Below are 576,716 nucleotides of genomic sequence, written 5' to 3'. Positions count from 1 at the left end.
AGTCTGTATTCCACAAAACTCCTTAGTGAACAACAAATAGAACCGGGGGAAGTGCCAAAGCTGTCATTCCTCAGCAGTGGTTTGGACACGTTTCTTCTTTGCAGAGACCTTGGAAGGGCTCGAGGCCTCAGCCTGGGCAGGAAACAGGTGGTTTGCTTTAGAGAAGGCCTGTGGAACAGCAAGTGAGGAGAGCAGCTGTGCCCCGGGTGACGGATTTCTGTTCTCTGCAGAAGCCTGCTTTCCTGGCAGCAGTTGGGAGAGGGGTCATCAGGCTCCTGGAATGATTGATACCAAGAGACCTCCAGACCAGAGGGGGAGACGGTCATTACGTATAAGCCTCTGTAATGAAGCCCAAACCATTCCTGAAGAGAGAGCAGGGGGGCCCAACCTTGGCACCAAGACTTCCTAACTTGGCCTGGGGGTGAGGTGAGGGTCTGGGGTGGGTGTGGGCTGTGCTTCTTAGAGATGCTTCCCCCACCTTGCTCCCCAACCTCAACCTGGTTCATTTTTCTGCCATAAGACCCACCCGCTCAGATTTGCATTTTCTGGTGGACGAGAGTTGAGGTGTTTCAAGGCCTCTTTTGCTGTTGGGAGTCCCTGAGTGGTGCAAATGGTTAACATGCTCAGCTGCCAACTGAAGAGTTGGAGGTTCAAGTCCACTCAGAGGCATCTCAAAAGGAAGGCCTGGCAATCTAATTCCGAAAAACCAGCCATTGGAAACCCTATAGAATACGGTGCTAGTCTGACACACATGGGGTTGTCGTGAGTCACAGTCAACTGGACAACAACTGGTTTTTGCTGTTGAGCTCCCCAGTTGTTTCCTGTCTGTGTGACTGGAGGTGGTTGATCTTTCTCTCCACATAGAAAAAGGTCCATACTGTGCCCTCTGCTCCCCCAGCACCCTTTTTTTCTCTTTCTCTTATTCAATGAATGTCTCAACCATCATTATATGACCACACATCAGGATTGCTTCAGCTTTAGAAAGAAAAAATGAACTAAGATTAAACCTTGGATCTACTAGGGATTTCTGGTCATTTTCTTGGCCCTGTCTTCTTCCCTCCTTTATCTGGGAGTCCTGCTAAGGACTCTCATAGAATAGTTCTGCACTATAATTTGAATATTTGAGAGAACATCCTCCTGGTTTTCATGGAGACTTTCTCAATTGGATTCATACTTTCCCTTTGTGGTGTCAGCAGCCCCTCCTAACTGATGTCTTCTGGAAACCCCATGAGCGATGTGAAAATTAGGCACTTTTGGTGGCCAGGAGAAGACAGCGTCTCCAGAAAGCTCAAGAAAGGAGGTTGGCTATTATTGTATGCATACCCATTGTTCTGGGTTGAATTGTGTCCCCAAAAAGATATGTTAAGTTTCTAACCCCCACCCTGTACCTGTGAATGTGACCTTATTGGGAAACAGGGTCTTTGCAGATGTAATGTGTTAACATGAGGCCCTACTGGAGTAGGGTCGGGTCTAATCCAGTATGACTGGTGTCCTTATAAAAAGAGAAGAGACACACAGAGACACAGACACACAGAAGGAAGACAGCCATGTGAAGGCTGAGGCAGAGACTGGAGTTATGCTACCATGAGCCAAGAAAAGCCTGGGGGCACCAGAACCTGGAAGAGACAAAGAAGGATTTTTAGAGCTTTTGGAGAGAGTATCGCCCAGCTGACACCCCAAATTTGGACTTCTGGCCTCCAGAACTGTAAGAGAATAAATTTCTGTTGTTTTAAGCCACCCAGTGTGCTGTAATTCATTATGGCAGCCCTAGGAAACTAAATACACTCATGAAGTAAGGGAGATGAACTTCACACATCTGGGTTTCCCTGAGACCAGCTATGGGTCTAAGACAGCTCTATAAACCATAACAGCTCTCTGGGTCAGTCGTTCTCTGAGTCTCTGCTTCTCTCGTGGTATCTTCTTTTTTCCCCTTCCTCTGCTAATGGATTTCCTCACCCTGGCATTTACATCTCTCCTCTCTCTGTTAGCTCATGTACTCTCATGATTTCCTTTTTCCCAGTAACATCAATTTACTAACGTTGGCTTGCCTCCTACCTTCAGCTCCCACTCCTAACTACTCGACTCTCTCGACATCTCTCAAATCAAATTCTGTACGGCGAGGCTCTGGTTGGTCCAGCTCATCCTTTTCTGGGCACAGCGTTTGCCTGAGGCCCTCTCTGACACCACTTTTGAGGTCTGGCTACATCAGGTACCATCCTTAGTTATTTCTGGTAGGATGTGATGGGCCACAAACTCAAAACTTGTATCCAACATCATTTAGTGAACTTTCAATATGTCATCTAATATCAATAGTGAATGACTAAGGAAGATACAGGGTAAAGGTCATTCAATTCTGATAGGAGAGTTTTTGAGGACACTGATTAAGTCTTTAGATTCATCCTGCACACTCAGAAGTGAAGTTAATGCCAGCAATTACCTACCCTGAGCTATTTCTTTGCTTCTTCCTATGTCTAAATTCTACCCGTGATTCAAAGACCAGCTCAACTCCCAATTCTGTTGAAGACTGTCCCTACTCAAAAGTGACCACTCTCTCTTCCATGCTCCCATGCCCTTTGTTCAAGTCTCTCAAGGTACTTTAAAAAAAAAACTTAAATTTTATTGTGGTAAAAATATACCTAACAAAAAGCTTGCCATTTCAACCATTTTTAAGTGTATGATTCAGTGACATTAATTACTTACAGTGTGTTGTGCTACTATCACCACTACCCATTTCTGAAGGTTTTACAACACCCCAAACAGAAACTCCATATCTCTTTAAAAATAACTCCTACTTCCTCCTTCCTCCAGCCCCTGATAGTCACTAATAAACTTTTGTCTCTATTAATATAAGTGGGATCATGCGGTATTTGTCCTTTTCTGTCTGTCTTATCTAACTCGGCATAATGGTTTCAAGGTTCATTCACGTGGTAGCATGTATCCTAACTTCACTTCTCTTATGGCTGAATAATATGCCATTGTATGGATATTCGACATTTTGTTTATCCATTCATCTGTTGATGGACACTTGGGTTATTTCCGCCTTTTGGCTATTGTGAAGAATGCTCAAGTGAACATTGGTGTACAAGTATCTGAGTCCCTACTTTCAAGACTCTTGGGTATATATCTAGAATTTCTGGCCATAGCGTAATTTTAAGGCATTTTTGACAATCGAGGAAACCCTGGTGGTGTAGTGGTTAAGAGCTACTGCTGCTAACCAAAAGGTCGGCAGTTCAAATCTACCAGGCAATCCTTGGAAACTCTACGGGGCAGTCCTACTCTGTCCTATGGGGTCACTGTGAGTCGGAATCGACTCGATGGCAACGGATTACGGGTTTTTTGACAATCGATTGTGCGCTGTAGATGCTTTTGCACTAGTGGTAAGAGTCTGGGTTACAGAGTTAAATGACCCGGGTTCAAATCCCAGCTCTGCCACTTTCCAACTGAGTGACACTGGTCATCACTTATGTCCTCTTGCCAGGGCCAGGACACAGTGAAGCAGCTAAGGCACAACATTTAAGGAGGTACTCACGTCCAGGGTCCTCGCACCACTCTAAGAGTGAACACGGCCTTAAATTTTGCACCCCAAGGCAACTCTCTTGCCTTAACCTAGTCCTGCCCGTGCCTCTTGCCCTGGTTTTCTTATCTGTAAAGTGAGGATAATGACCTCCCTGATGGAGAAATTGTGAGAATTAAGTGAGTAACGTAAGTAAAAGGCTAAGCACAGTGCCTGGCCCTGGTTGTTGTTAGCTGCCATCAAGCCGGCCTGACTCATGGACGAAATGCTGCCCAGTCCTGTGCCATTCTCAGGATTGGCTGGGGATTGGAGCATTGTCATCCATAGGATTTTCATTGGCCGAGTTTTGGAAGTAGACTGTCAGGCCTTTCCTCCTAGTCCGTCTTAGTCTGAAAACTCCACTGAAACCTGTTCAACATCATGTTGTTGTTGTTAGGTGTCGTCAAGTTAGTTCCAACTCGTAGCGACCCTACATCATCCTGGCAACACGCAAACCTCCACTGACAGATGGGTGGTAGCTGCGCATGGGATGCATTGGCTGGGAATCGAACTCAGGTCTCCTGCATGGAAGGCGAGAATTCACCACTGAACTACCACTGTCCCAACTGACACATGGTTAATGCTCAATAAATGATAGTTATCATTTCTCTGACTGGACGCTCCTGAGGAGCTGGTTTTTGTTTCTAATTCATTTTTATATTTCTAATAACTTCATCGGAAATCCTGGTGGCGTAGTGGTTAAGTGCTACAGCTGCTAACCAAAGGGTGGGCAGTTCAAATCCACCAGGCGCTCCTTGGAAACTCTATGGGGCAGTTCTACTCTGTCCTATAGGGTCGCTATGAGTTGGAATTGACTCGACGGCACTGGTTTTTTTGGGTTTAATAACTTGATACACATTACATTGAAAATAGCAGATCCATTGTGTTTGAGTCAATTAATGAATTTTTGCTAAGCTACTCATAAAAAAAAAAAAATATGTTGCTGTGGAGTTAATTCTGATTCATAGTGACCCTATAAGACAGAGTAGAACAGCCCCATAGGGTTTCCAACGCTGTAAATCTTTACAGAAGCAAACTGCCATATCTTTCTCCCGTGGAGCGGCTGGTGGATTTGAACCACTGACCTTTTGGTTAGCAGCTAAGCGCTTAACCACTGTGCCACAAGGGCTCCTTTGCTGAGCTACAGACATGGTAATCAGGAAATTAGCCTACAATCAGGCAAACAACTCAAGCTTCGGGTCCCTGCAACAAGAATTCCTGAGCTGATTTCATCTCCTTGTTCATGTTTTGTGTTTAGCAGGTTTAGGTGAGGTGCTTTGGCCTAAGGGAGCAGAGCCCAAGCCTCAGAAAATTGCTGAGATTGGTTTTCAAATTAGAACCATGAAGGGAAAGGCTCAGAAAGTGGGATGCGTGCACACTGAAAGGATTAGTTCGTGTCTGGATACCAGCAGCTCAAATGTGTTAAGTGGCTTTGGTCCATCTGTGCTGGTCCCGTCAGGAACGGATGGGCTGGTTTTCAGTTCTGCACTTGCCAGCACCCTGGGAAGAAGATTCTTTCCTGGAACATGGAGACCATCTTGCATCTTGCCTGGAACTCTGTGAAACTTTTGACAGTGGCTGGCCCAGATGGGTGCACCCCGAAACACCACATTTATTTCATATTGGGATTGGTATTCCCCTTTTACATTGTGGTTGGGACTCATTAACTCTCAATAAGGACCAGCATTGGAGGAGAGGTTTCCTCCCCCTCCAGGAAAAAAAAAAAAATGTTGTTTTGGATGGACCACAGCTCCTGTAACTGATTTGCAACCCTGGCACCGGGCAGCATGTTGTGTGGTACCCTGAGGCTGGTGAGAAAGGGGACAGACTCAAGGATTCCTGGGTGGGAAGGCTCTTCCCTGCGTTGACCACAACAGCTAAAACACTATGTTTAATAGACCAAGGCTGGTCTACGTTTGCATGGAAACTGTGTTTGTGTGGAATTTTATTTTTTACTTCAAGATGGCCATAATGAGAGCCAGACTGCTGATGGATCTAACGATTAGAAGCAGCCTCTGAATTCGCCACCCACTCACGTTAAGTTCAATTCTGAGACCTGGTTCTAAAAGTTCAAAATGCGTGGTGTTTACCTAGCATCCTCACCAAAGCCCTCACATTCACTGGTGCCAGACATGTGCGTTTGGTCTGCAGTTGCCCAGTTCAAGGACTGCCTCTATATCTAGCCCTGGACTTTAAGCAGCCTGTAAGGGTGTTGGGAAGGTTCACTTTAGTAACTGTTATATTTATGTCCACAGTATCACTATTAAATTGGCAAGCATGAGGAAGCCTTCGGTGTGGCCTGAGCATAGTCACCATCCCTGGATGAACTGTGCTTGGAAACAAGGAGTACGGATAGGGCTCTTGGCTTCAAGAACTTGGCTCAGCGATTATATCCCTTTGCGTCATGTCCGCCATTGCACCTGCTTCTTTTGGAGCCAAACTTACACATTATCACCATTGCTCTTTAATAGCATTGGAATTGCACTAATCTATGAAATCTTTTTCTTTCTCTGCCACAGAATAGAAAATTCTGGAGCCTGTGGGAGTGGGGAGGTGAATTGAAGACTACATTCTGAGTCACTGTTTCAGAACTTTTTATTTTTCCATTCCCTCCTCCCCCTCCTCCAGTGATTTTGGTAGTAAAAGTCTTCTAGGGCAAGCAACATTTAAATGGAAAACAATCAGATGGTAAAGACCTCCATTTTAATCTGCTACTAGTCTGGGACTAGTTAATGAGTAACAATTACTCATTTCCAAAGCTCTTATCAGCTGGGAGTGTGAGATCAAGAGGCTCTTCCAATATAGTTAGTGGTGCTCAAAAAAGAACTGCCGCTTCCAAAAGGGAAGCTTGAGCACCAATAAAGAACTCAGTGCTTCCATTTATCTTATATAAACAAAAAGATCCTAATGTAAATATCAACACATGGCTCCACACTCCGATAGTATTTGGCTTTTCATGAACCTTGAAGTGCTGCTCTTAAATACCATGAACAGGAAAGAGGCTGCAGAGCAGCGGCAGAAGTGTCTAGACCAGGGCTGGCAAACTACAGCCTGTGGGCTGGCCACCTGTTCTTGTAAATAAAGAATGCTCATTATTTACAAATTGTCTAGGGCTGCTTTCGAGCTACAATGGCAGAGTTGAGTGGTTGCGACAGACACTGTATGGCCCACAAATCTGAAAATATTTATTCTATGGGTCCTTATAGAAAAGTTGCCAGGCACTCTTTGGAAACTCTCCGGGGCAGTTCTACTCTGTCCTATAGTGTCGCTATGAGTCGGAATCGACTCGACGGCACTGGGTGGGTCTAGACAAATAATTAGATGAGCCAAGTGTTGGTTAAAGGTCCCCAGCTCACAATGCCAAGAGGACTGGTTTGGTTTGGCTATTTTCACGCACAGTGTCATTTTAAAAATCCTACAAGCCAGTACAACTAAAACTGCTGTTCACCTTCCTTTGGTACAACAATATGGAAAGTAAAATGAGGTCTGAATGTATTTCATGTGCTGCCTGGACCTCTAAAGCATGGCTGGTTTGCTCAAATGTATGTAAGTCAATGTCATTTCTCAAAACTTTTAATAGATCCAAATGCTGGCAACCACTAAAGTATTGGCATTATGCTCATGTCTATACAAAATACTACAATGCTCAAAGCCATGTGCCGTAGCAATAAAGGTAGTCCTAGTTCAAGTAAAACTACTCAGTGTAATTATTTTCCCAATCTTTGAAACCAGTTTTAAGAGTCACCAGAAATCTGTAGTTTAAGGCACCAGACACATTTCTTATCTGATCATCTGAACCTTCCTAATGTCAATATGCCATAAATTATATGACTGTTTATCTGAATTAGTGGGGCACCCTCAACAACAGCAGGAATTTTTACTCAGAGTGCAGATGCCAGACGTGGGCTCTGGGTTATTTTTTTTTAAATAATATTTTATTGTGTTTTTGGTGAAAGTTTACACAGCAAATTAGGTTCCCATTTAACTATTACTACCCAAATTGTTCAGAGACATTGGTTACATTTTTCACAATGTGTTAACATTCTCACTAATTCCCTTTTGGATGTTTCACTTCCAGTAAACTGGTTTCCCTGTCCCCTTGCCCTTTCAACTTTGCTTTACAGTAATTGTTGACCATTTGGTCTTATAAAGATGGTTTTTTAAAGGTGCACAGTACTCACTGGTAATATTCTTTATTTTATGAGCCAATTTGTTATTTAGCTAAAAGGTGACTTCAGGGGGTAGTTTCGTTTCAAGTATCTCAGGGCGATAGTCTCTGGGAGTCTAGTCTAAATTGGTCCAGTAAGTCTGGACTTTTTAAGAATTTGAGTTCTGTTTCACATTTTCTCCCCTTCTGTCAGGATCCATCCATTGTGGCCCTGATCAGAACGGCCATTAGTGGTAGCCAGGCACCATCTTGTTCTTCCGATTTCAGGGTAGTTAAGGTCATGGTGCTCTGGGTTATTTTTCATACATTGGTAATGGATTCGAATCTCTCCTTTGGTTGGTAACTCTGTGAGTTGGATAGTCTGACTAGGAGTGCAGGTTATGAAAAAGAACAAAGCCAAAAGACCGAAAACAGTTGTTACTATAGCCTCAACAGCTCTGAGTTAAACAGCCTACACAAAGCAAGATAATTGGCTGGAACAACACGTGTCAGAGTGATCTGAAGGTTTGGAAACGTCATTAAGGATGGGGATTACTATTTGATGTTGAATGCAATGAAGACCATCTCTTTTTTTTTTTTTTAATTAACTTTTAGCGTGCTTTAAGTGAAAGTTTACAAATCAGGTCAGTCTCTTATACAAAAATTTACATACACCTTGCCATATACTCCTAATTGCTCTCCCTCCAATGAGACAGCACAGTTCTTCCCTCCACTTTCTCTCCTCGTGTCCATTCGGTAGCTTCTGGCCCCCTCTGCCCTCTCATCCCCTCTCCAGACAGGAGATGCCAACATAGTCTCATGTGTCTACTTGATCCAAGAAGTATCAATTTCCACCCCTATTCCAGTCCAATCCCTGTCTGAAGAGTTACCTTTGGGAATGGTTCCTGTCCTGAGCTAACAGGAGGTCTGGGGACCATGGCCTCCGGGGTCCCTCCAGTCCCAGTCTGACCATTAAGTCTGGTCTTCTTATGAGAATTTGGGGTCTGCATCCCGCTGCTCTCCTGCTCCCTTAGGGTTTCTCTGTTGTGCTCCCTGTCGGGGCAGTCATCAGTTGTGGCCAGGCAGGATCTAGTTCTTCTGGTCTCAGGATGATGTAGTCTCTGCTTTATGTGATCCCTTCTGTCTCTTGGGCTCATAATTACCTTGTGTCTTTGCTGTTCTTCATTCTTCCTTGCTCCAGGTGGGTTGAGACCAATTGATGCATCTTAGATGGCTACTTGCTAGCATTTAAGACCCCAGATGCCACTCTCCAAAGTGGGATGCAGAATGTTTTCTTAATAGATTTTATTATGCCAATTGACTCAGGTGTCCCCTGCAACCATGGAAGACCACCTCTTTTTTCCTCATTTAAATATTGTGGTTGTCATTAGTTGCTGTTGTGTTGACCCCATGTCAGAATGTCAGAGTAGAACTGTGCTCCGTAAGGTTTTTAGCGCTGTGACCTTTTGGAAGTAGATTGCCAGGGTTTTCTTCTCAGCCACCTCTGGGTGGGTTTGAACTGCCAACCTTTCCGCAAGTAGTCAAACACTTAACTGTTTGCACCATCCAGGGACTATCATTTAAATATTAGGTAGGTCATAAATAACAGATATGGTTATGGATTCTACTTGCAAATGTATCTTAGTAGACACGTGACTCAATTGCAGCAGAAATGCCACTCAAATGTGAGGGCATTAGGGCTTCCTTTCTAGGCCTAGGTTTACCCACTTGGCTGTGTTGTGTGTCCACAGATTTAAACGCTGCAATCCAGATCTCTAATCACAACTGTCTTTTTCCCTAGAAGAGCTTATGAAGCTTGGAATAATGACTTGGGGGCAGGGGGGAGAAGAGAACAGTATATAGTGAGAATATTGCTAAGAGTTTGAATGTGATTTTTGAGACTTGTGTTAAAAGTTAAAGTACATAAACCTACTTGATAAATTATAAGATCTATAGCTAATAAAGGTATGTTGTTATTTTTGTGTACCATTGAGTTGATTCCGACTCACCACAACCCTATAGGACAGCGCAGAACTGCCCCACAGGGTTTCTAAGGAGTGGCTGGTGGATTTGAGCTGTGGACCTGAGCGCTTAACCACTACGCCACCAGGGCTCCCAATATAGGCATAGAATATGAAATTTTTCTTCAGTTTCAGTCAACATAAAATAGGTTCTTACAGCTGAAGAAGATGTTACATTCTATAGTTTTATTTAAAAAGAAAAGGTCCTAATTTTGAAATTTTTCCTTTTTTAAGTTTAAAAATGCCACCAGCCAAGGTCTTTTAGCTGGGGTATACACCATCACAGAAAGCTACTTATAACTTCTAATTTTTAAGCAGCATTTACTTTTCAAGGGATGATTAAGATTAAAACAGGGCTAGATTTCCAGAAAACATGATTCACCATTCTCATTTAGAAATACAAAGGTGAGATCTTGATCTTGATGGGAAGGCTCATACAAGGTGTCCTAGGGAAAAAGAATGTTCTCAGACCATTCTTTCAGGGCTGAGGTTGTAGGACTAAAGTGTTTATCTATAAAGTCAAGAGACACACACTACACAACACATGGGAAAATCAACCTATGCACACTATGGCCAAGTCACGTGTGCACATATTTGTGTGACACTCCTGCCTAGGCAGCCAGGCTCTAATTAAGATCTAGCTGGTCGGATGATCACTAGGGAGAGGGCCAGGGTGTGGGGAACATTTCAAATTACATTCCATGAAAACATTAGGCTGTCAAAGCTTGGGAAGGCCCTGATTGTCTGTAGAAATTGAGGTGGGGTAAAAGACTGAGACTAATGCTAGCACATGTCAGCATAAAAGAGCTGCTGACACAGATTGAACATGTGCAATTTTTTAAAAAGGTGGTATCGAGTAACAGGCCAACAGCCGTCCCTTTCGGCATTTTAGACCTCTTTCTTCTCTCCACTTTGGCTCTTTGTTGAGTCACTTCCATCAGGCAAAGTTCCATAGGATAAGCCATTTGAATCTGGTTGTATTTTGTCCAACATTTGTTTCCCTGTGGAGATAATAATCATAAAAAATCTTTTGAGCTCTTACAGAAGATTAAGTCCTAATAATTTCCTCTCAATCTAGACCACATTTTATTTCTCCCTTTTTATACTATGTGGTAACGCTTTAAACTGAAGAGATAAATGTCAAGGAAGAAAAGGCCCATGGAGCACGCTGTCCACTGATACGGGGTTATGTATTGCCCATATGAGAGATTATTTCTCCCTACCCCACGGATCTATAATGCTGGACGAGGAACACAGAGAATAACAAGAAGCATTCATCCTTCTCCAAACCTTTCTCTTCAGTATTCTGTCTTCTTTTCCGTGTTTAGTTTAACACATAAAATGAACACAGAAAAATAGTGGCTTCTAATACTGATCCTATGTGTGGGGCTTTGTGAAATGAAAAAAATAGAGTTAAAAATAAGTAAACTTTATTTCCTACCAAAGAACCTTGAACAATAGAAGGCATCAATAATGCAAACCCTTGTCGTAAATGCCAATTCTCGCAGGGAACACTCCTGGTTGATAAGGTGGGGCTCAAATAGGAAAGAAAGCACAGAATTCGATTCAAAGAGCTGTATTTTCTCAGGCTTAGGGGTAAGGGTTTAATGATTTTTGCCTCAAGGCCTCAGTCCTAAGAGAATGGTGGAGGAGGCTGTGAGAACCTCTCCACTCCTATTTGGAAACCTACAGGTCAATTTAAGTCCCCAAAAAAGCTAGGAATTGTTGAGGGAGGGAAGATAAGAAGGAGGTGGGGACACAGCGGACTGTTCCCTTTGTCTAGACTTTGCTTCTCTTGTCTAAATGACTAAGGCGAGTTATTTCTCAGTGAGTGGGAACTGGAAAGATGATACATGTTAAACCAATCTGATGAGTGAGGTAAGAAGGGGAAGAGGCTACTCATGTTCTATGGCTGTGACGAACATTACTCTTGGTACCACAGGGCACAAGCCACCTCGGTCTTCCCAGGAATGTGCTCTTTAGTAGCCTAACCTTTATCCTTAGTTATTCCTTCAGACGCTCTTCTTACTGCAGGGATTTACTGCTGGTAGCCATTCCCCTCTCTTTTCCCATTTAAGGAAACCCAAAACGAAATCTCAAAATCACCGAAGTCAACAAAACATGGTCAGATCTCTTATATCCCAGTATCCTGTGCAAACCTGACATTCAATAAATGACTATTAACATTTATAGTTAAAACATCACCTTTGGTTTCATCATTAAAGGTAAGTTTTTTGAGGATAAAAAGTGTGCTTTGTAGTAATTTAATACCCAAAATAATGCCAGCAGTGACTACTTTATAGTAATTTAATACCCAAAATAATACCAGCAGTGACTAATTTATAAGGATAAAATTTTCTATTACGAATGAAAGAATACACAATTTTACCAGGAATATTTCCAAAATCAATGTAAGGCTGTTGCAGATGTTCTCTTTCTCGATTTCTTGTGACCAAAAACACTCCAAGGAATGACAGAAAACACCTGTAAGAACAGAATTAACAAAGAACACGAGAACACTGAAACGGCTCATGGTATGAAATAACTGAGCTCCATAATCTACACAATGACATAAATTCCATTGGTTTTGTTCATCCTGTTTCTCATGGTAAACTGCCTAGAATTTGTCTTAACTGCTATAGCCAATCATGCTTGCACCCAGAACCAAGACTTGGGCAGCTTCCAATAAATCTCTGCCCCAGGTTTTTACCATCTGGAGGCTAATTGAGGCTCTAAGCCCTTTGGGCAGACACTAGCTCTCATCTTCTATCCATGCATGCCTAGACTCATTACTGGCATGCAACACTAGTGAAAAAATAATTTACTCTTTAATTTTCTAAGAAATTCAGTTGTCCTTGGCCATAAGAGTAGTCAGAGTTTCCAGACCCTAGAAGGTTGGCCTCACCCAAATATTTTATGGAATTGAATTTTTAGATAGATGGTTTCCTATACTGAAAATAGTCTGGGCTCAAGTTTGCATAAAAATGATCATGCTGAATATAAACTCAAGAAGCAGCTAAACATTAATGGAGTGCCAGGTGGAGCCAATGGAAGCTTCTATAACATCAGTGATATTCTGTTGAAGTTCTACTCTCTGTTTGTAAGCAATGCTGCAGAGCTGTCCACCAAATTGCCAGGGAGGCTTCCACTGTGTACCCCAACACAAAAAAGGGATGTTATCAACCTGTTATTATTAGGTCTCAAGACTGGGAACTGCCCTGGTCTTGGCCTTTTGTTCTGGGTGTTCCTAGAGGCATTCGTGGTCTTCTGATTGGCTTGAAATCTAATCAAGGGGGCTCCCAAGGGTAGGGTAGGCCTGATATAGTATTAAAAGGCCATGGAATAACTACAAGGGCCAGTGGATTTATCTCAACTTTTGCTGGAATTAAAATCTCCAATGTTCCAGAACTCTCAGAGAGATCCCTAAATTATAAAGTCAAAGGCACTGAGCCCTGTGTGGGGTGTTAAGTTGAAAAATATGTTTCTTTTAGGACTTCAGGAAACTGATGTTTCTTATATAATTTTCCGATTTTCTATACCTCAGTTACAATGCCAAAAATCCTATATAAATGTAATAGAATTTCACATATCTTACGCCTTAGGCATTTACTCACCCAAAAAGATATATCAATACAGTAAAAAAAGGTGCACCAAGGAATTCCTGATAAAATATGATCCCTATAATAGGAAGAGAGGACAGAATTACTCCTAGAGTAAGGATATTTACAATAGGTATGCTATGATTCGGAATCGACCTGACAGTAATGGGTTTACGAGTTGTTTTAAAAATTAATATTTTTTTTCTGAATTTAATTATCCTTAAAATACATGTTCAGTAGCTCAGTTTTAAAAAATTCATATGTCATACTTACATTTTCAATTATTCTGAAAAGAAAATAAATGTGTAGACCTCATGTAAGTATCAGTAGGTCAATATAATTGACATAACTTTTACAAATAGAAATTTCTTATGTGGTCCAGGATTTGCCCCACTGAAACATGCAAGTAAACAAAGCTCTAGTGGCCATTTCCCACCTACGGTTTTAGGCCAGGAATCAGCAGGCCTGACCTGAGCGCCTGGGTGGATTCTCTGGCTGCTACTGCCTATGCTGCCACCCTTGGCAATGCTGTGTGACCATGTGCCCACCTGGGCAGCAGAAGTCCTGAAGAACACTCTAGCAACTGAAGGGCTACAACACTTCTATTTCCCACTGCCGATCCCATCTCCCATCTGCTCCTTCCTGTCTTCTTTCTGGGTGAAGAAAACATCATGGATGTGTCATCTGCTCTGACAGGTTTTCTCCTCTGTTGGTCTCAATGGTTCCTCTTGGTCTAAAGTCTTCACAGAGTTTTTATTAAATAATACAGCTTTAAATGGAATTAATATTTTTGTGTGTGGTGTTAACCTTGCCAGCTAGGCAACAAATATTTATGAAGAGTCTCCTATGTGTCACTAACTGTTCTAGGTGCTGGAGATACCACTGTGAACAAGACAGAGTCGTGTCCTCAAGGAGCTCCTTATGTGGAGAATAAAGTTCTTAAAGAAAGAAGCCATGTCCAATTTTAATGAGTATGTGTCAAATGAATGAATGTTTCTGAAACATTTTTCCATGTTATTATGCACATCTTGTAATCATTTTGATGTTTTCATGTTATTCTACTAAGCTGATGCATCATAATATTCATTTTTCTAAAGAGCATTTTAAATTGCTTCTACTTTTTTTTTTTTTTTTGCTATGGTAAAGTAACAATGAACTTCTCTGCACATATTTTTTCCCCGGTATTTGAGGATTTGTGACTGTTGTTGTTAGAATGGGTTCCTGGAAGTGGAATTTGTGTTTTAAAGAGTAGAAACATTTTTAAGGCTCTTGATAAAAACTGTGCAACTCAGTTCTAGGAGGGTGGTACCATATTACCCGACCCCATGAGAATGGCTACTGCAGTACTGTTGTCTAGTCGGCATTGGCTACTTAGGAAGAAGAACAAAACAAGAACTTCACTAAGTTAGTAGGCAAAATATTGGTATCTTATTTAAAAAAAAATAGACTTTATTTCTCAGAGGAGTTTTAGTTTACAGAAAAATTGTGCAGAAAGTGCAGAGTTCCCGTATGCCCCTTCTTTCCCTACACACCATTTGTCCTACTATTAACATCTTGCATTCCTGTGGTACATTTGTTACAACTGATGAACCAATATTGATACCTTATTATTAACAAAAAGCCCATAGTTCACACTAGGGTTCACGTTTCATGTACAATCCTATGGGTTTTGGTAAGTATATAATGCGATGTGTCCACCATGACATTATCATATAGAATAGTTCACTGCCCTATAATTTTTATTTTAAACTATACTTGTTGATGGAGGCAGAGAGAAGCTAGTCAAGAAGCTGCACCTATATTCTACTTGAGTAACATCAGATTAACTGTTAGCACTCAGGAAGTCCCAGCCTCCCTGCCTCCCTGATTACTCAGTGTGCTGAGTATTAAGACCCAGCCTTGTTGGTCCTCTTAGAAAACTCTTTCCACTCATAGGAACCACATTCTTTATACACCTTCGTGCACATTAATATTAACTATTAGGCTGTATGTAATACCTATAACTCTTTTTGTCCCTATTTTCCTTTCCCCATAATTCTAGGGCACACAAATTCTCCATCTTTTCTTACCTTCTTTTATCGACAAGTGTAAAATGCTGAGAAAAAAATTAGATGTCTTAGTTATATAATCTTTTTCTTTAAATGTAAAGTTCCATTTTGGGAAACAGAAAACGCACTAATTATTTTTAAAAATTGCTCACGGGCAGTCACACTGTTTGCCATGAAATAAAAAAGATGTGCCAGTTAGGAAACAGATAATCCCTAATTGCCCCCAAAATATATTAACTTTGTATTGAGAAATGAACCCCTAAGATAAGAAGGTGGTAAACACATCAAATAAGCCAATAAAATAGGGCATACCAATACCTAATTTAGAAATGATATATTCAAATACACTGTATTTAGCTTGGAACAAGTTTCAAATTTATACTTTTTGTTTTAACACTACTGTGTTTTTCATATTAAAATATAACTGTCCATAAAAATATAAGACCTGCAAGAGTAGACAAACAGAGCTGGAACAGGGGAGACAATAGTTTCTGTTCTCATCTGTCTGGCCTTCCCTGGAACATTGAGTTAATTTTTGAGCCCCACCCTTTGCTCAAGCTGGTGAGGGGCATGTAGGCAGGGTTAATGGAATTGGGGATGTTTGGCCCCAAGACAAGACTCAAGACGCCCATCACAGCTGCTTTGATTACCAGAAGGGCTGACAAGGGGAAGATGCCAGAAAACGGAACTAAGATGAGTGTCTTGAATTCACAGGGAAGCTAATTTCAGCTCCAATATAAGAAAACAGTTACCTCTTCAAATAATTAGAGTGATCTGAAATGGGAGGGAGCTGTCTTGGGAGGCAGTGAGCACTGGGATGCAATCATACAGGGTAGAATAATCTCCCTTAGTGGAGGTTATGGAGGAAATTCAGCACTGGATGGAGGCTAGGGTGGTATGGACTACACAATTCCTCATAACCCAAAGACTTGTTGATTTACATTTGTGTGTAGGTGGAATCACATATGGTATAAAAAGCCAAAACTTACCTGCAATAATGGCACTGGTTGTAAATAAAATATGGTTAACGGGCACCACTGTCGTCGTATTGTAGAGTTTCGTGGCTTGATTCAGGAACCTAAAGCAGAAGGCACTTACTAAATCTCTGGCTTTAAGAGACGCTCAGCAAGAAGTTAACAATAACGTCAAGAAACGCATGTTCTTTAGCTAGAACTACAAAGAGAAACCAAGTGCAGTAAAAGGGCATTTCCAATCAGCAGTCATAGCTTATATGCATCTGATATATGAGATCAGATGTCGGGTTTTATGGTCTGTTTAAACCAACAACAGTAACAATGAAAAGCAATTAATCATATTCCGAGGCCACAGAAGTTTGAGTTGGAAGTGATTCAAGCTGCTGGACCAGTATCACACTGGGGCTGATTCATTAGGATAGACCCTAAAAAAAAAAAAAAAAGACCCTAGAATCTGTTAAATATCATATCTGGGGAATAGCGTAGCTATCCATTGACATGCCACGTGCCAAGAAAGAAGATGGAGAAGCAAAGGAATGTTTAATGTTTCAAAAGCCATGCTCAACGCTCCAGCTGCAGAGCACATGTGGCGAGCTCAGCTTCTCACTTACTTTGGCCACCAACGTGAATTCAGGTTCCCACAGCTGTGCTGTCCCCATGGGGGACTAGACCTTTCTTCTTCTGAAGCAGTGGAGTGTACTGACCTCACCTGGGTGCTTTAAAAAAGCACTAATGCTTAGGTCTTACCCCAGAGCAATCGAAAAAAATACTTGTGGTCCCAGGCATGTGTATGTGTGCATGCATGCATGGGTAATACAAACACACATATGTATATGGATATACATATGCATATAAATGTATATATACATGGATATACATATATATGTACAAACAAATCATTGTCCTCAGGTAATTTTAATGGGCAGCCAGGGTTGAGAACCACAGCTCTGCAGTGTGAAAGATGCAGGGACCAAAACAAGGGTGATGGGAATGTACTTTCCCTTCAATTGTATCTGCCTCTTAAGCTCATAAAGCATAGTATAATGATGCTAATTACTAAATTCCAAATGTTACTGTAGCAGCCCTAATCAATCCAGAAGAAGAAAGAGATAAGAAACAAAATAGTAAGATTCAAGAATTAGAAACACATTAAGTCTTATAAGGGAATGACCAACAAACGGTAACAAAAGATTGGCTTTCTCCAGTAACTTCCCACAGACTTTGCACCAGGGCCTATATCCCACCCATAATGATTCGACTTTACTGGGATCTGACTTCCTAGCTGCCACTGGGATGATGCTTTTGCACAGCACTCTGGGGTGAGCAGAAAACTTTCTGTTCAACTCAAGAGAGCCCAGCAGGCAAAGGCACAACAATGTGAAATGGAGTGGAAATGATCAGAGCAGATGGAGGTGGGGGGAGAGAAGAGCAAGAAACTAAAAATGTACCATGTCACCATTATTAGGCCCCAAGAGAAACATAAAACAATCACTCTGCAATCCCATGGGTTCAAAGAAAATTCTGGCCAAAGATGCAATATTCTGGAGAAAGGATTTCCCTCCAGGCCAAACGTCTGGTTTCGTCCATCTCTGGGCAATTAATGAGCATGAGCTAAGAAATGAAGGTGAAGGGTTCATGTATTTCCTACATTTAGAATGAACTCCTGGATGTGGACCTGCCCCTTTGATTTATTGCTAATGACAACCTGTGTATGATGGATATTAATTACAAGCAGAAGAGCATCAGGAAAGTATCAAAGCGCACTTAGCTGGATTATGGCCGCACTTTAGAACTCACAAGACATGAAGGCAATGCTTAGTAAAAACGTATTATTAGATGCGAAGGACAAAGCAAGGCATGTTGGCCGAGAATAAACTGTTGACCCCTCACCCTCAGAAATCAGTTGTAGCTAATTTTAATTATCATCTGAAGCCAATAAAGATTAATGCTCAGAGACACACAGGGATGTTGAAAGAGTAATGAGTTATGTAGAAGCTAACTTACTTGACTTGGGAAACACAAGATGCTATCATGATGATAAACATGATATAGAAGATGGGATAAGTTAGTTGCATTTTATCCGTCACAGAAAAAGTGATCATGCCTGAGACTGCTTTTACTGAAATAACAGTCAATGAAGCTGAAAAAGAAAAAAAAAAGATAAAATACATATTTGAGAGAGAATGACAAACAAGTATCTTAAGTAAACATGGTAGAGTTAAAAACATCAATTGTGCTTTAAGAACAAACACTGTTGTGAGAGGCATGGGTAGGGTGCGACATCATCCAGGCAGCAGCCTCATTGGCTATGCTGGACTTTAAACGTGCTTAAATCAGCTAAAGATCTGCTGCGTGACTGGGTGTTTTTTAGCTTTGGAGCAAGATGCTTATTTTCTAGCCCTAACTGCTGAAAAGATGCTACTGATGTTACAATCACTGGTAGATGAGAAAGGCACAAACAATGGAGGAGATAAGAAAAGTCAGATTGTCCAGGTGACATTAATAGGAAAATAACTATTCAACTATATGGAAAAATGTTAAAGCCAAATAAATGAGAAGAGCAGAAAGTGAAAATCAATTCACCTCCTCAGTCTACTAAGACTTGTACGAGACCTTTCTGTTATAAATGCCTAGAAGTATCATTAAAAATACTTCTTTGACAAAGACACTGACTAGAAACAGAGCCAGAGCTGAGTATTCATTTCTCAGAGTCGGCCACATAAACCTAAGATTTACATGATCAATGGATGTTTCCTATACTAAAGAGGAACCTATTCCTATGAGAGCAAATTTTTAATAGGCTTTAAATAACAATTAATAAAAAGTGACTTGATACGGTTATATCAAAATTAAAGCAATGGAGTATTTCCTGGTAACACTACGTTTTGGTAGGAAAAAGACAGGGATTTTTTTTTTTTGTCTTAGGTGCCTTGAAGTTACTGGTGCATAGAATTCCATAATTTAACTGAAACCCACAGAAAGTTAAAAATAATTTTTACATGAAATCAAATAATTATAAGGCAATAAATATGAAACAGGCATCCTCCCTTTGTTGCTATTTATCCCTTTTAGCTTTGGAAAAGATAGTATTTCTCTTTTTATATATACATATATATATATAAATATATGTTTAAAATAAATGGTGATGGCCAACCTGGAAGAACTTTTTAGGGTAAACTTCCAAATTAGGCATTTTCTTTCGGTTAAAAGTCATAATTAAAGGGGACCCAGGTGACAAATTCTAAAAACAAAGCTCTCAAAGGAACAAAGAGGCCCTTATAGCTGGGCCCCTCCCCATCTTAAAATGTCTTTTGACCTGATTCTTTTACATATTTTCTACTGATTTTGACAATAGTTATATTTTAGCTGATCCATGAATTTTAAATATCTATAGAGTTTTTTTTATAGAGATCTGTGTGTCACTGGATGGTTTACGTTTGTGAAGTTAGCTGTTGAGGGACACTCATTTCCTCCTCAACACTGCCTGAAATTAGAGCACAATGTGGTTATGGTCTTGGGGTCTGAACAGCCAGGTTTCCCAAAGGAATAATTAAGAGAGAAGGATTTGAACGTACTGTTCCATTAGAGCCAAAACCTCAGAATTACACAGGACCCTAAGGGTCATCAAATTCAACCACCATCTGATGTTGAATTGCACTTAATACAAAAACAAAACTAGAGTTCTTCATGAAACAGCTAAACAAACTACCAATTACTATAGTTAATTATCATATTTTCAAAGCATGGACAATCACCAGCTGATTAATCACTATTTATTATAACTTTCCAAATTATTTCTAGGCTGGTAGAGTACTTATAAACTTTTTTTTTGGCGGGGGGAAGGGATGATGAGAATAGGTGGAATCATAAAATTGCATATGGAGTATCATTCCAATGTTAGATACATAAAAATAGGAAGCACTCATGTATGTATAGGAAAAAAGACCAGAAGAAGCTACATGAAGATACTATCAGTGGTTAATTTTAGGTATTGGGTTTATGAATAGTCTTTAAACTCATTTTTTTAAAGATAAAGATATATGTGTTCACTTATGAAAAGTTAGAAAATGTAGAAAAGCATGGGAGAAAAATTAAAATCACCTATAATCTCAACACCCAACCCCAAATCACTTCTAACATTTTAGTACCTTTTTTTTTAGTTATTTTTCTAAGTATGCATATACCACAACATGTGGCTACTTAAACCAAAACCAAACCCAGTGCTGTTGAGTCGATTCCAACTCATAGCGACCCTACTGCCTCACAGAGTTTCCAAAGAGCACCTGGTGGATTCAAACTGCCAACCTTCTGGTTAGCAGCCTTAGCTCTTAACCACTACGCCACCAGGGTTTACTATACACTACTTAGGAACCTACTATTGTCTCTGTGCATTTTCTATGCCATTCTTCTAAAGCGTGATTTTTATTGGCCTTTATATGAATGTATACTTTAACAACTCCCTGATTTTGGATTTTTAGATTATATCTAATATTTTTATTATTAAAAATGAGGCTGTGATGAATTTCTTTGTACACAAGTCTTTGTATGTCATTCTGCTTGTTTCCTAGGAAAATCACCTAATGGGGAATTACTGTGTCAGTGGCCACTAGTTAAGCTTTGAAATAAGCTGGCAAGCTACCTTCCAGAAAGTACCAGTCACACTCCCGTCAGTATTGTACAACAGTGTTTAGTTACATGGATTTATAAAAAAAAAAAAAATTTTTTTTAATATATTTTTCGTTGTATCTTTCTTTGTTTTCCTAATTCTCAACAATAAACACTACTTGTATCATTGTGGTAACAGTACCATTTTTTTCCTAACATATGCTAACCTGTTTTTGAAATTTAGCCTTCTCAGTTTATTCTTTCTTCATCAATAACTCCTTCCAAAGGCTTTCTTAGCTTGCCATTGATGTCTCCTTATTCACCTCTTGTCATGGAGTAGAACTGCCATGTAGGGTTTCCAAGGAGCGGCTGGTAGATTCGAACTGCTGACGTTTTGGTTAGCAGCCAAGCTCCTAACCACGTGATATTATTATTAGATCTCTTTATTAGAGACATAAATATCTTATTTATTAATTTTGCTTTGGCAACTAGAGTGTGCTAAGGATAGGGAAGGACTTCCAGGCTTTCCTAGCTGATCAACTTGAAAAACTCTTCTGTGCAGCTTCAGAAAAGAGATCACAGGCACAGGCAAGGGAGCCTTCTGTCTTCACTCACTTGAAGCCAGATTGCTTTCTTCCTGATTGCCCTCAACTTCCTATTTTTGAATTGTGGTTAAAATATATATATATATATATATATATATATATATATACAATAAATTGCCATTTCAATATTTCTTACCGTGTGCAATTCAGTGACATAAATTATGGTCACCATGTTGTACAACCATCATCACTATCTGTTTCCAAATTTTTCCATTGGCCTTAATAGGAGCTCAGTGCCCCTTAAACAATAACTCTCCCTTTCCCCCTCCTTTCTGCCCATGATAACCACTAATAAACTCTGGTCTCTACACATTTGCCTAAGTAAGATATTTCATTTAAATGGGATCATATAATACTTGCCCTTCTGTGACTGAGTTATTTCACTTGGCGTAATGTTTTCAAGGTTCATCTGTGTTGTAGCATGTATCAAAACTTCATTTGTCTTTATGACTAATATTCCATTGTATGTATATACCACATTGTTTATCCATTTATCTGTTGATGGACATTTAAGTTGTTTGTACCTTTTGGCCGTTGTGAATAGTACTGCAATGAACATTGATGTACAAGTGTTGTTGGCATTACAGCTTTCTATTCTTTTGGGTATATAACTAGGTGTAGAATTGTTGGATCATATGGTAATTCTATATTTAACTTTTTGAGGAACTGCTAAACCATTTTCCACAGTGGCTGCACTATTTTACAACCCCATCAGCAATGGATAAGGGTTCCAATTTCTCCCCATCCTTGTCACCACTTGCTGTTTTCTGTTTTTCTGATCATAGCCATGCTACTGTGGGTGGGTGGAGATGAAGTGGTACCTCATTGTGGTTTTGATTTGTGTTTCCCTAATGACTAGTGACATTGAGCATTTTTTCCTGTGCTTGTTAGCCATCTGTATATTTTCTTTGGCAAAATGTCTGTTCAAGTCCTTTGGTCATTTTTGGATTGGGTTTTTTGTCTTTTTGTGGTTAAATTGCAGGAGTTATTTATGTATTCTAGATATTAAGCCTTTATCTGATATATGGTCCCCAAACATTTTCTCTCATTATGTAGTTTGTCTATTCACTTCGTTGATAAAGTACTTTGATACACAAAAGTTTTTAACTTTGATGAAGTCCAATTTATCTATTTTATCTTTTGTTGCTTATGCTTTTAGTGTCATATCTAAGAATCTATTACCTAAAACTAGATCCCAAAGCATTACGCCTATGTTTTGTTCTAAGAATTTTATGGTTTTAGTTTTTACACTTACGTTGTTGATCCATTTTGAGTTAATTTCATTTATGGTATGAGGTGTGGATTCAGCTTATTCTTCTGCATGTGGAAATCCAATTGTCTCTATTTTCCTTCTTATTTCCATTTTTAATTTATCCTACAAACAATGTTATGACAACAACAAAGAAAAAAAATTCACCTATACTCCCACCAACTTGCATTCATTTTCAGTTTTTGCCTCATAAATGCTTTTAATCACAATGAAGGTAGGTAAGATTTTGTGTGTGGCTTTTCTCATTTAACGTAACCCTATAAATCTTCATCAAAGCTGCTTCAATTAATTTTCATAATCAGTCCATGTCTTCTAAAAGTCATTGGCACCATTATAAGATGCTCAAACAGCTCTGAAGGGTATAAAGAGAGGTCATTTTTTTCTTGTATCTTACTGCAGGGAAAATGCTTCTGGTATTTCACCATTGGGTAGTCTCCAGCTTCTGGTTTACGAAAAGTATGTTTTTTAATGCACAAGTATTCCTGTATTGTTTCAAGTCTTTGAATAGGAATGGATATTAAATTTTAGAATGCCTTTTCAGCATCTATTGAGATAATTACATGATATTTCTCCTCTGAGTCATTAAAATTATGAACCATATTAATGGAGTTCTTAAAAAACCATTCTTTTATTCTTACAATTAAATGACTAGCTAGGTAATTAATTCAAATGTTTATCGTGTGCTTAGTATGCTCAGCTCTAGGAAAGTCTTTATAATATAAATAGAACAGACATGGTCTGTGCCCTTGTGGGACTAATCTGGAGGAAGACAAGCTTATAACAATATGTAAATATGTAAGTAGAATATGCAATCACAAAGTGTTATAAATGTTGCAAAGAAAAAGAACTGGTTACATTGAGACTACTAGGCCACGATGTATTTATTCACTTTGGATTCTATTTGTTAATATGTTATTTAGAGTTTTAATTTCAGTACTCAGTGGTGAAATTACTTTACAGTGTTCTTTATTTGGGCTGTATCTTCAGATGCAAACCCTGGTGGCGTAGTGGTTAAGTGCTATGGCTGCTAACCAAGAGGTTGGCAGTTGAATGCACCAGGCGCTCCTTGGAAACTCTACTAGGCAGTTCTACTCTGTCCTATAGGGTCGCTATGAGTCGGAATCGACTCGACAGCAGTCGGTGGGTTATTTTGCAGATATGGCATCAGTATTATACTGAGTATGTAAAAAATATATATGTATATAAGCTTTCTTTCTTATGTCTTCAAATAGTTTAAACAATACCAGAATGATCTCTTCCTTAAAGATTTGAAGATTTTACCTTGGAAATTGTCTAGGTCTAGATGGTTTTTAGGATGTAGCTTTAACAACCTCCTCTGTTTCCTTCTTATTTTCCTTTAAAAACTCAGCAATTTATTTAACTTTTTATTTTTATTTGCATAATATATGTCTGATCTCTAATTTTGGGTATTTGTGCTTTTTCCTTTCTTTCCTATGGAGCATCTTTTATTAGTTCTCTTTTAAGGACTGATTACTGGATTTATTGCTTTTATATTTCCTATTTCATTAATTTTTGCCTTTAATCTTTATTAATACCTTCTTTCTGCTTTCCTTGGCTTTATTTCAAAATTTTTGTCTTCCTAATTTCTTCAGTTGAGTGCTTAATTGACTTACATTTAAAGCAATGAATTTTCTTCTGAATATAGTTTTAGTCATAAACTACAGGTTTTAAGATTAAGAGTTTTCATAATAATTTTTAAAATACAGGCTTCAGTGAAACCTTGGTTACTATTTTGGCTCAGTACACTTTAAAGAAATAGGGTTAAAATTTCTAGGTAAAAGTAGGGTTTTATTGGTTTTTACTTTCATTGTTGTCTTCTAATTTTATTTCACCATGATCTGAGAATGTGGTCTGTACTATTTCAACTTCCTGGAATTTATCAAGGATTTCTTTGTAGCCAAATACATGACCAACTTTTTAAAATGCTACACAGGCACTTGAAAGAAGGTATATTTGCAGTTTTCTGTATTTGGAGTTCAATATTAAAGCTACCACCATCTTTACATATTTTTCTGTCTACTTATCTTCCATGAACTGAGAGAAGTCCTTATTCCCCTTAGTTTTGAGTTTTCTGCTACACATCAGGTGTCAGCTAATATGTAACAGAATACGATGTTTTTGTGGGTTGTACCCTTTTATCAGTATAAATGACCACGTTTTGTCTCATTTAATGTTTTCTGCCCTGATTTTAATGTAGATAGTAATATCATAACCTTCTGCTTTCTTTTACTTTCAACCTAAGTTACCTTGCTTTAGATGAATTTTATGGTTGTAGCCAAAATATCTCATGACCAGCAAGGGCACTGGCCAATTAGTAAGGTGCTAGCCCTCCTTTCTTTCCACCACTGCAAGGTTCATGTGGGCCCCCTGCATTAATAAACCCACTGCCATCAAGTCGGTACCAATTCATAGGACCCTACAGGACAGAGCAGAACTGCCCCATAAGGTCTCCAAGGCTGTTCTCTTTATGGAAGCAGACTACCACATCTTTCTCCCGTGGAGCAGCTGGTGGGTTAAAACTGCCGACCTCTCAGCAGCCAAGAGCTTACCACTGCATTAATACCAAAAAACAAACAAAAAAAAAACCCCAAATCTATTGCTGTTGAGTCAGTTCCAACTTATAGGGACCCTATAAGACAGAGTAGAACCACCCATAGAGTTTCCAAGGAGCACCTGGTGGGTTTGAACTGACGACCTTTTGGTTAGCAGCTGTACCACTTAACCGCTATGCCACCAAGGTTTCTACTGCATTAATACTTAGTTGTTAATCAGGGCAGACCTGGGGGTTGGGAGGGTGGAGTATTGGGAAGGAGACCTTCAGGGGCCTTGGGCAGCAGCTATTTCAATAACTCTCACTAGCTGTCGGCTGAATCCAATTTGAGAACTTTTCTTTTTTTACTGGGTAAATTTACTCCATTATATTTATGATCATCACCGATAGGTATGATCTTAATTTGGCAATCTAAAATTTTCTTTATTTCCCATCTTTTCCTATATAGTGTATATTTTCTCTCCTTAGGAAAAAATACAAAAGTTCCTTTCCTGTTCTCTTGATCATCAGCATTCCTGTGCATGTATGGTGTAAATTTGTTTCTCTAAGTAATATTCCAAACAAAAATTTTGCTAATACTAAAGAGAGAACTAGACGAGATGGAGAAATAAAAATCCCAGCACCCCATTTAACGCCGGGGCTGGCAGCCCACCCCAATGGTACAAGTACAACCTACAGAGCAATAGGATACAACATACAATGTATGGATCATCTTATTGGCAAAGAGGCAAAGGAAGAATTATAAATGAACTTAAAAAAAAGGGAATTTCCCAAGTGGTTAAAGAGTTTTCTATGTATTGGTATATATCAGTGTGTGAGTGAGAGAAAGCAGGGGAGAGAGAAAGAATACATCGATATATGTATAATGGTCATATCTAAGCATCAGTTCTTCAAATCTTACAAAGTGCCTCTGGGAAAAAAAGGAAATGAGTGGGTAAACAACGAGTGAAAGAAAATGGCAGTTAAGAAAAGCATACTGCTTATATTTATATTAGCCATATTTTAAAATGTTTTAAAAATGCAAGGAGGCTATTTCTTACTAATTCCTGACGCAAGTTATAAATGGGTTCATTAGTTTGTTCCTCCTTTAATATTTTTCAACTATTTACTAAGAAAAAAAAATTCTCAAACTGTCAGATGCAAATAAAGATTACTAAGAAACAAATATCTTTAAATATATTTTAAAAATAATGAAATATGTATCAATTATAGAAAGACGTGAAACATAATTTGCGTAATTTAAGACTCCGTTTCTTTGCTACAAATCAGAGTTAAAACACAGAAACAATGAGCAAGAAATAGAATGCTCAAGTATTTTGCTTCAAATCTCTTTTTATGAATTAGCACAGCTAGATTAAAGAATAAGAAAACGAAGTATGTTCTCACCTAGAAGTGCCACCAGGGTTAGCAGAATCACAATGTGCTTCATTCCTCTTCTTTTATGGAAATATAGGAGAATGCAGAAAGTTAATATTTCTAAAATCTAGAAATGAAAAAGAGTTAAGTATAAATTTATTTTATACAAAGTTTTTTTAAATGCCACCCTTTTCTTTTTGATATTGCAACAGTTTTCATACAATAGTTTAGGGCGGCCATTGAGTTGCCATTGAGTCGGCTCTGACCCGCGGTAGCCCCGTGTGTGTCAGAAGTGTCAGAGTAGACCTGTGCTCCATGGGTTTCCAATGGCTGGTTTTGCAGAAGTAGATCAGATCACTAGTCTTTCTTCTGAGGCACCTCTGGGTGGACTTGAACCTTCGACTTTTCAGTTTGCAGCTGTAACCAGCAGGTGCAAGTAGTTAATGCACTCAGCTGCTTACTAAAGGTTTGAAGGTTTGAGTCCACCCAGAGGTGCCTTGGAAGAAAGGCCTGGTGATCTACTTCCAGAAAATCAGCCATCGAAAACCTTACGGGGCACGGCTCTGCTCTGGCACACACGGGGTCGCCATGAGTTGGAGCTGACTTGACAGCAACTGGTTTGGAGGTTCCTAAGGAGGAATATAAATATCTGAGCACAATAAACAGAGCCTCAGCCATCCAGACCCAGAGCCCTACACCACCTATACAGCCGTAACGCTCCAGTCTAGGTCTCCAGTCCTGAACTCCCTGCAACTTTAGTCTTGTTTATCCAGCTATCTACTACACATTTCCACATGCGTGTTTAATAAACCTATCACACTGTTTGGCATCACTTAACTCTTAATTTCCTACCTTCCCAACCTGTTCCTCCTGGGGCCCTTACCCCCTAGGTAAATGGCGCCACTATACACCCTGTTGCACAAACTACAGATTTCTCCCTTCCTCTCCCTCCCTGCCATCATCTCTCTGGATTACGCGATAGCTTTTAATTCTTCTCCTTTGATTTTTCTCTACAATCCGGTCAATGAGCAGCCAGAGGAATTGGTTTAAAAATATAATTTGGATAATGAAGTATTTCATGCATAGAGATGAATATATGTGGTATACATATACTATTTATAGTAATATGTTAAGAACTCATGTGCCCTCTATTAAGAAATAAAACCTATCAATACCTCTGAAGTCTCTTGTGTGCCCTTCCCAGTTATACTCCCCTCCTCCTATTGCCTCCACAGGAACAATAGCACTGAATTTTGTGTTTATCACTCACTTTCTTTATCACATTTTATGTAACCCCAAACAACACCCTGTTTATTTTTGCATACATTTGGACTTTATGTAAGTCGAATCATACTTGCTTTTACTGCTTGCTTTTTCACTGTGCATTCTGTTTAGGAGATTCGTCCCTGATGATACATGTATTAAAAATATAAATTAGATCCAGTCTTTTCCTTTGCTTATTAAAACCTCCTATAGTTTCCCATCACATTTAGAGTAAAATCCAAATGCTCTCCCTGGATTACAAAGACTCTGCTGACTTCTCAGACCTCATCTTTTACACTCACAGCTGGATGGTCCACTCTGTGCCAATCACAATGCCCTTTATCGTGTTTTTAATTACGGTAAAATTCAGGCAGTCCCCAGGTTGCCAAAGTCTGACTGACAGACTACTCTTATGTAAGAATGGACTGCCATAAAGAGTTAAATACAATGGTTTCACCAGGAACTGATCTCTCCTGATAACACGTGTAAAGTCTGTGAGATGAAGTCTTGTCATCCTTGGTTCTAAGGAGCATCTGGGTGTACTTCTTTGAAGACAGATTTGTTTGTTCTTCTGGCATTTCATGGTATATTTGATATTCTTTGCCAACACCATAATTCAAAGGCATCAATTCTTCTTTGGTTTTCCTTATTCATTGTCCAGCTTTCACATGCTGTCATGGGTTGAACTGTGTTCCCCCCAAATATCTGTCAACTTTGCTAGTTCATGATTCCCAGTATTGTATAATTGTCTACCATTTTGTCATCTGATGTGATTTCCCTATGTGTTATAAATCCTATCACTATGATGTAATGAGATGGATTAGTGGCAGTTATATTGATGAGATCTACAAGATTAGACAGTGTCTTAAGCCAACCTCTTTTGAGACATAAAAGAGAGAAGCAAGCAGAGAGACATGAGGACCTCACACCACCAAGAATGAAGAATAGGAGTGCTCATCCTTTGGACCTGGGGTCCCTGTGCTGAGGAGCTCCTCAAACCAGGGGAAGATTGATGACAAGGACCTTCCTCCAGGGCTGAGAAGAGAAAGCCTTCCCCTGGAGCCAATGCCCTGAATTTGGACTTGTAGCTTGCTAGACTGTGAGAGAATAAATTTTTCTTTGTTGAAGCCATCCACGTGTGGTATTTCTGTTATAGCAGCACTAGATAACTAAGACACATGCATATGAGGAGCCTGAAAATATCACGGCTTGGGTCTGGCGCACCTTAGTCCTCAAGTCGACTTTTTTTTTTTTTTTTAACACTTTAAAGAGGTGTTTTGCAGCAGATTTGCCCAATGCAATGTGTTGATTTCTTGACTGTTGCTTCCATGGGCAGTGATTGTGGATCCAAGTAAAATGAAATCCTTGACAACTTTGATATTTTCTCCATATATCATGATGTTGCTTATTGGTCTAGTTGTGAGGATTTTTATGTTGAGGTACAATTCATACTGAAGGCTGTAGTGTTTGATCTTCATCAGTAAGTGCTTCAAGTCCTCTTCACTTTCAACAAGCAAGGTATGTCATCTGCATATTGAAAGTTGCTAATGAGTCTCCCTTCAATCCTGATGCCATGTTATAGTCCAGCTTCTCAGATATGCTCAGCATACAGATTTAATAACTATGGCTAGAGGATACAGTCTTGTTGCATACCTTTTCTGATTTTAAATCATGCAGTAACCCCTTGTTCTGTTTGAATCACTGCCTCTTGATCTATGTATAGGTTCCTCATGAGCATAAGTAAGTGTCCTGGAATTCCCATTCTTTGCAATGTTATCCGTAATTTGTTATGATCCACAAAGTTGAATACCTTTGCATAGTCAATAAAACACAGGTAAACATTTTTCTGGTATTCTCTGCTTTTAACCTAGAGCCATCTGACATCAGCGATGATATCCCTCGTTCCACGTCCTCTTCTGAATCTGGCTTGAATTTCTGACAGTTTCCTATTGATGTACTGCTGCAACGGTTTTTGAATTATTTTCAGAAAAATTTTACTTGTGTGTGATAATAATGATATTGTTTGGTAATTTCCACATTCTGTTGGATCACTTCTTTGGAATGGGCACAAATACAGATCTCTTCCAGTCAGTTGGCCAGGTAGCTGTCTTCCAAATTTCTTTGTATAGACAAGTGAGCACCTCCAGTGCTGCATCTGTTTGTTGAAACATTTCAGTTGGTATTTTGTCAATTCCTGGAGCCTTGTTTTCGCCAATGTCTGCTGTGCAGCTTGGACTTCTTCCTTCAATACCATCAGTTGTTGGTCATATGCTACCTCCTGGAATGGTTGAACACTGACCAATTTTTTTTTGATACAATGACCTTGTATATTCCTTCCATCTTCTTTTGATGCTTCCTGCGTCGTTCAATATTTGCCCATAAAACCCTTCAATATTGGAACTCAAGGCGTGAACTTTTTCTTCAGTTCTTTCAGCTTGAGAAATGCTGAGAGTGTTCTTCTCTCTTGGTTTTCTAACTCCAGGTCTTTGCACATTTCATTATAATACTTTGTCTTTCTGAGCTGCTCTTTGAAATCTTCTGTTCAGCTCTTTTACTTCATTATTTCTTCCATTGGCTTTAGCTGCTGTATGTTCAAGAGCAAGTTTCAGAGTCTCTTCTGACATCTATTTTGGTATTTTCTTTCTTTCCTGTGTTTTAAATAACATTTCACTTTCTTCATGTATGATGTCATACCACAACTCGTCTGGTCACTAGTGTTCAATGCATCAAATCTATTCTCAAAATGGTCTCTAAATTCAGGTGGGATATACTCAAGGTTGTATTTTGGCCCTCATGGACTTGTGTTGATTTTCTTCAGCTTCAACTTGAACTTGCATATGAGCAATTGATGGTGTGTTCTGCAGTCGACCCCATCCTTGTTCTAACTGATGATATTGAGCTTCTCCATCATCTTTCATATACATAGAAAGGTAAAATACATACTATATACTAAGACAAACATTTGAATAACTGATGCTAAATGAGATCCATTTATACCCGTTCCATTTGACCTACAAATTCGAGTTAAAGGCAGACTTAGAAATGGATCTCATTTGTAACCCAGGGACTGCCTGTGTATAAAACAAAACATTTGCCATTTAAATCATTCTGAAGTGCACAATCCATTGACATTAATTACCTTCACCATATTGTGCAACCATCACCATTATCTATTTCCAGAACTTTTTCATTGCCCCAAATAGAAACTCAGTACCCCTTAAAGAATAACTTCCCATTCCTCCCTTCACCCAGCCCCTAAAAAAAATGAAAAAAAAAAAAAAATCAAACTAGTAGCCGTCGAGTTGATTCTGACTCATAGTGACCCTATGGGACAGAGTAGAACTGCCCAATAGGGCTTCTGAGGAGCAGCTGGTGGATTCCAATGCTGACCTTTTGGTTAAGAGCTACGGGTACCATTAGTAGCCATAATGGTAGCCGTAGCTCTTAACCATTGTGCCAGCAGAGCTTCTACTAACCACTAATCTACCTTTTGTTTCTATACATTTGCCTACTCTAGGTATTTCATACAAGAGGTATCATACAATATTTGTCCTTTTGTGTTTGGCTTATTTCACTCAAGATAATGTTTTTAAGGTCCAGCCATGTTGTAATCAAAACTTTATTTCCCTTTATGGCTGAATAATATTCCATTGTATGGATGTACCACATTTTGTTTATCCATTCATTTGTTGATGGGCACTTGAGTTGTTCCACCATTTGGCTCCTGTGTATAATGATGCAATGAACATGGGTGAACAAGACAATGGCTTTGTTGTCAGTTCTTTGAAATTCCTTGTGAAGTGCTCTTTCCCTGACCTTTGCAAAATGACTCCTTCTAGTCACTCAGCTCTCAGCTGAAATGTCATCTGCTTGAGAGACGTTCACTGACCACTCTGATCTAAAAGAGCCACCCAGTCATTCTATCACATCCCCAATTTCAGTTCACTGTAGAACGTTTTGTCATCATCCGGTATATTTCCTATCATATTTTGTGTTTCTTGTCTGTCTCCACTCTGTGACAGCAGGCGCCTTATCTGTCTGCTATCGGCACACAGTAGGTCATTAAGTATTTACAGAATTACCATGTTTTTACACAAATAATGTGCAGGCCTTCTGTGTTTGTTTGCTGGTTGTACCCTCCCCGAGAGAGGTAATTTCTTAAGTGCACTATGCTAACTGTTTTTACAGCAGCACGTGGAAGGGGATTGTGTCATGGTGGTGCTAGGGTGCCTCAAGAGGGACGGTGCGGCCAGCAAACAAACGCAGAAGGCACATGTTATTCATGTAAAAACATGCCAATGAGTAAATTGCACCTTATATTTATTATGAATGACTTACAAAAAAGCCCCCAAACCCAGATGTCTAATAAGTAAGTGTTCAATAAACATTAATTGGCTGAATGTCTAAAAGTTTCCTGCCCTTAAGAAAAATCTAGTGTAAGTTTTGAATTCTCAGCTTAATTTTTCTTTTAACTTTTCTTTTTTTGCAGCCCTTAACATAACCTGAAACTGAGTTATTACTTTTTCAGAAGAGACTATCCCTGCACTGAAATCATAAAAGGAAGGTTGACTTTCCTGACATTAACCCATTGCTGTTGAGTGGATTCCGTCCGACTCATAGTGACCCTATAGGACAGAGTAGATCTGCCCCATAGGGTTCCCACAGAGTGGCTGGTGGATTTGAACTGCTGACCCTTTGGCTAGCAGCTGAACTAACTGCTGCTCCACCAGGGCTCCTTACTTCCTGACATTACACAAGTAAAAGTACTACCACTAATTTTTCAGTTAAAAATTGCTAGAGTTAGGGACTTCACTGCTTCTAGCACTGACTTACAGAGCCCTCTATAAATCAACTTAAATCTATACTGTTTTTGTTTGGTTTTCCCTTTCATCCTTTCAGGAGGACCGGATCTGCAGTAGAACCAGATTTCCCTCATTTAAAAACCCTTACATCTAATTAAAAAAAAAAAAAAAAAACATCTAATAGAGAGGATTAAATCATCCCTTAGTTTTTTCTCCTTCTGGGTAAATCCAACCAATTATTTTAACTCTCCTTTATAGGGCTGATTTGCCAAGTCTTTAATCCACTCACATTGTGCTGCAAAAGCTATTAAACTCCTATCTCCTAGCCTTCCCTAAAGCTGCCATCAAAACATGGGGTGTCCCAATCTCTGCACAACTCATCAGTCATTAACAGAAATAACCCTCCCGGCCTGTTCTTCCCTCAACCACAGGCTTCCATTTCTCACGTGATAACAATTACAACATGCAACTCAAAGCAGCAGTATGTGTGGCCGCTGTAGTCCTCGGTGGAGACTTTTTTTTTTTTTAACACACAGGGCATGCTAGTGAAATCTATTAACATGCCAATTATTACTTTTGGGGTAGAGGAGAGTATTTCTTATTGGTTCAAAAAACTATGTATGACTTTTTTACAAATTTCATCTCTGCGGCTAAAGATAAATAAAACATGAGTTCCCATTATTCACTGAATGACTCTAGTTGCCCTGGGTTCTGCCTTCTGGCAAGAGGTCACGCAGCTCCCAGGAATAAAATATTCAAGCAGCATGAATTAACGTCAGTTTTTTCTAGGAGTATTTTTTCTCTGTCTGGAAATATCAATATTAAAGAAGCTGTGATTTCTGCAGCCAGGAAGATGCTGTGTTGCTGATTGCTATCTCAGAGGTCAGACATACCAGCACTTACTGTGAGCTTACCTCGTGCCTGCACTGTTCTCAGCGCTTTACTCGCTTGCTTTACTCGTACTAACTCACTGAACCCTCACAAAAACCTTAGGGAGTAGGCGCTATTATCATCCTCATTTTGTTGTTGTTGGCCTCCAACTCATGGTGACTGCATGCACAGCGCCATCCCTGCAGTTGTTGTGGATCGGACCGCTGTGATCCACGGGGTTTTCATGGGCTGATTTTTCACAAGTAGATCGTAAGGCCTTTCTTCCTATTTCATCTTAATCTAGAAGCTGCCCTGAGACCTGTTCAGCATCATAGCGACACGCAAGCCTCCACTGATAGACAGGTGGTGGCTGTGCATGAGGTACATTGGCCGAAAATAAAACCCAGGTCTCCCTCAGGGAAGGCGAGGATTCTACCACTGAACCACCACTGGCCCCCCATCATCCCCATTTACACATGAGGAAACTGAGGCACAGAGAGATTAAATGATGCAGCTCTGGTAACTCAGCTGCTAACAGAAGGATGGCCAGTTCAAACTTACCAGCTGTTCTGTGGGAAAAAACACCTGGTGATCTGCTCTTGTAAAGATTAAAAAAAAAAAAAAAAACCATTGCCATCCTGTCAATTACAACTCAAAATACAGCCTAGAAAACCCTATGGTGCAGTCATACTCTGTCCTATACAGTCGCTATGAGTCAGCACCTAACAACAAGAACAATAAAGATGCCCTAATCCCAGGAACCTGTGAAGGTGTTACCTTGCAAGGTGAAAGGGATTTTGCAAATGTGATTGAAGTTACAGACCTTGAGATGGGGAGATTATCCTGGGTTCTGTGGGTGGGCTCAATGTAATCACAAGTCCTTAAAAGCAGGAAACCTTTCCAGCTGTGGTCAGAGACAGAGGCCACAAAAGACAAACCAAAACCAAACCCACTTCTGTGGAGTCGATTCTGACTCATAGTGACCCTATAGGACAGAGTAGAACCGCCCCATAGAGTTTCTAAGGAGCGCCTGGCGGATTCGAACACTGACCTCTTGGTTAGCAGCCATAGCACTTAACCACTATGCCACCAGGGTTTCCAACAAAAGACGGACCCGAGTCAAAGAATACTGGCTGCCCCTAAAAAATCCCTAGAAGGTGAAAAAGGCATGAAAATGGATTCTCCCCTAGAGCCTTTAGCAAGAAACTCAATTCTGTTGTTGTCGTCATTGTTAGGTGCCAGCGAGTTGGTCCCCACATATAACAGAACAAAACATTGCCCAGTCCCGTGCCATCCTCACAATCATAGCTTTGTTTGAGCCTGCTGCTGCAGCAACTGTGTCATTCTATCTCATCGAGGGTCTTTCTCTTTTTCCCTGATGCTCTAACCTTACCAAGCATGATGTCCTTCTCCAGCGACTGGTCCCTTCTGGTAACATGTCCAAAGTACCTGAGACAAAGTCTCACCATCCTCACTCCCAAGGAATACTCTGGCTGTATTTCCAAGACAGATTTGTTCATTCTTCCGGTAGTCCATGGTATGTATATTCAATATTCTTTGCCAACGCCAAGGGCATCAATTCTTTTTCAGTCTTACTTATTCAGTGTCCAGCTTTCCCATGCATATGAGGCAATTAAATATATCATGGCTTGGGTCAGGAGCATCTTAGTCCTCAGAGTAACACCTTTGCCTTTCAAAACTTTAAAGAGATCTTTGCAGCAGATTTGCTCAATGCAGTACATCATCTGATTTCTTGATGCTACTTCCATGGCCATTGATTATGGATCCAAGTAAAATGAAATCCTTGACAACTTCAATATTTTCCCCATTTATCATGATGTTGCTTATTGGTCCAGCTGTAAGAATTTTTGTTTTCTTTATGTTGAAGTGTAATCCTTACTGAAAGCTTGTTATGGATTGAATGGTGTCCCCCCCAAAATACGTGTCAACTTGGCTAGGCCATGATTCCTAATGCTGTGTGATGGTCCACCATTTGTCATCTGATGTGATTTTCCTATGTGTTATAAATTCTACTTCTATGATGTTAACGAGACAGGTTTAGAGGCAGTTATGTTACTGAGGCAGGACTCAGTCTACAAGATTAGGTTGTATCTTGAGTCAATTTCTCTTGAGATATAAAAGACAGAAGCAAGCAGAGGGACAGAGGGACCTCCTATCACCAAGAATGAAGAGCCAGGAGGACAGCACATCCTTTAAACTTGGGGTCCCTGCACTGAGAAGCTCCTAGACCAGAGGAAGGTTGATGACAAGGACCTTCCACCAAAGCTGACAGACAGAGAAAGCCTTCCCCTGGAGCTGGCGCCCTGAATTCAAACTTCTAGCCTGCTAGACCGTGAGAGAATAAAATTTGTTTGTTAAAGCCATCCACTGTGGTATTTCTGTTACAGCAGCACTAGATAACTAAGACAAGGCTATAGTCTTGGATCTTCATCAGTAAGTACTTCAAGTCCTCTTCATTTTCAGCAAACAAGGTTGTGTCATCTGCATATCGCAGGTTGTTAATTCTGATGCTGCATTCTTCTTCATATAGTCCAGCTCCTCAGATCCTGCTCAGCATACAGACTGAATAAATCTGGTGAAGGGGGTACAACCCTGATGCATACCTTTCTTTATTTTAAACCATGCAGAACTCCGTTGTTCTGTTTGAATGACTGCCTCTTGGTATATGTACAGGTTCCTCATGAGCACAATTAAGTGTTCTGGAATTCCCATTCTTTGAAATGTTATCCACAATTTGTTATGATCCACACAGTTGAATGCCTTTGCATAGTCAATAAACATGGGTAACCATCTTTCTGGTATTCTCTGCTTTCATCCAAGATCCAACTGACATCAGCAATGATATGCCTCGTTCCATGTCCTCTTCTGAATCTGGCTTGAATTTCTGGCAGTTCCCTATCGATGTACTGCTGTAGCCATTTTTGAAAGATTTTCAGTAAAATTTTACTTGTGTGTAATATTAATGACATTGTTTGATAATTTCTGCATTCTGTTGGATCACCTTTCTTTGGAATGGGCACAAATATGGATCTCTTCCAGTCAGTTGGCCAGGTAGCTGTCTTCCAAATTTCTTGACATAGACAAGTGAGCACCTCCAGTGCTACAGCCATTTGTTGGAACATTTCAATTGATATTCCACCAATTCCTGGAGCCTTGTTTTTTCCCAATGCCTTCAGTGCAGCTTGGACGTCTTCCTTCAGTACCATCGGTTCTTGATCATATGCTACCTCCTGAAATGGCTGAACATAGACCAATTTTTTTTGGTACAGTGACTCTGTGTATTTCTTCCGTCTTCTTTTGATGGTTCCTGTGTCGTTCAATATTTTGCCCATAGAATCCTTCAGCATTGGAACTTTAGGCTTGACTTTCTTCTTCAGTTCTTTCAGCTTGAGAAATGCTGGGCATGTTCTTCTGTTTTGGTTTTCTTAGCCCTGCCAATATCTTAATTTTAGCCCAGTGAGACTGTGTTGAACCTCTGACCTACGATACTATAAGATAAATATTTGTGTTGTTTTAAGCTACTAAGTTTGTGTCAATTTGTTATGGAAGTAACATAAAACTAATTTAAATTTTGGTACCTGAAGAGTTTCCAGAGGAACAGAATCTTAAGGATGAGTTTTCTGAATTTATTCTGGGTTTTCTGGGTTGGTTTCCTAATTTAATTAGATTTAAAGGCATTAAAGCAAAACCTGTTGTTGTTGAGTCGATTTCAACTCAAATGACCCTGTAGGACAGAGTAGAACTGTGCTATAGACTTTCCAAAGCTGTAAATCTTTATGGAAGCTGACTGCCCCAATTTTCTCCCATGGAGTGGCTGGTGGGTTTGAACCAATGACCTTTTGGTTAGCTGCTGAGTGCTTAAGCACTGTGCTACCTGGGCTCCTTCTAAAGGCACTAATGACCTGTTTTCAGTGGTAAAAAGAGTACTGGCAGTTCATGGGACGATGTGACAAAAGAGAGACACAAAATTTCACCACTGGTCACCTCATTTCCAGTACCAAAATCTGACCCTGAGTTTACCTCATCTGTTCTCACCAAGTCTTTCCTCAAAGAATAATAATAAAAAAAAAAACATTGCTGTTAATAGATGCCAACTCATAGCGACCTTATAGGACAGAGCAGAACTGTCCACCCTAGAGTTTCCAAGGAGCAGCTGGTGGATTAGAACTGCTGACCTTTTGGTTAGCAGCCTTAACACTTAACCACTGTGCCACCAGGGCTCCAAGAATAGCCTTTGATATTCAGAGAGTCTCTGGGTTACAAACAAGACCAGTTCCTAACTGTGTCTTTAAGTCAAATATGAAGCCTTTTCAATGATTTAAAAGCTGCAACTGCAGCAAGTGAAGGTGACTGTGATGAAGAATTTGTTGTGAGTAGGGGTTGGTTCCATCGATTCAGTGAGGGCAAATGCACATAACGTTAAAGGGCAAGTAGGAGTTGTCCCTAAGTCAGACGTTTGTAACCCAGGGACTGCCTGTAGTTTCTCTGTCCAAAAAAACAACGCTCTGCAAAGGTTCTCTCTAAGGCCCAGCCTAGACAAAGACTTGGTCCTTAGAGACCAGGTTTTTCTAATTCTGCATGGAGAGGTATCTAGTGAAGTGCTGGAGGTAGACTGACTGATTTTGAATTCTGGCTCTGCCATTTGGTGCTTATGTAAATTTGGACAAGCCTCAGTTTCCCCATCTGTCAGATGCAGAGGGCTGTTTTGCAGGTTAATGACAGAACACAGTCAGAGCCAAGCATGGGCTCAGCCTGCTGTGCTGCTCAGTGACAGTTGGCTACTGCTGTGGCCAAGGGACTGTAGAAGCATCCTCTAGTGCGGACGTACAGATGCCATTTGCATTCAGACAACAAAGCAAATGAACACCATGCTACAGACATTGATGTCTTACAAAAACACAGAAGGAGTTTTTATCTCTGTTTTGCTCCATGTTTGCCTCTTAACCTTTTTCTTTTCTCTTACCATCTTCCCTTTCTCCATAGCTTTACTTCCTCGATAATATTTTAAAAAAACAAAACAAACCTGTTGGCATTGGGTAAATTCTGACTCATGACGACCTCATGTGTTACAGAGTAGAACTGCTCCATAGGATTTTCTTGGCTGTAATCTTTACAGAAACAGATCTCCAGGCCACTCTTCTGCGGTGCCGCTTGGTGGGTTTGAACCTCCAACCTTTCAGTTAGTAGTTGAATATAAACCACACAGCAGCTTAAAAATGCTAAATGTTACATGCATATCAAATGCATATTTCACAGTTTCAAGAGCACCTTATATAATCTAAATTAGTCATATGCAGTGATAATTTTATTCTTTATCTCTCTTTTCAATGTTCATTTATCATTTCTATCTAAGAGGAGAGTCAGAGGGGCCTGGGCACAATTCACCAAAGGCAGGACCACATCATGACTGGCCTAGGCAACCATGTTACGTGGTGTGATGGAAAGCATGTTTTTCTTGAAGATTTGGTTATTTTTTTTATAGGCCCACTTTATTGAATACATTACCACGTGTGGTCTAAATGGGGGTTCTATTGTTTGAAAGGTTACTATGCCTCTGGATTAGAAATAGCTTTCTCCCTCCAGGTTTTTAACACCTGATGGTGGATTTGGAAGGGCTGACTTAATAATCAGCTTTAGGGTATAGCATTACACCAAACAAACTTGGCTCCTGCTTCTGCTGATTTAATTTTTTTTGTCTTGCAGAAAGAAAATGAAGGGTTTTATGTTCACAATAGAGATTTCATTTGAATAGGATGTTGGAGAATCCGGGTGGGCAAATGGCCCTAATCAAGGCTGCCAAAGAACATGAAGTAATTGAGGGTTAGGGATGCGTTTCCTAGCGTGGGCTCTGCAGAACGCTGGCCCTGTGAGGCACTAAAATCTTTGGAGAAAAGGGCTTCTGGTCAAGTAAACCTGGGGCATGCCAGATTAACAAAATTAACTGGTCTCTTTCCTGAAGGACTTTTTCTAGCTTTTTTTTTTTTCCAATTTCTTTTGTTTTGTTTTGTTTTGTTGTTGTTGAGAATATATACAACAAAACATAAGCCAATTCAACCGTTTCTACATGTACGATTCAGTGACATTGATTACATTCTTTGAGTTGTGCAACCTTTCTCATCATCGCTTTCTGAGCTGTTCCTCCCCCGTTAACATAAACTCATTGCCCCTAAATTTCCTATCTAATCTTCCAAGTTGGTGTCACTTTCATCCCAAATAGATAGTTCTTAAACGAGCATAATGCTCAAGGCAGTCATTTTTTACTAGTTAAGCTAGACTATTGTTTGGTTTTAAGAAGACTTTAGGGGACATTTTTGGTTTAAGGTTTAAAGATTATTTTAGGGCAATAGTTTCAGGGCTTCATCCAGCCACCATGGCTCCATAAAATCTGGAGACCATGAGAATTCGAAATTCTTTCAGCATTTCCCCTCTTTTGATCAGGAATCTTCTATAGAATCATTGATCAGAATGTTCCGTAATGGTCACCTGGCACCATCCAATTTTTCTGGTCTCATGGCAAAGGACTGCTCTTAGCTTTTAACATGTTAACAAAGATGAATTTCTCAGAGGAGACCATGCTAAACAGCATCTTGCCAGACTAGTTTCACCTTGAAAATCTACTTGTTTTTGTTTTTTGGCATTGGATGAGGGGGCCACCTATCTGTAGAATACAGGTTGACAAGGGCCATTGTAATGGGAGAGTAAAGGGCATTTTGGAGGTCAAGCGTGGTGCAAACATTAACATGCTCAGCTGCTAACGTGTTAGAGGTTGAGTCCACCCAGAGGCACCTCAGAAGAAAGGCCTGGCAATCTACTTCTGGAAAATTAGCCATTCAAAACTATGGAGAACAGTTCTACTCTGAGACACATGGGGTCACCATGAGTTGGCATCAACTTGACAGCAACCAGTTTTTTGATTAGCATCAGACTCTAACAGGAACAGATATGTTTTACCTTAGTTTGGATTTTAATCCATTATATTGCTGTATCTCTAAAGGCTCTAGAAGTGGTCAATTGTATAGTAAAATCTTGAGTTGAAAGAAAAAGTCTGGTTTAAATCTGTTAAATATCTAAGTAATTAATATTTAATCCTTGGATGTGGCAGATTCTGTGCTTTTTCTGCAACTATGACTGCAAAGACCATAGTTATAGTAATTAAGACTATTCTTTGAAGTATCATTCACCTAACTGATTTTGTATTACACCAAGTACAATACATACCTGAATTGCCTTTCAGAGCTGATCGAATAACTAATAAAGAAAAATGTCTAAAAATCTGGATAAATTTTCTATTTTACAAAAGTGGGATTGTAAAATTGTATTGTAGATTGGCTAATATCATCCAGGGACCTACTACCAATTAAAAAAAAAAACAAAACTCGTTGCCAGTGAGTTGATTCTGACTCATGGCAACCCTATAGGACAGAGTGGAATTGTCCCATAGGGTTTCCAAGGCTATAATCTTTACAGAAGCAGACAGACTGCCACATCTTTCTCCCGTGGAGTGGGTGGTGGGTTTGAACCACTGACCTTTCAGTTGGCAGACAAGCACTTAACCACTGTGCCACCAATACAACTTTATTGAAAGTTTACCTTATAAATACCTGAAATTATTTACATTTTTCTCTGTGGTATTTACTTTCAAATATACTTTCATTATCTTTATATAATTTTATGTGAATATGGGTCTCTCCTAGGACTGTATAGAGATATTTATTTCTGCATTTATAGAAAATTCCTGCCTCAGGGTTTCTTCTCTAACCCAGGTGTCTAATCAGTTGAATGAATAAGTGAATAAATGAATGAATGAATTTATTACAAGAGTTGACTTTGGAAAATGGCAAAATGCAATTAATTTTAGAGTATTTTTTCTGGAAATACATGGCTTAACAAAAATAGTTTTGTTCTTTTAAAATGTTTTCTCTGGTGTTAAAACCATACAAGATACATCATCATCAAACAATGCTGTTTGTTCCAGGAAACAAGTCTTGATGCATCTTTAATCTCCAAGGGATTCAACTTAAGCTATTAATTTTCTGGTCACAGGCTGTGACCCTTTTCTTAGTGGATAAAGAATTTATTTTGCTTGTAGGCAAAGAGTAAAAATGTGTTGGTAGGACTTCAAGTTGAGGCTATCATGAAATATTCAACAGAGTATAAAGAACAGAAGCAAATCGCAGGGAATAAAACTCCTTCTAGTACTTACATTTGCTTGGAGGAAGCTGTGATGGTTAAGGACCGGGTATGGTGGATAAGTTGGAAGACACCACAGGGCAGGGGAGAGTCACAAAGTATGACAAATACAAGGAAGGCTAACACAAATTGGGATGCCAAATTCTAAAGGCTGATGGAGGCCAGGGGAGGGGGAGCAGGCAGGAAGTTGCAAAGCTAGGACAGGAATAAGGTCCATGAGAGTGGTGGTCAGGCCATGACGTATAAGTAACTGGTACTTAAACAGGCAGGGTATTATGACCAACAACAATTCATGCCTTGAAGAACCACACAGTCCACTGGAACAAAACAGACAGGTAAACTGATAAGTAAAACATAATGTAGCCAGGGCTGTGGAAAGCAGAGAGAATGGAGCAATTAGCTTAGCAATATCTTCAGATAAGAGGTTACAGCTGAGCTGTGTCAAAGAGGGTGAGTTTGCGGGAGATTGTAAGGCGGTCGAGGTGTGGGTTAAGGAAGGCATGGGGTTTTCTTGGCAGAGTGAACAATAGAAACAATGGCACTGAGTTATGTGGCTGGAGTTTTGGGCTAACTGATCAGATTTGATTTTAGGAGGATAATTGTAGCAGCAGTGTTAATGGTGGGCTGGGGGACAGACTCATTAAGAGGTGCTGGCATTGTCCAAGCAAGAGATGATGAAGGCCTAGCAAACACAATGGCAATGGAAATGTAGATGAGGGGTCAAGTTCAAGAGGTTTTAAAAAAGTTCAACAGGATGTGGGGAGGCAGGAATAGGGTGTGGAAGAAGTCATGCGTAGCTCAGGTTTCCTATTTCGGGAGCTGACAGGGAGTATAACAGAGGAGCCAGTTTGGAGGAGAAGACATTGAGCTCAGTTTTTTGATATGTTAAGTTTGAGGAACCTATAGGACATCCAAGCAGGGCTGAGTAATAAGGGGGCAGATGAGAACATAGATCTGGAGCTCAAGAGATGCCTGCGAAGGAGAGGCAGGTCTGGATTTGAAAGCCATTTGAAAGGAGGATGGTGGGATGGCCAATGGGATCACCCTAGAAGACCCCGGAAGAGTATACAGCATAAAGAGATAAAGAAGTTGCAGAGAAGGAGGAGGTGCCCATCTGAGAGCTGGGGTGGGCTAGTCAGAGAAGAGTGGGAACAGGGTGAGGATACCTGGAAAACCAAGGAGAGCTTCAAGGAGAAGAGGATAAGCCATAGGGTAAATGTTGTACAATGTTCAAGAGAAATCAGGACCAAAAAAATTAATTCCACTTGATAGTGGAGAAGGATCTACCAGATTGCAGAGAGTGAGGAGTGGATGGGAGTTGTGAGAAAGCGAAGGGGGCCAACAAAAGTAGACTATTTGAATAAATTTTTGGTGGTGAGTGGAAGAAGGGGAATAGGACAGTTTATTAAAGGGTATGTAGTATAGGAAGTTTTTTTTTTAACAGAGAAATCTAATTATATTTGTAGGGTTAGGGAAAGGAATAAAGATGGAGACTATGAGAGAAAAGAACTATAAACATCTGTGTTCCAGTGATCATATATATCAGCAAGAGTTAAGATATGTAGAATTCTGTCACATAGACTAGGAACTGCCAGACAACGTATACTGTTCCTGCTGTAATATCTTGAGTTATATTTAAAGCAAAGCTCACAACTAACATGTCTTTGCAAATGTCAGTGTCACACTCTTAAATAATAGGTGTATGAAGTAGGATCATACTATCTTACCTGCTTTAATAGCATGGGGCTAGACCAGATACATTTTTGAGGTCACTTACAGTCCTATTAAAAATACATGGTTCCACGTATTTTTGGTCTTTTTACGGAATTCACGACTACTTTATCAATAGAGTTCTTGGTGAAATGCTCATCTGGCCTACCCCAGTTTTCCTACTATCTGCTCTTCCTAGAATATCCTTATTTTCCAATCAAAATTGAGTTCTATAACAAGTTTCATACCAATCACTTCAATTATGCTCTCTCTTTATACCCACCAGATACAGCCACCATATCACATAAAATATCCCAGCTTCAGGATTCAAATGTCTAGATCAGCTCATCTTATACTTTCTTTTGCATACCTCTCAGTATTGTTCTACCCTGTCTGTATCTCCCCAGACAATCTGTTCCATTGGTACCAGTGAATACTTTTTTAAAAAAGAGAGTATCTATCTTGAATAAAATTCAGTGAAGTAAAATGTGTTCTCAAATATTGCCTCTTGACCCTGGAAGATCATCTTTTTTTTCCTTTTAACTTCAAGTTGTCCTAAAACATGTTGTTCTGGGATTTGCTGGATTAAACATTGTGGAAATCGCTCCACCAACAGATCACCCTGAAAAACTGAGGGTGCTCCTATTGCTGACTTAGTGTTTGAAATCCTTTTGTTATTGGTCAAATAGATTTAAATTTTAAGGAGATACTAGGGCTGAGAAGAAAAGATTATAAAAGTTCTCTAGTAAATGCATGTACCGGTGGCCTGGATAATAAAGCTTCAGAAACAATAAAATACTTAGAATTCTTACCATGTAGATCAGGAACTGCCAGCCAACAAAGTAACACTGTACGGTTCTTGCTGAGATAGCCTGAGTTATATTTGGAGCAAAGTTCACCAATAAATATGTTCCTGCAAATGCCAATGCTGTACCTTTAAAATGGAAAAGACAAACCAAATTAAAAAGGGACTTAAGCCTTCCGTTGACGCAAACATTATAGATTGAGCATTACTTGTAAAAGTGCTCAACTGACAGAAAACATGATCACCAAACCCATCCCTGGTAAGCATCATGCATTTGCCTGAAGGCATTTGCTTTAAAGGGTGATGCAGGCCAGGGAATGGATGGAGTAGGACATAACTTCTGGTTTTTCTCTGTTGTTCCAAATGAATCCTGACCTCTTCAGGGGTGCTTTCCCCCAAAAGATCAGTACATGTGCATATGGACATGAAAATATATCCAAGTGGGTTGTTTGTTCCAGAACCAGGTAAGCCAGTAAGTGGATGGTAGTGATGGTTGCCCTAGCCAACTAGATGGCAGAGCCGATCACCAGGTGATCTGCTCTGCACTCACACTTCCTTGGAGGCTTTACACATACTTGGTTCAAGTTACACTTTGAAACTCTGATAAACAAGTGCCTTCCATACCTATATATACCGGTCGCTGTTGAGTCGATTCCAACTCATAGTGACCCTATAGGACAGAGTAGAACTGCCCCACATGGTTTCCAAGGAGCAGCTGGTGGATTTGAGCTGCCAACATTTTGGTGAGCAGCCAAGCTCTTAACCACTGCCTTTATTGGAGTCTGCCTTTAGCAGAAATAATGAAGATGAACACTGATTTTGCTTCAGGATTTCATTTTACTGAATCTAGAATCTCAGGGTTAGTTTAGTAAAAATCACATAATAAGCCAATGTAAGGAATGTATCACGATCGTCATTTTAACATTCCTTAAAATGATGGAGGAAGGGAATGTGTTATGGGAGGAGTGGCCACAAAAGGAAATAACACATCCATATAACCCTGAAAACTGCTTATTTATACATAGTTAGCAGGCCTCTCTCCAAACAAACTGATATACGTAGCATTTTTCAGATAGCACACTTGAAAACATAATCCAACTTGTTTCATCACTGGGGGAGGGGCAGCAGCACTGTCGTACATATAATTTACAACCACCATTGATTCCAAACTGAGACAATCTCACAATCTGAGGGCACCAATTTCCCATTCCTCTAAGCCAAATGACTTAGGTGTTTGAACTCTAGTTTCCGAGAAGAAATAGCATTTGATTTTTCATACCAGCCAAACAACAGCCAGGTATTGAAGAAGTTGTAAAAGAAGCTCCCTGTAGTGTAACAATTTATTCTGTAATACCTTGTGAAGGTAGGAACTATATACATCATTTTAAAAGCTATTTCTAATGAGAACTTTTAAAATGAAAACAACAAATTATAATAAAAGCAAAATAATGAAACTAAGAACTTGGAAAAAATATTGGTCAGCAATGTTTCCTTGGGAAAAAAAGAAAGGTCTTACAGTGTAGAAAAGTAGGTTCTTTGGAGGAAGAGTTTTTTTTGTGTTTTTTTTTTTTTTAAAAAAACACTCTCCTAAACTTAGAATAATAAAAGTAGCATAAATGCATTGAATACAATTTAAAGTCTCAGAAATTTCCAATAATTAGTGAAAAGTTAAGTATCCCTCACATCCTTATGACCCACTTGTTCCCCTCCCCAGTGTTAACAACTACTGCCTCACCTAGGCAAGCCTTGACTTCTAAGATCTACTCGCACAGTCCTTTGCTCAGCTGACATCTTTTTTTCCCAGACCGCCCTTTCTCTTATTAACTAACACTTGAGATCTCTGACTTTGTCCCTACTTGCCTGGCGAGATGATGACTAGTATTAACAGCCTGGCTTCTAGAATCTGGTTTGACCTGACTTCTGGTAGCCTGAAGAGTTTTTTTTTTTTTTAGTATTTAGCTAACTTGACTCCAACCAAGAAAGACTGCTATCTGATTCTCTTGGTTTCTCCAGTATCTTTCCTGATCAAGAGGATCTAGCTCTTTCTTCTGTGACAGAATAAATTGGACTCCGTAACATAAAACCATTTGGGATCTCCTCTAATCAGTGCAATCTGTCCAGATTCCTCAGGCTTACAGCAGCTAAACCTTGGGGATGTCTTGGTTTGGGAACTCTCAATAATGTAGTAAATCTGAATAGTTCTGGACCTACCTGCAGAAAGTCTTTCATTGTTGAGGCAACTGTGAAACCCAAGTGGCCAGTCTGTCTTCTCAACCAGAAATGATGGTTGGTTGGGCAAAATTTGTATTCTAGATACTGGCCCCAAACCAAGCTGACCTCTGGTGTGGAAGAAGTAAGGAGATAGTCTTCATTTCACTGTTAATCCCTTAGCATTCTGTCTAGGGAAGTCATTTATAGGTGACTTGGAGCAATCAAGTTACTGGTCTCTGGAGAGTCCCAATGAGTTGATTGTAATTTTTATTTCTATGATGACACTAACCCAAAAACACTAGCTGGGCTTAAATCAACTAGGATCTCACAGACTATTAGATCCAGTACTTTTGATGACTAAGGGAGAAGCAAGCAGAAGATGCTATACTTTTGGCTGATTGAAAAGGAGAGATATTTGGTACTTTTTAAAAGAAAAAAATAACCATTAAAATAACTTAAAATTATTAATCCACTAAGAACCAGAGCACAGTTCAAAACCTGTCATTGAGTTAATAACAGTTGGCAATTCCTTTTTTTTTTCTGAAGCTAGTGGTGAAAAGCTTCATAGGCACAGAGCAACATTTGGCAATAAATTAGTTCAGCTTGTTTCCACACGGCTCAAAAGTCTTCGTTTGTTCCGTCATGAAAAACAAACTTTCATTTGCTTGAAGCAGGGAAAAATAAATGATTTTCCTTTGCACATTTTGACAATTTAATTTTTAGCATGCTCATATGTTAATCTTTAAAAGAAATCACTGACTACTCTTTTCCCTGTTTGACTTTAGTCCCTGTGAAGAAAAATGCATTTTTAGCTTTTAATAGAAAGAGCCAATTTTTCTCAAAAGACCAAAAGTCCCAAAGAAAATACATGTGATTTAACACATTACTGAATGAGGTCAAGCAAAAGATTTTCCCTGGACTTCTCTAAGCATGAAGTGGCTTATTACATATCAGATAATGACAGTCTTACAATATTGTTCATTGGAGGCATGGGTATAAAATAGGTGACTAAATCCACTTTCATTCCTATGACACTAAAGTCAAGAACTGATCACTTTTAATGACGCTATGAAACAAATGTGACTTATCAGTTATACAGCCCTATTTAAAAAGCAATAAATTATGAAGGCAAAGTAAACTCAACCAGAGTAGTAGAAAATGTTACCTGGATTACTAAAGCTCACAGAAATACCCTAACCAAGGTGTTCTCTGATTAACTAGTGGAGTGTCATGGTGGGTGGTAGCCGGTAGTATTGCTAATAATAACTACTGACATTATTGCGCACTGGTGGCGTAGCGGTTAAGAGCTCAGCTGCTAACCAAAAGGTCTGCACTTTGAATCTACAAGCCACTCCTTGGAAGCCCTACGGGGCAGTTCTGCTCTGTCCTATAGATAGGGTCACTATGAGTCAGAATTGACTCGACGGCAACAGGTTTGGCTTTGGTTTGGTTTTATTCAGCACTTATTATGTGATAGACCCTGTTCTAAAAGTTTTACATATACAAATTCATTTAATCCTGTGAGGTAGGTCATATTATCTTCATTTTAAAGATGAAGAAATTGAGGCTTTAAAATACTAACTTTGCTAAGGCATACAGCTCTCTGACTAGAGACTCACCCTCAACCATTACACCACAACACCATATCAGGTTGCCTTTGTTAGAATACTGGCCCACCACTTACTAGTTATATGACCTTAGGAAGTTATTTAACTTCTCTAAGTATTAGATTTTGCTCTGTAAATGGGTTGTTCTTACATTTAAATGAGGCTCTCCATGTAAAATATTTAACATATACCTGGCATGGGTAAATGTTGAATCAATGTTAGCTCTTTTGAGAAATTAGTAAGGACCCTAAAGAACATTTTTTTTTTTTTAAAGAATCTATTTCTATAATGGAGTGATTCTGCTGAACTCAGCTCTACTCTTACCTAGCTTCATGAAGGGGGAAAAAAAGGAAGAACATATTGACAATGTTTTTTCTTATAACCAAATCTTTATAAACCATTGCTTTTTTTAGAAAGTGTGTATGTGTTTCGTATCACTTATGTACATTACATCTTTGTATTACTTCTGTGTAGTGAAGAACTAACTTTACTCAAAGACAGGTCTGGCCTTTATTTTAGCTCCTAGGAGGTAACCTCTAAACTCTTAGCATTTCCTGAGTGATAGGAGTGTCTTTGTTATTCACGGTGCCCCTAGCCCCTGACCTAATGGTTTATGCTAATGAATGAACACCCATAGCTTTCGATGGGGGCAGGCCACACCAGAAAGACTAACCCTGTGATTAGGGGGTTGGGACTTTGAGCTAGGTGATAGCAGCCTAGTCTCCAATATCAGCCCAGCCCCTGGAGAGGGGAGCAGGCTGGAAATTGTGTTCAACCGTGTGTGGGTGATGATTCAATCAATCATGACTACTTAATGAAACCTCAATAAAACCTCTGGACGCTGAAGCTTAGGTGAGGTTCTCTGGCTGGTAATACTCTGAATATTGTCACACTTTAATACTGGGAGGGTAACGTCCCTGGGGACAATGGAAGCTTTGCTTCTGGAACTCTCCCAGACCTCACCCTATGTGTCTTTCCCTTTGGCTGGCTCTGATTTGTATCCTTTTGTTATAATAAAACTGTAATCATAAGTGTAGCACTTTCTTGCATTCCAGTTGTTCTAGTGAATTACTGAACCTGAGGGTGGTTCAGTTTATAGCCAGCTGATCTGAAGTGACGGTGGCCCTGGGGATACTTGAACTTGTAGCTGGTGTTTGAAGTGAGTGAGGGAATCTTGAGGAGGGTTGTGCCCTCTGACTGTGCAATCTGCTAAACTCATTGCCAGCTCAGAAATTAAAGTTACCATAAAAATGATGACAATTATACTGACAGGGCTTTACAGTTCTCAAAGTGCTTTTATATGAATTATCCAATTTGATCCTCAAAGCAAACCTATATATTTGTCAGAAAACTGAGGCTCAGAGAAGTTGAGTAATGTTAGGTAGGCCACTCAGTGGATAGCAGAAGTTGAATCCAGATTTGAACCCATGAGGGTGAGTTTGTATCATCTAATGTTGAATTAATTCATTGCTTCTAGTAATGTTTAGTTGATCTTGGATCTTCTAAGCATATAAGCAAGCCATCTGCATATATTGATAGTTCTCCTTCTTCCTTTTCCATTGTTATGATTTTCATTGATTTCTTCCTAATCCTCGTGGGCACCAGTTGTTGTACAATATTAAGTAGAAACTTACCTTACCTTTTTCTACTGTTGCAACATGTCTTATGCTATTCCCTCTATAAGCCCTCCTCCAAATCTTTGGATGTTCAAATTCTATCCAGCCTTCAGAACTAATTCAAGTGTTACCTCTGCTCTAAAAGATTGTTTGATCTTCTCAGGTGAAGTAATCTCTCTTTCTTCTAACAAGTGGTTCTCAACTGGGGGTGATTTTATCCCCCAGGGGAACTTTGGCAATATTTGGAGACATTTTTGGTTGTCATAACTGTGGTGGAGGGTGTTACTGCCATCTAGTAGGTTGAGTCCAGGGATGTTGTAAATACCCTACAATCCACAGGACTGCCCCTCTCCCCCACAACAAAGAGTTGTTGTTGTCCTTAGTTGCTGTAGAGTTGATTCCAATTCATGCTGACCCTATGTGTATTTTTTTTTTTGGCGGGGGGGCTCTATGTGTACAGAGTAGACTGCTCCATATGGTTCTCTGGGCTATGACCTTTCGACAGCAGATTGCCAGGCCTGTCTTTCAAGGGATCTCTGGGTGAATTTGAACTGCTAACTTCTCAGTTAGCAGTTGGGCGCTTAACCATTTTCACCACCCACCACATGTAGACACCTAACAAAGAATTATCTAGCACGAAATGCCAATAGTGCCGAAGCCGAGAAAGCCTGTTCTAAACTAAAAGCTCACAGCATTATGTTACATGTCATTTCTACTTTTAAAAAACTTATTTATGTACAGATTTTATATTTATCATAGACTATAAATTATTTGAAGGCAGGGATTCTGTCTTAATCATCTTTTTTTATCACTGATATTCAACATAATTAGCAAATTTCTCCTATGTATCCATCTGTACTATCTCATTAAATACCTTAGATTAACTACAAAAGATGACATATGTTAGGTAAAATGTGTTAAAGTTTCCTTAAGACAGCTAATAAATGAGAAAAATAATGTAGTACCTAATTTTTTAATTTATAAAACCCAGGCATTGGCCATTCTTATTTCTGATTCCATACATTGCTTTAAGGGATTCCATCAGCCACAATAATAATAATAATAAAGGTTATAGAAAAATAATATATTTGAAAAGAGACAATCCACATATGAATGTATTTGGAAAAACGCTTTAACCATGAAAAATTTGACAATGTTGACTAAAAACTCTACTGGCAGAACCAAACCAAGGAGGAAAAGAAAAAGTGAAAACACTTTCAAGACATTAGGCTCAAGGGAAGCATGATCACTGAAAACAAATGCTCAACAGACCAACACTGGTGTCACATTTAGAGCTCAAACTTTTTTATAAAAAATATGATCTCCCTGGAGGAGAGTAAGTATTGTTTTATTTCAAGTACCTAAAGTATCTGTATTCATTATTATATGTCAGCAGCCATTCAGACAGGGCTTGTCAACGAAGAAAATATGAAACCTTATAATTCTTCTCAGCAATGGTATTTCCAACAACAGCTAGAAGATACAATCAATAAATGACGGCTTTGCTATATAACAGAAACCATTCTTACAGACAGGAAAGCTACTGTTATTTTCCACTAATAGCTACATTTACAAATACAATTCTGAAGAGCAACTTTCCGTATTACTTTCGGAAAGAGCTAAATACAAATTAGGTAGTTGGTGGGTACATCTAATATATAAATATTAACAACATTAAATATATATTAAATAACTACTTACCTAGTAAGTCTGAGCCTCTCAAATTTTCTTTCAGAAAAATAACAGAAATAATAGCGCTACCTATAAAGAAAACGGCCATGAGTAGTGTTTCCAGTAGAAAAACATATATTCTGCAATGCTAATTCAAAGAAGTTAAGCAGTTTGTGTCCTATGCCTGACTAGCTGTGTCCTGGTCAGAGGCACCCAGCAATTGTAGCTGTAAGAATGCCTTTCATCTCCCTTCACGGTTGAGGATACATGGAAATTAGCCTAGTTCCCACTGGGCCTAGTGGCTGGGATAGGGCCTGGTATGAGGGCTTAATAAAAGTTTACTAAATAACTAAACAAATGATTGGGAAGAAAGAAGAAAGGCAGAAAAGAGCTGGAACGGGCATAAAAGCATGAAAAGGCAGAAGAAAAGGAAAGTGGGAAAGGATAGAAACAAGGGAGAAAGTCTTAACTTTTTTGTAATTGTAAAAATACAGATAACACAACATTTGCCAATTTAATGTTTTTCACATGTACAATTTAGTGAGATCAGTTACATTAACTATGTTGTAAAATCATCACCAATTCCATTGCCAAATTTTCCATCACCATAAACAGAAACTCAATGCTTCCTAAAAAATGCCTCTCCTTTCCCCTTTCCTCCCACCCCTGGTAGCTACAAATAAACTTTGGTCTTTATACATTTGCCTATTCTAGATATTTCACACAATAGTTGTCCTTTTGTGATTAACTAACTTCACGATGTTTTCAAGGTTCATCCATTTTGTAGCATTTATCAGGAAGAAGTCTTAACTTTAAATATGTCCCAAACTGAAACTCATTATTTCCCAGGATCTCCTCCTATAATCCCTACCCCAGTTATTACTACCTCCATACACTACTAGGAAACCCTGGTGGCATAGTGGTTAAAGAGCTATGGCTGCAAACCAAAAGGTCGGCAGTTCAAAGCCACCAGGCATTCCTTGGAAACCCTACTTGGCAGTTCTATTCTCTCTGATAAGGTCACTATGAGTCGGAATGGACTCAACAGCAATGGGTTCTGGTTTTATACACCGCTAACACCAGAGTCCTGAGACTCTTTTTTTTTTATTATTGTACTTTAGATGAAGTTTTACAGAACAAACTAGTTTTTCATCAAACGGTACACGTATTGTTTTATGACATTGGTTAACACCCCCACGACAAGTCAATACTCTCCCTTCTCAACCTTGGGCTCCCTATTTCCAGCTTTCCTGTTCCCTCCTGCCTTCTAGTCCTTGCCCCTGGGCTGGTGTGCCCCTTTAGTCTCCTTTTGTTTTATGGGCCTGTCCAATCTTTGGCTGAAGGGTGAACCTCAGGAGTGACTTCATTTCTGAGCTGAAAGGGCGTCGGGGGGCCATACTCTCAGGGTTCCTCCAGTCTCTTGTCAGGCCAGAAAGTCTGGTCTTTCTTTTGGAGGTAGAATTTGAGTCTTGAGACTCTTGATAGTCTCTCCTCTTCTTCACACTACACAGCAGACAGGCCACTGGGTCTGCGAAGTCTATGTTTCAGTCTCTCTCCTTCATTCCCACTGTCACTGACTCCCTCAAGTAGCTTCATCTCCGACTTAGACCCTTCCTCAGACCACCACCGGAATAATCTTTATAAAATGCAAATCTAACGTCAAGCCTCAGCTTTAAAACCTTTTAATGGCTTCCTGTCACCTACAGGACAAAGGCCAAACTTCTGAGCATGACAATCAAGGGCCACCATGATTGCTCCTGCCACTTCTCACCATGTTTGTCCTTATCTTTTTTTATATTTTACACTTCACTTTTAGTAAATAATCACAGTTCCCAGAATCCACCTTCAGTTCTATGCTCAAGGGCCTTTACACGTGCTATTCCCTCTGCAACTCTGCCTCCATCCTCCTGAACAACTCCAGACTCAAGCATCACCTCCAAATTCCCCTAGGCTGAGCTGACCACTCCACTGTTATGCCATGATTACCTCCTGTATCATTACACCTAAGATTTATTTTCATTACCTCTCGGTCAGTTTGTTGTACTATGGTGGCTTGTGTGTTGCTATGACACTGGAAACTATGCCACAGGTATTTCAAATACCAGCAGGGTCACCCATAGCGGGCTAACTTCAGTGGAGCTTCCAGACTGAGATTAGGAAGAAAGGCTTGGGCAATCTACTTCCAAAAAGCAGCCAGTGAAAACCCTATGGATCACAAAAGAATACTGTTCAATATAGTGTGAGAAGATGAGCCCCCTAGGTTGGGAGGCACTGAAAATACACAGTGGCCACAACAATGGACTCAAGCATACCAACGACTGGGAAGATGGCGCAGGGCTGAGCACCATTTCTTTGTCCTACACGAGGTCACCATGAGTCAGAGCTGACTTGACGGCAACCAACTAAAACAATAAATGCATTAAAATTTCTATTTCAGATTTGGATCAAAACAATTTAGGAAAACTAATTTCACATACTAGAACATCAGAAAAAGTATGAAAACCAAGGCCCCCCAATCACTGACTTCCTTTGTAATTAGCTAAGGAATGTTTCCAAGCAGAGGAAGATAGATTAGCAATAAAAAGCAGGAGAAGTATTGCTAAACTAAAACATATGAAATGCATTCCAAGATAACAATCCCTGAGATGATCATTTCTCAGCAAAGGATTCCAGTAAGGGACACACTGCTTACGTGGAATAAGGAAATCTTAAGAGCTATAAGGAGACATAATGATAATCTCCTCCAAGTCCTAAACTTTGTAATTGGTAAACTGAGGTCCAAATAGATTGTTTATTCATTGATTCATTCATCTAACAAACATTTATATTACAGATGAGTTGGAATCATTACCCTTATTTCCTTATTCCCAGTTCAGGGCTCTCCTTAGTACGCTACACTCCATTGCCTCCTTTGAAGTAAGAAAAGACATCATTTTTCTTCTCTGCTTGTTGCTAAACCACAGATTCATAAATAATTTTACTTTCAGAAGGAAGAGAGAAAAATGTTATGAGGGAGATAACTTCATTGCTAGATGCAAAAAGGACATAATTGGTAACAATAAACTTGAAATATACTATATGCACCAAATTATATCAATCGTTATAAAATAATTATCAGAGTTTTGTGAAAAATAAATATAACTTTTACTTTCTACTAAAAGAATTTAGAAGTCTAATGCAGTTCCACATTCACCCTATGATATCTTTTTTTCTGTTTTAAGAGAACATGAGATTTTCTGTAAAATTTTTAGACAAGAGGGGATTTTTGGTTTTATTTATCTAATTTTGAAAAAGTAATGAAAAAAGAACAATCTATGAGATACATTTACTTTTAACTCATTTATCTTGCAAAATATGGTTAAGAAGACAGTATCTGGGCAACAGCTAATAACATGACTTCTAAGGAGAGTAGTAAATTTTTAAAAAATGAGAAAAAATACATAAAATGATGTGCTCCCATAAATTTTTGAAACTGAGATCTGTCAAATTCAACCTTCTCTAAGTAGTTGCTATAACAACAACTCTTGCCTAATGACCACCTAGAATGGGGGAAAAACTATTATACCTTTATTCCTAGAATAAATTTCAATATTAAAAATTAGAAAGAGCATATCAAGATCAAGGATTTAAAAGCATTAAAACAGAACGCATGTGTAAACTAACCAGATTTGTGCAACCCCCAAACCAGAATCATTACCACTGAGTCAATTTCGACTCATAGCAACCCTAAAGGACAGAGTAGTACTGCCTCATAGAGTTTCCAAGGCTGTAAATCTTTTTGGCAGCAGACTGCCGTATCTTTCTCCTACAGAGTGGCTAGTAGGTTTGAACCACTGACTTTTCAGTTAGCAGTGGAGTGCCACCAAGGCTCCTTAGATTTGTGGTAGGTATGATTAAACTGTAGTTATTGCTGAGTATTTACGTAAGCACTCACAGTATTGTGTGTAATTTTTGGCTTGGGACATATGTGGGCAGAGGCTCATAAATTCTTTTCTATTCTGTCCTTCACAGGACACTGGTCTATAGAGTGTTCATAGAAACTGGTCTACACAGAGTGCTCACAGACGCTGGAGTATACAGAGTGCTCATGGACAGTGGTCTACACAGAGTGCTCACGGACACTGGTCTACAGAGAGTGTTCACGGACACTAGTGTACAGAATTTATATAGTGTGCTCACAGGCACCACTCCACCCAGAGAGTGCTCATAGACACTGGTCTACGCAGACAGTATGCATGGGCCATGATCAACACAGAGCACTCATGGACCCAAGTCTACACAGAGTGCTCACAGACAAGTCTACAAACTATGTTCATGGACACTGGTCCACACAGAGCGCTCTGGTCTACACAGAGTGTTCACAGGCACTAGTCTATACAGAGAGTACTCACGGACCCTGGTCTACACAGTGTGCTCATGGACACTAGTCTACTCAGAGAGTATTCATGGGCCCTGGTCAACACACATGCTCATGGACCCTGATCTACATAGACTGCTCACAGATAGGTCTACAAAGTATGTTCATGGACATTGGTCTATACAGAGTGTTCTGGTCTATACAGAGTGTTCACAGGTACTAGTCTGTACAGAGAATACTCATGGATCCCAGTCTATACAGTGTGCTCATGGACACTAGTTTACTCAGAGAGTACTCATGGAGCCTGGTCTACACAGAATGCTCATGGCCACTGGTCTACACAGAGTGCTCATGGGCCTTGGTCTACACATGGAGTACTCATCTTGGTGCTTAATTAATAACTACCTATTCAGGAAAAAAAAAAAATAGATATGAGGAAAACCAAGAGGAAGATGCTAGTTCTCCTAGACACTCAAAAAAATGTCAGAAGGTTAATAAAATGTCCTTCTGTTCACACAGTCCTTCCTCTAAGGAGCAAGCTCTGTTATCTTCTCAGGCAAAACCTAGCACCCATAGCCAATGAACTGTTATTCTTGGCAGGTGGGAAGTGTTCACAAAAGTTGATGCCCGCCCACCTCAAGTTTATCAACAATTCATGGTGGATGCAGTTGCCCAAAGAACCATCTCATCTTGGGGCCTATAATTTTGTTGGGTTTATAAAATTTGTGACCAGGGGACCCAATCTGAGCTGTCTTCAATTCATTTTACCTCATTATCCTCAAGGAAATGCTCAGTCAGAAGGGAATGGGCTGATTAATGAGGATGCCGTGAATGGAATGTGGACAAGAATTAGCCAAAAAGACCTCCCTGCTCTTAATTACTCAAAATGTGACTCCAGGTGAAGAGGTACAGGTCCTACTGAAGAACTGTCAGAGCCACAAAGCTGTATATGGCAGCAAGGCCCTGAGCTGGGAGGGTTGGAACACCTGGGTTTTAGTTTGGGCTCTATCAATAACCAGCTATGGAATATGACACACATCAACGCATTAGCTTCTGGGTGTCGGTTTCCTCACTGGTGAGATAAAACACACGAGCTATGTGTTTTCTAATTGTTCTTGCTCCAACATGTATAGATAGCCATTTATTATAAATAAGAGCATAGAGTTCTTTGTGTTTTTCCCAACGGTTGGCATATTTGAAGGAAAAGTAAGAGACAGGTCCTCTGTTCTCCAAAATGTCCATGATCTATGTGTGCAGATATGGCTGAAAACGCCAAGATTTGACCCATTGTCCTTTCTGTACTAAGTGCTGATCTGTTTTGAATCAGGTATTCCCACCAGTATTGACGGAAAACCAACACCATAGTGGATACATGAATGGTCAAGTACACAAATAATTCACAAATGAGGGTAAGCAAACACATAGGAAAAAGTCCAACTCCACCAGTAACAAAAGAAAGACAGTTTAAAGCCAGGTGCTATTCTACACACACAACTTTAATGCTCAGAGATGATAAGGAAGCAGTGAAGTTAGCTAGTATTTGTGTCATTGCAAATTGATATAACCCTTCTGAAGAGTGATTTCATGGTTTCTGTCAAGGTCCATCTCACTACTCAAATTCTTTAACTCAGTAATTCTGCATCTGGGAATCTATTCTAAGGAAGAACCTAAATATGGAAAGCGTTTCAAGCATAAAGATGCTCACTGCAAAACTGTTTTCCAATTTTTAAATAGGCCCAGTGAAAAACTGGCACATTCTAAATGGTTGGCAATAATGGACAGAATATTATGCAGTCAATAAAAAGTATGGAAAATGATAGAGCGATATTGAAAATGTTTATGCTGTAATGTTAGAAAAAACAATTGACAATTGTATTTATATAATAATAATAATGATGTGGAATGTATACATAATGATGGTGGTTTATTCTACTAAGAGTTGGACATGGAATAATTAACTCCTTCTATCCTCCTGATGGAATTCCTGGTGATGTAGTGGTTATGAGTTTGGCTGCTGACTGTAAAGGTCGGCAGTTTGAATCCACCAGGCACTCCTTGGAAACCCTGAGGGGTAGTTCTACTCTGCCCTATAGAGTTGCTATAAATTGGAATCAACTCTACAGCAATGGGTTTGGTTTTTGTTTTTTTATTCTCCTGACATCTCTACGAGATAGGTGTTCCTATACTCATTTTACAGATGAGAAAACTGAGGCTCAGAGAGGTTAAGTTCATTACTCAGTGTCACACAGTGACTCCAGAGCTGGGTGCTAAACCACAACGGCCATAAAAAAAATCCAAACCAAACCCGTTGCCTTTGAGTCAATTCCAACTCACAGTGTCCTATAGGAACGAGTGGAGCTGCCCCATAGGGTTTCCAAGGCTGTAATCTTTACAGAAGCAGACTGCCACATTTTTCTCCTGTGAAGTGGCTAGTGAGTTTGAACTGCCGACAGTAGGCAGCTGAGCACTTAACCACTGTACCACCAGAGCTGCTACAATGGCCAAACTGCATTAGAAAAAAAAAAAGGTTGAAAGATAACATATGAAAGGCAATATACCAAAATTCAAATAGTGCTATATAGGAGTAATGGAATTAAAAAAAAAAGAAAGAAAGCAGGAAGGCACATTCTTCTACTATTCATAGGCTAAAGGACAAAAATGCTTCTTCTAGAATTTTTTCTGGTGCAAAACAGTGCTCCCATAGGGCAGTTTATTAATGTATTCACTTGGCCTTGAAATTCTCATACTTTATGTACAGGAAGAATCTCAGCAACAATTATAATGGACTGACTCACATTAGAGAGTCATCTCTTATCTTTTAGACCATATGATGGTTAATGTTGTGTGTCAAGTTGGCTGGGCCATGATTCTCAGTGGTTTGGCAGTTATGTAATGATGTAATTTGGCAGTAATGTAATGATGTAGTCATCCTTCATGATGTGATCTGATGTGATCAACTAACCAGTTGTAAGGGAAGTTTCCTTGGTTATGTGGCCTGCATCCAATATATATATATGGACGTTCTGGCAAAACTTGCTTGCTTCCTCTGAATCCTACATCTGGCTCGTCATCATCTGACTTCTGGTTCTTGGGACTTGAGCCAGCTGCTTGCCATATTGCCTGCCAATCTTGGGATTCATCAGCCTCTGAGCCTGTGAGCCAGCAGCCTGCTGTCTTACCTGCTGATCTTGGATTCATCAGCCTCCACAGCCCATGAGACAGTGGCCTGCCATCTGACCTGTCTCTCTTGGGTTCATCAGCCCCTTTATCTGTGTGAGTCAGGAGAAGTTTCCAGCCTGATGCCTGACCCATGGACTTGGGACTTGCCATCCTCTACAGCCACATCAGCCATTTCCTTGAGATAAATCTTTGTCTCTCTCTATATGCTTCACTGGTTTTGCCTCTCTAGAGAACCAGCCTAAAACAGACCATTAAGAATCACTCAAGTTAGCAGTCAGACTACAGATCCATTCTGGATAAGGTTGACATAAGGAATCCTATACATGGGCATTCTGATTCAGATTTCCAGATGAAAATAAAGACATGTAAGTTTCTCACTGGTTTCAGACAAACCAAGTCTAGACATGGGTGAGGGTGCCAGGCATAAGTATATGCCCTGGTATTGAACTTCCTAATGCTTCCTGATTTACTTAGGAAAAAATCCTAGTTTGTCCTTCATGTGCCCCCTCTCTCTGACATCAGTTGGGTTATCAGATGCAGCTTAAGGCCTGGCCATTATTGTGGAAGTTATTTAGCTTAGTGTGGCCAACAGTTGATGCTCTACAATCCACAGCAGGCCACAAGTTAGATAAAAGCACAACTGTAAATTAATCTGGCGCACCAGAGTTCAGATTTAGGTTTTCTTCTGTGATAGCAACTAATGGGGATTGTGAACCAGAAGTCAAGCATCAAATTTCTATATGTTAGAAATTAAACTCAAGGGCATATTCTTACATTAGTTTACATAGTGGCATCTGTAGATAATGCGTATAACATTAAGACATAAGTACACTTTTTACTTAAACTTTCTTTCCCCCCAAAATAATGATTTTTTAAAAAAGACTCAGTAGCACCGAAGAAAGTTCAATAACTGTTTAAATTTGAATGGTATGACTGTTTTTAATGATTTTGTTCACATTTATTTCTACCCCCTTTTTTAAAACCTTTTATGACCAATTTTTAAAAGGCAAATCTAATCCAAAGTTAAAACAATCAATTACACTTTACTCAAATGTGATTATGGATGTGATATTCTAATTTGATTCAGTTGGAAAGAAAAAAATCTTTGGTCCACAGACACAAACTCAATTGCCTACATAGTCCAGTCAGGCAACGCTTTAACGAGGAAAATGTAATGAGGAGTGGTGGGCTGTGGTGATGAGGAGCAGTGGGACTGCGGTGAACTGGAGAATATAAGATCAGTGAGAGGCAGCCCCGGCTGAACCCTAACAACAATAACAAAAAACCCAAACCAGTTGCCGTGGAGTTGACTCTGACTCATGGTGACCCCAAATGTTGCAGGGCAGAAATATGTTCCATACGGTTTTCAAGGCTGTGACCTTTCTGAAGCAGATTGTCAGGCCTCTCTCAAGAGGCACCTCTGGGTGGGTCCAAACTGCCAACCTTTTGGTAGTAGTCAAGCGCTTAACTATCTGCATCATGCAGGTACTCAGCTCTAGCCAACTGCAAGGCCAGTACTACCAACTCTGACTCTTTAAAAGAAGACAAAAATCCATATTTTTGTGTGACGTCATCTAATTTTAAACATGGGAAATTAATTCACGCTTTTAAAAAAGTATTATTTCAGCCAAACAAAACATAGCAGCAGCCACATTTGGTTGACAGGCCACCAGTTTGTTAACTTTGGTCTAGTCTGCAAATGAAAATTTCATCAATTTTCATTTCCTGGCCATTAGATTTATTGTTCAACCACTATGATCTGAAAAGAAACCAAAGTATATGTTTATAATACAGGAAAGTAGGAGACAAAGTAGTAAAGAAAACTCTCTTTTATAAAAAAGTAACCCATGACATGAAAAGAACATATTTATATAATAATGCTACAAATATACGCTCATATGTAAATATCTGGCTTGTGGTTTCTGACCACTTACAATGGCAACTTTATTGTACTGCTAAAAAGCAAAACCACAAAAACACTTTCATGTCAGTCACAATCAAACTTCAAAAACATGGACACACCGAACGTGCTTACGGGCTCAATCAATTCCAACCGTACTGATAATTATCATTCCCCATTAGTTGTAGAATTTTAGGAAGAAGTTATGTCAATTACAATATCTTCCATAGAGTTAGGATTTGAAGATGTGACAGTTTGAAAGATGTTTCTTACAGACAGAAAAGTTACCCTGCCATCCATGCTGGAAGGAATGAAAGTGTCAGGAAATTCATGTTGCTTTAAAAAATTGCTATCATTTACTGAAGATAATGAAGACATACTATTGTTCATAGGTAATCTACATAATTTCAAATGAGGAAATTTACCTGGATTAAGAACAATAATCCTCTCACTTCCAAATTTTTTTGGCACACACTAATGATTAACCTTGAAAAGACCCCAAAAAGGTAAAAATGCTACCACTGAGAAGATTAACTCTGTATTATAAATCTAATAGCACATAACAATAGCACATTAGCGATTTCTCTAGAAATATTTTGTGGCATTCTCAAAAAAATAAGGAGGGATAGAAAAAGATGTCTCAAACAATATTTTCAGGTTTTAGGAATGCATTGTGCTGAGAGTGCAGAAGCATACCACAAAAACTTCAAAGTTTTATTCTAGACATTTCATTTAAGCTGGTTTTTGGACAAATGTTCTAAAGCATACAACCCAGTAAGCCACTGAGAAGAGGGATATCTTCTGCATATTTCCAGTGTTAAAATAAACATCCATATAACGTGTCACTATAAAAAGCATCCAGTGAGGTTTTAGAGTTCCAAAGATGTCATCCAGGCTGCCCTAAGCAGACTGCTGTAAAGGACAAAGAGAACTAGCAGCATGGTGGGACAGTGGTTAAAAGCTCGGCTGCTAACCAAAAGGTGGGCAGTTCAAATCCACCAGTCACGCCTTGGAAACCCCACGGGGCAGTTCCACTCTGTCGTATATAGAGGGTCACCATGAGTCGGATTTGACTAGATGGCAACGGGTTTGGTTTTGCTTTAGGTTTGTGGAATGCTACAGGGACCTTGCTCATTGGTCTGTTTATGTTTCCTTTCATTTGTTTCTAATAAAAATCTTGGAGACGAAAGTTTCTGCTTGAGATGACTTCTTTGGAATTCCAAAAGGCCTCACTAGGGCTTTCTGGCTACGCTATGACCATCGTCTAATGGATTACAGACACATTTCAGTTTACAGCTTCATAACAGCACAACAGAAACACACACAACAGAAATACGCGCAACAACATATATTCCACATCATGAATTTCAATTTGAGCAAAAGCCAGCATATTAGGGAAAATCAGAGATGGAAAAGACTTATCAGTCGTATGTTTCAGTGCAGTTAGTTCTCCAACCTTAATCCAAGTTAGCCCAGTTACAGAGCCTCTACTTCTCTTAGGAAATTACTGCAGGGCCAAGAAGACCCTGCTGCTATTAATTACCGTATATCTTTCCGTATGAAATTCCATGTGTTTAATATCATATAATTCATCTTAAATTTAATCTACTTATTACTCACAAATCTATTCAGTTAAGTAAAATAACAAGTTTATGTGTCTGATATAGTACCTGGCTAAAACCAAAAAAACCCATTGCTAATGGATACTTATTCAATATTAGTTTCTTGCCTTTAATTATTTTGTCTAGAAGACTGTCTGAATTTAACTTGTAAAAAGGTGATATATTCTCTGAATGCTTGGGCAATGTCCGACTGCATACACGTCCATGATCCCATAAGGTTATAACAGAATTCAGAAATCCCCACTGGAAAATGGGACGTGGTGGATGTAACACTTAAGAAACACTTCCAAACCACACAACGTTTTCATGAGCGTCACAAAATATTGTGTGTGTTATGAACCACTGCATGTATTTAACTCAAATGTTTCATATAATAGGCTTTATGGTAGTCCATTCTTAAGTACGAGTTGTTTGTAAGTTGGGCATTCCTAACTCGTGGACTGCCTATATATAATGTGGTGCTCACAAAATGTCCAAATCACGTGACATCCCATTTCACAGAATGAGTTGCAATCGACTCCACAGCAGTGGGTTTTTGTTGTATTGCGGACATTAAGGGACACATGACTATACTTTAAACCAATACACCCAGAGGCAATGACTAAAATATGTCATTGGTGCTTCCATCAAGTTCTCTTTCTCCTTTCACTGCCCCTGCAATAACCTACCTCTCCTCCATACTCCACTCCCTTGCCACCCAGTAGAAAGTTGTTTTTTTTTAATACTGAGTAGGGTCTATCATGAATTTCCTTAATTCCATGTCTTCAAATCTTTGGATTGTTGATAACTGCATTATTTCTACTCTTTTCTAAATGCTTAGACATAGGAGGGATCATACCCATGGAACAAACAGAAAAAAAGAAAACATTAAATGCAAGGTCACACTTTGTAGATACACAAATAATCTAACTCAGTCCTCAAAGGACAAGCTTATAAACCTGTAAGTATTCCCAAAAATGATTATTCGCAAGAGCCCCTTGCAAAAAAAAAAAAAAAAAACCCAAACCCAGTGCCATCAAGTTGATTCTGACTTATAGCGAAACCCTATAGGACAGAGCAGAACTCCCCCATAGGGTTTCCATGCCTTTAAATCTTTACGGAAGCAGACTGCCACATCTTTCTCCCACAGAGTGGCTGGCAGGTTTGAACCACTGACCTTTTGGTTAGCAGCTGAATGCTTTAACCACTGCAAAGCCAGGGCTCCTTAGTCCCTTGCAATAAACTATTTAATTATTGTGCTTCATCAGGAACTAAAATCTTTTAGGCAAGTGTTTTTTGTCATCAAAGGACATTCTAGAACATTCTATGAAAATTCAAATTCAAACCAATTCTACAATGTCATATCATGTGATTTCCCTGTGCCACACTCTCCTGGAAGGCACAGATGGCCAGCAGTGAGACACACACAGTTGCCAGTCTTTTGAATCTCAGTCAAATGGCAAGAATGAATATTAGACAAGTCAGCATGTGAATAGAGTTGCCAAAGGGGAAGCGTAGGGTCAGGGCCTCTGTGTACAGTTGGGCACGTCGTGCATTGTACAAAGGCACCACATCTCAGGAGGCACCATCCATATCACAGACCTTTTCGATTTGTATATTTCTTAAGACAATTTTCCGACAGATGGCACCAGCGTCTTGCTCTAATACAGTCAGTGCATTTATTACAATAATTTGTAGACAGACAGAAATAAGGTATCTTGAGAAAGGGTTGCCTTTTCCTAACTCACAAAACGGCGCCACATACATTAAGAGGGGTGCCACAGGGACAGAGAATAAACCCCTTTAACTTAGTCTAGAAGCCAGTCAAGGCTTCCTGAGAAAGAGGGTTTACCTGAGACATGAAAGATTGGGAGTAGTTTAAAATTTTATAACAAACTCTACAGAATATTCAAAGTGTTTTTTAATGGACTTTTGGTATAATAAATAGTTTCCCAAAAAACACAGCTGAGAAATTTCTCAAATTCAGTTAGACCTGAAAGAAATCTGTCCCTGGGTAGTGCAAACCGTTAACACACTCAGCTGTAAACCAAAAGGTTGGAGTTTCGAGTCCACCCAGAGGTGCTTCAGAAGCAAGTCCTTGTGATCTACGTCCAAAAAATCAGCCGCTGACAACCCTGCGGAACTCAGTTCTACTCTGACACACGTGGGGTCACCAAGAATCGGAATCGTCTCTACTGCACCGGTACCGGCAGCTGATTGGCAGTGAACAGAAGTGCTGTACACCTAGAGCAAGAAGAGAGAAGCCTGCACTTACATACCACAGACTGACTGTTTTTCCTCTTCCAAGCTTCTGCATTTGTTTCTAAAAGGTGATTGGACTTGGTAGAGCCCTCGTGTCATAGTGGTTAAGAGCTCGGCTGCTAAAGAAAAGGTTCGCAGTTTGAATCCGCCAGCCACTCCTGGGAAATTCTATAGAGCAGTTCTACTCTGTCCTGCAGGGTTGCTGTGAGTCAGAATCGACTCAACGGCAACAAGTTTTGGGACTTGATAGGTTACTTGGAAATTCTGGTGTTTTCCAACATGTTTGGGGAAGGATTCTGTGGAGAAGTCAAAGTTGAACTGCTGCTTAATGACTGAACAAACAAGCCCTGAGGAGCCTACTTCTCTAAGCCTGAACTCCAAACCGGCAAGTTCCTAGCAATTACCCACTGTGTGGATAAGGGCATTGCATGGAGTAAAGACATTTCTTCAATTGGTTTATGTGTTTTGGAGAATCCAACCATCAGCCATCTTTCAGAGCACAGAAGTAAACCCCATTACAATGAATACTGTTCTTTGTTTCTACGTAATAACAACAATTATAAATCACGATGACAATACTAGGACTAGTGTACTGTGTACATAATACAAGCAGTATACTCTGTGTCAAACGCTGTTCTTAGGTGCCTGTGTTTACTCAATTCATCCCATGACAACCTCTGAATTAGAAACTATTGTTATCCCCATTTTACAGGTCAGCAATCTGAGGTGTAGGATGACTGAAACAACTTGCCCAAGGTCCCAGATCTCGTCAGTGGCAGAACTGAGATTTGAACCCTGGCAGTGTGGCTCTAGAGCTTGTGTACTAAACCACTGTACTACACCGGTTATGGAGGCAGGTACCCAGTCTGGAATTTAGATGAAATTGAAAAACAATCAATTAAGTTCTTTTAACTGATGGAAACACAAACAGAAATCAATATTCAGACTTAATTACACTACCAGTATAACTAGCATTTTGGTCAGAATAAGCGTCTAGTAATCATTGGGAAAGTGAAAGACAACACAAGAATACAAGGACTCTGACACTCTCTCAAAAAGCTGGACACGGGCCTGGGCGTTCAGATCAGCCCATCCACTGATTTATTTCCCATTATTCAAACCCGCACTATTCAGTCCCTAGGCACAGGCATAAGCAAGGAACCCCAGTGGTGCAGTGGTTAAGGTGCTAGATTGCTAACCAAAAGCTTGGCGGTTCGAAACCAACAGCAGCTCCGAGGGAGAAAGATGTGGCAGTGTGCTTCTGTAGAGATTTACAGCCTTAAAAATCCTATGGGGTCGCTATAAGTCGAAATCGACTCAATGGCAGTGGGTTTTTTTTTTTTTTTTTAGGCACAGGCCGGTTATCTAGGCTAAGACTCTCTAGGATGCTGGCACTGATTGTGAGTGCTGCCTTAAGGATTCTCTAAAAAATTTTCTCCACAACTATCATCCCTGGAGATGCTTCTTATAAAAGCACCTTGTGGTCAAGGGGTTTGGGAATCTTGGCCTACTACATCTTTCTGTGAAAGATTCATAGTGCACATAAGCCTTTCACAGGCCCCCAGTGAGACCTATTTAACTTTCAAACCCACAATTGCAGAAACTTGCCTGAGCATAGAATTCATTGTTTCTTAGAAGAGCTGTGAGACCACCTGTGGGAGCTGGCCTTTGGGAAAGGACTCGGTGTGTCAGTGAAGAACAGAGAGCGCGAAAGAAAGCATAGGAAGAAAGATGGTTAAAGGTGGGAAAACTTGGGTAGAGTGCAAGCTGAAATCCTCAGTGCTTAACCACCGTGTTTCTCACATACTAGTCCTAAAAAAATGGCTGTTCAATTGAACTGTACAAAAGAGGCAGGAATTCTGTTTATGCAAGACAAAGCAGCAGGCCTGATATATTAGCAATCTTATGTGTAGTAAGACTGGTACACCTGTTTACCCAACAGCATCTCCTTACTTGTGGAAAGAACAAAGGAGTCAGCACAGTGTGTAGGTATGAGCCAGACCACCCAATGACAGGGATGAGGATGGAGGGAGTACCCTTCATTTGGAATGAAGGGTTAAAACTAGTGTCTTGGATGGTAATTTCCATGTTTATTTGAAAAGCAACAAAAGACTAAAGAAAACCTGGGGAAAAATACGCGGTCTCACATGCAACATTGCAACAGATATTATTTACTTATTTTTGTATTCAGAGGGAGGTTTGATTTCTTTCTTAAAGCTCCCAAGAAACAATAGGAAAAGTTCTAGCATAGAAGAATGGAAACGCTCTACTGCCTCATCTGTAGACACAGTCAGAAGATACATCGGTTTGAAAAATACCTTCCTCTGTGCTTCAAATTCTCCAGAGGATTCTAGAATCTTCATAAAGGATCTGAGAGAGGTGAGGGTATTCCAGAGAGCAGCCCCGATCACCAACAGTGCCTTACCTACCCCACGACACATAGCAATAACCTCACATTCAGTTCAGGAGTACTGTGGGAATATTACTTATGAGCCCATAGTACTGTTTGCAAAGATTGTAAAATAGGAAATGTTTTGTATTTGAGGCCTTAAGTTCACTTCTTTCAACCATTTAAAATGGGCAGAGAGGGAGGTAGCTAAAAATGTTCTGAAGTTGAAACATCAATTGGGGCTAGGAGCACGCAGGAAAAAAAAACCTGTAGGTTTAAGAAAAGCCTACATGCCAAGGCAAGAAGCTCCAAGTCTGAACAAGATAGGTGAACTGGCCTCACAGGGCACCTGGAGATGACAGGACACCATTTCTGGAAGGAAGGTTGCACTTAAGCTTCTGCTTATTAATGTCCCTCATCACTACTACACCCAGTGGAGAGGACAAAAGCTTTGAGCAAGTCACACCATGATAAGCAAGTTCACAGACAACTTCCACTGAAGGGCCTGTGAGGGGTGTAACTGCTGACCCTTGTTGTTCTTAGCTGCTGTCGAGTCAATGCCGACTCGCAGCGACCCCATGTGTTACAGAGTAGAACTGGTCCATAGAGTTTTCTTGGGTGTAATCTTATTGGAAGCAGATCGCCAGGCCTTTCCTTTGGAGGTACTGCTGGGTAGGTTCAAATCATCGAGTGCAAACCATTTTTGGCACCTGGCTGATCCTTAATCTCTGTCTATTCTTCAGGGCTCACGAAGGCTGGCTATGTTTCATTTCTGTGAAATCACTGATCTTTACAATAAATCCAGCCCCATAAATATATTTGAGCTAGTTGGAGTAGTTCCCTTTTCTAACATCCAAAGAAAGGCTTCCTAGGGCAGGGAGACCAGGATAAATGGAGAATTTCAATAGAATGTGACGAACTCAACTTTCCTCCAGGTATCTATCTCATATGCTCAGACACGTTTTTCTTTGGCTGTTTTATGGAGACTAAGCGTAATGCAGAGTAAGAAGCAAAACTAAAAATCAGCACCATATATACATCATTGTGAAAAATAATGCAGTATTTTCAGAACAGTTGGAGCCTCTAGAGGCCCCACATTGACAATATAACTAAATCTTTTATCTACTATTTCTCAGATTTTAAGAAGGAAAAAAACCATCTAGAATGTTCACGTACATGTTATTTACAGTAAAGAGATACACTATAACCAATTTGCTCATTGTACTGGAATGTTAAAAGTGGTAAATGATTACAGAAATTATGTGTGTGTTGAGAGTAGCCACAGCATGGTGATCCTAACAATTTCTAGAAAGCTAAAAAAGTGCTCTTTGCTATATATTCTATTATTCTGCATCATGGAAGTATTTTTAGATAAAATATTTGAAACGATTAAGAAAAGGAAGCTACTTTCAAAATAGAATGAAATTCTCTCTGAACAGATATTACTCCACTTTATGCTTTCTTTAAGAATATCATATACATTTTTTTTTTAGGAGAAACATTAAAATCAGGATATGTAGCACATATTATGCTCCATCTAGTTGTTAACAGACAAGAACTAACAACTTATGTCTATTTCAATGAAAGTTCTAAACTCACGGAAATTTAGAAACATGCTGTTTCCACAGCAGCAGATAAAGAGTAAAACTAAGGTTTTATTGATTTTAATATGGCTTAGAGAATTCATTCTCCTTTTTAGCAGTAATTTTTGCTACTTTTTTTTTTAGCTTATAGAAAAATGTCATTTTCTCTTTTCTAAATGCATTGAGTAAATCACATAAATTTTGAGATCATTTTAACACTGCTGTTGAATTACATATTCTTATAAAATAGTGCTGTAAAAAAAAAACTGTAGAATCACCAATGTTTAATTTTTAATGTAAAAGATGTGCTAAACTACAGAGTCAAGATCAGGCATCTAACTACATGTCATGTCAGCTTAACGTATGATTAAAATAAAGCATTGTATTACAAATGCCTCAAGGTAGTTTTCATTGATAAAGTTCATTAATAATTTAAATTCACTTAAATCATTTTCATTAATGATTAAAAGCATAGGATAGCATTTGCTGTCACTGTTGATTTATTAAGACTCATTCATTGGGAATAGGGCTTTTAAACATATGTGTTACAGCTACAAATTGCACGGTTCTCCATGGATAATGTTGCAGTATGAAACCGAAAAACCAAGCCCATTGCTGTCAAGTCAATTCTGACTCATAGGGACCCTACAGGACAGAGGAGAACTGCCCCATAGGGTTTCCAAGAAACAGCTGCAGGATTTGAGCTGTTGATGTTTTCTTTAGCAGCCTGGGCTCTTAATGGAAGCGGATGACATAAATTAGTAGTGCAGTTGTTCCAAGTCAAGGTGCTAAGTAAACAGGGAATAGACTTTCTTCTCTTGTACATATGTTGGTTCATTTGTACATTTTCTGCAAATAATTCTGATCTCTTAAAGTTTCTATGTATCTAAACACAGAAGAATGGCTCACCTGTAACAGACATACAACCTAAAGGAGCAATGAGAGTAATGGGAGCAAATCCGTAGGCTGCAAAGTTCCCAGTCTCTCCCACGGCCATGAGTACGACTCCACCCCACCACAACACGCTCTTGAAGAATGGCCTAGGACGCTCTTGGTGTGCCAACTGAAGATAAGAATATTTCTGGAAGTAAACCAGAATGCAAGTAAGAAAACATTTCCACACAATTAAAACTTGTCTTGAATTTCTTAGTCCTATAAATTAACATCATGGCTTTTAAGGTTATTTGCAGATTATTACAGGGCAGTTATCATGGTTTCGTGCTTGTTCCAAACATGTTAAGAGCAGGAACAACTCACATTTATAAGGATTTTAGAGTTTAAAATGCCTTTTCACATATGCATGTTGCTTAATTCTCATAACAACACTGTAAAATGAGTATCATTATTAATATTATTTAAAGATGATGTATATGTTGAACAGTTAACTCTTTAGTCCACTACACCACAACACTTCTTTTAGAATGTAAAAAAATTCAGATGCCAAAATAAACATTAATGAAATAAAAATAATAAAATACTGAAGTGAAATCTTTTGTAAAAGAGATTCAAGTTAATGGATCAAAATACCTAATACAATAACTTGGCAGGTCAGAGTACTTTGGTGGTAGGGGGCTGGGGATGGCCCTTATATCTGGTTTGAGTATTTCTTTATATTTAAAACATAAATCCCTGAAAAACAGGCCATTAAATAAAGTGCCAACTGGATTATATGACTTTATATCAGTGCAGCCATAACTAAATATTTATTTATTTATATATACATAAAGAATTAAACGGCCCACAAAGATAAAAGTGCTCAGGGCCCATGAAAGTAAAAAATGCAGTCCTGCATCAAACTAAAGAGTTAGGAAAAAAGGCTTTTTCTTACCTGAATATTTAGAGAAATGCTGATTACCAAGTTTCCTAAAATGGCCAACAAAACTCCAAAAAGGTGAATCTGTAATAGAAAATCATGTTTCCTTTGAAGGGTACCTTAAATAGTTCTTATAAGATATTTAGGGGGTTAAAAAAAAAACAAGACAAATTTAAGCTGATGCATTTTTTTTTATTCACTCAGACATTTGTTCATACATTCAACAAACATTTACTTAGCACCTATTTGCCAGGTCGGTTTAGAAAATGAGTATGGTTGGAATATGAATATTTAGTCAAGTAACATTTTTCTAGAAATAGCTCACTCTTTAACTGAATTCTCAAATATTTGTCTCATTCACTAGAATAAAGAAAATAGTCGCCAGGTTCTGACTTTCCTCCACTAGTATGCTTATTTATCTTTTTTGTTCATTTTCCTCAAGAACCCCTCTGGGGTTTAATAAATACTTGCTTGAAAAACTATATAATGAATTAAAACCGCACTCAAAGGATGGACTACATAACTTTTCCCTAGCTGATCCTGCATAAGGAACCTCTACATCGATCAAGAGGTAGCTGTTCAAACAGAACAAGGGGATACTGCATGGTTTAAAATCAGGAAAGGTGTGCGTCAGCGTTTTACCCTTTCACCGTACTGATTCAATCTGTATGCTGAACAAATAATCTGAGAAGCTGGACTATATGAAGAAGAATGAGGCATCAGGATTGGAGGAAGACTTGTTAACAACCTGTGTCATGCAGATGACACAACCTTGCTTGCTGAAAATGAAGAGGACTTGAAGCACTTATTGATGACGATCAAAGATACAGACTTCAGTATGGATTACACCTCAACATAAAGAAAACAAAACTCCTTACAACTGGACCAATAAGCAACATCATGATAAATGGGGAAAATACTGAAGTTGTCAAGGATTTTATTTTACTTGGATCCACAATCAATGCCCATGGAAGGAGCAGTCAAGAAATCAAATGACACATTGCATTGAGCAAATCTGCTGCCAAAGGCCTCTTTTAAAGCATTAAAGAGCAAAGATGTCACCTTGAGGACTAAGGTGCACCCGGCCCAAGCCATGGTATTTTCAATTGCCTCATATGCATGGGAAAGCTGGACAATGAATAAGGAAGACTGAAGAAGAATTGATGCCTTTGAACTATAGTGTTGACGAAGAATATTGAATATACCATGGACTGCCAGAAAAATGAACAAATCTGTCTTGGAAGAAGTACAGTCAGAATGCTCCTTTGAAGCAAGGATGGTGAGGCTTTGTCTCATATACTTTGGACATGTTATCAGGAGGGACCAGTCTCTGAAGAAGGACAACAAGCTTGGTAAAGTAGAGGGTCAGTGAAAAAGAGGAAGACCCTCAACGAGATGGAATGACACAGTGGAGGCAACAAGGGGCTCAAATATAGCAATGATTTTGAGGATGGCACAGGACCAGGCAGTGTTTTATTCTGTTGTACATAGGGTCCTTGTGAGCTGGAACCAACTTGATGGTACCTAACAAGAGCAGGTGATCCTCCTCTTTCTTTCCCCTTAATATAACCTGGAGGACTGTGGTATAAAGGAAAGAACACTGGACTTGGAATTAAAGGATGAATCTAAGATTCAGGTGTGCTACTTTCTAACTGGGTGACCTTGAGACCTTGGGCCTGAGTAAAAAATGTGATGCTGGATAAGAAGTTTCCAGAAACCCTTTTCACCTCTAAAGTTCTATGATTTCTATTGGAGACAGACTTATTTTTCCCACCACTCCCCTGATCAAGAACCTGCGATGTCTCTCTAGAGTCTATACTAGCCCCCCATAATCTATCCTCATCCTGGCCACCCAATCGTCCACAGGACATATAACATGCACCCTCTACCTTGGATACCTCATACATGCTATTTTCTGGTCAGATATCATACTTTTGCTCCCAACATACTGCTCATCTGGACCGTGCGACTCTCCCTCAGCCCATTCCAATCACACCTCACCTTACTGGCCTGCTGAGATTCACGAAACCTTCTCAGACCACCTCAGGCCATCTTTACTTCCTCAGACTCTAAGGGTGAAAATCCCTTCTTTTGTAGTATCATGTAGGTCTTTCCAAAACCAAACCTGTTGCCGTCAAGTCAATTCTGACTCATAGTGACTGTAGGACAAAGTAGAACTGCCCCACAGGGTTTCCAAGGCCATAAAGGTTAAACGCTGAGTTGCTGACGGAAAAGTTAGCAGCTCAAACACACCCAGTGGCTCCATGGAGAAAGATGTGGCAATCCGCTGCCATAAAGATTTACAGCCTTGGAAACCCTATTGGGCAGTCCTACTCTGTCCTATAGGGCCTCTATGAGTCGGAATCAAATCGACAGCACTGTTTTTTTTGTTTTGTTTTTAATCTTCATGGAAGCAGACTGCCACATCTTTCTCCTGTGGAGACGCTAGTAGGTTTGAACCACCAACCTTTCAGTTAGCAGCCAAGTGCTTAACCACTGTGCCACCAGAGCTCCTTTGTAAGTCATTAAAAAACCAAAAACCAAAGCCAGTGCTGTTGAGTCAATTCCGACTCATAGCAGCCCTATAGGACAAAGTAGAACTGCCCCATAGAGCTTCTAAGGAGCGCCTGGTGGATTTGAACTGCCAACCCTTTGGTTAGTAGCCGTAGCACCTAACCACTATGCCACAAGGGTAGGTTCTACAAATACAAGGTAAGCTCTCCAAGGGAAAAGAATCCCATCTTATACTGGATTTTCTACATCACCTACTTTACAAAATGAGGGGCTTAATAAATATTTGCTTGAAAAAGAACATAATTGTTTAAAACAAAGACCACAGAGGTTAAAAAAATGAGTTCTTACATATTGCCCAAATGTTTATTTACCATATGTAGCTCATAGCTCATGCATTATTTGATGACTTCAAAAGGTGCATTTGCTGCTCCCATCTAGGTATAAAGGTATAACATCTTGTAATAGTATATATTAGCAACAATCTAAGGGATGTCTCCCCTCTTCTTCTGTAGTACATAATTTCTAGCTAGCTTCGAATTCCACAGAGTTATTTGAATTTCAAATGTACATTACAACCACAAGGAACCCTTTGTAGAATGCAAAATGTCTTTGAAGTTCTCGAGCTTTATTACATGTGCTTAAATGAAAGTATTTGAAAAAAATGAAGCAGAAAAGTTGAAAACCCATTTTATAGTTGATACATAATATCCATGTCCTTTAATCAGTTAAGAATTTTCTTTTCCTAATAAGGGCACTTGGCCATAATTTTGATCTCTGCTCCTCATGGGGAACAAATATAGCACAATACTATGCGCTATTTCCATGCTTTCTATTTACAATCTAATGCATTTGGCAGTAATAAAAATAAGGATTCATAAGAAGTTTGGCATTGAATGGATAATTATGAAAATCATATATAATTATATAAGTAAATTGTTGAATAGGAATAACTTACTTCAAAATTCCTTAAATCATTCACTGAGCAGTTTAAATGGCACCAGGCTGGGTGTTTCAACCATGGTGGTGGAGCGAGTCACTGATTGTAGTTGGACTTGAAGAACATAAGGAAAAGCTCACTTGCTACAGACTAGCTCGCTGGCATAGGGTTGACAGTCAACAATTTGTTGTCATCCCTTTAAATTCAACATTGTCCTATCACATGTTTTTTCCCTAAAGCGGATACTCCTGGAAAGGTTTAAACTATTAAATCATTAATATAAACTAACTGAAAGGAACCTAGGTACAGTAGATTGCAAAAATGGACATAGTTTTTCACTTCCTGTATCTACAGTCTTGGCCAGGTAACTCTGTACCTTCTCCCATCAAGAGGTAGGGTTTATTTCCCTATTCCTTGAATTTGGGTTTGGCCAATAGAATACGAAGGAAGTGAAGGTGTGCTAGTTCCAAGACCAGGCCTCCAAAGGCATTGCATGCTTCTGCTTATTTTCTTGGAAATTTCTTAAGACGCTCCGGCTGGCCTTCTGGATGATGACAGACAGGTGACGTGGTCGAATTTCTACTTCGTCCTAGAGTCACTATGAGTCAGAATTGACTTGACAGCAACAGGTTTGGTTTTGGAATGACCTACATGACACTACAAAAGAAGGGATTTTCAGTGGTTAGGACCTAGCCAATCACCCACCAATGGCCAACGTGAGAGTGAGGTTGTCCTAGACCAGCCAGCCCCAGCTGACATGCCAGTTGACTACAGAAGCATGGGTATGTCCAGTTGAAATCAGCTAAGCCTGACCTAAATGTATGAACCACCTAGCTGACCCACTGATTCATGAGCAATATAAATGGTTGTAGTTTTAAGCCACTAAGCTTTGGGGTGATTTGTTACATGGCAATAAATAATAGACAAGGTCTGAGTAAGAAAATCAGAAAACAGGGTGGGGATATTATGGAGTACTTATAGTAAGGAAAGCAGGGGTACAAAAAAGAAGGTGAGACATTTTGCCTATATCCTGTCATATAGGCAGTATATCATTTTAAGAGGCAGACAGAAAGTCAGGAGACCTGTCTCTGCCACTTGTTCATCATAAGTAACCTTGGGAAAGCATTCTCCTTTCTGACTCCTGGTATTGTCAACTGTAAAAATCTCAAAGATTTTTGGGGATGCCTGAATGAGTTAAATAGTGCCCATGAAAACATTATACAAAACACTAATGATCTAAAGTGAGGGGTTAAAATAATAATAAAGTTATTTTTAGGCTTTGTGTGTATCTAAAATGACCAAGCAATCACTTAAATGCTCTTTTAAAAACTGTCAACCTGTTGCTTGGCAGACGCAGTAAGTGAATGGGTTCACCGTTTCCCACTCCTTGGTTTTTGCATGAGAATGTATGCACCACCGTAAAAAAAAAAAAGTTGTTGACTCTGACTCATGGCGATCCCATGTGTATCAGAGTAGAACTATGCTCCACAGGGTTTTCAGCAGTTGTTTTTTCAGAAGCAGTTCACCAGGCTTTTTTTTCCAAAGCACCTTGGGGTGGACGCAAACTTCCAATCTTTTGGTTAATAGCCAAGTGTGCACCACTCGTGCATCACCTTAATGATATATTTTTGTAAACCTACATTTTGTTTTTAATAATGTCTTCCAAGTCCAATGAATTTTGTATAAAGTCCTTATAAACTATAAATAATTTTATGGTTTTCTTAATACAGGGATGATATAGAAATTATCAATTACAATTTTTTTTTAAAGTGCTGCAGAAGCCGAGATACAAATCTGTAGCAGTTTCTTTTTTTCAGGAAACAACTTATAGAGTTGGTAGAACTAGAGGAAACCTTCTATATTTTCTAACCAGTAATGTCAATAAACTATTATTATTTTAACCTTCATTATAAGGTTAAAAGAACTTTCATTATAATATTTGCTTTTCTAACATCTTCCCCATAAGCTTATGCATTATTATAAAAGTTACTCATATTTCGAAATGGTCTGAATCTAAAATTTACTTTCTGTTCTTGAAATTAGAATTAACTTCAGATTTGTTACCTCCTCATCCCCTGGAATCTTTAAAATTAGCCATATACACCTTCCCCACAATTAAACAATAGTTGTCCAAACCATGTGGGAGTGCAATTTTACATCCTAAGAAACTACAAAAGGAAGACCATCCCTAAGTCTTGGTTCTGAATATTATATAACAATTAACACAGGTGGGAACAACTACAAACTCTATCTAAGTAAATCACATGTTTTTAAACTACTAAGGAGAAATGAATGGGCAAAGAGATATTTGAATATGCATAATTCTTTTGTATAAAGAATGTGAAGATTAGGTATCACCTTCTTAGTTAAATCTTTCCCAGTCTCCCTCATCTATCAAAGGACACCTCTTCCTTGGCGTCTTTCACTTAGCATTAGGTTTCAAAGCTCAGCATGTATCAGTACTTCATTTCTTTTTATGGCCACATAATATTTTATTGAATGGATGTATCACAATTTGTTTATTCATTCATCAGTTAATAGACATTTGGGTTCTTTTCACTTCTTGGCTATTACGTGGGTTCCACGGTCTTTCTGAAGAATATTTTAGTAGCTATCTCAGTGAAATTCTTTGAGTTTCAAATTCTCTGTCATTCTGAAAGTATCTTCATGCTAACTTTCCTCTTGAGTATAGAATTGTAGGTTGACAGTTAATATCATTTATTGCACTGACAATAATGTTCCATTATCTTCTGGCCCATATTGCTGTCGTTGAGAAGTAGGTTGCTAGTCTAGTTGTTACTCCTTTGTAGGTAATCTGTCATTTTACTCTGGATGCTTTTAAGATTTTCTTTGTCATTGGTTTTCTGCAGCATCACTATAATTTCTCTGCTTGTGAATTACTTTTTCCATAGGACTCATATTTCCTCAATTTGATGATTCACGCCTTTCACCAATTTTGTTATGTTTTCAGCCATTATCTGTGAACCCCATCTCTCCTCTGTTCTCTATATTTTTGCCACCTGGAACTCCTCTTAGAAGTATGTTAGACCTTTTCATTCTCTCCTCCTCACTTCCTAACAACTCTTTCATATTTTTTAATTCTTATCTGTTTGTGCTGGATTGTGGAGAATTTCCTCAGCTCTAAAAAAAAAAAAAAAAAATTTTTTTTTTTTTTTTTCTATCTTCTAGTTGAGTTTTCCTCCTCTGAATTGAGTCTTTATATGCTTCTACCAGGTCATATGTTGTACAGTAATATAATTATTTTTTACAAGTCCATGTCCTATCTAGACTATAAGCTCCTTGAGGGCAGAGCTGTGACTTACTTATCAACTCATCTTTGTAACCCTAATGACTACCAAAGGACCTGGTACAGAGAAGTTGCTTATCAAAGTTGAACTAAACTTTTATCAGATCAATTGCAAACTGTCTAGAAATAGAAAATCTTGATTGTTAAAGAGATCTGAGATTCAACTGGGGTTTGAATATATCAAACACTCAGTTTCTGTGAGAGCAAAAGCTTGTCTTAGAATTCAGATTTCAACAATTAAGAGCATTCACTAGTGTGCAATAGAAGTTGCATATCGATTTTTAAAATCCAGTGAATTCATATTACACTCAAAGAACAAAACAGGTATAGAAAGGTTCCTTGATACTACTCAGAATAAACTGGTATATCTTCTTCTTTAGTGTTTCCAAAATTTTGACTAATTATTTAAGGTTGATTACATGACCATTAAATTAACACATCCCTGTGAGTAGTCATTTTCTATTTAAAAATACAGTACATCCTCATTAATGCCCCTAATTGTTGGGAAAGGAGGCTTCAATTTTACAGTGTTTTTAAAAGAAAGTAATTGTATTACTTTCAAGGACATACAGTAAATTAAGGTAACCACTACTGAAGAGCGTTTCCAATTAACAGCTGTGGTGAATGTGCTTTAATGATTACAAAATTCTCATCTGCAGTCAGAAGTACCATTTGCATACAGTGAAGGCGCTCTTAGAAATATGCCATTTACATCAGATTAAGGAGGAGCCCACCGGTGCAGTGGTTAAGCACTCAGCTGCTAACTCGCCGGCCACACGGAGGGAGAAAGATGTGGCAGTCCGCTTCTGTAAAGATTTACAGCCTTGGAAACCCTATATAGGGCAGTTCTATTCTGTCCCATGAGGTTGCTATAAGTCAGAATCAACTCGATGGCAGTGGGTGAGTACATTAGATGAAACGTGTCTAGTTTACATCGTGGCACAGTGGTTAAGAGCTTGGCTGCAAAACAAAAGGTCGGCAGTTGGAATCCACCAGTTGCTCCTTCGAAACCCTATGGGGCAGTTCCACTCTGTCCTATAGACTCGTTATGAGTCAGAACTGACTTGATGGCAATGAGTTTGGTTTTTCCTTTAGTTTACATCATTACTTTTTTCAGTATGTTATCTGTTTTCTAGCATTTTAGAATTAGTGGAGGATTACAGCACCTTTTTCTTTCTCTTTGGCTCCTCCAAACTGACCTGGAGACTGGCCAGGAAGGAGGTAGAGGGCCAGAGAAGGAATGTAGCTTGTGCAATGTCACAGAGCTAGATAGTGGTCAAATTTTGGTCCTAAGGCACCCAGGTTGTCTGAGTCACTATTTCTTTATAGATTGTCATAGATAAACTTCTGACTATATCAATCCCCACAATTTTTTAATTAGCAATATTTATGTCTTTTTCTCAGTGCAAATAAAATGAAGACAATAGTTATGCAAAAAGGTTGCACATCGCTTAATAATGCAGTTAATAGTTCAGGCCAGAAACACAGAAAGATGACTTAATTTTTGCAGTGCTTATTGCTGTCACCACCAGAGCTTAACTTCTGGCTTTTCCAGGATCTCTTGGCAACTAGATGGTGGCAGCCACAGCAAACAATCAATCAAGAATGAGGCTCAAAATATCAGCACTGATAAGCTTTAAGAATGTTTTGTTTCATTTGGAATAACAATCTTCCATCCTACTTTTTTCAGCCAGAATGTTCTTTATATATTTCACATAAAATTATTGACCTGGAATCCAGGGGTGGGTGGTTTGGCCAGACAGAGATGGAATATGATAACACAGGGGTGTGCAGAATTGCTAATAGCCTCATCCTAGTTCTTGATTTGAACTCAACCACATACCTGGCTCTGCATTCAAAACATAAATTCATAATCAGACCTCAGTGGAGCCAGTACATGGGTCAAAGGACCCACAGATTCAGAGTTAGTGTGCGAGTCATATTCAGCTCACAACCAGAAGGACGCTACCACCTGTTCCAGGGAGTACGACATGCCTGATCTGAAAATGAAAGATCTAGTTTCCAGTACTGCAATACCATAGTTTGAGTGATTTAGGGCAACTAATCACTGAGAATGGCCTCAAGGGATTGAACTGGTGAGGGGATCATGTGCCTGAGAAATAGGTGCACAGTTTGCCTCATGTCACAGTAAACTCTTGGGAATATGCTGGGGTTGCTTCGTGTTTGCACTAACTAAATAGGTAGGCACAGAGCCTGTCTCCAGAAGAGTTAGGAGAGGCCAGGAGAATATCCACAGTCTTGGAGATAAGTCCCTAAGCATTCAGGAGTCAAGAGTCACAGTGCCTGCAACTTACTTTGAAATGGTCCATAAAAATATCAAAGAAAAAATATGTCCTGAGAGAGAGAGATAGAACAAGAGAGAGAGAAAAAACAAATGTTTCAAAATGCTACAGACTGGTGAAGGACATATGGGTGTTTATTGTACTACTCTTTCTTTTTTATAGGTTTGAAATTTTTCAGAATAAGTAAAACAAACAAACAAAACAACTGTTTTGCAGGCTAAATGAAATGAAAGAAAATACGATTCATTTGCAAATAGAGATCAGAGGAGATAATAAAAAGAAGAAAGAATTAAAAGCAAGAAATAAAAAGGAAACTGGCTGAGCCAAAAAAAAAGATATTAAGAAGAAAAATAAAACCATTGCACAACTTAAAACCACATGTAGACACTGCATGAGAAAAACACAATGTGGAGGAAAATGACATGAAATGAAAGTGATGGGAAAGAAGATAATAGATATGGGAGAAAGACAACTTCAGGAAGCCCACATTGGATGGTATCCATTTAGTCACACATCCATTCAATATTTATTCCTATGTCAGGCACTGAGGATACAAAGTGCCCTCAGGAAGCTCAGAAGTATAGAAAACAACCAATAACAAACAGACCACAGCCTGTTAAATGTATAACAGACGCATGCTCTATATAACCCATGTGTACAGAGAGGAGAGAGGGTAAATTGGCCAGAATAGGGGAATGTATTAATTTCCTATGGTTGCCGTAACAAATTCCTATAAACTTGGTCATTTAAAACAACAGAAATTTATTCTCTCACAGTTCTGGTGAGGTCAGAAGTCTAAAATCAGTATCACTAAGCTGACATCAAGGCATTGGCAGGGTAACCTTCCCTATGGAGGCTCTATGGGGAGAACCCTTCCTTGCTTCTTCCAGCTTCTGATGGCTACTGGCATTCCTTTGCTTGTGGCTGCATCACTCCAATCTCTGCCTCTGTGGTCACAATGCCTTCTCCTTTTCTGTGTGAAATTTCCCTCTGTCTCCCTCTTATAAGGATGCACATGACCACATTTAGGGCTCACCTGGGTAATCCAGGATAATCTGCCCTATTTCAAGATCCTTAACATAATCCCATCTGCAAAGTCCATTTTGCCATCTAATGTAACAAACAGTCACAGGTTCCAGAGATTAGGACGTGAATATCTCTTGGGGGACAATCATTCAGTCTACCTTGGGGAGGGACTTAGGAAAGCTTTACAGGACGATAATTCAGCACAGTGAGTACATTCTGGCAAATTCTGGCAAAGGGAAGAGAAATCCAGTGGCACAGAGGAGCAGTAAACAGGGGACCCGAAGGGCCTTGAAGCAGAGGACTATGGTTCAGCTAGACTGGAAAGGCAGGCAGGAGCCTTAGTGTACCATGCATCTGGAGGCAGTACTAAGACATGAAGGGCTCTACACTAGAGAAGGATCTGTCCAGATTTGGCTTTTAGAAGACTCATCTTGGCTGCAGTGTGGAAGAGGCACTGGCAAAGAGGGAGATCAGGGAACAGGGAGACAATCAGGAAACTACTTAACAAGTTCAGTGAAGAAGTAGGGGCAGTGAGGATGGTCAATTAAAGTAGGGCCATCCAGAAGCAATACTCATGGCGGCAAACATTGGAGATAACCTGGAATACAGTAATGCTTTTTAGATTACTGGGTGGGTTGGATTATTCCTACCATCCATTTCCCTTCACTCTTGTAAGTAACTGAGTTGACTAGAAAACTAACCCAAATCAAGTTAAAACTATAATCCCATATGTGAGAAAGAATTAAGAAAAAATTTCAGTCAGGAACAGATTTTCTAATTTGTTATCTTGGTTATTATATGCTATAAGTTTATTGCCTTTCTATTCTGAGAAAGTCTCATGAAATTGGATCCAAATCTGGTGATTTAAAAGCCAACAGAAAAGGTCAAGGTTACATAATACGGTATATCGTTGCTCTTCTACAAGCTGTTCCATGCCAATTTTTAATCAACCTTAAAACCTAGGCAGAAGGGCCCAACATAACGCCTTCCCATACAGTTAAGAACTATTACATTTTGTCTTTTACTAGGGAACACATTTACTTACATAATTGTACATTCATTATTTTCAAAAACTGAACTCCAATAAGCTTCTTTTACTAAGAACCCACCATGTTTTTTGATTTTGAGAAATTTAAGTTTCAGCAGAAAAAAATGTATGAGAAAAGTAATACATTTAATAACATATCCTTTGGGGGCTTTTAACACTCTGTTAAAAGGAGAGCAACAATTGTCCAAAAAGGGCGAGATTCCAGTTAAGGAAGTCTTAAACTTGGTTCTATTACAAAACAAATTAACCCTGTATAATACTTGGAAAGGGAAACTCTGAAACAAGGACAGATGTGCTGAACACAAAGAATGCTATTGTTTGCATCCAAATCAATACGGGGTCCCAGAACTTCCATATTTTGCAACAACATATTCATAACAATAACTTTTACATCTATAATCCTTTGTTTCCAAAGAAGCAGGATTGCAGGCCGCCTTGTGCAGCCCAGACCAGGGTTTGGAAAGAGTCTTCCTATCCTAAAGCTGGATACTTGTGAGCTTACTCAGCTGCAGCCCTTTCTCCCACACCTGCCTTGGTTTCTGGAGTACATGCTCCTATTGGGAAGAATGTTTGCCAACTATATTTTGCCAGCTCCTTCTCCCTGGAGACTGAACTCTATTGTCCATGTCAGGCCCCCGCACTGGCTGAATTTCTGCCAATATGGGGGAGGGATTATGACTGACCGACTTTGCCAGAGTCTCCTGTGGCCCTTACCACCCACCAGACCAGATCTTTCTGAGATCCAGGCAGGAATCAAACTCAGGTTTACTACACTTCTTGGACACTGTGCCTTGGACTCTTCACTACCTCTAAAGGGCCAGTCCTCATAATCAAGGTAATTCCCTTTATCCCAAGTCTTACATTCCCGGCAAAATTGTTCCATCGCACTGGTCTAGTAACCAGGTCCCAAGATACCTCATGGTCAACCCACATATGACACTCATAGAACTCTTTGATGGTTACTGTTATTTGAGTCTGCAAGTGAAGCTGAAAAGACTAATGAGATGCTCCGCATGTAACTTGTAATTATTCTCTACTTTATGACTATGGCAGCTGCTTGGAACATGAGGTCTGCCTATACCTTGCTCAACTGCTGTGACTCGGGCAGCCATATCTAAAGGTATATTATAATATTTCCTTTTTGGCTTTGGCTTTTGTATTTTCAATCACATAACTATACTATGTTAGCCATGGAAGCTTAACATATGTAGTCCATCAGTTAGTACAAGTAAGGATGGCTTCAATCCACTCCTTCAAATGTTGTTTTTCAAGTATTTCTAAATCCTTCTCTCTCCTTCTCTCTCCCTACCACTCTCCCTCTCATGGTGACCCCAATACACAACAAATCATAACAACACGCAAACCTCCACTGGTAGATGGGTGGTGGCTGTGCATGAGGTACATCGACCTGGAATCAAAAATCAAACCCAGGTCTCCCATATGGAAGATGAGAATTCTACCACTGAACCACCAATGTCCCTCCTCTTTGCTACAGGACCCCTATTTCATGTGGACATTCAGCCCTTCCCAGCAGGCCCCATGTGCTTCAGAGACACCAAGCCCAGTTAACTTTGACCTAAGTGACTGGTTCAGGAAAGGACACCGACCTCACCTGGTCCAGCCAGACTAAAGCCTACATATCTTCTCTAGGGGTTTAGAAAGGCAAACTAGTCTGTCCTGGAAGTGAAAGGAAGAAGGTAGCCTAGAACAATGATCTGCTAAAGGTGCATACAACAACCCTGAGGAACAAAAGTTGGAAAATGAGAATGAGAAACTGAATCTTCCCCAGATTGTTAGAGCCCCTGGGTCAAGGCTTGCCTGAATCCAGACCTCCTCTGCATTTTACATCACCTAAATCTGAAACCCTGCTGGTGTAGTGGTTAAGTGCTATGGCTGCTAACCAAAAGGTTGGCAGTTCAAATCCACCAGGCACTCCTTGGAAACTCTATGGGGCAGTTCTATTCTGTCCTATAGGGTCACTATGAGTCTAAATCAACTCAACGGCAACGGGTTTGGTTTGGTTTTTTGGTTAAACTGTCTAATTTCTTTTTATTATTTAAGCCTTGAAGCGAGGCTTTCTGTAACTTGTAATTTAAAGCCTCTTAACTATCAAAGCATTCTTGGGGGGAAGCCAAGCTCAAAAGCCAGGAGAGAGAGACTCCTATAGCAAGTCAGGCCAGTGGTCTGAGGCACTGAAAGAAGGAAACAACTTGACAACAGAAGAAGGTGAGGTCTGGTGGCTTAGGAAACCAAGGTCACGGGCAGGTAGCAGGAAATTCATGCTATGTAGACCTCAGCGTGTCTTGCAAAATTCAGGTTGGATCTTTGGAGTCATGCCAGGGCAAAAATAAGCTTCACTGAGGCATATAGGACATGACTAAGCTTATGTTAGCCTATGTTTATGTGAGGGATTAGCCAGTACCTCCCGACATGTGCCAAAGATGACAAGAGACCATGCTGAGAGTGACCAAGGGCTGGGCAAGTGACAAGGTAAGGAAAATGAACAGGTACATACATGCTGAGAGCTACGTGCATGAAGGGGAAAACCAGAAACCAAACCAGTTGCCATTGAGTCAACTTTAACTTATGGCAACCCCATATGAAAGGTGTAAACTCAATACAGGAGTATTGGTCCTTCAGGAAAATAAAACAAAACAACAAAGAAGCTAAAGTAAATGGCACCAAAGTCTTGCGTTGACACTGAATGAGCACTCCCAGACCGAGGATGTTGGTCCTGCTGGTTAGCTAGGTAAACCACAGTTGGTGTTCTGGAGACGCAATCCCACTACTGTCACCAAATCACCAAATACCTCCGTCAGCTGCTCGCAGTGCTACACAGCCCATCTCCCCAGTTTAGAAGTCTGGAAAGTGGCAGAAGAACACGGGTAGAATCCTTGCCTTAGCACGCCAAGATACCAACTATTCTAATTATAAAATTACTCCAGTTACAAAGTGTTCTGGAATGTAAATGTCCTTGGAGACTGAAGGGGAGGCAAACATCAAAGGGAGTGAGGAAGGCACCACAGACTGAGAAATCAGTAGTTACAGATGAAAAGAAAGTAAACTTACATCTTAAACTGTCATAGTTTTTCTTATTTCCATTTCTAATGAGCTGAATCAAACTTGCTTGCTGAAAGAGGACTTGAGGCACTTACTGACGAAGATCAAAGACCACACCCTTCTATATGCATTACACCTCAACATAAAGAAAACAAAATCCTCACACCTGGACCGGTAGGCAACATCATGATAAACAGAGAAAAGATTGAAGTTGTCAAGGACTTCATTTTACTTGGATCCACAATCAACACCCATGGAAGCAGCAGTCAAGAAATCAAAAGACACATTGCACTGGGCAAATCTGCTGCCAAAGACCTCTTTAAATTGTTAAAAAGCAAAGATGCCACCTTGAAGACTAAGGTGCGCCTGACCCAAGCCACCGTGTTTTCAATCGCCTCATATGCATGCGAAAGCTGGCCATTGAATAAGGAAGACTGAAGAACTGATGCCTTTGAATTATGGTGTTGGCAAAGAATATTGAATATACCATGGACTGCCAAAAAAAAATGAACAAACCTGTCTTGGAAGAAGTACAACCAGAATGCTCCTTAGAAGTGAGGATGGCAAGACTTTGTCTCACATACTTTGGACACGTTATCAGGAGGGATCAGTCCCTGGAGAAGGACATCATGCTTGGTAAAATAGGTCAGCAAAAAATAGGATGACTGTCAAGGAGATGCACTGACACAGTGGCTCCAACAATGAGCTGAAGCATAACAACAATCATGAGGATGGCACAGGACTGAGCAGTGTTTCGTTCTGTTGTACAGAGGGTCGCTATGATTGGAATTGACTTGACAGCAACAACAAACCCCTAAATATACATATACATACATGTATATATTCCAAAATAGACTGATTGTAATGTTATTAATAATTTCTAGTTCCTGTCAAGTCGATTCTGAACCCAAGCGTGTCAGAGTAGACCTGTGGTCCATAAGGTTTTCGGTGGCTGATTTTTCAGAAGTAGATTCTCAGGCCTTTCTTCTGAGGTGCCTCTGGGTGGACTCAAACCTCTAACCTTTTGTTTAGCAGCTGAGCTTGTTAACCATTTGCACCACCCAGGGACTTCTACTATTAGTAATAGCTAGTATCACTACTACTTTCTGTGTGTCTGGCACTTTGCTAAGCATTTGACATACATTCTCTCATTTTATTCACACAACAATACTGTAAGGTATTATTATTTCCATTTTGATAGAGGAAGCTAAATCTTGTAGAAATTAAGAAACTTGCCTACACATCTAGTAAAGAGGCTGAGCTTTTAAAACTCCCCTCTACTAGAATCGGCACTGGGTGGGTCTACTAGAATCGGCACTGGGTGGGTCTACTAGAATCGGCACTGGGTGGGTCTACTAGAATAAAAAGAGAGCCTTGGGAATTGTCATGCTTTCCGTGGTAGGCTCTCAAATGCCAATTTGAATAATCATCAACTTTTGAGGAAATTTTAAAAATAATTCTCACAAGCAAACAAAATGAACACCTAGGAGAAACATACAAATTGAACATTCAACTGTAAAATATAATACAGGTATAGAAAATGGCATACGAGAATTATCTAGATGAATGAATTATAATCACCTCTGTAGCCACCACTGAGATAAAAAATCAGAAATTTGGCACCAACCCAAAGCCCTTCCTTTGCCCTATCCAAGCACAACCCCTTCCCTGCCCCCAAGAACCACTGGCTTGTGGTTGTAGCAATCACTTCCTCACCCCCCCTTTTTTTTTTTTAATAGTTTTATCACCCCCTCTGCATCAGTAAACACTCTAGCTGAATGTTGCCTTTTTTTCTGGTATGTCTTTTAATTCCGTTCGCCTCCAGTCATCCTCCCCTTTTGTTTCCTGTAAAGATGATTTTTGAAGAAAACAGTCCTCGCAAAGGTGTGAACCTGAAAAGCTTCCCAGAGCCTCAACTTCGCTGATTGCATCAATGCTATCATTATAACTAGTTAGTATGAATGACGCCATAAAGAGGGTTTCAGGTAGATTGAAATGTAAATGCCTGGCTGTAATCTGCCAAATTCACAGGAGCATTAAAACTGTTCCTCGAACAAGGATCATTTTTTTTTTTTTTAACAGAAGTGCTGATGCAGTTGTTTTGAAATAATCCCTCCCTCCCCCCTTCCTTCCTTCCTTCCTCCCTCCCTCCCTCCCTTCCTGTTGCAGCCGGAACTTGGAACTCGAAGGGACTGCTTTGTGTTTCCCTGGTCTCTAAAGTTTCCCACCTTTGACAGGGTGCAGTCTTACTACTTTTCTATTGCTCATTTTAGTGGGATATATATGAGTGTTCCTTCTCTGACATTTCCGTCTTACACAGGTTCCAGCTTTTGCAGGTTTTACAGTACATACCAAAATCAAAAAAAACCAAACCCATTGCCATTGAGTCAATTCTGACTCATCAACCCTATAGGACAGAGCAGAACTGCACTATAGTTTCCAAGGAGTGCTGCTGGATTTGAACTGCCGACCTTTTGGTTAGCAGCTGTAGCACTTAACCACTATGCCACCAGGGTACATACATCTCCGAGTATATCTGATAAAGGGAAAATGTCTAGTTGGATATAAAAGGAAGGCAAAGAAAAAGTAAAACAAACAAACAAAAAAAAGAACAAAACAAAAGGCTTTTTCTTAAAGTGCTTAAGAAGGAAATGGAAAGGACCTAAGACTTCCTCCCAGCCCTTTGGTTATTTGAACGTTTTGGCACCTTCCTTTCTTTGAGGGGTGGTCATACACTGCTACCACCAGGAAAGAGATGGATGGTAGCAAAGCCAAATCACTAAAAGGGTAATATAAAGCGTCACAGCTTCTTCAGCTCAGGGAGACAAGCCATATTCGCCACCCCTTCCCTTACTCTTCACATCACATTCTTTTCAAACCTCAGTTTCTAAGCAATGACCTTCAGGCATGGAATAAAAATAGCTTTGCAGTTAAACCTACTAGCTTTAAGATCTTGGGGCAAGTTATTTAACACAAGTTTCCTTGTGAGGATAATACGTACCTTACGAGGTTGTTGGGGGACTATAGAGCTATGAGATAATAGCTATAAAGTGTCACATAGTAAATGCATAACAAATGTCAGCCTTTTCGCTTCTTCCCTGCCAAGTTGTATCAATTTCCTTTTAAATATGTTGACTTTAAAAATTCAAGCCATTGAAAATCAAAAGTTCAAATAAGGGACATAAAAAATTCTGGATTTTCATCTCACCCTATGAAGAATAAACCTTTTTGACAATGTCCTTGTGAGTTTAGATATTTAGCAATATGCATAAACGGAAAGAAATGACAACAAAAACCTCTGTCATAATATTTCTCACATTCATCTTCTCCCAGCCATTACCTTCCCGGTTTGTCCCTAGCTTATTCAGCCATATAGCATGAGGAAGGTCCCTGGGTGGCACAAATGGTTTGCGCTGGATTACTAACCTAAAGGTTGGTGGTTCCAACCCACCCAGTGGCATCCCAGAAAAAAGGTCTGGCAATCTGCTTTTGTAAAGATTACAGCCAATAAAACCCTATGGAGCAGTTTACTCTGTAACACACCGGGTTGCCACGAATCGGAATTAATTTGGAGACAGTGGATTATAGGAAAAAGATGCCTGGAGACCTTCTACTTCAACCCTAATTTTACCAGTGAGGAAACTGAGGCCCAGAGAAACGAAGTGACTTGCCCAAGTATACTCAGCTAGTTAACAGCAGTGACAAGACAACAGCTTCTAAGACTGCTTGCAAATTTAGGTGCCTACAGGGTCAGAAGGAAAAAGAGCCGAGAGCAAGGGGAGAGGAGGTAAAGTGAGGCACACACACCTGGTCTAAACCATGAGTTCCAGCTCACAGTTATGTGAGACAGAGGACCCAGTGTTGCTGGAACTTGTAATTTCTAAACAGATGAATGAAACCTGAAATTTTATATATAATCTTCTTGCTTTAAAATGCTGGCAATGTGTTAAATATTTATTAAACCTCTCTGTAGGTCAAACAAGACATATCCATGGGCTGGATTTAGTCCACAGCTGGCCAGTTTGAGGCCGGCAGCTAATCCTAATTTAAATGTCTTTTATTTAATTTGCTTTGATTCTCTCACTTCCTGTACAAAATACTTTCAATGGCTCCCCACTGTCTAAACGATACAGTCCAAGCCTCTTAACCAGTCCTTGAAGGCAATCCACCATCTGTCCCCAAACTGTATTTCCACTTTACAATTTGTCTCTGCCTTAGTCATCTAGTGCTGCTATAACAGAAACACCATGAGTGGATGGCTTTAACAAAGAAATTTATTCTCTCACAGCCTAGTAGGCTAGAAGTCCGAATTTAGGGCGTCAGCTCCAGGGGAAGGCTTTCTCTCTCTGTCGGCTTTGGAGGAAGGTCCTTGCCATCAATCTTCCCTTGGACTAGGAGCTTGCTGTTGTAGGAACCCTGGGTCCAAAGGATGTGCTCTGCTCCTGGCGCTATGGTGGTATGAGGTCCCCAACTCTCTGCTCGATTCCCTTTCATCTCTTGTAATGTAAAAGGTGGTGCAGGCCACATCCCAGGGAAAGTCCCTTTATGCTGGATCAGGATGTGACCTGAGTAAGGTTGTTACATCCTACCCTAATCCTCTTTAACATAATCTAATCTTGTCTCCTTAACCACAGGCAGAGATTAGGATTTACAACACATAGGAAATTACATCAATCACAAAATGGAGGATGACCACACAATACTGGGAATCATGGCCTAATCAAGTTGACACATATTTTAGGGGGACACAATTCAGTCCATGACCTTCTCCTTTTTCCGTTGTAACCAGAAGAGTTACTGAATTCTACTCTCTAGGTGCTAAAATGTTCAGAGGATCACCTGCCCAGGCCAAATGGGCTGCTCCACGGTCCCCAGATATGTCCTACCAACTCCAGACTCTGTGCTTTTCCCTTTCCTGGAATCCTTCTACCTGTACACTCCTATCAATGAAATCACATCCATCCTTAAGTGTCCAGTTCAAATACCACCTCTCCACAACATTCCTGATGGCCCCAGCTAGAAGTGACCTTGCTCTGAATTTCCAAAGGACTTTATATCATTCACATGACACTTAGCACATACTGCCTTGCTTTGGAGTTGCCCTCATAGCTCATTTCCGCAAGCACCTAATAACATTCCTGGAAGAAGGATTTCGGCCTTAGACTATATTGAATACTGCCATAGTGCTTTGTATATAGCAGGGAGCTCAATAAACCTCCTAAGAACATTATCTTTTGTACTGAAAACCTGTAGATCAAAAATAAAACACCCTTGCAGAACTCTACCTATAGTTTCTGTATGTCTGTGTTGTTGTCGTTAGTTTCCATCGAGTTGATCCTGACTCATGGAGACCCCAAGTGTGCAGAGTAGAATTGCTCTGAAGGGTTTTCAAGGCTGTGACATTTTGGAAGCAGATCGCCAGGCCTTCCTTCTAAGGCACCTCTGGGTGGGTTTCAACTGCCAGCTTTTCAGCTCGTAGTCAAGTGCTGAACCGTTTGCCACACCCTATAAGCAGGCTGTACACCAAGTTGGCAGACACCTGAATGGCACAAAAGGGGCAAAGGCCTCACCTCCCTGGCTCCCCCAAACATCTTCCCCACTGTATGACTACTTTCTACTTGCTTTGAGATTTCCTTCTCCAGAAGCCCTCACAATTTTGCCTCAGACAACATTGACTCTAAGAGGCCACTGTTAAGTACTCATCTGGTACCTGGAAGCGATCCAGGAGAGTCGGTGTTTTTCTGTGCCTACGGTTAATTTATCAGATTTGATGGTTATCACTTTGAAAGGCACAGAGAACTGGGCTATTAGTGAACAGACACTGTGCAAATATTCAATTGTGATAAAACTGATTAAAGCAAGGGAACAAGCATCATTAAACCCTGACTTTACAGCAAGCAAGACTAATTTTGACTGATGGGAGTCAAAATTTTATGTCTCACACTATGTTCTTCCGGACCCATCCCCATTTTAATTTTTTATATTCATTTAGCGTCCAAGAGGAAAGAAAAGAAACGTTAGACTCCGTTTTATTTTTGCTGCCCTGGCCAGCACCAGACACACTCAATAAATATTTGTTGAATGATTAAAAAAAATGAATTTTTGCTTTTGGTCTAATTTGCACAATCATGGGGAAAGCTGATGCAGTCTTATCTTGAACAAGCAATAGTTTAGGTATGAATAATTCTAATTAACATTTTCTAGATCCATCCTTTCTAACCTGCTCAAATACACACTGTCAAAGGCAAGTTAAGCCTGGTCAACATAACTTGTTAGCCTCACATTACGTCACGTGACAATCTGCATTCAGGTGACAGAGAGCCAAGGCAATCAAGAATTCCAGGAAACGCTCAAGAAAACTAAGGAAAACAGAGGTTTCCACTGTAAAAACAATGCTTTCTCCTGTTTTGGACGATGCCACAGCAGGTCACAACTGCTAGCCCTCTAATTTCTTTACCAAAAGCAGAGAATTCATTCTTTAGCTTTTCTTGGGAGTGCTTATAACCTAAGCAGAATAGAACAGATATACTTGAAGAACTTCCCATAAAAAGCGACTCTTTTCTGGTGTATGTCCTGTTGTGTATATTTTCAACAACAATAACAAAAACAAATCATTTTTTAAAAAGTGATTATTTTCTTTCAACTGCCTGTGGGTGGAAAAAAGGAAAATCGGGATAGGTCACAGTACAGCGATCAAGAAGCTCTCAGTTCCTCCACTTCTCCTATTTCAGTACTCTTTGTGAGAAAACAAACTTAAAGCAATACTTTCCTCTCTGTGTTGAAAACTAATAATGGTGAACATACTTATTTTTTCTTAATATAAATAATCTTTTGCATTAATGTTTTTAAACAAAATTTTAACATTTTAGAAACTAACATTCAAGACACTTTTCAAGCATAAAGGGATCCTAGACTTTTCGATTATTGGTTGAAAACCTCAATCTTGACCAACAGCAACAAATATTTTGGGATTATATGGTGGTGAAATAAAAAGATCCATGGGTTTTTTAAAGAACAAGAACAAAGTAACACACTTAGGAAAAGAGGAAAAAAAAAAAAAGAAAAGAGGAGGAAGCCTGAAATCCACCAATCAAGCTGGCTCGCCCCCACTTGAAAGAACAGAAACGCTGCTAGAGGAAGGGCTGGCCAGGACTCGTTTTCTGATCTTAAACCGAGCCAAAAATAAATGGGCAGCTCCAACCCCCTTTGATCTTGTTAAATGTATATTTCCAGCGTAAACTGGCGTTGTTAAGGCTGACAGTGTTTTCCCAAAGGGCCGGTGAGAAAGACTGAGAGAGTCACGCCAACTGCAACCTGAGAAGATGAGTGTTCCTCTCACGGAAATGGAAGGGCTGTGCTGGGACACTGGGGACACACACGCGCAGAGCATCTGCGCCAGCTTATATTCGGGTGCCCGTAATCAATTCCCTGCTTATGAGAACGGGGTGTCACTTTTTTTTTTTTTAACTGTAAAATAATCCTGAGGTGAATATGAGTGGAGAATCACCCCCACACTCCCTAGAATCCTTGCGGGAGAAGAGGGCGGATTCAGACTGGAGAGGCGGGATTGTTCGGCACCAAGAGTCCTGGGAATGACCCCACAGATGTCAGGGTCACAGACCTGGGCGACCCCCTGCAGTGACAGATGCTGGAGAACGAAGACCGGGGTACCATCGCTCTCCAACATGAGGGCTAGTTAAGTCAGTGAATGTAAACATCATATGTCAGCTTCCCACTTGGGAAACCCGGATGTCTTTCTGAGAGTTGGCAGGAAAGCGGCCGCGGAGCAGGAGGCGCCGGGAGCCTTCCCGGTCGCCCGCGGATGGCGGGCGCCGCGGCACCGCCCTGCTCCCCAGCCCCGGGCCGGGGGCGGCCGACCCTTACCTGGTTCCTGCGGTACCACGCGCCCGACAGGGAGCCGTTGCCGGTGCCGGGCGCCCCATACGTGAAGTTCTGGGATAGCTCGTCCACGGCGGCCGAGGCGGCTTCCCCAGGGCCCCTGGAGTCCCCGGGAGCCAGGGCCGCCATTAGGTCTCGCTCTGGGGCTCCTCGGACCCGGCTACACCACGAGGCTCCGCTGAGAGGCGCCCTGCGGAGGCCGCTCCGGACCGGCGCTGAAGCCACTTCCTGCTCCGCGCCCCTGCCAGGCGGGCGCGCCCAGGCACCTGGCTCCCGCCCCCGCGCGGCGGCAGGTGTGTCACCCGCCCGCATGCCCACCGGCCCTGCCCAGCCTCGCGTGGCCTCCCGGCTCCGCCGCGAAGTGCCTGCAGGCAGCCCAGGAGGTCCGCGGCCTCGCGGGGCGGCCGGGCTGGCACAGCGTCCTCCGCCTGCCAGGCCTTTGTGCACAACACCCTCACTGGCCAGACTGCTCCAGGGAATCACCTCGCAGTCTGCGCCCTTTTTCCGCATTTTCCAGTGTGGTCTGAGAAGTTCAGCAAATGCCGTTCATTGAAGTGAATGGGGGAGAAAGGAGACACTGACTAACTAAAAGGAGCTACTTTCGCCCCCGCCATACCTGGCACTTCCAGCTTTCTATCTATCATTTGTTTGGTGTAGTGGTTAAGAGCTACGCCGTCTGCTAACCAAAAGGTCAGCAGTTGGAATCCACTAGGCGCTCCTTGGAAACTCTGTGGGGCAGTTCTACTCTGTCCTATAGGGTCGCCATGAGTCGGAATCTACTCGCCGGTAATGGGTCTCGGTTTGGATCACGTGTGTGGAGCCCTGGTGGTGCAGTGGTTAAGAGCTTGGCTGCTAACCGAAAGGTTGGTGGGTCAAACCCATCAGCCATTCACTGGGCGTGGCAGTCCTTTCTTCTAAAGATTACAGTCTTGGAAACTTTATGTGGCGGTTCTATTCTGTCCAACAGGGTGGCTGTAAGTCGAAATCCGCTCGATGGCAAGGGGTTTATCATATATGTAAGGAGCCCTGGTGGGACAATGGTTATGGTGTTGGCGAAGCATATTGAATACACCATGGACTACCAGAAGAAGAGCAAATCTGTCTTGGAAGAAGTACAGCCAGAATGCTCATTAGAAGCAAGAATGGCAAGACTTTGTTTCACATATTTTGGACACGCTATCAGGAGGGACCAGTCCTTGGAGAAGGACATCATGCTTTGTAAAGTAGAGGGTCAGCAAAAGAAGAGGAAGACCCTCAATGAGATGGATTGACACGTTGGCTGCAGCAATGGGTTCAAACAAAGCAATGATTGTGAGAATGGCCCAGGACTGGGCAGTGTTTTGTTCTGTTGTATGTAGGGTCTCTGTGAGTTGATCTCACTCGTGCCACCTAATAACAACTCAGAAGCAGATTGCCACATCTTTCTCCCAGGGAGCTGCTGGTAGGTTCCAACAGGGTTGGAACCAGGTTGGAACCACCAAACTTTCAGTTTGCTGTCGATCACTTTAACCATTGTGTCACCAGGGCTCCACATATATAAAAAAAATTTTTTTCCCACATATATAGGTATAGATATATATTGAATATACCATGGACTGCCAAAAGAACAAACAAACCTGTCTTAGGAGAAGTACAACCAGAATGCTCCTTAGAAGCAAGGATGGCGAGACTGAGTCTTACATACTTTGGACATGTTGTCAGGAGGGATCAGTCCCTGGAGAAGGACATCATGCTTGGCAGAGTGCAGGGTTGGCGGAAAAAACGAAGACCCTCAACAAGGTGGATTGACACATTGGCTGCAACAATGAGCTCAAGCATAACAATGATTGTGAGGATGGCTCAAGTCCGGGCAGTGTTTTGTTCTGTTGTGCATAGGGTCTCTATGAGTCGGAACTGACTCGACGGCACCTAACAACAACAACAATATGTCCATCAGGATTTTTTAAAATTGTCGTAAAAACATTTCAACTTTTAAAATTGTTTTTTATTTGAAAAAGTCATGACTTCCCCAAAATATTGTAAGTATCATGAGAATAAAATTGGGTCAATTAAATCTCAGTGCCAACACCTGCTAGATGCTTAGAAAATATTCTTGGAGTGACAGAAGGAATCCCCAGTGGTAGCAGGTGGACTCCAGTGTATATTCGCCGGCTAGATCAGGTTCCTTACGGAATGTGTTTTTTGTTTTTTTTTTAACAGAATAGGAACAGAAAAAATTGCTGAAGAGTTGCTAGCTATTGTATATAAACATTTAGGATGGGAGGCAACTGTTGTTAATGGGCTTAATAACTCTAACCAGATGATCCGGTTTTACCTGTATTCTAGTTGTACTGTGTCACTACACATGGTCTCTGAGGTATCTCTTACCTTGAGAATCCAATGATTCTATACTGTTGCCTGAAGCTTTGGGGCTTGGAATTCTTTTGTTTACAGAATGCTGAGATTCTTCTTACATGATGTGTTTTGACTTCCATGACTTTGTGAAAGAAAGGCTTTCAAGAAAAGCAAATTGTTGCTTACTGAGGGGCAGGGAGAAAGTTGTCATTACTTCTTAGGGGGAATGTGCAAAGGAGAGAAGGAAATGAGAAAAAGTCATTTTAGACACAGAAAAAAGAAGACATGTCATTTCAGAAGTTGTATAGTTTCTTGTTTGAGCACCCAAAATATTCAGTTAACAGTTAATACGGTATGGTAGCTAACTAGTCCCAGCTTTAAGAGGTTGATTTATTTCAAATAAATATCTGAAGACAAAAATATCTTCTTAATACTTTGTATAACATCACATTAATATATGTTGGGGACTTTATTAATGCTTCTTCCAGTTGGAATGCTTTAGGCTTCAAGTAACAGAATATCCAATTAAAAATCATTTAAACAATAAGCATCTGTTATCTCCTGAGGCAATGTGTGTTCTGTGATGTTCTATGTTCTATGTGGTTCTATGATGTTGCCACTTCCATCTTTCTGTTCTGCCATCCTTGAGATAGTGGTCCTGTCCCTTTTGATAGTGGCAAAATGACTGACACAGCCAGGGCATTGAATGCAAACATGGCCATATTTAGCAAAAAGGGGCATTTCTTATGTATCTTTTTATTAGAGAAGAAAACCTTTTGCAGAAGCACCCCAACAGGCTATCCCTTTAAGGTCCTATTAGCCAGGACTGGGTCATATGCTCATGTTATAGCTGCAAGGGAGGCTGGGAAAGTAATTCTTGAGTATTTCCAGCCTTTAGAATGGGAGGCAAGGCCTAGCTAGCAAGGAAGAAACGAAGTAGAGTGGAGATAACTAAAACCAAACCAGTTGCCCATGAAGTCAATTTGGACTCATGGCACCCCCATGAGTTGCACAGTAGAACTACACTCCATAGGGTTTTTGAGGCTGTGACCTTTCAGAAGCAGATGGCCAGACCCTTCTTCTGAGGTGCCTCTGGGTGGGTTTGAACACCAGTCTTTCAGGTGATAGTCAAGCACTTAATACTTTGTGCCACCCAGAGACTCCAAAGGGTAGAGATAGAGGCAGGGAATAGCTGTTGGATAAGAACCAGCAGAGCTTGGCACAATCGTTCTTTAGTAAATTCTGTCAGCCAGATTGTAAGTAGTCATACAGTCTCTAACAGGCAAAACAATAAACTGATCATATTACTTTCCTGTTTAAAAAGCTTTGAAAACTCCCCATTGACATAATAAAGTTCACATTTTTTAAGCCTCGCATATAAGACCCTTTATGATTTGGCCTCCATACTCTGCTATGCTCGATCTCATCTTATTTTTTTAATTAAAAAATATTTTACAATTCCTTTACATTTGTCCAAAACCTCTAATTTTGGAGGAGGACAATATTTGGTGTAGAAAAGATACAATATGTGGCCTGCGACACGCTGTTCTCCAGATTCCAGGATGCAGTTACCCTTTGCTGTTCTAGCATGTGGGGGTGGCTGAAATGAAGAAATCATGACCAGCGTTCCATCCCACACAGTTCACAAGAGGGCGGCGGGATCGCCTTGTGAACTATTTTGATCCCAGCATTGTAGGCAGAGCTGTGGAGACTGTCCTGTGCTTTTCAATGGCCTCAGCCTCTTGAGGGGTTTCTTCAGGGGATATCCTGTTCACTTTACAAGACGACAAGGGCCTTTGATCAAAATGATCCACCTCCTGTTCTCAGTGCTGAAACCATGGAAGTCTGTCTTGCTTGGTTAATTCAAAGAATTCTATGCAGGTTCCAGGTCATTTGAAGCTGAGCTTTATCACAAATTTAGAGAGCAGGGTTACATTTTGCCCACCTTGCCTGAGATCACCCACATGCTACATCCACAAAGGAGTTTTTTTAAATTCATCTTTAGCATGAATCACTCAACACTAGTTGTCTTATAATAAGCATTTCCTTAATGATGAGTGTCTAAGGGGCTAAGATGATTTTTAGGGCAAATATTAACTCAGGGATCTCATATCATATACAAAAAGCTAACTCAAGATTAAAGACTTTAATGAGAAAGGCAAAACTTTAAATCTTTTAGAAAGACATATGGGACGATCTCTAGAGGAGGCAGTTTGAGCAGTTGTTAAAGTGCAGATGCTGAAGGCAGACTGCCGGTGCTCAAATCCTGACTCCACTGTTTATTTGCTGTGTGACCTTAAGCTAGTTTAATTTCTCTGTGCCTTGCAGTTGTCATCTGTAAAAGGAGGGTAATGATAGTACCTGTTAGGGATCGAATTGTGTCCCCCCAAAATATGCGTCAACTTGGCTAGACCATGATTACTAGTATTGCATGGTTGTCCCCCATTTTGTGATCTGATGTAATTATCCTATGTGTTATAAATCCTACCCGCTGTGATGTCAATGAGGCAGGATTAGAGGCAATTATGTTAATGAGGGAGGACACAATGTATAGGATTAGGCTGTATCTTGAGTCAATCTCTTTTGAGATATAAAAGAAAGAAGTGAGCAGAGAAGAGAGGAAACTCCTACCACCAAGAATGAAGAACCAAGAGGGAGCATGCCCTTTGGACCTGGGGTTCCTGTGCTGAGAAGCTCCTAGACCAGGGGAAGACTGATGACAACAACCTTCCCCTAGAGCTGACACAGAGAGAAAGACTTTCCTGGAGGTGGCACCCTGAATTCGGACTTCTAGCCTCCTAAACCGTGAGAGAATAAATTCTTGTTTGTTAAAGCCATCTGCTTGTGGTATCTTGTTATTACAGCAGCACTGGATAACTAAGACAGTATCCATCTCATAGGGCTCTTGCAAGCATTAAACAAGTTAAAATATAAAAAGCACTTAGAATAGTACTAACAGTACCTGTAGCAGAAATTACTCAATAAATGCTGGCTATTTATGACCTTAGAGTGTGGAAGAATTCCTTAAACAAACACAAAAAAAGCACAAACCACAGAGAATAAAATTGATAAGTGCTATTACCATATTTTTAAGCAAATAATGGAAACCCTTGTGGGTAGTGCTTAAGTGCTATGGCTGCTAACCAAAGGGCCGGCAGTTCAAATCCGCCAGGTGCTCCTTGGAAACTCTACAGGGCAGTTCTACTCTGTCCTATAGGGTCACCAGGAGTTGGAATCGACTTGACGGCACCGGGTTTGGTTTGGTTTGGTATGCAAATAATGCTGCCTTCTATGTTTGTTTACCAACCACCCCCCTACCCCCAGGGTATTTTTGTAAGCCCGCTATGCTAACTTTTTTTTTTAACAGTAACGTAAAAAAAATTAGCATAGCAGCCCTATTGAAAATACCTCGTGAGGGGAGGGCACAGTTGGCAAATAAACGTATGTTAACAAATACGGTACATTAAAATTAATAACTTTTCTAACAACAACATACTTCAATAGGCACCATAAAGGATATGAAAAACTAAGCTACAAACCAAGAACATTCATTTGTCACAGATATGTCTGACAAAGGATTCACATCCAGAATATGTTAATAATTCCTACAGGTTAAAAAAAAAAAAAAAAAATCAGATAACCCAGTGGGAAAATGGGCAAAAAAATAAACAGGCAATTTACATAAGTGAAAATATGAAGCGTTAATAAACATATAAAAATGCTTCGGTCTTACCAGCTATTAGAAAAATAAATTTCACATCAAAACCTAATGAGAACTATTCTATACCTGCTAGATTGGTGAAGGTTATTATTATTATTTTTTCTATATACAAAGTGTTGTTCTGCAATAGAAACTCTTGTTCACTGCTGATGCAAGTGAAATTGAAAACAGTTTAGCATTATTTGGTAAGGATGAAGATATGCATATGATTTGAGCCAGCAATTTTACTCGTAGGTATATACTCCAAGGAAATCTTTATACATGGACAGCAGGGGAGGTGTGCAGGGATAAGAGCACTGCTTGTGATAGCAAAAAAAAAACAACCCCCCCCCCACAAAGACAACATCGACTGAAAACAACCCAAGTGTCCAAGGTATCCATCAACTGGAGTAGTGGGAAAATGAACTATGATACATTAATACCCAAACTCCAAAACCAAACTCATCACCATCCAGTCAGTCCTGACTCCTAACAACCCTATAGGATAGAGTAGAACTGCCCCATAGGATTTCCAAGGCTGTAATCTTTACAAAAGCAGACTACTACGTCTTTCTCCCATTGAGTGGCTAGTAGGCTCGAACTGCCAACTTTTCAGTTAGCAGCTGAGGGCTTAACCACTGTACCACCTGGGCTCCCTGTACTTTTGAGGTAGATACTGGGCAGCTGTAGTTCAGGTAATTTGTATACAATGGGATTCTTTACAGCAGTGAAATTGCCTGAACTACAGCGACACAGTACCCATATCAACATGGGTGAATTTCAGAAATATAATATTGGGGGGCAAAAGCAAGTCCACAGAAGATTACACACAATAAGATTTAAAAGCATGCAAAAAAAAAAAAAAAAAAGACACTACATTTTTAAGGAATAGAAAAACGAAAGAAAAGCAAGGATGATAAACAAAAAATTCAGGATAGTGGTTACCTCTGAGAAACTTCTAAGGTATTGGCGATGTTCTATTTTTCAAGATGAGTGGTGGGTTACATGGGTATTCATTTTATTGTTATTCTCAAAATTATAATATTTCAATAAACTGTAATTCACAACAGAAACATTAGTTATTACTGAAAAGAACATTAGATAGGAGTTGGTTTGAGGGAACCAGGAGTTTCATTCTTTGCACCTCACTTTGAAGCCACCGGAGGCTTCTGAGAAGGGAGTGTTGGGGTCAGTCCACGGTTGAGGGAGACCGTTTCAGAGTGGGAGAGATCCCTTGAGGGTTGAACTAGGGCTAAAAGGCTGAGCACAGTCCTGGTGTGACCCTTAGGCCCTGAGGCAGAATTGTGTCTCTGGGAACCAGGCATGAAGGTGGGATCCAAGCAACATGGAATTTAAAACAGCAGCGGTTAGTGAGAGATCACAAGGGAGGTGGGTGAGGCCAAGGGAGGAGAAAGCTGATAAGAGTATCTGCTATCAGGCCTGGAGAAGTAGAAACAGAACCAAAACCAAACCCAACAGACAACATGTTAATCTAGTACACACCCCCTTTTAGGCCTCTGACCTTTTCTTGCCTGTTTAAAGATGTCTTTCTTTACCCCTGCCCATCCCGTCCTCTGTGCCCCATCCCACCTGCCTTTATTGGCTTGTGGCTGTCTGTATAGGACTTTCCAAGGCTGTGTCCCACCCAGGCCATCCTCCTCAGACAGTACACAACCCTCTCTCCCCTGCCTTATCTTCAACCCTACTGTCTCACATCTCATTCCTCACTCTCTACTTTCAGAGAAGTATTTGGTAGTGAATCCATGCCATGGTATTAACATAATAGATTTTCTTCTTCTGTGGTTATTTGCTTTCTCAGTGGACTCTCCTGGCGATACAGCTCCTAAACCCAAAAGAATATTTCTGTCCTAGTGACAGTTGGAGTTCATCTTGAGGTACCCTGGAAGAAAGGCCTAGAGATTTACTTTAGAAAAATCAGCCATTGAAAACCCTATGGAGCATAGTTCTACTCTGATACACTTGGGGCCACCACGAGTTGGAGTCGACTTGACGGCAACTGGTTACTGGTTAAAAATTTGGGTAGATGGAGGTGGGGCATGAAAAACTGCCTCTCAAATCTTAACCTGTAATAGGTTTCTTACTGATAGGACTGGTCCTGAATTGGAGAAAGTATTGAGGGAAATTAGAGAACGAGAAAACAAAAAACAAAATTTTAATTTTAGAAATAAAATATTTAAATTTAGGTGACAACACAACAGATTTTTGATGCAATAGCCAGATAAAAATGCCCTGAAGTGAGAAATACAGGACTAGACAAATGGTCGCAGATGTTCTTTCTGTCAAAAGGTATCTCTCTACCTCTTGGTCATCTTTCCCCTCTAGTTCATAGTTTACAAAGGACGTCACTTCTGCTCTTCCACTTGATTCCCACAAAAGCTCTGTGAAGTAGGCAGAGCATTTGCATTTTTAAAAAGCATTTCTAAAATTTGCATTTTTAAGGAGAAAAAGAAAAATTTTGGCCTAGAGAAGCTACATTACTTATTCAATCTTCACGGCTAGTTAGTGTGGAGTCAGGACTTCTGCTCAATTAAGACAGCCTGGGTAGATGGGCTTCTCAAGGAAGGGGAAGAAAGAGATGATTCTATTTTATATTTAATACTGACAAAATGGCCTATAAAACTAGATATGACAAATGTGGCAAGTAGAAGTTTCACAGGCATAAATTTGATAATTTCTACCATTTTTCTTTGGCCTGGAGTCCTATAATCTAAGACCGTAGAAATGTTGTGGACACAGATAAATCACTATAATCATCCAATTTTTGATGTCTATGATCATCCAGTTTGGCATTTAGGCTTCTATAACCATTCTAGCTAAACAGGATTTATGTTCTAGCTTTCTCCTCCTTCTCCGCCATTATCATCATCATCATTGTCATCACCTCCATCAACATCTGAGGTTTATTGACTGGCCTGCTGCTCACCTGGCTCTGTGCTGGCGGAGGAATTCAGTATTCATGGGAGAAACTAGATCTGGTCCTTTGCTTTGAGTGGCTTAATTGCAATTTAAGAGATAGAACATATACTTAACAAGATGTTGTTAGCTGCTGCTGAGTTGGCCCCCAACTCATTGTAATCTCACGTACAAAAGGTTGCAGATCAGGCTGTTAGGGTCCATAAGATTTTCTCTGGTTGGTTTTTGGAAGTAGATTGCCAGGCTTTTCTTCTTAATCCTTCTTTCATCTTAGTCTGGAATACCTGATGAAACCTGTTCGGCATTATAGCAACACCAGAGCCTCCACTGACAGACAGTGAAGTGCATTGGCCAGAATCGAACCTGGGTCTCCGCATGGAAGGGGAGAATTCTGCCACTGAACCACAACTGCTCCGCAGGGTACTTCATGAGCACTCTGGAAACATGATGGAAACTGCTCAAAGCGTGGTGACACGGTATGAGCTCCACCTCCTGTCCAGTAATGAGACAGACCACATAGGAGCCACCCCGACTTACCCCAATGCTCTCTTGTAAGCTCTTGGAGGCAGTGTGGGGTTAGGGAAAGAGATGTGTTTCAGTTGACATGTGCTCCAGTTCTGACTCTGGCGCTAACCAGCTGTGTGGCCTTGGGCAAGTTGCTTCTCCTCCCTGGGTCTCGTTTTTTCATCTTACAAATGAGATGTTCGGACTAGATAATCTTTCAGAATGTTTCCAACTCTGAAGTATGAGCCTAGACAAACTTTTACATTTACAATCTTTTCTCTGTTTATCATGATGTTGCTTATTGGTCCAGTCGTGAGGATTTTTGTTTTCTTTATGTTGAGGTGTAATCCATACTGAAGGCTGTAGTCTTTGATTTTTATTAGTAAGTACTTCAAGTCCTCTTCACTTTCAGGAAGCGAAGTTGGGTCATCTACATATCGCAGGTTGTTAGTGAGACTTCCTTCAATCCTGACGCTGCATTCTTCTTCATATAGTCCAGTTTCTCAGATTATTTGCTCAGCATACAGATTGAATAAGTATGGCGAAAGGATACAGTCCTGACACACACTGTTCCTGATTTTAAACCACACAGGATCCCCTTTTCTGTTCAAACAGCTGCCTCTTGGTCTATTTACACGTTCTGCATGAGTACAATTAAGTGTTCTGGAATTCCCATTCTTCGCCAGGTCCTTCTTCCCAGTCTGTCTTAATCTACAAGCTCCGCTGAAACCTGTCCACCATGGATGACCCTGCTGGTATTTGAAAGGCTGGTGGCATAGCTACCAGCATCATAGCAACATGCAAGCCACCACAGTATGACAAACTGACAGATGAGTAGTGGGGACAGTGCCTACACATAGGAAATATTCAACAAATAAGAGCCATTAGTTTGACTGTTTCCAGTGTATTTCTAAGTACATGCAGTGTAGTGCAGTGATTAGCACTGCAACACCGGATTCAGACAGATCTAGGTTTGAACTTAGCTCTGTCCCTGGCCAACTCTGTGGCCTTAAACCAAGCCAAATCAATCCAAAACAAACCTATTGCCTCCAACTTGATTCCGACTCATAGCAACCTTATAAGGTCACCATGATAAGGTCTCTGGCCTTGTTGTTGTTAGGTGCCGTCGAGTCAGTTCCGACTCATAGCAACCCTATGCACAACAGAACGGAACACTGCCCGGTCCTGAGCCATCCTTACAATCATTGTTATGCTTGAGCTCATTGTTGCAACCACTGTGTCAATCCCCACTGACCCCGTACTCCGCCAAGCACAATGTCCTTCTCCAGGGACTGATCCCTCCTGACAACATGTCCAAAGTATGTAAGACTCAGTCTCGCCATCCTTGCTTCTAAGGAGCATTCTGATTGTACTTCTTCTAAGACAGATTTGTTCGTTCTTTTGGCAGACCATGGTATATTCAATATTCTTCACCAACACCACAATTCAAAGGCGTCAATTCTTCTTCGGTCTTCCTTATTCATTGTGCAGCTTTCACGTGCATATGATGCAATTGAAAATACCATGGCTTGGATCAGGCACACCTTAGTCTTCAAGGTGACATCTTTGCTCTTCAACACTTTAAAGAGGTCCTTTGCAGCGGATTTACCCAATGCATGCATCTTTTGATTTCTTGACTGCTGCTTCCATGGCTGTTGATTGTGGATCCAAGTAAAATGAAATCCTTGACAACTCCAATCTTTTCTCCGTTTATCATGATGTTGCTCATTGGTCCAATTGTGAGGATTTTTGTTTTCTTTATGTTGAGGCGCAATCCATAGCTTTCTGTGGCCTTAGGCAAATTATTTTACTTCTCCAAGTCTCAGTTTCCCCATCTTTATGGAAATAATAACAGTTCCTTCTTTGCAGGGTTGTTAAGAGGATTCATCAAGACAGGAATTAAAAGTGCTTATTTTTTTTTTAGCCAGTCTTGACACAGAGTAAATATTTAATACATTTAGTCACGATAAAAAGAAAAAAATTAATAATGAACAACACATATTATGCTCCCTACCCTCCCACTTTCCTCCAAGGTTGACAGTGGTGGCAAGAAAACCTGATGAGGGAGAGAGACTGAGCCATGTAGCTAGACAGCAAGCTTGAAGAGGGCAGGATCACGTTCGCCTGGTTTATCCTGTAGCCCCAACACCTAGCATAATGCCCAGTACATAGCAGGCACTGGAAAGAAAGCCTTTACTAATGGTAGAAACAAAACAAGGATGCTTATAAATCATCAGTTAAATCAAGATGTGGCTTAGTTCCCAGACTTTCAGGCCCTTTCCATCTGCTGTCTTAACAGCTCGACTCAGGGGGGCACTCAGACAGCTAGACCTCCTCTTAAGTCTGGACTAGTGCTGTCCAATAGAGATATAACACAGCCACACACGGAATTTTAAAAGTTTTAGTAACCACATTAAAAATGTCAAAAAACAAAGCCACACTTGAAATTAATTTTAGTAATATATTTTATTATGCTTTATTATATTTCCCTTAGCATAATGTTTGTGAGGTTCATTCATGTAGCATATATCAGCACTTCATTCCTTTTTATGGCTGAGTAATATTCCATTGTATGTATATACCACAATTTGTTTATCTGTTGATGGACATTTGGGTTTTTTCCATATTGTGGCTATTGTGAATAGTGCTGCGAAGCCTGTTATTCGAGGTAGGCAACTATTACCCGTCTCTTTTTCAGACATGACTTTGGAGAACTTCATCCACTCCAATCTTGCCTGTGTTCAATCCTCTCTGATAATTCATCTTTTTATTCAATTTACTGAGTGCCTACTATGTGTAATACAGTTAAAGATGTAATAATGAGGGACACATGCAATCCTTGCCCTCAGGAACCTTAAACTCGAGTTGAGTGAGCTGAAACTAAGCAAGACCGTATAACATACTGTGGTGAGGGAAATCGATACTAGGTGCTCTAGGAGTCCATAGGAGGGTAACTAACCTAACACAGGAGTGTGAGTGTATGCATCTGTGTGTGTGTGTGTGTGTGTGTGCACGTCTGTGTGCGCAGAGGGCAGTCAGAGAAGCAACATCTAAAGTAGGACCTGAAGGCTGAGTTAAAGTTGGGGTGCAGGGTTGCTGGGATGTGGGCCTGGGGAGAGGAGGAGAGCATTCCATGTGGGGAGGGCAGTACACATCCTAGAGAGTGCTAAGGCGGAGTAACCAAAAAAACCAAACCAGTTGCCATGGAGTCGATTCCGACTCATAGCAACCCTATAGGACAGAGTAGAACTGCCCCATAGCATTTCCAACGAGTGCTTGGTGGATTCGAACCACTGACTTTTTGGTTAGCCACCGTAGTTCTTAACCACTGTGACACCAGGGTTTCCAAGATGGAGTAGGGGGGCCTGCAAATCACTCTATTGAACTGTGGAACATAGATACAGTCGAATATTACTCAGCCATAAAAAGGAATGAAGTACTGATACATGCTACAGCATGGATGAACCTTGAAAACATTATGCTAAGTCAAATATAATAAAACAGAGAAAAATATAAGAGACTAAGTTTGTGGCTTGGGCAGGCTTGTGGGGGGAGGGCAAAATGATAATCATGGTGAATAGTTAGGGTTTCATTTAAACTGTATTATAAAGATCCTGGAAACTTCAGCTCTGGTTCTGATTTCTCTCCTGCATTCTTATTCTGCATTTCCAGCTGTTTACAGGATAACTTCAAGTTTCACTTAAATTCAACATGCTCACAATCACTCATCACCTTCATTCCTCTACTAAATATTCCAAACAGGTTCTCTGTCCTAGTTTCTCTGTCTCTAATAATGAGATCAGCATAATTCCAGTCTCCTACCAGAGCTAAGACATCATTTACCCCTCCCATATCTTCACCCGCTGTGTCCAAGCTGTCACTAAATTGTGCTAATTCTTCAACTGAATATCTAAAGGCTTTTGGTTCAGGCACTTCTTGGCTTGCCTGAAGACAATTTATCACTCAATTTTCTATAATAGCTTTAAATTTTCACCAAGGCTATCTAAATTCCAAGTGGTATAATTTGTACTCACTCCTTGGAGATATCATTTTGGAACATACCAGCAGTTTTCAAAATCACATCAGATTATAAAGTAGAAAAATAATTCCAGCAGTCCAGAAAAACCCCAAGTAATTTTTATTGGAAAAAGATCATCCTTAACATTCTATTTATTCTTTGATTATACTGTTTTATTATATATTAAAAAGTTCATCTGCCTTCCTCCTAAAGTTATAAGGTTCATTATCTACATAAAGAATAAATAAGTACGTTTTTAAAATTTGTCTAATTGCATCCCTTCCTTTCTGTACAAGCCCTGTCCTGGGTAAGTTACCTGCCTCTTCATTTACCCCCAAAAATGTTCAACACTGTTTAAACTTTTACTTGATTACCGAGTATCTTACTTCATGTTGGCTCAGTAATTCATTCTAACCATGCCCTGAAAGCTGGACATGGAAATTTTAAAACACAAGAAGCAGATGATATTTTGCGTCTCAGGAATAAAAGAGGAGAGAAATTATAATTTTCCCCAGTTGTGTTTTGTCATATTTTAAACAAAATGTTCACTGGCTGGAAACTCCATTTCAATCAGTAAGCATTTATTGAGATGTACTGACTGTATTCTGCATGAAACTATTGGTTAGAGGTATGGTGACCATGTTTTCTAAAATTAAAAACCAGGATACAGGGTGTGACAATGGGATAAGCATTTGAAAGCCGTACTACTGTGGACAACCTGAGCTATGTGGTTGCCAGAGTGATAGGAATTACAAGAGAACTGTTGTCCTTCAAACTTACTATTTGACTGGAAATACAAACCTAACACACATTCATTAACTTGACCACTCAATAAGTAGTGAACGCCTAGTATCTGAGAAGCTTTGCTAAATGGTAGGATTACATAAATGAAAAACACAGGCTCCCAGTCACCTTAAATGCTTTCGAACAAGCTGGCATTCAGTAGAACTGTTATTTATTTCCCAATCCCGAGATAGTTTATGCATTTTTAAGCACAATTGTATAATTTTTTTTTTTTTTAACACAAATGGTAACATCCCACTTAGCAATATGTCTTCTAGCAATGTTTTTAAACATAAGGCATTCACTTGCAAGGCCCTACTTGCTGCTGAAGAGAAAATTTAAAAGCCAAAGTGGAGTTATTAGATGAAATGGCATTTCCTGGAGTTCAAAGGGAGTGAGAAATGCGGAAATGCAGAGAACTTGAGAAAACCAAAGAAGGGCTTGAGAGAAGGAGGCAATAGAAATGAAAGCACAGAGAAGGCAACTGTGGCCTTTTGATCACGAAATCTGAGGAAAAGAAACTGCATGGATAATAGAGCCTGTGCCTCTAAGTATCTTTACCGTGGAAAGAGACTGTGAAAAGAAAAGAGAACATTAGAGCAAAATTATCAAAGCATTTGGGGTAATGATCAAAATTGCTTGGGAGTAAAAAAGGAGCAAAGAATATAGTTTAAGATGTAAAACTATGAGTTCAACACTCAATTAAGGTTTTTGCTGGTTTGAGACTTTCTATGAGCTGTTCCAGTGGAAACTGGGGCAGGTTGATCTGTCCCCAAAGGAAACGTGGGTGCTTTGTAGCAAGAGAATTCTGCACGGAAAAAGTCATAGTTGATTTCTGTGTCTGATTTCACAGCATCGCAGGGCCCCCTTCTCCGAAATTGCAATTGAAAACACTTGGAATGGGGAAATTTTATGAATGATTAGACATAATTAGGTTGTCAGCTCATATATCATTATGTCTTGCCTCTCAGGGATGTTGTGCAGATTAATCAGTTAATGTTGGTAAAATAAGCTCCAAGTGCCATGTATCATTGGCATAGAATTTGATTTTCAGGGTGATAAATGTAATTAAGTCATGTTGATTTCATACGAACTTTCACTGCAGGAGAATATGTCTGTTTCGGAGTATTAGAGGTACGGTCATCATACCCCTAGCCAGCAGGCACGTGCACATGGGTTCTTGCGTTGGCTTTTCATCAAGAAGAGGCCTTGGAGGTGGGAACTCTGTGGCAGGCATTTTGCCTCGTGTATGATATCCATCTCAGGTGGGATGAGGCATTTGAAGTGTCAGATTAGAATTGTGGCTTCTATTGATGACGGAGACCCCTAATAAAGGTTACATTTGTATATGATACCCAGCTTGATAGGATAGTAATTACAAATGAATACTTAAAAATAAAAATCAGCAAGAGAGAAGTCATTAAAGGTCTTAAATTGGGTCTTAAGTCATCCTTGCCTACCATATGACATGTATATTAAATATTCTTTAGTTAGGAAATTCACTTTTAGCCCAGAAATGGTTTGAAATATCCCCAATCTCTAGCCGTTAGTAAGCTTTTCTTAAGCAATTCAACTGATTGTTGACTCAGAGGCTCAAGTATGCAATTCATATTTTTAGGTTTGATGAATTTTGAGAGAGCAATCAGATCGCATCTAAGCCAGTGGTTTTCAAACATTTTGGTCTCAGAATCCCTTTATATCCTTAAAAATTATTGAGGACCCCAAAGAGCTTTTGTGTATGTGGGTAATATCAATCAATGTTTATTGCATTAGAAATTAAAGCTGAGAACAATTTAAAAAAATACTGATTCATTAAAAATAAGAAACTCATTACTTAATAATGTAAATAAGATACTTTTAATGTAAATATTAGTGAGAAGAATGGCATTACTTTACATTTTTATAAATCTCTTTAAGGTCTGGTGTAATAGAAAACAGCCGTAGCTCCCTACCTACTTACTGTGTTCAATCTAACGCAATACATCGTTTTGGTTGAAGTAGATGAAGAAAATTTGGCCTCACAGAGATACAGAATTAGAAAAGGGAGGAGTATCTCCAGAGCCTTTTCAGATAAAATTGTGGATATTATTCTTTGATTCAACACTGAAACACAACAAGTGGCGGTTTCTTAAAAGGTGGTTGCAGTGTGGAGCCTGAAGCCATGTTAATGACTTCCTGTGCTCCGTTGCCTTAGAATCCATTGGTCTATCTTGTATCTTACGTTGGTCCTTTGGAAAACATTGGCTCACTGAGTTATGCAGAGCATCTAAATGTTGACACATTTCGTCATGCACCATCAAAATATCACTTTCATTAATATCACCAGTGATCTCATCATAACATTCTTCAAGTATTGGTATTGCTGTCACGTTTTCGAAAATTCTCATTTTCACTTGAAAGCGAGAATTCTATTATCGGCAATAAATATTTGCTGTTGTTTTACTTGAAGTGATAGCCTCGCTTGGTTCATTTGAGAGGAAAAGCCTGTCAAACACTCACATCTGGATAATCGTAGTTTGTTGTCAAGTAAAAATGAAATTCCATTAAAAAGCAGGTAGTTCAGCTCACAGCTCAAATAATCGCACGAGTGATTTTCCTTGAAAAAACTATTGTAATAGGTATGTATCTAAGTACTTATGAAAACTTTCCATTTCCTCGCACAGAATATTAAAATAGTATGTACTGAAGGGTCAACATTTAACAAAACGAGTAATTCTTACTGCTTTACCAAGGTCATTGTTAAGTAAAATTGATGCTGTTAAAAAACCTGAGGATGGGTGGCAGTGACATATGACACATGACGGTAATCACGATTGCTAGTACATTTTGGTGCCACTGCCTCGATTGCTGCAGTGGGCCCGGCAGTTTTATTCACCTTGTGTTTGCTCCCCCAAAGCAAATGTCAGCACAGAGAAAAAGGCAAGTAATATCCTAGTCTTATTATGAAAAATTTTTTAAACTATGTGTTTTGAACCAGGTCTCAGGGACCTCCAGGGGTCCATGGACAACACTTTGTGAATCACTGGTACAAAGAGTGCACTGATGGTGGATAGGAGTGAGGCAGGGTATCTTTTTAAAGTAGCTACTTTTTGGGTGGGTTTTTTTATAGGTAGGACAATGTTGTTGTTTGCTGCCGCTGAGTTGTCCCCCAATTCATGGCAACCCCAAGTGTTACAGAGCAGAACTTCTCCACAGGGTTTTCTTGGCTGTAATCTTTATGGAAGCAGTTCACCAGGCCTTTCTTCCCCAGAACTGCTAAGTGGGTTCGAATCACCAGCATTTATTTCAGTTAGCAGCGCATCACAAACGGCTTGCGCCACCCACGTAATTTGATGGAATATGCTGCTGTTATTTTTTTTTAAGCAACAAGAAGTATATTATACTGCCCGATACCAGTTTTTCAAACTTTTTTATCATAACACTCGAGAAGAAATATGTTTGATGTCATGACATAGGAAACACCAACATGCAGATAAGTTTACTGACATAAAAGTTTCATGAAATAGTGCCCTTACAATCTGTGATGTGCTCTAACAGTTTTTTTATTTTACTCTATATTATTTTAAATGTTGGTTGTTGCCCACTAAACAGATTTCACAGCTCACTAATGGGTTGCAAACCACAGTTTGCAAAACACTGCTCTAAATAAAGATGCTTTCATTCTTTAATGTGTAAACCTCACTAGGGGCTGATTACCTTTGGCTCAGGCCTAACTGTACCCAGAAGTTTTTAATGGTTGCTTATTCTGCAATTTCTTGATTCTGTTTCAAATAACTTTAAGATGCAAATGAGAAACACTTTGTTTCAAGGATGCAATGATTTTATTTTTTCAGAGAAAGTCTAATGGCTTACACGAGGTTAATAAAACCTGCCTCCCCTCTTTTTTTTGATTAATAAATACACACAATACAACTTTACAAAGAAGTGGTGTTGAGACTGGTGCTGTAGTAATTGGTGCTTTCATGGAAAGAATGCTTAAGCGCATTCCCAGGATCCAGGCTTTCGTGCTATTCACCATTGCTCTGACTTTCTCCTCTGCCAATCCTGTGAGAGTCATTACTCTGGCAGGTCCAAACACAAAAGCCAAACTAGTTGCCGTTTAGTTGACTCCAACACATGGCGATCCCATGTGTGTCAGAGTAGAACTACATTCCCTATAGGGTTTTCATGATTGTGACCTTTTGGAAACAGATCACCAGGCCTCTCTTCTGAGGCACCTCTGGGTGCATTCAAACCACTAACGTTTTGGTAAGTAGCGCAGCACTTAACCATTTGCACCACCCAGGGACTCCTCTGACAGGTCCAACTAATCATGAAAACCAAAATGAAACGGCTATAATTTTTATTTTTGCTTTAAAGTTAAGTACTATTCCTTGTTGGCGATAAGAAGACAGATGGTAGGAAAGTAGGGTGTATCAGAGATAAGGAAACATCCTCTTTGATCTCTTCAGTATTTGGCCCCTTCCTGCTTCTCCTCACTTAGCTTTCAGGATATTGCTTCAGTGTATCTCTTCTACCTGTACTTGCCAAGGTTTTTAAAAAGTCTATTCCGCCTTGATCCTTAAATATTGGTTCTTCCTCTGTTGAGGTAAAGGTACCTGCTGAACCTTATCTCCTGTGCTTTGGCATCACCGTTTACTACCCTGGCTTCAAGTGATGAGCAGGAAGGATTCGGGTGAGGAAACAGATGGAAGTGAGATAAACAGACATCTATTGCAGTTGTTCAGGAGATAGATGAAGAGGCCCTGAGTAGGGAAGCGCCACTGGGAATGGAAAAGAGGCAGAGACCCAGAAGATTTGTCTAGTGCTGGCACTAGGGATGCCGGAGAAAGAAAAGATGACTTAGAGATTCTCGCTTGGGTAAACTCAGAAAGGCAAGAGGAGGCGCTGATACAGGAAAAATGATGAGTTCATTTTTAAAGACATTGGAATGTATAAACAAATTGTGGTATATACGTACAGTGGAATACTATGCAGCTATAAAGAATAATGATGAGTTCTCAAAACATTTTATAACATAACTGAATCTGGAGGACAATATGCTGAGTAAAATAAGTCAATCACAAAGGGATAAATATTGTTTGATATCACTTTTATAAAAAGATGAGAATAGGTATACACACAAAAAGCAATGTTCTTTGGTGGTTACCAGGAATGAAAGTGGGTGGAAGGCAAAATTACTTTCTAGATAGTAGACACTTGTAATTTTTGGTGATAGAAAAGGCAATACCGGATGTGGCTGAAGTCTGCACAACTTGACCAAGGTAAATGATGACATTAAGAACTACACACAAATAAGGGATGTTTGTAGTAAATGCTACAACATAAACAATTTTGTAACATCAATAACGACCAAGAAATAATGTGTGTGGTTGCATAGGTAGATGTGTACACATATACGTGTATAGGAAGGCAGATGTGAGTAAATGCGTGTGCATGTGTAGGGGTATCTGTAGGCATACGTATATACATGCTTGTGTGTGCTACTTGTATATTCTTTTATATAATAAGGCACATAGGAGGCACAGTTACGGAGACCTTCTAGACATAACCAAATGCCCCAGGGGATTAGGTTACTGGGTTCAAAGGCTTAGGACCTTATTCTCATGGGACAACTCAGTCAATTGGTACAACACAGTTTATAAAGTATATGTTCTACATTCTAGTTCCGTGAACAGCATCTGGGGTCTTAAAAGCTTGTGAGCAGCCAACTAAGAAACAACCACTAGTCTCTACTCATCTGGAGCAAAAGAGAAGGAAGGAAACCAGAGACTCAAAGAAGAAACTAGTCCATAGGACTAATGGCCCACAGGAACCATGTCGTCATCTATCCTGAGACCGGAAGAGCTAGGTGGTGCCTAGCTACTACTAACAACCGTTCTGACCGCGGACATAATAGATGGCCCCACGTAGAATGGGAGAAAAATGTAGAACAAAACTCAAATTCTTAAAAAAGTCTGTACTTTCTGGACAGATAGAGACTGGAGGAACCCCCAAGACTGTCGCCCAGAGATAACCTTTAAACTTGGAACTGAAACCACTCCTGGAGGCACCTTTCAGCTAAATAACAGATTGGATCATAAAATAAAAAATAATTCTAGTGAGTACTAAGCCCTTCAAAAAAAAAAATCATCTACATGGGACCAAATGGTCAATATTCACCCTAAAGAAAAGATGAGACAGTAAGGGGGCAAGGAAGCTAGATTAATGGAAACAGAACAACCAGAGTGGAAAAAAAGAGAATGCTGACACATTGTGAAAAATATAACAAATGTCACTGAACATTATATATAAAAAAGAAAAAAAATCATTATATATAGAAGTTGATAAATGTGAACCTAATTTGCAGTGTAAACTCTCACCAAAACACAATACAGGCAGCTTCCAGGTTATGAACCAGATCTATTCCTAACTGTGTCTTTAAGAATTTGTAGGTAAGTCAGAACAGGTGCACATAGTTCTTATTTAGCCTTACTTTAGTGCAAGAAAAGGCTCGAAGACTTTTCTATGATTTAAAAGGTGCACATGCAGCAAGTGAAGGTGATTGTGATAAAGAATTTGTTGTGAGGGATTGGTTTGGAGCCCTGGTGGCACAATGGTTAAGAGCTCGGCTGCTAACCAAAAGGTCAGCAGTTCAAATCCACCAGTGGCTCCTTTGAAACCCTGTGAGGCGGTTCTACTCTGTCCTATAGGGTCTCTACGAGTCGGAATTAGAATCAACTTGATGACGATGGGTATTTGGTTTTGGTTAGGGGTTGGTTTAATCGTTTCAAAGTAAGGGCAAATTTACATAACATTAAAGGGCAGGTAGGAGTTATCTATAAGTTGGACATTCATAACTTGTACACTGCCTGTAAAATATTAAAAGAAAAAAAAACCCAACATATTGGAGATGTTATGCAGGCACCGGAAGATAAAGTAGTGGACTTGAGAAGAGTTCAGGGCTAGAGATTTAAACTATGTAATCCGAAGGACGTCATGCTTGGTAAACTAAAGGGTCAGCAAAAAAGAGGAAGACTCTCAACAAGATGGACTGACACAGTGGCTGCAACAACGGGCTCAAGCATAACAACAATTGTGAGGATGGCGCAGGGCTGGGCAGTGTTTCTTTCAGTTGTACATAGGGTCACTATGAGTTGGAACCAACTCTACAGCACCTAACAACAACGACAATTTGAAGGAGCCCTGGTGGTGCCAGGGTTAAGTGCTCAGCTGATAACTGAAAAGTTGGTGGTTCCAACTCACCCAGCCACTCCATGGGAGAAAAGACCTGGCAATCTGCTCCCATAAAGATTAAAAAAAAAAAAAACAGCCTAGAAAATCCTATGGAGCAGGTTTACCCTGTCACATGGGGTCACTAAGAGTCAAAATCTACTCCATGGCACCCAAAAACAAGAACAATCGACACTGAAGCAGTTGTTGAACTCCTGTGTATAAATAAAGTCACTGATGTACACAACACAAAAGCAGAAAAAAAAAAAAGGTGACTAAAAATAAACATTGGAGAACTTCAAAATGGAAAGGGCAAGAGGAGGACAAGGAGCCCCTGAAGGAGACAGAGAAGGGGCAATCCAAAGAGCGAGAGAACTGTGTTAGAAAAGTGAAACTTATGGGGACGTAGTTGGACAACACATGAAAAAATTAAATTATGGTCATTTAGGGAAAGGACAAGACAACCTCTACCTTCTGAGCAAAGAGTAGTAGAGAGCAACGCTGAAGGAAATGCATGTTGTGGAGAGAAGGATCACAGAACTTCGAGCCACAGTTAGGGATTTTCATTTCCTCATAGCCACTTAGTCATTGGGTGACCTTGGGCAAGCCACAGAATGCACAGATGTAAGACCTGTAGAGAACTGAAGACTACTCTATGTACAAAATGTTGTCAGAAAAATCCAAAGTCACAAAGAGCGTAGCTGTCTGGTTTGAGGAAGTTAGAGGACATGACTGAGTATGTAGAACTTGAGCAGGGTGTTGAAGGATAAAAAAAATTTAGGCAGGTACAGCAGTGGAAGGAGAATGCATGGTTAAAAAATGATGGCTCCTCATCTGGAGCAGAGATAATTGAAGACAAATTCTCCTAAGAAGACAATCTTTGTGTTTCCCTTTTCTTTGTTTTGGAACTGAGGAGACTTGTTTATTTGAGATGTTGATATGCTGTAGTTTAATGCTTGATGGGAGAGAAAAAAAGAAGAAATAGACCGTTCTTTATTTTACTTTATTCATATTCATTTTATAAATGTACCTGTGGTGAAATGAGTTCCTTTATGTGGCCTTTTGTCTTGGTTCTTTGGGAAAACAGATTAAGAGATTTTTCCCCTAAACTCTGGAGTTACATTTGCCCTAGTTTTCTACCTCAGAGAGTTTGTTACTTTTGTCCAGGTTGATTGACATTTCCTGGGTAAGCTGTAAAAAACTTGGTTTTGATACTTTTTGTCTGGTCCTGGGCTACAGCCTGCCCTGTGATTGGTATGAACCTTACAGGGATTGAGCAATAGGCTATATAAATGAGGAGACTATAGCCTTCCATGCAAATGAAGTGTCTGTGGCCTACCAAGAGGGGATTGGTTAGTTTGTGGTCTCCCATGGAAGGGGCCATGCCATGAGATTGACAAGGAGTTGTGTACATAAGCAGCCAACCCCACAGAAGTTTTTCAGTCAGACAGAAAGCAGGAAGAGAAACAGCAGGAAGAACAGAATGAAAAAGAGAGAGAAGAAAAAAGGAGAGAGAGAGGAGGCAAGGAAACTCCTACAAGGGCTATAACACTGAAGACATTGAGAGGTCCAGAAAGGGCCCAGTGGCTGAGTTGGTGGTGACAGATGGCAAAGTCAAGAGGCAGAGCCAAGCGGAGCCTGTTCTGAGGGGGCTGAGAGGAGACCTACACAACTGAGAGGAGCTAAGAAATCTGTCCTGCACTGAAGAAAATAGACTTTGCCTGTGTGTTTCCTGATCCTGATGCTGAGTTGTAGCCTGTCGATCGTGATCCTGAGTTACTTCTTTAATAAACCACTTAACTCCAAGCATGGTCTGTGATTTCCATGTGACCATTGCAATGATTATGGAACCTAGAAGAAAAGTAGAGTGTGCCATGGGAGGGATGGCTGGTGTCAGAATTGGTAAAAAGGTTGGAGAGATGAAGTATGTCTAAGCTCCATCTCATGGGAATCAGCTTTGTGCTAATGGTGAGTCATTATCCCTCATGAAGTTAGACAGGTTCTGATGCTATTACTATTTCACAGCACCCTGAAAGGCTTCACCAAAATGATGCTTCTTTTATTCCTACAGAGGTTAGTAGCTCTTAACAGTCCCCCACTTTATAACTCCACCACCACCACCAGCTGCAGTCGAGTCAGTTGACTCATGGTGACCCCATTTGTGTCAGAGTACCACTGTGCTGTACTTATAGCTAGGGGTACAAATAAGCAACTCTTTGTTTAACTTAGAGATCAAAAGGGAAGGTCACACTGTGGAGATCTGGGAGATGTATATATTGTAGATGTGATACGAAGGTATGTCTTCTCGGGTCACAATATGATAGAAGTACAGGGGTTGATTTCAAACTGAAGAGAGTCACATAGGAAATACTATCTAGAGGAATATACTTGGTTGAGACTATCATGACTTTAAAGATAAAATATCAGTTTGGTAGTAAACCAACATTCTTGGGCCATGATGCTGGTTCATTTGGGAAAAAAAATAAAGGCATTCCATTCCACTGTCTTTGAGGAAAATATGGATACAAGTCTGACCTCCAAGAATCAGTTCCAGAGTACGACAAGATTTACAGACCATGTATTGGAGCAGGATTGGCAGCTGTGGTGTGTGGCGGACATTGGTTCACTGCTGAGAATTGTTTCCCAGACATCACCAGGGGCTTCAGAGATGGTGCCAGTGTGGTTCGCCTTGCTCTGAATGAAACCAGTGAGATCACCAGTACTCACATTAGTGAGAAAAATCTGGAGATTAGCAGCTTTTCAAAACAAAAAGCAGGGAGTACTAAATGTGTCATCATTCGGGGGGTTCTCTGGTTTTTAAGAGGATTTGGACACATGCAGGGATGGGTCATTACTATGTTATTAAGGATTTAAAAGTTAGTTTATATTTGCCAAGTGCAAATATAAAAATCATTTCTTCATTATGCAGGCAGTAAAGTCTTGTATCATTAACCACACATTTAAAACAGCTTTGTATCACTTATAAGAACAATTTACAATATCAGATTATTGAATTTCTTCTGTTCTAGTGTCCAGCTGCCTTACAATCAAGATTAACCTGTTTACAGTCTCATCCTTAAATAAATTAAAAGGTTCAAAACCAGCAGCAGCTCCATAGGAGAAAGATATAGTTGTCTGCTTCCATGAAGATTTACAGCCTTGAAAACCCTGTGGGGTTGCTTTGAGTTGGAATGTACTTGATGGTGGTGGGTTTAGTTTTTTTTTAATTCTCTCATATATCAAAAATTGACATGTAATGAAATGAGGCAATTTGTATATATATATTCATCAATCCAGTTTTAAAGTTCAAGAATTGAACTGTGATTTTTTTTTTAACCCAGTCTGCATTTGTATAGTGTGCCAGGCAGGTGGTGTGCTGTTACAACAAAAGAAGGAAAATAATAAAAAAATTATTAGCTTTGAGTTGAATAACAAAGGAGCACCAAATGGATACTCATCCACTAGCCAAGAAGGGCTGTAGTTCACTCCCCCATCCATCACCACCGGCTGGCGGATGGACTCAAGAATAATGTAAGCTGTTTAGATGCCAAGTTCAGTGCTTATGCAGCAGTCTTTGTCCTTGCCATCTGGGGAGGGGAGGACAGGGAGTGGACCAAAGCTCACAGTTCCACGTAGCAGCTCATCCCACTGTTAAAGAAACTGTGGGGTTAGCCAACAAAAATGGAATTCAAATTTGGAACCAGACCTCACCTGATATATTTTAATTGATTGTCATGTGATTGGCCATCTGTTTATAATTTGAGTGTCTTTTCTTTGTATGAGAAATGCTTTTGTACAGGGTGGGACCCACGCTTCTCTCAATTTCTATATGGAAAAAAAATATTTTCTACCTTTTCATTGCTTTGCTGAGTAGCTTTCAACAAGTGTTTGGAAAAAGTCTAGATCCAGATTTATAAAGTATCAACTGATGCTATGCTCAAACAATGGGATATTTTATGGGCTGTAAAGCTCTTATTATTAAGTAATTTTTTGGTTATGATAATTTTAATAATGATAATAGTAAAACATTTTAGAGGCTGGAAGGTTGATAAGCCTTTTAAAATCAATTGAGATTATTTAAATTCAATTTACACCTTATGGACTGAATCCAAAATATCATTTGGATGTAGCAATAGTTCTATGATATATTTAAATGTCACCATTTAGATGATTCATAAAAATTGATGCTAGCTAGAACTATGGAGCAAAATTATGGGGCCCTAAAATTTCTAGAAATGCAGAATTTTTTTTTCACTTCGAATTTGTTAATAATTTTGGGGGGCTAGACTTTGATTGTCACTTTGATGAGTCTCTTATGAAAATTTTGATAGTTAATATAAGACTTCGGAGCCACATGTCTTAAGGAAAAAGAGCAGAGGTTCTCAAGCTGTGGTTCACCAGAACCCAGGCCCAGGCCCAGGCCCAGCCCAAATCTACGGAATCACAATCTGGGGTCTGGGCATCTTCATGTGTTGCAAGTTGCTCAAGAAATTCTGATGTACACCAAAGTTTGAGAACAAGTGAACTAGACCCCAGATGGGTAAACTCTGGCCCAAAAGCCAAATCCAGCCATTGCCTGTTTTTGTAAATTAAATTTTATTGGAATATAACCTCACTCATTCATTTTTGTGTTGTCTATGGCTGCTTTCACTCTACAGAAATAGAGTTGAGTAGTTGTGACAAAGACCGTATGGCTTGCAAACCTGAAAGTATTTATTATCTGGCTCTTTACAGAAAAAGTTTGCTGAGTCCTGAGCTAGTTGAATGATATAAAGAAGAAATATGCTTTTCTAGATCCAGGTATTTCAATAGATTTGGTTATTCATTCTTTCGTCCATTTGTTTATACATTCATTTGTTCATTCATTCACTGAGACAAAAACCAAAACAAACCCATTTGAGTCGAGTTGATTCCAACTCTTAGCAACCCTATAGGACAGAGTAGAACGCCCATAGGATTTCCAAGGAGCAGCTGGTGGATTTGAACTGCCGACATTTCAGTTAGCAGCTGAGCACTTAACCACTGCGTCACCAGGGCTCCTTTTACCTAAACAAACAGGAGCTAAAAATTGTTGAAATGCTCATAGAGTGCACAAGAACTTTACACGTTGTCTTTTAATTGTTTCAAACATTTCAATTTTTTCAAAGAGAAGGAAAGCAGACCTGGATAATATGCTTTAAAAATTAAATGTATTTGATTAAGGTTTCGGAGAATGAATTCTTTTCCAACTTGTTACATCAAAAGGACTCATCGCTCAGTTATACTCTGTAATATCATGAATCTAGCAGCTCAATGATTAAAGCAAAAGTCAAATGTAAGAAAATGTAAACATAGTCTGAAATAAATTCACCTCAAAAAGTGGGTATTCTAGAAGAGATATAGTGGCTTAGGTGCGGGTTTGAATTCAGCAAGACAGAGAAATGAGGAAAAGGACTAATGATCTTTAAGGCTGCCTAGCCAAAAACAGCACCTCATAAAACAAGGATGCTTTCTGGTAATACCGTACAAGAATTGTCTGTACGCAGCATGGAGCATCTTGAAATGTGAATAAACTGGAAAAGGTTCCAAAAGGAATAGATTTGCTCAAGTGAGTGAGAGAACTGAGCTACAGCAAGCCTTTTGATTTACATAGCCTGATTGCTCCAAGGCTTACACAGCCCTTCCCAAGGACTGGGCCGGATTTTCCCCCCAGTGCCTGCAGGAGATGTTGAATTGACATCACAGGGAATTGTCAGCAGAGAAGAGAGACTGATTGCTGGGCTGCAGGAGGGAGTAAAAAAAAAAAAAAAGTAGGAGACAGGAATTAGGTCCCTTACACCTTGTTCATCATGTCATTCACTCCCTTCTTCAAAAATCTTCAACAACTTCTTATTACTTAAAGGATTAAAGTCAAAGCCACGCTGGCATTTTAGGCTTTCTCCAATCTGTCCCTTGTGCTGGTATCACAAAGCATTTTCATGCCTATTACTTTATTTGCTTTTTACAGTACCCCTCATGCAAGCCAAAGGAGGAATACGTATCCCCATTTTTCTGACAGATAAGCTCAGGTTTTGCTGATTTAATAGGCTGGCTAGAGTCACATGACGAGGTAGTTCAGTGGTAGAACCATCACTTCCCATGCTGGAGACCCAGGTTCAATTCCTGCCAATGTGCCTCATGCGCAGCCACCACCCAACGGTTGGTGGAGTCTTGTGTGTTACTATGATACTGAAAAGGTTTCAGCAGAGCTTCCGGACTAGACTGGCTAGGAAAAAAGGCCTGGCAATCTGCTTCTGAAAATTATCCAATGAAAACTCTATGGATCACATCGGTCTGACGTGCAACCTATCATGGGAATGGCACCGGGTTCGGCAGCATTTGGTTCCATTGTACATGGGGTCACCATGAATCAGGGGCCAACTCAATGACAGCTAACAACAACAACAAAGGTCACACAGCAGTAAGTGGCTGAGTCAGGACTGGAACTTGTGTCTTCTGCACCATACAACATATTCATGAATCTTATCCTCTAAGTTAGACTTGTTCCCAAAATACACCCTATATTCTCCTACCTTCTCTTTGGTCTTCCCTCCCCTTCTGCGTGTGGAACACTGTCTCCACTAGCAAACCCTTCCTGGGCACCCCGACCCTTAGGGCTTACTCCCTTCCTCTGAACTCAAGCACTTTCAGTCAACACCACCCATTTTCCTCAGAGTCCTACAGCGTTTTATGGCATCCCTTGCTTTGTTGAATATTTGTACAGTGAGACTCTTGAATTGCTCTTTAACTTTTGCACATGTGTATGTCCCACGTCTCCAACAGAAATGCATGCTCTTTGAGTGAATGTTCACGTAGCATGTATTTCTTTTCTCGTCCACGATGCCTTGCGGAGCGCGTAAAGAAGGTGGGGGCGCCATAAATATGTGTTGGACAAACAAATGATTTCATTCTCATGCTATCTCTGAATATGATTAAGTGAAATGAGATGAAGCTGAAAACAGGGAAACCAGGTTGACTATCAGAAATGTGTTTTTAATAGCAAATTCTTTTCTATTGAATCAAAACTTTCCAAGGGCAACAACTGATGCTCCATGTTTAGCTGAAGCCCAGGGTCAGAAGGGCTGACTGATCTTAAACTGGGCATGACATAAACCAGCCCATAAGAAATTAAGCCTTGGAAAATACATGGATAAGGCAACCCTTTTGTACCTTTTACTTCTTCAGGCCGGCGGATCACAGGCAGTTGGATTATCATGGAGAAAGAGAAGGACACTGTTTTCCTTCCAAAGTGCTGAATTTGCTATAGCCCCACCTTCCTAAGGCTAGTGGTGCTCTGTGTTTCACTGGCTTGGACCCAAGGGTACAGCTGCCACCAGGCAAACCCTTCCTTGGAGCTTTTCCAGGGTTTTAGCCTCTATCTTTGGTTGTGGGATTAACAGCTAAACATGGTTGCCTTTAGAAAGTCAGAAAAATGCAAAAGGAAATTCATGGAAGTATCACCTGACAGTTGGGGTGTTTACTGAATATAGTGCAGGCTTGACTAAGCCTTCATGATGCCCACTTCCTGCCACACTCACTCGTAGACAATGCTTCTCTCCCATGTCTATGTGCTATGCATTTCCTCCCCAGTTGCACTGCCCCTCCTAGGACCACACTGACCACACCTGTGATCAGCATTTTCTGGGTTCAGAGCCCCCATCAGCTAGGCGGGATGGTGTGGTCTATACCATATTTCCTCTGTTTACGGATGACCAAGGGGAAACTAAATGCTAGGTTATACCTATTTACATTGATGACTTCCTCTCAATTTACTAGATCCTTCTGCCACAGAAAGTGGTTCTGTTAATCTGAGTGCTACCTGGGAAGTCGAAAACTTATGTGGTTTTTATTACTTCTGCAAGAGCCTCTCAATTATATTCTACACACACATTTCTTCACTTAAGAGTAAAACAGAGCTATGTAAAGTGAGCAGCGTGTTTACAGTAGATCCCTATGGCTTGCTATCAAATTAGTGGCAAATCAGTATTATAGTAAACAGAGGTCAAAGATCAAACCCACAATTTCACATAAAATTCAAAACACGGGACACAAAATACAAAAATACAAGGCTCGTGTCATGAGACCATCAACTACTCTTAAAAAATAATCAAAGCCAGGAAAAGATGAGAGGAAACAAAATTTAAACATGATTTTAGTCCAGAATTTGATGCAAAAGCCAGACCTTACAGAGATCTTTTTTAAACCATGACAACTGACTGCACGTCACTCATCTTAAATGGAAACACACATCAAAAGGTGGCAAGAACCAAGAGTTAGCAACTCTCAGATTCTATTCATGGACTCGACACTGACTTTAGACAAGTCAAAATCTGTCTTTGTTTTTCACTCTGAAAGACAGGGTGGAAACTATTGTTTTACTTCTCCTGGTTAACAGCTTCTCTGGAGAGAAGGCATGCTAATAAGGAGGCAGTGGTAATTCTATCCGAGATTTGATTAGATGTATTTTTTGAAAGGTCAAATGATTTAGTAGCATGAAACTGTACACACCACACCCCACTTTTACCGTGGGCAGCTTCTCCATTCTTGGCTTCTGATCAGGGAAACTAGAAAAATTATATTTCTTCCATCTTAAAATGACTCTTGACACACACATACAAAAAAAAAAAAACATAAAAATTGATTACTGTTTAGACCTTATTATTAATTCTGGAGTCTTAAATTAGTCAACAGATCATACCTATCATTCTTAATCTAGGATTAATTAACTTTGAGTTAAAATATAACATTTTACTGAAGGCTTACATGAATGAAGTAGGCCAGAAGACAAACACAACCCGTGGACAAACAAAGCCTTTTAAAATAGAGGTTAGAATAGCTCTGAAGGAGTTCTGAGTATTGAAAAACAACCTAGTCAATAATTTTAATTATAGCGCTGCTTATTAACATGTAAGTATCTGTTTAATCAATGCCACCAGATGTCAGTATACCCTGTGTGATTACTACTGAGTTCTCAAAACCTTCTCAAGTTTTCATTCCAGTTAATGAAAATGATGTAGTGGCCAAATAATTAAGGCTCTCCAGAGGATTATAAATCCTACTCTGCAACATTTGTTATGTTATGGTAGAGGCCCCTCAGTTTAGATGCAAATTCCCAACCTCCCAATAAATCACTGCACTGAGGTTCTTGGAAGCAGGGATCCCATTTTCTGAAAGTGATGCATGATCTTGGAGCTCCAGTAGCATGTTGAAGAACACAAATCTGAAGGCAGCACCAGCCAGTCCAGCTCTAGACCTCTCCTTTGTGATTTTTGAGCCTATGGACTGTACTTTTTTCTATTAATTAATTAATAGGAAATGTCTTATTGGCATTTGGTATTGAAACCCAGAGCTTTATCAGCTAGGTAAGTAGAATTTTCATTAACGGAGAAGAGACCTTTTATGGAACTCCTGCATATTTGGTGGTCCTTTACCTTTGTTATCTTATTGAAATGATAAGCAGCTGAGAAAGAAAAAAATAATTGCCCTGCAAGCTTGGTTATGTGCCTGTTTTTGACAACTTGAAAGATTCAAACTTGTTTAAGAAAGGCCTGGTGATCTACTTCCATGAAACCAGACACTGAAAACTCTACGGAGCACCATTCTACCCTGACACACAAAAGGCTGCCATGAGTCAGTCGACTCAGCAGCAACTGAGTATTAGCACCAAGTTATCCAAACCTTCCTTCCAGAGTTTTCATTTCGGTTAACGAAAATGATGTCGTGGTCAAAAAATTAAAGGTCATAGTAAATTAGGCAAAATTTTGAATTTTTAGGTTATTATTAACCAATAACTGGTCCATTCTTTCAAAGAATAAATCTGGGAGTCTTTTTTAAAGAATAGTAAGGATATGATTTAAAATATGTTGTTTAACACTATGCCTTTATTTGTGAATATATGTGCATTTTGATAACTGTAAACTCTAGAAACATTCAAAGCCCCTGGCACTTTGCTATGTTTTCAGAAAAAATTAATTTTGTATAAATAAGGTCCATGTGGGAACTTCCCACTGAAATTCTCTTGGTGGGGTTGCCCTGAGCACAGCTGCCGGGCCAGCTCTGCAAGGCAGCTCCAGGCTTCCTGCTGTATAATGAGGAAGGCACACTTTATCTGAAGAATAAAAGGATCCTCCTTTATTCTAGAAGTTGATATTGCTGCAGGCTTTACCCTTGAAGAGAAATCCTTTGAAATATTAATCTTTAATAGGAGAAAAATTGCTATAATCTTGACCCTTTACAACAGGAAGGAGAGCCTTACAAAATTTCTTGAATTCTACTTACAAAAATATTTGCACACCCACAATTGTGCTTGTGAAAAGGTATCTGACTTTTTTTCCAAGTTTATTTGACTTTAAAATGTTTTTGAAATTAATTACAAACAGAGTTCCCTCTCCCCCTCAAAACTACACATGCACACATATTATTTCTTTGGAACACAGAGATTGCTGAAGGAAATATTTAAGGATTCCCTATTGGGCAAAGTCAAATAGGGAGTTTTAATTTGGTAACATACACGTTTCATGAAACAGACCCCCAAAGTCATCATATTTGAGTATCTGCATCCATGTATCATAAAGCCTTAGAAATCAGAAAATTTTACTGAGTAACAGAAAGAAGAATCTACAAGAGTCACCCCTAGACAAATCTTATTTGTTCTTGAATGTTTCCTGTAAAAATACATTTCACAAACTACCGACTTAGTTATTGGTTGAATCAAAGGTATGACAGCTGGGAAGGACTTTAGCCTCAGTTTGCTCTGGGGGACACTGGGGCTCAGAGAAGGAGTAACTTCTTCAGTGTTTCCTAGACTAGAAACGTTATGGGAATCTCACTTACTCCTCAGGCCCCCGGGAATTTTCATTGCTTAATTCTTAACAATAGTTTTATTATAAATGGAATTTTTTTTTTTTTTTTTACTCACAAAATTGGTTTCTAGGCATTAACTAATCTTCCCAGCAGGCCATGAGACAAGTCGATGACAGGTATAATTAATCTTTTAAATCTGGGAAAAGAAAACAGGAGAAACTGGAAAGCATTTCCTACACACCATCTCACTTACCCTTTGCAAAACCTTATGAGGTAAGGATTGCCCTCCGCATTTGACCAATGAGGAAACTGGCTCCAAGAGGCTAATTAACATGCCCAAATTCTCTATCTATTTATGTAGCAGAGCCAGGGTATAAACCCAGCTCCATCTGACTCTAGAAACCATTGTCTGTCCAGTCCAAGATGTTTCCGTTTAAGTTACTTATCCAAAATTACATGATGAGGGATAATAGAATTGGACACCAAACTCAGTGCCAATTCACTGGGTTATATTTGAACAGAATTCTCACAATGAAGTCCAACAGTATAACTCCTACTCATTAACCAACAATGTTCTAAATTTTTTTTTCTTTCTTTCATTGCTTGTCCTGATTTATTGCACATATTCAATATCTTAACTAAATTGCAGGTTTGCTTTTTCTTGAAACCTGGAAACCACCCTGAGAAGGTCAATCCACAAATCACTGGGGAAATAAAATGTAAAGAAATCCCAGTGAGGAATACCAATCAAACGTGGTTTTAACCACAGACATGCCATGGATGTGGTCGGCAGGCTTCCGTGTGCTGAGGAATTAGTGTGAATGGGACGTGAAGAGAGAATATGGACTCAGAACCCTCCTGTTGGCTCTGTGCTCCAAATGTTCTGTTCTCACTCTGTAGCTCACCTTTCCCTCATTTCTCACCTCTAATTTGAAACTATTATTTCTAAAATAAAAGAGAGCGACAAAAATAAGAGTGCATATATCAAAGGATAGTGGTGATGATTGTAAAACATAATGAATGTAGTTAATGTCTGGATTACATGTACGATCAAACTGTACATGTAAAAAATGTTGACATGGCAAATGTTTTGTTATATATATTTACCACAATTAAAAAGAAAAAGAGTGAATATGCTCTGAAAATTTTGTTATAAAGATATGTGAGGCTGATGTGACAAGTTTAGGGTAAAAAAATGATGTAGTTTAAAATTCAGTCTTGTTTACTCAACATGGATCTCAATAGGCTTAGGTGATATCAAGTTCTTAAACAGACTTCAATACGGTGGGAGCAATGGGAAATAAATCTCTTTCCTTACCAGGTAGCTTTGTTTGTTTCTAACTGAATGATTGAGGCAGTTCCTACTCTTGTGTCTAAATGATGATCCCCAGTGTTCTGGAAAAGAAATAAAATACTTCCTGGGGTCAGTTGGAGCCAGCCCTCAAAAGATCACAGGGTATTTGGTGAGTGAGGCTCCTAAGGACACCAGCACTTGCTAAGTAAACACTCCTGGCCTAAATGCCACCATTTTGTTCTTGGGTACATGGAGAATTTGTGTAACCATGGAGAATGGAAAGGAAAATGAGTTCACAGAATTGCATAAGTATTACTTATTTCTTTGTTACCCACTGGGGAAGTTCATGGAGTTTAAGACACTGTCTTGGTCAGGGTGTTCACTCTCCAATTGGTCCTGTGAGGGGCATTCAACACTTCACCCAGCCATAACCTTAAAAATAGTCTCATAAAAATTCCAGCTGTTCTGACACAATGGAAAGAGAAGTTTTCATTTTTGTGTGTGTTTGAATATTCTGTGCAGGAGATGAGGGTTTATTCTGGTTCACCCCTCTGCAGGTTCTTTGGTTCTGAATGACCCAAAGCCTGGGTCACAGTCTTTGCGTCATTCTGCAGAACCTTGACTTTTCCAGCACTGTGGCTATTCCCAAGGCCAGCACAGAGCTGCTGTCAGAGGGTGCCTGAGCAGAACCAGAGACTGCAAATGCTGAGCATCTTCTGCTTTGTTTTGTTTTTAGAGTGGACACATTTCTGTGTGTATGTAAAGAAGAAAACAAATCAATTTTTCACTGACCCAAAAAGGGTAAGCTCTGAAAGCTCCCTGCAACAAAAAGAATCTAGACTGGAAAGAAATGACTGGCTTTTGCAAAGATTTGTACTCACAATACGGTCTGTGCATTTAAAAAAAAAATTTTAGGAAGCTCAAACATAGGAGTTTGAAACCTATCAAATAATTCTTACCACATGCCCATTTTTCCTAATTACTAGCATAATATTTCAAGGTAAATTGGTTGGCGTTTTTTATATCCAACTGTTCTGATAAATAAAAAGAGAGGCTCTCTCTTTCATTAAGTTTTAGAAAGTGTTTTTATCAGAGTTTATATTCTGCATGACATTTATGACATGGCTCCTTCCTTTGGCTCTGAAGTACATTAATCTAAAAATTAATAATAGAAAAACAGAACTAATAGTAATAGTTATCATTTATTGATTCATTTGTATGGATGATCACTGTGCTGAGAATTTTACATGCATTATTTAATTCTCACAATGACAAGTAAATAAATAAGGTTATCATCAAGTGCTTACTATGTGTCAGACATTATTCTAAACCACGTTACCTATATTAATTGACTTCCTCCACATAACAATTCTACAAGGTAGGTAAATAACTTGGCTCAAGTTTTGCATCTGGACTATTGCAGTGATCTTCAAATTGGTCTATTGACTAGTTTCTTCTCACACCAGTGTGTCCTTCAGAGATACCAGAGTTATGATCACCTTTTCCTTCAGACCAAACTTTCAAGGACCCACTATTGCCTCTGCAGTGAATTTCAAACTCCTCTGCATGGCATTGGAGGTCCATCAACATTTGCCCCAGCCTTGACATTCATCAGTTTCCACCATCCACTCCGGGCTGTGACCACATTTGGTGACATCTCTCAGCTCTACGACATTCTTCGATGCCTTTAGGCTTTTGTGTTGTTACTCAGGTCACTTCTCTCCATCCTTACCTGCCATTACTACTCTTTCCTAAGCTCCTTCATTTCTTACCTGAATTACTGCAGCCATCTTTGAAGTGGTTTTCCTGCTCTATTCTTTCTCCCCCCAATCCCTTCTCTCTCTACCCAGGAGCTAGAGTAATCTTTCTAAAATGTTAATCGTGGCATGCCCGTGCTTAAGACCTCTTAACAACTCCCTATTGAGAGCAGAATAAAGTCCAAACTGTTTAAAAGGGGCCTTTGTGGCCCCACCGCAGCTTACCTCTCTAGCTTCATAGCTCATTACCCACCCACCCACTGTCATCGAGTTGATTCCAACTCATAGCGATCCTATAGAACACAGTAGAACTGCCCCACAGAGTTTCCAAGAAGCTCATTACCCTACTCTAAATAGACTCTTTCATCTCCAAGCCTTTGCATGGAAGTTGCCTTTGTCCCAAGTATTCTGCCCCACTCTTCACCTGGCCAATGCCTACTTAACTTTTGTATCTCATTTGGGATGCCATCTCCTCCAGAAAACCATCCTCAACTCTTGCCCTTGTCCAGCGTCTTCTAGGCCCGGTTGAGTGCCATAGCACACTGTGCCAACCACCTGTTTTGTTCTTTTCCCACAGTATGGACACTGATTGGTTCTTGTCAGCTTCTGGACTGGACTGTTAATTCCTTAAGGGCAGGATTATCATCTTATTCACTATCATTGCCCCAAAGTCTGCCACATAAACCAAAAAAAACCTGTTGCTGTCGAGTTGATTCCGACTCGTGGCGACCCTATAGGACAGAGTAGAACTGCCCCACAGGGTTTCCAAGGTGCACCTGGTGGATTCGAACTGCTGACCTTTCGGTTACCAGTTGTAGCTCTTAACCACTATGCCATCAGGGTTTCCTCTGCCACATAGTAGGAACTTAATAAATATTCCATTAAAAAATGAGCAAATAAACAAAGGAAAGAATGTCTGGAATTTTGGTCCTGACTTCACTTTCTGATAAAATTCCTGCTTTGCTTCAAAAAAAAAAAAAAAAAAAAAATCGAATCTGACCCCAATTTCTGCTGTCATCTAAAGCTGTCCCTGCCCCGTCCCCTCTGTAGAACTAGCAAAGCCCTTCTCTGTGTTCTCCTGGAAATGTGCATATAAATATATATATGGGTTGTCCCTGGGTGGTGCAAATGGTTTGCACTTTACTAACCTAAAGGCTGGCAGTTTGAAGCTCCCCCACCCCCCAGCAGCACTCTGAAAGAAAGGCCTGGCTATCTGCTTCTGTAAAGATTACTGTAAAGAAAACCCTATGGAGCAGTCCTACTCTGTAATAATACATGGGGTTGCCATGAATCTAAATTGACTCAATGACAATAGATTTGGATATATATATATATACACACACACACATATACTGTATGTGTATATATACTTAGCGTAGGGTAATGCTATTCAGCTATATGAATTCCCTCCTAATGGAGTCAGCTTTGTTCTTCCCTGAAGCATGCTGGGGATGAACTCGGAACGGATTTGGGCTAAGGTACAAGGCCAGGAGTGGCGTGGTTGGGCCAGTGGCCAAAGCCAAGAACCGCCTTAGCAACAAGAAGAAAAACATCTAAGCCTGGACCCGAAGTCCCTGGGAACACTGGCTGCCCAAGGACTTGGGAGAGAAACAATGAGCCTTGGTCCTAGCTGGAATGGTATATAAGCTTGTGTCCCTTGCTAGGTGGTTGCAGAGCACTAAACTGGTCCAGCCGCTACCCTGGGCCACAGTCCCATAAATAAGCTTCCCAATAAACCACATGTCATGATCGCTGGTTTCGGAGTCTTTCTTCGGTCTCTTTGAGATGCAGCCGACCTTGGTTCAGGTGTTGCTGGGTTGTTACACGACACATAGATACATGCATAAGTGTAGTCCTTGTAAGCTCCTTGAGGGTAGGGATTATATTTTTACCTACTAAAAGTTCAGTTCCTGGCACATGGGCCGCACTTAGTAGACTATCATTAAGCATTTGCGGAGTTGAATACTGTATTCATTTTGACTCTCCATTCACATCAGTTTAGAAAGTTTTCATTACAACTGCATCCTTACAAATGAAAAAAAAATGGAAGATGCAAAGAGAAAAACCAGGAAAAACATACCTTTGCGATGAAACAATGCTGAACTCCCTCTACCCCACCACCACCAAATAAACACCCAGAGCTTTGCTCCTGTGGCTTTCTACTTCCTGTACCTGGGAATCCAGAGCACTTTGTCTCAAGATCATGGTCTTTCCCCTTTATCTTCTCTCCACCAACCCCTCTGCAATGGGTCTGTAGCATAGCACAAGCTTAGCCACTTAGAGAGCAAGTATTTTTTTCCACCATGTTAACATTCATTGCTGGGCAGTCAGCAGGTGCTCAAAGTCTGGGGATTTGCCGTCTTATAAGGAGCTTCCTCCTCAAAAGCAGCCAGGTCATCCCCCACTCTGACTCTGTGTTCAGTCCCTGTCCACACCTTTTATCCAGCTGTAAATCCTCTTCCTTGCCACTCGAATGCCAGCTGGGCTTCTATCCCACCTAGGAGCAGATTAACCAATAAGCAAGATATGGATTTAATTGTATTTACTTGCTAATTTGTGGTGAGCAATTTCACCAGATCTTTGATGTAGTGGGGGACAGGTGAAATTGTGCACTGAAGATTGGTGAGAAGGCACAACTGGGCCCGTGTGTACCTTGCTTATTGGGTAATCTGGCCCTGATCCCACCCTAGGGTCCACCTTCCACTCATTTATCATGTTGCTTTCTGTCTGCTTGGACAGATTCCCCACTCTAAGTGCATTTTCTGATTGCTGTTTCTGGGAGTTTTTCAATTATCATTAATTTATTTGTTTTACCTCACAACCTAGTTTCTCTAAATAGCTCCCTTCTCCTTGTCATCCCCGTGCCCCACTGGTTCTCCATTCCAAGTCTTCTGTAGACAGTCCTTCAAGCCTCTCAGCCCGTTTCCCCATTAGTTCACTTCAACAAGCACTTACGGAGGGTTCACCATGTGTTAGGTGCTGGGGATAAATAAAGATAAATAACACATAGTGCCTGCTCTCGTGAAGCTATCTTAGAGACACAGAAACAAATAGATACAGCCCAGAGCAATGATATGATCATGTAAGTTTGTAAGGGACTGTCTTAGTTTGGATTCCATTAAAAAGCAGGCTCTATGATAAGAATTTGGGTGCCATTCATTTATTTGTGATGGAATCCAGGAAGTATAATGAGGGAGGGAGTAAAACAAGGGAGATGCAACCAGTCAAGAGTGTATTCATAAGCGAGTAAACACTGTGGGCAACTGGGGCTCAGTCCTAGTAGGAACTCTCTGAGACACCGTGCAGATAAACACACTTCCAAATTTTCCCACTGTGGAGTGAAGGAGCTGGAGGACTTATCTATGAATTCCTGTCCCTCACTGGGTAAAGGGTGCTTCTAGGGCGTCAACCCCCCAGAGCTTTTGGCCAACCCAATGTAGGGATAAACGTACTCCTGTGGCCAGAAAAAGCCCTCAATCCAAGAGACATGGATGCTTGAAAAATAAAGCCATAAATGTCTACAGGAATGGTCCAGTGAAGCTTGTGAACCCAGGTCATGAGTGAGGTGCTGACAGCACCTGTTACATGGATACAGAAGTATGTGTGCAGAGGGGAGGGTGTTGTACAGGAGGAAAATCTTCATAGACAACATAGAGGTGTTGTCTTGGCAAGGTTTTGAAGGTGAATAGGAGTTCTCTAGGTGGACAAGTAGAGGAAATATTTCACACCAAAGGGGTAGTATGTAAAATGAAGGCCTGGCAAGGTGAACTGGTGTGTTAATGTGGGAAATCCCAAGTAGGTGGGTACAGACGAAGCTAGAAGGAAGGGGAAGATGGGGTGTGAGGTGAGACTGGAGAGACTTGATAAGCATGTGCATTCGATCTTTTCAATGCCTAGAGACAAAATTGACAACAAAATGGTGAAAGGGTTTTGTCAGCGTTGGCCATGATGACACAGTTGTAGATTGTAGGGAGTTTTGAGTGGACAGGCAAAGAGGTCAGTTCAACTGTCGATCTAGGATATCCTCCAGAATTATGGAATGCATTTGAAACCCTCCACACATCCTAACTTCTGGCGTCTTGTTTTCTTTCACTTTGTTTACTCTGATGGAAGGAGAGATTTCCTTTTCCTGAACTTCTCAGTTTTACTTTAGTCATTAGCAGAGTCATGTGGAATAAAGATCTCAAGGAAAATGTGGCATTTTCCTCTCTTATGAGGAAGTATAATTTGGGGCTCAAGGGGAACTGAGCCTGTGTTATTGACAGAAGAAACATGAGCCTCATAGGGAGAAATAGAACAGTATGGATTGAGATATTCTTACTTCAAACATATACCACTGTGCTCAAATAAATAAATAACCCAGAAATACCTACAGTGGGGAAAGCACAATGAACAAATTATGTTGATCATATTCCATCCGCACATTTCATCTGCGTTTGAGGTGTTTGACTCTCTGAGTAGTTGACATAAGCAAGGCTTTTGTTATGCTTCATGAACTACCACTAATCCTTAGAAGCAGCCTTTGATGATATTCTTTCCCCATTATATCGTTTTACTTCATCAGCAAAGAAAAAAAGCCAATGTCATAAATAGAAGTTTGTTTGTTTTTTTTAAGGTTGTTCTTACTTATTTCATTTCCTTCTTTAAAAAGAGGCAGCTGGGGTTGAGGAAGGGAGAGAAGGGTGAGAGTATTTAAAAGTTAATTATGGCACAAAAATCATCTGTAAGTTCTGTTCCGGCCTCTGTCAAAGTTCACTTCGTCCTCAGGCATGAGTCAGAGCTGCCCAGGGGTCAAGCTTGTGACTGCAAGAGCCATTACTGCGTTCAGTTGTTTCTGTGGAATTTTGGAATGTGGCTAGTGTCAATCCTACCCCATAGCATAAGGCAGGGTTTCTCAACCTTCGCACTATTGACATTTTGGGCTGGTTAGTTCTTAGTTTGGGGTAGGGGGGCTATCCTGTACATTGTGGAATGTTTAGCAGCATCCTTGGCCTCTTCCCACTAAATGTCCATGGTACCCTCTGCCCCAGTTACAGCAACCAAAAATATCTCCAGACATTACCAAATGTTCCCTGGGGATAAAACTGCCCCTGGTTGAGGACCACTGACATCGGGCCACAACATCACTTCTATGGAAGCAAGCTCATCCCACAAAACCTCTTTTAAGTAGATCATGGTTCCAATATTCTTTCTCTAAACAGGAGTAAGCACCGGGCTTCACCTTTCTCTCTCTGGTCTGTAGTTGCTTGTCTACTTTCTAGAGTCTTTTCATAGCCTGGAAATACACATTTCCCTATAATACTTTGATTTTCTCAGTCCTCCTTTTAGGTAGACCATGGCTACCAAAGGAAACCCAGAACCTTGTAGCTTGGGAACCTTAGGCAAACTGATAATCAAACATTGTGAGACAGTAAAAGGGAAAGGGGGATTATTTAAGTTCTTATTATTAAAAATTGATCTATTGTAAATGAAGTTATCTTTAATTTCCAGAAAAAATCATCCAGGTTATAATTTCCTTGGAGATGGGACTATACTTCTAAGTGTAATTGTTCATGATGCTTGGCACATAGTAGATTCTCAATAAATGTGCAATGATTAACTGTTTGAGTGATTGATCAACTAATCCATTACCCATTTCCGTTGAGTCGATTCCAACTCATAGTGACCCTATAGGACAGAGTAGAACTGTCTCATAGAGTTTCCAAGAAGCACCCAGTGGATTTGAACTGTCAACCTTTTGGTTCGCAGCCAATCTCTTAACCTCTGCACCACCAGGGTTTCTGCTGATCAATTAGCAGTTAAAATTCTAGCAGCCTCAGTCACAGAGGACCCAGAAACAAGCAAATAAACTAGGTAGGTATCTTTCCTTGATTGTGTCACTAGTAAAGAAATACATACCATAAAAATCCATATACTCTTCTTAGTTCAGATCTGTTCAGTACACATTTATTGAATACTTGGTGCAGTGGCATTGGGATATAGGTGAAAAAATGTAGTCCCTACATGTGAAGACTTAAAGTCTAGTTGGGGAAGACAGACACATCAGTGGATAATTTCAATGCATTGTGGAAATCCTAAAATATAGGGGCTTAGCCAGTACTGTGGGAGTTTTGTGGAGGGGAACCAACTTTGCTAGGAGGTAGGAGCAAGGTCAGAAGATATGATGCCTGAACTGAGTATCAATGGATAACCTGAAGTTAGCCATGTGAAGTTAGCAATGAAGAAATGAGGCTGGCAGCAAGGGTAGTCCAGGCAGAAGGAAGACCATTAGCAAACCTATGAAAATTTAAGTATTGGCTTGATATTGGAGATACATTTCATATGGTCTGATGTTGCCGGAATTGCAAATGATGAGAAATGAGGCTGGAGAGGTGAAGGGGCAGATCATGGGTGGCTTGTCACCCCTGCCCAGGAGCAGAGCGGTCTTCTGTATGGGAAGGGCACTGAAGGGTTTAAAGCAGGCAGGTAAGGCAGGCTGGTTTGTGTCTTGCTGCAGCAGCATAAAGGATGAATTCAAAGAGCAGAGGCCAGTTGATAGACTAGCACAGTATTCCAGGCAAGAAGTAATTAGTGTTTGTATTAGGTAATGGAAGGAGGGAAGTATAGAGTCAACAAATGGTACAGGGCATCCCAGAGAAGACTGAGCTACAAATGGTGACCCTCTGAGCAAAGGAGAGCCCTGGGCAGCTAGGTGGCCTTTGAGAGATGGGTCTAGTCTGCTGAGATGTGAAAAGTATTTTTCTCCCATCCTTGTACTACTCCCTCTCATATCTTTGTGTTTTTTTTTAGGTACAGAGGATATGCTATCTTACGTAAATTCCTTACGATGGCTTTTGTGTTTTTTAAGTTCTCTAGTCTCATGAAGGCAATAAAGTTGCATATCAAAGAGGGAGTAGCTGGTTTCTCGAAAAGGTGGACCTACAGACATGGCAAGGAAATGGGGCCCAGGTTTTGAAAGGAATAGCAACCGGTTTCTTAGGCTCAGTGCTTCTAAGATGGCAGAGGCTGGGAGGAGAATGGCCTGTGGTAAATTGTATTTGATGTGTTTCATACCAGCTAATTCAGGAATACTCTTGAAGTTCAGGGCAATGCTAAGATCTGGAGGATAGGTGAATGTATTTGGCGTTGAGGAGGTCAAGAACGTGTAAGGTAAGTAGTTTGTCGGAGGGACCATTCACAAAGACTTTGAAATATCCCATATTAAAGCAAGGATTATGTTCCACCCCTAAGATTTGTGGCATTTGGACAATAGTACAAATGGAGATGTCCCCCTTCTCTTCCAAACCCCAGCTCTGTTCCATTATGAGGAGAGAGGCTTGCTCTTATGCCTGTGTGACTCCAACCTACACGTCCAAGCTCCATATGTACCCCTTGAACCATCAGCTTCTTTGCTACCCCAAAAGTGCACACACTAGTGACACTATCCACACTCTGGATGACAGGCTTGTGGGAGAGGTCCTGGAAATGGACTCTGGGCCATTTGGGCAGAGACTACCAGGGTTCCAGGTACTCAAGACATGGTCTTGAAAGAGGAAGCATGGGCTCCTTGTGGGATGGTTTCCTTGGACCCTTGGACTCTTTGCCCCTTGGGGAGGGGCATGGCTATAGAAGGACAGGAGAAGGATTCTTTGAAGGATGGGACTCAGGGTAGGGACCCTGGTTGCTCAGGTCTAAGGGCAATACTGGCAAGGACTGGGATGGAGAGAAAGGCTTTGAGTCAGGGCCCTAATCTGGAATGAGTATGTGTGTCTGTGTATGTCTGTGTGTCTTTGTGTGTTTTGGGGAGGTGGGTGGCAGTGATGACAACAGAGGGTTAAGAGAAAGAACCCCTCCCCACCCCTTAATCTAACTCTATTGCCTTAGAATCAAATGAAATGTAAGTTTACTGCTCTAGCAGATTGATTTTCTGGTTTTCCCTGGTAACTTTCAGTTTCTCCCGAGTTAAAAGAAAAGCAAGCAGGGTGGGAGATGCTGGGAGATGACACACTGAGAGGTCGTAGCTTGCAGCAAAAAAGAGACAAAAGTGTCCCCAAATAGAAAAACACATTAGTTGGGGGTCATTTAGTGCCAGGGCAAATGGCCCTACATGCCTCCAGAGCTCCTTAGGACACAGCTCCACTACAGCATGGAACCACGACAAATTTTCTTTTAGGAGTTTCCATTTTAGGGGAAAAGAAATGCTTTTGGTTGTGTAAAAAAAAAAAAAAAGCGTTAATTTAGAGCTCCTTATTCTCCAGCCATTCAGGAGATGTCAGGAACTGCTGCTGCTCCCATCTAAACTGAGCTCCAGACTTTCCGTTGCCTCTCCTCTGGCTCAGAATCACCTGTGCAGGTGCTGTTCTTCCTCCTCCTCCTCTTCCTCACCCTCCAGGAGGATCCCACCTGCCCTTGCACACAGCTGCACTGCATGGCCCATTTCAAGGGCAGGCAGAATCAAGTGAGCTCCACTAATCCAAGCCCGAAAATGAAGTGACAATTCTGCCGTTGGACCCTAATTCACAGCCTCATCATTAAATTGTTCATCATAGCCTCACACTGGGCTCTTAATTCTCTTACAACAGCTGGCAAATGGCAAAAGCAGACATTCCCACTCACTAGAGCAGCTTCAGCAGGAGCAGTGAAGGAGAGTGAGGATAAGGGATAACAGGAAGCAGAGTCCAGTCACTTCCTCTCCCCAACTCCCAAGATTGGAGCATCTGGCCTTCCATTCTGGGGCATTTGTTATAACTCACCAAGAGCTGGGCTGTCTCATGGCAACAAGAGAAGGTGGGCCCGGGAGAGCCTTTGTACGGCCTTTAAAATTTATCTCTGCTCAAGGCATATTACTGCTGCCCTCCCCCGCTCAAATCCTTGCCTTGAGAGGCAATGGGATGGTCCATTAGGGGCAACAGGGGCCTACTTGCCTGAACCACTGCCTCTCTCTGACCTCCCATATTCTGCTATATCCTAGGCCCACCTGTAAGCTCCTGACCATCCCCAGCTACCCAGTACCACCACGTCAACTTCCCCATCTGGCCTCTAGGTTTAAACCACCCCAGGTGGCAATGAAACATTTGCACGTGACCTACAAGGAAACCTGAATTTTCCTAAAGTGGGGGCCAGGGTACCTGGACTACCCATTTCTGTTTCTGCCATAACCAGAGCCATTTCCTAGCCTTCTCTGAGAGGTCTGCCTTTTGAAAGCTCTGCCCACCCAATGGGTTGGCAATTAAAGGTCTTTCCCAGCCTCTTAGGCCTCTTCACATCAGTACAGATGACCCTAGAGGCCCATTTGGAAGCTTTTTCTAATGCGTTTTTGTTGTTGATTAAATACGTAAAGGAGAAGAGCTTTATTCATTAGTAATTCTCTCCTGGATTTACTTGTAAGAAAAGCATTGAGAGCAAGGTAAGAACAATTCCCAGGGATTCTGCAAGCTTCCCTCTATGGGGAGCAAGGGAAGAACAGGGGACATGGAGCCACACGATCTTCTAGCTTCCCTAGAACTGAGTGGTACTACTCAGAGTGGAGTAAGAACCCCTGTGGCAATATCTGAGGGTATCAGGAAAGGGAATAATGAGAGTAGAGAGGCTCATGTATGAAGAAAGACCCCATAAGACAGATGTCAGGGAAAGTTTTGGAGAAAATTAAGAGAGTTAGATGTTAGGAGGTAGCTGCGGAGTGTGAGAGAATTGCAGAGGAGTGAAAATTTGATTATAAACTGTGTTGCCTAGCATTAAAATTGGATCCCCATATTTGAGAGACAGAAGTAGAGACTAGTGTCCTTTTAAAATTAGTTTTAGCTTCTAGATTACATTTTCTTTTAACATGATTTTGAACAGAAACTGGGCTATGTGGGGCCTTAGAACCCTAAATACCTCATTTGGACATTATCCCATCTCACTGGAGAAAACACAATTGTTCTGCAAGTCATCTGACAAGTCCTTAGGAAGGTCCCGTTTCTATGTGGAGATAAAGCTGACCCTAATTCCACCATGCTTTCCAGTGCCACAGTCCTCATCTAGGGCAACCCACTTCCTTCCCTGATTCTCTATATCTCTAGTCAAAGAAACACAAACGTTTACCTCTGCCAAACACCTGAAACATCCCCACAAAGTCGATTGCCAGGAAAGCCCTACAGTCCAGGAAGGTGAAGTATACTTAGCACTCCTTAGGCATATTACTGCCCGATGCCTTTTAGTACTCTTGGCAAATGGCCTGGGTTTGTTTTCAAGAGTGGGCTAGACAGACTCAGTTGGGAAAAGCAGTATGACTGGAGAACAAGAACATGAGTAGGAAGTCTGGGATGCTCATCAATTTCTCACCATGGGATACTAATTCTACCACCTACCTCAGTGTAGCAGGGTAGTTGAGATCCTGAATTCCATTTCCAAGGATATAAAGAAGGTGTAAAATAAAAGATCTATCAAATATTTTGAGACCCTTAGAAGCACAGAATATTAGAATTTAAGGGTCCTAGGTAAAAAAAAAAAAAAAAAAATTATTTTTTTTTTTAGGTAGGATTAGTATTGTTATTCTGAGTCTGATCCGTATGCAATATTCAATAAAACAATAGAGGCGTTATGGAATATTTTACTTCTACCATCCCTTGTGTCCCTGAGAACCAGGATTCTCAATGTGGATAAAAGGAGATAAGGATTTAAGAAATCAACAAAAGTCCTGTAATCCAATATGATTAGAGGAAACCCTGGTGCTGTAGTCGTTAAGTGCTACGGCTGCTACCCAAAGGGTTGGCGGGCGCTCCTTGGAAACTCTATAAGGCAGTTCTACTCTGTCCTATAGGGTCGCTATGAGTTGGAATCAACTCGATGGCACTGGAGTTTTTTTGGGGGGGTTATATATATGTATAATTATGTATACATATAGTATATATAATCATATATGCATATATTTATAATCTTATACATATCAATTTATATATATAGTTATTATGTATATAAGTTTTTAAACCCCAGTTCTGTCCACTAAAAAGCCTAGAGAAAATGGTAAACCCAGTAGCAATAGACATCCCTAACACTCAGACTGCTTTTGAATTGCCACTTCTCACTCGAAGAAAGCAGAGCTCCTTAGAGAGATGACTGACTCCAAATGCAAGACAGGAAATGTATAAGATGAACACCATGTCACACAAGTTAGCAAGGAGTCTATCGAAGACTACTAGGGTTATGTCAAAAGGACCCAGGAGCCAACGTGAAGAGACTCCTACCAATGAAAGGACAATTTTAGCTTCAATAATAATCATTACAATGGATTGAAACCTATTAAAACCTATTAAAAAACTAGTGCCTATTAAGTTTAAATACACAATTTCATAATGATATTTTCAAAAAAGAATTCATCACCTAGAGAGGAAATGAGTTCTTTATTTATCCTGTTTTTTCCCATATGAACCATACCATCGGATAACCAAATAGTACATAAAAGAAAGAGCCCACTGATAAATAAAAAAGAAATGATAAAATTAGAGTATCATCAATTTGCAACTCCTAAGGAATTAACAAATACAGGAACATATAGATACACAGCCCAAAGGGACCAAGAGGAGACAGAAATTATAGTGACCATAGCCCTCTCCAAGCCCAGACTAGTTGGAGGCAAAGTGGTGAAGTCATTAAGATAGAACCTTGACATCATCCTCTTTCCCTTCCCCCTACTGGTGCTCAGCCCCTTCCAGAAACTCTTCTACATTAATTATAATAATGACAATTACAACAATAATTCCTGTATTACTTAGGGTCTTTAAGGTTTGACGACAAAACATTTCAAATAACCTTCGGCAAGGGGCGTAGCCTGAACCGAAGTGACTTCCTTGCTTGTTTGTGGAGCACTCCCCGAGGGAGGAGCTGATCTGGTCATGCAGCTGATCTGTCACCATTCATTAGGGAGAGCCCCAAGGAATAGAGCTTCCAACCAACTCACCTTCAAGACTGGCTTGCCCTATAGGTGATTTACCCATGGTTGTTTTAATTTGGGTCCTAATTCCTAGTGAAATCAGTTGGAAACAGGGTAACAAAGCTAATTTTACCGGATGCACCTAGTTGGAGCTCAGGCAATTCCACGTAGGAAGACTGTCTAGTGGTTTTTTCCTACCCATCTTACACCTAAGGAGTCTTTGGGTGGCGCAAATGGTTAGTGCACACGGCTGCTAACTAAAAGGCTGGAAGCTTGAGTAGACCCAGTGGCACCTTGGAAGAAAGGCCTAGTGAGCTCCTTCTGAAAAATCAGCCATTGAGAACCCCTTGGAGCACAGTTCTACTCTGACTACTCCAACACATCACCACAAGTAGGAGTTGACTTAATGGCAACTGTTTTTGTTGTTTGTTTTTAATATCTAGACTTCAGAGAAATTTTAAAAGATTTAAGAAGAACACTCTTCTCTCCTTTCTCCATTCAGCTGCCAGGAACAAAAATACGATGGAGCTGCGGCAGCCATCTTAGAACATAGGGATGGGATGTTGTAGGGGAAGGCAGAGCAGAGAGCTGGGGCGGGGGGAGAAGGCAAACCTGCATCAGTGACGATTTCATTTAGCTGCTGTGCTGGCCCCAGGCTGTCTACCTCCAGACTTTGTGTGTGTGTGTGTGTGTGTGTGTGTGCGTGACAGAAATAAGCCATTGTTTTGGAGAGGTTTTCTGTTATACACAAGTAAACATTTTTCTCATTATTATAATCTCATGTATTCCAATATATCAAAATCAACCAGTTCTGGGCTCTTTCCCCTAAGGGTGCTGCCAAATGACTGCCTAAACTGCTAAGTGTATTCGGCGTAAAGGGGCTATGCTGGTAATGGTGCTGGATGTTATCTTTTCCAGGAATGTCAGTGTTTTAGCAGGAATCTTCAGTTACTCAATGCCCTTGACCTATGTATATCTCCTATCATGTACACTTTCATTTGTGCATTCAACATTCATCCTTCCTTGCCAACAAAGTGCCAGTTTTGTTCTGGTATCAAGTGTTTGTGTTCTAGGATGAGGCTGGGATTCTTGTATTCTCTCTCTTTCTCTCTCCCATGTGGTTTCTCCTGTCTACTTCTCTCTGCATGTCTGGCTTATTCTTCTCTCCCTGCAGTTCAACTTCCTTAGCTTTCCATGCATGTGGTAAAAAATGCATGAGCTCCCCCAATTACACGCACTCATTTGTAACCATACAAACTAGCTGTTTCTAAATTTTAAATTCCTGGGAGAAAGGATCCTACTGAACCAGCTTTGGTTAAGTGCATACCCTCAACTGCATATAAAGGTTGCATGAAGACAACTTCTGGAGCCATTCATCCCTATGAGTAAGATATTTGGATATAGCACTCAGGAAAGAGATACAGGGATTAGACAGATAACTCAGGAGGGTTTCTCCTACAAGTTGATCCACCCTGGCTTCCTCATTCCTGGGGCTACCCTCTGAGGGCTGTGATCTTATCAAAGCTAGAGCCTAGAAGAGTTATTAACTGATAGAAATACCACAGAAGGACTTTCACAGTTAGGTAGACTTGATGGGTATAATATCCACCAATGTTTTTCATCAAGTCTTTCCAGCTCTCTGTCTTCTGGGCAAGAAGGATTTCATTTCCTGACCCCATGAGGTTGAATGGCACCATGTGACTAGTTCTGGCCAATGAGTTGTGAGCATTTAATTGCTGGTCAAAGACCTTTTGTGGTCTTTGGGAAAGATCAAATATGGTCTTTTTCTTCTGCCGTGATCACTGATAATGTTTCAGATAGTGGTTGCTCCATCAGCTGGATCTTGGTGTAAATAATACAATACAATGGGCCTGTAACATAAGCATACCTGATGGGCATGTAACATAAGCAAACCTGTGATGGATATGTAATTAAGCAAATTAACAATGGACGTGTAATAAAATCTTCAATGGCCATGTAACATAAGCAAAAATAACTCACTGAGATTTGAGGATGTTTGTTACTGCAGCACACCCACCCTATCATGACTGATACCATGTGAACTGAACTGGGGTCAGCACCATTTCTGGAAAAGGACATTTGAAGACTTAATTCGTAGCACCATATCTGTCACACAGATTCCTTTTCCCTCCTCGGTTCTGAGTCCCCCATGAAACCCTCAACCCCACTTACAAAGGGAAATGCTGTTTCCTAGTAGTGATGACACCAAGAAATAATGCAGCTGGGGGCTTCTTTTTCACTTGGACAAGGGTAGTGCCCCGGGCTATGCACACATGGGGGAGTTTGGTGCTCACTCCAGACTCAGAAAGGGCTATCCCGTTGGTGAGGCTCAGCCTGGTTTTCAGAAGGATAGGCTCCAGGGCAGGGGGTGCACCATAACCCCAAACCACCAGGTAAGTATCCTGATGCTGCCCCGCTTCCTGCTAAAATCAAAGAAGAGGGGCCTAGAAGTCTGGGAAGCTGAGCTAAAAGCCATGGGTGCTCCAGCACACACAGATCCCAAATGTGGGAATGCTATGTGATGATTTTATGAAATATAAAAGTCAAATGAATTTTTCATGAAGAAGTTATCTTCCCAAGATGCAATAATGGAAAATTCCTTTCAAGAACTGATGTTTAGACCTCACAAAAATGCGCGGCAAATTGCATTGTGATTTATTTGTCAATGTTTTTATAGGTTAGGCGTTACTTTCTACCCCACAGCTGGAGTCAATTTTTAATATTTAAAAGTGGAAAGAAAGCAAAACCTAAACACATCCAGAGCTGTCTGTTTTAGATTGAGCTTTTCCCAAACAGTGCTGTTTAGAACTGAACTCTGAGCATGGTCGGTCAGCGGCCAGCTGGCACTTACTTTCCTGCAACATAGAATTAAAATATCTGGGACTGGGCAGATTACATATAAGACCTCCTAAATTGTAGCTGGTGGGTCTGGTGTTTATAACCACTTTCAAATGCATGTAGCCTGTCTGCCCTCTCAATTGAAGAAGGAAAGAGCCTTTGTGCTTTTTATTCTTCATGCCCTGAGCTCAAGGTGCCATGCACGTAATTTTCAAGTCCAGTGGTGTCTGGCCCCCTTAGATGACTGGGTTAGCAGGGATCCCACAAGGCGGTCTCCTTGGTGATTCTAGCATACCAACAGTCTATTGAGAAGCAAATTGGACCCCCTAGACTTTGACTTTCTTGGACTTTGGTCTGGGAACTACCAGGGCCCATCCATCCAGGTAAAACCATGATGCCAGCCTGAAGGCGAGTTCCCACTGCAAGGGTTCAAATCACAAGAGAGATGGAGTCTTGAAGCTTAATCCTCTTAATTATTGCCTGGGGCTACATCTCTAGGCTTTGATGGGGGCCTTATTATATCAAGTGACAAAGATCTCACAAAGTGAGACTGGGTCCCTGTTATTGGGAACGCCACAGAATGATGTTCCCAGATGCAGGGCATTCATATGCCGAGAATGGCACATCAGACTTCATGCCCAATTGCAGCCTCCATTGTTCAAGCCTGGAGCTGGCACTGGCTACGGCTACGACTGCCATGTGTGTGCTTACCAACAAAGGATTCTGTAACACACAACATCTGGAGGGAGGAAAAACATCCCTAATTGTGACAGGCACAATCCCTTTGGGTAACATGGTCGATACCCTTCCAATGGAGGAGTGTTTCTTTGCCCTCTCCTTCTTGCTCCCTCCCGATCATTCTATGGCCAAGACCCATAGGAGGAGTTGACCCATTTCCAAATGTGTGTGTTGGTGCAGTGGAATCTGCCAGTCAGTGGAGGGCCCTTGGGACTGCTGACAACATTCCCTAGTCAGGCTTCGAGAAGCACCAACCACTTCACGGAGACAAGTTTCGGGTTAAAAGGAGCCTCAGCAAACCATAGAAATATCAAATGTGCAAACATTTTGGGCTCTGCTTCAGCTACCGTGGCCTTGCCTCAGGAAACATGTTCGGGTTCTTCAGCAGGGAAACGAGGATCAAGAGAACCCCCTAATTCCCAGCATCAACAAATGAAGGGATGGGGAGGGCCAGTGATTATTCCCCATCACAAAAGGATTTTCTCGCCTTACAAAAAGGATTTGCCACGGGTTTCCTTTTAAAAGTGCACACCCCAAGAACACTCACCATGTGATTCAATTTAATGTACAAATCTCCAGGAACATACCCAGTGCATAAAACAAGGTACACCGGCAACTGGGGCTAAGGCTCAGTGAACCTGCCCGCCAGCAGGGGGAGCTCTTCCCCTGGTTCAGGCAGTCGTCACAGATCTCCAAGTCACCCATCCATTTGTGAATAAAACATAGCTGAGGCTTGAAGAGCAAGGAGTCAGGGCTGAACCCCGCTGTCCAAAAAGAACACAGATGCTCAGTGGGTTTGTGTTTTATCCTGAGGACACTATGGAGCCGCTGAAGGATTTTCAGAAATGTGTGGAGTTGCAGTATGTCTGACCTCTTTGGAGAACCACATTTTCAGGAATGGTATTCCCTGTGTTTTCAGATCTTCTTAAAAAGATGACCCATGAACAGGGGTGGATTACTTAATAAGTAAGGTTTCCTTTTCTATTGGATAATCTGCCCCTGCCTATGAACCAAATACTTTCCAGGGAACAAGGGCAGATTTAGGCTCGGGGGGATTCTCAGGGAGCTTTGTTTTGTATAGCTTTGTTTTGTTGGAGGCTAGGAGGAAAGCAGGCATGGTTTAAGGGAATGGGGAGGGAGGTAGGAGGCAGAAATGCTATCGTTTTATGCTTCAGTGGAGCTCCAAACCTTGAAGCAAGCAGCTTGGCACTGAAAATGATGCTGTTAGAAAGTTAATGGGCAAGATCTTCTGAGAAAAGGGTTGTGGAGATAAGCATCAAGAGGAAACTGCACTGTTTTAAATTTGCTTGGATCCAGGGAACCAAGAAAAGCAGAGTCACTCCATACGCTGGGCTGCAGAACACACACATGCACACGGAATCCAAACACTGGCCAGGGACAAACATCTCACAAAAGCAGATAAAGAATGACTTTTCTGAAGAAAGAACTGGGGAAATAGTATTTCCTTCCTGTGCTGGGGACCAAAGTCATCACAGACTTGGGAAGAGTTGTAAGCTCCAGAGGACAAGGACCGGCATCGCCACTTTATTCCTGCTGGATAGTGATAGTAAAAGCAAATTTCTGGATCAAAAGGCAGAGGAACCCAAGGGAAAGTGATGAAAAAGAGAAATGAGTTATTCTCTTGAATATACCAGAATTCAAGCCACTAGAATCTCCCTCCTGGACGCCTGCAATAGCCTCTTAATGGGCTTCCTGGCTCTGCTCTTGATTGCCTCTCCCCCACTCAGCCTCCACAGTGCTGCCAGAAGAGTCCGTCAGGCTCTCCACTGCCCTCAGGATAATGCCCCAGCTCTTTCATTTTAAGTTACAAGGCCCTCCATATTCTCATCTCTGAAGATATTTCTGAATCTCATCCCTTACTCCTTCCCTAGGAGGAAGGCAGGCATGGTTTAGGGGAACCGGAGGAAGGTGGGAGGAAGCGATGCTATTGTTTTATGCTTCAGTGGAGCTCCAAACCCCTTGCCTTTCTTGCCCTCTATAAGAATGGCAGGGCAATGTCAGACCTCCTCATCTAACCTCACAAGGGGCAAGAGAATCAAGATCAAACATCAGCCTGAAGCTGACTCCTATGAGATGGAGTTCAGACAAACCTCATCTCTCCAACCTTTTTACAAATTCTGACACCAGCCATTCCTTCCACAGCACTCTCTACTTCTCTGCTGGGTTTGATAATTCATTGCAATGGCCACACAGAACTTACAGACCATTTCATGGTTTAAAGTTAAGAAAGGTGTGCCTCAGGGTTGTATCCTTTCACCATACTTATTCAGTCTGTATGCTGAGCAAATAGTCCTAAAACAGGGAGCAAAGGCCCTGAGATCAGAGGGTACCTGTTTGAGAAACAGCAAAGAGACTGCTGTGGTTAGAGAAGAAACAAGTAAAAGAGAAACAGATATACTATAAGGGAGGTAATAGGGCGTTAAGTGTGGAACCTAGAGATTTAGTAAGACAAGTAACAGAGGGGCCCCCAAATCTGCAAACAAAAAAACGAGAAATGGGCCAGGGCGCAGAATCAAAGCCATTCCCCAGAACAATGGAGCAGGGTATCTAAAAATAGCCTGCAAACATCTTTAAGGTTGCCTTTCAGAAACAGTTGGAGAAGACCAGGCCCAGGGAAACATGCACAGAACATCCACTTGTGACCGCTGTGTGACCTTCCACAAGGGGCAGTGAGGGGCTACGGCCTCAGCCGGGGAATCGAACCCGGGGAGCAGGAGACTGCGCAGGCACAACACCCCATAATAAGTCCTGCTACAAATCCCAGGAAACCCTGGTGGCATAGTGATTAAGTGCTATGGCTGCTAACCAATAGGTCGGCAGTTCGAATCCACAAGGTGCTCCTTGGAAACTTTATGGGGCAGCTCTACTCTATCCTATAGGGTCGCTATGAGTCGGAATTGACTCAACGGCAAAAAAAAAAAAAAAGGCACAAGGTAGGTACAAATCCCAGAGGCCTCCAGGACAGGAGCCATCTTGGAAAGCTGCTGCGTGGGCACCTTAGTTAACATATCCCTGCCTATGAATAAACATGAATCTTTTCCTGCCCATGTCTCAGGCCTGCCTTTTGTTCTGTGAGATAAAGGTATGCGTTGCTCTAGGCCCTCTTTATCTCCCGCTTGCAAGCCTCTTCAATAAAGCTTTGCTCATGTGGAAAGCTGCATGCCTTACCTGCTCATTCTTGACCAGTGAGAGGCAACAACCTTATTCCAGTACCAGTCCGAGGAGCTGGACTATATGAAGAAGAACAAGGCATCAGGATTGGAGGAAGACTCGTTAACAACCTAAAATATGCAGATGACACAACTTTGCTTACTGAAAGTGAAGAGGACTTGAAGCACTTACTGATGAAGATCAAAGACCACAGTTGAGGTGTAATCAGTATAGATTACACCTTAACATAAAGAAAACAAAAATCCTCACAACTGGACCAATAAGCAACATCATGATAAATGGAAAAAGGATTGAAGTTGTTAAGGATTTCATTTGACTTTGATCTGCAATCAATGCCCATGGAAGCAGCAGTCAAGAAATCAAATGGTGCATTGCATTGGGCAAATCTGCTGCAAAAGACCTCTTTAAAGTGTTGAAAAGCAAAGATGTCACTTTGAGGATTAAGGTGTGCCTGACCCAAGCCGTGGTATTTTCAGTTGCCTCATATGCATGTGAAAGCTGGACAATGAATAAAGAAGACCAAAGAAGAATTATTGCCTTTGAATTATGGTGTTGGCAAAGAATATTGAATATACCATGGACTGCCAGAAGAATGAAAAAATTTGTCTTGAAAGAAGTAAGGCAGAATGCTCCTTAGAAGCAAGGATGGCGAGACTTTGTCTCACATCCTTGGACGTGTTATCAGGAGGGAACAGTCCTTGGAGAACTACATCATGCTTGGTACAGTAGAGGGTCAGCAAAAAAAAGGAAGCCCCTCTATAGGATGGATTGATACAGTGGCTGCCACAATATGCTCAAACATAGCAAAGATTGTGGGTATGGCTCAAGACCAGGCAGTGTTTAGTTCTGTTGTGCACAGGGTTGCTATGAGTTGGAAGCAACTTGATGGCACATAACAGGTTACAATTTGGGATCAGGATCAAAAGGTTACAACTTGAGATCAGGAATCAAGTAGACAAAGTCTCCTTTCTTCAGTGCATGACAGCTCTCTCAGCTACTCTCAGTTGTGCAGGGCTCTTCTCGGTCGCCCAAGGACAGGCTTCTCTTAGCCCTCTCAGAATTGGCCTCCTCTCTCAGCCCTTAGCCCTCTCTCTGGCCTGGCCTCTGCCCTGGTCATAAAGGGTTACAAAGCTCTTAACTCTGCTGACAAGTGCCTGGAGGTACCCCACTTTGTCGGTAAACCTCCTGCCCTGAGGTGCTCAGCTATATTGCTGCATGGATCGGTACACCCACTGTAGCCACCTCACTCTGTGGGCCAGAAGCCCACCATGCCATCTCCTGTAGGCCTCCTGGTTCGGATGCTGCCATTTCTCCGCCATGCCTGCCACTGCTTCTGGCCCTCTCATGCTGTCTCTGGTGTTATAGCTTGCTGTCTCCTGGGTCTAGAAGGTTCTCAGGGCAGGGACCCTGGGTCCAAAGGACACACCCTGCTCCTGGCTCTTCTTTTTGCATGGTAGTGAGGTCCCCTTTCTATCCTCTGGGATGAGCTTATTTTAAACCTAGAGGGATGGCTAAACTGACCAATCCTCTCGTAGGGTTCCATACACATTATTTGCGTGATCCTACACCCACAAGGTTCAATGCACCTTATTGCATTGTTAGCGGGGTGTCCAATTCCCTTGATGGGCCACAAGCACCTTATTTGCATAGTCCCACCCAATCATTGTATGGGAGTTACAAGACCATGCATAACTAAAAGGGCCATATTAAGTAACTGACTGAACTTCACCTTCTCTGTTCTAGCCATTCTGAAAACCTTGTAGCTCCCTGACTGTCCCAAGTTTTCCAGGTCATCAATCAAACAAGTTGCTATCAAATAAACCCCAACTCATGGTGATCCCATGTGCGTCAGAGTAGAAGTGTGCTCCATAGGGTTTTCAGTGGCTGATTTTTCAGAAGTAAATCGCCAAGGCCTTTCTTCCGAGGCACCTATGGGTAGGTTCAAACTGCCCACCTTTCAGTTACCAGCTGAGCTGTACCACCCAGGGACTCACTTTCAGGGTCATATGAAGGGTAAATGGTGTGGAAGACATTGTAATGTACTTTGTGTCCTCTCTCCTTACACTGACTAGAAACTGCAAAGACCCATGTCTTTGAGGGGCCCCCATAGACTGGGGGCATCCACCCCTCTTTGCTCCCTTTCTGCTCTGCCCCTGTATGGTTTTTACTGTCCCTCTGGGTTTTTACATATCCCTGGAAAATTCTTTTCACCCGCTTCCTCTCCTCCTGTTTTATCCTTCAACTGTTGAATTAGATATTTTATTAGGGAAGACTTTCTTGAGTCCCCAGGACTGGAAGGGGTGCATCCAGTGTCTCTGTCCCACATCACCTGAGCTTATCCTTATTTTACCATTTGCATGATATGTGGTAATTACCTCCTAACCTGTTTTTGAGCTCCACTTTGTCTAGCCCAGTGTCTGTCATATTGCAGGCATTTGAATAGTATTTTTTTTTAATGAAAATATCCCTTCCTCGAGACTATCAAAAGGCTACCTTGGCTTTTGCGGCCAAGTTAGTTTGTTGTTTTTTCCCTGGTCAAGCAGGATCTGTTACTAATGATGCTCCAGTTTGGCCTGGGAATGGTAACTCCATTGGCAGATGCACCTGGCTGCACTGTTTGAGCTGTAAGGAATATACCACCTTCCTTGGGAGCTCCCTTTCACAGGCACTTCCGTTACTTTAATATTTTATCATGCAGCCACTTCTCAAGAGATAAGGGCACCAGTCTCTGTTTAACTGAATGGCAGAGTAGTCAAGGCTAGTGGTTTCACTTGGCATTGCAGCAATTAGAAGGCTTTGTTAACAAGCCCGTTGGCCTGAGGCTATGTGGTTGCATGTTCTCAATTCTACTTCCATGCAAAATGACATGTAAACAAATGGAGGTCAGGGATTACTAAAACATTTTTCAGAAGTGTCAGAGGGTCACTGAAGATAATGCCTGGTTCACTCTCTCATGCCTTCCACCTCTATGGGACCCAACTTCTGGGGCCCCAAGCTCTGCAGGATGACTTCTGAATCACATGGTCAAAATTTGATCCCATCAGTCTGACAATGTGTTATCATCAAAGTACTGTAGCATCAGACACCTGCCCACAAACGGGGCAGCTTATAAAAACAGAAATTTATTGTCTCACAGTTTTGGAGGCTAGGAGTCCAAAATCAGGGAATCAGCTGTGTTGATTCTTCCTGAGGGCTCTGAGAAACTACTCCAGTAGAAGGAACCCTGGTGTTGTAATGGTTAAGTGCTTGACTGCTAACTGAAAGGTTGGTAGTTCCAACCCACCCAGTGGCTCTTTGGGAGAAAAGGTCTGGCGATCTGCTCGCATAAAGATTACATCCTTGGAAGCCCTATAGGTTACATAGAGTTGCTCCACAGGATCGGCTCCATGGCATATGACCACAAACATTTCTAAACTGGTACAGAGGTTAGGACTTCAACGTGTCTTTTCTGGGAGGATACATTCAATCCACGACACAGCGTTAGATTACACTGAACACCCCATGTCCAACCAGAGTGGATGGCACAGACACCACATGTCTGACTTTAATGAGTACTCAGAGGTGGCCAAGACCATTGGAGGCTGAAGAGCCACTTCCTGGGAGTGTTCAAGACCTGCACAATGTGCAGCCCTGGTTCTGCCTCCTGTCCACAGTGCTGGAGGTAGTGGCTACAAAGAGAAGGACAGAGCCTTTCTTTTTTTATGTACATAGGCATGGTCTATGTAATAGTGTAGTTAAGAGCAGAGACTTAAGTGCTGGGCCACCTGCCACTTACTAGCTTTGTGGACCTTGGGAGAGTTACTTAACCTCTCTGTGCCTTGGTTGCCTCATCTTTATAGTGGGAATAATAACAATACCTAGCTCTCAAGGTTGTAAAGAGGACTAAATATGCTAAGCAAGTGCTTAGAAGAGTGCCTGGCACAAGGCAAGCAGCACAATAAATGTGAGCTATAATTATGACCTTAACAAGAAGGGTGGATAAATATAAGTTTGGTTTGCCTTAAAGGCATGAGTTTAAAATGCCCACCTCCAGCTCCCCTGCTGTGTTAACAGTGATGAACAGCAAAGCACAAACTTTGTGTAAGTAGTGTGGATTTCACTGGGGGCATTGCTTTGACCCCTGTGGTGCTGGGTTTTAGAAGGGACCTAGAAACGGAGTTGTCTTGCTGGTCTGATCTGGCTGGAGTGAGCTGAGGGACCAAGCCTTCGGAATGTGGCCCTGTGACTTCAGGGCAACAGAATCACAAGTGAGTTCTTGTTCTTGTTTTTTTTTTTTTTTTTTGACTCAGTCCATAGAGCATTTTGAACTCAAGCCAGTTCCAAAGGCTTGGTGATCTCAGCTTAGTTCTTGCTGCCAGCCTGAATCCTCCATAAATTCAAACTGCCTTTGTAGATGCTGCACAAGCTCCTTGCTGGAGCCAATTAGGTTGGATTACAGCTAGCGAATGTCCTGTGGAGGCGTGTGCAAGAGTGTTCCTTCCTTACAGGACATTTGAATGTGGGTTGACTCAGAAAGATATATCCTTAGAAGAGAGAAAAGGAAGGTGGTTTGAAGGGAATTCAGAGCCCTTTTAACAATCAACATACCCCATATGAGAGAACAACAAGGTTTAAGTGAAGGTAGCTCAGGCCAGCATGGTAGCGGGGAGATGGAGGGAATAAATGGATTTGGGGTCTTTGGAAGTAGCACTGACAGGACTTACTGATGGATTGAATATGAGGAGGAACAGAGAGTGGGTTCAAGGATGGCTCTAAGGCTTTTTGTTGAGCAATTGGGTAATGGGTGGTGCTGCTGTCTGCACACTCCATTTCCAGGATGAGTTAGGGAGGCCATGACTGCTCGGTTGGTCCCTCCTCCATTAACCTACTCATCAAAGCTCTTCTCCCCAAAGTTCAAGACAGACCTACTGTCCTTTAGAGAATCTGGAGTGAAGGGGGACGCTTTGGGGCACCTTTCTCAGGGGGTCAAGTCTACATCCATCTAGAAAAATCCCTGGGTGTTTGTTTAGGTGATTCCCCAGGTGAGTGGCTGGGTTGACATCCATTCCTCCCCAGACTTAAACCAGGGGGTGCATCGTTTCTTCTGCTTCCCACAGAATTTCCTGCAGAGGAGTTTTAGAAATTGGGACAAGAGGGAGGTGGTGTTTCCACCTGAATTACTATCACAGAATCATGGCTAAGCTGAAGGCTGCACAGAAGAAGCTGCTCCTTTCACTTGTTAAGCTGCACTTTACCTTGTATCTGCTTCCTTAGCTGGGCACCTTAGCATTTAAGAAGGATACTCCACAGGTCTAATCTGGGTCAGCAGATTACTACGCAGAAAAGCAGTTCACATCTGACAAGAGTTAGCTGTTTCTAGAAAGCTCCTGTACAATCATCAGTCTCTCTCACACACACATACAATTGTGTTTACAGTCCAGGAAAGGCCATACATTTTGAGTAAATACTCCACCCTCCTAACAAACCACTGTAAAATTCTAAAAACCCTACACATGCTTGTAAATAGATCACCCTTAAATGGAGCAGGATCTCTGAAAACCCAGTGAGTCATGCAGCTAAAATGTCCCCCAGGGAGCCCGACTTGGCAGCACACATTTTCCTATTAAAAAATTGAGTTCAGAGCTTTCCATGGCACCCAGCTCAATGCCAGGAAGAGCCCATCTGTGTTTTGTGGGGAAGCCAGTGGTCATGAAACCTGTGCGGCCAAAGCTATGCCTTCACCTAGTGGAAAGACTCCTCCAGGACGTCATCTGCTGCTGTCCCTGCTGCTGTGGTAGAAAAGAGCGGAGGGGATGGGATTTCAGTACAAGCTCTGTTCCCACCGTGTTCCCCTGGGAAACGTGTCTATCTTCACTGAGGGAAGGGCTAGACCAGTGTCATGGATTGAATTATGTCCCCCCCAAAATGTGTGTATCAATTTGGCTGGGCCATGATTCCCAGTATTGTGTGGTTGTCCTCCAGTTTTTACTGTAACTTTATGTTAAAGAAGATTAGGGTGGGATTGTAACACCCTTACTAAGGTCACATCCCTGACTCAATGTAAACGGAATTTCCTTGGGTGGTGGCCTGTGCCACGTTTTATCTTACAAGAGGTAAAAGGAAAGGCAAGCAAGCAGAGAGTTGGGGACCTCATGCCACCAACAAACACTGCCAGGAGCAGAGCGCGTCCTTTGGATCCAGGGTCCCTGCATGGAGAAGATCCTATTCTGGGGGAAGATTGATGAGAAGGCTGACAGGGAGAAAAAGCCTTCCCCTGAAGCTGATGCCCTGAATTTGGACTTTCAGCCTATTTTACTGTGAGGAAATGAACTTCTCTTTGTTAAAGCCATCCACTTGTGGTATTTCTGTTATAGCAGCACTAGATGGCTAAGACAACCAGGTTAATTCCACAATCACTGAGCACCCGATGAGTGCAGGAGGAATGTGTTGTGAGAATGCAAAAAAGACCCCAATTCAGCTCCAGTTCTCAAGGACCATACAGTCCGGTGGATGGATAACCGTAGCGCTGTAGAGTTAGCCCCTTTAAGATTTAGGAGACTGAAATTCTGTGTCTAAGACCTCCCTGACTTGAGCAACCTTGAACTGGGATGAGTAGAAACAATGTCACCACAGAAATATCACAGCCAGAGAAGGGCCTGTAGTCTTCTGTCCTCCCACTCCCAGCCATTGCTAAACTATGGAGCCTCCCACCAGGCACTAGAAAAGTAGTGATGGGGATGAGGAGGAGTACAAAAGGACATGGTGTGGCCATGGCCTAAGCTATTCCTCAGGGCTCTTCTTTCTATATCTTACGCCAAGTGGAAAAGTCCAAGGCTGAGGAAACTTTATTAATAAGTTTTTGGGTGTCACACTGCTGCTGGAGGGCCACTGGGGTTCCTGGAGGCAACTCCCAGCCCACATGGGGCCCAGTTAGTGGGACAAGCTGTTTCCCATGGTGGCCCAGGCAGCCTCAGGCTGAATGGTGGTCTTGACTGCAGGGTCCTGCGGATGCTGGGTCTCACACATGGTGCTTTTCCCTTCTACTCACCTGCTTTCCATCAGCTGCCTGCTTTCTTTCACATCTGTGGACTCAGCCACAATGACTACCTCCAAATTCCCACTCAGAAGACTGAAGAAACAGATGGGGCTTTACAGCCTCTGGCCTGCCAACTCCCTTCTAGTCCCACCTTGGAGTCCCTGCCCCCTCTTTCTGTCCCTCTCACTGGGTCTCATGAGACCTGTCAGCCTTTCTCACCAGAAGGCCCAATTCCAAACCGTATTTCTTTTTCTTCTCTGGTTTCCGTTTTCTCAACAGAGGACTGTCTCCACTGGCATCCTGGAACAGGTCCTTGTCCTTCCTGTTCTCCCAAACTGAATACTTTGGCTATCACCCACTTAACTCCATGACTTGTATTCTCTAAGTTCTTATGCTGGTTGTTCCCCATTTGCCCCATCCCCACATCAGCTGTTTTCTGGTTTCTTTTGAGCCCAGGGAGGCTGATGGCTCTGGGCCGCACCTCCTAGAATCCTCTTTAGCCTACTTCTGGTTGTGTTCAGCTAGAAGGAGAGACACATGCCCACGTATTTCTTCTCACTTATGAATCTGAATCGACTCTATGGCAGTAGGTTTTGAGGTTTTGTTGTTGTTGTTGTATCCCCTGCACACTCCGGCTTTAGCCGAGGCCCCCTACCACTTCCCCTCCCATTGAGGAGCCCCTGCTGTGGAGTTTCAGTTTTCACTGAGCCACAGTAACACTGTTCCTTCACCCCTTCCCTTTAGTCTTGGGGTGGTGAAGACTTCCCACTGTCCCTGTTTCCTGTGCTGCATCATCCTTCCCCCAACTCCCCACCCTCCTACCTCCATGTGTTCCCATAATCCTGCCCTTGTAAATAGCATTTTCATTCACATCTCTGAGTCTTCTGGGATGGATTCTATTTCATCTTATGACAGTGAATAATCCAATAGTCCTCTAGCTTTTATTTCAGAGTTTGACGAACGGCACCTCTAAGGTTATATAATTTTTCACCACAAAACTAGAATGGATGCTTTGCTTTAATGTCATGACTCCTTGAAGATTCTACCAGTTGCTATTGAATTGATTGGACTCTTGGTGACCTCTTGTGTCAGAGCAGAACTGTGCTCCATAGGGCTTTCAGTGGTTGATTTTTCAGAATGAGACCACCAGGCCTTTCTTCTGAGGCACATCTGGTCAGACTTCTACCTTTCCATTAGCAGCAAAACACATTAACCATTTGTACCACACAGGAGTCCAGGAGAATTCTGTTGCCATCAGGATGGTTCCGACTCATAGCGTCCCTATGTGCAACAGAGTGAAACAGTGACCAGTCCTGCACCATCCTCATAATTGCTGTTATGCTTGAGCCCATTGTTGCAGCCACTGTGCCGGTCCATCTCATCGAGGGTCTTCCTCTTTTTTGCTGACCTTCTGCTTTGCCAAGCATGATATCCTTCTCCAGGGACTGGTCCTCCTGATAACATGTCCAAAGTATGTGAGATGAAGTCTTGCCATCCTTGCTTCTAAGGAGCATTCTGGCTGTACTTCCAAGAAGAAGAACTCTAATTAGACAGGTTGAATTCCTTGACAAAGCCATAAGCCATGGGAAGAAAAGTCACTGTCTCGGAGACAAGATCTCCCCAAAATGGAAAGAAGTTTCTCCTGTGATTGATGGGACTCCTGGCTAGCACTCCTTGATAAAAAGAAGAGAGGAGAGAGTCAGGCCTTGGAAGAAGAGAATGAGGTAAAGTGACTCCAAACCAAAAAAACCAAACCCTTTGCTGTCAATTCCAATTCATAGAGACTCTATAGGGCAAAGTAGAACTTCCCCATAGGGTTTCCAAGGAGTGCCTGGTGAATTTGAACTGCTGGCCTTTTTGTTAGCAGCCATAGATAGCTCTTAACTACAACGCCACCAGGGTTATTTTTAAGTGGGGGACCTTGAAAAGTCCATAAGTTGCCACCTCAAATGAACAAATGCTTATTTTAAAATTTTTACTTCAGATCTTTTTTCAAAGAAATAATATAGAGTTACAAATATCCGAAGTCCTCACACCAATGCTATACCTCTCCATCCCTTCCCAGAGCCACTGCTATGATGAATTTCACGTTTACCCAGTCCGTGTCTTTATATTTAACTACTCGTACATGTATTGATGAGCCACGTATTGTTCCATGTTTTTAATTTGTAGATTATATGGTATCATTCTATATATAATATTCTCTAATTTGCTTTTGTCACTCAACACCTAGATTGTACCCGTGCATTTCTAATTATTGGGCAGTGTTACACCATACGGATGCTCCGCAATTGACCCATTTTATCTGTACCCTCACTGGTTGACATTTTATGGTTTTCTTTTTCTTTCCTCCTCCTCTTCTTTTTCTTTTTCTTCTCCTTCTCCTGTTCCTCCTCCTCCTTTTCTACAAGCAATGTTTATAAAACACCTGCAAGAGTTTCTCTAGGATATAATCTAGAAGTGGAATGCACACGCATTGTGTACGTGCATTTGCAATTTTATTAGATTTGGCCAAAATTGTTCACCAGTTTTATCTACCTGCTGAATTCCTGTTCCCCCACATTTTCACCAATACTTTATATTGTCAGAATTTTCCATTTTTACCAAGCTAAAAATACGAGATTGCTTTTCATATGTATATTGGCCATTTGAGATTCTTCTAAGAATTGTTGGCTTGTAGCTTTTGCCCACTTTTATACTGTGCTCTTTGTCTTATTTAAAAAAATAATTCAAGGAACTTCTTTAGAACTTCTTTCTACATCTTGAATATTAACCCTTTTTCTATTACTTGTCTTTAACTTTTTTTTAGATGTTTTAAATTTTGACATTTTCCTTTATGATTTCTGGGTTTTATGTCTTATAAAATAAATCCTTTCTTATCTCAATGTCATAAAAGCATTATTATAAACATTTAGGTCTTTAAACCATCTGGAGTTTATTTTTGGGTGTGGTGTGAGGTAGGGATGTAATGTTATTTTTTTTCTGTATAGAAAACCACTTCCCTAACATATTTATTTATTTATATATAAATATATATATTATTTATCCACTAATTTATAATGACTCTTTTATTATGAACTAAGTCCAATTTATGTTGGGTCTATTTCTAGGCTTTCTATTCTGCTTTATTGGCCTACGTGTGTATCCCTGCTTCCCCTCTTTCCCACTTCTGCTGGAATGTTAAATAAAAGCCACAGTCGCCTATCTTGACTCCCCATTTCCAACATCTCTCTCCTCAATTTGCCATGCACACATCTACTAGATCCATCATTCCAAGAATCATCATTGCCTAATTTATTGAGACCCTACTATGTGCTACGCAGTGTGCTGAGTGCATATGCATTATCCACTTATTCCTCACAACCCTATAAGGCAATCTCCATTTTGCCAATCAGGACTCTGAAGCTCAAAAGCTCAGTGACTTTCCCATGTCAACAGCCAGTAAAAGACAGAGCTGAGGAGGAAACCCAGGCCTATCTGTCTTTAGAGATGATGACACTCCATTTCCACATTCTAGTCTCAGAGGCCTTTGCAATCTGATCTCCATCTGAATCTCAGAACTCTTCCTTCACTCACAGATTCCCCTGAAGATTGTAAAAGATTATATATGTGAAAGCAGTAGCACGTAGTAGGTACTTAGTAAATATTGGTTACATTAGAAAAGCAGGCAGCAGTTGCTCAAGTTTTAAAATAATTAAAGTTTACCCGAGCTCACTTATCCCTGCTTTAGAATCCTAGCGCAAGTTGGGTGGGAGAGAGTGGAGGGAGTGACTCTAGGTCAGAAGTCATCTTTGGATCTCTTCCCCTTCCACTCTGCTTGCTCTAGTTAGGGACTCCCAAGAACAACATGAAGACCAGAATAGGAGTAACTGGCATGGATGGGAAGCCCTGAGAAATTTGATTGAATTTTTGCTGAACACCAGGGGTTGAGGGCCAGCAGCTGTTCTCCAACACTGGGTTTGCACAGCAAGTCTGGTTATCAAATGGCCACCACAACCCAAGTTTCACACCCCAGGCACTGGAGCTGAAGGGGGGACATCTTCCTGCAATGTTTGGGGTGCACAGGCTCAGGCTATGGCCAGAGTCCCCATCCCTTTAGTGACTCCCACAGAAACAAGGCAACTGTTGTAGGCCTCCCTCAAAAGGTTCAGGCGAAACAAGACAGCCTTTCCCTGACAGCTCTTTGGCTAACGGGAAACACATTGACAATGGAAGTTGATTGACTTGAAAAATCCAGCACCAGCAAGCAAGCTGCCTTTAGTGCTGGGGGATTATGGTCACTTGTGATTTTCCTACTAATGGAAGTTTTCATAGGAAAAGCAAACACATATACACACATGTATGTATGTATTTCCACACCGATCCTTTTTCAGCAGCAGTGGGCTGCATGCTTTGGGTACCAGCTTTCTTTGACTTCATGGCTCACATCTGCACTCTGTCAATGGCAGGTCTGGCCGTGGCCCCAGGACACTCTGCAGGGGTCAGGATAACAGAGAAGAACAGCACTGGGAAGGATAGGGTCCTCCCTTCCTTGTTTGACTTGGAAATCCTGCCTGAGTCTTGTAAGAAGCAATATGTTGGGTCGTAAAAGAGATGAGGAGTACATTAGGTTACTGAATGAGAACCCCAAAAGGAATAGAGCCCACTCTCCTTGACTGATGGTCTGGCTTGGGGTATCAAGGCAGCTGCTCACTGCCATAGGATTCCTCTGAACATGACTGATTTGGAAAGGGCAGAACTTCCCCTCCACCTTAAACAGTCCTTCTTGTCCCTCTAAAACCAAGTGGAGAACCTGGACCCCCATAAGGTTTCTATATGGTTGAGAGGAAACCTGTGTTTAAGATTGCAGAGATTTGAAGGAGAAGCTGTCCATTATAGGGGCCCCTATCAATGATGAACTGCTACCACACAAGTTTGTGCGCCGTATCTGGTGTCACACACAAACATACACACACACATGCATACACACACAAGCACATGGTAGATGGTGGTCATGTGCACACCACACTTCCATGGACACACCCAGGGATAGGCCAATTCCAGGGGATGCCAGCTGTAAGGATACCCACTTCTCCCACATTCACAAAAGCATATCAGAACACAGGTGAGTTCCAGTGCTGTATGAGAAAAGGAGCTCTCTCTCAAAAATCTGGCTTTATTGTTTGTGACCGATTACCTGCAATGCACTTCACCACCAATGTGCCATCTTGCAGGCAGGACACCTGATTTCTAGTCCTGTCCTGGCACTAGCTCACCTTGGGTAGGATATTTCTCTGAACCTTGGTTTCCTCATCTGTGAAGTGGGAGGTTGGGCTGGTAGCCTCTGAGGACATTGGCAGTACTTACGTTCTCTGGGTCCAGCTCCTTTGGTACTTTGTACCACTGGGCATGTTTGAGGTTGCTGGAAATCAGGATGTACCAGCATCTCCAGGTCTCTGACCATTCCTACTGGGCCCTGCAGCCCTTTCCACATGGAAGTTCCCACTTATTCCCTGACCCGTTGGCTATCAAACATCCTCCTGGTCTCTACCATCTCCCCCTACAATTCTGCCCTTAGGAAAGGTTGTGATAATTGTATGCACACTGGGCCATCAATTACTAAAGGGGGAGGAGAGTTTTTTTTAAAAAAAAACAGGAGAATGAAGTTTTGCACCAAAAGAGTGAAACTCTAGTGAGGAATTTTAGCTAGAGTTGAAGGAGGAGGTGTTTCGGGTATCTACACAGAGGCCCATCTTATTGCTGGTGCCTAAAATTCCACCATTTAGCAAGTGAGTCCTTCTGCTAAAACTGCGGAGTGATGTATTAAGCTTTAGCAGTCATTTAGGCCTTGGTGGGAAGGAGTGTTTCAGGTCCTTTTTCAATGCCTTTTTAAATCATGGGTGGGGGTGGGGGGTGGGGGGGATGGGGGAGGTGTGGTGAGCACAAGTCCAGAAGGGAGAGAGCCCCTAAGGGCAGGCTTGAAAACTCAAAAAAGAAACTTCCTGAATGATGCAATTTTGGTGAGGGTCTGCCCTGCGCTGGGAAGTCCCAGGCAGGGAGGAAGCGGGCCCAGTGGAGGCTTCAGAAGAAGGAATTCCAGATACATTAGAGCAGCAGAGGCCTTAGAGATAAAAGAAAGAGGCCGTGTGCAGCAAGGTGGACCCGACCCAGAATCTGGTTCAGATGTCCAGACTGATGACACCACACATGCACCAAGAGGTAGGCCTTGCGTAGTTTGAACTTCTCGCCCGTGTCAAGGGAGAGAGCACCTGGAATTCCTAATTAGGTTGCCCAGATGTGGAGCCAAAGAGAAAGGGAATGGTGGGGCTTGAAAGCTGTAAGTAGTCAAACATCAGAAAAGGAGTCACGCTCTTGATTACTGGCTGGGAAGGAGCAACAGAGCCTGTTTGTCTCTGTGGCCCATCAAGAACCTCCCTAACACCACCAGTCCCTGAGGGTCCTGGGCCTCCCAAGTCTTCAGTGCTGTGAAGGGGGCAAAGTGACTTCAACAACTTAGGCCAGGGGATCAGAAATTTTTATTCTTTTAAGAACTAGGGAAGGCTGTTATAATATTTTTTGACTCCACTGATCTCCGGGCTTGCAGTGTGTGTGTGCATGAGTTTCGAGAACACTGGCTTTAACACTGACCCCAAGCTTCAGAGTCTTGTATAATGAAATAATTAGGATTGGCTAATTTTCTGCCTGAGAAATTGAAATATGCCAAAGAGAACAGGACAGCAGCTCCAAAGATAAATTCTACCTTCTCACAGCTACTCATCAAACACTTATCATCCAGAATATGAGTAAAACCAAGAAAACATACCAGCATGTGAGCTCGAATGTGTGCTGTCCTCCCAAGAAGGTCTTGAGGGGCCATATACCATCCAGAAACGCTGATACTGCCTCTCTTGTTCTTGGAGACAACTTCCCTTTGGGTGAGGCTTTGAAGCCAGGTAAAAATTTACCTGGTTCCTTTAAAATCATAGTTTTAAAATAATGAGTGTTACCCATCAGAATAAGTCCTTGGGTGAAGCGAACAGTTTGTGCTCAGCTGGTAACTGAAAGGTTAGCAGTTTGAACCCACCCAGTGGCATTGCGGAATAAAAGGCCTGGCAATCTGCTTCTATAAAGATTACAGCCAAGAAAACCCTATGGACCCTTTCTACTCTGTAACATATGGAGTTGCCATGAGCTGGCATCAATTCGATGGCACAAGAAAAAAAAAAATCCAGCAGGAGACAATGTCATTGGATCCAAACAAGCCAGGTTAAGTCCCCTCTGGATGACCTTTGGTCGTTTTCTTCAAATCTGAGCCTCAGTTTCCTCATCTACAATGTAGGATGCTAAGACCATACAGAATTTTATAAGAATTGAAGATGTAATATGTGAAGGAACTTGCATACAATAGGCACTCAACACTTACTATATTTTTACTTGGTTGTATGTTCCTAGATGACAGGAGTTTATCTGATTATTTTTCGTATACCCAGGGCCCAGCACAGAGCTAGGTCTGTAGTAGATGCTCAATGAATTGAACTGGTGAAGTGATAACTAGTATATTTATCTCTCCAATGTCATCTAGTAAGGACAGGCAGGAGAATAAAATGAACACATATTGAACACTTATTATGTGTATTTCTCTGTAAATTACGCCAAGGAGCTCTGGTGGCACAGAGGTTAAGTGCTCACCTGGTAACTGAAAGGTTGATGGTTTGAATCCACCAGCAGCTCCACAGAAGAAAGATGTAGCAGTCTGCTTTGGTAAAGATTACAGCCTCGGAAACCCTGTGGGGCACTTCTACTCTGTCCTATAGGGTTGCTAGGAGTCAGAATCGAGTCAACAGCAATTGGTTTGGTACATTATGCCATTTAATTCTCACAACTCCTAAGCTAAGTATTGATGGTCCCATTTTTCCAGATGAGGAAAACTGAGGCTCTAAGGGGGTGAAATAATATTCTTAAGGTTAAACAGCTAGTGAATGATGGAGCTGGGCTTTCACTCAAAATCTTGTGTTCTTCCCATGCCACCAGACCACAAGTGCCAGGGCGGTGTATCAGAGGGGAGCTACCAGGCAGGAATGTTGCTCTGATATTTTCTTACAACTTTCAACTTTCCTCAATAAAAACACTTCCCAGATGTTTCCAGACTTGGCAAGTCTTCAGTCACAAAGCAACGGATGGTCCCCACACCTGCAGGAGAACAAAGCTATATAGCCTGACCTCTCTTGATTACTCTTTTTAATTTGTCCAAGGGTCACCTGGTAGAACTCTTGTCTCAGCTGTACTGAGGGCTCCAAGGCCACGTGAGACAGTAAATTTATTTCATCTGAGCCCTAGGTCATGGTGGGCTCTTATGAGCAGTCTCCAAGTTCCAAAGCTGGTGCCTCAGTCATCAGCTATGTAGACCCACAAGTCCCCTCAGCCAGGACACCACAGTTTCCCAGCCCCCTCCACCCCATTCCTGTGAGATGTTTCCAGACCTGGCAAGTCTTCAGTCATACTTCTTCCCCATGACCTGTTTATTCCTTAACTCTTGGCTCAGAACATTCCTCATGGATTCAAGAAATAATACAGTTTCTGTTAACTTAAGCAGCAATATCTTTGCTACTGTTTATATACTGCCCCAATATAGGTGGATGTTCTAGAACATTCACTTTGCTTTAGGTCTGGGGAACAGAGGCACTTGAGGTCTTTCAATGTGCACAGGAAAGAGCCAGTGTAGGATAATAAGAAAGGCATAGGTTTGGACTCAGTTCAAATTCTAGCTCTGCCTACCAGCTGCATGACACTTGGAAAGTCACTTAATTTCTAAGTCTTGATGTCCTCATCTACAATATAAGAAAGATAATAGCCACGCCATGGGATTATCATGAAGATTAAATGAGATAATGTGTGCGAAGTGCCTAACATATAGAGGCTGACCGAAATATTATTACTCTTGCTTTTATCGTCAGGGCTTTCATCTCATCTTTATTACTGACTTTCCTGAAACGAGACAGCCCACGATAGGAATTACAGTATCACATGAGGGAAGAGACAGAGTCGAGGGGAAGGAAATTCATTGTCTGGCCAGCCCATACTCCTCTGAGAGCTACCCTTCCACCATAGTTGGTGCTCAATAAATGGAAGTTATTGTTTTTATTTTTATTGTTTATGAGATCATGTGTCTGAGTCAGACCAGCACCCTTAACAGTTCCTTCCCTGACCCAGCTAGGGTCAAAGTCGTAGGCACCTGTGATAGATTACCCACTAGTATTCCCAATAGTCACTCCTATATAATAGGATTACATATCCACAGCCTTTTCCATGTAGCATGCATTTCCTTCCGCTGTGAGTGGTGTATGCTTTCTGCATGACTTGCTTTGGCCAATGGGCACGACATCAACCGAGGCTTGTGTTCTGGCTTATCCTCTCACACACAAATATTTATCTATTGAACTTTTTGCATGTGCCAAGCACTGTTCTAACCACTTTGCGTGCATTATCTTATTGAATCCTCACAACTCTGTAAGGCGGGTACTGTTTTCGTCTTGATTTTTACAGGTAAGAAAACCGAGGCAGAGAGACAGTAAGTAACTTGCTCAAAGTCACACAGTTATGGAGCCAGAACCCAGGCAGTGCAGCATACTAGATCACTACACTACATGGTGCCACCTCATAGCCTGAATAAGTTGGTAGAATGCCTTCTGCTCACAGACACAAAAATGCAATAATAATATCTGCCACTTTTTGAGCATCAGCAATGTGCTGGGCAGCATGCCGTGTGCTTTATATATCCTTCCCCTTTGCCTCTATAACCACCTGATGCATTTTAAAGATGAAGAACTGAGACTCAGAGAAGCTAAGTTGCCAAAGCCACACAGCTGGCAAGTAGCAGAGCTGAGATTTGACCCCAGATCTTGAATACTGACCCCAAAACTCTTCCCCTCTTTCCATTACACCACACCATTTCCTCCCCATGCACATAGTTAAATAATGGGGTTTCTGTTTCTGAAGACCTAAGGTGGGGTAATTGGGCTAGAATCTGGATCCTCCTCCCACACTATGGTGAGAACAGTGGCAATCATGTGTAGCCTCCATCATGACTGTATGTTCACCAAAACTTTGTATTATTCTTTAAACGCATGGGTAATTTTCTGGGGGGTAGAAATATTTTACAAGTCTTAGTAAGAGCAGAGGGTTGAGGACCAGTGAAGTCAAGTGTTGGAATTAAAAAGAAGCATCCAAGGCATTAAGGGTGATGGCTGAACATTGTTTTAGTTATCTATACTAATCCTGACTCATCAACATAACAAAGACAACCCATTCCCAAAAGGGATCATAACCACAGGCTTAGAGGTTAGGATTTACAACACGTATTTCCAGGGGACACAATTCAATCCATAAGAAACATGATAAACATGATTAATGTGCATGTGAAGATTGCTGAAATGACCAAAAAAAAAAAAGCATCCCAGGAGCAAACATGTCAGGGAGAGGCAGACAGTCTAATGTGGAAGATGATGGGGAAGGTGTTGGGGAATTGAGGTGTCCTGGTCGTGGAAAGGGTGGATCTGTCTAAGCCAATGGTCCAGGCACTAGCCTCTGGTATCTGGTGGCTTCACAAGATGGCCTGGGAATTGGATGGAGGTGTCTGAGTTCCCTTCCAACACACACTAAATGAAGCCATTTCTTCCACAAATATTTACCAGGTAAGCCAGACAGGCTGAGACAATAGCAGTCAGAATGTGAACCTTTACTGCTAGCAGTAACTTAGTCTTGGCACATTGCAGTGGGCCTCTGTGCACCCTGAACCTGGCTGAACCCTTTAGCAAATGGACCCTCCCTGCCCCTTGTGTACAGTCAGTACCAAACCCACCCAAACCCACTGCCATTGAGTCGATTCCGAATCATAGCGACCGTATAGGACAGAGTAGAACTGTCCCATAGAGTTTCCAAGGGGTGCCTGGTAGATTTGAACTGCCGGCCTCTTGGTTAGCAGCTGTAGCACTTAACCACTACGCCACTAGGGTTTCCGTGCAGTCAGTACTGATGAGCAAATCCATCCTCTTCAAGGATTTCGCATGCCTTCAGTGAAAACTGTCAGCTAGACAGAAACTGTAAAAATGGTGTGGCGGGGCCATCTGACTTCCTCTATCTTCACAAGGGGGAAGGAGAATCAAGATCAACAACCCAAGGCTGATTCCGGTGAGGCAGAGGTCAGACAAACCTCCTCTCTCTCCAACCTTTTTACCAATATTGACACTAGACATCCCTGCCTTGGTATTCTCTACTCTTCTGCTAGATTTGATAATTTGTTGCAATAGCCACACAGACGTATAGCTATGGGGTTTATTAGGGAAGTAACAGGTTACTGTTCAGGATACAGTTCTTTGGTCAGGCAGCCTCTACTCAGCTGTGCCCACAGGCAGGCCAAAGCTCTTTAGCTCCACCAATAAATGCCCAGAGGCACCCCACCCACCAATAAGCTTCAGCCCAAAGGCACTCAGCTCTCTTGCTCCATGGGTTGGCAAGCCTAGCCAAGCTGACAAGTGCCTACAGGCACCCTACTCCACCAGCAAGCCTCTTGCCCAAAGGCGCTCAGCATTCTCACTTTGTGGTCTAGTAAGCTCACTGCACCGTCTTGCACCAGCCTCTTCATTCTGCTGCTGCCATTTCCCTGCCACTGCTTCTCACCTTCTCTCCATATCTCCAGGATGACAGCTCTCTCTCTCTGTCTCCTGGGTGTAGGACGTTCTTAGCACAGGGATCCCAGGTCCAAAGGATGTGCTCCTCTCCTAGCTCTTCTTTATTGGTGGTAGTGAGGTCTCCCTTTCTGCCTCTGGGATGGCTTATTTTAAGCCTAGAGGAATGGCAAAACTGACCAGCCCCCTCATTAGGGATCCATATGCCGTATTTGCATGGTCTCACACCTACAAGGGTGGTTTTCACCTTATTTGCATTACTAGCAAGCTGTCTAATTCCCTTGGTGGGCCAATCATTTGGTGGGAGTTATAAGACCAAGGCAAGAAAGCCCATATAGAAGTGATCCATCACACTGCAGAATCTAAATTAAACCTTCTCCCAGAATTAGGAGCCAAAGAGCAGCTTTCTATGGCTGATGTGGGCAGAGTCCCAGGATACATTATTAGGTAAAATGAATACTGTGTAAACGGTGCCACTTTTGTGAGAAACCAGAGGAAAATGAAAACAATATTCATACCTGCTTGTATATATATAAACTCTGGAAGGATGCATAAGTAACTAGTAATAGCAGATATCTTTATAGGAGGTGGGTAGGAGCGGGGTAGATGGAGGTAGGGATGGAAGGGAGACTTTTCATTATATACTTACCATTTTTTCTTATTTTAAAAATTATGGTACAGTAAAATTGACACTTTTTTAAAAAAACTTTTGGTAGAGTTCTGTGAACTTTAATGCATATATAGTTTCATATAATTGGGATACTGAACAACTCCACCAACCCCCCAAAACTCCTTGAGCTATCCCTTTATAGTCACCGCCTTCCCCCAACCTTAACCCCTGGCAACCACTGGTCTGTTCTCCATCTGTATAGCTTTGCCATTTTAAGAATGTTATATAAGTAGAATCATGCAGTATATAACCTTTTAAGACAGGTTTCTTTCATTTGCTACAATGTCTTTGGGATTCATCCAAGTTGTTGTTCCTATCAAAAGTTCATGCCCTGGCAGTGGAGGACCTGACCGCGGCTTCAGCGGGCCAGACCCTCGGGGGCAATCTCCACACAGCCAGCACACATAGGCGACACGCCCCTCGGGAATCTCAGATAAAATAGTCATCCCAAACAAGATAAGCAACTTTGGCTATATTCCGGGGTGCTACTCTCTCCGGTTTTTCTGAACCCTCCCGTCCCCTTCCCAGGCGGCTTCATTAACATTGGAATTTCCTGAGCCAGAGGGAGAATGGCTCTGGCTCTGCGGCTTTGCTTTTCCCCCTTTTTTTTTTTTTTTTTTTTTTTTGGTCTTTTCCTAACCCATTCTTCTGGCCTGAGAGAAGCAACCACAAAAAACCCAGGGACCAAAAATCCTTCCCTAATTGGACTAAAAACACAGAACCAGCTCCAGCCAAGCATATATGATCCAAATATTGGGCTTTCATCCTTACAGGGAACAAGGTGGCTGTTATAATGCAAAGGCAGTTCTGATAGGGATCTGACTGCATTTTTTTAGCGAATTTACTGGAAAAACAAGTTTCCCAGGTCTGATATCTCTGCTTATTCAACAGTGCCCTAACTGACCCACAACAGGGAACTGAGGGCTGAAGCTTCCCCCAGACCACCTAGCCTCTTGCCTTAGGGGTCTAAGGAGGGTGACACCTACCAATCAGTAGAGGTACTTGCATTGGGGGCCTAAAGTACAGCTGCAGAGCCCTCCCACCAAGGTGCTATAGGAATAGAGACACACCTACCTCACTGACACTTGGGGGAAGCCTGTCAGCATCCTGCACCCCTGGAGTGTGAACCCCAGTTGCTAATAGAATCTGGTGCACACAACTATCACCACTACTTCTCGAGGTGGATAGGTGTTAGGGTGCAGCACACACTTGATGACCCCAAATCAGATTCTACTCAAGAATAGTGAATAGACTCAGGCATATATATCTGGCAACAGCTCAAACCTACTGGTAATAGGTCATAAGTAAGTCAAGGGCTACAACAAACAAGACAGCACAATCTAGTAGCCCATCCACGTATATTGAAAGAAAACAAAACAAGATAAGTCTCAGTGAGCAATTACAGAATAAACCACTACTAAATCTTAGTGATGGCTCGGAGACAGAAGTCGATATCAAACCACATAAAGAAGCAGACCATGACAGCTTCTACAACCCCCCAAACAAAAGAATCAAAATCTTTCCCAAATGAAGATACAATCCTGGAATTATCAGATACAGAATATAAAAAACTAATTTACAGAATGCTTCAAGATATCAGGGATGACCTCAGAAATGAAATAAGGCAAACTGCAGAAAAAGCCAAGGAACACACTGATAAAACAGTTGAAGAACTCAAAAAGATTATTCAAGAACATAGTGGAAAAATTAATAAGTTGCAAGAATCCATAGAGAGACAGCATGCAGAAATCCAAAAGATTAACAATAAAATTACAGAATTAGACAACGCAATAGGAAGTCAGAGGAGCAGACTCGAGCAATTAGAATGCAGACTGGGAAATCTGGAGGACCAGAGAATTAACACCAACATAGCTGAAAAAAAATCAGATAAAAGAATTTAAAAAAATGAAGAAACCCTAAGAATCATGTGGGACTCTATCAAGAAGGATAACTTGCGTGTGATTGGAGTCCCAGAACAGGGAGGGAGGACAGAAAACACAGAGAAAATAGTTGAAGATCTGCTGACAGAAAACTTTCCTGACATCATGAAAGATGAAAGGATATCTATCCAAGATGCTCATCGAACCCCATTTAAGATTGATCCAAAAAGAAAAACACCAAGACATATTATCATCAAACTTGCCAAAACCAAAGATAAAGAGAAAATTTTAAAAGCAGCCAGGGAGAAAAGAAAGGTCTCCTTCAAGGGAGAATCAATAAGAAAAAGTTCAGACTACTCCGCAGAAACTATGCAGGCAACAAGGCAATGGGATGACATATACAGAGCACTGAAGGAGAAAAACTGCCAGCCAAGGATCATATATCCAGCAAAACTCTCTCTGAAATATGAAGGCGAAATTAAGATATTTACAGATAAACACAAGCTTAGAGAATTTGCGAAAACCAATCCAAAGCTATAAGAAATACTAAAGGAAATTGTTTGGTCAGAAAACCAATAATATCAGATACCAGCACAACACAAGGTCACAGAACAGAACATCCTGATATCAACTCAAATAGGGAAATCACAAAAACAAATTAAGATTAATTTAAAAAAAATGCTCATAACAGGGAATCATTGAAGTCAATACGTAAAAGATCACAATAATAAAAAAGAGGGACTAAATACAGGTGGCATAGAGCTGCCATATGGAGAGGGATACAAGGCGATATAGGACAATACAAGTTGGGTTTTTACTTAGTAAAATAGGGGTAAATATTAAGGTAACCACAAAGAGGTATAACAACGCCATAACTCAAAATAAAAGCCAAGAAAAACGTAACGACTCAACAAACATAAAGTCAAATACTATGAAAATGAGGATCTCGCAATTTACAAAGAAAAACGTCTCAGCACAAAAAAGTAAGTGGAAGAACGAAATTGTCAACAACACACATAAAAAGGCATCAAAATGACAACACTAAACACTTATTTATCTATAATTACGCTGAATGTAAATGGACTAAATGCACCAATAAAGAGACAGAGAGTCTCGGACTGGATAAAGAAACACGATCCGTCTATATGCTGCCTACAAGAGACATACTTTAGACTTAGAGACACAAACAAACTAAAACTCAAAGGATGGAGGGAAATATAGCAAGCAAACAATAAGCAAAAAAGAAGAGGAGTAGCAATATTAATTTCTGACAAAACAGACTTTAAAGTTAAATCCACCACAAAGGATAAAGAAGGACACTACATAATGATAAAAGGGACAATTGATCAGGAAGATATAACCATATTAAATATTTATGCACCCAATGACAGGGCTGCAAGATACATAAATCAAATTTTAACAGAACTGAAAAGTGAGATAGACACCTCCACAATTATAGTAGGAGATTTCAACAGGACATCCAGTAAGAAGCTCAACAGAGACACGGAAGACCTAATTACAACAATCAACCAACTTGACCTCATTGACTTATACAGAAATCTCCACCCAACTGCTGCAAAGTATACCTTTTTTTTCTAGCGCACATGGAGCGTTCTCTAGAATAGACCACATATTAGGTCATAAAACACACCTTTGCAGAATCCAAAACATTGAAATATTACAAGGCATCTTCTCAGACCACAAGGCCATAAAAGTAGAAATCAATAACAGAAAAACTAGGGAAAAGAAATGAAATACTTGGAAACTGAACAATACCCTCCTGAAAAAAGACTGGGTTATAGAAGACATTAAGGAGGGAATAAGGAAATTCATAGAATGCAACGAGAATGAACATACTTCCTATCAAAACCTCTGGGACACAGCAAAAGCAGTGCTCAGAGGCCAATTTGTATCGGTAAATGCACACATACAAAAAGAAGAAAGAGCCAAAATCAGAGAACTGTCCCTACAACTTGAACAAATAGAAAGTGAGCAACAAAAGAATCAATCAGGCACCAGAAGAAAACAAATAATAAAAATTAGAGCTGAACTAAATGAATTAGAGAACAGAAAAACAATTGAAAGAGTTAACAAAGCCAAAAGCTGGTTCTCTGAAAAAATTAACAAAATTGATAAAACCATTGGCTAGACTGACTAAAGAAATACAGGAAAGGAAACAAATAACCCAAATAAGAAACGGGAAGGGCCACATCACAACAGACCCAACTGAAATTAAAAGAATCATACCAGATTATTATGAAAAATTGTACTCTAACAAATTTGCAAACCTAGAAGAAATGGATGAATTCCTGGAAAAACACTACCTACCTAAACTAACACAATCAGAAGTAGAACAACTAAATAGACCCATAACAAAAAAAGAGATTGAAACGGTAATCAAAAAACTCCCAACAAAAAAAAGCCCTGGCCCGGATGGCTATACTGCAGAGTTCTACCAAACTTTCAGAGAAGAGATAACACCACTACTACTAAAGGTATTTCAAAGCATAGAAAATGACGGAATACTACCCAACTCGTTCTATGAAGCCACCATCTCCCTGATACCAAAACCAGGTAAAGACATCACAAAAAAAGAAAATTACAGACCTATATCCCTCATGAACATAGATGCAAAAATCCTCAACAAAATTCTAGCCAATAGAATTCAACAACATATCAAAAAAATAATTCACCACGACCAAGTGGGACTTATACCAGGTATGCAAGGCTGGTTTAATATCAGAAAAACCATTAATGTAATCCACCATATAAATAAAACAAAAGACAAAAACCACATGATCTTATCAATTGATGCAGAAAAGGCATTTGACAAAGTCCAACACCGTTTATGATAAAAACTCTCACCAAAATAGGAATTGAAGGAAAATTCCTCAACATAATAAAGGGCATCTATGCAAAAGAAAAAAAAAAACAGCCAACATCACTCTAAATGGAGAGAGCCTGAAAGCATTTCCCTTGAGAACGGGAACCAGACAAGGATGCCCTTTATCACCACTCTTATTCAACATTGTGCTAGAAGTCCTAGCCAGAGCAATTAGGCTAGACAAAGAGGTGAAGGGCATCCGGATTGGCAGAGGGGAAGTAAAATTATCTCTGTTTGCAGATGACATGATCTTATACACAGAAAATCCCAAGGAATCCTCCAGAAAACTACTGAAACTAATAGAAGAGTTTGGCAGAGTCTCAGGTTATAAGATAAACATACAAAAATCACTTGGATTCCTCTACATCAACAAAAAGAACATCGAAGAGGAAATAACCAAATCAATACCATTCACAGTAGCCCCCAAGAAGATAAAATACTTAGGAATAAATCTTACCAAAGATGTAAAAGACCTATACAAAGAAAACTACAAAACTCTACTACAAGAAATTAAAAAGGACCTACTTAAGTGGAAAAACATACCTTGCTCATGGATAGGAAGACTTAACATAGTAAAAATGTCTATTCTACCAAAAGCCATCTATACATACAATGCACTCCCAATCCAAATTCCAATGTCATTTTTTAATGTGATAGAGAAACAAATCACCAACTTCATATGGAAGGGAAAGAAGCCTCGGATAAGCAAAGCATTACTGAAAAAGAAGAAGAAAGTGGGAGGCCTCACTCTACCTGATTTCAGAAGCTATTATACAGCCACAGTAGTCAAAACAGCCTGGTACTGGTACAACAACAGACACATAGACCAGTGGAACAGAATTGAGAACCCAGATATAAATCCATCTATGTATGAGCAGCTGATATTTGACAAAGGCCCAGTGTCAGTTAATTGGGGAAAAGATAGTCTTTTTAACAAATGGTGCTGGCATAACTGGATATCCTTTTGCAAAAAAATGAAACAGGACCCATACCTCACACTATACACAAAAACTAACTCCAAGTGGATCAAAGACCTAAACATAAAGACTAAAACGATAAAGATCATGGAAGAAAAAATAGGGACAACCTTAGGAGCCCTAATACAAGGCATAAACAGAATACAAAACATTACCAAAAATGACGAAGAGAAACCAGATAACTGGGAGCTCCTAAAAATCAAACACCTATGCTCATCTAAAGACTTCACCAAAAGAGTAAAAAGACCACCTACAGACTGGGAAAGAATTTTCAGCTATGACATCTCTGACCAGCGCCTGATCTCTAAAATCTATATGATTCTGTCAAAACTCAACCACAAAAAGACAAACAAACCAATCAAGAAGTGGGCAAAGGATATGAACACACACTTCACTAAAGAAGATATTCAGGCAGCTAACAGATACATGAGAAAATGCTCTCGATCATTAGCCATTAGAGAAATGAAAAGTAAAACTACGATGAGATTCCATCTCACTCCAACAAGGCTGGCATTAATCCAAAAAATACAAAAGAATAAATGTTGGAGAGGCTGCGGAGAGATTGGAACTCTTATACACTGCTGGTGGGAATGTAAAATGGTACAACCACTTTGGAAATCTATCTGGCGTTATCTTAAACAGTTAGAAATAGAACTACCATACAACCCAGAAATTCCACTCCTCGTAATATACCCTAGAGAAATAAGAGCCTTCACACAAACAGATATATGCACACCCATGTTTATTGCAGCTCTGTTCACCATAGCAAAAAGCTGGACGCAACCAAGGTGTCCATCAATGGATGAACGGTTAAATAAATTGTGGTATATTCACACAATGGAATATTACACATCGATAGAGAACAGTGACGAATCTGTGAAACATTTCATAACATGCAGGAACCTGGAAGGCTGAGCGAAATTAGTCAGAGGCAAAAGGACAAATATTGTATAAGACCACTATTATAAGATCTTGAGAAATAGTATAAACTGAGAAGAACACATACTTTTGTGGTTACGAGGGGGGGAGGGAGGGAGGGTGGGAAAGGGTTTTTTATTGATTAATTAGTAGATAAGAACCGCTTTAGGTGAAGGGAAGGACAATACTCAATACATGGAAGGTCAGCTCAAATGGACTGGACCAAAAGCAAAGAAGTTCCCAGGATAAACTGAATGCTTCAAAGGTCAGCGGAGCAAGGGCGGGGGTTTGGGGACCATGGTTTAAGGGGACTTCTAAGTCAATTGGCAAAATAATTCTATTATGACAACATTCTGCATCCCACTTTGAAATGTGGTGTCTGGGGTCTTAAATGCTAACAAGCGGCCATCTAAGATGCATCAATTGGTCTCAACCCACCTGGAGCAAAGGAGAATGAAGAACACCAAGGTCACACGATAACTAAGAGCCCAAGAGACAGAAAGGGCCACATGAACCAGAGACTTACATCATCCTGAGACCAGAAGAACTAGTTGGTGCCCAGCCACAACTGATGACTGCCCTGACAGGGAGCACAACAGAGACCCCTGAGGGAACAGGAGATCAGTGGGATGCAGAACCCAAATTCTCACAAAAAGACCATACTTAATGGTCTGACTGAGACTAGAGGAATCCCGGCGGTCATGGTCCCCAAACCTTCTGTTGGCCCAGGACAGGAACCATTCCCGAAGACAACTCATCAGACGTGAAAGGGACTCGACAGTGGGTAGGAGAGAGATGCTAATGAAGAGTGAGCTAATTATATCAGGTGGACACTTGAGACTGTGTTGGCATCTCCTGTCTGGAGGGGGGATGGGAAGATAGAGTTGGAAGCTGGCAAAATTGTCACGAAAGGAGAGACTGGAAGGGCTGACTCATTAGGGGGAGAGCAAGTGGGAGTACGGAGTAAGGTGTATATAAACTTATATGTGACAGTCTGACTTGATTTGTAAATGTTCACTTGAAGCTCAATAAAATTAATAAAAAAATAAAAAGTTCATGCCCTTACACCAAAAGTATCCCCTGGCGTCTTCTTAAAACCAAACAATAGTTTAGCTTAACTAGTAAAGAATGTCTGCCTTGAGCATTGTGCTCTTGTAAGATCTATCTGTATGGGATCAAATTGACCACAGCAACTCAAAAGATTAGATAGAAACCTTAGGGGGCAATGAGTTTATGTTAATGGGGAGGAACAACTCAGAAAAGGAGGGTGAAAGTGGTTGCACGTTTTGAAGAATGTAATCAATGTTGCTGAATCGTACATGTAGAAACTTAAATTGCTATGTTTTTTGCTGTGTATATTCACAACTATAAAAAATAAAATAAATTATAAATGAAATTTCATGCCTTTTTATTGCTGAGTACTATTTCATTGCATAGATATAACACAGCCCCCACTCCTCCCACCCCCCACGCCCCACCGCCCCCATTCACCCACTGAAGGACATTTGGGTTTTTTCTAGTTTGGGGCAATTATAAACAGAGCTGCTATAAATGTCTATACAGGTTTTTGTGTGGATATACATTTTTCGAGGGTAGTCATTCAAATCATTGTTTCTGTAGGAATAATGCATCATTTTCCTCTGTCTGCTTTCAAGATATTAGTTTTTAGCAATTTGATTATAAAGTGGCTGGATGTGGATTTCTTTGGGTTTATCCTTTAGGGTTTGCTCAGCTTCTTGAATCTGTAGGTTTATGTCTTTCACCAAATTTAGGAAGCGTTCAGTAATTATTTCTTCAAATATTTTCCAGCACCATACTCTTTTCTCCTCTGCTGGGGCTCCCATGACTTGAATGTTCGATCTTTTGCTAACGGCCTACAGATCCTGAAGGCTCTGTTCTTTTTTCTTTTTCAATCTTTTCTTCTCTCTATTGTTCAAATTTGATAATATCTACTAATATATCTTCAAATTTTTCATCTAGCATCTCTGTTTTGCTATTCAGTCCATTTAGGGAGACTGCTGTTACTATATTTTTCATTTCCATTTGTTTTTTTATATCTTTGATTCCTTCGATAACACCTGTTTTAACACTTGTTGCAAGATTTGGAGCATTTTTGTCTTTGTCAAATAACTCCAATACCTGTGTCATCTCAGTATTCGTGTCTGTTGATTGTCTTTCCCATGAAAGTTAAGATTTAACTGGTTTTTCATATGTTGAGCAATTTTTTAATATTGTCTGGACATTTTGAGTTCTATGTTACGAGGCTCTGGGTCTTGTTTAAGTCAGATAGATCTGGGTTCATATTTTAACTTTGCCACTTACCACCTGTGTGATGCATGCAAGTATTTACATTTAAGTCTTGGTTTCCTTGCCCGTAAAATAGATATAATAACAGTGCTTGGATTGTGAGGATTCTATGAGGTAAAGCACTTAGGCTACTCACTAACACATATGACTATGTGTTCAATAAATGGTAGGTATCATCATCATCATTAATTTCAGGCTCTACTTCCTTCTCTGGCCTAGTTAGTATTGGGAAGACCCAAGCTACAAAAACCACTGATTGAACATCACCTACAAATATCTATTCCAGTCTGCAAAAGGCAAAGCTCTACAGCAGCCTCTCTCCTCAGCGTGGGGCAACCCTCTACCAGATGAGCTTTGGCCTCTTTGATCTGCACTGGCCTTTTGCCATCCTTTCGAAGTGTGGAAACCACCCTGAGAATCTTGTGGTGTTTTGAGGTGGAGTAGGGTGGATGGGAGGAGGAACTGGGGCATACATAACCAGGGTCTTAGAAGACTCCAAGGCCTGGGCTACTCAAGATGCCACTGAGCCCAGTGGTGTGAGTTCACTGGGTGTTGGTCTCAGCTTGTCTGCTCCTTATCTTGCTCAAGTAGAGGCTTAGGGAAAACATGGTTTGAATAAACTGAGGAGCTCAGGGGTTAATATCTGATGGGCCTCCCAAAGCACTAGAGAGCCTGGATTCTCAGAAAATGAAAAGCTCCTAAAAGGGAAAATAAACTTCATGAAAATACGTTAAACTCAAAGGTCAATTTGGTATTCCCTCAACAATGGACCAATCTGTTTTTATAACTTCCTTAAATGTAACCACTAAGACAATGTTTGACCTTTTGGGAATGACTAGCTTAAAACATTACTAGCAGGTTTATTCTCAGGTTCTGTAGTACTAGATAATATAATCCATCTACTCAAAACTTTGTTCTTTATTATTATTGTTACTTCAAGTTAGCCAAATGCTGCAGAAACCTTCAGGCCTTGCAAAGTCCTCCCACACTGCCCTGGTCTCCTTGGTTTGCATTTGCAATGACCTTGAGTGCAGCTGGGAGTCTGTCCCTGCCCCTGTTCTTCTTTCAAGTGCCCTGGGACTGGAGAACTGGAAACAACAGCTCCAAAAGTCACAGGTGCAGGGTCACCCATACCAGACTCCCCTGCTCCTCGGGACAATCAGACCCTCAAGTTCTTTCAATCTTAAAACAAAATTATTACCAAAGATAATACATGTTCATTGCAGAAAATTTATATTTTGAAATATGCGGAAAAGCAAAAATCAGAAAATACCAACCACTTAAAATCTGTTACCCAGAGATAACCTCTGTTAATACTACTTTGGTGTCTTCTGTGTATCTATTTACACACTTCAAAAAAAACTAATCCCCTATTGTTGGATGCCAGGTTATTTTTAATGTTTTGCTAAACAATTCCTTGTTGTAACTAACACTTATAACTAATATCTCTTATTAGTTCTGCAGTGTGATGGATCACTTTTGTGTGTGGCCTTTCTAGCCATGGTCTTGAAACTCCAGCCCAAGTGATTGGGCAGGACTCTGTGATAGGGTAATTGTGGCCCACCAAAGGAACTGGTCAGTTTTGCCATCCCGCTGAGTTTGAAACGAGCCACCTCAGAGGTGGGAAAGAGAGAAGTTACCACTACCACCAAGGAAGAACAGCCGGGAGCCAGCATGACCTTCGGACCCAAGATTCCTGTGCTGAGAAGCTCCTGGACCCGGCAGCAGAGACCTGGCAGCAGAGGCGTGGTGGGCTTCCTGGCCCATGGAGCGAGAAAGCTTAGTGCCTCTGGGCAGAGCCTTGGGCCAGGGAGAGGCGTGCCTGCAAGCACTAACACGGTTGGGAAGAGGTTGTCCTGATAGAAGAACTGTATCCTGAGTGTTCCTGAGCCTGAATTGTAACTGTTACTTCCTTAATAAACCCCATAATTGTGAGTATTGTCTGTGAGTTCTGTGTGGCCATTGCAATGAATTATCGAACCCAGCAGAGAAGTAGAGAGTGAAGTAGGGAGGGATGGCTGATGTCAGAGTTGGTAAGGATGGTGGAGAGCAGAGGTATGTCTGACCTCTACGTCATGGGAATTAGGCTTGGGCTGTCGATCTGGATTCTCCTTTCCTCTTGTGAAGTTACAGGAAGTCAGACACTCCCCCCACACCATTTTCAGAATTTCCTTAGGATAAATTTCAAGGAATTTTATTACTGAGTCAAAGAATTCACACATTTCTAAAGTTTTATTTCAAGTTGACCTTCAGAAAATTTTTATGTATTCTTCTTTCAGCAATGTATGAGATTACCTTACTCCTTGATTCCTTGCTATCACCAGTAATTAAAAAAAAAAAAATCATAGTTTGATACATGAAAAAATTGGATTTTTTGATTATTGGTAAAGTTGAACATGATTTCACGTGAATTTGGTCCTTTGTGTTTCATTTGTGAATTCCCTTTTTATGTCTGTTCATTTTTCCATTGGATATTCATCTTTTTCTTGTAGATTAATAAGAACAGAACATATAATAAGAAAGTCAACCCTTTGTCTATCATAAACAAAAAAGTTGCAAATACTTCCCCCAGTTTACTGTGTACATTTTAATTTTACTATCTTTTTTTACCCACATTTCTACCCCAGGGGCCCTGAGAGCTGCATTTCTGGCCTCTGGCTGGGCTGTCACTGCTTTGTCCAAATCCCACCCATAGAGTTGCTTCACTCATCACCTAATAGCTCCAGATCAATTTTCTTTTCCATATTCAACCCATATATTCAACAAACACACATGGCACATCTGTCACGTGTGAGCACTTGAGCTAGTTGCTCCAGAGGATTGTTTCTATTTCACAGCGTCTCCTGTGAGGCTTAGGAGAAAAAGTCCTGGTGGGAAACCACAGGGTGAGAACCAGCATTTAGTAAACATCTATTGGGTGCCAGGCTCTGTGCTGGGCATTTTGCCTACTCCCCCCCATTTAGCTGTAACAACTTTTCAGGTAGGTATTATTGCCCCCATTTTACAGATGGGGACATGGAGGCTCAGAGAGTTTTAGCCACTTACCTGAAGCCACACAGATGATATGTGGCAGAATGGAATCCTAGCCTGTTTGGAGCCAAAGCCCATGCTTTCTACACTCTTCAATACAGGCTCTGGAGAACTGGGACTAGGTGAGGTGAGTGTAGTGTCATGTCGGTACAGGGACAGATCTTACCTTTATTTAAAATTTTGTATTTTATTCATCATTGTGGGTTTTTTTTTTTTTGCAATAATTTTGATTAAAAAAAAATGTTGTTGTTTTTAGGTGCCATCCAGTTAGTTCCGACTCATAGCGACCCTATGTACAACAGAACAAAACACTGCCTGGTCCTGCACCATCCTCACAACCATTGCTATGTTTGAGCCCATTGTTGCAGCCACTGTGTCAATCCATTGCTGAGGGTCTACTTTACCAAGCATGATATCCATCTCCAGGGACTGGTCCCTCCTGATAACATGTCCAAAGTATGTGAGATGAAGTCTTACCCTTAGTGATAGGATAATATCCATATGCCTACCTGGAAGACCAGTTAATACAATTATTATTCAAATTTACGCACCAACCGCTAATGCCAAAGGTGAAGAAATTGAAGATTTTTAGGAGCCTGTGCAGTCTGAAATTGATCAAACAGGCAATCAAGATGCATTGATGATTACTGGCCATTGGAATGTGAAAGTCGGAAACGAAGGACCGGTAGTTGAAAAATATGGTCTTTTAAAAAATATTGTGTTAAAATATTATTTGTCTTGATTATTGACTTTTTTTTTTTTTTTTTTTTTGTCATCCCCTTAAATTTTGTGCCCAAATGAATGGCTCACTCACCTAACCCTGCATGAGAAGAAACTCCATCATTTTCTACCAAAACTAGTGGGCATCTGGGGAGTGGTGGTGAGGTTGGTGAACCGAGTACAGACTGACTGGATTCTGGAGACCTGGGTTTGGACCTGGCTTCCACAGTGATATCTGTGTGGTTCTAAGCAACATGCCAGGAATTTCTGGGCCTCTCGGTCTGTCAGTAGCAAATATGCTTCTTTCTCTCTCTCAGAAGCATGGCTGGAAAAAGGGATGTGGTACTCAATATGCCCATTCTTGACTTCTTTAGAAGAAAAGTGTTCCATATAAATGTACATGATTTTGATGCTTGATGATAAGCTGTGTTATAAATTATCACAGTATACCTTTCATTTTGTTTTACAGGCACAATTGCTTCCCAGCCCTGGCTCCCAAGAAGCAGGGGAAGTAAAACGAGTGCTCCCAGGCACAGGGTGGTGAGAGAAAAAGACCCCCAAGAGGTACTCCAGTCCAAACACAAGCCTTTCTGGGTGTGAGGGACCTGTGTTTCTAAGATTGGAGGGAGAGGGGTCTGAGTGGGGGGTCCTGAGGGAAGGCCACTTTATCGCTTTCTCTGACCTGGGAGGTCTGCCCAGGCTGCTTCCTGAGGTAGGGTCTGTTCAGGTCACTCCAGGCTCCCACATTCCCCACTCACATTCTAACCATTCTCCCCATCTGAAACGTGCTCCCACTCTTCCTGCCTGGAAGGCGTCCTGACAGCTAATCACATTCCCACCCGCTTCATCCACTGCCGGAGGCCACATGACTGAGGGGAAATGGCAAGAAACTCGACTCCTGAAATTGGGCCCAACTGATAGGGTCCAGTTCCTGGAATCACAGCAGAGAGCCTCCCAATGGGTGGGGCTCAGCCTTCCCAGGGCTTGGGCTGCATCCTGAATGGCGAGGTTTCAAAGTCCGTGCAGGCCCAGCTGGGCTGCCTGCCTCCCAGAGAAGAGAAAAAGAAGTCCAGTCCCCAAGGCTCCCTCCACCCCCAGGGAGCCCCAGAGGGCAGCCCAGGACCCCTGCTTGCTCTTAATCTCCCATGCACAGTCCCTCTCCCTCAGAACACATTTTGCCTTGGATCAGAATTGCTTGTGCATTTACTTTGCCTTAGAGGGTCTCCCTGGGTGGTACAAAGGTTAATGCACTCTGGCTGCTAATTGAGAGATTGAAGATTCAATTCCACCCAGAGGTGCCTCAGAAGAAAGGCCTGGTGATCTAGTTCCAAAAAATCAGCCGTTGAAAACCCTATGGAGCACAGTTCTACTCTGACACACATGGGTTTGCCCTGAGTCAAGGTTGACTTGAGGACAACTGGTGGCGGTGGCTAAGCAATTCCTATGTATGCGGTATCTTATTTGCTCCTTGTCCTAGAAGGTAGGTGCTATTATCATTGCCGTTCTACAGATGGGGAGACTTGAGGCTCTGAGAGGTAAAATAACTTGCCCGAGGTCACCAGTATGTGGCAGAGTCAAGATTTGAACCTGTGTCTATTTATTCTAAAACTCATGCTTTGAATCACTGGCCCAGGCATTAGAGACACCAAAGTCCACAGGAGTCAAAGTAGAAATGTAAACGAGAGACGTAGACCAGGCAAGATCTATCATAAAACGAGGTGAATGTCTGCTTGAGGGAGCAGGCGTCCTACCCTCTAGCTGATTTTGCCATGTGGGAATGTGGGCCCACTGTGGCCAAACAGATTCTTCAAGAAAAGCTTGAAATAGACATTTATAAGTGAAATTTCCTGATTTTTAAAATTTGGCAACTAGTTAAAAATAAAAGCAAAACAAAACATTATGCAAGCTAAACAATGGAAGTCATTGGGCCAGAGATAGCTCATGAGCTAGCAGTTTGCAACTTCCAAACCACACAACTGCACCACACTGTGCTCTGCACATACTAGGTGTGCAATGAATGTTTGTTACATCAAATGAAAAGTAAGCCAGCCCTAACTCGAGGGACAACTGCATCTGCAGAGGGTTGTAGATTCTCAGACATGCCTCAGGATGTACAACTTCAAATGACTCGGCTCAGGAGTTGCCTGCTGAGGTAGCAGACTGACAGTCAGGTGCACATATTGACCAGGCTGGTATATTTATTAGAAGCTCTGGAATGAATCCTCCCAAGTATCCAAGGTGAGACCACATCCTGGGAGGAAGGACATGTTTACACTTTGCTTGGCTCACAAAGATGGTCTCTCTGAATTGTCCTTTTTGTCTCCCTGCAGCCTACATGTGGAAGGATCTCAAGACTCAGTCCTAGGACCTTAGCAACACTCTCTGTCCTGTCTTCCAGAAAGAAGGGATCTCAGCCCCTCCCACAGCTTCAACTGTCCGCTTTACACCTCACCCAAGCCTAAAGCCACGTTCACCACCTTTCTCCCAGAATCAGCATGCCCTCCCTCCAGGTGGCCCTGTGTCAGTCACTTGCACTATCATTCTTCTGCTCGGGAGCTCCAAATCCCAGCCTCATTCTTGAATCCTTTCTCCTTCTCTCCTTCATCCGTCAGCCCCAACCTCTCAGCCAATATCTCATTCCATTTCTCACTACCTCATACCTGGGCCATTGCTGTATGCTATATACTATGATGTCACTGGGATGATATTTGGAGATGTTTTCTGAAGTCCTCCTTCACTTCTTTTTCCTTCTGTGACCACCCCCCATTTCAGACCAGATTATGGGGCATCCATCCATGCTTCCAGCAAGGGTTTTTAGAGCATAACAAAGCAGTCAAGTTCTTGGTTTTTGAATTTCAAAAGCCAGCGACCAAGCATGAATGCCACCAGGGTCTCAGTCAGAGAACATTCCCTCTCGCACCCTTTTTCCCTAGGAGATAAGTATTCCCTATGCTGGGTGTTGGACAAGGTTTGGAAAAGGAGAGACTTGTGGATTCTTGAAAAGAACTTTTGTGCCTTCCTGCTATCTCTGGCCTAAGCCCTAGACAGATTCTGGGGGCATTTCAGAGCAGAGAAATATGTCTTACCTTCCAGGAAGGAGTACAGCACAGCACAGGAAAAATCAGTTGCCGTTGAGCTGGTTCCAACTCACGGCAACCCCATGTGTGGTCAGAGTAGAACTGTGTTCTGCAGAGTTTTCAATGGCTGATTTTTCAGATCTCCAGGCTTTTCATCCAAAGTGCCACTGGGGAGACTTGAACCTGCAGCCTTTTGGGTAGCAGTCAAACACTTGAGTAGAAATGGCTGCCTGCTGTATCTTGGAAGATAAGGCCTCAAAGTCCTCCTAGAGTCTCCCATGGCCCTCAAGTGGTTCAGATTTCTTTGGTTCCCAAGAGAGGCACAAAAGGGCTAAGAGCTGACTGGAAAAGGCCCTGTGGATGAAAGAAAAGAATGGTACACACACCCACACCTCCTTGGCTCCATGACCAGGACTTGCTAGGAGGATGAGCAACTCAGCAGGTACCTAGGGGACAAATGATGACCAACAACCTGACCTTCCCAATGCCACAAGATCCTGAATTTCAGACACAATCTCAGGGAGATATTGGGGCAAACCTTGAATTGACAGAGATTAAATTTATGCCCTCCCCCTACCCCCTGCGAGAGAAGAGAATGTGTAAAATAGGAATTGTAGAAAAATACAGTTGCATTTCCTAGGACTTGCGTTTGTATCCTGAAATTCAAGGTGGTGTAGTGGTTAAGAGCTACAGCTGCTAACTGAAAGGTAGGCAGTTCAAGTCCACCAGGTGCTCCTTGGAAACCCTATGGGGCAGCTCTACTCTGTCCTTTGGGTCTCTATGAGTCAGAATTGACTCGACGGCAACAGGTTTGGTTTTTTTCTATACTCAGCTCCTTGCCTTTGCTCTCTCCATATTCCAGACCATTCTGTATCCTGCAGCTAGATTAATCTTCCTAAAATACCACTTTCTGCTTTCATGGACTCAAGTAATAATTGGTGAACAGCTACAGCAAGCCAGGAGCTATTTAGGGGATTAAAAACTATAACTGGGGCATAATAAGAAAATGTAAAATAACATTACATGGAGATACCTCTTTTTTCAGGCAAAAATCCAGAAGTTTGACAGCATGCTCTGTTAGGGAGGCTATGGGGAAACAAACACTCAATACATTGTAATTGGAAATGCAAAGTGTTATAGCCTTTATGGAAGGGAATTTAGCAATATCTAGCCAAATTACGTATGCATTTGCCCTTTGAACCAGTTACCACACTTGTAAAAACTATCCCAAAGAAACACTGGCAAAAGTATGAAGGGATATGTTCATAAGAAACACGCAAGTGCACATTGCAGCACTATTTACAACAGCAAAGATTTGGAAGTAACCCAAACGTCTATCAATAGGGGACTATGGAGTTTATAATTATTAAAATATATAATAATTACCATGCAGCTATAAAAAAGAATCAGAAATATGTCTATTTCACTATAGAGTGATCTCTAGGACGTAGTATTAAATAAGGGGGAAAAGGTGCAGAATACTGTGTACAGTATGTTACAGTTTATCTAAGAAAGAAGAGCTCATTTGGTTATATACACATATTGCTTGTATATTTTTTAAGTGCAAGGATAACATAAACTAATAATGGGTTACTTACAGGGGAGGGAGGAAATAGCATGGAGAAGATAGTGATAGAAACAAGACTTCTCTGAATAGACCTTGTTTTATAAATTTTTACTTTGGAAAAATGTAAATTGTTTACCTAATTATAAAACAAAATTAATCAAATAGGAAATTAGAATCATATTAAAGTATTTTATTAATTTAAAAAGAAGGTAAATAAAACAATGAAGCCTAACTGTGTATCAGTTTGGAGCCCTGGTGGCACAGTGGTTAAGAGCTCGGCTGCTAATCAAAAGATCGACAGTTCAAATCCACCAGCCACTCCTTGGAAACCCTATGCAGCAGTTCTACTCTGTCCTATAGGGTCTCTCTGAGTTGGGATCAACTCTACAGTAACAGGTTTGTATGGGTACATCAATTTGGTGGCTTAATTACTTACAGAAGTTTTCAAATTACTTTAAAACAAAATATACTGTGTAATCCTAGTGAGCTAGTTTAAGGATTAAAAAAATCTGCATAGAAATATTAAACTTTTTCAGTAACTATATTGTTAATAATAATATTTGTATTGATATTCTGAAAAGTAGATACATAAAGTAAATAAGCAATTGGCTTTAGGGTCCATGATTTTCAAAATAAGAGAAAAGAAATACAAACAAAATTTAAAGAGTTAAGTAAAAACTATGTGGTTTAAAAGCCCTGACAGGGAGCACAACAGAGAACCCCTGAGGGAGCAGGAGATCAGTGGGATGCAGAACCCAAATTCTCATAAAAAGACCAGACTTAATGGTCTGACTGAGACTAGAGGAATCCTGGGGGTCATGGTCCCCAAACCTTCTGTTGGCCCAGGACAGGAACCATCTCCGAAGACAACTCATCAGACATGGAAGGGACTGGACAATGGGTTGGAAAGAGATGCTGATGAAGAGTGAGCTACTTGTATCAGGTGGACACTTGAGACTGTGTTGGCATCTCCTGTCTGGAAGGGAGATAGGAGGGTAGAGAGGGTTAGAAACTGGCAAAATGGTCACAAAAGGAGAGACTGGAAGGAGGGGGAGCGGGCTGACTCATTAGGGGGAGAGTAAGTGGGAGTATGGAGTAAGGTGTATATAAGCTTATATGTGACAGACTGACTTGATTTGTAAAAGTTCACTTAAAGCTCAATAAAAATTATTAAAAAAATTTTTTTAATTGGAAATCACAGCATGAGTCCATGACATATTTTCTCTTTTAAAGAAAAAAAATTTCCCTGCTCTGTCTGTTGAAAAGGTCTAGAGACAATGACCAATCTAGCAATAACAAGTACTCCTTAAAACACAAGTTATGATCTCTAAATACTATTTCCCATTAAAAGGAATCAGAGCTTTTTGGAGAAGTGTCTGATTTCAGGTCTGGGGCAGGAAATGTACACAATGAGCCTAGAAAGTAAGAAAGATATCACGGACTACTGAGTTCATACAAAAAGAACCCAGATGCCAACTTGAGAAGCTCCCATTGGTCAAAGGCAGGACAATTGGGGCATCAAAATGAATAAAATTTACTATGGATTGAAGCATACCAAAAATATTAAAATCCATGAGTTAATAACAATATTAAACAAACTAATTGGCCACATTTGGCATATGCTAGGAAAAAAACTCATTATTCTACAAACTTACACATAAAAAGAAAGAATCAAGCATTTATCCTACATATATTCTAGGTAGCCAAACAGTTGATGTGGGGAAGGCCTTTAAGGACAAATTCTAGCCTATAACCGAAGAAGAAATAATAGAATCAGAACATCACCATTTTACAGCCCTCAATGAAAAAATGGATCTAGGCAATGATATCAATGGCTGATAAAACTATTAGGTAAAGAACTGATGGGGAACTTCATAATGGCTGGATCAGGCTGACAATACCTAGACCCAATGACCAATCTTAACATGACAAAAAGAGATATGACCAGACATTGCATGGCTCCCAACGTCATGAAACTAGAAGCACGTACCACTACTTATGAAGTAGTCCTCCTAACAATGAACCTGAATCTAATCAATCCTCAAGTTCTAATCACCAGTTTCCAGGAAATACAGAGAACAAAGAACATGTTAAATGGTACCATGGGGATGAAGCTTGTGAAATCCAGAATGTTGACCATAATTTGCAAGGAAAAAAAAAAGTAAGGAAACCTATAGATTAAAAGAGAACTATTAACTAAATCCAGTGTGTGAACCCTGTTTGAATCTTGATGCAAACAATTCAATTTTATATTTAAAGGTAAGAGAAAATTTAGTGACTGAATATATGATAATATTAAGAAAGTATTATTAATTAGCTTATGTCAGAAAAGTCTAGTGCTTCCTAATATTTGGTTCTCTTCTCCTTACAGGCAAGCATGAGGATGATACCTTTTTGCTCCTCCTTGTAGTCAGGAGGGGCCACATGACTAATTCTGGCCAATGGGTGGTAAGCAGAAGTTATCATGTCATTTCTGAATTGAAGCGTTTAATTGCTGGTAAAAGGTCCTCCACCATTCTTGTCTGCCACATTGACTGAGAAGGCCACATGTTCCAGTGGCAAAATGGCAGCATGGGGGAATCTCTGTCAGCCTGGATCACTGAGTCACCCCACAGAGGGATGCTGCCCCAGCAGTCATCTAGACCTGAGGCTGATTTTGTGTAAATGTGAAATCAACTTTCGTTGTGTTAAGCCATTGAGATCTTGGTGTTGCTTATTGTTGAAGCATTACCTGACTTATTCTAACACAGAACAGAAAAATTGAAATCTGATTAAAAAATTAAAAAAAAAATCTATCAATTCTGCAAATAAATTTTAAAAATGAGAAAAAGAATTGTGCCATTGTTCAACGCAGATTATGCCTGGTTTAATTTTTGGTAAGCAAGGTCTAGTGAGCAGAGGAGCATCCAAGAAACTTTATGAACATGAACATGATAATGGCGACTTTATCCATTTGACAGAAACCAGAGAAAAATTAATATTATGGCAGAACATTTATGCATAATATAAATATTGACACCAAATTATATTGTACCTATTCAGGGGATGAAATATAAAAGTAAATAATTAGAATTATAACAGATACAATAATTGAAGTCAGTCTATATAAGGTAAGAAGAGTTCAATATTACTCATTATTTTGGCTACAAACCTTGAAGTTTTTGCATTTAAGATATGACCCCGATGTCTATAGAACAGATAACAATTTTTGCTAGATTTGTGGATTCTCAAAATACAAACGTTTCACTATGTAAACATTTTTGGGGATTTTTTCCCAGTAGATGACACAACTGGAGAAGAGTTATAAACAGTGTTAGTAGACCACTTCCAAAAACAATCTAGAAAAAAATAATTTGAGGGCCCGTGGACATCACAATTCTGAAAATATGTGTGGAAAACACAACAGGTTGAAACAGATGATTAAAAAAAATAATTCTAGGGTATTTTATCTTCCTTGATTGTGGATTTTTTAATCTTGGTAGTGAATAGTGCAGTAAAAAATCTCTTCTGACACACTGGGTTATATATATATATACATGTACCATCACCACTGGAATACATATGTATATACACACACACACACACACATACATTTACATATACCATCCAGGATCTATACAACTGCTTTTGAGCTCCAGCGAAATGTTGTGTATTGAAAACACATTTACCAAACATAAATTGGAAACATTGTCAAATGCAGATGGAAGGTTGAGTTTATGCCATTATAGCACTAAAAACTCTATTAGAGACGCTAGGCAATTCTTTTTTAGAAAATGTTGATGTATTAATAAAGCATAGATTGTAGAACTCAAGTCAAAGGTAAGTTTTCCAAAACATCCATTATTAAATTTTTTTGCTCAGAACTAATTTGGAAAGATGTTTTAAGTAAAATTAATGCAGTATCCAAAATAATATAGGAGCTGAAATTCAACATATTGCCCTAAGAAGCATCCAAAGAAGTTGTATATCTGCAGATGCTTTGTGTTGGCTGGGAGATGGGAGAAAGTGTGAAAATTTTCTCCTGCTGGAGGACCCTAGAGAAGGCTGTGGGAGTTGGGATTCTGCGTAAGAGGGTGAGGCTTCTGGGAGGAGGTGAGCCTGTGGTGCAGCATGGTAGGTGGGAGACCAACCAGGAGCGGCCCCTGCCGAAGCACCTTTGCCATTGAGCTCCTGGAATTTTCACATCCCACAGGCTGTGGTCAGTGTTCTTTTCCACGCTGACCTTTGCTTACATGCCACAGCCTCAGTTTAGGTCCACATTCAAAGTAAGAACTACAGCTTGTCCACACCAGCCTGGAAGATAGTGACCAGGCAGCAAGAGAGAATGAGAGACACAACGAGATGGAGGGAGGTGGAGGTGATAAGCAACCAAGATTCTTGGAGTAGAGCTTCCCACTGGTGTGCAATTCTGATGACAACAAAGACCACTTTATACATTACTGTACAAAACAATTTAGCATCTCTTTGACTCAGTCATTTCATTTCACTTCCATAAAAATTGTAATAGATAATATTTTTTGAGTAATTACTATACATCAGGTCCTATTCTAAATTCTTTATGTATGTTAATTACCTTTATCCTCACAGCTACCCTATCATTGTGCCCATTTTACTGATTAGGAAACTGAGGCCCAGAGAGGTTACATTACTTATCCAAGGTCCAATTAAATGCAGCCAGGACCTGGCAGTCCGGCTCCAGAGTCTACACTGTAAACCAGGGTATGGTAGAATCTGGATGTTCTATGGTTTAGTATAAAAAAAAAAAAAAAATAGTGTTCTAAAAAAGAAAAAAAAAAAGAAGCCAGTTTTTATCCCCCCTACAGATAAATTCAAATCCTGCTGCTGGCTTGAAACTGATTCAGACCGTCAGGGTTTCAGGAATGTTGATGTCCAGCCTCAGAAACTCCCACTTCAGCAGGGTGATACCATCTTCTCAATGACAGCTGCTTCTGTTCCTAGTCTGCCTCCCCAAGCAGACCGTGGCTCCCAAATGAGGGCTGTTCTGTCTCTTCAGGTGGGCTAAGAGGCTGTCAACAGCCTTCACCAGGCATGAAAGCCTGCTGCCCACCTGCCCTCAACCCAGGGGGAAGGGCATCGTGGAAGCTGTCCCTCTACTCCTCCATGCAGCAGGACTTTGGAGCACACTGTCACCTTCTGATGGTGGGAAATCTTTCTTCCCAGGCTCTAAGGCCCTGCAGCAGCTGCTTGGGAAGGAAAGAGGTATACTCTCATCCCAACCCAAAGCTCTGCCCTCTAGCTTAAGGCTTGATTTGCCAAAGTCAAGGGACACCAAAGTTAGGGTATCTAACTTGTCCTGGTTTGCCCAGGACTTTTCTCAGTTTCAGCACTCAATGTCCCACACCCTGGGAATCCTCTCAGTCCCAGGAAAACCAGGACGGTTGGTCATCCTGACCAAAGTAGAAATCAAGGGAAAATCTTCCAACCATAGCCTCAAGCCTGGAGAGTCAAAACCCCACATTCCTCCTGTTCCATGGACACCATGAGGCCCCAAGGTCCTCACCATCAGGCTATAGACTGATCCTCACTGTATGTAGTACAAGGAACTTGACATCCCCGCCGAGTGCTGAAACAAGGCATTGAGGACACAGGCTTCCAGATTCCATCTGTATGTTCCCACGTCCCCAGGGGCTGCAAACAATTGGACACTGGGAGATGTAGATGGTTGGCAGCTGGAGTCACTCCCAGCCCCGGGCAAATTTTCCAGTCTGTTCCATCTTTGGATGAGATGGCAATATTTCCCCCCATCATTCTGGATCCACATGGCCTGGTATCAGAGGTGCAGGCAGTTGGCCAAAATTCCTTTCTCCATGATAAAGAGACCATAACATTAAATCCCTTGAATTAATCTACAGGTAACAAAACATTTCACATGATTTGGCCTGGACCAAAAAGAAGCCGTGACTATCTCCAAGGTGTTTCCTATCCCTAAGGGACTTGCCAAAGAGGTCTTAATCCTCAACCCAGCTACGACTTTCACTGTATGTAATCCAGACCCCATCTGATGATATAAGTAAATAAACTCTGAGCATTCAGAGAAAACAAATCACTAGTCCATCAAAATACTTGGGGGAAATTAGTTCAGCAGACTGGACTAGAGACATGCTCCATGACTCACCCTCACCCAGAGTAAATAAGTGAAGATTAAGCACAACTTGATTGAATCATGCGCAAGTTTGGCACAGCTCAACCAACAGATCAGCCTGAAATCTCACATTAGGAACACATAATCTCATAAAATTTATGACTGTTATTGCTCACCACATATGTTTCTGGGTTACTGTGTGCTGGGCTCAGAGCAAGCTGCATTGCTGGGGTCTTGAGGGGCCTGCCTGCTGATCCACAATGTATTTCAAGAAAGAAGACAAGTTCTTGGTTGACACTCCTTGGCACGATCTTCGGTATGGCCTGGCCACCACAAGGAAGGGGACTGGAGGGAAGATGTTGGTGATGGGGAAGGAGGTTTATGCCATGCCCCAAGTGGGCCCCTTTTCAAGCTCTATTTGAGAGGCTGGTAGGGAGACTGGCAGCCAAATCATTTTTCCCCTCTCTAGGCCTCAGTTTCCTTGCTTGTAAAATAAGGGGGGAACTAGATGATCTCTAAGATCTTTTCACCACCTCCTGTCTAACGTTTTGTCAGACTGTGGTAGCTCGCTGTGGCGCTGGAAGTTACGCCACCAGGATTTCAAATACCAGCAGGGTCACTCACTGTAGGCAGGTTTCAGCTAAGTTCCAAGAGTAATACAAACTGGGAAGAAAGGCCTGGTGATCTACTTCTGAAAATTAGTAAAGGAAAACACCCTATGGACTACAACTGAGTCTGTCCAATAGCGTGCTGGAAGATGAGTGCCCTAGGTTGGAAGCCAGTCAAATTACACAGTGGCTACAAAGATGGACTCAAACATACCAACAATAGTGAAGATGGCTCAGGACAGGGCAATGTTTCCTTCTGTTGTGCATGGGGTCTCCATGAGTTGGAGCCACCTTGACAGCAACTAATAACTAATGACAAGGCCCTTTTAAGATTATATGACAAGAATCTATGAAGGAAGAACAAGAGAACTACTTATTTAAAGAGAAATCAAAAGTGCTGGTCCGTTGCTCCCCATTTCCAAAGAAGCCAAAACAAGAAGAATCGGCTAAAATGTCTTCAGCTGAGATTGGTAGAGCCTAGAGGTTTCACGAGATGTAGGTATGGCTTATGAAGGCAGGGATGGGTACATTATAGAATGCCAGCCCTGAAGATCTGGCAGGAAAGGCTAGATGACCAACTGCTTTGAGAGGTTTGCTTTCAAACTTGCTGCCCAGAGCTAAGAGTGAGTAAGGACATTTTTCCACCTTCCAGTGCCAATTGATCAAGGCCTTCCCACCCTCTGAGCCCATATGCAACTTCATGAGCCTTCTCAACACTAATGCCACTGTCCCGCCATTAGATCCAGCAGATGAGAGAGAAAGATGCAAGATACTCTCTAACCTGAACAACCCCAAGGTTCCTGCCAGACCCAGGACTAAGGATTCTAGGTCTGGTTGTAGTGACTCAGAATGCGGAGTAAGTGAGAAGCTAGAGCAATGGGACAGGGTGTGATTTCCTGGTGGGCAAGGGCCTTCATTTGCAGGAGATGGTTGCTGAGGTCAGAATCCAAGGATTCCAGTGATGAAAGGAGTCTGATGTCAATCAACACCAAAACCCCACAAGCCCTCAACTCACTTGCTGGCTCCCAGAGTGGAGCAGGAGACTTTCAGGCCCCCAATGCCTTGCTACCCAGGTGTCCTCACAAAAGAAACACACATGTAGATAAAGTGTCTCCCTCAACTCCTCCCTCCCCAACCCATCATGGGCTCTGTCACGTGGGCTTCTTTCCAACAATCTCTTGTGCATGGATTTGTGCATTCCCAGCCAACAGCCAAGGTCTAACCCTTCTGACCTTCGGGCTTTCATCCAGACTTTCCCCCTTCAATTTCCAGCACTGCTAACACCATCCAGAAAGAGTTTTGAACAGGAGAATAATGTTTTTCATTCTGGCTAGTATATTTTCATTATGATTTTCGCAGCCAATTCCAGTAAATCAAAGTCCTTATTCATCATCTATGTTCTTTTAAATAATTTTAGATTTGATTTAAAGGCTACTGATGTTAATACCCTGCTTTCTTCTTCTTTTTCTGCAAAAATAAAGAAAATAGTTTTATTGTTTTTTCCTGATTAGAACTCAGGTATCAGCTGGGGGCTGCCCTGCCCCTCAAGATCTGTGAAATGTCTCTTGGCAAGGCTGTATTTTCCGAAAGTGGTCACAATAGTATTTCCTATCCCACGTGTTCCTCCAGAACCTTGTCACTCCTCTATCTAGAGATGGAGGCTGTGTCACCTCCACTTGAACCTGGATATGGGTTCTACTCCCTCACGTCTTTCTATTCTCACCCTGCCCCTCAGGTAGCTCTCAGAACCAAAATTTTTCCCCTAACAGCTGTCACCATATTTCTCTTAGGGAAGGAGTTTTATCTTTCTTTTGGAAAATACCTTAATAATCACAGGCATTGATGTTAGCACATCCCAGGCAACAGGGAGTTGGGGGAGAGGGAGACAGCTGGGGAGGCTTTGTCTTTACAGAACAAGAGATGCAATTGTTGTTTTGCTCCAGAAAAGAGAGGCAGAAGAGAGTTGAAAGAGAGAGGAATCAGCAAGATGGAGAAAGGCATGGACTGGTGAGGACAAGGACCAGAGAGAATCCCCTGGGATGCAGGGGTTAGAAAAATGACCACTGGGGTTGTTCTTGCTGCTGCTATGGAAACCCTTCCCAGCTTTCACCCTGTATCTTAAGAAATGTCCACTAACCTCAGAGATGCTTTGTGAGAGTTGGGATTTTGAGTGTGTTGGATTCAAGGTTTGGGTTTTCATCTGGGACGCTGGAATGTGATAGAGGAAGCTTTCAGGGGCAGACACGCAGAGAGAAGATGGCCTCCAGAAGCTCTCAGAAAACTTGGAAGCTTGCCCTTCCTCAGTCCATGGACTTGGTACTGGCCATGATGGGTATAGGGTCATATAGACAATTACCTTTGGATCTTAACAGTATCTGGAAGCTAGCTCACACCTAGGTCCCAGGATTATTGGACTATACACTTTAACGGGTGCTAGAGGCCTCTTTTTTTTTTTTAGAGGCCTCTTAGGGAACCCTGGTGGTACAGTGGTTAAAGCATTCAGCTGTTAACTGAAAGGTTTGAACCCATTAGCCTTTCTGTAGCAGAAAGATATGGCAGTCTGCTTCCATAAAGGTTTGCAGCCTTGGAAACCCTACGGGGCAGTTTTACTCTGTCCTATAGGATCACTATGAATAGGAATCAACTGATCGGACAGCAATGGGTTTGATTTTTTTGTTTTGAGAAGCCTCTTGGAGTCCTTGGATAGTGCCGATGGCTAAAGCGCTCAACAGCTAACTAAAATGTTAGAGGTTTGAGTCTACACAGAGGTACTTCCAAAGAAAGGCCTGGTGATCTACTTCCAAAAAATCAGCTATTTAAAATCCTGTGGAGCACAGTTTTATTCTGACACACATGGGGTCTCGTGAGCCACAGTCGAGTTGATTGCAACTGGTTAGAGGCCTCTTGGCTCATTTGTCTGGTGGGGCTGAGTCTCAGAGAGGCGGGGAAGGTCTGGGTCCCACAGGAGGGGCAAGGAAGGTTCTGTGTCCGTGACGTGGCACTTCAGATAGGCAGCCCCCACCGCCTCCATGTCTGTGGGATGGAGAGGGCCCTGCTGTCCTGAGTGTCTGTGGGTGGCCTTCGGGGGGTTCAGCATGTGTCATCTGTTTCCTCCTCCTCAGAAGCATTTATCCCAAGGCGTGAGGGCGGCATTTACGCAGGGCTGACTGGGGGAGGAGGACATAATTTGGGGCAGTCTGTGCTTGCTCCCTCATCCCTGGAAGACACTTTGCCGGGTAGGACTTGCTCTTTCCTGGGAAGGATCATGCAGCCTGTTCTCTGTCAAACTTCACCGATGAGCACATTTTCCAAGCAGAGCCCTGGAAGACCAGCGTCTGCTCTGTCCCCTTCCAGAGGGACCCTTAGTGGGAGGCCGAGATAGGAGACAGCATGCTGAGTGTACTACAGCTCCAGAAAAGGAGGAGCAGCCTCCAGGGAGGGCTTGGCCCTTCCTGCGTCGGCTTTCATGCGCCTTGAATTAATTGTGAAGGGGAACTCGAAACTGAATTATCAGTCTGTCCCCTAGCTGTTCCCACAGATGCTGACATTCAAGAGAGGCCAAGGGCAGCCCGAACCTTCCTCCTCCCCCTGCCCTCACACACTCACAAGTCTCCACTTGCACACTCAGAACTCTTTGCTGCCAGACACCCACAGGTCAGGGCAGGAGTTAAGAGGTCAAGCTTTGAGCTAGTAAGCCTCAGATTTGAATCCTGTTGTCCACTTATTAACTGGGCAACTATAGACAAAGTCCTTAACTTCTCTGAGCCTGAGGTTCCCTATCATCTTAGTTTGGTTTTCTCCCAGAAGCAGACACTGAGACATGAATTCTAGTGCAAGTAGTTTAAGTGCGAGGTGATCCCAGAGAACATCAGTAGGGAGGTAGGGAAGCAAGACAAGGAAGGGAAGTAAGATAATGAAAGAGGCATTACTAAGCAAGCTTCTACAGCAAGCAAAATAAAAACTTAGTCCCTCTGGGGAGCTCTTGGAATGGCTTAGAACAAATGCCCTGCAATTACCCACCCCCAGGTACAAAGGAGCTGGGGTAGTTATCTACCAATTCCCCGTCAGTCATTTGTTAAGGGCTGATCCTGGCAAAAGGGTCAGGAGCAATGACTGTGTGGCCCTCTGGCTGCCCCATGCATGGGTAGAGCAGGCTCCAGCAGCAAGACCCTTACTCAGATGGAGTCACAGGTGTTGGCAGGCAAGAAATAGTAAGTGCCACAGGGCTATGGCAGGGCCTGACAGTCTCTGATACAACCACATCTAAAACGACAGAAATGACCCCAACGACTTAGGGTGGTTATGGGGATTTGCGTAGACTACTTAGCACAATGCCAGGCACACAGTGAGTGCTCGAGGGACGGTGGCCATCATCATTACATAATGACTGAACCAAAGGACAGAGTAGGCCATACTTCTCTTTTGTGGTACAAGCCTCACTCCTTAATAGCTAAAAAGTAACCCCCCTCAAGTGAGACTCTTAAAAAAGTGCCCCAAAACCTGTCAGCTGCAATCCCCTCAGGCATCCGCCACATTCTACCTTCCAGCAATGAATTCTTTTATTTGTCTGAAAATGTCTTTATTTCACATTCATTCTTGAAGTGTATTTTCACAGGATATCAAATTCTGGGTTGAGGGTTGTTTTTGTTGTTTTGTTTTTCTTTTAGCACTTTAAAGATATGTTCCAGTGTCTTTAGGCCTCTATTGTTTCTGAAGAGGAGTTAGAAGTACTAACTGTCATTTTTCTCCGGCTGCTTTCAAAGTTTTCTCTTCATCTTTGGTTTCAGCTATTTGATAATAATGTGTCTAGGTGTAGGCTTTTTGTTTTGTTTGTTTTGCAGGGGCAGGGAGGTTGTATTTATCCTGCTTAGGATTTGCTTAGCTTCTTGAATATGTACATTTATGTCATTCACAAAACTCGAGAGTCTTCAGCCATTATTTCTTCAAATGATTCTCTGTCCCATTCTCTCTCCTCTCTTGGAATTCCAATTATATGTATGTTAGATCTTTTGATATTACTCCACAGGTCCTTGAGACAGTCCATTGTTTTTCAATCTCCCCCCACCACCCCACTTTGTTCTTCAGATTGGATGATTTCTATCACTCTATCTTTATACTGAGTGACTTTTTCCTTTGTCATTGCCAATCTGCTTTTAAGCCTATTCAGTGAATTTTTTCAGATATTGTATTTTTCAGTTCTAGAATTTCTAATTAGGTCATTTTTATAGTTTCTATTTCTCTGCTGTGATTTTCCATCTTTTTAATTCATTGTGATCATGTTTTCTTCTATGTCATTAAATCAGTTTTCTATTACTGCTGTAACAAATTAAGACAAATTTGTGGCTTAAAACAACACAAAATTATTCTGGAAGTTAGAAGAGCCAAATTAGTGTTATAGGGCTAAAATCAAGGTGTCATCAGCCGTTGCCTCTTTCAACTTCTAGAGGCTGTTTGCTGCCCTGTTATGGATTGAATTGTGTCCCACAAAAAGTTATGCCTAGTACCTGTAATCATGAACTTATCTGGCAATAGGGTCTTTGAAGATGGTATCAGTTAAGTTAGCATGAAGTCATATCAGAGTAGGATAGGTCCTAATCCAATCTGAGTATTATCCTTATAAAAGAGGAAACCAGATACAGAGACACACAGAGGGGTGATAATCATGTGAAGATTCATCTACAAGCTGAGGAACACCAAGGATTTCTGGGAGCCATCAGAAACTAGGGGAGAGGCATGGAACAGTTTCTCTCTCATAGCCTTCTGAAGGAATCAACATGGCCTACACCCTAATTTGGGTTTCTAGCCTCCAGAACCGTGAGGAAATAAATGTCTGTTATTTAAAACCACCTACTTTGTGGTATTTTGTCATGGCAGCCCTAGGAAACTAAGACAGACCTCTTCCCCCATCTTCAAAGTCAGTTGGGTAGCATCTTTTTTCCTGTCTGTGACCTCTTGCCTCCCTCTTATAAGGATCCTGGTGATTATATTAGTCCACCTGGATTAATCCAGAATAATCTCTCTATCTCAAGATCCTTAACGTGATCACATATGCAAAGTCCCTTTTACCATGTAAGTTAACATAGTCACAGATTCCAAGAATGGAGATATGAATGCCTTTTGAGGGCCCATTATTCAGCCTACCACAGTCATTGAACATAGTTATAATAGTTGCTTTAACATTCTTGTCTGTTACTCCCAACATATGGGTCATCTCAGGGTTAGTCTTTGTTGATCACCCTTTTTTTTCTTGAGAATGGGTCATCTTTTTCCATTTCTTTGTATGTTATATAATTTTGGTTGGTGTCTTGGACATCACGACTATTACATTGTGAAGACTCTATATTCTGATATATTCCTCCAGAGATTAATGATTTTGTTTTGATTTGATTTGTTTTAGCAGGCAATTAATTTGGTTCAGCTATCCTGCCACAAATGAATGAAAACATCTTTCTCAGGTAGCTTAAGTCCAGAATTCAGCCTGTTCTCCATCTTTTTTTCTTCTGAACATTTTTGTTGTTGTTGTTGAAAATATACACAAAACACAATGTCAATTCAACAATTTCTACATGTACAATTCAATGACACTGATTACATTCTTCAAATTGTGCAACCATTCTCATCCTCCTTTTCCAAACTGGTCCTCCCTCATTGACATAAACTCGCTGCACCCTAAGCTTCTTATCTAATGTTTCGAGTTACAGTTGTCGGTTTGATCCCATATATGTAGTTCTGTAAAAAAGCACAATGCTCAAGGCAGACATGAAATTCCCCCTTTTAAAAGGAAGGATTTGGGCCAGGTAATGGCAAAGTTTCGTTCCAGCCCTAGAGTTCAGCCTGGAAGAGGAGACCATTGCAGTGGTATCCTGTGAGCCCCAGCCTACCCTTCCACTCCCAGCTGAGTTACTAGGGAGGGTGGAGCCCAAGCATATGGCCCCAGGTTATTGTTGCATCTCCACCAAACTTTTGGCAAACTGCCCACTGGACTTGGGGTGGGGGGAGTAACGACATGCCCTGCAGTCCTGGGAGTTGGGGAGGCTGAAAGCAGTGCATAAATCAGCAGGCATGTGTGAGAACTGAATGGCAAAGAAAGCCAAGGCTCAGAGGGGCGGTAAAGTTTAGATCTGAAGAGTAGGTTGCTATGAATGTGTATGTGTGTGGGGGGTGGGGTGGTATTTATGGAGCTGATTTTAGGGACCAGAAGAGTAGCAGATAGGGAAGAGGGATCTTCTTCTTACACTGCTGTGGATTTGAAATTCAGAGAGGAGCCATCTGCTGGTGGGGAGGTAGGCAGGTTGGCAGGTGTGTGTTTGTGTATATGTGTGTGTGTGTGCGCGCGCGCGTGCGTATGTCGATTGCTAGCCCCTTAGCCTCCAGGCTGGTTAAGAGGAAAGATTTGTGCTCTCACATCTCAGTCCTAACAGGATTCAGGACCTCCAAATAGAGTCTGCAATCACTTGGAGGTGGGAGGAGAAATGGAAAAACCAAGTACCCACCACATGTTCAGGCACTGTGCTGGCACCTACATATACATCATACCTGCAGTAACCCTACAAGATAATGATTATCAAAACCACTTTACAGACATCGAAAAGAGGGCTTGATAAGACTAGAATTCAGGACTGGTAGGGCTACTCATTCTGGGCTGTAGTCCTGGTCCAAAGCTTATTTCTGCATGGCTGTGAGCAAGTCACCTAACCTCTAAGAGCTTCAATGTACCCATCTGTAAAAGGGGGACAATTTGTAATTGAAGGCGCAGATGATGATTGCTGCTCTGCTTAGTGGATTATAGTGAGGATGGAATCAAATACCATCTGTGAATTTTTTTTTTTTAATTGTCAAGTACCATGACAATTAAAGGATTGTAATTATTTTCCACAATAATAATAATAAGCTAAATTTGATTCTGGCATAAAAATGCAAATAGCTGAAATTCAGTGATGTAGAACAGATCAATTTGGGAAAAATTGTACTTCATCTGCATTTTACAAAGCTCATAGAAATGCACATTTCCACAGCCATGAGAAGGACCAGAAGAAGAGAAGGGTTCATTAATTCAGTAAGTATACCCAATTCCTGTTGACTCAAAGGCACAACAATTTATTCATGAATAACTCTGCTGGGCTTAGGGGAAGACTCAATGATTAAAATATATTCTTGGAGACTTTAGGAGAGTTTAAGCAATCATTTATATTCCAAATGAGTTTCACTGACACAACCTCCTTAAAATGTTCAGTCGTGAAAAACTCAAAGCCAGAGACAGGCTGGCAATGCTTCTGCTGGTTTTATAGTCAACCAACCACAGGTTCCCATTATGCTTAAACAATAGGTAAACGCACATAACTAGGGTTTAGGGATCTAATCAAAGAAATCTTCAATCCGGGTAATTTGACACTGTTTTGGCAATTTTTCTGGGACAGTCCTGAATTCAGATAATCTGTTCTATTATCTGATCATGTCTCGACCATATGATCCAATTCTGAGTTTGGAAGAAAATGTCCACTATTGCTACCAGTAACAGTACCAGTTGCTATTGAGTTGGTTCTAACTCATGGTAACCCCATGTGAGTCAGAGTACACCCACCCTCCATGGCATTTTTGGGAAGTAGATCTTTAGGCCTTTTTTTCTGAGGCACTTCTGGGTGGACTCAAACTGCCAGCCTTTTAGTATGTTAATCATTTGTACCACCCAGGGAATCCCCATTTTACTAAATCAAAACAAGCTGTTATTGAGTCAGTTCTGACTCTTGGTGACCCCATGTGTTACAGAGTTGAATGGTGCTCTATTGAGTTTTCACAGCTGTGACCTTTCAGAAGCAGATCACTAGCCTTTTCTTTCAAGGCATCTCTGGATGAGTTCAAACAAGCAACCTTTTGGTTGGTACAGAGCACATCAACTGTTTGCACCACCCAGGAACCCCTTCCTATTACTAGGTAGTCTTTCATTGTTTCTGTAACACAGCTTGCCCTGCTTAAGCCTCGTAAACCCCAATTACCTAGAGTTCCTTGTCTTTTTCCCATTTTCTCATATGGGACCTCTAATCCCTAAATTGTCTCCTAAGCCCAATCTACTCAGCAGAAGCTTGCTGGGAATCCACTGCTGATGGTGTCTCTGGAGAATGCTGATTATTTTGGGAGATAGGGAGGCACCACATCTTGCAGCTTCTAAAATCACCAGTCCATGAGATGCAAACGCAGAACTGAGTTCCACAGAGTAAGAACGCTGGTATCTCCCAAATCTGGGTAATGTTTTGTCCATGAGCCCAAAGCAGCCCTGGTATGCCCAAAGTCTCCTCAACTTCCTCATAAAAACAGCCCCCTTGTGGGGGGCTGCTTGGTGGTGGAGGGTGAACCTGTGAGGGACCTACCCTCTGCCATCCATCTGTCCTTCAGCATCTCCCTCTCTCCCCAAGGCCCCTGTACCTCCAGCACCTTCCTAACCCCCCAACAAACACAAGGCCCTGTGCACATCACTTCATGCCAACAGGTGCCCAGAGCTCTAGAGACTGATCATCAGTTCCAACAGCAAACCTTCAACTCCCAATTTGGACTCAGCTACAGCACCCTGCAACATGAATTTTCTCATTTCAGATTTTCTGTCCTGTGTGTCAAACCATGTGTTTCAATTTTAAGGCTTGAAAAATACGGTCAACGTGGCTCTGGGACCTTGAACTGCTCTTAGGTCCGGTCTGACTCATTCTCAGCTGTCCTCAGGCTCAGGACAATCTCCTACACCTTGCTGCCAAATGCCTTCTGGGCCAGGCTGGGTGATGGAGGGAAGGCCTGTGTCTTTCAAACACCCTCAGTGGTCCCTTCCTCAGCCAGGAGAGTGCCAGGAGGCCAGGAGGAAAGAACTGACCCAAGTCAGAGGTCCCAAAATCAGATTTTTGTTTAGGATACAAAGTTGTTGAATCAGTCTTATTTATTTTCTCGGCACTTGTGTTTCTTAAGTTTTTCCACATTATTTCTAATTTGGGCTGTTAGAAAGGGGAAAAATTAAAACCACTGAGTTAGAGATAATGGAATATCTTGGTGGTTACTACATTAGCAGGCAGCCAGCTAAAATGGTTTTGGAAGATCTTAGAGGGTAATCTCTGACTCAAACTGTTCAACTCAAAACTGGGAGAGTCCACAGGCCAAGGAGCCCCTGAAAGGCTCAAGAATCTGCCTCCCTCCCCAGTGAAGACACACGTGAAGACATGTGAATGTTGTCCTCCCCGCTCCATCTCCTTTTGGAAATAATGGGATATAGAGGCAGGAATAGCCCTTTGGATTAGGAACAACCAGTGTTTTGGTTATCTGGTGCTGCTATAATAGAAATACCACAGGTGGATGGCTTTAACAGAGAAATTTTTTCTCTCACAGTCTAGTAGGCCAGAAGCCCAAATTCAGGGCGTCATCTCCAGGGGAAGGCTTTCTCTCTCTGTCAGCTCTGGAGGAAGGTCCTTGTTATCAATCTTCCCTTGGACTAGCAGTTTCTCAGTGCAGAGAACCCGTGTCCAAAGGATGCATCTTCTCCTGGCACTACTTTATTGGTGGTAGGAGGTCCCCAATTCACTGCTTGCTTCCCTTTCCTTTTATCTCTTATAAGATAAAAGGTGGTGCAGGCCACAGCCCAGGGAAACTCCCTGTACATTGGATCGGGGTTGTGACCTGTGTAAGGGTGTTATATCCCACCCTAATCCTCTTTAATGTAATCTAACCCTGCCTCATTAACCACAGACAGAGATTAGGGTTTACAACACACAGGAAAATTACATCAATCACAAAATGGAGGACAGTCACACAATACTGGGAACCCCAGCCTAACCCAGTTGGCACATATTTTGGGGGGACACAATTCAATCCATGACACCCAGGCACCCTAGGAATCCCTGGGTGGTACAAACGGTTAAGTGCTTGACTACTAACAGGTAAGTCGACAGCTCAAAACCACTCAGAAGTACCTCAGAAGAAAGGCCTGGTGCTCTTCTTCTGCAAGGTCACAACATTGAAAACCCTAAGGAGCGCAGTTCTACTCTACACACACGGGGTCACCATGAGTCAGAATTGACTCGACAGCAACTGTTTTTTTTTTTTTTTTCCAAGTACCCCTAACCTGTGGACCTTACCTATAGTGTGACCCTATCTCCTTTACCTGCCTGTCTTGCTCAAAGCTGTATTTTCATGAGCACATGGTAAGGCCTTAATAAATATTTGTTGAATAAATGAAGGAAGGAGGAATGGGGCAAAACACATTTCATCTGCATCAAATGCTTTTTGGAGAGTCAAGCATGTGTGTCTGAACAGGTGGATATATGGATAAGTAAATAAATGAACAATCAAATTGTCACTCATTGAATGAAATGGTTGATGGAAATACACCATTTATATTTCTCACTCTCTTTTGCTGACCACAAATAATTGGATTAATAGTATTAAATGTGTCTGTGGAATGGCCCCACTGTGCTCTTTTCTACCATCCGTCTTACATCTTACCACATCTCCAGTAAGGACACCCCACCTCCTCACACATACCCACTCACATGCCTACCAAAACAAAACCATTCACAGATGGTACAGGTGCTAGGAGGAAGAAGAAAAGCGAGGTGCAAATTCTAAATGATTCTTTTCACTTAAAATTTACCCTAAACTACACAGAAGCTTTGCTTCGTCTCAAGGACCTAAAACTGGGAAAATGAGTTCCAGTAGAATATTGTTTGCAATGACATTTAATTATTACAATGATTTAAGTATTAACATAGTACCCCACCCCACCCCCCAAAAAGTACAACTAACTGGTTTTAATACTTAGATGAAGGCTTACTTTCAATTAGCCATATCCATTTGTATGTGAAAAATTAATGTGACTTTTAAATGTAACCCGCATAAATTTGAGTGCCCTCATGGTCCTCTCAACTCTTTCACAGTAAAAACAAAACAAAGCGAACAAACGAAAAACCATTTAATTCTTAGCCCCTTGAAGAATAATGGAGATTTGGGGATGGATTTTCTGGATGAGGTAGCACAAGGATTTTGCACTGGTCTGTTTTCATGAGAAGCACCACTCAACTCTGCCTATTCTCCTTGAATTCAATTCAATAAAATCCTTAATCTTGTTACAACTTTTCCATAGCCAACAAATAAATTGCATAATTCTCTTTCAGAAGTAAGAGAAGCCAAAATAGAATGTTGGCTGTGGCTAATGAGTCCTCTCCCTGTACTCGACCCATCCCCTCATTCAACCCAGATTCTCCTTTCTTCTTCTGTGCATGTTGTTGACATTGGTCTCTAAGGTGGGCGGGAGGGGCACTGCATTAACATTGCTAACTTCTGAGCCCACCTGCCCCAGCCTCTCCTGTCATACTCTCTGTCCTTGGCAGTCTCCACAGACATTTCCTCAGTTATAAGCTAAAATGCTATTCCTTGCCACAAATACAACACGTGTCACTTGCTCCAAAGTTCAAGGCATCTTGGGGATGACATTGTCTCATTCATGCTGGGGTTGCAGAAATGCCTTATGTGTAACTAACATCACCACCCTGGGAGCAAATTAGGGGATGCAACTTCAACCTAAGTCCCAGGCTGGATCTGAGGTGTCTCCTGAATGGGGCTAGGGAAGCTGCTCTCCCAACCATCTTACTTCTCAGTTTGAGATGCTGTTATGGATTGAGTTGTGTCCCCAAAAGATGTGTGTATCAATTTGGCTGGGCCATGATTTCCAGTATTGTGTAATTGTCCACTGTTTTGTCATCTGATGTGATTTTCCTACGTGTTGTAAATCCTGCCTCTATGATGCTAGTGAGGGGGTATGGGCGGCAGTTGTGTTGACGAGGCAGGACTCAATCTATGGGATTGGATTGTGTCTTGAGCTGATTTCTTTTGGGATACAAAAGACAGAAGCTAGCAGTGGTACCTCATACCACCAAGAAAGCAGTGCCGGAAGCAGAGTGTGTCTTTTGGACCGGGGGTCCCTGCACAGAAAAGCTCCTAGTCCAGGGGAAGATCGATGAGAAGGACCTCCCTCCAGAGCTAACAGAGAGAGAAAGCCTTTCCCTGGACCTGATGCCCTGAATTTGGACTTCTAGCCTACTAGTCTGTGAGAAAATAAATTTCTCTTTGTTAAAGCTATCCACTTGTGGTATGTCTGTTATAGCAGCACTAGATAACTAAGACAGGTTCACTGGCCCCCAAAACTACCCTGGCTGCCCTAGTTTGAATTCTATTATTCAATCTTGCTTACAGAAGGTGCCATATTGCCTTTTTTTCTTCCTCAGACTTGATTAGCCACCACACTAATTTCCTAGGGTTCCCCAAACAAAATGCAATAAACTGGTTGGCTTGTAAGGACAGAAGTTTATTGTCTTATACTTCTAGGGGCTAGAAATCTGAAATCAGGGTGTCAGCCATGTAGATTCCTTCTGAGGGCTCTGAGAGAGAAACTGTTCCATGCCTCTCTCCTAGCTTCTGGTGATGGCCAACGATCCTTGATGTCCCTTGGCTTATAGATGCATCTCCACATGGCTGTCATCTGTCTTTTATAAGAACACCAGTCAGAGGATTAGGACCCACCCTACTCCAGTATGACATCATGTTAACCTGATAACATCTTCAAAGGCCCTATTTCCAAACAGAGTCACATTCATAGGTATGGGGGTTAGGAGTTCAACATATCTTTTAGGGAAACACAATTCAATCCATAACAGCCACACCAAACCGGAAGCTTAGGAGCCCCCTCCAGTTTAAGATCAGGTCTCAAATTGCTCAGCCACTCTTTGCTAAAATTTGCTGATCTTTCTCCCACAAGAATTGATCCAAGTGCTTCTCATTATCCAAGCTACCTTCTATAGCTCCCTCGGGGATGCCTTGCTGCAGCAACTTCTCCTACCTCAACATAGGAATATCTTCGTGCCTCGTGGTAGATTCCTAGTTATCAATTCAATATATAAATTCCAACTACCCTCCACCCTGTCCTCTACTCCCTCTAGGGCAATGAGGTGGTCAGCCACTAAGTTGAACCTCTAGTGTAATTGGGGTTGTAAATACTATAAACTCCACTGTTCAGTACCTCTTCTAACAATGCCTTTTCTCTGCCTGCAGTACTTGTCATCCCTGAGATCCTCCAATAGCAGTGGTTAACAAAATCCTTTTCTCTGTTCCTTCTATGGAACACCCTGTGAATTTCTTATGTTTCTAGTAGCAATCATCTTGTATAAATGATTTCAAAGTTGAGTAGGTTGCAAATCTCACAGTAGCAGTTGTGATCCAGGGAAGCTGGTCTCAGCAAGAGCAGGGCAACAACTTCCAACCAGCAAAAGTATGCTTATCATTGACTTCCTCACTCCATGCAGAAGAGATTCTTACTGTTTAAAACCAAATTGGATGTTTATGAGGACTAGCTTAAATGCTAATGTCCAATCTGCAACCACATGCATGAGTTTTTGTAGGCATCTTCGATTTAATCAATTCACAAGGCACTGCCATTTGTTTGATTGTCTGAGTGGTCCAACCTGTCCTGAAAAGCACATTCTTCTTTAAAATTGTAATTTTGACGTCAGAGTAGTTTCTACTATTTCTCTTGGGCTCTGCGATGCTATTCAGTGCTTGTGCCTGCTTTATCTGCACCTGTTTATAATTCCAACAATCTGGCAATCCCAGTGAAGGTGTACCTGTGGCTCAGGTCTATGATTATTATTTTAATCTAAGAAATAGAAAACTGTGCCTTAGGCAAAATCTTACTCAGCCAACTGTCCCCTGAAAATACAACCCATACAAAATTAGGTCCAAGAATTCCATCAAACATTCAGAGAAGAGCTTACACCAGTACTACTCAAACTATTTCAGGACATAGAAAAGGAAGTGATACTTCCAAATTCACTCTATGAAGCCAGCATAACCCTGATACCAAAACCAGGTAAAGACTCCACAAAAAAATTACAGAATATATGAATATGATCTGATGCAAAAATTCTCAACAAAATTCTAGCCAATAGGATTCAGCATCATATAAAAAAATAATATACCACGACCAAGTAGGATTCATGCCAGGTATGCAAGGATGGTTCAACATTAGAAATCAATCAACGCAATCCACCACATAAATAAAAGGAAAGAAAAGAATGATATGATCATTTCAGTGGATGCAGAAAAGGCATTTGGCAAAGTCTAACACCCATTCCTGATAAAAAATTTCAATAAAATAGGTATAGAAGGAAAATTTCTCAACATAATAAAGGGCATCTATGCAAAACCAACGGCCAACATCATTCATAATGGAGAGAAGCTGAAGACGTTCCTCTCAAGAACAGGAACAAGACAAGGATGTCCTTTATCACTACTCCTATTTAAAGTTGTGCTGGAAGTTCTAGCTAGAGCTAGACAAGAAAAAGAAATAAAGGGCATCCAAACTAGTAATGAAGTTAAATCGTCCCTATTTGGGGATGATATAATACTATACATAGAAAACGCAAAAGACTCCACAAGAAAACTACTGGAACTAACAAAAAGATTCAGCAGAGTAGCAGCATACAAGATAAACATACAAAAATCAGTTGGATTTCCATACACCAATAAAGAGAACGATGAAAAGGAAACCAGGAAAACAATACCATTTATAATAGCCCCTAAAAAAAGCAAAATACTTAGGAATAAATCTAACCAGGAATGTAAAAGACCTATACAAAGAAAACTACAAAACATTACTGCAAGAAACCAAAAGAGATCTACATAAATGGAAAAAACATACCATGCTCATAGGTAGGTAGACTCAACGTTGTGAAAATGACAGCTCTACCCAGAACGATTTACGAATACAGTGCAATCTCGGTCCAAATACCAAAAACACTCTTTAAAGAAGTGAAAAAAATTATCATTAACTTTATATGGAAAGGGAAGAAGCCCAAGATAAACAAAGCACTATTGAAGAAGAATAAAGTAGGAGGACTCACACTTTTCACCTCAGAACCTACTATACAGCTACAGTAGTCAAAACAGCCTGGTACTGGTACAATGAATGTCATGGATTGAATTATGTCACCCCAAAAATGTGTGTCTTAACTTGGTTAGGCCATGATTTCCAGTATTCTGTGGTTGTCCTCCATTTTGTGATTGTAATCTTAAATTAAAGAGGATTAGGGTGGGATTGTAACACCCTTACCAGGTCACATCCCTGATCCAATGTAAAGGGAGTTCCCCTGGGGTGGGGCCTGCACCACCTTTCATCTCCCAAGAGATAAAAGGAAAGGGAAGATACCAGAGAGGGGGGACCTCATACCACCAAGAAAGCAGCACTGGGAGCAGAGCACATCCTTTGGACCCGATGTTCCTGTGCTGAGATGCTCCCAGACCAAGGGGAGACTGGTGACAAGGACCTTCCTCCAGATCTGACAGAGAGAGAAGGCCTTCCCTTGGAGCAGGTACCGTGAATTTGGACTTCTAGCCTACTGGACTGTGAGAGAATAAAATTCTTTTTGTAAAAGCCATCTGCTTGTGGTATTTCTGTTATAGCAGCACTAGATGACTAAGACAATGACAAATACATTGACCAAAGGAACAGAATTGAGAACCCGGATGTAAATCCATCCACCTGTGGTCACCTGATCTTTGACAAGGGCCCAAAGTCCATCAAATGAGGAAAAAACAGTCTTTTTAACAAATGGTTCTGGCAAAACTGGATGGCCATCTGCAAAAAAATGAAACAGGGTCCATACGTCACACCATATATGAAAACTAACTCAAAATGGATCAAAGACCTAAATATAAAGCCAAAAACTATGAAGTTCATAGAAGAAAAAATAGGACCAATGCTGGAGGCCCAAATACATGGCATTAACAGGATACAAACCACAACCAACAACACACAAACTCCAGAAGATAAGCTAGATAACTGGGATCTTCTAAAAATTAAACACTTATGCTCATCAAGACTTCACTGAAAGAGTAAAAAGACAACCAACAGACTGAAAAAAAATTTTGGCTATTACAAATCTGACAAAGGTCTAATCTCTAAAATCTCTACAACAAAAAGACAAATAATCCAATTAAAAAATGGGCAAAGGAAGAGACACTTCATCAAAGAAGACATTCAAGCGGCTAACAGACACATGAGGAAATGCTCATGATCTCTAGCCATTAAAAAAAAAGAGAAATGCAAATCAAAACCACAATGAGATACCATCTCCCTCTGGCATTACTGGCATGAATCAAAAAAAAAAAAAACAGGAAATAACGTGTTGGAGAGGCTATGGGGAAATGGTAACTCTTATGCACTGCTGGTGGGAATGCAAAATGATACAACCATTTTGGAAAAGGTTATGGCACTTCCTCAGAAAGCTAGAAATAGAAATACCATATGATCCAGCAATCCCACTCCTAGGAACATATCCTAGAGAAATGACAGTTGTCACACGAATAGACGTATGCACACCCATGTTCACTGCAGCATTGTTCACAATTAGCAAAAAGAAACAACCTAGATCCCCATCAACACATGGATGGATAAACAAACTGTGGTACATACACACAATGGAGTACTACGCAACAATATAGAATCATGATGAGCCTGTGAAGCATCTCATAACATGGATGAATCTGGAGGGCATTACACCAAGTGAAATAAATCAGACACAAAAGGACAAATATCGTATGAGACCACTACTGTAAAAACTCATGAAAAGGTTTACACACAAAAAGAAACAGTCTTTGACGGTTACAAGGGAGGGGAGGGGTGGGAATGGAAAAACACTAAATAGAGAATAGATGAGCGGTAACTTTGGTAAAGGGTAAGACAGTACACAATACTGGGGAAGTCAGCACAACTTGCCCAAGGCAAGGTCATGGAAGCTCCATAAATATATCCAAACTCCCTGAGGGACTGAATTGCTGGGCTGAGGGCTGTGGGGACCATGGTCTCAGGGAACATCTAGATCAACTGACAGTTTACTTTGGTGAGTAGTGCCTGGGGCCATCTAGGATACTCTACTGGTCTCACCCCTTCAGGAGCAAAGAGGAATGAAGAAAACTAAAGATACAAGGGAAAGATTAGTCCAAAGGACTAATGGACCACATCTACTGTGGCCTCCCCAAGACTGAGTCCAGTACAACTAGATGGTGCCTGGCTACTACCACCGACTGCTCTGACAGGAATCACAATAGAGGGTCCTGGACAGAGCTGGAGAAAAATGTAGAACAAAATTCTAACTCAAAAAGAAAGGCCAGACTTGCTGGCCTGACAGAGACTGGCGAAACCCTGAGAGTATGGCCCCCAGGTACCCCTTCAGCTCAGTAATGAAGTCACTCCTGAGGTTCACCCTTCAGCCAAAGATTGGACAGGCCCATAAAACAAAATGAGACTAAAGGGCACACCAGCCCAGGGGCAAGAACTAGAAGCGGGGGCGGGGGGGGGCACGGGGGGGCGGGGAACAGGTTGAGAAGGGAGAGTGTAGACATGTTGTGGGGTTGTTAACCAATGTCGTAAAACAATACTTGTACTAACTGTTTAATGAGAAACTAGTTTGTTCTGTAAACCTTCATCTAAAGTACAATTAAAAAAAATAAAGTTGGGTCCACTCTGGCTCTTTCCACATCAGGTCGCATTCAAAAAGTATTCTCAAATTCATCTTTGAAAGAATGGAGACATTTTGTGACATAAACTGAGTGGCTATTCAAGATTCTAAATCTTGTTTAGACCCAGCAAAAGTAAATTTCATCCCATTCCAGACTAAACTGGTTGATGACTGTTGGAATTCCGAAGTAATCTAATATAAAATAATTTAAATAATGTGGTTTTATTATACAATGATTGCCAGAAAGGTGTTACTTGTGTTAATCAGAATAGGAGAGACTCTGCAGTGGGAAACACCCAGCCCTCAAATCTCAGTGAATAAGGAAGGCCAAGGAAGAACGGACACTTTTGAACTGTGGTGCTGGACTGCCAGAAGAACGAACACATCTGTCTTAGAAGAGGTACAACCAGAATGCTCCTTAGAAGCAAGGATGGTGAGAATGCGTCTCACATACTTTGGACGTGTTGTCAGGAGAGATCAGTCTCTGGACAAGGACATCATGCTTGGCAAAGCACAGGGTCAGCGGAAAAGAGGAAGATCCTCAATGAGATAGACTGACACAGTGGCTGCAACAATGAGGTCAAGCATAACAAGAATTGTAAGGATGGTGCAGGACTGGGCAGTGTTTCGTTCTGTTGTGCATAGGGTCACTATAAGTCAGAACTGACTCGATGGCACCTAACAACAACAACAACAACAACAAATCTCAGTGATAAAACCCAACCAAAGTCTCTCTCAAACACACAAAGTCAGCTTCAGATTAGGTGACTTCAGAACAGCTGTGCTCCATCTGGTAGCTCAGTGATCGAGGCTGCTTTGATCTGTGGCACCATCATCTTAATATATACTTCCATACCAGGGGAAGAGAATGCTGGCAGCTCTCACATGGGCAGTTAAGTGCTCTGGTTCAGGTATGATACATCTTCACCAGTCATAGCCATTGGCCAGAACAAGTCACATGGTTCCTCCAAACTTGGAGGGAGAGGGGAAACGTAATCCTTCCATATGCCCAAAGGGAGATAAAAACTGGGTATGGGTGAGTGGTGAGCACTAGAAGACTCTACCTCTGACACCTTTGATTTTGGTTTGTTAATATTTATTCCAGGAACTGCTGGTAAACCAAATTTCTCTAAAAAAAAAAAAAAAAAAAATCGTATAATTCATTTTTTTTTTTTTTCCCCACTGTCAGTTGGACTTTTCCTTTTTAGGACCAGCTAGTTAAAATTAGTCTAATTTAGGGAAACTTACCAGTTGCTGTCAAGTTGATTCCAACTCATGGAAACCCCATGTGTATCAGAGTAGAACAGTGCTCCATAGAGTTTTTAATGGCTGATTTTTTGGATGTAGATAGCCAGGTCTTTCTTCTGAGGTGCCTCTGGTAGACAACTTGAACCTCCAACCTTTTGGTTAGCAGCCAAACTCATTAGCTGTTTGCACCACCCAGTGACTCCTTAAGGTAACTAGTTTAATAAAAACTAAGCACAAAGGATGTAAGAATGCCAAGAGGGGATTTCACCTTCTCTCAGGAGATGTGCTCACTGGGGCAGGTTTGGGAGGCCAGCTGGGGTAGGGGATGGCTAGGGGAGGAGATGTTTCATGTTCCCCACCTCTCCTCTTCCCACATCACATAGCTTTTTACTGTGATAAAAATATCCAGAGCCTCTGTCATTTTAGCAAGATTTAATTAAAACTGCCCTAAATAAAGAAAATCAAGTCATTGTTTGCATTCCTAGATGCCTATGTTTAGTTGAGCCGCACGTAAGCAGAGAAATGAAAAATTAGCTTAATTTTTTGGCTTCAGGGAAGAGTGCGAATTGGCTTTCTGTCACTTGTGCGGAACATCTTGTGTCTTCCCTCAGCTGGGCTTCTCTGGTGGGATTGCTTCTTCCCACCCTCCCAAAGCACTCTGAGAACAAGCTGCAACTTGGCACCAACCTGGAGAAAATTCTAGAGCCTACAGATAGACCAGCTCAGGGGGGCCAGGGTTGAGGGCTCCTCCTGAGAACAGCTGTGGCCAACTCAAGCTTCTGAGCAACTAAAAGCTCCTGAGGGGCCAGTGTGGAAAGAGGGTCTTCTCACATATGGATGTTTGTCGCCCTCTTATTAAGAGGCGTAACTAGGGTATGGCAGGTATGGGAGGCATTGCACCAGCCCTGGACATGTAGAGCCACTGAGCAGTTTCTATTAACCCAGTATGGCTAGCCAGCAGCATATCCTCAAAAAATGGCGCCAAAGCAAGCATTGAAATTAAGCCCCTGTCCAAACCCTTAACACCCCTCCTTTAGATTATTTTACCATAATATCAGCTCAAAAATACAAGTCAAGTTCATTTATCTTTTAATTAACACATTTCCGAGCTTGAGGAAGGATGTTGGGCTGTACCGGGTTAATGGAAACCATTCAGTGGCGCCACGCACCCAAGGCAGGCGCAATCTTAGATAGCCCCTGTGGGAGCAGAGTTGAGAGTTGGGGAGGTGCTCAGGAATCTCCTTTCTTGAAGAAATGAATCAGAGAAGCCTTCCAGAACCCCTGAGTGGGGAGCAATGACTGTAGGGAGGCCGTGTATACCATGCTTAAGAACACAGCCTATCTTGCTTTGAATCTTAGGTCTGTCCTTGGTTAGCTCTATGCCCTTGAACAGGTCTCTCAATCTGTTTCCCCCTCAGATAGTCATAGTGTGTACTTGTCTTCACCACCTAGTGCTGCTGCAACACAAACACTACAAGTGGGTGGCTATAAAGAACAGAAATTTATTTCTCACAGTCCAGGATGCTAGAAGTCTGAATTCAGGGCATGGCTCTAGAGGAGGTCCTTCTTTGTCTATTTCAGCTTCTAGTAGCGGGCAATCTTTGATGTCCCTGGGCTTGTGGATACATCTGCCATGTGTGTCTGTCTTCATATGGCATCTTCTCCATGTGTGTATCTCTGTCTATTCTGTTCTTTTTATAACTCAGAAGTGAATCAGTTTAGGGCTCACCCTACTCTGATATGACCTCATTAATATAATAAAAGAAAAATCTTATTTCAACATCCACAGGTACAGGGGTTAGGATTTCAACACATAATTGGGGGGAACACATGTCAATCCATTACAGTACCCTATTGGAGCCCTGGTGGCATAGTGGTTAAGAGCTCAGCTTTTAGCCAAATGGCTGGCAGTTCAAATCCACCAGCAGCTCCTTGGAAACCCTATCGGGCAGTTCTACTCTGTCCTATAGGGTCACTATGAGTTGGAACCAACTGGACAGCACCTAACAACAACAATAGGGTTGTTGTGAGGATTAACCTGTTAAATCCTTAGAGCAGTGCCTGGCTTATAGTATGTCCTCAATAAATGTTAGCATTTACTGTTATTACAAAGGGTCCTCCCCCCTTGAGCATCTCCCTACCTTCAGGAACTCCCACTTCGTTTCCTGGGACAGTCTCCCAGGCATTCTCCTTTTGGAGTGCCTCTCTGTTCAAACGCTGGAGAGACTTTGATTATATTTGAATCCAGGAAGCTGATCAGGCTACAGCTGAGTGTGGCCTGGGGGTAGGGAGAACAATAAGTAGGGTGGAGGCCCAGAAGTAACTGGGGTTTGAGTCCAGCAGCAAGAATGTCATAGGGAGCAGCCTAGAGCTGGAGAATCTTTTAGCAAACCCAGAGCAGACTCAGGCCATGGAAGTAACCATGGAAACAGGAGCCCACAGCCACATCCAGGGTGTAGGATGAGTGGGTGGATGGATGGATGGATGGATGGATGGATGGATGGATGGATGGATGGATGGATGGATGGATGGATGGATGGATGGATGGATGGATGGATGGATGGATGGATGGATGGGCAATGGATGGGTAGATGGGTGGATGGGTGTGACTTTCACATACATGAGTGAGCCTGGGTGCAGCAGCTGTGAACACCTCTGAGTTAGGGAAGGGTTGGGGAGCTGGGAACGTGTCCAGAGTGGACAGCTGGCCATTGTAAATGAAAATCAGGTCAGGGCAGAAAGGGAAGCTTTCTCTGAGAGAGTTCCCAAGTTCCCAACCTAGGAAAGGAACAGAGGTCAAGGATGGAAGAGGGGAGTGGGCTTTTAAAGTGCAGTCCCTGTGTTTCTATTTCATGTATGTGGATCCTGCCTCATCTAGCCCTCTGCACACTAGGTCTCAACCACCCCCTCCTTCCCTTCCACCATTAGCCCAGCTGAGCACTTACTCCGTGCCCCACTCTGCTGCAACCTGCAGACACAGAAATGCAGTTAGCGCATCAAGTGCGTGTGTGTCACACCTAGCACTGTGGCGCTACTGGAGCATTCAGCCACCGACTGCATATGTGTCCTGGCTCTATAGCTTCCAAGTCTGGTTTCTGGCCTCAGAGTCTGTGACCCACCTAATACCCTTTATCACATTCTCCTTCTGCCCAAGTTTGTGCTGCTCACAACCTAGAACCTGAACTGGCACCCTTCTTCAGACTTGCAACGTGGATAAGTTCAGAGCCTGAAAAAGTTGTGCTGAGAAAAAGGACACGGAATCCTTTCCAAGACTCAGAGGCCATCCTGCTGTGCCAGCTCCAGGACTCCAGGACAGGGCCCCCTTGGCCTGCATTTCTGGAGTTAAACCCTCCCAGGTGGGGAGAGTTGCAGTCAACTCATGGAAAGCAGTAACAGGACGGTTCTCTGCTCCCTCTCCCACCTTGGGAGAATGGATGCAGGGTGTCCACCAGAGAATGCTGGTCCCCCAATTTCTATGGTCTTCTTCTTCCTGCACCCCTCTCTCCACTGCCCTGTCGTTATATAGGGGCCATGCAATTGAGTTCTGGTCAAAGGAATGTGGGCAGAAGTGAAGACTGCCGCCCTCCATGCTCTCTCTCCCCTCATCTCCCAACATGAGGAGAGGACCTCAGGGAAGGATTCCAAGGGCCTGGCAGCTGGCAGAGCTCTAGAGGGAAGGAGACTGGATCCTGGAATCTGAATGTGGAAGGCTGCTCCCAAACACCCAGTTGGATAGTGACATGAATGAGAAATAATCCTTTTAGTATGGTAAATAACTGGAATTTGGGGATTGTTTATTACAGCAATTAGCCTACCCCAATTAATCCACACCTACTTGAGGTAGTTAAGAAGGCAGATTTTGGAAACAGAGACATGCTTGAGTCTTTCTGGTCACCAGTAAAATAAGGATAATAGTACCCAGGTGAGGCCAAGTGAGGGCAAGCAGAAAGCTTAGCACAAGGTTGAGTACATCATAAGCGCTCAGTAATTGGTATTAGCCATGGTTACTATTTTAAGCACTTGCTATGCACTGGGCCTTGATATAAGCTCTCCAATGCCTCTTTCAAACCTCACAACAACCTTACTGAGTCAGGTACTATCACAGGTTTTAATGATGATGAAAATGAGGCATGGAGAGGGTAAAAATTTTGCCCAAGGGAAAATGACTGAAAAACAACCAAACCAAACCTGTTGCCATTGAGTCAATTCTGAAAAATGTCTAAACAAGCTGAACTGGGACTCAGACTAGCTCCAGTGCACATTTCTCAGGCAGCGTCTTCCTTCTACTGCTGTCATTGCCATCATCACTCTCAGCTTCTTTACCCTCTTCATCTTCATCAACCACCTGCCATGGTGGAGGTGAGCCCAGATGAGGGCTTTAAGGTGTAATGTCATAATCTGGGTGTGCCCCTGGACCCAGAGAACAGGGTCAGTAGAGGGCCCAAGACTTCAGCCCTGCTGTCAATCACCCGGAGGGTCAGGAGGTGGAGAAATCAGAGGACAGACCTGAGGCAGACCAAGACAGAGCTCTTAGGTCTCTGGGCCTCAAACTCTATAGGACTTTAAGGAGGGACTGGGGTAGAGGCAAAGATGACCAGACCCCTGGGGCAGGTAACAGTGAGGCTGGGAGGGGCCCCTACCTAGCAAGTTATGTTGTCCTTTTATTAATTTACCTTGTGGTGTCCCTAAGTCTAAATGTAATCAAGTCTCTTAAATATTCCAACTTCATCCCACAGTATTCTAGGAAATTAAGTGAAGGGCCCCAATGGAGCAGTGCCCAGTGGGGAGAACTCTCCAAGGAAAAGGGGCTTGGAACGGGAGGGGCAAGAGGTGGGACCTCGGTCGCACCAACCCCTCAGGGAGCAATCTCTGCATGCCAGCTGCAGGACCCAGTCCCTTTTTATTAAGGAACTCAAGAGGTTCTTTACAATCCCTCAAGGAGCCCTTCAAAAACAACAATCCCCTCTTCCTTGTCAACCTCCTAGAAGTAGGGGAACTCTGGAAACAAAGCTGGATGTCCTAGGCAAGGACTCGCATATAAAAATTCAGTCCAGCATCCAGAAACACTGCAAAAACTATTTAAATATGTACGATTTCCTCTTGAGAATACACTTAATGAGAAAATGCATTCATAATGTGCAGCAACACATCTTAGATCTTTTGTCCCCCAACTTTTCTCTCAATTTCCCCTTCTCCCAACCTCATCTCTCCCCTCTCCCGTTCCCATCTTCCCAAAGCTCAGGCCAGCTTCCTGAGCTCAGCAGTCTCCCTCCTCTGTTCCCCTCATCTCTTGCAGACCTGCCCCCAACCCTAGCACCTGCTCCGTGGCCTACCTGCTGTAAATCCACCCAGCCAGTCCTGCTACCTCCCTTGTCCCTGTGACTACTCCTAATCCCAAATGTCTCAAAGATAAACAATTCTGAGGAGAACAGGCACCAGGGACCCATTGGGATGCCTAGGATTGAAGAGAAGCAATGACAAAGGCACCGAGCTGTTATGGGGCTCCTATGAGTTAGACTCTACTCAATGGCACTACGAATGAAACCCAATTTCTTACATAGCTTCTGAGACACTCCATGATGGTTTAGGAGTCCCTGGGTGGTACAAACGGTTAAAGCGCTTGGGTGCTGCCTGAAAGGTTTGAGGTTCGAGTCCACCCAGAGTTGCCTTGGAAGAAAGGCCTTGCAATCTGCTTCTGACAAACCAGTCACTGAAAACCCCATGGAGCACAGTTCTACTCTGACACACATGGGGTTAGAATCAACTCCAAGGCAACTGGTTAATGGTTTACTGTGGGCAGGTACTGCATCCAGAGTTGCAGCAGGCGTGTGTGTTTGCCAAGCTGAGTGAGATCAAGCTCCTGCCATTGGTGCTGACTGCTGGGCTGCAGACTCAGGAGCACACAGCTCTCAATTCACACCCCCAACGGTGGGCTGCTCAAGTTCTCCTTGGCTCCAGGTTGGAATCACCTGGGCAGCTTTAGCACAACGCTGATGCCCAGTCCTATCCCAGACATTCTGAATTAATTGGTCTGGGATGAGGCCCAAGGCATAGAGAGGCACTGGCATATTGAAAGGCTTCCCTAGGGGATTCTCATGTGCAACCAGGGATGAGAGTCACTAGACTAATCAACCTTTCAGGAGAATAACCCAGAACTTGGAGGTTCCAGTCCCAGGCACAGTAACCCCGGCTCCCCCCCTCTCCCCCCACGCCCTCCTTGGTCCACCAGGTGGTGGAAGAAGGACCAAGGCCATGGCTGGCACAAACTAACTTAAGATAGCAATTGGAGCCTCATTCATTTCGTTCATCATGCAATCATGTATTCAATAACCATTTAAGTTCTGGGAAGAAAGTGATTGAAACGGACTAAGGGGTCTTGTTGAGATTGGGCTATAAGGCCTCTCTGAGAAGGTGACATTTAAATTGAGATCTGAGTGATAAGATGGAGCCTGCTATGTGAAGCTGCCATGAGAGAGGCAGAGAGAACAGTAAGCGCAAAGGCCCTACGCAGAGGGCAAAGCTGGCATGTTGCTGGAGCATAATTACTGGAGGGGAAAGAGGAACAGGGTGAAGTCTGCAAGGTGGGCAGAGGCCCAACATGGAGGGTCTTGGAAGCAGCGTAAGGAACTCGGTTTCATTTGTGGTGCAATGGGAAGCGACTGAGGGTTTTCAGAAGGGAATGATATGACCTAATTTGTGCCTTTAAAGGATATGCTGGCTGCAGTGGGAGGGCGGGTGGTGAGGAAGCAGAGTACATACAGGATAAGTAGTCCTCTCCATCATGGCGGGGGCACCCTGTGCCCACACCTCCAAAGAAGGCCAGGGCACTCAGCTCTTCCCCGCAGTGGGAGATGTAGGTCAGGCAGCCCAGCTCCCTCAGTCAAGCCGCAGATGCAGCCCCCTCTCCTGACAGGGAAAAAAAGCCAAGCCTGAGATGTGTGGGCTCAGCCGAGAGATCAGCTTTGGCAGAGGAGGCAGAGATAACAGTTGCCCAGGTGCAGGGATCTGGGCCACCACCAGGGTCCCTGTGTCCTCTTTCCCAGGATGCCTTTCCCTCGCCCTCCGCCACCCCTCCCCCCGCCAGAGTCTCACCAGCAGGCCCTCCCAGCCCAGGGGCAGACCTCCATAGGCACCTGGAGCAGGTGGCTGTATTTTAAGATCAGGGCTCAGACCTCTAAATAGACCATAAACAAAGCCAGCTTCCTGGGCACAGGAGGAGGGAGATGGTTCCATTTCTCTTCGGCACAGTCACTAGGAAATAAACAAGTGGCTCTGCCTGTCACATACACTTAACCCTCTGCAAAGGCATCTGTCAGACCTACAGAGCTTCTGCCTCAGCCTCTCCAAGAAATAACTGATGAGCCCCAAACCCAGGCTTCACCCTGTGGGCTCCAAGTTCACTTCTCTGTTCAAGGAGAGGCAGGCACGGGGGCTTGTCCCTGGCACCAGCCTCAAAGGAAAACCTAACAAAGGGCAGATACAGACACTGGGCCTCAGCCTGGCTGGGGACATGTTGCCTCAGCTCTTTCAGCAAGGGCAGGGGACAAGGGAGAGAGAGAGGGGGGAGGAAGGGAGGGAGGAGAGGAAGGGTGAGAGTTAAGAGTGGGGTTGGCAGGAGTAGGAGGCAGAGCTGAGAAGGGCATGGAGTGGTCTCTGTTAGAGTGATGGAGAGGGGTGAGAGCCCCAGGGGCCCCACAGACCCCTGTCGGTCTGTGGGTGAGGTGGCTGTGGCTGTGGAAGAAACAAAAAGAAACAGAAGGCAGAGGGGGCTCTGTCTCCATGGGCGAAATCTTCCACGACCACAAAGGAAGAAGGAATGAGCAAGAACAAAAACAGGCAAGAACAGAAGGAGGCAGGCAGATAAATACAGCTAGGGAGGGAGGAAAATCCCCCAGTCCTCAAATCCAAGCGTTTCTGGGGGGAGGGACTAGAGTGGTGTAGGGACCCTCCAAATGCAGCAGTAAAAGGTTTATGCATCAGGCTTCACCAGGAGGGGAGTCGGGTGCCGAAGGTGACAGAAGGGAGTGGCTGGGAAGGGTGGGCATGCAGCAGAAACTACACAGACATGTGGCCGCTAAGCAGAAGGAAGACTGGGAGCCTCACAGTGGCCAGAAGTCAGGCAGCCACACCCACAGTGAGAGGAGGGAGGTGAGGAGTAGAGAGACCACAGGGGTCATGAAGACTGCTACCAGGTGCTGATGCTAAGGGCACTCGCAGCAGGGAGACCTCAGCCACCCACCCAAGTAGTGTAGAGGTGGCTGGAAAAAAGGGAAGAGGGCAGCAACACAGGGATTACATGCACACACATGCACCCTCAGCAACGGCTGGCACCGTGTCAGCAGCACTCCCATGGGAATAAAGGAGACCAGGGGCCTCCAGACTGCAGCCAGCCAGGTGTGGGTTCCTACAGACTTCACGTGATTGATCTAGCAGCGCTGGATGGGAGGGAATGAGCGTGCTTGGCCAAAATACTGAAACAAATGGAGATGAGACAGAGACAACAAATACCAGATGAAGCAACTCTCTCTTAAACACACTCACATAAACATACACACACACACCCTAAACACAAGAGAAAGGAAACTCATGTGGCTCTCAGCCTGTTCTCTCCTCCCTGGAACCCCCTGTATCTTGCAAAAGTCTGCAGGTGCATGGGTGTGGAGCCCCTCAGCAGGCAACACTCTGCAGGTACTCTCTCACACACAGCCAGAAGCAGAGGCTGCCACAGGGAGGAGTCTCCTCTAAGGGAAGCCAAACCTGATCTGGCACGCTGCCCATGAAGCCAGATCAAACACTCTCCCAGACCCTCCAAGGGAGCCCAGAGCTCTCTAGAGCCACACAGAGCACCTGCTGGGCTGGGATGGCCTTGCAGGGTCATGTAAAGAAAGGATATGCTTCCCACTGAGGCTTTGGCAGCTGCCCTGGGTGTCCAAAGCCACCTACCAGGACTTCTGACCATGAATGTAGCCCACTAGCTGCCTGCTAAGCTCACACACCTCATGGTGCTCCAGAAAGCCTTTTCAAATGGTTTGGTGCTTCCATGCCAAGGTGCTGAGAGGCCAAGGTGGGGGAGGGGTGCCCCCAGGGACCATGGTTCCTTTTCTCACCTTGGCCCTGCAGCAGGGCCATGAGGACAATCCTAGGAAACTGAGAGCTCAGATCTGGGCCGCAAGTCTCCTTGGGAATGAGGACACAGGTACTGAGGACATTTGTGCTGCACCTACACCCAACAGACCTCACTGTGTCCGCATGCACACAGTACTCATTCTGTATACAGTCACACTGACCTTCTCATAGTGCCACTGAATACTACACTGTGTATAGCACACTGTACACACAGCTGAAAATGCCCCGTTGTACGCACACAGCACAGGGACACATGCCCCATGGCGCCCCTGTACTGACACTGCACGCATCCCCCACACCGCAGTTATACCATCTTTATCAACGCTGTACACACAGGCATTGAAAATTCGTCCTGTCCTTAAACTACACACACACACACACACACACACAGTTCCATGCACTCCCCCGCATGCACATCACACTGGCCTATACACACGGCGCCCACACAGAGCTCCCAAACAGAACTCCGTGGCTCCCTCCCACGCCGGTAAGGCTGGCGCTCCTACCCCTACAAGCTAAGCTAAGCTCGACCTCAGGCTTCCTCTGCCTCCTCTACTCCCCTCCCACCCCCCTTCCCCAACAACCCCACCTTGGGCTTCAGGAAACTTTTCAGCAGGTCCCTAAAAGGGAAAATCTTGAGTTCCTCTTATCTTGCCCTTTCCCCGAACCGCGCAAGCCACCCGTTCTTCCCTAGCCGGGCCCCCGTCCGAGAACCAGCGGGGAAAGGTCACTGTAGGCAGCCGCCTGCCTGCGCCCCCGAGGTAGTAGTAATAACAGCTGTCGGGAGGAGGGGACGAGTGGGGGTTGGGAAAGGTGTCGTTCAAACGCAAAGGGGTCTCCGTGACGCGCTACAGAGCGCAGAGAAGCCGTGGCAGCGGTGGCAGCAACAGCATCTCCTGAGTCTGGGGCGGTGGCCGCGCCCGGGGCTGGTGCGCGCGGAGCTGTCCGTTCAGCACCACCGCGCCAAGCCCCAGAGCAGGGCCCGCACCAAGGCGCACACGCTCCGCTCCCGCAGGCGCCTACCGCGAGGGTTCCTGCCCCTCTCGGGGCCTGAGGGGCGCGCGAGCCGGGCGAGGGGGCCTTTGCGAGCGTCGGGGCCACGCAGCCACCTGTGAGCCTCCTGCAACTGCGGGCGGCCGCGGCATCCCCGGCCGGAGACAGGAGGAGTCGCTTCGCCGACCCCGCCCGCCGGCCAGCCGGGCGCACACACACTCGCACCCGCGCGCACACGCACAGCCAGCCGGCAGCGGCGGCTGCCGCGATGCTAGCTAGCAGGTCGGGGAAGTTTCCCGCCGGCCTCGGCCGCGGGCCCCCGCGCTCCCAGGTAAGCGCTTCCAGAACGCGCAGGGCGAGCCCGGGAAGCTCCGCTGGGTAAGGCGCGGCGCACGCGGTTTTGGGGCACCGCGCCAAGCGGGCGGGAAGGCTCGGGGAGGGGGGGGAACGAGGGGGTTCTAGTCGTGGTGGATGGACGCAGGGGACGCCAAGCTGGCTCCTTTTCCCCCTGCCCGGGTTCACAGACCCGAGAGGCGATTTCCCCGCCCCCCTCCCAAAGCTATGCGCCCCTCATCTCGGCCCAGCCCTGCCCGTGCGCATCCCAGCCCGGGTCCCGCCTGTCTGCGGCGAGCGGGCGGGGGCGTTTCCTCGGCCCTTCCACGGGCAAGGTCAGCGCGCAACCCCCTTGGTTCTCGGAGCCTCTAGAGCGCGACTCGGGCACGCGAAAGCGACTGCCAGGACCCCCGAAGTGGGGGTGGGGCCGCGGCCTTTCTATTGGAAACATAATCCCCTTTCCCACTCCTTCCTTCGGAGGGGGCCGAGCCCTACAGAACCCCCCCTCCCAACCCGGTGCCCGTCAGCACCCAGAGAGCCTCCTGGAGAGGACTGGGCCCCCAAAAGACGGTTGGGGAGAAAGGAGCCCCCAGCCTTAGGTGCCCCGCGCTCACGCCGACCGGGTTCCTCCGCTTCCAGGTGTAGCGCCCCCGCGCGGCACGGGCGGCTGGGCGTCTCCAGCATGACCGGCCAGAGCCTGTGGGACGCGTCGGAGACCAACGTCGAGGATGTAGAGATCCGCATCAATGTGGGCGGCTTCAAAAGGAGGCTGCGCTCGCACACGCTGCTGCGCTTCCCTGAGACGCGCCTGGGCCGCCTGCTGCTCTGCCACTCGCGCGAGGCCATTCTGGAGCTCTGCGATGACTACGACGATGTCCAGCGTGAGTTCTACTTCGACCGCAACCCCGAGCTTTTCCCTTACGTGCTGCATTTCTACCACACGGGCAAGCTTCATGTCATGGCCGAGCTGTGCGTCTTCTCCTTCAGCCAGGAGATTGAGTACTGGGGCATCAACGAGTTCTTTATCGACTCCTGCTGCAGCTACAGCTACCACGGCCGCAAAGTGGAGCCCGAGCAGGAGAAGTGGGATGAGCAGAGCGACCAGGAGAGCACCACATCCTCTTTTGATGAAATCCTGGCTTTCTACAATGACGCCTCCAAGTTTGATGGGCAGCCCCTGGGCAACTTTCGCAGGCAGCTGTGGCTGGCATTGGACAACCCCGGCTATTCGGCCCTGAGCAGGGTCTTCAGCGTCCTGTCCATCCTGGTTGTGTTGGGGTCCATCATCACCATGTGCCTCAATAGCCTGCCGGACTTGCAGATCCCTGACAGCCAGGGCAACCCTGGTGAGGACCCCAGGTTTGAAATCGTGGAGCACTTTGGCATTGCATGGTTTACATTTGAGCTGGTGGCCAGGTTTGCTGTGGCCCCTGACTTCCTCAAGTTCTTTAAGAATGCTCTAAACCTTATTGACCTCATGTCCATTGTCCCCTTTTACATCACTCTGGTGGTGAACCTGGTGGTGGAGAGCACACCTACCTTGGCCAACTTGGGCAGGGTGGCCCAGGTCCTGAGGCTGATGCGAATTTTCCGTATCTTGAAGCTGGCCAGACATTCCACTGGCCTCCGTTCTCTGGGGGCCACCTTGAAGTACAGTTACAAAGAAGTAGGGCTGCTCTTGCTTTACCTCTCCGTGGGGATTTCCATCTTCTCTGTGGTGGCCTACACCATTGAAAAAGAGGAGAATGAGGACCTGGCCACCATTCCCGCCTGTTGGTGGTGGGCCACCGTCAGTATGACCACTGTGGGATATGGAGATGTGGTCCCAGGGACCACAGCAGGGAAGCTGACCGCCTCTGCCTGCATCTTGGCAGGTATCCTAGTGGTAGTGCTGCCCATCACCTTGATCTTCAATAAGTTCTCCCACTTTTACAGGCGCCAGAAGCAACTTGAGAGTGCCATGCGTAGCTGTGACTTTGGGGATGGAATGAAGGAGGTCCCGTCAATCAATTTAAGGGACTACTATGCCCATAAAGTAAAATCCCTCATGGCAAGCCTGACGAACATGAGCAGGAGCTCACCAAGTGAACTAAGTTTGAGTGATTCCTTACATTAGCTGGGAGGACTTGATATCATCAACCCCACATTGCTGAGCTGCCTCTTGTGCCTCCGGCACAGTCCAGGCACCTTACAGTTATGACGTAAGGAGTATGCCCAAGCCCAAAGGGGAGAGATGCATGGGATATGCACCCCAGGTTGCTTTTACAGTATTTAGAATCGTTTTTAGAGGATGGTGTGCCTGACACCATGCCTTTGCACCTTTCAGTGAAATGACACTCACTGGTCTTTGGATTGTGGGCATAAAATGTTCACCTTTCTGCCGGATAAGTACCACCCAGAATGCGAATTTTTATGTTCATTGTGTACATTGTTGTAGTGCTCTTGGTCTAGTGCTGTCTGTGAGTTGTTTGTGCTCCTATTTCTGAGGTTGTCATGTGAGTTCTGTACAAAAAGCCTCCACAAGTCTGTCCAGCGGGAAACACATCTATGAAGTCAGCAAGGATATAATGAGATTTTGCTCACAGTCATGGTAAGACAGAATCTCACTTCTTTATCCACAGCTTTCATTTAGTTCTAATACCCAAACAACAAGAATGTGAAGTTAATCCCACATCTCCACTGCAAGCCTGTGAGTTGTTTTTCTAAATGATCTATAGCTTTGTGGCTTGCATGGGTGCACCGATCCCCTTTAGAATGATGTATGCTGATGTTTATCTCGTAAATGTTGCTCCTTAGAAAGTGTTGCTCAGTTAAACATGCAGTGAAGTTTGACTCTTTCCCCCCGACCAAGAAGAGATGCATTAGGGACAGAGGGTTCAGCTAAGCATAGGCCTAATTCCAGGATGCTTAACGCAGAGTCAGTGAGCCCTTTCTTTCAAGGCCAGGCCTCTGTCTTTCCTAGAGTGCCCGTAGAGACATTTATTTCTGATTGAAGTTCCTAGTTTAGGCCATTTGGCCAAACCTTGCTATGTCTTAGGTATTGTCATCATTGTTAACTGCCATCGAGTTGCGCCCCCCGCCCTCCGACTCATGGCAACCCCATGCACAAAGGGATCTGACTGTTGTGATCCATAGGGTCTTAGATAATAGCATGTTTTTAAAATATTTATTTTTAAAAATGTTTAGGAATAAGGTTGCATTGTCTTTCTCAGCTAAAAAGAAGTTGATTGGTGTATTGTCTCCCTGAAGTAAACAGCGCTGAGTTGCTAGCAAGGGCAGTAGCTTAAAAACTCTTGTTGCCTACTCTGGCAGCTCATAAAATGGGAGCCCCCTTATTTCCAAGCTGAGTTTACTTAGATCATTTTGCTTCTAAGATACAGTGTGTTTGATATGATGTTGATTGTTCTGGAGCTCCTGTTATGCCATGGAAACCTGGAGACCTGGAAGTGTGTACTCAGTGTACAGATGCGCATGAAGGCTATGTGGCTAATCCAGGATGAAAGCACTACAGCTCTGATTCCCATTTCAACTGCCTTTTGTTGGTGTGCCTGTCGGGGGAGGGGTAGAGATCAGGAGAAAGGAAAGAGAATTGTAAAACAGAAAATTACTATTTATAAAATGTCATTAAAAAAAGTCATAGATAATTGTAAACTTCTCAAAAAGTTTAAAGCTGTCTAAAAGACCTTCAAACTTCTAAGCTCGTGTTGAAGGGAAAGAACTGTTTCCTTCCTCAAAATGCCCCTTTCTCCAGTTTACTTAGTGCATAAAATTGTGAAGGGAAACCTAGGTCCCTTTGTAAGATAATTCTTCTCCATCATCTTCTAGATAATCAGATGGTTTTCCAGTTGGCTTCCATTATTATTCAGTCTTTGGGAAGGCTGTAGAATCTAGGGATTTAAGTGTGGACTCAGGCAGGCTTTTGATCCACGGCTCCCCTTACAAGGTAGGTACATTTTGTGTCTTAGTTGGTTGAGGATCATATATGCTTCAGAGGGTTGTGGTGAGGATCTTGTCAGAGGGCTATGTATATATGTAGTTGCCATGGCTACTACTATGCAAACAATTTGTTGAATGAATGCACTAGTCACTTATGTCCTTGGGTCCCCAGTTCAGATGCTTCCATCGGACTGAACCCTCAAGGGAGGTGGGGAGGTGGCCACCTCCTGGTGCCTGATGGCCTATATCTGTTTCTCAGAAGCATGAGGAAAGGTGAGCTGACTTAGAGGTAACCAGCCACTGAGTCGGAGGAGCAGGATTATTTTTCAGAATTTGCACACAGAACACTTGGCTTTGGCTGATGTTTCCAGCATGAGGAGACAGAGAATTTATAAAACCATCCCCAGCTGCCCTAAAGGCAGGTGACAGTACAAACTTGCAAGGGCTGTTCATTTGCCAGGGCTGATGGCATCAGTCCCCTGAATGTGGTGTTCATGGTCAGTGACCGTGAAGCCTGTGCAAAGTGGAAACAAGGAAGGAAGCAGAATAACTCAGTCACTCTCATGAGTATTTTTCTAAATAAGCAGGTTTTATCACAAAAAAATGAGGTACCCTTTGCAGATGTGAAAGCTGGAAAACTTGACATTTCATTTTGGTAATGACTTGCATTTATTTGGTGCCTTTCATTGGGGGAATCCCAAAGTGCTTTAGAGACCGTTTTTTTAACATCTCTTGTACAGGTATATACTTATATAAAAATATTACTTTGTTCATCCTGGAACTTCGTCACTTCTGAGCATAAGAATGGCCTGATAGCATCGAGTTCTCCAAGTGGTGGTTTCAGACAAAAGGGAGAGCCAGCCTGCTGGCTTGAACACTGGAGTTCATTTCCACAAAGGATGGAAACAGCACTGTGACCCAGGGAGAAGTCATCTTCCTGTCCCCCAGAGCAACACCAAGATGTGATGTTCACATGTGCTCACTTGGGTCATCCATTGACCTTGCTAGATAACACTGTATGTAGCACCGTTTCCTCTAGCCCCTGATGCTGAGTGCAAAAGGCCAGGTTAATTTTCTGCTGGTGTGAAGAATATAAGCACGAGATGACATCATTGCCCACCCAGGCTGTCAGACTGACCCAGAAACCACGTTTATTTAGGGGAACACAGCAGAAGCTGGCGATCACTTATTCCCAGCTGTTGGCTGGAAGGTAACTTCCCTCCCAACATGTGAAGGTTGTTATTTTCAATGACACTGGGACAACTATATGGGCTAAGCTTTTCCCGCAGTGATGAGCATTTTGAAAGTGCTGGGTTAGGAAGTGACACTACGTCTTTATTGTACAGATTAATATTGGTTATAGGTTTGTGTTTTCTGCCAAACCCCTACATTTCCTGGGTTTGCTAACGACGAGGGGCATGTTGTAATGCCGAGCTGATTTGGAGCTCATAAGGTAGTAATTGGTGTTTAATATTTGGATATGTTATTTCTACTTATTACTCAAATAATTTAACTACCTTCTAATTCTTGCCTCATTTCAAAGAAAAGCATTTGTTAAGCACTTTGGGACAGCAGTGATCTGTACAGGCTGCGTGTTATCTACTTGAGGGTTTAACTGGTATTTCTTGTATGTTTTAACAGCATGACTTGTTACAGAGTTGTAATTTTAAAAATTGAGAACGCTGTATTTGCAATGACAATTTTAACGCTCATTAACACACTACTGTGAAAGCATTGTCGCGGGCTTCACTGAGCCATTCTGTCTGATTGCTACACTTTAATCGCTGTGCCTCGGCTGGGGAATAAGGAGCAACAATGATACACTCAGGAATCCAGCCTCGAAGAGTATACAGATTATATCGGAAAAATGTGTGTACACTGCCTTCAGGCACTTCAGGAGTCCCTGGGTGGTGCAAATGGCTAACGTGCTTGACCGCTAACCAGAAAGTTGGAGGTTGGAGTCCACCCAGTGCCTCAGAAGAAAGGCCTGGTGAACTATTTCTGAAAAACCAGCTATTGGAAACTCTATTGAGCACAGTTCTGCTGTGCCATGGGGTCACCATGAGTTGGAACCAACGCCACAGCAACTGGTTTTTTGATTTTTAAGGCACTTCAATTACATTTGGTGGCAAATGTAACAAGAGCATTTGAAGCTGGGGACCAGATTTCCTGAGAAAGGCTGGGCCCTTTGATGGAGAAGAAAAGCTGTTATTGGTGGGGCCCCCTTTTTTCTAGGATCTAGAGCCACCAGGCTGCTTATAGAAGGAATGATCACTTATTCGCAAAACCCCCATGAAACAAACACCCCTTGTAGCGTTTTCCTTTTCCATGCTGTCTTGCTGTAGCTCACTCTGATGGGCCTGCTGGTGCCAAACCTCTCCCCACCCCCGGGTGCCATTCTCCTTGTTGGTGAAGTGCCTCCCTGACAGTAAACTAGGTGCTGGGTAGCCTTGGGTGTTCTGGCTGGTTGGGGTGTGAATGTTGCTGGGAGATATATGGAACCAGCTCTTAGCACCTACTTACCCCAGAAGTGACTAGGAATATGAGCCATTCCCAAGGCCACAGCGGGCAGGTGGGAGGGTCACTGTCTAACTGGCCTCTGCTCCCTATTTTGCGTCCAAGTATACAATCTTAGGTGCACCACTTGGCATCTCTGAGCCTCAGCTTCCACTGTTGCAAAATGAGGTGGTTGGAGTAGAAAATCCTTAAGAGGCTGTCCAGTTCTTCAGGTCAATGGAAAATCAGAATTCCTGTGTGTTCTTTATGTCCTCATTGTAGCAGTGAGCAGATCCTGAGAGCCTTATTTCATTTTTAAGCAAACAGAGGGACTGCTTACCAACAACCTTCTGTTTGGTTTAATTTTTCTCTTCAACAGCCCACCACAGTTAGTATTCTCAAGGGGAAGGAGAGAAATAGGATGACAGAGAAGGGCCAGCAAGAAAAGCAAGGTCTTCATTCAACAACAGTACCAGAGCAATGCTTGAGCTCGTGTCTGCTCCAGATCAATAGAATTTCAAAATAATCAATGTCTCTCTTGGGTTTTGAGCTATTTACACCTAATCCAGATGCCTGCTATTAAAAATCATTAGACCAAGGAAGATCACATTGATCCCATATGGCTTCCCGGCTCTTGGTGCACTTAAGTTTTTTCCTTTTGGGAAGCCTGACACATCCCGCATACCTGTCCTCGTGAGATTATGGGGCCCCACCTAAGGCTCTAAGTGTACAAGAGCAGGGGGATTTTCCCTGCCTGATGTTATTCTTGTTGTGTGTCGTTAAGTCACTTCTGACTCACAAGGACCCATATGACAGAGTAGAACTGCCCCATGAGATTTTCTTGGCTGTACTCTTTTCAGAAGCAGATCACCAGGTGTTTCTCCTGTGGAGCAGCTGGGTGGGTTTGAACCACTAATCTGGTTAGCAGATGAGTACTTAACTGTTGTGCCACCAAACTGAGTTCACATTGACAAGCAGTGGAATCTGCAGGTATCCCCTTCAGAGTAACCTGCAGAAGGGTGCAGGGACCTGCGTGACCTTGCTGCATGGGGTCATTGAGGCTGGGGAAGATGCTGCATGACCGTGACCACTGGCAGCAACAAGAAAAGCACCAAGGGACCCATGGTTCTCGCCCTCCCACCCAGTGGTACCCATCTCCTCCCTCCAGCTTCTCTCCCAGGGGTATAAATGGATTTGGGGCCAGGATGCCTTGCATCTTAAAATGAAAAACAAGTACCTCCTCTTGAGGGAGGAACTTAAGTACTGTACTCACACGGTTATTATCGCCTCTTATTTTTAGGAGAATGTCATTTCTACCCATGGTCTGTATATCCGTGTTACATCCAGTTGATGCTGTGCATTTGAAAATCAGTAACATTTTCCTCCTTTGGTGACCTACTTATCAATACCACAGTCCTCCTGGCTCCATTCCTCCAAAGCAAGGGATGGTGTCTCCAGCTGCCAAGTCAATGCATTCAGAAGAACATAGACACAAACAAGGCCTCAAAGACCTGGCCAAGGAGAATAAGATACACCTGAGGAGGGGAAGAGGGCAGTTAGGTCTCGGAGCAGGAGTCTTTCCCTACAGAAGGAAAAAGGGATAAAAAGAAACCAGGAAAAAGTAAAAGTGAGGAGAAAGGAAAGAGGGTATATATAGAAGGAGAGAGTGAATAAAGGAAAAAGCAGAGAGGAACAAACAGAAAGAGAGCAAAGAGTAAACTAGGGAGAGTAAGAGAGGCAGGGTTTAATGAAGCTATTTTAGGCCTTCTGTTGAATTTATTTTATTTCCCATCAACGTAGCATGTTCTTAGCCCACCAGAGGCTTCCTGGGAGATAACTATGGCTGGAGTCAATGTCTATCCTCTCCGCCTGGAATCTGTACTCTTCCCCTACTCCACCAAAAGATTTCACAGTCTGAGAGAAGAGAAGGGTATGGAGACTTCTAAAGCATTTTGGATGAAGATGGTAGTGAGGACACAAAGGAGGGGTAAATGCTTCCTTTATGAAGATGGGACTTTTGAGTTGGAAACAGAAGGAGGACTAGGACAGACAGAGGGTGGTGGTGGATGGAGGGATGGAGGGAAGAGAAAGGGAAAGGAAAGAACCTCTGTGAACAGCGACCTGCACTAGCAAAGACAAGGAGGCAAAATGACCTAGTGTGTGTATGAGAAGCCATTTGAGTCAGGATGGCTGAAATAAGCATGGAGCTAACGCAGTTCACAGCAAAGTCTTGTATGCTACTTAAAGGGCTTGAACATCATTCTTTTGTCACCACAGTGGGAGAAATAGGGTGGGACATCCTGACCAGATTAATGATATCAGAATGTGACCATGGCAGCAGCTTGGAGGTGCAGGAGGGGTCAGGAGAACTGTTTGAGGTCACTGCCATAGTGTGGGCCAGGAACAAAGGCAGTCAGGGTGGAGAGGAAGGGAAGAGCGAGTTGTAAAGGAGTCCTGATGTTACAGGACTTGGTCAGTGACTGGGTGTGGGGATGAAGTAGAGGGAGGGGTAAGATGACTTCTTGGGTGGTGACTGGGTGGATGGTGGGGCCAACAACAGAGACAGGAAATATCTCTCTCCAAGGTTGAGCTGTGCTGCCCAAGTGCCTGTAGGACCCACAGATGGAGATGGACTGTGAGTAGAGGGCAGCCTGGGACAGGAATCATTATTTTAGAGATGGAAGCTGAAACCATGGGCGGTATTGCCAGGAAGGATACAGAAAAAGAAAAACGGAAGAAAGAAAATGGTGGAACCTCTGAGGATCAACCACAAGAATGAGTGAGGCCCAAGACCTTGCTTTTCTCTGCTGACCCATTCTCTGTCATCCTGTTTCTCTCCTTTCCATGAGAATCCTTTATTGGTGGCCCCAGTTTCACTCTTCATTCCTTTCCTTATTTTATCTCTGCAATTCAATCTCTGTCCTTACCACTCTTCTGAAACTGCTCTCTTGAAGGTTATCAGTGTACCCTAATAGCTAAATTTAGTGCTCTTTCCTCAGTCCTCAAGTTCTCCAAAATTCTTTGGCCTCATTGTCCACCTTTGCAATCCCTCCCCTCAGGTGTTGGATGCCACATGTTGCTGGCTTCTGGCACTCCACCTCTCCCTGTTATCTCCCTGCTGGCTCTTCATCCTCCTTCTTCATCGTGCATTCCCCCAAAAGGTTCTGCTCTTAGCACCCTGCATCGCTCTTTGTCCAAACCTTAGACCCAACTAGTATGCAAATGACTCCTGTGTCTCCTGGCCTGACTCCACCTCACTGCTGAGCCCCGTGCACTGTTACTAATGTGCATTTGAAAATCACTGTGTCTGAAACTGGACTTCATATCTTCATTACAGACTTGCTCTTCCACCTGTCTCTTTCATTTCTGTTTATGGAACTGCAACTGCTCTAACCACTCAGGCTGAATTTCAGTCATCTTTGGATCCTCCCCATTTATTTAGTCACCTATTGACCATAACAGTCATCTCTTGACAGGTGAGTTGGAATTGAGTTGATGTCAACAAGTTTGGTTTTGGTAGTAGGTGTGAGGGGGATAAAGGTAAAGTCAAGACTCTTAAGCAGTATAGACTTTAGAGCCTGTTTTTTGTGCATCAAAATCATCTGGGGAGTTTTGTAACAATGCAGATTTCTGGGCACCACCCCAGCTATGAAATCAGACTTTTGGGGGTGGGACCCAGGAATCTGCATTGTTAAAAAGTTCCCAGGTGATTTTGATGCAGGTGGTTTTCAGACCACTCATGGAGAAACACCATCTCAGGGATACCCCTCACAGTCTGCTCACTCTCCTTCACTGCCACACGCAATCAATTGGACACCAACAAAAAATACCAAACCCTTTGCCGTTGAGTCAACTCCGACTCATAGTGACCCCACAGGACAGAGTAGAACTGCCCCATAAGGTTTCCGAGAAGTGGCTGGTATATTCAAACTGCTGATCCTTTGGTTAGCAGCCATGCTCTTAACAACTGTGCCACCAGGCTTGATCAATTCTTCCTTCACAGTATCTCACACACTGGTTCTTTTCTATCCATTCTAAAGGTTTTCACCCCACATCTGTCCTTGTTAACTCATATTTTGTTAATTCCCAACAGATTCATGCCCAGGGTCTCCTTCTCCAATCCATTCTGTTCTGCAACCACCCCACCAGGTTCATTTTCCTCCTTCTTATGTCTTGGACCTACTGGTGACTTCTGTGGCCACTGCTGGTGCTCATGCTGAATACAGCCACAAATATAGAGGGTCACTGCTGAGAAGGTAAAAAATAAGCATGGTTTAAAGACAGAGAAAAGACTCCTTGAGGAGGAGTTGCCTTTGAATGGGGCAACAATGGGCAGGCCATAGGGACATAAGATATTTGTACCAAGGGACACACAATGCCAAGTTGACAGCAAGAAGGGTCTGGTGGTCCTTGGATGACCAGGCTCATCACCTATCCTGGAATAGCCAATCCTGAGTTCTAGACTAATGGTCTCCCAAAAGAGCTGTGAGTCTGGCCAGCACTGGGCATCCCTGGATGAGGCAAGCATTTCAGGGGACTATGGTAGGAGCTCAGTTGGTGTTCTTAGGGAGATTTTTCCACTCAAAACTCTCCCTCGCCCACATCTCCAGACATTTAAAGAATTCTGAGCTATTTTCAGACCTACTATGAAAAGAACTGAGGTGTTAGCAGTCAGACACCCATCTAGCCGTTTCCTAACAGGAGAGCTGGCATGACTCACATTTGATCTGTCAGCTTCGTATCGATTTTTCCGGCAACCTTTGTGGGTCTGACTTTTCAGGCTGACTTTGCCAGGAGCAACGGAATTGTAACCCTCTGTGTTCAGGGTCAGTTAGTACAAAGACTACTGTCAGGGGATTGCATCCTGAATTTGTTTTTGCAGAAAGTGTGAATGAAGAGGAGGGACACCATGACCCACAAGACCAACCAAAGGTGTCCCTGGGCTTTCCCACTGCTGGCAGCTTTCCTTCTGCTTCTCCTGCATCTGAGGTTTGAAGAATTCTTTTGGAATGAGGGGCTGGTGGAACCAACAGAGCACCAGAAGTACAATTTTGGGCTCTTCCTCATGGCGGGTGAAGTCGCCTACTTCTGTTCTGACCTTCACTCTGCCCTGAGAACTGGGAACCAAGGATTTGAGGCTCAGAAGGGAATAGTGATACTGTATGCAGCATTTAAATATACCACTTGCTGTCAATTCCAATTCATGATGATCCCATGTGTGTCAGAGTAGAACTGTGCTCCATAGGGCTTTCAGCATCTGATTTTTTCAGAATTAGATCACAGGCCTTTCTTCTAAGTGGCCTCTGAGTGGACTTGAACCTCTAGCCCTTCAGTTAGTAGCTGAGCTCATTAACCATTTGCACTACCCAGGAATTTCCATTTAAATATAATGCTATGTAAAATTCCAATCGTAAAACGTGAAACCATTCGTTATTCAGTTGTTGCTTTTAGGTGCTGTCAAGTTGGTTCTGACTCATAGGGACCCTATGTACAACATAACGAAACACTGCCCGGTCCTGCGCCATCCTCACAATCGTTGCTGTGTTAGAGCCCATTGTTGCAGCCCTGTGTTAATCCATCTCATTGAGAGTCTTCCTCTTTTTCACTGACCCTCTACTTTAGCAAGCAAGGTGTCCTTCTCCAGGGACTGATCCCTCTTGATAAGATATTGAAACTATGGAAGATGAATTCTCCCCATCGTCCCATCTAAGGAGCATTTTGGCTGTACTCCTTCCGAGACAGATTTGTTTTTTCTTCTGGCAGTTCATGGTGTATTCAGTATTCTTTGCCAGTACCATAATTCAAATGCATCAATTCTTCTTTGGTCTTCCTTATTCATTGTCCAGTTTTCACATGCATATGAGGCAATTGAAAATACCATGGCTTGGGTCAGGCACACCTTAGTCCTCAAAGTGACATCTTTGCTTTTTAACACTTTAAAGGTGTGTTTTGCAGCAGACTTGCCCAGTGCAATACATACATCCTTTGATTTTTGACTGCTGTTTCCATGAACGTTGATTGTAGATTCAAGTAAAATGAAATCCTTGACAACTTCAATCATTTCTCTGTTTATCATGATGTTGCTTACTGGTCCAGTTGTGAGGATTCCTGTTTTCTTTATATTGAGGCGTAATCCATACAGAAGACTGTAGTCTGATTATCATCAGTAAGTGCTTCAAGTCCTCTTTGCTTTCAGCAAGCAAGGTTGTGACATTGGCATATCGCAGGTTGTTAATGAGTTTTCGTACAATCCTGATCCCACATTCTTCTTCATATTATCCAGCTTCTCAGATTACTTGCTCAGCATACAAATTGAATAAGTATGGTGAAAGGATACAAAGATGGTGCACACCTTGCCTGATTTTAATCCACACATTATTCTCTTGTTCTGCTCGAAGGACTGTCTCTTGGTCTATGTACAATTTCCTCATTAGCACAATTAAGTGTTCTGGAATTCCCATTCTTAGCAATGTTATCCATAATTTGTTATGATCCACACAGTCAAATACCTTTGCAGAGTCAATAAAACACAGGTAAACGCCTTCCTGGTATTCTCTACTTTCAGCCAAGATCCATCTGACATCAGCAATGATATTCCTCATTTCATGTCCTCTTCCGAATCTGGCTTGAACTTCTGTCAGTTCCCTGTCAGTGTAGTGCTGTAACAGTTTTTTATTTATCTTTAGCAAAATTTTTCTTGTGTGTGATATTCACGATATTGTTCAATAATGTCCACATTCTGTTGCATCACCTTTCTTTGGAATGGGCACAGATATGGATCTCTTCCAGCTGTCTTCCAAACTTCTTGGCATAGGTAAGTGAGTACTTCCAGCATTGGGTCCATTTGTTGAAACATCTCAATCAATACTCCATCAATTCCTGAAGCCTCATTTTTCGTCAATGCCTTCAGTGCAGCTTGGAATTCTTCCTTCAATACCATCAATTCTTGATCATATGCTACCTCCTGAAGTAGTCAAATGTTTTTGGTACAGTGACTCTGTGTATTCCTTCCATCTTCTTTTGATGCTTCGTACATCATTCAATATATTACCCATAGAAACTTTCAGTATTGCAACTCGAGGCCTGGATTTTTTTCTTCAGTTCTTTCAGCCTGAGAAATGTCAAGCATGTTCTTCCCTTTTGGTTTTCTAAGTCTAGTTCTTTGCACACTTCATTATACTACTTTTTCTTCTGGAGCCTCCCTTTGAAATCTTCTGTTCAACTCATCATTTCTTCCATTCACTTTTGCTACTCTACTTTCAAGAGCAAGTTTCAGGGTCTCTTCCAACACCCATTTTGGTCTTTTCTGTCTTTCCTATCTTTTTGATGGCTTTTTGCTTTCTTCATGTGTAATGCCCTTGATGTCATCCCAGAACTCGCCTGGTCCCAAAAGCTTTAGTCCTTCCATAACAATAAGGTCAACTCTATTTTGCAGAGGCATTTGTATTTTGAGTGTCTTCCATCTTGAGGGGCTTATCTTCCAGCACCGTCTCAGACAATGTTCCGCTGGTGTTCATAAGGTTTGCATTGGCCAGTTTTCTCAGATGTAGATTGCCAAGTTCTTCTTCTCAGTGTATCATAGTCTGGAAGCTCTGCTGAAACCTGTCCACCGTGGGCAACCCTACTGGCATTTGAAATACTGGTGGCATAGCTTCCAGCATCACAGCAACTTACAAGCCACCACGGTACGAAAAACTGACAGAGGAGTGGTGATATTATTCACTATTTCCCATTAAAAAAAAGCCCTCTCCATGTTAAAAAATAAAAAACCCAGTCAAACGAAAATATCTTGCTGACCTTCATATTTACCTGAGATTTTCCCCTCCCCAATGGGAATTTGTAAACGTGCATTGAAGCCTTAGAAGTAGCAAGGTGCTCTGAGGCCTGAAGCTAAGGAACTCATTTGTGCTGAAATTTCAGGAAAGAGCCTGATGCCTAGAAACTGGAATGTGCAGACATCAATTACTCAGAGAGACTGGAGTGCTGGCCTTGGTAAACGACGCCAGAAGAGGCACTATGAGGCAGAATTGAGTTGGCTGGGAGCCTTCATTTAGCTGGTGCAAAGCCTTTTGCAAAACCCTGTGTAGGTGCAATGGGAATGGCTTCTCTGCACTTCCTTAGCTCCCATAGTTGCATATGGGTGCCATCGGGTAAAAGGGACCTCAGATGGCACCTCAGGAACAGGGGGTGTGTACATGTGCCTGTGTACATGTGTGTGTGAGTATGTGTCTGTGCATATGTGTGTGTGCATGTGTCTGTGAGTGCCTGGGCATGTGTCTCTGTTTATCTATGAGTTTGTATATGGGTCTCTGGGGGTGTCCATGTGAATCAGTGTGTGTGTCTCTGTATATGGCTGTCTATCTGTGTGGTTGTGTGGATCCATGTGTGTGGTTATATTCATGTCGATGTGCCTTGTGTATATGGGTGCGTGCATTTGTCTGCAAGTATTTGTACATGTGTCTGTGTATATGTGCATATGTAAGGGTGTCTGTGTGTGTTCGTGTATGTATGTGCTTTGTATGTGTGCATGCATGTGTCTGTAAGTATCCAAACATGTCTGTGTGTATGTACTTGTGTGTGTGTCCATGTGTATGGCAATGTATATGTGTTTTGCCTGTGTGCGTGTATGTCTGTAATACGTGGGTGAAATGAGAGGGGACAGCTTTACCCTTGGGGAGGAGGGGGTGGGAACAGCTGCTCCTCCCAGGTTCTGATTCGATATTACTTCCATACAGAGCCTTCTTTCTCCACCCCCTTCCCAATTTGCAGTATGTTTTTCTACCATTCAACGTCGACCTCTCGTGCTGTTGCACAGCATTCTATACATTTCCTTCTTAGCTTTTATTATAATTTGTCATTTTTGTTTAGTGGTGGTATCCACCACCCCTGTTAATCTGGGAGCTCTATGAGGGCGGGGACATTCATCTCCAATGTTCAACACAGTGCGTGGCACAGAGCACATACTAATGAATAATAAATGAATCGAGGGCAGAGGAACCACATAAAGTGTGAGGTAAGGCCCTCCCACTGTGAGGGATGCTGGATAAATTGGGTCTTTGGGGAGTCGATTGGACATGCTATGGAACTGAAGTAAGGGAGTCTTTCTCCTGTGGAGTTCTTGGGTGGGTTCAAATCACCAATATTTTGGTTAGCAGCCAAGTGCTTAACCATCGTGCCACAGGCCCCCTAAAAGGGGTTTTACTGTATTCACATCCTTAGCAAAGCTCCCGGGGCTGAAGGTCTGTGACGTGCTGGTCAGGCAATGCCATACCAATAAGATTAGAAGGGACAGCTGCCCTGAGATGCACATTTCCAAATGAGCAGCAGAACCCAGGAAGGTCCCTCAGGACATTCCCACTGGGTCATGACTAATCCATGGACCAGTTTACAGGTGAATAATGTCAAAATGGATCGATATATAAGCACCCAATTCCTCTGAAGCAGTGTCCAATAGCCACTTAAAGTGTCGATTCCAAAGACAACCCACATGGTTAGGCTTAGAGCAGAGGGCACCAGATACGCCTGCTGTGAGATAGGAGGTATCACTTTGAATGGTTAGAAAGACAATCTGAAGATTAACTGGCATTTTATTGCTGAGCCTCTGGCAGAAAAAGAAAAAATCTGAGCCCTCCTTCACATTCAAATGTATCTTCTTTGTGGTTAGCTAAGCAAAACACTGTCTGCATACTGATTCAGGTCTGCATTTCACTGGCTGGGACATGAACGAAGCTGGTGGGGTGTGTGCCGGTGTGGGGAGAGGGACTTTCAGCAGGAATGTGCCTTCTGCAGTGCCCTAGTCAGCCTTTGGAGAGGAGCTGACACCTGAGCTAGGACACACAGGGTGTGGAGGAGCATCAGAGGCTAGAGCAGGTGCCAGTATTCCTGCAGGGCAGGGGCAGGGTACAGCTGCTGTCAGCATTGGTACGGCTCCAGTAGGTCGGGACAGATCCAAGGGGGCTGAGGGCAGTGGATGGAAGGCTACTCCTAGGTCCCATGCAGCCTGGCCACAGGCTGGGTAGGCAGAGATGGATGGATGGTGGAGAGTTGGGGAGAAATGCAGGAATTCAGACCGAGTATGTGGGAGACTGTCAGCGGCTCTGAGAGCTCCGAGTGTAGACAGGGCAAACTTGTTTTACATTCAGTTTTATCACATGTATGTGCATGTGTGCATGCACGTGGGTGCGACTTCCCCAGTGGTACAGTGAAAAAAAGAAAAAACTCAGAAATCAGATCAAGCTGGGTTTAAATTCTAGGTCATTTACTAGCTGTGAGAAAGTGACGTCTTTTTGAATCTTTATCTTCTCAGCTGAAACATAAGGATGACGATGGTGATGTGGATGGTGATTATGATAATGTTAATAGCTAACGTTCTCTGAGCACTCTTCCAAGTGCTTTCCCTGTATTAACACATTTCATTTTCCCAAAGCCCTAAAACTCAAAAGCCACCTGACCACCACCCATCAGCCTCAGCACCCTCCCCAGAGTAACTGCTGTTCTTGCATTGGTGTGTATTCTCCCAGGCCTTTCTGTGAACTTACATACAGATCTTTGTACCTGGAGAATTGAAGAGTAGTTTTGTAGATCGCTCCATTCTGGAAACTCCTCAATATCACTAACAGGTTTTTTTTTTTTTTTTTTTATGTCTGTTTATAAAGATCAATCTCATTCTTTTTAACTGCTTCTAGTGTTCCGTTATGTGGCCTTACCAGAATTTTCTTAGCCCTCTGATAATCAGTTTGTGAAGTTGGTAATGTTATCTTAATTTGGGGGCTGGGTAGCTTGTCCAAGGCCACTCTGTGGGAAAGGGGCAGAGCTGGGCTCCATTCCACCTCTACCTGGCTCCAACAGTCATAACCTCTATAATATAAACTAACACAAACAAAGGTTTGCTTTAAAGTTAGACAGAAACTCAGTAGTTGCTGACCTCATTTCTTTGTTATACTCACATTTATCGAGCAGCTTCTGTGTGCCGTAACAGGTGATGGGAAAACTCCAGCAACTCTTCATAACTCCTTGCTTCTTGTCAAATTTGTTGGATCTCTTGCTCTGCCCAGGGTCTTTCCCGGTTCCTCACTTGGCACACTCTCTGTGGTCCTTTTCATGTACTCCTCTATCTGACAAGAGAAGTCTTCATTTCCAGGTCTGTATTTCTCATCCAGCACCAGATGCATGTTTCCAGCTGTGTCCAGTGTCTCACAGGCACCTAAAATTCAGCATGACCAAGTCTCAACTCGTTATCCTACCTCTCAAACCCACTCCTTCTCCAATGAACTGTATCTCTGTTCTCTTGTATCCCAAGCTAGAGACTTCAGGGCTATCTTTGACCCCTCTCTCTTCTTTGTGTTTCAAATCCATTAGTCAACCAATCCCACTGGTTCTATCTCCTAAACAGTTCTTGGATCTTCCCCCTCCTTTTTGTAACCACTGCCCAGTCATAATTCAAGTTGTTGACCCCTTCCCTGGTCTATCAAAAACCTTCCCCACCCCAGATCCCTGAGTTCCCAAAGCACCTAATCCTTCACTCAGTTAGCCTTCATCTCAGTGCTCTGAAATTACAGGTCTATTTCTATTTGAGGCATGAACCATGTTCCAATCATCGAATATCTCTGGCACATAAGTATCTAGAACATAGTGTCCTTGAAGTTTTGCTGAATGAATGTTAGCACCAATGACATTTCCAGAAATGCTCAATCAAACCACCAAGATACTTTGCTTAAAGGCCCTCAACTTTTACATCCATGGTTTTGGGTAAAGCTCAGACGTAAGGACCAGCAGGATTTCTGGATCCTACCCCTGAAAGTTCAGTTAGGCTGACTAAAGTATTCCTACCCCTGAAATCGTTCCTCAGTTTTACAATTTGGGAGCATTTCAAATCATAGATTCTAAATTACCCCCTCTTCAAAATGTATATGATTGCTCTAGCTTTATTGCCTGCAGTAAGCTTTTATTTTCTCAAGAGATCATCTGAATGCTTTATCTTAAAAAGCACTTTTTAGTACTGTGGTTGGTTCCTTGTGATTGCAGAAAGCCCTGAGACTATGCAGAAAAGCAAAAATATTCATTACATTTTGTACAGATTTTTGTACCAATGACAATGGCATTATAGGAACAAAACGAAACTGTCTTGTAGCTAAAGCAAAAAAAAAAAAAAAGACTCCGTTCATGTTTTGTTGTTCTTGTGAAACCAACGTGCTGCTGTGATGCCCCTGTCTGTTTTATATGACTCAAAGTGTCTAGACATGGTTTCTGAAGAACTCCAGACGTGAGCATTTTCACTCCATAGTGACATTAAAGAAGGTCACGGCTCTCCCTTTAGAAACTAGGGTATATTCATTCAGGCCTTATAACATTGATGGATCCAGGGAATACAGTGGTATTTGTCACCTGCATTTTCACATTCAATTGGGTAATTATTCGTTCAAGGACAAAATAAATGCTTCCTAAGTTTTAAGTTCCCAGGGTGTGGGATACTGAGTAACTGGCTTGGGAAATGACAAAGATAGAGCTTTGTGAATGTCAGGCCTCATTCTTGTGAAAGCAATTCATTTTCGATCCACTTCTTTGCCTGTATCTTTGTTCACTCATTTGTTTATCTTCTCATCCACCCATCCAGCAAATACTGAATGACATTGGAGACACGATGGTAGAAAAATAGACACGAATCTTGTCTTCATAGAGACAAGCAAGGACATTCAGCACTTACAAATTGGGCCACTAGGACTTTTTAACCTTTTGCTTAAATCCAAAATTTAAATCACTTTTTTTTTTAACCTGTGGCTCTTCCATCATTCAACAAACATTCATTAAGCATTGTTATGTTGAGGCCTATGTTAATACTACAGAGATAAGGAAAACATGGGCATGATCCTGTCGCCTAGGCAGCTGGTGGTGGGGAAGACAAGACGATACCACATGGAACGTGCAACGACAGGGATCTATATCTGGCCTATGAGGAGGTATCACTGAGTGGAGCTGACAGGATGAGAAAAAGTTGGCCGCTTCAATTTCAGGAGGGGCAGGCAGGTGCTCGGGCAGACATAGTCTACTCAAAGGCGGCAAAGGGTGTCAAGAGATAAGAGAGAGGGAGGCAGGGTCATAGAAGGCCATGTTTGCTTTACTGAAATCTATGCTGCAGATGATGGAAATCCATTGCATTCTGGATTGATCGTGCCAGTGAGTGCAGAGAATGGACTTGAGGGGAACCAGCCTGGAGCAGAGAGACCAGTTAAGAGGCTGCTGCAATTGTCTCAGCAAGATATGGTGAGGGCCTGAGGAAGGACAGTGGAGGTGGAATGGAGATGAAGAGGACAGAGATTCAAGAACTATTGGGAAGGCTGAATTGGCAGAGGGATGGAATGGTGTGGGAATGAAGGATCGTGAAAGTCAAGGGCTCCTAGGCTTCCAGCATTGGTGACTGGATAGAAGATGGTGACACCAACTGGATAGAAAATACAGGAAGAATAGTGCTTTGGATTTGTTGAGGTACATGTGGGGAATTAAAAATACACAGGTATGAAGTTTTGACAAGTCTGGGCTAAAGATAGGAATTAGGGAGTTATTAGCATATAGGTGTTTACTGAATTGACTGTGATGCCATTGGCAGATATTGAAACATTATAAAAGACAGACCTGCAACACTAATCCCTTTCTTTCCTGATAATATCAATAATTGAGCATCGATATTGATATTGGGTACTGAGATTGACATTGAATTGCATACTGATGATGTGATTTCCAGAGTGCCCTTAGAGAGGTGTTTCTTGTCTAGGTACTAGAAATAACCATCGTGTGGTCTTTCCTGTCTTCTTCAATTTGCATAATGTTTTCAAGGGTTCATCTTGTTGTAGCATCCACCAGTCCCTAGTATGGGTGTGCCATATTTTATTTATCCATTCATCAACTGATGGGTGCTTTGATCTCATAGACCAACACTGTCCAGTAGAAATACAATGTGAGCCATAAATGTGAGCCACATAGGTACTTTTAAATTTTCTAGCAGCCACATCTTTTTTAAAAAAACACACAAGTGAAATTAATTTTAATAGTATAGTCAACTCATTATGTCAAAAATATTATTATTTCACCATAAAATCAATATACAAATTATTAATGCATTTTTTTGTACTAAATCTTTGAAATATAATATTTATTTTATACTTAGAGCAAGTATCTTGATTTGGACTAGCCACATTTCAAGTTCTAGTGGCTACCATATTGGACAGCAGAGTTATAGGCAATATGAACTGTTTCTGGTTTTCTTCTTTGCTTTGGCTTCTAGGAAGCTTATGGTAAGTTCGTGGTTAAGTGATTTTTCCATTAACATTATTCCAGCATTCCAGATTGCTTTCCTACTTTTTGTTTTCCCTTTGTTTCATCTTTCTTATTTGTCTCTTTTTGTCATTTGTTCATAATTTACGTTAGTTCATTATAATTTGTGCATCCTCCTTTATAAATTGCCTTAATTAAAGTTGTAAAGCTCTGCTGAGGGGTCTGAGAAGAAAACTGCTGACAAAATAAACTTCTCACTGGGAGCACTCAGGTAGTGAACTGATTTGAAGAATTGAATTTAAACCTGTGTCCTTAGATGCTGCTGCTCAGCCTCTGCCTACCTCTCTCCCCTTCGCCCCAACACCAACCTCAGCAAGCTGGTCTCTGAAAATATAATTATTCCTAGATACTTAGTAAGTAAAAGAGCAGAAGTGAGTACAACTGCATGTGACTGGTAGATATAGGCACCAGGAAACAGGCCAGAGATATTGCTTGGAATCAGTTTATCTAGAAAACATTCAGTAAGTTGGAAAAAAAAAAAACAAAAAAACACAACACAACATTATTCTATGAAAACTCGAAAACAAAACCTGTTGCCGTTGAGGTGATTCCAACCCTTAGCAACCCTGTAAGACATAGTAGAAATGCCCCACAGGGTTTTCAAGGAGCAGCTGGTGGATTCGAATTGCTTACCTTTTGGTTAGCAACCAAACACTTAATCACTGTGCCACCAGGGCTCCACCGTGTGCCACCATAACCTCTCCTAAATAGCAGGATAGAGAAAGCAAGCAATACAGATGATCCTCAAAGCATTTTCACTAAATGCTTTCACCATGTAATGAACTTTTTTTTTTTGAACATTTTATTATGATTTGGGTGAAAGTATACAGAGCAAATCAGTTTCCTATTCAACAATTTATACACGTTTTGTTTTGTGACTTTAGTTGCAATATCCTCAATGTGACAGCACTCTACCCACATCCTCCCTGGGCTCCCTGTTTCCATTCGTCCATCCTTCCTGTTCTTTCTTGCCTTCTGAACTTTGATTTTGAGCAAATGCTGCCCTTTTGGTCTGGTACAGTTGATTGTTCTGAGAAGCACGTGCCTCACAGAGGTTATTGTTCACTTTATAGACCTGTCTATTGTTTGGCTGAAAGATGATCTCCGGGAGTGGGTTCAGTTCCAAGTTTGAAGGGTGTCTAAGGGAGTTCTACCAGTCTCTATCAGACCAGTATATCTGGTCTTTTTTTTTATGAATTTGGATTTTGTTCTACATTTTTCTCCTACTCTGTCTAGGACCCACTACTGTGATCCAATCAGAGCAATCAGTATTGATAACTGGGCTCCATCTAGTTCTTCTGGTCTCATGCTAGTGGAGGCTGTAGTTCGTGTGATCCATTAGCCCTTTGGACTAATTGTTTCCTTGAGACTTTGATTTTCTTCACTCTTTTTTGCTCCGGATGGGAACAGACCAATTGTTGTAACTTAGATGGCCACTCTAAGCTTTTAAGATCCCAGTCACAACTCACCGAAGTAGGATGTAGAACATTGTTTTTATGGACTATGTTATGCCAATTGACTTAGATGTCCTCTGAGAAGACTATGGTCCTAAGCTCTCAAGCTCAAGTGACTCCAGGTGTTTGGCTATGGCTAAGCAGTTTTCATAACTGTGCCCCTGTGTGCTCTACTATATACATGGATATATTTGCAGCACATACAAATGCATATGTAGAAATATCCTCTGCCAGACCTATATATGCTCATGGGTGTACGCCCATATGCCATCCCACACCTAATGAACTTCCTTAGATGCTGAAAAAACCCCAAACCATTACCATCTATTCCTACTGATAGTGACCCTATAGGACAGAGTAGAACTGCCCTGTAGGGTTTCCAAGGAGCAGCTGGTGGATTTAAACTGCCGACCTTTTGACTAGCAGCCATAGCTCTTAACCATTGAGCCAGTGGTTAAGGCTCCTTAGACACTGAAAGTTCTATCAAATATCCTTTCCCATTTCTCTGCCTGTACCTATGCTGGGCCCTTCCCCAGATTGCCCTTCTCCCTCTCCTGCCCTTCCAAGCCTCCAAACCCAGCTCAAATATCACTTCAGTGAAGTCATCCCCAATTCTTGCTACCATAGTGCTTTGTGTACACCTTTCGTATTGCACTGATCACACTCTTGTGTCTATGTCCTCGACCAGGCTGCAAGCATAGGCCCTTGGTCAGGAACCATGTTGCCTTCATTTCTGTATTTCCAAAACTTGGCAGAGAAGCTGGCACATAACTGGTGCTGAATAGGTTGATGAGCAGAGACAGTGCAAGCCACAGTGTTCATAGTGTGCTGGGCAGGGAGCTGAGGGCTTCACGCATGCATCTCATTTACTTTTCACCACCCTCTGATGTTGTCCTCTCTGTTCAGCAGACTAAGACCTGAGACACATAAAAAAAAGTGGTTAATTAACTTACCCAAGGTCACACAGCAAGTTAGTGGCAAAGCTTTAAACATGCCTACCTACCTTTGAGGCGTTCCAATCTGTAAAAGAGACAACCTTTCTTTTTATAACAATCTTAAGAACTAAAGAAGTGAATTTGCTTCAGATTGGACAGAGTAAGGAATATGTCTTTTCTGCCAAAAGTAGCTGTTGTTACTTTTCAGCCAAGTTAAAAATGGCTACTGTATTCGTTTTAACAAAGCACCACAATCTGGGTGGTTTATAAGAATAGAAACGTATTGTCTCACAGTTCTGGAGGCTATGGGTCCAAAAGCAGGGTGTGGGCCATGTTGATTCCCTTTGAGGGCCCTGGAGGAGAATCTGTTCCATGCCTCTCCTAGCTTCTAGTGACGGCCAGAGATCCTTGGCGATCCTTAGTCATTCATTCCTTCGCGTATAGGTCACTCCGATTTCTGTCTTTGTCTTTACATGTCTTCCTTCTGTGCCTTTCTCAGTGTTTCTTCTCCTCTTTTTATAAAGACATCACTCATATTGGATTAGAACCCACCCTATTCCAATATGACCTCGCGTTAATCTAACTGAGAACATCTTCGAAGATTCCATTTCCAAACAAGGTCACCTTCACAGGTAAAAGGGTTAGAACTTCAACATATCTTTTTGTGGGGGACACAATTCAATCCATAATAGTTACCATAGATAAATATTGTATGTTTGTATATAGTATGTATATATTAGTCTATCATTGTTTTGGATAAATGTTGGAGGGGACCATGCAAGATATCAGGATTCATTGAAGAAGAATAGAAAACCAGCAACTTATTAGATTTGTGTGAAATGAAAACAATTTTGCATTAACAACTTTAAAAACATTCTGCTTGGATTTCTGTAACTGTCTGCCACATTCAAATTCAAACCATCCCCAAATCAGCATTTACTTGCTAGAACAATTAATTTACCCTCAAAATTGAAAAGCCTTACTGAAACTTTTAAAGGCCCAGGTTCACTAGTCCATTAATATGAGGCTGTAATATCGGGGATAATTTTCAAAGACCAGATGCTAAATTGATTTAAGGTCATCAGCTGGTGTGCTTCTAAAATAAACTTCTCTATACTTTATGAAAGGTCAACAGAGAATGAATTCATGAATTTGCACATAGATTCATTAATAATGAAACAGTTCTACATTTCAGATTCCTCGTGTGTATATATATATATATATATATATATATATATATGTAACATCAAAGACTTCTGTTCCAAGTGCTATTATGTCTTCTCATTTGAATATTTTTGCCAAGAATATTTTCTTTGTAAAGAGAAAAGAAAGCTGTCGCGGAATAAATGGAAAGACTGAAAAATGCACAGCTGCAGGATTGCCCCCACCTAGTGTGTTGTGAATACACTGGGACATTAAACACAGAATATTCAAAAGCTGGGTGCTTTAGAGTCAGGTTTTATTTAGCTTCCACACAACTAATTACACCTTGGAAAATTCTATAAAAATTTAAAAGACAACTAGTTGCTTGGTTTAAACATGGGCAGACCTGTTTTCCACTAGAAAAATTCTAGATCTCATTAGCTTTCTTAGTGATTGCTCATAAAATGGAATAGACTTGTTTTTCTGTTGAAAAAATGTAGGGTGTGGGATTATTTTGTAATTTTTGGTAAAAACTGTTGTTTATATCATGCTAAAAAAAAGCCCACTTCCTCCTGCTCTCCCCTTTTTCTTTTTCCTGACTGCTTTCTTTTGATTGAGAATATGGTTTATGAATATAACTCCCACGTGTCTGTCAGTTTGTCATACTGTGGGGGCTCGCATGTTGCTGTGATGCTGGAAGTTATGCCGCTGATATTCAGATACCCACAGGGTCACCCAGGATGGACAGGTTTCCGCTGAGCTTCCAGACTAAGACAGACTAGGAAGAAGGACCTGGCACTCTACTTCTGAAAAGAATTAACCAGTGAAAACCTTACGAATAGCAGCAGAATGTTGTCTGATAATAGTGCCGGAAGATGAGCCCCCCAGGTTGGAAGACACTCAAAAGATGACTAGGGAAGAGCTGCCTCCTCAAAGCAGAGTCGACCTTAATGACATGGATAGAGTCAAGCTTTTGGGACCTTCATTTGCTGATGTACCACAAGTCAAAATGAGAAGAAACAGCTGCAAACATCCATTAATAATTGGAAGTGGAATGTATGAAATGTGAATCTAGGAAAATTGGAAAGTCATCAGAAATGAAATGGAACGCATGAACACTGATATCCTAGGCATTAGTGAGCTGAAATGGACAGGTATTGGCCATTTTGAATCAGACAATCATGTGGTCTACTATGCCGGGAATGACAGCTTGAAGAGGAATGGCATTGTATTCATCATCAAAAAGAACATTTCAAGATCTATCCTGACATACAATGCTGTCAGTGATAGGATAATATTCATACGCCTACAAGAAGACCAGTTAATGTGACTATTATTCAAATTTACACACCAATCACTAAGACCAGAGGTGAAGAATTTGAGGATTTTTACCAGCTTCTGCAGTCTGAAATTGATCAAACATACAATCAGGATAATTACTAGTGACTGGAATGCGAAAGTTAGAAACAAAGAAGACGACTCGGTAGTTGGAAAATATGGCCTTGGTGATAGAAACAATGCCAAATTGCATGACAGAATTTTGCAAGACCAATGACTTCTTCATCGCAAATACTTTTTTTCACCAACATAAACAGCAGCTATACACATGGATCTCCCCAGATGGAATACACAAGAATCAAATCAACTATATCTGTGGAAAGAGACAATGGTAAATCTCAATATCATCAGTCAGTCAGAACAAGGTCAGGGGCCAACTGCAGAAGAGACCATCAATCGCTCACATGCAAGTTCAAGTTGAAACTGAAGAAAATTAGAACACGTCGACGAGAGCCAAAGTACAACCCTGAGTAGTATATCCCACTTGAATTTAGAGACCATCTCAAGAATAGATTTGATGCGTCGAACACTGATGACCGAAAACCAGAACAGTTGTAGAATGACACCAAGGACAGCATCCATGAAGAAAGTAAAGAGTTCATTAAAGACATGAGAGAAAGAAAAGACCTAACTGATGTCAGAAGAGAATCTGAAACTTAACTTTTGAACATCGAGTAGCCAAAGCAAAAGGAAGAAATGATGAAGTAAAAGAACTGAACAGATTTCAAAGGGCAGCTCCAGAAGACAAGTGTTATAATGATATGTGCAAAGAGCCAGAGAGAGAAAACCAAAAGGGAAGAACATGCTTGGGATTTCTCGAGCTGAAAGAACTGAAGAAACAATTCAAGCCTCGAGTTGCAATACTGAAGGATTCCATGAGGAAAATATTAAACAATGCAGGAAGATGGAAGGAATACAGAATGATTATACTAAAAAGAACTGGTTGATGTCCAGCCATTTCAGGAGGCAGCATATGAACAGGAACTGATGGTACTGAGGGAAGAAGTCCAAGCTGCACTGAAGGCACTGGCAAAAAACAAGCCTCCAGGAATTGACAGAATGTCAATGGAGATGTTTCAACAAACGGATGCAGTGCTAGAAGTGCTCACTTGCCTATGCCAGGAGATTTGGAAGATAGCTACGAGGACAATTGACTCGAAGAGATCCATATTTATAACTATTCCCAAGAAAGGTGAATGTAGAAATTATCAAATAATTATCATTAGTATCACACTCAAGTAAAATTTTGAAGATTTTTACCAGTTTCTGCAGTCTGAAATTGATCAAACATACAACCAGGATAATTATTGGTGATTGGAATTTGAAAGTTAGAAACAAAGAAGAATTGGTAGTTGGAAAATATGGCCTTGGTGATAGAAACAATGCCAGATTGCATGATAGAATTTTGCAAGACCAACAACTTCTTCATTGCAAATACTTTTTTTCACCAACATAAACAGCGACTATATACATTTTTTTTTTATATATACATGGACCTCCCCAGATGGAATACACAGGTTTCCTGACTTTAAACCTAGCAGTATCCACTTTTTCTGTTTGAAGGGCTGCCTCTTGTCTATGTACAGGTTCCTCATGAGCACAATTAAGTGTTCTGGAATTCCCATTCTTCTGAATGTTATCTATAATTTGTTATGAACCACAAAGTTGAATGCCTTTGCATAGTCGATAAAACACAGGTAAACATCTTTCTGGTGTTCTCTTCATTCAGTTGAGATCCATCTGACATCAGCAATGATATTCCTCTTTCCACACCTTCTTCCGAATCTGGCTTGAACTTCCATCAGTTCTCGGTTGATGTACTGCTTCGACTGCTTTTGAATGATCTTCAGCAAAATTTTACTTGCATGTGATATTAATGATATTGTTTGATAATTTCCACGTTCTGTTGTACCACCTTTCTTTGGAATGGGTACAGATATGGATCTCTTCTAGTCAGTTGGCCTGGAAGCTGTCTTTAAAATTTCTCGACATAAGTATCACAGATTGAATTGTGTCCCCCAAAAATGTGTGTATCAATTTGGCTGGGCCATGATTCCCGGTATTGTGTGATTGTCCACCATTTTGTCACCTGATATGATTTTCCTATGGATTATAAATCCTGCCTGTATGATATTAATGAGGGAGTATGGGCAGCAGTTTTGTTGATGAGGCACGACTTAATCTACGGGATTGTGTGTTGTTTTCCTTTGGGATATAAAAGAGAAGTGAGCAGAAAGATGGGTGGCGGGGTGGGGGGTACCTCATAACACTAAGAAAGCAGTGCCAGAAGCAGAGCATGTCCTTTTGACCCAGGGTTCCTGTGTGGGGAAGCTCCTAGTTCAGGGAAGGATTGATGAGAAAGAACTTCTTCCAGAGCCAACAGAGAAAGTCTTCTCCTGGAGCTGATGCCCTGAGTTTGGACTTTTAGCCTACTTTACTGGTAAGGAAATAAATTTCTCTTTCCACTTGTGGTATTTCTGTTATAGCAGCACGAGATAACTAAGACAATGAGTGAGTACCTCCAGCGATGCATCTGTTTGTTGAAACATGTCAACTGATATTCCATCAGTTCCTGGAGCCTTGTTTTTCGCTATTCAGTGTAACCTGGACTTCTTCCTTCAGTACCATCAGTTCTTGATAATATGCTCCTTCCTGAAATGGCTGAACATCAACCAATTCTGTTTGGTACAGTGACTCTGTGTATTCCTTCTATCTTCTTTTGATGCTTCCTGCATTGTTCAATATTTTCCCTGTAGAATCCTTCAGTATTGCAACTCGAGGCTCAAATTTCACGAGCTACCCTGAAGTACAATGCTATCAATGATAGCATAATATCCATATGCCTACAAGGAAGTCCAGTTAATATGACTAATATTTAAATTTATGCACCAACCACAATGCCAAAGACGAGGAAATTGAAGATTTTTACCAGCTTCTGTGGTCTGAAATTGATCTGAACAACAAATCACCTTCACACACATTACCACATTTGACATTCCCAAGAACACTAGTAGATATAAACATTATACATGGTATGGAGCCAGGTCCTTCTAAGCATAGTGGAAGGATTAGTACTTCCAGGTATTTCCTTTTTTTAAAAAAATTTCTTTAGTTTTTATAAATATAAGATTAGGAAAATGTAGATATGCAGATCACAGAATTCTAAAAAGCTATTAAAATATAAATTTGATTTCAAGCTCCCTGGGGACCAAGAAAATTGAGAAACCTAGCCAATTACATGATTCATATTTGTAAAAATAAATAATGTTAATAATTTAGTGAAGTAAAACTTCAGGGAAATAAATTTGAAACTTCCTGATGGGTCTTCACAAACAGGGGGATAGATATTGGCCTTAACAGTATCCCAGCAGGAGAAATGATAGTCCTAAAGAAAGGCGGGAAAGTTTAACTGAATTATACTAACTTGCTTTCCTCTATGTGGAAAGGAAATACTTCCTAAATTGAATATGATAGACTTTCCTCAGTGCAAACCTCCATCAGAGAGTAGGTCAGGCCTTTAAGGAAAGACATTTTGGGATTCTAAAAGACTCTAATGGACTTTAGAAATTACAATAAAGTTACTTATCAATGAAGAACAGAGTCCTTTTCTTCATTCTTGCAAAAACAATACACTAAACCGAAAAGAGGAGTCCCTGCATGGTACAGTTAACTTGGTTGGCTACTAAAGTTGGCTGCTAAATGAAAGGCTGGCATTTAGAGTCTACCCAGAGGTGCTGTGGAAGAAAGGGATGGTGATTTACTTCTGAAAAGCCAGCCATTGAAAACCCAATGGAGCACAGTTCTACTCTGAAACTCATGGGCTCTAACGGGCAACTAGTTAGCTCTGGAAGTCATGTTCCTCCCACTCTGCTGATTAGAGTCTTTCTAAAGTGCTCAGTAAAGAGTCCTGGTGGAGCAGTGGTTAAGCACTTGGCTGCTAACTGAAAGGTTGGTGGTTCAAACCCACCAGCCACTCCATGGGAGAAAGATGTGGCAGTCTGCTTCCATAAAGATTGCAGCCTTGGAAACCCTATGGGCTAGTTCTACTCTGTCCTATAGGGTCGCTATGTGTCAGAATCAGCTTGACAGCCAACGTTTTTTTATTTTTATAAAAGTACTCATTATCAAAGAAAAATTTTAGTAATGGAGGGAACAGAACACATTTTCACTTACAAAAAATATATCTTTCAAGACATAAGAACTGTGCATATATCCTAATAATGAAGGGGAAAAAACCTTTTTGTACAACTCATCTTGGAAGCTTAAGTATTGCATCCTGCATTTTTGATTTCTCCATGTAGAAAAGATGCCATTTTAGAAAATTCAGGTCCTATTTAAATGTGAAGAAGGTACAAATCAGCTAACAATGGTCCTCCCCTAAGTTTTAATTGAAAAGGGAGGAGTAGTTGGTTCTCCTTCTACCATAGATCAGCAGGCAGGCTTAGCAACCCTGTCCAATGCCAGACCGCCTGTATTTATTAGGCAATGTGGTCTAGAAGAAAAAGCATAGTCAGACAGGCGAGAATTTAAAGCTCATGTTGGCATTGACTGGCTGTATGATCTCATTTAATCTCTCCACGCCTTTCTTTTCTGAGAAAAGGAATATGCATCTTGTGAAGATTAGAGATAAGGTATCAAAAATGCATGGCTTAGTAGATGCTCAAAACTAGTTGATATTACTGTTGTTACCATGATTAACTGGATGCTAAAGACAGACTGTATGATTAACGATAATTTCGTTGAGCTAACTGCATCCAATAACTTCATTTAATACCAGTTATATGTAATACACTGACAGACATTGTGGGAGACAAACACCAAGTCTCCGCTTTCAGGAACTTTACAACTTAGGAAGAAGATAAATCAAATAATTATAATATGAAGAGTTTGGAAGCAGTCCCGTTGGCAGGACAACCAATAATGGGAGATAAGGTCATAAATGTAGGTTGGGGACTGTTGTAGGTCTTGAATTCCAGGAGGCAGAGTTCATTCTTAACTGGGTAGGCAAAGTTCTGTGAGCAGAAGGCAAAAAAATTAGAATTTTTACTTAGGTAGCTTCACCAAGTGAAGAAAATGGTGGCAGAGTCTGGCTAATGGTATGGTTCAGTGTTAGAAGAGCATGAACTTGGCTGTTTTGCAAGATTGGTGGAAGAATTCAATTGATTCATCTGCTTTCCCTTTTGAGGTCTTTTTGTGACCCGGGAAGTTGAAATTATTTTGTGTGGTTTAAAGTATTTTGTGTGGACGTGGAACAGGAAGGGAGCCCTGGTGGCGCATTAGTTAAGAGCTTAGCTGCTAACCAAAAGGCTGGCAGTTTGAATCCACCAGCCGCTCCTCAGAAGCCCTATGGGGCAGTTCTACTCCATCCTATAGGGTCACTATGAGTAGGAATCAACTTGACAGCAACAGGTCAGGTCGGAACAGGGAGAAGCTGCCACTTAGTGACATCAGACTACCCAGCCGTATACAAAACTTCCTTGTGTCCAGTCCTAATCAGATTGCTCTAACAGCAAAGAAAAATATACTCTCATTAGACCCCAGATCCCTAGTCTTTTGTGCCAAAAAGAGAGTATCTAGAACTCTAAAATAACATTTTGATGAAATATCTAAAATTAAATGCCTGCGCTAATTACAGTTTAGTAATGCAATGTAACTCAAATTTTTTTTTCTTTTTAAATGGTGGTCTATTTAGAATGTTGTATCATTAGTATTCTCAGGATTAATTTTAATCATTAATCTTTAACATGCAGGATAGTAAACGAAAGTAACATTCCTACTGAATGCTCATGTGTCTGCAATTTGAAAAGATTTCCTGTGACTAAGTTAAAAACATCTTACCAGTGTATTATATAACTTCCATTAGAAGTAGCTACATATTCTCCATTGTGCAGAAGTGTGATCATAAACCCTAGGGATGTGACTCAGTAAATAAGCAGAGAAAAAAAAGTACAAAGCCATGTTAAGTATGTAAGGCCACTTAGCGGAGTGTCTGACACAAATAATAGCTGCTATTACTTTGAAACCATTTAAATAAGTACATTTTCTTCTTCAATTTATATTGGCCAAATTAGCTCATTTTTTGAATATAAGGCTATTTATGTTAAAATAAGCTGTTTAAATATATTGTAAGTCTGTAGAAATGAGTCATCTAAGTTCATTAAATCAAACAAAAAATTTTCTTTTCTACAGGGCAATGTATACAATGATGCTGGCTTTTCAGAGAGATGAAACCCTGACTTATTAGCTTCAATGACATTCACAATACTGTATTTATAAAGGGACGAGGGTGTGTAGAAGGTACATTTATCTGTTTTTGGAAAGTTTTCAGCAACCAAGGTTAAAATAGTAAGAGGTTTCTTCTTAAACTCATTAAAATAACTGGAAAACTCTTTCCTAAGCATCGTGATTAATCAAGGTTTAATATATTTGATTTCCTTCATGCCTTTTGGTTCTTCATTATCATGATTTCCTTTTTTTGATTGGTAGGGGCAGGAAGTGAGAAAATGGGAAAAATACTAAAATAGATAATCCTAAATGTTCTGGAGTTTCCTAAGGCTCTAAAATAAAATGTGTGTGTGTGTGCGTGCATATACATAGATACAACAGTAGCGTACAAAGTCTATTTACATAAAAATTACAATACGATTACAACATTTGACATTAACTTTTTTTATTAAAAGGAAGACTCATTGAGACTGAATTCATGAGAATGGTAATAGGCCTCGCTGAATTAATTTGCATAAATGTTCTAATTTCAAAAACTAGAGAAAAACCATCCTCATAAGTTTCTTGTCCATTTCATGGAGGTGGTTTTGCTTGGATGAAAGCAAACTGGTCATTTGATTTGATCAAATCAGGCAAGGTACCAGATAGGGGAAGAGAAAAACAATTAAAAAAAAAAAAAAAAGGGTAGTGTGTCTGAATTGATCAACTCTCCTGACTGTCCCAAAGAGACCCCAATAAAGATGCAACTGAAGCAGATAATGCAAATTAGATCTTCATTTTTAATAAGTTTTATAGACTTTTAAATATTTGTCACTATCTATGCCATATTACAATTTGTTAGATACACAATTTACTATTTGTAAGTACTCAATAGAACAGACACAAATGCCACACTAAGGCATTATCTGGGGCACAAAAGCCATTTTAGAGAGAAAGGAAAGCTTCTCAGAGATGACTTACCTTCTGTGGCAGACATCAGTGAATTTACCAGCATTCCCAGTTTTCTCCCCTCCAGGCATGCGAGGCAGGGTTGTGCTTCCCAGGTTCTCCCCAGAAATTAGGAGTGGCCATGCCACTAGTTCTCAACTAGCCATCAGCAGATCTGGCATATGTCACTGCTGGCTGGAGCTGGTGTGAGGTTCTCCAGGGCCTCTTCTCCCTGTTGCGGTGACCCCAATGCTACAGATCGTGGCGACTCCAAAGCAGGCTCCCTGGGTGAGGATGACAATAGCAGGGCGCCCTGCCAAACTCAGATGGGCATGAAGCATGCACAGGAAATAGCCTGTGTCACATTAAGCCACTGAAACTTTAGAGTAACAACCCTGACCGCATAATCTAGCCTGTCCTAATATACCTTCCTTGCTTGGAAAAGACAGAGTCCAGGTACACGAACTTTAAAAAGATATAGAGACAAAATGTGTTGTGTGGCACAGTACAATTTATTTGTCTTTACGATTTACATGTAGTAATTAAACACACAAAAGAACAAACACTGTCAAGATGGCCATATGCAGCTTAGGAAGTGACTGGTCCCACTTCAATCATACAAATGTTCATTCAGCTTAGAAATGAGTTTCCTTTTAATGGTTTTGATCTTTCTTTTTCAGTCCCCAAGGCTTGCACAGTTCAGTACAAATGCTTTTGCTATTTCGTTATCATCAGGCACATGATGTTTACCAATTCCCAGCAAAAAAGTCTGTTGATAATAGAACACATTTTCAAGAAACAAATTTGATGAGTTTATTACAGTTTGATACAGTTATCAGACCTACACATGAAACATGAAAATTAACAAATTATATTTAAGATTTCATTTCTTTTAAAATATTTACCACATTAAAAAAATTTATGAAGGGGCTCTGTTGATTTCTTTGGTTTTATACATTATAGCTCTATGTGACCTAAATATATATATAGCTTTATTTGTAACAAACACCAAAATCCAAAAAATTAAAATTTCAAAAGGTAAAAATGGAATTATTGCTTCAGTATGGAAAAGGTGTGGCCCAGACAGGTGCTACTGTTATTACTGCTTTGCTTCTACTGGAAAACCATTCTAGAAATCATGGAATGTAGTCCACAGCTCCCTGCTTAAAGTCTGATTTGGCTGAACATTATGTCCCTACCTTCACCAAAGCTATTCTGATCTTGTCCTTAACAAAACAAAGTGAAATAGCATAAATAAATAAGTTTACCTAAGGGGATACAATAAATAGGCTACTAGATATTGTAACATAAAGCCCTTCAGTGCTGTACAATTAAACAATAGCTTTGGATTTCCAAGGTCTCTAAAACATAGCCTTCACTTTATAACACAGATTTATTGCTAGTATGCAGCTGACAGGTAAAGAGAATACCTTTCTGCTGTTTTCATCATTTGAAAATGAAAACATAGTGGATGCAGCCGTAAATTCTGCCTTTCGGGAATTTACCTGGGTATGTACCATCAGTTTTTGACCTTTGCCCAGTTGTAGAACACAAATCTTAGGGATTAAAAAAAAAAATACTAGTCCTTCAATTTTTAGTGGTTTCTTGGTCTCCAGAAGAGCTACAGAACTGAACAGAGAAGAAATTAGGTTCAAAAGTTTTGCTGCCTTCTTTTCTTTGCATCCATTGCATCCAGAATGGGCTGTCTTTTTGCAGTGTATCTTTGACGAAGCTCTTCTATTTCTCGTTCCATCATGGGGTCCAGCGCTTTTAACCGCATCTGTAGCTCTTCTAAACTTAGATTCTTCAACTAGAAAAAAATGAAAATACTAATAAAGTGAAATTATCTTCACTATATATATATATATTTTTTGTATATATATATTTTTTTATATAGGTTAAAGTCGAATACATTTTAGCATGAATATTTCAGCAAACTCTTTATATCATCTTTGAAATATTTCACAAAAATTTAATATAGGAATTCATTCACTGAAGAATCCAGAAGCCACATCTCGTAAAGACCTCAAGTAATTTGCAACAAGACAATCAGAACCGCAGTTTTTAGGTAACAGCAAATGAGGAAAAAAAAAAAAGCTGATAAAATACATCTGTTGAAAAAGACAAGAGAAATCCAGCGCCGCACAAGCAGACTCTCAGGATGTATTCTGGGTACATTTCACTCTCATCTCTTAAACCTTTACTGGCTACAGGATGCTCAGACATCATCAACACTTGCCGAGATCATCCCAGTATGTGACAAGATCGAATACAGATTAAGTTAACCATTCTATCCTGCATTTTACCAAATGGTTGAATTTTAAACTGTTAGTCAAAAAATTAAATTAACCAGAATATTTAACACAAGCATTCTGATAAACTAGGGTTCTTAACTTATGGCGCAAAATCTCCAAACCTGACACAAACAAGCCGGTGTAAAGTCCAACGTGGGCTTGGCCAATATGAAAATGAAGTGCCTGTCAAGTTCTCACTGTATACATTCCAGTCAAACCTCGCCGGTTATGCTGGCCTCTGGGGACAACAAAAGCACACCCTTTACTCAGGTCTCTAAGAAAGGCCTCATGTCACATGTGTAAGGTGGTAAAATGTATTCTGCCATATAACAGGATCTAGGGTATTCTGAGCGTCACCGTAGTGATTTATATGGGAAAACAGCAAGACACAGGTTATCTCCTGAGAAACACAGGATGTTCTGAAATATATAATCTCATACCTTGGGCTTTTAGCTTATTAACTTTAAAAAAACCTGAAGCTCTGTCTCCTCTAAAAACTGAGCATTAATGCAGTGGTGGCACGTAGGTGGCTTAAGAAAATCTGCTCAAACTCAATGATTCACAGAATGCTACACTTTGGTAGGATGGAGCCCTGGTGGCGCAGTGGTTCAGCACTCTGCTGTTAACCAAAAAGTCAGTGGTTCCAACTCACCAGCCGTTCCATGGGAGAAAGATGTGGCAGTCAGCTTCTGTAAAGATCACAGCCTTGGAAACCCTATGGGGCAGTTCTACTCTGTCCTGAAAGGTCTCTCTGAGTCAGAATCAACTCAATGGCAATGCATTCACAGGTTTCACCTTGGTAGGTACACTAGAGAGAGCAAAGAAGTACTAAACTATTTCACTGCCCTTAGGAAACTTACAAATTAGTTAGGAAGGTAAGATTAGCAACTATAAATGCTCAGGGACTAATACAAGACCCTCTAAATGCCAGGCAAAGCAGCACCTGGATTCAGGGAAACCTGGAGGTACAATGGTTAAGCACTTGGCTGCCAACAGAAAAGGCTGAAGTTCAAACCCACTCAGTGGCTTGGCTCTGCAGGAGAAAGACTTGGTGGTCTGCTTCCATAAATATTACAGCTTAGAAAACTCTATGGCACAGTTCTACTCTGTCACATGAGGTTGCCAGGATTGAGAATCGACTTGACGGCACCTAACAACAGTAACAACCCAAGCTTGGTTTTAAAATGATAAAACTTGTAGTTTACTTCTTGTTTTAAGAGGATAATTGCCTTTAGAATTATTTTACGAGCCAGGCTAGAAAACACTCATTATTTTATATTCACATCTCACTTTTAACCAAGAAGAGGATTTCTCAGTTTGATCGTCCACTTTATTCACTATACCTGCCCCTAAGTAACTCCACCTTCCAAAAATCAAGTCTACTTTCAAAAGAAAAAGATTTGTCATCACTGATTCTAAAAAGGATAAGCAAAGACTCTGAAAGAAACTCAAAAGAGGAGTTCTAAAGATATTTTGAGGAATGGCAGTGTTACAGGAAAAAGTGTACAAGCTCCCAGGATGACGAGTCTGAAAGTGAACACCACTCGCTTTGGCATATAAGAAGGTCTGGTATGTGCACAATCTGCCTTGTTCTTTTTCAGCCATACGTTACCAAAAGAACTTAGATTATACTATTATGTATGTTTATATATAATAATTTAAGTTGTCATTGAGTTGATTCTGATTCACGGCAAACCTGTGTGTGTCACAGAATAGAACTGTGCTCCATAGGGTTTTCAATGGCTGATTTTTCAGAAGTAGATCACCAAGGCCTTTCTTCCAAGGCACCTCTTCGTGGACTCGAATCTCTAACCTTTCAGTTACCAGCGAAGCACATTAACGTAATATACTGTATACATTAGTCTTTCTTCACTAATTTTCAATCCAAGTATTAATGATGCATCTGTTATATGCTCAGTATTGTTCCAATCACTGTGGGGTTAAATAATAAACGAACAGGGACCCTTGAAACATTCTGAACTGATTAAACAGGTAAAGATGAGTTGAAGGGCCAATGCAGACCAAAAACAGCTACTCAACTTTCCCTGAGAAAGACCTGCACAGCTGCTGTATCCATAGGCCCCAACTTCACTTCTCAATTCTTCGTAACATAGTCTCTATTTCAGCCCATATTAATCTTTCCCATCTCTGGATTTCTATGGAATATTCCTAGTTGAAACCATACAATTTAGTACTTGATCCTATAATCATGTATTCTTTCACAGTTCATTTTTATGCATGAGTTTCATGTTCCCACTTCAGATATCCCCCAAGATATTTAGGCTTTATAGAATGTGCACATGCCTAGAAACTATTCTCCTGCTAAATACCATGACAGGAAGGTAGGTAGGGAGCTGTGGATACAGAATATATGACTCAGAGGAATAGGATGCTCTAAGGTTAGAGAAATAACATATACAAAGTAAACAGTGATCATTACATTAAAAATTTTCACATTAATATATTCCTGTAAATATCTTGTATCATCTTGGGCAAATCGTCAATGGTTTATAAATGTTACATTACAGTAGTGGACAGAACTCAGCGGAAAAAGCTACTTAGAAGAAAAGTTTTACTTCTCTAACAGACTTTTCTATCAATACATAAAAAATTGCAGAAAACATGTCTGTGATGTTGAGAAACCATTGTCTGGCATGGCTAGGAAACTCAGTAGGTACCCAATATAAGTGAATTCATTAAGTACCTAAATCTTAGTTCTTTAATAAAATTTTGTTTCAACCATTTTGGATGGAAAAATCTCTACAAAATATTTTATGGAATATACTGCCTTCTAAAGCAGAGGACAACACAGGACCTAAAACAACCCTTCACTGATGATGCGTCATCATTATTAATATCTATTACTAACCTGTCCCACGTATTAATTTCATCTGACTTTTTAATATTCATTTGAAAAAAAGCTGTCATATCCTTTTCATGCCCCTCATTGAGTACCTATCTTTCTACCTCTACTTCAAGTTTGCTCATCTACTGGAAGCCAGGATAGCAATTAAACGATCTCATAGATAGCCCATTAAACAAGGACAAATAGCTTCTGAGTAAAGCCCTGAGGCTGTTTTAAGAAAGACAGAGCACAGATGGCTTTAGTGTTTATACCCATTTTTAGTTTTTGAATTAAAAAAAAAAAAGAACAAAAAATCTGATCCCAGATTTGTGGCTGTATAAGGTTGAGGTTATAGGAGACCTGCCTCCTGCAATGTTTTCATGTGGGCTGTCAAAGGACACAGCCATTTACTCATTTATTAAAACATTTACTGAGATTTTCTACGGACCAAGCAGTGTCGAGATGAATAAATCGCTCTCCCTCCCCACAAAGAGCTTGCAATCTAGCGGCAAGAGAAACCCAAGCAGTTAACTTAGTGAGGGGTGAATAAGCTGAGAACAGGGTGATAAGGGGAAGGGAGAAGGGGAACAAACTAAGCAGAAACATAAAAAAAATATATAGCACCTTAATCCAGTATGACCTCATCTTTAATCCATTACATCTCCAAAGACCCTGTTTCCAAATAAGGTCACATTCTGAGGTTCCCAGTGGACATGAATTTTTAGTTTGGCAGCAGGCAGACTGTACTGGGCTGAAGAGGGTGGGCCCTAATCTACATGAGAGACACACAGAGACATACAGGGAGATGCCATGAGAAGACAGAGGCAGAGACTGGAATGGAATGATATGTCTACAGATCAAGCCAAGGAGGGAAGGACTGCTGGCAATGCCAGGGAAGAGTCATGGAAGAGATTCTCCCTCAGAGACTTCAGAGAGAACACAGTCCTGCTGACACCTTGATTTTCAACTACTAGCCTCCACAACGGTGACAGCATGAATTTCTCGTATTTTAAGCCACTTAGATTGTGGTAATTTGTTATGGCAGCTCTAAGGAAACTAACACAGTGCCCAATAGGAAATCATCTCCCAACCTCTGCATCTGTGGTTTGTGGCAGAGGCGCTGCTCATTTTGTTAACAGGACGTAATATCTAAATATCTCTAGACTGTGGTGGTGTACATACAAAAAAACATATACGAGGTGAACTGGTAGAATTTTTTACTTTTTATACAGTGCATATGATTTAAGACAAACTTCTGGCTGGATTTTGATTTCTGATAAAGCGCTAATAAAATATATTTAGTACTCTGTGTTTCTTTCTGCAGCTATCAAGCCTCCCACAGGCATGAAAACGGTATTCAGAGGGAAACATGGCAGAAGTAGCTTTTTTCAATCTCTTGGAAAATTGCAAAAAAAAATCATAAATCAGAATTTTATGGGGACTCATAAGGATTAAAATGGCCTTATAATAATCACATAATATTCTATCACCACTTTAAAATGCTAATCCGAGTTAAAACGATTTTTATGCTAATAAGAATAATATTAGAAAGTTGAATTTCCTGAGTTAACGTAATTGTGACAAAAGGTTCCTTCACCAGAATCTGGTGAATTGGTTTCCTGAAATCTTTATAAAAAGGAAAAGGAATTGCTTCAGAATTGTTATGTTTATGGTTCAACAGAGCTTATGGTAAATCAACTTGAATTCACATTGTTTTTTTCTTAAATATAGTTAAGAAATGTTACTTACGAGCCACCTTTCCACCATACATGAAACACAAACTGGTGTATGTATTATCGTGGCGACATGCCAGTTTGTTAATTCCAAATCAAATGGAAGAGTAAACCATAGTGAAGTATCTATATTTGTTGGAGTTTAGAATCTGGTAAGTCAAGTCAGTAAACAGAAGAATTTTAAGAGTATTATACACTGTATTTTTTACTATATGTGAACAAATATAGAAAAACTAATAACTCATCAAGAAACGGCTTTTAAGTGTTTTAGGCTAATTCTATTTAATCAAATTTTGTTGTGACTTTTATGATAAAATAGAACTTGCACAACTAACAATGTTCTCAAGTCTTCTAGATTTAACAATGTCAAGGAAGACTGTAGTTTTACAATCTTTTTGATTAAGTATGCTAATGCATACTTGATCAAGTGAATAAATAAAACATACTTCAGTGAATAAACGAACTAAGGTACAGTAAGACAAAGAACTTGAACGCAAAGACAGTGGAAGCAGGATCTGCAACTTCTTTGAAAATACATAGTCAAAGAAAAAGAGATTAGTTTCAGAACAATACTGTTTCACTACCTGAGGCTTGTTTTTTTCCCTATTTGAAAGAAATTTCACTTTTCCTGGACATTTGAAATGACAACTATCAGGTGGCAAAACATTATTAAGAAAAAGAATAAAATCAATTTCTGTAAAATGTTTAAACTGAGTTCAGAAGAATTTCTTTGTAAAAATACTGGCCTGAAAGAAACACATTTTGAGATGTGGAATTGCTAAAAACCATTTTATATAACTAAAGTAAGTCATTTGTTTAACAGACGCATGAACTATTAAGTCAGTTATGAGTTAAACCTTCACAGGCTCTCAGTGCAACCAAGACCAAAAACCCATTGCTACTGAGCGGATTCCAACTCACAGTGACTATACAGGACAGAGTACAACTGTCCCGTAGGGTTTCCAAGGCTATATTTTTTACAGAAGTAAACTGTTACATTTTTCTCCCCAGGAGCGGACCGTGGGTTTGAACTGCTGAACGTATGGTTAGCAGCCGAGTGCTTAACTGTGCCATCAGGGCTCCTTCAAGAGCAAGACAACCGTAGAAACAATCTAGTCTACCTTCTATATTTTAAAGGATGAAATGAGCTAGCTTCCTCAAGGTGACACTGTTGGTTAACAGCAGAGACATAATCTGATTTCTACAACTCTTTTTTTCATTATGTCACATTGATCGTTGACATGTGTCTTAGTTACCTAGTGCTGCTATAACAGAAATACCACAAGTGGATGGCTTTAACATAGAGAAATCTATTCTCTCACAGTCTAGCAGACAGTAAGTCCAAATCCAGGGACTCAGCTCCACAGGAAGGCTTTCTCTCTCTGTTGACTCTGGAGGAAGGTCCCTGTCATCAATCTTTCCCTGGTGGAGGAGCTTCTCAGTACAGGAACCCCGGGTCCAAAGGCTGTGCTATTCTCCCGGCTCTTGTTTTTCGGTGGTATGAGGTCCCCTGTTTCTCTGCTCACTTCTCTCTTTTATATTTTAAAAGAGATCAGCTTAAATTGTAGACTAATCTTTTAGATTGAGTCTACATAACTGCTGTTAATCCCATCTCATTAACATCATAGAGATAGGACTTACAACACACAGGAAAATCACATCAGAAGACAAAATGGTAGACAATCACACAATACTGGGAATCATTGCCTAGCTAGTTGGCAGATGTTTTGGGGGGACACAGTTCAATCCATGACAGCATTCAATTACTATATTGCATTAATAAATTTGGGGGAGAAAATTCCAAGTTCATCTTTTCAATTTCTATCCCTTACATATATCAGTTTGTGTGTGTGTGTGTATGTGTGTATTTTTTCTCCCTGCCCCTCCTTTTCCCTCTCCTGTCTCATCCCAACCTGCTTTTGTTATTAGTAAAATACTGTTTATACCTGTAGTTGGGGCAAGAAAAACAGCAACTTTACAAGCTTCTTAGAGTATGAGGCTCTGCATGCTTATGTAAAATGGGACATTAGATTTTATCCTCAATGAAAACAAATCGATGCGACAGAAAGAAGTTTTAGAAAGGCATGTGGCTACATCAGGCACAGGACCCTTCTGCTGTCCGGGTCAGAAGGAAGATGATCCATGTTCCGGTTTGAAGCCTGTATAATAGTGGGAGGACGGGAAAAGGAGAGTGGTCCACAATATTCTCAGAGTATCTACCTCTGACTCATTAGATTTCACTGATTTAAAATGACAAAGTTTAGTACTTCTTTCATTAAAACCTACCATATTTTCTCGGGTTTTTTAAAAAAATTTTACTTTAGATGAAGGTTTACAGAATGAACTAACTTCTCATTAAACAATTAGTACACACACTGTTTTATGACATTGGTTAACAACCCCACAACATGTCAACACTCTCCCTTCTTGACCTTGGGTTCCCTATTACCAGCTTTCCTGTCCCCTCCTGCCTTCTAGTCTTTGTCTCTGGGCTGGTGTGCCCCTTTAGTCTCGTTTTTTGTTTTATAGGCCTGTCTAATCTTTGGCTGAAGGGTGAACCTCAGGAGTGACTTCATTACTGAGCAAAAAGGGTTGTTCTGGGGGCCATACTCTTGGGGTTTCTCCAGTCTTTGTCAGGCCGGTAAGTCTGGTCTTTTTTTGTGAGTTAGAATTTTGTCCTACATTTTCTTCAGTTCTGTCTGGGACCCTCTATTGTGATCCCTGTCAGAGCAGTCAGTGATGGTAGCCAGGAACCATCTAGTTGTACTGAACTCAGTCTGGTGGAGGCTGAGGTAGTTGTGGTCCATTAGTCCTTGGACTAATTTTTCCCTTTTATCTTTAGTTTTCTTCATTCTTCCTTGCTCCCAAAGGTATGAGATGAGTGGAGTATCTCAGATATCTGCTCACAGGCTTTTAAGACCCCAGATACTACTTACTCATTCTCAGGTGGTAAGAGAGAGAAGGGGAAACATGGTAACTGATCTCTATCAGGTGACGTAGCTTTTGGTACTGCAATTTCAAGGTAAGTCATAGTCTAATACAAAATTTCATTGGAAGCTTGGTCATATTTCCAAATACTAAAAGTTATTTGGACAGAAATCCAAAGTGGCCAGGTTTGTTATTCTTAATCTAACACTGCCAGCGAGTTCAAAATGTTATGCTGTCACAAAGGTGGTGTGCTGCTGAGAAATTCCCAGGGTCATCAACCTAAGCTGAAAGGGAAAATGACTTTTAGGTATTCGGCTATGAAGGCAACAGTGAATAGAAAATCCTGCATTTGACACTTTTTACAAGGCAGTCTTTTAAAATGGAATAAACTGCAGAAGCTCAACAAAAGACAGAACTGCCATCTTTAAACTTCAGGTTAGTTAAACCAAAGCTAAACCCAATGCTGTGGAGTCGATGCCGACTCGTAGCTATAGGACTCATCCTATATGATGGAGTAGTACTGCCCCATAGGGTTTCCAAGGAGCGGCTGGTGGATTCGAACTGCTGACCTTTTGGTTAGCAGCCATAACTCTTAACTAATGAGCCACCAGGGCTCATCAGGTTAGTTAGTAGAGTATAATCTCCCAGCTCTTATAAGAAGTTTTTAAAAAACAAGTGAAAGAAAGATTTCCAAGAAAAATCTTAAAACTCTTAAACAATAATAGATGGATGGATGGATGGATAAAACATCTGTTTGTCTTAGTTATCTGGTGCTGCTATAACAGAAATACCAAAAGTAGATGGCTTTAACAAAGAGACATTTATTCGCTCACAATCTAGCAGATTAAAAGTCCGAATTCAGAATGCTAGCTCCAGGGGAAGGTTTTCCCTCTCTGTTGGCTCTGGAGAAAGGTCATTGTCACCAACCTTCCCTGGTTGAGAAGCTTCTCAGGGCAGGGACCCCAGGTCCGAAGGACACACTATTCTTCTGGCTCTTGTTTCTTGGTGGTATGAGGTCCACCTGTCTCTCTGCTCGCTTCTCTCTTTTACATCTCAAAAGAGACTGGCTTAAGATACAACCTGATCTTGTAGATTGAGTCCTGTCTCATTAACCTAACTGCCTCTAATCCTGCCTCATTAATATCATAAAGGTAGGATCCACAACCCATAGGAAAATCATATCAGATGACAAAATGGTAGATAATCACACAATACTGGGAATCATGGCCTAGCAAAGTTGAGAGAGAGTTTTGGGGGACAGAATTCAAACCATGACATTCCACTCTTTGGCTACCAAAAAATCACGTCCTTGCCACATGTAAAATATATCATCCCATCACATCATAGTAAAAGTCTTAATTCAACTCCAAGTCCAAAATCCAAAAAATTCCTCTTCTGTGAAATCTAGAATGCACGTTATCTGTTCCCAAAGTACAATGGTAGAACAGGCACAAGCTAGAAATTTCCATCACAAATGGGAGAAACTGGAAGGAAAGACGGGATAACAGGCACCAAGCAAGTTAGCAGAACACATTATATTAGTCCTCAAGGCTTGAAAATAATCCTCTGTTTTCTGAGACCATTTAGACAACGGCTCTGGCCTCCAGACTCTAGGCGTTGGCCACATTCTCTGGATTCTGAGCAGAGATCCCTCAGCCTTGGGCTTCAGCTCCACCTTCCAGGCCCACTAGATTGACAACTCTACTCCCCCAGTTCTGGGCAGCCCCATTCTCCTAGTCCATCTGAGTGGCGACTCCATCCTTTGAGACCAAGGCAGCTCTGCTTCCTGTGTTCCTTGTTTCTTCAGCTTCTGCTTCCTGGTTCCTTGGCCTCTTGGCCTCATGAGCTTCACGACCGAGGTCTGCCTTGCTGGGACAAGTGTTCCAAAGCTCTGTAGCTCCACTGTTAAGTGACTGGTGGTACCCTACTCTGCCAGTAAACTTCGGCCAGGAGGCACTCAACTCTCTTGCTCCATGGATCCGCAAGCCCAGCTCCACCAATAAATGCCTGGAGGCATCCCACTCCACCTGGAAGTCTCCTGTACAAAGGCACTTAGCTTTCTCGCTCTGTGGGTTGGCTCCAGTCTATCATGTGCTGGTCTCCTGGTTCTGCTGCTTCTGTTTCTCTGCTGCTTCTGTTTCTCTGCTGCTGCTTCTTGCCTTCTGTGCATATTTCTTGGAGAGTGTAACAGCTTTCCTCTCTGCCTTTTGAGTTCTCACCAGAATTGTCTTCAATGTCCATAATTCTACCAACAGTCTCTTCAAAGCAATCAAGGCCTTCACCACCAGGCACTTCAAAACTCTTGCAGCCTCTACCCATTCACAGTTTTAAAACCCCTTCCACATTGTAGGCATCTATAAAGAACAGCACCCCACTCCTGGTACCAAATGCTGTCTCAGTTATCTAGTGCTGCTATAAAAGAACTACCACAAGTAGATGTATTTAACAAAGAGAATTTATTCTCTCACATTCTAGCAGGCTTGTCTGAATTCATAGTGCCAGCTCCAGGGGAAGGCTTCTCCTGCTACAGGCTCTGGGGAAAGGTCCCTGTCATCAATCAACCCCTGGTTGAGGAGCTTCTCAACAAAGGGACCCTGGGTCTAAAGGATGGGCTATTCTCCTGGCTCTTGTTTCTTGGTGGTATGAGGTCTCCCTGCTTATTTCTCTCTTTTATATCTCAAGCGAGATTTGTTTAAGACACAACCTAATCTTGTAGATTAAATCCTGCCTCATTAACATAACTGCCTCTAATCCTGCCTCATTACAATCATAGAGGTAGGAGGAAACACACAGGAAAATCATATCAGATGACAAAACAGTGGACAATCACACAATACTGGGAATCATGGCCTAGCCAGTTGACAGATATTTTTTGGGGACACAATTCAATCCATGACACTGCTGTTCACAAGTTCAATGAAAAGTCTAAACAACTTTTCAACAGGACTCAATATTTTGTTTGAAAATTGGTATAGTTTGGTATTTAATTGGTACAATAGTAAAATAAGAAGCTTGTTTTATTAATAATAGCCCTGGATTACCACATTTCATTCAGGAGGTAAATGAGATTATATATCAATATCTAGAAATATTATATTTCTCTGTATCTCTTTAAAAAAAAAAAAAAAACCTAAGAGATATGCAAATTAGTAACTCTTACTACCAGCATAGTGTCAATTCTGATTCATGGTGACCCCATGTGTAACAGAGTAGAACTGTGCTCCACAGGGTTTTTTCAATGGCTGGTTTTTCAGAAGTAGATTGCTAGAACTTTCTTCTGAGGTGCCTCTGGGTAGACTCGAACCTCTAACTTTTTGGTTAGCAGCAGAGCATGTTAATTGTTTCAATCACCCAGGAAAGTCAAAACTCTTTTACTAGATCTTACATAAAACAGCAGCATAAGTAACTCAGTGGCGTGAGAAGTTAGGATGAAAATTAAGATTAAATCATCTCACTGGTATTTCTGACAGTTCAAGTTTTTAATAATTAGAATTATTTCTGAACTGTATGAAAAGTATTGATTACTGCTCAGAAGTAAGAGTTGTCTGTAAAATTAGAGCTTTCTTTAAGTTTACATATCAAGTCTACTATAAACTCAAAAACTATAAAAACCTAAAATATCACATTCAAGTGGTAAGAAAGAATTACTAAGATAATTTGGTCTTAAGATCTCTTGGGGAAAACAACAGATAGGTTATGAAGTTTTAAAATACATAAACGTGACATTTCAAGAATTAACGGGTTCACACAAGGCGATTATGAGCCCAAGAGACAGAAAGGGCCACATGAACCAGAGACTACATCATCCTGAGACCAGAAGAACTAGATGGTGCCCGGCTACAACCAATGATTGCCCTGACAGGGAACACAACAGAGAACCCCTGAGGGAGCAGGAGAGCAGTGGGATGCAGACCCCAAATTCTCGTAAGACCAGACTTAATGGTCTGACTGAGACTGGAAGGACCCCGGTGGTCATGCCCCCCAGACCTTCTGTTGGCCCAGGACAGGAACCATTCCCGAAGCCAACTCTTCAGACATGGATTGGACTGGACAGTGGGTTGGAGAGGGATGCTGGTGAGGAGTGAGCTTCTTGGATCAGGTGGACACTTGAGACTATGTTGGCATCTCCTGCCTGGAGGGGAGATGAGAGGTCGAGGGGGTTAGAAGCTGGCGAAATGGACATGAAAAGAGAGAGTGGAGGGAGAGAGCGGGCTGTCTCATTAAGGGGAGAGTAATTGGGAGTATGTTGCAAGGTGTATATGGGTTTTTGTGTGAGAGACTGACTTGATTTGTAAACTTTCACTTAAAGCACAATAAAAATTATATTAAAAAAAAAATTAACGGGTTCAAGAGTTGCCAGTATAATCAGTCTGTCAAAACGAATGAGACACCACCACAATGAAGCAAATGGTCTTATATGCTAATACTAACACATTCAGTCAAACAGTCAATCAAGAGAATCCTGTGCAAGGTTCACTGTGTTTACTGGGAAAACAAACTCTTCCTAGCAACTGTTTAAATAAATCTCACAGATGCTACAAGCCTTATTAGTGGCCTGTGATTAAAAAAATATGGATCGCTAATACTGTATCCTGACTCATCTATTTTCCCATCTGCTAGCAATTCTTACAATATGAACTATCAACAGAATGGCTAACAACAATAATTTTCTATGGCAGTTTTGATGCTAAATTGCCTATAGCATTTTGTAAGATTTACCAGTGCATGCCTCAGACTGTTTTGAGTTGTTTGTGTCCTGGAGGGACACACTCTCTTTTCCCCAATACTCCATACTGTTCACAAAGACTGGCATATTCATTTCACTAAAAATAAAAGCAAGAAACACACCGAAGCACCAGCAAAAGTCCAGTCAAGTCCACTGATACGTTCAGATACAAAAAAACAGGTAAAGGCCCTTCTGCCAGTAAGACTGAGCAATAGGGGTAATAGGTACTAAACCCCCAAAAAACCAAACCTGTAGCCATCGAGTCAATTCTGATTCATAGCAACCCTACAGGACAGAGTAGAAATGCCCTACAGGGTTTCCAAGGAGCAGCTGGTAGATTCAAACTGCCAACCTTTTGGTTAGCAGTGGAGCTCTTAACTGCTGTGCCACCAGGGTTCCAACACTAGGTACTACTTAGAGTTAAATCAAATTTCAATATATTAAGGCATTTCCCTGATTTCACTTCTGGCATTGAGAATAATACAATAAAAGAGCTTCCAAATCAATCTAAACTACTATGAGGCACATTTAAACAGACCCTATATATATATATTTATGAAACAGATGTTTACAAAAACAATTCAGATAATGGTCGTTTCAGACACCTGACATAGAAGACAAGTTCAATTTCTCACTGTAAATCCCTTATAAAATGTGCTCTTACAAGCTACATTAACATCAAATCCACTGGCACAGTTCCCTTTCCCAAAAAGACATTATTTACCTGTTTGGATGGAGAATTGTAGGTAACCACGTTCTGAGCTGAGCGGCCCATGTCTTTGGCTGACCTTGTGAATAACTATAAATTCTGGGATTATAAGTAAGTCTCACATACTTTGGACATGTTATTAGGAGGGTCAAGTCCCTGGAGAAGGAAATCATGCTTGGTAAAGTGGAGGGTCAGTGAAAAAGAGGAAGACCCTCGACAAGATGGATTGACAGAATGGCAGCAAATATAGGCTCAAGCATAATAAGGATTGTGAAAATGGCGTAGAACAGGGCAGTGTTTCCTTCTGTTGTACATAGGGTCGTTATGAGTTAGAAGCGACTTGAAGGCACCTAACGACAACAATAACATAACTGAAAACTGCCGTGAAGCATTTCTGTTCTAACTTCAGAGCTTCTACAGAAAACTCAGGACATTTTGATTTCATCTTCATTCCCAAAGGGAGAAAACCTCTTCTTGTGGACATCAATGGAAGAAAAGCACCAATTATTTATCATTTACAATGTGTTAAGACGCTACACTAGGTCCTATGCACTAAGTCATTTAATCTTAGCAATCATCTTACGGGGTAGATATTAGCAGCCCCATTTTACATGTAAGGACACTCAGAAAGACTAGGTCACCTACCCCAGTGACCTACCCAGGGAGAAGTGCTTACACAGGAATACAAAGACAACACTGAATTCAGTAACTACGTTTGGATTGAAGCCTATCCAAACTGGAGAGCTGTTTCTTGGGTCTCCCAAGAGCTAAAAAAGCATTTCACCTTGAGTACTATGCTCCTTTAAAAAAATCATCTACATGAGACCAAACAGTCAACACTTAATCTAAAGCAAAGATGAGAAGGCAAGCAGGTAGGGAAACTAGATTATTGGAAACAGAACAACTAGAATGGAAATAACAAGAAAGCTGACACATTGTACAAAATGGAACCAATGTCACTGAACAAACTGTGTAGAAACTGTTACATGGGAACCTAATTTGCTGTGTAAACTTTCACTGAAAACACAAAAAATTATTTTAAAAAATGCATTTCAAAATCCTATTATCGCTTGAAAGAATTTCTAAAAGATTGCCTACAGATTAAAATAAACACTACTTTTTAAAGAAATTCCACCTCTCCTCCCAGATTGTATCTAGTGAAGTATTTCACTTGCTAGATATTAATGTACCTATAATGGTCTTCTGAAATTGTGCATATATGTTTAATAAGTCTTTTTCCATTTAATCAGCTTTCTAGCAAAATAATTACATTTCTACACAGCCCTTTGGAATATATGCGGTGATTTTATCAGTAAAAAAAGAGACATGCCCTGACAAAACCAACAGGACATGTCCCCTTCACATACAAGCGAGACTGTCCTGTGTTTATTCAGACTGCTCCACAGTTGGTCAGCTTGGTGCCAGCAGATGAGCTACAAGCTGATGAACATTATTACAATTAACTTGTCCTGGAGAAATCTGAGCTAAAAAGTTTCTTGGCCACCCATTTAAAAAAGGAATGATGAAATTTCAGTTGCATTCCTCTATGGCAGTTGAACATCCATTTCTTTTATGCTTTTTACTTTCTAGTAAGGAGTTTTGTCTGCTAAAAATATCAGGAAAAAGTTAATTTATGCACAGCTCTGCTATACTGGAAACAGCTCTAGAATGTAGGCTCAAGACAACCAAATCCAAGTAACTTGAACCCAACTAGTAATTAAGTCTTTCCAGATACATTTTAAGAAGCAGATGAAAAAGTTCCATTAGCTCTGACTGATGTCTTATCTCAGTGCCTCTGATGAACACTTTCTTCAAATATATTAAAACACTGATAAACACATAAATAAGGGATCAACAAATCAAGCAAGTAGATTAACTTTCTTTATATACTCCAATTAAAAAAGAAAGAACAACTATATGATTAATACCAGTTACAGAAGACCACAAAGATTAAAAAACAACAACCCTTAAATAAATATCTGTAGCTTGCTTATTGGGCAGTTGAGTCTTGCAGAGCTTTCTTTTCCTGCCATGTTATCCCAAATCTCTCTGATACATCCCTTAAAAAGTCTTAAGCAGATCTCACTGATTTCTGGTCACTTAAAAAACATCCAGACCAGTGATAAACTTCAATCTCACATTAAATAAAATCTTGCCCCTCCCCTCAGTACATACTTGCACACATTTGCCCAAAGCAGGGAGTGATGATGTCTGGTTCTGGATACTTTCTCCTCATCCCTTTTCAAGGTCTAACACTCTGGTGTGGGAGCTGGGAAGGAGAGGGGGAACCTTATTATGCAATTGGTTATTAGTCAGTGATGGAGAGATTTCCTTGGTCTTGCAATGGTTTTGTTTGTTTCTGGTGGTTTATACACAGAAGGTGTGTGTTTCTTGGTGTGGTGGTATTACTCTGGTACCTACCTCTTTTGAAGAGGGATGGTACAGCATCCCCTTCTCAGGGTGGAGTACTGTTTACTCTAGCCTAGTAAATGCCTGGGTAGCACTGTGACCTCTGACCTCTTAGTTTAGAGACACAGAGATAGTGGTGGTCCTTCTCTACATTCTCCAGGAAGCACCAGAACCCAAGGAAAGGTGGGAGTCCCTGGTCTCTCCTTTTTCAGGACACTACACCACAGCCTTTACTTATCCTGAAAGCCTGGGCTGCTACCTACAGAAGCCTCCTACTATAGAAGTCTTTGGGAGAGATGGAGACATCAGTGTCTATGTTGATATAGACTCCAAAATCCCAGGAACTTGTTCACTGAGCTCTGCTCTAGTGGCAGCATCAGTGGACCTGCAGGTTCAACCAGCTCAGCAAGTGGCCTGACTGGGGTACCAGCTGTCAGTATCCCCTTCCTGCAGGTACCATCAGCCTCTGTGAAGGGCTCTCCTGAAGTCCCCTTACTTGACTTTAATCTGGATGAGGGGAGAGCTACTTTCTTCCCCTTCTATTAGATTTCAAATTCCGTAAGGACAGGGACTTTGTTTTATAAATGCTGAATTTCCAGTACCTAGAACAATGACTGTTTTTAGAACAATGACTGGCACACTAAAAAAAAAAAAAAATTGCCTTCAAGTAGATTTCCTCTCTCAGCAACCTTATAGGACAGAGTAGAACTGCCCCATATGGTTTCCAAGGCTGTGATCTTTACAGAAGCAGACTGCCACATCTTTCTCTCGTGGAACGGCTGGTGGGTTCGAACCTCCGACCTTCCGTTTAGCAGTTGAGCGCTTAACCACTGCACCATCAGGGCTCTTTGACTGGCACACAGTTGATACTTAATATTTACTAGAGAAATGAAATGCTGAAAAGTGAAACTTTCTGAAAGTGAAGAGGACTTGAAGCACTTACTGGTGAAGATCAAAGACCACACCGCCTTAGGTATGGATTACACCTTAACATAACGAAAACAAAAATTCTCACGACTGGACCAATAAGCCATATCGTGACAAACAGAAAATAATAAAGTTGTCAGGGATTTCATTTACTTGGATCCACAAACAACACCCATGGAAGCAGCAGTCAAGAAATTAAAGGACGCACTGCATTAGGCAATCTGCTGCAAAATGTCTCTTTAAAGTGTTAAAAAGCAAAGATGTCACCTTGTACACTTAAGATGTGCCTGATGTCACCTTACAGACTTAAGATGTGCCTGACCCAAGCTATGGTGTTTTTAATCACCTCACATTCATGGGAAAGCTGAACAATAGATGAGGAAGATGGAAGAAGAATCGATGCCTTTGAATTATGGTGTTTGCGAAAAATATTGAACATACCGTGGTTTGCCAAAAGAATGAACCCATCTGTCTTGGAAGAAGTACAGCCAGAATGCTCCTTAGAAGCAAGGATGGCGAGACTTCATCTTGCATACTTTGGACATGTTATCAGGAGGGACCAGTCCCTGGAGAAGGATATCATGCTTGGTAAAGTAGTGGGTCAGCGAAAAAGAGGAAGACCCTCGCCAAGAGGGATTGACACAGTGGTTGCAACAGTGGGCTCAAGCATAACAATGATTGCGAGGATGGTGCAGGACCGGACAAGTGTTTCGCTCTGTTGTACACAGGGTCGCTCTGAGTTGGAACCCACTCAATGGCACCTAACAACAACAAGACAAATGAAAGAAATACAGTGGGGGCTATTGGTAATCCCCCGAGAGAGGTGTCGGGCCTCAATTGTTGGTGGCTTTCTTTAGAATAGGAGGTAATTTAGGGTCTGATGTTTTCAGCTATACACTCAAATGCCAATTCTGCAGCAACAGGAAAAGTCTCAACGTCCTACATGTCTACTAACGCTAAAAAAAAAAAAAAAAAGTAAGCGTGTGTGTGTGTTTGAGTGTTCAAATAGGTGCATTTGGAACTGAAGTAAAGCCGAAAGAGTATTTGGGAAAATCAGGGTATTTCCCAGCCTATTTCATTTACTTCACTAACAGATAGTGCCATGCTCCATTACATGTTTATTTTGCATGTCTAATAACATATTTAGTTTTATCTCTTCTCATCCTTCTCTTAGAAAAACGGCTCCTGTCAAACTGTCCTTCTAAATGATCATGAGCACCACAGTTTACTCCTGGGCAAGCAGCATGCAATCAAGTGCTCTGGGAGGATATGACTAATGCCACTGAGTCAACCAGCTACACAATTGCTACTGCAGCAACATCACAATACATATTCCGACAATTTAAATTATGAGTTTCCATATCGTAAGGTGTTCAAATTTACTTTGCCAAATCTAGAGTAAAATAACTAGAGGTCAGCTGAAAACCATAAATCATGAAACTCAGATTGTTATATATATATATATACACACACACACACACACACACAGAGTACTAATACATGGGAATAAACAAAATTTCCTGATGCTTTAGTTTTGAGGCATCTAAATCTGTAGTTCTTTTAAATCACCATAGAATCATGGTCTAATAGCTATATGTAAAACAATATGAGCTCAAAGTATGACAAAAATGTTTTTAAAAAGCCTAAAGAATGAAAAATCAAAAAAATATTTTCTTGTGTTTTTGGTGAAAGTTTACACAGGAAATGAGGTTCTCATGTAACAATTTCTATACATACTGTTCAGCAACATTAGTTACATTCTTCACAATGTATCAGCATTCTTGTTATTTCCATTTGGGTTGTTCCGAGTCCATTAATCTAGCTTCCTGTCCCCCTAGCCTCTCACCTTTGGTCTAGGGTAAATGTTTACCATTTGGTTTCATCTGAGACAATAAGTTTTGATCAAAATTCCTTATCCTTATTTGCCTTTACTGACAAATGAAAGACATACAAAAATTAACCAAAAGGAAACATTTGAACATTTTCATTAATTTTAGAATGGTATAGTTTGTGTCTAAAATAGTATTTTTAGTTTTGTATAGTTTGTGTCTAAAATAGTATTTTTAGTTTTGTACCTATTAATAAACGATTACACAAATTCAGTTAAACCCCACATAGACACTATAGAATTATAAAGGATAGGAGAAAAAGAAATTGATAGAAGGGTTCCTATGAAAATGTTCAAAAAATAAAATTCATGCCTACTTTAATAATAAGTTTTAATAATAAAACCACCAACTGAATAAAACTGAAGCTGACAGCTTCTGCTGTTGTCCCTTCATTATTTGTTTTAAAGTATGTTTATAAATGCTACAATCTAAGGTAAAGGAAGTTAGAAAATAAGACTAAGAGAACATAAAACTGGTTAATTATTAACTTAAATGTACCTGATGAGGAAGCTTCAACTTTCAAATGTAAATGTTTCTTTCAACTTTCTGCTTTGGGGAGAGGACAATAGTGGTTACTGGTTATGTTATCACCTTTGACAGGACAACTAATAGGTATAAATCACTGAAAATAAAGTTCAAAAATAAGATGCCAATGCCATTTACAAACAGAATAAAAGCTTAGAGTAAAAAATTCATTGCAAACTACAATTTTTACACTTAGATACTATGGTTAATGAACGTTCCCTAAAGCTCCCTCTCCCCCCTTTTTTTGGTCTGAGAATGGCACCAAATTAGGTTTTTAAAAATTGTTTTGGGTACCAACTAATTTAATAGAGTCCATGGCATAAAAATTTTATCTCTAGCACTGCCTTGTAATGTGAATGTGTTCCCGAACGTTCCCAGAACCCTTTCAGCACTGGGGCTGGACCAAGCCACCACCTTTCCTAGAGGCCACAAGGCTTTCTGCTTGATCCTCCCTTGAACCCAACACCTGCTTTCTGATTGGCCTCCCTCCTAATGTGGAGATAGAAGCAGAGGCGAGAACTGAGGTTGGGGTACTTCACAAAGAGTGGCTGATCTCACTTTGCATCTACTGGGAAGCCAGGAGACCAAAGTCACTAGTGGAAACTTGGGGATTGGAATTTGAGCTCTGGTTTGAATAATACACATTAATATGAAGTAGTTTTGTTAGTAAATCTTTACATTTTATTTTTCGGGATGAAATTTCAGCTCAGTCTAAAAAAAAAGTTCATTTAAATAAGGATAAAAGGAAAAATGCATCTTTCATTACTGACAAATGAAAGACATACTATTGGTTATTACCTCCTGTGGAAAAAGTAACAAAGAACTTTGCGGCTGTTAAATTCAGTGTGCTCTTGAGGAACCTTCCATAAGATGTTTGCAAGTGACTGATATATACCATATATTGTTAATCAAAGAGTAGCTTATCCACTGGAAAATTATTCTGAAGTTATTTTATAATAGCACATAATATCATGTAATTCCCAATCCAGAATACATGGCCCAACAGATCTCGTGCCTAGGACCTATATCTGGTACCAACAGATACAAGAATTCTCCAAATCATTCTTAAATAAGATTATCGTGAGTGAAATTTCCTTTGCTTTATTAGATTCAGAGTAGAGATGCAATACTGGACATGTTGACGAATACTACATGCAAAAGAATTACTTTCAGGCTGAAATACCGTGAGCTGGTCCACAGGACACTGTCCATTTGTGGTTGCCCGTGATTTACTACAGTTTTTCTAGCCTAATTTCATTTAGGAACAGCCATTTGAATGAACCTCTTCCTGCTACAGGTTCTTTTAAGCAGAGTGCATGATCTTGTAACTCGTCATGGCCCACCCCCATCCCTGCTGCCACAACTCACACACTGCTTCTTATCATCCCAGCTGTGAGAACAGAAATGGTCCTGATGGCTGTTTTCTTCTCAGAGGTGTGTGTTCATTGCACCTCTCTGACCCATATTCACTATACTCCTGTTGTGTGTCACTGAGTAGACTCCAACTCATAGCGACCCTCTAAGAGTGTGGAACTGCCCCGTAGGGCTTCCTAGGCTGTAATCTTTACGGGGGCAGATCACCAGGTCTTGTCTCCCACTGAGCCACTGGTGGATTTGAACTGCCGACTTTTTTGGATAGCAGCTGAGCGCTTAACCACTGCGCCACCAGAACTCCTTATACTAACTATAAGGCCTTTTAAGTAGAGCATCCTACTTTCACAGTCAGAACAGTGAGCAGTGCTAGACCATGCTCTCAAAAGAAGGGACAGTCTTCTTAAATACCGAAGCAGTTGCAGATTATGTTAGCTAACTTTTCAGTCACCAGAAATTTGTTTTTCATTGGCCTTTAATGCGTGTCATCATGAATTATACCAACTAATACTGAAGAGGGTATATTTCCTACTAGTAAGTTCTGCTAGTTGGCAGCAGTGGAAGTTTCCCAGCCCCTGACAAATCTCTGTTCTGAGTATAAAGAAAGGAGACATTATTTGGTGATTCTTTTGAGGTAGTGGGTTTTTAACTTTGCAAGGTGACCAGGTACTGAATAATTGGTAGCTACTTAAAAAAATCTTTTAAATCTCATTAAGAAATTAGCTTACAGAGTTCCTGAGGGACAGCAGAAAAAAGCGGAACTGGCAAAATGGAATAAAAATTAAATCATTCTAAATCAACTAAATTGTAACCAAAGTGGCTTCTGAATAGGCAGGCTTTTTCTGAAAAGGATAGGGACGAAGTTCAACAGCTTGACTGGCTCAGAGTCTAAAGGTTTATAAAGGATGGGAAGAGACTTCCAGTTCAATTGCTGGTCCCTAAGAAGTCTGGAAGGCAGGCCATTATCAGATCAATGGTATTTAGAAATAAGAAAACATGAGGCCACTGATATCCAGGGATATGATTAGTGGCAGCTCCTGAGCCCTCCTGCCCCCCCGCCCCACACAAGGGCAAGAGCTTGGGAGGGCTAGGTCGCTGGCTATCCGGCACCCTCTGGTGGCCAGATTTGACATTCCAGATTTCCTCCTCTTAAGAGCAGAGAACTGCTTTCCTATTTTTTTTTTTTTTTTTAAGCACAGTTTTATTTCAAAAGCAGCCCTGGTGGCACAGTGGTTAAGAGCTCGGCTGCTAACCAAAAGGTCGGCAGTTCCAATCCATCAGCTGCTCCTTGGAAACCCTATGAAGCATTTCCACTCTGTCCTATAGGGTCACTATGAGTCAGAACTGCCTGGACGGCAATGAGTTTTTTTTTTTTTTTAATATATATTTCAAAAATCTTTTTTGTTCAAAGAAGGAATTGCCAATAGCACTGCTGGGCCATGGGTGAATGGGAAAGTGCTCATTAGGCTTCAATCTGGCACCCAAGAAAGTAAGCTATTGTAATGATTTAAAATGCCACGGGTGAAGCTACTTAAATGAAAGGATCTGGTCAGTACTTAGCTATTTAAAATTTAATTCTTTGCAGGCACTTACTTTACAGAAAACATTCTTTTATACATAGATTCATATTTCTATAAATATGCACATAATAGTTAACATGTATTGAGTGTTTACTGCTGGCAGACACTGTGCTAAGTGTTATCTCATTTAATAGACAACATTCCAATGAAATAATGCTATTAATATCACCATTTTCCAAAGCTTAAACTTTCAGAGGCACCAAGATAGTTAGCTAATAAAAGGTGTAGCCAGGATTTGAATCCAAAGCAACCTAATTTTGGAGCTGGCACTTAGAAATATTACACTATAAAAACACAGACACATATTTTATCAGCCACAGTACATTCTTCATTTTATGAAAGGAGAGTTTCTTAACATTTTAAAATTCAATTTAGATTAGCACAGAGGCTTGCTGATCAATGATGCTTTAAAAATACACTAAAAACATGCCATTGAGTCTTCATTTACTAGAATGTTCATTCACATACATCTTACAGCAGGGAGAGGAGCTTATCACTGGCAACAAGAGCCTGACATCTAATTATATCTTTTAAACCATAAGACATTTTCAGTACGTTACGATTTACAAGGCATGTCTACATAATTATATCAGATGTACCTCATAACAACTCTGGAATTGTGCAGATAATTCTATAAACAGGCATTATTCTTAATTTAAAGATAAGATTACTGAGGCTAAGAATAATTACTTAACTTCCTTAAGTAACATAATCCCATCAAAATTTAAGATATCCCAAATAATTGAAAGTACAATAAATTAGCCTAGGTCTATAGTCCTTGGTTGGTCAACAGTTAAATGTTAAGCTGCTAACCAGAATGTTAGCCATTCAAACCTACCCAGCAGCTCTGTGGGAGAAAGACCTGGTGATCTGGGTCTGTAAAGATTACAGTCAAGAAAACCCTATGGGGCAGTTCTACTCTTGTCACATGGGATCACCATGAGTCAGAACTGACTCCATGGCACCCAACAATAACAACAACAATAGAGTACTTATCCTCTGTTACAGAGAATATAAAAATTAGAATTTTCAGGATAAACCAAGAGAAAACTTAATTATGCCAGAAAATTTGGTCTTACTTTGTTTCTTTTTTATTTACAGTAAATAATTCATTAGTAATTACTATTTCTGAACAACCAAAAACCCACATACAAAGGCAATAAAAATCGGAAAATAAAAAGCCTTAGAAAAAAGAACGAGAACAGGGATGAATCATAAAAGCCACACTGAGTTGGGAGCAAAACGGCCCAAAAATTAGGAGGTTAAGATTAATGATGACACCAAGTACTAAGCATTTTTATAATTCTTTAATTTTATAAGCTTCCTTTAAAAAATATGTTGCTCTTTTATAACCCCTAGAGATATCTGAGAAGTATAATCACCTTTACATAACAATCAATAACATTTCAAAGGTACTATGAAAGTAAGCTAATACTTTTGTTTAAAAGAAAACACTGTTTGATTTTAATCACAACACAAAGTCCCAAATTCTTTCTGAAAAAAAAAAAGCAGTGCAGTTTACAAACATTCTTGCTGGGCCCATCCTCCACCTGCCTTGTTATAATGGAGGACTCATGCATGCCTCCCTCTGATCAATGGGTAGAATCCCTGGAAGAGGTCTTTTTAGAAACTTTAACTACATGGTTATCTTCATTCTCTGGTAGATCTTCGAATTCTCTCTACTAAGTCTTTAGCATCAACACTGAAACACTTTCTAATACCTCCTATCTTCAATGAGCAAATCAAGACATATAACCCTGCCTCGACTCCCACCCACTCCTCCAGCTGTCACAATCCTCTCTCTCTTCTCTTGAAAGTACAAGTTCTCAGAAGTGGGGAGAAAGCAGTCTGCACTTCCCCTACTGGTAATCATACTTCATCATCTCATTCCATATTGGCTTCTGCCCCCCTCATACTCATCAAACTGGTCTCGTTAGGCCATCAAAAACAAGTGAATTTTTTTTGTTTCTACATTATTTGACTCTTTCTTTTTTTGAAACGTTCTTTTGGCTCCTATGGCACCATGATCTCTTTTCTCCTAACTTTATGGCCCCTCTTCAGTCTCTTTTATTGGCTGCTGCTTCTCAATTCCTAAATGTTGGAACTCCTTAGGGCTCTCTTGGTTTTTTCATTATATGCTCCATTCCTAGGCGTCTCATCCACATCTTTGGCTTTGAGTATCATCTCTGGTATTTTTGCGTCTGTGTGTCAGATCTGTCTTCTGAGTTCCAGAATTTAACAATTCTACTTAGATGTTTTGAGGCATTGTCATACTTATTCCATATGCCCCATTCCCATGGATACTTTCTAAATCTTTTTACCTTTTCTATTTCAGTAAATGGCTCCGTCTCCATCCACCTAGTTGCTAGTGTTAAGAATCTATTCAAGCGTTACCATGCCCTGTTGATACTGTTGTTGGGTGTCATCCAGTTGATTACAACTCTTAGTGACTCAATGAGACACAACAGAACTGCCCCATAGGGTTTTCTATGCTGTAATCTTTACAGATTACAGAAGCAGATTTACAGAAGCAGGTTGCCAGGTCTTTCTCCAGCAGAGCCATTGCATGGGTTCAAACTGCCAACTTTTCAGCTAGCAGCTGAGTGCTTAACTGCTGCATCACCAGGGCTTCTTTCCTAGTATATCTCAAATCTATCGCTTTCTCATCTCTACTGTCAAGGCCTTCTTATCTTGAGTAGGCTATAACAATAGTCTCCTAACTGGTTTCCTACTTCCAGTCTTGCTCCTTTCCAATCCATTCTCCACATAGCAGCCAGAATTAGTGCTTAAAAATGCACGTTTAGGTCATGTTATGTCACTAAGGGAAACCTTGGTGGCATAGTGGTTAAGTGCTATAGCTGCTAACTAAGAGACTGGCATTTCAAATCCACCAGGCACTCCTTGGAAACTCTATGGGGCAATTCTACTCTGTCCTATAGGGTCACTGTGAGTCGGAATCGACTCAACGGCAGTGGTTTTTTACGTCTCTAAGATTCATAAACGGCTCTGAGTGGGCCCTAATCCTATGTGACTGGTGTTTTATAAAAGAGAACCGAGACACAAGATCACACACAGGGGGAAAACAGCATGTAAGGATCTGTCCACAAGCCAAGGAACACCAAGAAACACTTGGGGCCACAGAAGCTGAAAGAGACAAAAAAAGATCTTCCCTTAGAGCTATCAGAGAGAGTGTAGCCCTGCCACACCCTGAATTTGGACTTTCAGCCTCTAGAACTGAGAGAAAACAAATTCCTGTTCTTAAAGCCACCCACTGTGGAGTTTTGTTATGGCAGCCCTAGGAACCTAAGACATCCCCCTAGTCTAAAAGCTGTCCTAGCCTTGTGAATCTCAAAAAAATGCTTTCTGGGTCTACAGTTCATCTTTATTTTGTTTAATTTTTAAGTGAAATTTTGTCTCAGCCAAACATTTTAAAGCCTGAGTTCTTAGAAGTCAGCATTTGATTTTTTTTTTTTTAAGAGCTGGCTATAAAAGGCAGAAGAGTAGATATACACTAATTTCTAGTTTGTCACTCATCAATAATATGTTAATAAGAGTCATCTTACATTGCAAAAACCACCATGCAAGTTTCTGTTTATCAATTTAATAACAACATCATCACTGAGTCAGAATCGACTCAATGGCAATGAGTTTGGTTTTTTTGGTATGGTATATTTCAAGAGATTCAGAAAAACAATCCAATATTAATCATTAAAGGTATTACTGTGATGCAGTTTCCTAAAATAAGGGTTTATCTGCATATTCATATCCAACAAGTCGCAACGCCTTAATCAGTTTATCAGTTAGCCCCATTCTCAAATCTTGTTAGGAACTGCAGTTCACAGGGTTGACATCTTAATACCAGGTGGAGGCCAGAAAGTATGTGGACTATCAGGCTCATGTGCCAGAAAAGCCTGTGCTTAGGCGCGTGTACTACAGTAGTCAGAAGCACCAAGAACAGGGGCCACAAAAGAAGGCAGAATGTAGAACACCCATCTATATAGAAAACTAGCAGGAGGAAAGACAATAATGGCAGAGATGGCCTATCTTAGCTAACTCCAAAAGCCTTTTAATTTCTGAAGCACAAAGAAAACAATTTTGGAGCTGACCGATGTAGGTCTTTTACTAGATTGTTCTAAAGGTGCTATTTTTTAGGAATCAAAAAATCATATTGCCAGAGACATTAATCCACAATAAGATTAAATACAATTTGTTAAAGAACAGACTCCATCTGATACTACCAAAATGAGGTCTGATCTGAAATAGCCTGAAACACTATGCAATTGAATATTTAAGAATATAAGTAGACGAATCTCTTAAGGGAGTTTCTGAAAGCATCAGCTGACATCAACACTGTGATAAATCTCAGCATCAAGTTTAAAGAACTGAGATAAAACAGTCACTGTGCCTGGTGGACTAAAACTTTGACAATTTTGTAAACAGGGGATTTAATGATGACAATGTTTCTTTTTGCCAAATTTGAAACAAAGAAACATAAAAATGCCAGTTCCTCCCCTAGAATTTCTTGCTCTTGGTACCTATGACCTTCTCAACTCACCCCCTAGGGGCACCATATAAATGGCTCTGATTGAACTAGTACTCAGTCATGACAATCTGTCATGATTAAATATGGTAAACACAGTGGCATGCTGTCCTAGCTCACTTTAAAAGCCTGAGTTTGGATTATCTATGCAGTAGCTACATTTCAAGGCAAAGGTAAATATATTGGGCAGAGAAAACAGTAAGATTTGACTTCTAATCCAACATGGACTTATATGTAAATTAAAAAATTTTATTCAAGCCACTGGGGGAGAAAAGGTGAATGTTCCCTGTGTATTCACATAATAGTGCTTTCTGTTTTTCCAGATTATTTGTTAAAACCAGAGGTAGGGAGGGGAGGTAAGTACACACGCTGGTTTTCCTGCAGAGGTGAGCACAGGGAGCACCTTAGCCCAATGCAGAGAGCTTTACTGCCCCACAAACTCTAACGCGGGGCAGACTGGGGCTTATGCTGGTTAGGTGATGAAAGGTCCAGGGTAATTAGAGGGACTAATCAGAATTGCAAAGGGCACTGACATGAAGTCACTGAAATAGAGCTACACTTTGTATTTACCAGCAGCCTTAAATGGCTACGGATAAGTGTTCTGGCTGTGTGGCCCCTTTGTAACTAGGATTTCATTCCAACAGAAAAGGGGGAAAAATTGAATCCAGGTGGGAACAATGTTGCTTCTAATTTTTTTTTTTTTTAAAGAACTGACAATCATGTTACTGGCAAATGAAAAAGGCAAAGGCATGAACAGCTTTAAGCATTGCAATAAAATAAAACTTAACACAAAATCAACATGGCATCTTTTAATGACATGAATAATAAGTAATGAGCAAGTGAGAATTATTTATAATTGATTTCATTTTGAAATAGCCAAAACCAAAATTATTTTTACAGTCAAACCAAGAGTTCCCCAAGTTTGCTAACATGTATAAATTGAATCACTTTTGATAGTTTTCCCTATACTACCATGCATGATTTAATGCTTTTTACACACACATGCACACACACACACCCTCTAAATAGATAAGCGTCTTCATTCCAGCTCCCCTGAATGTGTACTCAATGCCCCTCCGTGCCTGAGCACTAAGCTTCCTGTACTCCTCCTCTGCACAAATCCCACTCACGGACCCTCCCAAGACGCCATGAGGAGTTCATGCAGCTGCTTCCCATCCCTGCTCTCTATTAGAAAAGGTCACCTTTAGAACTCTGACTGCTGGACAGGCTTGGGAAGCTGAAATTCTGGGATATAAAGTTGCAGTGGCTGGCCTAGCACAATCATTATGCCAGGGGTTGGCGGGTGGGTGGTGATCCTAGTGAAGGATGGCGGTACAGCGAAGAAAAGGACACAAAGGCTCTAGGGGTCTAGTCCAGGGCTCCTCAACCTTGGCACTATTGACATTTTGAGCTGGATAATTCTTTGTTGTGGAGGGCTGTCCTGTGCCCTGCAGGATGTTTAGCAGCACCCCTGGCTTCTACTCACTAGGTGCTAGTTGCACTCCCCCTGTTGTGACAATCAAAAGTGTCTACAGACATGACCCCTAGAGGGCAAAATCACCCCCAGTTGAGAAACATTGGTTTACTGCGAGGGTCTTGGGCATAAAGAGGTGTTGGAATAAAATGAAAGAGAAGGACCTGATTCAGATCCTTGGGCTATATGTGGAAGAAGCCAGTGGCTCTGGGTCACGTGCTTCTCTCTCTGAATATTACTCAAAGTCTTAACGGTCCAGGGTGGAAGTTTTAGAATGACCACAAAGACAAGGGCACTAGAGGTCAGAGGAAGTGAGAGAACTCAGAAAGAATAATTCCAACCCCAAATGATCTGCCCCTCACTGACAAGGTGCTTCTCACGTGTCTTCTGCAGAGTACTCAAACTTTTCTTCCTTAAGGCTCTGGCTTATAAAGCCCATCAGGAAGCAGACTGAGGTTGAGATTAGGGGAATGAAGGGTAGGGGAGCTGGGAGGTGGAGAAGGATTTACTATAGCTAATTTTTTTTTTTTTTAAGCTAACTTAAGGTAGATTAAGCATGCCTTCTGAATAGAAAGCAAAGAACTGAGATCTATGAGCATCATAGTGTAGCTTCTTAGCTAACTTTTTCAGCACAGACGCCTAGGGTTCTCACTGAGGAGACTGGCAGAATCTAGAAAGACCCTTGCTGTTCCCCAGTGTTTCCAAAAGATAAGAGACTTCACATATACAAAAGTAACCTTAGAAAAGCAAAAGGACATTTTCTTTTCTGCCTGGTCATTTATTAAATTGTGTGACTTAGAGGAAGTCATCTGAGTTCTTTATTTCAGTCTCTGAGCCTCTCAAATAAAACAGAAGTATTACAGCTGATTTCATAGGTTGTGAAGATTACATGAGACCACTGATGCTCAAGGGCCCAGCACAAAGGTGGGCACAGCTGGCTCCCTGCCCTTCTGACTCACCTTTTTCTCGTTCCCTTTCAGCTCATATATGTACATCCACATCTGCGTCTGCCCCCACCCACACAGCTTCCCTCCATCTGTTCTTATATACTCCATTTCCCAGCTTCTGTCATCATCTTGCTCTGGGATTTTCCTCTCTCCCTCTGTTCTTGATGAGGTGGCAGTGGTACTTGTTGCTAAATGCATCTAAACCCTTTCATCTCTTGTGACAGAAGAGTGTCAGGGGTAGCAATGGGGAGGATGCAAGAAAAAGGTGACTAGTTGTGAGGATGACAAACTTAATCTTTATCATTGTTTTACCCTTGGCAGCTCTGATTGACTCCACCTGGATGAAGACATGAGGGAATTTCTTCCTGTGTGGTAGAGCTGGCATGTAGTTTAGTAGGACACTTGAGAAGCAGTTAAAGGATAAAGAAGTGTATCAGGAGTTTGGCTTCTGGTATGTCAGAGTAAGCTCCTAAACGACTAGCCCTTTCACAGACAACAGTCTTTAAACTATGGACAAAATACAAAAGCCAACCACTGAAGGCTCTGGAGAGTGAACAAAGGTAGGCAGATTTTGGAGGAGAGAGTTGAAACTTGGAAATAGGGGCCTGCATGGGGTGAGTTGCTCATTACTGTAGTGCTGACCTGAGGGCAGGCTGCAGTCATGGTGTGGTACCAGATGCCTGATGCTTCAATAGAAAACCTGCTTTCTTTCTGTACTGAGGATCCTGATGACCTCCTGGGGCAGCCATGGGCATCAGAAAGTGAGAGGGAGCCAAAAAAAGGGGAGCTCCAGGTTCTATGTACAAGCTCTGCCCAAATCCCTGGCTGAGCCTGAAACATGCCCAGATGGAGCAGACTCAAAAGAGGCTGTGGTTAAAGTAAAAAGAACTAAATTGAGATCTGAGGTGCTGTCCACTGCCAGTGAGATAGTTTCCAATTTGAATCTAACCCAGGTAACTGCCTGAAACAAAATATCAACATTTTTCTGAAGGAATATAATAGAATCCAGAGTCTTCACAAGAAAACCTTTACAATGTAAAAAAAAAAAAGTAATGTAATCCAAAATTACTCGACATTTGAAGCATCAGGAAAATGGCATCCACCCTCAAGGGAAAAGATAATCAACAGAGTCCAATCTTGCTATGACCAGCTATTGGAATTAACAAGGCTTTAAAGCAGCTGTAACTAAATTCAATGAGGTTAGGGAAAATATGCTCATAATAAATGAAAAGGTGAGAATCTCAAATGCTAAATAGAAAATATAATAAAAGACTAAACGGAAATTTTAGAAAAAAATTCAATATCTGAAATAAGAGTTCACTGGATAGCCTTATTTAATAAAATGGCAATGACCAAGAAACTCAGCGAACTCAGAGACAGGTCAATGGAAATTATCCACTCTGAAGAAAAGAGTGAGGGGAGAAAAAAAGAACAGAACAGAGTTTCAGGGACCTGTTGAAAACCCCAGTCAATACCCCTTTCCCCCTTTGTCTTGCTAACCACAGCTGGTTTTCAACAACATTTTTGAGGAAGTCGCAGCAGGTAGTGGCTCCATCCACCGAAGTAACCTGAGTTACACCTTGAAGTGTGCTCAGATTGAAGAAAATCACATCCTTCAACCGACCCCCCAGACCCGATTATCACCGGAAGAGAGGATATTTCCCAGCCCATGATTTCACCCAATTCCATTTTAGAAGGGAGGGGTGCCACTATACGTACATCCGAAGGAAGATGATTCAATACCCGGACCCCCAAATATGGGCATGGGAAGGCTAAGGGCGGAAAGTTCCGGGTACCAAACCCAGACCGCGATGCCACTGGAAACAAAAAGCTCCCCAGCCCCCTCAGACGGGGAGCACGTGGCCTCATGGTTACTCAACCCCACGCACTCCTTGTACACGCAGACAATAAACTTGCTACTTTCTGTTTCCCTTACAATTAGTGTCCGTCTTATTTCAATTGGCTTTAATAAGACTTGACAAGAGCCCGGGTGGCATTCGGTTACATTGTGAGACAGTATTAAAAGGTCTAACATAGGTATATTTGGAGTTATAAAGGTGGGGAATGCAGAAAAAATATCTTAAGAAATAATAGCCAAAAACTCCCCAACTTTGGTAAAAGACATAAATTTACTGATTTAAGAAGCTCATGAACCCCAAAGAGGACTAAAAGCATCAACCACAAAAATCTATGCCTATGCTTGCTGAAAACCAACGATAATGTCTTGAAAGCAGACAGAGGAAAGTGACACATTACACACAGGGAACAACTGAATCATCACAGACTTCTTTTTAGAAAATATGCAGACCAGAAAACAAGTGGAATAACATTTTAAAAGAGCCGGGGGAAAAAAGCGTATTCACTTTAAAGTCACAGATAGGTTAAAAGTAAAAGGAGGGAAAAAGATACACCATGTAAATGGTAAGCACAAGAAAGCTGGAGTGACCTTATTAATACCAGGAAAAAAAAAAAAAAGAGAGAAAAAAACAGCCCATTACCTGCCTAACTGCATAATACAACTGCAAAATAAAAACAAAAACCCTTGTCAAGAACAAACAAAAAAGCCTCTTTGACTACACCATTTCAAACTGTGTTGTAAACACTTTGACCAGGATACATTACAATCACTGCAGAGGCCTACAAGAGAGCAGTCTAACCTTGGTATGCTTCCTACTACTGTCCCCTCCCCACCACTTCCTCTACAATAAAACCCCCCCAAAATAAGAAATAACCTAAATCAAAGGTTCTTTACTGGGGGAAAGATTCAGACTATGCTCTTGCATCAAAATTGGCTGGGAGAAAGATACACATACATACAATTATATATAAATAAAAGAAATAAGGCAAATGTTAACACTTGTGGGATCTGGGTGGTGAATGTATGAGTGTTCATTGTATTTTTTTTCCCTAGCTTTTTGAATGTATAAAAAAATTTCATAGTGAAAGAAGTTCGGGAAAACTTTACTGAAAGAGCTTTATTCAAAATAACCTACTCTGTATTTCCTCCAAATTTTGATATATTCTCGTCCTCTGTGTGTGTGTATGTGTGTGTGTGTGTGTCAGGGTACCAATTACACATTTTGAAAAAGAGCCTCGCATGAGTCTGATACACCTCAACCACTACATAAACACTGTCAGAATTTATTATGTTAAAAAAAATTCTCTCTTGAGATTATGAAGTCTAGGAGTCTTACCCAAGGGTGGTAGCTTTCTTTTCCTTCCTTCTTTCCTCTCTTTCTTTATGCATTTCTACATTTATTCATTCAAAACTTCATTCGATCGTTCATTTATTCATCAAATATTCCCTGAAAACCTACTTTGTTCCAGATGCAGCAGTGAACAAACCAGGCAAAGTCCTAGCCCTCATTCTAGTAAAGGAGAAATGCATGATATGTTGTTGGGTAGTAATACGTGATAAGAAGGCAAAGAAAGCAGAGTTGGAGAATAGTGTCTGGAGAGTGACCTAAATGAGATGTAGGGACATCTGGGAGAACACTCCTGGCAGAGGGCCAGCCAAAGCACAGGCCTCAGGGAGGGAGTAAACTTGCTGTACCTGAGGATAAAGGGGAAGACTAGTGTTTTTTTTAGTGTAGCTGAAGCAAAGTGAGCAAAAAGAATGGTAGGAAATGATTCCAGAGAGATAGGTGGGGGCCAAACATGAATGGTATCAATAGACCAGGGTAAGGATCTCAGAATTTATTTTGTGATGGAAAGATGATGGTGTATTTTGAACAGGGGAGTAACAGATTCTGACCTGCATTTTTTTTTTCCTTTGTAGCTTTATATATTTTAATTTATACTTCAAAAACATTATTCTGAGAAGGGTCTGTAGGTTCTACCAGCCTTCCAAACGGATCCATGGGCTTAAGATTCAAAGGTTAAGAACCCCTGACCTGGGGCCACACTGTCTGGCTGGTCAGCTCAATTGGTTAAAAAGCAATGAAGGTCATGTTGTTAGTTGCTGAGGAGTTGATCCTGACTTGTGGCACACCCATGTGTGCAGAGTAGAACTGCTCCATAGGGTTTTCAAGGCTGTGACCTTTTGGAAGAAGATTGTCAGGCCTGTCTTCCAAGGCACCTCTGGGTGGGTACAAACACTGACCTATGTTTTAAACAAATCAATCTGACTCCAGTATAGAGGACAGAATGTAGGGAGGTAAGAATGGAAGCAGACAAAATGGGAGACTAATTGGTTGTTGTCAAATATAATCTATTATGAGAGGAAAATAAAGAAAGAATTTCTTTTAAATATTCCCCTTCACAGGTAGGAAAATAAGTAAAGGTGAGGATTAAATGTTGCACATTTATCAATTAAAAAACAATCAATTACTGAGATTCAATTACCAGCCTCTCTCAACTTGAGTATAGAAGGGAACATTTTCTGGAAAAACTGTTGGCCAGAATACATTTGGGATTGTTAAAATAATGGAAGGAAGTTTTTGTAATCGGTTTCTTCTCTACTTGTCACCTAGTAACCTTCCAGAACTAAAAAAAAAAATTAAAATCATTGAAATGTAACATTTATTTAACTTAAGCTAGTTCCACACATTTCTCACATTTCCCTTGAGCTATCATCAAAGATTAACTTCAAAGGTCATGAGGGAGTTCAAATTCTAAGTTTCTACTGCCTGCCCCATCTTGGCGCTTTAAAATAAAAGTAAACATATACTAATGTCATCTCTAGCTAAGAAGGAAAACACCCTGCAGGTAGATTTTTGTTTGACATGCAAATCTTGCAGATAAAATAATACAGCATTTCTTACAGATCAGTTATATACTTTTAAAACATCATTTTTCCTCAATAAAAATAAACCAGAATACTTTAATCCTAAGAGCAATAAAGGTCAAAGTTATGTGTTCTCAAAACAATTTTTCATATATGGCTGTTTTTTAAAAATGTCCTTTATTAAATTTTAAATAAAAATGACAAGGGACAGTTAAACGTTTTTATAGATCTTGTGAAGAAATTATATAAAGGTCAAAAGGAAATACACATATAGAGTACAATTTGTAAATGAGGGCCTAGAATGGGTTAGGTCTCGTTTTCTGGCATTTATGTCACTGCAGCCCTTATGAGATGCCCCTCAAGAGTTATCAAGATTTGTTCAGCAGCAAGTCAAAAATGGTTGCCATCGAGTCAATTCCGATGCACAGTGACCCTATAGAACAGAGCAGAACTGCCCCATAGTGTTTCCAAGGAGCAGCTGGTGGAGTCCAACCACCAATCTTTTGGTTAGCACCCAAGCTCTTAACCACTGAGCCACCACCCGTGAGTCAATGGCCAATCATCAAACCGCACTCCTTTAGAGATCCATGCATGACCTCTAACTGCTTGGTACCTAACTCTCCACATATGTCCAACAGAGAGAAGAATAATTACTAGCCACCTCCCAGCAATTCTGGAAGATTTAATTAGACAGGAGCCAGACTTCCGTGGTGAGTCAATTATTCCCTGGGTGGAAGCTGTGTTGAGTCGGAATCGACTCGACGGCGCTGGGTTGGTTACTGGCTTTTATAACCCTAAAGATAAGAGTATTATATAGGCATTACAAATAAACTGTTTTTTAAATTCCCTAAAGTGTTTTTATTAAAGCTTTCAGAATAATATACTCACCTGGTAACAAACAGCCCAATGTTTTTATAAAACATTTTGAGTTTGAGGAAATAAAATCATCTCACAGATTTTGTAATTTGTTTCTCTTTTTTACTGTTAATGACAGAGAGAGAACACCAATCTCTTAGGACTAATTGGCTTAAAGGAAAAGACAGATAAGGAAGGAACTCTCTGACTGAATTCAGACCTATTAAAATGGCTGGTACCATGAACTATACATTTTATTGAGTCAAGTGCAGAGTCCACGAATTTCAAATTTGCCCAAGGCAAGACAGAATGCTGACCTGATAAGAAAAGATATGGATCTGCTGATAAAACATGACTCAACTCTTACAAAGATATGGTCCAATGTTAATTTACATGATCAATATAATACATACAAATAAATGCAGCAACAAACACTTAAATTTGGATTAGTGAAGTCACAGGCTCTTTAAATAGTTCACAAAGGATGGTCATGCTCTCATAAGTTAAAATGGATAAAATTGATTTTCTACACCAGATTAACCACACAGTATTAATCATATAAAATATTTCCCTGAAAATCTTGGCACAAAAATGGGCCAATGTGTTCTGTTGTGGCTATTTCTTTCCAGAGTAAATTTAGATGGGGGGAAAAACTTTAGAAAGCAATCAAATTTCAAAATCAATAAATTCAAATTGTTTTAAGGCAGTAAATATATAGGTCTGCCAAATGCTGCAGGAAATTGATGCACAATCTATCTGGCAGCAGGACCATGTGAAAAAATGTTAAGAACGACCTTAAAATAACCAAGACTCTGAAGTCTCAACAAACCTTGTTTTAGTAAGGCCATTCTCTGGTTTATAAGAGAAAAAAAAGAAAAAGAGAGATAAGAAAGTAAGGGGTGGGGTAGCCAATTTAATTTAGGGTGTGGTGAATTATCTTAGGTATCTGAATTGGTACTTTCATTGGGCCTGGGCTCAGAAGAAATGGTTTACCACAGTCATTCAGAACAGCTGGTAGGTGGCATGAATTTAAATCATCCAATAAAACCTGAGGAGGGGGAGGTGGGAGATGTTTTTAAAACAGGAGGTAAGACAGTCTCAAAAAAAACTAAGACTGTTACCTCTGTTCAGCAAAAATTAATAAGTTTCTTAGTAGATTTTAAAAACTGCTTCCACTGATGCGGCCTTGAACATTAACATACTGAATGAGATGTAGTTTCAAACACATGTGCCACCATGACTTAAAGATTTAATATAGTTCCACTTTATTCTAAATTCCAATTTTTCAAAAGAATCAAGAAACGGTTAAAAAAAAAATAATAATTTCATTCCGACAAAAGTTGCGGGGTGAGGCAGAAGGGGAGAATGCCAAACTTTATCACTAAAAATAGTTCTAGTTTGATACCAAAGTATCACTGTTAACACTTTGAGCAGAAGCACTTATATTATTATTGTTCACTTAAAAATTAAGTGTACCGAAGTATACAAGAGTAGTATACATTTAATGAAAAAAAATTCAAACACCACCAACATAAAATTATATTAAAAATCCATCCCTGACTTTCTTCCCCTGCCTTCCAGCCACGCGACTCACCAGAAAAACTATTGTGTTTTGCTGTAGCACTTCTAGACTTTCCCCATCCCAACTCTCTCTCTCATACACACACACACGCACACACAACATTCTCTCATATAGACACATAAATCTTTTTTACAAAAATGAAACCATTTTTTCTGTCCTACAACTTGTTTTTATTTTATGGGAGTGTATTATCATGGACATTCTTCCATATCTTTACATACAAATCTACTTCTTTGCATTTAATGAGGATATATGTAAATTATATATTTAACTGCTAAATTCTTGCATTCATTCCACAAACCTTTACTGAATGTCTACTATAGTTCAGGTATAGTGCTAGGCTGGGTATAATAATTGCCAAAGCAACTAAAAACAAACCAACTGTAGATGTTCCAAATACAGATGGGGTGGGAGTTAGGGAAACTTTCCTAGATGAGTTGCACCTAATATAAGTGCAACTTTTAATTAAATATGACCTATTTAAAGGGCAAATAGGAGTTAGCTATGTAAAGGAATGAATAGCTCACATTAAATTAAAACATAATTATGCAAGTTTATGGACTTTTTACAGCAATATGTGTACTTTCAATATGAGTGAACTATTCTACCATATAAAATTCCTAAGTTTTAACGAAAATAGAACTAGACTTTCAATAGTGTAATTAATAATGCTTAGTCTAGAAAAATATTTTATATAATGGAAAACATAGTAAACTTTTCAAGACCCTTTTATGAGAAAAAACTATATGAAAACATACGATATTGTCTAGATAGGTCAAGTCCACACACATATTTCTTTGACAACACATGATTCAACAAAAGAAGAATAAAATACAGCCCCTATCTGGCTGGGGAAACAGATTCATAAACAACCCGAAGTTACAATAATATAACGTGATCAGTGCTATACTAAAATCAAACACAGGAACACAGAGGAGTGAGTTCGTGTAAAGGTACTAAGGCTTGTGTAATGGCAATAAGGGGATTCAAAATGTCATGTAAGTGACATCTGAATCAGGCTACTCACAAATTTGAGGCATTTTATTTTCACCTTCAGTTACCAGGGTCTCCACTTTACCACTTTGTTCTCCACTTTACCACGTAAACTACAGTACACAGTATCTACGACACCGCATGCCGTTTGAATTTTAGAGGGTGAAACGAGAGTCAAGAGAAAGTGGTAGGAAAAAAGGTGGGGTAGGGGAGGAAAAGCAGGGGGAAGAAAGAGTCAAAGAAAATGAATGAATTTTAGGCAAATGTCTTCTCAGGAAACAATACTTGAAGGAAAGCCAGACTATATTTAGATTCCTGGTGTGAAACCATGACAAGGCAGCAAAACTCAAACCAAAGAATCTAATGACTTTCAGGTGGCTGCTGAGCAGATTTTTTTCAGGAGGTGAAGCTGAGTTGAGGTGGCTACTGTCAGTGTCAGTGCCCTGTCTCAAGAAGTTTTAATTTAACTTCAAGCAACAAAAACAGCATCAAATATATAGACTTGCATGGACTGTCTGCATGCATTTGTCTACTGAGGTAAGAGCAAAAATAACTCCTTTCTCGATAAAGCCAGGGGGAAAAAAAACATGGTTTCAAAAGGTTTATTTTTTTAAACTTTTCATGCATCAAGTAATTTTATCTAATTTATTCAACAAATATTTAGTATTGAATGTCTACTCCAGGTAAGACACAGTCAAGGATACAAGAGTGAGTAAGATACAGATCTTGGCACCAAGAAGTTCAGAGTCTCATAAATAAAGTCACAACAATGTAGAAAGTAACCAATTCAGTGTGAAGTAAGGATAAAATGCTACACCGCATGAAGAAGGGGGAGATTAGTTTGAGCTGGATGTGGCACCGGCCTTAGGACAGACAAGACTACGCTGTATTATTCATTTGACAAAACATTTGCAGAGCATATAGAACGCATCAGGCACTCACCTAAATGCAACGAGTTTGAGGTGATTTAGTGCAACGCTTTCACTTAGTTCACTAGGAAAATGAAGCCCAGAGACTTAAAAAGCTAATTCAAGGCAGACCAGCACATCAGAGGCAGAAGTGAGATTAGAATTGATACCTGCAGACTGTTAAGTCCAGTACTTTCTACTACTTCACTGTCTCCTCCAAAACCCTCAGTCTAAATTTTTTGTGATAGGAAATCATTATTTCAAAAAGCATCTCATTTCATTTCTGAATTAGGTCTACTTGGCTGTAATATACCTCCTCTGATATTTAGTTAAAATCTGCCTTTATTTTGACCACTGGCTCCCTCTGAAGAGAGCGACACAGAACAAATCTAATCCTATATCCATATGACCATTCTTCACATATATGAAGACAGTCCTCATACTCCCACTAATTTTCCCCATATACGGCATGGAATGGCACACTCTATTAGCGTATCACCATGGTTGGGGAACAGGCACTGGAAATAGACTTGAATTTGAATCCCAGCTTCAACAGTCACTAGGTACGTGATTTTGAGCAAAGGTACTTAATTCATATCATCTGTGTGCCCATCCTGAAAATGGAGATCGTTACGTCTTTCATGCCTCCCACTGAACGTCACAGCCATATACCAGAATTGGTACAACTTTTGGTATAACTGTTAGAATTCTAGAATTTCTCTATAAACATTACGGCACTGAATCATTTGAGGAGAAAAGCTGCAAAAGTTGGGAAAGATGGCAGTGTCTGTCTGTCTCCCTTCTCTCCCTCTCTGATACAGACCAGTCAACGAGTGACAGCTCTGAAATATTTAAGAAAAATTAGGTAGCTATCATGGCTTCACCAGATGACCTATGTAGATAAAGCTGCTGGCACCCACAGTGTAGTAGTTTTATTGAGATAAAATACTGAAAAAATTTCCCCAACATATAAGACACAAATATGCTTTCATTCTTAGAAAGATCGTCAAGGGTAGGATTTAGATAGTTTTGTAACTTGTGCAGTGCCTTTAATACATTAAAGACAGAAAATGGCACAAAAACTGTTCCCTCTGTGTTCATGAGTTCTCCTAAAACAATGCTGTACGAAGCTGTGTTTCCTAGTTACTTGAGTGGAGTGGGGAGGGAGTGGGAAGGGAGAAGAGAAGATTTAGAATTGATTCTTTTCCTGCTTCCAAATGTTATAAGCCAGCTGGTAATGTTTAGTAGCAATAACCTCATCTGCTAGGCACTGCAACTAATTTCCCATATTTGGGTAGGAAAAATCCATCAGTCTCAAAGAATGACATTCCGACAGAGAATTTAGTGACTGACACTAAAGGTAGATACGCAGCTCTGGGTGAGGAAGTACTCAAGGAAGGCCTCATACCTAGATGACCTACACACAGACTGGACATACAATTTGTGGAAGCAGAGAAAGACTGGGCCAGTGTCCTCAAAATAAGGCCAAAACTAAGAAATGGAAGATGAAAATCGAGAGAGGTAGTGTAGCAGAGACCAATCGCCAACCCCAATATTTACTCTACCTTTCTTCCACAGTAATAACATTTTTAGCTTGGCGCATGACCATTCAGAATGAAGACCGCATTGCCCAGTCTTTCCGGCAACTAGGTGCAGCCACGCAACTAAGTTCTTGGTCAGTATTACACAGCAGCTTCAGGCTGGGGCATGCCCTTTGTCACTTTTCATCCCTTTCTCCATTCTGCTGCCTGGAATGCAGATGCCTCCACCTTGACCATGGCAGTGAAAGCAGCACCCTACGGTTGATGGGTGGTGAGATGGAAAGAGTGGGTCTCTAGACATATAAATTGTTCTCAATTTTTCTTATAAACAAAACTGCCAAAAATACTCCTAAAACTATCTTTTGCACACATGTTATTTTCTTAGATTGCATTTCTAGATGTGGGTAAGAGGATATGAAAACATTCTAAAGCTTTGATACATAATAAGGCCAAACTGTTCTTTTGAAACTTACAATTTACATGTGCTGCCCTACTCCCTTCCCAGCCCAACGGTATTTATATAAGTTGTGCCTGGACCATCATCAACACCTTGCCAATTTATTGGTGAACAATAATATCGCCTTGTTTTAATATCCTTATTAACTTTTTTGTTTTAATATGTTCATTGGTCCTTTGTATTTCTTTTTAAATGAAATATCTATTTGTTAAGTTTGTCAAGTATTTTTACACTGAGAAGTTAATCTTTTTATCGTTAATTTGTAAGGCTATTTTTACATTAAGGGTATGGGCATCATGTGTAGGAGCCCTAGTGGTGTAGTGGTTAAAGTGCTTGGCTGCTAACCAAAAGGTCGGTGGTTCAAACCCACCAGCTGCTCCGTGGGAGGACTATGTGGTGGTCTATTCCTGTAAAGATTTATAGCCTTGGAAACCCAACAGGGCAGAGTTCTTCTCAGTCCTATAGGGTCGCTATGAGTTGAAATCAACTTGATGGCAGTGGGTTTTATTTTGGAGGAGGCTATCATGTTATAAATACTTCATAATTCATTTGCCTTCAATTCAATTGATCATTTTGATTTTGTTCAGAAACTTATTAAAATATTTTGTCAAATAAAACCATATTTAAAAATGGTTTCTGTCCTATCTTTTACCTTATATTTAAAGTCTTTCCCCCATCAAGATTATATATTCACCAACATATTTTCTATTAATACTTTAATCCACATGGAATTTATTTTTCCCACAATTTTAACTACTTGTACCAACACCAGGTTCAACAAATTGAGTAAGAGATATTATTAAACATCTCTTTTCCTAAAAATTAAACATTCCTTTTATTACATTCTGATTTCTTGAATTAATACTAGACTATTTTATTATTGTGGCTTTAGAAAATGTTTTACTACCCACGTATACAAGTAATTCACTTTTTTTTTTGCAAAAGTCTGTTTGGTTTTATTTCTCCAACTGAACTTCACTGTTGGAAATTTGGCCAAAAAAAAAAAAGACAAATTTTAAATGGCATTGTATTAAATGATGGAGAGTAATCTGGCGAAAGAATATTTAACTTTAAAGCATTAACTCTTCCCTTCCAGGAATATGGACTATTTTCCCATTTATTAATTTTTTTATATCCTTTAAATTCTATAGTTTACCTCACATAGGTTAGCCAAATTTCTAAGGTATGATTGTAGATCTTTTTATATATATTTGTGTTATTTTAATTAGAATCTTTGAAAATGTATTTCTCTATTTGTGCTGGTATAGAGAAAAGTGTTGAATTTTGCACATAACCAAAGTTATTTTGCAACTGACCATCTCACGGGTATACTTTTAATAATGCTCCTAAGTGTCAGCTGATTATTGTAGATGTTCTAGTTATACAATAATATTTTCGATTTCAAATAATGGTATTTCTCACTTCTTTTGCAATATTTATACTTCATTTTCTTGTCTTACTAGATTAGACAGAATTTTCAAAACAATATTACATAATAGAGCTTTTGTTTCCTCTAGGGCATTCTTCTACTCTCTCCTATGTAACAGCTGCTATGATTCAGTCTTTTCTACCCCTTTGCACACTGCACCCCCTCCCCCAAGGTAAGATGTAAGTTTCTTGAAGGCTTTCTTGTGTTCTGTTCATCTTTATCATTCCTGTAGCGCCCAGCACAGAGTTTTGCACAGAGAAAACAAATCATTAAACTGGTGATTCTCAAACCTGGTAGGGATTACTGGAATCACAGGGGAGCTGTGGGGAAAAAAAGTCCTCCAGATTCCGTAAGTGACTTACAAACTACAAGTTCCCAATTCTTGGAGAAGGGAATCTAGACATTTTGAAAGCCTCTTAGAGGATTCTGATGATCGTGTTGGTCTACTATTTCCATCACTCCTGAAGATTCTGTTTCAGAAGCAGGGGCTTGAGAGTTAATAAATCTCTGTACAGGATAGAAGCAGGCTGGAAAATTACTGATTCTGACAGTAACCCAGAGAAGGGATCAGAATTTTACTTTATTCCTTTGTATTTTCTGTATTTTATAATTTTTCAAATATAGAAGTGAAAAAACCAGCAAGATAAACCAGGAAAATGCTAGTCCTCTCCTGTCTCTACCTCCTTGAAGCAACCACTGAGAACGTCCTAGTCGGGTCCTTCCACACAGTTTTCCTCGCTTGCACAAGATAAGCGCAAGAGGTGTGCCTGCACGTCTATGCCTGTGTAGTTTTCTTTATTTTGTTTGCTTTTACCAAAACAAAACTACATGAAACCCACTATTTTGTAATTTGGCAGAACATTTGAAATACGTTATTCGAAAAAAATGCTAATAAACGCTCTCAGGACCATTTAGCATATTTATTAATAACACGAAAATCAGTGTCTTTTTTTTTTTTTTTAATCTATTACAGATTTTAAAATAACAACCAGCATATAAAACATTTTCATTTCATCTTTAATTCTTTGTAAAGTATAGGAACAATTTTGGGAAACTCAGCTAGTAAGTCCTGAAACAAGAAGTAACATACTAAAGGATATGGATTCAAGACCAAAATAGCACCTTAAAATCCTTGAGGAGAGTGTTATACAGAAAGGCTAAAAATGGCATATAAAGCTTTCTTTTCTACACAGAAAATAAAGCCCTTAAAAATGACAATCCGAAATCCTATTATAGATGTTACGTGCACTTAGCTATTACTCATCTTCTAGATAAAAACTATTTTTAATACACAAGCAAAATTAAAGCTGAACTGACCTCCACTTAACATGCTTTAATATAACAAAAGGTAGCATTCAAATGCATGCCTGAATCAAATTCTTCTAAAATAGAATTGCTAATAAAAGGAAAGAATGTAAATCATTGGCTAAGACAAAAAGACTACATTCTAAAAGACTAAGTCATGACTTTGGTGAAATCACTACATTACTCATTTGTTATTTTTACATTTTTATGAAGCTTCTTTGCCAAAGAGCTTAATGAAACACAATAATGATTATTAAGTAATACAAATGAATTTTTCTAAATTCTCCAATACTGAAAATTGGAAGACAGTGTGGGAATGGCAGAGAAGAATTAGACAGAGAAGTAAACGGGCATCAAGAAAAAAGTAACATATCCTTCATATCAAAACTAATTAAACTGCAATTTCTGGTTTACTCTATAAGGATCTTTCCGGACAGGCAGGACTCAAAGAAAGTTTTAAAAAATGATGTGTTCATGGCTGGCAAGAGTTTGTTAGATGTATATTCAATTCTCTGAAGCTGGAATGGGAGAGAGAATACAGTAGAGAACTAAGTTAACCTAAAAGAGGTGTAAAATTGGAAAAACGCCAAAAAATCAAGGGCAAGTATGCTGAAAATAATAAAGATTAAAAAAGGGAATAGTTTTGAGAAAGAGAACAATGCTTGGTGTGCTGGTTTAAGGAAGTGATCCTAAAAATAATTTTTGTTTTTGTTTTGTTTAGAGCAGGAATGGAATGGATTTTATGGGTGGGAATTTAGGCAGAGCTACAATGGCAATTCAGGTTTGAAACTGCTAGGTACGTGACAGGCAGATGATAAAAGGAGAGGTGAATAATTATGAGGTGCCATCTCCACTGCTACCCCTCTCTTCATCCACCCCTTCCCCTTAATTCCTCTGACCCATAATATTACCTCTCCCTCCTCCCATCCAGAAGGGTCTCTCTACCTACACTCTGGGTTCCATCCCCTCCTCTTTCCTTGGGGAGTCATTCCACCTAGTATCTTTATTCAGTCATCAAATGCCTGCCATTAGCCCTTTCCTTTCAACATATAAAAATCCTCAAGTTTTTCATCTTCAAAAACAAAATAGCTTCCTTAACCTCTGTCCCCCATTGTTGTGGTTAAGTGCCCTAGAGTCAATTTTCAACTCATAGTGACCCTATGTGACAGAGTAGAACCGTCCCATAGGGTTTTCTAGGCTGTAATCTTTATGGAAGCAGATTGCCAGGTCTTTCTCCTGCAGAGCCACTGGGTGGGTTTGAACTATCAACCTTTTAGTTAGCAGCTGAGAGTTTAATCTTGTTCCCCTTTTAACTATCATCTTATATTTTTCACAAGTAACTTCTAAAAAGAAGAGTCTCTATTTCCTCCCCTTTGGTTCACTCCTCACCCTGAAGCATTCTGGCTTTAGGCCTCACCACTTATGGAGAAGGCTTCACTTAAAAGTAATGTTGACATCCTAAGTGCTAAATCCAACCTATAGTTTTTAGCTCTCATATGATTTAATCTTACTGAAGCTTTTTATACATCCACCTTCTCTTTCCTGAAATGTTCTCTTCCCTCGGTATCACATTCCTTCCTCTCTGAAAGCCTTCAGGAATTCATGTCAATCCAGGGTCTATTATTACTTTTCCTTTTTATTCATGACTTCACTTTAGTTCAAAAGTGACCCACGATTCTGAATCTCTAGCCCAGGTATCTCTGTGGGGCTCTGATTCTGGATATGTCTAAGAAACAGCTCTTTCTGAATATACAACAGTACTCACATGCCTACAACTGATTCATTACGTTTCTCTTAAAAACTCCCCAATTCAATAAATGGAGCCACCATCCACTCAGTTATTCAAATAAAATACCTGGGAGACGTATGAGATTCTTCCCTCTCCCTTACTTCCCAGGTCCAATCACTAAGAATGAAAGAGTCTCTCAAAACCGTTCTCCCTTCCACCTATCCCACTGCCTTTGTTCATCTCTCATGTGGATAATGACAAAGAGCAATAGTCTCCTTACTGATTTTTCTGTCTCTAGTTAAATGCTATGCTACAGCTGCTAACCAAAAGTTTAGCAGTTCAAATCCACCAGGCACTCCTTGGAAACTCTATGGGGCAGTTCTACTCTGACCGATAGGGTTGCTATGAGTCGGAATAGGCTCGGCGGCAATCGGTTTTTTTTTTTGGTTTTAATTTCAATGCCCTGCACTCCAGTTTCTAGAGATCTGCTCACTGTAATTTTTCAGAGGCTCCCAAGTATCCACCTACAAGTCAAACTCTCAACTTCTTCATATGGCATAAATACACCTGCCTACTCTCCAGCCTTACTCCTACCACCTCCCAATACAATTTTACACCCCAGCAACACTAAACAAGCTTTGTATACCCAATTCTCTTGTGCACGTTCCAACACCGTTTTCCTACTAGTCTGCCGGGTACGTTCCTACTCATTCTCAGGTCTCAGTTTAAATGCTAACTTGTCTAACAGCATTTCTGCTTTTTACCAGGTGGACTCAGGTGTTCCTTGTACGTTATCAGTTCTGAAGATTCTTCTTAACCATTTAACTGGTTTCAATTAGGATATTAAAATAGGTTTACATCCCAGATTAGTAGTTATCAAACTATTCCCCTAATTTAAAAAGTTCTATAACAACATATGCCCAGCAAGAAAGGTCTCTTAATTAAGTTCAAACTATCAAGGCTAAAGAATAACAGACTACTTCTTGTTTTTGTTTTCCCATTGCCTCGTACAGTGTCTAGCACACAGTAGATTTTTAATAAATGTTTGTTGCTTTTGATTTAACTCTAATTTAAGTTAAAGATCAGTAGCATTTACCCAACAAGTACTTCATTGAACAAATATTATCTGAAGCCAGCCTTCAGAGGTTCCCGAGGTGCTGGGATAAAGTGTTGAACACAATAGCCATGATCTCTACCCTAAATTCGTTGCCTTCGAGTCGATTTCTACTCATAGCAACCCTAAAGGACAGAGTAGAACTGCCCCATAAGGATTCCAAGAAGCACCTGGTGGATTCGAACTGCCGGCCTTTTGGTTGCAGCCATAGCTCTTAACCACTACGTCACCAGGGTTTCAGATATCTACCCTAGAGGGATTTAAAATGTGGAAAAGACAGTTAATACAGTGACTCTAAAAGTATATAGTGAGAGTTTGACAAGAATCTATGGAAAAGTAACCTATCTGGTTTTTCTTCTTTATCTTTGTGGTGAAAATATATACAACAAAACCTTCACCAATTCAACAATTACCACCTGTACAATTCAGTGACATTAATTACATTCCTCATGTTATGCAACCTCTATCGCTATCCTTTTCCAAAGTATTCTACCACTGTTACCATAAACTTAATGCCCCCTAAGCAAAACTCTCCCTTTCCCCCTCCCTCCCACCCCTGGTAACCACCAATAATCTTTAATTTCTATACATTTGCTTATCTCATGTAAGTGAGATCATACAGTACGTGCCCTTTTGTGGTTGACTTATTTCACTCAGCATCATGTTTTCTAGGTTCATGCATGTCATGGCATGTCTCAGGACTTCATTTCTCTTTATGGATGAGTAATAGTCCATTGTGTGTATATACCACTTTTTTTTTAAAATCCATCCAACTACTGATGGACATTTCAGTTGCTTCCACCTTTTGGCTATTGTGAAAAGGCTGTCCTGAACACTTAGCTATCGTTGTATTTTTGGGAAGCATAGCCCTGATGAAAGCACGCTTAAATAGAACCCAGAAAGACAGGTGTGAGGCGGGTGGATAAAGATAGGGGTGCTGAGACTAGAGAAATCCAGAAAACTAGACCACAGGTATCGCAGAGGGGACAATTATGAGAAAAAGCTGGAGAGGCATCAGGGGGAAAATGGTTAAGAGACTTCTAACATAAGGTCAAGCTCTGCACTCCTAGTAAGCAACTCAGATTTTCTCTAAGAATCAAACCACTAAAAGCTTCACATTTCTGTATCATAAAAAGAAAAGAATATTCCAAATAAAACTCTTCCCAGGCTTCCCAGAAGAACAATCCATCCTACTGCACCACTAAGCCTTAAGGAAATAGAATAAATTAGAGATGTTTTACTTGCACATCTCCAGGGTGTGAGGAAATGAAAACAATAGGGACTTAGGTCTCTCTAAAGTCATCAGAATTCTAACCATGAACTCAAGTGTTCCAATCAACATATGAAATGTTCATTTGTGAAGCGGGGTAGGTGATGGGTGTGTGTGTGTATCTTTCCTTTTCATTTGAGGTAGAAGATTATATTCTAATTTTTGTTTGTTTCCCATTCAGATGCAGCATAGTAACAGGGATCATACTTCTTTATTACAGGTATATTCTTCTGAAAATCTGTGGATATTTTAATTTAAAAGCCGTGGATGGCAACCCAGAGGAGCTCTGACCATGTAAAATGTATTATAAATAGTTCCATGTCCAACTGCTGATCTGGGGTCTCACTGTAGATGGATAATGACCTTGTATCTTGTACTCATTTACTCTGAATTAGCCAAACCTCCTGTTTTTAATTACAAACTTAATTCACCTAGCATGGTCTAATTACAGAAAACAAAACATCATTTAAACAAAAGGTGGCCTTGAACTTAATCTATCAAAACACCAGTTAGTTTTAAAAGTTTTCAGTTCTTAACAAACTGCCAAGACATGCAATAGCAATTTTCCAAATGTGATCATACGCTTTTATAGCAACAGATTTACTACATAATCAAACATCTGTATATACTTTAAAAACTCAGTGTATTGTCTCACTATTAATGCAAATTTGCTAAAATTTTGATAGGCTTAGAAAATCTTAAAGATGAAATTCATAGTACACAATAAGTTTTAAATATCCAAGGTCATTTTGACCTTGGAATGACAAATTATCATAACCATGGCTACTTACTTACAAAATGTCCCAGGACTCTGCATAAACTCATCTGTGAAACTTTCCCTAACCTCCCAGTATGAACTGGTAGCTCTTCTCTTCTGTGCTACTGTATCAGCCTATATCTCTCTCAATCACACTGAGTTTATGATGCTGAATTGTCATTATTGGCTTAAAGGTCTGTCCCCTCATTAGGCTATAAAATGCCTAAAAGCCGAGATTGTGCTTTTCATCTTGGTATTCCCAACATGAAGCACAGTGCCTGGCACAGAACATGTCATCAATACATGCTTGCTAAGTTAATGTATTTAAATATAATACTGTAAAACCACCTCTATCTGTGGATGACATGATCTCGTATATAAAAAAATTCTAAGGAATTCACTAAAAACCTGTTAGGGCTGATAAATGAGTTCAGCAAGGCTGCAGGATACAAGATCAATACACAAAAGCCAACTGTATTTCTATACAGTAGCAATGGGCAAACTGAACATGATATTAAGAAAAACAATTCCATCTACAATTACATCAAAAAGAATTAAATAGTATATCTATGTTCATTGCAGCACCATTCACAATAGCAAAAAGATGGAAACAACCTAAGTGCCTATCAGTGGATGAATGGATAAACAAAATATGGTACATAAATACAGTGGAATACTACACAGCCATAAAGAATGATGACTTCTCAAAACATAACATGGATGAATGTGGAGAACATCATGCTGACTGGAACAAATCAATCACGAAAGGACAGTTTATGATCTCAGTTTTATAAAAGACGAAAATAGGTACCGTATTTTTCTACAAATAACACACTTGCATAAGTAATGTGTCCATGCATATAACACACAGCAATAGTGCGCTTACAAAAATAGTGCAGTGGGGTTGCATGGTTGGCAAAAAAAAGTATAACTCAAGCATTATTTGTGTAAAAATATGCTGTATATACAGAAACCAACATTCATTGGCAGTTACCAGAGATGGATTTGGGGGGAGAGGGAAATAACTCTCTAGATATTAGACACCTGATACTTTTGGGGTTGGGAAACATAACACCGAATGTGGGTGAAGTGTATACAGCTTGACCAACATAAATTACGTCACTAAGATGTACACAAGAAAAAAAGACGTTTGGTAATTGCTATGTAATATATAATTTTGCAACAATGCAACAACAACCAAAAAATACACATGTGGGTAGATATGTATATATGCATTTATGTGTACAGGTATGTATAAGTAAATATATATGTGTGTACATTTAAGGGTATGTATATGTATATACATGGATGTATATACATGCATATATATTAATATATATAATAAAACACATAGGCAGCACAGTTACAGATACTTCTTAGATATAATCAAACACCTTGCTGGGTTCGAAGGCCTAGGACCATAGTCTTGTGGGACAACTCGGTCAACTGGCATAAAGTTTATGTCCTACATTCTAGTTTGGTGAGTAGTGTCTGGGGTCTTAAAAGCTTGCAAGTGGCCATCTAAAATACAATAGTTGGTCTCTATTCATCCGGAGCAAAAGAAGTAAACTCAAGACTAAGAGAAGAAACTAGTCCTCAAGACTGTCTACACGAACTATAGCCGCATCTACCCTGAGGCCAAAAGAATGAGATGGTGCCCAGCCACCACTACTGATCCTTCTGATCAGGGCCATAGCAGATGGATCCTGATAGAATGGGAGAAACAGGTGGAACAGAGCCTCAAATTCTTAAAAAAATCCAGACTTACTGGACTGGTTAAAACTAAAGGGCTCCCTGAGACTACTGCCCTGATAAACTCTTTAAACCATAAAGCTAAACCTTAAACTTTTTAGCTAAAACACAGACTGGCTCACAAAATAAAGAATATCACCCATGAATATTGTGCTCCTTTAAAAAATCATCTATATAAGGCCAAATAGTCAAAAATTACTTTAAAATAAGACGAGAAGGTAAGGGGGCAAGGAAACTAGATTACTGGAAATGGAACAACCAGAACTGAAATAATGAGGATGTTCATGCTTTGTGAAAAATGGAACTTAAATCTGTGTAAATTTTCACCAAAAACAGAAAATATTTTTTTAAAAAAGAATAAAATATTTAAGAATAAATTTAACAAAAGTAGTGGAAAACTTATACACTGAGAACTATGAAACACTGTTGAAAAAAATTAAAGAAGACATAAATAAATGGAAAGACATGTTCATGAACTGGAAGGCTTAATATTTTCAAGATGGTAACACTCCCCAAATTGATCTATAAAATCTACAGATTCAATGCAATCCCTACCAAAGTCTCAGCTGAATTTTTTGCAGAAATTGAAAAGCTGATTCTAAAATTTACATAGAAATTCAAAACAGCCACAACAATTTTAGAAAAGGACAACAAAGCTGGAGGACACACACTTCCCAGTTTTAAAACCTATTACAGAGCTACCCCCCAAACCAAACCCACTGCCATCAAATGGATTCCAACTCATAGCAACCCTATAGGACAGAGTACAACTGCCCCATAGGGTGAACAAGGCTGTCAATCTTTATGGAAGCAGACTGTCATATCTTTCTCCTTCAGAGTGGCTAGTGGATTTGAACCACCAACCTTCTGGTTAGCAGCTGAGAGCTTTAATCACTGCACCACCAGGACTCCTACAGAGCTACAAGGACCTATTAATGAAGTCATTAATGGAACTTTATATTCATATAATCATTTAATGGGATGTTAGGGTAATCAAGACAGGGTGGTACTCACATAAGAACATGCATAAAGATGAATGGAACAAAACTGAGAGTCCAAAATAAACCCTCACATTCATGGTCAACTGATTTTCAACAAAGGTGCCAAGACAATTCACTGGAGGAAATAACAGTCTTTTCAACAAACGGCCCTGGAACAATTTGATATCCATGCATAGAAGAATGAAGTTATAGCCCTACCTCACACCATATACAAAAATTAACTCGAAATGGATTAAAGACCTAAATGTAAGAGCTGAAAGTATAAAACTCTTAGAAGAAAAGAAAGATGTAAATCTTTGTGATCTTGGATTAGGCAATACTTTCTTAGAAATGACACAAAAAGCACAGGTGACAAAAGGAAAAATTGATAAACTGGACATCATCAAAATTAAAAACTTTTGTGCTTCAAAAGATATTATCAGGTAAGTAAAAATACACCCCACAGAATGGGAGAAAATATTTGCAAATCATATATCTAATAAGGGATTTGTACCTAAAGAAAACTCTTATAACTCAATAATAAAAAGACAAATAACCCAATTAAAAAATGAGCAAAGGATCTGAACAGACATTTCTCCAAAGAAGATATACAAATGGCCAATAAGCACGTAAAAGATACTCAGCATAATTAGAAATCAGTGAAATGCAAATCAAAACCACAATGAGATACTATTTCAAAGCCACTGTGATGGCTGTTCTACTCTGTCCTATAGGGTCACTATGAGTTGCAATCAACTTGGTGACACACAACAATGACAACAACAGGATGGCTATAATCAAGAAGACAGACAATAACAAGTTCTGTGAGGATATGGAGAAACTGGAACTCTCATACACTGCTTGTGGAAATGTAAAATGGTACAGTCACTTTGGAAAACAAACCGGCAGCTCTTCAAAAGTTAACACAGAGTTATATGACCCAGCAATTCCACCTCGAAGTATATACACAAGAGAAATGAAAACATATGTTCACACAAAAACTTGTACAAAACTGTTCATGGCAGCATTATGTCTAATAGCCAAAAGGTGGAAACAACCCAGATGTCCATCAATTGATGGATAGATTTAGCCACATTTGGTTAAATGTGGTATATCTATACAATGGAATATTCTTCAGACATAAAAAGGAATGAAGTGTTGTGGTACATTCTACAACATGGATGAACCTTGAAAACATTATGTTAAGTGAAAGAAACAGATACAAAAGGCCTCCACATGGAATATTTTTCCTCCATGACTTACTCTGTTTGGTCCTTTATCTCTTTCAAGTCTTTACTCAAATGTCACCTTCTCAGTGAAGCCTTCCCCAACCACTGTATTTCATATTGCAAGCCCCAGTCCCCTAACATTCCCCCTCAATATCCTTACCTGCTTTTCTTTTCTATCACCGTCATACTGTATAACTTACTAATTTATTATGTTTGACTGTCTTCTCCATTAGAATGTAAGCTCTATTAGGGCAGAGAATTTTATCTGATTTATTTGCTGATATATCACCAGTCTCTAGAATAGTATCTGACACATACTAGCCACTTCTGGGTATTCTTGATACTTTGCAGGGTGAATAAAAATTTTAGAATTAACATGTCAAGTTCCACAAAGTCACTGTGACATTGTTGAATGAATTTGAACAAGGGTAAAAGTTCACTCCCTCCACATGGCCCCGCAAAATAGCTACATATGTTAAAAATGCAGGCATTTATAGAAGCTTTTCACTGCTTAGAAATAAACACAAGAATTCCACATCCCTGTATTTGGAACTACTACCAAGATAAAGGCTCAAATATAATCAACAGAGAATGGATGCACAAAATGTAGGATAAGCATTTAACAGAATATTATCTAGCAGGGAAAATGCATAACTACGGGTTCATGCATCAACATGGATAATCCTCTAAAACATACTGTTGAACAAAAAAATCAAATCCCACAAGCATACATAAAATATGATCCCATCTATATAAAGTTCGAAACCAGCAAGACCAAATAATATATTGTTTAATTGTATATATCTGGTTGGCAAAACTACAAAAACAAACAAACCGATGGGAATAATTAACATGAAAGCCATACATACACACACTTTTTATTCTGAAGCATTTGAAGGTATATGCAGACCATTATGGCATTTCACACTTAAATACTGCAGCATACATCTTCTAAGAATAAGAATATTTTCCTACAGTACCACAATACTACTATCATTAAAAGAAAATGAATGATACGTCTATAAAATCATCTAACGTCCAGAGATTATGTATTTTTTTTTTGAAGAACATAAGGCTTGGGAAACATATAATAAGAAACATAACTAAAAGGCTGCCTATAATAAATTCATTTAATATTCTGAGGGAATATTTGCTTAAAAAAATTCACTGAGTCTGTTGCCTATGAATTGAAGTTAATTAAAGCCAAGATGCGTGGAGTCAAACTTCCCAACAACGTATAAAAACCTGTTGCCATTGAGTTGATTCTGACTCATAGTGACCCTATAGGGCAGAGCAGAACTGCCCCATAGAGTTTCCAAGGAGCAGCTGGTGGATTCAAACTGCTGATCTTCTGGTTAGCAGCCAGGCTTTTAACCTCTGTGCCACCAGGGCTCCAACAAAAAGGAGCATAATTTACAAAAGGAGTTTTAAAAAAATTGTTAATAAAGAAAATCACAGCATGTGGTTTGACACTGGAATGAAATTTGTGAAATTAGGACTGTCCAGGAAAACTCAAGCTGTGCACTCACTGTAAACAGGCTACAAAGAGATTGGGATGGTTCAGTTGCATGGTAGATTTAAAAGAGACAATGTAACGAAGTCATCACCTACAGGTATACCCAGGAAAAATAACAGTGTGAAGATCCAGTGCCCACAGTGTCTTAGGCTGGGTTCTCTAGAGAAGCAGAACCAATAAAGCGTATAAATATATACAGAGAGAAATTTATATCAAGGGAACGGTTCACGAGATTGTAGAGCCTGGAACATCCCAAGTTCATGGATCACAACAGAGGCTTCTCCCGATTCATGTAGCCACAGGAGCTGGCGAACCCAAGATCAGCAGGCTGGAGAGCAGGGCTCCCATTTGCAGGCTGTGAAGGTCCACGAATCCCAAGATCTGCAGATAAGCTGACAGCTCAAGTCCCAAGATGGAGGTCAGATAGACAAGAGGCAGCCGCAGAATCCAGAGCAAGCAAAAAGCCAGAATGTCTGCTTATATTCAGATGCAGGCCACACTCCCAAAGAAACTCCCTTTCAACTGATTGGCTAGTCACAGCAGATTCCATCATGGGAGTGACCACATATAAACACTGAGAATTATGGCCCAGCCAAGGTGACACACAATCTTAACCATCACACCCAGGCAGGGTGAACTAGGCTCTTATAAATTTCAAAAAATTTTCACATTCTGGAATTTAAGATTGTGAACCCCATCTACTTAAAAATATTTTGTTTCAGATTTTCAAGTTATATCTATGTTGCTTTAAAAGAAACACTTCATATTATCGTATTTTTTCCACAAATAACATGCACACCCATACAACATGACATAGCTCATTTACAAAAATAGCAAGGGAGGAAGAGTTGTGCAGTTGGCAAAAATGTATAATGAGCACATTATTTGTGTGAAAACATATACCTGTTATTATACTTACAAATAAAACCGAAACCTATTGCTGCTGAGTCTATTCTAACTCCGTGACTCTATAGGACAGAGTATGGTTTCCAAGGCTGTAATCTTTAAGGAACAGCTGGCAGGTTTGAACTGCTGACCTGTTGGTTAGCAGCCGAGCACTTTAATCACTGTGTCATCAGGGCTCCTTGTTATACTTACAGTTGGCAATTCCTAAATTAAAAAGATGTCATAAATATTCTGCTCCTGTAATCACCTATCCACTAAGATGGCAGAATAAAATTGTTGTGGCTTATATTACATGATTCCATTTATATGAAATGTCCCAAACAGGCAAACCCATAAAGACAAGAGAGCAGACTAATGTGTGCCTAGCGCTGGAGAGAAGCTGGGGGGGAAATGGAGTATGACCACTAATGGGTGCAGGTTTTTTTTGGGGGGCGATGAAACTATTCTAAAACTGATTATGGTTATGGCTACATTCTGAAGACACTAGAAACCACTGAATTGTACACTTTAAATACGTAAACTGTATAGTATGCAAATTATGTCAATAAAGATGTTATAAAAAAGCTTTTAAAATAGTTATGGCTGATTATGTTTTAAACAGATTAAAAACAAGCCATAATTTAGAAAAAAATATGGGAAAATGGGTTAAAAATAAAGTTGATAACTTAGGACCAAGAATTATTATCACAGTCTAACAGAAATTAAAGTAAGCAAAATTATTGGTACACATACTCAAAAAAGATCCCACTCCCCCAAATTTTACCAAATGGCTTTGATCTCTTTTAAATGCAAAACAAGAAAGGTCAAGGTAGAAATAAACGATGTATTCTTGCATGCTTTATAAAATGGGTAGACAACAAAAGCTCTGGGAACTGATTTAAAAAAAACAAAAACAAAAACGCTTTCCAAAACTCATCCCAAATTTGCCCAATCAAGAAACCAGTTTCTTTCTAATCATTTACCTTAGACTTGTTTTTTTTTTAATCTAAGAAGTTTGTTTAATGATCTAACCTGTTAGAGATTCAGCATATGATGAAAGGGAGCTCACAGAAAGTAAAATAATTACAGGAACAAAATACCTTTCCTTCTCTCTTAACTTGGACAAAATATGGTCAGACAGGATTAACTAGCAATTTCTGGGGTGGCTCTCTAAGGTTTTCCTAAGCATTCTTAAGGTTAGCACTGCAAAGTAAATCTTATTTTACTTTTAATTATGTTAAAAATTACACATGTAATTCATACTCACAACAATTTCAAATAGGTGTGTGTCTAAATGTATTTCATTTAAAAATCTAGATTTATAGCAGTAAAATCCTTATGCTGTGTTATATAATCTATCTTGCAGACAAAACATGTTTGTTAGATGCACATTATGCAAATTAATAGGTTAGTAAATTTAATGAAAACATCTTGATGAAATTATTTTAACACTTTTGAAATATTTTAAATTTTGACTTGAGAGACTTATATAATCAAATACTTCCTTTAGCAACAAGGGTATAAAATAAACTATCTCATAAACCTAATTCTAGAGTTTACCATATATTAAAACTTTTAAACCTTAAATTGACCATAGATCAAAGTATAAATCGTGGAATAAAACAAATGCAGAATGAGAAATACTATGACTAACAAAAATACTCTTTTAACAAGATTGTAAGTAAACCTAAAAACCAAGAAACAAAACCAAACACGCTGCCATCGAGTCGATTCTGACTTACAGTGACCCCACTGGGTTTCCAAGGCTGTAAATCTCTATGGAAGCAGACTAGCACATCTTTCTTCTGCAGAGCCGCTGGTGGTTTCAGTTAACACATATTAAAATCCCATATTCTATCAAAAAATTCTATTTTTCTACTCACAGATAACAATAGCAATAACAAACTGGAAAATTAACAGTCTAATATTTTTCCTAACACTTGCTAAGGTCTTGCTTAAAATACAGTATCATGTTCAGTAACATTTACTCAAATCACTTCTTATTTAATAAAATAAAATCCCCTACTTGGAAATTTTGTAGGGTACGATATCAGGGTTTTTTTTTTTTTTTTTTTGGTAAATTCAAAAGAAATATTTATAAAAGGAAAGCACCAGGGTTCCAAATGAGTCCTGTCTATACTGGTATATGTGTTACACACAAATATAAATCAGAGCAGAAAATGGCAAAATGAAAGAAAGATCTTGATGCTCATTATTCTAATACATAATAAATTGATATAATGAAGAAAGAATTACTAGGGATAACCCTAGGGATACTAGATGCTATTTTCTCATGCTGCTATTAAGTATTATTTAACAGTTAAATTCAATTTAATACCTAATTCAGATAAAAAAAATTCAGATACACACCACAAATACACAAATCCTATTTTTGTCTAAGGAGCTCCGGTCGCTCAGTGGTTAAGTGCTTGACTGCTAACTGAAAGGTAGGTGGTTTGAACCCACCAGCTGCTCTTCGGGAGAAAGATGTGGCAGTCTGTGTCTGTAAAGAGCACAAACTTGAAACCCTATGGGGCATTTCTACTCTGTCCTATAGGGTTGCTATGAGTCGGAATCAACTCGATGGCAATGGATTTCTGGGTTTGGTATTTTTGTCTGTTTCAGAAGACAGTTATGTATGCTATTTTTCCCCTTCCAATTTCTTAATCAGTTTTGCAAATGATTACAAAATTTTTACCAGACTAAGCATCTCCACACTCCCCAACCCCACCCACAGAACTTCCTTACCCTTTTAGCCCTTGTAACATCAGTGGATTACTTTTTTTTAACTGTAAATAAAGTCTAACTAGTTACATGGCTTATTCATAGTTGCTCTCAATGATATTATAAACCAGTGTCCTTTTGAACTGTTCACAATTATACAAGATATTCACATCCTGTTTTCCATAGCCAGAAATCACATTTAAAAAAACAAGACAACGGCAAACAGACTGAAGGTAAATATATCAAATGTACAATTCCTCTTATAATTAATCCTTTTTTACGTTTTATAAAGAAGCTGGAAGTTGTGGGTAGGGGAAATGTTTGTTTCAGTTTTGCAAGCATCTGATTTGAATGGGTGACAAACAAGCAGATTGTGTTAGCCTGTAGCCTAACAGCTAAAGTAGATAAAATAGGGTATCTTTCATTCTGAGTAACACGGGAGAAGCAGATCATAATCTTGCAAGTTGCTCCCTTGACTGAGTTACTGAATGAAAAGACACACAGAGGATATTTAAAGTATTTTTGTTGAATGAGAGAGAGATAAAGAAAAAGATTAAAAACTAAGAACGGGGTTCAGTAGTTGGTATATTACTCCAGAACAACTAAAACTACAACATTAAATATTAATTTATATTTAAACCAAGTAATCTCAAATAAGTCTTTAAAAATATGAAGAGTAATATTTTAACCTCGACATTAACCTTACTGGTATTTTCCCACCTTCTGGAACTATAAAACAAAAAGTAGCTCTGTTAAATAAACGAGTGAAATCTAGTGCTTTTTCATATTTGCTTAATTTGAATCACCTCAAATGCAATATGTAGAATTTAATATTTACTTACCTTTCACAAAATTTTAAACACAATGGAAATTTCTGGATTTTAACAATAGGAAGTACTATTATATTTTTTGTACATCTCTGATTTTTTTTAAGAAGGTAAAAAAAGTTAAAATTCCTTCTATTCTAAAAACAAAAAAGAAAATATAATTACATAGCCATGCGTGTTTTAGAACATTTTCTCTTAAAGAAAAGCTCGTTGATGCTACCCTAAATATAAGAAACCAAATATATCATTAAGTACCTCAATATGGAACTGATTAAAAGTATTACCTGGTACATTTCTTGAATGCCTTCTCTTACACTGTTACCAATTTTTTTTAAGAATTCATTATGAATTAAAATAATACCTTCCTAAAAATAATTAGGGGAAATACATGGGTGCATTAAACATCATCTACTTTTCCCTGGAAATATATTATCACCATGAATATTATAATAGAAAAGCTTAAGTATTTTAAAAGTATTTCCTCTGCCGTAAGAAGCTGGTTTTTATTATTTGATGCTTGTTTAAAATACTAATATACAGCAGATTTTCCTACATTACAAACTAAAGATGACCTTAGAGGAACATTGACTTCACTTAGGGAATTGTTATTGACAGCTAAACTGATACACGTGACAATGCTTTTAACGTTTCAGCTATGAAATAGACACTGGGGTGAAAATATTCCATATATGCCATATCTAAAAACAGCCTTTAGCTTTTAAGATGGATATGTGTTTGCTTTTTTAAACTTTCAGAGCAATAAAACCATAAATGGAGATGATGGTGGTTGATTCTTCTTAGCAGTTTTATTTATTTTCACAGTTCAACCTCCAGACTCATCTTTTATAGAAAGAGGCAAACAAATAATAAAATATTATTGGAGGTGCAAGAGAAATATAATTTTTGAAGAAATCTCATTATAGAATTCTACACGACATGAACCAACTGGCAGTACCCAATTTATAAAATATTTCATTAGAGTAAACTAAAAATTTCTCAGCAAAAAGCTAGTAAAAGTAGACATTATCTTTCTATCTTATTTAAATTCCTCTTTTGAAGAAACTTAAAACTGAATTTTTTAGCAAATGATCTCAGAATTTTCATTCTGGTCCTTGCGATTGCTCATGCATGGTCCTATACACCCAGGGCCATCGTGAATTCTGTAATCTTAGCGTAAATTCTGAATGTTGGTCAGATATTGGTGTTCAGTGAAATGTAACTTCAACTAATTTTAAATATATCTCTTCACATTTTCACTTTCATATTATTATTCTTGAGGCTGTCAAAATCTGATTTTTCAGATCAGTAGGGTTGGGTAATTTATCTATGGGTAAAATAATTAAGTGTTCATACGTCTGTCCTCATCAGTCGTCTGAGGTCTCCTCCGGGGCAACAAATTGTTTAAATTACCAATTCTTAGAGCCTGGGCAGTAGCAAGGACAAGAAAACGTTTACTGGATTAACTGATGAATGAAGGAAAAAACAAACTAAAATATTTTGGTAGAGACAGAAATATGAAATGCTCTAAAATGTAAGGTCAGTAATGTTTATTCTTATAAAAGAATGCTGAGTAGGGGTTTTTTAGCTGCTCCTGAATTGAAGACTCTTCTTTTTTTTTTTTTCCTGAATTGAAGACTAGGACTAACAACAAAGACAAAGATGAGGCACAAACATCCTACATCTTGAAGAGAGCCGCCAAGCAAATATGGCCAGACTGCAACCCCTAGCTTCCCATGAGGGTACAGAATGAGCCCCACCATTCCCAAATCACCCTAGCCCACATAAGGAGATGAATGAGGGTAAGGGTGAGTCAGGAGCCCTAGGTGCGGTGTTTGTCATGTGATCTTCCTCACCCAAGCCAAGTTGGGGACACTAAGATACTTAGTCACAGACACGTCGGTTCCTGCAGGAGCGAGAAACCGGTATCTCACTTTCCAGCTGGACAGATTACTGAACAGGGAACCTGCAACCTTTGCCTTGGTGCTGCAACGGAGAAGAATTTAGCTTGGTTAAGTGCTCTTAGAAGACTTGACACATGCCTCTGGAAATGGTGGGAAGTGGGGAAAAACATATTGACCTAGAATCATGCCTACTTCTTGCCTAGAAATTTCTGAAGATGAGAGGCTTGGTGAAGCAGCCTGCACTAGCAGATCTACTAAAGCCACAGATATAGTATCTGGGAAAAAGTGAAGGGAGTACCTCCCACACTCCCTCTACTCACTCACCCATTGTAAGAGACCCTAGAAATAGAACATCACTAACGCTCATGGCTCCATGCGGGAGAACCCAGAAATTAGAGGAAGAAGTAAGGGCTGCCCACCAAATGTATCCATGCACCACCTAGAGGTAGCGCAGAGGTTTGGACTGGTGGAACAGAAAGGAGATATAGCTGGCCATTTCTGAAGGAGGGTTCAGTGATTAAAAGGTCCAGGCTAAAACCATCACCCCAAGAAAACCACATGCACCATTCACATGACCAAGGCTGGATGATGACCTCTCCTGTCCTTCCCCCAACGTGTCCTTTATGAATTAGACCCGTAAGAGGAGAAAGCACTCCACCTTCCCTGAACCACTTAGGGGGCCTGCCCTGAGATGAGGGGTGGGGAAAAATCTGATGAGATTTAAATCAACTTTCAGATTAAAAATTTAAACTAGTCAGACTAACCGTAAGTAAGCAGAAAGTCTGCATTTGTCCAAGGCATAGTATCTGAATCCCTGCTTTATTCTAATGGTTTTCAGTTGAGCTCTACCTAGAGTTCTGGTCTGGTGCCATGAGGTACCCATCTCCTCTCTTTGTTGATTTATGGCTTTATCTTGTGGTTCAAGCTAGTCTCCTCAGGAAAGGCTCAGTAACAGTGTAATTAAGTAGTGTGGGGCAAGTTGGAGCCCTGGTGGTGCAATGGTTAAGAGCTCAGCCGCTAACCAAAAGGTTGGCAGTTGGAATCCACCAGCCGCTCCTTGGAAATCCTATGGGGCAGTGCTACTCTGTCCTAGAGCATCACTATGAAATGGAATCCACTCGATGGCAACAGGTTTGGTTTCAGGATTATGGGGAAAACTCTAAAGTCAGATTTTCTGGGTTCAATTTTTGGCTCTACTACTTGTGAGCTATAGTCCTGGGTGGCACAAATGGTTAAACACTGAACTCCCAGGCAAAAGGTTGGCTGTTCAAACCTACATAGAAGTGCCTCAGAAGACAGGCCTGGCAACTCTGCTTCCGAAAGGTCACAGCCTTGAAAATCCTATGGGGCAGTTCTATTCTGCACACATGGGGTCACTAGAGTCAACCTGACTCAACAGCAACTACTACCACCACTACCACCTGTAAGTTATATGACTTTGACCACTGAACTTTAACCTTTGTGTACCTCCGTTTCCTCACATGTAAAAACGGGATAATAATAGTATCTTCTCCAAAGGATCATTGTCACAAAAGTGCTTTGAACAATGTCTAACACATACTAAGATCTCAATACATATTAGCTAAGTTTTTTATTACTAGAAAAAAAAAATTTTTTTTTTTTTTTAGTTTATTAGCCAGAAGCAAAAGAACAGAAAAAAAACTCTGAGCAATAAATTATACATACAGATAAAACTGCACATGGCACTCTGAACTTAAAAATAGGAAAATAATCTCAGATGCTTCCAAGTTTCAAACTTAAAGCAGCCTCCTATCCTGAGTCACAGTAAAATGTGGCATAGTTCAAATGGACGGAGAAGCCTGATAGTTTAAATATGAAGTCGAGAAGAAAAAAAAAGTTAAAGTTTAAATTAAGTTAAGAAAAAAGTTTAAATTCTTACAGATGAGAACAACTGTTGTAAAATACAGAAAGGAGCTCAAAGGTCAACTAAGTTCTGGAAAATGCTTTAAAAAAAAAGACGACAACAAAAAAGGTAAATTTCTGGTATATCTAGAGAGCCCTGCTATTAAACTATGACTACTAGATTACTAGGATTGGGCACTAACTTAATAATTTCCCTAACTCAGTTATTTAAAGAATATTTTTCTGGAAGACTGTAGCTATAATTCCATAATAAAAGGAAATGAAAAACAGAATTTGTTTTAAGGTACATTAGCTGCAATTCACTGATTTCTGTAGATCAAGGGAACTTATCTGCACCTTGTTTCTATTGTGCCTCATATATAGATATGCCAAGGGAAAGTCAGTTTTCATAGTCAGGGCAAGAATGAGTAAACGTTTAAAGCCAAAAGTAGGGCAATTTCAGGAATCACGGTACTCATCATTGACGTTCCAACGAGTTAAAGACTGTGAATTTCTTTTCATCAAACAAATAATCACTAAAATGACTATCTGTTTTAGATTTTTCTTCCAACAGCAACAATAATCCACAACTGACTACACATTTCATTTGAGTAGTTAATGAAAGAATATGGCTGGTTATTTGCTTCTTACATATTTATTTATATATTTATTGTATTTATATATTTATTTATCTGTAGCCTTGACTATTATGTAGCTTCATTTGTATGCTTAACATTATTAGATAGAGCTAAAAACTAAATTGAAGGTCTGTGGAATTATAACTTGATACTCTAACTGAGGCTACAGAGCCTTTTTGGAGACACCTTTATCAATTATTTTGTTAATTTTTGCATTGTTAATAACTGTTCAATTATTAATTATGAATGACTGCTCTAGCAAGTACGGTATACTGTATATCAAATTTCAACATTCACCAATACTTAATTCTTAAAAGAAAAAGAATGTTTCTCTGTTAAAAGCCATGAAAATGTGTCTTTTCAAAATAAATCCATGAAATTAAGATAATCTGTTTTCTAAACCTCTTTGATCTGCTCTTATACTTAACATTAGTTTGATACCCTCTTCCACTTAACCTCATTAAGATATGTCTGTATTTCTGGGAAAAGGATGTTCCTACTATTGATGGGGAAAATTAACAAAGCAAAGCTAGTTTGGAGTTGAATCAAGACAACCAGGTTCTGGATGAAAAAGAAAAAAGCTATTATTTCCTTGAAAATATACGATCTGCCTATATAAAGAACTCAACCTAAGGAAGGTGTTCAATTCTAATGAGCGAGAGGTACTATGGAAAAAAGGTGACAACCTAGTGTTAGGATAGGAAAAACAGGTGTCGGTATTAGTTCAACCAGGCCAACAATTCTAATAGTTTCCAAAAAAGAACGATGTACTGTGAAAAATGACAGGTGACAGTTAAGGTTTCTGACACTGAACTACTATGCATGTTCTAAAACCCAAATTAAATATAAAGATACAAAAATAATTTCTGGCATAAAGAAATTTCATTTATGACAAAGTAAAAAACAATGCTTTCATTATCAAAATACAACCTGATATATGCATTACTAGTAACCTCAATGAATCTTAACTTATTTGGAATCTATGGTTTCTGTATTTAAGAAGTAAACACCATAGGCCATCATATCATAAATTAAAAGGTGACAAATCACACTGTCTGCTCGTTTGATCCTGAATTCTACTACTGGTTCTTAACATCTCTTTTGACATAACTGCTCCAACAGTCCCTGATGCTTACTGACTAAACGTCCAGAACTGAGGTTATGAACAGAAAGCCCACATAGTCAAAACAACTTCTTCAGACATCAACATTGGCCATAGCATATGTTTGCAGTCAAATATCTTTGTTTTAAAATGTAAATCAGCCAATTTTGCAACACAATCTTCTAAATAAATGACATGTTAAGAAGAACAAACTACTACGAGGGAAGTTAATGCTTTTTAGACCTTTTTGGTAAGCCGTTTTTCTTTTTGCCATGTACTTAAACACTTTAATAAATTCCAACACAGTGACAATAAACCACGTACCACACTGTGTTCTCTATCTTCCAGATATGGGTCTTCTCAACTTAATTTGCAAAGGAAATGATGATATCTCAAGTTTTAACTTAAGCTATTAATTACCTAAATTAGCTCGATATATCAGTGGCCCTTGCCTAGATAGAACCACTAAATAAAATTTTCAGAAATTACTGAGACCTGAAATAGTGTATTTAGGAAAAAGAAAGTAAAATATTCATTCTACCTCAGATAGCCAAAAGGATAAAATTACTGAAGGAAAAAAAAAAACACCTGTGTAGCAGTTTCCGAGACAGTCAAGTTTTGGTTGTCTTTAACAAACTACTATAAGCCAAAAAACCAAACCCAGCGCCGTTGAGTCGATTCCAGCTCATAGCGGCCCTATAGGACAGAGTAGAACTGCCCCCTAGAGTTTCCAAGGAGCGCCTGGCAGATTCGAACTGCTGACACTTTGGTTAGCAGACGGTAGCACTCAACCACTATGCCACCAGGGTTTCCTTAACTACTACAGAATCAATTAAATCCAGTTTAGTTGCTCAGTGACTAATTAACAATTTTTCTACTTGTATATCAACACTTGTCTTTGACGCAGGCCAATCTCCTTTCAAACCAAAGATTATGACTGTTGTAAATGCCTCAGTAGACTGACGGACTAAAACTTATAAAACTTTTATATGGACCTAAACAATCACATGATACAACTGTACACACACCACACCATCTGCTGGATACGACTGCCAGCAGAGATTTCGTGAGCTGGCAAAGGACCGAAATAGCCAAGAATTCTGCAAGTATTTCAAAGTGCAGGCTTCTCATTAATTTTCATTTCCTGTTGGCTCTACAAGGAAAGAGTGAGTAGTGAAAGCACAATGTGCCACATACAATCAAGTTCATGCCACATGTACACCTGTAATCATAAACTCTTATTCAGGGCTAGCCACTGAAACACTTGGGATCTTTGTGTTTATTTCTTCTTTACTCTAGAAAAAATAAATCTGAAATATCTACAGTTATCTTTTCATACTTTGTTACTACTCTTGCAAACATCTGGAAATACTTGACAATAATCATTTAATTAATGCAAAGCTAATCGATGACAATGTGCTTAAATACTTCACTCAACTGATGTGTTTTCCTCAGTCCACAGAGCTAAGGACCAAAGAGAACAAGAAGTTCTTTGACTAAAGAGTACAGATACAAGGAAAACTTCTAGCCAACATCTCTTTAAAAACCAAAATAAAAATAAAAATAAATCTGTATTTAAATAGAGAAAGCAGATCACAGCATACTGCTACACTAGTAAAAACAGGTAGACGCAGCGCTGGCTCAAGGTTTTATGTATGGCTTCCTACAGCCGTGGCTGGGGTTGCTGAAAAAAAAAAAAAAGCTCGCTAAAGGGCCGGTGGTGCTGCTGCTGTGTTTCTGTGGGCCCTTGTAGCCCACAGCTGTCTCATTTCTTTATTACCCTTCATAACTGCTGCCTTGTTCTAGGAGGGTGAAAATATCCTGAGAAAGAAACATTTCCCCAGAACAAGAGGAGAGTCCTAAAATGCCCATAAGTGGCTCTAGCAGCAGGGCTGGTACCTCTCCCAGGCTGTTTTCTGCATTTTGCAGCCGTGAGGTTTTTTCCTATAATCATACTGACCTATCAACCCAGGAATCAGAGGTAGGGCTGTGGAAAACCTAAGAAAGCTCCAGGCAAGTTTATACTTGGATGAGAAGGTGGCTACTCCCCTACCCCCTCCCCCAAGCCACAATTATTGAGACTCTTTCTCCAGTGTGGCCCTGGAGGATTCTCGTGCTCAAAAGAACACAAGTTGAACACATATTTAAGAATCATAGTAATCAAGAAATGTTAACTTATAATTCAGTTTGACTCCTAATTATCTAATCCCTCTTACACTAGTAATTATTGCCAATCCAGTTTCTTTCTTTTTTTTTTTAATTTGGAACCAACCTAGTGAGGTAACAGATGTCTTTTAATATTTTTGTTCTTATGCCAAAATCTTTACATTGCCCAAAATATATCTACTTAAATACGATACTGTAATTTCTGCAAAACATGATCTACACGCTCTCTGTTTAACACTAAACAATCTGGATGCTAAGGCTGTTTGGAAATAATTCCAACAAAAATTGGAACATTAGACTAGTGCTATAATAAACAAATTTGCCTTTTACATTTTGTTTGAGAAATCTTCACAGGCACACCCTAAGCAGAATTTTTTTTAGTAGAGTTAAAATAATTGGTTCAATTAGTCCAAATCTATTTTATCTCCTGTCTTTATGCCATCCCCAAGTTGGTGGTATCATAAATTAAATTCTTCTCTCATCTCATTACATCCAGGAACACAACATGAAACAGTTCACCAGAAAATCCAAAAGACAAATACTAAAGATTTAAAATACACAAATTTTATCGCATATAGGCTCTAAGATAAAGAATGCTTCCTTCTCTACACATCTGCTTAGCAGGTGCCTCTCTGAATAAGTCCCGTCCTTTAGGAATCTGTTTTGAGTTCTACAAAAGACAATGAAGTGTTCTTTCATTTTTTTTCTTTCTTGAAAGCTATTTTCCTCAAGGCAGGAGGATAAGCCTTCTATTTCCTGGAAATAAGGTCAAAACAACTCCAGGTTTTCTTTTGAGCAACTTCTATTAAACAGACATAGGAATCACACAAAATCCAGTTCTCTTTTGGAAGGCAGCTTTGAGATACATCACAAAGAGGAGGCAAACACATAAACTTTAGCACACTATACTTTGATGAGTCACATTTTTTAACATTCTATATCCATCCCTCCCTGGTGACGTAGTGGTTAAGTGCTATGGTTGCTAACCCAAAGGTTGGCAGTTCAAATCTACCAGGCACTCCTTGGAAGCTCTATGGGGCAGTTCTGCTCTGTTCTACAGGGCCGCTATGAGTCAGAATCAACTTGACAGCAACCGGTTTATATCTAATGTATGATGGAATGAATAAGACCAGATTTCCCTTATCATTACCAGCTGGTGTCTTAAGTAGAAATCTGCCTTTGCTTTTGGTCCATTTCTCTACTTTGTAAGCAAAGTATTCCACCAAACCATTCACATTTTGCCCCTCCTGTGCTTCTTCTTTCCTGACTCTCTTGTCACCCTCGTACACACTGCTCCTTGTCTTCACCACACTATTACTCTTAGCAATCCTTTGTTCAGCTCTTGACAACCCTTCACTTACTCATCTCTTATTTCCATCTATATTCCCCTCAGTGGCTGTTACAAACAGTTTCCACTTCCTCAAAATGAAGAGGGAGTCGAGCAGTTCCAGGTGACAGGTGTAGGAAATGCTGGGGAAGGAGGAACTGTTCTGGTCAATGCCCCATCCCTCCCCCGCTCCCTTTTTAAGGCTGTGTGCCCTGTATAAGTTAGAAAAGAAATAACTCTCCAACACTCGATCAAGTCATATGATCCCTTGAAGCCCCTTTTCTTCTATGAAGACATCTTCCTTTATCTTTTTACTTTCAGCCCTATCATTTAGTTCCTCATTTTAAACCAAAAATAGTACCCAGTAATCCAGTAAATCAGCTATTTCTGTTGATTAATATTTTCTGCCTTCTATATCTATTTTTGTCTTTGCTGTTTGTTTCTTTTCTTTTCCATGACCCACCCACTACTGTCGAGTCGATTCTGACTTACAGCGACCCTGTAGGACAGAGTAGAACTGCCCCCACAGGGTTTCCTAGGTTGTAAATTTTTATGGAAGCAGAATGCTACATCTTTCTTCCTCTGAGCAGCTGGTGGGTTTGAACCACCAACCATTTGGTGAGCAGCTGAATCCTTTAACCACTGCACTACCAGGGCTCCTAAAACACATGACAATGTCTGTATTATTGCTGTGAATTGCAACTTAATACTTCATTTTTTTATATCTTATTTTCTTAATTGAATTAGTATATATAATGTTTTTACTTATAGTGCTAAGCAAAATGCATGTAAGTAGACATGTAAAGTTTGTTAAATTGGTTTAATGCTTTCTAAAAAAAAAAAAAATTTAATTCCCAGATAGGAGGACTCTCGATCTATGATGAGCTAAAAATGTTACAAAAGTTTACTTACAGGAGCTGGCCACTGGAAAAATCAATGCTGATTCACAAACTAGAGTGAGCCTACGAGGGACAGTGGAAGGCTGCATGTCAATGACTATGTGTGTGTGTGAAAATTAAGAGACTGAAATAGTACTTATCAAAATCATCACTGACCAACTTCCTACATTCCATATTCTAATCTCTGTTGGGTTTTAATTATCGAGTAGATTATTTGAAAGATCATCACAATAATTCCTTCCATCTCTGCACACAAAGCCTTTGCAATAGACTCTGCTGCTCCTTCCATCATGAGGTGAAATCTATTTCCACATTCCTCGAATCTGGACTGGACTGTGATTTGTTTTAACTAAGAGAATATGGCAGACGTGACACCATGCAGATCTCAAGAGGCCTTGCAACTTCTGTTCTCACCCTTTTGGAAGGCTGCAACCACCACATAAAAAGCCCAGGCTTGCCTGATGGCAATATGTGACCCTGCCAGCAGCCAGTACAACTTCTAGGCACATGAGCGAGGCCATCTTAGAGAGGCATTCAGTCCCTGCCAGGCCAGCAGATGACTGTGGCCACGTGAGAGATCCCAGTAAGACCAGCAGAAGCAGCCCCCACCTGAACTGACCCAAACTGTTTGAACTGACCCAAACTGCTGACCCACAAAGTTGTCAGCAAATAAAACAGTTGTTATTTTAAGCCACTGAGTTTTGCCGTGATAGTAAGGACTAACTGAAACAGAATTAAATCATTTTATTTGCTATTTCTTAACCATTATAAGTTATTCATTATTTTGTAGCTAATTTCAGACTGTTTCCTAGAGGCTATGAAGATTTATTCCAACTAAGACAGCAATTCTTTGATGCTAAGTACATTATTTACCATGTTCATGAATGATTTAAAACCTGGGCACCAGCAATCTAAACTATGAAAGAAAAAATGTTAAAGTATGTAGCTTAAAATGAAACTTTTCTAGCACTATAGATGTATGGATTTTACTTTTCTAGTTTCTGACTTCAAAATTGAAAAAACAATAAGCAGATACAACAAATGTTTTCAGGCTAACCTGTCCATTGCATTGCTAATTTTTGTTAGCAATTAGTAGTGAATTTATTGAGGATATATTTTGAAACTTAGTTATCTGATTATTTAAAAACTCACATAATCTCAGTATTTAGGGGAAAAGTACTTAAAATTAAAAATATTTATAATCTGAAATCACTTAGAGGCATGCTGTCTAAGCAAAATGATTTAAAATTATTTAGAAATTGTAAAGTAATACAAAACAACAAACACAATGGACACATCTAAAATTTTATATACTTATGAATAAATGTATTTGTAAATAAATATAGCTATGAAAGGCTGTAGTTATTTTATGTGGAAAAAATCTTAAGGGACAATATGCAAAAGTAACATTACTATTAAAAACATGCTAAAGCCAAAATTTATAAAATTTTTTACTCCATTAAAAAATTCATTTTGAGAATTTACTCTCTCAGCTTCTGGAAACAGCTGCTCCAGAATAGTTCACTTGTATTCTATACATTCTCTAAAGGAAATAAATAATAAAGTGCAGGGAAGAAGGAATAAAGAGAAAATGCAACAAACTAGGCTATTAAGTATGGATTTATACTGAAGTCTACATGCTAACTAGATATAAAAGAAAACTATTATCTCTGACAAATCAAGCAGAATTAACACTTATTCGAGTAGAAACAAATTCAGTTAACTTTCAAAGTCGAGGCAAATTTCTCAAAGTCTATGTCATAAATACAAGTAACTAAGCTTACTGTCAGAAGTATCTCACATTTTGCACTATTAAAAACGAATTGTTATTTTAGTTTTCAAGAGCTCTATTTTCCTAAAGTTGGGCTATAATTTATGTAACTATAAAAGCAATTATTTACATTTCTCTGCAAGTACATTTCTATAAGTTATAATTTTCACCACTGCCCTAGCAACATGTGGCTATATACTGAACATTAATATATACAGTCTATAATTTTATACAAACATGCACACACACATGAACAATGCTTCTCAATGTGACAACAAAATAAAGAAGGGTAAAAATTAAATGGGAGAATTAAAATGTACTTACAAAGTCATAGTCTCCATCTTGAGGAACTTTCCAGTTATCAGGAAAAACATTTTTGGACATAGGGAAGGGTTCATGCATGCTCTGGTTACAATTTTCATGACTCTTATTCTTGAAGTCCTGTTTATCAAAGTAGTCCATGAAAGATGGTCTTTGTACTTGTGGTGAGGTTGCATTTCCTTGTGTAAAGAAAGAACATAAGAAATGTATAAGCTCTTACATTTAAAGTATTTCTTTGAGCAATATAATAAATTTGCACTGGTCAGAGAGGAAGCTAACACAGTCAATTTCATGAAGAACAAAGTAAAATAAAATGAAAAACAAATTATCCAGCCCAAACAAAAATTCAACTAACGAAAGGCAAAGATCCAGAATATTCTTAGACCATTTAAGCATTTCAGAATTTTGGCAAAATCTTCAACATAATTTTATTAAAAATCATTTCAGATGCATTTGAGATTGGTCAAAGAAAGTAAAATTTTAAAAACCTAAGTTTTTTTTTTTTTAAACATATGAGCCTGCACAGTTTTTGTCAGTGTGTACCGCTAACAGCTACATGAAATTGTAAGGACTTCCCCAACTTCCTCTTCTATCTCTTTGCTTCCTCATTGTCTGATTTTACCTCCTCCCCAATTCCAATTCCATAGCTTCATCTGTCATGTTTATACCAGTGTATCCCAACTCTATGTCTCCAGCCCATATCTCACTGCTAAGTTTTATATTTAACTTTCCAACTGCTTACTACCGGACTACTTCATCTGAGGTGAGTTGGAGTTACCTCAAACTTATCAGTTCCAAAGCTAAACTCAAGATCTTTCCTTTCAAGCCTGCTGCTCCTCCTTACCTGCCCTATCTCTATCAAAGTTAACACTATTTACTCAACTCCCAGGGTGATCAACTTCAGCATTAACCCAGACTCCTACCTTTCCTATCATATCAAACTGATCGTTAGGGTTTTTAAATTCTACTTCTCAACACAGTTGTTTAAATCTAACCCTTTTTCTCTATTCACTGCCACTATCGTAGTTTAAAAAAAAAAAAACTTTTTTTTTTTTTTTTTGTTTAGTTTCTAATAATTTCTTGCCACCATTGTAGCAGTCTCCAAACTTGGGCTCTTTGCTTCCAGTCTCCCCATTTTGCTTCTAGTTTCCATACTGTCAACACAGCAGCCTTTCTAAATGCAGATCAGCCTGCTCACTCTTCTGCTTGGAATCTTTCAACGGCTCACTTTCTACAGGAGGAACAACGCATCTCAACCAGTTCAGGATCTGGCATCTGCTTGCTTACAATGCCAGTTTCAGCTCTTGCCATTTCCCTACAGACGCTTAACTTCACAGATCTACTTTCAGGTCCCTAAAAGTATCATCATGTTTCACACTTTTCGACTTTGTCTATGTCCTTCTCTTCATATGAAATTTTCTGCAAATTCAGATCAAATACTGTCTCCTCTGAGAAGCCTCCTCAGATTCCTCAGGCAGAATTAGGCTTATTTTTATTTTATGTTTTTACGGACCTAGAATACCTATGACAGAACTCTCATTTACTATTTGCTACTTTTTTACATAAAGCTGTTAATAGGGTGAATATTCAAGGCTCTGTTTCTCTGCCACTATGTTGGGTGTTCTTCAAGGAAAGGCCTGTGTTTTTCCTATCCTTCTATCTTCAGTAGGCAGCAATATATCATACAGAGGAAGGAAACAATGAAAAAAAGATACTGAGTAAGTAAAAGCCAAAGGTAGTTATTAACTCAAGAAGAAAAGACTTCTGTAACACATGATATACTTGTACTTTTTTTATCAACTTAAATAAATAAGTTGATCTTTAAGTTATTACAATAGCAAACAATTAAAGTAGAAAATAAACACTTGGAATAACAACATTTTTAATCTGACTGGCAAAGTCTTGATCAATGCCAAGAAGGCATTTCCTATACACTTCTCCAGACAGCAATTGTTTTCTTAAAAATTTCCTGTAATGGAAAGTATACCTCCTTACAAGGAAGCCTGTTGGGTAACTGTGATGGTTATTGTTATGTGTCAACTTTGCTAGGCCATGATTCTCAGTATTATGCAATTATCCACCCTTTTGTGATCTCATGTCAGGGGAGTTTCCAGGTGGTGGGGTGGGGTGGGGGGGGTGTGGCCTGCATCCAATATATATGGCTATTCTGGCAAAGCTTGCTCTCTTTCTCCATCCTGCATCTGACTTGTCATCATCTGACACTCCAGTTCTTGGGAAGTGAACCAGCAGCCTGCCACGTGACCTGCAGATTTTGGGATTCACCAGCTCCCACAGCCCCATGAGCCAGCAGCCTAACATGTGACCTGCTGATTTTGGGTTCGGCAGCCCCTGCAAGGAGCCCTGGTGGCACAGTAGTTAAGCGTTTGGCTGCTAACCAAAAGGTCAGCAGTTTGAATCCACCAGCTGCTCCTTGGAAACGCTATGGGGCAGTTCTACTCTGTCCTATAGGATCGCTATAAGTCAGAAGCAACTTGACAGCAATGGATTTACCCATTGCAACCAAGTGAGTCAGGAGAAGCTTCCAGTCTGACACTTGACCCATAGATTCAGGACTCGCCAGCCTCCACAACTGCAGGAGCCATTTCCTTGAAATAAATCTCTCTCTATATATATTTGGAGCCCTGGTGGCACAGTGGTTAAGAGCTTGGCTGCTAACCAAAAAGTTGTCAGTTCAAATCCATCAGCCGCTCCTTGGAAACCCTATGGGGCATTCTACTCTGTCCTATAGGGTCGCTATGAGTCAGAATCAACTTGACAGCAATGGGTTTACCCCCTGCAACTGTGTGAGTCAGAAGAAGCTTCTATTCTGACACTTTGATCCATGGATTCGAGATTTGCCAGCCTCCACAACTACGTGAGCCATTTCCTTGAAATAAATCTCCTCTCTGTATATATTTGGAGCTCTGATGGTACAGTGGTTAAGAGCTCAGCTGCTAACCAAAAAGTCGGCAGTTTGAATCCATCAGCCGCTCCTTGGGTATCCTACAGGGCAGTTCTACTCTTTCCCATAGGGTTGATATGTCAGAATAGACTTGATGGCAACAGGATTGGCTTTTTGGTTTATATATATTTATATATATATATGCTTTACTAGTTTTGCTCCTCTAGACAACCCAGCCTAAAACAGTAACTCTAAGTTACAAAAACAATTTTTTTTTTTTTCTTTTTAAACGTGAACTTGAAATCTGCCCTTCTGGAATTTATACTCAGTGTTCCAAATAAAGTATTCTTATTATTATATACTAGCCCCTCAAACACTTGAATACAAAGATAATGACTCTTGTCTTGGTTGTCCCTGAAACATGTGACATGTTTTTCAGACTCATCACCATCTTGTTTACTTCTCTATGGAGGCAGTATAAGGGTGAGGAACATGGAACTGTCAGGTAAGTATCCTCTCTCCCCTTTCCTTTCTCCAGCTTGTAGGTCTCTGTGTGTCTTATCTGGTAAATTTTGGTGTTTAGGTAAACTTGTGTAGGTGGGAATACAAGTGGGAGTGGTAATGGCAATGTTTGTTCATATAAAAAAATTTAATTGTCTTAAAATGACATGATTTTACTTATCAAAACAAAGGTATTACTTCATATTCATTACGTGTTCTCAAGCTAATGATTATTTTTATGTTAACCAGGTTTTTCTTTATACAGGTGCAGTTCCTTATTTGCAAGTGATCTAATTTTTGTTATTGTAAAAAATCCCTACTCACAGGTCTTTTTTGTTTTCTTATGGGTGTTTTGATGGCTGAGCCTAATCTCTGATCCACTGAATCATTACAATGTAAAGATAGAAATAATATAATTATTAATAAAAATAACATGCTTTTTATTTTTCAGTCTATGAATTATATCTTCTAAATGTGTTCTGTTACCTTTTGTTAAATTATAAGTTCCCTAAATGAAAAAAAAAATTTTTTTTTTAAATGCATGGACCCAAATCTTTTACCAAATTTCACAAATAAGATGATAACTATGACTATTAATCAATGGTTTTGACTCTCTATCCTCCTGCAAAAGACCTCTTTAATGTGTTCAAAAGCAGAGTCACTTTAAGAAGTAAGTTGCACCTGACCCAAGCCATAGTGTTTTCAATCACCTCATATGCATGCAAAAGCTGGACAATGACTAAGGAAGACTGAAGAAGAGCTGATGCTTTTGAATTGTGGTGTTGGCAAAGAATACTGAATATACCATGAACTGCCAAAAGAATGAAGGAATCTATTTTGGAAAAAGTACAGCCAGAATGCTCCTTAGAAGCCAGGATGACAACGCTTCGTCTCATATACTTTGGACTTGCTATCAGGAGGGACCAGTCCCTGGAGAAGGACGTCATGCTTGGTAAAGTGGAGGGTTTGTGAAAAAGAGGAAGACCCTCAATGAGATGGATTGACACAGTGGCTGCAACAATGGGCTCAAGCACAACAACAATCATGAGGATGGCACAGTGTTTCATTCTGTTGTACACAGAGTTGCTATGACTCAGAGCCAACTCAACAGCACCTAACAACAACAACAATCCAGATGATCACTACTGATAGTCATGGGGGAGGAAATATAAGATGGCATGTGTTTTCCATCATTATTTTTGAATTAATAGAGGCTATTAGTATCTCACTACTAGTGACTGTGTATTGGTGATAACAAATTTGAGAAAGTATTATGACTTCTATAATTATGAAGAATGATACGTCTCAGCTGAGTCAATGAATCTGATATTCAGAATATGCATGTATTAGTGGAAAAATAGAAGACTTTTATATTTAGTGGAAAAATAGAAGACTTTTAATACAACTATTCATCTAAGGACTCTTCCTCCAGTTAGGGCTGACTGGGCTTGAAAACAAATACGGTAAGACATCTGGGACTCAAATGGTACCAAGTGAAAAGATACTGAGACATTCCATCAAAATTAGGACAGTGTAAAACCCCAGCATTTTTTGGCAAATATTCAGAATTTAGAACACCCTCAGATTCCATATACAAAAAAATATATATATATACAAAGCCCATGAAAAAGGAAGTCTTTAGGGACAGTTCATCAGGAAACAGCTAAAAGTGTCTTCAGCTTCCCTGTCGGAACTGACTTTAAAATGAACAAAATATATAGAAGGTGTAATATTTTAACGATCAATAAATATGTTTAAAATAAAGATATTGTATTTACAGTGTTTTATTTTCAACCTCCTCCCCTATAGTTGAAAAAAAAAGAAAAGAAATTGGTTAATCTGACAAGGTTACATTACTGACACTTAGACTGGACACACACATTCCCTTAACATTTTCAACAGATTTTAAGGACCCTCTATTTTTTTCTGGGTCTTGATGTTACAAGACATTCTCCTCTCTTCAGAATCAAGATTTGGTTCCTATGGTAACCTCTTATCCTGAGGTTATACAGTCTGGAATTTAACCTCAATTATTCTCCACCTCTGCCCCCTTTTAGGAAAATAAATAAAACATTACAAGTATAGCTTGATTTTCTGTAAAATACTGCAGTAACTCAAATTTTAAGGACAGAAGTAGGAAGAGAGAGAGAAAGAAACTTTTAACGAAATCCTTCACTGAATATCTTTTTCTTTTCATTTTTTTAAGGGAAAAGTAATTTCGTATCAGTGTTCGTATTTAATTGGGAACTAACTCTTGGAAAATAAAAAAACCCATGAAAGACCACCATTATCAGCTGTATTTGGCAAACATATAAAAAAGGTGCTTCATAGAAGCAAATTTCCAGATAAGATTCTTTAAAAAGTAAATTTAGTATATTTTGGTCTTTTGGCTAAAAAAAAAAAAAAAATTATGGTACTACTAATCCAGGTGCTAACCAAAAGGCTGGAAGTTTGAGTATACCTAGAGGTGCCTCAGAAGAAAGGCATGGCCATCTATTTCTAAAAAATGAGCCATGGAAAACCCTATGAAGTACACTTCTACTCTGACCCCCATGGAGCCTCCAGGACAACTGGTTAATCCATTGAAGAAAACAGCATTTCCAAGGAACCAAAACCCTGACTACTATACCTCCCCAAGTCCTCCTCCTCCTTCCACACCGGGCCAGGCCTACATGACTCATATTACTTCTCCTTCTATCCAGCACTGACCTCACCACAGAGACTCTGCCACAGTCCTGTTTTCTCCTCAGCTAGGCAGTATGGAACTCTTTATTCCAGAATCTTTACCAAGACCCTCCTGCTGTAATTAAACAGTCAAGATATATATAAAAAACTGTTAGTTCACAGCTTTGTATCTAAGATAATTCACCAAAAGCATTCTAGGAGTAAATGGAAGACTGATTTATTCCTACTGGAAACTAACATTTATAGAGCAGCTACTCTAATATGGCTATATATTAAGAACAGCACGTACTGGGAAGCAGAAGGAGGAAAATAAAATCTCAAAAGTTGCCTTTTCCCTATAGAGAATAAAGTGGGGAAAACTTTAATCTATTGATAAAAACCTTCAGAACAAAACCATGGATTGTGGACTTCCTTTAGAGATATGGAGTGTAAGGAAAAGGCTAAAAGACAGATGGTATTCTTTTCTGCAATGACTCAGAGAGAAGTGAAAGCCCAGACCAATAAGAAATAAGTAATGGCAATACAAAGGGATGAGGCCGACCAATCCCAAGGCTGGCTAAAGGAAGAAAAAGAAATCACTAAGAAATTGGTCTAGAAGTCTATGCCAGGAATTTACTCTTCCACCCTCAACAGTCCTGTGCTTGCTCCTAACCCCATCCTAATCAGACACTTCTACCCCAGGCCACATGAGACACCACTAGTGCCCTAGTGTCTGAAAGCAAAAAAGTTGCCTATCTAATATCCATAGCCCCTCTCTTCCTTATTTGGGGTGGCAAGGTGCCTCTCATGGGTAGGAGTGGCCATGTCACACATTATTTTGGCCAATGACACATAAGATAAGGGTTTCTAGGAAAGCTTCATTTTCTTGATATAAGGTCACCCCTTCTGTTTCCTCTCACTCTCTTTCTGCCTGGAGTGCAGACCCGATGGCTGGAAATATATCAGTCACTTTGTAAGCAAGAGGACAAAAGTAACTCTAAAGATGGCACTACTAAAAGGATCTCTGATAACATCATGAAATCACCTACCAGTATAAGACATTGTGCCACTGGGTTGCTTGTTAAGAGAGAAAAACAATTAATCCTATTTTAAGCCATCATTCTTTACATTTTCTGGTATATACTATCAAATTCAGCCCCTAACTGATACATTACTCTTCCCAAGTGAAGAACTTGTGAAGAGGTGGAAGGAGCAGTAATCTTCAATTTTACCACAGGGTGATCCCAACTGGAAACTTCAAACATAGTATAATTATCACATATATCTATGGGGCAGTTCTACTCTGTCCCATAGGGTCGCTATGAGTCAGAATCGACTCGACAGCACTGTTTTTTTTTTTTATCATATACATAATTATATATAAACATAGTGGTATAATTATCATTATATTTCAGATACATTACAGTTTAAGGGCTTTTTACAGACTGACCTAAAAAACCTATGGTAAAATAGGTTCCACATTCAAAATTTTAGAAAATGATTCATTCCTAAGTTGGAAATAAAACATTCTTACAAAGAGTTCAAAAAAGTCTGAAAAATCAACTTAAATAAGACAGTCTATTCCATAACATTTTTCTTTTCAAATGATTTTCTAGCAAGATATTTTTAGCCAAGTTATACTTAACACATAATTTTTATTCAAATGTTATATACTTGTACTTCTAAATATTTTCTGTTGCTTAGTTTAAAATCTAGCATTAACATTTGGAGCATACCTTTGTTATACATGTGAAAAAAATGTAAAGAATTTTTTTTTTTAATTTCTGAGGAAGATAGGTTAGGTTTGCTTTAAAAGACAATGCGAGGGGGACAGCTGTAATTGCCCCGTAATGTTTAACTAACACAATATGAAACACATGCCCACACTGTGCAGTCGGGTCTCCAGGGAGATGCATGTTCACAGAAGTGGGACAGACAGGATGATGTTTCTGATTTATTTAAAAAAAAAAAGAAAACAGAAATCCTGGGCTCTTCAACAAAAGAGTAAAGCAGGAAATCTCAAGATAGTAACCACTGTCATATGTGATTGTGGTTGCTATGGCAAATACTTTTTTTAAACACAGAAAGAATAATCACATAAAATTGACATCAATTTCGCCAGTTGCAGCTGAATAACGACCCTGGCTTATAAAAGATATTTTAATAATAAATTTAAAGTTCAAAATTACCTAGTTCCTCAATTTTGGCCCCAATTCTTTCAACCACTTGCTTACAGAACTAAAAACCCATTAGCAAAAAAGAATAAAATCACCACTCCTTCCTTTTGTGTGTGTCAATTTTTAAAGAAAAAGGCTGTTTTCCCTCTCCTTCATGCTCCCTCCAAAACATATACAAGGAAAGTAAACTCTGTGGAAATAATACCTTTAGAAGTCCAAACCAAAAAACCAAACCCTGTGCCATCGATTCCGACTCATAGCAACCCCATAGGACAGAGTAGAACTGCCCCATAGAGTTTCCAAGAAGCACCTGGAGGATTCGAACTGCTGACCCTTTGGTTAGCAGCCATAGCACTTAACCACTACGCCACCAGGGTTTCCTTTAGAAGTCCACCCACAATTATTCATTAACTTTCTTATTTGTACATATCTTCTAAACAGGTGACGTCTTCATGGAAATTTAAATATAAAGAATTCTTAAAAGACTTAAAATGTAATTTGTTTAATTTTTAATTTCTTGGAATGATTATGACAAAGATACTCAAGTGTAGAGAACATAATAATAAATTGTAACTTCAGCATAATACATTTCAACATCAAAGGGATTTACATTATTACCTAATTTGTTCTTCTAAACTATTTTAAGATGTGGGTGTTCCACCTGATTAATGATCTTGGAAATTTGCCTTTTAATTTGTTGCCAAGAGTATAGAGACTAAATATAAAAACCAGGATGTTAATACAGAAGCTACTGACATCCAGCTTTTTCATAACTTCATCAGAATGTATTTTAAAACAAAGGAGGGCACAGACAACGTGGGGAAGGTCCAGAGGCTATTCATAAAAAAGACTAAAAGCTTAGAAAATAATACCCGCACAAAGATTAAGGGGACTGAAATTGTTCAGCCAGGAAAAGAAAAGTCTGAGGAAGAATTTAGTAAGTAAGTACCCAAGTATATGTGAAGGGCTCTTGCACAGAAAATAGTGACCAGCTGTTTTCCATCTCCAATGAGGGCAGAATAAAAGGAAACAGACAAAGTGAAGTCTGAGGATTTTAGTTACATAAAAGCAATGGCTTCCTGTGAGAGTAATGGACACTGTAATACCCATTATGTGCGACTGTGGAAACCATGTCTTCAGCGGCATTTACTAGAAAGAAATTCTCATTTGTGCAAAGAAGACCAATATTTACATGTTTGTCTACGCTTTGTGCTAGTTAAAGAGGTATCCTACAACTGGAATACCTGTACCAGCAGGTCCAGTCTGGGTCACATCCCACAGACCAAGACCACATGTAAGAGCTGGCCATACTCAGTAACTACAGGTAACTCCAAACCACTGTAGCCACGCCTTAGCTGGATACCTAGTATTTCAGTAAAGGAAAAAAAAGGATTTCTAACTGCCCAGAAATACTATGGGTATTTGTACCCAACTACAAGAGAGACCTGTAGATTACTGTTGTCATCTTTATTGCATGTTGTAGGCAAGATTAAAAGAAGCACACACAAGTTTTTAATGAGAGAATGGTGAAGGCTCTGGAGAACTGGGAAAGTGATCCCCCTACATACTTTCCTACCCTTGTTAATTGTTTCTTGACATGAAATTCCATCCTTAGTGATTAGTCCTTTAGTTCAAAACCAAACAACTTACCAAACAAACACACTTGTTGCTGTTAAGTCCATTCCAACCTATTCAACCCTATAACAGAGAGTAGAACTGCCCCATAGAGTTTCCAAGGAGCAGCTGGTGGATTCACACTGCCAATCTTTTGGTTAGCAGCCGAGCTCTTAACCACTGAGCTACCAGGGCTCCTCCTTTGGTTCAAGGCTCGGTAATTTTGGGAAAAAATGTAAATATTTCATTTGGCATTATTAGGCATTTTACACCTCGGTGAGGAAAAAATATCTGATTCCTTTCTGCAATGAGCTTTGAGAAAAAGAAGGAAAGAAAGGACCTGAACCAGAGCTAAGAGTGGAGAAGATGTTTCTAAGCAGAGGACAGAATATGGAAGCGGATACTAAGAGCGAGTTGTCTCACACTTAAAATTTTGTCTAGGGACAATAGATGAACTAGGGAGTGGGAATCCACAATGGTCAGTTCCTTGTTCACTTTCTCTTACTAATTAAAAGTGAAACTGCATACATGTATTGTACAAAATGAAGCAACAAACTGTGATATATGTATATATATATATGCTTTAAAAATCACGATGTATTACAGGCATATAAAAAGAAGAAACTTAAAAAATACGTATTCACTTAAAATGACTTAAGCCAGTATATAATAACTGATAAATTGAGCTATGAAAGATTAACATAAATAAATCAAATAAAGCCTTAAACATGACTAGTTATTCTACCATCCATTCTTTATATAAGTTTCCATTTACTTCCCCACCCTGCTTCCTCTCCACTGACGGTACTCCAATTTATCTGCATGTCTTAAATTCTCCAAGTGAGTTCTAAACACAATACTCCAGATGAGTTCTGGGTACTAAGAGAGTAAAGCTGCTTATTTCCTTGTCCTAAAAAGTAGTTATCAGCCCTAGCTGTAACTCAGAAGCATTCATGGAGCTTTTCTTGGTTATTGTTTACTTTTTAAATAGAGATGCCCAGACCCTGCAAGGGTCTGCAGAATTAGTGTCTGAAGGGCTACTGACCAGCATCTGAAAGGCTATACTTGTGAGGTTAGTTATTCAGACTCAAAAGCAGGGTTTATGTTGTAAATCAAGCCCACTACTCCCAACTGTGGCGATCTCTTAAAATCCTGATTCTGTCTTAGAATGTACTCTTATTTTGCTGCACTTCATGTCATCTGCAGTTATAAATTCATCCAAGTTTCTCTGGAAAATGTTGAGCTACCCAGGGCTGAGGCTAGGCCTAGAGCACACAATGAGAAATCTCCTGGTTGACAATGATTTAACACTGTGGCTGGGTAAAATTTAGCAACCACTGCCACCTGCTTCTGGTAAACCTTCTTAGTATAGAGGCTGGAAAGCTAAATACTACATTTCCCAGAACCCCTTGTCGCTAGGGTTCTTGATAAGTGCACTCTTTCACGACCTGAAAAGGAAGAAATGAGCAGAGGCCATGAGCCTGCTCTCTGAGTTGTTTCCTTCTGGCAAGCACAGTCATGGAGACACAGGGTCTTTACAGCAGCATTCCAGCATCCAGTCACCAGCTTCACAGGTCCTGAGGAGTGGTTACAGTAGTAGTGGTAGCTTTCTAATCCCTGAATAGAAATAGGAATTGGTTTCACACAATAATGAACAATTGTGTATTACTGAACTCAATATAGGGTTGCTATGAGTCGGAATCAACTCAACGGCATACAACAACATTGACCTCAATAGTGCCAACGTCAGCTTTTGTCTTACTGATTATGCCAGTAGTATCAGTTCCACGTAGGGTCACTTTTGTGATGTTGTGGGAGTCATTCCTGGGCACACAGCCTACACAGCCTTCTCCTCCAGCCTTTCAATTAACTTTGTTAACATCCACATTTCTGACTTACTCCCTTTATGCTTAAAATACTTAAAGGGTAGTTTTCATTTTCTCCACTAAACTCTGACTGATACAAGTGCATTTGGGTAGAACTGTTCAAACCTCATTAAAGGGCCATCAGCTAGGTCATGCTCCGTAGTGTATACAGGATATCATTAAAGACCTTGTCAAACACTCTTCCAAAATCCTAAGACACAATATCCAAACTCTGCATTTTCTCTGATCTAGAAGATCAGCAATAGTTGTCAAAAAAGGGAATTATATTATTCTGTTACGATTTTTCTCCCTGTGAACCTATACTGACTTATAATGACTTTGGTCTCCTTTGCTAAAGGGTTCAGAGATGTTCTAGAATCCTGCCCAAGGACACCAAGCTCACTAGCCCCAGAGCAGTGACGTGAGTCGGAGGTCAAACCTGGGTCTGTATACTCGTTCCACTACTTACTTGCTATGCAATCTTGGACAAGTCACTTAACATTCCCAAGTCTCAATTTCTTTAGTGGTAAATGGTAGTGAAAATGCTATTTTATGGAAACCCTGGTAGCATAGTGGTTAGGAGCTACGGATGCTAACCAAAAAGTTGGCAGTTTGAATCTACCAGGAGCACCTTGGAAACTGTATGGGGCAGTTCTACTCTGTCCTATACAGTTGCTATGAGTTGGAATTGACTCAATGGTAACAGGTTTGGTTTTGGTTATTTTGTGAGGACTAAATGAGATAACGTCTGGAGTACAATGTATGGCCCATAGTAGACCCTCAGTTAATGATAGCTATAACCTAAGAAATTCATTTTTTCTCCTCTCTGAAAATTAAAAAAAAAAATTCTTAAATTTACTCTTTCATGTTTCCATGAAACTTTCCTCATTTTCTTAAAGAGACATCAAATTTCACTAATAATGAAATATTATTCTCTTACTTACAAGTGATCTGAACAAACATTATAAATCATATTGCTAGCCAGGAGATACCAGATCAGGTGGGTGCTCCCTTACTATTTCCTTATCTGGCCATTCAAATCCCTCTTATTGATAAGTGTATGCTGCCCTTTAACCCATGTTAGGCTTTACCTAAGAGCAATGGTGGGGGGGGCTTCTGGAGGCCATAAGCAGGAGAGGGATACGATGAGATTTGTATACAGGGTAGGCAACGAAGGCTGGAGGCAGGGATCAATTAAGAGGCCTTATAAGTGAAAGACTATGAGGACCTGAGCTAGAGAAGTAGAAGCAGAGATGGTGAGAAGGCAGAGGTATCTAGAGGTAGAATTGATGAGACTTGATGTTAATTTAATGAGAAAGTGAGGGAAAGGAGAAAAGATAAGGATGACTCTAATTCATCTTATTCCAAAGCCCATGTTTAAACACCTATACAGCTTCACAAGGTTCTCATGTGATAATGTTTATTTGTTTGTTTTTTCTATGAAGTAGAAAGCAAGGTCATCTACTGAAACTGAGAGGCAAAGTAGCAGGGGGATTAGTGAAGGTCTAAAATAGCCACTTTGTAGAACGAGAAAAGGCTGAGCTGAGAGACACAGTCCTATAAGAAGGTAATGGGGCTGAAGGCCCTCATCTGTGCCTATATGAGATTCTTCCAGCAACACCCAGCAACCAGGGTGTTGCAGAAAAGATGTGCAAGTAGATTAATCCACAGTTAGAGTTTTGTCAAGATGGGTAGAAAAGCAAGGCAGTAGGGCAGACGAGTTGAGGATATTAATAAAAGAGTAGCTGAAGTGATGACACGTGGTCTCTAAGCTACAGAGAAATCAAGGGTAGGTGTGCTAATAAAAAGAAAGCAGGTGCCATCAAGGGACTAGAAGGCTCCCATGACTGCATTTCCCAAAATGTGTTTCTTAGACACTAATTACATAGGATGTTAACACCTGATAAGCTCCTCATTAAAAGCTTTTCAAGGTCAAGTAAGTTAAGGAAAGCCTGGGTAATGTACTTTCAAGGAGGTCTCCTTCCTACAGTATTTCCAGAGCATTTCATAAGTTAATAATGTACATTAGAGTTCTTCAATAACTCATCTCCAGGGTAAATACGCATTTCCCAAATACTTTTGGTTTTGGTATCTTATCTATCTAGCTATTTATTTATATTCATCAGAGAATTTCACTGTATGGGTAGCTTAAGGAACACATTTTCAAATGGTCTGCCCTGTGAGATGAAAGACAGGCACAGTAGAATATCTGAAAAGAAAGAAGTACGTCACCACATAATAGCTTACTTTTATAAAGGCAGGAAGTTTACCTGAGAGTTGTCTTAGCTCTCAGAGCTATGCATCTTTACTCCTACTACAAGTCAATAGTTAAAAAAAAATTGACTCTGACTATATTGTAATTAGTATTCATTCATGAAATCAATATTTCAATACTATTCTGTGGCACAGGGGATTTACACGGCACTCTTACCAGGACAAACCTCACAATCTATTTGGAGAAATAAAACATACAGAAACACACAAATTAAATAACCAGGCTGGAGTGTGTAGTGCTTCTTTAGATACCAAGCAGAAACAGTTTCCCCTCCGGGCACTAGTGCTACCAATCCAGTCCCAGTTCTCTAAGAGCAGATCTGAGCTGAACAAGGTAAAAGGCCCCCCAGTCTTCTGTTTGCTGAAGCAACTGCTCTCCTAGAGTCAGCCACAATGAAATAATCCCTACTACCTCATCAATTGGATGGCAATAGATTCTTCACTTGTCCTAATCTACTCCTTCAAGATAAAAAGTCCCAAATGTTGATTTCCTTACAACCAACCTACTTACAGCCATTGTCAACCATTCGCAATTCCATCTGGCATGGACCAATCTAACCAAAATCCACTGCCGTCAAATCGATTCTGACTTGTAGCGATCCTATAGGACAGAGTAGAACTGTACCATGGAATTTCCAAGGAGCGCCTGGTGGATCTGAAATGCCGACCTTTTGGTTAGCAGCCGTAGCACTTAACCACTACATCATCAGGGTTTCCTGGACCAATCTGGATAATAATCCATATTATATACGGATAAGCATAATACATAAGGGAGAAGTAGACACGTGTGTAAATCTTTGCTGGTGCCTGACTGTAAAAGACCTTGGCTACCAAGCTGAGGCCTAGACATTAGGCAGGTAACGAGGAGGTCCCAGAGGTATCTGAATGGGAAGAATGAGGGTGGGAGGGTAAAAGTAATACCTTCACTGATGAAAACAGGTTTTGAAAGCTCTTCCTTGGGACATGCTCTCAAGGTCCATGGCCCTTTTTCTTTTTTTAAACATCAAATTTTCAAATATTCTTTGCCACTTTACTTTGGCTTTCACAAAGAGACATGTATTTTCTCATAGTCTAGGAGGCTAGAAGCCCGAATTCAGGGTGCCAGCTCTAGGGGAAGGCTTTCTTTCTTTCTGTCGGTTCTGGAGGGAAGGTATTTGTCATCAATCTTCCCTGGTTGAGGAGCTTCTCAGCACCAGGACCCTGGGTCCAAAGGATGCACTATTTTCTTGGCTCTTGTTTCTTGGTGGTATGAGGTCCCCATGTCTCTCTGCTGGCTTCTTTTATATCTCAAAAGAGACAGGCTTAAGACACAACCTAATCTTGTAGACTAACATAACTACCTCTGATCCTGCCTCATTAACATCCACAACACATAGGAAAATCACAGATGACAAAATGGTGGACAATCACACAATACTGGGAATCATGGCCTAGTCAAGTTTACACATATTTGGGGGGACACAATTCAATCCATGACACATGGTGACTCTACATTTAATCACTTAAGAAACTGCCAGATTATTTTCCAAAAGTGACTGTACTGTTTTAGAGTCCCATCAGCAATGTATGAGGGGTCCAATTTCTCCAGATCCTGGCCAGCACTTGTTATTATCAAACTTTTTGATTGTATCCATTCAAGTGTGCGTAAAATGGTATCTACTTGCAGTTTTGATTTACATTTCCCTGGTGACTGATGACAATGATCATCTTTTTTCTGTTTATTGTTGTTGTTAGCTGCCATTGAGGGGCTCTGACTCATGGCTACTCCATGTGTTACAGAGTAGAACTGCTCCGTAGGATTTTCTTGGCTATGCAGTTTGCCTTTCTTCTGTGGAACTGATGGGTGAGTTGGAACCATTGGATTAGCAGCAGATTGCAAACCACTGCACTACCCAGGCTCCTCCATGTGCTTATTATTAGCTATACGTACATCTAACTTTGGAGAACTGTCTATTCAAATCCTTGTCCATTTTTTTTTTTCTTTTTCAAAAAATTTTTAATAATTTTGCTTCCTGTAGTCAGATCACCACGTGTTTCACAGGTAAGGAAAACTGGTCTGTAACTTCTAGCTTCACGGATAAAGGTATAAAAGAGAAAAGTTAAACATAATTTAAACTGACACGAATGTTAAATCAGGCATTTCATTTGGAACATCAATAGAACAGGAGATGAAAATCAGATCCTTCAGCACACAGTGTAACACTGTAGAGATTCTAGAAAACCAAAAATAATAAATTGGTATAATATTTTTAGGCAGCAAAAATGCTAAAGTCACATTAGCAAATGAGGCTTTGACTGATGAGATACAAACTGAGAGCTTAAACCAACGAATCTAAGAAGTTTTAAAGAAGATTTAGATCACAAAGAAAAATAAAACTAAAAATAATTATGTGGTTTCAGGAAAAGCAAGTCACGCAGCAATAACTCCTCCACATTCTTTACAACCACTATATGACAATCCCTGGCGGTTACACTAATATCGCGTGAAGGGATTTTTTTGGAACATCGAAGGGTAATGTCTACATTGCAGAAACTTAAAATAAATGGAAAGTTGGCTCATGGGATTTAAAACTTGATGAAGCACATAAAACAACTGCAACTATATAAACCACTATCTGCTCAACTTAAAAATGAGCTTTCAATAAAATCTGTGACCAAAAAGAAATCATACTCAGGACACAAAATTTTAACATATATTGAATGATTTCTCTGTTGTCAAAGCTAAAAGTTACTACACAAAATATGTGGACATCTACACTATAATTTTAAAGTATGATGTCTGATAAATTATCACTTGCCTCTTCCTTGAAATATAACAATCCAGCATGAATTATACTATAATGTTCTTTACGGACTTACCTTTTAAAACCATTATTGCATATGCTGATGTTCAACTACATGACTGCACGGAGGAAGCTGCTTATACAGCTCTGCAGGGAGCTCACTAGCGATACAACAAAGCACTCGATGATTTTCTAACTGGTCTGCTTAGAAACATAAAGCTTGACTAAAAGAATTGTATCTGCTTGTGAAAAAAAAGATGCTACATGCTGATGGGAAATGAGATGTGAACCGTCTTATCATGGCATCTTTTTTATCTACCCAAAACCAAAAACAACCCATTGCTGTCGAGTTGATTCCAACTTACAGCAACTCTATAATACAGAGTAGAACTGCCCCATACGGTTTCCAAGGAGCAGCTGGTGGATTTGAACTGCCGACCTTTTTGGTTAGCAGCTGAGCTCTTAACCACTGCGCAACCAGGGCTCCTGATTTGTACCCTAATGCTGGCTACCTTTGGAAGCCCGTTGGATAGAGCTTATTATGGATGCAGAAGACCTACTCTAGTCAAAAGTCCAGTTAAGAATTTCAGGAAATCCAAGACTGAGGCTGCTTTCCAGGGCAAAGGTTCAGGAGACTCACCACTGACAGGACATAGAAAAATTCATTAACTCCCCTAGGATTAACCACATAGCAATCTGTTTGCATTTTGTGCTTCTTGACCTTCCCTTTTCAAAGTATGCAACCATAATGAGCTAGGACATGTGAAGAAAGCAGCAACAGAGCCAAGTGGCTTGAAACTATAAGGTAGGACAGTGCTTATCAAGCAGCCTATCAGGGGAAGAGCAAAAAGAAAATAAAAATAGGCAAACGAGAAAATAGAAATTCCTATACTCACTTTACAGTAGCAGCAAATCATCTGAATATTTACAACTTTCTAGGCTCTACAATGGTAGAAGTTACATACTACTACTTTGTCCCATTTAGTGGCAGTATGGTGTACTGTAAAACAGCCTCGTGCTTAGACTTTGACATTAACCACAAGCCATGGGGTGGCAGAGGGAAGAGTAAAGTCAGTAGGTGTGAAGAGGTGATAATTAATCCATTTGTGAAATCACAATATTGTACGTTACTAACTACAATATCTTAAAAATCTACTCAAAAAAAGAAATGCTAGTCTGTAAAAGTCTCCCTATCTTCATCCTTCTGTAAGCAACTGAGGTCAGAGAGATCTTAATCATCAGTTTGACCCTTGCAGTACCCCAACACAGTGCCTTACACATGGTACCTACTGCCGTCGAGGGTAGGCAGTGGTAAATAAGCACTTAACTGAACTTTCTGGATGACCATCCCTATGTCTTCATCCTCCTTTCAAGTGTTTCTTTTTTTCCTCCCTCGGTCCTTATTTCTTCCTTCTGCTTATACCCCTCTGTCATTGGGGCTTAACCATTAATTTAGACAATATGATATAATATGTCGTATTTATTGGAACAGAACTTTAGGTTTACTTTTTTAATTGGAAAAGTAAACATTAGGACACTATCTTTTTCTCTCTAAAATACTTTACAAATTAAATTAAGGTATGGGTAACAAGCCTTCAACAGAAAAAAAAAGTTCTGTAACTTTGAGTTAAAGATTTGTTGCTTTCTGGTGTACTAAAAAAAAAAAAAACTTTTTTAAGTTCATTTCTGCCATATTTTTTTTTTTTTACTGTTAAGTAAAGCCAAGAGACAAAATTTTCCACAATTGGCTATAAAAAGTAGCACAGAACTATTCTGTTTCTATAGAAGTATATTTTCAAAATAGAAAACTAATATTCAATGGAATAAAAGCTACATACTTTTCATGGTTCCATCTTCTTCTTCCTCATCCTCACTGTTTATAACCATGGTGCCCAAGTCCGATTCTAACATCATGCTATTATGTTCAATCATGGTCTGGGCCCCTTCGCTCATTGTGCCTGTGGCCCGCATTGTGCCCACGCTTTCTGAACCAGTCTTCACCATGGTGTGGGAATCCAGCTCATCTTCATCCTGCAAGAAAATATGCCAATGAAGGAAGATCTTTCTAAGACAGCTAGATTTCTTAATTCTTAACAATAGCAGGAGTAGATTATACTCTGAATAATAAAAACACTACTATCCTTACTACTACTAATTTTAATATAAAAACATGCATATAAATATTATCATAAGAGCCAAAATTATGCAAAATAACCTAAAACTTTGGTACCTAAAGCTCAAGCAACAGAAACTGATGAAATAGAAGGCTGTTAGGTGCTTATAAAGTGCGGATTAAGATAGATAAATTACCAATAAATGTTTACCAAAGAATATGGTGACAAAATAATTAAACATACAAAAGAGAGCACATTAAAGGTAGAGTATGCTGGCACTTGCTACAGGCACAATAATGTTTGCAGCCTTGTACAACAGCCATAAACTTTTCAATGTCAATTCACAGAAGAATCAACTTGGCAATATATAAACCAAAAAATGTTTTTAGAGCATGTACCAAAAAATATACTGGAATAGGATCATAAAAATAAACTAACAAATTCTGTTTGAGAGACTAAATCTGCTATTTGGAAAAACTTGATTATGCCTTCAAATTCATTTTATGTCTCTTCCACTTCTTATAGAAACAAAATTTAGTCCTGGTAGAGGTCAAAATGCAAATGTGGACAGTAATCTGTCAATGTTGAATCTCAGCAACTTAGGCGACTTGTCGTAATAGTAGTTGGACAGATATTTGATACAAAAAGCAGGGGCATTAGCCCTGAAGTCTTTTGCTCTTCTCTCATGATTTTGTAAGATTTCTTCATTCTCATGCTTTCAACTACTATTATGTTGAGGACTTCCAAATCCCCAAGTCTTTCTATGTCTTTACTTACTACTTAAATGCATAATTACTTCTAAAACTCTACATTCCCAAATCAGACGGCATTTCATCCATTTTCCTGGTCCCTCAGCTCTGCCATCCCCCAAACCAACCACCACAAAGCACAGCAATCTTCACTAGCTAGCCATGAGTAAAACTTCAGTGTCTTCTTAGATCCATTCTCTCCTCACTACCATATAGTCAACAAGTTCCTCTTCAAAACATTTTCTTAAATCCATCTTCTCTTTTCTATTTCCAATGCCATTGGGTAAATCTCTCATTGCCTCAGACCTGAAGATTCTCTCCCAAATGACCTTCTAGAATTAGATGTTACTTCAAATCCTGGCTCAATCATCTAATGGGCATAAAGCCTTTAGGCAAGCTATTTAAACTCTCTGAACTTTAGTTTCTTTCACTGATGTTATGATTACTAAATGAGGAAGAGTATGCAAATGCTTGCACACTACTTGCAGCAAGGTAGTTTTCTGCCTTCCTCAAAGTATACAGCACTAAACTAATCTTCCTTGAAGGTTATTTGAATCACAATATTCTTCTACTGAAGAATCTATAATGGCTCCCAGTTCTTATCTGTGTTAAATCTAAATGTTTCTGCCTAGATTTTAATATCCTCTTTTTTTTTTTTTTAATGATCTTATCTGATTCTACCTGGCCAATCCTATTTTCCCATTGTTCACATACCCTCCAACACAGTCACGCTGACACTGACTGAATCTCCATCCCTCATAAACGCATGTCATGCTATGCTCATTAAGACTACTTCTTTGCTCATGTCTTCTCTACCCAGCATGCCCTTCTTCCTCTAGCCATTTAAATTCTACCTAGTCCCATATCAAGTATCTATTGCCTAATTCAGTCTTTATTAATTACCCCCTTCTTCACTTCTGTAGCATTTATAGTTGACATTACACACTTTGCATTTAAATTCACCATCTCAAATCGTGGGCAATGGTTTTGTAAAATCTTTTCTAAGTGTGAACTAGAATGTCTTACAGTACTTTTGAATGTGCTAAAGTGTCTCGTTCAATATTAAATACACAGCAAGCATTCAATACGTATTTGTCTTTTCAATGAATTATAAAACCATGGGCCTTTACAGTTGGAAAGGAACTAATTCAACCCCTCATTTTGTATTTCAATAAATTGAGGCTCATAGAAAATAAAAGACTTTCCCAACATTACACACTTACTTGAAAGTAGAGCTGGAACTAGAAACTAGTTCTTTTATTTCTTACACCATTATTCCACTAAATACATGTACGTTTAAATTTGGATCTACTTGAACGCTTATGTCAGAGGTGCAGGCTTACAATTGAACAGCTTATGTCACCAGCTCCGATTCCCAAAGGGTCCCACACAAATTATTCAGTCTATCCTAGTCCAAGCCACCATCTTCTCTCACCTGAACTAATATTTCAGCTTCCTAACTGTTTTCATTGTTTCCACTCCTACTCCTTTATGTATGCTCCCACACAACAGGCGGATAGATTCTTTGAAAAGATAAATCAGATCATGTTATTCTCTGGCTGAAAACCCTGATTTAGCTTCCCATCACACTCAAAATAAAATCCAAATTTACCATGGCCAAATGTGATCTGGCCTAGCAGCATTTGCCAATCCCATCTCCTATCACATTCCTGCTTGCTCTTCACAAGCTCCAGCCACGCTGGCCTCCTTTGCTATCTCTTAAGCGTTCTAAGCATGTTCTTCCCCTAGCCGTTAAATTGGCTGCTTTCTCAGCCTGGAATACTCTTCCACAAGACACCTTGATCCTTTACTTAACTCATATCTCTACTTACATGTCACCTTCTCAGTAAGGCTTTTTCTGACCACCAATCCAAAATCGAAGCCTCTGTCATTTTCTATTCTTTTATCCCTCTGTATCCTTCAAAGCATGTATCACGACCTGGCCTTATTTACGTATATATTTGTTTACATGCTGACTATCTCTACCACCAGAAGGTAAGTATGCTGAAGGCAGGAGAATTACGTTTTAACGATTAATCCTCAACGCCTAGAACAACTGGCACATGGTAGATACTTGATAAGTATTTGTTTAACAAATAAATCAATTTATATTTTCTCTTATTAATTCATTCAACAAGCATTGATTGTACATTTCTGTGTCAAAGAGTGCACGAGGCATTGGAGATACAAAGATGAATAAGACATGGTTTTGTTCCATTTTGTTTTTTAAGGAGCTTGAGGTATAGGAGAAACCAACTGACATGTAACCAGTACATTACAAGACAATGTGGGGTGCTATAAACAAAAGTGTTGACAAAGTACAATGGGAATACCAAGAAAAGAGCCTCTAACTTTGTCTCTAACAAAGTGAAGAAGGCCTCACAGAGGAAGCTGCCCTTGTCTTAGGTCTTAAAGGGTAAGTAGACTATATAAGTAACATAAATGTATAAATTTGGGTGAGGTGTTTCGTAGTACAACTTCTTTTTAGCTCAGAACTACACTCACATATCTCTGCTCAGCTGAAACACCTCAATACTGAGTGTGGTGCCATACCTTTCTATTTCCATAGAATCTTGGGTTACATCGATCATACACTTATTACCCAAGACTTGTCTAACCTCATTAGACTCTAAAATCTGTAAGTGCAGTAACCAGGTCCTGTTAATACAGTTATATTCCTGTATCAAGTACAAAGTCTGTCCTCATTATGTAATTTATTAAATGACTCTTAAAGCCCTTGTTACGAAGTAGTGCCAAAGAAAAGAACCAAGGACGATGCTAGGTGAGGTTCCAGTGTCCAAATTTATTTAAACCAACTTACTGTTTTAAAACATAAAATGGTTATCCAAGAAACTTTGGGAAGGGAAACCCATTAACGAGAATTATTCAGTTGATCATTCATTTAATAATGATAAAGACAGTTCTCATCAATCAGTAAACAGCACTAGGCTAAGGTCTTTTTATAGGCTACTTCCATTTAATCCTCTTACCCTGTGTAGCATTATTATCCCTATTGTGCAAATGATGAACCTGAAGCTAAAATATATTCAATAAATTCTCCAAGGTCATACAACAAGTAAGTGGAGAAGCAAGGATTCTAATCAGGTCCACCTTATCCCAAAGCCCAAGGTCAAATTTCCAAATGTACAAGGCCTTTAAATTATCTACAGCATTTTCCACATCTAATTTTATATGTAAGTTAGCTAGAGCATGTTTCCTTTGTCTAACTTAACAGATGAAGAAACACATAAATACAGTGATTTTCCCTTGGTCATAAAGCTAATAAAAAAAGAGTTGGGATTTACTCTTTCCTGTAGACCTCAATTGAGGGGGGAGGAAAAAGTTTATTTTCTCTTAGCTCCTTTAAAAAAAAAAAATCTCCTGCCAGTTTAATATCTTATTTTATCATGGTTCTGACCAGTTTCTCCCCAAAACACTAAATCTATTTTTATACATGTGAGTTGTTTCTCTCTTTATCCTTGTAGGATTCAATGCTGACCCACACAGAGAGAGAATTTGAGCGCCTTCGGGCAGGGGGCCTGTCAGTAGAGTCAGGTGCCTCTGGACAAGCCCCGTAGAGCTAAAAGAGCTGTAACACGTGTCGGAGCAAGGCACAGGTTTGAGTGTGCCCCATGCAACGCCATCTCCCTTCGCTGGGCAGCATGGCAGGAGCCAGGTGGGCTCTCAGGCAGCACAGGCCCAGGTAGCATGATGGTAACCAGAGGCAGCGGTGACATGAAGATAGCACCTGACCTGAAGTACGGCACGCCTGCCCAGGGATATAAGAATGGACATGGGTAATTTGGGGAGGGTAAGCATTTCCCCTTTGAGAATCCTTTGTTATTGTTTACCGTTTGCTTTCTATAAAAACAATAATGGCTTTCACTGTGCCACCCCCCAAAAAAATAGGTTGAACGTTGCAACTATTAACAAGAAACATAACATCTGGTTGGTGTGAAATAGGACTTTTAGCCTTTCTATATTCTAAATTGTAGTTCAATCAACAAAGGGATCATGAAGCTTGCATCTCTGGATTCACACAATTGACTTAGACAATCTGTAAAATTGCAAAAACATTACATTAAGCATGGAAAGGATGGCTCTTACTGCATATTATTTTTACTTACATGGTCCCTTTGCTAAAGGATGCTAATTTACGAATTGATTTTCAGAAATAGCAAGGAAAAAATTGAGCAAACACTTAATTCACTAATGAGAGTGTAACACCCAAACAGTAATTAATAAAGTACAGATGGAATGAGAACTACTTTACATGAAATTAGAAAACTCAAACACTAATAATTAGGTGATGGTACTGAACACTTTTAACAACATGTTTTATTTTTAAAAAATCATTAACTCAGAAATTATTCTTAGTATTTTAGCTTATTGTCAAAATTTCATTTGATATTTTCACATTTTTATAATAAAACACTCATCTATGTTTTTTCAGTTATACTTCATTTATATATAGCCTGTTTTTCCTCAAAAAAGAAAAGCAAAAGAAAAACATGTTGATACTTCATAGAGAAATGTCTGCAGAGCAGATGCTTCCCCAGTGGAGAAAGCAGCCAATTTCAGTAAGGGATACAATAGCATTTTCAATCAGTGGTCATCATGTGCCAGGAATGCAAACCAGAGTACTGATGATAATCCAGCTTATGAATCATAAAATCCACATGGAATATAAATATTTGAAAACATTATTAGGAAATCCTACTCCGCTGCTAAGATAGATTTATGCTATAATACTCTGGGAAATAATCACAGGCTTTGCATTAGGTATCTCCACATTTGTATCTGCTAACCTTAAAGGAAGTTCTAAGTATTCAGCTACTATTTGAATGATTTTAAGGACATTTACACAGACATTTTGGAAAGTATTCATCATCTGTAACACTAATGAGATATTTGTTAGAAGGCTCCCTTCATTAAATAGGTGTCCTTCTAACTGGAAGAAGAGCACTTCATTTCTCTTCTTGCAATGACACCCAATACGTCTGATTGCAAGTGCAATCACATTAATAGTATCAGCATAGAACAGTGATCTTAACGGCTCTGATTCAACAGGACAATTCTGAGTATGCATTCTGCCACAGCATGAAAAAAATTTTATTCTTCATGTACCTGTAAAAAAAATGCTGAAATGGCAATGTTTTGTTATATGTATTTGTACCAAAACAAACATTTTTAAAGATTGAATGCAGAAGCAAATATGAGAATAGAATATGTCTTCTATTAGAGATTTGGAAAACTGTAAACAATGCCACTCTACTCACTTTTGTTTTGTTTTGGAAAATATAATCATTGTAAATATACAGTTTTTTTTTTTTTTTTTAAAGTTTGCAATATTAGAGTGGTCTGCAACCAACCAACCATCCAGTTGCCATAAAGTCAATTCCATTTCTTGGCAACATGTCTGTCAAAGTAGAACCGTGCTCCATAGTGCTTTTGATAGGTGATCTTTCAGAAATAGTTTGCCAGGCCTTTCCTCTGAGGTACCTTTGGGTGGACTCAAAACCGCCAACCTTTCTGTTAGCAGCTGACAGCACTAAATATCTAGATATCTTTAAAATCTCCTACAGGTGCTAATAAATGGATGGCATTAAAAGACCAAATAATAAATGTAACATACTATAAATGCATAGTTGAGCTTTCAAGATAGCAAGGAAAATCCCCACTGCCTAAAAACAGACACAGCTGGCAACCAGAGTGATAAACTACATCTGACCTTAGTGCTGCCTTAGGAGTATGTAACGATGATTGGGAGGGAGGATGTCTTTAAAATCAGGTTTATATGTTAAGGTATAAAGGGGAATGAACAAGAGACAAGACACTGTGTTCTCTCAAAAGTGGAGTGGTAGAATTGAAACCCCTGAATCTAGTTGTGAATCTTGGAGGTCTACATTCTTACTGAAAAAGCAGATAAGAATAAAATTACCCACAGGCAAAAGAGATGATAAGCAAACTTGTCTGTCTCACCTGGACTCTGGATAAAGCCAGGAAAAAAGCCCCTTTAGAATTTACCGAGACTCTGGGTGGCGCTCAGGGCTCCACGGCTAACTAACAAGCTGGTGGTTCAAACCCACCCAGAGGTGCCTCAGAAAAGCCTGGCAGTCTGCTTTTGAAAGGTCACAGCCTTGAACACCCTGTGAAGTACAGTTCTACCCTGCACACACGGGGTCGCCATGAGTCAGAATAAACTCAATGGCAAAAGGTTTTCAGAATTAGTGGCATTCACTTTTACATTACCCTCATAGTCTGGGGAATCCATTGCTGAGAGACTAACCTAATAAAGTCTCAGTATGGTGGGGGGAGGTGGGGTGCCCAATGTAAACAAATCCGCCCTAGAGAAACTCATACTGAACCTTCAACCCTGAACTTACATCACTTTTGTAGATAAAATCCCACTAAATATAAGCTCAGAATTCAAAAGATAAACACATGAAAAAACAAGCTACCAAGAATGAGAACTGGTAGAAACAACAAACAACAGAATGAAGATTCCCTTGCTCCACACAATTACATTAGACTCCTTAAAAAGCTGACTTTTATGATAAAAATTAGGAAAGATTAGACAGTGGCATCCTGGATTGGAAAAATCAAACGCAAAAAATAGAACTCTTTTGGCTAGAACGCAGAGCAATAATAAGTGAGTTTCACTGCTTTACAGGGCAGTCTACAGATTGTGGAAGGCTTTACACATTGGAACCAAACAACAACAACAACAATAATAAAAACCAAACCCGTTGGCACTGAGTCAATTCCGACTCATAGCGACCCTACAGGACAGAGTAGAGCTGCTCCACAGAGTTTCCAAGGAGTAGCAGGTGGATTCGAACTGCCAACCTTTTGGGTTAGCAGCTGAACTCTTAACCACTGCACCACCAGGGCTCCTCGGAAGCCAGTATAAACTGCTTGGCAGAGAAGTAACAGGAACCTTGGAAACAGAACAATAAAATGGAGAAGAAAAGACTAGAAAGAGAGACTAGAATCAGAAGGTCGTCATTGAAATCTAGGTTTGAGGTCATTAGAGCCTGAAATAAAAAAGATCCTATAAAAACAGAAATAACAAGTTGAATCTGAAAGAGATTATGAAAAAAAGAATCGACATATTCTATAATTCCCAATATTCTGAACCTAGAGACCAAACCGACTCTAAAAAGAAGACCGTGAAAAATTATAATTTGAACAGATGAAGACAGAAAACAGAACAGATAATGCCAGTTGTTTGTAATCAAAAAGTAACTTAATGGACTCTGCCTTTTCAGCACATAAGGCAGGAATGAAACCTAATTACTCTTTTGTGGTGAAAGAGTGGAATTAATAAGCAACAACAAGGCTTGTGCCACGCAACTGCAAGGAAAGGAGCAGAAAACTGAGGAAAACAATGGCAGGAATCCTTCAACTTCTCTCCCTGCGTGTAACTAAATCTATGCTAGCCTGTGTCGCTCGTCAAATTTTAATAACTGCTTGAGTTAGCGGGGCAGAATTAGAAAGTCAGGGAAAAGGCAAAAGTCAAAGGGTACTAGTGTATATGTGTTTGTATGCCTCACATCATGAATTATGTCTCACGCTGTGGAACAGTACCTAGGAGCCATCAACCTAAAATCACTCTCTCCCTATGTTGTTGTTGCTGTTGTATGCCAAGCTGATTCTAACTCACAGTAACCCTATGTGACAGAGTAGAACTGCCTCATAGGGTTTCCAATGCCGTAGTCCTTACCGGAACTGATCACCAGGTCTTTTCTCCCACGGGGCCACTGGTGGGTTTGGACTGGTGACCTCTTGGTTAGCAGCCGACCGCTTAACCATTGTGCCACTAGGGCTCCTTCTCTCTCCTATAGCAAGGTGAAACTATTATGTTGCCTCAAGAGAGCATTACCTTCAAACTACACTTCTAAAATATGGTAAAGGATAGCACTCAGCTCTGATCCCATTGTCTGTGTTATCAATGTACATAGCTATGACTGCTTTGTTGTGGTTTGTTGTACATAAAATGGCCTACAGCAGGATTACCTTGTTAACACTGACCTTATTAGTACTACGTTAAACCCTACTCTGCTAAGAACCACTGAGAAAACATTAAAAACATGCTCCCTCAAATAGCTTCCCTGAAGCACCACTTTACTGTATGATAGCCTGAAAAAAGTAATAAATTGGTATTCACCAATTTAAAATTACTAAGATTTGCAATATCTGAAAATCTGTGAAAAGAATGAACTTTCTTCCCATTGCTGTAAGTAATGGGAAGAAAGTAGGTAGGTGGTCCTTCTATTTCACTGCAAAGCCAGCATAATAGCTTATGCAGCTGCTGGCTTTGACATACCTGTCTTTAACAACAGGAACGTCTGCCTTCATAGATCCTAACTTTCTGCATGTTCACAGGCATGTTTTAAAGTTAATCAAAGCTTTTAGGATCTCCCAAAGTCATAAAAAACTTGTTCATCACTACAACAAGCCTAAATGGTGAGAAGGCGTGTGGGCAGGACTTCAGAGGCTGCATGATGCAAGACTGTACAAGTTCTTGGCATCATATTAAAAGTTTCCAAACAAAAGATTATCTTACATCCCCTGTGCACAATACTGATATACAATAGAGTAAATTAAAAAGTAAAAGAAACCTTAACTGTGACTTTTCTTTTTCTCTCACAGCCAAAAGCATGTCAAAAGATTAACGAAATATAAAGAAGCTTATAAAATCAAATATTTCAAAGTAAGAATAACACCTTTAAAAACTGTTATTGTTACAAGCAATTTATTAAAAAAGCCACAAGAGGGCACCAAAGACAAAAGACTAGAACAAATTTCACTAATTGGCGATTTACACAGACAAAATAGATTCATAAAATAGGTTATAACCTTATCTAATATACTACCTATACCGCTCAGAAATAGAATACTGGCTGATATTTTAAAAAAGAACTGGGATATTTTTTAAACACTATGAACACTGCATGTTATAGGTTGTATCTTTATATACAGCATTGTTTAGATTTCTTAAAGGCAATGAGTGTCTTCTACATTCGGTAATCTCCACAATTGACTTGCACATAATAGCAGGAGCCAAAAGAACAGTTTCTGATGCCACAAAATTGGTAGAAATGTACAACAGGAACATCATTCATATTACTTTATCATTCTAAATTGCTTTTATGTAAAAAGATTTATGACTGCATATTTTATGTTTCTAGAACAAATATAATTAAAGGCTAATTTGTCTTTGGAAAGAATTTCTTCTTTTTCTCATAGTTTCTTTGATTCCTTTTCTGTTCCAAAATGGTAGTGTCCAAAGAGCAAGTAGAAACTTCAATACATACTTATCGGAGGATATATAATTTGCATATACTTAAAAATGGTAATATTATGAAATGATTTTAAGAAATCATCTTCCAAAACATAATTCCAGAAGACTGGTATGAAGCACTCTCGAACAACAATATTGATTTTAACACGCAGTTTACATTACTCAAACTCCCTGATATAAAATGAAATACTGGGGCAGAGGAGTATCAAGACAGCAAACAAACAACGCCCCTATCAGCCGAAATATCACGTGTTTGTCTTAAGCAATGCTGAAAGACTATGGAGCCAGTATTTTACACCTTGGTAATTCTTATTTGCAAATATATTCTATGTTGATGATAAATTTGCAATAGTGTGCAAAATAAGGGCTGGAAGTCAGGTAAAACCTACTGTAAAGCAGGTTTATAAATATACTTGTTGATTCAGTAAATATTTATTTAATACTTACCGTGTGCTTTTGTGTGCCAGGGAGTGTGCTAAGATGTAGTCCTTGTCTTTGGGAAATACACAGTTTAGTGCAAGAAAGTTAGAAAATAGACAAATAAATACAGTGAGATAAATAATTTCATTGAGTTAAACACAGTACACGATAAAAGCATATAGGAGCACCGGCCTAAACAAAGCTGGGAGGATTATCATGAGAGGAAGTGAGGACTAACATGAGTCCTAAAGGGCAAGGAATTAATCAGACAAATAGGGGTGCAGTGAGTTAAGCAGCAGCAGTAACCTGTGTTTTTCTTTAAACACTGTTTGGGCAATCCCATCTATGCTCATGGTTTAACTACTGCTTGCAGAATTCTGCTGCTTCCCTAACTGCCTGACTTCTCCCTTAGAGTTTAGACCTGCATATCCAGCTGTCTGCTACATAAGGTGACTTGGATGACCCATGGACACCTCAAATTAAGTCCTAAGTTGATCTCTGAAAGGTCACAGCCTTGAAAATCCTATGGAGCGGCTCTACTCCTCACACGTGGAGTCACCGTAAGTCAGAATCAACTGGACAGCAACTAACAACAACAAAGTGATCTCATCTTACCCAGAAACTTACCTTGGAAACAGTACTGCTGGAGAATATTTCAGCTACAGTCTAAGAGGTGAAGCAAGTGTGGACAAAGTGAAGAAGCAAAGGCTCTGACGATTCTATTAAGAACTCTGGTTATGATTTGTTGTTCATTTTTTCCCTTTTTGTCTTAATGGTCAAAATATAACTATATTTTAAGGCTGAAGAAAAAGGCCTGAGAAGAAAGAGGCTGGCTGAGGAGGCAAGCAGAGAAGGTGCTTTTAAGGGAGGTGGGAAGTTAGAAAACCAAGGAGCAATAGAACAATACTTCCTGTTCTCTATGCATATCTCCATAACAAAACTTGTCATATTGTATTGTGATCAGGCATCAGCTCACCTACTGCCTCTTACACTACAGTGCAATCTTCTTGTAGGTAAAAACCATGTCTTAATTTTCCTCTATACCAACATTTATGAATGGAAAAAGGACATACCATTCCCTGAGATAGGAAGAAAAGAGAAACTTAGGGAGGATTCAGAAACTTGTTAAAGTTAAAAGAAAACTGAGACCTAGCTAGGTCAAAAAGACAAGAAAAAAAATAAAAGGTATGCATATTGGGAAAGAAGAACTAACACTGTCTTCATGCACAGATGGTATGGTTGTCTATATACAAAATCTCAAAGAATCTACAAAAAAGTTCCAGGAACTGAAAAATGAGTGCGGCAAGGTCACAAGATCCAGGGCAATAGATAAGAGTCAATTGCCTTCCTACATACCAGCAATAAACAATTGGAATTTGAAATTGAAAAAAGAAAAAAAAAAAAAAACTACAACACAAACACTTATAACACCAAAAAAATGAATAAAACACCATTTAGGTATATATCTAATAAAATATATACGGGATCTACGTGCGCTGATCAAAGAAGATCTAAATAAATGGAGAGACATTCCATGGTCATAGGTTAGAAGACTCAATATTGTTAAGATGTCATTATGTAAATAAATGGAAAGACATTCCAAGTTCAGTGTTGTCAAACAGGCAGGGGACTCATGTTTAGCAATAGGATAGAGATCAGATTGACATATAGGACAGAAAGGCATACACACATGTCTTTGCTCTGTCAACTGAGAAGGTCTAGAATAGATGATACCTCAAAGTGAGCATACCTAGAGACTAGATCTTGGTTTCTAATACTGTTCTCCAACAAAAGGAACCAGGCTCCCAATTCTAGGACTGGGGCAGGAAATACACAAGATGAACATGGAGCATACTGCAGTGTCAGAGTAAGGAAATGCTCAAAAACAAACGAACACATAACACAATCATAAAATGGGCAAATGGCTTGAAGAGACATTTCATCAAAGAGGACATTCAAATGGCCCCCAAACACATGAAAAGATTCTCAGCATCATTAGTCATCAGGGAGATGTAAATCAAAACGACAAATGAGAAACCATTTCACCCCAAATAGGATGGCTAAGATTTGGGCGGGGAGGGGGGAAGAAAAAACCCTGAAAATAACAAATGTTGGCAAGCATGTGGGGAACAAAACCATTATGCATGGCTGGTGGGAATGCTAAATGGTACTGCCATTGTGCAAAACAGTACAGTGATTCCTCAAAAAACTAAAAACAGAACTACCATATGACCCAGCAATTCCGCTCCTAAGGATACACCCCCTAAGATTTGAAAGCAGAGACTCAAGAAGAGTCTTGTACATCAATGTTCGTTGCAGCACTATTCACAATAGCCAAAAGGTAGAAACAACCTAAATGCCCATCAACAGATAAATGGATAAACCAAATGTAGTACTTATCTACAATGGAACACTACTCAGCCAATAGAAGAAATGAAGGTACAATATGGATGGCACTGGAAGACATTATGCTCAGTGAAATAAGCCAATCACAAAAGGACAAATATTGTATGACCTCACTTACATAAAAAGACAAGAAAGGGCAAATGTATAGAGAACAAAATTTATTAGTCGTTACCAGGGTAGGGATAGAAGAGAAAAGGGGTGGGGGCTTAAAGATAATGGAAATATCGCAATGATTAAGGGTAGGGTTACACAAATGATTACTGTAATTGCTGTCAATAAGCTACACACCTGTAAAAAGTTGAAGTGGTAAAAGTTGTCTGATACATATACTTAAAACAACAAAAAGTAGCTGCTGAAGCTGTTTACGTATAACCAAAAATCTCACGGGATTTGATCTTGGCTTAGAGGTTTAGGGTCATGTTTTCATGGGACATCCCAGTTAATTAGCCTAATAACATGTTTAGTGCTTCTGTTCTACCCTGTAGTTTGTTGCGTAGTGCCCGGGGTCTTAAAAGCTTGCAAGCGGCCATCCAAGGCACAATTGTTCTCTTCACCTAGAGCAATGGAAGAAAAAGGAGTATCAAGAATAGAAGGAGGATATTGAATGCGTGGCTAACTGCCTATGTGAACAACTACCTCCTTTGCCATGAGACCAGAAGAACTGGATGGTGCCCAGCAACCATTACTGAACATTTTGATCAAAGATTCTATAGAAGAATCCTGATTAAAAGTGAGAACATGCAGAACAGAATTTCAAACGCTCATGGCCTCCAGACTTGCTGGAATCATGAAGAAGGATAAACTCCTGCAACTACTGCCCTGATAGAATCTTTAAGCCTTAAACCAAAAAGATCCCCTGAAGTCTTTTTTTAAAAACAAACAAAGATTTAGTTTAACTGGTAAAAAATGTCTGCCTTGAGCATTACGCTCTTCTAAAAACTATCTGTATAGGATCAAATTGACAACGGCAACTTGAAAGATAAGATAGGAACCTTAGGGGGCAGTGCATTTATGATAATGGGGGAGGAACAACTGAAAAAAGGAGGAAAGGAGGGTGAGAATGATTGCACAAGTTGAAGACTGTAATCAATGTCACTAAAGGCTACGTGTAGAAACTGCTGGATTGGTGTATGTTTTGTTGTGTATATTCTCAACAAAAACAAAATAAATAAAATTAAACAAACAAAAACACCCACAATGATAAGAGTATGTCAAAGAGACAAAGGAGTCAAGTGAAAGAGCTCCAAATGGCCAAAGCTGGAACAATGTGATCAACAAAATGAAGTAGTATAAAGTAAATAACCATGAGTCAATACTGACATAAATGATTGAGTAATAAATAAACGGGGAAAACAGACAAATCTCCTGTGCAGAAGAACTCCAAATCATTAATGTAGATACTCTGCCCTCAAGGAAGTAAAGCATAACTCCTATTCCTTAAGCGTGGGCTGTATATTGTGACTTCTTTCTAACAGTTCAGTATGGAAAACGAGAAAGAGTAACTTTACAGTTGAGAAACCTGTCAAACACTACCTCAGCCAGGTGACTATAGTGAACATCAACAGTAATAAGTCATGTCGATAGAATGTGCTGCAGATACGATGTGATGCGGTTAGCACTTTACCTGTGTGGTCTTCCTCCCCAGAACCCTTAACTCAAGTCTCATCACAAGAAAACACCAGAGAAATTCCAACTGAGGGACATTCTACAAAATACTTAAGCAGTACTCCTCAAAACTCTCAAAGTCATCAAAAACAAGGACAGCCTGAGAAACCATGATCATCAAAGGGAGGCTAAGGGGACATAATAACTAAATGTAATGTGGTATCCTAGATGGATCCCAAAACAGAAGAGGGAGATTAGGTAAAAACCAAGAAAATCTGGATAGAGTATGGACTTTAGTTAATTATATGTATCAATATTTGTTCATTAATTATGACAAATGCTCCATACTAATGGAAGATGTTAATTACAGGTGACACTGGGTTCAGAGTACATGGAATCTCTCTATACTATTTTTGTAATTCTTCTATAAATCTAAAGCTCTTCAAAAATTAAAAGTTTATTTAAAAAAAAAAGAAAATCGAGGACATTCTTTACTTCTTAATTTGAACAAATAATTATTCAGTATTTGTTATACTACAAGGTCCAACACTAGAAACTACAGGTCAGTGGGTTTTACCCAAGCTGCACATAACAATCAGCTAAGGAGCTTTTAAAAAATTCTGATGCCTGGGCCCTACCCTAGACCAATTACATCAGAAATTACCCACAGTAAAAACTAGGTTTTTTTTCCTCCCCCAAAGCTCACCAGGTGGCTCACCAAAGCTCACAAAGAGAGAGACTGAAAGATCTAGTCATCTACTAAATATTCCACACATTAAAAAAAAACACCAATTTTTTTTTTTTTACACATTAAATCTCACAAATTCCAAGGAATCCTTCTCCACTATAGGTAACTAAAAAAAAAAAGTAACTAAAGCACACAGACTATGAGTCATGTGTGTAATTTTTTGTTTTGACAAGAACAAAACAAACTCCGCATTCCACTGTTTAATGAGTGTCTTAGTTATCTAGTGCTGCTGTAACACAAATACCACAAATGGATGGCTTTAACAAACTGAAGTCTGTTATCCCACAGTCTAGGAGGCTATAAGCCCGAATTCATGGTGCCAGCTCCAGGAGAAGGCTTTCTCTCTCTCTGTCAGCTCTGGGGGAAGGTCCTTGTCATCAATCTCCCCTGGTAGAGGACCTTCTCAGCATAGGGACCCCGGGTACAAAGGACAAGCTATTCTCCTGGCTCTTGTTTCTTGGTGGTATGAGGTCCCCTTGCTTCTCTGCTCACTTCTTTTTTATCTCTAAAGAGAATGACTTAAGACACTACTCAATCTTGTAGATTGAGTTCGGCCTCATGAACGTAGTAATTGCCTCTAATCCTGCCTTATTACATCATGTTGTTGTTAGGCAACACTGAGTCAGTTTCAATTCACAGAGTTCCTGAGTACAACAGAACAAAACAATGCCTGGTCCTGTGCCATCCTCACAATTGTTGCTATGCTTGAGCCCATTGTTGCAGCCACTGTGTCAATTCATTTTCTTGAGGGTCTTTCCCTTTTTTGCTGACCCTCTACTTTACAAGCATGATGTCCTTCTCCAGGGACTGATGCCTCCTGATAACATGTCCAAAGCATGTGAGACATAGTCTTGGCATCCTCGCTTCTAAGGAGGTTTCTGGCTGTACTTCTTCCAAAACAGATTTGTTCGTTCTTTTGGCAGTCCATGGTATATTCAATATTCTTTGCCAACACCACAATTCAAAGGTTTCAGTTGTTCTTTGGTCTTCTGTCTTCACTGTCCAGCTTTCATAAGCATATGAAGCCACTGAAAATATCATGGCTCAGGTCAGGTGCACCTTAGTCCTTAAAGTGACATCTTTGCTTTTAACACTTCAAAGAGGTCTTTTGCAGCAGATTTGCCCAATGCAATATATCATTTGATTTCTGACTGCTGCTTCCATGGATGTTGTCTGTGGATCCAAGTCAAATGAAATCCTTGACAACTTCAGTCTTTTCTCCATTTATTATCATGATGTGGCTTATTGGTCCAGTTGCAAGGATTTTTGTTTTCTTTATGTTGAGGTGTAATCCATACTGAAGGCTGTGGTCTTTGATCTTCATCAGTAAGTGCTTCAAGTCCTCTTCACTTTCAGCAAGAAAGGTTGTGTCGTTTGCATAATGCAGGTTGTTAATGAGTCCTCCTCCAATCCTGATGCTGCATTTTTCTTCATATAGTCCAGCTTCTCGGATTATTTGCTCAGCATATAGATTGAATAGGTATGATGAAAGGATACAATCTGGACACACACCTTTCCTGACTTTAAACCACACAGTATCTCCTTTTCTGTTTGAACGACTGCCTCTTGATCTATGTATAAGATTCCTCACGAGCACAACTTTGTGTTCTGGAATTCCCATTCCATTTTGGGGGGATACAGCTCAATCCATAATGAGAACATTTTTTGCAATCTCTTTTCAGAATAAGATATTTAGAAAATATTTAGCAAATTTCAATATGTAGGTACTTTTTAAAAAAAGGAACACATCTTTTATTGAATAAGATATTTTAAAATCTTATATGGTAGAGATGATTCACATAGAATTGATTTATGTTGTTGGCAACACTGTTATGAACACTCCTTGGTAACAACAAATTGTCTTACTTTAAAGTTATATTGAATAGAAAAAGCAATGCTGTTAATAGAAACTCTTTAAAAGGTGAATTTTTAGACAATTCAGATATTTACAGTAAATATGAACATAGATATGTTATTTTCCAACTCACACTAAAGATTTGAGAATACCTTCTACTAATACCCAAAAAACAAATTCTTTTTTACCATGTGATACAGTTGACCCATCTTAGCACCAAATTTATATCTATCACATGCTCAGAAATACCAAAAAAAGAAGATCTTTGTCATGTTTAGTAATGCTTAAACCAACATAAAAACCTTATACTGGGATTAACCTGCTGCAGAAATCTCTGTTTGCAATTTGTTTAATTTTAAAAATCTGTACAATTACCTCAGCACCTATCAAAACATGTCAATTTGTCATGATGTATTCTCAACAGACAAGTTTTTCCTATAATATGTATAAAAATCAAATTTATAAGGCACAATTTTCATCATGTTCCATATTTTTCTTAAACAAAAATATATTTAAAGAGGTTTCTTTGTAATAGTTACTCAGGACACAGGTGTACAGTACTAAAAAACTTAAAAACAACATATCTTGAAATGGTTATCATCTACTGTTTTATGTTCAAAAGCCATATTCAGAGTTGATGGAAATGTCAATTTAATTTTAGGCCACTAATTTTTCTCCACCAGGAGCCCTGGTAGTACAGTAGCTAAGAGCTCGATTGCTCATCAAAAGGTCCACAGTTTCAATCCACCAGTCACTCCTTGGAAACCCTATGGGGCAGTTCTACTCTGTCCTGTAGGGTCACTATGAGTCAGAATCGACTCGACAGCAATGGGTTTTAGAAGTTAAGCTGAATTGTTTAAAAGTAAATTAATTTGGAAAAATTAAAGTTGATGTTGGTATAACCTATAAATTCTGTAGAAACTGCACTCAGAATGGAAAAAGCAGGGTCAACAATGGGCCCAAGTATTAATACTGACTATTAAAGATAAATATCTCTTATAAGTAGCAACTCAGAATTTAACAGTTCTGGAATCTTGAAATTAGGGAAAAAATTTTATTTACGGTATATCAGAATTTAGCTTTATGGGACGTATCAATGATTCAATGTCTAACTGACTCTGTGTCATATTAGTTCAGTCACTGGATATGCACTAACCCAAGTTCAGGACCAAAAATAGCTGCCATAAAAGCTACTAGATAATGTAGGTCGTCTGGACTAAAAACAAATGCAGCAGCAAAATGTGCTGTTGTAGGTTGAATTGTGTACCCCCCAAAAAACATGTTGAAGTCCTTGGTATCTGTGAATGTACCTATATTTGGAATTAGGTTTGCTGCAGATGTAATTAGCTAAGATGAGGTCATTAGGGTGTGCTCAATCCTGTATGACTGGTGTCCCTGTATGAAAAGAAGAAGTGATACAAACACAGAGGGAAGATGGTCATATGAAGACAGAGACAAAGAATGGAGTTATGCTGTCATAAGCCAAGGATGCCTGGGGTACCAGAACCTGGAAAAGGGAAAGAAGGATTCTCCCCTAAAGGTTTTGGAGGGAGGATGACCCTGCTAATGCCTTGATTTCAAACTTCTGTTGTTTAAAGTACCCAATTTGTGCTAATTTGTTATGGCAGCCCCAGGAAAGCAAGACACTTGGTAACACAGACCTTTCACCATGCTGAAAAGACCTCGCATCTTTGAAAGAACTGAAAAGGGGGGTGAGGGGGAGAGTGGCGAATAAATCTCAATGAAAGCAAATGGGATACCAAAGTATTCATCCAAAATCTTCTGCCATATCCTAAAATATAAAGAGTCCTAACTAAGCAGTTGTGGGCCAACTGAATCCCCAAAACTGCAGTAAAAAACAACCAGCGAGTTTCATGAGCCAAAGGTAATTGAGAGGAGCTGAGAATGAAAAGAATAAGTACAGGTTGCAGAGCAACAACTCTGCTTTACAGATACAGACATTAGGTAAGCACACTATCAATGAGATAATGGCTCATTATGCCACAACTGTTCTCCTATGGTGAGGGGGGAGGTGGGGAAGGGGACTCAAGACTGTACCTGTACTCTAGAGTACCTAAAGTTATTTTGAAAAGTCTCAGTAGTTCAGAAAAAAAAATCCATTTATTTCTATTCTGATCAACTACTAATTTGGTATTAAAAACAAAACAAAAACCAAGCCCGTTGGCATTGAGTCGATTCCAACTCACGGTGACCCCACAGGACAGAGCAGAACTGCCCCACAGGGTTTCCAAGGAGCAGCTGATGGATTCAAACTGCCAACTTTTTGGTTAGCAGCCCAATGCTTAAACATTGCACCACCAGGGTGCAGTTTTTTGTTTGTTTTAATTTGGTATGGCTTGCCTTAACTGCTCTGATTTCTTGTAATGTTGTCTTTAAGAAATTTTCCCTTCCTGCTTTGATTATTTTGATTTACACTGGTACAGAATAAAACAGAATTGAATAGACTATAACTTTTCTTTGAATTGTGCTAATTTACAGGTACTGAAGGAGCCCTGGTGGCACAGTGGTTAAGAGTTCAGCCGCTAACCATAACGGTCGGCAGTTCGAATCCACCAGTCGCTCCTTGGAAACCCTGTGGGGCAGTTACATTCTGTCCTATAGGGTCACTATGAGTCAGAATCGACTTGACACCAATGAGTTTTGGTTTTGGTGGAAGGAGTCTTGCAACCATTGAAAGAACTGTTTTATAAATGTATTTATAAACAGATCATATTAAATAGCATATTACTAACTCAGTATTTAATTACAGAATACTCAAGAAATGACAAAGGATAGGAGCTTCTATTAAAATTGAAGAGTGAACATGTGGGTTTATGCTTATCTCTCTCAAAGCTTTTCCAAAAATTATAATAAAGGCATAGAAAAAGGATAAATGATTAAACTCACAAAGACATGGAGCATGGAAGAGGAAATAACAGCAAACAGAAGATGTCAAAAATTTTAGAAGCTAGAAAGTAGTAGCTAACTTAGCAGACCAAAGAAACCTAAACCTTAAGTTTGCAAGGAGAGAAGACACAGAAGCAAACAAATTCAGGTCTCTGAGCAGTAGGCCCTAACATCTCTTACAGAAAGGTTCACATTTCAACTAGTCTGCTCTTACACACAGAACTTCCAGTAGGCAATTTTAGCGCATCTCTCAAATGTAATCACTAGATATTTGAAGAATGCCCATAAAGTGAAAAGTCAGAGATCAAAACGAACAAACACAAAGAAAACAGAGATAAGGCAGGGGCCAAACCAAACTCACAATAATAATAATGAGGAAAAGGAGGACAGCTCTGAAATTTAACTATTTGGTAACAGAAAAAATATTGAAGGATTGGAAGGTAAAATGGAGGGGGCCACTCAGAAAGAACAAAAAGAAAAAGAGAGGAAATACAAAAAAAGATAAAACTGAAAGATTAATCCAAGTGGTCCAATAAACAAATAAAAGGAGTTCCAGAAAGAAAAACAAAGGAAAAAAAATTATCAAGAAATAGTATAAATAATACTACATAGACTGAAGGGTATTTATAGATTAAAAGAGCCAAAAGACACTCCACACAATGAACGGAAAAAGACCTATTCCAAGACACATTATCACCAAAGTTTTAAATAACAGGGAGAAAGTGAAGAGTCAAAAAGCTTCCACATCACATTCTGATTAGGTATCAGAATGTCCTCTGTCTTCTCATCAGCATTACTGCTGAGCAAGGTCTTCAAAATTTTAATGGAACATTATTTCCAGTCCTGAATTTATACTCAAACTCATTCAAGGGTAAAGGCAGCACGAAGACATGGGCAGATATATAAGGTTTTGGGGGGACAAAGGGAACTGCTAATGTCAGGAAGCTACTAGGAGATATGGTTCATTAAAACAAGAAAGTAAAACAAGAAACAGAAAAAGAAAAAAGATCCAGGAAACAGGGGATCATATACAGAAGAAAGAAAAAGGAAATTTTAGGATGATACTGAAGGGAAGTCTCATATATAACAGCTTGAGAGCAACAAGATCAGATCAGAGGAAAATGGAGGACTAGAAAAGGAATGGCCTCCCCCCAAAAAACAAAACTACACTAATAAATATATTTTTGAACATACACAGAAGAGTTTACACTCCTGCAGAAAATGTGGGAATACAGACTTTAAGAACAAATTAGTGATAGATACACATAGACAATTAACAATAATAAAAATTGAGAAAATTATTAGTTCCAGAAATCACAAAAAGAACAAGTAATTACAATACATAATATGATATTTCTTTCTGAACAGTATTTATATAGGGATAACTATGTAAACACTCAATAAGGACTTTCTAAAAACTGTTATTTAATTACATAGGGAAAATAAGAATGATTAATCAATTCTTTTAAAAGGTCCCAATTTGTGGTCAATAACTATATCTCAAATAGAAACGCACCTTCCTTAATCTATATTTACTTTTAAAGAAATAAAGGAATGAGAATAAATAAATTTTCTTTACTGGTTTTCTTCAAGTATTAAAAAATATATCTACAAGTTTAAAGCTAAAAAAAAAAAAAAGTCTAGGTTTATAAAAATCTCTACCAACTCTTCCAAACACATTTAGCCATTTAAAATTTGTTTTACAATACTAAGGAAATTTGGACACACATTGCCTTAAGTCTGATCAGTGACATTATTTCAGTGGCCCCGAGAGTAGTAACACAGAAGTGGCAGCAGCATACAAAGAAACCAAAAATTAAACCAACAGAAACAAAAAACCTGCCCAAAATGTTGTAATAGTAGCAGTAGTGGGGGTAGAAGTAGTAGTGTTATACAAAAATGATAGCTTAATTTTATTGAACACTTGTTCTGAGTGCTTACATATATCTTTATTATATGCCCATAACAACTCCATGAGATATGGTCTATCACTATTTCCTTTATAGAGACGATGAAACTGAAGCAGAGAAGTTAATTTGACCAAGGACATACAGTTATTGAGGATCAGGGTAAGGGCTCAAGTCCAAGCAGTCTGCCCTGCCCTCAGATAAATGCTGCCTGTCATTTAGCCAACTGGGTACAGCAGAGACTTCTGGATGCCTTGGGCTGATGCTGGTGTTCTAGTCTTTACCAAGTTCAAATGGTCCTCAAAAGGTGGGCTGGTTTGAAGCTCCCTATTAAACATGAGCAGGGGGAAAGGAGGAAGGTTCTGAGAAAAGGCTTACCTGGAAGCTATGTCACCATCTGTCCAAGGAAGCAAACAAAACACCCTGGCATTTCTCCGTACACCCACGCTAACATTACTGCTTCACTGAATCCTCCTTAAAGGAGGATATGCCATGAGTTTGGACCATAAAGAAGCCATCAGAAAATCCTCATCATGTTTGCAAAGGTAAGGGCTCTAAGCTATAGTCTAAGGTCAACCAAAAAAAAAAAAAAAACCCTTTTCTTTGACTCAGTACTAAATTAACAAGAAGTAAAACAACAGCTTTCTTTAGATGAAACTGAAAATAAACAGCAATAATAAATGCAAAAAAGTAAAAAAGCTTCACACAAGCATTTAACATTAAAAAAATCCCAATTTCTATATGTCATTTAATAAAAAATTCTTCTGTATCTTTTTAACTCATATTTTAACATTGTGATCCATATGGGAAATATCTCAGGTCCAGTGACAAAATAATTCTTGTAAATTCCTTATCAATCTTTTAGTCTACTTTAAAAATGACCGATGACAATAGAGCAATTAATCTACACCTTACCAGGAGCCCTGGTGGGCAGTGGTTAAGAGTCTGGCTGCTAATCAAAGGTCAGCAGTCTGAATCCACAAGCTGCTCCTTGGAAACCTTATGGAGCAGTTCTACTTTGTTCTATAGGGTCACTAAGAGTCGGAATCAACTTCATGGCAACGGGGTATACCTTACCTTATAAACTCAATGCATTAACATTATGGATTCTGCTCATAGCTAATCGTCCACTGTATCATGTGTTGAGTGTTTGCTCTGTTGTTTTCTTTAAAAATAACAAGCCCTAACTCTTCTGCTGTACAAATATTTAAGTACAGGCGTACCTCAGAGATACTGTGGGTTTGGTTCCAGACCACTACAATAAAGCAAATATTGCAATAAAGTAAGTCAAATGAATTTTTTGGTTTCCTAGCACATATAAAAGTTATGTTTACACTATACCATAGTCTATCAAAGGTACAATACAATTATGTCTAAAAAAATGTACATACCTTAATTAAAAAATACTTTATTGCTAAAAAATGCTAACCACCCTCTGAGCCTTCAGTGAGTTGCAATCTTTTTGCTGGGGGAGGGTCTTGCCTCAATGCTGATGGCTACTAACTGATCAGGGTGGCGACCACTGAACGCTCAGGTGGCTGTGGTAATTTCTTAAAATAAGACAATGAAGTTTGCTGCATCAGTTGGCTGTTCCTTTCATGCGATGCTGTTTGATAGCATTTTACCCACAGTAGAACTTCTTTCAAAATTGGAGTCAATCCTCTCCAACCCTGCCGCTGCTTTTTCAACTAAGTTTATGTAATATTCTAAATCCTTTACTGTCATTTCAACGATGTTCACAGCATCTTCACCAGAAGTAGCTTCCATATCAAGAAACCACTTTCTTTAGTCATTCATAAAAAGCAACTCCTCATTCATTAAAGTTTTATCACGAGATTGCAGCCATTCAGTCACATTTTTAGGCTTTACTTCTAATTCTGGTTCTCTTACTATTTCCACCACATCTGCTGCTACTTCCTCCACTGAAGTTCTGAAAGCCTAAAAGTCATCCACGAGTGTTGGAATCAACTTCTTCCAAACTCCTGTTAACGTTGATATTTTGACCTCATCCCATGAATCACAAATGTTCTCAATGGCAATTAAAATGGTGAATACCTCCAGAAGGTTTTCAATTTACTTTGTCCAGATCCATCATAGGAATCAATCTATGGCAGCTACCGTCTTACCAAATGTATTTCTTAAATAATAAGACTTGAAAGTCAAAATTACTCCTTGATCCATGGGCTACAGAATGAATGTTATAGTAGCAGGGATGAAAACAACATTAATCTCCTTGCACATCTCCATCAGAGTTCTTGGGTGACCGTGTGCACTGTCAATGAGCAATTATATTTTGAAAGGAATCTTTTTTCTCAGCAGTTGGTCTCAAGAGTGGGCTTAAAATATTCAGTAAACCATGTTGTAAACAGATGTGCTGTCATTCAGGCTTTGTTGTCCTATTTACAGGGCACAGGCAGAGTAGATTTAGCATAATTCTTAAGGGCCCTAGGATTTTCGGAATAGTAAATGAGCATTGGTTTCAATTTAAAGTCACCTGCTGCATTAGCCCCTAACAAGAGAGTCAGCCTGTCCTTTGAAGTTTTGAAGCCATTGACTTCTCCTCTCTGGCTCTGAAAGTCTTAGATGGTATTTTCTTCCAATGTACAGCTGTTTCGACTGCATTGAAAATCTGTTGTTTAGTGTAGCCACCATCAATTAGCTCAGCTAGATCTTCTGGGTAACTTGCTGCAGCTTCTACATCAGCATCTGCTGCTTTACCTTGCACTTTTACGCTATGGAGGTGGCTTCTTTCCTCAAACCTCATGAACTAACCCTCTGCTAGCTTCAAACTTTTCTTCTGCAGCTTCCTCGCCTCTCAGCCTTCACAGAATTGAAGAGAGTTAGGGCCTTGCTCTAGATTAGGTTTTGGCTTAAGCGAATGTTGTGGCTGGTTTGATCTTCTATCCAGGCCACTAAAACTTTCTCCATATCAGCAATAGGGCTGTTTCACTTTCTTTTTTTTTTTTTTTTTTTTTATAATAACTTTTATTAAGCTTCAAGTGAACGTTTACAAATCCAATCAGTCTGTCACATATAAGTTTACATACATCTCACTCCCTACTCCCACTTACTCTCCCCGTCTTGAGTCAGCCCTTTCAGTCTCTCCTTTCTTGACAATTTTGCCGGCTTCCCTCTCTCTCTATCCTCCCATCCCCCCTCCAGGCAAGAGTTGCCAACACAATCTCAAGTGTCCACCTGATATAATTAGCTCACTCTTCATCAGCATCTCTCTCCCACCCGCTGACCAGTCCCTTTCATTTCTGATGAGTTGTCTTCGGGGATGGTTCCTGTCCTGTGTCAGCTGAAGGTCTGGGGAGCATGGCCGCCGGGATTCCTCCAGTCTCAGTCAGACCATTAAGTTTGGTCTTGTTATGAGAATTTGGGGTCTGCATCCCACTGATCTCCTGCTCCCTCAGGGGTCCTCTGCTGAGCTCCCTGTCAGGGCAGTCATCGATTGTGGCCGGGCACCAACTAGTTCTTCTGGTCTCAGGATGATGTAGGTCTCTGGTTCATGTGGCCCTTTCTGTCTCTTGGGCTCTTAGTTGTCATGTGGGCTTGGTGTTCTTCATTTTCCTTTGCTCCAGGTGGGTTGAGACCAATTGCTGCATCTTAGATGGCTGCTTGTTAGCATTTAAGACCCCAGACGCCACATTTCGAAGTGGGATGCAGAATGATTTCATAATAGAATTATTTTGCCAATTGACTTAGAAGTCCCCGCAAACCATGTTCCCCAGACCCCCGCGCTTGCTCCGCTGACCTTTGAAGCATTCATTTTATCCCGGAAACTTCTTTGCTTTTGGTCCAGTCCAATTGAGCTGACCTTCCATGTATTGAGTGTTGTCTTTCCCTTCACCTAAAGCAGTTCTTATCTACTGATTAATCGATAAAAAAACCCTCTCCCACCCTCCCTCCCTCCCCCCCTCGTAACCACAAAAGTATGTGTTCTTCTCAGGTTTACTATTTCTCAAGATCTTATAATAGTGGTCTTATACAATATTTGTCCTTTTGCCTCTGACTAATTTTGCTCAGCATAATGCCTTCCAGGTTCCTCCATGTTATGAAATGTTTCAGAGATTCGTCACTGTTCTTTATCGATGCGTAGTATTCCATTGTGTGAATATACCACAATTTATTTACCCATTCATCCGTTGATGGACACCTTGGTTGCTTCCAACTTTTTGCTATTGTAAACAGAGCTGCAATAAACATGGGTGTGCATATATCTGTTTGTATGAAGGCTCTTGTATCTCTAGGGTATATTCCTAGGAGTGGGATTTCTGGGTTGTATGGTAGTTCTATTTCTAACTGTTTAAGATAACGCCAGATAGATTTCCAAAGTGGTTGTACCATTTTACATTCCCACCAGCAGTGTATGAGAGTTCCAATCTCTCCGCAGCCTCTCCAACATTTATTATTTTGTGTTTTTTGGATTAATGCCAGCCTTGCTGGTGTGAGATGGAATCTCATCGTAGTTTTAATTTGCATTTCTCTAATGGCTAATGATCGAGAGCATTTTCTCATGTATCTGTTGGCTGCCTGAATATCTTCTTTAGTGAAATGTGTGTTCATATCCTTTGCCCACTTCTTGATTGGGTTGTTTGTCTTTTTGTGGTTGAGTTTTGACAGAATCATGTAGATTTTAGAGATCAGGCGCTGGTCGGAGATGTCATAGCTGAAAATTCTTTCCCAATCTGTAGGTGGTCTTTTTACTCTTTTGGTGAAGTCTTTAGATGAGCATAGGTGTTTGATTTTTAGGAGCTCCCAGTTATCGGGTTTCTCTTCATCATTTTTGGTAATGTTTTGTATTCTGTTTATACCTTGTATTAGGGCTCCTAGGGTTGTCCCAATTTTTTCTTCCATGATCTTTATCGTTTTAGTCTTTATGTTTAGGTCTTTGATCCACTTGGAGTTAGTTTTTGTGCATGGTGTGAGGTATGGGTCCTGTTTCATTTTTTTGCAAATGGATATCCAGTTATGCCAGCACCATTTGTTAAAAAGGCTATCTTTTCCCCAGTTAATTGACACTGGTCCTTTGTCAAATATCAGCTGCTCATACGTGGATGGATCTATGTCTGGGTTCTCAATTCTGTTCCATTGGTCTATGTGTCTGTTGTTGTACCAATACCAGGCTGTTTTGACTACTGTGGCTGTATAATAGTTTCTGAAGTCAGGTAAGGTGAGGCCTCCCACTTTCTTCTTCTTTTTCAGTAGTGCTTTGCTTATCCGGGGCTTCTTTCCGTTCCATATGAAATTGGTGATTTGTTTCTCTATCCCCTTAAAATATGACATTGGAATTTGGATCGGAAGTGCGTTAAATGTATAGATGGCTTTTGGTAGAATAGACATTTTTACTATGTTAAGTCTTCCTATCCATGAGCAAGGTATGTTTTTCCACTTAAGTATGTCCTTTTGAATTTCTTGTAGTAGAGCTTTGTAGTTTTCTTTGTATAGGTCTTTTACATCCTTGGTAAGATTTATTCCTAAGTATCTTATCTTCTTGGGGGCTATTGTGAATGGTATTGATTTGGTTATTTCCTCTTCGGTGTTCTTTTTGTTGATGTAGAGGAATCCAAGTGATTTTTGTATGTTTATTTTATAACCTGAGACTCTGCCAAACTCTTCTATTAGTTTCAGTAGTTTTCTGGAGGATTCCTTAGGGTTTTCTGTGTATATAATCATGTCATCTGCAAATAGTGATAACTTTACTTCTTCCTTGCCAATCCGGATACCTTTTATTTCTTTGTCTAGCCTGATTGCCCTGGCTAAGACTTCCAACACGATGTTGAATAAGAGCGGTGATAAAGGGCATCCTTGTCTGGTTCCCGTTCTCAAGGGAAATGCTTTCAGGTTCTCTCCATTTAGAGTGATATTGGCTGTTGGCTTTGCATAGATGCCCTTTATTATGTTGAGGAATTTTCCTTCAATTCCTATTTTGGTAAGAGTTTTTATCATGAATGGGTGTTGGACTTTGTCAAATGCCTTTTCTGCATCAATTGATAAGATCATGTGGTTTTTGTCTTTTGTTTTATTTATGTGATGGATTACATTAATGGTTTTTCTGATATTAAACCAGCCTTGCATACCTGGTATAAATCCCACTTGATCAGGGTGAATTATTTTTTTGATGTGTTGTTGGATTCTATTGGCTAGAATTTTGTTGAGGATTTTTGCATCAATGTTCATGAGGGATATAGGTCTATAATTTTCTTTTTTTGTAATGTCTTTACCTGGTTTTGGTATCAGGGAGATGGTGGCTTCATAGAATGAGTTGGGTAGTATTCCGTCATTTTCTATGCTTTGGAATACCTTTAGTAGTAGTGGTGTTAACTCTTCTCTGAAAATTTGGTAGAACTCTGCAGTGAAGCCGTCCGGGCCGGGACTTTTTTTTGTTGGGAGTTTTTTGATTACCGTTTCAATCTCTTTTTTTGTTATGGGTCTATTTAGTTGTTCTACTTCTGAATGTGTTAGTTTAGGTAGGTAGTGTTTTTCCAGGAATTCATCCATTTCTTCTAGGTTTTCAAATTTGTTAGAGTACAATTTTTCATAATAATCTGAAATGATTCTTTTAATTTCATTTGGTTCTGTTGTGATGTGGTCCTTCTCATTTCTTATTCGGGTTATTTGTTTCCTTTCCTGTATTTCTTTAGTCAGTCTAGCCAATGGTTTATCAATTTTGTTAATTTTTTCAAAGAACCAGCTTTTGGCTTTGTTAATTCTTTCAATTGTTTTTCTGTTCTCTAATTCATTTAGTTCAGCTCTAATTTTTATTATTTGTTTTCTTCTGGTGCCTGATGGATTCTTTTGTTGCTCACTTTCTATTTGTTCAAGTTGTAGGGACAGTTCTCTGATTTTGGCTCTTTCTTCTTTTTGTATGTGTGCATTTATTGATATAAATTGGCCTCTGAGCACTGCTTTTGCTGTGTCCCAGAGGTTTTGATAGGAAGTATTTTCATTCTCGTTGCTTTCTATGAATTTCCTTATTCCCTCCTTGATGTCTTCTATAACCCAGTCTTTTTTCAGGAGGGTATTGTTCATTTTCCAAGTATTTGATTTCTTTTCCCTCGTTTTTCTGTTATTGATCTCTAGTTTTATTGCCTTGTGATCTGAGAAGATGCTTTGTAATATTTCGATGTTTTGGACTCTGCAAAGGTTTGTTTTATGTCCTAATATGTGGTCTATTCTAGAGAATGTTCCATGTGCGCTGGAAAAAAAAGTATATTTTGCAGCAGTTGGGTGGAGAGTTCTGTATAAGTCAATGAGGTCAAGTTGGTTGATTGTTGTAATTAGATCTTCCGTGTCTCTGTTGAGCTTCTTGCTGGATGTCCTGTCCTTCTCCGAAAGTGGTGTGTTGAAGTCTCCTACTATAATTGTGGAGGTATCTATCTCGCTTTTCAGTTCTGTTAAAATTTGATTTATGTATCTTGCAGCCCTGTCATTGGGTGCGTAAATATTTAATATGGTTATGTCTTCCTGATCAATTGTCCCTTTTATCATTATATAGTGTCCTTCTTTATCCTTTGTGGTGGATTTAAGTCTAAAGTCTATTTTGTCAGAAATTAATATTGCTACTCCTCTTCTTTTTTGCTTATTGTTTGCTTGATATACTTTTTTCCATCCTTTGAGTTTTAGTTTATTTGAGTCTCTAAGTCTAAGGTGTGTCTCTTGTAGGCAGCATATAGATGGATCGTGTTTCTTTATCCAGTCTGTGACTCTCTGTCTCTTTATTGGTGCATTTAGTCCATTTACATTCAGGGTAATTATAGATAAATAAGTTTTTAGTGCTGTCATTTTGATGCCTTTTTATGTGTGTTGTTGACAATTTCATTTTTCCACATACTTTTTTGTGCTGAGGCGTTTTTCTTAGTAAATTGTGAGATCCTCATTTTCATAGTGTTTGACTTTATGTTAGTTGAGTCGTTACGTTTTTCTTGGTTTTTGTCTTGAGTTATAGAGTTGTTATACCTTTTTGTGGTTACCTCATTATATACCCCTATTTTTCTAAGTAAAAACCTAACTTGTATTGTTCTATATCGCCTTGTATCACTCTCCATATGGCAGTTCAATGCCTCCTGTATTTAGTCCCTCTTTTTGATTATTGTGATCTTTTACCTATTGACTTCCATGATTCCCTGTTATGTGTATTTTTTTTTTAATTAATCTTAATTTGTTTGTTTTTGTGATTTCCCTATTTGAGTTGATATCAGGACGTTCTGTTTTGTGACCTTGTGTTGTGCTGATATCTGATATTATTGGTTCTCTGACCAAACAATATCCTTTAGTATTTCTTGTAGCTTTGGTTTGGTTTTTGCAAATTCTCTAAACTTGTGTTTGTCTGTAAATATCTTAATTTCGCCTTCATATTTCAGAGAGAGTTTTGCTGGATATATGATCCTTGGCTGGCAGTTTTTCTCCTTCAGTGTTCTGTATATGTCGTCCCATTCCCTTCTTGCCTGCATGGTTTCTGCTGAGTAGTCAGAACATATTCTTATTGATTCTCCCTTGAAGGAAACCTTTCTTTTCTCCCTGGCTGCTTTTAAAATTTTCTGTTTATCTTTGGTTTTGGTGAGTTTGATGATAATATGTCTTGGTGTTTTTCTTTTTGGATCAATCTTAAATGGGGTTCGATGAGCATCTTGGATAGATATCCTTTCGTCTTTCATGATGTCAGGGAAGTTTTCTGTCAGAAGTTCTTCAACTATTTTCTCTGTGTTTTCTGTCCCTCCTCCCTGTTCTGGGACTCCAATCACCCGCAGGTTATCCTTCTTGATAGAGTCCCACATAATTCTTAGGGTTTCTTCATTTTTTTTAATTCTTTTATCTGATTTTTTTTCAGCTATGTTGGTGTTAATTCCCTGGTCCTCCAGATGTCCCAGTCTGCATTCTAATTGCTCGAGTCTGCTCCTCTGACTTCCTATTACGTTGTCTAATTCTGTTATTTTATTGTTAATCTTTTGGATTTCTACATGTTGTCTCTCTATGGATTCTTGCAACTTATTAATTTTTCCAGTATGTTCTTGAATAATCTTTTTGAGTTCTTCAACAGTTTTATCAGTGTGTTCCTTGGCTTTTTCTGCAGATATCCTAATTTCATTTGTGATATCATTAAGCATTCTGTAAATTAGTTTTTTATATTCTGTATCTGATAATTCCAAAATTGTATCTTCATTTGGGAAAGATTTTGATTCTTTTGTTTGGGGGGTTGGAGAAGCTGTCCCGGTCTGCTTCTTTAAGTGGTTTGATATGGATTGTTGTCTCCGAGCCATCACTGGGAAACTAGTTTTTCCAGAAAATCCGCTAAAAAAAAAACTGCAGTCAGATCCCTATCAGAGTTCTCCCTTTGGCTCAGGCTATTCAGATGTTAATGAAGCCGCCTGGGAAGGGTGGGGGAGGGAACAGAGAGATAGGAGAGTAGCACCTCAGAATATAGCCAGAGTTGCTTGTCTTGCTTGGAATGACTGTTATATCTGAGATTCCCGCGGGCGCGTCGCCTATGTGTGCTGGCTGTGTGGAGATTGCCCCCGGGGGGTCTGGCCCGCTGGAGTCACGGTCAGATCCTCCGCTTCCAGCCCCACGCCCAGCGTCAAGGCTCCCCTACTGGGACGGTGCACTCTCAACTCCAAAATCAGTCGCTGCCTCCCGGGGACTTCTCGTCTCTCCAGCCGCGTGGCCGTGCCGCCCCCGTGAACTAGGTGGGCCCCCTCCCGGGGTTAGTTCAGATGGGTGGAGTAGCTCCCTGTGCTTGTGCCGCGACCGAGTGTCCTGGCTGGAACGCTGTTCTCCCCACTCCAATACCAGTCGCTGCCTCCCGGGGACTTCTCCTACCGGCTGCGTCCCACGCCGCCCGCGCGACCCGGCTGGTCCCCTTCCCGGGGTTAGTTCAGGGGGTGGAGCAACTCTCCGTGTTTATGGCGTACCTGCGTGCAGTCCTAATCCCTGCGGGACGGTTCCCCGGCTCGGATGCTGCTCTTTCTGCTCCAAGATCAGTCACTGCCTCCCGGGGACTTCTCCTACCGGCTGCGTCCCACGCCGCCCGTGGAACCAGCTGGTCCCCCTCCCGGGGTTAGTTCAAGGGGGTGGAGCAGGTCTCTGTGCTTGTGCCGTACCTGACTGGTACGCTGGCTCCAGGCTCTGGAAACAATCGCTGCTTCCCCGTATTAGTTCGTTCTCCGTCTCTAAATCTGTGTTTGTTGTTCAGGGTTCGTAGATTGTTATGTATGTGATCGATTCACTTGTTTTTCCGTGTCTTTGTTGTAAGAGGGATCCGAGGTAGCGTCTGCCTAGTCCGCCATCTTGGCTCCGCTCCTGTTTCACTTTCTTATTGTTTGTGTATTTACTGGAGTAGTGCTTTTAATTTCCTTCAAGAACCTTTCCTTTGCATTCACAGCTTGGCTAACTGTTTGGCACAAGAGGTCTGGCTTTCGGCCTATCTTGGTTTTTGACATGCCTTCCTCAATAAGCTTAATCATTTCTAGCTTTTGATTTAAATTGAGAGATGTGTGACACTTCCTTTCACTTGAACACTTACAGGTCACCATAAGGTTATTAATTGGCCTAATTTCAATATCATTGTGTTTCAGGCAATAGGGAGGCTCAAGGAGAGGGAGAAAGACTGGAGAACAGCAGGTCAGTGGAGCAGTGAGAACACACACATTCATCGATTAAGTTCACCTTCTTATATGGGTACAGTTTATGGCGCACCAAAACAATTACAATAGTAAAACCAAAGATCACTAGTCAAGGCTCACCATAACACATAATAGCAATGAAAAAGCTTGAAATATTGTGAAAATTACCAAAATGTGACACAGAGACACTAAGTGAGCAGATGCTGCTGGAAAAATGGGGCCAACAGACTTGCTCGACACAGGGTTGCCACAAATATTCAATTTGTTTAAAAAAAAAAAAAATGCTGTATCTGCAATGCAATAAAATAAGACATGCCTGTAATTACTCAAGTGCCTGTATATTTCAATAAATCATACCAGCAAATTTAAAACTAGTCTTAAAAATGATTAATTCAAGAAATACATGAGAATGCATACTGCTTGTTGTATAATTAACAAATTACCAAATACATGCTTACATCTTGAATGTTACACATAAATTAGTATAATCTATGAGAACAACAATAAGTCCTGTATGCCTACAATTTATACAGGCAACCTATATCAAATGTTACGTTCACTTAGTCAAAAATAAATGTAAAATGTTAAATATTTGACGTTTATGAAAAAAGTGTCACTTTAATGACATGATTTGACCTTCTACTACACATCAAGCAATGTGTAGATATATGAGAAATTAGCTATTTTACTTTAAAATTGTGTATGTAATTTAATTTAAAGTCAATTTGCAAGGGAATGCCAAAGAAATGAACAGTATAAAGACAAAGTCCATGTCTATACAAGATTTTGAGCCTTCAATGTGAATAAATGTTCCTGAACAACATGACAGATTAAATAATTTGCTGAACGTGAATGGTAATATAAAAATACACTTTTACTATAGGAGGACTTCATATCCATTCTACATATTTCATTGCTCTTATAAACACTTGTAAATACACACATATGCATGTGTGTACACAAACACACACAAGTAGATGTTTTATATTCAGGCCAATAACTGACAAAATTATCTCAAGATGGAGGCTAGTGCCTGAGAACATGATCTAAAGCAAAGCATGTGTAGATTGTTTGAACAGTGACTCTGCCAAGACTTTTAATTTTTTTTCTTATTATTTCAGTTAAAAAAGACAAAGAACTTCCTCCTTGTTCTGTCTGTCTCTTATCACTTGCTCTGCGACAAGCCAGCTGCCATCTGTGAAGACTCTCAAGCAGCACTAGAAGCTCCCGTGGCAAGGAACTGAGGAAGCAAGTCCAAGCCATATGAGTAAGCTATCTTAGATGTAGATCCTCCAGCCCTCATCAAACCTTCAGATGACTGCAGCTCCAATTAAGACCTTAACTGACACCTCATGAGAGACTCTAAGCCAGAATTATCCAACTATGCTACTCCTGAAGTCCTGATCCACAAACAAGATAATAAATGTGTGTTGTTTTGGACTAAGTTTTGGAGTACATGATATTTAAAGGCCCTGAGTAAGGAAAGGTCTTTGTCATGAAAAAAAATGAAGGAGAGGAAAATAGTGAGAAAGTGGCAGAAAGTAACCAAAAATACCGTATCAAGGTCTTAAAAACTAGGGGTAGTCAGCAGTTCCCTATCCTTCTAAAAAATGGAAACCAGCCTATAAATTAAGTATAGGAAGGTAAGAACAAAGCAAAAATAATCACCTGCTCACTGACAGCTAAGTAAAGACAATGCACTAGCCTAGCACTCATAAGAAGTTTGCATAAATCCTGTCAAAGCACAGAAAAGGCAGATGGTACCCATCACAGAGGAGCCAAGACTAGACTTTTCTGAGACTATAACTTTTTCAGAAATGGTATAACTCTGATAAGCCAATGTTGCTCATTTTTTGGAAGTACTAATAAATACATGATTGGGGAAAAAAAAAAAAGAAAGTGAACATAAAGTACTAACGAACGGAAGCTTAAAAGTAAAAAGTCCAGTTTCATTCTCGGTTCCTCACCAGCTTTGTGAACTATGGTAAATCACTTCTCTCCTAATTTTATTCAACTGCAAAATGGGATAATAACACTATACATGGCCAACGTTACTTAAATAGCAAATGGAATAATACACAATAAAGTATTTTTGAAACTACAAAATGCTATACAGATGTTAACTGGAAAGAAATCTGAAATTAAATGTATCAATCATCACACAGGAACCCAGCATGGGAACTAAAATCCCTTGAGATAAGTATCAAGGTCTTTACACCATGCCATATCACCTATTAATTTTTGTAGAACTAATGTACAATCACCAACTTATGAAAACAGTAAAGGAATAAACTGACTTAATATGCTAAATCCTTGTCTATCCCTTCTGCTTTCTCTAGTAACTCCTCTTCTCATGTTAAAACAAAGTTCCAGAAAAACACAAAACTGACCACATTCCAGACAACATTTATTCAACAATCACATAAGTATCAACTAGATACTAGGCACTGTGCAGGCCTATGATATCAACCTTACATTTCACTAATCACTAATTCTTAAGACATCAGAAAAGGATAGGAACATTTAATGCTAAGAAAACAGATTCTAAGATTTAATTAACAAAAATACCTCACTATGTAATAAAGCAGTAAGTACTATTAATATATTTCAAGAAACGAAACAAAACCATAGAAAAATGACTTAGAAGAAAAAAATTCAGTTTCTGGAGAGTAATTACGAACCGAATTTTCTTCTTCCTCTTCTAGTTCTCGCTGCTGTTCTTCATGTCTTTTAGCTTTGATCTCCATAGCTTCTGTGATCAGGTCTCTTAAAATCGATACAGGTTTTGCATTCTTGATAAAATGATGCTACAAAAGTAAAAGTTAATGGTATATAAATTCAAGAGATTTCTCTGAATTACATAAAACAGATGTTAAGGTAACATATAAATGCTAACCAGGATCAAAGGCTTCAATGACAGTTTTTTTCATCCAGAATTAAAATTATAAGTTAAGAAAACAGAATATTTCAGATGCTTTTGAACTAGGGTTTTTGCTTTTGGGTATACTTGTTTTTTTTTTAAAAAGAAAAAATTAAAACACACTTACAAAAATACCACCTTATAACAAAAATACAATATCCTTAAAAATATAATTGTCCAAAGGAAGTATAGTTGAGGATTTAAAAAAAAAGGGGGAGGGAGGAAAGAAAAATAGACCAGTGATTATATTATATGTAAAAATACTTATTTTGGTATTCAGTAACAGAATTGAATTAATCTTAACAAGATGACAGCCAAAATCAGTGGTCAACAGGAAGGCAACTATTTTGTTACTCCTTTTAGATATTTTCCATTTTAATATGTCTTGAATAATTTAATCCCATCCAATGGGAAAATTAAAAATCAGCAAAAAAAAAAAAAAAACCCTCAAGATAAATATTGCCTCATTTCTAAACTGAATATAAAATAACTTTCAATTTATTTTTTATACTACCCTGATCTAGTTAAAATACCTGGGTTCTCTACATTTCTGTTAAGTGGAAGGAAAACCACCAGAACAGACCTGGGTTTTTAATTGATTTTTTTTTGCAGGAAAGAAGGTAGGAGAAAGTAGAAAGAGATTATACGTATAATTTGGGATACCAAAACCAAACCCATTGCCATCAACTAGATATCCACTCATAGTTACCCTATAGGACAGAGCAGAACTGCCCATAGGGTTTCTAAGGAGTGGCTGGTGGATTTGAATTGCTCACCTTTTGGTTAGCAGCCAAGCTCTTCACCATTGCACCACAAGAGCTCCATAATTTGGGATAGATTACCTTATTCTGAGGCAGGCAATCCAGTTTTAAAATGTAATTTTCATAATTTTTTGTCAATAGATAATGTTAAGTGAAAGCTATCTGAGTTATTTTGAAAAAGATCAATAGAGCACAAAAATACTCTCAAAGACAAAAAGATTTTAGCACGAAAGAAGAAATTACAGACATTTGGAAGAGGCTTTAAAATGGTGAATATATATATTACTTGGGAAAACTTTGAGTAAGAATTGTACCAGATTACAAAAATACCAGAACTTATTGCAAAGAACCAATAAATGAATGATGCTTTATGCACAAAATGTCAAAGAAAAGAAGAGTTTAAAGTGAATTGAAGACTTCTACTTCTGCACATATGGCATAGCCATACTTTTCCCCATATCACCCCACTATAAGTACAGCTGAAACCCTGGACATTATGTATAAAACAAACATTGAAAGGTGGAAAGAAGGCAGCAGATAGGTAGGGAACAAAGGACCCAAGGAAGGATGTAGCTGTGAGTTTTGTGGGTTTTCTTTTTGCCGCATAAATTCCAGAGACACATTCCAGAGCAGGTAGTGAAAAAGCTGACAACCTAGAAGCACCAACAGGCACAGACAAAAAAAGTCCCTGCAAAAACTTTCTCTCTCCATCCAAAGGACCAGGTAAGAGACAGCCTAGCAAGACAGAAAACCTTTAGACTATAACCACTTACTCCAGCTAAACACCACAAAAAAACTATGGTCCCATATCTACCAGCAAAGGCTGCATGGAGAACCTATTCTTCTACCCTCTCCAAGCTTTAAAGAGGCAACCATCCCTTCTACTGAGGTGGTGTCGAAGAGTGCCAAGCTGGGACATTCATCCCCACCAGGAAGTAATAAGGAACTACTCCCCTACGGGGGTGGGGAGGTATCAGTGAAGACCACATAGGAGCCTAGGCTTACACCCCTCTTGGAAGGTAACGAGGTATCCCACTCCCTCCCTGTTGGGTGGTAGCAGAAGAGGCCTGGTGGAGAGTCAAGACTTTCACCACCACCTAGCCATAAAAACATCATTCCTCACAGTGCCAGAGGAGGCACTGACCTCTAACCCTTGCTCAGTAGTAATGAGAAGCCCCTCCCCCACTCTGGGTGTCAGAAGAGATCAAGTGGTAAACCTGGACTTCCACCCATACCTAGCAGTAATAAGTTGGCACCCTTCTTCCCTTCTCTGGAGCAGTATCAGAGGAGATCTGCTATAGCAAAAGATTTAAATTATATCCAGAGTCTCATAACGCAACACCCAGGATATCCAGGCTTCAACTGAAAATCACTCATCATACCAAGAACCAGGAAAACATCAATGTAAATGGGAAAAGACCAACAGATAAAAACATCAAGATGACACCAATATTAGAATTAGCTGAAAAATATTTTAAAACATCCATAAAAAAAAATGCTTCAATGAACAATTACAAACATGCTTGTAAACAGATGAAAAATTAGAAAGTTTCAGCAAAGAAACAGAAGACATAAAAAGAAACAAATATAAAGTTTAGAAGTGAAAAAATACAATAACAGAAATTAAAAAAAAAAACTAAATGGATGGGCTCAACAGCAGAATAGAGAGGAGAGAGGAAAGAATCAGTGAGCTGAAAGAGCAATAAAAATTACACAAGCTAAACAACAGAGAGAAAAGAAACTTAAAGAAATGAATAGAGCCTCAGGGACCTGTGGGACTAAAACAAAAGATTTAATACTCATGTCAACAGAGACCCAGGAGAGAAGAAAAGGGTGAGTCTAAAAAAAAATTGAAAAAAACAATGGCTGAAAATTCCCCAAATTTGGCAAGATATATAAACCTACAGATTCAAGAAGCTGAACTCCAAACAGAATAAACCCAAAGAAATCAATACCAAGACACATGGCAATTAAATTTCTGAAAACTAAAGACAAAGAAAAAATCTTGAAAGCAGTTAAGAGTAAGGTAAAACAATTCAAATGACAGTGGATTTATCATAAGAAAATATGGAAGTCAAAAGGAAGTGGAACGACATTTTTCAAGTGTTGAACAAAGAAACTGTCAATCAGAATTCCATGTCCAGTAAAAATTTCCTTTAAGGAATGAAGGGAAAATCAAAACATTCTCAGGTTAAGAAAAGCTATGGGCATTTTTCACCAGCAGATATATCCTAAAACAATGGCTAAAGGAAGTAATCTGAACAGAAAGGGAATGCTAAAAGAATGAACCTTGGGACATCAGGAACAAAGGAAAGAGCAAAACTGTGGGTAAATGCAATGGACTTTCTCCTCTTCAGTTTTCCAAATATGTTTAATAGTTGCAGCAAAAATTAACACTGTTTAATATGGTTCCCAATATATGCAGAGGAAGCATTTAAGACAAGTATACTATAAATGACAAAGGCTAAAGGGATGTACAGGGAGGCAAGATTTCTATACCTCCTTCATACTCATTAAAGAGTGAGTTACACACAGGGACTCATGACACCAGTTTTTCCAGTCATGCCCATCAGCTGATTTAAATAAAGGTACCTCACAGTCAACCTATTTTTTTTACACAGTCAACCTAACCACCTTGTAGGAGGTCAGGGTGGGGCAGGAGCTGATTTTCAGGTTCTAGGCTGTCCGCTGCCAGATACTAGCATCACCTTCAGATCAGGAATGCTTATGCCACTAGACTAACCTTGTCCCTTAACATCTCTGGGATTTCAATTTTCCTCATCTTTTAAAATTGCTAGGAGTTCAACTCAATAATCTCAAAGGGTTCTTTCAGTCTAAAAGTCCATTTATAACTTTTTTTATTGTGCTTTAAGTGAAAGTTTACAATTCAAGTCAGTTTCTCATACAAAAACTTATACACACATTGTTACGTGACCCTAGTTGCTCTCCCTACAACTTGACTATGCACTCCTTCTCTCTGTCCTGTATTTCCCATGTCCATTCAACCAGCTCCTGTCCCCCTCTGACTTCTTATCTTGCCTCCAGACAGGAGCTGCCCACATAGTCTTATGTGTCTACTTGAGCTAATAAAATAAGCACACTCCTCACCAGTATCATCTTAAGTCTTATAGTCCAGTCCAATCTTTGTCTGAAGAGTTGGCTTTGGGAATGGTTTTAGTTTTGGGATAACAGAAACCATAGCCTCTGGGGTCCCTCCAATCTCAGTCAGACCATTAAGTCTGGTCTAAAAGTTCGTATTTTTTTAATCTCACACAATTATCCACGTCATAGAAAATCAACCTGCACAAAAATCCAGTATGAAGTTCTCTTTCAAAATTGTTTATCAGGTTCTAGAAACCAGCCTAGTATAATCAGTACATACAGTCTAAAGACATGTGCCCACTAAAACTTGGAAATAAGACTGTCCTCTGAGTGTTAAAATATAATTAAACTCATAATAGGTTAAGACACATGAAAAACTTCTTAAAAATACATCATGGCTTCCAGGTTTCTAGCAAAATAAGACTCTACTAAGTCTAATGAGACCCTAGTAAGGCTAAAGATAATTATCCTATCTAAAAAAACTTTAAATTAGAAGTTTGTTATGTTAAATAAACATATATTGAATTCAATACATACGTATTAAGCAATAGATACTAGGGGTATAAAAGCAGGCTCCTTGAAAAAGGCATTCTCCCTGGCCCATGAATTAGTTTCAATCTAGTACAAAGACACAGAAACAAGTTATTTCACTCTAATATGGTAAATGGTATACACAAGGTGCTTATGGGAACACAGAAGAACTAATCTAAACAAGGATAAAGGGAAGGCTTCTTGAAAAATTAACTAATTGAATTAATCAGAAAATGAGTAAGAAGGAGCCAGTTGAAGAAAGAGTCTCCAAATTGGGTACGAGGGGAAAGGATTGTGTGAGAAAAGGTACAGAGGACTGAAAAAAAATGGTCTGTACAAGGAACTACAACTCTCATTTCAATATTATGAAGCAAGAAATGGGAGGTACTGAGGGGTCCAGATAAGAGGGTAGACAAGGAGACCCCATTATAATACCCATCCATTGCTGTCGAGTCAATTCCAATTCACAGTGACCCTATAGCACTGAACAGAACTGTCCCATAGGGTTTCCAAGGAACATTTGGTGGATTCAACCTGTCGAAGTTTTGGTTAGCAGCCATAGCTCTTAACCACTGTGTCACCAGGGCTCCCATATTATAATTAAAAAAAAACGTTGCTGTCAAGTCGATTCCAACTCACAGCGATCCTACAGGACAGGGTAGAACTGCCCCATAGGGTTTCCAAGGAGTCGACGGTGGATTCAAACTGCTGACCTTTTGGTTAGCAGCCGGGCTCTTTACCACTGTGCCACAAGGACCCCCATATTATAATACCCAGTGCTGTCGAGTCAATTCCGACTCATACCAACCCTACAGGACAGAGTAGAACTGTCCCACAGAGTTTCCACGGAGCGCCTGGCGGATCCGAACGACTCACCTTTTGGTTAGCAGCCATAGCACTTAACCACTATGCCACCAAATTATAATAAAAAAATTTTTTTTAAATAGAGGGCCTTAAATGGTCAACCACAGTAGGATAGAAAAAGTAAAAATCAAGGAATCAAATATTGGCTAATAAGCACTATACAAAAATAGTTGTCTTGCTTGTCCTTCCTATGGAGAAGGATGCTTGGACAAACCCGATGGGAAGCCAGAGAATAACGGAGCTTATTAATGTAGTCCATAGAAGTCAACATCGTAGAAATGAAAGCAAAGTAGTGAAACCGTGAAGAGTGGGGCTGGGCATCAAGTGGAATACACGGAGCACAATCATTTAATCACTGTGTGATCTTCAGTGAGTCATTTAGTCTTACTGGACTTCAGTACCCTCATCCACAAAATCAGGGAATTAATTATACTAGAATATTTCTAAAATGACTGTCTAAAAACTCTAAGTTGACAACAGAATTATTTTCCTTAAAGAACAATTAGAAAAGCTTGTGGAAGGAAAGACTATAAAGAAATCCTAGCTAATTTACAAAAATTCAGATAGCAACCATATTTAGATTTACTTTCATCATCTTATTTTGTGCTGCTTGTCTCATTTTTTCTGTTTTTTTCCCCTTCTCCTTTCTTGCCTTGTTTTGGGTTGAATAATTTAGATATAGAAATACAGATAATATTACCAATAGGTCCTTGATTTATACATTCCAAATTCCTTTGAAATGCTGACAATATTTAAAGATATTTTATTTTTAAAAATAATGTTCGTACATGACACAAAAGTCAAAAGACTTAACGCAAAAGGACAAATACTGTATGATCCCACTTAAATGAAATATCTAAAATAGGCAAATGTATAGAGACCAAAGTTTATTAGTGGTTACCAGGGATGTGAGGAGTGGAAAAGGTGAGTCATTTCTTAGGGGCACTGAGCTTCTGTTAATGGTGACAGAATAATTTGGAAGCAGATAGTAGTGATGGTTAAGTAACATAATAAATGTAATCATTGTCACTGTATTGTACATGTTAAAAATGTTGAATCGGCAAATGTTCTGTTAATTATATTTTTACAATAATTTTTTTTTTAATTCAAAAGACTCATAAAGAATATTCAGTGAAAAATCAGTCTCTACTCCACTCTTGCCTCTCAGCCATAGAATTACTTTCTGTGGAGGCCAGTTATTTGCTTATTTTTCTGGAGATTTTTCATTACAAGAATTGACATATGCATATATAAGTAGTCCCCAATTTAGGATGCCTTCGGGTTACGATGAACTGCACTTAAATGATCATGCTTTTTTTTTTTTTGTACTTTGTTGTTAGTAGTATGTACAACATACAATTTTGTGGACATAATTTGCTGTTATGATTCTCAGATGTTCACTTGCAGTTGGTCTATTTTATGATTTATTGTTCAAAGCAATACTGCATAGATTTAAATTCAGAGCTTCAGCTGTTTGAAAACATGGACCCAAAGCTAATTGCTTTGCTAATGCTGATAGGCAGATTTGGGAAGTAGTGAGATGCTATTGTGAAATACATGAAGGAAAAAAAAGGACCATACAAACGACTCTCACAAGTTTTCTGACTAGAAAACACCATCCCCATTTCCAGGGATAATCCAGAACCTTCCACAAGTGGAGTTATTACCCCAACTGACAAAATGCCAACATCATCCAACTCTTCTTCATTGTTGCAGTAAATTTTTATAATTTGTGTATTTTTTAAGCATGTATGTCTGTATTAAAATATATTTATAAATTTATATGTAATGCTTCCAGCCTCCAAGGACAAACATCAGATTTATAAAGATACTGATAATAAAAGGCAATAATAACGAAAACTTAAAAAGAAAAAAAAAAGGAGTATCCGACTTACGTCAGAACCAACTTAGGACAGAGTCATCAGAACGGAACACCCTTTTAAGTCAGGGACCACACGTATACATACATCTGTGTGTGTAAGTGTGTGCATTTTACCAATACCTCCTCCTGATGAACCTTAGGCTCATTTCTTGAGAGGCTATTTCTAGACAATCAATGACAGATATTTAAATTGATTCTAACCTTTTGCTATTATAGCATTCTGTCATTTTTTTTTTTACTCTTATTTCACGTATGGTTTTTTTTCTGTAGAATAAATTCACAGAAATCAAATTGTTGGATCAAAAAATATGTGATTTTTTAAAGATATTCCTGAATTGCCTTCCATGAAGTTTGAGTACCAGGTTACACTTTAGTAAAAATAAACACTGTATTTAAGAGCCTGTTTCCACACACTTCTCAACAAATACTTTTTAAAAATTGCACCCTGGAAAATAACTTTTTTAAGAACCATGATTTGAGTACTTTTGTCACTTAACAAAAATCATTTTCCATATATGAAGTTTCATCAGTGAGTGGCACTTTCTTACTTGCTTAGAGGTCTGAGGAAATTCTGTTGGGAAAATAAAGGCTCAACAAATATTTATTTTAAGTATTAACAACGGCACTGGGTGCTGGGATTAAATTATTTCTATTTACATCAAATTTCAAGGAAGATAAAAATCCTCCTGATACTCTGAATACAAAGTCTACTTGTAGCAGCGACACTGAAACTCTTCTTTTTCAGGTAATCCTGAAACTAGTATTTACAACTTGAGAGATTCTTTTCAAGGAGTTCAGGAATCGTGTATTTATACATCTTATACTGGAGCAGAAAAGTCACAAGAAAAAGACTGGCTCAAGGAATAATAATAAAGAAAAAGCCATGAAGAACAGTAACAACGGAGACAAGCATTCATTCTGAAATGTTTCAAAAATCTGAGGACCCACTGTAAGTTTCATTTTCAAAACAACTTTAGAGAGAATGAGTTAACGACAACAAAAACAAAAACAAATAAGGTAAAACAAAGGAAAAAGGTAAAAGATTGAGCTTGGAAAAGAGAAAATGAGAAAAGAGAACAAACAAAAGAAACATGGTGTGTGTGTGTGTGTGTGTGTGTGTGTGTGTCTTATCAATATATGTTTCCTGGAGAAGTTTACATCATTAGAAATTAGTTATTAAACTCATGGCAATTCTGGCCTATGTCAGAAAGCTAAAAAGCAGGAACAAATCACCCTTCCCATGCAGGCACAAGCACTGACCTGTAAAAGTTGTGTTGCAGTAGCTCTCTGCTCAGGACTCTTCACTAGGCACTTTTTAACAAAATCGGTGAAATCATCAGACCAAAGCTCTGGCTTCCTGAATGTTGGTGGTGGATTTGTGGGAATCATAAAAATAGCCTAGTGAAAATGAAATATCCAAAAGGCACAGTAAGAATCATAATAGCACAACCAAATAAACAAATCTCTTTATCTACCTTTTTATCAGGCTCTAAATCTGAAAAACAAATTTAAGCTGTTCTAGGATTTCCAGTAAGATTACAATTCAGGAAGCAAATCCATCTGCTACTAATGTAACCATTTCCCATTAAATTTCCTCTATTTGAATTGCAGCTCATTGAGCACATCATTCTTTATTTTATCTATTATTTTTTATCAGTCTCCAGAGAAGACTTGGCATTTCTGACCCTTTCACCAAACTAAAGACACTTCCTAGTTAAACAGATATATCCTCAAATTTTGTTATTGCAGGCCAGGTTTACTTCCCATTTCAATTTTACATAAGCATTGTTGCTCAAAATGGCTAACGGCAGTCCAATTTGCTTCTGAAATCCAGAATATTTAAGTATAAATAAAATTACTGCTATGATTTGAAACAGTATTTGAGAGAGCTAAGACTTTCATTTCTCTTTCTAAATATAGGAGTCGGGATTATAGATGAAAAGTTTCAAAGGTCATGTACCACTTTATTTTTTGAAAAGATAGTATATTCGGATAGTTCAAAATTCAAAAGGCATGAAGTCTCCATCTCACTCTTGTACCTCAAGCCACCCAGGCATCTATGTTTCAACCAAGAGAATTCATCCCTAGTGTCCTTAGGAAATCATTGCATGTAACAAGTAAACTTCTCTCCTAGGTGTCTAGAACAGCTCCTGATAAAATGCCATTATTAAACATCAATTTTCTTTGAAAAGATACAGAATATATGAAAACAATAGTAAACTGATAAAACCAAAAACCAAACCCAGTGCTGTTGAGTCGATTCCAACTCATAGTGACCCTACAGGACAGAGTAGAACTGCCCCATAGGGTTTCTAAGGAGTGCCTGGTGGATCTGAACTGCCGACCTTTTGGTTAGCAGCTGTAGCTCTTAACTACTACACCACCAGGGCTTCTAAGCACTCAATACATGCCAGTTATTACTATTTTCATTCCCATAGTTATTTTAAAAAAAGACCAGAGGCAAACACAGTAGTGACAAAAAATTTTCCAAGTAAAATGAATTGGAGCATATTATAAATAACTATAGTGTAACAGGAGCCCTGGTGGTGCAGTGGTTAAGACCTCGACTGCTAACTGAGCAGTTTCAATCCACCAGTGGCTCCTTGGAAACCCTATGGAGCAGTTCTACTCTGTCCTATAGGGTCACTATGAGTTGGAATCAACTCGACAGCAACAAGTTTGATTTGGTTTTTGGTAGTTTAACAAAGGAGCCCTGATGGCAGAGTGGTATAAGCCATCGATTGCTAACCATAAGGTTGGCAGTTCAAAGTCACCAGCAGCTCCATGAGAGAAAAATGTGGCAGTCTGCTTCCACAGAGATTTACAGCCTTGGAAACCCTGTGGCGTCACTACGAGTCAGACTCAACTCAATGGCAGTGGGTCTGGTTTTGGGGTTTGTGGTTTAACAGATAAGTTTATATAATTATACAATCAACACAGTAGGTAAGATAAGGGGGAAAATGGCCTTTTGATAATGTTAACATATTCCTATGCAGCACACAAACATGGACTTCACAAAGATGTATTCGGGGTGTAGCATCCAAAAAAAGCTCCCTTTCTACGCTGCAATTCTTTCTAACTTTTCAGAAGAGAGGTATCTATCTCTGTTCTCGCCTCATTTTTTCACCTGGTTTTGATAGTCCTCTTGTTTTATTTACAAACAAACGGAATGTACATAAACTTCTGCTCATTCTTCTTAATGTATAAAGAAGATAAAGATGGCAATACCTCAAACTACAATGACAATACTTGAAAACTAAGTTTTTTTTTAACCACTGAAAGAGACTAACCGTATTTTTTAAATGTCTGCTTATATAGGGAGAAAATGCCAAAACTGTAGACAAAGTAATGAAGACAACACATTCTGGGGGAACCAACTGTTATATAGTTCTTTGATATGAATTGTTTCACCTTTCACTGGATCTGTATTAACTATTCAGAAGTTATTAACAAGTTATCTTAGAATCACAGAATTTTCATAGCAAAAGACATAGGAGAGATCATTTAACCCAATTCCCTCATTTTACAGAAAAGGGACCCAAAGCCCAGAGAGGTTAAGAACTTAAAATTTCAGATCTACAAAAAGGCCTTCATTTAAAAGATTAACAAAGTATTCTAATGATTCCATCTAAAGAAGCAAGAAGGTGACGAACAAAGCAAAGAGAGTTTACTAAATCTAAACAAATAGACCCAGTAATAAAAGGATAGAAGAGATGATAAATGATGATCCTGTTTTCAACATATACTTCTGCCCAATTCCTGCTCTTACTAAGAGGGGAAGAAAGCATAAGCAAGTTTTAAGCTTTTACAATATGGCAGAGACAGGAAAGAACTTAAAACTTACCACAATCAAAACTGTGATGGTTGACAAAACTGAAGACCATTCAGTCAAATATGAATGAAGGTAAAATAAAAAGTAATTAATCCAGTTCAGAAATCTTTGTTGAGAGCTACTATGCACAGAGCATGGCGTTAGGCATTATGTGGAGCTCAAAGATGTAGCACGAAATAAAGTCACTGCACTTAAGAAACTTCTAACCTAGTTTGGTGATGAAAGGATGAACAATGCGAGATTTAAAGAATACTGTTAAAAAAGGAGATATGTTTTAAGGCATAAACATGAGAGGGTCATTCTTCTTCGACGAAAGAGCGTAAGGAGAAGTGAGAGAGCAGAATAAGGCGCTTGGGAGAAGCAGAGAACAAGGTGATTCACTCTATAAGGGATTAGGGAAAGAAAAGATCTGAAACAAAATGAAAGATATAGAGTTCCACACTAAGAAGTTTGGTCTGCAAAGAACGTACACAACTGAAAGAGGGTTTTTTTTGTTTGTTTTTTTCTGTTTTTTCCTTTTAACCAGAATGTTATTCTGATTAAATATCTTAGGTTTATGACCCAAGAAGTTTATTAGGAAAAAAAAAAAACTGGAAACACTGTAAATATGGAATAGAGAGGGCTGATATAGATGTCCCAACATGAGTTGTAAGGAGTTCAAAGTAGGATGGTAACTACAGGAATGAAATGGAAGGAATAAAGCATGAAACACTTCCAAAGAAGAATCCTAATCATGATGTTTAACCCAAAAAAACCAAACCCACTGCCGTCAAGTCAATTCCGACTCCTAGCGATGCTACAGGACAGAGTAGAACTGCCCCATAAAGCTTCCAAGAAGCGCCTGGTGGATTTGAACTGTGGACCTCTTGGTTAGCAGTTGTAGCACTTAACCACTACGCCACCAGGGTCTCCACGATGATGTTTAGGAGGGGTGAAAAAAGGAAAGAGTGAACAATTACGTTAGAATTCAAGAAATAAAAAACAGACCTCTAAATTGCAAGGCAGTCAGGTAGTCTAACAATTCACTATGCCAGTCATTTGAATGCTCTCAGAGCACGCAGCAATTTACTACAATGTGTTATCACTGCGTTCTAACTTGGAAAGTGATCCAAAGGACCTTCTGTGAACAAAGCAGTGAAGACTCAATATCCAAGTCTGTTGATTCAAACTGGTTTGTTCCCATTCAAGTCCCTGCTGAGAATCTGCCTTGCTGACTAGTTCCCCGGTGATGCTAATGCTGCTGGTTAGGGACCAATTCTGAGAACCACTAATACAGCAGTGGGTCTCACAATTTTTTATCCGTGAGAATCATCTGTGGATCTTGTTAAAATGTAGATTCTACTTCAGTACACCTAGGGTAGAAATGCAAATTCTCAGCAGGGGTTATAACTGAACTACTCAGTTTGAAGCCCTGCTTGATTCTAGGGTAAGAGTTAATCTTTTTATCAATATATGCATCTTCTTTCAAACAGGGCAAGTCCTTTAACGAATGAGAACATTCTTACACATCTTACATCATATTATACATATTACATCTAAGATAGTCCTTCAAAAGCACCCTAGCAGTACTATAACACAAGAAGCATCTCTCAGTCAAACAAGTATTTATCAAGCACTGCCTGTGTGTTCAGAACTATCCTCTAAGAGAGAGTCAGCAAACTGTCAAGCCACGAGCCAAACTGCACCACTGGATGTATTCTGTTCAGGTGACATAGTGCTCAAATTCCCACAAGTTAAGAATCTGCTGGAATTGGGTTGATTTTACCTGGGATGTGTGTTTTTCTTTTCACATGGGCCCCATCTAGCCTGTTCAATCATCTACTTCACCTAATTGGTATTTTAGGTATCCGACCATGTAAACCTTGCTATTAAACCCAGTGCCGTCGTCTATTACAGATTTAAAAATAAGATACGTATCTCTGACCAGTGGAGCTCACAGTCAACTTGTGGAGAGAAAAAAACGAACACATATGAAACAAATGGCAAACAATGGAGTGCCAAACAATGAAATTCTGCCTGTAAATAGCCTGATTATTTGAACTCTCATTTCTGCAAAACAGTTCAAAGCACCTACCTAAGCCCCTATATAGACTGATTTCAAACTGCAGGTAAATGACACTAGATTGTCTAGATAAGTGTTGTCCATCTGCACTTCTGTTACAAACTGATGGATAACAACTCAGTGATTTATGTCCTTGAAGCTAATGCTCTCCTTTGAACTTTGAGCCAATGAGTTCCAGTCTTATCTTCAGATAATCTTAACATATAAGGCTCACCTCAGCAGTAGCTATTAGAAACCCAAGGATAAAAAGCTTAACTCTAACTCTTATTTACCCAGTACTGTCATAAAGTGAACCTAAAATGTTCACATCCTATTCTCAAACAAGCATTGAACTGCAGCATACAGCTCAAACAATGAGCTACCAAAATGTAGGGAACCTGAAGTCTCCAGGAAAACTACCATACCTTTTATTTCCATTTTTTAGGTTAGATAATCAACTACAAACTAATAGGTTTTCTCAGACTTTACTTTGTTCAATTAATTAAACAGCCTAGTCATGAGCTGATTAGGTAATAGGCCCTGATGTAGAAAGTTTTGGCAATCAATGGTTAGCTTTTAGACTAACAATTCACTCCTTTCCTTGCCACCAACCAAATCACATGGACACACATTACAATCATATAGCTTATCTTATCTCAAACACCATTTTGATTCAAGAATGTTAGTACAATAAAGGATATGATTATCCTTGTGTTTGTCTCTATACAATGTGTTGCTTAACTACATATTGAACCTCTGATTAAGTGTTTAAAAGAACTCCCCTGACCACAAGAAATGTAAGTGCCTCAAAACAACTAATTAACTTCATGCCTGGAATTCCATGCCTTAGACTCCAAGAACACCGGGATCCAGAAAGAGCTGTGCTGAGAAGCTGTAATGCCTGAACTTGATCATCTCCGTGAAGCGAGTCAACACATATGTCTGAAGCTCAGGTAGCTGGATTTGTGAACGTACAGAAGCAGTGAGCATGCTGGAATAACAAAGAAATCTGTGCCACTTTTCAAGAACCTCAGGTATATGAGCAAAAGGTTATCTTCATAACAAATAAAAGATAAAGGATGAGAAGGTACTTAATAAAACTGAAAAGTACTATACAAACATAGTTGTTTCCTGACAGCGAACATAATACATGGGTAGCAAGCTACTAAATCAAATTAAAAAATATTTTACAAAAAAGGAAATACGGTAATAATAACAATTTTTTAAAGTCCACTACAAATAAGATAGCGAACATTACAATGGATGAAACAAGCACTGGACCTGGGAGTCAGAAAAACAGGCTTCAGTCCTAAATCACCCCTGACTGATGATGCTGCTCTTAGAACTTACTTAGGCTTGTGAGCCTCAGGTTTTTTCCATATAAGCCAGGATACTGGCCTGGATGCTTTTCAGGTTTTCTTTGATGTGGTGATACCCATGTGAAATTGTGCACTAGAGATTAGTAAGTAAGCATGAGTGAGCCTGTGCATACCTTGCTTATTGGGTAATCCATCCTTGTAGACAAGTATTAAGCAAGTATTAAATTGTTATTTAGAAAGGAGAAAGAGGTAGGGAGGAGGGGAAAGGACAACAAAAGGCCTGCTAGATGTTGATATAAAAATATAAATTTTTATCACCACTCCTTCAAAATCAAATTTGAAATACAAGAGATTTTGAAGAGAATATGAACATCTGGAGTGAACCTTACAACTAAAGTACAGTTTCTACAGTGAGCACAGGGTCAAAGTATCGGGAGCATGACCTCACAGCTCACTTCAGCTCCAGTAAGAGGAACTTCAGTAATCATTAATCTAGCCAATAAAGGCTAGTTTGCCTGCCTGGGAACCAAATTAAGGGAGCGGGTTCAGCTGGTGCCCTGACAGTACAGAGTGATTAAGAGAATAAGCTCTAGAAGGCATGCCAGTTCTAGATGGCACTTGGTGCAATGATACTATCATTAATAGCTACCTGACCCATGTAACTTCTCTATACCTTTGTTTCCAAGCCTCGTACAGAGGTAATAATTGTATCTGCCTCTCAGGGATTGTTCTGAAGTGTAAATGGATTAAAACATGTAAAATATTTAAAAGAGTGCCTACAACATTGTAAATACTCAATAAAAAAAAAAAAAAAAAAACCCAGTGCTGTCCAGTCAATTCTAACTCATACTCAATAAATATTAGCTATTATTAGCACAGTCATTAAAGCAATAAACTGCTAACCAAAAGGTTGGTAGTTTGAAACCACCAGCGGTTCTGCAGGAGGCAGATGTGGCAGTCTGCTTTCACAAAAATTTACAGCCTTGGAAACCCCATGAGGTTGCTAAGAGTGGGAATTGACTTGACGGCAGTAGGTTTGGTTGGTGGGTATTGTTAACCCAATTTTACCACTAAAACCAAAAACAAAAAAACGGTTATCCAAGGTGACAGAGCTCAGAAAGCTGCTGTCAGAACTGGAACTCAGGTCTATCCAGCTGCCTCACCTTACCTCTTTATTTCCATTAAGTTTCTACCACAGATAATTCTTTAGTAAGATAAAGCCTCTGTCACACATTTGCAAACTGAAATTTTCAGTTTCCAGAAAAGAAAATGAAAACCTATGTGCACAAACAGTTTTACTTTGTGTAAGTGGAAAATTGCAATAAAAAAATACCAAGAAACTGAGGAATAGCTAAGGGAACTAGTATATATCAATAAAATGGAATAACATATTGCCATAAAAAGTGACAAATATGTAAACTGTAAAACTACTATGAGATATCTTTTTAAAAACTGAAAATGAGAACACGAAGCAATACAGAATGACTATCTTTACATAAGAATGACAAGTATGCAGTAATAAAAAGAGATAGTATAGAATCTCAAAAATTGAAAGTGTCAATTCATAACAACTACTTACAAGATTGCCTGAAATTCCCTTTTAATTTTTATTGTAATGGACACTATATATATAACTTTAAAATTACATTAGCAATTGAATAAAGGCTTCATTTAAGACCACTGCTTAAGTTATCCCCCATTCCAGTCTGTCTCAGCAACCATTCCTCCCACATGCCCAATTTAATTCCCAATACCTTTGACTGCTTCCAGTTAAATCTTAATTATCTTTCAATATTGAAATATAATGTCCCTTAATACAATTCAACAATAAAATGTAGTTACAGAGGAAATCAAAGGTGAAAAAGACAAGAGTTTGGCACTTAAGGAACTTTATCATTCTGCTCTCTCAGATCCTCCGTATTAGAATTCCTGTAACCAATTCAACTAACTTTTTTGAGCACATAAAATCTATCCATACCTGCAATGTAAGAATTTCTTCAAGAAGCTTGGAGTCTAACAGGTAGGGCAATGCATATTAGATTATTTCAATAAAATAGTGTAAGTGCTAAAATAGATGGGAGCAAGGGACATTATAGATGGCTCAGCCCAAATGGATGATTACAGAGAAAATGAGACTTAAGGTGAATCCTAAAGAAAGGGTGAATTAGAGAGATACAAAGAGACCACCCGCATGTTCAAAGATGTGAGGTCTGAAATATTATGGGGTCTGTGTGGCATGGGGCAGGGAAATTTCAAGGTGAGACTGAGGTATCTAATTGGTCCATAAAGAAAGAACCACTCACAGACTAATAGGGCCATGTCAAAAGACGTTGTCCAAATCTATAGAACTCAGCTCCATCCATAAAAGATTCTGATTTAATTGGACTGGGATAGGGACCAGGCACAGTATTTTTTTATGTCTCTGAAGTGATTCTAATGTGTAACCAGTATTTAGAATCACTGTTCAGAAGCATAAAATACAAATATTATCTCTCTGTATACCTCAACTTCAGCACTTTCCATATTTTATCTTATATTCTGGTTAGATATAAACTCATTCTAAATGCCCTGGATAACATGAAAACTTGTTAAAGGCATAAATAGTATCTTATCAAGTCTTGAATCACCCACACCATTAAGCATAGTTACTTCTGCACAATAAAATCTAAGTTGATATTGAGTGTTGATATAAAGACGTCCAGTTAAATACAGTAACTTAAACATGGTGGTTTACCTCAGCTCCTTCCCCAAAATCCTTCTAAAGAACAAGAATTAAAAAAGGCTTAATCTCCGAAGAGAGGAGGAAAATAGGAAACAAGAGACAGCCAAAAAAAATTCTGGACACAGAAACCAGACAAATGAGCAGTAAGTGACTTAAAAGATCTGAGATAGCTAGACTCTCAGCCCGCAGGAAGAGAAACCAATGTGAGGCATGTCAGTTCCCACCACAACAGGAAAAAAGGCTAAGAAACTGGAAGCGCTAAAACTGTGCTCCTTGAAGAAACGGCATATTTCAGGGCTCTGACAGGTGAGCCCGGGGCAAGCTCTTGGACCAGAAAGTAAGGAAGCACTCAAAGATTAATGATCCCATTAATGATCATGTCAAAAGGACACAAGATTGGCCAAATTTAGGGTATTGTGAGCATCAAAATAATAATAATGATGACTGTAACTGATAATAGTATATTGAATAAAATAAAAATCAATTAGTCTACAGTGATATTTTTAAAAGGGAGTTTTGGAAAAGCTATTTTTTTTTTATTCTTTATAGAAAAATACCAAATACACAATGAATGAAATAATTAGAATATCACCATCTTGCACGCTCAATGTAATTACTGATATTCATTGTGCACTGAATAAGAAATGCTACTCCCTGTGAACTTATCTGAGTAGCCAACTGACTGTCCGCAGGGAACACACAGCTTTGCTGCAAGTATTATATTTACACTATATCACTGATTGCCTAAACTTCTACACTGGCAAAAAAAAAAAAAGAGAGCCCTGATAATAACAAAGCAGTTTAAGTTATATACCTCAAAATACTGTAATGGAAAAAAGTCTTACCAAGAGTTGTGAATAAAGATCAGTAGTTACAAATGTTAAATTAGTTTGGAGATACAGCTCTTTAATTTTAAATTTTAGATTATTACAAGGCAATTTAAACAGTATAGCGCCTCTTTGAAAAAGAGATATTATCTCAGTTATTTAAATAAAGTATCTCACTCGGAATACGGTATTTTTTGTACCTTACTCTGCATGAGCGGTAACACTAAATGCTGAATCATACACATTTACACATTATACAAGAACAAAACACAAGGTAAGACCATGAAGAAAGAATATTCTAAAAGTTTAGAAAAAACAGGAAGGCTTACACAGTACAAAAACATCAGTAAATGAAACTGAAAAATAAGGCTGATGAACTAATTGGTTTACATGTACCAAAAATCTTAAGGGAAGATAAAATATCATTAATAACTGGCATATGTTAGTCAAACTAACCACAAGCATTTTCAGAACAATTTCAGATGCATGATAAAATCCAGAATCCAGAAAAAATTATTTCAAAATAAATTGCTGTAGGAATACAAGGGCAAATTTCTAAAAAGAAGTACCAATATTCCCAACCACAGAATCTATGTGGAATGTACCAAAATCTTTCAACACAGAAACAAACAGTAAGATTACAAAATGTAAAAAAAGGAAAATCTTATATATAAGATCCAGGAGATACCACATATTATCCTTTGATCAGAAAATTAAAGAAATAAATTCATCTAGTCATTAGTAGCTTTCTATCATCTGTTAAAAGGGCTTCTAGAACAAGAAGTTCACAAGACTATGAAACGCTATTAAAAGATCAGAATACTATGTACAACAGCAGTAATGCCTGGTTTCATTCTGCCAAAATGCAACAATAATACAAGTCAATACAATATAAATCAATAGTATCCATACTTATTATCAAACCCATTGCTACCATTTGTGGGGCCTCGGGCAAGGAAATAAATGGGAGATTGGTGGCCTACGGCTTAATTACCTTCTATTCCCACCTCTGACTCCTGGAACATCCAAACCCACAAACCTCATCCCAATGCCTCTGCCACCACATGCCAGCCCTCTAACAGCTATCCCCTCCCATCCTTGACATAGTCCAGTCTGCCTCATGAGAACAATCCCAGGAAAGAGGCCTGCACAGCTTTAGGGCAATCTGGACAGGGAATTCTGCAATCACAGACGCTCTCAAGCATAATCTAGGAGGGGATGACACAGGCTCTGGCACAGGGAAGTAGCATGGCCAAAGCAACACCAGCACGGGGGGCTTCTGAAGCATGAGCTCTGGGCAAAGGTGCCAGTTATCCAGGTGTAGAACTACCTACGATGGACAAGCCATCCTCAAAATTACTATTTGGCATAAAATCACCATAAAAACCTAGTCACCATAACTACAGCAAAAAGAATGATTTCACAATTTATCACCAACCAAAGTGCAAAAACTGTGTTATTATAGAACAATGATATTTAAGCAGGTAATCAAAACTTAAGAAACCGTGAACTGGTTAATACCAATTATAAATGTCACTCAACCTCCAATCATATCTAACAGAGATTGCAAAACTTAGGCAGATGCTTACACAAAGGCCTATGAACCCAAACAGATACTAAAAGCTACGTTAAAGCTAAAGAAGCAAAGGTCAACATAAAGCTCCTGCGATTGAATTAAGATAAAACAATAAGCTAATCCTAATGTACCAAGAGCGTCACGCAATAAATGAGGTTCTGGTCTGAGAACAGTGTAATGCCCAGTACAAATTAATTTAACAAAACAGTATTAATAGAATAAAATCAATCTAAAATAGGATTAAGGAAAACTAAAATTAATGAACAAGGAATTAATTTTATAAAGAACAGAAAGAAAAAAACAACAGAAAACTTGGAAAGTCTATAATCAAAAAAAAAAAAAAGCAGATCTCAGGAATTCAGTGTGAAATTTTATGAAATAAATGATAAAGTTTTTACAGAACAGAATTTGTCAATATGATTCCTCAACCTTGCCTTGGGAAAAAAATGAGTTAATCTTCAGCCTTGGTCATCTACAAGGGTCAAATAAAAAAACAGGTCAGCAGATTCTAACAAAAGTTAATGAAAATGGTAAAAACATTTATTAGTTCCTGACTTCATATTCTTTAAGAAGTCCTGATGATTCACAAACAACCGTCCAACTCCAAACACTAGGCCTGTGATTCTCAACATTGGCTACATATTAGAATTTCCTGGAGAAATTTTTTATTCTGATAACCTGGACCGAGCCCAAAGAATCTGGTCTGGGATGGAGCCTAGGTTTTTTATTTTATTTTATTTTATTTTAACTTCCTAGATGAGGCTAGCCAGAGTCAAAAAGCACTATGTGAAGCAAACAAAAAACTCTTATGTACCCACAGTATCTACTTCAAACTCCCAGTTCCCTTAACAGGACTTTTCAGCACCTGTTAAGTTACACTTTGTATGCGTGTAATTTATTGTCTCTCCCAACTAGAATATAAGCACCTTAAAATATTGGAACTTTGTTTCATTCACTGCTGTATCCCAGTGCATGAGAACAGAGTCAGAGCAGGCACTCAATAAATACGGGATGAATTAATAAACTACAAATTCAGCTTTTCTGTGTTTTGCTAAGATTTTCAATTTCCAAAAAGAGGGATTTAGACTTAATGACCTCTAAGACACCTGTGCAGCATTAAAATCTATAAATCTAGCAAAGAGACAGAACTGGATAGCTAATGGTGAAGTATAAAAATATAAGCTGGCCGTCTCAGAAAAGATGGAAGACTTGACAGTAAATGATTAACTACCAAAAGAATAAAGTAGATATGAGAGATTTCAACCAAATGAACACACCTTGAGAGAATAATAGGTATGTATAAATAAATATGAAAAACTTTATAGAAAAACTAGATAATTAAGCACAGAGAACAGGACTATCTTGCCAAGATTTGCTATCATTGGCAAACATCCATATTAAACTTCCCCAATTCCAGATACAAATGGAATTGTGAATTTGGCAACTCACTGGAGAGAAAGACTGTAAGTACAATCTGGGTTCACATTAAAGTTACCTCATTCTTCTCAACTTAGATCTGACCCAAAGGAAAATTTTTAACAGATTCTGTTGGACAAGTGCCATAATACACTCAGTAGAGTTCAAAATTAGCATTTTAGATGGCAACCTAAAGGATTTCTATCCTTTTCCTTCCCTAAAACCAAACTGGACTAAAAGTAAAATACAGTGGATTATGAATATAAAGTTGATTATTGAAAGAAATATTTTGTCAAAGAAAAAGCAAATTATAACACCAGTCCTTCTGTCTTATTTCTTTTGATTTCATTCATGCAGTGCCTCACCCAGGGCTGAACACATGGTAGCACTCAAGCTATTAACTACAAGAGAGAAATAATGTTCTCCTTTTCTTTCAAGTTTTAGCCAAATTCGGTGACACACAATAGAGATATATCCACCTCAATCTTCCTAGTTATTAAAAATTGCAAATAAAAATTATATACTCCAAATTTTTATATAAATGTATTAATCATGCATTTAATACCTATCACAAAGCACTGGGACAGATACCGTACGCAAGATAAAAGTTATACTGGCTGGTGAAGAAGGCAGACAAACTACAATACAGTGTGACAAATTCTATCTTTTGGGATCAACAGGGTGTAAAGGAAGCCCCTTAGAAAGAGGAAAGACTCCCAGGCCAGAATGTGTGGAGAAAATACAGGCTTGGAGAAATAACGCTAAGCAAAGGGCAGAGGTAGAACCTAAAGGTACCTACAAACGACAGTGTAACTAAAGGAAATAGGATATTACAAGAATAAAGAGGTAGCCGGGGCCCGAGGCCTTGTATGACCCTTAAGAATTTGGCTCTTAACATAGAGACAAACGAAAGGATTTTTTTTTTTTTAAAATGGGGAATATTTTAAGTAGGGGTGTAATATAATGTTTTCCATTTTAGAATGATCAATCATTGTTTTCCCAAGCATGATGAAGGATACTTGGGAAAAAGGGCGAGACTGAAGACTATTAGATCAGTTAGAAGGCTGATGGAGAAACCCAGAAGAAAAAAATTATGAGGTCTGCAATAAGAGAATAAACATATAGTTGAAAAAAGAAGAGGATATATATATATACATGAAAGATTAAAGAAGTAACATAAATGGGAATTGTGAACAGTGAAAATTTGAACTCGCTCACTGGCAGGTGAATTGGACAAAATGGAAAGGAAATGAGTGACTGCAGCATCAGCAGGACTTCGTGACTGACAAAAGGTGGAGGACTAGACAGAGGGAGGACACTTCAGATTTTCAACTTGGCAACTGGTTGGATGGTAGTGCTGTTGGGCATGACAGAAAGTACATAGGTAGGAACAAGTCAGATGTGAAAGCAGATTTCAGGATGTTGTATGTGAAGTGTCTCACGACAGTACAGAAAAGATCTTCAGTGGATAAACAGAAATGAGTCTACAGCTCGAGAGAGACAAGAGTTTCAGATTCCACAGGTCTGGGATAGGACCCAAAATTTTGCATTTCTAACCAGTTCCCGGAATCCCTGGTGCCATAGTAGTTAAGTGCTATGGCTGCTAAGCAAAAGGTCAGCAGTTCAAATCCACCAGGCGCTCCTTGGAAACTCTCTGGGGCAGTTCTATTCTGTCCTATAGAGTCGTTATGAGTTGGAATCGACTTGACGGCAATTAATTTGGTTTGGTTTTGGTTAACCAGTTCCCAGAAGATGCTTACGCTGTTGGTCCAAGGACCATATTTTAACAACTACTACCTTATAACTCCGTAAGGATTAAGTGGTATAAATATAAAAACACCTGGCATATGGTAAGCAGCCAATAAGTAGTACCTGCAATTAATAATAATAAATATAAGGATGACTGCTGTCTACATTATCTGCATAATTTCTTAGATTTAACATCAATTTCTACCAAAAAAACCCATAAAATTAACAGGACATTTTAAGAACACAATAATCTGCCTATCAACTTTATCTGTTTCTGATGTCTTTCCTCCACACTGCTTACAAAACAGCCTTTCTAAAATGCAAATCTATGTATCAGCCCCTATTTGAAAGCATTCTTTCACCCATCCCTTACAGATAAAGTACACTTCTTAGCACGGCTTACAGGCCCCTTTGCTCAAGAGCCATTGTCTAATTACTCATTTTTCAATACACTTTTAGAACATCATCTATTCTTTGAAGATATCCCTAATACAACCCTCTCTAATAAAGCCATACATTCCTTCCATGCTTCCCAAAGCACCTCTACAACGGTAAGAAACCAGACAATGGTGATACTAATATCAATCATTATTTGTAGAGTATTTGTAGGGTACGTACTACACAAGGACTTCACATAAATTATCTTATTTAATTTTCTGAATGACTTCAGGATAAAGACTGCAATTATTCTCATTTTAGATATGAAAAAAAAGTGAGATATAGAGAGGTAAAATAATTTGCCCTGGATGACACCACTATCAAGTAGCAGAGCCAGGATTCTACCGTGGCAATTATATTAACGATCACGAGATTGTTCAGTACTGGAGTACTGTTTAGAAAGTAGATATTTGTAAATACTAATCTAAATAATTTCCTTAGTCATTTTTTCACTTATTTAACCAATATTTATTGAGTGCCTGAGTGTCAGGCATTTTAGAATTCAGGCTAAAGAAGGGAAGACCCAGTGACTGCTCTCTTAAGACATACAGGTAGTCCCCGACTTACGATAGGGCTTCCATTCCAATGACTATTCTGTCCTAAGTCTTTTCTGACTTAAGTCGAATATCTTATTTTTTTCTCAGTTTTCATTATTATTGCCTTTTATTATTAGTATCTTTATAAATCCAATCTTTATTTGCCTTTGGGGGTTGGAGACATTACATATGAGAATGATAACATTAGTAAATTACAAGCTGCAATGCTGTATGTAGTACATATTACTAAAGATAAGATATAGAAGAAAAAAAATACCGACAGTCATAAGCACAGTTCATGGTAACTCAAACATGTCATAAGTCTGGGACTCACTGAACAATCTAGAGAGGGAAGGGACAAACATTAAACAAATAATCCCAGAAATATTTCAATGTCAGTATTCAAGACAAAAAATACAAGATACTCTAAGCATATAACAGGAAGATCCAACCGGTCTATAGTTCTTATACTTCATATTCACTGTTCTAATTTAAGAGTAGAAATTATACAGAATATGGCTATTCAGATGTCAAATATAACTCCATTTTAAAATGACACTTGAAAATCAAATTAAGTGATCTAACTATAGATCAAAGTGACATAATTAAAACTTAATCATATAATTAAAAATGACATTTAAATTCTTCAAATTGGCAAGCTGTAGCTATTCCCTCTCTTAAACAATAAATATAAACTATCCAAAACTAATAAAGTGGCATTTGAAAGAATTCTTACAAAATCAGTCATGATAAATGTAAAATAATATGCCAAGTCCCTGACAATTCTAACAGCACAGAAAAGTACTTTCATTTTGGACAATGCTAACTTTCTTATGATTAAAGAGTAATTAGATCTATGATTTACTATACTTCATTTGTAAGATTAAAGAAAAAGGAAAAAAAACTTCTTTCAGAGTACTTTCAAAGGGAAAATCAGTACTTTTTTACAGGGTGAAAATATCCAAAAGTCCAAATACTGATTTTACAACAAGAAATGAAAGGTAAAATCAAGTATGAACCAGGTCTGGATCCCTGTATCTTCAGTTTCTATTTATCAAACAGAAAAATCTTTCCAACTTTCTCCTTTCCTGTATAAGACCAAAACTATGCGATATTCTGTTTGTATTACAATTACACTAATTCAATACAGGTCACTTGCTTTTTACTGAGTCCAGATGACATTTAGTAAACTAAACATGGGCCAATTAGTTAAAAAAGAAAGAAAGAAAGAAGTGCGTTCTGATTGCCTTTGGGTAGGTCACACAGTGGCTACAGAGCATCACGGCCTGAACTTCATTTTGGCTAACACCAACCATACGGCTAACATTAAGGAATACTATTTTTTCATCCCTTTCAGATTTCTCACATTTGGAAATTCTAATTTAAATACATTTTCTGGCGGAAGTGAGGAGAGCACTTCTGCGCAATACTGGTTTCCCCCTCTTTCAACACGAGTGTCTTACTTTGGAGCTACTCTGACATACATGGGGTTGTCATGAGTCAGGATCAACTTGACAGCAATGGGTTTGGTGGTCTCTTTTTTTTAAAGATGGGATGTACATATTGTCTAAAAATGTATGATCCTCTTGAAACCAGTAGTTTTCTACTTATTCCACTTATAAATGAGTAAATAAAACTGAAGATTTAGCTGATACATATGCACACAAAAAAAGAAACCCTGGTGGCATAGTGGTTAAGTGCTACGGCTCTTAACTAAGAGGTCAGCAGTTCGAATCCGCCAGGCGCTTCTTGGAAACTCTATGAGGCAGTTCTACTCTGTCTCAGAGCATTACTATGAGTTGGAACCGACTCGACAGCAGTGGGTCAGTGGGCTGGAAGGCTATAAAACTCCAACATCAATACTTGCAATCTTAAATCAACCTGAACCACCATGTAATCAGGCATAAGATAAAGGGGGCAATACCAAAAAAACCAAAACCAAACCTGTTGCTGTCGAGTCAATTCCGACCATAGCGACCCTATAGGTCAGAGTTGAACTGCCCCACAGAGTTCCCAAGGAGTGCCTAGGGGATTTGAACTGCTAGCCTTTTGGTTAGCAGCTGTAGCACTTAACCACTATGCCACCAGGGTTTCCAAAGGGGGTAACAGGAAGAAATATTCATAACTAAAGAAGGAGCATATTTTCAATACCTTATTAGGAGTTTGGTGCCCTGGTGGCACAGTGGTTAAGTGCTATAACTGCTAACCAAAAAGGTGAGCAGTTCGAACTCTGTCCTATAGGGTCGCTATGAATTGGAATCGACTAGATGGCAATGAGTTTGGATTCTTTTTTTAATCAGGAATTGGCCCTCAAAAATCTTTTTATAGTCTATTATGTAAAGAAATTTGGTTTACTGTTCACTTTAAACTCTGCTCACTAACAAATATCTTGGTTAAAAAACAGAAGCTTTAAAAAGTTGTAACAGGACTGTCAGTTAAAATGTACATAAGATTATAATTTGAAATCAGATTGCACTCTTACAAAAATTGCATTAATTCAATTTATATTTCAATTATCAATTGTTGGTATTCTAAATAAAAAGTTATTCATTCACCATTATTACAAAAACAGAAGTCTCCAAATGTTTAAAATTAGCCTGATTTTGAAAATTTTGTTATTTATTTTTAGCCTGATTTTTTTACCCTGCATAAATTTAACCGAAGAATATTATGTTGCTGCAAGTGCTCATGAATACAAAAATACAGTAATAGAGATGGAAATTATTTACTCTAAAAATCCTGACTGCATGACTGTTAAATCACTTGCATACGGCCAAATGAGCTACAAGGAAGCAGGGAGGTCCTGAAATTGTGTACTCATATCCATTTTCAACTACTGCACAGGTGACACAACCAATCAAGTCATTACTGAAACAGAATGGGAATAGAAGGCACTTAGTGAACAAAGGTGACTTCTTTAGACAAAATGAAAACACAGACTATCACCATCTCTTATTAAAAGCAGCCATCAACTGTGGATGCATAGAGTATTTTCTACTCTCTAAGATGTTCTAACTTTGGATGCTATCGACCTTAAATTTAATACACAGAATAATACAGAAAAAAAGGTCAATCTGTGTAATATAATTCGGTAATAACAAATCCCCGCAAACAATGTTTAACAAAGTTGACCTGGGCACAAAGGGAACTGAGTGCATTCTGGTCTCCTCTGCAAAGACTGAAAAAAAAAAAAAAAAAAAAACTAAGCAAAGACTAGGTGGTGATTATGAAGGAAGAAACGGCAGCACCATCTCTAGCACAGAACTATAAAAAGTAAGAAGGGACGAAGCCTGCACCAAGGGAAGAGCTCACCCAGGTGGATGGCAAAGAAAGGAGTGCAACAGACCCTGGTGATGTGGCCTCAAGTATGGTTGGTGGAGCGGTGGCTATCTAGTGCAAGCGATGAGGGTGAGGAAGCCCATGAAGGATCCTAAACACAAGTACAATGAAAGGAATTTACATCCTACAGCATACTTCTATAGTTCCTTTTTCTCCTACTCTTGACAACAAAGTAAATCATCAGGAACTTCCTCAACATTTAGTGCTTCTGTATTCTAAAGAAATGCAATTTTAAGTGCCATGAGCATAAACATTACCAAAAACAGGCCAATGATATTTATTCATTCACTTTATTCCATTAAGTAGGTTAACTCTGCATATTATCATAAAAAGTACTATATAGCTAGGAGCACCCCAAGATCATATAACCTTTATGAGTATCAGATTCACTGTCAACAATAACTCCTAAATGCTTTATATATAAATTGCTGCTAATCTATGTCTCCTCCCAGGCCTGACCACCCCGCCCATAATTCTGCATGCGGTGGGGGGGGGGCAGGAGTCAAACCTGATGTCTGTTTAATTAATTAATCCAATAATCTTAGATTCAACCTACTGCTGCATTCTGCAAGATCCTTCTACACCCTGATTCTGCCATTTAATAATATTTACTATCCATCCCTCTTTTCTCTTTGTATCTGCAAGTTTGAAAAACATATTTCCTTTATCTTAACCGCATTTATAAAGGATGTTCAAACTCTGAGAGAAACAATTAGAAACTCCAACACCGCACTTTATGTATCTACTTTTAACATTTGAGGGAAAGGTGTCACGAAGAATCAGACTGTAAACCAAGCTGTAAAAACAGTTATATACTGGCACTGGGGAAGTAGGGCAGTGGTACAAATAAAGCAGTGGCAGCAGGGATCTACTATCGGTATTCTTTTTAAAGAGAACTGAGATAATCAAGAAGCAAAGGGGTGGAGGAGAATAACACCAGCAAAGACAGAAAGGCAACAGTGAGCTCAGAGTGTGACAGCAGCCCATTACTATTTCCAAATAGGAAACAAGAATGAATAAATCTGCTAAGACATAGCTATACCACCAGCCTGAATGTGTTAAACATTTTAACTTGATCGAACAGCCAAAAGAGCTGAACATGGAGCACAGAGGGGCCTGGAAAAAACTGTCACTTTCACCGAAATATTTATAGGAGAATCCTCACTCATCATTAAATCAATAAGCACTACTGCTAGGGACATTCGTAAAAACTTGGAAACAATATTACGTCAAAATGCTGGTTATGTAAAAATTTTATTTAATGCTTTAACTATATTTTTAGAAAAGAGCAAAAGTTTTAAATTTGAAATAAAAAATTAACAGTGGATAAAATGGGCTATGCTTTCAAATATAATACTATATATTATGGGAAAGGGTTATGTTCTGTTCTAACATCTAAGTGTATAGCTGTAAAAATGCAACAGTTACACTAGTCTGCAGAAAAAGTATTCTAAAAATCACAATACTTAGGTCATCTTCATGAAATAGATGGGGTTTTTTAACTCAATACTACAATTGCCTCGGTTTCAAAGTTGAAATTTGCTCTTTGTTGAAAATGACATGATACTGGCAATGCTTTATTCTAGCATAGAATTTTTAGTCCTTCCCATAACAAATTTTCATAACATTTACCTCTTTCAATCAGCTGCATGTCTGGTAATATTTTGGAGAAAATTTGTTTTGTTTTTTTGTTCAGTTTTTCGAAACTCTAGGTTAATGTAACGGTTCAGTATACTTCAAGAACTAGGTTTGATGTGAGGTCACTGATATCTTTGATATCTTCTTCAGTGTTTTTCTATGTTAACTGAAGATTTGTTTATTAACTTTACATAGCAACGGGTAAAGGAAGATGCTTCTTTGTTCTATTTCCAAATTTTGGTTTCTCGTTTTAGAGGAGAAAGGATGCTCCCAAGTGAAGGTTTTTAAAACTTAAAGAATTCTTGACAATCTTTCCTTTTTAAGTTTCCTGTGCTACTCCACACTCATTTCATTTAAAATTGTGGCAAAGTTTCAAAAAAGGTGTTCCTTTGTACTTCTATGATCTAGTGAAAAAAAACGAGATTTAAAAAATGTAATATTTATTGATGCACTAATAAAGGGTTTCTTTTTTTTTTTTTTTAGTATTAATTTCAAACTTTGGTGTTATTCTCCATTTTATACTACCTTTCTTATGCAAATATTTATTTTCAACATTTTCATCATTGCCAATAAATAACATTATAAAAACTAACAATGAGCACTGATTATTAAAGTATTAAAAACCTCAAAGCACGTCCTTGAAAGGAACATTCTAATTTTTTGTTTTTTTAGTTATTCTTCATCAATTGCTCATGTTTGTCTCTCTATAACTATACTATGCATAATAAATTCCTACATAAGCATAGTTATAAATATTATCAAGTTTTTAATCTGTTTTTTTCTCAGAAGGAAAGCATATGTGCTCAAGTAATGAAATTTAACTATAAAATCTCACTATTATCTACTTCACTGAAAAATCATATGGAACAAAAAGAATGATTAAACTATTTGCCAATCTTAAATAGTAATAAGAGTAATACTGTGAATTCAGTCTCATGACTTTCCATTTCCTAGTTTCCTTCACTTACTAGTTTAATGTCATAATTTACAATTCATACATTTCCTGTGCTAGCAGCTACTAAAACAGAATGTTTACATATTAATCTTAGATTAGGGAGCCCTGTGGCGTAGTGGTGAAGAGCTTTGATGCTAACCAAACGGTTGGCAGTTCGAATCCACCAGCTGCTCCTTGGAAACCCTATGAGGCAGTTCTACTCTGGTCTTATAGGGTCACTATGAGTCAGCATCGACTTGACGGCAACTTTTATTTTTATTTATCTTATATTGCTTACTGAATTTGTAAAGCATTTAGGTCTTTTATTTCCTGTTTTGTCTCCTGCTGACTTTTGACCATTTCACTGTTTATTAAGCTAATGATCCAAACTGGCTAAGTTCCTTCCTTCCAAACCAGAACTCTAAGGCTGACTGAAGTTGTGGTGAAATTTCTCTATTAATTTAAGCATCAGTTCTAGGCCACTATGCTAAATCTGACCCTATCCAGTACCAGAAGAACATTCTTAAATATTGAAGTTTTTATCATGGTATATATAAAACTCACTCATTCAACAAATATTTACTGAGTACCTACTATGTACCAAGCACTGGTCTAGTGAGACACATTAGTGAAGAGCCAAAAACCCCTGCCCTCATTGAACTTATACTAGTGGTACCAGTTTATCATCCCAAGAATACAATGATGAAGACAGTGTCCCTTCCTTAAAGAGTGTTTAACTAATTATGACAAAAGAAAAAAAATCCTCAATATAATTTCCCATATAATGTTAAGATATGTATATACAAATGGTAGCAAAAGCATATACAAAGTGCCATGGAGCATGGGGGAAGCAGCCTCTATGCAGATGTCATTGAGTACTCCATCACAAAGACTACAGTTCTCTCAGCTTACATCCATCAAAAACAGGCACTGCATCTTGAGAAAAGGAATCTCCAGGACAACAACAAAACTTTACATCTAACTCTATGTAAATCTATTCCAGAAGTTAATGAAGTGCTATGTTATCTATTACATCTCCAAGAGTAAACAGGAAAGGAGGGGATACACAAATATTTTCATTTCATCACGTGTTAGCCAACAGAAAGGCTCTTTCAGGAGGGCAACTGAGATAATTCTATAAAATTTCTAGATTAACTGACTGTGGGTGTCTGTCAATAATGCCTACCATCCATATCTCTTACTCATAAGGACATTAAAAAACCCATTGCCATCAAGTCGATTCTGACTCATAGCGACCATATAGGACAGAGTAGAGCTGCCGCCACAGGGTTTCGTAGGCTATGAATCTTTACAGAAGCAGACTGCCACATCTTTCTCCTGAGGAGCGACTGGCGGGTTCAAACTGCCAAACTTTCAGTTACCAGACAAGCGATTAACCACTGTGTCACGAGAGCGCCTCGTAAAAACATTAGCTACCATTTATGAAGTGCCTCATCATGAGAAGCACTGTGTAAAACCCTTTACTTACATTATTTCTAAGTCTTATTATATCTCTCAAAAAAACAAAAACAAAATAACCAAACGTGTTGCTGTTGATTCTGACTTATGGCGACCCATGTGTTACAGAGTAGAACTACTTACTCCATAGGGTTTTCTCGGCTGTAATATTTACGGAAGCAGATTATCAGGCCCTTCCTTCATGCTGCCGCGGGGTAGGTTCAAACCACCAACCTTCAAGTTAGTAGTTGGGCGCAAATGGTTTACACCACCCAGGGACCTCATCTCTCAAAGGTAGGTATTTTTATTCCTCCATTTTACAGATAAGAAAAATGAGGGTCAAAGAGATTATGTAATCCCAAAGCTATACAGTTAACAAGCAAATGGGCTGGAATATGAACGAAATATGTTTGAACACAAAATCAGAAGTATGAATGCAAATCAGGGATCTTTTCACTAGACCTCCTAGCCTCTCATTCCCATGTTGTTGTTGTTAGGTGCCATCAAGACACATGGCAACTCCATGCACAACAGGATCAGCTGTTGTCATCCATAGGTTTTTTTTTTTTTTTTTAATACATATAGCCTATTTTATTTTTGATGTTATTGTTGAGAATACACACCCCAGAACATATATCAATTCAACAATTTACAAGTACAATTCAGTGGCGTTGATTATATTCTTTGAGTTATGCCATTCTTCTAGTTGTGCAACCACTCTCACCCTCCTTTTCCAACTTGTTCCTCCCCCATTAACATAAACTCATTGCCCCCTAGATTTCCTATCTAATCTTTCCAGTTGCTGTTGTCAATTTGATCCCATATAGATAGATCTTAAAAGTACATAATGCTCAAGTCAGACATTTTTTACAAGTTAAACTATTGTTTGGTTTTAAGAAGACATCTTTGGTTTAATACTTTTGGTTTAAGGTTTAAAGATTATCTAGTTTCAGGGATTCATCTACCTTCCATGGCTCCAGAAATGCTGGATACATGAAAATTTGAAATTTTGTTCTTCATTTTCCTCTCCTTTTGATCAGGATTCTTCTATAGAACCTTTGATCAAAATATTCAGTAATGATAGCTTGGCACCATCCAGTTTTTCTGGTCTCATGGCAAAGGAGGAAGCTGTCTATGGAGGCAATTAGTCACGCATTCCACTTCCTCCTCCTATTCCTGACTCTCCTTCTTCCTCTGTTGCTCCAAGAGAATACAGGCTAACAGTTGTACCCTGAGTGGCCACTTGCAAGGGTTTTCACCAGCTGATTTTTTGGAAGTTGGCCTTTCTTCCTAGTCTATATTAGTCTGGAAGCTCTACTGCAGCCTGTTCAGCATCACAGAGAATCTAATATTGAGGAAATACTTCCATTTCTATGGTTATTTTTAACCATCCTAGATATACACAGGAAACCCTGGTGGTATAGTGGTTAAGAACTTCTGCTGCTAACTCAAAGATCTGCAGTTTGAATCCACCAGGCACTCCTTGGAAACTCTATGAGGCAGCTCTACTCCATCCTATAGGGTCACTATGAGTCGAAACTGACTCGATGGCAATGGGTTTCATTTTTGGTTTTATATATACATATGTGAAATGATCTGTAGCAGTTTATATATCCTTACTGAATATATGAACACATATGATTAGCTACGTAGCTAATCAGAGATACAGACATATACAAAGACAAACAAAATCTCAAGTATAATGTTATCTAAAATTATTTAAGTCTACTCTACAATATTCTCATTAAATCTCCAGTGGCAAATACATAAAAGCTATTTGACTGACCTTATTTCAAAAAACACACAAACCCAAAAAAAAAGGCATATCTTGAGATCTTTATAACAACTTTATGACCTCTATTACCTCATCTCCTATTACTGTCCCTCTGGCTCACTCCAGCTACACTGGCCTCTCAGTTAAGCCTCAGCGAGCCAGGCATGTTCCCATCTCACAGACTTTGTACTCTCTGCTCCCTTTAAGCAAAGCATTCTTTCCCCAGACATCTCCATGACTTGCATCTTTCTGTCCTTCAGGTCTTTACTTAAATATCTCCTTCTTCCCCTGACCATTATTTTTACAATTGCAACCAGACCTTCACATTCCCCACTAGTACTTCTCCAAAGTACTAATCACCATCTAACATACTATATATTTTGCTTATTTGCTCATTTATGATCTGTGTAACTCAAATGGAATGTAAATACTATGAAGGCAGGAATTTTTGTCTGTTTTATTCAATCCTATATATCCTGCCCATAGAACAGTGACTAGCACTCAACAAATTATTTGTTGACTGAACAAATTTTATTATTTGCAACCTAAAGAGAAATTGAGTTAGCTCAATTTCATCACTGCAAAGGAATTCAATTAAGTCTTCTTCAAAAGAATAGTTCTATATTATTTGGTACATATTGATCTTCTTACAAAATGTTTACCTCCTTATCCTGGCTAACAATCTTCTTTCTGTTGCTCTTTAGAAATTTAACAACAAAGTCAAGGTTGACTTTAAAACTCTAAGTTGGAATAAAGCCCAACTTGTATAGATAGATATATTAGTTCTCATTTCTATAAGCTGTTATTAATAAACACACAATATTTTGAGGAAGTCATACTTTAAGAATTAAATTAAGATGTTCTGTAATGCTTTATGGCATCTCTTATATTAAAGGGACATTAGCATCCATTATACTGAGTGGATTTAATATTCCTAAATCTGTAGAAAAACTTCTGAGAAAATTGACTTCCCTATGTTGATATGACTATGACCAAACATAAGACAGTCACATGAATAAAGTCCCAAATGCAATATAAATTATAGTGCTACACTATACTTAAGCTTTAAATATGCCTTTTACATACAACAAAAATCTTTTATCCAAAAGTACTCATTATATTATTTTAAAATTGTTTTTTCCTCAACAATGACCTCTTCCTCCTAAGGTAAATGAAGGCATGTAACCCCCCACCATTATATGACTTTTATTATTTCAATTAAATAATTAACTGATACCAACATCTTTTAATACCATCCCTACACATTTAGAAGAAGTAAATAACCTAGAGATCAAAATACATAATAAAACCATAGGAACAGCAGTTTTTCATTGCCAGCTTTCTCTACATAAACACTGAATGCAATTCTATGGAAGTATGGCTCCACATATTACGATGAGGAATATGTCTGTTTACATGTGTCTCTTTCCTGCTGTATATTACACTGGAACCTGTGTTTGCCTCTGTGGTTAAGATTTACTGCATGTTCATATTAAAGTCCCATTTCCAACATTTAAACACACAGCCACAAAGACCAATTACAGCAGTTATTAGTACAAACCCTTGGTGTACCAAAGATTTGGGAGTTCATAAAATTTGAATTGATTGTTTATGGACAATTACAGGTACTGAAATGATTTAAAACATTTCAATTTTTGTTTTGCTCTGCTGAAGCAGACAGTCTCATTTAAACAACAGAACCAGATGCAGAGATTTATATATCAACTTCTAATCAAAAATCACCACTAATGTCTCAGCAGGGTGGTCATCCTCTTGTTCATTAAGAGTCCTTAAAGGTGCAGGGTCTCCAGAAGCATGCTGGTATTAGGTTCAAAATATTTTTGGAATGAATGCCTGGCAAAAATACGTCAAACCTAAACTTTCAGCTTGAAGCAATATGTAAGGTTAAAGAAATAATCGCGTATCTCAGATACTGTGGACTAAAATAGGTGCATTTTTAAGTGTATAAAACTGCTATAGGCTAAATTATACATATACAGTCCATTACAAGCACTTTCTTGCTAAACACCAACTTACACATTAAACTGTAGCAAAGGTGGAAGAATCCATTGGAAAAATTCAAACGAATATTTGCAAGTAGTCACATGTCATGCCTATAAACTGTGAGCTACTTTACTCAGGGAGTATATCTGATTCATTTATGTTTGCATTCCCAAAGCCTGGATATAGAGCCGATATTTGGTAAATATTGGCTAAACGAAGAAGTGAATGAACATACCATGAAGAATGATAATTATAAAATGAGACTTCAGGGGGGAAAAATCAGCGTCACCATTTTTCAATGTCAATTTGAAGAAAAAGAAAATTGTACTTTTCCTCCAAAGTTTAAAATGACTCTAAACTCCTAAGAATCAATGCTAAAAGGATGGTGGGTGGCAAAATACAAAAAGAAGTCAATCGGCTGGATTATCAGTCTACTCTCAGAATGTTATTACTAAACTCCTCAGCATTATTTCTCTTCAAATGCTATCACTAAACTTGAAAACAAAAGTGATACACTCCCTCTTGACTACCTGCCTTTCTCTACTCTTTCTAGTGGTAACAACTAGTAAGAAAAGAAAAAGTCAAGAAACTTTTTGGTGAAAGAATAGCTGCAAGGCTTCCACCCCACTTCAGAGGTAAGGTCTTCTTAAAAGAAAACAGACATTCATGACTCCAGTTGTTCTTCATAATGCATGAATTAACCTACTTTGCTCAGGATGATTTCTTCCTGTGGCTCCTGACCAACCTGGCTTCTTTCTGTTCCCTTGTCTGTTGTACAAATCCTTAGATCCTGGTCTGTTTAAAACCTTCTAACTCATGAACCACGATCTACCTTTTGAGTAGTAACATGTCAGCTCCACCACCAGTGAGAGCAGCAGTCCCTGCTATCACCTGGTTCTCCTAGCTAAAATCCCAGCTGTAAAGTGAAAGGTCAGTGCTCCACCATGCTGTGCAAAATCGACCCATGCCACTAGCCTCCCCTTCTTTCCCCGGGCATCCATGAAATCTCATTTCCTTTACATCAGCCCACTGATTGAAAGTTGACAATGATGGGAAAAGGCAGTTTGAAAAATGTCAAGAACTACCTAGATTTAATTCTGTTCATTTTCTTCTTTCCACTCCATCCCCCATTCCTACACGTAGCACTTTTCTAGAATCTTGTATTTTGAAGTCAATCTGAAATTTCAGAAATGTTTATTGCAAAAAAACACATATCTATAATTTTTTAATAAGAAAATGGACCCACCATTTCCTAAAGAACACTCAACTATCTGCTCAAGCCTAGATACAGACTGACTGACAGTTAATAAAATCAATTCCTGAAAAATGTATTTATCCTTTAATAAGAGGTTAGATATAGTTGATACTGTTGACAATAAAAATTTTTGAATATTAAGCTACACCTAACAATGACTTTTGAATGCAGGCAATCCTAACAACATTTAAAACAAGGATAACAGACTTGATCATTCCAGCTCCAATTTCCTTCTATGGATCATGCAAGTTACTAGCAAACAGCTTGCTCCAGGCAATTATCACACCAGAATTACTAAAAGGAAGGATCTGTTTTCTTGTTTTCCCAGCCAGCATTGTCTCCCAAAATTTAAAGCAGTTTTGTTAAGGCACTGGTCAGCCTATGACATCTCACTGGCAGGTAATTCAGAAGAATCAACTCTTGGTGTTTACCCAGAAGGTAAATCAGAACAATTTCTTTTTTCCCTTAAATCCTCATATGCTGTCCAAAAGCACCTGGAATTTGTTAGGAATTTCATAATTCCAGCACTATTTTAACTTGGCATAACTTCCATCAACAGCATTATATTAGCATTCTATTAGTTTCTTATTATTGTCCAAGAGCCACCATTTAGTACAAAGAAAAAAAAATTAACCAATTCCCAATTTTTGTGGAGTAAATGAATGAAGTTGCTTCCTAAAATCCAGAGTCCCAGTTCAAGGTCCTTTACCAGGTGGAACAAGAATATTTCTCTCCTAATGCGCGCCCCAGCCCTGGAATTGGAACAGAGCGGACAGCAGTTAACGGCTGGGTCAGGAGCTGGGGCACAGGCCGAGGGCCTGAAGACGGGAATGCACATTCGTCTGGGGTCAAACCTGGAAATAAAACTGCAGGAGGGTAGGGTTTCCAGAAAGCAGTTTTCAGGGGTTCTAAAAAAAAAAAAAAAAAAAAATTTTTTTTTTTCTTTTTTTTATTTCATTCTTAGTGTTGACTCTTTTCCTTGGTCTTACCTTTTCTAGGGTATAATTCTTGTTGTTACCTCATTCCCTTCCTGACTGCACTTTCTACGCTTGTTTCAATTTCTTCTAGACCAAGTTCCCATAACACACCCATTTTTCCTTTTCTAATATAATATTTTCATTTTTGCTATGACAAACCAATATAATTAGCTTATTCAGAGCCAGCCTTATGCAAAAGATAAGACAGCAGGCTTCTAGATGTGATTTAATTGGTAGAGAAAGATCTCAATTCTAACAGACACAAACACATACGCAGACCAGCCAGACACTAAATACAGAGATTTTTTTGTGTTAGGCTCTTGCTTCTTCTTGAGGTTTATCTTCCTCCCTCTTTTCCTCCCTGTTTATGTCTCTCTCACCTGTTGTGTTTTATAATTCTCTCCAGCTAACTTAACTCTTCTTTCTCTCATATCCCACATCCAGCCTGTTCAAAAAGTCTGTAGATTCTATTTTCAAAATACACCTTCTCCTCACTTATCAATTATCTCATTATCTGACATTTCGTATTTACAACATTAGTAAAAAATCTACCATTCAACTATTTTGTGCACTAAAGACGTACATCTGACAGTAATGAACGCTGAGGTAAGAGGCAAGAGTAACACTGGCTTTCATGGTAAAGCCTATCTGTCAATTCGTCTGGGCCATAATTTTCAGTGGGTTGCCAGTTATGTAATGGTGCAATCATCCTCCATTTTGAAATCTGAAGTGATCATCTTCCATTTTGCACGATGCAGATTACACATAACGACCTGGTCTTTGGAAACTAACCATGTTAATAAGTGGGGAGAGAATGTACATCCAAAATCTATCCAGGTCTTAAACATCTCCACTGCTATCATTAGAGTATCACAATGACCCTGAACTGGTCTCAACTGTAAGATAATATCTATTATATTAATTTGCATTTGCCAAACTATTACTGATCATCATTTTATGCGTTATTTGGCTATTTGGATTTGCTCTTCTGCAAACTAGCCTGTCCTTTCTCCTTTTTTTTTAAATCGGATTATCTTTTTGTTATCAATTTATAAATATTTTATACCTTACATATGAACTATTTGTCACTTGAAGTATATAAGTATTTTTCTGCAATCTACCATTTGTCTATTGAGTTTGCTTATGGAAGCCCATACAAAAGTTTCTATTACTATGTGAGTAATTTTATCTTTCTTTCATACCTTCTGACTTTCTAGTATTGGTTAGAAAGGTCTTCCCAATTTTTAAGTTGCTCATATAATAAATTAAAAACCTCACTGCCGTCAAGTTGGTATCAACTCATGGCAACACCATATGTTAAACAGTAGAACTTTTGCATAGGGTTTTCATGGCTGCAAGCTTTACAAATGCAAATCACTAGGCTTCCTCAGCACTGTGGGGTGTGTTTAAATCGCGAACCACTAGGTTAGTAGACAACTGCAAACCGTTTGCAACTCCCTGAGATCTACCTGTACATAGAGTCTTCCAGAATTTTTATTTGTTTATGTTTAACTCTTTCACACGTCTAGAACTTATGTGGTTATTATAAAAGACCAGAGAATCAATTTTGTCCAAATGCAAAGCTTATTTTGACAATATGGTTATCAATTTCCCACTAAAATTTTCATCTTTATAATACATTGCCATTTATACTGGGATCTACTTCTGGCCTCTCCATTCATACAGGTATGTGAGTGTCACAGTATTTTGAAAACTGCAGTTCTAGGGTATATTTTCAAATCTGGTAAGCCTACTAAGAAAGGAGGACCTGGCGAGCTACTTCTAAAAAATTCAACCAGTAAAAACCTTAAGAATAGCAGCGAGGAGGCAGGACCAAGATGGCGAAGTAGCCAAACACTTCCCATGATCCTTCTCACGACAAAGACTCAAAAAATCAAGTGAAACGATTATCTATATGGCAAGCTAGGAGCCCTGAACATCAAAGGCGAAGTTAGAAAACGGACTGAGCAGTAGGGGGAGAGAGAAATGGTTCAGAAACAGGAAGGAGTTGCAGGACCTGATTCAGCAGGAATCCTCAGGCATGAACCCCTGGTGCAACCATGGTATGGCTGGCCATAGCATTCTGGACATGGATTCCTTAGTGAGAGACAGCAAGCCGCACAGCCTACTCAAACCTCCAGAACCAGAGAAGAATGGCGCTCTCGGCAAAAGCTAAGTATTTGTGTTTATTTTACCACGCCCCAAGCCCCCAAGACAGTTTCAGTGGCTGTTGATTTCCCTGGGCCTGAGATAGGACCTGCTGCACACCCTGAGCCATTCATCCAGCCTGAGGAGAACGAATAAATTAACAATTGGGGGAAAGATAATCTGCCAGCTCCACTAAGCTGGGGAGCTCAGGACAGAAGTGGCTGCTGTCCATGCACAAGCGGTCTGTGGGCTTTGAATACCTTTCACTCCTGCATGGATGTGTGTGGGCCCATTTCAGGAGTAAAGGGCTTTGTTGGCAGTCTGCAACTGTTTCAGCTGTACAGTGAAGAGGTGAGTTTTTGATGATTGACACCACTCTGCCTATTAAACAGGATCCTCACCTACCCAAACCAGGGGCCTAAGGACTGGTAGCTCCACCCACATCACCTATCCACTAACGACAGATGTCCAAGGATAAGTGGTACCTCCCAGCCCATACAACCAAAAGCATTAGGTACCAATGGCCCAGCTGCAGAACTGACCCATCTGGGTGCTCTAGGGAAAATGGATGTGCTTTCCTCACAGACACTCAGTGCACAGTTGTCAGGCCCCTGCCTTGTTCACAGCGTGATACCCTGCTGCCTACACCACTCACCTCTGTCCCTCTAAGACAGTACGACAGAGCCTGTACCACACACTTGATGACCAACTACTTGGACACCTGAGCTGAATCCATACAAGAAAAATGAATGGACTCCTAGGCTCCTATACCTGATAACAGCTCCAGCCATCTGGTAACATGATGTTAGAGCTTCAAAGGTGAAAATAATCAAGCTAGCTCACTCAAGCAGCCTATCTGGGCACATCAAAACAAAGCAAAGCAAGAGGGTAGGATACACTAAGCAAACATAAAATAAATTAATACAATAACTTATAGATGGCTCAGAGACAACACTCAACATCAAATTACATAAAGAAGCTGACCATGATCACTTCAACAAGCTCTCAAACCAAAGAATCAAGGAATCTTCCTGATTAAGATGTATTCCTAGAACTATTAGAATAGAAAAGATTAATATACAGAACTCTTGAAGACATCGAGAACGAAATCAGGCAAAATGCAGAACGAGCCAAGGAACACAAAGATAAAGTCATTGAAGAAATTAAAAAGGTTATTCAAGGACATAATGAAAAATAAGCTGTAAGAATCAGTAGAGAGACGACAATCAGAAAATCAGAATATAATAAAATTACAGAATTAGACAACTCAGTAGAAAGTCAGGGCAGCAGAATTGAGGAAATATAACGAAGAATTAGTGAGACTGAAGATAAAACACATGGCACCAATATATTTGGAGAAAAATCAGATAAAAGAATTTAAAAAAATGAGGAAACCCTAAGAATCATGCGGGACTGTATCAAGAGAAATAACCTATGAGCAACTGGAGAATCAGGACAGGGAGGGATAACAGAAAATACAGAGAGAATTGTTGAAGATTTGTTGGCAAAAACCTCCCTGTTATTGTGAAAGCTGAGACGATATCTATCCAAGACACTCATCAAACTCCACACAAAGTAGGTCTCAAAAGAAAGTCACCAAGACACAGTATAATCAAACTTGCCAAAACCAAAGATAAAGAGAGACTTTTAAGGGGAGCTAGGGATAGACTAAAAGTCACCTACAAAGGAGAGTCAATAAGAATACACTCGACTACTCGACAGAAACCATGCAGGCAATAAGGCAATGGGATGACTTATAAAATATACTGAAGGAAAAAAACTGCCAGCTAAGAATCACATACACAGCAAAACTGTCTCTCAAATACGAAGGTGAAATTAGGACACATTCAGATAAACAGAACTTTAGCAATTTGTAAAAACCAAGCCAAAATTGCAAGAAATAATAACAGGAGTTCACTGGTTGGAAAACCAATAATATCAGATATCAAACCAAGACTGGAACACAGGACAGAAGAACCAGATGTCAACCCAGATAGAAAATCACAAAAATAAATCAAGATAAAAAGACACTCAAAACAGGGAAACAGAGATGTTATTATGTAAAAGAAGACAACATTAAAACAATAAAGAGGGATTAAAAAATGTACTCATAGATCTTTTATATGGACAGTAAGTCCGGGCAATATAAAGAAATAAAAGTTAGGTTTAAACTCAGAAAAATGCAGGTAAATATTAAGGTAACCACAAAGGAGGCTAACAATCCTACTGATCAAAATAAAACACAAGAAAAAAATACTCAGCAAAAACAAAATCAACAACAACAAATACGAGGAAAACACAATATATAAACTACTCAGCACAAAAAATTAACTGGTAAAAAGAAACTGTCAACAATACACAAAAAAAGACCTCTAAATGTCAGCACTAAACATACCTATCCATAATTATGCTGAATATAAATGGACTAAATGCACCAATAAAGAGACAGAGAGTAGCAGAATGAACAAAAAAAAGACCCATCTATATGCTGCCAACAAGAGACACACTTTAGACTTAAAGACACAAACAAACTAAAACTCAAAAGATAGAAAAAAATATATTAAGCAAACAGCAATCAAAAAAGGGCAGGAGTGGCAATATTAATTTCTGACAAAACAGACTTTAAAGTTAAATCCACCACAAAGGATAAGGAAGGATAATATATAATGATTAAAGGGACACTAAACCAGGAGGATATAACCATATATAAATATTTATATGCCCAATGACAGGGCTGCAAGATACATAAAACTCTAAAAGCACTGAAAAGTGAGACGGACAGCTCCACAATAATAGTAGGAGACTTCAACAAACCACTTTCAGTGTAGGACAGGACATCCAGAAAGAAGCTCAATAAAGACACGGAAGATCTACATGTCAAAATCAACCAACTTGACCTCATAGACATATACAGAACACTCCACCCAACAGCAGCCAAGTATACTTTCTTTTCCAGCGCACAGAGAACATTCTCTAGAATAGACCACATATTAGGTCACAAAGCAAGCCTTAACAGAATCTAAAACATCAAAATATTACAAAGCATCACCTCTGACCATAGACCATAAAAGTAGAAATCAGTAACAGAAAAAGCAGAGAAAAGAAATCAAACACTTGGAAACCTGCTCAAAAACTACTAGGTTATAGAAGAAATTAAGGATGGAATAAAGAAATTCATAGAATCCAATGAGAACGAAAACATTTCCTATCAGAACCTTTGGGACGCAGCTAAAGTAGTGCTCAGAGGTCAATTTATAACAATAAATGCATATATACAAAAAGAAGAAAGGGCCAAATTCAAAGAATTATCCCTACAATGAGAACAAATAGAAAGAGAGCAACAAAAGAAACCCTCAGGCACCAGAAGAAAGCAAGTAATAAAAATTTGAGCAGAATTAAATGAAATAAAATACAGAAAAACAACTGAAAGAGTTAACAAGACTAAAAGCTGGTTCCTCGAAAAAATTAACAAAATTTATAAACCATTGGCCAAACTGACAAAAGAAAAATAGGAGACGAAGCAAATAAACCAAATAAGAAATAAGATGGGCGATATCACAACAAACCAAATGGAAATTAAAAGAATCATATCAGATTACTATGAAAAACTGTATTTAAACAAATTTGAAAACCTAGAAGAAATGGGTGAATTCCTAGAAACACACTACCTACCTAAACTAACACAAACAGAAGCAGAACAACTAAATACCCATAACAAAAAAGGAGATTGAAAAGGTAATCAAAAAACTCCCAACAACAACAACAACAAAAACAAACCCTGCCCCAGATGGCTTCACTGCAGAGTTCTACCAAACTTGCAGAGAAGAGTTAACACCACTACCACTAAAGGTATTTCAGAGCATAGAAAAGGGCAGAATACTCCCAAACACATTTTATGAAACCAGTGTATCCCTGGTACCTAAACCAGCTAAAGACATCACAAAAAAAAAAAGAAAGAAATTACAGACCTTTTTTTTTTTATCCCTTACTCGACGGCACTGGGTTTTTTTATACCCCTTACGAACTTAGATGCAAAAATCCTCAACAAAATTCTAGTCAATAGAGTTGAACAACATATCAAAAAATAATTCACCATGACCAAGTGAGATTCATACCAGGTATGCACAGATGGTTCAACATTAGAAAAACAATTAATGTAATCCATCATATAAATAAAACAAAAGACAAGAACCACATGATCTTATCAGTTGATGTAGAAAAGGCATTTGACAAAGTCCAACACCCATTCATGATAAAAACTCTCAGCAAAATAGGAATAGAAGGAAAATTCCTAAACATTATAAATGGCATTTATACAAAGCCAACAGCCACCATCATTCTAAATGGAGAGAGTCTGAAAGCATTCCCCTTGAGAACAGGAACCAGACAAGGGTGCCCTTTATCACCATTCTTATTGAACATTGTGCCGAAGGTGCTAGCCAAAGCAATTAGGCTAGATAAAGAAATAAAGGGCATCCAGATTGGTAAGGAAGAAGTGAAAAGTATCTGTATTTGCAGATGACATCATCTTATACACAGAAAATCCTAAAGAATCCTCAGGAAAACTACTGAAACTAATAAAAGAGTTCAGCAGAGTATCAGGATACAAGATAAACATACGAGAATCAACTGAATTCCTCTATACCAACAAAGACAACATCAAAGAAGAAATCATCAAAGCAATACCATTTACAGTAGGCCCTAAGAAGATAAAATACTTAGGAATAAATCTAACCAGAGATGTAAAAGGCCTATACAAGGAAAACTACAAGACACTACTGCAAGAAACCAAAAGAGACCTACATAAGTGGAAAAACACACCTTGCTCATGGATAAGGAAGACTCCACATTGTAAAAATGTCTGTTCTACCCGAAGCAATCAATAGCTACAACGCAATCCTGATCAACATACCAGTGACATTTTTTAAAGAGATGGAGAAACAAATCACCAACTTCATATAGAAGGGAAAGAGGCCCCGGATAAGTAAAGGATTACTGAAAATGAAGAACAAAGAGGGAGGCCACACATTACCTGATTTACCACCACAGTAATCAAAACAGCCTGGTACTGGTACAACAACAGATACACAGACCAATTCACTATGAATTCAGAATTCAGAATCAAGACATAAATCCATCCACATATGAGCAGCTGGTATTTGACAAAGGCCCAAAGTCAGTTAAATGGGGAAAAAAGTCTTTTTAACAAATGGTGATGGCATAACTGGATATCCTTCTGCAAAAACATGAAACAAGACCCATACCTTACATTATCTACAAAAACTAACTCAAAATGGATCAAAGGCCTAAATATAAAAGATAAAGATCATGGAAGAAAAAATAGGCACAATGCTAGAAGCCCTAATACACAGCATAAATAGTATATGAAACATTACCAACAATGCACAAGCACCAGAAGAGAAACTAGATAACTGGGGGCTCCTCAAAATCAAACACCTATGCTCATCCAAAGACTTCACCAAAAGAGTAAAAAGATTACTTCCAGACTGGGAAAAAGTTTTTAGCTATGACATTTCTGATCAGCGTCTGATTTCTAAAATCCACATGATACTGCAAAAAGAAAGCAAAAAAACACAAATAACCCAATTAAAAAATGGGCAAAGGCACTTCACTAAAGAAGACATTCAGGCAGCTCATGATTATTAGCCATTACAGAAATGCAAATCAAAACTACAATGAGATTCCGTCTCGCTCCAACGAGGCTGGCATTAATTCAAAAAACACAAAATAATAAACGTTGGAGAGGTTGTGGAGAGACTGGAACACTTATATACTGCTGGTGGGAATGTAAAATGGTACAACCACTTTGGAAATCAATTTCGCACTTCCATAAAAACGTAGAAATAGAACTACCATATGATCCAGCAATCCCGCTCCTTGGAATATATCCTAGAGAAACAAGAACCTTTACACGAACAGATATACGCACACCCATGTTCACTGCAGCGCTGTTTACAGTAGCGAAAAGATGGAAGCAACCAACATGCCCAAAAACGATGAATGGATAAATTAGGTTATATTCAAACAATGGAATACTACCCAACGATAAAGAACAATGATGAATCCGTGAAACATTTCATAACATGGAAGAATCTGGAAGGCATTATGCTGAGTGAAATTAGTGAGTTGCAATAGGATAAATACTGTATGAGGCCACTATTATAAAAACTCAAGAAATAGTTTAAACACAAAAGAAAATATTCTTTAATGGTTATGAGAGTGGGGAGGGAGGGAGGCAGGAGTATTCACTAATTAGATAGTGGACAAGAACTATTCCAGGTGAAGGGAAAGACAACACACAATACATGTGAGGTCAGCACAACTGGACTAAATCAAAAGCAAAGAAGTTTCCTGCATAACCCGAACACTTCGAAGGCCAGCCAGTGTAGCAGGGGCGGGGTTTGAGGACCATGATTTCAGGGGACATCTAGATAAACTGGCCTAAGAAAATCTATTAAGAAAACATTCTGCATCCCACTTTCGTGAGTGGCATCTGGGGTCTTAAATACTAGCAAGTGGCCATCTAAGATGCAACAATTGGTCTCAACCCACCTGGAGAAAAGAAAAATGAAGAACACCAAGGACACAAGGTAATTACGAACCCAAGAGACAGAAAAGGGCCACATAAATCAGAGACTACATCAGCCTGAGACCAGAAGAACTAGGTGGTCCCCGGCTACAACCAATGACTGCCTTGACAGGGAATACAACAGAGAACCCCTGAGGGAGCAGGAGAGCAGTGGGATGCAGGCCTCAAATTCTCATAAAAAGTACCAGACTTAATGGTCTGTCTGAGATCAGAAGGACCCCAGAGGTCATGGTTCCCAGACCTTCTGTTAGCACAAGACAGGAACCATTCCCAAAGCCAACTCTTCAGATACTGGTGAGGAGTGACCTTCTTGGCTCATGTAGATACATAAGACTATGTCAGTAGCTCCTGTCTGAAGGGGAGATGAAAAGGCAGGGGAGTACAGAAGCTGTCTGAGTGGACATGGAAATACAGGGTGGAGAGAAGGGCTGTGCGATCTCATTAGCGGGTAAGCGACTAGGAGTATATAAAAAAATAGCAAGGTGTATATAAATTTTTGTATGAGAGATTGACTTGATTTGTAAACTTTCACTTAAGGCACAATAAAAATATAATAGCAGTGAAACACTGACTGATATAGTGCCAGAAAATTAGCCCCTCAAGCTGACTGGGGAAGAGCTACTTCCTCAAAGTACAGTAGACCTTAATAATGTGGATGGAGTAAAGCTTCTGGGACCTTCATTTGCTCACGGAGCACAACACAAAACGAAAAGAAACAGCAGAAAACATTTATTAATAATCAGAATGTGGAATGTATGAAGTATGAATCCAGGAAAATAGGAAGTTGTTACAAATGAAATGGAACGCATAAAGATCAATATCCTAGGCATTAGTGAGCTGAAATGGACTGGTACTGGCCATTTTGAATCAGACAATCATATGGTCTACAATGTCGGGAACAATAAGTTGAATAGGAATGGTGTCATATTCATTGTCAAAAAGAACATTTCAAGATCTATCCTGAAGTACAATACTATCAGTGATGGGATGATGTCCACACACCTACAATGAAAACCAGTTAATACGACTATTATCCAAATTTACATACCAACCACTAATGCCAAAGATGAAGAAACTGAAGTTTTTACCAGCTTTTGCACTCTGAAATTGATCAAACATGCAATCAGTATGCACTGATAATTACTGATGATTGGAATGCGAAAGCTGGAAACAAAGAAGAAGGATCGGTAGTTGGAAAATACGGCCTTGATGACAGAAATGATGCCAGAGATCACATGGTAGAATTTTGCAAGACCAACAACTTATTCACTGTAAATACTTTTTTTTTTTTTAACAATATAAATGGTGACTACACATGTGGATCTCACCAATAAAATACATAGGAATCAAATCGACTATATCTGTGGAAAGGGACAATGGAGAAACATCATCAGTCAGAAAAAGGCCAAAGGCTGACTGTGGAACAGATCATCAGTTGCTTATATGCAAGTTCAAGATGAAGTTAAAGAAAATGAAAACAAGTCAACAAGAGCCAAAGCAGGACCTTGAGTATATTCCACCTGAATTTAGAGACCATCTCAAGAAGAGATTTGGTGCACTGAATGCTAATGACTGAAGACCAGACAAGTTGGGGGATGACATCAAAGAAATCACACAAGAAGAAAGCAAAGGGTCATTAAAAATCAGGAAAAAAAGAAAAAAACAAAATGGATGTCAGAAGAGACTCTGAAAATTGCCCTTCAATGTAGAGTAGCTAAAGCGAATGGAAAAAATGATGAAGTAAAAGAGCTAAACACGAGATTTTAAAGGGTGGCTCCAGAAGACAAAGTATTATAATGAAATCTGCAAACACCTGGAGTTACTGACTAATTTTCAGAAGTAGATCACCAACCTTTCTTCCTAGTCTGTCTTAGTGTTGAAGCTATGCTGAAGCCTGTCCACCATGGGTGACCCTGTTTGTATTTGAAATACAAGAGGCATAATTTCCAGCATCACAGCAACACATAAACCACAGCGCAATAAACTGACAGATGGGTAGCGGGGGATTCCGTTAGACATATGTGAGATTTTTTTTTTTTATTAATTTTGGGTAGAAGGGAATGATGACATAATTCTTAGATGACAACAAAATAACACTAAAAATTGAGAATGTAATTTATAAAGCCAACATGATCTTTCCTTTATTTCAGTTCCAGTATGATGTCCTTAAATGAGATTTTATAACTTTCTTCATAAAGAACTATTAAAAAAAAAAAAAGAACTATACCTCTCATCAAATTCATTAGGTATTTTCTAAACTACTTTGAGTTTTTTTATCCAATTTAATTTGAATAAGATTATTGTCAGTGTTAAGAAAAGCTACTACTTCCTATGTACTTATCTTATATACAACCATCTACCAAATTCCCTTATTAAGTCTGGTAATCTTATACCTGTATCTTTTGGAGCTCTCTAAGCATATCAGCAAAATAAAATGTGTTTTCTTCTCTTCTTTACTAATATTTATACTATTTCATTTTTTAAAATCTTACTGAACATGCTAGAACATTCAAAACAAAATAATGAAAATAATGTCTTTTCCCAAATGCTATTAGAAATAGTTTCAGCATCTCACTAAATGTTTTAAAACCTTTTAACATATTTCCACTCACTCTACCATTTTCCATTTGGACTTGGTAACATACATCCTTTTGACATACTTATTCATTCTGTAGGCTGAACAAATAATTCAAGAAGCTAGACTATGTGAAGAAGAATAGAGCATCAGGTTTGGAGGAAGACTACTTAACAACCTGTTATGCACATGACACAACCTTGCTTGCTAAAAGTGAAGAGGGCTTACTGATGAAAATCAAAGATCGCAGCCTTCAGTATGGATTACACCTTAACATAAAGAAGACAAAAATCTTCACAACTGGACTGATAAGCAATATCATGATAAATGGAGAAAATAATGTTGTCAAGGATTTCATTTTACTTGGATCCACAATCATCATCCATGGAAGCAGCCAGTCAAGAAATCAAATGACCCATTGTATTGGGCAAATATGCTGCAAAAAATATCTTTAAAGTGTTAAAAGCAAAGATGTCACTTTAACAACGTGCTCAAACATAACAACAATTCTGAGGATGGCGCAGGATCGGGCAGTGTTTCTGTTGTACACAAGGTCGCTATGAGTTGGCACCTAACAACAACATTAACAGGTTCATTGCTGTAACTGTTTCCTCTTCTCTGCATTATCTTCTCTTGAGGCTTCTGTTCTGATTCATTCGCTACTTGGGTAGAATTGTTCAAGTATTTTCCGCAAATTACATATCCTGTCAATCTTTGGATATCTAAAAGTATCTTTAAATCTGAGAGGTAAACGGAATATTGGTTGAGTCACCTATTTAATCATTCAACAAAAATCTATACTATGTAATATACACTGTTCTAGCTATTGGGGATACATCATGAAGAAATCAGTCTGTGCCTTCAAAGAACTCATTATAGTTGAGGGAATAAGACAATGAACACATAAACGAATAAATAAAAGATAAGGCGATTTAAAGAGCTAAGAAAAAACATACAGCAAGGTAAGGTAAAGGATGGCAGAGTGGGGAAGTGCTATTTAAGAAAGACCTCTCTGATAATGATAACCACAATGATAATCACAATCATGACAGTAGTTATCCCTTACATAGTGCTTTCTAAGTTGACAGGTACTGTGCTAAGTACTGGACATACATTAACTTATTTAATTCTAAACAACCCTATGATGAAGTTACTATTAAAATAAAAGCTTTTACAACTGAGGAACCTGAGGTACAGAAAGGTTGCCTTACCCAGGGAAAAACAGCAAGTAAGTTATAGAGCCAAGCTGTCCAGTTCTTAGCCATTACGCTATATTCCTCTCTGAAAAGATGGCATTTCAGCAGACAATTGAAGGCAATGAGGGAGCCCTGAGGTTATACGAAAGTAAACAATTTCTGGCAAAAGGAAATGCCAGTACAAAGGCTGTTTATATTCATATTTATAAACTCAATGAACAAAATCAATATACAAATATATTAAAATACTTGTATAATATCCGTAGATCCAGGCTGCAAAATGTAGTTGAAAAAAAAATTCATCACATCTATAGGCAAAAAGTCTCAATTACATCATCCTATCAGTCAAGAATTGATCAAATAAAGTACTCACAATAGAAACGATTTTTTTTTAATATTGAGAGTATCATAATGTGATAAAGAACTTCTTTCAAAACCAAGAACTAGAGTTATACAACATGATGAAACAGACACATTCCCAATAAAATTGAAAGTAAGACGAGCATATCTATATACCAGCTCTAGGCACCAGCACCAACAGCATATTGGATCCTTTACATACAATCTCTCACTTAGTTCCTGCTATAAGTCTGTGATGTAAGCATTATTACACCATTTTATATGTGAAGAAAGTGAAGTTCAAGAGATTTAATATCTTGCCCCAAAGTTGTACAACAGGAACAAAAGCAAAGAAATGAAAGTATGAATTTGTCCAGATGGCATGATCACAGACTTGCAGATGTAAGAACATCAATGTAAAATTAATAGGCAATAAATGGATTTAGCGAAGTTGTAGGGAGACAGCATAAATCCAGAAAAGTGATTCCCTATTGAAGATGGACTGTGTAGTGGAAAGAAAATGGGCTTTGGAGCCAAATTTGCTTGATTCAAGCCAGGCAGACTACCTTAGGAAGTTAACTGAAAAAGAAGTGTTCCTAAGATTAGTGTCTACAGGGTTACTCTTATGATAACCCTAGGAGACATACCAGTGACAAAGCTGCTCAGCAACAACAGCAATCTAAAGTGGTTCTGAGAGATCAAAAGCCAACCATGTCAAACTATTTAGGAACTTATAAACTCTACCTCATCTTGGCCCCCATTTTCTTCTCTCTTTCTCAATAAATACAATGCTCCTGTTAACTGGAGTCCTGGTAGTGCAGTGGTTAAGAGATTGGCAGCTAACCAGAAGTCAGTCGGCAGTTGTAACCCACCAGCTGTTCCTTGGAAGCCCGATGGGACAGTTCTACTCTGTCCTATCGGGTTGCTGTGAGTCAGAACTGACTCGATGACAACAGGTCCTCTGCTAACTACTTCACTCTTCAGGTTTTGGCTCCTATCTTCCTTATCAATTTGACTCTCTTTCTCTTTCTGATTCTTCCCTATGCCCTCTCCTCTTTTATCTACTACCTTAATCAAATACCTCCTTTTCAACTACTTTCTTCCCTCTCACCACCAGAGTTTGGTTTCAAGAGCATTCATGTATCATCATTACCTCCAAATAAACTTTGATCTCACAGGCCTTATATCTTCTTCCAGCATTAGTAACTTAAGAAAAATTTAGACAACTCAGCATATGTTATAGAGTGAAAAACGATTTGAAAACACTGACCTGTGAATGTTGGAACATTATGTAGCTTTAAAAACAGTATACCCTAAACACAACAGTATATTAAAAATTATTTCATACATTTTTTTGCAAAATTCAACAAGATATAACTTATTTAATAAATCTAACAGGTAATCTAAGAAGAATGATGTCAGAAGTAAACTCAGTTATTGCTTTAGTGTTCCTCAGTATTATATTTTTTTTTCCATTTGGACTTAATAACATCTCACACATATAAATGATTCACAAAGAAAAGACAAGTCACGTACAGTTTACTATTGTGGGCATCAGAAACCAGTAACTACACAGTTCTTTTAAATTCTTATCGTATTACTAAAATTTTATCAGAAACAGATGTCAGCAGCACCATTTTGATGGAATTAATTAACTCTTCTTCTACTTTCATAACAAATTTAGCATTGCTCAACTGATAAAAGCTATGTCACACACCTTGAGGCAGTATGAGGTGCTATAATTTAAACTGGTACAGTATGGAGAGCGTATGCTATTAGAAAAGAATTTATTGGGTTTATTATTGATAATAATTTAACAGGTGAACTCCTGGGTTCTTTTTTAAAACTTGCAATCAATTAAATACCTAAGGAAACTAATAACTAAAAGAACTCAAAGTATATTAATATGGCAATGTATAAATTAGCAATATAGCTGCAAAACAGGTAGAAAATATAATCATTAACTTCCAAAGAACAAGCCAGACAAATGGTTTATGTCCTTGAATATGCTAAAACCTAGAGATAAAGAAGTTCAATGGATGAAAAGGAAAGATAAACTATAACCCACCAACCCACTGCTGTCGAGTTGATTCCAACTCATAGCAGCCCTACAGGACAAAGTAGAACTGTCCCACAGGGTTTCCAAGGAGTGGCTGGTGGATTCGAACTGCTGACCTTTTGGTTAGCAGGGGTAGCTCTTAGCCACTATGCCACCAGGGTGTCCAGATAATTTATACTAAACACAAAATTTAAAAATAAATCGAAAGTGAAAATAAAGGTTTGTAGTGCAATTTTCCTTACAGGGAAAGAAATGATACATTTTGCAGGTAAAACACATTCTTATGTATTATCATTTTAGGAAAGCCAAAAGGTTTTACTGTCTTATACCCAAAAATGTGATAGAGCAACTCTTCCATATCAATTCTAACCAAACCCCAAACCAAACCCACTGCCGTCGAGTCGATTCCGACCCATAGCGACCCTATAGGACAGAGTAGAACTGCCCCATAGAGTTTCCAAGGAGCGCCTGGCGGATTCAAACTGCTGACCTTTTTTTTTTTTGGTTAGCAGCCATAGCACTTAACCACTATGCCACCAGGGCTTCCTATCAATTCTAACAAGCACTGCCAAATACATTTCTTAGAACCTCAGCTATACTCATCAAGCTATCCTTCCACCAAAGTTCTAAGGTTCCAAACCCTTCACCGATGTAGTCAGTCCCCAATACAGAACTTGCTATCCAGAAATGGTCAGCCAAGATACCACATTAAGTTTTTTCTTCCCTTTTCTCCTCTCCCCTCCCCCTACCCTGCCCCATCCCAACATCACTGTAGAAGTCACAGCTGCCAAGGACTTACCCTCTCTCCTCAAAAACGAAGGAGAAAATAAGACCTTTCCAGGTAAGCAAAATGGAATTTATCACTAGTAGATCTGCCATATAAAAAAAAAAAAAAAAAGAGAATCCTTCAGGATTAAATAAAAGCAGTCTAGAGGGTTAACTCCAATTCACATGATGAAATAAAAGAACACAGGAAAGGTAACAACACAGGTAAATATAAAGGACAACATAAAATGTATTTTCCATTTGTGACCCTTTTTTTCTATCTGATTTAAAACACAACTGCATAAATAATTACAAATCTGTATCAATGGGCTCACCACGTAGAAAGATAAAATTTGTATGACAGTAATAGTACAAAGGAAGTAGGTGCCAACAGAGCTACCCTAAGAGCAAAGATTTTGTAAACTACAGGAATTAAAATTATAATAATCCGCTCTAGATTGTGATCATTACGATGTTAACAGTATTCCCAGGAAAGCCACCAATAACTGAAAATATATAGTAAAACAAATGATAAATTAAAATGGTACACTAGTAAATATCTACTTAACACAAAAGAATGCAGTAAGTAATGGAGGCACAGAGGAACAAAAAAGATCTGACATACAGAAACCAAATAGCAAATGGCAGACACAAATCTTGCCTTATCAATAATAACATCAAATCTAAATAAACACTCCAATTAAAAGCCAAAAACTGACATTATTAATTAAATAGTTATTACTGATAATTATTTAATTGGTAAAGTCCCAGGTTCTTTTAAAACTTCCAATCAATTAAACACCTAAGGAAACTAACAAAATTTCAAAGAACTCAAAGTATAATACGGCAATATAGAAATTAGCAATATAGCTGAAAACAGAAGGGATAAAAAATATGGTCTAACTATACGCTGTCTATATGAGACACACTTAATATCCAAAGAAACAAATAGGCTGAAAGCAAAAGGATGGAAAAAGATATACCACACAAACAGTAATCAAAAGAGAGGTGGAGTGACTATACTAGTATCACATGAAATAGACTTTAAGAGAAAAATTGTTACCAAAAACAGACAATTTAACATGATAAACGGATCAATCCATCAAGAAGATTATAAGCATATATGCACCTAACATTCAAAAAAACAAAACCAACTGCCTTCAAGTCCACACCAACTCATGGTGACCCCATGCGTGCCAGAGTAGAACTGTGCTCCATAGGGTTTTTAATGGCTGTGACCTTTTGGAAGTAGATCACCAGGCATTTCTTCCAAAGCATCTCTGGGTGGATTTAAACCACCAACCTTTAGGTTAACAGTCAACCACTTAACCATTGGTGCCACCCAGGGACTTCATCTCTAACTTCAAAGGCTCCAAATTCTTGATTCCTGCCCCTTACCCCCTTGTCTGACTCTAAACTTCTTTCATTGTCTTTTTCTAAGCATATAACAAATCCATTCTTCTAGTTGCTCAGGCTTTATTAAAAAAAAAAAAAAATTTTTTTATTCATCCTTAATGCCTCTCTTTAACTTTCAACCCATAAGCAAATATTATCAGTTCAATATTAAAATATATTCAGAAACTGACCATTTCTCATCTCTCCACAGGTACCACTCTGGTCCAAGCCACCCTCAACTCTTGCCTTTTATATCCCTGTTTCTACTCTTAACCACCCTCCCTCCACAGACTATTCACAAGACAGCAGTCAGAGTGGTCTTTTAAAAACATAAATTACATCAAGTAACTCCACAGTCCAGACCCCTTCACTGATTTCCTATTTCATTCAGAATAAAATCCAAAGTTTTTACCATAGTCTACCAAGTGATTCATATCATGGTTCCCTGATCTCATCTTTGATCTCACCTCTCACACTCATTCATTCTGCTCCAGCCACTTTGGAATCCATGTTGTTGCTAAGCTCACCAAGCAAACTCTTGCTTCACAGCCTTCATTGTTTCCTGTTTCCTCTGCAGAAAATGCTCATCTCCCATATAGGTGTATTGCTCATTTCCTCTTCCTTCAAATCTCTGCTCATTTATAATTTAAACGTTTAAGCCCCACCATCCAATATAAAACAGCAACTGCATCCCATATGCACAGTACTCCTATTCTGCTCCTATCTTTTTCCACAGCACTTTATCATTATCTGGTGGCACAATGGCTAAGAGGTCGGCTGCTAACCTAAAGGTTGGCAGTTTGAACCTACCAGCCTGCTCCTCAGAAACCCTATGGGGCAGTTCTACTCTGTCCTATAGGGTCCCTTGGAGTTGGAATCGACTCAAGGGCAAGGGTTTGGTTTTGTTTGGTTCAACATCATCTTACATACTAAATATTTGTTATTTACTTGCTCTCTATCTCCCCTCTGGTATATAACCTCTGTGAAGGCAGAGGAATATCTTCTTCCCTGCTAGGTCTTCAATGACTAGAACAGTGTCTTATAAATACAGGCACTCACTAGGTTGTTATTAAATGGAAGAATAAACTAAATAGTGAATCCCAGATTTCAAAGCTAGGTTACTTAGATAACTGAGAGAATGATGGTACAACTGAAAGAAATTAAGTCCAGAAGGGCAACTGGCTTACAAGAAAAGAGAGAGAATTCAGTTTCAGGCACATGGTACTTAAGATGTGAGGACATCTATGTAAAAATATTCAATAGGCACATGGAAAGACACAAGTTTGAACAATAGGCAATCTGAAAAGAGAGATTTTTAAGTTCTTTATTATAATTATTATAAAATTGCATGTTTTCAGGCTGGAAGGCTACTTTAATATTTCCTAGTTTATCAGTAATGTTCTTTACTACTTTAGGTGAAGGGAAGGACAATGCTTGATACAAGGAAGGTCAGCTCAACTGGACTGGACAAAAACCAAAGAAGTTTCCGGGATAAAATGAATGCTTCGAAGGTCAGCAGAGCAAGGGCAGGGGTTTGGGGACTATGGCTTAAGGGGACTTCTAAGTCAATTGGCAAAATAAATTCTATTAAGAAAACATTCTGCATCCCACTTTGAAGTGTGGCATCTGGGGTCTTAAATGCTAACAAGTGGCCATCTAAGATGCATCAATTGGTCTCAACCTACCTGGATCAAAGGAGAATGAAGAACACCAAGGTCATACGATAACTATGAGACCAAGAGACAGAAAGGGCCACATGAACCAGAGACTTACATCATCCTGAGACCAGAAGAACTAGATGGTGCCCGGCCACAACCGATGACTGCCCTGAGAGGGAGCACAACAGAGAACCCCTGAGGGAGCAGGAGAACAGTGAGATGCAGGCCCCAAATTCTCAAAAAAGACCAGACTTAATGGTCTGACTGAGAATAGAAGAATCCTGGTGGTCATGGTCCGCAAACCTTCTGTTGGCCCAGGACAGGAACCATTTCCGAAGACAACTCATCAGACATGGAAGGGACTGGACGATGGGTTGGAGAGAGATGCTGATGAAGAGTGAGCTACTTGTATCAGGTGGAGACTTGAGACTATGTTGGCATCTCCTGTCTAGAGGGGAGATGGGAGGGTAGAGAGGGTTAGAAACTGGCAAAACGGTCACGAAAGGAGAGACTGGAAGGAGGGAGCGGGCTGACTCATTAGGGGGAGAGTAAATGGGAGTATGTAGTAAGGTGTAAAAAAAAAAAAAAGGTGTATATAAGTTTATATGCGACAAACTGACTTGATTTGTAAACTTTCACTTAAAGCACAATAAAAATTATTTAAAAAAAAAATAATGTTCTTTATATGTTTTCCATTTCACCACTGCCAATATTGGGAAATAAGCTACTAGTTCTATGACCATAACAACAAACGGCAGTTTCATAAGCAAAGATTTTTTGATAATGAGATAAATTAATGATTAATAAAAGTAAATGAACTTTTCAATTCTGAAAATACAGAAATAGAAATATAAATATTCCAAAGCCGTACAATGGGACAACTGTGGAACTTGATAATCTATATAACACTCTTATAGTCAATATAAATCACAACCAAAAAAAAGTAAGAGTATAATAGGTAAATGTGGGCCTGTTTCAAGAAGCGGATTTTCTATTTCACTTCTGGAAAATAGACAGTGGACAGTAAGTTAAAAGAAATGTGAAAGTTACACTTATCACTTGGTGCAGTTCAGCTCGCTGTAGCTTTAAAATACCAGTCTTATCATGTTATTTCACCTCCACAGTATCTCTTGAATCTGTCCCCTTCTCTTCACCACCAGCTTAACACCTTAATCCAAGCTGTCATCATTTCTCACCTGGGTCTCCCTAATGGATCTTCCTAACTTCAGCTCTGCTCCATCCAAATTCATTTATTACACTGCTGTCATTAATGACCTACCCACATCCCCCCCCCAAAAAAAAAACAGAACCCATCATTCTACCTAAAGTTTTCCAATGGCTACCCATAATCTTCAAAGGAAACAGAACTCCCTAGCATAAAATGCAAGGCTTTGTGACATGACCAGTACTTTTCCCTGCAGCACCAATGCTGCTATTCCTACTTTCCGTCCATACCCCCACTCCATGCTACAGCCTTTGGCAGCTATTTAGATGCCCAATGTTCCATGTCTCTCTTTACACGTGCTACTTCCGCTGATTAAGAAAAACTTACCTAGCACCATACCCCCATTTCTAGCCCAACAAAAGCTTCCTCATTCTTCAGGACTCAACATCTATACCTACCCCACCACCCACCCCAATAATCCTGAGTTTTATCATCCCAAAGACTCCAGATATAATTACCATTAAAAAAAAAAAAAGTTACCATCCAGTAGATTCCGAGGCATGATGACCCCATGTGTTCAGAGTAGAACTGTCCTCCACAGTTTTCTTGGCTGTAATCTTTACAGAAGCATACTACCAGGCCTTTCTTCTGCAGTGCCACTGCATGAGGTTGAACTGCCATCCTTTAGGTTACTAACAGAATGCAAACACTTTGTTCCACCCAGGGACCTTATAGTTCAAAACAAAATATTTATCTGTCTGCCTATCTCTCCCATAAACTATATGCTATTTGAGCACAGGGATTGTTTTTTACAACTATTTTTTATCCTTAGAATATACTGATCCCCACATGTCTGATAGTTTGTAATACTGTGGGCCCTGCATGTTGCTTTGATGCTAGAAGCTATGCCACCAGTATTCAAATACCAGCAGGGCCACCCACTATAGCAGACAGCTTTCAGCTGAGCTTCCAGACTAAGAAAGACTAGGAAGAAGGACCTGGAAGTCTACTTATGAAAAGAAATTAGCCAGTGAAAACCTTATGAGTAGCAGCAGAACACTGCTTGATATAGTGGCAGAAGATGAGACCCCCAGGTTGGAAGGCACTCAAAAGACCACTGGGGAAGAGCTGTCTCCTCAAAGTAGAGTCAACCTTAATGACGTGGATGGAGTTAAGCTTTCCGGACTTTAATCTGCTGATGTGACATGACTAAAAATGAGAAGAAACAGCTGCAAACATCCACTAATAATCAGAATGTGGAATGTACGAAGTATGAATCTAGGAAAATTAGAAGTCATCAAAAATGAGATGGAACACATCAATACCGACACCCTAGGCATTAATGAGGTGAAACGGACAAGTACTGGCCATTTTGAATCAATCATATGGTCTACTATGCTGGGAACAAAAACATGAAGAGGAATGGTGTTGCACTCACTGTCAAAAAGAACATTTCAAGATCTATCCTGAAGTACAACGTTGTCAGTGATAGGATAATATCCACACATCTACAAGGAAGACAAGTTAATACGACTATTATTCAAATTTATGCACCGACTACCAAGGCCAAAGATGAAGAAATTAAAGATTTTTACCAACATCTGCAGTCTGAAATTGATCAAACACATGATCAGAATGCACTGATTATTACTGGAGAGGGGAATGCAAAAATTAGAAACAAAGAAGAAGGATCAGTAGCTGGAAAATATGGCCTTGGTAACACAAACGATACTGGAGATTGACTGACAGAATTCTGCAAGACCAACAACTTCTTCATTGCAAATACCTTTTTTCACCAACATAAATGGCAACTATACACATGGACCTCGCCAGATGGAAAACACAGGAATCAGAATGACTACATCTGTGGAAAGAGATGATGGAAAAGCTCAATATCATCAGTCAGAACAAGGCCAGGGGCCGACTGTGGGGAAAATATTAAAGGACTCAGGAAGCATAAAAAGAAGATGGAAGGCAGACACAGAATCACTATAGCAAAAAGAATTGGTCAATGTTCCACCATTTCAGGAGGCATCATATGAGCAGGAACGAATGGTACTGAAGTAAGAAGTCCAAGCTGCACTGAAGGCATCGGTGAAAAACAAGGCTCCAGAATCGACAGAATACCAATCGGGATGTTTCAACAAACAGATGCAGTGCTGGAAGTACTCACTCGTCTATGCCAAGAAATCTGGAAGAGAGCTACCTGGCCAACCAGCTGGAAGAGATCCACATTTATGCCTATTTCCAAGAAAGCTGATTTCGCCAAATGCAGAAATTATCAAACAGTATCAATAATATCACACGCAAGTAAAATTTTGCTGAAGATCATTCAAAAGCAGCTGCCAGCAGTATATTGACAGAGAACTGCCAGAAATTCAAGCCAGATTCAGAAGATGCAGAACCAGGGATATCATTGCTGATGTCAGATGGATCCTGGCTGAATGCAGAGAATACCAGAAAGATGTTTACCTGGGTTTTATTGACTATGCAAAGGCATTCAACTGTGTGGGTCATAACAAATTACGGATAACATTGCAAAGAATGGGAATTCCCGAACACTTTTTTTTTAACTGTGCTCATGAGGAATCTGTACATAGATCAAGAGGCAGTCATTCCAACAGAACAAGGGGATACTGCATGTTTTAAAGTCAGGAAAAGTGTACAGCAGGGCTGTAACCTTTCATCATGCCTATTCAATCTGTATGCTAAGCAAATAGTCTGAGAAGCTAGACTGTATGAAAAAGAACAGGGCATCAGGATTGGAGGAAAACTCATTAATAACCTGCGTTATGCAGATGACACGACCCCGCCTGCTCAAAGTGAAGAGGACTTGAAGCACTTACTAATGAAAATCAGAGACCACAACGTTCAGTATGGATTACACCTCAACATAAAGAAAACAAAAATCCTCATAGCTGGACCAATTAGTAACATCACAATAAGCAGAGAAAAGATTGAAGTCAAGGATTTCACCTTACTTGGATCCACAATCAACATCCATGGAAGCAGCAGTCAAGAAATCAAAAGACACACTGCATTGGACACATTTGTTGCAAAAGACCTCTTTAAGGTGATGAGAACCAACAATGTCACTTTGAGGATTAAGGTGCACCTGACCCAAGCCATGGTGCTTCCAATTGCCTCCTATGCATGTGACGGCTAGATGATGAATAAGGAAGACTGAAAAGAACTGATGCCTTTGAATCGTGGTGTTGGAGAAGAATATCGAATATACCATGGACTGCCAAAAGAATGAACAGACATGTCTTGGAAGAAGTACAACCAGAATGCTCCTTAGAAGCAAGGACGGCAAGACTATGTCTCACATACTTTGGATACTTTGTCAGGAGGAATCAGTCCCTGGAGAAGGGCATCAGTCTTAGGAATGTAGAGGGTCAGCGAAAAAGAGAAAGACCCTGCATGAGATGGATTGACACAGTAGCTATAACAATGGGCTTAAGCATAACAACGATTGTGAGGATGATGCAGGACCTGGCAGTGTTTTGTTCTGTTATACATAGGGTCATTGTTAAGTCGGAACCAACTCAATGGCACCTAATACCAACAACAACAGAATATACTGACAGTGCCTGGCATGAAGTATGTGGTTAGTAAATTTTTGAAAAATGGATCAAAGTATAAACATGTTGCACATTAACAGGCCTTAGGAGAAGCCAATCAGTTTTTCTTTTCTATAACCACACCAAACATCTGAATTAGTAATCTAGTAAAACTGAAACACCAAAATTAATCTTTACTAACTTTGTAACCAGTAAAAATAAATAATTAAGCAATAATGTACTTCTAGTTTTTACAGTTCATTCTTCAAAATATTTTCTTCTATTACAAGAATGTGGGATCCAGTGAAAATATAGAGGCCCTCTCCAAAAGTATTACAATCAGAAAATGAGTTCCATAAGCAGCATCTGGGGTCTTAAAAGCTTGTGAGTGGCCACCTGAGATACATCTATTGGTCCTATCCTGCCCAGAGCAAAGAAGAATGAAGAAAATCAAAGACACAAGAAAAATACTAGCCCAAATGACTAAAAGACCACATGAACCAGAGACTCCACCAGCCTGAGCCCAGAACTAGATGGTGCGCCCGGCTACTCCACTGACTGCTCTGACAGGGATCACAATATAGAGTCCTGGACAGGGCGGGAGAAAAATGTAGAACAAAACTCAAAGTCACAAAAAAAGACCAGACTTACCGGTCTGACAGAGACTGGAGAAACCCTCGAGACTATGGCCCCTGGGTACCCTGCTAACTCAGAACTGAAGGCACTCTGGAAGCCCACCTTTCAGCTAAGGATCAGACAGGCCTATAAAACAAACAATAACACATGTGAGGAATGTGGTTCTTTGTTCAATCAAGTACACAAGACCAAATGGGCAACATCTGCCCAAAAGCAGGAAGGAAGGGGCAGGAAAACTGGACAAGTGGACCCGGAAATTCCAAGGTGGAAAGGAGGAGAGTGTTGTCACATTGTGGAGATTGCAACTGATGTCACATAACAATGTGTGTATACATTTTTAATTGAGAAACTAACTTAAGGTATAAACTTTCACCTAAAAGCACAATAAAATACAGTAAAAAGGAAAGATAGAAAGAAAATGAGTTCCATTCAAATTCTTACCCAGAATTCCCAAGTAACCTCGCAGCAAATTAAACTACACAACCAAGAATTCACTTTACTCAATATGTAGAAAAAGAGATAATAAACTTGCATTATCTTATGGTACAAATTAACAGCTTTTTTTTTTTTTTTAACACTACGGATTAAAAAGTGAAAACCTGAATTTAAACTAGAGAAGTAAGCTTAGATAACACTCAGCTGTGAATAGCCTTGCATATGTGTCAAAATGCCTTTGAAACCACAACATTTCCACCAGCTGTTAAAAATGCATAATGCGCTATATCTCAGGCAGAAGTTCTAAGTAGGAAAAATATCCCATAGTGCATAATACTTTCTCCTTTAAATTCTTCCTCACATATAAATAGGACTAATAATAGTAACCCCCATAAGAGTGTTGAGAGGAGGAGAATTAATTCATGTACTGCACTTACAATGGGCCTAATAAAAACCAAACCAATTGCTGACAAGTGAATTCCAGCTCATGGCAACCCCATGTGTGTCAGAGTAGAACTGTGCTCCACAGGGTTTTCAATGGCAGATTTTTCAGTAGTAGATCACCAGGCCTTTCTTCCATGGACCTCTGGGTGCACTCAAACAACCAACCTTTTGTTAGCAACCTAGCCCTTAATCATTTGTACCATCCAACGCCTAGTACACAGGAAAAGGAGTTGCTAGGTGGTGCAGATGTTTAACACACTCAGCTGCTAACTAAAAGGTTGGAGGTTTGAGGCTGCCTCGAAAGAAAGGCCTAGCAATCTACGTCGGTAAAAATCAGCCACTGAAAACCCTATGAAGCACAGTTCTACTCAAACATACATGGGATCGTATAAGTCCGAATCGACTCAACTGCAACTGGTCAACTGGTTACATAGTAAAAACTTAGTAAATATTTAACCTTATTATTACTACAAGTGTTATAAAATGCCTAAGTCTCCAAAAGTTGCCAGAAATATGTTCTTCAAAGGAAAAGAGAGTAGGTGCCAGTCAAATCAAGTCACATTTACTAATGTATCCACCATACTACCTCCACTTCTTTCTGCTGATTTCCATACTGAAGACTTCCCTAGTATTCTGCTTTAGTTTCATTCTCATATCACTTTACAAATAAAGTCTTATGAAAATATAACCAAAAAAAAAGCACAAGCAAGTGAGCAAGCAGGTGATGGCAGAAGACAGCACTGAACAACAATCTAGACTCCAACAGGATGGATCCAATGCTACCATTTCTTCATCTGTCCAATGGAGATCATCGCACCTATCTGGTCTCATAGGGTTAAACGTGAGGGTTAAAGAAAAAAATTTTATGTACAGCTGTCTGCTAAACTTATAAATATTTCATAAATAGTTCATTATTATTGCTGTAAATAGGCCACACCATATTCCATATTTTGGGCACAGACTGTCCCTGCCTCTTTCAGAACCAGGTCTGGACCCCCTTTAGCCCAACTTTATAGGGTTTGGGTACATACATAGGCACCTCATAAAGTATTCCCTTCAAGGATAGCTTATATTATTATACATAAGAAATACTTGATTCAAAAGAGATGAAAACTAACAACTTCAACTAAAGCATAAATGATTAAGATAACAGATGAGAGAGTATAATCTTTGGCTTTGAGGATTTTTTTTAGAGGTGTTTAGATATAGTAAATACACCCTCTCCTCACTTATCGACATAGTTAGGTTCCAAAGCCCAGGTCATAATGTGAAATCGGCGTTATGTGAAAATGGAGGATGACTACACCATTACATAACTTCCAAATTACATCATTACATAGCTGCCAAATCACATCATTACATAACTGCCAAACCACTGAAAACCACGGCCCAGCCAACTTGACACATAACCAATACCTCGGTGTTCTTTACCACCAGATGTACATTGTTAATGAGCAAAATAGCTGGATAGTAGATTTTTTTACTATTGTTGTAAACGCAAAATGTCAGATAATTAGATAGGCGTTAAGTGAGAAGAAGGTGTAGGAGGTTTTAATTAAAAACAGTCCTAGAAATAAGGATCTCAAGTTCTACCCTAAATCCCACTAGAACACAACATTCTTGTAATTACATTTACTCTGTTTTCTTGGTAGGGCACTAAGAGGGCAAATTCATGGAACGAATAAGGAGGGGAATGTCCCTAGGCGGTGCAGATGGTTAACACGCTTGGCTGCTGAGAAAAAGGTTGGAGAGAGTCCTCCCACAGCACCTCAGAAGGAAGGCCTGGAGATCTGCTTCTGAAAAATCAGCCACTGAAAACCCTGTGGAGCACAGTTCTACCTTGACACGTACGGAGTCACCAGGAGTGAATTCCAACTTGACAGTAGCCAGTTTTAAGGATAAGTGTGTAGTAACATTTATTAACTTCCTATTATGTGTCGAACACTAGGCAAGGTACCTATACCCAGTCTCACATTTAACTCTCTCAACAACCCTGAGAAGAATTATCATTTGCTTTTTACAGATGATACAACTGAGGCTCAAAGAAGTTAAGTTACTTGCTTATGTCACAAAGATAGTACATGGTTTAGGGAGCACAGAAAGCTACACCTAAAGGTCCAACTACAAAAGCAGTACTTTCTACTTTACCACATTATCACTCAATGAAGCAGAAGTCAAATTTTATTCCACTGAAGTAAGTAGTTATATAAACCACCAGGATTTACCTGGGACCTTCAATATAAGTTCTTCCCAATCCATTCCAAATGAGCTCAGAGTTAAGAAGCAAATTTCCCCTAATAACTGGTTTATCCAAGAAGAAACATCTATCTCTCATCCAACTAGCATTCTATTGAAATAGAATCTTTTATCTTGAAATTTACTCCTTTCTCTGACGCAAATGGTTTAGATAAATGTCCAAAATCATAATAAGAAATACTGATCCATCCAAGGATATATTCTATACTAGCCTAGTAACATGTAGAGAATAAAGCAGCATACAAGAAAACTTGGAGGGGGGGGGCGATGGGTCATCAATTAGCTACATGCTCCTCAACCAAAAACAAGAAAATTTATTTATCTACTATAAAAAAGGGATTCTTATAGAAGAAAAGTATAGCAGAATATCACTTTTAATACATGTCAAATACTCAGTGTCTTTGTTGGTTATATATAAAGCTCTACCTAATCAAGTCAGGTTTTCAAGTCAGGTTTAGGGATTCAGCCTCTTATAAATATCTAAATGGCAGAATATAAGTCTATAGAAAAACACAAGGCAAATTTAAAACAAAGATTTGCTGGTTTGTGGACCCAGTTTTTCAAAGTAAACCAAAACTTTCCCATACAAATTTTCCTATGGAGGACACAGGAATGAATTCCATCTGATCAAGGCAATTGCCAAAAGAATACATGTTAATGTAACATGGCTGGCTCAGTTTGCCTGTTCTAAGACACTCAATTCTCGTCTCCTGACATGGAAAATCAATAATTTTCAGATGACTGTTTTAATGCATCTGAGTCTCAATTGCCCACAACTAAAACAGTTGGTTTTTTTTTTTTAACAGAATAATGACATTTCACGATGTCCCAAACACATGAAGCAATGACACAGCAGAAAACAGAAAAAAAAAAAAAAAGAAAACATCTGTCAGTTTTACCTGTTTTCCACAGAAGTTTCAATACTGTAGACTCTTTAGAACTTTTTAGAAAAAAAAAGGAAAGATCATTTTTGTTTTTGTTTTATTTTAGCTCATTTTGTCAGTAAATGAATGAAAGGAAGCCATGGCTTTCCAAGACAACTTTCTAAGTCCAGATTTTTTTTCTCCTGATTTCTTGTCACTGCCAGTTACTTTTCTACTCTAATTTCTAATTCTAATAAAAATTTTAGCATAACTAAGAAAGACAAACTAAAAGTACTCAGGGATTTTTACGCAAAACTTCCAGTTGTGTGTCGTAAACTCTTTTATTCCAAAGCGAGTTCACAAACTCTGACAGATGTTTTATACCTCTGTTTAAATATTTAGTCAGTAAAAGGATGAAATTAAAAAAAAAAAAAAAAAGAATGATTTCATTCTTCTCAAAAACCAGGGTGGTCTATGGGCAATTTCGGTACCAGTGGTGTTGCCGGGGGAACAAAATGAAAACAGGTGCCATCAAATTCAAATTAAAGATTTTGTTCTATTTTAAACCACCTTAAACAATGTTTCCATAAACTTTCTAACTGATACTACTATAAATTTGACAATATTTTATAACAAGAAAAGGATTATAAATTGTCTGTAGACCATCAAATTTTAACTGTAACAAATTTAGACTGATTGGCAACACTTCCTTTCAAAAAAAACTGCAGCATCATTTTTAAAATGGAATGAATATATAATAAAAGACGAGTCAAAACAAGGAAACACAGGCTTTCTGAAAGATTTTACCTTGTTTTTGTCCTATGCAATCTTAGAATAAAAAAATTAAGTACAAAAGAAATTTACAATCATGACATGTAAAAAAAGATACATAATTAGTAACATTACGAAAAGCTTAACTCTTCCTCATAAGCCTAATTGTGGTATCAGTTTTATTGTTAAAAATTGGATGTTTCTGGTATAAAAAAATCCAGTAACTTTTGTTTTCTTGTTTTAGTATTGGAAAGAATATAGGCACTTGGCTTCTACCATTAAACAGCACTTTTCTCACTCTTCAAAGAGATGAAGTAAGTGCCTCGTAACGTAAAAGTTAACCAAAGCTGGAAAAATACACTGACCAAACACACATCATTTTCTTACAAGTTTTAATCTAAGAAATGAGCATATGAAAAATATTTACATAAATGATGTGCTTATAGATTGAAGTTCCTGATAAAACTGTTAACAGAGTCTTTCAGAAGGGGTTAAGTAATTTGTTCCCAGGAAAGATTCTAGGTATATAGATAAGGCAAGGTGCACTTTCTTTGTATTATTAATTTACATTAGAAAATAATTTATCTCTGCTTCTGTTTGACACTTTGAAAATTTCTGAACTTGTAGAAGCATTTAATCTTGCACTTAGATGGGAATTCTTTTTATTCTGATCATAAATAATCAAATTTCGTTGTCGTTTCAAATCTTTCAGACAGCTCCAAGTTTTCTTTGTAGCAGTGCTCTAGGGAAACAAGCTGGTTCATTAGTGTAGAAACCTAACTTAGCTCCATTAGTTGGATTCTTCCAATACTTCACCACAATAAGGGTTTCATCAGCTAGTTTCCAAAAAGCTTTAAAGTTTTCAGTAATAATAGATACATGTCTTTGAAACTAATATTTGTAGTTTAAAATTTCATCTATTAAATTATATTTTCAAAAAAAGGAATAGGTTTTTATTTTCAGATTAACACTTGGAAGTATCTGAATTATAAAAGAAAAATACACAGCAATATAAAACTTCCTTTACAGCTATGTCAGTGTCAGTAAAAGTTTCAAATAATCTCACTTGTGTATAATTATAAAATTACTGTACTGACCTACTGCTTACTCTGAAAGTGATTAATCAACGTCAGAGACAGCCAACCATCAACTGAAGTGTGTTTCAAATTTCCTTCTCAGACATGTCAAAAAAAGATGAGCCAATTTTTCTTTAATTAAAACCTCATTTAGAAATATGAAATAAATGTTTTCTATTTAATCCCAATTAGATTTCAACTGTGTCCAGCTTTAAAACTGCTTCTGCTACTTGATTACACGAGCCAAATTCATCTTTTCTTATGATTCATATAAACAGACTTAAAATCAAGACTTAGATATGTGCTTTTTCTAGCAGGTACACAGTATATTACATCATATTCTAAATTAAATGAGTTCATTAACTAAAAAATTAACTACAAATTAGCTTCAATTTATTAATGGCTTATTTATCTCTTAAGCAATGCATTAGCTAGGAATTTAAACTCTATTCCTTAATTTTTAGAAATGCTAATTTTTTTTTTTTTTTTTAATCACATAATCCACCTATCTCATACAAATACAACAAATCTATTGGCTTAAATTTCTAATTCTGAATTGCATTCTCAGAAGAGTGGTATCTGGACCAGAATAAGTCATAGCAATCCAAGTACAAAGTACCCTAAAGTTCTGTGACCCAGTCAAGACTCCTCTAACTGCCCATATTGCCAAGCCCACAAAATAGCTTTACCTGAGTCTCAGAGATGTGTAACTGATTCTTCAAACGTCCTTTGTGCATCCTAACTAACCAGTCACCTTCAACATCCTAACTAGTCAACAGAATAAGGCAGGAGAAATAGATTCACCTAAAGTATTTGTTTGACTAATAAGCAACAGTCTTTCAAGACTTGAAACAGGAAAATATTGGTGCAGAAGACACTTTCTACCATGTCCTCTGAAGGAACTCCACACAGATATTCAAGTGTCCACCTCACATATGAGTGAATAAGGGAATTTCAGGTCTACAACAGCATCATACAGCACGTTGCACAACTGATGGTAACCCAGGACCACTCCCTATGTGTGTCAAACAAATCTCCGTCTCTTTTTCTTTCACCTATCTCCTTTCTTCTACACTGTTCTAATTATGCCTAGCCCTTCAAAGGCACCCAAGGGCAGGAAAGGTTCAAGATGTCTTTCACACAAGAGAAGAAATAATTCACTGACAGAACGGACAGATGTTCAGAGAAGGCTCTAACCCCTGGTACCCTTCAACCTCTCTCTCTCTAGGAGGTAACTGGACTTACGACTTCTCAACCAAGGAAAGGGTTTCATATTGACAAATATTTGAAAAATTAGTGTTTACTGCACCGTGATATTACTGTTCAATAAAATGTGAATTTAAAAAAGGAAGTATGGCTTATAATAAGCAACAATCTTTAGATATAATGTCAAATCTTTAGCCTCAGTTAGAAGCTCACTAAATCTAAGCCAGTCAACATGGTGTTTAAATGTGAAAGAAAAAGTCAACACTAAGGAACATGTATAAAATGCTAGAAATATATTATTGACAAGGAAAACGTAATTAGAGAAAGTATAATAAAGTTCTCTGAGCTGAAAATCTTCTTTTATAACATTTCAGTCAATTGCCTGACTTTCAGAAACATTTTCTATGAAATCAGATGAGCTACTGTACGAGTAGAAGGATCAACTCCTTACAAGGGAACTTAGTACCTAGAACCGCTATCTAAATCAATGATGGAGGGTGGCTCCCTGTTAGGAGGAGCAAGGTAACAGCAGTTAATTATGCAAATGAAAATATCATTAATTCAATAAAGAATCCAAATAAAAAATGAATTAACAATGTGGTTATTTTTATATACACAAATACAGCAAGAATTAAAGTATTTTATATTACGTGAAAACAAGATGCTTGATAACTCACTGATAAGCTTCTCTGGGATAAGTGTTGCAAATTCTGGAGATATGTTTTTTACTGTTTTGGCGGAGACATTTTCTATTGTATCATATATCTGACATTATAATGAAATTCCGGCTCAAAAATCTGTTTTACATGAAATCTCTCATTTACATGTCATCAAGCTAATTATAATTACTTGGACAATATCACCTCTACTGGCTCTAGCAGATTTAGAAAAGAAGGTGGTTTGCATTTTTTTTGTGTTTGTTTTTTCTCCTATACTTAAAGTTCAGATAAAAGTAAAAGCCTATTAACAAATTTTTTTAAACCTTAATTATCCAAAGATTTCAAATCAATTGCTTCAGCAAATCAAAAAGATGTTTTCTCTATTAGCCAAACCATATAATTTAACAGCAAGGGGTTATTTAAGAGGATTCAACCCTTCTCAAAAAAAAAGTACACTTCTTGGAAAGTTACATGTTAGTAAGGTTAGTGACCAGAATTCTTTGGAAACTGTCAACTTTTGGCACATTCTAATCATCAAGTTATTTTGGGGGAGGGGGAGACCCTTAAAATGAATAACTTTATATGCAGGCTTAAATTTTACATAAAGAGAAGCCATATTGATTGTTGTGAAATGCTTCAAAGCCTCCAAGAAAAAGCTACCACACTTTGCTGTGTTTCTAAAACACACTGCTGACTTTAGGAGGTATTTCATTCCCAGAATGCCAAAGTATCAAAAAGATAATGGTTTTAACTATGTTTGCTCTTACATTTTACTTATGGCCTTTAAACTTTTTCATAGACCAGACATTCAGCTATACTACCTATATATTTTTCCAGTTGCCTCAACGTCACAGGATTTCCTTGTCAACTTGATTCGCTATGTACCTACCCATACCCACTGCTGTCGAGTTGATTTCAACTCATAATGACCCTACAGAACAAGGCAGAACTGCCCTGTAGGGTTTCCAAGGAGTGTCTGGTGGATCTGAACTGCCAACCTTTTGGTCAGCAGCCACAGCTCTTAACCACTATGCCACCAGGGTTTCCCACTATGTACCTACGGCCTACTATGTGCATAAATGAATAAAACATTATCCTCCATATAGGTTAAAAGTCCAAGATCTGGAATCCACTACCTGGCTTCTAATCCCGGTTCTACTAATTACTAGTAATTTAATCTTTCTATGCCTTACTAAGAGCCCTAGTGGCACAGTAGTTAAGAGCTCGGCTGTTAACTGAAAGGTTGGTGGTTTGAACCCACCAACCACTCAGCAGGAGAAAGATATGGCGGTCTGTTTCTGTAAAGATTTACAGCCTTGGAAACCCTAAGCAGTTCTACTCTGTCCTATAGGATCTCTATGAGTTGGAACTGACTTGATGCCAACAGGTTTGGGGTTTTTTTTTTTTTTTTTGGTATGCCTTAATTTTATCACATATACACTGTAGATAACAGTAAAAACATCTACTTGTAAGGTTGTTATGAGGATTATATAAGCTAGCACACATAAAACACTTAGAACAGTGGTAGACATAAAGGAAAAGTTCAGTAAAAGTTAGGTATAATAATTATTATATGTCTATGAACTGGTAATACATAGGATACTATGTTAAATTCCAAAAATTCAAATAAAACACAAAGGTTTGGGGTTTTGTGTTACTTTTAAGTATCCATTTTAATAAATTGTTTCTTTTAAACACAACATGAAATTATGTAATTCATCTACCAGGAAATTATTTCTCCCAAAATTCACATCCTCCAAAAAAGATACTCATGCAGAAAACACATATTAAAAAATGGCAACTATAATTTTGTATATTTACTGCTCCAAGCTATCCAAGTCATAAATGTTATTTTGATACACAGTACTTACGTGTTAAACTATCTGGGCAAAAAAAAAAAAAAAAAGAAGCTAATCATGAGGAACTTACACTCAAAAAGGCAACTAAAAAACTACTTTGTAAATTTACTTCCAAAAATACTATATTGTTATTCTCAGATGTCCACCACCCATCTCTGTTTGTCATACTGTGCTGACTTGCGTGTTTCTGTGACACCAGAAGCTATGCATGCACCAGCGTTTCAAACACCAGCAGGGTCACTCATATTGGACAAGTTTCAGCAGAGCTTCCAGACTAATACAGATTTGGAAGAAAAGCCTAGCAATCTACTTTAGAAAATAAGCCAATGAAAAACCTTATGGATCACAAAACAACACTGTCCAGCTCACTCGCTTTGGGCACGTCATCAGTAGAAATCAATCCCTAGAGAAGAACATCATGTTTGCTGAAGTGAGGGGCCAATGAGGGCAAGGGAGCTCCCTCAACGAGATGGATTGGCACGACAGCTAAAGCAACTGAGGCAAACATGAGGGCAATCGTGAGGATGATACAGGACCAGGCAACATTTTGTTCTGGGGTACATAATACGGGGCTACCATAAGTCAGAGTTGACTTGATGGAGCTAGCCAGCTACTCTCAGGTGTTAAAATAATGTAATGTGTAATACTGGGGAGTCAACATAATTTGTTCAAGGCAAGGTCATGGAAGCTTCACAGACACATCCAAATTCCCTGAGGGACCAAATTACTGCGCTGAGGGCTGGGGACCATGGTCTTGGGGGATACCTAGCTCAAATGGAATAACATAGTTTATAAAGAAAATGTTCTACATCCTACTTAAAAGCTTGTGAGCAGCCATCTATGATACTCACCTGGTTCCAACCCATCTGGAGCAAGGGAGGATGAAGAAAACCAAAGGCACAAGGGAAAGATTAGTCCAAAGGACTAATGGACCACAACTACTACAGCCTTCACCAGATGGAGTTCAGCACAACTAGATGGTGCCGGGCTACCACCATCGACTGCTCTGACAGGGATCACAATAGAGGCTCCTGGACAGAGCTGGATATAAATATAGAACAAAATTCTAAATCACAAAAACAGACCAGACTTACTGGTCTGACAGAGGCTGGAGAAACCCCAAGAGTATAGTGCCTGGACACCCTTTTAACTCAGTAGTAAAGTCATTCCTGAGGTTCACCCTTCAGCCAAAGACAAGCCCATAAAATAAAACAAGACTAAATGGGCACACAGCCCAGAGGCAAGGACAAGAAGGCAGGAAGGGATAGTAAAGTTGGTAACGAGAACCCAGGGTCAAGAAGTGCAGAGTGTTGACAAATCATGGGGTTGGAAACCAATGTCACAAAACTAGTATGTGTGCTAATTGTTTAATGACAAACTAATTTGCTCTGTAAACCTTCACTGAAAACACGATTAAACAAAATAATAACCCTATGTGTAAAATACCACTCAACGACACATATATATCCACAAGCTCTGTGGAATGTTCAATTTGTGATGAATCAGAAAAATTCTTCATTAATGGAAGAAAAAATGGGAATCAAGAATTAGATCAGTTGGGAATCGAAATTTAAAAAGGACTATAAGATCCTAAGGCTACCAGAAGATCCACTAGAATTGTGGCTCAGAGATCACTAACTCATTTGCCTTTTTTAATGCAAAATAGGTAGAAGTAGAATAAAGTATTTCATACTATCAACTTGAAGCATTTATTCTATATTTTGGGGGGAATGTGTCAATAGATGATACCTGTCAGCTCCCAAACCATCATTTATAGTCTGAAAACCCTTTACCTCAAATAAAAAGCTACTGGAAGAATTACGAGGCGCTTTCTACTACTATCTCAAAAGAAAAACGAAATATTCCACAAGCAAAGAACAGTTCACCTTTTTCATTTCTTAGCCTCACATATTTGTTTTACTATTAGAAGCCTGTCTTTTTGTTTTCTTTGTCACACCTAACGTTTACCTTATAAATTTCCATTAAATGTGTTACAAAAGGTTCCTATTGGGAATGATTACTATTATTTCAAATAAGCATTTCTAAATAACCAAAAAAGAAAACTGTCATTAATAATCTTAATATGAAATTAAATTACTGGAATAAACTTTCAAATATTATCTGTTGACAGTACTGCAAGAACTGGGGCATAACACATGTAACCTTTACTGGTTCAAAAGCACAGAGTTTAGGTTAACCTTTTTAAAGCAGCCAAATGTTTTAACAACTAAAGAAAAATACACATAACATGCTTTATAAATAAAAATAGTCCAAGTGAACATGGTTTGTGGGAAATAATGCATTCTACAGATTCTATACCATACATGCCTAGAGTATCGAGGGCATTATGCTGCATGTGCTATGAACTTTACAACCATTGGGTTATCACCAAAAAAAATCAAGTTCTCTCTTTCTCAGAAGATCTTTAAGATTAGCTAGCTTCCTGGAGTGATCTAAATGTAATGTGATTTTCCTCATTTCATAACTTTCATAAACCTATAAATAGAAGTACTATGAACTGAATATGTCCTCTGGTCTATATGTCTCATATCAAAAGGGTTAGGTAAAGTCTTTCAGTAACCAGTTTGACTCTAAACTATTTATTTTTAGAGCAGATCAGAACTTAGTTGCTAAAACCAACTGCCACGGAGCCGACTCAGACCCTCGGCCACCCCGTGTGTATCAGAGCAGAACTGGGCTCCGCAGGGTTCTCAGTGACTCAGACTCTCGGCAACCCCGTGTGTATCAGAGCAGAACTGGGCTCCGCAGGGTTCTCAGTGGCTGGTTTGTTAGAAGTACCTCACCAGGCCTTGCCTCTGAGGTGCTTCTGGGTGGGCTGCAGCCTCTCTGGTTAGCGGTCATCTGCACCATCCAGGGACTCCACAGTTGCTAAAAAAATTTCTGAATACACTTTAAGGAACTGAACCACCATTATAGCAATCCAGCACTTGTAAACCATGTATTACCTACCAAAAATATTATTGCCCCTTAGCTCACTGACTCTGCCTAAATCTGGCAAACTTCCTTTGAACTGCTCGTGCAGCATTAAGTGACGAGGTCTTAAAGCATCTGATGTTCATGGCAGGAGCATGCTATAAGCAGAATATATTTTAAAAACATTTCCCCATGGCTAACTGACTCCACTTACACCCTCAATCACATTCCCTTCTACCTTGACGAGGGCCTTGTTTCATTATTTAACACTGCTGACCCCCACTCCTTATACATTTAATCCTCTCGTCTGCATCCTTCATCTCATTCTAAAATCAGATTAAGTCCCCTCATCCTATTGAAACCTTCCCTTGGTGCTCATATCCTCAAAATTTTTCCCCAACTTCTCTCCTCCCCTTAGGTGAAAATACTTCAAAAAGAATCTGCTGCTTCCAGGTCTCTACCTCCAATTCATTCCTTCATTCCTATGAACTGGCTTCTGCCCTATCATTCAACTGAATTACAGTCCTGGAAGTTAACCATGACCTCCCAATCTGATAACCTCTTGATACTACTCGAACAAAAGCCAAAAAAGAAGACAAGCATTTGTAAAAGGTCATCAATCACCTCCTTCTTAAAGCTATTTTCTCCCTTGTCTGAAGCACCATATTTTCCATTCTTAGCTTACTCTCTGGCTTCTTTTTTACCCTCTTTCCTCAAATCTCTAAACACGGGTACTTGCTATTGTTCTGTCCTTGATCCTTGTTTCCCTCTCCCCTAGGAACTTTGCAGAACTTTTCTCCTTGAAACTTTGAAAACGTTTTATAAATGCAGGATGCCATCAGCACAAGAGGTACTAAGGAGGAGTGAAGTAGTTGGAGAACAATTCTACTTACCCCGATAACCAAGTAGCTGGCAGTAAGAAAAAAGCTTCCCCTACTGCACAAGCATACATCAATGTTCAAGGTTAAGAAAACCATATTTGTATTTTTTGGCAGGTAAAATACATTTTAAATGAAAAACATTTAGAATTTTTTTTTTAAATGATTGTGCTGCTAGAAGGAAGTATCTAACAATCTGTTATTAATTGCATGTTTTTTTGATATGGTTAATTATTTAGGCTTGATGCAATCATTCAGCTGGTTAAGACTGCTCACTGATACAAAATTAAAGATAGAATGTATAAATTGCAATGTAAATATCAGTTTCTTCAGGCTCAAAAATAATTTTCCTCTAAAAGAGTTTTAAAAATTCTATGTAGAAGTATTTGTAAAAAAGAAACAGAAAAAAGAAACTCATAGATAAATGATACACTATAATTTAAATGTTATCTTCAGAATGTTTATATTCTTAAGGTTTAATTTATGATAATTAATGGGTAATAATTTATTGGTATGAAAAATGAAAACCAAGGGTATTTTATACACTTTAGTATTAATGACTAGTAACAGCTTCTTTGCCTAAATTGTGCTCTTTTGTCTTAAAAGAAACCATTGGTTTTAAATTTTTATCATAAAAGAAGAACGTATTGAAATTTCCTCATTTAAGCAAATTGTAAAATACTTTAAGGCTCAAAAAACTTAAGGATATGGAGCGGTGATGAAGATCTAGAGCGAAATGCAAAAATATTATAAAACAATAGAATCCTAAGGTCCCTGCGTGGCGCAAACGGCTTGCACGTGGCTCGTTAACAAAAGGCTGCTGGTGTGAACCCACCCAACAGCACCATGGAAGAAACAGACCTGGTGATTTGCTTCTATAAAGATTGTTGTTGTATGTCTATGGAGCAGTTCTGCTCTGTAACACACAGGGTCTCCAAAACCACAAACCAACAACAAAACAATATAATCTCATGATTCCAATTTTCGTTAAAAGACAGTAGGTTCTCATGGACATGGTTAGGATGGGTATGCAAAGCAAACAGGAAGACCACATATCAAATTTTTAAAATTTTAAATCTCTCGGTAGTACCAGTTATTTTTCCGTTCTTCTTTACGCTTTCTTTCTTTGCATCTTCCTTCCTTTCTATAATGAACATGCATTCCATTTATAGTTGGGCTTCCTGGAAGGATTAAGATTTATATTTCATTCCACTTTCTGCCTTCCTCCTTATATTCTGACAGAGTGAAAAAGACCATCTTCCAAAGCTGTGCAGGGTGGCTTTTTTTGCATCATCAGTGTTCTCATGAACCTGATCCATCAACAAATTTTGCCAACTCCACTTTCAAAATATAACAGAAAACAACTCTTCCACACTATCTTCACTGCTACTATCATCTTTATCTAAGTCACCATCATCTCTTGCTGGATTACTGCAAAGGCCTCCTAATTAGTCTGTGATTCTACCTTTATCAATCTGCCTTAACAGGCTATTCTCCTATCACGCTCTATTCAAAAGTCCTAGGTGATGTCTCATCTCATTAAGAATAAAGGTGTAAGTCCTTACTGTGATGCATAGTGCTCTCTGATCTGGACCAGGGGTTGCCAAGCAGACTCCAAATTCAGGGTCTTTGAACTTGTAGCTGCCTCTACCCAGTAGAATCTACACCCAGATATCCTCATTTTTTTCAGGTTTTCATCCAAGCATCACCTCAGTGACACTTCTTTGGCCACACAAAACATCCAACACAAAATATTACTCATCCCACACCCTTGAAATTTCCTACCTCATTACCCTGCTTTATTTTTTCTACCATAAAAACAAACAAACAAACCCACTACCATCAAGTCAATTCTGACTCACAGTGACCCTACACGACAGGGTAGAACTGCCCTACAGGGTTTCCTAGGAGCAGCTGGTGGATTCTAACTGCTATTATCTAATATACAATAGTAGTATTTATTACTATCTAAGAGAACTTTTTTTTTTTTAAGAGAACTAGATGTTATGTTTATTTCTCTTCTTTACTATCCTCTCTCCCTTGTTAGAACATAAGCTCAATAAGTAATTTTCTTCTTCTTCTTTTTTTAACTGCTGCATCCCTGGCACTTAGAAAGCTCCTTAGCACATAGTAGGTCTTCAGCAAATGCCTGCAGAATAAATCATTAAATGCATCTGAGTCCATAACCTTAAAGTCATAGCTTCCCAGTAACTGTAATAGTTGGCTCACCTAATGTCATGAAGTGAAGGCAATTCACTTATTCACATTCTGAAAACCAGAATGACTTTACAGAGGGCTAGACAGCTGAAGAACAGCTGTGGTAAATACTAATATAGTCATATTTTCTCAAGCCTAAAATACAGCATCTAGAATTTTACCTTCAAATTTTAGAAATAAAATTATGACTTGATTTGATATATCAAAATTAACTCAGATCATATTGCTATTATTGTTGATACCTAAAAGTAAGCAATACTTTCTAAAACCATACAGTTACTTTTCTAATTTTTCCACTAAAATATTCACTTCCAGTCTATCAGACTGGATATAAAACTTTCCTTATGCATAAACAAAACACAAGTTGAATATCATACTACTATGCACCTGAGTATCTGTTATCTAAAAGATTTTGGGATATTTTATAAACATCAATCAATGCTGTACAAAGTAAGCTAAGGAGCAAAAGGCAATTAGATACTGTGAAAAAATGGGGGCAATCAGAAGAAATACAGTCCATGGTGGCAATGACACAAGCTAAGCAGGAGGTATGGATAATCTGGGTAAGTGCCATGGAAAAATAAATATCATGATTGGACTTGAGGCAAATGGAAACAGTTCAAATTGGCTTCATACAGTACTTTGTGGAACATATGATGTCCATATGTCCATTCCCAACAAACTGAAACATGGAAAATAACAAAAGCCAATACTATGATGGCTATAAGAACACACCCAATGCCAGTCTCTACCACAGCACAGCAGCATAACTTACTACAGCTGCCAGGTAAGTTGGCTAAGAAGTCAGAAGCAATAGAAAAGAGAAGGGGAAAGCCCTCACTATAAAGTATTCTCTTACCCACAGGAGAAAAAGTTGGGATCTACACCCAAAAGTAGAATGTGGTCACAATAAAGCCTGAAAAAAATACAGCACGATTTTTCCCCCCAGTTTCTAAAAGTATAAAATAGAATTAAAGAGTATAGCATTTTATCTAAAACTACAAATGATTTAAGATCCAGATAACTAAATAAGAGTGGAATAGACTGGAGTAACTACCCTCACCTCTCCCAAATAAAAAAAAATTATAAACATGACCTTTCAAGTTTGAAATAACATTACAAAGAACAAACACAGATTAATGAAAAGATGTGACAGGAAACTATTATTTTTATGTTAGTGCTAACAACTCTACCAAATTTTCCTTCTATACTTTCTAAACCCCAAAGTGATTCATATCTTGGAGAAACAATCATAGTTAAAAGAAACAGTACAAATGTCATGAAGGGCCAATTATACAGCAAAGCCAAAACTATAATAAACCTATAAAAAGCAATATTACCATCTTAGAGCCTATCTGACCTTTTCAACCAATCAAAACCTGGTATTTCTAGCCAGGTGAACTGTATAAAAACAACCTCAGCTTTAATTCAGAAATATATTGGATGTCACTCACTGAAACTATATAGTAATAAAATCCAGAAGTTAAAAATGTACAACCATTTTATACTAAATAACAATGTCATTCCTGTTTGAACCTGACTTTCGCATTCGACCCCTAAACCCCCAAACTTGAAAGTAAGTACAATTCCTTGAGTAGCTGGAGTGTGGTTAAGGAAAGGAAGCTATGCTTGTTTGTATGGAATCTGCCATTTCCTCCCTGCCAAAACACTTGTTTAAAAAGTCGTGTAATATTTCTATTAAATTGTAAATGCAGCCGACAAGGAAATGGCCTACTGGCAGTGTATTACCTTTGTGGCAGTGCCAATGGGCCTACAGCAAAATAGTGCACATGATAATTTCAACATGCACTCCCAAGTAACAAAACTGTGCTTTACATAAATACCACAGAACCTGAGTAAGGTCCAGAAAAAGCAATGAAAATTTGCCCAAGCTTTCATGCTTGCCTATATCAATTGTATGTCATAACTAAACCAAAATAGAAAAGCATCTACATATGTCCAAGAAGCTTGTGAAGTTAGATCATATAACTATGGGAAAACGATTGCAACTTAAATCTGTGTATTTCTTGTTAACCACTGTAACAACTCACTAATAAAAATTAAGAAAAACTGTGGGTATCAAATGAACCAAAATGCACTAACTACATACAAGTCCTTAAAGACCATAATGCAACTTATTAACAGGAACATATGTTCAATGTAAGCCACAATTGTTATGTTAAATTACTCCTTCCTTTGATATCATCCATTTGATTACAGAATTTAAGAGATTCACAAGGCTTCCAATTAAAATGGTGACCTTCAGTTTATAAGGCACTTACTGCAATGCTTGTAAAGTCACTGCTGATCATTTATCTCTTGCCTTTCATTACTTAGCGTAAGTACATGTAATTATGCTACTTAAATGATCCCAGATGTAATGAAGATGATTCTAATCATGTACAAGTTATATTGAAAACTAAGTTAACATAATCAAATGTAATTAATCTGTAATTAATATGGCCCTCTAGCACAGCTCAAGAATTCTATTCTGCAGGAATTTAACCAAAATGCATACTTCTTTTTTAATCAGGTATGTTTTGTCTATCTTCATTTTTTAACTATGTTTGCCCATGCCTAATTTTAAAAGCCAAATTTACTAGAGACAGAATTTCATTTAAAAATGTTTTGCATTTTTAAATACTATACACTTGAATTTGCGGAATTAGCACCTGCCTTCAGCATACCTCTCAACCCACACACACACCTAGCTATTCATGTCTTCTAAAATAAATGCTAGCTTAGGTCTTTAGCCTAAACAGCTACTATGGCTAATTAAAAAAAAAAAAAAAACTATGATCAGTATAGTAAATCTACACAATTGCTTTACACACCTAAATCTTCAACAACACTTAGCAATTATATCCTCATTAGTAAAGCTACTGAGCAGAGGCACTAATGGTGCTCACTAGTTTTCTTTCTGATCACCTTCAATAAGGGAACAGAATCTAAAGTACCAAAAAAAGGAAAAAAAAATATGAATTATATTAATTTAAAATTTAAACTTCAAGTAAATTGTGCAAACTACAAGTATGAAAAGCAAGCTATAAGCAATGATAGGCCTTTAAAGCTCATTAGCATTTTAGTTACTTTCATTTTTGGTTCATTTCACTGAATCTTACTCTAAGTTGTAAGTACAGCACTTATTATTGTAAGAAGAAGAATCTGAGCTTGCCAGATTTCAATATTAATGCCAGAGAAGTATATTTGAGGCAGAAAAGGGAATCGAGCACATATTCAACAAAAATATTTATTGGATGCTTTTATGTATAAGATACTCTGTTAGGTTCAGTTAAACACACAAAGATGAAACACACTTGCATTTAAAGCTTAGATCTAGTAGGCGAAATAAGAAAACTACATAATAACTATGGTATTAGACAGTAAAAAACTGCCTAAGAAAGTCACAGATCAGGTGATATGAGACTTCAGAAAAGAAATATTTCTAGTCAGTGGAATGCAGAACTTCTGGCAGATACCAGACTTACCTAAAATTAATCTTGCCAAAAGTAAAAAAAGTATGAGGTGTGGGGAAGATTATAGACGCCATATACAAATATATTTACTGGTTCTAGAAGAGTCAAAAAAAAAAAAATAGCCTAAATATATGATACAACAAGCAACCCTCAAGTTGCAGTTGTGGATCTTTTTGAGTCAAGGAGCCCTTGTCTTCATTTGATGAAAACTATGGACTTTCACCAGAAAATGCGTATCTGTTCAAACACCCAATATGTAAGTGAAATTTCATGAGCCCATTGACTCCCTGAATTCTCTGTCCCCACTGCCACCACCACCAAAAAAGTTCATTCTCCCTTTTGTGAATCATTGGTTTCCATCACTGGGCCAGTATATAGGTGAACACACAAAATGAAGTAGAAAATATCTGTTTATCACAGCCTGATCTGGGGTTAGAAAAGACAAAATCCGTATGTATTCTGTATTCATGGGCTCAGGTGTTTCCTTTATTCCCCTTTCTTTTTTCTTCCATATTGTTTCCAGTACAGGCTGTGGAAGTCATCGCAGCTTAAAGCTTTCAACAACCTCCTCTGCTTGCAATACCGACACTAAGCAGTTTGAGGCACAGAAGTGGTGACTCCTTTGAGCATTGGATCCAATACCTCCGACCCTGCTGGATGCTCCAAAACAAAGTCAGGTGGTGATGAAGCAACTGCTGGTACTTCCCATAACCGGGAGTTCCTCAAATAACAATGGTGAGTATTATGGTGAGTATTATTAAAAAGGCAATCTCTACAAGAACTTGAATGAATTCATAGTTTCAGCGTGTGATTTGAAAAGTAACTTAATAATGCCACACAGAATTTCTATAGTGTTCAATATTTTACATGCACTGTTCACATACATTATCTCATCTGATCTTCATAACTCTCTGAATGGGCAGAGGGAGGTCTATTACGACTAATTCATGGAAACAAAATTGATTCAGGGCACACAAGTCTCAAACACCAGATCACAACATACTTTGTACAGTGGCAACAATAAAAGCATTCCAGCACTGGAAGAACTCAGTCTTTGAAAGCCAAGTTCAATGATTCTTGCTCTACAAACTACAAGTTACAAACTATTACTGGGTCATGAAATCAATTTAAAATATTTGGACCACACTTTTTTTTTTTTTTTAAATGAAAGGAAGAAATACAATAGAGGAGAATAATAAAATATAATACTGTAATAGAATAAAAATCAGAGTGAATCACAAATAGTAAGTGTTATAGATTGAATTATGCCCCCCAAAAATGTGTGGTGTAAATCCTAACCTGTATGCTTGCAGTTATAATCATATTTGGGAATGAGCTGTCGTCATTATGTTAATGAGGCAGAATTAGTGTAGGGTGTACCTTAAGTCAACCTCTTTTGAAATATAAGAGATTAAACAAGTGAGCAGAGCAGAAATCGGAGAAGAGATGCCAAGACACATGGAGGAGAGATGCCAAGACACATGGAGATCTCCAAGGAACCAGGAAACAAGCCGAAGAGACAAGGACCTTGCCCCCAGAGCCAATAAAGAGACAAAGCCTTCCCCTAGAACCAGCGTCCTGAATTCAGACTTCTAGCTTTCTAAACTGTGAGAAAAGAAATTTCTGTTTGTTAAAACCACCCACTCGTGGTATTTTTGTTATAGCAGCACTAGATAACTAACATAGTAAGGATAAGTACTGTCTCATGCATATTTTGTTTCAATTATGTGTGTGTGCATAAAGGGTCATGGAGTGAAATATATTTCATACTATGGATCACAGTCAAAAAAATCTAAAAAACACCTCAACTCAATCATTAATAAATCAATTTATATTGTTTTTTTAAATTCTCCCACACAAACAAATATGGCATTTGTCAATATCTCACATTAAAATCTTAAAAGGATGGACTTTAGTATAAATATTTGTCAATAATTCTTACTTTATATGACATTTACTGGAAACATGTCTCCAAAACTATAATTCATATTCATATAATTCATATGTCAGTAGGAAAATGATGATTGCTTCTTCAATAGTTATCAAACAAATCATGTCTACAGAGCACTTGGCAATACCAACAGCAAGGCCTGAATATAAATTAAGAGTGGAAATTCACCTTCCCCATGTGAGCCTCAGGGGTGACCTCAGAGGGCTCAACCAAAAGAAGCTGAAATATGTTTATTCTGTTCCCCATTTCTTCCTCTCTTCAGGAATAATAACTCTGACTGTAAAATGTTGAAACCGTCCCTGTAATAAAACTTAATCCCCATTTTAAGGGCTGGAATGCCTTGTACCTCCATGTGTACTAGGACCACATGGCAGAAGAACTCTTAACTTTCAAAGCAGTGAAAAACCATACATCCAGGAAGTAGTACTCAAATTCTCCAATGATCCAATTTGCCCCACTCCTCTGCATCCTTGGCTATCTCTGATCTGGAACCATGGTTAATGGAATCAAGGTATTACCTAAAATCATCAAGCATAAAATGCAGGGAACAGACAGGGAAAGAAAAGAAAACTCACAAGGAAATGAAGCCAGAGGTAGATGTGTGTGTGCGTGCGTGTGTGTGAGTGAGCGCGCGTGCACGTGCACACGCACACACATACTGTTGAGGAAAGGGGGATAATCAGAGGAAACAAAGTCAGCAGTGGAAAGAAGAAAACTTAAAACACTGATTTTCAAATATCGCAACATGACGTTTAGTTCAAAAGAGAAAAGCAAGTGCTATACGTAATGACAAAATAACCAAATTCTTTTCTATAGCCATGTGTTGCTACATAATTTATAACAGACATATATACATACAGCTGAATAGAGGTTCTTACAGTGTATAGTCCTATATTCTAAACAACTGAGCATATGCCCTTTCCTCCCCCCACCCCCCAAAAAGGGAAAGATATGTAATTCTAACATTAAAATTTTGTGGCAAGCAGTTTCACTGGAATACAACAAACACTGACTCATAGCTACAGGCAACAAAACAGTCAGCAATAAAAATGATGCCAGTTATCCTTGCACTAGAAGTTTCAAGAGAATAGGAACATGTCTACCCTGCTTACCACTAGGGCTCAAAGCCTGACTGGGATATGGTAAAAAAATAAATAAAGGAAATGGGAAAGAAAGTAAAAGAATATGGGAAGACCATTCCAGGTACTTGTCTTCAGAAATAAAACATCATACATAGATGACATTTAGTTTCTCTGATACAAAATAACCAATGTAGGACAGCAGATATACTTTCCAATTGGTCTCAACGTCAACTGCTCTGCCTTTACCTCAGGATATACATTTCTTCCATTTTAAAATTAACATTAAATAAAAAATATTTTAATATTCATGATTTAGTATTTCTGATAACATGGGTATGTCCCACCATAAGAATACACCGTAAGAACACACATTTGCACAGCAGGTAAGTTCTAAGAGTGTCTCATTGCTAAAGGATTCATTAAAAATTTTGTTTTCAAAAATCATATCTAGAGAACTTAAATCACTGATTTACAACTATTAAATACTAATACAACTTCTTCAGAACACATCTATTGCATAAAGCTAAATATATGTATATGTGATTAAATGCAAAGAAACAAATCTTTTACATCAAGACTAGCAAGTCATTTGCGTATAAACAGAGAACACAAACCATTTTGACTCAAAGACCTCTTAATGAACTGAATTACAAGGGAAGAAATAGAAAGGGCCTCAGATTGAGCATTTTATTTCCACGGAATATAACAATGAATGTTTATTACCTTTTTTAAATAAAATCTAGAAATACAGTATGTATTTTAGGAAGTTTATGTCAACTGTGACATAAGGTGACAATTGGAAGCACTTAAGTGGCAATTTTCTAGAAATTCACTTACATAAAACATGACAATCTCTGCTCAAGAATAAATTATGAGGTATTTTAGACAGAAAAAAAGGTGCTTCTCTCTCTCTCTCATCACCTATTTATGAATAGAGTATCCCTGTAGATATTTTCAAATATGAAAAAGTTATAATTATTTTACTCTCTATCACAGTGAAGATTGGATTGCAAGTTTCTTTCAAAAAGAGAGTCATATCAAAACTAAGAAGAAATTCAGTTTATCCCTTGACATCAAATAAAGCCAATATATAATTGCTCCTTTTATTAGAAAATTCTTCCTTGAATATCTGTATCTATATTCTAAATAGCTGTTTTTTCTTATTCTAGCCTCAAGAAAGATCAGAAAAAGTATCACTCTGATAAACCAAAGTATATAAAACAAATGACATTAACACCTTCAAATGACCCCATCTCAACTAACTCCAAGTATTCAATTAATATAATCACTTCCATTTTCTAATTTAGTGCCATCTTTAAGTTCTTCATGTCCCTCAGACTACGACAATCAAATATATATTCTACAGAAAGCTTAACCAGTGAAAAGCAAGCATTAATTTGTGGCTTATTTATGCAGGAGCAACTTTTTTCTACATCACCCAGGACTGATTTATCTCTTCTTAAAAAAAAAAAAAAAAGACTTTTCTTTTTTGCTCCTAACTCTTGCTGGCCTAAGCAAGCAGAGCTGGAGTCTGGGAATGCTAAAAGGATGGTATCTCTCAGAAAATGACCTAGGAGACCAATTCCCAGTCTAGTCAGCCTAGGAATCAGCACCTCTGCTCTGGGGCTACTCCCATTATAGGCACCTAGTGGGCAAAAATGCGGACAGGGCCAGGACCCTGTGAAAATGGCCAAAGGGAACTTCAGAAGGAAGAATAGAATCCTTACTCCATAAGGAAATATCAACAGTGGTGGGCACCCCCTGGGGACAAGGAGGCTGGGGAGGTTTGCCCTCCACATGTTAACTGTGTCTCCCGTTCTAGATAGTCATTTATACAGTTTTGCCACTTAAAAGTTGTGTGATCTTAACAAATCACATAATCTCACTAAATACCCATTTTGTTACCTTTAAAACAGAGATTAAAATATTTATCTCACAAAGTTGTTAAAAGTAAAAAAAAATTTTTTAATTAAAAAAAGATAACTTCAATATTTCACTCACTGATCACAGCTTCTTATCCTACCAGCTTTCTCATACCATAACTACTGCTCAAGTCTGATACAACCATAGCTTCTGTCAGTTATTCTTTCAAGTAAAACTTGATGTTCCTTGAAAAAGAGCAGCTATTTTATTTGTTATGCAAAAATGGAGAATGATCACATCAGATCACAAAATAGAAGATAACATAATTGCCATTACATAATTGCCAAATTATATCACTACATACTGCCAAACAACTGAGAATAATGACCCAGCCAAGTTGACACATAATCTTGAACATGAAAGCCAGCATTATTCTCACCTTGTACCTTTTTTTTTTTTTTTTAGGTGTTCATCACTGCCACCCCACATCGTTAATATCCAAAACAGTCAGAGAGTAGATTTTTTACTATTACCATAAATGTGAAAAGTTGGAAAATGAGACAGTCAATAAATTAGGAGAAGGTGTATATTTTTACTATTTCATATGTGTTAACTCAAACTCTCAAGTGAGATTTTGAGATCCTTGAAGTTGAGGGCTCTTTTTAATAATTCTCTGCTATCTGTTAAAGAGACTAGCACAGGGTTAAATTTAATATATTAAATTATTTGGTTGAAAAAATAAGATTTACATAAAGAGGAAGCAAAACTTAAATAATGTAAGATCAGAGTTAAATATGCCCTGGATAATTTAGTTAAGCTCACTAACTCAAACACAAATACAACTAGTTTGAGGGACATCCTAACAAAAAGTACTACAGATAACTAATAGTCAAAGGAGAAATGAGAATTTGTGCTAATTGTATGCTGACTGTGTTTTCATGTTATTTTCATATAAATAGCAATTTATATATTTTTTTCACTTTAGCAAGAATTTATATGGACAAGGAATATGATATATATTGTATAAAACTGAATTAATCAAAAAATCTCTTTCAAATTTCTCAGTAAGACAGATTTTTAAATACTTTGAATATAGCACCAAAACCCACTGCCGTCGAGTCAACTCCGACTCATGGCAACTCTACAGGACAGAGCAGGGCTGCCCCATACAGTTTTCAAGGAGCGCCTGGCGGATTCAAACTGTCGACCTCTTGGTTAGCAGCCACAGCACTGAACCACTATGCCACCAGGGTTTCCACAATATAGCACACTGTTGTCAATATTATTGAAATTCAACCCAAAATAGCACTGTGATATCAGATATAATTCCAATTTATTCCTCTTCGGATAATCTAAAGTATTGCATTCCTTCTTCTTCTTCCCATTGAATTATTTCACACATTTCTCTAGTTGCCCTGCCACCATCTTGTCTTCTGGGCACACACATAGATTTGCTTCTCCCTTTGTTGCTGTCTTTTCTTCTCGAGGTGACTATTGCCACTAGAGGGCAATACGTTTACAAAGATAAATGTACTTACCTATTATCAACTGAGATTCACATACTAGGTAAACCTAAAAATTGTATCATCACAAACCCTAAAACATAAGCAATTCTATATGAATATGAAACATATATACTTCAAACTCAAAAATTATCCTAGAAAAGGAGTTTATATAAATGTATACCAATATTCAAAAAAAAAAAATAATTCCATTATCTTGATAAGCACTAACTAAAGAAATAAGCCCAATTACCTTACAGGTAAGCAGCAACATTAGAAATCAGGATTTTTTAATATCAGCCACAGCCAAGAAAAGATAAAAGGGGCAAACAAAAACACGAAAAGGTAGAATGCACAGGGTGGGTAGAAAAGTGAGAACTGATTCCCTTCAACTTCTCTAGTGCCACATTGAGAAAAAAAGGGACTGAAGAACACAGAGGATTTACCAACCCTTTCCTCTACTGAAAAGCAAGGAAAAACATTTACAGGTGTATGTTTTGGGAGAAGAACAATGACTATAAAAAGAAATATAACCTTCACTTCTTTTCTCACAATTAAGCATATGAAAGGAAGAGAAGTTAATTGTTATTGATCTTTGACACAATTTTTTTACTTTTTGCAAAGAATCTAAATTCAAATGAATTTATTCAACTTACTTTATATTGGTTACACTACATTATAAAATTCTAACACTTATAACATCATTTTTAACAAACTATGATTTTCTTACCCTCATTGGGTGTATATCAGCATAAGGAGGTTTTCCTTCAGCCATTTCTATAGAAGTGATACCAAGAGACCAGATATCTGCCACACAGTTATAGCCTATTTCTTGTATTACCTCAGGAGCCATCCAGAATGGAGTTCCTATCACAGTATTGCGTTTTGCCATTGTATCCTGCAATAGCATTACACAGACATGATTATTACAAAGACACTAAGTCTGCATGCCAAAATATTCTTCAGAACACGTTAAACCCTCAAATACCACAGATTATATCTGAAATTAATGATTTTCCTAAAATTTCAACTAGTTTAAAAAAAAAAAAAAAAAACCCTGAGGCTGTCGAGTCAATTCCAACTCACAGTGGCCCTACAAAACAGAGTAAAACTGCCCTGCAGGGTTTCCAAGGAGCACCTGGTAGATTTGAACTTCCAACCTTTTGGTTAGCAGTCGTAGCACTTAAGCACTATGCCACCAGGGTTTTCTTCAACTAGTTATGACGTGGCATACTTAGGAATTTTAAATTCTGAAATAACCGAGTCTACAGCTAACTTATCTCCACAACCTTCACTAAAGTCATCAAAGATAGTACTGTAACCATAACAGCTATAGAAACTAACCAATGAAGTTTCCCTTTTAAAAGATTTAAGCATATGAATGAATGTCTAAGTTAAAAATAATTAATAAATAATACTCAAATTATGGCTGTTTCTCCACAAGAACAAAGACGTTATCCATTTCTTTCCCAAAAAAGGTTATCAAAGTTTAGTCACAATAAAACCTGGGCAAATAAGTCAAAAAGTGTTTGCACAATTATTATACTTACTGTTAACTGACCAGCCACTCCAAAATCTGCCAATTTTGCATGTCCTTCCGTGTTGAGGAGAATATTTCCAGCTTTTATATCTCTGTGTATTTTCCTCATAAAGTGCAAATATTCTAGTCCTTTCAGTGTAGATTTAAGAATTGTTGCAATTTCATCTTCTGTTAACTGTAAAGTAATATTTAAAAACCAAGATTGTGATGCCATGTTAGATAAACTCTTACAAAAGAACACTGGTAACAAGTACTTTTTCTAATGACCATTAAACCTCTAAGAAAATGCTAAAGGGTAAATAACCAAGGATCTCTCCCCCCAACTTAAACATTTTTGGACACTTTTATTACACGTTTTACTAATGAAAATATAATTAGATTTCTCCTTTTTCTAAATTACCAATGTTTAAATAATGAGCAAATGGCATGAATAGTTATTTCTCCTAAAAATATACCTAAACGGCCAATAAGAACATGAAAGATGCTCAGTATGTCATTACCAAAAACCAAAATCATCAAGTCGCTTCTGATTCATTCATAAGTCATTGGGAAAATGCAAATAAAATACAACTTCATGCTCACTAAGATGGTTAGTATCCCCCCTCCTCAAAATGGAAAAATAACAAGTGCTGCAGAAGATACAGAGAAACTGGAACCCTCATCCCCTGTTTGTGGGAATGTAAAACGGTACAGCCACTGTGGTAGTTCCTCAAAAAGTTTGAATTATCATATTACCTAGCAATTCTATTTCCAGGTATATATCCAAAAGAATTGAAAGCAGGGACACAAACAGATACTTGTACACCAATGTATCTAGACTTCAGTTTTTACATTCTTAACATCCCACTATTTATAACCAATAAGTCTAACAAATCCTCCAGTAACTCTCTACTCATTTACTCTGTATTTCAGAGCTTTACTACAGAAGTTCAGAATTAAATAGAGGCACTATATTTCAGGGTCTCAGGCTGATCCCAAATGCCACTTACTCATTCAATAAATACTTATCATGCACCAACTATGTGCTGGGGATACAGCAGTGAGCAACACAGGCAGTGTCCTTGCTTTCGTGGACCTTAAATTCTACAGAGGAAGAGATAATTTTATGATAATTTGACAAAACTAAAGAACAAACTGTTAAGGATTGAATCGTGTGCCCCAAAAATGTGTCAACGTGGCTAGGTCATGATTCCCAGTATTGTATGATTGTCCATCACTTTGTCATCTGACATGATTTTCCTATGTGTTGTAAATCCTACCTCCATGATGTTAATGAGGTGGGATTAGTGGCAGTTAATGAGGCAGGACTCCATCTACGAAATCAGATTATATCTTAAACCAACCCCTTAGAAGTATAAGAGAAGTAAGCAGAGAGGCATGGGGACTTCATACCACCAAGAAAGAAGAGCTGGAAGAAGAGCGTGTCCTTTGGACCGGGGCTTCCTGTGCTGAGAAGCTCCTAGCAGGAAGATGGATGACAAGGACCTTCCCCCAGAACCCATAGAGAAAGGGAGCCTTCCCCTGGAGGTGGCACCCTGAATACAGACTTCTAGCCTCCTAAGAATGTGAGAATTAATTTCTCTTTGTTAAAGCCATCCACTTGTGGTGTTTCTGTTATAGCAGCACTAGGCGACTAAGACACAAGCTTTACCACATTTGAGCCAGATGAACAGGCTAAAGTTTAGTAAGACAGGAGACTAGCTCTACATGAAGTCCAAATAACAAGGAAGTGACAGTCATGTAAGGCTTTACAGGTAAGAAGTATGGATTATTTGAAGACTCTGGTACTTCAAGGAACTTGCTCTCTACCTTGGACCAAATGGCCTTACTTGACAGTACACAGAAAGCAAGCACTATGCTCTAAGGCTAAGCTATCCAGTACAGTGGCCACTTACTGCATATGGCTGTTAAGCACTTGAAACATGGCTAGCCCAAACTGACATATGCTATAAATGTAAAATACACTCCAAAGTTCAAGACTTAGAACCAAAAACAAAAATAATAAAAAACATCTCATTAATAAGTTTTATATTGGTTACATGTTGAAATATCATTTTTTATATACTGGGTTACATGTATTATTAAAATTAACTTCACCTTTTTTTTAATATACTTTTTAAATGTGGCTACTAGAAAACTGAAAATCACATACGTAGCTCATAATATATTTCTGTTGGATAGTGCTGGCTGCACTAGGAGCCCTGGCAGAGCTGCTAACTGAAAGTCGGTGGTTCGAACTCACCAGCTGCTCTGCAGGAGAAGACCTGATGATCTGCACCCTTAAAGATAACAGAGACCCTATCAGTCAGTTCTACTCTGTCCTATAAGATCTCTATGAGTCAGAATCAACTGGCCTAAAACAAAACAACAACAGTGCTACACTAAGAAAGGGCCTGCAAGAGTAGGAATATTTGTTTTGTTCACTGGCACATCCCTGGCATATAGTTAGCACTTACTTTGATTTCAAGGGGTTTCTCTTACCCACAAGCCCAAAATTAACAATAAAAGCCTGACGAAAAAAAAAAACTCCATAAAACTATTACCTTGTTTTTTTTCCACCAGGAACTGCTAAACTACTTTGCAGAATTTTTTCCCAGCCGAAAGGAGTATTAATAATAAGAAAAATGAGGCTTAGTTTAACACAATGATTAAATCTTTGTAAATCTCTCTGTAACAAAGACACTTGTTAATCATAAACTCAGAGTTTATCTGATGCAAAAAAAAAGGGTAACTTCAGATAATATTCTTTGCTTCCTGAGAGATGAGGTACCTTTTATCACTTCAAAAACCCCCAGAGTACACGTAAAGATTTGTACAAATGATGGGTTCTCCGCCCCCACCCCCAGGCCAGAGACTACCTAGTAACCTATGTCAGCTGAGCTCAGTAAGGTGGGGGAGAGAATTCAATCACATTAAGGTTAGCCAATGGTTGATTTTCTATTTTTCTCCTTCCTCTTCTCTTCTAAGCTTCACTGTAACTAGCCTATGTTGAGCTATTTGTTTTGAATCAGAATTGTCTCCCTATACGCATACAGAATAAATAAATAAGCCCTATGTTTTCATTTCTTTGTGTTTTGATTATTTTTTAACAGCACTCGATAATTAATAAATGGGTACAGACTTGCAGAAATGAAAAGAAAGGAGATATATTTGCTGTTCCCAATCTTTCTAAATTAGTAGATTGCAGCCAAGGTGGAAGAGAGAGAGATAGTTGTTGTTTAGGGCCACCACACTACACTACTGCCGTGGTGGCACTGTCAGATATACCTGGGTTGTCTCCTCTCTATCCTCCTACTCCTTACATAAAAATAAAGAACTTGTGGTATTACAAAAGCAGCACCATTCCATAAAATTCTGTCATGTTTAATTAGCTCAATGCTGACCTTTTAAATTACCTAGACTTCAGTTTTTGCATTCTTAACATCCCACTATTTACAACCAGTAAGTCACTAATCCTCCATTAACTCTCTGATTTATTGTCTCTACTCCTACTCTATATTTCAGAGCTTTTTTTGGGGGGTTACTAAAGAAGTTCAGAATTAAATAGATGCACTATATTTCAGGGTCTCAGGCTCTGTCTGATTTCAACACTGTAAAGCATGTGCCACTGGACAAGTCTACAGGGATACTGAAATGACACTGATTTGTGTACTGCCTGGCTTTGCTAGATGGTTTCAAAGGTTTATTCCAATTTTATGATTGGTTAAGACCTTGGCTGCTAACCAAAAGGTCAGCAGTTCGAATCCACCAGCTGCTCCTTGGAAACCCTATGGCGCGGTTCTACTCTGTCCTATAGGGTTGCTATGAGTCGAGCAGTGGGTTTGGTTTTATAATACATTAGCAAAAGATTGTCATGTGAAAATAGCCTTTACTTAGCAACTAAATAAATTCAAAGTAATTTGGGCACCCATCTATTAATTCATTCAACTTGACTAACTAGCTCTACTGTACAGATTCTGTGCAAGGTGCTGGGTGTACAGTGGTGAGGGAACTGACAGCTCCCTCCTCCCACCCCCCAAAAAACAAATCCGTTGCCATGGAGTCGATTCCAACTCTTAGCAATCCTATAGGACAGAGGAGAACCGGCCTACAGAGTTTCCAAAGAGCAGCTGGTGGATTCGAATTGAACGACCTTTTGGTTAGCAGCAGAGCTCTTTACCACTGTGCCACCAGGGCTCCATCTGATAGCCCAGGTCCTCACAAAGCTTATACAAGAAGAATACCTCAAGTGATAGCTTGTGTTTGTCCCCGAACCCTAAAGCTGGAGAGGGCAAGTATGAAGCGAATGTGTAAAGTTTATAAAGCCCTTCTTTCATCATGTTTCTCCCTTTGATAGTAAACTCCTACCCCTACCTCAAGGGGCCAATGCCTTCTTATTCACTTTATATTGTCCCCTAATCAAAAAAGTCAGCCCAACTTTATCAAGGCAAAGTCACAGAAGCGTCAAAAACACATCCAAGCTCCCTGAGGGACTGAGTTACTGGGCTGAAGGCTGGGGACCATGGTCTCGGGGACATCTAGCTCAACTGGCATAATATAGTTTATAAAGAAAATGTTCTACATCCAGCTGCAGCAAGTAGCATCTGCAGTCTTAAAAGCCTGCGAGCGACCATCTAAGACACATCTACTGGTCCCACCCTGGTTTGGGCAAAAGAGAATGAAGAAAACCAAAGACACAAGGAAAAGATTAGTCTAAAGGACTAATGGATCACAACTACCACAGCTTCCACCACCTGAGCTCAGAACAACTAGATGATGCCTGGCTACCACAACCGACTTCTCTGACAGGGATCACAATAAAGGGTCCCAGACAGAGCGGAAGAAAAATGTAGAGCAAAATTCAACTTCACAAAAAGAAGACCAGATTTGCTGGTCTGATAGAGACTGGAAAAACTCCAAGACCATGGCCCCCAGACACCATTTTAACTCAGTACTGAAGTTACTCCTGAGGTTTACCCTTTAGCCAAAGATTGTACAGGTCTACGGGGCAAACAATAACACACATGAGGACTATGCTTTGTAGTTCAGTCATGTATAGAGGACTAAATGGGCACACCAGCCCGAAAACAAGGATGAGAAGACAGGAAGGGACACGAAAACTGGACGAATGGAAACAGGGAACCCAGAGTAGAGAATTGGAAAGTGTTGACACACTTGTGGGCTTGGCAAACAATGTCACAAAACAACTTGTGTATTGTTTAATGCGAAACGAGTTTGCCCTGTAAACTTTCACCAAAAACACAATTAAAAAAAAAAAAAGCTGTCATTAAAAAATATATATATATTTATATACAATATACAATTTTTCTTACCAGAACATGGATAGATCTTAATCAGAAATTAATGTAGTACAGTATTATTTTAACAACCCATCTGTACATTGACGCCTAAATGCATTTATCTGCATTTTAAGCCTTTTAACTTCAATTATGATGAAGTCAAGAATACTGCTCCTGGATCTAGGCAATTCCAAAAATCAGCCAATGAAAACCCTAGCGGTCGCAATGGTCTGATCCCACTGGGCACACAGTCATCATGAGCCAGGGGCAGACTCAACAGCAACTGACAACAACAACAATTAGTTTTGTCTACATAAAAATCACAGACTTAGAAAACTTACAAAAATATTTATATCAAATACAGTACAGTATTTATTGTATAAAAGTATTTACAACACAAAGAGCTCACATAAATCCTTCAGGAAAACAGTAAAACCTCAACAAAAAAATACACCATAAAACTGAAAATAGAGCTGGGTTACCAAATGTGGAAAATGTTAAACTGTATTAATTATCAAAGAAAAGCTAATTAAAACAATGAGGTACCAATGATAAAAATATCCCATATGGGTCACACTGTTTGCTCAGGATGACAGCACGAGTGTGGCAGACAAGAACAATGTAAGCCAAGTGTAAAAGTGATCTAAGAATACACAAGTATTTTCCAAAAAGTCCTAGGTAACAGTCACCCATGAAGAAAACATTTATCCAGCACCTGCTCTATGTCAAATAAGAGAATTTCTAACCTAACGTAATGGGGTTCTAATCTAGCATGAAAGACAGACTTACAAACGATTGTAAAAAGCACTTTCACGTGAAATGAAAACACAAGGAACAGCAATTAATTAGGAAAGGAAAAGAGGAAACAGCATCAAAATTAGGCTTTGAATAAGAAAAACAGCTGATCAGTCAGAGAAGGGAAAGATTATCAATCAAGTAACTCATATAATTAACTGAAGAATATAAATGTAATAGTTCTAAAATGGAACTGGGAAACCAAGTAAGGTCCAATTCCCCTTTTTCCATCAGAATGAGGGAAGTGCTAAAAAGTGATGGGCCAATTTCAGCTCTGTAGCAAAATGCAGAAAAATATTAGCAAATTTGGAGGAATAAATATTCACCTGGTCTCTTAAATATCAATGGTATCAAATGAACACTGGACAAGAGCATACATCTATATCTAGATTTCAGTAACTACACATATTACAGAGAGGAAAGAGTGGACGGAATTAGGAGCTGTATATTTACTTAGTGGACACTATAGCAGGCTCTGATCTAGATGTTTAAAAAAAAAAATTTTTTTTTTTTTACACCATGTTTATTCCAAGTCCTTTAGACACATTTTGACATTTTATTATTAAAAAATTTTTAAAACCCATTTTCCTAGATTGATGGAGTTTTGTTTTCAAATAATCCTTTAACATTTTAACAAATTGAGTTTACATATAAATATATCTGATTACCAAAAGCAGCTAGATCTTTATTTGGCAACAGCACCACTTCCTTCCATTACTATGTAAAATGTAAAGTAATTTTATAATTAAGACTTTTCAACAGTTCAGATAAGCTCTTAACCCAACTCTTTCAAAATAAAAAAAAAAAAATTTTTTTTTTTCCAAAATAGTTCAGCTTATATTGGAAATGGGGGAAAAAATACAGAAAGAGAGAATTTGCTTCATACAGAAGGAAGCAATGTAAGACTTAAGTTCTAAGATGACAAACTCTTAGATCCATTCTCAAACTACAAGCCAACATTTCTTTAGTGGTATTTGTCAAGAATCCCTTCAAATGAAAATTTTTATCAAGAGTATTTTATTTGTGGATTTAATTAGGTTATCTTCAATGCATTACAGATTTAATTTCATTTCTGTCACTATGTAAATATGGCAATGTCATTTTAAAATCATTTGGATCACATTTTATAATCTTTAAAAAAAAAAAAAAAAGGAGGAGGGCAGGAGACAGAATAAACCATGAATGAAATACTCAGCAATCAGGGATGGAAACAAGACATTTATAGCTGAGCTAATACATTAAAAGACGGAAGTCTACATCTGGTTTCAATACTGGTATGAATTCACTGGCAAATTTAAAAAGAATTTCATTGTACAAAAACAAAAAGATGGTTTTGATAGGCTTTAGTCCTCTGGTTACTTTTGTTTCTAGAGTCATATGATTAGTATAATAATATGATACATTTAATATGTCACTGTGTATATGGTTTTGATAAAAATACACCCACGAACTTGTCTCAAGGGCACATGCACAAACTTTTAGAATACACATATTGCTTCAATGTTTTTATGTCATTAAAAATGAATTCGAATGAGGTTTTTCTAAGTTCATATAAAATTAAGAAATTTAATTTCTAAAGATGAATCTTTGACAGTCTCAGCAAAGCCCCACCTTTTTGACATAATAATTAATGCAGATAAAAATACATACAATCCTGCATTTAGTATCTATTAGATTTTAATGATATATAAAAAAAGAGACAGTTTCCCCTCTTAAGTGCCACAGACAGATAACTATATATTTTTTATTATAACATTTTAAGTTTCAACTTTCACGGTGACTTTGCGTAAGGTCTTGAAAGCCATTTGACCAAAGCTCACCGATTCCTACACAATCTTTTAAGGCCTGGAGCAAATCCTACCTTTTTCAAGATATCACCCTATAGTCCCCAAGTCAGGATTTATCTATCCAGTGATAACGATAACAACAGCTTACATTTATTGAGGCACCTGGGTGGTGCAAATGGTTAAGTGCTCAACTACTAGCCTAAAGGTCAGCAGTTCAAACCTGCCCAGAGACACCTCAGAAGAGGCCTGGTGATCTATTTCTGATAGGTCACAGCCTTGAAAACCCTAAGGAACAGTTCTACTCAGCAAACATGCGTTCACCATGAGCTAAAATCGACTTGACAGCAACTAATAACAACACTATGCCAGCCACTCTTCAGATATCATTTAATATTCAAAACAACCATAGAAGGAAGACACTGACAAGTGTTTACTGAGAGCCTGGTAAACAGTCCCTGCCTTCATAATGCTCAGAATTTAGTGGCAAAGGAAAGGCACAGAAACAAATAATTAGAATACCAATCAATACCTGCAACAACAGGATTAGCCACAGGAACACTCCAGGACAGCAGTTCCCAAAGTTGATTAAATATCAGAGCCAAGGCTCTTAAAATAAAATTCAAGCCATCTAATATAATTTCAGTGCCTTGACTGATGTAGATCCTGCCTGCCTCAACAATCACCTCACCATTCTTTCCACTCACGGAAGGCTTCATAGAAGAGATAACTTTTGAGCTGACTCTCAAAGGATGAACAAGGTTTATCAGGTGACCAAAGAAGGAAGGAACTACTAAGCATGCGCAAAGGCATTGAAGCATCCAAATACATGAAGCCCAGTACTAGTGAATGGTTGTTTATGTTTGAGTGTAATGTATATGAAAAAATAGAGCAAAATGAGATTGGAAAGGTAGATTTCACGCACCTACAAAATTATAAGTTGAAAGATGACATGATCATATCTGAACTTTTAGAAAAACTCTGACAGCACTGAGCTAGACCAGAAGTAGGAAAACTAACGCATATAATATGACAACAAAATAATTTAAAATAGTAGTAGTAGTAACTAGCAAGTATATGTGGTGGTTGTTGGGTGCCACTAAGCTGACTTCGACTCACAGAAGCCTCATGTGACAGAGCAGAATTGGCTCATAGGGTTTTCTAGGCTGTAATCTTTACAGAAACAGATTGTCAGGTCTTCCTCCTGCAGAGCCACTGGGTGGGTCAGAACCACCAACTTTTCACTCAGCAGCAGAGCGCTTAACGGTTGTGCCACCAGGACTATTTAACAGGCATAGAACCTTGCTTAAAATCCCAAGGGAAATGTCTGTGGTAGAATTAACAAAGAACACTGAGTGAAACTACACAAAATTAGAGAGGATGAAGAAGAGTCAGAGCATACAGTGAAGGAAAAAGGCAAAATCCATACCTCTTTCACAATTGAGGTAGACTCAGACTAGGCAATGTTTCGACCTGTTATACATAGGTCACCGTGAGTCGGAGTCAACTTGATGGCAACTAACAACAACAAAGGTCCTGGAGCCTATTTACAGTCTTTTTCCACAACTGAAATTGTCTTAGCAATAAAAAATCACATATGGCTTAGGTAGCACCCTCCCACTGCCTTCCCCCCACAAAATAAAGATTATTAAAAATGAATATGACCTTTGATCCAGTAATTCCATTTCTTGGACTGTATCCAATGACCATAACAACACAAGTATGCCAATACACATGTACAAAGGTTTCCTACAGCTTTGTTTATAACAGCAAAAAAAATTGAAAAGTTGGAACTCAATTTATCCAAAGTACTGAAAAAAAAAGTTTTGTCATAGAAGCGTAAGAGCTGTACGCACTGGTAGGGGAATATCTCGAAGACATATCAGTAGTTAAAAAAAGAAAAAAAGGCAAAGTATAGAACACAAAATATAGTAAGAATCTCTTGTATAAAACAAGATATATATACACATGTGCTGAAAGAACCCACAAAAAATTGTTAACTGACATTACCTTGCAGAAGTAAAATTAAGGGGTGGGTATGGAGACAATAACATTCTCTTTTTCACCCTTTTTTATTGTTTGGAATTTTACTTTTATTTTATTTTCTTCCCTTAATCTATGTAATTAAAAGTTGGGGGGGTGTTTACAAACTTTGGTTAAAAGTACAGAGAATCATGCAATCCAATTTTAAAAGATCTCCATCTAAAACTGTTAAAATTAGAGATTAGCCCCCACGAAGTGAAATTTCCATTTTCTGGAAAATTAACTTGTACATTCTTGACTGCCTAAGATTAAACACTTTACTGAATAAGGAAACCCTGGTGGTGTAGTGGTTAAGTGCTACTGCTGCTAACCAAGAGGTTAGCAGTTCGAATCCACAAGGTGCTCCTTGGAAACTCTATGGGGCAGTTCTACTCTGTCCAATAGGGTTACTATGAGTTGGAATTGACTCAACGGCAGTGGGTTTGGTTACTGAATAAGACATAATGAGCTCTTAATATTTTTTTCTAATACTACAGAGTATCCATTAATTATTTCAACAAATATCATAAAATTCTTAAATCATTAATTTAAAACTAAATGCTACTTTTTTGCCTTAACAGTAATAAAATAGCAACTTACAACTCTATAGAACTTTATAGCTTACAAAATGCTCTGACAGTCATCATCTTTTTTGTTCCTCAGAATAAAACACTGAAGTAGGTAAGGCAAGTAATATGATATTAGACTCATTTTAGGATCAGGAATCTGAAGTATAAGGAGTTACACAATGTACCCAGGGTCACAGAGCTAATAAGTAACAACAAGAAACTGAAGCCTTGGTCTTCTGGCCCCACATTCAGGGGTTCTTACACCACACCACATCACTACAAATACCCATGGTTAGGATGTGCTATGGGTCAGACTATGACAGACAGGGAGGGCAGGCAGTATTATGTGACAGGCAGTTTGCCCTGAGAGGAATGTACAAAATAAAAATAAAGTATATGAAAGTGGGCCTGACTGACGAAAAGGAAACAGAACTGGGAGAGATGCCAAGAAAAATACCAACTAAGGTGAGGACTCAGCAACTTACCAATAATGGAAGCCAAGGAAATACCTTTGTAAACTTAATTTACTTAGTTAAGGTAGAAGAGAAAGTCCATTTTGAGGGGGACAATACTATAATGCGGAAAAATCATAAAGAAAAGTGTTTATAATCTAATCAAAATATTTAGGGAAGATGTAATGAAGCATAATGTGTTTAATCAGAGATCAAGATGTGGCGCGTGATTACTATGAGAATTCTAAAATGCATGATCATATTAATGCTGCAGCTTGAAAGTTTAAGAAGCAAGTGTGAAGGACACTGAGAATTCAATCCTACCCCATGGGAGACACCAAATAAGAAGCAAGAAGTATCACTTTCTACACAAAAGAACTCATTCTCCTAACATTTTAGTACAGCAGTGAATAGCAGCACCTGCTCAGGGCAAGAAAATCCTTGAAAGAGAAGGGGCCAAGGACATCAAAACTAACACCAGGGTCAAGCCACTCTAGTCTAAAGGAAAACAGCAGTCTTTAGTCTCAGTGGGTAGACTTTCCATGAGAATTCTTACAGCAAACATTTACTACCGACATGGCAGGAATAAAATCCTTGAGAAACGTGGACCTCATCTAAACTCTCTCACTGTGACAGAAAATAGAAAGATTTGGGGACCCAACAACTTTGACTCCCAATGTCACCAGACACCTCTTCCAAAGTGGAACATTCATTTTGGGAGCTGTTTTAGAGGTTTTTTTCATTCCTGATGTGTTTTGTTTTGTTTTTAGATTTGGTAAATATATAGAGGCATCTGTTATTTTTGCCATCTAGTATCCATTAACCCTTCTTTGGTTTAACACACTCTGGTTTCCCTCTAGGAAACCACTACTTCCTCATTCTCAGATTTTCAGTAGTCAACTCCATCCTAGATCAGGGCTGGAACACGTGACCTAGGTCCAAGCCAAACATGACATCACATCCCAATGGCCACAATCATGTGTTCAGAGACAGGCACATGACCCAGTCAGAAGCAAAGAGGCACAAGACTCTAGCCAGACTATCACTCTTTTCTACTGGATTTCGACTAGAAATGGTATAGCCCAGGGAGCTGCTGGTAGCCATCTTGTAACTATAAGGGGAGAGTCTGTGTGAAAGGGAAATCAATACAGAGGAATCTAACAAAGAATTGAATTCAAGTAATACCTTTCACCTTGAATCAAGCCATACATAAAATTAGCTCTGCAAAAACTTTTCAGTTAGCAAATAAATTCCCTTTCTAGCTTAAGTCAGCTAAGAATGAATTTCTGTAACTGATAACCAAGAGTTGAAACTGATGCATTAAACTTGAAGTTGATACCAAAGAGAGGGGAAGCTACTGGGAAAGAGGTTATGTATCCAGCACAAACCACTGGCCAACTCTAGAAAGGCTAGAGGTTATTCCATACATATAACAGCATGAGATCTCTAAAGTTCATTTCTCTTTTCTGCACCCCCAAACAAAAGGGATAAAATGAATAGGAACAGGGAAAGTCGAATAAATATGTCTTTTAAAAGGAGGCTGTGCACTTTTAAAAAAAGTCTCCTTTTTTGCTTCATTTTCCTAGTACCACCACCCCATAGTTAATGTTTGTTTCAGACTGCATTAATATTGTCCTTAGATTTATCATTTTACAGATGTTTCCATCTCCATTAGTTTGTAAACACAAGGGTGATCAAAACCGCTTATGGAAAATCAATGGTTTAGAGAAACTTGAGAAATAAGTAGCAAACTCTGAAACAGTTATATCTCAAACGAAATACTTAAACTTACATGTAAGACTTACTCTGAACATCTACCAAGTATCATATCCCAACTTCTTTACAACCTAAATACGGCCCTTTCTCTCTTGGGAAAAACAACACTAACATTTAACGGGGCTCTCAGGTATTCCAAAAAAGGGACACACTCTCTGGGAAAAACAGCGCAGTAACTCATTCCACCTACATCAAAAAGGAGGGTTGAAAGTACAATATATCCAAGATTTTAAACAATAAAAAATTTATGGGATTCCTCCCAAAAAACACACAAACTTTCTGTTCAATATAGAGCACATACATTAGGAAACAAAACTAGAATATTTCAACCATTTTTATATACAAAAGGGCAGAGAGAGGTTTCTTTCATGAAATCTGGATTGCACATGTCTGGCAGGAAAAAAAAAAAGAGTAATAATCTATCACAAAATCCCACAACTAGTGATTTAAAATGAAAGCTTTCACTACTTACACCATATGTAAATATACATCTATACAAGCTGCTTATCCCTTGATCTGCACAGAAAGAGAGCTGATACTCTACTGTGAAAATGGTCAGTGGGCAGACATTTAAAATCCTTTCCCACATTAAAAGATTCCTGAAAAAGAGATCAGAAAAGCTCTCAATATATATGGAGTTGTAAATCCGGTATGAACTAGTATCTATTACACAAAGGGGAAACATGCAACAAAGTGACTGGGAAAATCAGAAATGAATTAGTCCAATAACACAAAGGCAAATATAAACCCCAAAAGGCACTTTATGGAATAGGAATCTACACATATCAAAAAGGTGCCTATTATGAAGAATAAAATAATATCAAACTTTTAAGCTCCAAATAAATCTTAAATAAGAAACTGGTATGCCTAATCCTTTAGAAGGACATCATGCTTGGCAAAGTCGAGGGTCAACGAAAAAGAGGAAGGCCCTCAATGAGATGGACTGACACAGTGGCTGTAACATTGGGCTCAAACACAGCAACTGCTGTGAGGGTGGTTAAGGACCAGTGTTTCATTCTGTTGTACACAGGGTTGCTGTAAGTCAGAATTGACTCAACAGCACCTAACAACAACCAAGAAAAAAAATATATATATATCCGCTTGAAGAAGCATGTAACACCAGGGCAAAATATATTTTTTAAATATAACAAAAACATTATCATAAAAACTATCATTTGCCAGGCATTAATTCTAAGGGCATGAAGATAAAATCATCTAGTATATTTTGAATAGCCACTGCCTAATTCAATCAAAGGAACTGCCTGTACCTAAAATGTAAATTCTATCTTACGGAGTGTATACCTACTTTATTAGCAAAGATAAGTGAAAATATCAATAATGAATGGGGATTCTGTCCTTGGTTCCACAGTCCTCTTTATTGTTCTAGACAAACACAGCTGAGAGATAATGCTCACAACGCAAAAACATTACCACCAGTAATCCTAATACCTGTATAGGTGAGATGACAGGATGATGATGACAATGACTACAGCAAACACACATGCGGCTTTTTATGTGCCTGGTGCTCTTCCTAGCACTTTACATACATGCAAATAATCAGTAGGGTAGTCTTATCCGATTAAATAGATGAGGAAACTGAGTTACAGAGAAGTTAAGAAACTTGCTCAAGTTCACACACCTAGAATGTAAAAGACCAGAATTCAAATCCAGGCAGTTCAGCTCCAGATTTTGTGCTCTTAACCACTATGGTTCAATTCTAGCAGTTATAATTTTCAACCCTTCCCTTCCCCATAATCTGCTTTATCTCTCTCTCATTCAGTTTCTCATCTAGAAAATGGAGACAGTAGTAGCTCTTTCCTCAAAGGTTCTTTACTCTTCCCCTAAGGATTAAATGCAACAATACATGTAACGTGCTTATTATAATATCTACCAAATATGTCTGTCATTGGAGCTGAGAATCACCGTTCAAGTGCCAACGATCAGTGAAAATTTACCAAGCAGAATGTTCTTAATGTGTCCTTATACTTCTAAAGAAATGGCACCTAAAGCGAACTCAACTTTTTCAATTATTTCCCATATAAAATCACGAGTCCACCGCTAACCTTTCGGAAAATACAAACACACCACTTTGAAGTTGCTCTCTTCAGTCTGGAATTTCCTTTCCATTATTTTGTGCTCTTCATCCCCACCCAATATCAAAGAAATATATCTTATTCTGGTAAAGGTAGATCCGAAAAATTTTTCTTATGTATCAAACCAAAAGTTTATACCAGTTTAAAACACATCATCTCTTTGGTATTTTCATGTAATTCTTATTTGTACAACTGGGTACTAGGCACTCCAACAAGCTTCAGCCAAAACACTGCTCTCAGAACTTGAGTTCGTCAGAGGTACAAAACTATGGGGACTGAAAGAAACATAGCTATCCCTTTAGTCCAGGGACTAGTGCTGATCAGTATTTAGAACTGCTTCTAATTTTCACTTGTGACGACAATGTTACTAGGAGCATTTCTTGTACACAGCTCATTATAAAATTCTGTTAGATTTTTTTTTTTTTTTTACAGATATAGGAGGAATATTGCCAGATGGATGACAGGACGCATACATATTCAACTTTATAAATAGATTATGAAATTACTCCTGAAAGTAGTTGTACTAATCTAAACCCCTAAGAATATGAAAGTACATTTAGTACACATGAAGAATGAAGGGGACTGCAATGAAGCCCAAATAGCCAAAGCAATCTTGAATATTAAGAACAAAGTAGGAGGATCCCACCTCACAATTTCAAAACATACTCAAAAGCTACCAGTAATCAAAACTGTTTTGTACTGGTATAATAATAAGCATAGAGACTAGCAAAATTAATTAAGAGTCGAGAATAAACCCATATATCTATGGCCAACTGATTTTCAACAAGGGTGTCAAGTCTATGCAATGGGGAAAGAATAGTCACTTCAACAAACGGTGCTGGGACAATTGGCTCTCCACATGCCAAAGAATAAAGTCGGGTCCATATCTCACACTACATACAAAAATTAACTCAAAATGCATCAAAGACTTAAATGCAAGAACTAAAACCATAAAATTCTCAGAACAAGACATAGGAATAATGTTTTGGCACCTAGTTTGCAACAATGGATTCTTAGATATGACACCAAAAGCACAAGCAACAAAAGATAATACAGATGAACTGCACTTCATCAAAACTAACGACTTTTGGGCACCAAACGTCCCTGGTTGGCACAAACGATTTGCTCTCGGCTACTAACCTAACGGTTGGTGGTTCAAACCCATCTGCTGGCACTGTGGAAGAAAGGCCTGGTGATCTGCTTTTGTAAAGATTACAGTGAAGAAAACCCTATAGAGCAGTTCTACTCTATAACAGGGGGTCACCATGATTTGCAATGAACTCAACAGCAACAGGTTTTTTTTTCCGGGGGGAGGAGTACATCAATATAACAGGATAGCTATTATCAGAAAAATGGAAAATAACAAGTGTGGGTAAGGAAATGCAGAAACTGGGATCCTAATCCATTGCACTGGGTGTTTATTTTTTAATCCATTGCAAGTGGGAGTGTAAAATGGTGCAGCTTCTGTGGAAAACAATGCAGAGGATCCTAAAATGGTTAAACATAATGACATTAACCCAAAAAAAACCCACTGCCATCAAGTCAATTCTGACTCACAGCTACCCTATAGGACAGAGTAGAAGTGCCCACATGGTTTACAAGGATCGCCTAGTGGATCTGAACTGCTGATCTTTTGGTTAGCAGTGGCAGCTCTTAACCACTACACAACCAAGGTTTCCATAATTACCTCATGACCCAGCAATTCTACTCTAAGGTATATACCCAAAAGAACTGAAAACAGAGACTCAAACAGATACTTGTACACCAATGTTTATTGCATTTTTCACATTAGCCAAAGATGGAAACAATTCAAATGTCTATCAACAGATGAATGGATATATAAAATGCAGTATAGACACACAATGCAGTATTATTCAGTCATAAAGCGAAATAAAGCCCTGACACCTGTTATGACATAAATGAACCGTGAAAACATTATGCTGAGTGAAATAAGTCAGACACAAAAGGACAAAGATTATAGGATTCCAATTCTATGAAATATCCAGAAGAAGAAAACGCACAGAAACCAAAGTTTATTAGTGGTTACCAAGGGCAGGTGGGAGAGGGAAATGGAGACTAGTGCTGAAGGGGTACTGAGCTTCTGTTAGAGGTGATAAAAAACTTTTGAAATGGATTAGCAGTGATGGTTGCAAAACATGGTGAATGTAGTTATCGTCACCGAAATGTACACATAAAAATGATTGAAGTGGCAAATGTTTTGTTATACATATTTCACCACAATAAAAATTTAAAAACAAAAACCAGAAAAATAGGGGAAAGGAAAACTACCACTGATTCAGATTCAAGAACTAACCTGAATTTGTAGTTAATTTAATTCTTTGTCTCTCCCCCTGAAACCCTATAAAATTAATAGTTAAAAGCATCATCACTTCAGAGTATGATAATTCGGAATCATTTCTTATGCACAGAACCACAGCCAAGAGTAGGCAAAGAAGGGGTCTGCAACAAAAGGAGTGACTCCACCAAGCAGAATCCCAGAGCAGCAACACTGGGTAGGGAAGGCAGGAGTGAGAACCAAACCAAACCGCTGCCATCAAGTTGACTCCGACTCACAGCAACCCTACAGGAGTGAGAAGGGGGATGAAAAAGGTGGTGAGCTTTTCCACAGAGGCTGAAAAGAAGAATACGGAACAGCAGTTGGCTCCGCATCCCCACTCGGCCTCTACTCCATCTCCGTACGTGCGTATTACATGCACTCTGGCATCTGTCCCTAAAGCAAGGGGGGCAGGGGGGATGGCTCTTCCTTAAAGAAATTAAATTGCCCCTGCCGACCCTTCCCTCTAAAAGCCAGCTTCTAGCCCATTCACTCAAACATTGTACCTCCCAGTCAAAAAGCACAGTCCCGACACTTCCAGTGAGAGCTAGTTAGCCTCCCTGCCATGGGCAAGACCAGGATAAATAAAACAAGTGAAACAATAACTCCAGAGGAAAGAGACATGATTCAGGAAAAAAAATAACTTTTTAAAATATACATATTCCCAGAGTGATGTGAAAAGCTTTTGCATCTATATATCAGCATTAAAATGCTATGAAAAAGGATCAAAAAAGGAAGTTCTTGAAAATTAAAATATGACTGCTAAAACAGAAAGTTCAGTTGGAAGGGCTGAAAAACATAGTGAACAAACCCCCTACCCCCCCTCAAATTTTTTTTTTTTTTTAGTTTTTAAAGGCAAAAAGCCAAAGAGAAAATCTAGGAGTAAAAAAAAAAGAAAGTACAGATAAACTCAGGAAGTCCAACCATCCAGTTAAAAAAAAGAGGAGAAATTAGCAAAGAAATGGGAGAAGAAATTTTTCAGAGTTGAAAAGACACAAACATTTATACTTTTAAGAACTGCTAACTGCTGAGCATAACTAATAAAGACATACCTCAGAACATCCATGTAAACCATGAGCATAAAGAGAAAAGTCTAAAACCTTCTTGGCGGGAGGGGCTAAAACGAAATAAGACTGAGGAACATTAGACATAACACTAGCAGTACTGGATGCTAGGAGATAATGTAGCAAAGCTCTCAAATCTCTGAAACTCGTTTTCAAAGTAAAATTCTACACATGCTAATTATCAACCAAGTGTGAAAACAAAGAAATTTCCAGGTATGCAAGGACTTAAACAGTTGACCTCTTAATCTTGCATCATAAGGAAGATAGTTTAGGGAGTATACAATACAAGAAAATAGGAAGTACACTAGAAAATGGTGGCACTAAGCCAGGAGGAGTCCAGTGAAAAGAAATGTCAAAGACGCAGCTAGCAGACCTAAAAAGCAATGAGTCCAAATTAGACAAAAAATCAGGAAGATCCAAAGAATGTGCTCTCAAAGAAGAATGGCTGAAATTTCAGGAAACTGAAAAACTGCAAGACATTAGCAAAACGATAAAGATGGAGTAAGATGCTTTTCTCAACGTGATAATAAAATAGGAAAAACTCCAAGAAATTGTACAACAACATCATGATCCTACCATAGACCCACCAAACTAAAATGTGACAATGATTCTGAGCAGTTGATTATCAGAAAAGTAAATCCATTTCCACCAGATGCCGGGAGCATTTCCCCTTAAGTGAACTAGAGGTCGTGACATTAGACCTTTAGAGACAGAATCATAAATTTAGTGTATCACCATTTCCTCTCCCAACATCTCCTTTGCTCCTCTTTTCTTTGACACATTCACTTATTCATTCGTTCCTTCAACAAACATTTATTAAGCTTCCATATGCCAGGCACTGTCCTTGGAGCTGAAGATAAAACAGTGAACAAAACTGACAAAAGTCTTGCCCTCAAGGTGCTTACATTTTAATCATAGATGACTTCTACCCTCTCAAGGATCTGCTAAAGGGTTTTGTCTTCTATTAAGCTTTCTCTGAACTTCTGCATTAGGCTAAGTTCTTCTTTTTTGCTCCTAAAGAACTCTACATCTTTACAGAACTGAATTTAGTTTTTTAGAAGCCCATTACCTCCTCTAAAGTGCAAACACTTCAACAGCAACATGTCTTAGAGATACTGGTATCTCTAGTGCAAAGCACAGGGCCTAAATAAATAAATGCGTGTTCAACCTTCCCATTAAACTGACATCTAAATAAACTGCCAAAATATAAAGCACTATACAGATGTTACTTATTATTTTACATATGAGAAAACCAGAGTCCTTATCAATTCAAAGATTTGCTCCAGATCATAAAACCACTGAAGAGCCAAAACTAAAATCCATAGTGCTATTTTACTATACTAGTTGAATCAAACTGACTACAGCTATGGAAAGAGAGAAGCTCAGTATCATCAGTGAGAACATGGCCAGGGGCCGAATGCAGAATAGATCATCAATTGCTCATATGCGAGTTCAAGAGGAATCTTGAAAAAACATTGAAACAAGTCCAAGAGAGCCAAAGTAGGACCTTGGGCTATGTTCCACCTGAATTTAGAGACCATTTCAAGAATATATTTGAAGCACTGAACACTAATGACAGAAGACCAGACAAGTTGTGCAACGACAGCAAGGACGTTATACATAAACAAAACGTCATAAGAAAGAAAAGACCAAAATGGTTATCAGCAGAAACTTTGAAACTTGCTTTTGAACGTAGAGTAACTAAAGCCAATGAATGCAATGATGAAGTAAAAGAGCTGAACAGAAGATTTCAAAGGGCGGCTCGAGAAGACAAAGTCTTATTATTAAATGAGAAAAGACCTAGAGTTAGAAAATCAAAAGGAAAGAACATGTTTGGCATTTCTCCAGCTGAAAGAACTAAAGAAAAAACTGAGGCCCTGAGTTGCAATACTGAAGGATTCTGTGGGCAAATACTGAATGACACAAGAAGCATCAAAAGAAGACAGAAGGAATACCCAAAGTCACTGTACCAAAAAGATCTGGTTGACATTCAACCATTTCAGGAGGTAACATACAGTGAAGAACCAATGGTACTGAAGGAAGAAGCCCATGCTGTGCTGAAGGCATTGGTGAAAAATGAGGCTCACAGAATTGACAAAACACCAACTGAGATGTTTCAACAAGTGGATGCAATGCTGAAAGCAGTCATTCATCTATGTCACGGAATTTAGAAGACAGCTACCTGGCCAACTGACTAGAAGAGATACATATTAATGCCCATTTCAAATAAAGGTGATCCAACAGAATGGGGAAATTTTCGAACAATATCATCAATATCACATGCAAGTAAAGTTCTGCTGAAGATATTTCAAAAACGGTTGCAGCAGTCCATCAACAGGAAAACTGCCAAAAATTCAAGCCAGATTCAGAAGAGGACGTGGAATGGGGATATCACCGCCAATGTCAGATCTATCTTGGCTGAAAGCAGAGAATATCGGTAAGATGTTTACCTGTGTTTTATTGACTATGCAAAGGCATTCGACTGCGTGGATCATAACAAACTACGGATAACACTGCAAAGAATGGGAATGCCAGAACACTTAATTGTGCTCGTGCAGAACCTATACACAGAACAAGAGGCGGTGTTCAAACACAACAAGGGAATAGTGCATGCTGTAAAAGCAGGATAGGTCCCTGTCAGGGTTACATCCTTTCACCATAGTTATTCAATCCGTATGCTGCACAAATAATCTCAGAAACTGGACTATATGAAGAAGAATGCAGCATCAGGATTGGAGGAAGACTCATTAACACCCTGTGACATGCAGATGACACAACCTTGCTTGCTGAAAGTGAAGAGTACTTGAAGCACTTACTGATGAAAATCGAAGACTACAGCCTTCAGTATGGATTACCCCTCAATAAAAAGACAACAAAAATCCTCACAACTGGACCAATAAGCAACATTATGATAAATGGAGAAAAAGCTGAAGTTGTCAAGGATTTCATTTTACTTGGATCCATAATCAACACCCATGGAAGCAGCAATCAAGAAATCAAATGACATATTGCCTTGAGCAAACCTGCTGCATAAGACCTCTTTCAAGTGTTAAAAAGCAAAGGTGTCACTTTGAGGGCTAAGGTGCACCTGACCCAAGCCACGGTATTTTCAACTGCCTCATATGCATGTGACAGCTGGACAGTGACTAAGGGAAACCGAAGAATAACTGACGCATTTTAGTCAAAGTGTTCACAAAGAATATTGAACATACCACGGACTGCTAGGCTAACAAACAAGTCTGATTTGAAAAAGGTACAGCCAGAGTGTCCCTTGGAAGAAAGGATGGCAAGACTTCACCCCATGTACTTGGGACACATTATCAGGAGGTATCAGTCCCTGGAAAAAGACATCATGCTTGGTAAAGTAGAGGGTCAGTGAAAGGAGGAAGACCCTTGATGAGATAGACTGACAGAGTGGCTTCAACAATGGGCTCAAATAAAGCAACCATTTTGAGGATGACGCAAGACCAGGCAGTGTTTCATTCCGTCGTACATGGGGTTGCTATGAGCTGGAACTGACTCCATGGCACCTAACAACAGGATGAATTAAAATAAGTGGTCAAATCAAAACATAGACCTAAATGGAGAGAATAATCCTAGGAGTTTTTTAAAAACGTTTCCAAGTATACAACAAACATTTAAGACGTAGGTTCTATTCCTTCCATATGTCAAGGCATAGCTTTACAATTATGTAAAGATCATTTTGGAAGCCTCTAACCAAATACATAATCTATCTTTAGAAAGCTTTCAATTTTACAGAGTTGTGCATTTCTACTTTGAAGTATACAATACTTGAAATGCATGAATGTTTTAGAGATGTTAAATGGCATTTAATGTCAAATAATATAAAATGATTTTTTAACAATTGCTTACTTTCGCTACCACTCAATTTCCTCACAAGGAAACCTTTAAATATTCCTCCCATAAATATCTGGGCCTTTTCATTTTTTATTTTTCTTAATGCCAAAACTTACTGCTCAAAAAATAATGCTAAGATGGAGAAGTCGTCACACTCTTCATAACATCCCTCTTACAACAAAGACCTGAGAAAAGAAGTGAATCAGATATAGGTGACAACTTTTGAGCCCTGAACATCACAGCCAAGGCTGAAGACTCAGACCAAACGCGAAGTAGAAGGAGAGACAGTATAAAAACAGCAGACACAGAGAATTACAGATCACCAGCACCCTGCTAGTCAAACCTGCATCCATAATGAGACAAAGCAAGCAGTGCTTCCAACTGAAACCCCCATAACCTGGTGCAGCCAAGGAGAGATTCTTTACTCCAGTCCAGGGCCACGCAGGAGTGCTTCTCATCCCGCAAAAGTTAAGTGCGTACACCCCACGCACCACAAACACACCAGGTCTCCTGTGCCAGAGGCCCTTGGGCCTGGGGACCCCCACCCTCCTCATCCATTCCCCCCTTCCTGCTTGTGATCACAGTCCAGTGGCAGCTACCACTGCCCCACGCCCTAGGCTAGAAGCCTGTGGACTGGAGGTGCCCGCCCTTTCATTTAGCCACTCCCATCCAGGGCCCACAGTCCTGCAGTCCCTCCTACAGCACAGGCAGAGCCTCCCACACTCTCCAGCCACTCACGCCAGGGGCGCAGGGTCCTGCAGTGCCTCCTACAGCAGAGGCAGAGCCTCCCACACCCACCAGCCACTCACGCCAGGGTTCTGTGGTCCTGCAGTACCTCCTACAGTGCCAGCAGAGCCTCCCACACCCTCCAGCCATTCGCACCAGGGGCCCACGGTCCTGCAGTGCCTCCTACAGTGTCAGCAGAGCCTCCCACCTCTTCCAGCCACTCTTGCCAGGTACCCATGCTCTTGTAGTGCCTGTAGTGCCATACAACAGCACCAGCAGAGGCTCCTACTCCCTCTAGCCACTCACACCGGGGGCCTGAGGACCAGCTCCACAACCTCCCTGACAACACGCTCTAGCAGACAGGGGTACGCCCTCCAACAGAGCACCTGTGGACAGACAACATCCCCCCTGCCTTGCCACTGCCCTGGAAACCAGAGGCTTGTGCTCGTTCCAAACAATTCTGCACAGCCCTGCCTGCACAAGACCATCAATGAGAATTTCCAGATCACATACCCAGTGACAGACTGCCCAGGCACCCCCATCCCGATCACCTGCCAATAGGCAAGGGGCACCCACAGCACCTAACCCAGCAACCAGGGAGACTGTCCCTTGCTCCCACGGCAAGATGACCAGCTGGACGATACATCACCTCACTAGAAATGCCAACTACATCCTCAGCAGCCCCTCAAAACCAGTAAACAAAGACTCACACTCACATACCCAGTCACTGCCCCACCTACCCGGGAACAGGACAACAGAGCTTCAAGGGGGTCACATTAGTGACAAGACTAGCACACACACCCAGCCTACTTGGATATATCAGAACAAAACAAAACAAAAATTCAAGGCACAGCAAACAAACATACAGTAAATAAATATACTAACTAGTTGATGCTTCAGAGACAACCAACAATACCAAATCATAAAACGAAGCAGGACAAGATGCCTCTAGCAAGTGAACGAAGTAAAGAACCAGAAAACCTTCCAGAGGAAGAAAACAGCAATGGAATCAACTGATAAGGAATTCAAAAGACTAATATATGGGGGTCTCCAAGAGACCGAGGAGAAAACAGTCAAAACCAAGGAAAACATAGACAAAATCAAGGAACACACATACAAAGCAATAGAAGAATTCAGGAAAACAATACAAGAACAAAAGTACAAAATAAACAGATAATTAGAAACCATACAAAAACAGCAACTAGCAATCCAAATGATTAACAATAAAATTTCAGAAATAGGAGCCAAAAAACAGACTAATCAGATACACTAAGCCATCCTGCTGCAACAAAGAACCATAAAACAGATACAGATGTCACACCTGGAAGCCTGAACCTTAAATGAAGGGATAAAGTATTAGAATGGAAGTCACTGAGAAGAAGAAATTGATAGAAAATGGCGAAGCAGTACAGATACAGAGTGGATGTTCTCAGGCAAACTTCATGACTCAGAGTAATCATCTTGGAATAAAGCCAACAACCCACAAGCAGAAAAGCACTTCCATGGAATTCTCAATAGAAGATAGAGGTACACCGCAGACATAACCAGGGCTAAGTAAGACCACGTTTACAGGCTACAACTCAAGGAGAAGCCCAGACTCTCTTACCCAGTAACCACAGCATGCTCCTACAACCCCCATCCCGCTGGTGAATATTGGCAAGAATTGTACCATCCCAGCAGCCCCAACTGCCAGGAACCACAGTACTAACCCATCATACTGCCCTCCTTCATCTAGCCCCCTCTGCCTCCGCCCCCCCGCCTCTCTTCTATGCCCCACTGGCCGGACTCCCAGTCCCCTCCCAGCCAGTTCAGCCCCTGCATCGCCTGCTCCGCAGCCCCTAGGAGAACCAGCCCTGATACCCATGCCCCTCCCTGCCAGCTCAGCCCCCACCTCACAGTGCCCCACAGTCCCAATAAGCGGCGCAGACCCTTCCTCACCGGTTAGGCCCCTATCTTGCCAAATCCAATGAACCTGAGGTGAATCGCCCCGGACCCCCAGACCCCTCACCACAGGCTCAGGCCTCACCTTGCCATGCTCTGTGGCTCCAAGGGGAAACAGCCCGCCCAGTCACGGGCCTCACTCCAGCCCCTGGCCTTGGCCCTGTTCACACGGCAGACAAACGACCCATCTCCACCCCCTCCCCCCTGCTGGACCTGCCCTGCTGCACCATAGCTGAGCAATTGGCCCTACACACCCAGACAAGGTGGTAAGCATTATTGTGCCCACAGATGAGCAAGCAACGAAGCACACTCAGACCAACAGCCCAGACATAGCCAAACAAAACAAAAAAGCTGGATGAAACAAACAAACCTACAATCAATAAAGAAAATAATACCTGAATGACTCAGAAAAAGCAGACAATATCAAAACATATTCAAAAAAAAGGAAAAGATGGCTCCAGTAAGTGACCAAAATAAAGCACCAGATGACCTTTCAGCAGAAGAAAAGGCACTGGAACTACCTGATAAGGAATTCAAAAGTCTAATATTCAGGGCTCTCCAAGAGATTAGGAAAGAGATCAAGGAATATAGAGACAAAATCATGGAGAACACAGACAAAATCATTCGAAATATAGCCAGAGTTCCACAATATTGGTAGGAGACTTAAACCACCTTCAGTAAAGGACAGAACATCTAGAAAGAAACTCAGCACAGATACAAAGGATCTAACGGCCACAAGAAACCAACTTGACCTCACAGGCATATATGGAACATTCCACCCAACAGCGGCAAAGTATACATTATTTTCTAACGCACATGGAACATTCTCCAGAATAGACCACATCTTAGACCACAAAGCAACCCTCAACAAAATACAAAACACTGAAATGATACAAAGCATCAAATCTGATCACAATGCCATAAAAGTAGAAATTAATAACAGGAACAGCAAGGGAAAAAAAAAACCCAAAATATGGAAATTGAATAACACATTGCTTAATAACAACTGGGTAATAGAAGAAATCACACGGGGAATAAAAAGTTTTCTAGAATCAAATGAGAATGAAAACACATCATACCAAAACTTTTGGGACACAGCAAAGACAATGCTCAGAGGTCAAGTTATAGCAATAGACACACACATCAAAAAAGAAGGAACAAAATCAAAGTATTAGCCCTGCAACTCGAACAGAAAACAGCAAAACAAGCCCATAGCCACCAGAAGAACAGGAGTAATAAAGATTAGAGCTGAAATAAATGAAATAGAGAACAGAAAAAAAAACAGGATCAACAAGACCAGAAGTTAGTTCCTTGAAAGAATCAACAAAACCAACAAATCACTGCCCAAAATGACAAAAGAAAAGCAGAAGAGGAAGCAAATAGCTCCAAAATAAGAAATGAGATGGGTGACATTACAAAAGAACCAACTGAAATTTAAAAAATGGTAAGAGAATACTATGAAAAATTGTACTCTAACACATTCAAAAACCAGAGGAATTGAACGAATTTCTAGAAACACACTACCTACCTGAACTAACAAACTGTGGTGGAAAAACAGTACAGATCCATAACAAAAGCACAGATTAAAGAGATAACAAAAGCACAGATTAAAGAGATAACAAAAAAGCTCCCAACAATGAAAAAGTCCTGGCCCAAGGGGCTTCACTGGAGAATTCTACCAAATAAGCTCACCCAAATACTACTCAGACTATCTTAAAGTATAGAAAAAGAAGGAACATTCTACGACTCATTCTACAAAGTCAAGATAACTCTGATGCCAAAACCAAGCAAAGACACCACAAAAAAAGGAAATTACAGACCAATATCTCTCATGAATATAGACAAAAAATTCTCAACAAAATTCTAACGAATAGACTTCAACAGCATATCAAAAAAAATAACACATCATGACAAAGTGAAATTCATATCAGGTATGCAATGATGGGTCAACGTTAGAAAATCAATCAATATAATCCACCACATACATAAAATAAATGAAAAGAATCACCTGATCATCTCAATCAATGCTGAAAAGGCATTTGCTGATAAAAACTCTCAGCAAAACAGGAACAGAAGGGAAATCCCTCAAATAAAAAAAGGGCATTTATACAACACCAAAAGCCAACATTATTCTCAACAGAGAAAGACCGAAAGCATTGCCCTTGAGAACAGGAACCAGGCAAGGATGCTCTTTATCACCACTCTTATTCAACATTGTGCTGGCAAGTCCTAGCCAGAGCAATAAAGCAAAAAAAAAAGAAATACAGGGCACCCAAATTGGAAAGGAAGCAGTAAAACTATCTCTATTCACAGATGATATGATCCTATATGCAAAAAAAAATCCATAGATTCCACAAGAAAGCTACTGGAACTAATGGGAGGATTGAGCAAAGTAACAGGATACAAGATCAACATACAAATATCAGTTGGATTCCTGTACACCAACAAAGAAAACTTCGAAAAGGAAATGAGGAAAACGATACCATTTACAATAGCCTTCCAAAAGATAAAATGCTTAGAAATAAATCTAACCAAGGACATAAAAGACCTACAAAACACTACTGCAAGAAACCAAAAAAGGCCTACATAACTAGAAAAACATACCATACTCATGGATAGGAAGACTCAACATGGTGAAAATGTGAATTATACCCAAAGCAAGCTACAGCTATAATGCAATCTCAATCCAAATTCCAAAAGCATTTTTTAATAAGATGGAAAAACCAATCGCCAACTTCATATGGAAAGAGGCCCCAGATAAAGCATTATTGAAGAAGAAGAACAAAGTAGGAGTCCTCACGCTACCTTATCTCAGAACCTACTGTACAGCCACGATAGTCAAAACAGCCTGGTACTGGTAAATGACAGACACACAGATTAGTGGAACAGAACTGAAAACCCAGATGCAAATCCTATGCAGAGCTCATCTTTGACAAAGGGCCAAAGTCCACTAAATGAAAAGGCAGTCTCTTTAACAAATGGTGCTAGCAAAGCTGGATGTCCATTTGTAAAACAAACAAACAAAAAAAGAAACAGGACTCATGCCTCACACCATACAAAAACTAACTCAAAGACCTAAATGTAAAACTTAAAACTATTAAAGATCATGGGAAAAAAAAAATAGGGACAATGCCAGGAGCCCTAATACGTAGCATAAATAGAACACCAAATATAAGTAAAAATGCACAAACAGCAGAAGATGAATTAGATAAATGGGACCTCCTGAAAATTAAACACTTATGCTTATCAAAAGATTGTCCAAAAGAGTAAAAAGGGAACCTACAAACTGGGGGAAAATTTTTGGCTACAACATATCTGACAAGGTTCTAATCACTAAAATTTATAGAAAACTTCAACACCTCAACAACAAAAAAAAGACAAACAGTCCAATTAAAAAACAAAGGATAGGAACAGACACGTCATCAAAGAGGACATCTGGATGACTAATAAACCCATAAGGAAATGCTCACGATCATTAGCCATTAGAGAGATGCAATTCAAAACAATGAGATACCATCTCACCACAGTATTACTGGCACTAACCCAAAAAAACAAAAATAACAAATGCTGGAGAGGTTGTGGGGAGACTGAACTCTTATGCACTGCTGGTGGGAATGTAAAATGGTATAACCACTATGGAAAATGGTATGGCACTTCCTTAAAAAGCCAGAAATAGAAATATTATATGACCCAGCAATCCTACTCCTAGGCATATTCTCTAAAGAAATAAGAGCCGTGACATGAACAGACATTTGCACACCCATGTTCACTGCAGCATTATTCACAGTAGCAGAAAGATGGAAACAACCTAAGTGCCCATCAACGGATGAAGGAAATCAACAAACTGTAGTACATGCAAACAATGGAATACTATGCAATGAGAAAGAATAACGACGAATCTGCAGAACATCTCACAATCTGAATGAATTTGGAGGACATTATGTTGAGTGAAATAAGTCAACCACAAAAGGGCAAATATTGTGTTAGACCACCATTATAAAGAAACAAGAAAAGGTTTACGAGCAGAAAAAAAAAAAATTACTTGGCAGTTACCAGGAATGGAGGGGAGAAGGGAAAATTACCAAAGAGATGTAAGACACATGTTAATATTGGTAAAGGAAAAAGCAATACACTATTGCGGGGAGGTCAGCAAAACAGGACTAAGGCACAGAAAGACACCAAGAGGAACGCAAGAATAAAGGGAAACAACAGTAATTACTACAGCATAGACAATCTTGCAACAATAGTATTGCTGTTGTTGTTGTGTGCCCTCGAGTTGATTCCAACTCATATTAACAAACACTAAGAACAGATACATAGGCAGACAGGCACACCAAGAGATGTGAGAAGATATAAGGGAACACAACCACCTGCAGATATAGGTTTGGTGGTGAATATTTCTACATACATAACTGTAGGTAAAAAAAACACATAACTGTAGGTACTGCTTATATATTAATATAGACAACAGAACACAGAAGGGCCACAGTCAAAGCAACTAGACAGAACCAAACACACCCTGAAGGATAAAATTCCTAGGCTCAGGGGTCATCTACGTCAACTGGCACATCATAGTTCAAAAAGTTTTAAAACCTACTTTGATGAATACAGTCTGGGGTCTCAAAACATTGCGAGCAGCCATCTAAGACACAACTATTGGTCTCTTCCTATCCAGAGCAAAGGAGAATAAAGAAAACGAAAGACTCAATGGAGCAATTAGTCCAAAGGACTAATGGACCACATGAAGCCTACACGACCCTAAGACCAGAAGAACTACACGCCTGGCTACAAAAAAGACCATACTTACTGATGTGACAGAGACTGGAAGAAGGCCTGAGACTATGACCCTAAGACATCCTTCCCAGAGATCACCTGTCTTGGTTATCTAGTGCTGCTGTTATAGAAATACCATAAGTTGATGGCTTTAAAAAAGAGAAATTTATTTTCTCAAAGTCTAGTAGGCTTGCTTAGTAGGCTACAAGTCCAAATTCAGGGTATCAGCTCCAGTGGAAGGCTTTTCTCTGTTGACTCTGGAGGAAGGTCCTTGTCATTAGTCTTCCCTTGGTCTGGAAGCATCTCAGCACAGGAACCTCAGGTCCAAAGGACATGCTCTGCTCCTGGTGCTGTTCTCTCAGTGGTACGAGGTCCACATGTCTCTCTGCTTGCATCTCTCTTATGTATCTCAAAAGAGACTGGCTTAAGACACTATCTAATCTTGTAGATCTCAGCAATGTAATGCTGCTAATCCGTTCTATTAACAGAGTAATAGGATTTACAACACATAGGAAAATCTCATCAAATGAAAATATGGTAGACCATCACACAATACTGGGAATCATGGCCTAACCAAGTTGACACATGGCGGACACAATTCAATCCATGATATCACCTTCCAGTCAAATCACAGATAGGCCCATAAAATAAACAATAACAAGAGGAACATGCTCCTTAGAACAATGAATTATATGAGATCAAAAGGGTGACATTTGCCCAAAAGGAAAGATGAGAAGGCAAGAAGAGACAGAAAATCAGGATGAAAAGAAACAGGGAACCAAGGATGGAAATGGGGAGAGTTCTGACACATTTTGGGGAATGAAACCAATGTTATGGAACACTTTACGTACAAACTATCAAATGGTAAACTAATTAGCTCTGTAAACTTTTACCTAATGAATTAAAAAAAAAAGATTTACAAACAGAAAAAAAACAATCTTTGCTGGTTACAAGAGAGGAAAAGAGTGGAGCAGGGAAATCATTAACTAGATAGTACTAAGTATTAACTCTGGTGAAAGGAAAGACAACATACAATATAGGGTAAATCAGTACAACTTGACCAAGGCAAAGCCACAGACACTTCCTAGACACATCCAAACACCTTCAGCGATCAAGTTACTGGGGCTGAGGGCTGGGGAACATGATCACCTAGGTTAACTGACATAACATAGTTCATAAAGAAATTTTCAAAATCCTACTTCAGTGAGTAGTGTTTGGGGCTCTTAAAAATCTTGTGAGTGGCCATCTAAAATACATCTATTAGTCCCATCCCACCCAGGGCAAAGAAGAATGAAGAAAATCAAAGACACAAGAAAAATATCAGTCCAAAGGACTAACGGACCACATGAATCTCAGCCTGCACCAGCCTGAGCCCAGAACAACTAGATGATGCCCTGCTACCACCACCAACTGCTCTTACAGGGAATCACAATAGACGGACCTGGACAGAGTGGGAGAAAAATGTACAACAAATTTCAAAGCTGCAAAAAAGACTAGATTTCTTAGTCTGATAGAGACTGGAGGAACCCACAAAACTATGGCCCCCAGACACCCTGCTAACTCAGAACTGGAGCCACTCTCAAAGTCTACCTTTCAGCCAAAGATCAGACAAGCCTATAAAACAAACAATAACACACCTGAGGAACACGCTTCTTAGTTCAATCAAATATATGAAACCAAATTGGCAACACCTACCCAAAAGTAAAGATGAAAAGGCAGGAAGGGACAGGAAACCTGAACAAATGAACACATGGAGCCTGGAGTATAAAGAGAAAGGGGGAGAGTGCTGCCATATTGCAGGGATTGCAACCAATGTCACAAAACAATCTGTGTATAAATTTTTGAATGAAGAATTGATTTGTGCTGTAAACTTTCACCTAGAACACCATAAAAAAATTTTAATAAAATAAAACAATAATGCTTACATTAACTTATACTAACAGTAACAACAAAAAGGCAGGTTTCTTTTTCATCAGCCAAAAGAGGCCTATGGCTAAAGTTGTCAAGATACACATTTCTAAAGATAAGCAAAAAGTATGCAAACACCCACATCTATATAACTTCTATAAAAATCAGGGAACTAATGTAATGGATCCTTGTATTTCACACAAACCAAGGTTACTAGTAAACACAACTGTTATGGCCTTTCTTTGGTAAATGACAATATCTATTCAGTAATTAACACTAAACAGTAGTAACCATACAAGTTAAACTCACCCACAAAAATACAATATTGAATAAATATAGTCATCATATAGTCACAGGATAAGCTGTCAATAAACTGATCCTGATTCAGTTCAATAAACATTTATCAAGGGCTTGCTATGTGCCAGGAGCTGCTCCAGGCAATTGGGATATTTCCGAGATGAATACATACAAATTCCTGACCTTGAGGAGCTTACAGCTGGGGAAGGCAACCACTCTTCTCCTAAACACTAAAAGCTGAATAATAAAATATAATTAAATGATTTGCAAGTCCAGAAGACCACAGCTGGGTTATCTACAAATAAGTTTCACCAAGCTTAAAAGGTGGTTCAGAATAGTGTCAAAAGTCAGTTACAAAGTTTATATGATACCAGCACTTAAGCCTCTAATTACAGCAATCAGGAATTAACTCACACACTTCTATATAGATCCCCAATACTTAAAAACTGAAAGAATTCAATGAATATTGAATAGTGGTTTTTACTCATAATGCAACCAGCAGACTCAGAGAAAATACTATCATCTACTAGAATATGGAAGAGTTTCACCTTCATCCTCCAGTTGTACCTCTAGTACTACTACCATTACCACAATTATCATTCATTACCAGCTCAACTGCCAACTCTGCGACCCGCCCGACATTAAGCAGCTACCTTTAGACGCTCAGCTTCCTGGTCCTCTCACTAGAAAATGCCTACTTAAACCCCAAACTTAGTTCTATGTCTTCATACAACTCAGGATATAAAACCTCTAAAAGTGGTTTTCAAGCTCCTCCTTTAATAGCCATGCAACAATCATATCATTAATTTTGAGACTTTTAAAATATGTGAAGTGCTCATATAGTTGTTAGCAAACTCTCAAGCAGCCCTGCAAACTCTTAAGAAAAAAAGCCAACAAGAAAAAAGGCAAAGAATGTAACAGACAACTCACAAAAAGGAAACCAAATAGCCATATGAAAGACGTTCAGCCACCCTACTAGCAGCTAACATTTGTTGTAATCTTTCTTTATGCCAGAGTGAATATGCAGTAAAGATTTACCTAATTAATAATCAACCAATTACTGATAGACAACAAACTACCTGAGAAAATATGGAAAGTTTCAAAAAGAAGATGATATTTAAACTGGGCCTTCACATGTACAAATTCACTAGACAAAGACACGGGCTAGGAGAGCACTCAGATATGGGGGAGAGGATGAGGCAATAACGTGCAACAACACCAAAATATAAATCTAGGTCTTAACCTGGGAGTCAGTTCTTATTTCGAGGCGGGAGTCTGAAGCGTGTGATAGAACAGTAGCCAATTATGAAACTGTACAGGTAGAAGGGAGGCAAGATATAACAGCAGTTCAGTATTTGACAATCAGATTTGTTAGCTCCTGTACCTTTAATTTTAGGAAATATTTGATCAAAAATAGACAAGAGTCAATAATTAGAAGTAAAAAATTCTACATGCCTAAAAAGGTTTCTTTCAAAGACAAGCATAATTTCACAAAAAGTATATTAATTACAGTTTGCCAAGTGTCATTCTTCTTCTTCAAAACAAGTAAAAAATCTAAGAGACCCACTGTCAACTCTCTCAACCATCACCTAATTTTGTTTCCTTTCTATAGTGGTAACAGGCTTAGTGTATGTAAATTATACAAAGTAAATCAAGATTCAAAAGGAATGTTTCTAATAAAATAATCGAATCTGTCCATTCCTCTGAGAAAGTTTACTATTAAAGTAGTTGAGAAAGATAGATTAGATCAGATGGACCAGATACATAGATAGATCAGATAGAGAGACAGACAGACAGACAGATAGATGATAGACAGACAGACATAAAATCAAGTGAACTAAGTTTAAGCTCTCAGGTCCTAACATGACTATTCTGTGTAAAGGAAACATCTGTCTCTGAGTCTACTTGAGCACCAATATGACCATGCTCTCAACCTTTATTTTATTATTTTTATTAGCAATTTCAAGGTAATCACAAAAAATGATTATTTCATTGATCATGTCTTTACATTATTTTTTTAGATTTATAAGGGTTAAAATTGTTAGCAAAATTTTACAACCACAAACCACATGTGAATTAATTGCAGTGAGTATAATGACAGGAAAATTCATTTGCAGCAAAAAAAAAAATTTTTTTTTTTTTTTTTACTAGACAAGCCCACGTAACAGATGGGTAAGACAGATGAAGACAAAGAGTCCAGTGTCTAGAGGTCCACACCAAGGAACAGATCTCATACACAGGGTATGGTATCAAAGACAATTAACACTACTAAAATAACTATAAAAGTAAGAACTGGGGCATTAGCAAGCACCAACACAAAAAGTGAAGTAGGACCGTATTTAGATTTCAAGAAGGATACATAGATAGTGAAAAAAAGCAAATGACTTTCGTTGTTGTTAGTTGCTGTCAAATCAATTCCAATTCATGGAGATGCCATGCGCACAGAGTAGAACTGCTCTATAGCGTTTTGAAGGCTGCGACCTTACAGAAGCAGATTGCCAGACCTGTCTTCCAAGTGCCTCTAGATGGGTTCAGACTGCCAATCTTTCAGCTAGTAGTCAAGCACTTTACTGCTTACAATACCCAGGGAATCCTAGTAAATGACTAGTTGCTATAAAAAAGCAACAGAGGCAGAGGGGGACTAACAGCAACGCTGACAGAGTTTGCACCTAGCTCAGCTGGCATAACATAGTTTATAAAGAAAATGTTCTATATTCTACTTTGGTGAGTAGCGTCTGGGGTCTCAAGAGCCTGTGAACAGTCATCTAAGATACTCCACTAATCTCACTCCTTTGGGAGCAAGGGAGAATGAAGAAAACTAAAGATGCAAGGTGTGATGGTTAAGATTGTATGTCACCTTGGCTGGGCCACGATTATCAGTGTTTATATGTTATCACTCCCATGATGGAATCTGCTGTGAGTAGCCAATCAGTTGAAAGGGAGTTTCCTTCAGGGTGTAGGATGCATCCAAATATAAGCGGATGTTCAGGCTTTTCTGCTCACTCTGGATCCTGCAGCTGCTTCTTGTCTGTTTGACCTCTGGCTCTTGGGACTTGCGCTATCGGCTTATCTGCAGATCTTGGGGTTTGTTGACCTTCACAGCCTAAGGGTGGGGGCCCTGCTCTCCAACCTGCTGATCTTGGGTTGGCCAACCCCAGTGGCTACATGAATCAAGAGAAGCCTCTACCCTGATCCACGGACTTGGGACGTTCCAGCCTCTACAATTGAGTGAGTCATTTCCTTGATATAAATTTATATTTACATTTATATATATATATATTTTGTTGTTGTTGTTGTTACTGGTTTTGCTTCTCTAGAGAACCCACTCTAAGACACAGGGGAAAGATTAGTCCAAAGGAATAATGGACCACAACTACTACAGCCTCCAAGAGACTGAGTCAGTACAACTAGATGGTGTCTGGCTGCCACCACTGACTGCTCTGACATGGATCACAATAGAGGGTCCTGAACAGAGCTGCATAAAAATGTACAACAAAATTCTAATTCACAAAACAAGACCAGACTTACTGACCTGACACAGGCTGGAGACACCCTGAGATTATGGCCCCCAGACACCCTTTTAGCTCAGTAATGAAGTCACTCCTGAGGTTCACCCTTCAGCCAAAGATGAGATAGCCCCATAATACAAAATGAAACTAAAGGGCACACCAACCCAAGGGCAAAGACTAGAAGGCAGGAGGGGACAGGAAAATGGATAAAAGGGAATCCAAGGTCAAGAACGGACAGTGTTGACATGTCGTGGGGTTGTTAACCAGTGTCATAAAACAGTATGTGTACTATTTAATAAGAAGCTAGTTTGTTCTGTAAACCTTCATCTGAAGTACAATTTAAAAAAAAAAAAAAAGTTAACTGAGGTTGCAATGGTAAATGAGAAGATCTTATAAAAACGGCTCTGTTATACATCAACATTAACCAACTAGAAAATATAACAGAAAAAGAAAGCTATCACTCATGACAGCATAAAAACGACTAGACCCCTAGGAACAAATCAAATTAAAATGTGTGAGATTTTTGAAGTGAAGATGACATAAGGACATAAAAGAAGAACTGAATAAAAGATATTCTATGTTCATGGGCAATGTCTTGGTCATCTAGTGCTGCTATAACAGAAATACCACAAGTGGATGGCTTTAACAAAGAAAAGTTTATTCTCTCACAGTCCAGTTGGCTAGAAGTCCAAATTCAGGGCGCCAGCTCTGGGAGAAGGCTGTCTCTCTCTGTCAACTCTGAAGGAAGGTCCTTGTGATCCATCAGTCTTCCCGTGGTCTGGGAACATCTCAGCACAGGAACCTCAAGCACAGGAACCTGCTCCCAGGGATGCTTTCTTGGTGGTATGAGGTTCCCTACTCTCTGCTTGCCTCTCTTTCCCTTTTATCTCTTTAGAGACAAAAGGTGGTACAGGCCACACCCCAGGGAAACTCCCTTTACACTGGATCAGGAATGTAACCTGGGTAAGGGTGGTATTACAATCCCACCCTAATCCTTTTTAACATAATATTACAATCACAAAACGGAGGACAACCACAGAATACTGGGAATCATGGCCTAACCAAGTTGATACACACATTTTGGGGGGGGGGACATAATTCAATCCACGACAGGCAGGAGGACATTAACCTAACCAAATGAATCTATGAATTAAATGTAATTCCAATCAATAACCCAACAAGACTTTTTGTGAACCTGGCAACTTATTTTTTAATTCATATAGGTCAAGAAAATAAAGAAAATTAAGGGAATCTGCCTATCAGATAGCAGGATTTATTATAAGGCCATATAATTACGAGCATGTTTCCTTGCAGAAGCAGAAAAATAAATCAATGGATAGATGGAACACAAAGTCCAAATACAGAGGCTATATGGGACCATAGCAGAAGTGGATTTTAAGTCAGTTGGAAAAGAGACAGATAACTGTGTTACAATAATTGGTTTTCCACATAGGAAAAAATAAACTTGGATTCCTCTCTTATGTCACTAACAAAAGTAAATCCCAGACAGATTAAAGACCTGAATGTTAAAAACAATACTATTAGAAGAGAGTTTCATTTCTGATAATGGTAGACTAGATAATTCAGAATAATCTCTTACTGAGAAAAACTAAAAACTCTGAACAAAATGTATATTATAGTTCAATGGTTAAGAAAGATACATAAACAATATCTTTTTTCTAGAGTTAAGATATGAGAAAACAAAAAAATAAGAGAGAAGGGCTTAGAAATTATGGCTACTTTTCCCCAAGAAGCACCTACCAATTATGACAGGTGGCCACGAGGCTAAGAAGCAGGGCAGAGGTTCTGACTGATTCATATACTGGGAGGGGGAAAATTGGAAATCAAAGCCTACTGACAAATTGGAAATCCCTAGTACACCATAAAGCTATCTCCTAGACATAAAGATGGCTCAATCCTCATAAGAACTAAAGCTCAGCTTCTAATTATCCCTGACCTTGATTGGATTAAGGTGATCTGGGGTTGCTAGTTCTAACCACCAGACAAAAAAAAGTAAAAATCTTCAGTGGACAAAGGCATCATCATCCATTAGTTCAAAAATCTCTACCATTTTGTACACAATGTCTAGCACTCAAAGACAACTAAGCATAGATGCCCGCTAAATGAAACCCGCTGCCTTCGAGTCGATTCCAACTCATAGCGACTCTATAGGCATAGATACGATATTAAAAATCAAAAGAAACAATAAATATTAGAAACAGCACAACCGGATATCAAAATAATGAAGTCATCGGACATCAACTATAAGATAACTATAATTAACATGTCCAAGAAATTTTCAAGGATTGAAATTTTCTGCAAAGGGTTGGAAACTTTGCAAAAGGAACTGAAATTTTGTAACAGAAAAATTAAAAAACTATAATTAAGAATGCAATGGAGGTCAGCTCGATTGGACTGGACCAAAAGCAAAGAAGTTTTCGGGATAAAATGAATGCTTCAAAGGTCAGCAGAGCAAGGGCAGGGGTTTGGGGACTATGGTTTAAGGGGACTTCTAAGTCAATTGGCAAAATCTATTATGAAAACATTCTGCATCCCACTTTGAAATGTGGCGTCTGGGGTCTTAAAAGCTAACAAGCGGCCATCCAAGATGCATCAATTGATCTCAACCCACCTGGAGCAAAGGAGAATGAAGAACACCAAGGTCACACGACAACTAAGAGCCCAAGAGACAGAATGGGCCACATGAACCAGAGACCTACATCATCCTGAGACCAGAAGAACTAGTTGGTGCCCGGCCACAATCGATGACTGCCCTGACAGGGAGCACAACAGAGAACCCCTGAGGGAGCAGGAGATCAGTGGGATGCAGACCCCAAATTCTCATAAAAAGCCCATACTTAATGGTCTGACTGAGACTAGAGGAATCCCGGCGGCCATGGTCCCCAGATCTTCTGTTGGCACAGGACAGGAACCATCCCCGAAGACAACTCATCAGACATGAAAGGGACTGGACAGTGAGTGGGAGAGAGATGCTGATGAAGAGTGAGCTAACTATATCAGGTGGACACTTGAGATTGTGTTGGCATCTCCTGTCTGGAGGGGGGATGGGAGGATAGAGAGAGTGGGAAGCTGGCAAAATTGTCACGAAAGGAGAGACTGGAAGGGCTGACTCATTAGGGGGAGAGCAAGTGGGAGTACGGAGTAAGATGTATGTAAACTTATATGTGACAGACTGACTTGATTTGTAAACGTTCACTTGAAGCTCAATAAAAGTTAATTAAAAAAAATGCAATGGATGGATTGAAAAGCAGATCAGATACACCTGTAGAGAAAACTAGTGAACTGAAAGACATATCAGAAGAAAACACCAAGATTTAGGCACGTAGAAAAAAAAAAGATGGAAAATACAAAAAAAGGAAGAAAGAAAAACTAAACAAAAAGCATGAAATTGGAGCCCTAGAAAAAGACAGAGAGAATGGGCCAGAAGCAACATTTGCGAACTAATGACAGATACCAACCCGCAGAATCAAGGAGCAGTAATGGCCTCAAATGCGATAAATACCAAGAAAACCACACCTAGGTAACCTGAGAATAAAGCTGAACTCAGACAAAATCTTTAAAAAATGACAGGTTATCATCAAAGAAGCAAAAGCAAAATTTATTAACAGAAACAATGAAAGATAGATGATCGTGAATTATAGTTTCAAAACGCTAAAAAATATTTCCAAGCTAGAATTCTTTACCCACCAAATACAGCATTCAAAAATTAAGTGAAATAACATTTTCCTACCTGTGGTGCAATGGATCATCTTTATATGGCTTTTCTTGCCTTGGTCGTGTAAATCCTACCAAATGACTCAGTGGGACTATGCATATAAGGTGCTTGTGGCACAACAAGGGGATCGGACAGCTTGCTGATAATGCAAATAAGATGCATGGCAACTTTGTAGAGGTGGTTGTTGTTATCATTAAGTGCCGTGAAGTCAACTCCAACTCATTAACGGCCTTATGTACAAGTGAATAAAACACAGCTGAGTCCTGTGCCATCCTCACAATTGCTGTTGTACTTGAACCCACTGCTGCAGCCACCGTGTCAATCCATCTTGTTGACAATCTTCCTCTTTTTCACTGACAATCTACTTTACCAAGCACGATATCCTTCTCCATCCTTCCTCATAAGGTGTTTGAAGTATGTGAGACAAATTCTTGCCATCCTTGCTTCTAAAAACCATTCTGGCTGTATTTCTTCCAAGACAAATTTGTTTGTTCTTCTGGCAGTCTGTGATATAGTCAGTATTCTTCACCAACACCATAATTCAAAGGCATCAATTCTTCTTCAGTATTCTTTATTCATTGTCCTGCTTTAGCATATATGTGAGGCAACTGAAAATACCATGGCTTGGGTCAGATGCACCTTACTCCTTAAAGCGACATCTTTCATTTTTTAACACTTTAAAGAGGTCTTTTGCAGCAGATTTGCCCAGTGCAATGCATTGTTTGATTTCTTGACTGCTCATTCCATGGGCGTCGGTTGTGGACTCAAATAAAATGAAATCCTTGACAATTTCAATCTTTTCTCTGTTTATCATGATGTTGTTTATTGATCCAGTTATAAGGATTTTGGTTTTCTTTATGCTGAGGTGTAATCCATACTGAAGGCTGTGGTTTTTCAACTTCATCAGTAAATGCTTCAAGTCCTCTTGCTTTCAGCAAGCAAGGTTCTGTCACCTGCATATCCCAGGTTGTTAACAAGTCTTCCTCCAATCCTGACCCCATTCTTCTTCACACAGTCCAGCTTCTTGGATTATTTCCTCAGCATACAGAATGAATAAGCATGGTGAAAGGACATAAAACTGATGCCATTTTAAGCCACATAGTATCCCCTTGTTCTGTTCAAATGGCTGCCTCTATATCTATGTACAGGTTCTGCATAAGCACAATTAAGTGTTCTGGAATTCCTATTCTTCACAATGTTATCCATAATTTGTTATTATCCACACAGTCAAATGTCTTTGCATAGTCAACAAACCACAGGTAAACACCTTTCTGATATTCTCTGCTTTCAGCCAAGATCCATCTGACATCAGCAATGATATCCCTCATCCCAGCTCTGCTTCTGAATCTGGCTTGAGTTTCTAGCAGTTCCCTGTCCATGTACTGCTGCAACCGTATAGAACCTTAACAAGGGGATTGGTCAGTTTTGCAATGTGCTAGGCTTAAAATGACCCAACCTACAGGCAGGAAGGCAGGACCTCATTAACACCAATAAAGAAGAGCTAGGAGTACAGTGTGTCCTTGGGACCTAGGATCCCTGAGTTGAGAACCTCCTAGGCCTAGGAAACAGACAGAGAGCTCTATAACACAGGAGATATGGAGAAACAGCAGCAGCAGAGGCAGCAGAGCCAGGAGACGAGCAGGAGAGGACACGATGGGCTTCCCAAACCACGGAGTGAGAAAGCTAAGTACCTTCGGACAGGAGGCTTGCTGGCAGAGTGTGGTGCCTCTGGGCAATTATCAGTGGAGCAAAAGATCTTTGCCGGGGCAAGGGGATAAGGGCCAGAGAGAGGCTTGCCTGCAGGCACAGCTGTGAATAAGCTGTCCTGATCAAAGAACTGTATCCTTAACAAAATCCATAACTGTAAGTATGGTCTGTGAGCCCTGTGTAGCCACTTCAACAAATTATCAAATCCAGAAGAAAAATAGAAAGTTCTGTGGGGCAGATGTGAGAATTGGTAAAATGGCTAGAGGGTAGGGGTATGCCTAACTTCCAGACTTATAGGAATCAGCCATGGGCTGCTGATGTTGATTCTCTCTTCCTCCCCACTTAGAAAGTTAGAGGAGGTCAGACACCCTCCAACACGCCACCATTTTTACAATACCAAAACACAGATTTCATCACCATAATACCTGTTGTTGTTAGGTGCCACTGAGTTGGTTCTGACTCTTAGCAACCCTACGTACAACAGAACAAAACACTGCCTGGTCCTACACCACCCTCACAATCGTTATGCCTGAGCTCATTGTTGTACAATCGTGTCAATTCATCTCATTGATGATCTTCCTCTGTTTCACTGATCCTCTGCTTTACAAAGTGATGTGCTTCTCCAGGGACTGGGCCCTCCTGATAACATTTCCAAAGTATGTAAGACAGAGTCTCACCATCCTCACTTTTAAGAAGCATTCTGGCTGTACTTCTTCCAAGACAGATTTGTTTTTTCTTCTGGCAGTCCATGGTATTATTCAGTACTCTTCACCAACACCATAATTGAAAGGCATCAAACTTTTCCGGTCTTCCTTATTGGTAGTCTAGCATTCACATGCATATGAGGCAATTGAGAATACCATAGCTTGGGTCAGGTACACCTCGGTCCTCAAAGCAACAGCTTTGCTTTTTTGACACTTTAAAGAAGTCTTTTGCAGCAGATATGTCAAATGTAATACGTCGTTTGATTTCCTGACTGCTGCTTCCATGGGCGTTGATTGTGGATCCAAGTAAAATGAAATCATTGACAACTTCAGTCTTTTCTCCGTTTATCATGATGTTGTTTACTGGTCCAGTTGTGAGGATTTTTGTTTTCCTTATGTTGAGGTGTAATCAATACTGAAGACTAAGGTCTCTGATCTTCATCGGTAAATGCTTCAAGTCCTCTTCACTTTCAGCAAGCAGAGGTTGTGTTATTGTATTTCACAGGTTATTAACGAGTCTTCCACCAATCCTTACTGCGTTTTCTTCATGTAGTCTAGCTTATCGGATTGTTTGCTCAGCATACAGATTAAGTATGGTGAAAGGATACAACCCTGATGCACACCTTTCCTGACTTTAAACCACATGGTATCCCCTTGTTTTGTTTGAACGGCTGCCTCTTGGTTTATGTACAGGTTCCTCATGAGGACAATTGAGCGCTCTGGAATTCTCATTCTTCACAATGTTATCCATAACACCTACACGTATGGAAATAATAAAGGATGTTGTTCTTCAGGCAAATGGGAGATGCAGAAAGGAATAAAGAACAATAAAAAGTATTAAAAAATTTAAAAAACCCAAACCCGCTGCCATCAAGTTGATTCTGACTCATAGCAACCCTACAGAACAGAGCAGAACTGCCCCAAGGGGTTTCCAAAGAGTAACTGGTGGATTCGAACTGCCAACCTTTTGGTTACCAGCTGCATTCTTAACCACTACACTACCAGGGCTCCAAAAAGTATAAATATACAGGTAAATATAAATATTGGCAATATTGCCTTATACTACTTAAAATGTACACAGAAACAAAACAAACAACAAAGTATATAATAAAAAACAAAACAGCACATAAGCCCTAAAAAAGAAAAAAAAATTCTCACGCTCTTAGGAAAAGATTAACTGCTAGAATTCGTTTTAAATGTTTACAGATCAATGGCAACTTGTCTCATTTCACAGGCCACATTTTTGAAAGCCTGTCAATCAATAACAGCCATACCTCTGAAATTCAGACAATCATCAACAGTATCACTCCAGTGAACATGTTTCTGAAAGTCAGCCGATCAACAACACCCAAGCAACCATGCTTCTACTGCTGATTTCAACGCACTCTCATCCTTGAAAACCCACCAATCCCTGAACACCAAACTTCCCAAAAACACTATATAAGGTAAGGAGTAAGAAACATTTTTTTAATTCAGATATTGAGTTATTCCTATAAAATGATCAAATATTTACAATGTCCAGGCATTTAAAAAAAAATTGGAGAGGATACACATCCTTGTATTGGTAACATTAACAATGGCACACCTTTTAGATAATAAGTAAAGCAAAGAAAATGCCCTCACACTGGAAAAGGGGGATACAAATACTCTTGAGATTTAACAGGGAATTTTTTTTTTTAGTCATTAAGGTAGGAGCCCTGGTGGTGCAGTGGTTAAGAACTCGGCTGCTAACCAAAAGTTCAGCAGTTCGAATCCACCAACCACTCCTTGGAAACCCTCTCAGGCAGTTCTGCTCTGTTCTATAGGGTCACTATGAGCTGGAATTGACTTGACAGCAACGGGCTTGGTTTCATTTTTGGTCATTAAAGTAAGGAACGCTGTGGTTAAGCACTCAACAGCTAACCGAAAGGTCAGTGGTTCAAACCCACCAGCAGCTCCATGGGAGAAAAATGTGGCAATCTGCTTCTGCAAAGATTACAGCCTTTGAAACTCCATGGGGCAGTTCTACTCTGTCCTATAGGGTCTCTATGAGTCAGAATCGACTCGATGGCAATGGGTTTATTTATTTATTGGTCATTAAGGTGATACCAAGAGATAATATACCTACAGCTCCAATTACAGTGATCCATCTCTTGCACAGCTCTGAGTTCTTTTTCATATATGGGAATCAGACTATTCTGTGAGGATAACAATTAGACAAATAAATGTACGGGACACTCCACACGCTCAGTGGACTCTGTTTTCTAACAAAGAATGTAAAGGAGTAAAATCTTTCCCTTTGATAACTGGTGGAGAAGATTCCTGAGGATAATGATTCCCTTCATCCTTTCCTTTTTTAACAGTAGTATACTCTCACTGTTGGTAATTAATGGTAACAAGAAATAAACTACTTGGATCAACTACTTCCTATCTAGTCCAAGTCGTAACGTTAACCTTTAAAATCAAGAAAACAGAGTGATATTCTAAACCATATAATTAGAATGCTACAGATCATTTAATCCATTCTGTCAAAAGAGAGATTATTTTCATTTCTGTTTCACTTCCTTTAAAAGAAATCTTATTTACTTTATTTTCTCTAACAGAACAAAAAAAAAATTAGTAGGATAAACTTTCAATGTACTTCCCCAATCAAATTTTAAAATGATTCTGGTTAACCACAAATTTGCCTCAAGAAGTTAAGTATTTTTCTGAATGTGTTTTACTGAAACATGTCTGACAACATATAATAATGTCCTATAGTAACTGGGTTAGCATTCTATAGAATTACAAATTACTGCACTGATTATTTTGTCATTCACATATAAAAGAATGAGTTTTGTCCTTATAAATTACCTAAATAAACTAGATGCATTGCTAAAGTAACAATTTTGTAAATAGCTCTTTTATTGTGGGTTAAAACAAAACCATAAAAAGCTTTTGTTAAATAACACATTTCACTAAGCTGAATTCACAAAAAAAATTATATATACACACATACATATACGTACATACACACAAATGTATATACAAAATCTAGCTCTATCACTTTCAAACATCCTGGCAAGGTCTGGGAAAATAAATACAAAAATATTTTTTCAGTTATTTTTAAAAACTCAAAAGTATATAACTTCTTCCAATTGTTTACCAGCTGTAAGTTATAATATAGAAAATTTAAGATAAACCATGAATATTATAAAATTTAAGAAAAATCCTAGCCACAATTTCTTGAACTCACATCAACAAGCAACACACACTGATACCAGTAAGGAAAAGGAGAGTGCCATGGTAATTTCTCAGTGACTCCTCCAAAATTATCCCAATAAAAAAATTAAACAATCATGTGGCTCCTAAATTTGCCACAGAGAAAAAGAAAAGTGGTAGGCTTTCATACTTCATGCTAGATCCTCTGTAAAACTTTTTCTTTTTCACACTAATATTTCCTTTGTAACAAAATACTGCTTAGTCATATTCTAAATATGAGTCTTCAGAAATGAGATGAGCAAAACCATTTAAAAGTACTTACTGTCTTGTTTCGTAATCTAATTATGTCTGAGACAGAGCCAGCTCCACAGTACTCCATAACAATCCAGAGGTCTGTGTTCTTAAAATAACTGCCATAGTACTTTACAACATATGGGCTAAAAGAAAATACAAACACAATTAAATTTAGTTAATTCCCAAATAATTTTTTTTCTTAATCCCAATACAAAGTATTTTGAACATATCATAATGTTCTAATAAGCAAACTTAATAAGTAAACATCCATTGGAGGTCAAATTGTTTGTATCTAGGGATTACCAAATGAGCAGTATGATCAGGCTTTAATTCATGGATGAAATTTAACAGGATTATGAGCCAGAAGAGGCCCAACTGTTCTGAGTGATTCCCAAGAAAATCAGGGTTCCTTTTGGAAAAACTTACTATTTAACGTAAGGAACAAATGAAAATACATTTTTTTAAAACTAAAGCATTTTAAATGTAAGTTTCTAAAGGAGTTTGCATTCAGTCAAATATTAACACTTAACTTTAAAAATATGGTATTTCAATGAGGCCTAACTTTTTCTTTTCTGTTCCATTTTGGCCTTGGAAAATTCTGGAGAAAAGAAATTGTTTTGTTCTAGACTCAAATAATTAAAATTATCAACTATTTAAATTATCGCTGAACTAAGGTTTTATGTTCTCGAAAGCAGAATAAACTGCGATTACAGCCAAGTTGTTTCCAGGAAGACTTAGGAAGGACAAATGACCACCACCATTAATACTTATTAGAAGATAACATAGGAGTAAAGTTTCAGGACCTTGTTTTTGGCAATGAATTCTTAGATATGACACCAAAGGCACAATCCACGAAAGAAAAAATTGATAAATTAGACTTCATCAAAATTTAAAACTTTTATGCATCAAAGAACATTATCAAGAAAGTAAAATGAAAACCCACAGAATAGGAGAAAATATTTGGTTACTATCTAGCTGATATGGGTTTAATATCCAGATTACATAAGGAACTCCTACAATTCAACAACAACAACAAAAACCCATTGAGCATGATGTTAACCGTGGGTTTTTCACAAATGCCCTTTATCATGTTGAGGAATTTCCTTTCTATTCCTAGCTTACTGCATGTTTTTATTGTGAAACCATGTTGGATTTTGTCAAATGGCTTTTCTGCATCAATTGAGATGGCTGCTTTTTTTTTTTTCTTTGTTCTATTATTAATGTGATGTATCACAATGACTGATATTCTCACGCTAAACCACCCTTGCAATCCTGGGATCTGCTATACTCTTTATCCTAATGGTCTTTCCCTATTATCACAACTCAGAATAGAAACAGTATAAAAAGAAAAGTAAAAAAAAAAAAATAACAGGTAAGAAATGGAAAACGTGCTACATATGGGGTCACTATGAGTGGGAACCAACTCAATGGCATCTAACAACAACAACATATTGACAAAGGCGTATTTTTTAAAGTCCTACCATTATAAGGACGTGATAACTAAAGAAATGGCTTAATTTTCATTAACATTCTATTGCAATTTTAATAGTTTTCCACAACTTAATAGGGGTAAGATAAATACCGCTTTTACAAAGGCAATGTGATTATTCTATGAAAATGGAATTGTTTCAAATATAAATCTAAATCATGCCAATTTCTTCCTTGGCCCACCCAAAAAATGAATAAACATACATAAGTTGATACAAACTGCCAAAGTTCATAACTAATCTTTCAATATGGTGATTTTCAAACTTTTTTTTTTTTTTTTGGCCTTAGAACAAGTATTCAAATGGAATCTTAACCAGAAACAGATAAAAGAGCTGCAGTGGTAGAAGCCAGGAAGTGCTCAGTGCCACTCTCAGGAAGCCAGAGAAATATTCTATTCCCACCACACAGATCACTCTCCTCTTTGCCCAGTAAAATTAACTCATGCTTCAAGACTCCACTTGAGTATGACCGCCTTGGGGAAGAGTTCCCTGAACCTCCAAGGGTAAGGTGTTAGATACCCCTTCCGGCCTGTATAGCTCCTCATACCTACCCCATCATTATCTCTTATACTGTATTGAAAGAATCTTGTCTATTTGTCTCTTCCATCTGATCGAAAGTCCCTTTAGTATAAAGCCTGAGACTCACTCATTGTTCTATATCTTGTGCACAGCACATAAGACTTTGTATGCCATCCCTAGAATACTGGATTTATCTAAGCAATAAGAAGTCAGTTAAGGGCTTTAAACATGGAATGGCTTGATTAGCTTTGCATTTTTAAAAGATCTAGCCTCAGGAAGGAAAATGGTTGGAGGAGGCAAAAACAAAACACAAAGTGAACAAACAGGAAGCCGGTGCAGAAATATGAGCAAGAGCCAATAGGTTCCAAGACTCATAAAGTAAGGGGAAATGATACATATAGCAGGTAATACTGGAGACCCTGCCTTTCCTCAACCATGCTCAAGTTAGATCTCTAAAGCACAGCACTAGTCCCTGAACTATTTTTAACCTAAGATAGAATGATAATAGCAACAAACATGTATTGAGCATCTTGTGGGCCTAGCACTATGCTTAATTCAATCTTTCCTTTTCTGCATCAAAACATGGGAATCACATTCTCATCAATTTACTAAATTAACACCAAGGTCTGGAAAACTTTGCAATTATATACTTTGATCCGGAGGAAAAGGAATTTTTTTTTTTTTTTTTTATAACCACTTGAATTGCAAGCTGTGGAGCCTTTGTGGAAAATACGTAACATAAGAATGTGGCATATGCTAAAGAAAAGCAAAACTGAAGAAATCCAAGCAGCAAAGTTCCCCTAGGATTATTCCGTCACTTCATTAGCCAAAGCGGTTATAATATACAGATCTTATAAACTGTTGGGAGAGAAAGGAGCTTTACAGATCTCTCGCACTCCTGCATATCCTGCTGGATATGCTTAAGAATACAAGGCCTACACTGCTCTTTACCTGGGCCATTTCTCAGGATTGTGTTTGTCGCGAGCAACCTTGGAGGATGAAGTAACGTCTCCCTCTGGGACAAAAAGCAGGCCTACTTACTGCTTACTATAAAACAGCAGGTTCCCCAAGCTCAGTCTTCCTCATCTGTGGTACAAACCCAGTGCGTGCACACCATCCATCTAGGCCTTCCACATCACCCCCATGGAACTTGAGAACAAGGGGAATCAATGTAAACCATGCTGCTTGCTGGGCCATAAGTGAGGGTCCTTTGTCTCTGACCCAGGAATTTCATGTCCTCTGCCAGCATCTATAAAACAGTAATGGACTAACCTATTAGCTTGAAAGTAAGGTAAAATACTAGACCCTTTTAGTTCTTGACATATATTTGCCCTAAAAGTAAACAGAACAGGAATACTTTCTGGAATAAAACATTTTCCTTTGAGGACAAACTATACACAGCCCCTTGAGATTTAATCTCTAAAACTGTCAACAAAAGCAGATCATCAGATCTCAGCTGCCACGGTAGACAAGGCTACTAAAATGATTAGAATAAATGAATAAATAAGTAGTCTTAGCAGACAGAATTCAGGCACTACTATTCATATGGTGGCAACTCTACAACTGTTGAATGGATAAACAAACAGATGAACAAATAAAGAAAAAAAATGCTCATTCATTTTAAGTATATCCACTAGTAATCTGAGTGACTATACTATGTAATTTTCTAGCTTTGATACTTTTTTTTTTAATTGTACCTTAGATGAAGGTTTATAGAACAAACTAGTTTCTCATCAAACAGTTAGTACACACATTGTTCTATGACATTGGTTAACAACCCCACGACACGTCAACACTCTTCCTTCTCAACCTTAGGTTCCCTATTACCAGCTTTCCTGTTCCCTCCTGCTTCCTGTCCCTGCCCCAGGGCTGGTGCACCCCTTTAGTCTTGTTTTGTTCCATGGGCCCGTTCAATCTTTGGCTGAAGGGTGAACCTCAGGACTCACCTCATTACTGAGCTGAAATGGTGTCCAGGGTCCATACTCTCAGGGTTTCTCCAGTCTCTGTCAGGCCAGCAAATCTGGACTTTCTTTTTGAGTTAGAATTTTGTTCTACATTTTCCTCCAGCTCTGTCCGGGACCCTCTATTGTGATCCCTATCAGAGCAGTCAGTGGAGGTAGCCGGGCACCATCTAGTGTTACTGGACTCAGCCTGGTAGAGCCATGGTAGATGTAGTCCATTAGTCCTTTGGACTAATCTTTCCCTTGTATCTTTACTTTTCTTCATTCTTCCTTGCTCCCAAAGGGATGAGACCAATGGAGTGCCCTGGATAGCCGCTCGCAGGCTTTTAAGACCCCAGACGCTACTCACCAAAGCAGAATGTAGAACATATTCTTTATAAACTATGTTATGCCAGTGTCCAAATCCTCTGCAGCTCTAAGTCATTATGTGACACAATTCTAACAAATAAGACACATGCTGAGGGTTTCTGGGAAGGAACCTTTCTTCTTCCTCCTCCTACCTGGAATATGGAGAGAAGGTTGGGGCTGGGGCAGCCATCTTGTACTCATGAGATAATAAGCATGAGGACAAAGGTCCCAAGCTAAGGATGGCAGAGTATAAGAAGAAGCCTGAGACACAGACAATACTTTGTTACAGCTGCACCAGCACTTCTTCCAGACCTTTTATGAAGTGAGAATAACAAATCGCTCTTAGATTAAGTAACCATAGGCTAAACATTGTCCAAATTTATACACTCTACATCCTTTACAGAATAAACACCCGGCTTCCTAACATAGCATACAAGACCCTTCATGATCAGCTTCATTTACCTAGTGAAACTCATTTCACACCAATCTGTCTTATACTTTCCACTCCAGCAATTCTAAATCTTGTTAGAAGAACACATACCAGTGAGCTATGTTTCACCACTCTGCCTGTAATTCTCTTTACTCTCTTTCATCCCTCCATTTATTCAGCAAATTACCTTCTTCTCCTCAGCATTTCACAGATTTCCCGACTCCTCTGGCTAGGTGGGTGCCCTGCCTCATCTCATATCACCCCACGCACCAGTCAATACAGTAATTTTGCTGTATTATAACCACTTGCTTGTATCTGTCTCCCCAAGTAGACTGCCAGCCCCTCAAAAAGAAAAAACAGTATTTTAGATATCTTGTTATTCCTAGATCCTGGCAAAATACCAGGTCCACTGGAGATGCTCAGTAAATGTTTTCTGAATTAGATTTACTGGTAAAAACTATTAAATAATGTTGTTGTTGGTAGGTGCCACTGAATCGATTTCTACTCATAGCAACCCCATGTGACAGAGTACAGCTACCCCCACAGGGTTTTCTAGGCTGTAATCTCCAGGAACAGATGACCACGTCTTTCTCCCACAGAGCCACTAGGTAGGTTCAGACTGCCAACCTTTCGGTTAGCAACCGAGCACGTAATATAGACTATTAAATGACCTCCTTTGATAAAAATAAATAAATTTCATCTATAAATTAGTGCTGAAAATAGGAAAACCGCTTGAGCATTTTCTATCACCACATGCTTCTTAATGTTATAACATCATGTTTGCTATGAGCAAAGAGCAGTAAGTCCCAAAGACGACCCTGAACAGCTGTCTTCATTTTCCTTAAAGGATTAGTTTCACTTCCAAAAGGAAATAAGGAAAAAAAAAAAAACAGATAACTAAAGACTATATTTTCTTATACATTATTAGCAACATTCATCAAATGAAAGTAAATAAAAGAAATAAAACCTCTTCACACCTGTCACATTGCTGCATTATAGAAATCTCTTTGATGATTTCCTGAAGATCTGATTCAACAGGCACTTGTTTAATTGCCACAACTTGACCAGACTCCTTATGTATTGCTTTAAATACACTCCCATAAGACCTAAAAGAAACCAAGACATTATTTTCTTTCAAACATCGTAACTAATAGGGGAAAAACATTCCATTGCAGTTTTTATCTATAGTCTTTTCTAGTTGAACCACCACCACCCACCACCAAGTGCCGTCAAATCGATTCCAACTCATGGCGGGCAACCCCATGTGTTGCAGAGTAGAACTGTGCTCCACAGGGTTTTCAAGGCTGTGACCTTTCAGAAACAAATTGCCAGGCTTTTCTTCCAAAGCCCCTCCGGGCAGGTTCAAACAGTCAATCTTTTGATTATAAGACCAGCACTTAACCGTTTGTGCCACGCAGGACTCCTTTCTAGCTGAAAACATTAAATAGTGAAAATTAAACAAATAATAATACAGAGAAGTTCATTACTTTTATCTTCGCTTTAATGCTTCAATTACAGACTTAAAATCTACTAAAATCATCAAGTTAATATATGTTAATAATTTGCTTACATTTTTCTTATGAATGAAATAAATAGACTTACGGTTTGTCAACTCAAACAAATGCAGCATTAAGAAGATATAAATGGAAATTAAAAGAATGAAATGTAGATTAATAATAGCCGAAGTGTCAGATTAGGAGAAAAGGCTGACCTCACCTTAAGCAAAGTCACCCCCAGAATATCAAAGTCCCATCCCTATTTCAAGTATTTAAATGCAGTCGAAACCCTCCGCTGGAGGACCTTACAACACCAAAATTCAAGCAGCAGCAGGGAAGCTCAGTCATCTGGTTCCCTCTCAGCTCCCTCCTCAGCATCTTCGAATGCTTCCTTCACTATCAGCTCTCCCTCAAGAACAAAACCACACACTCACGGGTAAATAAAATGAGTGACAGTGGTCACCTACCCAAAAACTGTCTCTGCTATAATTTTTGACAACTAAATTTTTTTTTAAGCAAAAGCAATCAGGAAGAAAGCCAATTATACCTAAGGATGAATCAGAAGACAAGGTAAGAACTGCTACAATTTACTGAGTGGTTATTATAAGCCAGGTACTATCCTAAGTGTTTTACATGCATTGTCAAATTCAGCTCTCTCAGTCATGAGGTAATACTATTACCACCACTTAAAGATGAGGACACAGAGGCTCACCAGTAACCAGCAAGGCTAGAATTCAAACAGTTGGACTCCATATATCATGCTTTTCCTACCACATTATTTCTACAGAAAAGCAAGAAGAGCAAGTCATTGGAAGACATGGAATGCTTCCTAATATTAGGAATCTATGCATAGTAACTTTCAAATTTACAATCTCTCAAAATAAATGGCAAAGCATAACACAGGGCTTTAACATTTTTATGCTACCCCTTGTTCTTTGGGCTTCCAGAAGTAACTTAATTGTTTGATACCCAAAGTTACCTTGTTACAGGCATCAAAATGTACACAAATGGTATATATAAGATATATATATATTTATCTATACTTGCAAGTATACACATATGAAGTGAGCTCGCGAAAGCTAAGTAGAATTCTATCCTAAATTATCTATTAACAATTAAGCAACATCATCACCCCTTCTAAGGTCTCCTAAGCACTGCAAAAGAGAAACTGGGAACCACACTTCCCAGAATCTCTTTCCATGAATGGCTACCGGTAAGAGTTTGCCAGAGCAAAGACAGTGCATGAAATCTCAGTGGCAAAAAGTTACGTAGAAGATCATTACTCCCCAGATGCAGTGGCAGTAGATGCACTGGCAGACGTAAGATGCACAACAGATGCCCGCTCAGCTTTTGGTAGCCACCACACTGCTATGCAGGCTGAGATAGTTGGTGGGAAGTTCTCAAAGGTTCTTGAGAATTCCAGAGGCTTCTCGGGAAGTTTTTGAACATCACCCACTTTCATGCTTCAGGTTGAGATCTTCAGTGCCGGCTTCTCTGACCTTCAGCAGCAGCTTTATGACCTTTGCATCCCTGGCCCTTTCACAAGTCATTTGAGCTCCAAATTTTATATTAAATTCCTTATACACCGACTGCACAGAGCAGCTTCTCTTTTCTTAACCAATCCCTGATACCAGTACAGTTTTTGGTACAAAAAGTGGTTTCAAGGGAAAGAATTAAAGATGAAAATGCTGAATTAGGTCTCTCTCAGAAGATTTGAAGATACTAATGACTTCAAGGCTAGTGGCCAACACAGCATTGACAGTCCATGGCATTCAGTGGCAACACAGTTGCTTAAATTATCACCCATAGTTGCCTGGAGTCTAGGCAAAGCTTTAAGAGACCAAATAGCAGTCGCAACAGAATATTATGGTGAAAACAGAACATAAGGACTGCAGAGAGGGCTGGATGCCTCCGCCTGCACTGGAAAAGTTGTAGAACAAATATAATAAGCTCAGAGCTTAAATTCCCAGCTCAGGATTCAGAGAAACAGAAAGCTTCTTAATGTCCTGTGGGGAAAAAATTTAGTAACAGACATCTTACTTTGATTTTGAGAGGCTTCTCTTACCCACAAGCCCAAAAATTAACCACAAAAGCTCTACCCAAACTGCAGAAGTACTGACTTGTTCTTTTCACAAGGAACTGCCCTGCAATGCTGTAAATTTGTCTTTTCTGGCTAGAAAAGGGTTGTCATTGTTGCTGTTGCATGCTGTCTAGTCAGTTCCAACTGACTGCGACCTCACGTGAAAGAGCAGAACTGCCCCCATAAGGTTTTCTTGGCTGTAATCTTTAAGGAAGCATTTTACCAGGTCTTATTCCTGCAAAGCCCCTGGGAGTGTTCAAACCACCAACCTTTCAGTTAGTCAATAACAAACCCATTACCTTGTGATTTAATGAAAAAGATTGTGTGCTTCCTTAATTTTAATTTCAAGAGGTCTCAGAGCTACAAATAGGTAAAAGGACAAATTTTCAGGAGTTAGTTTTTTAATGTTAACTCAATAACCTTGTCACCACGGAAACTTGTGTTCATTAAGCAAAAATGTAGTTAAGGTTATGTAAAATCGCCAATCCTCAAGAGCGGCTTCTCTTTTTGCAGGGACACAGATGCTTCCTCAATTTGCAAATTGTTTATTAAACAATCAAATATTACAATATTTTTTAGCTAACTCAAAGCTTTTTTTTTTAACAACTGTAACTAGCCTACTTTGAACCACTTGCTTTTAGAAACAAAATTATCTCCCTGCATTCATATAGAATGACTGCTCAAAATAAACCTTATGTTTTAATTTATTTGAGTTTTGATTATTTTTAACAGCTCCAAAAGAATTTCTTCATTCTTGTAGACACATGGCTGAGATTTCTGAAAACCAAACAAAGTTTGAACTTACTAGAAGCTGAATTACATTGCAAATTGAATTTACAACATCACCAGGTCAGCTGTGTTAAAATTAAGACACTTAACAGTAAAGACAGGTACCCAGAAGACTGGTATTGGGACATTTAGGGAGATGCTTATTAATCTAAGTACCCTGAACCTCCAAGCCTCTCTTGCCAGCAAAGCAACCCTGTCCCTCGTCTGAGACGATTAGCTTCACAATGCCTGAAGACTCTGTAATGGCCTCATCTGAGACGTTACCTTTCAGGGAGTGTAGATTCTCTTCCAGACCACCCCACCATTTCTCACTGTTTCCAGACCCATAATTACACTCATATCCCTGCAACACTTAAGTGATGAGTATAAAATCTGATCCAAGAGCAGCTCTAGTCACATCCAAAAAAGTTGTAAGATTTTGTCAGTTTATATCAGCAGAATCCTAAAGAATACATGTGGGAATGGATTCCAAGGATTCTAGGGAGAAAGGAATTTACTGATATGGATGCACAGACCAGAAATTCCAAACTCAGCATGGTAGCTAAAACAGTTGGGAGTGGTCCTAAGATCTTGCTTTGGCTACTCAACTGAAACCTGCCACCAACAGCTACCTACATTAAACGAGATGCCAGGCAATCCTCAGCATACAAGAAGGAGATCAAAGGTTCAAGGAGATGAAATGCTGGAATGGATATACTATATGTGGCTTGCACGCTCATTCACTAAATAGGTTCCTGAAGAGATCCAGATAATATCCCTCTCACCAAGGTGGGGGAAGAACCAGCATCTCTGAAAGCCCGATAGTGCAGGCTAGAGTTTATAACAGGAGATGCCACCACTGAACTGGGTTCCCTGAAATCAACAGCTGACAGGATCCAGAAAAAGGGAAGGAAGACACGTGGCAATATCTAGCCACCTGAGACAAGGCAGGAATGGTTACCGTAATGGTAGCAGAGTAAGGTTGAATTACACTTTTCTGTTTTTGTATATGTAGGTTTTGATATTAAAGTTATATTGGCTTCATAAAAATAACTGCAATTATTTGTCTTCTAAAGAATGAATAAAAATCAACTTTAAGCCCAGCCGGTTTCTTTCGTTCTTTCTTTTTAAATTGTGATAAGATACACGTAACATAAAACTCATCATTTTAAAGTACACAATTCAGTGGCATTTACTACATTCACAATACTGTGCAACTATCACCACCAACCATCTAGTGCCAAAAGGTTTTCATCACTCCAAAAGGAAACCCCATACCTATCTGGCAGTCACTCCCCATTCCACCCTCTTCCTAGACCCTGGCAACCACCTATCTGCTCTCTGTCTCTATGGTTTTGCCTCTTCTGGCTATTTCATATAAAAGAGATAATACAACAAATGCCTTTTGTGTCTGGCTTCTTGCTTTTAGCATAGTGACTTCAAGGTTCATCCATGTTGTAACGTAGCAGTACGTCATTCCTTTTAATAACATTCTGTTGTACAAATACACCACATTTTGTTTATCTGTCCATCAGCTGATAGGACATCTGGGTTATTTTCTCCTTTTGTCTATCGTGAATAGTGCTGCTATGAGATGGTACCTTTTAATTAGTAGCTATTTAATCACCTTTCCATCTTTTCTGTGGTAATTGATCTAAGTTTTAACTTTTTTGAGGTCAATTCAGATAATTTATATTTTATTAGGAAATCACCTACTTCCTCTGGATTTTTAAATTAGTTATTGAGCGACATATACTATTCCCTCAACTCTTTCAATCTAGCCTCTATCAGTGGTTATATTTTCTTTTTTATTCAAAGTTTTCTACATTTTTGCTCTATTTTCTTTGGTCAATACAGAAGATTTATCTACTTTATAGATATTCAAAGAAGCAGCTTTGAAACATATCTGTTCTAATTATTTTTGTTTTCTATGTCATTAATTTTAGCTTTTTACTTTATTAATTCTCTCTTCCTATTTTATCTTGGTGTATTTTATTATTATTTTAAGTTCTTCAGTTAAGCACTAAATTCCTTTATTTTTTGTCTTCTTTAATAATGAAGGAATTTAAAATTAAAACATTTCCCCTAATGGTTTGCTGTACTCTATAGATGTTGGTATAATGTTCTCCTTTTCATTGTTTTCTAGATAATCTGTCATTTCCCCAATGATTTCTTCTTCAATCCATAAATTACACTGGATTATGTTTGCTAATTTCCAATTTGAGTGTCTTTTGCAATTATTTATTTCTAATTTTACTAGATTATAGCTAGAAAAAGGAGCCCTTGTGGTGCAACGGTTAAGTCTTCAGCTACTAGCCGAGAGCCTGGCAGTTCGAACGCTCCGAGGCTTCACAGGTGAAAAGAACTGGCAATCTGCTCTCATGAAGATTATAGGTTAGGAAACCATGGGGGCAGTTCTAGTCTGTCCCTCAGAGTCACTATGAGTCAGAATTGACTCAGCAGCACACAACAACAACAACGTAACCAGAAAATGTGACCTGTAAAACCTCCCATTTTTAGAATTTTCCCTCTTTTTTTTAAATCAGTGGTCCATGAACATAACCAAAAAAAGGGAGAATCCAAAGTTATATGTATTTGTGCGTGTGTGTATATATAATATATATTCATTATATTTACGCGTATATATATATATACACACACACATATATATAATCAAGTTTACTATCATCAAGTTGGGTCCCTCTATGTCTTTTCTGTTTTTTTTCTATTATACCTGTCCACTTCTGAAAGAGATATATTGAAAATGTTCATACCGTTACACTTTTATTAGATTCCCCTGACATTTCTAGTAGCTTTTCTTCATAAATTTAGCTGCCATGGTACGAAGCACATGTTTCATTATAAATTTATCTTTTATGTCATTACCTAATGTCCCGCTTTACCCAGTTAAGATCTTTTAACCTTTACTAATTTATCTGGTATAAATATTGCCACTCCTGCTTTCTTTTTGTTTTTATTTATATGTTTATCTCTTTCTTCAGTTCTGTATCTTCATCCTTTATTTTGCATGGACCTCATAAACAACATATAGCTAGGTTTTGCATCTTAATCTGGTAACAGTCTGACGTTTAACGGAAGAATTGACATTTAGTGGAAAATACGCTTGATTTTACTCCTTCCACCTTACGTTTACCTTATATTTTACAATTTTGTTTTCTCTATTTCCCTTTCCTTGTTCTTGCTGAATTTATCTACTACGTACAGTCAATTCTCATTATTTGTGGAAGCTGTGTTCGATAAAGTCGCCACCAACACTGAATGCATGAAGACTGAACAAGACTTGTTCAACCTCGGCTGGGAACGTGCATATCAGCAAATCGAGTTTTTCGCTGCTCCACACATGTTCACAAATGACTGTGAAAGCGCCTAAGTATGGATTTTGGGGTTAAAATAAATTTTACTAAGTAAGCAAATGCCGGACACAAATACGGATTCCACGAATAACGTGGACTAACTGTACCTTTTATGATTCTGGAAGTTCTGCTACACTTTGCCATCCCATTAAGTGCTCCTTACCATTCCCTGTGTTAAAATGAGATGTTTCTCTGCTATTACACTGAAAGTATATCAACTAGTCCTTTGCCAATACATACTGTTTCCTCACTAGATGCTCTATTTCTACCTATTAATCGCTTTTCCCCACATAAAATGAGGTTCAAGGTGTTGAAAGATGTTTAAAATGGCTTTATGTTCACTTACCTAACAAAGTCAAAATCTTCCATAAACTTGTAAATTCTTATAAATATGTAAGAATGTCATATGGGAATAAACTAATTAATATACCTCTTGGAAATCATTTTACAGCTCATTTCTTGTTTTTTTCTTATCTATATGGCCCACTTCTCTGAAAAACACTATTACTAGATCTACCATACTGACTGGTACAGAGTACCTTAACTGTAATTGCTATTACTATTCAATTCAAACAAATGTACTCTAATTGAAACATTAATATTTTCTAAATTGTTTGTCATTATCTGAATACTCCTTCCACGTATTTTGTACTTACCCTTCTCCAAGCTTCTCTAACACATCAAAAACTTCTTCAGGCTGCTTAGTCAAACTGTCTTCACTCAGTTTTTTTAGTTTACTGATAAGGAAAAAAAAAGAGAAGGAAGAAAATATTTTTTTAGCCTTTTTATAAAATTAATTTTATTTTTAATAGGTAATATATTTAGATGGTTCAAATAAATCAAACAATATAAAAAGTTATATAGTGAATAGTCCCATTCCAACCCCTGTTCCTCATCTGCCTAGCTCCACCCCAAATAATCACTTTTGTTAGCTTCTTATGAAACCTTCATGCAACTATGAATATACATTCTTATCCCTCTCATCACTTTTCAACACACACTAGATTTAGCATTTTATATTTTTTTATACAATATTAGGTACTTTTCACTTCACAGTTTATGACCTATATTGAAGGTCTTTACAACATATTTATTGTTGTTGTTAGTTGCCATCAAGTCAGCTCCAACACGTGGCAATCTTTTTGTGATCTATCAGCTTGTCTGCCATACAGAAGGGTCTTTGTTTTTTTGTTTTGTGTTTTTTAATTGCCCACTTGTATGGCATGTGCAGATATCTGGAAGCTAGGAGAGATTATGTACAGTGTGTTTGACAGACCAAAAATAATTCAATATTAAGCACAAAGTCAAAACGACTAATATGTAGAGGTGAGCAGAGTCAGGATAAAAAGGGCCTTTAAGCCATGTTAAGGATCTCTATTTTAAAAAGGCTACTTTCCTACAATGTAGAGAAAGGACCTGCAGTGAGCAAGGGTAGAGAAGAAAAGCCAGTTAGGAGCTGATTCAAAATATAGATGCATGGAATATAGTACTGGCAGTAAGAATGGAGAGAAGATTGGCTATTCAAGATATTAAGGACGTGGAATAAACAAGAAGTGGTTTTAATTAAATACGGGATGATGAGAGAAGAGAGGAGCCCTGGTGGTGGAATAGTTAAGTACTCGGCTGCTAACCAAAAGTTCATCGGTTCAAACCCACCTAACAGCACCACAGGAGAAAAGACCTGGCAATCTGCTCCCATAAAGATTTCACCCTAGGAAACTCTATGGGGCAGTTCTACTCTGTCCTATAGGTCACTCTCAGTCAGAACTGACTCAATAGTACTCAACAACAACCAAAAGAAAAAGAAAGGGGTCAAGGATGACTCTTAACTTTGGCTTAAGTAACTGAGTGAATGGTAATGCCACTTACTGAGTGTGGTGGTTAATTTTATGTGTCAACTTGGCTAGGAAATGGTTCCCAGGGGTCTAGTCAAACGCTAGTCTAGTTGCTTATCCATATGTAATCAGATGTAATGCAGTGTAATTACCTGCCATAATGTAATCTATGTGATGTGATCAATCAGTTGAAAAGGGAGTTTCTTTAGGGAATATTCTGCCTCTAGGCTATAAACAGTATTTTCGCAGAACTCTCTCTCCAGTCTGCATTCTTCCTGTCACCTGACCTACAGAAAATGGACATCAGCCTGCTGCCTAACCTATGGATTTTGGATTTTGCTAGCCACACATCCCGCTGCCCCCACACACAATCCCATGAACCAGCAGAAGTCCAACCTGTCACCTCACCTACAGATTTTGGACTTACCAGCACCACAGTCACATGAGCCAATCCCTTGAAGTAAATCAATCTCAATATCTCTCCATATATATCTTTCTACACATGTATAGTTCCCTAGAGGCGTAGCGGTTAAGAGCTCAGCTGCTAACCAAAAGATCAGTAGTTCCAATCTACCAGTCGCTCCTGGGAAACCTTATGGGGCAGCTCTACTCTGTTCTATAGAGTCTGACTATGAGTCTGAATGGACTCAAAGGCAATAGGATACACATATACATATATATAACTGATTCTGTTTCTCTAGGGAACCCTAACTAAGACACTGAGCTAAGGAACGTTAGAGAAAAACATTTGGAGAGGAATATGACGACTGCAATTTTAGTCATCCAAGTGTAGATCCCCAGTAAGCAATTGGATATATGAATCCTGGGACGGATCTGAGCTAGAAATATACTTGTTGGTGAAATGAGCACATACATGGAGCCTGAAGCCAAAAGAAAGAGAAAAAGCATTAAGAAAATGTCTAAGACAATACACAATACAGGAAAGGTCAACACAACTGGACTAACCCAAAAGCAAACAAGTTTTCTGAATAAACTGAACGCTTCAAAGGCCAGAGTAGCAGGGGCAGGGATTTGAGGACCATGGTTTCAGGGGACATCTAAGTCAACTGGCATAATAAAATCTATTAAGAAAACATTCTGCATCCCACTTTGGAGAGTGGCGCCTGGGGTCTTAAACGTTAGCAAGCGGCCATCTAAGGTGCATCAATTGGTCTCAAACCCACCTGGAGCAAGGAAGAATGAAAAACACCAAAGACACAAGGTAATTATAAGCTAAGAGACAGAAAGGACCACATAAACCAGAGACCACATCGGCCTGAGACCAGAAGAACTAGATGGTGCCCGGCCACAACCCATGACTGCCTGACAGGGAACTCAACAGAGAAACCCTGAGGGAGCAGGACAGCAGTGGGTGCAAACCCCAAAAAGACCAGACTTAATGGTCAGACTGGGACTGGAGGGACCCCGGAGGCCATGGTCCCCAGACCTTTTGTTAGCCCAGGACAGGAACCATTCCCAAAGCCAACTCTTCAGACAGGGACTGGACTAGACTAGGGAATGGAAACTGATACTGGTGAAGAACAAGCTTCTTGGATCAAATGGACACATGAGACTTGCTGGCATCTCCTGTCTGGAGGAGGCATGAGAAGGCAGAGGGGGCCAGATGCTACCTGAATGGACATGAGGAGAGAGAGAGTGGAGGGAAGAACTGTGCTGTCTCTTTGGAGGGAGAGCAGTTAGGAATGTATGGCAAGGTGCATGTAAATTTTTGTATGAGAGACTGACCTGATTTTAAACGTTCACTTAAAGCACAATAAAAATTAATTAAAAAGAAAATGTCTAAGAAAAATTAAGGGTCAAGGATAGAACAGATTCTAGGAAAAAATTAATATTTAGGAATGAGGTCATGAAGGACAAAAGGGGAACGTTTCACACCATGTCAAAAGCTATTGGAAGTTCAAATAAAGACTTAAGTGTCCATTGCAGAACTTCTACTTCTGACCACCAGAGAGTAACACAAGATCCAGAATTATCTGTCTGCTACAAAAATTTTTTAAAAAACTAGAAAACTCAACAAAATATCAGAAACAACTATTCTCTAACACTGGACATCAGGCAATGGAGGACTGAAATCCTTGAAGGGAAGGAAGACCGAGCCCTACCATCACCCAGGCTTTCAATCCACATGCAACCTCCAGTCTATGGTGCAGGGAAGGAGGAACCAAAATAGAGCCCATCAGCAGAGCCCATCAATTATGCTGAGTTAAAGAAACCAACACTAGAATTCGGCAAGCCCAAGGCAACTAGAATTTGCATTACAGAATACTTGAAAGAAGGGAACTATACAAAGAAAGTGATCCAGCAATCTGTTTAAGGATTTCCTTAAATATTTCACTAAATGTCAACCTGTGTATGCTTACAACAAAACTCCACAAGGCCCAATAAAAACAAGTTTCTAAGGGAGTGGGAGAAACCCTGGTGGTATAGTGGTTAACAGCTACGGCTGCTAACCAAAAGGTCGGCAGTTCAAATCCACCAGGTGCTCCTTGGAAACCTTATGGGGCAGTTCTACCCTGTCCTGTAGGGTCCTATGAGCCGGAATCAACTTGATGGCAACAAGTTTGGTTTTTGGTTTGGGGCAGGGGGAGGGAACATCCGTGGAGCTGTATAAAGAGTAAGTCCTAGAGGTCACACAACACTGAAAATCTTTCCCACCAACCAGTGTGGAGAATTCCCTGACTACAAGGGTCGATCAGTAGAGGCCTCAGAAGGGCGTTCTTTTAGAACGGAGATCAAATTACCTAAAGAGTAAAGGCTATTAAATCTAAATATCAATTTTAAATATAAAAAATTATTAGACATAAGAGCAATGAGGACCTTGAACCCTGAGGAAAAATCAGTCAATAAAAACAGACCCAAAAATGGTAGATGTGGCAGAATTAACAGATAAAGATCTTATAAAAAGCTATTATTTAAAAAAAAAAAAGCTATTATAAATATGTCCCACTTACTTACAGATTTAAAGAAAACAGAAGATTGGTAAAAGAACCAAATAGAAAGTTTATAATGAAAAATATCTAAATGAAATTTTCACTTTCACTAGATAATAACAAAAGATTATATGGTGCAGAAGAAAATACGAGTAAATCTGAAGAACAACAAAGGTTAAAAAAAATTTTAAGCCTGAGCCCCTGTGAAGAGAGAGAAAAAAAGGCAATAAAAAAATATATACGTGAACAGCAAAAGCAAAATAAATAAATGGGACCTCATAAAAACTTTCGTTCATCAAAAGACTTTACCCAAAAATTAAAAAGACACACTAACGATTGGGAGAACATCTTTAGAAATCACATGTCTGACAAGAAACTAACAACCAAAATATATAAAAAACTTCGACAACTTAACAACAAAAAGACAAATAACCCAATCATAAACTGGGAAAGGGACTTAAATGGACATTTCACCAAAGAGGACATTCAAATGGCCATGAAACACATGAAAAGATGCTCAGCATCATTAGCCATCAGTAAGATGGAAATCAAAACAATGAGAGATCATTTCACTCCCAATAGGATGGCTGAGATAAAAAAAGAAGAAGAAACAAATGTTGCCAAAGATGTGGGGAAACTGGAACCTTACCCATTGCTAGTGAGAATGCCAAATGGCATAGCCATTGTGGAAAATGGTGTGGCAGTTCCTTAAAATACTGAACCACCATATGAACCCAGCAATTCCACCCGTAGGAATATACTCAAAATATTTGAAAGCAGAGACTCAGAAAAGTCTTGTATACCAATGTTCGTTGCAGCACTATTCACAATAACCAAGAGATCAAAACAACCTAAATGCCCATCAATAAATGTAGTACATACATACAGTGGAAAACAAGGCAGCCAGTAGGAGAAATGAAGTCTTGATACATGCTAGTCAGTATGGACAGAGCTTGAAGACATTATGTTGAGCGAAATAAGCCAATCAAAAGGGACAAATATTGTACGACCTCATTTATATAAAAATATAAGACAAATGTATAGAGACCAAAGTTTATCAGTGGTTACCAGGAGTGAGAGGGAGGAGAAAAAGAGGGAATAATCGGGATGGAAAATCGTACTGATTAAGGGTAGGATTGCACAGCCGATTATTACAATTACAATTGCTGTCAATAAGTTGTACACCTGTAAAAAGTTGAATTGGCAAAACATACATATATTTACAACAATGACCAAAAAAAAAAAAAAAAAAAGGAGCAGCTGCCGAAAGCTGCTTATGTACAACTTATGCACACATCATGGGATTTGGCTCCTTGGTTTGGAGGTTTACAGTCATAGTTTCATGGAACATCCGTTAATTGGCCTAATGTGTTTAGTGTTTCTGTTCTACCTTCTAATTTGTTGCATAATGTCTGGGGTCTTAAAAGCTTGCAAATGGCCATCCAAGGCACAACAATTGGTCTCTATTCACCTGGACCAATGAAGGAAGAAGAAGAATCAGGAATAGGAGTAAGGATATGCAATGTGTGGCTAACTGCCTCCATGAACAATTGCCTCCCTTGCCATGAGACCAGAAGAACTGGATGGATCCGGGCTGCTATTACAGAACATTGTGATTAAAGAGTCCATAGCAGAATCCTGATCAAAAGGGGGAACATGCAGAGCAGAATTTCAAATTCTCACAGACTTCAGACTTTCTGGAGCCATGGATGATGGATAAGACCCTAAAACTACTGCCCTGAGATTATACACACATACACATACACACACACACACACTCATGAAATAATAATAGCCAAACATTTTCCAAATATTATGAAAACAATAAACTCACAGATGCAAGGAGCTCAGCAAACCAAACACACACACGCAGAGAGACATATTATAACCAAATTGCTCAACACCAGTGAGAAAGATAAAATGCTAAAAGCAGTTACAGCAAAAAGGACATAATACATGTGGAAGACCATGAAGAAGATGACTGCAGACTTCTTGTTAGACACTAAGCAAGCCAAAAGACAATGTAATGACGCCTTTAAAGTGCTAAAAGAAAATATTGCCAACCTAAAATTCTAAAAGTGAGTGGAAATATCCCCCCAAAATGAAGGAGAAATATGCATTTTTTCAAGTAAAAAAGGGTGAGCTAATTTGTTGTGTATCTCCTTCTGTTTGAACAATTGCCTTTTGGCCCATGTACAGGTTCCATATGAGCACAATTAAGTATTCCAGAATTCCTACTCTTCGCAATGTTATCCATAATTTGTTACGAACCACACAGTCAAATGCCTTTGCATAGTAAATAAAACACAGGTAAATATCTTTCTGGTATTCTCTGCTTTCAGCCAAGATCCATCTGACATCAGCAATGAGATCCCTCATTCCACTTTCTCCTCTGAGTCCAGCTTGCGTTCCTGTCAGTTCCCTGTTGATGTACTGCTGAAACAGTTTTTGAATTATCGTGAGCATGATTTTACTTGCCTGTGATATTCATGAAATTGAAGCATTCATTTGAACAGAACAAGGGGATACTGCATGGTTTAGAATCAGGAAATATGTGCGTCAGGGTTGTATCTTTTCACCATACCTATTCAATCTGTACGCTGAGCAAATAATCTGAGAAGCTGGACTATATGAAGAAGAACACAGCATTAGGATTGGAGGAATACTCATTAACAATCTGTGATATGCAGATGACATAACCTTGCTTGCTCAAAGTGAAGAAGACTTGAAGCACTTACTGAAGAAGATCAAAGACTACAGCCTTCAGTATAAATTACACCTAAACATAAAAAAAAAACAAAAATCCTCACAACCAGACAAGCAACATCATGATAAACAGAGAAAAGACTGAAGCTGTCAAGGATTTCATTTTACTTGGATTCACAATCAATCAACAGCTGCCCATAGAAGCAGCAGTCAAGAAATCAAACAACGTATTGCATTGGGCAATCTGCTGCAAAATATCTCTTTTGAAAAGTTAAAAAGCCAAGATGTCACCTTGGGAACTAAGGTACACCTGACTCAAGCCATGGTACTTTCAATAGCCTGGTATTTATGTGAAAGCTGGATAATGAATAGGAATACTGAAGAATTGATGCCTCTGAATTATGGTAAGAATACTGAATAAACCATGGACTGCCAAAAGATCAAACAAATCCGTCTTGGAAGAAGTATAGGCAGAATGTTCCTTAGCAGCAAGGATAGTGAGACTCTGTCTCACTTACTTTGGACATGTTACCAAGAGGCACCAGTTCCTGGATAAAGACATCACACTATGTAGAGAGTCAGTGAAAAAAAGGAAGACCCTCAACAAGATGACTGACACAGTGGTTCCAACAATGGACATAGCAAGAACTGGTTACAAAGGCACAGGACCAGGCCATGTTTCGTTCTGTTGTGCATGGGGTCAATATGAGTTGGAACCAAACTGATGGCGCCTAAAAACAATTTGTTGTGAGCAGACCTTCACAACAAAGAATGGCTTTAAAAAGTTCTTTAGGCTAAAAAAAAGTAATGCCAGAAGGAAACATAAACCTACACAAAAGAGTAGAGAGCAATAGAAATCATAAAACTATGGATAAATATTTTTAAATGCTTTTTCCTATTTTTTAATTTACTTAAAATACAACTAATTGTTTAAGTCAAAAATACCAAGGATTTAATGTGGGGTTAAGGAGCCCTAATGGCACAATGGTTAAGCGCTTGGCTGTGAACTGAGAGGTCAGAGGTTCTGCCCTACCCAGCAGCTCACAGGAGAAAAGAACTGGCGATCTTCCCCCATAAAGGTTACAGCCTAGGAAACCCTATGGGGCAGTTCTATTTTGTCATATAGGGTCACTATGAGTCAGAATCAACTCCAAAGCACACAATAGCAACAACAATGTGGGGTTGATAACACATGTAAGAAGCCCTGTTGGCACCATGGTTAAGCATTCGGCTGCTAACCAAAAGGGTGGTGGTTCAAACCTACCCAGCAGCTATGCAGGACAAAGACCTAGCGATCTGCTTCTGTGAAGATTACAGCCAAGAAAAACCCTACGGGGCAGCTCCACTTTATCACATGAGGTCGTTATGAGTTGGTATCAAAGTGACAGCACACGACAACAATAATAACATATGTACAAGCAAAACACAGGATGACAGAACATAGGGAGGAAGGCAAGAAACAGAAGTATGCTGTTACAACTGTCTTACATGCTATGCGAAGTGGTATACTATCATCTGAAGAAAGACTTTGGGAAGTTAAACATTCGTATTGTAAACCTTAAAGCAGGCGCTAAAAAAAAAAAGTAAACTGAGGTATAACTAGTCTGCCAATAACGGAGATAAAACAGAGTCATAAAAAATGTTCAAATAGTCCAAAAAAGGAAGAAAATTTCATCAGTGGGAATAAAAGTAATTTTGCCAGCATGTAATTAATTATATGTACATTATACCTCAATAAAAAATTTTTTTTTAAAAAAAAGTACTAAATTTAGTGGTAAGGAAATTACTGTTGATTATAGCAACAGCAATTTAGCAGATTGCTAGAGTTAGAAACCAGACTGTAATAGTTTAAAACAATGGGATAACGTGAAGATGTAAAGACAGCAATTATTGATAGCACACACTTAACATTTCTAAAAGGGTAAGTGATTCACTTTGAAAATAAAAACAAAACAAAACAAACAAAAAATCCACGGGAAATACTTGAACAAGTTTAAAGGCTGTTTGGGATGAATTTAAAAAAAATAAGGAAAAGCTGAAAATACAGGTGACAAGAAGAGACAATTAGTAAAGCATGTCCCTGAAAAGTTTGGCAGGGATCTAACCAAAAACACATGTATATGGGATTTCCTTAAACTTGGAGGGTTGAAGACACCTCTTCCATTACAATAGGCAGGGAGGAAGGAAAAAAGGATGGACAGAGTTACAGTAAGACCGTAGATCGCTTGGTAGAAAGTTGACGAAACTTTCATACGTTGGCTTCTATTTGTTCTATGCCATCTATCTGTTGAGAGGGAGGATGTTAAAATCTTAGATTTGAAGACACATGACTAGATTTGAAATAGCCACAGTTGGGAATGCTAAGGAAAAAAAAAGCAACAACAAAAACAAACCTCGTAAAAGATTACTACATAGTACTGTAGGCCCTGTTGAGGTTAAATCATAAAGAATTTAATACAGCATATTTAAGACTGCATTTTCTCCAGCCCTGCTCAAAAGTTGGAAGGTAGTCAAGGTGGAGGCTGACAGCTGAATACATCCAGAGTCAGCATTCTGCCAGGCGGATGCCATAGAAGAACAGTAGAATCAGAAAGTTAAAAGGCATTGGCAAAAGAATGGTTGAAGAAACGGACCAGGCGGAGAAAGAAGTAAAGATAGGAAGGGGCTAATGAGTAGGAAAAAGAGTGAAGTACAGGTAGTCCTCAGATTACGAATGACTTCCGTTCCTAAATCTGTCTTTAAGTCGAATTTGCAAGTAAATCAGAACAGGTAGATACGGTTCATATCTAACACCAGTCAAATGTTTGTCTTAGTATATAATACATAGTGTACCTTTCTGTGGAAACCCTGGTGGCGTAGTGGTTAAGTGCTACAGCTGCTAACCAAAAGGTAGGCAGTTCGAATCTGCCAGGCGCTCCTTGGAAACTCTACCGGGCAGTTCCACCCTGTCCTATAGGACCGGTATGAGTCGGAATCAACTTGGCAGTGGCTTTGGGTACCTTTCTATGCATAAAATACATCTAAAAAAAAAAACACTTCCAGATACACTAAGACATCCTTAACATAATAATATAGTCATAAAAATGTTTTGTTGTGCTTTGAAAAGTAGCACCCATTTGTTATTACAAACCATTGTATGTATACTTTCTCCACAGTTTAAGAGACACCTACAGGGCAAACGCTACCCAAAGTACTCAGAAGATTCTGTTCTGTAAAATCCACTTAGATACTTTATAGTAGACCCAACTAAAAAATCTTCGCTGTATTCCTGGCGAAATTTCTGCTGGGTTTTGAACCCTCCTCAGCAGAGGTGGTACAATGGTTAAGCATTTGGCTGCCAACCAAAAGGTCAGCAGTTTGAATCAACCAGCTGCTCCTTAGAAACCCTGTGGGGCAGTTCTACTCTATCCCATAGGGTCGCCATGAGTTAAAATCGACAGCAATGCATTTGGTTTTCAGCAGAGGCAGGGACGGTTGGACATGTGGGTAGGATGGTGCTAGTGCCAGACAGATCATTCCACATCACCTCCTCACCAGACCTGTCAATACCACATACCAACTATGGTGCAAGGGAGAAAGTAGGATGTGCTAAGGATGAGCCCAGGGCCCAAGGTCTGGAAAAAGGATACTTAAGGAAACCCAAGTCTGAAATTCTCCATGAACCCCCAGAAACCATATGGAGATACAGAAATCAGGAATCTAAGAATGCCCCCCCACCCCCACCCACCCTTCCAGCCACCAAAAGGCCAAGAACCACTGCAATAGTGAAATCCCACATGTGCAAGGTAGGAGAAATAGAAGCCCAGAGAGGTGCTGTGATGGCTCCGGGCTGCACAGCACAGAAGGCCCAGTGGGACGGGGTTGGGCACTATAGAAGCCTGGCTGTGTGCCTAGCATGGTGCACTAACCAGCTGTACTCAGAGAACATGCAGAGCGCAGCCCTGCATCCTGGCTGCCAGCCACCACCACCTGTAGGCCCGCATGCCTGGGGTACACAGATGGTGTGACCGGCAGTTTCCAAGCTCCAAGTGAGGCAGGGCCTGTGGACTCTTCATTTGCTGCTGAGGGCCCTGGCTGAGCGCACCATGTTGCAGGGGCCTGCCTGCCACCAGTGACCACCCAAAGACCCACTGTGGCACCTGCATACATGGGAGAAACCTGGCCCACTGTGGGCGTCCATGGGCCCAAACACCAAGTCGGTTTTTTCCTGACAGGCTTTACGAGGTTTGGTTCAAAACTTCAGGTTGTATGTAAGTCAGATGTTCATAACCCAGGCAATGCCTATAGAAAAGTGCTATGAACGAGAAAAGAGCATACAGCTATCTGAAAGAGAAGCCAGAGTCAAATTTTCAAAAATACTCACAATTGTGCTTCAATAGCAAAAGTGCTTCACGTCTTTCACTGCTAGGCAAACACAAGGTAGCTCAAGATGAACCATGCACATGACACAGTGATGGAAGCAGCATTACATTAACAAATCTCTTTAATATTAAACCAAAAGAGTAATCTAACCACTACATAATTAAGGAGTTTTAACAGTCTGCTTCAAAGCAGGCACATAAGCTGGCTCACCTTAAACAGGTAAGTCATCAGCCTGCCAAAGGAATCCAGTAAACACTTAATGAGAATTTTCTATTAGTCCATACCTCATTTTCTTGACATGTGGAAAAACGGGAAACCCTGGTGGCATAATGGTTAAGTGCTATGGCTGTTAACCAAAGGGTCAGCAGTTTAAATCTGCCAGGCGCTCCTTGGAAACTCTATGGGGCAGTTCTACTCTGTCCTATAGGGTCGCTATGAGTCGGAATCCACCCAACGGCAATGGGTTTGGTTTTTGGTTTGGGTGGAAAAACTGAGATGTTACTAATTTAAGCAAAGAGATTATCTCTAGGGCATTTTGTCAAGTGAAAACACACAATTTGTTCTGGTAACCCATTCATGTTTTATGCTGTTTTGTCTTTATTTTCTCTTTCCCATTCTGGCATCTTAAGTGAAAACTGATCATTTCAGCTATCGCTTAATTGTAAATGATTTTGAAATTATCTGCTTTTAAAACCCTTGCAGTCAAAAAAAATTCTCATAATTAAAAGCCAACCTAAAACATACACACATACACACACACACACACACACACACACACACTCTTTCCTACCTTGGCAGACATGATATAATAAGCATATCCTTGATATACTGTAGTTTCTAAACAGAATCTCATCATAAAAATAATTACTTTAATCACAAGTCAAAAAAAGTCATTCATTGAGTGAGTGCCTTTTCAGAGCACGCACTTTCCCAGGCACTAGGGAATTACGGAACTTGAGAGAGAGGGTTTATTACGTACTTAGACAGATATACTCTAGAACTGTTGTTTTTTTAAACAAATAAGGGGCTGATATAATCTGGTTTTCCTGTCATTTGTCTATCTCATAAAGAATAGGAAAGAACATAATCTCCTATGCTATACACTGAATCAAAGAATACAGGCAGCTTTCTCCCACATATTTTTTTTTTAATTGTGGTGAAAATTTACACAACAAAACAGATGCCAATCCAACAATTTCTGCACGTATAATTCAGTGACACTGATCACGTTCATGTTGCACAATCATTCTCGCGACCCTTTTCCAAATGACTCTACCACCATTATAACATAAACTCAATGCCCCCTAAGCAAAAACTCTCTTTTCCCCCTCCACTCACCCTTGGTAACCACTAATAATCTTTGGCTTCTATATATTTGTTTATTTTACATGAGTGAGATCATATAGCATTTGTCCTTTCGCAACTGAATTATTTTGCTCAGCACGATGTTTTCAAGGCTCATCCATGTCATGCCATACATTCATCAGGACTTCACTTCTATTTCTGGCTAAGTAATATTCCATTGTATGTATACACCACATTTTGTTTACCCATCTATCTGTTGATGGACATTTTGGTTGATTCCACCTTTTGGCTACTGTGAAAAGTGCTGCAATGAACGGTGTACAGTTTTCTGTTTGTGCTCCTGCTTTCACCTCTTCTGGGTACATACCTAGGATTAGGATTGCTGGGTCCCACATTGTTTATTAAACATTAGAATTCTTGGTGTCCTTTGATTTCTTTTTTCAGCAACATCCCAATTTTCTATTACTTAAACAATATTTAAATGTCACGTGAATCCTACCCCATCCATAAACGTGTTCATCTTGTTTTTTGTTCAGTGTAAGAATTTCTGTTAACATTTTTTTGTAGACATCAATACAAGTAGTCCCTGACTTACAATGGGATTTCATTCCAACAATTCCATCCTAAGTCTGTTCTGAAGTAAACTGAATACCTCTCTTGTTTTTAAGTTTTCATTATTATTGCTTCTTATTTTCAGTATCTTTATAAATCCAGCAGCGTTTTGAATAGTAAATCATAAAATTGAACATCTTCGAGTAACCATCTGAGAATGATAACATCACCAAATTACTCATTGCAACATATAACTAACGATAAAATGCATGAAAACAAAAAGGACAGTCGTCAGTTCAGATTATTTTAACTCAAATATGTCGTAAGTCAGGGACTACCTTGTACAGGCAGTTTTCTAGGTCTTCATCACAGAGAGGGAAAAAACCCTCCTGTGTACATAAGTCTAAATGTTCTCCAAATTCTCTTTAATATTTTATAATTTCAGGAATAATTCACATTCAGTGTTTTGTTGTGTGTATTTTCACCACAACCAGAAAAAAAAAGCTACATTTAAAATTATGTGTCAGATAATGGTACTATGGTTATACAATGTTTAATATTCTCATCCTTTAGAAATGCATATAAAACAGTTAAGAATGACATCTGAAATTTACTTTAAAAAAAAATAAAAGTCAGGGATGGGGTATGTGTATGGAAATATAAATTATGCAAGACTGCCAAGAGTTAATAATTTTTGAAACTGGATGATGGGTACATACAAAGAAAAAACAACCCCACTTGTGATCAAATCAATTCCAACTCATAGCAACTGTTATGAATTGAATTGTGTTCCCCCAAAATGTGTGTCAACTTGGCTAGTCCATGATTCCCAGTATTGTGTGACTGCCTACCAATTTCTCATGTGATGTGATTTTCCTGTGTTGTAAATCTTACCTCCACAATGTTAATGGGGTGGGATTAGCTGCAGTTATGTTAACAAGGTAGGACTCAACCTACAAGATTAGGTTGTATCTTAAATCAATCTCTTTTGAGATAAAAAAGAGAGAAGTGAGCAGAGAGACATAGGGACCTTATACCACTAAGAAAGCAAAGCCAGGAGTGTGTGTCTTTTGAACCCGGGGTCCCTGTGCTGAAAAGCTCCTAGACTGGGGAAGATTGATGACATGGACCTTCCTCCAGAACCGACAGAGAAAAGACTTCCCCTGGTGCTGTCACCCTGAGTTAGGACTTCTTGCCACCTAGGCTGTGAGAGAATAAATTTCTCTTTGTTAAAGCGATCTACTTGTGGTATTTCTGTTATAGAAGCGTTAGATAACTGAGAAAGTGACCCCATGTGTTTCAGAGAAGAACTCTGCTCCATAGGGTTTTCATGGCTGTGTCTTTCAGGAATCAAATCACTAGGCCTTTCTTCCAAGGCATCTCTGGGTGGGTTGAAATAGCCAACCTTTTTGGTTAATAGCCAAGCATTTAACCACATGCACCTCCCAGGGACCTTCATACCCACTAGGATGGCTATTATCATAAAAAGGGGAAATATCAAATGTTGGTAAAGATGTGGAGAAATTGAAACCCTTGTGCATTGCTGGTGGGAATGTAAAACGGTGCAGCCACTATGGAAAACAGTTTGGTAGTTTCTCCAAAAGTTAAACATAGAACTGCTATATGACCTACTCCAAGGCATACATCCAAAAGACTTGAAAGCAGGGGCTCAAAGACATACTCATACACCAGTGTTCATTACAGCATTATTCACAATAGGAAAAAGGTAGAAACAACATACATGTCTACCGAAAGATGAAAGGATAAGGAAAATGTGGTATATACATACAATGGAACATTATTCAGCCACAAAGATTAATAAAGCTCTGATACATGATACAACACAGATGAGCCGTGAAAACGTTATGCAATGCGAAATGACTGACACAAAAGGACGTATAGTGTATGATCTCACTTACATGAAATACAAACAATAGGCAAATACATAGAGGTAAAAAGTTATTAGTGACTACCATGGACTCAGGGAATGGACGAATGGGCAGTTACTGCTGAAGGGAATACTGAGTTTCTGTTTGAAGGGATGAAAAACTTTTAGAAATAGATAACGGTGACAGTTGTACAACATGGTGAACATAATTCATGTCACTGAATTGTACACTTAAAACGGCAAATTTTTCATATATATCTTTACCACAATAAAAATTTTTTTAAAAAAAGATAAGAGAAAAAGTAATTGCAAGATCTCTGACAATTATGGGTTTGGGGAAGAACACATACAGCATTCAGAGGAACAGAAGCAATAGGAAAAGCAGAAAGCATCAAGAAATAGAAATATGAGGAGTATAAAAACAGGGAAAAGGTTTCTGGTCTTGGCAACAATCTGTAACCTACAGATTAACCTGAGCAGGCTGAAAGAAGATGAGCCCTTAGAAAGACAGACTTTGAAGATTCTAGAGCTGGGGGACAAAAACGTGATTATAGGAGTAAAGCCCTGAAAGATATGGGAAAGGATTGTTCAAAACTCAGATGGAAAGGGAGAAGAAGAGGATAATTTATCCTTCTCTGATAGAAACAGGAAACCCTGAAGGCGTAGTGGTCAAGTGCTACGGCTGCTAACCAAAGGGTCGGCAGTTCGAATTCACCAGGCGCTCCTTGCAAACTCTATGGGGCAGCTCTACTCTGTCCTATAGGGTCGCTATGAGTCGGAATCAACTCGACGGCACTGGGTTTGGTTTTTTGGTTTGGTGATAGAAACAAAAAATAACATGGGAACAATAATCAAACGAAATTAAGATGAAAGTACATGAGGTAACAGCCAAAATGGCAGATTAATTAGACACACCACATGGTCCCTCTACAGCAAAAACTTTAGAAACCAAGTGAAACTGATACAGAAGACAACCTTGAAACCTAAAGCATCAAATGAAATGATAAAGAACTAGATCAAACACTGACTAGAAGAAACTGACTGAAAACAGTGAATGAGAAGGGATGAAAGTAAGGGGTCTTGCCAGCCCGCCCCATAAAGTGCGAACATCTTGAGACAAAGCAGCAATCCTGGATGAGAAGCACAAGAGGCAACTTCACAGAATTCCCAACAAGACACAGAGTAACTGTATAGACATAACCAGAGTGAAATAAAGCCTCAATTGCTGGCTACGGCCAACGAGAAGACCCCAGGTACCCTCACCTGGAGACCAGAGGAACACAATCCCCCCACTGCCACCCTCCTGGTGATTAGCAGCACAGACCCCCCTATCCTTGCAGCTCCAACCACCAGGGACCAAGGTGCAAGGTCCCCCCTTTCCCTCCCACTAAGCCCCAACTGCTACCCTCCCCCCACTGCCCCAACTACCACCTATCCCTCTGCCTGATGGTCCTGCCCAAGTGGCAGCAGGCCACTAAGACACAGTGATGGTCACTTGCCCCACCCATTAATCCAGCTGAGAGGCCTTAGGCCAATTCCGTGTGGAGCCAGCCACTCACCTAGCCCTTCTTAACTGCTGATCCAGCCAAGATTCCTCCCCAACTCCCCGACCCCCACCCAGGGAGCAGTGGCAGCAGCACGACTGTGCTGGCACATGCTTCTAGGCGCTTGCACCCCACTCACCACTCCCTCCCCATCCCTCCACCCAGAGAGAGATGGCAGCAGCCCTTTATCACCACTTTTATTCAGTATCGTACTAGAAGTCCTAACCAGAGCAATAAGGTAAGAAAGGGGAATAAAAGACATTCTAATTGGTAAAAAAGAAGTGAAACTATCCCTATTTGCAGATGTTATGAGCCTATATATAGAAAATCCCAGAGATTCTACAACAAAGCTACCGGAACTAATAGAAGGATTCAGCAAACTGGCAGGGTACAAGATTAACATACAAAAATCAGTCAGATTCCCCTACACTAACAAAAAAAAAAAAAAAGAGAGAACTCCAAAAAGGAAATCAGTAAAACAATACCACTTACAATAGCCCCCAAAAGGATAAAATAATTAGGAATAAACGTAACCAGGGACATAAAAGGCTCATACAAAAAAAGAAAAAAACTATAAAATACTACTACAAGAAATCAAAAGAGACCTGCATAAATGGAAGAACATACCATGTTCATAGATAGGAAGACTTAACATTGTGAAAATGTCAGTACCACTCTAAGCAGTCTATAGCTATAATGCAAAACCAATCCAGATTCCACCAACATTCTTTAAAGAGATGGAAAAACTAATCACCAACTTTATATGGAAAGAAAGGAGACCCCAGATAAGCACAGCACTACTGAAGAAGAACAAAGTAAGAATCTCAGAATCTGCTATACAACCATGGTAGCCAAAACAGTCTGGTACTGGTACACGACAAAAGACACATAGACCAATAGAACAGAATTGAGAATCCAGAAGTAAATCCATCCACTATGGACAACTGATCTTCGAAAAAGAGCTGAAATCCATTAAATGGTGTGATGGTTAAGATTGTGTGTCAACTTAGCTGGGCCATGATTCTCAGTGTTTTGGCGGTCTTATAATGTTGCGATCACTTCTATGTTGAGATTTGATACGTGATCACCACCATGATAGGATCTGCTGTGGGTAGCCAATCAGTTGAAGGGGAGTTTCCTTGGGCATGTGGCCTGCGTCAAGTATGGATGGATGTTCAGGCAGGGATCGGGGGGCTGTTGCTCATTCTGGATCCTGCAGCTGGCTTCTGTTTGTCTGACCTCCAGTTCTTGGGACTTCAGCTGGCAGCTCACCTGCGATCTTACGTGTCAATCTTGGGATTCGTCAATCTTCACAGCCTGTAAGCAACAGCCCTGCTCTCCAGCCTGCTGATCTTGGGTTCACCACCCCCTGCGGCCACGTGAATCAGGAGAAGCCTCTATCTTGACCCACAGACTTGGGACGTTACAGCTTCTACAACCACGTGAGCCATTTCCTTGATATAAATTTATTCCTAAGTATTTTATCTTTTGGGGGGGTATTGTAAAAAAAAATATATATATATATATATATACACACACACATATATATTTATGTACTTATATATGCTTTACTGGTTTTGCTTCTTTACAGAACCCACGCTAAGGCAAATGAGAGACAGGAAGTCTCTTTAACAAATGATACTGGCACAACTGGATATCCATTTGCAGAAAAATGAAACAGGATCCATACCTCACGCCATATACAAAAACTAACTCAAGATGGATCAAAGGCCTAAATGTAAAACCCAAAACTATACAGATCATGGAAGAAAAAATAGCGACAAGCCTAGGGGCCGCAATTTAATAGGCTATTAAACGTAACTAAAAAATACACAAACAGCAGAAGATAAATTAGACGCCTGGGACCTTCTAAAAATTAAACATTATGCGCATCAAAAAACTTCTCCAAAACAGTAAAAAGAAAGGTATAGATGGAAAAAATTGGGGGCAACAACATATCTGACAAGGGACTAATCTCCAAAATTTATAGAAAATTTCAACACCTCAGCAACAAAAAGACAATCCAATTTAAAAATGGGCAAAGGACATGAACAGATATTTCACCAAAGAAGACATTCGGGTGGCCAACAAATACATGAAGAGATGCTCAAAATCATTAGCCAGTAGAGATGCAAATCAAAACAATGAGATATCATCCCACCCCAGCAATAATAAAAAACAGAAAACAACTAATGCTGGCGAGGATATGGGGAGACTGGAACCCTCATATGCTGCTGCTGAGATTGTAAAAGAGTACAACCACTGTGAAAAATTGTATGGTGCTTTCTTAAAAAAGTTACAAATAGAGATACCATATGATCCAGCAATCCCACTACTAGGCATATATACTAGAGAAATAAGAGCCATCACACGAAGAGATATATGCACACCCAGGTTCACCACAGTATTATTCACAATAGCAAAAAAAGATGGAAATGATCCAAGCGTCCATCAACAGATGAATGGATAAACAAACTATGATATATACACATGATATATACACACAACGGAATATTACGCAATGCTGAAAAATAACGAAGACTCCACGACACATCTCACAACATGGATGAACCTGAAGGACCTTAGTGAAATAAGTCAATCACAAAAGGACAAATACTGTGAACTGTTTTACTCCTCAGAACAACCAACCATAGGTGACCAAAAGGGCAGCATTTGCCCAAAAACTAAGTTCGGAACGCAGAAAGGAGCAGGGAAATTGGGCAAATGGAAACTAGGAACACAGAGAGGAAGTGGGTAGACTGCAAGCACATTGAGGAGATTGCAACTAAAGTCACAAAACAAAACGTGTATAAACTGTTGAATGGGAAACTAATTTTTTCTCTACTTTCACCCAAAGTACAATAAAACGTTCAAAAAGAAAAGAAAGTACATGAGGTATCTCTTCTTCTTATTAGCCACAGACTCTCCATCTTCTCTACAAAGTAGGTGAAATCATCTACTGACAGTGAAAGCATGAAGGTAGGACAGGAAAAGAAACTGCAAATGTAGGTGACTGGAGCTCTAAAGCTACTGAGGAGTTACAGCTTTTCTGGAAAGTCTGTTAACGGAAAAATGCCGAACAGAATTTCAAATTCTCATGGACTCCAGAATTCCTGGAGCCATGAAGGTTGAATGAAGCCCTAAAGCCACAGCCCTGAGATAATCTTTAAACCTTAAACCAAAAATACCCCCTGAAGCCTTCTTAACACCAAACAATAGTTTAGCTTAACTAGTAAAAAAATGTCTGCCTTGAGGAAGGGACAGGAACTGGTTGAAAGGACACAGGGAACCCAGGGTGGAAAGAAGGAGTATGCTGTCACACTGTGGGGATTGCAACTAATGTCACAAAACAATATGTGTATAAATTTTTGTATGCTAAATTAACTTGAGCTATAATTTAATTTAGCTGTAACTTTCACCTAAAGCACACAAAAAAAGTCTGCCTTGAGCATTATGCTCTTTTAAGAACGATCTATCTGGGATCAAACTGAGAACAGTAACCAGAAAGACTGGACAGGAACCTTAGAGGACAGCGAATTTATGTTACTAGGGGAGGAACAACTCAGAAAAGGAGGGTGAGAATGGCTGCGCAATTCCAAGAATCTAATTAATGTCACTAAATGGTACATGTACAAATTGCTGAACTGGTGTATGTTTTGCTGTGTATTCTCAACAAAAACAAAATAAGTAAAATTAACACCAAAATGCAAATTGGCCCCAAAGAGGAAGAATCCCATGGGCTCAGTCAAAAAAAACTCTACGGCAGAAGAAATGAAAGGACTATATTTAGTCCTAGTACTATTGTTTCTCTGTTTCCAGCTTCTAGAACAACATTTTGCAAGTTTTTGGACTGGTGGTAACTTCTGCTAAGGGTACGCTTTTAGCTTTTAAGATACTGATGTAAAGCTCAGGACAAAGAAAGCACAGTGTGCTACTGTTGGTTGGCTTAAGACTTTTAAAAAGAGACACAGAGGTCCAAAACGTCAACAATTACTCTAAAGCGAAGATAAGAACATAAAGAGGCAGGGAAACCAGAGTACTGGAAATGGAACAACCAGAACGCAATTAAAGAAAATGCTGACACATTGTGAAAAATGTAACTAATGTCGCTGAACAATTTGTGTAGAAACTGTTAAATGGGAACCTAATTTGCTGTGTACACTTTCACCAAAAATACAATAAAACATTATTTTTAAAAAAGAGAGAGAGACATAAAGGAAGAATTTCTACACTGCCAGGTCTAGCTCTCCAAAGTCAAGAATAATTAGGATACGCCCTCTAGATCTGTTAGGAAACTAATCATGGGGGACAAGACCTGGCCAGAGTACAAAACCTAGCAAAAGAGAAAAAAAATTTCCAACTCTAACAGAACAGATTTGTTCTTAAAGCACCTTCCAGCTGACTTCAGCTCCATAATTTTCAATGTCTCTTTTCTGGCCATCGAGTTAATTCTGACTCATGGCGATCCCATGAGAGCAGAGTAGAACTGCTCCATAGGCTTTTCAAGGCTATGACCTTTCAGAAGCAGATTGCCAGGCCTGTTTTCTGAGGCACCTATGAGGCAGTTTCGACGGCGCTGGGTTATGTGTGGGTTCCACCTTCCAACCATCCACCTAGTAGTCAAGGGCTTAACCGTTTATACCACCCAGGGATTCCTAAATCCAAACCCACTACCGTTAAATCAATTCCGACTCATAGTTTCCAAAGGGGCCACTGGTGGATTTGAACTTCTGACCTTTTGGTTTGCCGTCAATTGTTTCATCTTGAATACTGTTACAAAAGTCATACATCTTTAAAACACATGAAAAGTTTTCATCCTTCAGTTCTTAACTTATGATTAAGCAACATCAAAAAGCCTCAAATTCAGAGTTAATGAGCAATTTCTAAATTACACAATGATGTTGAATCTGATCTTGAATCCACAAAACCAAACACCTTTTCTACTTCAACCAAAGGAAGTACATTTTGCCTCAGTCTAATAAAGAATCATTTTCTTCTGCTCCCTTTTCCTTTTTAAGGGCTAAACATTTTTATAAATGTTTAGTGCCAAAGTAATGACTGATTCAAAAAAAAAAAAAAGCCTCAACTGGAATATATAGATCCAAGTGAAAGTTGCCCTTTCATCCTCCTGGAAAGTTACGTCCGTGTTTAAAAGACAATGCCAGACAACTTTCTGAAAACACTGGGAACTGTCTTCAGAGACAAATGCTTTACAATCGCTCTCATTTAATCTCCACAAAACCCAAAGAGAAGGTATCTCCATTTTACTAATACTGAGACTTGGAAAGGTAAAGTAACCTGCCCACCATTGTACTGCACTGAATAGTAGAGTTGAGATTAGAACCAAGGTCTGTACGACTCTAAAACACTGGTTCTCAATCATTTTTGCTAGTTAGTATCAGGGTCTTAAGAGTAAAACCAAAAAAAAAAAAAAAAAACAAACCCAGTGCCTTCAAGTCAATTCTGACTCATAGCGACCCTACAGGACAGAGCAGAACTGCCCCATAGAGTTTCCAAGGAGCACCTGGCAGATTCGAACTGCTGACCTTCTGGTTAGCAGCCGTAGCGCTTAACCACTATGCCACCAGGGTTTCCCTTAATAGTAAAGAAGTAACTTGGTGATCTCATAGTATATTTACTGTTATAAAATTATATTAAAATTTAAAGATGTTTAATTATTGGCACTAAAATGAGCTGAACCCACCCAAGAAAATATATGCTCTGCAGTGAAGAGAAGACTTCAAAATCAAATGAAAGTCTTATTTTTACAACTCTTACCCTTTCCCCTCAGGTTGGAGTTCTAACAATATAATTTCCCAGCAAAGATTTAAAGGAAAAGAAGCTGAAATTTTCTCTTCCTTCACTCACAGAATCTCTCATTTTTATTTTCTAAATTTTTTCCACTTACCATCAACTGAAAAGTAAGATGATTCCTATGATTCCTTTTAATTTCTTGTAACAAACCTAGGTATACAAAGTTAACAAGAGCTGCAACATACGCCCTGGCCCTAAAGGCGTGTTACTGCATTCACTTTTTGAATAACTAATTTTTTTTAAAACATAAATCCAGAAAATGCAGACAACATAAAACAGCACATTTGAAAATGCTCCAACATATTTGTCCTACTAAAGTAAAAATTAAAAATAACTTTATAAGAAATATGCATACCTATAAAGCTCATAAATTTTAATCCAGTTTATTATAAAGATTTTTAAATACCTAACGGCCATACCTAGGTCTGAGAACTAAAAAAGGCTACAGAATCTTTAAACTGATTAAAAATGAAAGAGTATAATTCCATATGGAACTTGCCAAGGTCTATCCATGGACCTGCCATATAGAAAAATCCACTGGTACGTGCCAAAGACACTACCTACACTTAAAACCTGGTGTCTAGTCCTGGTAAAAGAAAAATACCACAAGTGGATGGCTTTCACAAAGAGAAATTTATTTTCTCAGTCTAGTAGGCTAGAAGTCCAAATTCAGAGCATCAGCTCCAGGGGAAGGCTCTCTTGAAGGTCTTTCTCGTCAATCTTATCCAGGACTAGGAGCTTCTCTGCACAGAAACCCCAGGTCTAAAGGACGAGCTCTGCTCCTGGTGCTTCTTTTTTGGTGGTATGAGGTCCCCAACTCTCTGCTTGCTTCCCTTTTTTATCTCTTAATAAAAGACTCTCGCAGATTCTTGAGAGAGAAAAGGTGGTACAGGCCACACCCCAGGGAAACTCCCTTCACGTTGGATCAGGGAGGTGACCTGAGTAAGGGTGGTGTTACAATCTCACCCTAATCTTCTTAACGTAAAATTATAATCACAAAATGGTGGACAACACAGAATACTGGGAATCATGGCCTAACCAAGTTAATACACACATTTTTGTGGGGACGTAATTCAATCCGGAAACCATGATAGCATAGTGGTTAAGTGCTATGGCTGCTAACCAAAAGGTCAGTAGTTCAGATCTGCCAGGCGCTCCTTGGAAACCCTGCGGGACAGTTCTACTCTGTCCTGTACGGTCGCTATGAGTCAGAATTGACTCGATGGCAGTGGTTTTTTTTAATTCAATCCATGACACATGGATTTACTTAGATCTTTTCTTCCTCATTTATTTCCCTACATCTCAAATTTTTTAAGATAAAATATAAGGATTTAGGCTTTATACCCTCACAACTCCCCACACGAATCCCTACCGGAATACTGGAGTCAACTACAATAAGCCCGAACATTAATATATTAATAAAAGTATAACTTCAAAGAAGGCTTAACTCTGATGAAATTAAAACATGTGTATCATTCCAGGGGTTCTGCACTGTGTACTATGTTTAATTTTTCTAGGCTTTCATGTACAGAGATGGGGGTTGTGGAGGTGGTAGCTGTTCTCAGCTGTTGGCACAGATGGCCACTATTCTGCTTGATTTCTCAGCGCAGTTTGATTACACAGCAGTTTGAAAACAAACTGTGGGAAGGAGACTGAGAGAGAGTTCCTCCATGATTTTGGTGCTCTGTAAAAATAATTTTCAGTTTTCTTCACTGGAATTATTTTTACCTGTTTAGTTTTTTTAGAAATGAAGATAACATCTAAAAATCTCAGCTCTGTCTCATAGAAAAAAAAAAAAATCATTATAAGAAAGATAAACAGCTCAAAATATCTCACTCACAGAAATTAAAAACAGGCTACTATAAATGCCATATTGTTGCATCCAGATGGGCATAAGAACTCTCTGAAACTCAAATTCACTCTGGTAACACCACCGGGTCATTAAAATTTAAGTAATGCTCCAAAATAACAGAATCTTTTTTTTTTTTTTAACTTGGGAATGTTAAATGCATTATAAAATATATATATATATATATATATATTTTTTTATAAAGAATCCTGCTCTTTGTTGATGCAAAAAATCTGGTTATTTTCATATTAAATTTTAGAAACTTCAGAAGGTTTGGAATAATTTCTCTCCCTCTTCACTGCATAATGAATAATAATGATGTTCTTCTTAGTCAAAAGATAATTTTCAAGATGTAACTATGAATCCAGAAGAGAAAAGGGCCTCCCTGGCAAGCAAGAATGGACACAACGAGCCTGTACTTTACTTTGAGAGAGGAAGAGCTACTGTCAGATCAGATAACTATTTCTAAGATAAGCTGCAGTTTAGAGAAGGACACAGCAATGAGAAATGGTAGATAAAAGAACAAAAGACTAGGTCTTAAAAAAAAAAACCACATCAAATCAAGCAGCTACATGGAGTCATTAACCCAATAACAAAGCTTCAAACATGCCAGAAGTGCACTTGATGGTGTCAGTGTATAACTAAAATTGATTAAAAAATAATATTTAGCAATCAAGAAAGCAAACGATCAATCTCAAAGACTGAGTCATGTGTCTGCATCTTAAAATGACTTCTCATCAAAACTGTTTGAAATGTTTTAAAAGTTTGATGCTTAAAGTGATCTACTTCATTCACTTGGAAAATCCACTATGTGGTACATCCCACTTCCCAATGACACTGAGTACTTTTAAAGGTATACCATATAACTGTTTTGGTAGGCTCTTACATACCACAGGAGATTTTTGTGGATTTTAAAGAAAGCTGATAACCAAGATGCTGGGAGTCTGTATACTATATAATAAATAAATAAATAAATACTATATAAACAGGGATAAATCTCGTTTTCTCATTATTGGCCTGGTACTTCAATTCTTTTTCAAAAAACAAAAACAAAAAAAATAGGAAACATACAACAACAATCAAGTACATGAATGGAAAACTCAATCTGCCAGGAAAAGAAAGTCATCAAAATACTTTCTTCTCAAGAGTTAATTAGTACATGTATTTTTAATTTCTACTGGAACTTTCTGGAATTTCATTACTCAACTGGACTCATGTTTCTTGTGATTCTCATGAATTACATGAACTATAAATTTTATTCAGAGCAATTATTTAGTGGCTAAGTGCTACGGCTGCTAACGAAAGAGTCAGCAGTTCAAATCTCCCAGGTGCTCCTTGGAAACTCTAATGGGGCAGCTCTACTCTGTCCTCTAAGGTCACTATGGGTAGAAATCAACTCGACGGCAACGGGTTTGGTTGTTTCTGATAGTCTTGCCAGGGCCCTGGTGGTGTAGTGGTTAAGAGTTTGCCTGTTAATCAAAAGGTCGGCAGTTCAAATCCACCAGCCGCTTCTTGGAAACTCTATGCGGCAGTTCTACTCTGTCCTATAGGGTCAATATGAGTTGGAATTGACTTCAGGGCACCTAACAACAACAAGAGTCTTGCCAGAGTCCCTGGGTGGAGTAAAACAGTCAAGCACGGGGCTACTAACTGAAAAGTTTGACAGTTCAAACCCACCCATGGCCTCAGAAAAAAGCCCTGATCAATTGCTTCTGAAAGGTCACAGACATTGAAAACCCTACAGAGTGCAGTTCTACTCTGAAACATAAGGGGTTACCATGAGTCAAAAATGACTCAACAACAACTGGCTTGGTTTTTTGGTCTATGGTCTTGCCAAACATCACCTATAACAATGCCTAAAGGGACTGAACTTTAGTCTGATCCAGTCTCTGGACCCAGATGCGCATTTGCAGGAAACAGAGGTCAAAAGAGCATGCTGAAGTGCACACTGAGTAAGTAATCACCAAATTCCAGACTGTGGAAAATATACAGTTCAAACAGCCCGGGCTCTTCAACAGATAAAAGGAAAAGAAAGGGGTGAAAGACTAACCTAAAAATGACGACTCCGTTTTAATTAGCAAGACTAACCTAGAGTGTCTAGCAATGTACATTTAGGTTATTACTTTAAAAGTCAGGATATACTTACTTAGAGAAAAGAACGGGGCTTCTAGGGTGGATGGCAAAGTTCTATTTCTTAACCTGAATGATGACTACAAGGATGTCTGCCTTATAATAATTAACCAAGTTATACATTTGTTCTGTACCAATGTTTGATTTTACAATAAAAAGATTTTTAAAATAGCAGAATACCAATACATCTGAACATTTCAACACCTAACAAAGTTTGGGTACATTTCCCATTCTCTAGTCTAGTTCTTTATCAAGAGTTGTTAAAAAAAAAAAAGTCAGAGCCCATTATTTCCTCCCTATCCACTACCTCTCCCAAGAGAACCACCTAATATAACACTTCGGACCAATCAGATTCACTTTCCTGGGAGCGTGGAACTTCAAGAAAGAGACTATGAATACACAACCCTGTTCCTCTCCCAGTCTTACCCCATCTCACCAACTTGCTCAAACCCAAACCTAAGAGCCAGGATTGAGTCTCTTTCTCCCTCATTCCCCCACTCTAGCCTATCAGTAAGTCCTTCATTTCTAACCCCAAAATATAACTTAAATCTGTCCACTTCTCCCCTCTACTGACTCTGCATCTCTAACCATGAACTCTTACAATAGCCTACTAACTTGTTTCCCTGCTTTTATTCTTAATCCTCTACAACCTCTTCAACAGAATGATCTTTAAATACATAAATTATTTAAAATCCTGCTTAAATTCTTTAATGACAGCCCACCGCACTTTGACTTAAATCCAACTTTCTTTCCATGGCCTGCATCACTGAGTCTCTGCCCAACTCTCTGACCTTATCTGAAGCCACTTTCTTCCATTCCACAACACAGCCACTATGACTTCATTTCAATTCCTCCTGTACACTAAGCTCTTTCCCACCTTCAGTCCTCGTAGCTTTTCCCTTTGCCTGGAACACTCTTCTCCCACTGCTCACACTGATTACTTCTCAACCTCCTCAAGTTGCAGCTTTAATATCTTCTCAGAGAAGCCTCCCTCAACTGCCCTAGTAACTATGCTCCGGCATTATTTTCTATCAATACATGTTACTTCTATCCTTCATAGCTCAAGCTCCAACTAGAATGCATGTTCTATAGGGACAAAGGTTCCATTTATTTCATTCACCAATGTACCCAGCATCTAGTATTTGAAAAATGCACAATAATTGCTGAATTTGTTAATATACAAGCAAATCAACGAACTCAAGGCTGACAACCAATTTCTGCTTTGAGCACAGTGACCAGTGAGTAAAGAAAGCCAGTTTTCAGGGGGGAAAAAAAAACACAGAATGTGGCAACCTATCAGGGAGAGGAGACCATGTGGCTCCTAAGAGCCAAGGAAATTAGCTGCCTGTTATCCTTACTTGATGCTTTCCTCAAATATTTTAAATGTACATCTAAATTACAAAAACATAATTTGCATGCTTTTACGACTATAAGATTTCAGAGAACCAAGAGTCCTAAAAATGAAGCTGTATTTCTAGTTGCCACAGTACCCAGCCATGCACCCTGCACATAGGTTCAGTCTCCTTTTTCCTCCTAATAAATCTCTTTTATTTGAACTGGTCTAAGTAAGTTTCTGTTCTTTACTATTAAACGTGTCCAACGACATTACATCGGGATCATCGTGAGTCGGGGGCCGAATTCAACGGCAGCTAACAACAAGACATTACCAAAATGGGGGAGAAATACTGAAAATAGTTTTCTGGAAGCCCTAAATTTGAACAATCACCATCTCATGCTACCCCATGTTCTGGTCTTTCTAATTTATGAATAGTCTTACTAAATTTTGAATCCCTGATACCTGGCACAGTACCTGGCTACAAGAGGTCTACAATAAATGTTTATTGAAGGGACATCTAAACATTTTCAAACATTAAAGCAGAATCTGAGCTACAAACCCCAATGACATGAAATTTTATTAAATTTATTTTACAGTATGCTCCATGAAAATAATGCAGACTTTGATATCATGACAAATCATCCCCAAGAGCTCTAGTTTGTATCTACATGTGAATTCTATTATCTTCACCTTATGCTTTCCCGAAATATAGAAAAAGTCACCTATATTACAAAAATAATTTTAATTTGCATTCCTTTCCAACTATAGAAACCTAGGGCCCATGATTTTAGAAAACCAACAATCCTAAAAATGAAAAGATAATTTGGACAAAGAAGAATATTCTATATTTTGAATACAGAAACTACCTATCCTTGGAATCACAAATGCTCAATAGCTTCCCCAATTTTTTAAACAAAATATGTGTGCATGTATGTAAGTGTATGTGTATGTATGTGTGTGCACACATGTGTGCATGCCTGTGTATCAAGAAACCTTGGTGGCTACCCTAAGAGTATGCTCCCTGGACACCCTTTCAACTCAGTAGTGAAGTCAATCCTGAGATTCACACTTCAGCCAAAGATTAGAGAGGCCCACAAAACAAAACAAGACTAAATGGGCACACCAGCTCAGGGGCAAGGACGAAAAGGCAGGAGGGGACAGGAAAGCTGGTAATGGGGAACCCAAGATCAAGACAGGGAGAGTGTTGACATGTTGTGGGGTTGGCAACCAAAGTTACAAAACAATATGTGTATTAACTGTTCAATGAGAAACTAATCTGCCCTGTAAACCTTCATCGAGAGTACAATTAAAAAAAAAAAAAAAAAGGCAGCAGCAGCAGCCCTGGTAGCATAATGGTTAAGTGCTTGGCTGCTAACCAAAAGACTGGCAGTTCAAACCCAGCCAGTGGCTCCACAGGAGAACAGACCTGGCAATCTACTTCAATAAAGATTACAATCTAGAAAACCATACAGGGCAGTTCTACTTTGGCACACTGGGTTGCTATGAGTTGGAATCAACTCAATGGCATCTAATAACACAAGATGCCTGGAAACATCTGAAAAATTTACTCAGCTTCACCTCTTTACTAAGATGTCTGGTATCATATAAACTCTACGGACTCAGAACCCACATACAATATTACCTCATGTGCACCTATATTAACTACATCATTCATGTTAACAACTTTCTGTAATTCTCACTTTGCTATGAAGCCAGTATTCAAGATATATCCTTTGACCTACTTTTAAGAAGTTCAAAATAATCTGCACCATAATATTCAATTTGCAAACAATGATCTTTTTAATATTCATACTTGCCTGTTTACACATTTTGCCACTTTCATTTATTTAACTTGAGACTCCATGGAGAAAAAAGAGATGTGTTGAAACATTTTAAATATAGAATATTTGTTTTTAGAGCTTCCTGAAATTAGAATAAACCTAACATATATGAGGCAATTCAAATAACATCACAACAAAAAACTTGAGGGAACGCTAAAAATGAAAGTTTCTAACTGAGAGCATAAATTTTCTCTTTAGAAGAAAAATGCAAAGACTCTTGGTAGTTAAAGAGGGTGGGGCTGGTAGGGAGTCAGAAATTGAGGTCATCATAATTATAGTTGGATGTTCCCAGTGCAAAGGCTCAGTCTACGCCAGAAGGCAAATGAGCCTTGGCCTGGTAGCAACCTTCATGTATTACATTTTCCTTTGTAAACTGTCAGACATCACAGATAATTGTTTTGCATTTTCCCATACTGCAATTGCAATCTGTATAAAGTGTTCAAAATACAGCAGCTTTTAAATATTTGATCCTCTCTCCCCTTCACCTCTTCCCTTTCTAGAATCCTAAGGAAGTTGTTAAAAGTTAACACCATTCGGGATTTCTTTGGTTGCCATCTTTGCTTTTTAAGTATCAGGATGAAGTTGGAAATGAACTCTGTTTCCCGATTGTTACTTACTACAAACATCAACAATGTTTTTTTCAAACTGTAGATCACAACCCATTAGCGGGTCATGAAAATAATTTGGTGGGTTATAACTAGCATTTTTTTAATGAAATAGAATAGAACAGAAAATATCAAAAAAATCAGAAGATATCACACACTTTTTAGTTTTTTATACATGTGGGTCTGTATCAGGTCTCAAGTAAAATGCATTTATTACTTAGCCACTAATATATTATGGCCTGAAGTGAAAGTGACCTCAAGTTCAACAAACTTCTCCGTAACCAGAAAAATGAGATTCTTCATAAATTCTGAGCACCGTTTTTTTTTTTTTTCAAACAAGATCCAAACAAGAAGCTTTTATTAAAGTTTTACTGATACACATTTCTGGAACAAGCATTTAGATTACCTCAGAAAAACAAATTTCAATCTAACTTGCGTGTTTCATATTATTTACCTTTTTTTCACATTTCTAACAAATTCTTCAGTACTAGTATATGTTATATCTTAAACCCTCAAAGAACAATAGATAAATTAATCATTGCCTAGATTTGGTTGAAGACTGAGTTTCATGTGCAACTAACTTTTGTTCACCAGGAGCTGCCCCAGATTTTATCATCACACCCTATCTCTAGAAAGCAAGAACCAATTGACTGCTTCCATCTACAGGGCCTAAATCAATTCTGATAGAGTTGGTGCCACCTCAAATTAACCAAGAACAGCTGAAGGAAAGGCAGCATATGCTTTAAGAACCAAGTTCTTAACTCAAGAAGTTGCTCCAGTTTGCTTGGTTCCTTCCCCTTGGACTACCTGTCCCCTGCCTGCCTGCCTCTTAAGCTGGGAACTTCCCCAGGACCTCCTCCCTGAGGCTGTGGCTTTGTTTTTTTTAAGAGTTCTTAGAGTTCACCCTCTCAAAGACAACTCTAGCTTCTCACTTATTGAATCTCTCAGAGAAGAGGCACACAAGAATTTTACTTTTTAACATTCCAAGGACACATGAACATAAAAAACATAAAATGAAGACCACCCCTTTTCTCACTACAACATCTTCATGATTTTCTAATTCCCTACTGATGACACAGTAGTTAAGAGCTTAGCTGCTAACCAAAAGGTCAGCAGTTCAAATCCACCAGCCACTCCTTGGAAACTCTATGGGGCAGTTCTACTATGTCCTATAGGGTCACTATGAGTTGGAATCAAACTCGAAAGCAAAGGGTTTGGTTTTCAGTTTTTACTATCTATTTGTCTGGTTTGCTGCTTTGTCTCACTCAACTCAACTCCTGAGAGTTGAGAAAGTTCCTTGCTATTTATTTCCATTCCTTATTCGTAGTCTAAGGTCATAGCTATGGATGCTATAAAATGATTTAAGCTCTTCATGCCAAATAATACATGAATGGTTTATACTTTACACTTTGTTATGGATTGAATTGTGTTCTGAAAAAGATATGATGAAGTCCTAACTCATGTACCTATGACTGTGACCTTGTTTGGAAATAGGACCTTTGTCAGTTCATTTAACATAAAGTAGGGTGGTCCTAATCCAGTATGAGTTCTATCCTCACAAAAGAGGAGAAGAAACACACAGAGAGAGTGGGAAAAACAGTCCTGTGACCATGCAGGCAGGACCAGCGTTGTGCATCTACAAGTCAAGGAATGCCAATGATCGCGAGCCATCACCAGAAGCTAGGAGAGAGGCATGAAACAGATTCTCCCTCAGAGCCATCAGAAGGAATCAGCACAGCCAACATTCTGATTTAGAACTTCTAGTTTCCAGACTGTAATACAACTACCTTCCCTCCAGCAATCAGACTTCTCATGCTGCCCACCTGTCTACTGTAAAGACCCATGTTCCCCTCTACGAATGTCCTATGTGGTGAATAGCCCATGTTTTGAGCATTTTCCCTTTCTACTTACCAAAACTTTCCTATTCTGTGGCCATTTTCTCTCAGTTAGCTGTTCCCTACAAAGAATTCTGATAAACTCAACTGCCCAAAATGCTAATGATAACAATTTGATTGATTTTCCTCCCCGGAGGGACTTCATTCTAAGAAGGACCTCTGTGACAGACCTGCTAAGAAAATCTGTTACCTCAAGTCAGTAATGTGGGTGATCACATCTATTGCCTATGTGTAAGACAAGCTTCCTTGGGGAGACCAAATCAATGAATGAGAGAGCAAGAGGGATCCTATAGATTGTCTAGGACTCTAAATCATGACTCTCAGCCCTTGGAATCTCCAACTCCCAAAGAAAGACAAGAATGATACCCAGAGAAACAAATTTCAAAGTCAATGACAAAGCTGGCCCTAACAATCAGACTTAAGCCAAAACATCAGAGAGACACATACACACACACACACACAAACATCATAAGTATAGACATGTATGGGAAATGATAAATACCCAACCCAGGACAGTGATTACCCTCTGAGGAATAGAGGAATGCAAATGATAAGAATGCAATTAATAGCAGGCTTCAACTATTGGACACATAAGTATTTATTAAATTAGCCCCCATTATCTTCTGGATATCTAAAATTTCTTGATTAAAAACAAAAAACAATGTGAAGATGGCATATAATCAAATGGATATGATATCAGAAATACAGAGAAATATTTTAAACCAAAAAGTTCTCAAAGAAGATATAAAACAGGCCTTGAAGGAAAACTAAAACACAGATTACCAGCAAAAAAATAACATTTCCAAAGGCAAGGCATGAACAAAAGGAAAGCTGGGAGTACCAACAACCTATGTCCTAAATAAAGAATAAAAGAGAAACTGATGACAGATTCACCACGGAGAATAGTAACGGAAGGCAGAGACCAAGTGATGGAGTCCTTGGATACTAAGTACACAAAAGTGACCCTAATTCGAAAAAAAGGAATAGCTTGATTGAGGTCAGGGGCATTGGTCATTCAGTGAATTCTCACTTTCCATACAGGAGACACAGGTTCAATTCCCAGCCAATACATCTCATGCATACCCATCATCCATCTGTCAGTGGAGACTTACATGTAATGCTGAACAGGGTTCAGCGAAGCTTTCAGATTAAGATGGCCTAAAAAGAATGGCCTGGCAATCTACTTCCGAAAATTGGCCAATGAAAACCCTACAACAACAGTCCAATCCACGACCAATCATGGGGATGGTGCAGGATCAGGCAGCATTTAATTCTGTTGTCAGGGACCAACCTGATGGCAGCTAACAAGAACAACACGACTGACTGAAGGGATGTTTTAGCAAAATAAATCCAGAAGCTATGCGCAGGATAAACTAAAGCAAGCTATGTTCTACAGAATTTTAGGAATTTCTGTAGGACAGCACTGGCGGAGCAGTGGTTAAGAGTTCAGTTGCCAACCAAAAGGCTGGCAGTTAGAATTCACTAGCCACTCCTTGGAAACCCTGTGGGGCAGTTCTACTCTGTCCAATAGAGTTGCTATGAGTCAGAATCAACTCTTCGGCAATGGGTTTGGTTTGTTTTTTGGTAGGACAGCAAGAAGGGAAAGGAAGGATGTAAGGCACTGGGAACCCTGTCTTGGTGCCCTCCCTCCATGTCAAATAGAGCCCTTTTGCTATTAAAATGTTTCTGCTGTTAAAATATTTTTTAAAACCACTGGACTAAAATGCTCAGTTAGAAGGCACTGCTGTAATTCAAGAGTGAGGGTCATAAAACCCTGGAATGGGGTGGTGATGCTGTGAATCATAAGGATAAAAATGAATCCAGTCTTTTCGATGGAAATTTCATAAAATCTAGTGACAAACTAGATGGAAAAATTAAAGAGTAGATCTACATGAGAAAATCAAAAGTAAAAACCAAGTAGCAGCTGCTGGTCATACAGACTTGAATATCAGCAGTATATACATGACCATGTGTCTTAGACATCTAGTGCTGCTGTAACAGAAATACCACAAGTGGATGGCTTTAACGAAGAGTTTATTTTCTCCCAGTAAAGTGAGCTAAAAGTCTAAATTCAGGGTGTCAGCTCCAGAAGAAGGCTCTCTCTTTCTGTCAGCCTTTTCATCAATCTTCTCCTGGACTAGGACCTTCCCAGCACAGGGACCCCAGGTCTAAAGGACGTGCTCTGTTCCTGGCACTGCTTTCTTAGTGGTATGAGGCCCCCCTGTCTCTCTGCTTGCTTCTCTCTTTTATGTCAAGAGATTGTCTCAAGACACAACCCAATCTCAGAGGTTGAGTCCTGCATCACTAACACAACTGCCACCCATCCTCCCTCATTAACATCACAGAGACAGAATTTACAACACATGGGAAAATCACATAATACCAGGAAGCATGGCCCAGCCAAATTGATACACACATTTTTGGGGGGACAAAATTCAATCCATGACATTCCACCCTTTGGCCCCCCAAAAATCACATCCTTGCAACATGCAAAACATATTCATCATATCATAGCAAAAAGCCTTAAATCTACTCCAAGCCCAAAATCCAAAAATTCCTCTTCATCCTTGATATCTAGAATACAAGTTATCTGCTTCCAAAGGTACAATGGCAGAACAGGCACAAGCTAGACATTTCCATTACAAATTGGAGAAACTGTAGGAAAAGAAGGGATAACAGGCACCAAGCAAGTCAGCAGAACACATTACATTAGCCCTCAAAGCTCTGAAAATAATCCTCTGTTCTCCGAGACAATTTACACAATAACCCTGCCCTCCAGACTTTAGGTATGGCCACACTCTCTGGATTCTGAGTGGAGGCCCCTGGCCCTGGGCTTCAGCTCCACCTTCCAGGCCCACTGGGACAGCAACTCTGCCCCCTTGGCTTTAGGCACACCATTCTCTTCATCCATGTGAGTGGCAACTCCACCCTTAGAAACACCAGAGGCCATGGCTCCACCCTTTGAAACCCCTGAGGTCACGGCCATACCTTTTGAGACTAAGGCAGCTCGACTTCTTGTTTTGTCTCTTCAGCTTCTGCTTCCTGGTTTCTTGGCCTCTGGGATCCTAGGGCCTCATGCCCCACAACTGCCCTGCCAGGGCCAGTGTTCCAGAGCTCTGTAGCTCCACCGATAATTGCCCTGAGGCACCCCAATCTGCCAGGAAGCCTCCTGTGCACAGGCACTCAGCTCTCTTGCTCTGTGGGTCGGCTCCAGCGGCCCTCTCGCACTGGTCTCCTGGTTCTGCTGTTGCCGCTTCTCTGCCACTGCAGGTTCTCTGCTGCACTGGTCCTCTGCTGCTGTCACTCCTCTATCCATCCACGGTTTCAAAATTGCTTCCCCATTTTACTGTTAAAGCAGCACCCCACTCTCAATACCAAATTCTGTCTTAGTCATCTAGTGCTGCTATAACAGAAATACCACAAGTGGATGGCTTTAACAAAGAGAAATATGTTTTCTCACAGTAAAGTAGGCTAAAAGTCCAAATTCAGGGTGTAAGCTCCAGAGGAAGGCTTCTCTGTCGAACTTCTCATCAATCTTCTCCCAGACTAGGAGCTTCTCAGCACAGGGGCCCTGGGTCTAATGGACACACTCCTCTCCCAGCACTGCTTTCTTGGTGGTATGAGGTCCCTCTGTCTCTTTGCTCACTTCCTTCTTTTATCTCAAGAGATTGCCTCAAGACAGAATCCAATCTTGGAGGTTGAGTCCTGCCTCATTAACACAACTGCCGCCCATCCTCCTAATTAAATCCCAGAGGCAGGATTTACAACACATAGGAAAATCACACGATACCAGGAATCATGGCCCAGCCAAACTGCTACACACATTTTTGGGGGGACATAATTCAATCCATGACACTATGTAAAATATCTGAGCACTGAGGAAGTACTACTCAAAACAGAAAAGCAAGGTGGTGTTTTTACAGGGATTAAGGAGAGAACAAGCAAAAGGGATGAGAAGATTTTAGGAAAAAATGAGTACCACATCATGGAATGCTAAGAAAACAAGTAAGGGGTTCAAAAAAAGGCATCACTGGATACAATGGGAGGGTGCACAGCCTTTGCAAGCAACAGACCAGGGTTCTGGCACCTCCTCCACTTGATAATAACAACTATTAACGTTATTGCAAGGGCAGTGGTCTTTCAGTGGTAGAATTCTCACCTTCCTCGCAGGAGGCCCAGGTTAGATTCCCGACCAATGCACCTCAGGCATAGCCACCACCAATTTGTCAGTGAAGGACTGCATGTTGCTACGATGCTGAACAGGTTTCAGTGGAGCTTTCAGACTAAGATGGACTAGGAAGAAAGGCCTAGCAATCTGCTTCCAAAAATCAGCCAATAAAAACCCTGTGGATCACACTGGTACAAACCTGTTGTACATGAGGTCACCACAAGTTGGGGGCCAACTCAACAGCAGCTAACAAAAATGATACTGAACACATTACAGAGCACTGTGCTAAGTGCTTCAAATACTACCTCACTGAATCCTGACATTTTTTTGTCGTTGTTAGGTGCCGTCCAGTTGGTTCCGACTCATTGTGTCCCTATGCACAACAGAACGAAACACTGCCCGGTCCTGCGCCATCCTTACAATCATTGATATGCTTGAGCTCATTGTTGCAGCCACTGTGTCAATCCACCTCATTGAGGGTCTTCCTCTTTTCCGCTGACCCTGTACTCTGCCAAGCATGATGTCCTTCTCCAGGGACTGAACCCTCCTGACAACATGTCCAAAGTATGTAAGATGCAGTTTCGCCATCCTTGCCTCTAAGGAGCATTCTGGCCACACTTCTTCCAAGACAGATTTGTTCGTTCTTTTGGCAGTCCATGGTATATTCAATGTTCTTCACCAACACCACAATTCAAAGGCGTCAACTCTTCTTCGGTCTTCCTTATTCATTGTCTAGCTTTCACATGCATATGATGTGATTGAAAATACCATGGCTTGGGTCGGGAGCACCTTAGTCTTCAGGGTGACATCTTTGCTCTTCAACACTTTGAAGAGGGCCTTTGCGGCAGATTTGCCCAATGCAATACGTCTTTTGATTTCTTCACTGCTGCCTCCATGGCTGTTGATTGTGGATCCAAGTAAAATGAAACCCTTGACAACTTCAATCTTTTCTCCATTTTACAGACGAAGAAATTTAAATTTAGAACTAGCAGGTGGCAGAGCCAGGATTTCTATTATTTAGAAGGATTATATAAAGGAATGTAAGTTCCTAGCAAACAGTATGCCCTCAAAAATAGTAGATATGTTTTATTATTAGAAGGTAATAATCAATAGGGACAACACAAACACACTGTCAGTAACCCCTCATAGCATTCCATATGGCAAACTCTGCTAAGTGTCGTCATCTATAAATAAGATGAATCCCTGTAACCCAACCTATCCAATACGGTAGCTGTGAGAATTAAGTGAAATTATGAACACGAAAATGCTACAAAAAAACATTTGAAGGACACTCAAATATAAGGGACTAATGTAACTTTTATCTTTTACTCTTCAGAAATACCTTCAGGGATCAACATAAGTCTCTCTGAAGAGAGCTGAAAATAAGTCTGTCAGTTGTGCAACCATATGGAATTACCACCCACTCCTCCCACTATCGTCCAGTGGATTCCCACTCACAACTACTTCTAACGTCCCTGCAAAGGCAAGGACATTACATCGTATGCCTATTATGAAACTCTGATAACTTACAGTAGAGCTAATCAATACTGAGAGCTTTTACCAATTCAAAGTTGTTCAAAGTTGACCTATGGCATCATTTGAGAGGTGCCACTTCACAAGTCTTTCCAAAACAGAAGAGAAAAAAAAAAGCTCCCAGTTTTCTTCTATACTATTAAAACGGAGTGCTCAGTCAGTTCTAGAATACAGATACTTTCACAAAATCTATGAGGTGACTTGCTTCAAGGGTTCTGATAGAAGACTCCTTCTGAAAACCCCTCCACCCACCCCACCCCCCTTTTCACCTGAACAGATGGTTTCCAGGCTTCAAGGCTCACATGTCAAGTCACACAATTCACAATAGCTCTCAAAGTTCCTACCTTTTTAAGTATTCCATGTTCTTGAATACAACACCTTTCCACTTAAGAGCTCTAAGTATCAAAGCTTTAATTTTCACAACAGCACTATCTGGGAGAAAGATCAGCACACTTATTTTACAAATCATAAATGGAAGACTGAGGTTAAACGATTTATCCGACATCAGTTAATTCATTCTTGGGAAAAAATGCCATTTTGAACTTGTATCAGTGGACAGCCTTTATTTAGCTTCCTAAAATCATTTAAAATATTCATTCAAACGCATCTACTGTGTACTCCATTATATTTCCAATATAATATCAAAGATTAAAAATGAGTTATCAATAAATACCAAAGCAACACTATTTTTAAATGCTGAAAGAAAAACAAAAAACTCTAAGGGGGAGTGTTTCTAATTTAAGATTCCTACTGTCTTGCATCCATAAATACTTCGGAACTTGAGGGAGAGGAGACACCTGTCAGTGCAGCATATACACAAAGTTCTACAGGCTGTCTAATTATTAATATTTAATTCCTTAAGTGGTAAGTAAGCAACACACATTCTCAAAAAAATGAGGTATTATGAAGAACATGTGACAAGAAGCCTACATTGCTGTAAGAAGACCAATAATTTCCAAGTTTTACGTCTCCCAGGCTTCGTGGAACTGCCACCAGGAAAAACTCGACCCGCCCTGGAGTCTCCTAAGGTTGGGCTGCGGGGAGCCCGGCGCTGCAGACCCGACTTTCCACGCGCGCCAGGCCCCGCCACCCGGGGAAAGCCAATCGCGGTCTCCCCTCGGGCCCCCTCGCCTCGGGGACAGGCGCGGCCGGGACACTGGGACCTGCCTCCGGACCTTCGGTGCGCCCAGCTCGAGGCCCAGCAGGCAGGAGGGGTCGCGGTCGGGCCAGGCCTAGCCGCCCCGCTCCGCGGCTGCCGGGGCGCTTTCCTCCTTCTCCCCGCCCACGCTGCTTACCTCTTGGGTGCTGGCGGCTGCTCCATGGCGGCTGGGGACAGAAGCAAGGAGCAAGCAGGCGGAGAAGGCTGTAAGGGGAAATGGAGCTAGGGCACCGGCCGGCTGGGCCGGGCAACCGCCGAGGGAAACTCCAGGAACTCGGACCAACTTTCCCGTAACTCCGCAGCGGATCCTCCGCCCGCTCTGGCGTGCGACTCCTCCCGCCCGGCCTGGCCCGCCCCGCCCCTGAGCCGCAGCCTGCAGGACTCCCGGGACAGTGGGCGGGGCCAGGGACGGGGGCGTGGCCGGCCGTGGTACAGGGAAGGGGGAAGGGGGGCAGTATGTAACTGGCCTGAAGAGCTAGGTGAGGCTAGAGGCACATGGCTTTGAGCTAGCCCAGAGCTTCTGCTCCTCACTCGCCTTCGCTGCCTTTGCCCCAATTTGATGTGACTTATTTCTCTGGATTTCCCACAAGATGCATCTCTAGCATCTTGTGAATCTGCTTGAGCTATTACTAATAACCCACGCTTCTCTCTCTCCTTATAATTATTGGTTATGTTTTCCCCAGACATTTGACATTTGTAACTACAATACTAGGGATACTTCTGGAAATTCCTGTTTGATTTTGATTGTGGACATGTTCCTCACTATATTTCACAATAATTACATCTAATTAAAGAGAAAATAATTGCTGTGGTGAGATGTCTCAGCACACCAGATTTACTGTACTAGGGGACTGCCAGCTATTTAATTGGGTAACCTGGCAAACCTATCACAAATTATACTGCATGAAAAGTACTCAAGAAAACTTTGTTTCCTCCCCTTTTTTCGCCCTCTCCCAATAACTTGTTCCCAACACCCTCACCCAGTTGCAACTTGACCCCTTCATACATGGGGTCGCCATGAGTCAGAGGGGACTGGGTGATAACTAACAACAACAACAACGCATCCATATTGTCTGTGTCCTGTTTAACCTTAAATTCATATAGATATCTTTCTTATGACCAGATACAGTTGCCATGTGAAGAAGGGAGTTTTTAATTCTCATGGAATCCAGACTTCTGGATTCCTTGGAGATTGAAATGACTGATCCAAACTATCACCCTGAGATAATCTTTGAACTTTAAACCTTGAGGAAACTGGTTTTCTGAGAGTCATCTTTAACTCAAAGAATAGTCTAGCTTAATTAGTAAAGGATATTTGCCTTGGACACTGTGCTTTTTTAAAGAATTATCTCTGTGCAGTCAGTTTCAACAACAGAAACTCCGAAGGTCAGACTAGAAGCTATGTTTTAGGGTCAATCAGTAACTATTTAAATATTGCTTTAAAAAATGTTGCAGGACCATAAGTTATTATGTAAATGCTATTTTGGCCCTGTTTCCATGGCAATGCATAATTACTAGTGATAAGCTATGGTAGAAGAATCTTTGCAAGGTCTTTCTTCTTTGGAACATTTTTAACTCTCTAGTTGGAAATGTTGCCTTGATTCACAAATCTTATATTAAGTAAACTTCAACCAATTTCTATTATTGGCTTAATACTATTTTTGTTTTAACAAATGTAATGAGTTAACTTGTTTTTGTTAGAAATTGTTCAAGACATAGAATTACGTACAGTTTTCTTGGAAGGTAAAACAATGAATATGAAGAGGAGTGGCAAACAGAGACTCTTCAGCAAACCCATCAACCCCTTAGCCAACGTCACATCTATTGCACAAAGAAGTAGGAAGGGCAGAGAAAATTTTAGAGAAATTCTGTTCTCCTCTTCTCACCTCTGGCCTCCTGGATTAACCTGGGATCCCTAATTTTTCCTTTGTTATACAGAATAATACAGCAATTCCTGGCTCTTATTTCTGAACTCATCACAGAACTCAATAAAACAAAAATGTATTTCATTTATAAAATCCACCATCCTTATACATCAGTTATAAGGAGAAATTAAAAAGTTTCTGTTATATATGAAGATAAATTCTATGACAAACTGAATACATTTGTTGAAACATCTCAGTTGGTGTTCTGTCAGTTCCTAGAGCCTTGTTTTTCACCAATGCCTTCAATGCAGCTTGGACTTCTTCCTTCAGTACCATCAGTCCTTGATCATATGCTACCTCCTGAAATGGTTGAACATCAACAAATTCCTTTTGGTACAGTGACTGTTGTCCTTCCATCTTCTTTTTGATGCTTCCTGCATCATTCAGTATTTTGCCCATAGAATCCTTCAATATTGCAACTCGAGGCTTGAATTTTTTCTTCAGTTCTTTCCACTTGAGAAATGCCGAGTATATTCTTCCTTTTTGGTGTTCTAACTCAAGGTCTTTGCACATTTCATTACTTTGTCTTCTCAAGCCGCCCTTTGAAATCTTCTGTTCAGCTCTTTTACTTCTTCAGTTCTTCCATTTGCTTTAGCTACTCTACATTCAAGAGCCAGTTTCAGAGTCTCTTCTGGCTAGGATGAGAACCTGGAGGTCTACTTCTGAAAAAGTGGGCCAGTGAAAATCTTATGGATAGCAGTGGAACATTGTCTGATATAGCACAGGAAGATGAGCCCCTCAGTTGGAAGACACTCAAAATACGACTGGGAAAGAGCTGCATTCTCAAAGTAGAGTTGACCTTAACAACATGAATGGAGTCAAGCTTTCGAGGTCTTCATTTGCTGATATGACAGACTCGACATGAGGAGAAACAGCTGCAAACATCCATTAATAATCAGAATGTATAAAATACGAACCTAGGAAAATTGAAAGTCTTCAAAAATGAAAGGGAATGCATAAACATCAATATCCTAGGCATTAGTGAGCTGAGATGGACTGGTATTGGTCATTTTGAATCAGACAATCATATGGTCTACCATGCCAAGAATGACAAATTGAAGAGAAATAGCAACGCATTCATCATCAAAAGGAACATTTCAAGATCTATCCTGAAGTACAACACTATCAGTGATAATACCTGCACACCTACAAGGAAGACCAGTTAATACGACTATTATTCAAATTTACACACCAACCACTAAGACCAAAGATGAAGAAATTGAAGATTTTTACCAACTTCTGAACATGCAATCAAGATGCATTGATAATTACTGGCAATTGGAATACAAAAGTCAAAACAATGAAGAAGGCTCAGAAAATATGGTCTTGGTGATAGAAACAACACCAAAGAGCCAAGAAGGAGAAAAGCACTATCTTTTGATGGTGGTGGTGTTGTTAGATGCCATTAAGTTGTTACAACTCATAGCGACTCTATGTACAACAGAACGAAACACTGCCTAGTCCATGCCATCCTCATAATCATTGCTATGTTTCAGCCCATAGTTGCAGCCATTCTGTCAGTTCATCTCCTTGAGGGTCTTCCTCTTTTTTGCTGACCCTCTATTTAATTAAATATGTTGTCCTCCTCCAGGGACTGTTCCTTTTTGGTAACATGTCCAAAGTATATGAGATGAAATATTGCTATCCTCACTTCTAAGGAGCATTCTGGCTGTACTTCCTTTAGTAGCTCCCTTAAAAGGAGGAGGAACCTTTTCTCTTCTAGAATGCCTCAACGACCTCCTTTCTTGTCTCATTGGCTCAAATTGTCAGCTTGACCATTCCCTGTCATCAATGATTTGGCTCATGCCTGAACAAATGATTGGTTTATCTGACTAAATCAGTGCATGAAGAGGGATGGGAATTCCCTGATTGGGTTAAAGGAGGGGGCCCTTAGAGCTAGGATGGTGTCAATTTCCACTGTGACTACCCCAATGAAAAAATACCTATTACACAAAAAAGAAGAGGAAGAAGCTACCTCAATGTCCACTATGACCATTTATCAGAATAAATTTGAGATAGATTGAAGAGATGAATGATTAAAAACAAAGAAGATACTCCATTCTCAAGAAAGTGGAGCGTAACTCCTCATTCCTTAAGTATGGGTTGCATACAGTGACTTCCTTCATACTGTATTCCTAAGAGTAAAATATGAAAAGGGTGGGGACAAAGAGTAACTTTACAGTAGAGAAGCATTACCTCTACCTCAGCCAGGTGATCGAGGTTAACATCGACAGTGAGAAGTCATATTGATATTATGTACCTTCATGGATTGAAATGTGTCCCCTCAAAATATCTATCAACTTGGCTAGCCCATGATCCTCAGCATGGTGTGATTGTCCACCATTTTGTCATCTGACATGATTTTCCTATGTGTTGTAAATCTTACCTCTATGTCAAGGAGGTGGGATTAGCAGCAGTTATGTTGATGAGGCAGGATTCAATCTACAAGATTAGGTTGTATCTTCAGCCAATCTCTCTTGAGATATAAAAGACAGAAGCAAGCAGAGATATATGGGGACCTCATGCTACCAAGAAAACAGCGCCGGAATCAGAGGGCGTCCTTTGGACCCAAGGTTCCTGGGCTGAGAAGCTCCTAGACCAGGGGAAGATTGATGACAAGGACTTTCCTCCAGAACTGACAGAGAAAGGCTTCCCCTAGAGCTGAAACCCTGATCTAGCCTCTTAAACTGTGAAAGAATAAATTTCTCTTTGTTAAAGCCATCCACTCATGGTATTTCTGTTATAGCAGCACCAGATAACTAAGGCAGTACCCTTGATATGATGCGATGAGAATAGCACTTTATCTCTGTGGATTTCTTCCTAAAAAAACACATGGCAGTCTCATCATGAGAAAAACATCACTTAAATCTCAATTGAGAGGCATTCTACAAAATACTTTTTAAAAATTCTCAAGGTCATCAAAATGAAGGAAAGTGTGAGAAACTGTCACAGCCAAGAAGAATTTAAGGAGATAAATGAAGGCTAAATATAACATGGTATCCTGGATGGGAACCTGGAACAGAAAAAGGACATGAGGTAGAAACTAGTGATACTGGAATAAAATATGGACTTCAGTTTAAAAGAATGGTTCAGTAATTGTGACAAATATACCATACTAATCTAAGATGTTAATAATAGGGGAAATTGGGTTTGGAGTATATGTGAACTTACTGTACTAGCTTCAAAACTTTTCTGTAAATATAAAACTATTCTTAAAAATTAAGTTTCTTTAAAAATTTTTTTACTTGGGAAACCTCTAGCTCAGTTGGCATAATATAGTTTATAAAGAAAATTTTCTATATTCTACTTTGGTGAGTAGTGTCTGGGGTCTTAAAAGTTTGTGAGCGGCCATCTAAGATACTCCATTGGTCTCACCCCCTGTTTGGAGCAAGGGAGAATGAAGAAAAACAAAGACACAAGGGAAAGATTAGTCCAAAGGACTAGTGGACTGCAACTACTATGGTGTCTACCAGACTGAGGCCAGCACAAGTAGATGGTGCCCAGCTACCACCACTAACTGCTCTGACAGGGATCACAGTAGAGGGCCCTGGACAGAGCTGGAGGAAAATGTAGAACAAAATTCTAACTCCTCCCACCCAGAAAAAAAAAAAAAAAGACCAGACTTACTGGTCTGACAGAGACCAGAGAAACCCTGAGAGTATGACCGCGGGACACGCTTACAGCTCAGTAATGAAGTCACTCCTGAGGTTCACCCTTCTGCCAAAGATTAGACAGGCCCATAAAACAAAATGAGGCTAAATGGGCACACCAACACAGGGGCAAGGATGAGAAGGCAAGAGGGGACAGGAAAGCTGGTAATAGGAAACCCAAGGTCCAGAAGGGGAGAGTATAGCAGGGTTAGCAACCAGTGTCACAAAACGATATGTGCATTAATTGTTTAGCGAGGAACTAGTTTGCTCTGTAAACCTTATGTAAAGTACAATTAAAAAAAAAAAACCTAAAAAAAATTTTTTTAAACAAAATATGCCAAAAGCATAAAAGTTTTAGAAGGGAGTATAAAAACCAAAAAAAAAAAAAAAAACCCAATAGGACAGAGCAGAACTGCCCCATAGAGTTTCCAAGAAGCATCTAGTGGATTTGAACTGCTGACCCTTTGGTTAGCAGTTGTATCACTTAACCACTACACCACCAGGGTGTCCAGAAGAGAGTATAGGAGGGTATTTTTTATGATTATAAGATGGAAAAACGTCTGACTAAGCAAAACATAAAACCCAGAAAGCACAAAGGAAAAGCTAAACAAATTTGATCACATAAGAACTGAAAAATTCCACAAGAAGAAACACAGTAAGCAAAGTTAACGGATATCCAACACAACAGAATGAAGAAAAAGTATTTGAAACATATGTAATAGATTAAGGATTCATTAATAGATAAGAACCATATCCAGAATGCATAAAGAGATAAAAGTAACTAGCAAGGAAAAGACAGTCAAATAGATAAATAGGAAAATAATTTAAACTGGTAAATTCACGGAAGAAAAAAAAATGATTAGGATGAAGAGCGAGCTATTTGTATCAGGTGGACACTTGAGACTGTGGTGGCATCTCCTGTCTGGAGGGGGAATGGGAGGATAGAGAGAGTTGGAAGCTGGCAAAATTGTCACGAGAGACTGGAAGGGCTGACTCATTAGGGGGAGAGTAAGTGGGAGTATGGAGTAAGGTGTATATAAGCTTATATGTGACAGACTGACTTGATTTGTAAACTTTCACTTGAAGCTCAATAAAAGTTAAAAAAAAAAAAAAAAAGAATGTAAGGAGGCAGGGAAATTAGATTAATGGAAAATGGAACTACCAGAATGGAAACAATGAGAATGTTTACGTGCTGTGAAGAATTTAACCAATGTCACTGAACAACTTGTGTAGAAATAGTTGAATGGGAACCTAAATTGCTGTGTAAACCTTCACTGAAAATGCAATAAAATATTATTTAATAAAAAAAAAAAGATTAAAAAAACCCTGTTGCTGTCGAGCTGATTCCGACTCATAGCGACCCTATAGGAGAGAGTAGAATTGCCCCATAGGGTTTCCAAGGAGCACCTGGTGGATTCAAACTGCCGACCTTCTGGTTAGCAGCCATAGCTCTTAATCACTGTGCCACCAGGGTTTCCTACAAATGATTAGTAAGCATTAAAAGCTGTTCAACTTCACTAATAATCAGGAAAATCCAAATTAAAGCAACAATGGTGTTTTAAAGTTATCAGTTTGGCAAAAAAAAAAAAGAAAGAAAATAACATATTGAATCACTTGTAATCATTCCACCACTGAAAGGGGAGGTGGATAAGGGATGAGGAAGTATATGATTGACATTGGGGGCAACTTATTTATCAATTTTAAAAGTACATAGAAGATTCAAAATTGTCTAGCTGCTTCAAAACTTCAGGAAGCCTATGAAAGACAAGCTGTAAACTGTGCTACAGAGCTTAATTCAGAAATTAGTGAAGTGGGAATAGGATGAAAACAATTGCTATCTTTATTCAGGAGAATATCTTGGTAAGCTTCTTTGATTTGGGATGGTTGCACCCCAAAAGCTTACTCTGTTGTGAGAATATGTAAACAGGTGAGAGATGAAGTCAAAATTGGAAATATATGTAAGTTCCAAAGGCCTTTTGACTCTAGGAAGAGATTTAGTGAAGCACTAAAAAAGAAACAGAATTGGAATCAACAGTCACGTTACTGAAGTGCACTCAGGAAAACACTAACCCATTTAAAAAAAATACGAAAACAAACCCATTGCTGTTGAGTCAATTCTGACTCAAAGAAAGGAGTAGAATTGCCTGATAACGGTTTCCAAGGAGCGGCTAGTAGATTCAAACTGCTGGCCTTTTGGTTAGCAGACAAATGTTTAACCACTGAGCCTCCAGGGCTCCAAGAAAGACAGCAAGTGGCCTTAAAGACATGAAATGGCTTTAAGGGCAAGCGTGTTTTAAACTTGTGTTAAATTTCATCTTTCCTTAAAAATTAAGTGACTGATAATAAGTGGCTTCTTGTTATTGATGGGTGCCATTGAGTGAATTCTGACTCATAGCAACCCCCTGTGACAGGGTAGAATTGACCTATACGGTTTTCTTGGCTATAATCTTTACAGAAGCAGATTGCGAGGTCTTTCTCCCACAAAGCTGCTGGGTAGGTATGAATTGCCAACTTTTTGGTTAGCAGTCAAGTGTTTAACCATTGTGTTACCAGGGCTAATTTGGGGGAGTGGTTATTTTTAGAGGGAAAAAAATTGCAAAGTTGTGGAAAAGTTTGGGCTGGAGGAATCCTAGCTTTTGGCTGGCAGCCATGTTCAAGCTCAACCGCTTACCTGGGGGCACCAAATTCTAGGCGTAGTGCCTAGGAGATAAATAGGCTCATATGTTTTAACTTAAAAAGTCATGGCAAGCATCAAATATGGATAGGGTTAATTTAAACTTACTTCACATATATAAGAATATTAGTGGGAGAGGATGTCCCTTCAAGCTTCACAGAGGCAATATTAATGCTACTAAAAGAGAGTACTAGTGTTTTATACCCAAAATTCAGTATTCTCTGCAATCACATAGGCTGGATATATAAACAGATTTAAGAAGAGTTTAAATTCTGTTATCATCACAGTTAATTCTAGCAACATCACAGATTTTGGGTCCACCATGAGTTTTTTATTTTTAAGAAGAAAACACCAGGCATGCTCAAAATATCTGGAAATTGTCATAATGGGGAATAAACATTTTCTCCTGCGAAGCCCTGTTTTAATTGTGAAGACTTCTCCTCCATGGACGGGGCATCACCCACATCGCCGCCTCCGTTATGATCAACAATGCTTCCTAAACGCTCATTCCGTGCTAAGAGTTTTACAAGCGTTTTCTTCTTTTCCAGTTTCTGACCTTTTAAAAATGCAAATATCTCTGGATGCTATTATCAGCTTACGCAGTAGCCGTGACCATAAAGCAAGGTCCTTTGGGAATAGACAGAACATAAACCCTGGGGGTTGAAGGGAAGGTGGCATAAAAGACATAAAACAAGAACAGTTTCTTTACTTCACAATTTTGCTTAAGACGAGAGCTGTACATGTGCTCCAGGTCAAGATGAATGCAAGATATTTGTTATACTGTATTTTTAATTAGCTCCTTTTTATATAATGTTTCAGGGATAGCCATCAAAGAACCTATTGAATATCTAGCAAGGGCAGGATACTCTCCAAAGTGCTATGATTAAATGTTTTTTCCTATTAGAAAAATATAGTCTTTATTCAAGAAAAACTGGGAAATGCAGAAAGTTGTAAAGTAAGTTAAAAGATAGAGTCAATAGGTATGCAACAAAAACACAGCTGTTTTAACATTTTGCTTAAACTTTTAAATCTTGCCATTTTCAAATGACATTGTATCATAAGCATTTTCCATATTCTAACCATTCTTTGTAATAATCATTTTTAATATTTATAATAATTTACTTGCTCAATTTTTAAAATTTAGGTTGTATCCAGTTTTTCACTATTATATATAATGTTGTAATGCATATATTTGTATATAGCTTATTTTGTGTTTTGAAATATTTTCTGGGATGAATATCCATAAGCAAAATTATGGAACAAAGAACATGAAGAGTTTAAAGATTTTGATATGTGACTATCAAAAATTTCTCTCTAGAATATATTTTCACATACTCATTTTGGAAATATAAATTATTAAATCCTTTTGTGAGGATAATTTTATGGCATCTTTTAAAAGACAAATGCACATATACTTTGAACCAGCAATCCCACTTCTAGGAATCTTTCCTACAAAAATACTTGCACATACACACAAATATGGATGCATGAATTTTGTTTTGGCATTATTTGAACTAGGAACAAAAACTGGAAATAACATAAAGGGAAATGGTCAAATAAATTGCATAATGGCTATATTATGGAAAATATAAAGCTATTAAAAAGAATGCCTACCTTAGACACATCATCAGAAAAGACCAATCATTAGAAAAGGACATCAGTAAAGCAGAGGGTCAGCAAAATTCATGGAAACCCTTCATGAGATAAACTGACATGGTGACTGCAACAATGGGCTCAAACATGTGAGAATGGCATAACAGGGCAATATTTCGTTCTGTTATACATAAGGTCACCATGATCATAGCTGACTCAACAGCCACTGACAACAACAACAATGAAGTGGCTTGACATCTACTGACATGGAAAGCTCTCTTAGAGAGTTAAGAGGAGAATAAAAGCAAATAGACGAAACAGTCAGATACTATGATTTCATGTATGAAAAAATAAGTAAATATGTGTGTTGGAAGATGCCTTTAAAAGTTAAGAGATTATACAACAGTGGCTGAGACTGCTGTTGTCCCCCCAAATCCATTCTTCCCTTCTTCCGTAGAAATACCAAAAAACCAACCCCCCTGCTGTCGAGTGGCTTCCAACTCATAGTGACCCTATAGGACAGAGTAGAACTGCCCCACAGGGTTTCTGAGGACCACCTGGTGGATTTGAACTGCCAGCCTTTTGGTCAGCAGCCAAACTCTTAACCACTACACCACCAGCATTTCCTCCATAGCAATAGAATACCAAATTTTAACTTGGCATATTTCCCAGCTTCCCTTGCAGTTGGAATTGGCCATGTGACTAAATTCTGACCAATGAGATATGAGCAGAAGTGTTTGTGACAATTCGTGAGAATCTCCCTTAAAAAATGGCTGATGCATTTTATTGACTATTTCTCAATAGCTTAAAACAGCAATTAATTATTCTCATGGATCTGTGGTATAGCTGGAGCAGTTGTATTCTAGCTACATTCACCCAAGCTGTCGGAGAAGTGACTCACAAGGGAAAGCTCTTCTGGCAACAGCAGCGGTGCAGGTGGAAAAGCAGAACCACAAAGGCTTCTTAAGGACTAGGCTTGGAACTGACACACTTTTACTTCCACTCACATGCCACTGACCAAAGCAAGTCACACGACCAAGCCAAAGCCAAGAGACAGGAAAGTAGGCTTTGTCCATGATGAGCCATTTGCAAGGGTGTGAATTGGAAAGTTATTTGAATTAGGGTCTATAATACATCCTATGGCTTAAAGTTACTAAATTAACTGTACAAGATTGTTCAACTAGCATGTGTCACAGGCCAGGAATTCAAACTTAAATTTATTGGACGCAAACCAATGTTCTTTTGTTCTCGCCACTATACATTTCTGTATTTTTATTCTATGTTCTAAATCTAGTAGGATAAATTACCCCTCACTGCTCTATCTTTCCATTTTTTTCTCTGCTATGATAGTGTGTTTATTCTTCCAAATGAACTTTAGACTCATTTTGTCAAATTCCCTGAAATCAAATAAAAAAAAAAATTAATAACTATCAGAACTGAAAGTAAGTCTGTAAGTTATTTTGGAAAGTGCTGCCATCTTTAAAATGATTCATTATCCCTGAAAGGAACAAGACGGGTTCATCACTATCAATTTTATTTATGTAGGTATATTTTGTTAATATTATTCAAAATTCCTTTGGGTCTCCTAGGTATTCAATCATTTTATCTACAAATATTAATAATGTTGTTACTTCCTGACATATACAATTCTTATTTCTATTTCCTGCCTTTTTATGTAGGATAAAATTTCCAGAAGAATGTTAAATAGTAGTTCTTGGAAGTTTTCTCACCAAAAAGTATTCTGATAACTGTGAGTGTAAAAGTTTTTTTTTTTAATTGCAAGAAAGAAGTGTCCTTCTTTTATACTTTTTTGAAAGTTTTTTTCCCTTAAAGAAATTAGTATTTATTTATCAGGTGCCATTTAATAAACATCAAGCAATCTTTAAATGATTTTTTTTCTTATTATCCTTAAGATAGCCTAGTAAGTTTCCCAGTATTGAGCCACTTTTAGATTCCTAGAAAAAATACTGCTTGGGCAGTGTGGGTTATTATTTCAGTGTAGAGTTAGATTTGATTCACTAATATTTATTTAGGATTTTCAAATCTAAATAACCTAGATGTCAATTGGTAGATTCCCAGGCTTTAAGATCTAGGAAAAGTTGTTTTGAATGTCTGTTTCATGGTTTATGGAAGTCAAGGCCCTCCTTATAATTTCTGTAAATACCCGGGAAGGTTTATATTTCCTTGGTTCCTCAAATGTCAAGTTTCTGCTTTTGCTCAATTGGATCAGCTGATAGATGAACTTGGCATGCTGTTTCTTGCTCCTTCTGTTGTGGACAGTCAACTCGTGTAAAACTCAGCTCTTTTCTTAGATTTCCACAAAACAAAGAACAAAAAACTCATAAACAGCATGTATATGTAGTATACTTAGCTAAAATGGAAACAATATAAAATTCTAAGTTAGATTTGCCTGGCCTAAAAGTCCTCTAACAATTTTCAGATCTACAGTCTCCTGACACATTGCTGTTTTCTCCATTTTATTTCCCCGACCAACCTTTCCTACTAGATAAAACAAAGCTTTCCCACTTCCTTATACAAAGAAAGTTAGCTCTGTCTTGTTCATACCCCTAAATTCAAACTTTGGGTACAGTTTACGTGTCTAACAAAACCCATCAAGAAATTTGGCAAAAGAAAAAAATTCTTTCATGTATGTGTTAGTCATATTTGCTGTTGTAACAAATAATCCTGAAAACTCTCTACAGCTTCCAAAAACAAGCATTTATTTCTTCCTCACAATATATGTCAGTGGCTGCCACTCTGTTTATTTGTCTTCTTATTCTGAAAACTAATCTGAAAGAGCAGTCCCTGCTAGAAATGTGCCATTCTCATGGTGAGGAGAAAGCAAGTTAGTTGGCAGAAACACAATGTCTCTTAAAGCTTCTACTTGGAACTGACCCATTGACACTTCTTGCCTTCCACTTACACAAGTCACATGGCTAACCCAGAAAATGGGGAGGTTGAAGGCTCAAGTCCAACCTCAGAGGCACCTCCAAAGAAAGGTCTGGTAATCTACTTCCAAAAAATCAGCCATTGAAAACCCTATGGGGCACAGTTCTGCTATG

General features: G+C 39.5%; 3 protein-coding genes across 6 annotated transcripts; 1 reads left to right on the top strand and 2 right to left on the bottom strand.

The window, feature by feature from the left end:
* Positions 1 to 7,480: 7,480 nt before the first annotated feature.
* Positions 7,481 to 93,102, bottom strand: NIPAL2 (NIPA like domain containing 2). Of its 2 annotated transcripts, XM_049853784.1 has the most exons (11): positions 92,681 to 93,100; positions 70,617 to 70,685; positions 69,698 to 69,869; positions 51,547 to 51,606; positions 44,419 to 44,540; positions 26,781 to 26,877; positions 18,347 to 18,482; positions 16,358 to 16,446; positions 13,336 to 13,399; positions 12,111 to 12,205; positions 7,481 to 10,722 (listed from the first exon to the last, which is right to left on the bottom strand). In XM_049853784.1, the coding sequence occupies exons 1-11, from the start codon at positions 93,005 to 93,007 to the stop codon at positions 10,610 to 10,612; spliced, it is 1,344 nt and encodes a 447-aa protein (XP_049709741.1). In that variant the 5' UTR covers positions 93,008 to 93,100; the 3' UTR covers positions 7,481 to 10,609. The 2 variants fall into 2 exon arrangements, with proteins under 2 accessions (XP_049709741.1, XP_049709742.1); XM_049853785.1 differs by lacking the exon at positions 51,547 to 51,606 and having other exon boundaries at positions 92,681 to 93,102.
* Positions 93,103 to 221,071: 127,969 nt separating this feature from the next.
* Positions 221,072 to 222,505, top strand: KCNS2 (potassium voltage-gated channel modifier subfamily S member 2). Its single transcript, XM_049854178.1, has one exon. It carries the CDS (start codon positions 221,072 to 221,074, stop codon positions 222,503 to 222,505), a length of 1,434 nt encoding a protein of 477 aa, XP_049710135.1.
* A 31,164-nt stretch (positions 222,506 to 253,669) lies between these two features.
* STK3 (serine/threonine kinase 3) lies at positions 253,670 to 564,157 on the bottom strand. 3 transcript variants are annotated; one of them, XM_049854459.1, is made up of 11 exons: positions 563,949 to 564,157; positions 524,996 to 525,076; positions 517,599 to 517,727; positions 511,905 to 512,019; positions 467,085 to 467,249; positions 466,265 to 466,432; positions 387,379 to 387,516; positions 378,740 to 378,865; positions 343,254 to 343,446; positions 324,639 to 324,814; positions 253,670 to 254,981 (listed from the first exon to the last, which is right to left on the bottom strand). In XM_049854459.1, the coding sequence occupies exons 1-11, from the start codon at positions 563,972 to 563,974 to the stop codon at positions 254,823 to 254,825; spliced, it is 1,476 nt and encodes a 491-aa protein (XP_049710416.1). In that variant the 5' UTR covers positions 563,975 to 564,157; the 3' UTR covers positions 253,670 to 254,822. The 3 variants fall into 3 exon arrangements, with proteins under 3 accessions (XP_049710416.1, XP_049710417.1, XP_049710418.1); XM_049854460.1 differs by lacking the exon at positions 517,599 to 517,727; XM_049854461.1 differs by lacking the exons at positions 517,599 to 517,727; positions 524,996 to 525,076; positions 563,949 to 564,157 and adding an exon at positions 514,924 to 515,513.
* Positions 564,158 to 576,716: the final 12,559 nt, after the last annotated feature.

This window comes from Elephas maximus, chromosome 15 (assembly GCF_024166365.1).
Source record: "Elephas maximus indicus isolate mEleMax1 chromosome 15, mEleMax1 primary haplotype, whole genome shotgun sequence".
NCBI lineage: Eukaryota > Metazoa > Chordata > Mammalia > Proboscidea > Elephantidae > Elephas > Elephas maximus.
The sequence above is the reverse complement of the archived record's forward strand: the minus strand, read 5'-3'. Positions and strand labels throughout refer to the sequence as shown.

Excerpts from the sequence above, each read along its gene's own strand:
- NIPAL2 (XM_049853784.1), bottom strand. The coding sequence starts at position 93,007 with ATGCGGGCGGGTGACACACCTGCCGCCGCGCGGGGGCGGGAGCCAGGT. Across the intron at positions 44,541-51,546 it reads GAGAGGCTCAGACTTACTAG|GTACAGCATTGGCATTTGCA; the intron begins GTAAGTAGTTAT and ends TCCATTTTAAAG. Across the intron at positions 12,206-13,335 it reads GTATTGATATATCTTTTTGG|GTGTTTTCTGTCATTCCTTG; the intron begins GTGAGTAAATGC and ends CTGTTCTTACAG.
- STK3 (XM_049854459.1), bottom strand. The coding sequence starts at position 563,974 with ATGGAGCAGCCGCCAGCACCCAAGAG. Across the intron at positions 512,020-517,598 it reads ATAATGCAGCAATGTGACAG|CCCATATGTTGTAAAGTACT; the intron begins GTGTGAAGAGGT and ends ATTTTCTTTTAG. Across the intron at positions 254,982-324,638 it reads AAGATGGAGACTATGACTTT|TTGAAGAATCTAAGTTTAGA; the intron begins GTAAGTACATTT and ends ATTTTTTTCTAG.
- KCNS2 (XM_049854178.1), top strand. The coding sequence starts at position 221,072 with ATGACCGGCCAGAGCCTGTGGGACGCGTCGGAGACCAACGTCGAGGAT.